Raw genomic sequence first — 481,801 nt, forward strand, 5'->3', positions numbered from 1 at the left:
CATCTCTTGCTTTTTGCCTTCTTTCACGCTGATAGAATGTGTGTGAATCTGTATTTTATGTTGAAATGCAATAATCCAAACATTTGTCACGGCAGGTCCGAGAGATGTCATCAGGTGGATGAGTTTGCAACAAAGCTACTGTTAAAGTCTACTAATACCGTACTGAACAAGCACAATACATCACTATGAAAGAGCCTCTCCAGTGATATTCACTCGACTGATATCGATATTCAACCCTGTGTCTGTCCAGCACTCGCAGACAAACAGGCAGTTCTTCATCGGCCCGGCTTTATTCAAACCAGGGTAACAGCTCAATCCCTCCAGCCTCACTCCTTTCCCAGCCCTTTTTTTTTTTGCCGAGGGAGGGGAAGAAAAGGGAGGTGTTTGGGCTGATAACCCCTCTCCATCACTGTGACAGTGGGAAAAGAGCAGTTCTGAAGCGGGGCCTTTGGATAGAGCCGCAGCCCAACGGAGTGGACACCCCCCAGCTAGGAGGAGGGGGAGGAGGGAGATGGAGAGCAAGGGCAGCGAAAGAAGGAAAACAAGCAAGAGGTGGGGTGGAGTGTGGTGTTGGGATTGATAACGAGTAAGAGTGAATGATGGAGGCCTCGCTGAGAGTTGGACTTATCGGTTTGGTCATATGTTTGACAGACTCTTTCTTTCTCTCACAATCACTCACTCTGTCATGTGATATCAGTTCGTTGGTCGTGGCGCCAACTCGTTATCGGGCCAACGGAGCCCAGTAGGTTTGTGCACATTGGAGTTATCATGAATGCGCATTACTACATACCTACTGTATGACTGCACTGAGCTCTGCAGATAAGGCTGGGCCATATGCTGACGTCCTCTAAATGTGCTACAGCTTTTCACCCACCGTTGATAGTTGTAGCAAACAGTGCAAACACAGGGATGGATGGCTGCAAATATGAAGGAATTTGGGTCACTTAGTTATGGATACACATATGCAGTTACTCTCATGCATGGGGGGGGGGGGGGGGGTGCTAAAAGGGAAAGGGGTGGACTTGTGGCGTGCAGCCCCAGCATCACACACATGCACAGCCCACCGCCGCATGCCCCGACTCTGCCGCTGCAAAACAGAGAACTGTCATAAGGGACGCTCTTTCGGAGGCTTTCACTCATTAACTTGGCGTGTTGAAGCACAATGTGCCCTACTGTATCGGCACTACCTGGCCATTCATTCATACTGTATGCTGCAGGTAGATACTTGCTCACCGCCATAGTAACACAATGTATCGCTATAACATTTATAACTGCCCCAAAGCCAGAAAAAAAAGTGGCACATCATTCACGGCTGCACGCTGTTCTCAGCACAATTCATGCTGGGACAGGTTAACTCAGCCAACGTGGTGCAACGTAATTGTGGGAATGTTGGGTTTACATAAGGGATTGAGCAAGGCTTCTGAACAAGGGAAGCTCTTGTTGAAATGGACGGTTGTGTGATTTCACATTTTGCTTCACAATACCAATAAAATCACTTCTCACAGATGTCTGTCTGGTTTGTTTTAAGCCTTTACTGGACAAGGGAAGGGGAAAAAAGTCAACTATAAACTGATATAAATGTACTTTTATTGTTTTTTTTGATTGCAATGGATGTTTCAGTTATGTTTTTGCAAACTGGTTCTTCTTAATGCTAATTCATTTCCAAGAAACAATTCAGAACAACCGGAGACCAGCAGTATTTTTGCTCCAATTACAGTAAAAGAAATCAAGTCGTTGGAAAAGAAAAAAGAAAAGAAACAAACCATGCTTCTTCATCCTGGAAACCAGCTCTCAGTTATGCATGTCTAATCTGTTTTCATGCAACTTTTGACAAATGAACAGAGACATGAGGCTTTAAAGAGTCTTCGGATCTATACGCTCCACAGCTGGTTGTTCTTGTTTGCAGATGTATCACGCGGGCTGAACTCCTCGGCCTTCTCTTTATGCTCATCTGGTCCCTGACCGCAATGTCACCAGAGGAGCAGGGGCGGATTAAGCTCCTCTGCAGAATTAAACAAGTCATCATTTGCCACATCTCAATCAACGAGAATGTGTCATTGCAAATGTGCAGGCTGTTAATCTAAGCTTACACGAATAAGATGGGCTGGGCGACACTCGCGTGACTGCGGGCAGCGACTTCTGAGAGCCGAGATGAAGTAATTATAAGAGTGGGAACCAGACAAACTTTGGCAACCTCAGGCGGGAGGACCACTTCTCCTGCAGACCAACCAACACCAACTTCTCATGTGTTTGCTGCGGTCTAATGCTTTGTGCCATTCGAAATCCCCATTGTGTCAAGCCATTGCTGACATACAAAGATTGATGTATTTTTACACCCCCCCCCCCCCACCACACACACACACACACACACACACACACCATCCTCCTTTTAAAATGTTTAGTTAGAGGTAAACTAGTCAGCATGTGTGTTTTTGAAACCCACACCAGTGAGAAAGGACTGACTGATGGGTTCCAAGTTTGGATAAATATTTAATATTCCAAAGCCAGGCCACACCAAAAGCATGGTGAGAGCTCACAATGAAACAGCAAACGCACGCAAAGCCTAAATGAAGAAGAAGAAAAAAATACATTTATTTTATTAAAGTCATGACTTCCCCCCCCCCCCCCCCCCCCCCCCCACACACACACACAATTTGTTTCTTTTGTCTGGAATCGTCAGTTGTCAGCTTCAAAGCCTTGGCATCGCAGCCCACCACTTGGAGAACAAAAGAGACTCTGCATGTTGTCATTCAGGGCCTGAGTTTGCTGCCCAGCTCTCGTGTTTGCAGAGACATTATTTTGTGGGAAGGCCCGTGCAGTGTATATTTTCTCTCTGGGTTTCGAACTTTGCTGTTCTCCCTGGATCTCGGTCCTCTCGTCAGCTGCCTGCTTCTGTTTGCTTTCTCCTGGCTCGCCCCGTTTCCTCGCGTCATGGGCCAGGGATGCTCTCACACGTGACGCGCACCCACCTCTGCTCTTTTTACCTCCCCCCTTGATTCTCAACAGCGTGTTTGTTCTCACTAACTAACCTTCCAAACAGGAGGACACGATCCTCCCCGAAAAAAAACATGTGTGTGATCCCTGCGTAAAGAAAGCTAGGGGTCTGCGTGGAGCCTTTTCACAGTCAGTCATTTAGCTGCACTGCAATTGTTTTGTAGGAACATATGCAACAGATGTAGAATTACAGACGTAGAGGTACAGTATCAACATTTTTAAAACCTCACCCACCACTTACATTGTTTCCAAATGTTCGCCTGCAAGTGTGTGCATGCGTGTGTTGCCAAACGTGTGCATCTGTAGCTTCTATATACGTCTTTGTGTCTTTGTTCATGTCTGTGTGTCTGCCGCCGGTCTGTCTGTCATAGCTTGAGAATCGGGGGGTCAGCACATGCTTTCAATCAGACAACCTCAGCTTTGCCAGACGACTGTTCACTGTTCCCCCCCTCCCCTCTCTTTCTTCCTCGGTCCTCCCCTCCCCTTACTTTCCCTCACTGCTGCTGAGGAAATGGCTCAGTGGCTCCACGCTGTGGTGGAGATGGAGCACACACAAGCCACACCATAATATACCACAAGCATGAGCATTGGTCAAACTCAAACTCTCCAATACCTCACAGAAAAGTAAAAACTATATTCCAATTTGTGTATCTATCTATCTATCTATCTATCTATCTATATATATATATCTATTTGTGTATCTATCTATCTATCTATCTATCTATCTATCTATCTATCTATCTATTTATCTATTTGTGTATCTATCTATCTATTTCTGTATCTATCTATCTATCTATCTATCTATCTATCTATTTGTGTATCTTTCTATCTATCTATCTATCTATTTGTGTATCTTTCTATCTATCTATCTATCTATTTGTGTATCTTTCTATCTATCTATCTATCTATTTGTGTATCTTTCTATCTATCTATCTATTTGTGTATCTTTCTATCTATCTATCTATCTATCTATCTATCTATCTCTATAAAGTAGTTAAAACTCAAATTTCAGATGTTAGGGTTTGAATTAAACTGTGTTGTAATGGATATCTTCCCATGATTTCTTTCTTCCTTTCTTTCTTTCTTTCTTGTTGTTGAAGCCATGTGCAGAAAGTGCCTAATGTCCTAATGTTTCTGTAAAGTTATCCATGTTTAAAAATCATTTATATTCTATTGTAGGCTACTACAAATTTGATATTTTTTCCTTATCTACTAATTATATTTTCCTAATGAAGCTGCCACTTGTAGCCTGCCTTGCCTCCGTGCACTATTGTTTACAGCCTCTTGCTGTGTCTCACAGGTGAGAATGATTGACAGTTGGATTGACAGGCTCATTAGGGATTCATTACATCGCTGCTTGGACGGGAGGAGGAAGAGAGGCCCGGGAGACGAGCTGTAAAGCAGGACTGGCTGGCTGGACGACCTCACGCAGGCCCCTGCGCCAGGTGAGTTTTGCTAAGAAAGCAGGCCAGTGGGTGCACATTCACGCAGAATGCGAGGGCAGATTCCTCACATTCAGGCCAGGAGGTAACCCCAAGGCTCTGCTTCACATACACCCACTCCGTCTGCCAAGGGTATTACAGCAAGTTCAGACTTTTCACCGTGTCTAACTCAACTCGAGGGCAACAAAGCAGAGCGAAATCACTTTTTCAAGCTTGTCTAATGAGCATTAGGACAAGACACAAGTTGTGACACGAGCTCTTCACTTGAGATGTTCCAGGCTGCTCCGCCTTGAACGGTACCACGCCTCTGAATCCCGTCAATCGTGGAGAAGCCCGGGGTGATTATTCTTCCATTGGATTTAAGTTAAACACCTGACAACAAATGTCAGTCGGTGGTTTGTTTTCTCGGGGAGCCACTGAGAAATGTGTCTCGAGCTGCAGCGATTACGGCATTCAGAAACCATTAAGTAGTTAAATTAAGTGGTTGAATGGAAACCAGGTTGCTTGTTGTTTTTTAAACATTTGCGGGCGGGATCAGGTAACAACTCCAAATCCAGAATAGACCTCAGTCAGATAATGTTTACCCATACTGCATGATTAGTGGCATTCAATTCACCAATGTTTTTAAAATAGGGTTATGTGGGCCACGTTAAGCCACTATTAAAATATTTTTTTCCACTGGTTTTCTATGGCCTCTTAGAAAATGTTGCAAGCTGAGGACGAAAAAGTCCTGCTCCATGGCGCTGCTGCTGTCCACTGCATTATTCCTTCTTCATGTGTCGAACATACTTCATCCACAGTTGAAAAATATTGATGGCGATAGCGTTCTGTGTCAAAAATCCAGGGAGCTTTCTGTGAGCACCTGTCCACAGGCTCCTTGCACTTCCTCGATGTGATAAATGAGCCAGGTTGAGTCTGTTGGGGTCTTATTGAAACAGGCTGCACCCAGAAATCTTTGCCTGTGAAATATATCTTAATGAACGAAATGCGGCTTCGCTGGGACTTAGAGCCGCCACAAGTATGCACGACTGCGTTGTTAAATGTAGTGTGAGTGAGTGGAAGAGTTTGGAATAACAGAGGGGGCATGGCATTCAATTTGTGTTAGTATTTCTGTGTGTGTGTGTGTGTGTGTGTGTGTGTGTGTGTGTGTGTGTGTGTGTGTGTGTGTGTGTGTGTGTGTGTGTGTAAATCTGGACCGTGTTATTCCTCTGCACTATTTACTAAAAGGGTTTTGGGCTGTGATGTCGCATTAAATGCAGAGGAACATATATATTATTTTATACTGACAAAAGTATTTGATCTAATTGGCTATGTATTGTGGCTGTAACTTTTCTGAGGTCTAATGTGTCACCTGCTGTGTTAGAAGACCAGTGGCTCAAACTGCAGCAGATGAAATAATCCTTTCAGGTTGGTTGGTTCAGGAACTTTGAATACAACATGTAAAAAATATTAATGCTACACAAAACTCCAAAGCAAACTAAGTATCCTAACGCAGTAGGCTTTACTGGTGTTAGTTACCAATCAACCTCCAAATTTTCCTATCGTGTTCACTGAGTATAAGTCAATAAGGATTATCCTGGTGCGTACTGACCTTTAAAAGAAAAATGGTATCAGGAGTGGTTGGTTCATAAATTTCTCATAGTGGCCACTCATCCAATGACACATGTTCCTTGGTGAAGGGTCGTATCACTACTTCCCACAACTGGATTCACAAAAAGAGAGTAAATTAAAGACATACTGCAAAATAGAAACATATCATGGCAAATCCATCTGACATTCAAAACCCATGGCAGCCGCATCGCTGGATATCATTGCTCCATTTGGTGAAATGATAATTATGATAATTGTTCTGTGAACTGTAGAATTGTGGGGGTTGTAATAGTCGCTCTCCCCACAACAGGAACTTCTAGGATCTCTGCGCTGGCTTGCCAAAACCACAGAGCTTACACAACACTGGAGATGACATGAGAAGGGGAATGAAGGGAAGGGGTGAAAGAAACAAAGAGTGAGGCGTACCATAGGGTCCCATAAAGACTTTCATATGTACCGTGCCCTGCGTGTTTCGTTTTCAGTGCCTGTGGCTTGGCTTGGCTGCCTCTCAAGGAAACTCAAGAATGATTTCCATGAGTAGAGAAGTAGATCCATGGCTCTCCAGATCATAGCTCTGTTAGTCATATGCATTTCTTTGATTCTGACTTTTCTTACCTGCCACTTGGGTGTTTCAGTGACAGAGTCAGTATCATGGCTGTGATTGGCCGAGATATACAACAGTGTTTTGGAACCTTTTTCCAATCAAGGGCCGTTTAAAAAAAAGAAATTACGATATCCTTATCCACATTAAATTGTTGAACACATATATCAAACAATCCTCTCTAATGCGATTGGCTTGCACTGCTTCTCTTTGGTGAGTGTCTGATGTCAGATGGTAGTGATGATGATGCTTTTCCTAGCTGGTTTTAGACTAAACAACTTCCTCAAACAATTCCTCACCTTTGGTACTGACCTGCGTGGCTTGCAAAGTATCAAACTGGCCTGTTCATCCCACGCACAAAAAATGGCTATTTGGGTGGTGTTTGTTATGTCTGTCGTTTCATTGCGAGCCAGTGAGAAAAACAGAACATTTCTTGTGGCGTCCTTCTGTGTTTTTTCAATGTCTTGCATTAGTAATCACCTCTGCAATGGTTCTTTGAGACAAACACACTTTGGAACAATTTGACTTTTGCCTAGTGCTAGCAGCTCCGCAGCGGCACCAAGGCACCAGCCCCTTCACATGATCTCCCTCTGAATGAGGTTTCAGCTTCATTGCTATTAGCTCGCTCACCGCAAAACTTTCCTGCACAGCATTGTCTCTGACAGAATGTGGTCTTGTGAAAGCTGCCCTGTTGGAAACCCAAACTCTGCCGAAGAATGTTAATTTTGCTATCCAAGAGCATTTGTCCTCGCAAAACATCCAGTTAAGCATGTTTCAAGCCGTAATGACGCTTGAGATGGGCCTTTTTCCCCTCACCGAGAGCACGTCCCTCCCTGCTCACTTGGCACAATGGCTTCAACAACTTCCGCAAAGAAATTTGCTTGTCCATTTATCTTGGAAAGATCAACACTCCTCATCCACTTTTGTTTCCTCAACAGTTGCCATAATGCTTGCCACCATATTTGTCTACTATTTCATGTAATTTTCTCTCAAATTTTTTGGATTAGGGCTGTATTAATGTATTAGGGTAGTATCCATCCACCCAGTACTTCTGTGCAGATAGAAGTTTGAACATGGCTGTTTTACCGTACGTCCAGTCTTAATGATGCACTACAGGCTCATTGAGCTCTGCAGTGTATGTACGAAGGAATCACGCTGAGCGACAGGTTTTTGCATTGTTTCATGTTGAAAATGATATGATACAGATTCTCTGAAAATACTCAGCGTGAGGCAGGATTTCTGTCCACCGAGCTGAACGCTTTGGTCTGCTGTGCATTCTCTCAGATGCGTTCACACTTTGCACACATACTCTTCATTAGGAGTTAGAGCTCTGTCTTTCTTCCCTCTAAATCCCCTCTGCACAGACAGTGTCCTCTCTGACTCTGGCTAGCGTCTTGTTTTATCCAGAGCTCTCCGCTCGCACTCTGAGCCGTCAAGTAATGATGCTGCACAGCTCTGGCAGGCCGAGGTGAGGCGCAGGGTGACGGGTCAAGAAGTGAGATGAATCTCCTCCTCTTCATCAACACCTGGGTGATAAATGTGAGGCTGCATCCCTATAATGTTCTCCTTCCGTCTTTGTTTTATGTATTTTTGTCATATCTATCTTACCTCGTGTGTCCTCAGTTTTATACGTTTTCCTACATTTTGTACTAATAAATGGTTGTGTTTGCTTTCGCCAGCTGATTTACTGGTCAGCACACAGTACAATGAGTGTCAAAGTTTACACGAAGCTATCTCACAAAAAAAGAATCATTAACCTAATTCCATGAACCGTGCCCACTTGGCCATTTTCACACATACACGCACACACACACGCACACACACACACACACACACACACACGAGTGTGAGAGAGAGCGAGAGTGCAGGTATGATGCTGCAGTCACACTGACACAGTCAGCTCTCAGGCATGAAAAGATCGATTCGTGTCTAATTTGGGATGTTCAGATGTGGAAAATATGCACATGTTGCCAGGTTTGTTTCAAGATTTCTGGTGTTCGAGCGGCTTTAATGGCTGGGCTGTGAATTGTCCCCATGGCAATGGTCAAATGTGGTGACGTACCCTGGTGAGTCTATCCAGGGGAATATCCAGGAAGATTGTGTGTGTTTATTCTGACGTATGGTCCTCTCTTCCCTCGCTCTTTTTCCTCTCGTTCCTGAGAAGTGGGCATCGGTGTGAATGGCGGGTCGATGCCAGATTTTGCTCACCTCATCCACACTGGAAGGCTTTGGTGGGGAAAGCTTTGGCAACTTGTAGCGCTTGTAACTTTCCCCTCAATCTAACTGGCAACTGTCCTGTTGCAGGACTGATTCTCAACAGGGCAATAGGAGAGCTTGATTTAATAATGTGTGACTGGTGCTGTGTGGGCAGAACTCAGATTTCACAGACAATGTTGTCAAGACTGGGTGGCCTGCGGGACAGTTCTGTGACTGAAAGGTTGCAAGTTCATTCCAGACATGAGCCAGAATCCCCCCTTTTTTCGCTACTGAGCCTGAAAGTTAACTGAAACCAGCCATCCATGAAAAAGTGCAAACCACTCAGCAGGAACTCTATTTTTGTGAAAACCGTTTGACTAAATTGGTGTGACATGGTTTGGACTGTCGCGTCGGCCACTGCTCCACCTTTGTTTTTATTTCTACAAACACATCCATATGTGAGAATTGATGTCATGTGATGTTTGCTAGAATCCCGAGGTCCCTCTGTTCCCTGGCTGGCTCAGCCCGGTCCAGGAACTGCAGCAGCCGTGCAGCGGGGCCACACTGCCGGAGGGCAGGAACTCACTGAACAGGAGGGAGAGCTCCTAATTGGCCTGAATGGCTGCAATCAGAGCCAATAAGAGATAAGCGCCGGATTGCTCTCTAGATCGGCGACGATAGCATTGTGCTGTGTGCCCGGGCTACGATTGCGCTGTTGACCAAACAGAGAACAGGTGTGCAAGCTCTCTCATGCTCAGGTGGCCTTCCCAGCAACCCCGAGCGGTGGCGGGCCTCACACACCCTGAGCAAACACACTGAACGCTTGGATTGCTTTGCACTATATGCTTTTATACTTTGAGGGGGGAAAATCCATCTCTGGGTGACAGGCTTGTTCCCGTGTTATAGTTGGATTATGTACAGTATGGAGGAATGTATTCATAAATGTTGGAACAAAGGCTTCCTTAACCTACTTCCTTCACGCTTAATTGAGCCGTATTGACTTAGTCATGGGGGGCTGGTGAGACTGTTGGCGGGTTGGATCCAGTGCAGTGCAATCTTTTTCTGCTTCATTTTTGTCACGGATCACATGAAAGTGGCAGAATTAATCAGAATCAAGTATTTCTATTTTACAAATAATACTGTAAACGTTCGGCGGAGGTGAAAAGCTTTGTTTTTGATATCATGCGATATCATGGGACAGTGAGACAATAACACTCTTCACAAGATTTTGTGTGTGATTTAGTTTGGATTGGGGAGTCGGGAGAGACGTGACATCACGTGAAATGACATGAAAAGCACAAAAAAATCACATGAAATGATTAGAGAAATTGGCATGTTATTCACATGCCATTTGGTGATGCCAGGCTGTTTGATTTCGGGCCCATATGTGAGAAATATGCCTACAACCATCTTGGCAAGCAAACTCCGACATTAATGGCTTCCAGATGGTGAAGTACCAATGGAGAAATGTTAACTAAATTCTCATTTAGAATTTTAAGCAAAGGATGAGGAATAGGAAAAAAGAATAAGCAGCAACATCAAAACAAACAATTCTTCACTACTTACCCATTTAAACTTTACTTTTCCTGTTTGTTAACACACATAATATATTGTCCATAAGTCAATGTGTTTGCTATTAATCATTTTAATGATACATGTAGGAATGAATGATCTCTGGAAAATAAACAGATATTGCTCATAAAATGTGTAGAAACAGCCCACAAAAGGCAAAACACCAAATTTGTTGTGTGCGTGTCAGTTCACCCGAACACTGATGGATGTGCGCGGCCCTCTGTGCCTCCGCTGTTTACATCTGATTTTTACTGACTGAGCGTAACTTTCTCAACAAAAGAGGAATGGGGGTCTTTAGGCGAGGGATCACATCCTGTGCCAGAGCCCTGCACTCTGTTTACAAAGCCAGAAGAAGTGATGGGTGTGCTGGGATAATGAGGGGGGTCAGTATCAGAGGGTGAACGCATTTGGGGATAAGCCACGGCTAATGACGAGGTGGCTTTGATCTGCACGGGTCCTTTGGCACATCGAGGTAAAGCTGTGTGCTACACCAAGGAGACCCCTAATCTAATCTTCTTAGGGACATGCTTAACATTCCTCTACTTTTTGGGGAACCAAAAGAGTGCTCCGTCTGTCCTCTTTATGGGTGCGAATCAAAACAGTCGGCAGGCCTGCGTCCGATGTTGCTGTTGGATTTCAGGGACGGCCGTCAGAGAGAACGTGAGGGGGAGAGAGAGCTGTGGGTTGGTGGCTTGGCTGCTCGGTGGGAGGAAGTCCACTCTTGGTCCCAGTGTGGGATGGTTTCTACTAAGCTGGAACAGGTTTTTCGGTGGGGTTTTGAGAAGATTTCCGCATCAGACACTGGCATGGAATAGCCGACACTAATCCTACAGAGGAAATTTTGATTTCGTTTTGGATGTGAAGTTGTTCCCTTTTCAAAGTGGCTTCAGCATCACTTCAAAACGACTGATTATTTCTTCATGGGATTACTTTCTTGAAAAACATCCTTTTTGTCTTTCAGCGGTGGTTGGAAGGTATTTATAGATGCAATATTTCCAATTAGACCGAATTGGCCTGAGTGACATTAGGCACCATTCTCTGAGGCGTTTTGAGAAAGGACAGAGCTGGAAATTACAGCGGTCATGCCAGCCTGCTGCCTGCCTGCGTGCCAGTCAAGGAGAAAAGCCCGACAAACAGCAACGGCAATGGAAAATATGGAATAGTCCTTTTCTCCCCTGGCCGGACTGGCACCATGACTCACCAAACAACTCAAATGAGTTCAGTTTAGTTTGCAGCAGGACATGTTTTCCATCAACACCCCCCGCCCCCCCTGTTATTTTCTTGCTTTTCTTATATAACGTTTTTTCTCACAACCCTGATTGGTTTTGTACGGCACATCCGTGTAGAATGAGAGCGGTGGACCACATATTCCTTCTGGTCAGTCAGGTCTTTGGGCTGGGGGAAAGTGATGGACCCGGAGACACTCTGTCCTGCTTGCTGTTAGGCCAACAGAGCGTTAGCCGGCCGAGGCCTTCGTGTCTGCAGGGGCTTAGGCTTGCCTTCATTCCTCGTTCTGCAGCCAAAGCCAATACCCCTCCGGGGCATGAGGAGAGAGGAATGCACTCCGACCCTCCACCCTCCTCTCCACTTTCCCTCCAGAGGAGCAGGGATGGAGGCCCCTTTGTGGAAAGCAACCAAGACCCTAGGCATCAGCTCTCTCTGTTTTTCATCGTTCTCTTCACCCTTTTGCTCTTTTTTCTCTCTCCTTTGTGCGAGGATTGTTTGCAGTGGTAGAATACACACTGCGGTGAAGCCACAGCCTTGCAGAGGGTCGCGGTAAACTGGGCTGGGGCCCCTGATAAGGGTTGCACTCGGCTGCTGTGAGGGCCATGAGAGCACAAACATTACGCCACTGAGTAAACGGACCCTGGGGCCCACGTCTGAGCGCCTTTGTTATTGTGGCTCACATGCAGCCGGGTCAAAAAAGACAGAGAATGCAGCTCATATGGCTGGCTTATCACAAAATCCAATCCCAGACCTTGTGGTACAGCCTATTCTTGGAACCTGGAGTATGTTAACTCTCTGGTTGTTTTTTCTACCCTTTTTTTTTTTTGGGCTCTTTCAGGGATTTGAATCAAAGTTAATTATAAGAGCAGTTATCAAAGGGCATTTTGGGATAGTCTCTGTTCTGGATGGCTATCTGAGCTGTTTGTTTGACTGTGATAAACCAGATCAATCATTTATGTTGAATATTTGCCTGCGATATTAATGTTTAGTTAAAAAGGAAGTGGCTCTCCTCAAATCTCTGTTAATCTCACTGAAAGTCATGTTATCTTGCACTGCTGTGGGAAAAAAAACACGTCTCTGCTTTTTGTCAGATCAGATAATCTGTAGATGTAGGTTACTTGATTTATTACAGGGTTTTCTCTTATAAAAGCACAGGAAGTGAGTGGGAACTTCTCTCTGTCGGCCTAAATGATATTTACAAAAACGTTTTAAAATCTGACACTCATTTACAAATGTATTGGAGATTTCAGCACCACCTAGTGATAGAATCCATTATGTGAATGCGTTTACTCTCTGCGTACTGCTTCTTCTCTGCCTTTCTCTGACACCCATCCCAGCATCCTCCTTCCGTGTTCCTGGAGGTGCGTGATAGAGGAGGAAAGAGGAGGCAAACAGAGAGTCAAGCAGTTGTCTAAACACTGTCAGCAGTGTTCCTGTGCTTTAAAGAAAAATGTCGTCATGTCTCTGTGGGTTCTGTCTGAGGCGACACACTGGAGGCTCTGGTTCCTGTCCCGGACCTCGGCTCTGGCTATGCATCATCCCAGCTGATGTCCCACAGGCAGAAAGACGAAGAATACATCTGTTTCTTCATTTTCAATTTGTTGTGCCCGTTGGTATTCACAAACTTGGTTCATATCTGCAACCACTTCTTGCTGATTGGACCAGCATACGATTGCACCAGCAGCACATGTTGTGGACTACTCTGGAATTCACGAGGCAGGGTATTTTTCTTCCAAACGATGACTTTGCTGGAATTTGCCTTTAAGGACAAAGGGCCAGCGACCCGAGTCACAGGCTCTATTTGCACATGCCAAACACGCAACTGCAGTTTCTTTCCTGCGCCGGTCTTTTACTGGAGGTTCAGGTCACTCAGCTGTTCCACGTTTGTCTCTGTTCCCGTCCACAATCCACAGCCCCGACGGTGCAGAAAGAAGAGTATCACCTTGGAAAAACCCAGGGCACTTAATGAAAACTGATGACAGATCAGTCATTAGAGCGACACATAGCAGCCATTTATACTCATAATCTGTCATACACAAGTGACCTTGCGAGCTGGGTGTATGTGTGTACAATCATGGTCGTGCCTTTCAGGTGTGTTAGTATAGTAGGCCTAGTGATGGCATAAAAATATGTGCATTTATACTCTTCTGTTACAATGTTTTATTTCATTTCAATATGTTCTCATCCATCCGTATTCTTATCCATTCTAAAACTGTTGCAGAAATCGGGTTGACTGTCGGGGCCCATTTTGAGTTAGTTTTTTAATACTAGTAGTACTTATTCTTCTGGAAAGAATTTAAAGCAGCTTCAATCAAAATATATATTTTTCAAATAATTCCTCCAATGAGTACATGTTGTGTCTATATGGTCGCTCGTGGTGACAAATCCACAGGGAAATGGTCACATGAACGTCTCTGCATCTCTCAGCCCATTGTTTTAGTTTTCCAACCCATAACTGTAGTATTTGGTCTTTGCTGTGCACCACTTCTCCAAAATCACACAATAGACCTACGATGTTGGCAACTAGCTGAGGAACACTGCAGCGATGCATTTAGCAGCTGAAGAGACTGACAGTTCCCTCAGTGGTTGCAGGAGACCCAAACGGTTTCCACCCACAGGAATCCAAACAGACCCGACTACAATGCAACCACAGGGCCCTGTTCTGTTGTAAAGTTGTTAGTCACAAATGTCACTTGTTCCCAGCTGGAAAAGCTCACCCTCTTACTGCTACCATGCTATCACTTCTTGAGCCACATTCTGGGTTCGTCAGAAAAGGATTCTTGGAAATGCTGACAATAACAACCAGAAGTACTGCAGATGAAGCGGGGTGATTGAGAGTGGGAACACTTGAGGAGACAACTGCAAGACATTCACAAAGCGCTGTGCAAAAGATTGATTGCTCAAAGCTCTCCAACAGACTCCAAGGATGGAATTTTCCTTTTAGGTGTGTCTATGTACATATTCATACATCCAGGCAAGTTGAAAACCTACATGTCCCAACAATAATGTGAGTTTTCACATACAGCCAACGATGGTAAATCAAGGCAATCTTTGAATTGAGTTAATCCTTGAGGCTGGAACGACCACGTCTTTTGATTTGGAACACTTCTATTTGTCATAAATAACCCTTTAACATAAGACATTCACATCGGGAGAAAAATCAACTTACTACACTTGTAGTCTTGCAGTTGCCACAGCATAGTTGACACAATGTCACCATGATACAGATTAATAAACTAGACACTTATTGTTTCCTGGATAGAGCCGAGCGGGAGACGAGCCAAAGCTCTTTATAACTCGCATCAACATTTGCAAACCAATGTGCCAGTGATCTCTTGTTTTCGCCACTGACTTCTTCGGGCTCATTAACATGATTAATGGATTAACCTGAAAAGCAAATGGAAATGCAGTTGGATCCAAGCATAGCACTGGATTTCCGCAGCTTTTTAACTTCTCATCAGTCATTAAGAGAAAGTCTTAACAGTTTCTTGCTGAGATATTAGCCAGAGTATAATGGCTGTGACTCTTCTTGTCCTCTCTCTGCCCCCTTCTCAAAGACCACCTTTCATCCTCAGGAGACATTTTTCTTTACTTTTTAAGGCATTAAAAAACAAAAAAACTGAAAAACACAGGACCAGATGCATCGCTTTATTTCTCAGGCCGTAGTGGCTCCGGCCATGCACTCTATTGGCTCATACCAGAGAAAGTACTGTTAAACCTTATCTCCTCCCCCTTGTTGCTCTTCCTAATGGGGAATTTCATTTACTGGGGAAGTGATCCGTTTTGTCTGAGCATAAATTGCAGATAATTGTGCCATTTGGACGCTGGACAACAGGGTCGCTAGACGAACAGTCCGCCTGGGTGAAAGTGGATGCCTGGGATTTCACGGTTGGCTGAGGCTAAATGCACAGTGTGCATGTGCGGCCGCATGCTTGCACTTGGTGTGTACTTTGTGTGCATGTGAGCGAGCGAGCGCTCCTCCCAGTGTTTGTTCTTCTATTCACAGTGGGTTTTATAACAGGCCGGCGCTGGCTGAGGAGTATACTTTTAAATATATGTAATTGTCCTCTACAATAACAGCCACCATGTTTGCTCTGGCAGCACTCAGCGTACTGACTGTGTGAGAGGGGCTCAAGTGCAGCAGTGTGAGGCCCATGTTTTATTTTCTTATGGTATCTCACTTCACCGTGGGCTGCCAAGATCTATGAGGGCAACGGGAGTGCACGGAGATATCTGCAAGGCGTTGCTATGTCCAAGCACTTTTCCACTCTCCCATCCAACTCTTTTTCTCACAAATCATCAAGAATTAAAAACTTCTCAGTCTCTCTCTCTCTCTCTCTCTCTCTCTCTATTTGACGCAGCGGCTGGCACATACGCCAGCAGGTACAGCTTGAACTGGCGCTGTGTTATTTCGCCCGAGGTGAGATGACGTCCCAACAAACGTTCGCTCAGTCAGGTGCAGTTGTTGGAGGAAGGTGGTGGTGGTGCCCCAAGCCTGCACACAGGAGCTTACGCTTTGGACTGACAGCTCCTTAAAGCTCAGGCCCTGGAGCTGGCCCAGGTGTGAGAGCGGGAGGGATGCTGCACACAGAGCACTGGTTGGGAGCTTCTGCCTTGAGCGGCCCAGCCCGCCTCATTGGAATGACTTATGACATAGGTGTCTCTAGAAAGACAGGTTGATTTATCAGCTTGCAGTTAGTTCTCTGAACTCTGGCAGTACATTTGTCAGGTTTCTAAAGATTTTACAGATGAGTAAATAAAGACATAAACATTATTTAAGCATATATATTTTTGTTCTGTGCAGCAAATCCCATGAAAACACCACTACTAACAAGAACCGTCTGAGTTTCTATGTTGCAGCCTGATATCTTGCTCTTCTTCTGAATCTGTCCCTTACCTGCTCTAAATATTTAGAAATAATCAAATACATTTATCCTTGTTAGAGTTTAACCTTAGATTAAAAAAAAAACTTGTTTAATAATGAATGCCTATAATGAAACCTATTTTTTTAGGTCCAGATTTTACCCTTGTCCTATGTTTTCTTCAAAGTTCATACATTTGAGGCACAGCCAGGCCAATCACAGGTAAGGGGTTGTAGTGCAGCATGTAGCTTGGTAAAGCTAGCAGGTAATTGGAAAAGGCGATGTTGTATCTGAAAATTTAATTAACATGCTCCTGCTGTATTTGGCCTGGGGCTAAACACCAGAACCTACTTATATAAAATATGCTTTGCTCGAGGAGCAGCTTCAGAGCCATCAATTTATTTTACCTTCAACAAGCTTCAAGTCAATACAACTTGGGTCTTATTTACATAGTTTTATCAATTTCCCATTTGTAATAAAACATTGTACCTACTAAGAAAGAAAGAAAGAAGTCTAAGGTGATGAGAAAATCATACTGCTTTTTATCAACCATAATGTCCATTGTAAATATCCATGAGCTCCTGTTTGTACTTTGATTGAAATTACAGAACTACAAAAATATCACCCAATTTGTGATTCAGAGGAAATTTCCCTGAAGCATTTTCTCGAGACAAAGTTGATCTTCTCTCAGATCAGATTCGAGTCCATCTGTCTTCCAGAAGTTGTCAGAATTAGTTAGAGGCCCCGCACTCTGTCCCCGGGCAGCATCGGCAGATCCCTCCCTGTCATCACTGGCACCGGGAAATCCTTCAAGGCGCAAAGGCATGCATGAGCCCGGGCGGCCGCCCTGCTTAGCCACCGCAGCCGAGTGTGTTCTGGCCTTGTCAGAAGCTCCGAGAAACATTCCCCGAGAGGAAAACGACATGCCCCCTGTCTCCTCCGCTCATGTCAGGCTTTTGGGGCGTCCGAGCTGCAGCCTGTGATGTAGCATGACGCGTTTGGTGCAACAAGTCAAACAGGATATCCATTGTTGGAAGGGTCACTTGTGAAATATATTTCACTGGATTACTGAACAATATCTGCCCTTTGATGTCATTTATACGCTATTCTGTCAGAGTACTCAAAGTGAGAAACATAAGTGACGAAAGACGGTGAACAAGACGGTGGCGCGCCCTCTTGCAGCGGCTTCACTATTGCACTTTAGTCATTATCATTGCACTCAGCATCAGGCCTCGTCTGTCGTTCTTGAATCTGTCTTTGGTTTTAATGAGTGTCCATATTCTGTCTATAAAAAGGGGGTTAGGGTCACTGAACTTTGGAGCACGGTATTCCGCGTATGTTGTGGAAGTGAGAAATTGCCTAAATACGATTCTAAGACTTTTAAAATTACTTTAACATTTAGTTAAAGTAATTTGAATGGTAAAGTTATCGTGGTGAAAAAAACACGATCATTAGTGTACAACGTTACCAGTAAAGGTGAGAGGAGTACCCCAGTATAGGGGACCCCAGTATATTCTGGTTACTATTAAACTTATAACTCTAACCACACACAGTATTTATTCATGTTTTGCTCCCTTTTATTTAGCTGGAGGTCTCTGTCACTACTTGTACCATGAGATCACGCTTTGAACGATTTAAGCACCACGGAAACACGTGAGGCAACATCTCGGCAGGAGGTGAAAAGGTGGAACTTGAATTAAGAGTTCAACGAAGCAATTTAGCTCTTACCCCTGGAGAGAGAAATGCCCGGCAAGTCTAAGGTGTATTCATCCAGAAAAATAACTGATTAAACCAAAAGCCACAAGCATGTCCTCCCCCGGGGGGGGGGGGGGGGGGGGGGGGGGGGGGGGGGGGGGGGGGAGCCAGGAATTTACACCTGCTTCTATTTTGACCCCTGAAGAAAATCAAATCTTCTCAACAACTAGATCTAAAAACAGAGGGGATTGGAAGAACGTAAATCAGTGCAATGGAGAGTTTTAGTTTGTGCAGAGAATTTTTTTTAAATTTTTATCCCACTAACTGACATTATGATTTAACCATAATGGTTGTTTCTGAGTTTTGCGGATGGAAGTCTTGTCCTTACATGCATGGATCTAATTACCGTAAATATTTACGTCCGCCTCTCTTGAATGGAGAAGTACTGTATCGGAAGAGAGGAAGAGGAGCCCTGTAAATGGAGAACTATTTGGATTGCTGAAGTCTTTGGATAATGCTCCATTAATCTCACCTCTCATGTGTGTTTCCCATCACAAGGCATTCATTCTGGATTCTCATGAGAGAGTAACACTGTTAATCTTTATGGGTTAGCTTTGCTCCATATGGAAAATTGTCTGGCAGAGCAAAGGGCTCGGCTCGGCCTGTCCTGACAGGCTGAGTCAGAGAACATGTGATACCTGCCTCCTGTCTCCTGTTTCTCTCATGTTTTGTTGGCCGGCTGGACACTCGTCCTCTTTGGTGTTTGACTCCAGCCATAATGTTTGGATTTTGCGCTCCACTTTGGTGTGGTTTCTAGAAGGGGCCTCCGCTCTGAACAACAACGCCACTGTAGGGATTTTGACACTGGCAGTTCCACAAGAAATGCAGAAGCAAAAAAAACAAATAAGAAACTGGCGTCTACAGGCTTGTTTCAACTGGATCCTTCTTTTTTCCTCACTCCAATTTTCTGCGGAAAATATTTGTTTAGTGCCTTAGGTTTTTATTAGCATTGAGCAGCACTGTGGGGTTGCGGATTTGGCAAGATCGAGGCAGCAAAGTAAGCACGGAGTGCCAACGAGCTTGTCAGATGGTCTGTGCTCCGCAGGGGGTAAAGAGCACAGTTTCATGTGTGACCCGTCCGTCAGTGCAGACACAGATAAACAAATGCACGGCAGAGTCGAGAAGCACACACACTCTCAGCTGCCTCTCTCTCGCTCTGTCTCTCGTTCGCAGACATACACAGTCTCAGTGTCTCAGTGTCTGTTGGGGGTGGACGTCACAAGTGCTTTTCTTGCCAAAGGAAATCGCTGTTGTATTTATGTACAGTGTGTGAGTACAACTGTTATTATAGGAGATGCTATGGAAAATGGGAGAAAATGGTTGAAATGAATGAGAATGAGACTCATACATTCCACGATTCAAGTGCCCCCCCCCCCCCTCTGAAAAACAATGACACATTGTCGCTATAAGAAGGAAACCCTATTCAACAGGCTGCTGCTGTCGCTGTCGTTGGACCCCCCCCCTCTTTCCCACTTATGCCTTTTCCTCCGCTTGCTCCATCTTTTCTTCTGGACTCACTTTTTCCTTATTTGTCGTGTTATTTGTATGAGCTCACCATGCTCGCGTCGGGCAGCTTCAGAATGAAAGGTTCCCCAGGGGGAGGCGGTGGCAGCAGGTTGAGGAAGGTGTGTGTGTGTGTGTGTGTGTGTGTGTGTGTGACCCGGCGGCCACCCCTGCACAGAGGGCCCTTTGTGCACATCCCCAGTTTGCAACACCTTCACTCTTCTCCCCTCAACTCTGCTTTGACACCATTCCCTCTCTCTGCAGCCGCTGCCAGTCCTGCCCACTGACACTTTCAAGTACACACAAACACGCATCAAACTGCTGCCCGGGTTTTATTGTAGGCAGCGATCACTCATTCTTTCCAGGGAGGGGAAAGCGTGAACTCTGTGGCTCCGAGCCCAGGGCCCTGGCAGTGGCAGCCTGTGATGTAGCCACAAATTCAAACCGGGTCCCCCCGGTCTGGAACATCCTGCTGCTGTGTCTCTTGCTTGGATGGGAATAGTTCCAGATGTTCGAATATATTATCATTCTTCGGAGAACTTGCAAGTCATGGTATCGATTTTCTCCCTTTCGTTGCTTATATATTCGTCTTCGAGGTAACCTAAATTCACCCTCAGGCCCCCACCGAGCATCACTTCCTGCATATCCTGCCACTACATTCATATTTATGCTACTCTTTTTCACCTCCCCGCAACGTAAAGATTCTTCATTGGAGTGAATTGCGTTGCCAGAGGGTTTACACCATGGAAATATTATGTTACTGTGTTGCCCAGCCAGGAAGGATTTCTGTCTGGTTTTTTGTTGTTTTTTTTGTCTTCCTCCCGTAACAGTGCTGGTCACTAGAGGGATTTTGGTCACACTCAGCATTGCAGGATCACGAAAGGTATGCTGGCCCACCTACAGTATGTAAAATGTCCCCACACATAATCTGTTGCATTTTGTGCACGGCACGTTCATCGCACCTTTCAGTCGGCAAGGTGATCTCTGACAAGTTGAGCTTCAGTTCAGTAAAAAGAAGTTTGCAATAAATCACAAATGAGCCTGTCAAAGTTATTTTAAAAATAAAGTGAAATAGACATAAGGTCACAGGGTATTTGTGAATAATATATACATTGCATATGTATATAAAATTCTATTAGTTCTATTTCTTTATTTTGCTTTGTACATTGATTTGAATTTTTATAAGTTGATTTAAAGTTGTATATCTTTTGTCTGTTATTTTGACATTTTTGCACATATTTACGTGCTGTGCTTTTCTTGTGCCTTTATCTAAAACGTGAAAAGCACTTTAGTAAAATGCAATTGTTTTAAACATGCTATCCAAATTAACTTCGATTTTCTTGAAAAATAAAAACATGTAGACCATTTTTCATTCCTGCTCCTGAACATGACATTTGCAGCATCGTTGCCCTTTCTTCCAATTCATGAAGTAAAAGATCATTTTTGTTTTTAACAACTTACCAGCAAATACATTTTTGACAATTAATAGCTTCTAACTACAACAAAAAACATCTACTTTTGCAGAGCAACAACATATGGTAGTTTTGCCGAGACTCCACTCTAACACTAAAGCTTCTTTCATCACTGCAATAAGAACAGTTCACGCATTCCTTCAAAATAAAGAAGGTAATAAGTTTTATATTTTCTCCACATGCAAGTTCTCTGCCCCATCCCCTTTTAATGAATACAGATTCAATTTCCCACAGACTCCACACAGAAAATGGATTTTCCTGCATGGCCCATGTTTTGTTTAGCACACCTGTAAAGTGGAAATATTTTGTCAATAAACATTTTGGCAAACGTTTTCATTCTTGAAACACCATTCTGCAGTATGTATAAGGAATGTTGCTGAGAGAGGAAGGAGAAAACCAAAAAGATTTATGAATCTCCCCCAAAAAGTCAATATGGGTTTCAGGTTTCATCTATGGCGCAGCAGAGATTTATGTTTAATAAGCTTCAGGTGTTGGCTGGCTTGGATTTGGGCTGGGAAGGGCAGGGGGAGTGTTGGATTGCTTGCGGGGAGTGGAGTGGGTAACTGTTTCACGCACACACACACACACACACACACACACACACACACACACACACACACACACACACACACACACACACATACACACACACACACACATCCTGCTCTCTGACCATTTTTGCTGTCACCATCTATACCGACGCTTCAATTTGGACGGCTGCCTTGCGTCTGGAAAAACAGAGCTACCTTTGTGCCCGCCGCTCAAATGGTCTCTTGTGGCTTTCCGCAAACGCCTGCATGACAACACACATCCCGTCAGGGGTGAGCAGAGACAAATGGAAAAGCTAATATACGACTAATAAGCAAGAGGGGAGGAATGTGCAGGAGAGGTCAGGCGGGGAGATTGACAGCAGCTATTAACAGCAACCCCTCCTTCTCCTTCCATCTTCTGCTCTCTGCTGTGTGTTCACGTGAGTGACAGGCATTTCTTGCGCAGGTAGGAGTGAGAAACAAAAGTGGGTCTGTTTCAGTCTGTGTTGGTGAGCCGCCCCTTCACCAGCTCGAGGCGGGCAGGAGGCTCCTCAAGCAGAGGATCTCAGGAGCGTCACGAGGTGTGTGATGATGCCGCTGATGGGGCGTTTGGCAACCACATAGAGATGCATTTTACCGAGTCTCCTTTTTCACCTTCACCCACGTCTGTCTGGACCCCCCCCCCCCAATGCCCCTCACAGATCCCATCTGTCATTTATAAGCCAATTGTAAATCATCAAAGCGAGCTTTCCCCCTGACACCTGAAAGTGTCTCAACAAGACGGGCCAAAAAAATGCAACCGCGGCACTTGTGGAGAGAGAGTGTGAAATGGAAACATGTGAAATCCAATAGCAGGGAATGTGCTCGCCTATGGCTGCGCAGCCTCCCGCCCGCTCTCACTTTTATTTCCCAAAGAGACACCATGAGAAGAACCAGCTGTAGTAATATAGAAATTCTAAACCTCAAGCAATATGGCTTTCATTCTCTTCTTTTCTCACTTAATCTCACACCTTTGCTGTTTTTTTGATTTTTTTGGAAAGGTTAATATTAGTTTAATTGAAGCCATTGTGTGGAGAGACCTGGGCCACCCACAGCAACAGGTCATTATGTTTTCACAACTGAAAATGAGACAAATTTAAAGTAGTCTCAATGGTTAAGAAGTAAATTGAAGAAAACGACTTAATTACATCTCTTCAGAGTCTTCATCCTCATTTGAGGTAACAACGTCGTCTCACTTTAACTATTCAGAGAGAGGCTTGAGAATCTATTGTGTGTGTTGTTGTTTTCAAAGCATTGGTTACTTTGCGTCACAAAACATATAGCTTTCCGGGGCCACGTGTTCTCGCTGAGAGGAACAATGGTGTGTGTGTGTGTGTGTGTGTGTGTGTGTGTGTATACTGTCTCAGTATTGTTTAACAGTGGAGTTGAGGTGGGTTGGGAAGTGATAATTGAAGGTATTTGTATACAAGGTCACAGCGGAGAAGGAAAATAAAAGCCTGCTGATTCGATTGGTCCATCCTGTGGTGGTGTTATTGTATGATGTGTAAAATGGCACAAGTGGCTCTTATTCAGCAGACACACGCTGGAGGGCCCTACCTTTCTCCTCCGCACAAAGGCCCACAATTCCCTGGGCAGTTCTCAGGTGGATCGCCTTACCCATACTGCCCCTGTGGCTCACCTGAGGACCAGGCCGGGCGCTATGAACCCGCTACAGAGGGAGTTACAGTTACACGCACAAACCTAGATGCATAGATACATTTAGCTCATAGACACAAGTAAGCATTGGATTGACGCCGGGGCATAAATTGGCGGTTAAGCCGCTGTAACAACTGGAAAGCCCCGCTCTCGACTCCGTGCGCACACATGCCCGCAATTATGAGACACTGCTGAGACACTTTCGGTGCATTGAGCTGTGTCAATGGAGAACTGTACGCTGTCACCCAAGCTGCCGCTGGAAAGTTGCTATTTCACTCTCTGAGCCAATCGTGAGCTTTCCCTCCCGGCTCGCTGTCCACGTGCTCGCCGCGCCGAACTCTCAGATTCCCAGAGAAGATTGAAAAGCGACACTGTCCCACGCTGCACACACCTCTCTCACACACACACACACACACACACACACACACTCGTTATCAAGTTACGCCGCCGGTTTCTGCAAACAGACACACCACCTATAGCACGGATGAGGGAATGCGCAAACACAGACTCTCAGACATTGTGTTTCTTGACAATTAGCTCAGCGTGTGGCCTTTTCACCCAGCGGCAGTGGAATATATTCAGTGCTGCTTTTCATCACATCAACCAAGCGAGTGTTTGCAGTAATTATTCTTGACAGTCAGCATGTCCATTCTCGCACTCAGCCCTCCCTTCACCTTTTGGTGGTTCATCATCAGAGCAGGGCAGGAAACGTGGACATGTATCCTCCACACGTATAACAACATAACTTTAAGGGAAATTTTCTTAGGTTGGTCCGTCTATTTTGTCCAGTTCTTTACAGCCCATATTCCTCGTGTACAGACACAGATCATTATCTACAGATCCACACAAGCATCACTGTCGGACTCTGCCAGTCAGGATTAACTGCTCACCCTGGCTCCAGAAACAGAGATGGATTGAAATAAAAAAGGGAATAATAGAAAAGAAAGTTTCTCAGGGGGACGGGCAGAGTAGACTTTAAATGATGTGTAATTCTGCTGTCATCAACTTTATTAGTCTGTTATTCTTTTTTATTTGGTTCTATATCATCATAATGGTAATGACTCTTATATTTGGCCTTGAGAAAATGTCACCTTTCCTTTGCTTTTTTCTCTATATTTAGTGTCTTGAGATTAAAAAGCAAATAATGTGGTAGACTGCCTCAGTAGAAACCAACACACTCATAATAATATGTGTTTTGAATATTACACTTTCTCAGTGCATCACAACAGATGACAGATTTACAGAGCTTTTCAGTTTAGGCCTCTAAGCTGTGAATCTTGCCGTACACTTGAAAGCGATTGTTACAACCTGCAAAATGGAGTTTGAGCTGCTAAAACAAGTGAAAAAGCCAAATCTTGAACATGTGTTAGCCATTATGAGCAGCATACTTTCAGAGTATGGAAGCAGTGAATTCAACTTTGTCAAGGGGAAACTGTGCACTGTCACCCTGGCTGCGGCTGCTGCTGCTGCTGCTGCTGCTGTGCAGTTGCTTTTCATTGTCAGACAGGTTGGTCTCTTGAAACAAGTTGATCTGTATCGGAATTCATTTGACACTAATTCAAGTACACAACATTTTTGTCAGTGTGCAGAGCAGACATAGTAGTGGGCAGATTATGAAGAGCAACAGTATGATGTATGTGCGCATTTATGAATGTACATGAACATTAATGTCAAATGTATAATCAGTCCTTTTGTTTTTTTAATGCATCGCTGAAGAAAATGGTTCGCTGTGGGAAAGTGGATACACCTAGTGGTGTGACGTACCAAAAGCAGTCGAGGGATCGTGAGTATTACGATCCAGATACTCCAGCATGTGGAGCAGTTTAAAGGAGACAAGGGGATTTGTTTCAAAGTCCGCAGCACGGCGTCCAACAGAGCAGATTCACCATCCGTCTGAGCTGCCATGAAAACCAAGAGACGGCGTGATGAGTCAAATTTCTGCTGATGCCGTATTTGTTGGCCAACTCAAAAAAACTGTCTGTGTTCGAGGAATGGTTTGAGCTTTTAGAGCTTCAGATGTTGATGTCATGTTGGCAGACATATTTTTTATTTAATAGACTGTAGAATTGTGTGGACACATGATTATAAAGTCCGATAAAAGCACATACACATTAAAAAGCATAGCTGAAGCTGTTTTTTTCATTTACTTTTAATTTATTTTCTTATCTGTATAGTATAACTTTACAATTGTTAAAGTGGACACTAGTTAACAGGTGAGCAGTGGGTGGGAGTTTGGGTTTTAAGACGAGGGACTAAATGTAGAGAGAAATGTGTGTGAGAAAAGCGAGAGTGTGGAACATCAGCAAGATTTACAATTTCTAAACATTTTGGACGTCTCCGGACACTCCTCAGTTGATGGATGTGAACAAGCATGGAGTTGGACTGATATTTGATTCTGTCTGGAGTCTGTCTCAGCACCTCTCAGTTCACCTCATCACTCCGCCCCACAGCATCAAGATCTCATTCACCTTTGAACTCCAAAGCCTCCAAAACTCGGCGACTCCTGTGAGCCTTGAAGTCACCTGTTGCCTACCAGGTGCGAAGCTCCGCTTACTTCCATCTGTAAATGTGGCGTTGTATCCGATGACGTCAAAGTTTACTGTCCGCTTGTATCCAGCCAGACGGCGGGTAGAGATAAGGGAGAGAGCCCCAACAGACAGAGATAGCCGACGGGAGGAGGCGAGGATCCATCCACAGGGAAGATTTAATGAGCAGGGTAATAGATTTGGAGGAGAGGTTGGAGAAGTTGTAGGAAACGCGAGGGACGGTGCATTAGTCACAGGGTAACTTTAGCTCTTTTTGTGGCTGTGCAGAGTGAGATATCTCATCGGCCGCTGACTGACTTGGCTGGAGCAGACCATGGAAACACTATACATGCCAGACTAGCCATTTGTCCATCTCCCTTCCTTCATGTCTCCGTCTGTTTTCCTACAAGCCGTCTCCACGCAAAAGATCACTGTGGGGCAACGGACACTTTCCTGCATTAAGTCGACTTAAATCAAGGGTTAGGTTGTGAATTAACTGAGACTGGTGACGCGTTTGATACATTTGATACCTCTCCATACTATTAGCATTACTGAGAAGTATTTCTCTGTATGTTTTGTCTTCTTGCTGTTGGACTGACATTGCTATATGTTAAAGGACTTTTTTTGAACGTTGATTGTATATTATTAATGGGGGTTTTACATGTTCAACTGCAGCCACGAATCACTGCAGACTATTTCAATGCATAATATCCATCCATCCATTGTCTCGTTATTTCTGTTGGTTGCAGATGGCTGAGTGTGTGTGAGTTGTACATTGCGTGTGATTTGAGGTGTTTGGAGCGACCTCATTGATAAAGGACGTTGAAAAAAAGTGTCTGCCCCTGTCGCACTCTTTGTCCCCTTTACCTCCTTCTCTCCGCCTGAAACTCCTCGTCTCAGTCCCTCACAATCTCAGGGTGCTAGATTGGTGTGAAATGTGTTTCTGAGATTGGAAACTTACTGTGATTTGTGCACACACGCTTGTGTGTGTGTGTGTGTGTGTGTGTGTGTCTGTGTGTGTGTGTGTGTGTCTGTTTGTGTGTGTGTGTGTGTGTGTGTGTGTGTGTGTGTGTGTGTGTGTGTGTGTGTGTGTGTGTGTGTCTGTTTGTGTGTGTGTGTGTGTGTGTGTGTCTGTCCTTGTGTCTTGTGTGGAGTTTCCCCCCCCTGCGACTCCTCAGTCTAGAATAACTGTCATCACCTGACCATTGCTGCAATGTGACTTAAAAACAGACCCAAAGAGAATATTCGCTCAAGTCACCATCCAAACAAATCAACACACTGTCAAACACACTTGCTCAATTTCTTCACGATTGTCTCCATCACCATTTTGGCAAACAAATAGAATCGGGTTGCTTTTGAACTGTCGATTTGGGAAAGTGCAGTTATTTGATTCCCCTCATTGTGAATAACCTCCAGCTAATAATTCTTGGTTTAATTCTTCTCATCGCTTGTTCTTCCTATAACACAAATGGAAGTGTGTGAAGAGAGGTTAAAGAAAGCTTTCTTTCAAGTGGTACAGTAATAGCTTCGCAGTGCGCAGGTTGAAGTGGTGTTTTTTGTGATGTAGCATTGCAACGCATTCTATCTGATGTGTGTCATGTGTTTGTGAAATCACAGCGGCATCTTTGTGACGTGCCATTTTCTGCTATTTAAAACAGCACCTCGGCCACATGAGAGTTATGATCCATTGGATAATTATTGTACGCACACACTGGTTTTACTACCTCAGGCAAAGGGGTTGCTGCTTATCAAAAATGACACCATTTTTTGATAAGCAATTTGTATTTGGCAATTTCCTGCTACTATTTTTTTTTAAATAAAGTGTAAAGATTGTTCACCGTGAGCTCCATAGTCTAATCTAAGTAACTCTGTTGTTTCGGTAAAGACAAACTGGTCTTGATTTTTATAAATTGTATTTTTTTCATATTAAACAAAATATTGTGCTGACAGTGGAGACATCTGAAAAGAATATGTGGCTATTTTGGGAGGACCAATCCTATAAATAAGAAGATCAAAACTATTCTCATATCTCAATGCTAAATTTGAAGCAACAGTTGTCTTATCTTAGCATACAGATACTTTGGGCTTTGTTTGATTTGGTTCAGTGTGTACAGATCGTATGGACGTTGCTGGTAGGCAGATTGTGTTACCCTCAGACAGAGCCAGTCTCGCCGTTTGGCCCTGATGTTCAATATTAATGTAATGCCAAGCTCATCTTCATATTTGTCCTACAGACATGAGAGGGGTATCATCTTTCTCAGCAAAAAGAAGGAAATTGTTGCACTACCCACAGTGTAAAACTAGACTAGTTTCAATAAAATCTGGGCACACACAGCTGGAAATGTTATAGCTAAGAAAATATGTTTTCATGATTTCGGACAAGGCATCTTTTATTACAGCAATCACAGCTATTCAGAGACAATTCAATACAATGATGAGTCGTCTGCAAGTTCTCCCAAGTCTCCCTCTTCGCCTCAAGCCCTTGTATTCAGTGGGAAGGAGAAAGTATTGCTCCTCTCCAGGTGAGTGTTGGCTGGCGTGCCTGCATGTGTCGTCTTGCAGGATGACTTCATGTTATCACTGGGTGTTGTCATTATGCCTGGGCGCTGGCGAAGCCTGGCGGGCTTTTCAGATTGTCTCTGCCCTGTAGGGCTCACTTGGCAGGTCCCAAACAGTCGAGAGAGAGAGGGAGACAGAAGGCCTCCGCTCCCAGGAAGACACACTCGCTGCGGGGCAGAATTAAAGATCATAAATAAACCACTCGGAGCAGCTTCTCTCAAGTTGTTCTTTTTTTAGCAGTGTTTCAGTCTGGCGGGGGTTATTATCCCACCCTGCAGTGTATGTGTGCACCAGCCATTCAGTGTTAATCTTTTCTGTTTGTCCACCAACAAGTTGGGACACCTCAGTCTGCTTTGTGTGTGTGTGTATTTTGGGTGCTAACTAGTGCTGATCCAAGGAGTTGAGTAACATGGCATCTCCCCAGATGCAGCAGTGAGCAGGTGTGGCATTGAATAGCAAATATGCTTCAAAACACCTTCATCTCGAGCTTTTTATTCAATTTCCACCGTTTGAAATGAAGAATATGCACCTTTCTTTTGCTGCATTTTCAGTTTTGTGGCAGTTTATTTTTCCCCTCAACTCCTGCTGCTGTTACTGGTGGCGGGGGTGAGTCATCATGTGCTTACTTGTTGAGAAACGAGATGAAAGCTATGAGGTGATGTGAAAGGAAAAAGCAATAAAACAACATTTAAAGTTCGTAACTACAGCTGTTGAAATGACGAAAGCGAGCTGCGGCCGGGCAAAAGTCTATGAAACCCTATTTCGTCAGTGACATCGCAGGGTTATGACACAAAACAATTGCACTTTCAAATGCAGCCATATCACCATGGTGGTTTTACCTGCCCCTACACCATTAACTACAATTATTCTCTTCAATACCTCTGACCATTTACAGCCATTAGTTTGACTTAAGGCCTGTTTAAAGTGGTTGTTGCATCATGTCCTTGCTCTTATTATTTTGTCAGTTACAGTGTCAGTTTTTCATTTTCACTTGGTAATGCAAAACCCCTACTTCCTGGTGGCTCCCGGGACGCCCTGAAAACACACCTGATTGCTGTCTTGCCAAACACCGTCCATTATGATGCTAAATACATTAGGGCCAAAACGGCATTACATATTATAATGCGCATAATCTTTTTTGACATACTCTGACTCTGCAATGTCCAGTCTGTGACTCCCAGTAATCACTCTGCTTGAAATTCACCTGTCACTTGTGCGTATATGGCCGGCAAGGGGCAGTAACTCTTGCTGGATTAGAACTGTTTTGGGTGAGAGGACGATCTAATCTTCCATCCCCCCCCCTCCGCTCTCACAGCACGCTGCCAAGCAGTCAATAAAGCGGCCCAGCCTCTCCTGACTACACCCCCGGGTGAGAGTGATCTACTGTGCGGGCTAGTAAAAAATGTTTTTTCTGTCCCTCTCCCTCTCTATTCCTCACCTCCCCTTTGTCTGTTATTATCATCAGCCAGGTTAGTTTGACTCGTACAGGGGGACGTGTCTTCCATCCAGAGCACTTGGCATGAGAACATGTGTGAAATGCAGTGCATTTTCATCCAGAGGCACGTCATAAGTGTGTGGATGGGGACGGCACCTTTTGGCTACTGTGCTGCAACATGCCTGACTAGTAAGTTCAAGAACAAGTCATTCCTGTCTCAATACAGCAGCTTAGTATCAACAGTGGACTTAGTCTGTTGTCCAGGACACCATTGACCATTTAGCAATACATCCCGTCACTGTAATGCAACGCCACAGACTTGAACAAATCTCCCTGGCCGTCTTATCTACGCTAGCGGGAGATAAACAGTCCTCTGCTTTGCCCGGTCGGCTTCATAAACTACTCGCTTGACTTGACTTCTAATCTCACACAGTGGAATAGTCAGCACACGCTAGTATCCTCGCATCTTCGACTGTCACAGCATTTGGTGAGTTAAGCTGTTGTCGGGCATGACCTCTGGAAAATGTCCGGGCAAAGTGGGTCGGGACAATGTCCCGTGTTTGCTGTTTGGGTGTGAAGAACGTGCCAGGGTCAGACGCGTTCACAAGAACAAGACGACTTCCTGAAGGTTCAGGCGAGGGATGGAGCCTGGGTAGGGCAGAGATTTTACTGCTGTATGGGATCACTCGGGGGCTGGCAGGAAAAGTTCCGGAAAATGTCGGGACGTGTGTGTTATCACAAACAGCCCCCACCAGAAAAGGAAAAATTGTGCTGAGATACTGTAAAATTGAACTGACTCATTGCTGGCGACAAGACAAGAGGAGAGGCCTTCAAACTGATGGAATCCAAAATAGAACAACAGAAAAAACTAACAATCAGATCAAACAGTGTGAAAACACGCAGGCCTGAATATTCAAGCGCACAATTCTGCAGAGAGTTTCTGAACCACTTGCAGAAGTATGAGTGATGATCCTCACTCATAAACTACGCTGTTATCAATTTGTGCAGCTGGTTTGGAGCATCTTGACAACACAGGCGGGCGTAAATCACAATGAGAGAGACAGAGAGGGAGCGTGTGTTTTGCGGGATCAGTAAAAGTTTCATTTGCCAGCATCGGCCTTCATGTGGATTGGTTCTCCTTGTGGTGTACCAGATCTCTTGGGGCAAAACTGCTGTTTGTCAAATGAGAGACTTCCACTGTGGGTTAACTGGAAACATCGGGCCTCTGGTCAGAGCTGCAAGAGGCAAAGAGAGGCTGTATTCTGGGAGACAAAACAAAAAAACATGTCCTCGGAGTGAAAGGGTATTCATAGAGGCAGCGCAGGAGGAATAGACAGTATGCAGGTGTTGCAGGAACGTCTGAAGGCGGCAAAGTGAATAAAGCTTTCCTCCAATCAGGCTGTTGTTGGTTTAACTTAACTCAACCCAGCCATCACCTCTTTATCACGATTCAAGATCACGTTTCAATGTTCACAGGCAGCTTGACCTCTTTGTCTTCACTTACCCAAGAACGTCTTCCTCCTCTGACCCCTCCCACATGGCCAACAGCCCAGTTTCTGTGATTTTGAAGCACCAAAATCCAAGTTCACTTAGAAAAACACAAGCTGGGGCACTCTGAAACGTGTTATTGTGCTTTTGTGTGTCACCGTGTGCAGGGATGTTTCCCTCAGGCCTGAAAGGACAATACAAAGGAATGCAAAGCGAGGCCACACCATGACACACACCACTGTCTGCTGGCCAGCCCAGGGCAGTGTGCACACAAACACCCTGCCAACACCTTTCAAAGAAACTGCTGATACAGCACTTGCCCCATCCAAACAAAACAGGAGCTACGATTTATTATTTCTTTTAAAGTCTTCATGCCATCCTGATTTTGCACAAGACGAGGGAGATGTGCGGTGCAGGTGTTAACGGTTGACGTTAAATAGTGTTTCTGTGTGTGTGTGTGTGTGTGTGTGTGTGTGTGATCTCACAGCATGAGGTAATGGGCATGCGGAGGTCAAAGTCAAAATGAAAGCACAAAGGCTGGATTAAGTGATTTAAAATATACATACGTCTCTTCACTGCAGCCCTTTACAGAATACAAATGAAAACCTTGCAAACGGGACAGATTTCCATGTATACTCTCTCTCTCTCTCTCTCTCTCTCTCTCTCTCTCTCTCGCTCTCTGTCTCCGTGTGTGTGTGTGTGTGTGTGTGTGTGTGAAACAAAAAAGGTTGTTTAAAGGAATACCGTGTGGAATATCAAATTGTTTCTCCACCACACAGGGAACCTGTTTTTAAGTAGTGCCATCCTGAAGTGCATACTTATGGATTGCTGTTTGGAACATACCACATGTCAGTGTTTATGATGTTTATCATGCTTCAGCGGTATTTGATGTTTCTGTGAATGTTTTGTTATATGTTGACTTACTAATATCTTCTTTTTTTTAGTAGTATAAAGTATTCTTAGAAATTCTTTACAGACATTTTTGTTCCCCAGAGGTGGAATGATGCTTGTCATGGAATTTTGTCTTTCCTCCCCTGAGAAACTGTTAAGACGAGTCTTCTCAGGCACCAAGCGAGGTCAACCTGTCTGTGGCAAGCCACAAGAATCATCGAGCAGCTGAAGTCTCTCTCGAGGTGTCATAGTCGCGGGGAGATGACGACATTACCCTGAACTAAATACAATACAGAGACAGGCAGATTGTCTTGGGGCGCCATACACTGACCACCTTGTTGATCTGTGTAAACGAACCAGAAATCTCCCTGATAAATATTGAGCTCTTATGATAAATTCTTCTGCTTAAGACATCCACGGTTTCCGTCTCCCTGAATCAGCATCCACTCCTTCAATTATTCCTGTTCAATGCTGAGTTTGATAAGCCGTTTTCTGACCCTTCGTCTAGCTCCATCGAGGTTGACAGTTATTTTTTTTTTAGTAGAATGTTTTAACAACTATCTACCAAGGACATTTTGTACAGATATTCACCTCATCCTCAGTATCACCTAACAGGAACAACAGACTTTGAGTGATGTTTCGTGGCAGACATTTTCCTCCTTCTCTCTGTCAGTTTAGCATGTGAACTAAACAAAAAGGTTGAATTCATTTTAATCGCACGCTCCCAATTCACCATATCAGCTCAGTCACAGTCGTGTGATTAATCAATGCCGTTTTAATGCGAATTTATGTCACAACGCTTTATCATCCAGCAGCATCGAGCTAAGCAGATGTTTAACACAACTACTCGTCTCTTTCTGCAGCTACATATCAATATGCCAGCGAGTCGACTGTGAACAGGTGTTCCTGCTCACACATGTGAGATCATGGGCTGTGAGGGAGACATTACAGCGTCGGCTTGCCTCATCCTCGTCCTTCATCCCTGGCTTTCTCCATCTGGAGTCCGAGACGTGTATTCTTCTACCCACTCCCATGTCATTTATCAATAATAACACTTAACAGAGTTTGTCTTTTCCTTGCTAATGCCAACTATAGAGATACTACTGCTCTGACGTCCTCACTGCACAAACACAGAGACACAAACGGGCGGACTTGGTCTGTCACCAGATCCGTCAACCAAGTTATTTTCATGTTAGTCACAGAGCCTTTATCAGCTCTGGTGCCCTCCTTCAACCTTGCTGCCCACTCTGAAAAGCTCCGATTGTCCTTTAATTTTTGGGTGACTCCAGGACCACATTGTTTACCCCCAGCTTCAGGGAGGGCAGTCAGGTGCTTATCTGATGCAATGGACCATTGGTCACCTTTTGCCCCCACAGTGAATCGACTCTCTGTTAGTCATGAGTAGAGAACCTAAAACTAGCATGATCTATCTCTGCCTCAGGTTCACCAGACCTCCACTTGTCTGTTGGCTCCTGTTTCAGACGGCATCTGTATATAATGCAAGATGGATCAGGTTCAACTGCTAATAAAATGGGATGCTACGTTCCATTTGAACTGCACTGATGCATGGTCGGAGTTCAGAAGTGTAGCAACATAAACTGCATGACAGCACTTTACGGGTTCATCCCACCAAATCAACAAAGACACGGTGACGTCAGCTGAAAATAAACAGAGGTCATGAAACAATAGCGATTGCTTCTAGATAAACTAGATTTCATAAACCATTCAGTTTGAGCAATCCCACCAGCTCATCCTGAGATGCTTTCATAAACCTAATGAATGACTTCTCATCTGGGCTGTAAATATTTATCCATTGCACAAATCCAAATTCCATTATGGGAGTAAACATAAACATATTTCTGTCTTAAGCAAGCATATATGAAATTAAACAAGCTGATGCTGAACAAGAGTTCAGCTAAGTGCCACCATATGGTCAGTGGTGGTCCACAGAACTGCATTGTTAGTTGTGTGCGTAGTCTGTTCCTGACAACAGCTTGGCTCTCATCAGCTCTTCGTCTCCGAACACGCTGCATATGTCGCTCCCGCTCCCACCAACGCAGTCCGACTCGGAACACAGGAACAGTTTGTAATTTGTCATGACTGTCAGAAATGAACTGACGTGTTTGTGGTTGAGGACGACGTCCATTGAAGGGAAGGAGGGGGGTTTGATGAAGGAGTTGGTGTGTTGTGGGTGTCCGTGACACAACAAATCTGTACCACATCTCTGTGACTTTATGTGTGCACTAATAGCCACATAGGCCCAGGAAGTGGTGGATCGTGGAATTTTTTTTCTCTGCATTTTCGATAGAAAATAATTTCCCTCAATGATGTGTAGCATTTTCATATAAATAAATGTCAATTACACAACTCTATGAGCAATTTATGAAACACAGCTGGGGTTCAAGCTACGTCCTCTTATTCAAAGTTTGACATTGTCCGTTTCATCTCCATCTGATAAATAGGAAGTGGATTATTTCTGCACCAACAATGACGCATTTAACGGAAAATCCAAGGAAGGGGTTGTCACAGCATCGGCCTCACTGTTTGACAATCTTCATATCATCCGGTACAAGATATTGCATACGTTTAGCAATAAATATTTTACTGGTTAAAAAACACAAAAAAGACAGTTGTGCACTTTTACAAGTTTGCATGTGAAAGTTATCCCAGTCTGATATTGAGTGGCTGTCCGAGCCCCAAGAGTACAGACGTGTACCTCAGAAAGCTCTGCAGAAGAGGCAGGGGGTTGTGGCCCACGCCACATGCTACCATTTGTGCGATAGGGAGCTCATTAGTCATCACTCGGTCCATTAATGGTTTTGGACCTCATGGCACCAAACTGTCTGCACCCATTGCTTCTAAGAGGGTGGGGGTCCCCTGTGCTCCCCTGAGCCTGAGCAGATAGCATCGCAAGTAGCAGCAGCAGCAGTTAGACCCTGAAACCTAACCACCTCCTCTAACCCCCCTGACTTAATTAGGCCATAATTTTACTGTACGCCACAGTGTGGAGACATCAGCCATGTGGGGAGAGGGGGGCGGGGGTGAACAGGGGTTTAACAGTGGTTCCAAAAAAACCATTAAAGGATTTTAGCAGCTCACACTGTCACTCATTAAGCCACAAATGTTTTATTTCAGCGCAGGTCAGCATTCCTCGATATGATTACCAGTTTTAGATCAATAACTGTCGGCGAGCAGCAGCCCAACAACTGCAGTTGCTAAAGTAAAAATATGTTTTTGCCATCAACTTGGAGAAAGTGGTTAATGGCTTCCCCCCACAGCAACCCACCGAGGTGAGCCATACTACTTCAAGAATGTGAAAATGGGTAAATAGATTACCATCTCGTCCTTCATGCTATTTTCACTGGAGCCCATCCAGTTGGCATATTACTGAAAGAAACAATGTGTCCAGTGTGTAAGCATTACCTCGTCAGCTTTCGGGCAGCAGGAAGATAAATTCTTGCACGCACTTACTGTATATTTTTCACATTTTCTCACATTGGGCAACATTAAACCAAACACACAACGGAAAGTGTGCACGCACGCACATGGGCTCCCTGCACTTGCTGACAAAACTGATTCTTGTCAGTGTTACTCAGCAACTAATTTCTCCAACTGTTCCTGAATCTGGCAACACACGGATGACAGGCCAAAGAAGCTGTGCACCTAAAAGAGGAATGTGTTTCTGACCAATGGAAAAAAAGCTTAACAATTATCTTTTACTGTATTTCTTTCAGACATACCATAGCTGAAACCACACTCAGGCACACCAGTCCCAATTATGGTCAAAACATTGTATTTTAATGCAGCCATTTATTTAACAAAGCAGTAAATTATACCACAGTAAATGAGCCTGGCTATTGTTGGAGAGCCACAACACTTAATGGCTTTTACACTCATTGCATTCTTTCGGGGAAGGAATGTAACAGCGTGCAAATACACGGCCAAGAATTACACAGCCTCAATCTCCCATCAGCTCTTTCTCTCTCTCACCTCACTCGGTACTGCAGAGTATCCTCTCTCTATCATCACACATCTGAGTCCATCGCTCTTTATCCTGAACTTTAAGACTCCCAGTTGAGAACTGCACAGGCATGAACGCTCGTGTGTGTGTGTGTGTGTGTATGTGTGTGTGTGTGTGTGTGTGTGTCACAGTATGCATACAGCTGGTGCGTATGTTACTAGGTGCACTGTTTAAACACAAACATGCTGGATTCCTTTATTGCTCACACATATTTCACAACTTTTCCTGCCCAGGAGCAATAGGAAGACCAATCATGCTCCATCGTAAATTTACTCCCAGCGAACAACCTGGAGAGTATGCCACACAGGAACACACACAAACACACACACACACACACACACACACATGTAGAAGCACAAACACACACATACAGACACAGAGGGAGCGATGGAAAGGAAGCAAAGAGAGAGCTTCATATGTCACAACCACAAATTAAGATTTTTTAATTTTAACAGAGAATGTTCACTGCTATACCACCTCCTCAATTAAATGGATTTAAATCACAGGTGACGTGTCATATAATTAAAATAAACACATGAAGCATCGAATCCGATGCACTCCTCGAATGAATAAGCATCATATCAGTCACAGAGGGTGGTGTGGTGCTAGCGACTGCCCCTCTTCACTTTCACCAGGCTAATTGGAAATCAAATCAGGGGAATGTCTATAGCTCATTGCTCATCTTCAGGACGCCTGCCCAATTAAATGGATTCAATTTATCAAACATGATTCATCCCCCAATGCAAACTCATATTTAGCTCAACTGTGATTGATGAGGATCATTATGATGATTAAATTTGGTCTAAATGTGTTTGTATGACAGCTGTCTTTGTCTTCACAAAGGGTCTCTGTCTCTTCCTCTGTTGACTCTGCACTGTATTTATACATATCTGTATGAGTGAAGACGAAAAAGGGAGTTGGTACTTTCTATAGTAGATAGGTAGAGTGTACATGTGTGTAGTATTAGTATCACGTGGGGTGTGTGTTACCTCGTAAGGAGATGGACTTCTCTGCTGCTTTTTCTGTGGTCTCGCATGATCCACGGTTTTGGACGAGAGGCAGTCACCAATGGCTGGACACTCAGGAATTTGTGGTCAGCTCTTCTGTTGCACACACACACACACACGTTTTCAGGGCCTTCTCGCACCGAGGCACTGGTGAGGAGCCAGGGCAGAGTGCGTTTGTATTGTCCAGTGTTTATTTGGTTTCAGTTATGAGTGTGAAGATATACATGATTAAAAAACTTGGGGAAAGGGGAAAAAAATTGATTTCCATCGAAAGCTGAGTAATACACTATTTGCTCTTGTGATGACATTCATGTGGGGAAAGACAGTTTCAGCAGTGGACTCGCTGCTTGCTGTTCATTAAACTCATTTCAGCCTGTTTATTTGTCCTGGGACATAAAACTGGTCAGACTGACGCCTGAAGCCTGGAGACATTCACCAAACGGAGATGGCCAACACACATACACAAATAACAAACTGTAGCTCCAGCACATATTGCTATTTTACTGCTGCTGCGTTAAACTTTGTATCTTTTCAAGAACTTGAAGCCTTGCCCTTAGCTTGCTGTCATTTTTTCGGACTATCCTGTACGTTTTTGAGCGACTCCTGAAAAGAAGCCTGATATCTTTCAGCTGAAGATCACAGCCAAAAATGGAAGCAGTTAAAATGTGCATTGCACATATGTATGCCATGTTTGCATGCAAATGTACAAAATTCCCCCAGTTATTTACAGATGTAGTGCGAAGCACATACAGAATTGAGTAATGGATGTGTATGTGATATAAAATCTGATTTTAAAGGTGTTTTTATTGTTGCATTCCTTTTATAGGGTTGTTTCCCCACGGCCATATTTAAACTTAAGAAGAGCTGTTGCCAGAAAGTATAAATCCCCCAGATGAACACTAATTGCATGATTTAAAGCATAGTTGTTGAACACCTCAGAGAGGCCCCACACGGGCTTCGCATGGACACTATACAGACAGGCCTGCACAGGGACCGGAAAATAGAGAGTGGGGGAGGTGGAAGGTGAAGGTGGGGGCATAAAGACGTTACAGTCGCTGATATGAGACTCAGTGGTAATGGGTAACACCTACCTGATTAGATAAACATATGACCGGTGCCCCCTCCTTTCCCTTTTCTCCTCTGTGTCATGTGGCTTTCCCATTTAGTCCCTTCTGCTGATTGTATCATATTTCACATTATATAATTGACTGCAGTAGCATATGCTGTCCGGTGTTGTGTGACCCCGCAGAGCAAGTAGAAAGCAATCCAGAGCCACAGGTGAGAATTCTTACTCATCGACAGTTTTGGGTGTTTTTGGGTGTTAAAATGACCAAACGGTTGCCCTCGCTCGGATCGGGTCTGGCGAGAGTATGATGTAAACAAAAACTTTTTTTGGACGTCACTGGTCAGTTTTATGGGGATGTTGACGACAGGGGGTCATTAGGGAGTTAAAGAGGTCAGCAGAGTCGTACGGTTGAGTTTGGTTCTTCTTCTCACTTGTATGGAAAGGCATGATTATTTGTAACATGCATTTCTTATCCAATTTGGTGTCTGTTAAATATGAAATGTTACGTGTATAATGTATCTTTTTGCACTTTTTTCACCTGTGACTTTACTTTGATTTTATTGCAAACTGTCACTGAAGATCTTTGACTTTGTCATCCTGTAAAACTACATTAAGCTGATAGAAAGGGTGTGGGGGGGGGGCGTAAAGAATGGTAGAGGAAGTCGGATTAAAGAGTTTCCTAAATTTGCGAACTAAAGCTCTCTGGAGACGCATTCTTGTCACTCGCACTAAGCGCTGGTCCTGGAGGACTACTTAGGCTCCCACAATCCACCTCACCAAACTCTAAGTCACGAGGCCTGGAGAGACCATAAAGACTTTTTTACAAGGTGACATGACATAAAAACACTGGGAGAACAGAGAAAGAAAGGGGTTACATGTAGGGCGGAAAAGAGTATACCTTTCTCATTTACTCTCTTTCCATCTCGGTTGTTTGCACTAGTGCTTTCTCAGTGTGTGTGTGTGTGTGTGTGCGTGTGTGTGTGTGTGTGTGTGTGTGTGAGTGTGTGTGAGTGAGTGTGTGTGTGTAGCTGCGTGGCCGGCTTGAATGGGTGGGCTGGTGAGCCGTTCTCTGTCTGCCATCACCCATGTCCACTTACACACTCTCTGGGCCTCAGTGGGAATGAAGAGGGGATTATGGCTCTGACTGATCCTGGAGGGGCACACACTTAACACCACTGTAAACAACATGGCCATTTGAGTGGTTCACACCAAGTTGAACTTTAGGGGTGAGAGCTGGGGTACACAATCTGACTGCACAAGGCTGGTGGTGGTCAGACGGTTACTGAGAAATTGAAGAGCTGTGTGCTGTGTTTCTTGCTTTGGAGATAATGCCAGGTCTTGTTTTTTGTAGTTTTGTCCCATCTTGGCCCATCATTTTGTTTTCAGCGATGACAACCTTGTACTCACCGAAGTAATTGCTGAGGTTTAGGGGAATGGCCACGTGATGAGACATGTTGTATAAACTACCCAGCAGCTCAGAGAAGTTATCTAAACCAATTCATTTAGGGGTTAAATTATGTATCTTGCAAGGTCACAAAATAGTCTCTCAAGCTGTAAGATGTAATAATTGATCTTTCCACCATTAATTCTTTATTTCTTCTTTCAAATGAACCTGGAGTGTTTGTCTAAAAGTCTACTTGTCTAACTGCAGTAGGTATGTTGCTGTTTTCCTACATAGTGTCACTATTATTTAGGAATGATGGCCAAATCTATAAAACTTGCAACATAAAAGAAATTAAAAAAAAAAAAACCAGTTTTGTCATATGATCATGATTAGTTAGAAAAAGATCTTTTGCACCTCATGATGCCGGCTCATGATGGTGCCAGTTTGCGAGCTCCACTCCAAAGCCTCCGTGAGGAGATGATGATTTTTTTGATATATTGATCAGACGTTGGGTTAACACTGTCCAGGCATATTGAATCCCATTCTCTGAAGTGGTCTTTTTTCAGGACCTGGGCTTTTGCTCTTTTGTTTGTTTTCTCCCTCTTTCGATTAGAGAAGCCTCAAGGATTCAACATAATGGCCCTGCTCGGAGGAATGGGATAAAACAGGGCCAGTTCCAGGAGAGGGGAAAGCTAGAGATGGGGCTTAGAGATGTTTTTGCGTGACAGAGGTTCACATAAAAAGATTTTGGTCCATAATTTGCTTGGCTTGGGCCAGCTCCAGAAAGGCAGAGGAATTTTATTCTATTGCAGGAGTAGGGGGGTGGGGAAGTACAGAAACCTACCCCACTAAAACACCCAACACAATGTGGTTCACATTTTTCTCCTTCATACTAAGTGTACCATGAATTATCTCGCTTTCCAGTTGAGGGGGAAAACTCTGGTTTCATCTCATGTGTAGCAGTGTGGCTGAAATGTAGCAGTGAGATCTACAACATATGCACTCCGCAGACCAGATCTGAGTCTACATCAGTCTGACTGCCAGGCCGACATGCAGACTACATCGATCTTGTACCCTGCACTCCTCACTCCTTCTTCAGACCTACTGATTCTGCACTATGTCTGCATCCACAAGGTAAACAAGCACAATGGACGTGGGTGATGGCATTCAATGAATGTTTGCAGCACTATGTGGTGTGCTGATCATTCCCTCTGGCCTCAGCTGATGACGGCCAGGACACAGGCTTCCATAAACATAATACATCACTTTTGATGAGAGTGACTCATTTCACACCATTTATATTTTTTTTCTCTGTCTTTTGATCAACTGTCAGGGCATTCTACACAGGCAGCCAAATGCAACCTGAGCTGCTTTCTGAGTGAAAATCAAACATCATTATCATCAACAAGCTGGATCAGAGTCGAGGATTTGTGTCAGAGGTCTAAGCAGTGAGGTTTCTAAAGTAGCTCTGTCCTGTTCTCTGCTGCTCAGTGTGAGGCCACTCTGCAACTCTCCCATGGGAATGATCTTCAGAGTTAAGGCTCCGGGGGCCAAGGAATTTCTGCGAAGCACCAATGGTTTATTTTTGCAGCCCTCTGTGGTGTGTCTCAGACTAGCCCAACCAGCTCAGCCCAGCCTGGCTCTGTGCAGCTCATGGAGCAGTTCAGGAAGGGCCCGTCACTCCAGATGGTAGTTCAGTCCCTGCCAGGCGAGAGGGTCTGAAGGCCTGGCTGCTGGCCTAGAACCACAACCTCTGAGAGTCTAAAACCTCGGGCCCTTCTACACCAGCACAAAGCACCTTTTTAAGGGGCCCTCTCTGCTTTGTTCCCCCCCCCCCCCCCCTTCTCGTGCTCAGGCAGGGTTCAGCCACCTAACGGAGGCAAGGAGGGACTGTATTCACGGCAGAAATGGGATGAGGTTCAATCTACAGATACATATATTCCCAAGTGGGACTCGTGGAAAAGACCAGACAGACTTCAGTCGGTTTATAAGCCATGTATAAATAGTATCAGTATGTTATTTTATATGTTATATTACATGCATCTCCGTTGTATTGATCCATGACTCAGAAACTCATTGCGGCAGTTTGAACTCACTCAACAGTTCCAAGCACTTTTACGGAAAATGTGAGAAATGGACAAATGTGTCGAGGCCAGATGAGATGGCTGCTAACCTGCGAGTGACCCCGCAACTCACTATGTGTCTTGAGTCTGAGCCTGCAGCGTACCTTGAACTGCTTTGCCTCTCTTTGTGCATGTACGAACTACCTCAGCCTCAGCACTATGCCCACACCCATCATTGTCTCTGAAAGAAAAAAATAACAATCCATAATGTCGCAACACTTCACTCTTGGCAGGTTGCGGCCCTATCTGCCTCTTGGAAAGGAGAGGCAAGAAAGTGCAGAGCTGAAGGGCTTTGAGGTACAGTAAGTGATTAAGTCAGGAGCTACAGCATAATTATTCAGTCTTGCCTGGGCAGGACAGAGCTGGCTCTTGTTGTTTCTGAGCACACAGGCAGGTATAGAGGCACATCACTCGCAGCCAGCACACTTTAGTTTAATGACCTGCTTACAGTGGAGACGGACAGAGGGAGAGAGATAGAGAAAGAGAGAGACGTGATGTGGGACTTTACCTTTTCCTGCCCCCGAACTTTCAGCAGCACACAATCACACTATAGCCATTCAAGTCTGAGAAGGGTGAGGGGGCTGTGACTGACCAGGGAAAAAAGAGGTTGGGGTTAGAAGGTGGGGAGCCAGGAGACACAAACACAGGCAGAAAAAGAACCAACAAAACGTTGAAAGCATATTTGAAGTTGACAAATTGAGCAGGGGAGGGGTCGAAGGGAAATGGGCTGCGTTGGCATTCGTGTAGGAACAGTGGACTTCTTGTTAGTTGGAAAGAGTGATGCAGGTGAGAAGGGGAGGAGGGTCTTGGGGTGATTTATTTCCCATGTGATTTATTTTCCGTCTGTCACCATGGTATTGTCGTGGCGATCATCCGTCATTTAAGATTGTGAAAACAGTTCACCTGACAAAGGTAGGTGCCAACTTTCACAGCTGAGTACATGCAAACCTTCCTCCTGAACTCGGATGGGAAATGTTTATTCAGAACGTCTAACGACTTAGTCCTACAAATGTTTGGAGACTGTTGTGTTATGTGGTATGTAACTAGGAAGATATTTATCCTGCACAGAGGGAATGAAAGTTACATTTCAAAATAAAAATCATCCTTATGGAAGCAGGGCTGTGGGTCTAAATCATGCATTTGACAATTATCTCCTCTACTTTCACTATTGGAGAACAAAACACTCTTAACCTCCCTTTTCAATCAATCCTAAACTCCCTTCTTCCACTTCCTGCTCTTCTTCCCCCCTCCTCCTTTTCCGCCCCCCTGCTCCGCCTCCCCCAGCACCAATGTGCGCGTGGACTCCTGAGAGCCATAGCTCTGACGAACTGTCCTCCTGAACAGTTTCAATTAAACATCATTTATGGGCACTCTTTTTTTTTTAACAAGCCTTTTTTATTGGCCTGGGTCTGTGTTTACTCATGACAGTAATAGTGCTGGAGTGGTTAACTGTGCTACATGTACACTGCCATATATCTCCATCTAGTCTGTGTCCTGACATGGAGGCCAGCAGAGGCAACAGACTCTTTACACCACCTCTCCGTCCTCCTGTCAGTAATATACTGGGCCGTCAGTTCGGCTAAACATTTGCGAGGGAAGAGGTGCAGTTTAGCTCTAAACTTGAACATGCATACTTCCCCCGATTTTGCTGTTTGTTCTTAACTCTTTTGAGACACAATTGCGCGGAAAACATAATACTGTAAATAAAGAGAAGGCCTAATAATATATTCTATTGATTTGCATTGTGGAAAAATGATGGTAGCTCCTGCTGGTTTTGGGGGTTTTACCCATGTTAGAGACTAAAAGTCCGATGTCTCCACCTCTATAATAATAATAATAATCATAATTTTATTTGCATAGCACCTTTTAGAAGTAGCTTCACAAAGTGCTTTCACAAAAACATACAAATCACAGACAATTAAAATCAAGATTCCAACAATAATATAGTTTTCAGGTCACATAACTGTATTCAAATTTTTTTTAAAGTTTCTTATAAAGCACTTTAGTAATTTGACCCCGTCACATGCCCGATCATAAGCCCAAATGAAGCTTAACTACATGAGGCATTTTGTTTGTGCAGAGAATAAAAAAATCAAACCTTTGGAAAAGCCATGTTTGACACCTTGGCAGGAGTATCATCAGTGTGCCTCAGGGTTTATGGCTTTTGATGTCACCGGTGACATCATCACTGCGAGACAAGACACAGGGGAATAGGGCCGACTGACGGGGTGAGTATTGTGATTGGCATAACTGGGCAGTGAACGTTATGACTTGCTCCTCTACAGAACACACCCAGAGCTGTGAAGCATGTCATGTTAGCCCAGTGTAACAAACCTCACCAGTGGAGACTGCAGCATCATTCCGGCAATGTGAAATTCTTTGTTTATAAGGTCAACATTTGATTCTGTAGAGCGTGCAATATTTCACCTATTTAAATCTGACTAAACACTTTTAAGTGGGGCACATTATTCTCATGTCTCTTGCTCCAACAAAAGAAGTCTGAACTCTTCTCGGAGATGTTGAGCTCTTGAGTTCTGGCCCCTCTGTTATTTTCCTCTAAACAATTTAGGTTCATCTATTTTTTTCTTAACAGTGATTATAATCCAAGAGCTGTTACCTCAGTTCTGTAGACAAAGCTAAGTCAGCATATAAACTAACTGGAAGTGGAATCTGTGAATAACAATGGCGCTGACACGATTGCGACATCAGTGAATAAGGATCTCAAGGGGCAGCCAACCACACACATCCTCGCTCGCACACGCCCGGCGGTCCCGCGCACGACGCGCACACTCGATTTGTTTATCCTTCCGTGCAGAAACAGACACGGTGTCTTGCATGTCCTTGATCAAACACAAGTGGCCCCCTCCCTCTCATGAAGCACTGACCTAGCGATGAACCGTTCATTATCTGCTACTCAATGCAAACGGTAGATTGAGGAGCTCAGCCATGACAGATACATACTCTGACCTCACTGGACAAAATGGCAAAGAGTTTAGTGAAATACCTGCTTCAGATGCAGGGAAATAAAACCACAAGATTAACATGGTGGGGAGCACAGATGTCTTCCAACCAGAAATCTGATTTTCCTCCCCCTTGTATCGGCCTCACTTATTAGGTAAAGCTGGAGTTTGGTGAGGGATGAGAGGGTTGTGACCAGGACTAATCTGTGGGTACTGCGGTTACTTGGCAGCTTTGTTAAACTTTAAGTCACCCTCTAACTACGCCCAACCTCCGACCCCCTCCTCCTCTCCTGGGGTTGTTGGGGTCTTATCTCCAGTGGATGTGGGCTCCTCTGGCTTCACACAAAGCCTCATGTTGACATTCCAGAGGACCAAGCCTTGTGCAAACACACCAGGTCCCACCAGATGGCTGGGCGAGGGAGGACCGGGCTAGGCCGAAGGACAAGAAGGAGGACTAGGAGGAACAGGAAGAAACAACCAAGATCAGAATGAAAATCACTTTTAACACCAACATGTCATCCGCCTGACAAAGTGCCAAATGGACAGAGGTCCAGGAAAAGTGTCCTGTCAGACTTTACTTGAGCAAAACACAGACATTTGTACTCCACACTATTCAATGTCTTCCCATATATTGTCCTTCTAGTGTCCTCCAGCTTCGTCCCACTCTCCCTGAAGTCATAAAAAGCTAATTCTTGAGGGTCCCTAGGTTAATCTGCAGAGCATTAGGAAACCATGAAGTAAGAAAAGCCCTGCAATTGAAAAACTCATTTAGTGCTTTGGCTTAGTGTGGTGGGTTGTGTTTATCATTGGAGGGCAGGAGAGTATCACTGCTCTATTAGTCCTAAGGGCCTTCGTGTAGACAAAAATAAACCACAGAATGCATTTGTGTTGCAGTTAAAATATGAAAGCAAACCTGTTCTACAATGCTGTGTGAGGACATACTTTTAATATACTGTGCAGCATGTATCTCGGTATCAAGGATGTAGTAGAGGACAAACAAAATGCTTCTTTTTCATTGTGCAAGTACAATCGGCTCTATGGGGGTGATTAAAATGTTTATGATCTAAATGCATGCAACATTTTATGATTGATGTTATAAAATAAATGAGAATCTGCTGTGTTTCGCCTTTAAATCGAAAGCCACCAAATAAAGGCTTTTATGTATTTGATTTGTTTTTTAGTTGCCTTCACATGATCACTGACTAATGACTGAGGTCGTAGGTAACCCATCCATTTATTTACCTCTATGTCATTATCAATATGTAACCAGAAGTGATAATGTATCTCTTCAAAGAGCGTGCTCTAACTGCGTCACATTACTGACGTCAGAGAAGGTGCATTTGTCTCACAGAAATGCAATGACAGCTCAGAGGGCATTTTGTCAGGATGAAACAATCTAATCCTCGCCTTCATCTCCTCCCTGCTCCCTGCCTGGCTGTGTGTGCCATCAGCCTACAGCACAATAGACAGCCGTTCTGATAAAAGTGTGCAATAGTCAGTGTGGATATCCGGCTGCCTTTCTCTCTCCCTCTAATGAGGGTGTACGGAGCTGTGGTTTATCCTGCCACTCTTTCTTTCCAATCCCCCCTCCAATCCTCCAGGGCTCTAGCTGCTTTCTTCCCCCCTATTCTATGGAAAAAGAGGAATGTTTTCGGAGTGACTTTTCCCTCCAAGCCCTTTTCAAGTTCCGGAGGCATGAGGGGACACGTCTATGGGAGGAAGACTGTAAGTTCATTCAGAACAAGTTGAAGCTTGGTACTAGAGGGGATCAAGATTTAGGTTAAAGAACAAAAATTCAACCTGATTTCTCACCTTTGCCGGAAACCGATGTGGTTGCTCTAATGTCACAGGTTTAAGTGGACAGCAGCATAGTCTAGACATAAACTTTGACTTCGAGGCTATTATTTGGTCACATCTATCAACCAATTAATTGTTTTTAGCCATGCTAGTTCAGCAGATGTAAACGTCAGTCTGTCAGAGTCCACCAATGGAGTACAGACAATTTTGTCCCCCACAAGAAGAACGGCAATAGCTTTGGTAATTAACTTTTCATCGAGAACCATCATCAAGTCAAAATATAAAGGTTTCCAATACTTCAGAGGTTCTCCCCCTTGACGCCATGACCCATGTGTCGCTCTGTCATTGTCACACTTATGTACCACCATTACTGAATACAGCCACATCCACTGCTGCCACTATAAATCACACGCCCTAATAGATCAACTTTGATTAACTTACATCAAATCACGTAAATCAACTACTCACTCTGTTGAATTAAATCTGTTCTGATAAGAGAAAAGAGGGAAATCAATCAGCTAATCGGAGCACCTATCAGTCTGCGAGGAGACCAACAAAGACTCTCTGTCTGATCGAAGTCAGGAAGATCGAGACACACAGCCACACTATCATGACAATGATGACTTCCCTGCTCATTAACAAAATTGCTTTGACCACTGGCACAGAGTTAGAATCTTAACTCGATCACCGTTACTGTGTTTGTGCCGAGCCTTGCAGTTTTGCATGAAGACTTGTCCAATCACGACAACTGAAGTAGTTTTTATGCAAAATGACACCACTCCTTTCACAACCGACGAGTCTGAATAAACAGAGAAACATGCTCTACCCTAAGAGGCCCTGCAGATTTGTTTCTCTGAATTAATTGCAGATATGGTGGAAAATCCCTCTTCTCGCATGGTAAGTAAACAGTCAAAGCATTCAAGCAAAATACTTTCTCATAAAAAGCACAGAGTACTTAATAATGCCTGCTAAACCATCTCCACCCATATCAAATACCAAGAAAAAGAAATGGAAGTGCAGTTTCACGATAACACTTTCTGCCACTCACTGCAGAAACTTCATACTTCCAACAAAGTCAGAGAGTAGGACAAGAATATATTTTTTCATCATTTATTTCGCAAATGCGCCATAAACATTTGCAAAAAAACATCTTAATGTTGGTCCGGTAGAAAAAAAAACAACAAACACTTGAATGATTTAATACTTTGTTTTTCAGCTTTCAATTCTGTCATGTAAATTTGGAGTCTATATTTAAGTCTAAATGAGGGAGCGGATTGCCAGTAGGTTTTTCCAAAATCTATTTTTTTTTCTTTTAACCATACATAAATATCCAGAAATCAACTTCTTTTCCCAAAGCAAAGCTAAGAAAGAGCCAAATGACTGGATAGAAATGGTTTCAACATCTACATAAGAAAGGGATTAGCTGACTATAAAATGTACACTTTTTAAAAAATTTAACTTAAAGTTCACATTCATATATAAAACTTACAAAACCTGGATCTTTCGAACCTACTAAAAATATCTTTTTCTGTTACTGTTGAAAGATCATTTTAAATTACCATAAATTTAATGGATTATTTATGTATTGTCAGCATCATTAATGTCATCATTTCTGCCATATTGTTTTTGTTCTTTTTTCCAAACTTTTTTTTTTGAATCATTTCAAAAACACATAAGTCAATAAATTAACATGCTACCTCAGTCCCTGAAAGCCAATACTCTGTGTTACTGAGTGAAAGTAAGACAGGTGTTTGTGTGTGTTTACGTGTGTATCCATGACTGCATGTGTGAGTGAGTGTCTCTGTGTGTGTGTGTGTGTGTGTGTGTGTGTGTGTGTGTGTGTGTGTGTGTGTGTGTGTTTGTGAAGAGAAATATAGTACAAATAACCTTGTTAGCATTCCTGCCTCAAACACAATGTAGGGTAGGAAGGGATGGGGTTATTTCAGAGTCCATACAAAAAATAATTCATTGTAAATATATAATATATATTTATACATATTTGAATATATTTACAAATATACCCAGCACTATACATTATACTGTGTATTTTTTTCTCTCCAGAATAATTGGGAAGGTTATCAAGAGAACTGAAAAAGAAATGCATCAATATTACAAAATAAAAAGGAGAGTAGTTTCTATATGTGCTCTCCTCCTATTCCTCTGTTTTGTTAGTCGGAGCTCTGTCTCTCAGTCCTTTTCCTATTTGTCATCCTCTTCTCGTCCCTTGTTTTAAGTTCACATCGATCCATACATTCCTCCAGGAGCAAACAACAGTCTTGGAATGCCAGCCACTGGAATGGGATCACCAAACAAAGGAATGCCTCTCTGGTTGCGAACATGAGAACCAAAATGAAAAGTCTGCGTATTTACATGAAGGGGGAGGAGGAGGAGGAGGCGGGGTCCCCGTGAACGTCAGTCCATTCAGTCAGTAAAAAAACAGCTTCTGCAGGGTCCCTGTCCTCTCCTGTTAGACCTCGTTGTGAGCATGTGATGTGTGTAGTGTGTGTGTGTGTGTGTGTGCGCGCGTGTGTGTGACAGCAGCGCTTCCACCAGCCCAGTCCCGTCTGGGCTCACCTTCAGTCTACTGGCAGCCAGAGGGGTGATGGGAGGGGGGGGCAGGAGGTTCGGTGGATGTCAGAGAGGTTGTCGCGGGATGTTGAGGGGTAAGACTGGGACAGAGAGGTTGGATGGATGGGGTTCATGTTTTCACGTTTCCATTGATGTGCTGGTACATGGCGAGGCAGGGCTCGTCCGGTAAGGGGTCATGGGAAAACACAGAGTCGTCACTGGAGGAGCATGAACTGCGAGTGTCGGGGAAGCTGGGGGAATACTGCTCGGTTGGGGCGCACAGGTCCAGGTACTCCTGCAGATGGAGGAAAGAGAGGGTCGGATCATTTACACCCAGACACAAGCTCATATGTTACAAGAGGGAAAAACGCTTCAAAGGAGTGAGAGTCGAAAGACCCAGAGCAAACAAGAGAACATAAATATAGTGCTGAAACTCAGTCAACAAGAACAGGGACTTTCCAGAGGCGGGTGAGAGAGGTGAAGGAGAAGAATATCACCTTTATTATGATATTTATCTGAATCATTGAAAATCACCCTGACAGGATTTATGAAACGGAGCAGAGAAAATAATCCTAAACTAGATACTATGAAAAAATATTTGCAGGAATAATAAGTATTAAATTGAATGTTGGACTTCTGGCTGATCTACTGGAGTTTGAAGATGGTGGTATTGACCTAGTTGCGGTTTTGGTCCAAGTTGAGGCGAAAAAGGAAACTTTAAGACCACAGAACTGAGGCAACTCTCCCTTTACAGCATCCCCTCACATCACTCAGTCCAAACATATCTAACATCTGACACCAAAACGACCCACATTAATGCCATGAGAGGGCTGGAAAAAATAAAGGCACTGGCAGAACACAGCGCTGCACAAGACCGAAGATGAAGGTAGATGAAACCCCCAAGAAATCATGTTATTAATTTTTGACCCGGTCCAATGTTGTTAAGTTGTTATGGACTTCATGTCGGCTGAGGCGCCCCTTCCCCCCTCCTCCTTGACTTTCACGGCTGTTATTGGGAATAGTTGTGAGGAAGAGGAGTTCTTGGGGTTTTGTAGAAAATGAGCACTGGCTTCCATTTTCCCAGCTCAACATGAGGAGGCTCACATTACTAAAAGCGTACACATCTGCCAGCGGTTTGGGGCGGAGGAAAGGAGGAGGGGGAGAGGCAAGAAAAAGGCACTTTATTCCATTTCAAATGTTCAGACTCAATGTTGGGCTTTTTTGGCATAAATTCATGAAGCCCCAGCTCCAGAGCCGACGAGTCTTGACAGCTTTCCATCGACGGCCTCTTTTCACGTCGGCACGCGGATATTGCACAAGACAAGAAAAGGGAATGGAAAGAAACTAAGGCCATTACAGGGAGTGAGGCATGGATGTGATGATTGGGCGACTTCACTGGGCCGTGGTGGCCATGTTGGGCCTGGATCAAATCATCTGGCCATTTGTCCGGCCACCATTTAGACCTTGTGTCAGCAACATGGCTGCTAATGCTACTAAAGCTTTCAGCAAAGTTCTGCGGAACCCCGCAGGCACTGGCAAGAGTGCGATTTGGTTTGGATTGAGAAACGTGTTACTGTGTGTAGGAATGTATCATATTATTCTATTTTACTGTTGTGAAATTCTGGACATGGCCAGGAAATTGTACTGTTTGTGTAGTCTTGTCACTGACCACCCTGAATCCTGGAACTTTATGGCATAAAAAACGTGCGTGGGGAAGAATGACAGAGCCGCACTCACCTCGTTTGTGTTCAGGGTGAGGATGCGGTCCAGATCCTCTACTAGCTGCTTGAAAGTGGGTCTCTGGGATGAGATGGCATGCCAGCAGTCTTTCATCATCATGTACCTGAGAGAAAGAAGATGAGGATCAGTTTACACAAAGGAGAGGAGTGGATGGAGCAGCGAGAGAACGGTGTTGTAGGCATTATTCCGTTTGTCCAAGCTCAAGCTGTGCCTGTGCATCGTCTACCATGTCTTCCAGTTTCAAAATTAGCGGAAATGTTTCATACCTCAGGGGGCCAGGTGTCTCCGTACAAAAGAATAAATCAAAACAGCAGTTCTCTGCCACCTCATCTAATTGTCTTTCATTTTGATGGGCTGCTGCTGATCACAAACATGCCCCCTAGTGCGTGTGTGTGTGTGTGTGTGTGTGTGTGTCCTGCTCTGCTCTCTGCTTTGTTTTCCAGTGTGTCACCATGGCCGAACTGTGCCATTGTCCTCTGTCTGCAGAGGACTGACTGTGATGGAGGACACTGATAGCAGCCAGTCCCAGCTGTGCAGAGGCCCGACAGAGTGGACACAGAGCCCCAGAGTCACGGATCTGATGGGGCTGAGTCTCGATGTTACGACAAGTGTGTATTTGTGCATCCGCTTGGTCAGGGGAGATGCCAGTTTGGCAGAAAAGAGAGAAACTTACAGCTCGTTGGTGCAGTTGCCAGGCTTGTCCATGCGATGGCCCTCTTTGAGCAACTTGAAGAGCTCTTCAACAGGAATGCCCGGGTAGGGTGAGCCCCCTAGGGTGAAGATCTCCCACATCAGCACCCCAAATGACCAGCTGGTGAGACAGAAACAGACATTTATGCATTAATAATCTTGTCATGATATGAAAGGGGTGACACTGAAACAACAGGATTCGTCTGTAAATAGCGTTCAAAGAGCTCCCAGTGTAATTTAAATAACATTAGACCCAATGAGTGTCACTTTGCTTAAAACCTACAGATGCCTGAGTCACTGAACCAAAGTTTGGAAACAACTTCAACAGTGTGACAGCAGTGGTGTCAATGCCCTCTTTCTGCCGTCCGGTGGCTTGTGGCGCGAACCCGCTCCCAGTGCCACTCTGGCCCTGATCTCAATGATGGCTTTTGTGCCCGGCTGGCCGGTCGCACAGGCTGCCATTGTCCTGTCACACCACACCAAAACAAACAGTAGACCACCCACAGCAGACAAAAAGAGGAGGGAGAGGCCCAGCTACGGCTAGTGAATATTAACTATTAACTACTTCCTCAACGCAGTGTCCGGTAGTTAAATATCAGCTATCTATGCTGCCAATTTGCAATCACTGCCATCCATGGTGTTTATATTAGAGACCCAGAGTGTTTTGAATGAATCATTCTTGCCCTGACAGCATGACTGACCCATGTCCACACAAAAGGCCGTATTATAACACACCGACACATTTATAAACATGAATGTGCAGATGCACATTGAGGCAGCCACAGGCCATGTAAGTGGTCCAACCAGGCGAGAAGGCCTGGACACGCAGGATGGATGTTTATCACTTCCTCCATCTGTTTACACAACCAGGCCCAGGTTTGGCCTTTCCTCTATCACCGAGTTGTATCTCTCTCCGCTTGTTGACACACTCATCTCTCCTTTCTGTGCTACTTTGTAACCGTCTCTCAGCGCTCGTCAACCTGTTGGATTGTGCAGGTTTTTGTCCACAGGGCAACCAACCGTGTCTCACCAAATAAACATGCACACCAACATGTTCCGGGTCACTCTCACAGACCTGGCATTCGACCTCACACAAGCCTATTTATGTAGGCTTGTATTATCGAGTGACTTATACCATTCATATCTCATGCAGTACCCTTACTGCACGAGATAGAGGACATTCTCTGCTGCTGAAGTTTATGGTATTGATAGAAAGCGATGTGACTATAAATGTCAGAGCATCACTATATGTACATGCATCAGTGGCTCTGATCAAAACATGATCAAATCCATTGTTGCTCTGGAGCATGGTATATGAACCAAAGGATGTTTATTTCTTTTTTATCATGACGGGGGGATCAGACTCCACACCACCAAGCCTGGCAATGACTCCATGTGTCTAGGCTTGAGCTAGAAACCCTTTACCCCTACCTACGCTAGCCAGGGCTGAGTCCCCGGGGCCCATTTGTCAAAACAACACAGGGTGAGTTTCATTGGAATTCATGTATTCATTTAATCTGATGTCATGTATGGATTGCCTGCGCTTCTGGCAATATTTGAGTGTGAGCCCACCACCCTCCACCTCTCCTCATCTTCCATCTCTCTTCATGTGCTATGTGGGAAAAGCCAATTACTAAAAGTGAGTGATGAAACATAATTAGCAGTGAGCTGGTAGAAAGGAGTAGAGTAGCCACTTCATGCCTGTACCCCCCAACACACCCTCGTTCAGCCCCATGCACTCCCCCAGTTTATTGATTGGTGCTGTGCTATGGAACATGAAGGGCATCATGTGTTTGTACACATATTATTTATGTGCACAAACATGGACAGTATGGAGATTCTCTATTTAAGACCTTAACTGGATGATTGCTATGTTTAGTGTGCTACTAGTCTATGACTCACACACAGACAAATTCTCCTTTCCCAGGGGTCAACATGCAAGGCATTTGTCTAATTGCCACATGCGCTTTCTGCCGCCAGAGTCTGGAGCAGAAACTTCAAACAACACACTGTCAGGATGCATAAGACTCAAACACCAAAAAGGAGAGGGACGCTCTCCCTTTGTTCTGTTTTTAGAATGAGTACTCTCTCAAGTTAAAAAAAAAAAAGAAAAGAAAAAAGAAGAGAGGGACAGAGACGGGTCAGCAATTCACACACCAGATGAATGAAATTAAGAACGATGGGGTGAAAGGAGGGAGGTGGGGAGGATTATTTTGATCATGGAACAGCTCCAAAACGATGAGCCACATGTTCAAAGTGTTGCTGAATGAGGAAAGGAGAGCGGCTGGCAAGGGGTTTAAGGGGGTGGGTGTGGGGAGAATGAGGCCCGGAGCGGAGGGCTTGCAGTATTGTTGCGTTCAGACATGTGTAGAGGCCCAAAAGGAGGGGAGACTTCCGAGCGGAGCCGGAGCCGGAGGAGCGAGGGGTGAGGCGGTGGGAGAGGAGGTGCTGGTGGGCTCCGGGCTCCATCCAGGGCCCTTTGAAGCTGGTCAGATTAGTAACACGGCATTGACTACAAGTCTAGCGTGAAATCCTCACTTTTGCCACAGACTGGCCAGCGCTGGCCCCCTATAACCAAGTCACCCCCCCGTCTAACACTTACCAGCACTGCACCAAAACACCTCACCCACTCCTTTCTCCTGAATAACAACCCTCTGAATGTGACTGCAGGCTGCAGGAAACCATCTGGGCTCAACATTAAAACTCAATAACAGCGATCGAATATTTGACTGTGTCTTAACAAGGTAAGAAGGTTAATTTGCATCACAGATGTGTGAAAATTGAAAAAAAAAGAATATAAAGTGTATAATACATTCATAGAAGCAGTTTGTTAAATACTTACACATCACTCTGGTGTGTGTAGACCCGGTCAAACAGCGCCTCTGGAGCCATCCATTTTACCGGGAGACGACCCTGAGGACACACACAGGTGAGGGATCAAACAACATCGACACACAAACCGCCCCCGAACACCCTCATTCCAGGCCTGATCTGCATGTTTGAATTAATTCGCTGCCACGAGATCTCGTTACTCCTGGAAGGCCTGGGGAATACAACACTAGGCCCCGGTAGTGACTGTCTGTGATAAGGTTTTCCCAGAGGAACATTTAGATTGTTAATGCAATGGAGCTGATAAACAGGGTCACAGATAAAGAGAGTTTATCTCTATGTGCCATTAAAACACTGGCTGAGAGGCTGAGCAAAGCGTACAAGGCAACCATGATCAATATCTGTGTAGAAGGCTACTGGCAAAAACAACCGTATCAAACACGCAAGAGTTATGGAGAAGCAACATCTAAATACAGCCTTGTAAAATATATCTCCAGCTACTGTAAATACTAATGGGCAACATGCTAAGCACATATTATATAACATGTGCCATTCATTACATAAAGACTCTTATTGTGCACCAACAATTCTTTATCACAGGGTAATTTGATCACTCCGTTCCTATTAGACTGAAGAAGAAAAAAATAAACAGGGAAAAAAAAACGTGGCACTACAATGACAGCTCTGTCTAGATTGGTTTAACGCAAGTGATCATCATTGTAGCCGCTGTCATTGTCCTAATCATCATCAACGTCATTGCGTGTTGTTGTTGTTGTTGTTGTCAGATAGTTCTCAGCATGACGATGAAAAGGCAACCATGCATGCTAAATGAGGATGTGCAGGCGGATGCTGCTCTACGGTGGGAAATATAGACACTATGGAGATGTCAATTATGTTTACGCCGCTCCCTTCTCTCTCTGTCTCTCTCTCTCTCTCTCTCTCTCTCTCTTTTTCTCTCTCCCTCTCTGGCTCGCTTTTTCTCTCTCTCTGGCTCTCTTACTGGCTAATTCTACAAGTGTCTGTGGAATCAAAGGAACAAGTGCAGAGTATCCAGAAGCACTACATTCACAGGCTGCCTGGGAACCTGCAGCTTCTGCCAAGACACCAGCCAAGGGAAGGAGTGAAATAGAAAGATGAAGAAAGGGATGGATGGGTCGACTAATCTCACACTGCAGCCCTCAAAGACATCCCACTCCCCCAAAGCGCCCATCCCTCAATGTGCAGCATGCGGCTTGAGGACTCACATTGGTCGTCTTTTTATAGTAGTCGATGTTATGGACGTCTCTGGCCAGGCCAAAGTCAGCAATCTTCATGACGTTGCTCTCTGTGACCAGGACGTTCCTGGCTGCCAGGTCTCTGTGTATACACTGGGATGGAGAGAGTGAGAAATGAGGGGGGAAGGGGAAAAAAAAAAGGAGACAAAAGAGGGGAGGTCACAGAGTGGAAAAAGTGAGGGGAAGAGAAGAATGAAAAACAGTTACCTCATTCCATTAATAAATCAACTTAGAAACAGGTGTATACTTATAATTGGGAGGGTCTTAAAATATTTGTGGTGCAAGTAATCATCCAGAAATCTGCTGCGCAGAGGTAACACTTGTCTGAATAACATGACACCACAGTGACTGCACCAACATGAACATGTCTGGATAAGTAATGATTCCTCACATACTTTGCCACATACTGTAAACGGCCAGAGTCTGTGCATCAAATGCGCATGTGCACGCATGTATGTCTGTGTGTGTCAATGTGTGTGCGTGCGTGTTAGACAGTATGCTCCGTCACATTCCAACTGTGAGAGGGAGCGTGAGGCTGCGTTTGGCCAACATGGCCGTATACCCATTGTGAAAACTTCCTAATTCTTCTGCACAGAGGGGCTTTTGTTGTGGAATGAGAGACAATGTGGGGATTGGGCAGAGGGTCAGAGTAGTGTTTTTAGGAGACAACGTTCCCACAGTGACGCACAAGCAAGCTTCCTATGCAAAAAAAAAACCCCCTGGGCACAGCGCATCGAAAAATTGCACTGGCATAGAGATCTGTGTGGCCCGCCTGCAGAGGGGAACTGATGCGAGGACAGGACATGTTGTGTGTTTTGCGTGCGTCCTCCTCTTACCTTCTGCGATGCTAGGTACTCCATGCCCCGCGCCACCTGGTAAGTGCAGGAGACCAGATCTTTGAAAGTGAGCTGTTCGTCTGAGACGCGGGCGATGTCGTACGAGTATTCCATGCCAGGAGGCCGACGTGCTCGGAGGTACTCCCTAAGGTTGCCTTTGGAGGCGTACTCCACTATCACATAGAGGGGACCTGCAGTTGAGAAAAGACACACATTACCCTTTGAACGTGGTCATGAATTATTCCTTTTTACGAGAAAGTTGCAGTGAACTAAATTCTGGGTGAATTTTGAATAGAATACAGAAAGGACCTAATGACCAGACTCTGAATGGTTCTGAGGGGGGAAAATTCTAAGGGTCCCGTTTTTCACATCTAATTAAAATCCAACCAAGGTACCTACAAAAAGGTGGAGCCCCTTGGCATACACTATCTGTCTGATGTGGTCTGACGACACATTGTATGAATTTGTGTGAAGCGTGCAGCAACCTTTTGTACAATATTTTACAGAGCTAACATGGCAGATCAAGCAGCACCTTGAAAACACAATACAACACCGAATACTATATCTACAAACAATAAAAAATCTTCTTGATGGTATGTCCTGTGCTACTCACCCTCTTGTGTACAGGCCCCCAGAAGATTAATGATGTTCTTGTGTTTGCCGATCATCTTCATCATTTCCATCTCTGACACCAGGTCAGACAAATCTTTCTCTGTGGCGTCATCTAAGGACAAGGGAAGATGGAATGAAAAAGTTGTCAGGCAAAAAACTCTTCAAAACAAACACACCAGTCCTGCCTTGCCTTTAACCCGTTGACTCGGGACGCAGGGGCTGCCCTCCCAGACAACACCCTGTTTTGTAGGTGCACCTGAATACGTGTGGACAATGTGGGCTAAGGTTTCGGCAGTGAGGGAAGCTCCTCACACAGACTACAGAGGCATCCTTTCAGTGCCAGGCTGTGGGAGGAGGAGGAATTAAAGACGCTCAATCTGGATTCATTATCTGCCGCACAGGCTTCATTTTCACAGGGCTGATTGAGCCAGTAGAGGTATCCAGGCAGTCAGAATGGCACTGGCCGCATTCCTCTGCACCATTACCTTTCCTGAAGTGGTTCTAAAGAGCAGATTTCCATTGTCCAATAGCCTGCTGCTGTACCTGATCTAACCGCCCAACCGATCCCACACTAACCCTGTGCCCCCTGCTGCTGCTTTCATTAATCACTCCAGTGCTGCTTGTGTGACTTGCCTCTTTGTGTGGGTGCTGACTGAGCTCCAGCCAGCTGCTGCTCTGAGGTCAGGTATGTGACCGCCCCTAACCCTTACCTACCGAACTCGCCTCCCCCAAGCCGTCACTCAGCAGCAACAAATAATAATGGCAGCCCCAGGCTCCGCCTTGCCCTGTGCTGAACCCTCACTGCAGCATAAATCACCTATAAAATGTACTCCAGTCGCCCACAAGACGTAATGAAGCAGTGTATATCTTATCCCAGTGGTCTGATTGTAAACACAAGACAGACGTTTACCATTACAACCTCGCCGTGATTGTGCACCGGCAGGAGACCCACTTACCTTTCAGCATCTTGACGGCGACAGTTACAGCTTCCTTGGGTTTGTCCTTATCGATGCCCAGGGCCTCTGCCATTACAACTTGGCCAAAGCAGCCTTCACCTAGGGGCTTGCCCAGGGTCAACCTGCAGCCGCCAGACAGCAAGACGGGGAGAGGAACGAGAAAAAAAAAACAGACAGGGGGCTGATTAGCTGCTGAAACACAAACTAAAAACACATCGACCTGATGTGACATCGACTCCCCCACTGTGCAGAAATCAACAGGTTGGATACAGAGTAAGAGTGACAGAGGGAATGAAACCAGGCACCAAGCCAGTTTCTCAAACTCGCCCTGTCTTTTTTATAAACTAGATCGCTCCCTCTGTTTCAATCAGATTGTGTCTGTGCGAGTGCTTTATTGGCGCGGTGACTGCAGCCCGTGCCAGGGCAGTAGGTAGGAAGGCAGACGTGGCAACGATAATCACCTGATAAAGCCAGCGAGAGGCACTCATTTATAAACCGTTTACCCTGCCTTGGCATGCTCCAATATACACTCTTTACAAGTCATTACACAGGGCTTAGCTTAGCCCCAACACATTAGCCTGTGATGGATGGAATGCTGGCTTTGTGTTTGCCATACAGGTGGGTCTGACTACAGTACCAGATGGAAATATAAGTACTACTTTAATGTAAGCTATGTCACAATTGCTGGTGTGTTAAACGTTATGTCCAAAACTACATTACACTGAATGATAAAGTGAAGAAATTATAGTCACACACAACTATATCACAGTTGAGGAACCTGTATCCTGGTGCTTTTTCATTTGATTGACAGGTGTTGGTCCCATCCCTAAGGCCTAGTATCCTGGCTATGTAAACAATCACCATGCGCACCGCAGAGAACTGAGGCCCGAGGCCGGCACCCTGCCATAGTAACACAATCCCCTTTCTGTCCACACACACTCGCCACGCTCAATGGCAACCATTCTGTCATTCCAGCCACACATAATCAATGTTATTTTTCCTTTGCGGAAACCGCAAACGTTAGCATTCCTCAGCGTTCTGCAATGCCAATATGATCCCTCAGGCGCTGGGATGACAGGCGGGGAATAAAGCCCCAAACAGAGAGACACACAGAGATGGATTCAGCAAAGACAAAACATTCCCTTTGGTTGGTTCATCAATTAAAAATCAAAACTTTTCAACAGAAAGCTATTCTGCGTGTACGCAGAGAGTCGTGATAGTTTTTTCCACTGATGAGCGATGGTAAAATTTATGATCCAAGCTCGTTTTACAACCATTTTAACAAAAGACAGACATTCATGTTTATGCTTTGGGATTTTCCCTTTTCTTTCAAAACCAGAGGCCTCGAGTGGGTATTAAACTACTTTAACCTTTGCTGTCCTATTAAATCCACCCCGAAGCTTATCACTGGCCGCTGCAACTGTGACTAACCGAAACCTCAGTGGTGCTAAGTCCTCTGGTATGAAACTGAGCAAACACTCCTAGGCCAAACATGCAGATGAAAGCAGCGAGTGCAAACCACTAATTAGCAAAGCTTCATTCCTCATCATCAGAAGCATGTGTGTGTGTGTGTGACTATGTCTGAGTGACAGTGTGATGTAGCAGAGGTTGTAATGATGAGGCGATGAGGCAAGGAGGCAGGCGGGTAGGGGGTGGGGGGCAGGGGGCCAAGTTCAGGTCATTCTACAACAGCAACAGTCGCCAAGGCTATTATTTACCAGTTAGTCATTATTGGCTTCTGTCTATCAGTGTTAATGGTGCTCTTTAACGACAACAATAGCTATCTGATCATTTAGCAGCTGAGATACAATCAAACAGATGCCCATTGTGTTGTAAAATTGGTTTTTAATCGACTACTGAATGCACCATTTAAGCCAAAGATAGTAGAAGTGGCATTGAGGACAAAGGCCAAGGGTGTAGCACTGAACGTTGTCATGCATACTGTCAAACAGCTGCTGTGTGCAGACACTGAAACCTGAGTTTGTTACTATAAATACCCTTCTAATAATCAGATGAAAGTGGAGTAGCAGATCATCATTTTAAAGTTGTTATTTCTGATTCTTTGCATTTCCTAAAATGGTAAGACTTGCAATCAGGACAATATCATCATTACTGTTTCAATAGTAGACATCAATCTTCATGAGTCACCGACACCCGCAGGACAAAGTATCACAATTTCTTCAACAGACAAGATTTGCCATGTAGTTTCAGTGTAAAATCAATTACAAGTACATAACACCAATGAGTAGATGGAAATGGGGAGAGGGGTGGAGGATGCCACAGGACAAAGTGATCATGTGCATAAGCAAACCGACAACCCTCACCTGTCTCGGGAAAACTCCCATCGGGGATCCTCGGGAAGGTCGTACTCCGGGATTGGATCGTCGTGTGCCGAGCTCCGACGTGTTGTGATGCGTACCAGTGGCGTACTGGAGTTCATGGAGGAGCTTGAGTCCGCCGACACCTACAGGGTAAGAAACATTGGCTGATCACCGCAATCTGGGTTCATAGGTCAGATAAAGCTCCAAGACATCACTAGAGGAGTATGTAGTGTAAATATTTAATATTATACTGTGGTACTTTTATGGACATGAACGGCCTTATTGGTAAAAATTAAAATAAAACAGTAATACGTAGAGTATACAGTACGTCCTTAATTTCAATGTCCAATACTTTAACATTACTGTAGAGTTTGTTTCAAGGCCAGGGATTATATCTCAGCAATCATTAAGAAACCTCGCCTTTGTCCCCAGGGCTCATCTCGTACTCTTTCCACCCTAACCTTACCTTGACACAGGAATCAAGTCTCTCCGCAGAATGTAATCCAACACTTTTTGCACCTTTTTGAGCGTTGAAGGAAAAGCATGACTCAAACAGGGAGGGAAAAAAATGCTCTTGCTGCATTTTGAGGCAGTAGTGCTAACTTGCTCAAAAATGCATGCCTTTTAAAGGAAGCTGGAGGTAGATTATTTAAGATATCATAACAGTATACTGCATGCTATATGGTGCGTGGATTTTTTGTTGGTATATATATCCGAGCGATTAGTCGCCTTTTAAAAAATTATTCATGGAAGTTGTTTATAGTTCGCTGCAGTGTGTTTTTCTCCTCTAGGGGTGTTAGATGCCTTTAGAACTCTTTATCTACTTTCTGTTACCTGGCGGCGCAGAGGGATCTGCTTGCTCAGTTTGTGGACAGCTGGTTGGCCCCCAAAGTCCGGTTTCTTTGCAGTGTTCCTCATGCGGCACACCACCACGATGCCCACCATGCAGGCGATGAGGAAGACACCCGCGCAGTAAATTGCAATCTCCACGTAGTCTGGGGAAAAGGGCCCTGGAGTTTTCTTAAGGGCTGAGGAAAATAAAAGGGGGGAAGTGAGATTGGAGGTCAGGCAAAGAAAGTTAATCACTCTCACACACGTATGAGTGACACACAGGCACATTCATCATTTGAGCAGACGCACATGGGTATCGGACGGGCAAACACTCAGATGCTCTGGTGATGACTCATGCATAAATATGATCAAGATTGGCGGGCAAAATAAACAAAATGATTTTGTGGCATCTTCCTCTCTCCCTTCTTCCCAATGTACCGTACGGGCCTGTACAGGGATTAACAGTCTAAATAGATTTAAAATCTTCACTCAGCCAGGACAACCCGGCCTGCATATGTCTGCATTCTGTGCATATGTTGGACACACGCGAGCATACACACAAACACACACCCACAGACAACAGAACAATGTGGGCTTCACTTCAGATCGCAAACCAGGGAGAGTGGTGTGGATATATATTGCCTGAGCTTCCTGTCAAGGAAATGAGTAGGGTTTTTTTGTGTGGATGCATGTTCACTATATAAATGGACTATTCCATAATGCATAGCCCTCCAGACCACAAACGAGGCTTTTGTGCAGCACAGCCAGCTGGAAGTGAAGCTACATATAGGAACCTTCCTCCTGTCTGCCTCATATCTGCTGGTCCACAAACCGTAGATCACACACTGAAGCCACAGCCTTGATGGCGCCACTAGTTTACATAGAGCACATCAAGGCCAATAAATATGACATATTACTCCCAAAGGAAATGGCTTGCCTGTGATCATTATGCTGTATTGTTTACAGACAAAACAAATCTATTATCTCATTACAATATTAAGAGATGGTTGCCTGTTAAGCCCTGCAGACAGTCATCTACTCTCATCGATCTCCTTTAATGCCCAACTCTATTTTTGGCTAAAACTTGAGCAAAACCATTTGTCTGTTTAGTTTTGAGTGAACTTGTGTAGACTCTTACACTGCTTTTGATGAATTTGATCCCTTGGTATGCATAATTACAGACAAGACATACGGCAGCAGACAAAGATAGGATAAAACAAGTTGATGAATGAGAACACACACATGGACAAACATTCACATGCATGAGATTCACTGCGTAGTAGCAGAGAGGTTTGGCTCTGATAATTGAGAAAGTCAAGCCAACTGGAAGCAAGTGTTGAGCTTTACCTTTCGACCTTTATTTCAAAAAGAAATAAGGATCTTAAAAGTAGGCAATTATCAGAGCCAGGAAATGGGTGGAGAAAACTTTGAGGCGTAAGTGGAACACATGTGGAAAAGAAAACATATTTTTTGACATGCAGAACCAAAGTGTGGCAAGGCTTTCCCCAAGGAGAAGGGGAAAGATGTAACAGAAGGAAAAGAGTAGGCTGGAGACAAACCCTCCCCTGCCTCTGAAGACAGACGAGCTGCTCTGGGAAGCTCCACTTCCGCCGAAGAGTTGCAATAATAAGTCTTTGGCAAAGTACCGCGTTATCTGCTCAGACAAACAGCTCGCCAATCCAGATAATATAATAGAATACATGCTCCTTACGTTACTTTATATTGGATGTTGACTGTGATGGTTCATTACAGTCGTCTGATATTTGAGCAGTGTGCCTTCCTTAGTGGGAGGATTTGCCTTCCATAGAGGTCATTGAAATTACATAATCCAACTGTTTTAGACAAGACTGAGAGGAGAAAAAGGAAAAGGGAGGACAGTATACAAGTGTATATACCTGGAAGCACCGTCAACCAAGCAGTGTGATAGGAGATCCCAATAGAATTACCCGCCAAGCACGTATACTCCCCAGCATCTTCAAATGTTACATTGGGCAAGTAGAGAACTTCTATCTCCTTATCTGTGGTGTTAACACCTGCGGTCTGGGAGAGGAGAAGAGGAGGAAGAGGAAGAGGAGGAGTTGGAAAAGAAGGGAGAGGGGGTCGTAGATAAGGGGGAAGGTGGAACAGAAAGCGGAAACAGGGAGGACAAGTCACAGCGAAAGATGAGGGAGGACAGAGAGAGAGAAAGAGAAAAAAAAAAATGAGACCCACAACACCAGGAGAGGAATAAGAGGAGCTGGATGACGTCCATCTTGGAGTTCCCATCTTGAGGAAAGGATTGTGGGAGGGGCTTCACACAAACAAAGACACGGATAGAGCCCAGTGTGCCACCAAAACATAGGAAAATGGAGCAAATACACCAAAAAATAAAAACCCAAAAGGTTCCCATCACCAACAGAACCTGCTAAGAGACACCAGTCTATTCCCTAAACTGGACAGGTCACATGCACAAACACAGAAAGCATGGAGAGCACTGCACTGCAACACCATACACCACCTTGACACAGCTTGCATTAGAATGAAGATGGGGAAAAAGTTTAAGACCGGGCAAAGTGAGACGCTAGCTGTGACAATTTCGGTGTGTGTGCAGGTCCGAGCAGTGCTTCCATGGCTGCACCAGTCTCAGCAGTGGAGGGAGCAGCTGAAACACAAAGATCTGACATTAGGGGAAGTGAAGGTCTGTGAGCCCCAGGAACACCAAGAGACCACCAGCGGGATCACCACAGCACAGCAGGTCAGGGACGAGGCCCAGGAAACCACACCGGGAGGGAGGGTAGATGAGCTCAGGTCTCAGGGGTTACCTGGGATGACAGTCAGCCAGCCCGACTGGTTGGCCTCGCCTATATAATTGGAGACTTTACAGATATACTCTCCGGCATCGTCCTCTGTCACGTTGGTGAGGGTGAGCACCTCGACATCCGAGCTGTTAATGCCCGAACGCTGCAATCCACACATACACATATTAAGACTTGAACATGGAAATATCCGACAAATGAGTCAAATTGATCAGACAGACATGCAAACATCATGACTACAGCTACGGCATATGGTTTTTCAGGAGAGCAGAGACAGCAGGAATCACCACCAAAAGCCAGCATGGAAAAGACCTATCAGTTCATAAGGAATGAAATATAATGATTAGTTCCTCATAAGGAATGAGCTTTAAAATGTATCCGAAACGCCTGAAACCAAGAGGAAAACAAGGGGGAACGATACGATTCTAATCAAGATGATGAACCGTAAAAGAGGAAGTGCAGGAACGTACCTTCAGCACTCGGACATAGGGGTGTCCGTCTGGGCCATAGCGACTGCCGTTCTGAGTGATGTGTTTCAGCCACTGGATGTGAGGTTGGGCGTCGCTGTAGACCTTGCAGACAAAGCGGGCGTCCTCTCCAACGTTAACAGTGGTGTTGGCCGGAAGACCTGCCTGGAGAATGGGCCGGTGAGGGGACCGTTCTGTCGGGAGTAAGGAAATGTTTGTGTTAACATTCAAAGAATAATACAAGTTTTTTAGAATGGGACCCACACAATTTGAGTATAAGCACTTAAGACACATGGAAAATGTTTCAAAAACTCTGTAGTTCTTTCCTTTGAAAAGTGTAATCGTCTGAATCTGAAATTTTATAGTCATGTGCAAACCGTCTTATCTTTGCAAAAGCAGAACAATGTGTACTGTGAGTGTGAATGTTTGCCAGCAACCCTGACAGGTAAAATCACGACTGCGCCTCCTCTTTCTTATCTCTGAAGCATTTTAAGGCTTCACACAAAACAAAGAGGTGGGACATTTATCTCGGAAACTAGAATAACGGTAGGATATGGAGGAGGACTTCCATAAAGTACAGTACAGTGTATATGAATAAGGGGGTTAATCTAAATCATGTGCCAGAGTTGGAAGTGAAACACCTTCACCCCCCCCCCCCCCCCCCACATATCAAATCTGCATTCTTTCACAAGCAAACATTTGGCCTGCGAATCCAAACAGAGCGAGACCTGTTGAACAATGCCCCCTTTCAAAACACTACCCAGCCTTCACAACCACACCGAGGAGCCCACCAACCCCCACACTGACGGCAATCACCCACTGCCACTGCCACACACACACACACACACACACACACACACACACACACACACACACACACACACACACACACACACACACACACACACACACACACACACACACACACACACACACACACACACACACACACACACACACACACACACACCCCAACACTCACACAAAATGACATCACTCAACCTTGGGCAATGCAGTGACTTTCCAAAACAAAGCCTTAAGGTAGGTGCCGTGAATTTGATTGTGTGTGTGTGTGTGTGTGTGTGTGTGTGTGTGTGTGTGTGTGTGTGTGTGTGTGTGTGTGTGTGTGTGTGTGTGTGTGTAAGGTCGGGGGTGGGTCATGGGGGATGGTCAGAGGGTGAGGCTGTGTGATGAAGGGTAAAGGATGGGTTTAAGAGGGATGAAAAGGGAGAAATAATTAGGCCGGGTAAGTTGAGGGAATAAAGGGGATCAACAGATGGAGAGTAGAGAAACTAAGGAGCATAGTCTCTGCCTGCCTGTCTTCCTGTCTTCTTCCTCCATCTTTTCGAAATCTGTCAAATCAGATGATTCCCACCCCTCCTTCTCTCTCTCTCTCTCTCCCCATCTCCCTCCTCCTTCCTGCACATTCCTCGGACTGGCCTTGTTTATTGTCTCTCTTTCTTTCCCCACTTTTCCTCTCCTCCTCCATCTTACACATTTGCGTCTCCCCCTCTCAATCCTTCCAGAACAGAAAGAGGTGATCGATTTAAATCCAGTGCTCCCTTTGTAAAACCTACCAACACAAAACAGTCTGGCATGAAATGATGTGTGGAAATAAACTCAAATGAGACAATGACAAAGAGAGATTTAAAAACATCTTCCTTTGGAAAAAGAAATCATTCTAACTTTCATTATTGTGAAGCTGGTCTAAATGCTAGCTGGAGCACTTCTGTGCAGCTCCACAGCAACTCAGAACCAATGCCAGAATGGGTATGTGGTGCAAGAAAATAGGCCACATCATGATTATAGAGAAACCCCAAAACAATTAAAGTTTGTGGAGCAATTCTTGCTTAAATTAATAGAAAAGAGAGAGAGAGAGTGTGTGTGTGGGTATGGGTGTGTGTGTGTTGTCCTCTCAGTCTGCAGAATTAAATGAGGGAACGGTGACCGAAAAAAGCCAACAGATCCCGGCCATGGTTTCCATGTAACAAACTGAATGAAAGAGCAGACGCCGCGGTGCTTTTTTATGTCTTGCTGTGACCAATATGTAGTGACCCGTTTCAAAACTGATTCTGTTTATCAATTAAGTCATTAGTTAAGTAATTTGATGGCAGCGGTAGTGGGACAGTGGCAGAAAGGGGCATGGGGAGACAGAGCAGGGGCATTCCATGGTGTCCCATGCGAGACCGGTGAACTCTGAGTAACCTGGCGGCTTGGCACACAGGGTCCTAAGGGTCAGGGAGGGGCAGGGACACAGGAAGGCCGCTGCATGGCACAGGATGGCATGGGGCTACCAACAAAGTGCTGCATGGTCGCCGGGTGCCACAGTTCTGGCTGAAAGAGCCAATGTCTGTTTTAACTCGTCATGTGTGTCTGCTCGTGGATGTCCAACTGTGGCCAGTTCTCCAGAGGCCAGTCTGAACCAGAAAAGTCTGGCTCCTTTTGGTTTTTGGAGCTGATCCTGCAGGTCACTTGATAAGAACAGTCTTTTCTGTCTCAGTTTCCCCTCTTTTTCCTCCCCCTACCCTTTCCTACCTCTGTCAATCCCACTATAATGGAGGAAAATGAAGCAAGAGGTTGCAGGGTGCAGTGGCTGCGGAGCCAGACGTGGTGGGGGTTTACTGCTCTGCAATAAAACAGAACAAAAACAGAAATATGCAGTCTGAAGGAGAGCTTTAGCAAACTCCCGAGGGGAGCCGAGCAGGGGGCCTGTGTTGGGGAACATGTGTGTGTATGCATGTTTGTGTGCATGTGCCTTTATGCTCATTGTGCAAAAACCCTCAGGTATTCAATGTCCATCTGATAAAATGAAAATAATACTCTTTATTACCATGGGGACACTAATCAAAACAGAAGTGTGTAATTACAGTAGGCCTGCTCAGGACAATGGAGACAGTCTGAGAATATTTCTACATACTGACACAGTCTACTGACACGAGGAGTGACCAGTGGCCCCCTAAATGCTCTTCTGTGAATCAAACCTTTGCAGCTGCATGTCTGTCTGTTATCTTTAGATTATTGACCAAACTTTTTCGAAAAATAACTGTGTCAGATAAACTTTGATGTGTGCTGATTGCTTCTATTGTGGTTTGAGTGAGGCCAAAGGAGATCGGCTCTGCACTAAATAAAGGGCAAAGCTGTTCCACACTCCCACAAATACACACATGCACACATTGATCTACTATCTTTATCCCACTCCCCTTGTTGTCCCCGCCGTCTATTGATTCTGCAAACCGAGCAGAAAAACACTATTTGCTTTCTGTGCTCCAAAGGTCAGAGTGAGGGGTTGGTTGGGTTGGATGTGAACTCGCTGTGACAGATATGAGGTCAGAGAGGGACACTAACATTCACCCGCTACTGGTTCAAGTCTCCATCGTACCTCTGCCGACCTTAAAGGGTCCGATAAACCCCACAATACACACATACACGCAGATCATTTCTGTACTTTTAGCCAAGGTCGGGGTGCTCAAGACATGGAAAACTACATTTAAGAAGCTGAACAACATCGTGTTTTTATTTCCAGTGTCCCTGCCGTTGGGTATACTCCACAAACTCAACTATCAGCAGTATTCTGGGGGGGAAAATTACCCTTTAATGGAAATGAAAAATATGCATTTTTTTTGTATAATTGCATCAAAACGGATGAGGTTAATTAGCATGCAGGACAAAAAAGGTTGTAAAAACACTCAGTCTGATATAACCATCACAACCTGGTGTGGTGAGCCCCCAACCACACAGTGATTTAAGTAGTTTGCAACACTGATTATTATTTGGCCAAATACAGCCTCGCATAAACACTATGGGTGAATAACTCAAAACACATAATACCATTGTGAGAGAAGGATCCAATAAAAATAACAGGTTATTGTAAAAATTAATGAAAATGACATCAAAACTATTGACACTAGCTTCCATACACTTGGCAGCACTCCTTGACCTGCACCTGCATCCATTGTGCACCTGGGCAATCGAACAGCCCACACACACCCACACCCACACCCACACACACACACACACACACACGCTATTCTCACTGTGAGAACTCTTTCAGCTCCACCTCCCTCTTCCTTCATCCCCCAACTTCTCCTTCATTAGCCTCACAGGTGCCGTCTGTTCTCTGACAGTGTGTTTTTGTGCGTGGTACTGACCCACTACGTCCAAGGTGTAGGTGTGGTTGATGGCTCCGAACTCGTTCTCCACCAGGCAGGTGTAGTTGCCCTTGTCCGACGGCACCACGCTCTCCATGATCAGGGTCCAGTGCTGGCTTCGCACCTGAGTACAAGAGGCAGGGGGTTTCTTGTTAAGAGAAACAAACACACACACACGATGCAGACACACGCCGATAAATACAGAGAGCTGCAGTGTAAGGGACATAACGGATGAATTGACAGACACAAAGAGCGAGTGCCAGGTGAGAAAGATGAGGAGGAGATTTGGCCGGCGGCAGCTGCAACATCAGAATATTTATTGTTATTTTGATTTCATTTCTGCGAATAGAGTTTGATAAAGTTGAACTGGTTTTTACAAAGGTAAAATTAGATACACCCAATGCAGTCCGACTTCCTTCTGACTAACTCTTCTATGAGTCACCGTTGTCTTGCGTAGTTAACTCCACCCGCCCAGTCTAAGGCTGTTTCAAAAACACAGTTATTCATAATGATTTGTCAAAATAGCGTCACCTGTGTTTGCAATCCACAGGTGTGAACTAACAATGGTGTTTCCGTCTGCAGACTGAAGGGCGACTGTTGCTACTTGTGCAGCCCTACATTTCTGACAATGGGGAGATTAGGCCACAGGGCTGGGCTCAGGTACAGCTTTTGTGCGACACTTGTTGACAGAAAGAGAGCAACGAGCTGCCCACGGTATTTCTGACAGCCTGACGGTATCATTTCCGTCACGCCGGGGCCGTTTTTTGTCTACGCCGTAACGAGCCCGCTGAAAGCCAAACAGAACGACATTAGCAGCCGCATCAACATGATCTGCTCCTAAACTCTCCTGACAGGGAGATGTGTTTCCTCATAAACCATCGGGCATTAACCAGGAGCCTCAGATTCGTTCAGCATCACTGGATCTTTTCATGAATTAATCTAATAACTGTCTGTTTAATCTGTTACTCTGCTCTGCCAGTACGACTCCGGCACGCACGGTAAATGCTGCTTGTTTTGAGAGAGAGAGAGGAATTTAGGAGAAAAATAACTCAAATGAAATCTAAATAGACTCCATCACCAGGGAAGAATTCCTAACATACAGACTAGTAGTAGTTGTTTTCAGGCCTTTTTTTGTATACAGGAAATAAAAAATTACTCTACTTTCCCATGATATACAGAATCAGGTATTTTCACCACACATAAATCAACTCAGACCGTTTAGTTCATGCACAATGGGACTTTTGTGAGAGATTTCAGAAGTTAAACAAAGCTTTTGTTGTTGGAACCAAGGCAAAATCCATAGAAAGTCATACTCATTTAAGTTGACTACTGACACGGAATTAGAGTGCTGACCGCTAATATAAACTTTATCCTGGTCTTCATTCCAGGAGTCGGGGAATGTTAGAGTTTTATTTTTGAGCCGGTGTGGTTTATTTTATGTACATTGCGTAAACAGAGAGTTACAAGCTGCACAGCACAAGAAGCTCATCCCGTTTAAACTTTAACCAGCTCAGCAATAGCGTTGGTAAATCACATTTCATAACAACAGAATCACATGCTGGAATCACATAGTCTCCAAGCAAAGCTAGTGGGACCTGTTCTCCCTGATTGAGTTACCTCAGCTATTCTCAACTCATTTCAACCCTGACGCTACCTTCTTTCTCTATACGTTACTGTCCGGGGGCATTTAACCCTTAAGTCCCGAGCTTAGGTTTCTAATTGTTGGGGCTAAGGAACCATTTCGAGTTACAGTGAGGGGCTCTGCAAAGTATCCTGTTGAGAGGAGGCGCACGGATGAGCAATTCCAATTTCACACCAGAAACCCTGCCCTCGTTTCCTCTGTCTACTCTCATCCCGTCTCGCCAGTGAAGGGTGGAAAAGGGGTGAAAGGACAGGCAGAGAATGATCGGAAGAAGGAGCCTTGACATCCCTTGTAAATACATACACAACCTAGCCACGAGTATTGTAGAGCACCGAAAGCAGAACAAAGCCAGAGATGGCAGTGAGTTGACGGTTGTAATAAAGACAGTGATGTATTGCTGTTTATCTTACCTTATACCCTCCCATGCGGTCCTCTTGGCGGAAAGGCCTGCTGTTTTTTAGCCAGCGCAGCTTGGGCCGGGGGTTGCCTCCTGCAGCACAGCGGAACTTGACTGTGTTGGCAGCTGGCACTGCATGTAGCTTCTTCTCCATCTTTGCTGATGAGGTCCAATAGGGAGCGCCTACAACAAGCGAAACAGTTTGTGTTCAGTCAGGGTCAGTTTTCCTAATCATGTCCTCAACTGTTCAGGGCTTCAGGGTCTTGAACTGGCAGATATGTGTGGAGGTGTGACTGTAAACCGGAACCATTCATAGTACGTCGAGTCCCAGACCCCCCCCCCCACACACACACACACACACACACACACACACACTAACTGACCCGCTGTCTGCATAACACAACCCAGAGCTGAAACAGTTAAATAAAAACAATTTTTTTTTCCCGTAGGCTCAGCGGGGTGTTGCAGAGGGGGGAAAAACATCAGCTCTAAGGGGAGAATGTGCCTGGGCGTTGCCAAGAGGGTAACTAGACCATCACATTCAATTTCATCTCATTCCACTTAACAGCTTTTTTCTCCCCTCACTTCCTCCAATTACCATAGCTCCCCTGTTTATCTGTCACTTGGCTAGATATGGTCGGCAGGGCCAGGGATGCTTATCACTCTCGGAAAATCATTATGTGCCGTCGGGGGAGAAAGTAAGCGCCGCATTTACCGAAGGATTCCAGAGTTGTCAAGGCAAACTTTTGTCCAGATGTATTAATGCCACACTGTTACCATTTATCTTACAGAAATCACCTTCCTTGTGTTTTGTCCATTCCCTAGTTCCCACTTTTCTCCCCATATCTGAGTCTCAGTCAGCTGGATTTTACTCGGCGCCCACCCCCCCAACCCCCCATCCGCCCCTTCTCTCTGCACCTGGGAGTGTGATTGCCTAAGCAGATGGGGCTCAGAGGGGAAGAGAAAGTCAAACAACAACCCAAACGGTCTTCCACACTATCACTTTCTCTCCATATAGCACGAGCTGAAGCAACAGAGGGAATACCCACAGATAAGACCACAACTGATTTTAGTATGGCCCTCAAAGATAAGTTTACGTCCCAGGAGAGTGCTACAAATCCCCTCCCCCAACTCTCTTTCCCGCCTGTCCAATCTGCGTACTATAAGACACCTCCCATTATTTTCTCCGGCACGCAAAACCGGACAAGTTGCACATACTTGGATAGTAAAGTCAGTAAACACTGAATGGATGCATACGGTAAGTGCTCAAACTATAATTAGTCATTCCCCCTTTCTTCTTCTTCCTCCTTCTCACTCTCACTATCTCCACATGTCTTCCTGCTTCTTCACCTCCCAGTCCCCTCCATTTCTCTCCATCCACTCTCCCTGTCATCACTCCATCCGTTCAGACAGAGACAGATTAGGTGGAGACTGGCTCGTCGCAAGGCTGTCTCTCCGAAATGACCTTTGACCCCAAACTGCCAGCCAGGTCGGAGGATGAGGTTGGGACATGAAAGGTGAGCAGTGCTGTATCCCATGCTCTCCGTCCGGCGGGGCAGCACTTCAAACGAGACGACCCTCAGACCTCTCTCCAGATGAGGCCAAACTCTCACTGGAGCAACTGCTGAGGCCTCCAGGAACCCCAGGAACCCCCGCCGCCCCCAAAGCCCCGTGCATCCGGATCCCCACTCACGGCTGTTTATCCTAAGTTGGCCTGGGGTGAGCTGAGGTTTCATAACCCCGGCACTATGAGTCAAGAAGTCTGGAGAGCTAAATCCACCAGTGACCTAAATTCGTTTTTCGTCGTTGAAATCATTTTCAGTGATATCCTCCTTTTGTTACCATTTATCTATGCAAACTTAATACGGGCGCATTATTAGAGCCACTAGTGGGGAAGCAATGTGAGATTTCAAACGTTTTGGTCCTCTTCAGATGGCCTCACTTTACCCCAGTTAATAGAAACATCAGTGTGGTGACATTGCTAATCCAGAAAGTCACGAAATTTGGAAATTCCTAGTTATCTTTCAATTGTGAAGTCGACAGGACAGAGACTTTGTGACAGCAACAGGACTCATCGCAGAAAGAAATAGCTCCACGTGGCTTTTTATCATGACATCAGCACCAGCCCCCACACCCCCCTCTGCCTGCCCACCCTTAGCCTACCCCTGAACACAGCTTCCCTCACAGATCCCCGGAGAGGCTCTTCCATGTCTCCTCCAATAACACCACCCACTGCTGACGATGGACAAACACTCGTGGACTCTGTCCCTTATTCCATTTTTTTTCATCCCCTCGTATTGCTCCCTTTTCTATACAAAGTCAAATCAAAATCCTCTGTTTCACAGTGGCCTGATGCCCAGCCCATTCCGAGAGCTCCAGGAGAGAGAGAGAGAGAAGCCACAAATATAAAGCTACACCCCACAGCCTCCACTCTCATTCCCTCCCACGCCTATATACACCCTCCTCCCTCGCTCCAGTCCTCGGCCTGAGGCCAAGGCTCCACGCCATGCTCAGAGAAGTGCTGGTACTGATCCAACAACCCCCCTCCCCCCTTCGCCTCCTTCTGCCTCTTTCCCCTCTCCTCTTCTTCCCCCTTTCTTTTTTTAATAATAATTTCGGTTTAGAAACTCCACAAACACACAACTGTACTGCCAGAACAGCTTTCCCTTTGTTTTCAAACAGCTTATTAGCACTAGAATGGCTGGATATTTTCCCTCTCCCCCATTTTTTCCTCTTGCCGTGTTCCTCTCTCTGTCTCCCCCATATTTAATGGATTTCAGGCAATTACAGTCGGCCCAAAAGTGGAGGAGGAGGAGGACTCACGGTGAGACGAAATGCGTGTGGAGAATTTTAACAAGATGTGGAAGCCCTCGTCTTTACTTCAGCCCCTTTTTTGACCGTATGTGTGTGCGTGCGTGCGTGCGTGCGTGTGTGTGTGTGTGTGTGTGTGTGTGTGTGCGTGTGTGTGCGTGTGTGCACGTGGCTACATAAACACACTACTACCCCAGATATCAACACACAGGCACACTTTCTCTTTCACACACACACATGCTCATATACACAGGCCCATCAGGTGGGTAACTGGGTCCAGATGGGTGTCTAGCAAAATGGGTGAGCCCAGCTGACTGACTGGCTCCATGAGGCCTGACTACCTGAGAGACACTGGTTGAAGGAATGTCAGGAATCTCTGTATTCCCTGGAGCCTTGGAGACACACATGCACACACACATTGTACAACACACACTCCAAAGTCTCCCAGTATAGGCCTGGACAGAAATGCTAAGGTATAGAATAGCAGAGACGTGGGTTGTTTACACCCGTCACCTCCCAATTCTGCATAAAGAATAGAGACCACCCGCTTCCTCAACTGCCTTAATCATAAACACACAGTCTGAACTGTGCTAATAAAAAATGACAAAGATAAGTAGATTATTTCTCCAAGGGATTAACTCTTGATGTAATGTATGTGTTTGGCTATCGCAATCAGCAATCCAGAAAAGTTCTGACACGCTGTTGACAGTTCTTTTTTCTTTTTTTTTTAGACCAGGGCAGTTATGGAGATACCTGCTATTGTAAAATGTAATTGAGATTTATTTTTGTGTATGTGAGCAACTCTGCTGCTTTCAATGAAATCCTACCTATTATAAACTGTTTGCACTGTGACACAGCGTAACAGAATAATCATACGTAAAACAAACATCACAACATGTGAAGTGAAGGTACACTTCTTGCTTGTTTACACAGTCAGCTGAAAGGTGCCTAGTCGATGGATAGTGCATCACAACTCATTCATCCCTCCTTTTTGTTCCGCCCATACTCACTTATCTGCTCTCCGTCTGCCCCAGCGTCCTCTGATCGCTCAGTATCGTCCTCATCATCCCCCGACGAGATGGCATCTGCACAGAGTAACCACGGTTACTGCCAACCCTCCGCAAGACGAATGCACACATATACCGTAACGCATGCAGATATTTTCATGCTGTCACATTCTCTCAAGATGACACAAGATTGGGGCCACTTTTTTGGGGGGTCATTCAGAACAAAATTCAGGATGTTCATCTCTGACCACGGCCACTACCTGGACACGATTCTACATCTCCAAACTCCCTGTCCCATCCTGACCTTCTCTGTCCTGCCTGATCCCTGACTCACCTGTGACATTCACTATGAAGCAGACCGTGTCTTTGCCAACGCTGGTGCAGGCGTACAGGCCCGAATCCTTGGGCGTGGCATCACGAATCTGCAGCACCTCTTGCTCTATCAGCGTGCGGTTGTTGGTGCCCAGAGAGCTGCCGTCTTTGGTCCAGGTGATGGTCCCCGTCACAGGCAGGGGGCAGCTCAGCTTCAGCAACTCCCCTGGGTGCACTGAGCACACCGTGGGCTTAGAAATTTGGTATTTGTTCGATGCCTCTGCAGAGCGAGTGGAGGGGTGGGGTGAATGTCAAGGGGGAGGGAAAGGTTGGATTGGAGGAGGAAGAGGGTGCACAAAAAGAGGAAAGAGAGGTGGGAGAGGAAGAAACAAGCCATAGTGTAAGAAACAAAAACACCATATAACCCCCAATGGATGCAATGAAATCATCTTGTGCAAGAGGAGCAATACAGAAAAGAGGAGGCCCATTTTTGAAACCATCACACCAACATGTCCTTACCACAAACTCCCAGTCGGTCAGTCATTTGAAATGGAACCCTCAGAAAATACCACTGTTCTGTTATCAAGTGAAGTGTGCAGTGTGATTGGTACTTATAGATTCAGAGCATGCAGTAATGGCCAGAGCAGCAGATGTAGAAGAAAAAAACAAAAAAACAATCAATGCTTTGCGAGCTGTGTTCACAGACAACCCCCCCTCCCCCCACAACCACCCCTCCCTTTCAGCGAAGATGCCAAGCAGCCGGTGTTTGTGGGTGAGTAGGAGCAGTACAGATAGATTTCTTCGGCCTAAAAAAAAGGTAATTAAACTCCAGTATGTCTGCCCATCAGAAAGGAAAGCAGCCAGAAAGATCCAGGACGGAAGCAGTTGTCAGGCAAGGGAAGGGAGAAGGAGGGGTAAGGAGGGGGGGGGGGCTCTCTTTTCTTGGCTTTTCTCTGGTTTTGACTGACCGCCTAAACCTTGACCTGCCCATAGCCTGACTCTTCTCTTTCCATCTCTCCCTTCAGCAATTTCTTTCATAACACGGCCGTGGAGGATCTACAACCCCGGCACAGGATCTGCCGGCCAAGGCAGAATGCAAGAAACTCCGCTGGACTCCAAAAGTGCATAAAACCTTCACTTCTGGGAGAAGCTCCAAGTCAGCCTGTGAGTGCATGTGTGTACACTCTGTCCTCTGACTTGTACAACAGCACAGGGAGAACGAGCTGAATGTCCAATGTATAAAAGGGAATTTGTGAGTGCCGTAGCTGAGACTGCAACTCTACATCGGGACGGATTTCTATCTGCAACCATTTAAAGTCGAGACCGTGACTAAATGTTGAGTAAAAAGGGGGGAAAACCTGGCTGAAATACAAGCTGGCTTCTGTCATATATATCAAACCTAATTCCAGTCCCCCTGAGACTGACTTTAACACACACACAGACACACATTCATGCACGAACGTGTATATAAACTCATCTCCAATGTAAAAAGATCTCAAAAGGCATTGCAACTGTTGAGAGAGAGAAAGAAATTCAAACGTTCGTATTTATTGCAGTAGACAACTGTCCAAAACTGTGTGTGTGTGTGTGTGTGTGTGTGTGTGTGTGTGTGTGTGTGTGAGAGTGTGTGTGTCTATGTTTTCTTCAGACAGAACTGAAGGAAAGGGGCAAAAAGGAGAGGCATTAAAATCATTTGAGGAGGAAAAATAGCAACAGTGGAAAAGCATAAGTGATGAAGGTATATGTGGAGTTCTGGGCTGAAGGCTGGTGGAGGTGTAATTATGGGGGCGGTGGCTCTCCCAGCCTTTCCTGTACCTCACTGCACCTTTTCAACAACATCCCACCCCCATTACATACTGTTGCCCTGTGTGTGTGCGTGTGTGCGTGTGTGTGTGTGTGTGTGTGTGTGTGTGTGTGTGTGTGTGTGTGTGTGTGTGTTGAATGTAAAGTGTACACACGCCAGCTTTAACAGGAAGGGAAAATCATTCTGCCACAACCAGCAATTCAAGGCATGTGCGCAAGCCTCTTAACATTCCCTCTGGGCAAAAAGACACACAGGTACAGTACCTGTATTGTCATTTTCTCTCTCTCTTTCCTTCAATCCAAAAATATTATTAACCCCTTCCTGACCACCCAGGACTGAGTGTGTGGTCTGATAAAAGGTGGAGCCCCTGCGCAGATTGATGGGAGCTGTCTCCGCTACCTTTTATGACATGGCTTTCCACACCGGAGGCCTTTGACATTATTACTAGCTGCACTTTATTGTTTGACGTAGAATTTTAGACACTGGGAGATGTCGTAACCACCAGGACCCAAAGCAGCGTAGGTACAGTGTCTGCTGGGAGGCTAGCAGGTATGGACAACGTCAACACAGGGGCCCCCAGAAAGAGGCCGGCGAAGCAACACAACACCTGGAATGTACATACGCACACACACGGGCTACATCATCTGTCAGCACATTGAAGAGAAAGGAAGGACACTGAGATACTTCATAAAAAGAAAGATGATAGTCACACACTACAAGGAGAGGTCTGAGGAAGACGGAGAGGTGTAGGGTGGGAAAATAAGTACAAAGTAAAGGAAGGGAAGGGAGAAAGGAAAAACAGGAAAGGACTTGCTCCAAATGGTGCATCTGATTTAAGAAAGCATGCACGTGTTAGTCCCGCCTTCATCATTTTCTTATCTCTGCTGTGTCCATCTGTCCTCCTCCATCAACTCACCCTCCCCCGCTGCTGCTCCTTCATTTTCCTCTTTCACCTCTCCTTCCGCTTTGTGCCCTTCTTCCCCCTTCCCACACATCCCCACCCCCGCCCCTCCCATGCTGACCCTGCTGACCTAACCCTGACCCTTTCCAAACCTGTTGACACCTCCAGCATGCCTGATTGTTCATGGGAACCGGTGTCATGTAATCACAAGAGAACACACACACACAAACACACATACAGAATGACCGCAGCAAGAACCTGTAAGACCGTTGCGCGCGCCGAGACGATACAGATACAGAGTTACACCTTAATAAAAGCATGTGTCATACACATACACACCAGGAGCTACAAACCCAGACACACACACACACACACACACACACACACACACACACACTCTCTCTACTTGAAGAGTTTACAAGAATCCAGGAATGCGTGCTGAGTTTTTCATCTCTGCAAAGTTTCATCCCCCACTGCACCACAGGAGGGAGCGGGTGCCTCTCTTTCCTACTTACACACACACACACACACACACACACACACCTTTGCTGGATTTCAATCAAAGAACTATCTCCTCTGCCCTCCCTTCTTCGTCACTATCATACTGCCTCTCCTCTCCTGAAGCACATCTCCATTTCAAAACCCATCTTCCTCTTTTTCTCTGACAGCTATTACAAGTGTCTATCAGGTGTCATATTCTCAGGCTGTCCACTCCTCGCTGTCTCTCCATCCTCATTCACACCGTCTTGGCTGGCAATAATTAGTCTCGCAGCCCGAGAGCCTGCAGGAAAATGGGACAAGCAATTCTCACCGATGTCTCCTTGACGTCGGTCGGTCTGTCTGTCTGTCTGTCTGTCTGTCTGTCTGTCTGATCAACAAGAGCCAAGCAGCGAGGTTGGAAAAGTGGCTAGGGGCAGTTTCAGAGTTTGTCTTACATTTACTTCTGCAGAGAGGCTCATTCGGCTGAGAGTCTATTCTGCCGTCTCCTCCTTGTGGCATTCTGCACAATGAACTAAATGTAATGACTGCAATCTCAGAGGCACGCACTCGGCATGCATGCAGACCAACACACACACACACACACACACACACACAGTCCAATCACACTATCTCTACTGCCCCTCTTAACCCTTTTCCCCCTCTCCTCTTTCCTCTGTATCCCCCTCACGTAGTCAGATCCCAGGACTTTTCTCCCCTTTTTTTGTCTCTGATGTCCTTTCACATTTAAATCCCTTCTTAGCGTTTTTTTTTTTTTTTATTCTGACAAAGGAGCAGCTCCATGAACTGGCTCCTGCTGGCGTCCATGGCAACAGCCCCTCCGGTGCACCCACCCCTTCACCCCTCATCAAGGCAGTCCCTGAACCCCAACCGACCTCTTCAAACCACTGGCTAGTGGCTACCCCTTATCTCCAAAAGTCTTAGGTTGATTTGGTCGGTGGCTCTCGGAGTAGGGCTTTTCTCTGGCTTCTTCACATTAATCTTGAGAACTGAATACAGAATCAGAAACCAATGATTGTTTTCATTATCATTAAATCTGCCAATTATATTTTTTTAGACGATGGATATTCAAAACCCATCGTCGGGCTCAGGCCTCCGGACATCGGGCACAAGGAGGCTGATGCTAGAATGAAATCTGTGACCTTTCAGACCTATATTCCTTAGCAATATAATAATATCTCAGAATATAATACATTTAGTTGCAACATTATAAAGTTAACATGCATGGCAAAAAAAAAGGAAGCTTCACGGAAATTCCCATTCAAGTTTCAAAATCTTGCTTTTACTAGGAAATCTCAGCACTGTTTTTGCATCGCAATCTTGTTGCTAAATATATATTTTGTTTTATTCTGTGTTTTTCCTCTTTTTCCCTCCATCCTCCAGCATTCTGTCCCTGCTGGCTCAGATTCCTCTCTTTGCCTGCTGCGGCACACTGAACAGTCCACCGAGACCTGAGGCACAAGCTGGCACTGGCAGCAGCTCTTCCCAGCCTCTTATCAGACAGGTGTGAGACCGAGCTGCAGAGTGACACACACACACACACACACACACACACACACACACACACACACACACACACACACACACACACACACACACACACACACACACACACACACACACACACACACACACACACCTAAACACTTGAACCTTCCAGATTAACACCAGCCAACGGCAGGCTAATAAAAGTCATTGTGTGAAGGCCATATATTCAGCTCAACTGCCCCCTGGCCCCACCACAGGCCGACACGCTGCATTTGTTTAGAGTTCAATTCCATTGCCATCGCCACAGCCACACACACACACACACACACACATTCACAAAAACACACACACTCCATGTCATTATCCGGCAAGCTGACAGTTTTACACTTTTACAGCTGTTCTCCTACTGTGTAGATATCACAGTGTTACAGAAAGGTAATGCCCCTGCAACTCCTTCTGACACCTTCACACACTTACATATACAACTACCAACAGTTTACCGTAAACTGTAGTTTTAATTCGTAGTCTATAGTCATCATAGCTGATAGTAAAATAAACAGTCTGGTGACTATGTAATCTTATTAAGTAAGATACAACGTACAGGTGGAAACTAAATGTAGAGATGTCAAGATGCCAAGACAGCAATTAAATCCCTACTGTGCCAAGAAACTCTTCAAGGAATAAAACATCTTTGGCTGGCAAGCATCACTCCACTTTCTTCAGTCTGTCTGAGCATGAAAGACTCATCCTTGACATATAATGTGGCCTTTATTTACTTAACTATTTTTGAAGTGTTTATCTCAATGCTGATCAGAGCTTCTTTCTTTCTTTTTTTTGAGGAACAGAGTTTGGCAGGGAGTCGAGGAAAAGTACAGCCAAGCCACGAGCTGACTTTTGTCAGCTGCACTCTCAGTCAGCCTGCGGTTCCAGCGTGCCTGGTGCCACATTTATTCCACATTATATGCAAAGAGGGGCCTAAACAGACCGCAGAGCAGAGAATACCAATGTTAAAGACACACACACACACACACACACACACCCCTCCTGTGTGTGCTGCGATTGTTATTCAGCTCAGTCATAGTATTTTAATCGCTGTGCAAATGGAGAGCGCCTGGACAAGGTAAACACTCCCATAGATACTGAAGTGGCTACAGCGACAACAATGGGCCTGTTGTGGAGGCCTTAACCAGCGCTCGCTCTACTTCTACTGTTACGGCAGCCACAGGTAAACACACTAGCAGGGGCCACCAGGGGTGCAGGCGTGGGCTCTATAGAGACAACAATGATATGCAATCTGAGGAATCTACTGCAATTACTGCTCCCACACACAAACACACATACACACACACACACACACACACACACACACACAGGCAGCGGTGTGACCATGGCTGCAGGGCAGAGAGGGCTGGAAATCCTAAATATCTCTGTAGGGGGTTGTTATTAGGACAGAGAGGGGCGGGTCCAGCCAGGCTGTCTCCCTGACATGTATGTCCTACAGGTGACACCGGAGCAGCCAATCGGGAGCAATGAACACAGGGTGACTGACCACAACACTGAACTGAAACGTGTGGAAGCGCTGATTCAATCAGCTGCAGTAAAAAAAAAGAAGAAAAAAATCTCTGTTTGCTGTGTGCAGCAGGGAAACTGATTTCACCGATTCAGGATCAGACAAGAAGACCAGGTTCTTTGTGCCCTGTTGATCCCTCACCATGTGACCCGCAGGTCTAGCCACTTAATCTCCAGTCACATGACTTCACCGCTGCCCAGCGCTCCGTAATCTCTCCATCTAAAGGAGAAGTCAAATATGCACAAATCCTCTTAGAACTTTCCTGGTGGATTGTATAACCCTGGAAAACCCTCCCTTGTCTCCCGGACTCTCTCTCTCTCTCTCTCTCTCTCTCTCTCTCTCTCTCTCTCTCTCTCTCTCTCTCTCTCTCTCTCTGTGTCCTCTCTGTGGCCGTCCGGGCAGCATGGGGCCCTGAACGCATCAGCTTGGAGCCAAACAGTGTGAGACAGGTCAACAAATACAACAAGCGGAGAGGAGAGCTCTGCCGGTCTCTCATTAAGGAAGGTAACAGCGATACCTGACCTGCAGGGCAAAGGGCAACACAAGGTACTGAGCTTGTGTGTGTGTGTGTGTGTGTGTGTGTGTGTGTGAAGACACAGAGGGAGATGGGGGAGGTGGCTTAAAAAGTGATGCTCTCTTGTTGCCCTAACTTACAATTAGTATGCTGATTAAAGCCCAGGGACAAAGGGGTTTGGAATGTGTCTTACCATCCATCACAACAACTCTAATTAGCTCGTCTCTGACCAGACTCCAAGACTGGAGACAGAAAAAGGAGAAGCCGCAGAAGAAAGGGAAATAAGAAAAAAATAACTAGAAGACGGCTTCTCACAAAAAGTTTCTAAAAGTAAATTCTAAAGAAAAAAATATGGCTTTAAAATATTTTAATTCACAAACAATGTTGTGACTAGAGAAACAGAGCAAAACCCCAAACTGTGTTTCCCGACATCTGCCTTTCCCTTCTCCTTCCAGGCACGCAGAGGCATTAGAGAGATGCCAGCACAAACATCGTCCCACCCTCCTTCACAGCTCTCCCTTGTCCTCCCTCACGGGGTCACAAACCTGCCCCTAACACTCACGTATACCCTCAACAACCGACATCAGAAAGAGAAGAACGACAAAAGATAAGTGTGAATCACACACCTCATAGTGAGGACAACAACAGGCCAGCCATGCCGAGGTTAGTTGTTCCCCTTGTTGTTGGTTTTTTTATTTCAAGCCCCCAAAAATCTTACAGGACCACCAATCTTTCAAAAGAAGAAACAAATCCTAGTTTATTTTGTAAGTATAAAAGTAACAGAGTAAGCAGTGAATATTCACTCCGTGTTATTTTGCTATCCCAGTCTTCAAATGGATGAAACTCTCCTCAGATTTTTATCCTCTGACGTTAGGTAAGTTGAAGACATGGGTTCTAGAGAAAAAATACAGAAGTTAACCAAATCTCTAATGTCAGGTTTAAGGGGGGGGGGCAGACTTGACAGACTTACACCTGCCCTCTAAAAACAAACCCAACAAATGGTTACCCTCCGCCCCATCTCCACCGCCCAGGGTCCCCATCACCGTCCCTTCCCGTCCCCCTGCTGCTCACCTTCAGGTTCCAGAGTGGCCTCCTCCTCCTTGGTGGCGGTGAGGGGCGGCCGGGCCACGCTGACCGTCAGCAGGGACAGCAGGACAGCGGCCAGCAGCCAGGCCCATGAGGCCATCCCGTTAGTGGGGGCTAGCGCTCCCCATACTCCCCTTCTCCACCTCCCCCTGGACACTGATCCCATCTGAGGGGGTCCGCCCAACCATCAACTGCAGCCGGGTCGGCCTGTCACTCACTGGAATTCACCCAATCACCTGGGCTGCGGAGGTAAAAGACAGAGGGAGGGGAAGGCAGGAAAGAAGGAGGTGACAGGAGAGAGGAAAAATTCAAATAAACATATTAGTGTGGAATAATTAAACAATTTAATTTGAAAGAACTTGTTTCATCACCTCTTTTCCACTTACTTTCTTTTTGACAAAGTCAGACAGAAAGACCAACCAATAGGAAGCAACAGAGGCTCAGTGTTCCAAAATGCTGTCAAACAAGCCATGCCACAGACATACCGAAGCTGTGAGGCACCGGCAGTCAACACACAACCACCTTGCATCTCCCATTATCTCTCATCTATAATTATATGCATTGAGACATTTCTAAGAAAACCAAATTAAGAAACACTGGAGCTCTGTGAGGCTTTTTAATCACGTCAGCAGTTCGTGAATCTCACAATGCAATATCATCCTGACATCAGACGTTCTCCAAAATTATTAAAATACTCTGCAGTATCATTAAACACTCTGCTTCAATTTTTTATTTTTTTCAACTGAATTAATACAGTTGCGCCAAAACCTGTTGCGCACACTGCCGCAGTCGTGTAGACTGCGGTCGCAGGCTCTTGTTGTGTTTTCCTGATTTGACTACGGGACCAGTAAACCTTCAGTTGAACGCATGTTTTGCAATATCGGGCCACGCACCGATCTGCCTCGCCAGACACCTGCGGGTCAACCGTGCCTGACGCGCCTCCGGAGGCTTGGTGACGTCACGCGTCCGTGCGCCGCAGCTGGACGCATCGATTGGGCTTTGCCCGCAAAAACACATGCAATGAGACCTTTTAGAGAGCGAACCTGAAATCGCGCACATCCTGGCTTTTCTTTGAAAAAAGAGGTAAACTCCCTCCGGGGAGCAACACGAGACACGGACGGAGGACGAGAACACGATGTTGAGCTGAATCCGGGAATCCACCGCAACTTTATTAGACAGAAACGCACGCGCTCGACTTCGCGCTTGATGGAATCGTGTCGGCTCAGACAAGCACGAGTCAGGGATGAATTGTAAACCGGTCAGTGGATAATTCAGCCTTTGCACTTACCTCCAACAGGACGAAAAAAAAGCGACCGGTATTACCCAGAAAGCTACGCACGGTTTACATCATTTATAACGTGCGTAATGACTCCAGAACGATGGAGAAACGGAATATTCTACAGGTATCAAATACAACTGGAGAGGCTGGAAAGAAAAAGGAAATGCACTGATAGATACAAAATGAATCTAAATAAGGTGAACAGAGACCGGTTCAAAGAGCTGATGTAGCCGAACTTGTCCCGTTTGCCATGTTGCTGACAGGACATTTGGCTCCATGCGGGACTTTGCTCCATACATGACCACCGCCTTCACTTAGACCCCGGGCTTTGAATGAAAATTTCTTGGCACTGGCTGAATTCCCATTGAGATTCAAATCAGTTGGCTTTTTCCACAATGGGGGCTCATTTGGAGCCGCTCAGTGATTTAGGGCTCCGGCCCCAAGCAGTGAGAAAACAACCGCGGTCACTGGATAATTGGCACCATAAATGCAATGTAGAAAATGAAGCAAAGTAATATATAACCAGGACACTTGTTAATGGGTCCTCAAGTGATGGCGCAAGGTGCTGTGCTCGCCCCCCACCTTTTAAAATCAACACGGATTCACTGAACCAACTCAATTATTCTAATAATAAAGGATGATTAAGAACAATAGACTTCAACATTTGAAAGCAATGAATTATTATGTGTTGTATGCAAATTTAATGTTAAAAAAAATCTCAAACTGCTACATTTGCATACAGACTTGGGAAAAGTCTCCAAAAGAAAACTGTACACATTAGTGAATAGTTGTCAATCCCACGGGGGGAGAATAGTACAAACCCAAAAGCGCGACGCATGTCTACTATCACATAACCAATTCGTCACGACAGCCGAAATCGTGACAGATGCGACCGTGAAGAAGCTGCAGAGTTTTCCCAGCTGAGCTTTATCGTAAACAATCCAGAAAGAAGAAAAAAACAGGCTGCTTACCAGGGAGGAGTGAAATCGTGCAGATCTGTGTTTTGGCATGCACAGATAAGGGAGGAGAGAGCATGAGCTGAATCCTGAAGGAGGAACGACTCCAACTCCACAATGCACCAAAAAAAAGAAAAAGAAAGAAAGAATCTACGAGGCGCTGCCTTTTCTTTCAGCTTTCTATTCCACAATCAACCGGCATCGACTCAGAGCAGAGGGTATATTCCGAACCGGAGGGGCAGTGTAGTCCAGCGCCATGCAAAGAAATCCCACTTTACACGCGTTATCCTTCGAAAACAGCTCGGGAGCCCATTCCGCTGTCGTCGTCCCCCCCGAGCCCGAAACTTTCCTCCCCGTCACCGAGTTTCTTCCAGTGCGCAAAACATGCCCCAGTGTTCCCGAGCCGCGCACTTGTCCGGCGACAAAAGAGAGTTTGCAGCTACTGCGGAGGCAGCGCGGGGGTTGACGTGTCCACGGGGGACAGTTGTCCGAGGCGAAGTGACATAGAATCCATCAGTGAGCGTGTCTGGCGTCTCCTTCCCCTCGCCGGCCGACCGTCCTTCGCACTGTTCCTCGGGAGCTTTGTCAGGTTTGCTGGGGTTTTTTTCTCCTCCTTACGTCGCCGCACACTTCCCTCCTCCTTCACTCCAGTGGGTGTCATCCCACCCCCCAAGCAAACCCGGTGTAATTCGAGCCGCTTCCTGCGAACTGCAGCGCTGTTGCCTGCCTGCCTGCCCTGCGCCCGGCCAGGGAGGACTCGCTCCAAAGCGCGGGGCCGCGCCGCGCCGCGCTCCGCTCGGACCGCGGTAACAGCGCCCCCCAGTGGCCTATAGGCGTAACATCAACGGGAGGAGACGCACTAAACGCACAGAGACGCACAAAGCATCCAGTATAACCCATTACGTTTAGCTGAAGTACTCAGGCCTAATTTCTTCAGTAAAATTGAAAATTAAGGTAAAATATAATTTGTTTCAAGATCGTTGGATTCTGAATTCGACGCAGCAAAAGGAACCTCACCATTTTTTGGCATAGAAAGCATATAATCAGATTCTAAATATGTCACGTACAAAAAGCATCTGCAGTGAGAAAACAATATTAAGATATACATCAAATAAGGTTTGAGATATTTCACAACAAGTCGAGTACTTTTGATTGTTATCCGTCATGTTTGTCAGATAGCTAGTTCCTCAGTAAAGAATCTGAGTAAATACTTTATCACTTTCCACCAGTGAGATGTTGCGTGAAGTGTGAGGCATCAACCAAACAGTCAGAGTCGGTCAGCATGTGTGGACACATGTCTTCCACTTTTAGAACAATGTCCGATGGTGACTGAGGTCTGTCCCGTGTGTCTTATTCTAAAACTAACATATCAGCAACATCAGGAATAAAATTTAAGATCAACTACCTGATTTATTGTCATGGTTTTGTAGCGAAGAGAAAATAAAATGCAAACACAATATTTACTGCATTATAAATATAGATTTCATGTGGAGTTATGCCTTTGCATTTCAGATATTATGCATAAAAGTGACATATGTAGTCAAGTATGGACTTCATAATTCTACTCTATGACTAATTTCAACAAGAGTATCATTATTCATCCCATAACATAATAATGCAAGCATCCAGTATTTCTCTCTACACTACTTGTGAGTACGGCATGATAACATGAAAGCAAAATGCAAGAAGATAAGAACTTAAGTTACAGAAAAGGGATACAACTTTTTGTTTCCTGGTTTGATGCATTGAGAATAAGAATAAATAAAGTTCATAATTTTCCTACAAATCTGTGCGCAGCTACCCAGAGAGAGACTGAGGGCTGGCCCCCTGCAGCTCGTCCCCCTCCGCTTCAAGCTGTCTCCTGCATTGGTTCAGGCGTCCGAGCGCTCTGAGGGGAGGGTGGGAGACTCGGATCTTCCACTGCTGAAGTCCTCTTTTTTTTTTTAAACAAGGGAGGGAAAATGCTTCCAGTCATTGTGAAAAGAGGCACTAACAAGAGTTGGGTTTTTTTTTTCTGAGGCAAAGGTTTGACCTGTGAATGGAGCGTTCTACGTCTGTTCCCCTCTCCTCTCCCATCTCTGCCTCCACCGGTGAAGCCATCAGACAACAGTGGAGCTGACAGGGTGGCTCGAAATAAAGAGCGAGCGAGAAATGAAGTCTGAATTTTTTTTTCCAACAGTGGCACAAAATACCCCCCACTGTTTCTCCCTCTCTACTCCCACTACATTAGTCTATTTACAATTGCCCAATTTATTTTCCACTGCTCGAGCATCTCACAATAGAAAGAAACCTCATCAAGCAGAGTCTCATGGGCCTTTGACTGGGAACTGGGTGGACTCAATGCCCCTCCACTGTGGTATCTGTCAACCTGTCACTGTCTCTCTTCATCTCCAATCGTCTCTCTTCCTTAACCCCGCGGCGCCAGCGGCCACAGGGTTCGGAATGAGAGGAGAGAGTGAGAGGAAGAGAAAGTGAAAAGCTAATGGCTCGCCACCAGCCTTTCAGGCCAACGTATTGATTCCTTGCCACCGTTGATAGAAATCATCAGGAGGGCGGAGGGCTGCAGAAGTTCTCGGATAACCACGTGTTAATGGTGAGAATTCCTCCCGTTACTAAGATGATGGAAGCTGTGAGTGATGTTCGAGCCATTCACCCGTCACTAAACATACCTCCTGCTGCTATGCAAATTTGAGATGCTGTTGGAGCGAGCTAATCAGCAACCAGCCGTTACTTCCCTTTGTCCATGGACCAGCTAATTGGTTCACATTAAAGTCCCTCTCCGGTCTGAAATGTGTTTTGACTGGTGTTTGCTTCACTTGTGTGAGTTTCACTGTACGGAGTGAGGTGCTGTATGCGCAGGGTTCGACACAAGAGGGTTGTTTTCACTTTCAATTAAAAGTACATGCAGTCACTTTTCATCACAACTAGTTTGGAAAAGAATCATGATCCAGTATGCAACTTACAAGTGTGAAATGAAATAAAAAACACACACTAAAAAAGACTTTACACAGTGAAGTTTGAGATAACTTGTGTCCCGCTGCTTGACTTTTAAAAAGACGATTGGATGTGTTGCCATGTATGTTTATACAGACATTCATGGTGTCCAGAGGATACATCTTAATGACTTTTGTGATACACAAGCAACAACCCACCTTAACGTCACCCGTTGGTTGGTGAACTACCATTTTGAAGCCTCTGGTTTAGCATTTTGGCCAGCGCCATCTTGTTTTTTTGAAACCAGAAGTTATCATAATTGGAGGAGGGGGGGGGGGGGTGGCCAGACTGAGAGTTCGTCTACTAGCTGTCAATCAAACATTATCCATAATGCATACAGTGTTTTATGGTCTATTTTACAAAACGAACATCGTGCTGTGTTGAAGAAGACGTGAAACTAGAGATTGAGATCATGAAGTCAGCAGGAGAATGTTTACTGATGAAGTGCCGAAGTCTACGTCCATTTTTATATACATACCCTGACTTTTCCTCAAAGTCCAAACTTACAAATTTACCACAATGGCTAACATTGATTATTATACACTCACAGAGCGATTAGAATGGCTGTAGACTCTGTGCTTTATTTCTTATCCCAGAGATACGAAGGTGTTTCCATCGCAGTTCATGCAGGGTTATGGCAGATTAGTCTATTTTAAGCAGTCGCAGTCGTCATGACATCTTAACAGTGCTACATTGTTGATGCTATAGCCAATGGTTGTGGTGTGTATGCCTGTATTGCCAATCAACCATTGTACAGCACTTTTTGTTACTGCAGGGGCACGTTAACAACCCACTCCCTTACAGTGAACTGGGCCAGAACTCCCTCGGTCTCTGCGAATGCGATAGACGTATAAATATTCACTGTTGAAAACCACTGAGTGCAAAACAGACTACAAAACTTGTTCCCCTTTGAAAGATCATTCTTGCTTCTTCCTTGAGGGTGCTGCACTTAATCATGAATGGCAGGGATATGTTATTGTAACTCCACTATGCCAAGTCTTGGAGAGACTTCTCCTTTTTCTCCCGATATATCACTGACACTATATAATTAAAAGATCAAACGTAGGTGAGTCATATCCTGTGCAAAATATGAAACAAATGCGTAGAGCTGTGTGCGGTGGGGGAGGGGGTTGGGCCAGAATGTAGAGTAAAGTAAGAAGGAGATGCACGCCTAGGGGTCTAATTTGAACCATATAGCTCCTCTGCAGCCGTGTGGCGACGCAAACGAACCCCGACAGAAAGTGCAAGGTGAAAGTTTTGGTGTTCGGTGAGACGGGGAAAGAAATTAGTAATAGGAGAACAAGAAATGGGTCTGAAAGTGGCAAACTGTTCCGAGAAAAAACTCTTATTCTCATCATGTGGGCTCTCTCTGGACATGTCCTCGATCCGGGAGGCCAGCGCTTACTGCTGAACCCTCCCACTCCACCCAACGTGAGCCCCATCACACAGCAGAGTCCCTCGTCTTTTAGCCCAGGAGGCATCACTCCATAAGTCTGCGGGTCTTCCTCCTCAGTGTCACTGATATGCCATAATAACCTCGTCCAGACAGCCAGGCCTCCGCTGTCGTCTCCTCCCCCTCAGCAGGTAACAGAGAGCAGGGATAGAGGGAGTGGATGGAGGGGGAGTGGAGGGTCAATCATCCAGATTCCTTACATGTTTCCACCTCAGTACTTCAGAGTGTTTGAAATAGCTGGGATGCCTGCAGATTGAGCTTGCAATGTAGCTCAGCTAAAAGGAGAAGAGGTGGGGGCGTTGATGTTTCCAGCTTGAAACTGGGAGTTTGGTAGTTTCAACTCCCTCAAGCTGCACTGAGACTCAGCGAACAGCGGCCGCAGGAGGCAGGACCATGGAGCACGCTGCAGTGCTGCAGAATACCTCCCGATCGAAAAGTCTGCTTTCCCTCCCACCTGACTGGCACCATTACACCTAATAAAAATAACTTTTCTTCTGAAGACTTTTTTTTCTTCTTTTTCAAGGGGGAAACTGAGAAATGCTGAGTGGAACTGACAACTTTATAACTCTATATAAAATGAAGAATGAATAGATTTTTTTTTTACTGGCATTCTAAAAATTCAACAAGGATTTTCTCCCTTCGCCCATCTTCTTTCAAACATCAGCATTACACGCACAGACACACACACACACACACACACACACACACACACACACACACACACACACACACACACACACACACACACACACACACACACACACACACACACACACACACACACACACACACACACAAACACACAAACACACACACACACACACACACACACACACACGCACACACACAAACTTTGCTAGACAGAACTTCAGTTTGTACTGACACTGTTGAAGTTTGGTCAGTTCTTCAAGATTTTCCTAAGTAAAACTATGTGACATTCTGAGTTTTCAGATATCCATTAGTTCACAGTGACAGTCAAGTCTTTCTGGAAAAAGTCTTTCTAAGCGCAATAACGTGCCATTTCTTCTTTAATATTATGTAATGTAATTATTAAGCAGTATCTTTATTTGGCAGTGTGAGATGAGAAGACTGATACCACTCTCATATCTGTATAAAGTAATATAAAGTAAATAATAGCCAGTTACCATAGTTTAGGATTGAGACTCTAGACAAACAAGAGCCTTGCACCAAAATCTCATTAAGTTGAACTATTGCATCAAAATGACAAGCAGAGTTTTACCTGGGGTTGTGTGCTGGACTGTTTCTTGGTTCTGAGCGAGCGGAGATTCCAGGAAGTCCCTGTGCCTAGAAAGAGATAATCTGGCAAATAAACCACGGTAAATTGGCAGATTATCAAATTTCACGCCTCAAATTTTCACTTTTAAGTTTAGCCGCCCTAAACTAACCTGCTGAAGACTGTAGCTTCATAGTAGGCACAGATCCGTTCGTCCAACAGAAAGTAAATAAGCATAAAATATCTTCTGTTAAAAAAAAGAAAAGTTAGAAAGTTAGAAAGACGGAACTCTCATCACTAAAATACCTTTTTAGATTAGACTTCTATACTCACTTTTAGGCCGGATTACTTGATCAAAATGTATGTAATTTACTGATCCCCATTGTCAGAGGGAGTTAGATATTAGTGCTGACTGCAGTGATCCCTATACAACTCCTCGCCTGCAGCAGCAGGAAGTCAGGTTAAACATTTCACAGTGTTCGGCGCCAAACCTTTCCACAGAACTAGCAGGATGTGTGCTTTGCAGTGCGTGTAATCTACTTTTGTCACCAGCAGCTCTACCCGGTGCGATGAAAAGTAACTGATGCTATCTCTGAGGATGTGCTCATGGACTCTCTTTTAAGGCAGTGGGTGACTTTCACTACATGTTGCAGGCAGGTGTTTTCTATTGTGAGTCTTTGCACCATTCAAAGACGAACACAGCCTGTCATCTCGCTGTCGGGGACAGTGATGAAGCGAGGAATAAAGAGGGCTGAGTCCAGAGTGCCCACCTCGGAGAGAGTCATGCATTCCAAGCATACATGTCGCTTTTATTGTGTTAATAGATTGAGGGAGGCCCAGTGAATAAATCACGAGGTCAGGGAATGGGCTGTCTGGCCTTTGACCCCTGGGCTGAGAAAAGACTCTGCTCTATGTCCTGATGTCATCAGCGAGTCATTACCGCCAAGGCTCTCAACACCTCTGCCATCCCACCCTAACTCAGTCCGCCAAGCTGCTATTGGACAAGCCCCCTGGCCGCAGCACCTAAATCACTCTATAGGGCAACAGTTATAGAATTGACCTTGGCTTGGTGCTGTTTTCCCTTCCCTGCTCCCACATTTAACTCTGTTTATTGTTTCTCTGTGTCCCCTACTCGCTGCCAGGTCCAGTGGCGGGGGCAAAAGATATTGTACGCTATGGGAGCAATAAATGAATATTGCTCAAACATGTTTTATTCGGTGCCGTTTGTTATATCTTACAACTGCAGTTCGCATAGGGGTTCTAACTATTTTAGAAAAGTATGTCCACCGACAGGACTCGTTCTCCTTTGTGCCAGTTATCCGAACTGTTTATTTAGGAGAAGTTCAGTTATGTGTCCGTGTGAGTCCTTGTGTGAGTGACAGACTTCGTGAAAACGAGACTCGGGCCTTGAGGTGGAGCATATGTTTTCTTAAAGGACGATGAGGTGAGCCGAGGTTAACTATTTTGACCGTGAACGGCAATCTGAGGCCTAATTTGAGCTGAGCGGTCTCCCGAGGGGTAACCTCCTCACCGGGGCCCTGACCTTTGACCCCCTCGAGCAGCCTCTGCACTACATCCAGAGAGATAGATACAGGAAGAAAAGGAGAGTGACAGACTCATTAAACGTGTCTTCGACCTGCATCTTGACAAATAACCCTCGTGTACACACAGAAAATACTACAGCTTTAAAAAGCACAAGGAACAATTTTAGATAATATTTTTTCCTTTTCTGAATGCATTTGTGCATGTCGTGTTCTCCACTGTTTATGCAGTTTCCTGTACTCAGTAACAGAGGAGCGACTGTGAGCATGCTGGCTTGACTCAAGGCTTCAGGTCGCAGCATGCCCACCTCCAGAGAACAGACTGGCAGATTTACATTGTTGTCTACCACATCACTCTGCACTTGCAAGTCCTAATCATGCTGTTGAGCAATGGCATCCCCTGAAAAACCCATCTCTCAGCATCTACAGGGTTTGTATGTCTCCCTCCCTCTTGCCCACAGCAATGGCAGAAACCCTGAGCTCTGCAAAGCAGGGTGGATTAAAAACTCCTTCTAGGCCTATAAAATAACCGAGTACTTATGAAGGCACCTGGATAGACTCCTCTGCAGAGATGAATGCACCTCAAGACAAAAGAGCTATTGACTCACTCATTTATATGAAAGATTATGACTACACCAACCTTGGAGACTTGCCGGAAAAAAAGTCTTTAAGAATCTGTCGTCACGTAAACAGACGTTTATGCCTGAACATGTGGTGGCTAATGTACACTTCTCTCATCCTCATTGAAAAAGTGCACCGTGCAAATAAATTAATCTCGATCTCTCGATGCTCTTAGCAGTTTGGGCGAGCCTGTTAGTGCATATTTCATCAATCATGATCAAATCACTCTGGAAAAATGGGACGACGCCAACGCGCAGAGCTTTCCCAACAGAGCAGCATTTTAGCAGAGAATGATTGAATTGTAAATGTGGTTTGTGTTGAACTTGAAGTGCAGTGTGGTTAGAGAGCAGCAGAGAAATGCAGCTCAGAGGTAATGCAATGTTTCTGAGTGAAGAGTTTATTTTATTCTGGCTTTGTTTAATGTCTGCAGTAAATAAATACATTTGTTATATATCTCTTACAGAAGGTTAAATGCACCTTTTAAAAGCTACTTCAAAAAAGTTATGCAGAAAAAAAGACACACCAAATAGATTTTTCGAAACTCAAATCGATTATTATTGATCTGAAAACAATTAACGAGGCCTTAGGTTATAACGTAAATCTTTGAGTTTTTTAGACCCATAATCATAAATGATTACAAACATAGGATCATGTTTCAGGTTTTCCCCCAAAATAATCTGATAAAACATTTACGATTACTTTAGTATTACCTATTGTATGAAGCCTACTACAGCTGAGAAGGTAAACTGTCGACATAAACAACCTGTAACAGAAAGTATTCTAAAATAATCTATAGCACTATGGAATCAGAGTGTTTGCTGTAATTAAATGTGCGACCAGCGCAGTGCAGCAGTGTGAGAAATCTCAGCCTGTAATTACTGTAACGGTGAAAGTCAACGAGACACACCTAGTAAACTGATCCCTGAGAATCGCGATGTTCACACTGAACGCCCCTCCCCTGCCTCTTCCTCGGGCTGCACATTTGAGCTTTGGTAAAGTTGCAGGAGAACTCCCCCTATCCCTCCAACCCGACCCCCTCAAAACACTCCCAAAACTCCCCCACCCCCAGCCTGGCCTCTCCTCTCCTCTCCTCTCTCTCCCTGGCCTGTGCTCCCTAGCATGATCCGTCAGTCCTTTAGTATGTCACCGTAATTCACAGTGACAACAAACAACTGCCCATGCCACACACTACCCATGATCCGGGGGGGGGGGCAGAAGGGGACATTCAGGAGGGGACAGAGTGAAGGAAAAGAGGGCAGAGGGTAGAAAGACTAGAAGGGAAGGGCCAAAGGGGAGGGGGAACTATTGTCATGTATTAAACCCATTATCTGTCATATCTGTTCAAAGGCCATTTAATATTTCCTGTTATCCTGCTACGCTGCCATGGAGAGGAAAAAAAAAACCTACAATTAATATTTCGCAATATGGCTGTTGTTGTTCTGAAAGGTCACAATGAGCCTGACAATCAATATGGTCCTGTCAGAGGGGTTGATAGGTTGAGGACTAGTAGGTTGGTGACCTTTGACCCTGAAGCAAAGGAAAGCAGTTTCAGTCTCACACCCCTTCTCTTGTACAAGTACAAGTAGAACCCTCTTCTCCTGTGGGACCTCGAGCAGACAAAGGCCTGGGGAGGGAGAAGGGAGCAAAGTGAACAATACCAATATAAGGAAAATAGGAATGTAGTGGAAATAGGAGGGAGGAGGGAAGGCTGGAGGTAAAGGAGCATTACCCAAGGTTCAGCCGAAGACAAGGCATAAATCAAAGATGGCGTGAAAACATGGCACCTCTGGGCTCTCTGTTTTCCTTTCCAGCCGAGGGGCCAAATTGCTCTCGAGCAGAGCGCAGCCGCTTCTGAGGCTTGATGTGCTAATAGTACTGATCAGTTGTTGTTTGTCTATCATTACTCAGAGGAGTCGAATCAATCAGGGTGTAAACATTAACCAGGGCAGAGAGAGCTGGGCGGCGGGAAACTTTGTCAGGGAGAAAGAAACAGAAGGAATTCACTCACACATGGTTTGATACACAGGGAAACTTCTAAACCAAACAGTGACTGGTGAAAGTCCTTAACCTTTAGTTCAATTCAATTGGTCACTCTGCCTTTTATCTGTATAGTACCTCAACCATATTTGGTGAAAATGATGACATGAATTTCAGATACAATGACGAAAAAAATAAGACTTTTGACCCCACTATTCATCTAAAAAAAATAATTTGTTTGAAAAAATAACGCATTTTAAGCCGCACCAGTCTGAGGAAATCTGTGAAAATATCTTTTAATGCCTTATCTCCCAATGTTACAAAGAGTGAAAAAAATCAATCCAATGCCATTTTGTCTGCACCAAAACCTAATAGGTTCTCACTAAGCCAATGTACAACCCTTCCACCAAGTTTTGTGGAAACAGGTTCAGTATTTTTTGTGTAATTCCGCTGACAAACAAACAAACACGGACAGGGGCGACAACATAAACTCCTTCGTGGAGGTAGAAAAAATATTTACACCAAACAGAGACTATCTCAGTCAGTGATAAACTTCCTCCTCATCATGCTCACAATGAAACGAACAGAGAGGATGTGTAGCTTTGTCGTTGGATGTGTGTTGTGTGCATTTGTTCACAACTGTCAAGTTTGTGTGCTGCTGTACACAGCAGAGTTGTTGAGAGTCGTAAGAGTAGTGAGTAAATACAGTGTAGTAGAGTGAGAATGATTAAGAATTACATATAGTACAGTGAATTATGAAAGAATATTTAGTAAACAGAGTAGAAGAGCAGTGTAAAGAAGAGTAACAGAGTAGAACGGAGTAGGGGTCCGGACTACGGCGGAGTAGAGTCAAGTGATGTAGAACAGGGTAAAGAGGAGAGTAGATTAGTTGAGAAGAGCAGATAACAGTAGAGTCAAGTCACGTCAAGTTGAGTTTGAATAAGAGACGAGTCATGTAGAGAGAACAAGAGTCGAGTTGAAGAGACTCAACTTGGCAGAAGGGTACAGAAGAGTAGGAAGTCAAATAGATGAGAGAAGCATGGAGTAAAACATGCAGAATACAGTGGAGTGGAATAGATTTCATAGAGAATAGAGAGCCGAAGCTTTATTATTCCCAGAGGTGCGTCATCAGCGAAGACAAAACACAGAACACACTGATGGCAGATGAGCTGATTTCATCTCTTCTGCCTCACGCTACAAGGCGGGCAGCGAGCGAGCAGCTGCCATCTGGGTGTCAGGCTGCTCGGCTGGTGGGTGAACTGTCTGCCTGCGGTGTGGAGGTCTGTCAGGGGGTCTCGGGGCCATGTGTCCCCTCCGAGGGGGGCACAGGGGTCCTGGTGGGTCTCGCAGCCTGTGACCATGATGCCTGCTCCCCTGACCCAGAGCGCCACCCCTCACCCCAAACAAGACGCACGCATCCAAACACACACAGGCACAATACCAGGTCAATGGCCACTTGCTCAATCCATTAACACTCTGTTAGCTTTTATATGAGCTTACAATGTTATGAAAAGCACATGTCCAAAGGCTGCAGTACAATGGAGAAGCTGGCGTCCAGATTCACACTCGGGGGTCTGGTATCAGTAATGCCAATACACTACTCAACCACTAAACAGGATGGAAATAGCAGTTCTTACTCTTCTTTTTGGGGGGTTTTGGTTTAGTTTTCCTGTAAAACCATCTTAAATCATAATCATCTATACCTCCATTATAGGTCCCATCTCGAAAGCCTCCAAGTAAAGAAAGAACCGATCACACCACAGAGCCACCATCCCAAACACCCGCACACATTGCAGTTATTAAGACACGTACAAAACAAAAGATGATGCAGACACAGTTAACAGGTCTCCAGACTCAATTTAAGTCCAATTATCCTCTAGGTTCTCTAGAATCGAAATAAGAACATGGTCTGAATCTACTAAATCGATCACAGACAACTGAGGGGACCTGGCTTTCATGACTTACCCTGTGTCCTTGATTGTTTTAGTCAATCTGCACAATGTAATACACCGTAAGGTACATTTCATCGATTAAAAAATGTAGTCTTACTCAAGAAAGTGAAGATAAAGTTTTTTGAGGTAACAAAGTAAAGCTTGAAACATTTGTACTATGTAAAAACTGAGTCACAATGCTAATAGTGTGCTGCACCACACCAAGAGATGTATGAAGCGAACGGCATGTTCGCAACAACAAGTGCACATAAGTACATGCGCACAGAGCCGTAATTGGGCTTCTGAGAGTGAAAGGAGCCGGTGTGGGCCCATCTGCCCCCTGGTATCTGGGCTCTGTGTTTGGGGGGCCACGGGCAGACCGCTGCTGGTGTGGAGTCTGAATAGGCCGGCAGCTGAGCTAAAAGAGCTGTGTGCACACGGCCTCCGTGGCTAATCTGCTAATGTATTCCAGAGGTCAGGAGGGTTTCGCACCAAATCAATGGAGGGATTTACACAGCTTTCCTCTGGAATGTGCTCCATCCGCACTCTGCTTCGGGGAAAACATCCACCTCTGCTTTGCCAGGCCGTCCCAATTTTCCGCGGCATTTAACCACAAAAAAGGAAGAGCAAATTTGAAAATAACTGAGTGAGAGAGAGAGAGAGAGAGGGGTGCAGTTTTACGTGCCCACCCTAGAAAGTCAGCAGCAGTAGCCACAGCTTTGCTGCCGAGGTGTTTTGAGGCCCCCTCAAAAGCAATGACGCGCTCTTTCATTTCTATGTCCACCAAACAACCCCTTTGGTATTTCAGAGTTCACTGACACAGAGATGACTGAGCGGTGATGTATGACGGAGCCGGGCCGTTACATATGCGGGGGAAAGGTGAAAAGACAGGGGAGAGACAAAGGCTACATAAGAACAGCAGTTTTTTTGAACTGTATCCTCTCTAATCCAAACGGACCACAGAGAGGCCTCAGCGCTTAGAAGAGAGGCGAAGAAGCAGGGCTTTGACATAAGAGCTTGAAACCCAAGATCAACTGAGAAAATCTGTGTGCCATCAGCATCTACAGTTCGTCTGCTCTTAGAGAAACGCAAATACGACTGAAATGCTGCGTCCGAACACCTCAGAGTTGTAATGAAAGAAAACGTGCGCACCGCGAGGTATCATGCTGTAACTAACCAGACTTCCTATACCATGTAAAAACACAGCCTCCGCTCATAAAATATATACATACAATTAAGCGGGAATTATAGCACACTGTAAAAAAATATTGTGGAGATATTTTGGGGAGGGGGAGGGAAAGTGGCTCACTCTACAGCCTAGTACTCACAGTCTCTGATATGAGATCATGGGAGATATTTCTCCTTATCTGCAGTGTTTCTGCGCGTGCGTGTATGTGTTGTACGCGAATGTGTGCCAGTCAGGTCTTGCGTGCGTCGGAATGCGCCGGGGTAATGCGGCACTCGATCCCTCCTCTCCTCTCTGTCTCTGGCTGCTGGACCCGGGCTCGGCTCAGGTCATAAATAAGCCGCCCTGGATAGAGGAGGACGCCCAAACCCAGACGCCCAGACGCAGAGCACAGGGGCCCTGGCCTCAAATCCAGACAGCCCAGCTTGGACCAAACCAACCCAGACACAGACACACACACACACACACACACACACACACACACACACACACACACACACACACACACACACACACACACACACACACACACACACACACACACACACACGTAGAGACAGAGAGCCGTGGCGGCTCACTTTCACTGCCTTTAAACTCAGTGGTAGAGGTCAGAGGTCACCTTCATATAAATATGTTCAGCTCCGTGCGCTTTGAAAGGGAGATTGACGATGAGCTCCAACAGGACTTCTTACGTTATTCTCGCACATACAGTAACTGTCTCAGGGTGAGGTATGTTTTGCTCCACTCCCACATGGAAGGTTGATTAAAAAAAAAAGGAGAGGAGAATTCTGTGTAAATAATGGATTTAAAGTATATAGATCTTCGGAGGGATGAACCATAAAGGCAGATAATGATTGTGATCTTTGCCTGAAAAATTTGCACGTGTTAATCTGACAAGCACGGGCCCCCCACACCTGATATGTTGCATTACATGTTAACGCCATCGTGTCTCACAAATCACAACAACACAAGTATCACATACTTTTCTGAGCCTTTTCAAAAATGCTCCCCACTCTCTCTCCCGTTTTCTTGCTTTGCCATTTCTTCCTATCACCGAGCTGATGTCTCTGCGAAGGCTTGTTTCACTGCTGCAATGCTACATGATCTGTTTACCAATACTGTACTTACAGCTGCTGGGTAGAGGGAGGGGAACGACAAATGGCTGCTTTCAGGGGATCACAACTGACTCGCACAGTTAACCTCAGCTCAGTTTCCAGCTGCAGCGCTAATGTGACTCGATGATCTCAGGAGAGGGAACATTTAAACACAGGGTACAATGTGTGTTTGTGCCAACTAGCCTGGCACTTTACTAACGGTTAGAGAAACAAATGGAGAAAGTTTAGTGAATGCATTGAGTCATTTTAATGCAAAAACTGAATTTACCACATCAAATCACCATAGAGCAATAGCTTGTAGCTGTGGAGATCCTCTCAACTGAAAGCACCATTGGTATCAAATGACAGGAAAAGCCCACAGATCACAACTATTTGGATGCTGAGCTATTAAACTTATACATAGTATAGTATAATACTAGTATAGTATCATACTAATAATAATATAGGCCTGCTTTTTTATTGAACTGAACAATAAGTTCGGAGCAGAATGTCGTGGTTTAATGATCATTGATGCGTTCACTCACTGATTTACATAATGTTTCTATGCTAGCTATTCCCCCTGTTCCTCAGCATATGTTGAACTATTGCTTTCTGCGATTAAGTTGAATTATTCATTTTGATATTGCAGAGATTGAAATCGGAGCGGCGGTGAGCTTTATCCTCATCTCAGGATCGCCATCTCAACCCATCAAGTTCACCCCCAGTTCCCCCTCTTTGCTCATCCTCCCCTCTCCACATGACTCGCCCCCAACCCTGACTCTTGTCCCAGGCTCCATCCTCCTCATTGACACGATCTCTCCATTCATGTGCCAGAGCGTTTCCTGTGCACGGGGTGACGGGGGCACAGCAGTTTGATAAACCCATAAAAGACCCCCCATGTTAGCCCCTGAAGGCCCCGGATGGCCTCCGTCACCCGTTCCCACAGGCCGCCTGTCTGTCAGCCCCTCTGACTGACAACGCACGTCAAGTTCACGCCATGACGCTCACGCCCACTCCGACTACACCCTCCCCCCCCCCGAAAACACCACACACATTAAAAATCCTTCAGCCTGGCGTGCCACTCACTAATAGGACGGACAAAAGCGTCAGCCTCACACTCTTGCCCCTTGTCAGTGCAGCAGTGGGGGAGGAGGCGGAGGAGAGTGTGCGGGCACGGTGCCCAGTGACTCCACCTTGTCCAGTCATGAATAGTGTCTCTTTCCATCTTTTCCTCTGGCCCTCCAGACTCTTTGAAAGGGAAGAATGCCCCATGCTAAATCTGCACACAAGGGATGGTGGGCAGTGTGAAAAGGTTGACACCGATGCCACCCTCCTCCTGGCACGACGACACAGGGGCTCTCGGCAGGAGCCGAGGGAGCACAGACGGGATATTAAATACATCTGGGACCAATTCGGCTACTGAGTATCAGGCTCCGATTTGTTTTTGAACTTTTCACTTCTTACTAAGGAGTTGGATGAAAAAGGGGATCTCATTTTCATTTAATGGCTCGGGGGAGAGATGGAGGCTCACACCAAGGATTTGCCCGTTGCCAGCAAAGACTGTCTTCCCTCGGAGGAGCTTACAAGTCTACAGTCAGTTTGCACAAGTCATAAGATAATCTTTAGTGATTAGTACACAATAAAATGTGTTGTCATTGCCGTGTGTCGTTGCAGCTCAAAGTTCACTGTGCATTTCCCAGCATTCAAAGTTAACCGCTTTCATGTTTACGTTTTGATCAAGTTACATAATTATTATAAAAAATCATGTTCAGTGTTTTATTTAGAAACCGCGTAATATTTCATACTTACCAAAAGGATAACTCTCCAAGAAATCTTCTCATTCTCATTCTCTCCATCTGTCCTGGTTTGCATCCTACACGACCCAGGTACCCGACCACAGCGGACAACCTGGCCAGAGGAGGACACTCCTGTCTCCAGACACATCAGGATGATGGAAAGTCGCCTCAGAAGGCCTGGAACTCAGCTCACCCTTGTCTGAAGCCAGCTGCTTTAAAGACGCAAAGGAGAATTAAGAGGAAACTTATGGGAGGGAGAGAGGAGTCTTTCTGTCAGGAGATGAGATAATCTGAAGGGGCAGCGTCACTCACACACACACACACACACACACACACACACACACACACACACACACACACACACACACACACACACACACACACACACACACACACACACACACACACACACACACACACACACACACACACACACACACACACACACACACACACACACACACACACACACACACACACACACACACACACACACACACACACACACACACACACAGGTTAATGCAGTGGAAAAAAAAAACAACTCCAAGAAAAATGTATTCTGGAAGAGTCACATGGGGCGATATCTTGGAGGGATAATAAATATGTCTTCCCTAACGAATGCGAGTTAGTTTCAGTGTCCATGTGTGATGGTAATTTCCACAGCAACGACAACCTGGTTCCAGTGTTGTGACCAGGAACAATGGAGGTCACACATGACTATCTCTGTGTCCTTTCCCCTTTGTCTCTGTGTATCTCACTCCATCTGTCTGTCTCTCCAGTGACAGCAAATACTATTATCATTATTTTGTATTGGAAGAAAAGAAGTGCACAAAAGACATTTATTCTGCTCCTTCTGCTACTGTTTTCATTTTTTGGTTCTAAGTCCAGGGCGCACAAAGGATCAGTTTTCCAGCCTCAATCCACTCCTCGTCTCCGCACGCCGTCCGTTCAGCCAACACGGTCGTCTCTTTTTTTTCGCTGCTTCATGCTGTCTGGTGAAGCTGGCACCGATGGCTTGGAGAGCTTTCCTGTGCTGAAGTTTCTTGGGTTCTCTACATGTGTGGTATAGACCATCTTCTTCCCTGCTCTGTTTACTGAACAGTAAAACCCGGAGGCCACAGACCGACGTGGGCTCACTCTGAGGCTCCCCGTTCCCACCAGAAAGGAACCCATTTCATGAAGAATAACACTAATATCGTGACCAGAGCCCAAGACACTTCCTTTCCCGCAGCTCTGCAGATCATGTTTTCGTTATATTATTCTTCATATCACGGTATTGGCCGCCAGAGTGCCTCTTAAACACGAACCCCAAATTATCGGGTTGCTTTTTTAAAAGCGGTGCGCTTGAGAATCTAAAGCTCCTCAAGCGGTGCGCTTGAGAATCTAAAGCTCGTACCAACAGTAAAATTCATTCTAACCCCAAAACAGTCTGGAAAAACAAGCCCCTCTGCGGCATGTTGGGGTCCTTTAAGGGCTTGTAAGTGTCTTAGAACTGCCTTGAAGTGATTATCGGGGGAACGGACGACAGAGGGAACAAACCAGAGAGAATCACATTAGACGACAAGGAAAGGAGACCATGAGAAAAAGAGCACGTAGAAGGTGAGAGAAACGCAGTGAAGAGAGATGAAAAGTGGAGGAAAAAAGAGGAAGGAGAGGCCTGGTTTTCTTTCCCCCAACTCGGATTCCTGGGTAATGACTGTAATGGTGCTGAGGCTCAATTCGCCAAATGAAACAAGAGGCCCAGCCAGCCTACATGTTTATTTCTCTCCATTTTTCATCTTTTCCTTTTTTTCCCCCCTCCCCATTTCATTTGTGACATAAAAACCATATATACACAATCTGCATTTAATTTGTATGGCAGCTCACTTTTTTCTTCCATTTTTTCCCCCCCTCATCTGCTACCCCCCTACTTTTTCTTGCACATTCAGCAAAGTCCTCCGGCCAAAGCAGGGATGTGTGGCTTGCAAACCAGCGAAGGGGATATTTTCGGAGAAATCCCCTCTGCCAGCAGCGCGGCCTCATACGCTGACCTGAACAAGCGTCTGTTGAATCACTGCTGAGAGACACGTTGGTCCATACCGTCTTTGTTTTAGTAGTGACCTGGAGTCACGAACGCCTGGTGAGAATAGTGAAATCTTTCTCGTATTTGGACACGGCTGAGTGCCGGTACGGAGGAATAGTCGGTGAGTTCCCGATCATGCGTCTGCAAAGTCAGCAGTAAACCTGCAGAGAATACTTTAAGCCTGCACACTCACGCACGTCCAACACCCCGACGTGTGTGGAACAGTTTGTGTTCTGTGAGACTGATCATCTCTGCGAGCCACTGATGGGCCCTGATCCAGCGTCCACAGTGGCTGGATGAGAGCTGGCCAGGCTGCATGCCACAAGGGATTTCTGGGATCACTGAATCTCTCCCTCTATCTCCGCATGGCTCAAGGGCTCCAGCTTTTGGAGTGAGCATGATTTCTGGCCGCGGTCCTTATTTGGTTCGATTTACGGGCGCCATGTAGCGACCGCAAAAGTCAAAACCCAGACATGAGTTTTCTCTCTCTGCGTTCACTGTCCAAGCAAACCACATCAACCCGAGTATTAAATACAATTGTGGTTTATATTGATGTATTGGCTGTTACCTGAGCTCCCATCGCTTCACATCGTTCTCAAACTTGTTTTTAAGGGCACTCTTACATTTACAGCATCATTTACTGCACTTATTGGGTAGAAACTTAAAATGATAATAAAACCTTCTCACCATGGGGTTAGATTCATTTTGCAGAGTATTTACATCTTTACTGGGGCTGCTATGAGCACAACACCACTTACTAAATAACAGCATAAAGATGGTCATAAAATTATATTTCCAGACTCCATTCATTGTGCTCCACTACCCCAATCTGTGCCCCTTCTCCTCATCCATTTACACATGGCAGCTCCACCAGCCTCTCCCGCTAATGTCCTGAGTCACGCAATTTGACAGCCTCTGCCCACTTTTTCTTGCCAGAAATAAAAATATTTGTTCAGTTAAGTGTTTCTGCAAATGGCTCCCTCAACGGCCTCACGGGGTGACTGGAGTTCACATGGACCCGTTCCTTAATGACGGACTAATTTCAGTTCTGCGATCTGATTTCTCGGAGAAAGGAAAGAGACATCAGTTGCACGTCCTGCACATGCATCTGAAGGGTTGCAGAAGCTGGCTGAGGTTTCATCCTCCAAACCAAACAGTGGCCCCACGGCATGCGGCGCCTCCCCTCTGAACCCCTTTAGCTCGGTGCCTTTATCGGCCCTGTACTGACAACTGACGGCACCGGTCGAGCTGAGACAAGGCGCATGAAACATTTCTGACATTTCTCGAATGTGTGGCTAATCAGGAATGGCTCCTCATGTGTGCAGGATTCTCTAACTGGGGTTAGACGGGGGAGAAAAAGGCGGAGGTGATGCTGTACAGCTGTAGAACATGTTGGCTGCAGATTAAAATGTCCTGCAAACAATCTACAGATGATATATATATTTTGATAGGTTTGTAGCCTGTTTACGTAAATATAATTTTATGAAAATATTAGTGTGTCAAGCATGCTGTGAGTACATAAATCCACATATTCTTTGTATCATTTTTGTGATATGGTGTGAAAAAAGCCTTTTTAAACCCTCTGACGGTTAAGAACCTAGATTTGAAGTACTTGAAACATAATCATAAAATGTCTTATTTGAGATATTAAAACCTATTAGGAGAAAAAAGTGCACTCTTTAATGGTTAAATTTGAGGGCCAACTGCACAGGAAACTGACACGCTGGGGATGAGGTGCATCTTGTGCAGAGGAAACCTAACGGGAGATGCATGTTCCTTGCTTTAATAATAATAGGCGATTATAGACGTTTCATATGAATCTGCATGGAATTTCCACCGGAAATGCATGAAAACACTCAAATGTGGAATGCATGACAATCTGGTGTTCTAGAGTTTTGTACACCCCCATCATGAAAAATGCCATTAATGGTACAGTGAGGCAAAACTATGTCAAAAGGATTCCTTGTTGCTGCCACGACTTCTCTCGCCCCGCTGGAGTTCTGCAGCCTGCACAGGCCGTAAATATCCACGTTTTTACAAGCTTAAATATAGAGACATTTTTCTGTTCTCCTCCACGGGTCAGCTCCCCCTCAAAACCAGCAGGTTGCCGTGACAATGCCAAGCACTCCCCTGCACAACAACAGCAGCATTCAACAGGCAAAGATTTAGAGCTCTGCAAATATTGGATGCATTTGCTTTTGCGGGCCAGGACTGGGAGGAACAGAAGTTTAGGAGGGGGCTGGTTTGGTCGTGACTCTCACCTCTACCTGTTCTTAACATACTGAAAATATATTTCCCACAGCCGGTAGAAACTACAGGAGACAGGGGACAGGAGACAGGGAGTGGGAGGTTTCCATTCAATGAGATTGAGGCTGAGAGATCAGCAGGGAGAGAGAGCGAGCAAAAAAAAACAAGATTTAGACTCTCCAGAGGAGACAGCGCACATATTGAGAGGTGGGTCGACTCCCACCGCCGCCCAACAGCTCTCTTCTATTCACACTGACACATTAGTATTCTAATGCCAGTGGGAATGTGTGATCGCCTCTGAAAGAAAGAGATGCACAGGCCTGTGCCAGAGGAGCAGCAGAAAAGATAATGAAGGAGCGCGAGGCAGGGTAAACAAGAGGAGAGACATTAACGTGGTAAAGATCTGGAGGGGAGAGAGGGGGGAGGGAGGGAGAGAGAGCACCGACACATGGATGGGGGTTTTATATGATGACAACATTTATCTCCCTGCAGTCATTGTGTGTGTCTCCATGCCGACACAGCAGCACTTCTCTCATTGGCTCCTTCTCATGCGGGTGCAGCCTGGTTCAACTTTACAGTGAGACAGTGAATTGATAATGATGAATTGCCACAAAACCTTTGTTCTGAAAAAACATATTTTATAGTTTACCCTCGTAACATCACATCTTGCACATTAGTGCAAAGTTTGAATACCGAAATGTAAAAAAAATAGTCCTGCTTGAAATCTTACCTGAGTTAAAGTACAGAATTTATTATAATACTGATTATAACAAAATAAATAATGTTATCCTCAAAATACTAAAAGGTCATTGCAAAGCAACCAGCCATCAAAATAAATGAGACCAATCAAGAAGACTTCATTTATGCTTCTGTTCTCTTTAAACTCCTTCATCTATCCTTATAAAGTATGCACCACTTGCACAGCAGTGTTTGCTTCAGTTTATTGCTCTTCTCTTGTTTGTTAATTTAATTTGCTTTAACGGCCCTTATTTTTCATTTTTCTATTGACTATGTTTGTTATGCACCAGTCACCAAAGCGAATTCCTTGTATGTGAGGGCCTACTTGGCAAAAAAACACGATTCTGATTCTGATACACATGCAGTGAATTTAAAGTATTCTGCAAACAAATCCTCAGAGCTGAAATAGTTTACTTTTCAACCACAGGTCTGCTTCAATCCGGTTCAAAATGTCTCAACATATGCACACAACAAACTAATGCTTGTGGATATTTTCACCGTGTCCAACAGCGAGTTGGATCAACTTGAAGCCCCGTGTCAAAATGCATTTTCTACGGTCCCTTAATAACTTGGGCTAATCACTTTAGCTTTGTCTCTGGGGGCACAATGCCTCCCCTCATGTCCTGTATCCTAGCAAGGGGGCTAGGGAGCGGTCTGGTAGTGGTGTGTTGAATTTGGGTGACAGGGCCCCAGTGGGAGTGGGTGCCCCCCTGTCCCTTAGATAATCCCCAGGAGAAAGGACCTGCATTTAGGGTGCGATACGTCTAATCCGGGGGGACCGTGTTAACAAAGGAGGCCGGCACTTCCTCTGGCCTGGGAGCTTCCGCTGGTCCGGGGGGCCTGGCGTGGGTGCCAGTACAAACATGCAGCAAAAATACACATGGAACATTACAATGGAACATCACCAGACATATAGACAGACAGACACACACAGACAGACACACACACACACACACACAAAGGTGGGCAGAGTAGTGAGATAACATTTTTTTTTTTAAACCACACTGTCTTTATGGAGAGCCAATCCAAACAAGCAGCCCACGCACACAACGGCCAGCAAGAGTAAACACACTCTACTCCATACTGTGGGCAGAGGCAGTGTTTACATTCTGCCCCCGGTGCAATGAAACAAGCCTTGCATGTACTGTAGAAAGATTAGCTCAGTGAAAGACAGAAAAGGAGAGGGATCAAACAGCTCGCTGCCTACCGATAGTTTCATATTTACAAACAGGAAGGCCGCGTCATGCAAAACCCCCGTCAGACGCTACACCGAGTCCTGGTTCACTCGTAAATACAGTAGATGTGATCCGCGGATGCTGGTGGCGGATGACGCATACACTTCAACTCCATTCCCTGGCATGCGTTTGTGTTCGTACCGTAAGGGAAAATGAATACTGTATATGAAGAAGATAAAAATCTGCAAAACTCTTGGTTTTCCTAAGCACATTTTTGTTACCACAAAAGCAAATAGTATCATTAAGGAGGCATATAACAAACAGCTGAGGGATATTATTCCACATTTCTCGGACATGATTCCATACGCAAGTTTGGACTAGACATTTGGAAAAAGAAGGAGGACCTCAGTGATGGTGTCTCTTTTTCCTGATTTTCAGACTCGCTTTTCCTTCCCATAGTATTACACGCTAACACATCCTCTTTCCTCTGTGGGTCCCCTGGCATTGTCATCTGGCCACAATACGTCAGTGGAGAAGCTGCAGCGGAGAGCAGTCAGAGGAAATAATTATTTAATATTACCCGGGCTTACACTGACATTAAAACTGCTTTAACTGCTCACGTAACAACTGGCGCTTCAACTTCAACCACAAAGCTCACATTTGAAGACTTTTTGTTTGTTTATGGTGTGCATCCTGTCGTAGTTCTGTCATCTCACTTACATCTACAGGTTGATGAGAACATGGGCACAGACAGGTAAAATATCTATATACAACCCTGCAGTCCTTTTGTGTAAATTCATCTTTTTTTGTGTCTGTTTATTATCATTGTGTAACTCATTATTGTTTTTGTTTTCTGTATTTGTGGCAGTTTTGTGTCTCCTTGTTTTTTTTTTATCTCTTTCTGTTTTCTCTCATTTTTCATTTCTCGTCCTTTGCATGTCTCATCACCATTTTGTGATTATTTTTTGTTTTTTATTATTGTTTTGTTTCCATTTGCAGTCATCCTTTGTCTATTTGTGGTGATCCTGTCTCTTTATCATTGGTTTGTGTCTTTTTTTTTGAAAGAGCCCAGGGGCCCCTGGGCCCGAGCCAGGTAGGCCTATTCAGTGATCTGTCCAGTCACTACAGGGTCATACTCTTCTTTTCTCAGCTTTTTGGAAGTCTCGTTGTTTTCCAGTGTGACCAACCACACCCATTTGGCACCAACACAGTCTCAAATGAACTTAGAGAGACTATCTAAACCATCTCTGCGGCTCAGGTCTGACATGAAGACTTCTCACCAGGCTCCTCTCTTCTCCGAATGCTGACCTTTGGCTAAACGGTATTTCGGCAGTAGTGTGCGTAAAGTACAGACCCTCATATTTAACTAGATTTATGAGCAGGGACACAGTTATATGTCAGAGTATGCCTCCAAACCCTGTCATGCTAAGTATTGCAGTATTATGGACTCATTATAAAATAGCCGACCGGTCCAGGGCATTTTCTATTTTGACAGAAAGAGGTCCACCACAGCACTGGCACATGTCCCCATGTGTTGGTCCACCAAGACTAACTAGTCATGACAGTGCCAAGTGTGTGTGTGTGTGTGTCTCAGAGGGGAAGCATGCCTAATGTGGGAGAGAAAGAGTGAATCCAACATGGCTACTAGCCAGCGTCAGTGTTCCCTTCTTGGAGAACTTGCCCGTCAATCCATTATAATTCTGAGGACACCGGCTGCTCTTAAATAAAGACAGAGTTTAAACTGGAGAGGCCGACTCTCTCAGACTGCACTCCTCGGGAGACTAGACATGCAGGCTTGTTTGATGTGTGGCAGGCGTGGCTGCGCTGGAGGGCAGAGTCTAGTCCAGGGTCAAGCGGACACCTGCCGGCCTGTGGTTAGTCTGTAACTCTGACCATGACTGCATTTGTACCAGCAGCCGGGGGGAAAGCATCTTGAGGAGCAGGATGTTTACCCAGCCGTATACAACGTGGCTAAACATCTAATAAGCTTATGTGAGCAGGCTTGAGTCTTTGTGTACCTGGAGGAATTGCTCTTCCAAACTTCACACCAACGCTGTCATTTGTCGAGAGTCTGCTGCTGATCTGCAGCCACATCCTGACACTGCCGCCGCCACTCGTGTGCTCAATTGCAGTATATGGTCACCTAGCGGGAATTCCTGAGAAAGCAAACAACCAGCACTCAGGACTGTAGGACAAGGCATCTCTTAGATTCTTGATGTGGAAAAAGTTGCCAATGACGCCATTAACAAACATCTTCATGATTGATTTTCCAGATTTACTATATCACATCATACGATCAGCCACAACATTAAAATCGGTAACTGGTATTCATTTTGTGGCTGGTCCATGTATATACTGTGTGTCTCACTCCCAGTAGCTCTTACCTGTATTCCCACTCCAACCATTGACGTCATCTTGATGAATTTGAAAACTTAACTATTGTGTTAAAACATATTCTTGCTTATAAACTATTTGCAAATCCAATTTTTTCTTAAATGCTTAACACCTGCATTGTTTTCATATATTCACTCCTCCTAGCTTGCTATTGTCTTCATCACTGCCTTTGTTGGCACATTTTTTGCTTCTTGACTCCTTATGATCACCTGTAGGTTAAGTACAAGAGTGTGAAATCATTAGCACATGAACGAATAGAACAGAGGCCCAACTAAACAGGCTGATCGTCAAAAACTCCACATGGATCCCATAATTTGATAATTATCAAAGCAAGATTTTAAATCATAAGGACCACTTTTTTTTCCATATGCCTTCTATCTGAGAGAATCTGGAAATAGTGAGTGAGTATATGATGTCATTGACACGATAGCTGGTTACAAGCTAAGCTGCAGACGGTCGGATCTCTGATGGAAAGGAGACCTCCACTGCCTGTTACCCATTAAAATTCGCAGAAATCATCTGAAGCACGTTAAGACCAGTAAAATGAACCGTAACTACTTAACAGAGAAGTAGCATTAAGAAACTGAGCCACTGCCTGTATCACTTGTGCAAGTCATAATAAGCAGTTAAAAGTTGCAACGATTAATCGATTAGTAATCTACTACTAAATCAATCTCCACCTATTTTGATAATTGTAATAATCAGTTTAAGTAGCTTTGAAATGTGAATATTTTCTAAAACAATAAACTGCTCGTTTGGTTTGTGGACAAAACAAATCATTTTGGGGTTTGGGAAACACAATCAACATTTTCCACCATTTTATGACATTTCATGGACCAAAAAACAATTGATTATTTGAGAAAATGGTCGACAGATTAAACTATAATAAAAAATAATTATTAGTTGTCTTGAAGACCTACGGCCCGTCTCCCGACACCGGGACTCTCTTGGCTCAGCTGAGCCATTCCCAGGCGGTTGACACTCAGTTTGTGGGCCAGAGACCATTCGCATTTGTGTTCTGCCAGATTATTTATCTCACCTGTTGCTTGGTCCAGTTCAACAAGTGCAACTCAAGCACTTACCTCCGGGTGTGCATGTGCATCGAAAGACCTAGACTTTCAACCGTATGTATAAAACAGTTTGTCCCAGCCAGAAGAGTCTTGATTCCCCATCCCCATGTTCCGGGCATCCCGCAGCCTGTGGAATCAGGGTTATTTTGCATTGCAGAACACACATGCAAAGCAAAGTCACAAGTCCAAGGAGGGAATATGCAACCCCTTTATTTGATTTAAACAAAAGTAACAGCGTCGATATTAAAAGAAAAGCAAATAAAGCTATAAATATAACAGACAAAAACATTAAACATGGTGATTTCTTTGCGTTACATGAAGCCTGTGATAAATGTCTTGGTGTAGTTCCGCGTCAGCTTGAAGTTTTGATACGCATCGTGAGCAACTGAAAGCCACCTTCGAAATTCTCATCATTCAACATTCTCTTCAAGTGGCAATGCTGACATGGATCTGAACCCACGACTGTTCAGGAAAGGAGCGCTCTCACCTTAGTGCGGCTGCAGGAAAGGAGCGCACCGAAATAAAAAAATCGAAGTGATAAGAACAGTAGATTAAGAGAGCACACAAGGGTCTGGTCCCTGTATGGAGTTAAAATGAAAAAAAAAACAAGGATGCACAAGAGGGAAACTGAGAATTTATGCTTCAGAAATTATTTAACCCATAAAATAAATGTACATGAGACATCACAAATGTATGAGGCCAATGAGTGAATTGATAGATACATACAGTAGATGGCTGATGCATCGTTCCAGCCTGTCTGGAGCGAAGCACGGTGAAGACTACATGGGCAGCAGAAAGCACTTTCACAGGCGGTGTGAGGAGACATACAGACATACAGACACACAGACAGACAGCCATTGCTGGGAGGTGTGTATTAACCTATTTTAAAAAGGTGCAAGTGGTGTGTTTAAGCGCGGTAGAGCAAAATCCTTTCGGCACAGTCCTGGCCAACCAAGCCGGCGTACTGCTGCACCTCCGTCTCATCGCTGGAGCCCTTGCGTTTGCGGGAGTAGGCGGCATAAGGCATGGCGGCACGTCTGTACAGCACAAGCGCTCTGCCCACATCCTTCAGGACTCGGGCATCTCCTGGACACAAACGGGCACACACGAGAACATAATAAGGACCAGAGTAGACGCATCAAGCACAATGAACATTGTCCCGATTTCCCCTCACTCGTTTGGGCAGGGATACACCATTATTCCGAGAAGCTGTTGGAGGAGCAGTGAGTAGTAAGCAGCCCCCCCCCCACAAGACGCCCTTAAACCTGAGATCACAGTGGTGCCTGAGCAGGCTAGTACGCTGGCCTTGTTAATGGGGCCTTCCTCCCTGTTGGCTTTCCACACTCAGCATCCATCTCATTAGGTCTTGTGTCATGCACTGCCAGCTCCCATCAGACCAGTGAAAACACTGTTAATCTGAAAAGTGTGCGTGTTGAGGAGCTAAGAATGGTCCTCTGGAGAGTCGGATGGGGAAAAAAAAGAGGGTGAAAAACAATGACCCTCATAATAAAACCGCTACCTCCAGGAGCGAGAGGCAAAGCCAAGCTGCCCACAGCTGGTGCCAACAGGACATGCACGGGATAGCACAGCAGGGAGTGCCACTGTAGCCCAACCTAACCCAGATATCCTGCAAATGGGTGCTTAAAACTCCACTGTTGGCACTAATCATCTTCCCACTCCGGTGAGAACTGTGTGTCTTCCATCCGCTGTCATTCACTGGAACTTGAGTAGGTATCTCACGTCTCTCTAGCGAATAACATCACTGCTCTAGTCTCGCTAATTGCCCTCTGAAAGTGCTTTCATCTCTCTCCTTAGCTCTTATCCTTTCCAAGCATTCTGCTCTTTTTTTACCCGTTGCAAAATGTCTAACATATGAAATGCACGTACCCCCTACACACTCTATATATTATATTCCATCCATTCAGACTGCGCTGTCAGGAGCAATCCTGGTCTGGCCTCGCAGAGAGGAGGCAGGTGAAAATAAACTTCAGGCCAGGCAGTGGAGCGCAGTGGACTTGCTCGCCCAGGCCCATGGCGGCACACAGGTTGATTTGGTTAGGTTTGATATTAATAGAGCTCAGGTTCTATTATTCAGCGATACCTTTCCAACATAAAAATCTGAGAGCCCAGGTAGTATAAGTGATGCCACCTGATAAACAAATCAACAGAGAAAACAAGACTAAGGAGAGAAAAGCTGCAAAATAAAAGATAGTTTCTCTTGTACCACTAACTGTACAGCAAACCAGAGGACAGAAGAGAGTGGTGGTAAAAGCATATAGCCCAGAGGACATGTAGATTCAACACCCCCCCCCCCCCCCCCACACACACACACAATCAGGAGATTTTCATATTTCAACCAAGATTTTCAAACTACCCTGTGAGTTCATGTTTTATTCATCTACCTCCCTGCTCAGTAATGCCCTAACCACTGTTTCTCCTCCTCTTCTCTAAAAAATGCTGAGTCGCTGTTAAACATAATTGATGAATGCTTGATACAAACTTTTAAATGAAGAAAATCAGCAGTACCCTAAGTCTCACATGTGGGGAAATGTATTTGAAAAGAAGACGTAAACATGTTATGTAACTTCTGTGCGACCATAATTTTGGTCCATGAAGATTTAATGTGCACTGAAGGGATGAAAGTGAAAATATATAAACGTCGGATGCTTCCTTAATAATTTAAGCTTCCGTCAGTATTGTCTTTCTAAGCACTGTGCGCTTCCTCGTGTTACTTATGAGTGTGACGGCCCACTTAAACGGGAGTTATGCAAAGTCACTCTTGTCCACTCCGATGTGTGACACTGCTCTGAAGATATTAAGTAGTGAACATTATACAGACCTAAGTGAATAGTAGCACGCAGCTTTAAGACAGTCTATTAATCTTAACAGCAAAACCGAGCAGAGGCCCAATCTCTCTCTTTCCCTCTCCTTCCCTTACTCAAGGGCAATCCAAACATCCGTTCCTCACATAAACAACTTTCCTTTTCTCCTCCATCCATGCCCCCTCCCCATTTTGAGCAGCTCCAGACTCTGTTCCCGCCAGGCCCACCGGACGTTCAGTGACACGCCACTCTGGGGTCACAGCTCCTCCGGGTCGAGGGGTTGAAGGGTCGGGGGAAAGAGGAGTGCTGATGGTCGGACATGAAGTGTGAGGGTCAGGGCCGGGGCTAGGGGCCTTGACACCTCGCCACGCTCCTCTCTCTGTCTCTCTCCATATCCATCTCAAACTTTCTAAACACAGGACTTCACACTGGACGCCGGTCAAAAGCAGGCCATCAGGTTATGACCCAGTGTTGCAAATGGTAATGTCATAAATAAGAATACTTCTTTTTGACTGGAAGACCTGGGTTCAAACCCTGGTGTTAGCACACATCCGTTCAGCTGACCCTGGATGAATTTTGACCTCCACAGGAAAGAAAGCAACAATAGATATTATCATTTTTATTTTTATTAAAATGAGGGTAAGTGTTCAGCAGTAAAATTGCAGCAAATCTGTGTGTGTGTGTGGTTGGGGGGGGGGGGGGGGGGGGGGGGGGGGGGTTCCATCTTTCTTCCACTCTGAATAGGAACATTAGTGCAGGTCAGGCTAAGAGGCAGAAAGCCTGGTGAAGAGCAGAGCAAAGTGGTTCTGACAGAGGGACAAGATATGAAAGTGTAAGTGTGTACTGTAAAAGATATAAATATAGAGGGGGAGCAAGTGGCTTGGGGGTAATGGTGCTGTCAGACTATCACAGTCTCCCCCACCTATACTGTGTAGGCTTCACTGTGCCTTGCTGAAAGTGAATCTCAGAGTCAATGAGATTGATGAGAAATGAATGTATGTATTTGTATGAAACAGGAAAGAGAGACCAACATAAAGAGAGCATTGTATTTAAACTTTTAGATATTTTCTTTCAATGTATTGCTGTTTAGTGTAGAGTGTGCAACATGTCATTTTGTGAATCTTAGTTGGTGCCTGCTGGATGCACTCAAGGTCCAGGGGGTGACTACTTGTGTCACACAAGTGTATATCCTGCTGAACAGGCAATGACCCTACTTCTGTCTCTGTCGAGCACACACTGATTATGAGCGTGTGTGTGAGAGACGTTACATACGTGTTGTGTCGAATGTGTGAGTGTACATTTGTGGGAGGCCACAACAAGGCCTCTGGGCCCTCGATGTGTCAGCAGCAGGCATGTAATCAATGTAAGGCTGCGTTGGACAGAGTTGTGTAAACTTTAGATTAGCTGTCTTTACACACCTCATTAGGACAGCTCTGTAACCCGGTCACCATTTTAACACAAATCCAGCAACACAGTTCTCATCCACCCCATGGGTGAAGCATGGAGTTCAAGGCCGGGACTTACAAAAAGGCACAAGTTACAATTAATTGGGGATTTTGCAGACAGTTTTGGTGAAAACTGAATTATATTCTTAAATATAATTGTCTGTCCAGTTGGTTTTTGCATTTTCAATTTTCAGATCAAGACCCTGCTTTATCATTGTCGTGATCACATTGTTGTGATCAAAGGTTCAACGTACATCTCACTCTAACCCATCTACTTCATGGACCATAACTTTTTTCATGTTTATTGATAAAATGTTCAGGAGTTTTAAATGTTAACCAACCTAAAGATCAATGATGATATATATTCTGTGGAATATTTATTGATAATATATCCTAATCACATACATTTTACTTTTGTGATGACTGTGAATAAATAAGTAAAGCTCCCATAAAGCTGCTTTCAGACATGCACTGAAGTAATTGACATTTCCATGGGAACTTTTCCTGCCAGGCCCCCTCATAAAATTTGCAGAAAATGTCTGATTGAGCCCATGTGAGAATACAGCAGGAAAATCTCTGGAATATTAATGGCGAGGGTTAGGGCTAGGGAGTTAAAAACAGATTGCAACATGTCTTTATTTAGGCCATGATAAAGGCAACACACTTCAACAGTGTGCCATGCTGCTAACCTAATGATGACACAGGGCAGGCTGACCGGGTGACTGTCTGACCACTTGGCATTTTTCAAGAGAAAACCTGCACACCATCTTTAGCCGCAGTTCAACCTCACACAGTTGGCAACAGACCTGAGAGCCAACCATCAAGACATCTAACACTGATATATAATGGCACTGCGTTCGTTTTGGACAGCCAGGCCTGAAATAATGCCCGGCTCCGTCCAAGATCAACATTACACTCAGGAATGGAGGCACCACACGAACCACAGATTCGCCAACATACACTGGCCACAGAGAAAATTGTTGCTTTGTCCTCAGTAATTTGTGCACACTAAGGGATTAAAGGCAAGATTGACAAGAGAAGGTCAGACCTACCACTAGCTTAGCTGTTAATGGCAATGCTTTAAATGACCAGCCTACTAATGGTGCTTTATTTCTCTTGAGTGTGGTGCTTTCACCACCGCTTGAGTCAACAACAAAGGCTAGACAGGTAATGAAACAAGGTGCAGAGTCCGTACTTCCTTTAAGAGGTGTTGAGATGATTTAGATTCTTTTTAAGTCTGACCCCTGCAATAGGGGACAGAGGAAAGTTAATCAGGTGTGCTGCTAACTCTGTCAAGTCAGAGTATGACCTCACTATAGCAAAGCCTTAAACGTCAACCTCATACCTCCACCTCCTCTCTGTGAAACTGTCTGTCGTTTCAGTGACAGGATACAGCCACCAGCCTCCCTCCCTCCCTCCCTTTCACTACTCATTTCAATAAAATCACTTTATCTCTCTCTTTTATTACTCTCTTACCTTCCATCTATCAGTCCCTGTTTACTTGACAATCAAATTCTTGTCCTTTCACATCTCCTATTACTGTCCATCAGTGGTTCTTATCTGTTTGGTGCCTGTTTGGTGATGCAGATTAATGGGGCAGAGAAAACAGAGATGGCTCGCCCCTTGTAAACTCTATCAATCAGTTTACAAGCACTTACAATATCCCCAGCACAGTGTACCAAATATCTCCAATCTCATACAATTATTCATATAACACTGTACAGTTAAACTTCATTTTAGAAGCTGAGCAGTGTCATACCCATCGGACTGTGTTAGTCTACAATGAACTCGGCGAGTCTTTCTGCTCAGCTATGCACAGCTATATAAGGCAAACAAGTTCAGTTTGGCTTATGTGGGAGCTGCATGAATCTCATAGCATATTCACCTAAAACCACCCAGGGCACAAAAATGCAGAATCAACACAGCAGGGTGAGCAGAGAGAGATTCAAGAAGTAAATGTATTGGCCATGCACCAATGCAGAAACTCGTTCAAAACTCACTTACATTCTCCCTGGCCCAAGGCTCTAACCCTGACAGCCCAGGCAATGGGCGTCTGCCAGTCTACCTTCTCCGTGTGGTTTATTACCGCTGATATCGCTATTCATCTAATGACAGCATGATCCCTCCATATCGACGGCACCGGCCCTGCTCTGACCACGCTGAAGGATCGTGGGGAGAGAAGACTGTGTGATCAGAGCTGCTGGCCCTGCTCACCCCTGCTCAGTGACTGAGCGCTGCCTTGGAGCAAACCCACAGTTTTCAATACACCATCACAGTGAAGCCAGATCAGATGTTACCACAAAGTTCACGGGTTCATCCAGGATTGCATGTATGAAGAACTGGAGGCTCGAAGACTTAACTCGCAGCAGCAGCAGCAGCAGCAGCACAGTGTGTTACCAATGTAAGTAATGTCTGCAGCTGCATGGGATAAATGTGGGAAAATGCTGTTCCCTATATAGTTTCTTAAATGAATAATGATAAGAGCAGAGTGGAGCGTTGTGTTGTACCTGCATCTGGATCCTGGTTGAAACGAGCATAGCGGGAGTTCTCCAGCTGCGGTAGGCATCGCTCTATTGATACCCAGGCATAGGTCTCCGGGCACAGGAGGTCTGACGGCCGGTACTGCCCCTGGGGAATGAAAATGGCACAGAGGAAGAAGGGGGGGTTGGGGGGGTTACACCACCGTTAAGAAACTATTGCTTATCACAGATTATTGATCAACAGAAAATAACAATAACAATTTTAAAAGTCAAATATTTGCTTACTACAGGCTCAGAAATGTTAGGACACAGCTTTTTCTTTCTTTCTATAAATTCAATATCTTGAGGTTTTCAATTCTTGTTGGACACAACAAGCAACTTGAAGACAACACTGTTGGTTTTTGAGCACTATCTATGTTTTCGGACATTTAATTAATTAATGAAATTCATTAATGAATAATGAAAACAAAAATCCTTTCGGGTTAAAGGTTTGACAAGCTGCAAACTGCCCTCTGGGTCAGGATGAGGGCTGAGACCTGGATCCAACGTTGCTCTGTTTAAGTCTTCTGCAGAGTTGAGCAGGAAATGTAAACACATGAGCGTATTGCAATGTGTGTGCTTGTGAAATGGGTACAAGTCTGTATTTTACCTAACATTTTGAATAGAAAAAAAAAAACAAGCTGAACAAAAAACAGCTGCAGGGCAGAGAAAAAAAAAAGTGAGAGAGTGGTAGAATGAACAGAAAGGAGGAGGAGAAAGAAACTCCATTATCAGTGACCTGCGTTCTATCACATGACTCCAAACAAATGCAAACTGCCGAGATAGCTCTGTAAACAAGCAGGCGCCTGCAACAGGCCTGCTGCACTGTCTCAACACACGCTAATATTTATCGCTTTTGTACCATTAAACTTGAGGGCACAGACTCCAAAGGGTCAAAAGGCTCTGGGTGAACTACACTGTCAACAAAAAGAAAATAAAGAACAATTGTCATACGGAAATCAGTGTAAGCAAGACAAAGGAAACAGCATCATTAAATGTTGTTGCTAGACAGGCACTCTGACCGCAACCGATCTGTCAGTGTGCCTATATAGAAAATATGCAGCTTGTTTATACATACAGGATAGACTGCCATGAAAAAATGCAAACCAGAAGAATGCACTGATAGTCAGGATGTCCCCTCAAGGTGGGGGTCCTCATCTCCAACCAGCTCTTCCCTACAATTAATTGAAGGGGTAGAGGTCATCACGTACTACAGAATTCATACAGTCATGCCAATACCAACATACGGGCTTTAAGGAGAGAGAAAAAAAGCAATTCAGAGTGAAGCAAACGACACAAACACACTTTAAGTGCTTCTGCTAACAGATGGATGGTGGTGGAATGTATCTGCAATGGACACACACGTTGATCGGATGCTCTCCATGTCCCAACAACCTACAACCTTCAGCAACTGTCAGCGCAGTCAGCTTGACACTCTCACACTCTGCCTCACCTCTATACACTCCTTCAACACTGCAGTGGGACACACTTCTATATGCAGAACACACACACCTGCACAGGGGTAGAAACACGGTGAGACACAAGTACTTCCTGCACCGTGACATTGTACCTCAACTCAACCTGGATGTGCAGAGGGAGGGTGGAATCGGGGAAACGGAGTGTGAATGGAGTAGCTCTCCTTTAAAGAGATAGAAGAATGAAAACAAGCACGGACAGACCTTTGGATAAGTTATACCAAGAGGAAAAGCTGTTTTCTGTATCTTGAATCAGAAAAGATTTGTATAAGAAAGAAAGCGGATTCCTGATCACTGCAGGCCTGTGGTTGTGTCTACAGTGCAAAATGATATATCCAGTCCTTTTCTGTAAAGTAAGAAAGAGAAAGAGATGTCTATCTAACCAAAATGAGAGCCAGAGTCTGCTCATGGCACAGGCACAAATCCTCATCCTGAAAAGAAAAAAAGATACAGAGAGGGGTTGAATTGTATGAAAGGACACTGCTATTAGCGGTCTGGACAGAGCAGAGAGAGAAGAAAAAAAGGAGGGACAAAATGAAAAACTTGATTTTCCACTACCAATCTGTCAGCTTCTGTTTTTTTATTGGAGTCACCGCTAACCACTGACTTTCTTTATCTTCCCTCTCATTTCTTCCCCAGGTTGGCTTGAAGGCTCTGTAATTCACAGCTGCCCCTGCAGCTTCCTTGGCTCGCCTTCAGCACTGAGCGTTCTGCTTTTGCCGCAGCTTGCTCACAACATCCATCTCTTTATCTAACAGATACTTACAGCGTACCAACAGAGAATGCAGTTTTTATTTTCCTGAAACTTAGATCCTTTAAGGATAAGACTGATGTGCAAATTGCAATGAATCTAATAGCTGAGAGTGAAATGGCCTGTTCCAACAAATCTATGCCGCTGAGGGGCGTAAACAGGCCACGGGAAATGATAGTGGGACTGCATGTATAATATTAGGTGTTTTGTGTGAGTATACGTGCAGTTTTTTTTACGTTTTCACTCAACTCCATTGAGGGCTACCCAGCCACTCAATAGATAACCACGATGAGGCTTTCCAGACGAAGATTTGGTCCTCTTCTCTTCGGTAGCTCTATTCCTCCCTTTCTAAATGCCCAAAGCCTCCCACACAAACCAATCCGTCAGCATCCTTCCCTCCTTTCCTCGCTCGCAAGTCCAGACGGATACGGAGGTGAGGCTGATGACTGACAACCTTTGAAAGGCTTGTTTAGAGAGACAGCAGGCGAGATGGAGGACGAACAACCGAGCGGAGAAAGAAAGGAAACGTGTACAAACTTCAGCGGGTTGCTTTGGCAGCCATCAGAGGTGTGAGAAATGAGATGGCGATAGGAGGGAGACGGGGAGGGAGGAGAGAAAATTAGGTGCAGATGAGTAGAGGGATGGTATTTAAAGTAAATGGGACAGAGACTGAGGAGAGCTGATGGAAGTGATAGGAGCAAACGGAGTGCCAGGACTGCACTGAGAGAGATGTTGGAAGCCGGAGAAGAAGAGGGAGGGCTTGGGAAGAGACAGATTGGGGGGGGGGGGGTTAAGACAAAAGAAAAAAACAGATGAGGAGAAAGAGCTGCATTCAATAGTGGCCTCATAAAGAGGGAGAAACTTAACAAAATGGAAACCGTACATTGACAAGTGAGAGAACGCTCTGAGTCATAGAAACCAAGTGTTTTGCTACGCGTTCGCTAATAACAACGTGCAGAGGTCACTGTTTATAGGAAAGCAATCTTCTTCAGTGCAGATTTCCCAACGAACTGAAGTTTTACAACAAAGGGGGGAAAATTACTCAACCTCATTTCAATAACAAGCTGCCCGAGTGTAAACAATTACACAACCTCCATCATCAGAAATAAATAAACACATATCTCCACACGGCTCGACACATGGTTACACAACAATTTGGAGATCTAGTATCACTCAAGAGCCCCTTTGTCACACAGCATCATTCGCTCTTTTCAGGCCACACGCACGTAATTCAGATAGCAGTGGTCCTGCTGTATTTCCAACGCATCAGCACATAACTGTCACCTTCCTCCTCTCCTTCAGTGTGCCCCCCCCTCAAGTTCTGTCTTGTTTTCTCACACCTCCTCAAGGTAGAAAGGGATGTCCCCGGGCCCATACCTATGATTTATATGAAAAGCAATTAATCAGACACATAAATGGAGTGTTTCGCTGCAGCCAAGGAATCCTCGTGAAAACCTACACCACACTTTTCCCCTTCCTCCTTGCCTGACTAGAAAGCAGGTATGTGAGTTTGTTCTCTGTCGAGTGAAGACAATTGTGATGTCAACGTGTCCCTACATTCAGACATATAGTAGTAGAAATTAATCAACATACTGAGAAAATAGAACATTTAAGAGAATCATTTTCAATTCATCAAGCTAACTGGAGGCCATATTTTATACCCTTTGTTCTCCTCTGTGCTTTCTGTTCTTTATTACTTTTAAGACATTGTAATCCATCATTTTTCCCAATATTATAAAACGCATCATGCTCTTCTGGAGACCTAAGGTAATATCACTTATTCCATTAGAGGGAGACTTTTGGATGAGCTCACTTGTTGTTTTGCCGTCACAGCAGTGTCACGGTCCAAAGTGTTCCTCTTTCAGGATTGGTGCAAGACATACCAGGAGAAAGGAGGTGGACTCGTCGCAGTATGAAGGTTTCCCTGCCTCCATCTGCATTACTTTACACCGACATCTGCTGCTGATTTCCTGCTCATATCTCCAGTTGAGTTTTCACCCACAGTACCCCTAGCTGATGTGTCCCTGCACAAAGTCTAAATGCAGTCTACACAAATCTATCCTTGTTAACCCTATCAGTGCAGCTCAAATCTCTTCAGGAAAGAGCATTAAGTTATACAGTAATCTGCTGGTCAACATTGCACCTACTTCAGTGTGAGACAGAGTGGCTCCAAGCCCGTGATGTAAGGCTGCTCGAAGGATAGATGAGGTCGCTCGTGTTAGACCCCGTTTGGCTCTGGCAAATATACAGTATATTATCAAAAAATAACGTGCGATACAAAAAGGAACCAGTTTTATCATATGGCAGGCCAAGCATGAACACAATAATGAATAGGATATTTTGTCAGGATTAGCCAGTGTATTGGTCAAGCGCTCTCAGATAGAATTGGACATTTGACCTAAACAGACAAATCGCAGTATGTTATTCAGCTGGTTGTCACCCAGGACGTGTCTGGACTCGGCACAAAGAGGCCTAGTGTGACCCAGAGGCAGGCAGACCTTACCTAGACTGGTCTGGGCCAGCAGCACTCTGACCCAGGGTCACATTCAGCCAATCTTCAGCCAAAAACTAACAAACACAAACCTTGATCCCTACATCCGTACTCACTCTTAAACATATAGCTCTCACAATACACCCCCTCTATCGTCGTAAGACTGTTGAAACACACACATTCTCCCCAGACAAGGGGGCATGGCTGGGGGGCCGGTGGCTGCTGACGGACACATGTAAACAGCGCATTCACACAAACAAATGCAGCAAGACAAATAACTCTGAGAAGGGAGCAGGCTGGACAGAGGTACAGCACCAATGAAAGACATGTCCAAACAAGCTGTATCTCAAAATAGTGGCCCACACAGATGCACTTTCACCACCGTCTGTGACAATATGTAAATATATATGTGTATGTATGTGTGTGTGTGTGTGTGTGTGTGTGTGTGTGTGTGTGTGTGTGTGTGTGTGTGTGTGTGTGTGTGTGTGTGTGTGTCCTGAACATGTCTGGTGTCTGCGTTTGGGGAGATTTACGCTAACTGCTGCTGTTTAAACACTCGGGGCCCGCCAAGGCCTTTTCAACCTACTCAACACATTACCACAGTGCGCCCTTCAAATAAAGCTTCCAGGCTGGTACGTCTCCCCCTTGGGCCCCTGTACAACCCCTACAATCCCCCCCTCCAACCATCCCACTCTATCCTAGCACTCCCCTCGCCTGGCTATACGTCACGGCTCCACGGATGACAGGTTAATGAGGAGAAAATATTTTTACAGGATCACATTTCGAAGGAGCCCTGAGAACCAATGGCAGATCTTTTATGGGCATCAGCTCACAGACTGGGTACTTTTATCTCTTTATCTCCTCTGGCTTTATGGGCTGGCGAGCTGTTACGCCAGTCTGACACAGACCACAGCTTACGGACATGTAGTGAGAGCAGCAGCCCCTAATCTAGGTCTTAAAACCCCACCTCAAACTTCTAACTGTAAGACCAAAGCAGAGGCCCACACTCTGAATAAATGTCTGACTGCATTTATGAGACCAGCTCAATCTGTCCAGCAGTGCTTATCGAAGATCTGAATGCATTCCCTTGTCAAAAAGAAGCCAGGCATTTCAGACAAAGTGGTGCAGCTGCAGCAGATTTGAAAATAAATAGTGGCGAAGGTAATGGCAAGGCAAACACCTCAAGCTGGCAGCTAGAGGGCTCTGGATCAGCTCAGCGTGACACCATCTCTAAACTTGCATTTTCACCCCAGTGACCTTCACACCTCCCCCTTGCTCCTCCCTGCCACCCGCCATAGCCTAGCTCCATCCTTCCACCAGCAGTGAGACTGAATCATCTGACCTGACCTCTTGAACTCTGCTCCCTCCGATCCTCACCCTGTCGGCACTCCTGCTAGGGGGTGCCATGCAGTGGCGGCCCCAGGGCCGTGCTGTGGCCTGCAAATGATTTGTTAAAAACACAACCGTTGCAGGACGTAAGGAAAACAAAAAGAGATGATGAAGCATAAAAGAGAGGAAAAATTATCAAAAACTTTAAACAAATGTTTCTGCTGAGAGGGGCACTGTTGGTGGTCTCCCATCGAGCTAAATCAAACAACGCTGTCTCTGTGAGAAAGACTCCAATTTAAGACGGGGGTAGGGGAGAGAACTGGAAGGAAGCTAAATGGTGAATGCTTTAGCTTATAAATTTCACAGAGAGGGTGAAAATGGGCCTGCTTAGGTTTGATCTTAGTTTGATGGGCACATTGTTGGAAGGTAGTAATGTTACTAGCATAGCAGAAAAATACCACCGAAAAACCAACTGAATATTGCTTCATCTATGGAAAAGTACAGGAGAAAAAGAACAAGAAGGCTAAAGAAACAATGTATGACGGTAAACGCATGGGAAAGGCCATTAGCTTCAACATGGAACAGTGCAATCACCTCAGTAACTTTACACCACCTCTGTTTGAGCAATAGTGACTCAGTGCATCTAAGCGTGCAGATATGAAAATTGGAACAACAGGTTCAGGGTCACTTCTACCTGCCAGCACTTTAGAATAAATGAACATGCCATGTTTTATCTCTGAATGAAATCAGTTGGACATATTCACACTGATTCCTTCTCTCCCGCTATCCATCTTTCATTCCAACCAGCATGGTGGCTGGTTTCTTGAACAGTTGCTGAGAGAAGAGTGGAACCTAAAAGAGAACGAGCGATGGCTGCCCTGTGCCTGAACATGTAGGACCTGTGAAGCGTTAACCCACTCTGTAAACCTGTCCAACACAACCCATCGGAATCTGTCAGAGGGTTATTATGTCAAGAAATTACCAATATTTGTAAGAACGTGATACCCTCGTGAACAACTCCTACATTTCCAAAAAACAAAGCTGTGTACTAGCATGGTACGCAGGAAAAACACTTTCCAACCTCTTCGGAACACACCTTCATCTAAATGCCTCAAACTCACTCACTGTCACTCTTAATCTGCCCAGATGTACAACGAGTGAGACACAGAATGTGAGGTCACACACGTACACGTAAACATACTGTCTGCATGGGCTGACGAGCCATGTCCTGATGGCTGTGGCTAAGGGCCTCCTTAGCATGTCATAGCCTGCCACTGCGTACCTGGAGACGAGACAGAAAGTTTGAGGGAGAGGTTCATTTCATTAACATAAGCTGTTGGTTATTGATGGCACTGCAATGATATAGAAAGAAGAGCGCTGCTGTGTCAGCTGTTGAGAATGAATTGGACTGAGCTGAAATTAAAAAGGAAGAAAGAAAACAAAGGCTATGAGAAACCTTTACAATCTAACCTGTACAATATTACTTTGGGAATCTGTCAGTCTGCAGGTGTGTATCTGTGAAACCTGAGAAAATGAGGTCCAATGTGCATGCCTGAGCTGGGAGGCACTTTGTCCTGTCTAATAGATGTCATAATGACTTAGCTCACGCAGCAGGCGACAGAAAAGCCTAGAGGCACACACTGATTGAGGCAAACGGTAGCATGGCAGCAACTGGCTGAAACAAACGTCAAGTTCTTCAGTACCCTCACAAACAATTCCCACAAAGTGAGCTTCCGACACCTGGATACATTCATTCAGGTCCGCTGAATTCAAAAGCTTTGGCCATGTGGAAAAATGCTGGCTGCAGCTAGAGAACTGACCGGCTCTGTGTCACTGTTTGTTGTTTGTTGGCCAGGAGGAGTGGGGTTGACAGGGAACGGAGGTGCAGCTGCTGCGAAAAGGGCTTTTAAAAGTCGGTGAAGTACCACCGGGAAACAAATAATCCTTTTCATCTTGCCTCCTTTTCTCCTTTTGCACACGCTTTGTCACTTCTTTTTTTTTTTTCTTCTCTCCATCTGCCCTCTTCCTCCTCTGTTCACTCATTTTGCTCACTCCTTCATTCTTCCTCTGGGTGGAAAATTTAATGGTTTCCTGGGCTCAGAGCGAGACATTCTTTCACTCCGAACAATAATAACAAGAGTAAGAGCCTCTTCATGTGACTCTCTCACTCCCTCACCAAGTGCGTAAAACTCGGTATCTGTCTGTCTGTGTATTCTCTAAGTGTGTGTGTGTGTGTGTGCGTGCAAGTGTTTCATGGACCAGGTACTGCAGACTGGCAAAGCCAAGTGGGCGTCCGGCTCATCTGTTATCATCAAAGTCTGCTCATTCAGTACTTAAGTAAAAGTAACTGACACAGACAAGTGCTCATGTACGTACTCATCTCTACAAAGAAATGGAAAAACCACTATAACTGGGCATGGATCTATTACTCTTTGTTCTGTCCAGAATAAAGAATTGGAAATGTATTAAATGAAAGCTAATGTTTCTCTTGTCTCGTCAAGTCTTACAAACTGCTGAAGCTGGATGGAGGAGTTATTGGAGGACAAGAGAATAAAATACAGTGAGAGAAATGTGTGAGTTCACCTGCAGGTTAAGGGATTTACTTGTTTATGGTTCGGGATAAACATCATGATGCAAGAGCTGAAGTCAATCTCAGCTGCTATATGAAATTATTAAAGAATAAAAACTATGGCTGCATTCAGATATAGGGCTATAGCAAGATGTTTGGATGGCACTTTCCCTCCTGTCACCGGGCAGATGTACAGTGCCTGGGGTTTGACCACAATCTAACCAAACAAGCTACAAATATGGTGAGTGGCATTTCCTGCAAACATGAAGCTGGAGAACTTGGTTCTCTAGTCCAAAAAATCTCAGTTACTCTATGTCAGATCATGAGCGGTTAATTCAGATGACTTTTAGCTGCACGAGAGGCAATGTGAAAAAAAAAGAGAATGGCAGGAGGGCCAAGACCTTTGGTCTCATTTAGCCTCCAACAGCTTCACCTTCTGCTCTCTGCAGCTCGACATCAGAGGGCCAGAGGAGCAGGGACAGTAGCCAGGGGCAGGATGTCACGTCTGACCCTGAGCCCACTGGCCAAACCAACAAGGCTCTGTGGGACGCTCCGTCCCAGCTTTGAGAACAAAGGAGAGGGTCTGACACTGGCCAGGCAGTCCCCTGTTCCTGGCTGGACTCCAAGTCTTCTAGGAGCCTTTAAGGCTGCTCTACAGGACCAAGTCCAGGCTTTGGCACCGCAAAGAAGTTTTCAACCCATTGCACATGGAGCAGTTCCCCTGGGCATGCAGAGATGTGACCTGGCAGAAAGGACTTTCTTCCCAAACACAGAATAGAAGAAAACACAATCAGTCCACTCTCAGACTGGTGCGTTAAACAGTCCAATCCTTCACACAAAAGAACAGCTCAGGTGGATGAGACTTAAAGTGTTACATTACAACTAGTTTTTAAAACCCTCCAGTATGAATCACCATAAAACGCCTTTCACAAAGCTAGTGGTATCAGTTACATAAACAATGCAGTTCTATTTCTCCTCTGGGAAATGAGAGAACTGTATGAACAATTGTGTGGAATTCTACAGAGAGGAACCTGGGTTTAGATGTTTTTTAGTATTAGTATAGTGTTTTAGTTGTGTTAAGTAAGGCTTTGAAGTTTCAACTAAACTTTAGGCCGTGTCGACAGTCTTGAGTTGACAGTCTTACATCAAACGCGTCTGTTTTTAGACTTTTCTCTAAAACGCTACATTTCGAATTAAATGATGAAACACAAAAAAAATTTTCCTTCAAGTCAAATTTTGGGTGAAGCCCACATTAGTGTGGCCATGGTCTTGGCAAGTGATGGGTACAGAGAATTCCCAAAGAAGTGGCAAATGGACAGGAGGGGGTAGGTGGAAAAAATGGTGAGAGGGAGTAGTGTTGAAGGAGTTTGAGTGGTGTCCAGCAGGGTTCAAGTGCTAGTGTTTTGGTCTTAAAAGATGCAAGCAGCAGGACTGAGATCCAGATCCAGGAAACCCCCAACACAATAAAAGCAGAGTTTAGAGGCTCCCCAATCTTAGAGACTTGAACAATCCCACAGTATGCCTGTGCATTAATGAACTACTCAGGCTCATATGCAAATTGGACAATGGAGTGAGACACTGTGCATGCGCTGAGAGTGTGTTTGAGCGTGGGTGTGTTTCTGTGGGAGTTTGAGAGCCCAAAGGTGGGAACTGGGCAACCTTCTCACCCTTGTTCTGTGTTCCTCCCAAAGGGTAAAATAGGAAGAAGTTGGGAGGTGGTGAACAAGACGCTGCAATGGCAAACGCACAAAAACAGATATGGGGGGTTGCGGAATAAATGCCAGTCCAGAGGGAGGGGTTAGGTGCTGTGGTAACAGCGTTCTCAGACAAACACGGTAATCAAGATTCAACACACAGAGCAAACAAACTCACATGCATTCCATACACTGGCTCCCAAACGGGAAAAAATGGGCAAAGCACTATGCAGACCCCAAAACAAGATGTAAATGGATAGAAAGTGGCACTTTGCCATAATCCCCAACAAGACATCACTCTCCCATGAGCACAAAACAAGCTCTGGGAAACATCTGAATGAAATGACAGAGAAATAGAGGAATTAGTAAATGAATGAGAGAAAGAAGGGATGAATGGTAAGTCTTGGCCAAACAAATGGACTTGCTTTCTTTCTCCGTCCTCCTGAAGCTATGGATCTTTACGTGTTGTTGGGTGTGAATGTGAGCATGTTTGTGAGTGGTGGCTTCCACATTTATATCAACTGCATTTGTGTATAAAATAAATAAATATTTGTGTATATGAGCCACACACTTCTTGCTACTGAGCTGCCGTTGCGAGCATGACCTCTCTGTCAACCTCTAATGTCTTCAGCAGCCCTGTCCTCTCTTCCTTGCCTGTACCTCCCCTCCATCCTTTTTTTCCCCTCTCCCACTCAATGTCAATTCCGAGATACCCTCCATCAAATTTACTTACATTTCTCCTTGTTTACTGCGTATGAATCAGCTGCTGGGTCTAATAACTTTTCCTTGTGCATTTGAGGATATAACGTTTCTTAAATATGTGTATATATTGGATTTTTATAAAGAAAATAACGTATATATCGCCTTTCAACGCACCCAAGGCCGCTTTACAGAGTTGGGAAAACAACAACAAGAATATATAAATGAATAAAATAAACCAAGGACAGAAATTAACAGTAGAAATGCTAGCTGCGGAAAGCAAAACAGCACATTGCGTGTTTTTACTGTATATTCTTAAACTAAATAAGCTATCCTTTACAACATCAAGTTATCACAAGTTACACTGGTACAAATTATTTTAATATATTTATATTTGTTTATATTAGTTAATTTCTTGTTCTCTTTTTAACTGTTGTCTGAAGAATGCTTATATTATCTCCAATAGAGACGAACACACATTTCTTGAAATTGACACAGCCACATCATCCTGATGAGGCCAGAGAGACGACAGACAACATTAACAGAACAGAACAGATCAGATCATCTCTCACCTACAGAAAGATCTCGTGGAAGAGACGCTCAGTGTGAAACATTAAAACTAGAAACAGACAAGAGCATAAAAAAATTGTCTCGTGCAAAATGAGCTTGCTTGCACATTGAAATGTTGGTCATATGTCATTGTGACATTTTTGGGGGGAGCTGGAGACGTTTCAGTGAAATATTATAAACAAACCATTGAAAAATAACTCTGTTAGTGATGCACATCAATATAAAGACAACAGATGTAAAAGTTTAACTCACACTCGGACCAGCTAGTGTTGTAACAGTCCTCTCACTTGTACCAAAAGCTTAGGTATCAAAATATACTGATACCATTTTTCTCCTTCTCTTTGAAACGAATAAAAATCAACAACAACAACTACAATTTGATCAAAGAATTAAACATGTAGGTAGAGTCAATTTAATCTTTTTAGAATGTGAATGTTGAGGCAACATCGAGATAATCTGAGCTGTGGATATGCTGTTTGAAAACCATGAAAAATGTGTTGTAGACTAAGCATACCTTATACCGCATCTTGGGACAGGAGTGAATGTAAAAGCCCAGGTAGTAGTAGCACAGCTTGGGGGACTGTTTCTGCAGCTGCCGGGTGAAAGCGATCTCCCTGTGGTGGGAAACACATGAACACCTTTTCAGAGAGGTACTGCAGAGTAAGGCACCTGCTTCATTCTTTCAGTAACAGCACACATACTTGTCAATTCATGTTTATTTCTTATAATGACGGCTCACTCCAACAACTCTTTGTTTTTCCAGGCAATGCTGGATGTAGATGCACTGCTGTGAGCCGTGGTTTCAACTTCAGAAGGTGAATAATCATGTTTGCATTTAGGATCATTTTTACGTCAATTAAATGAACAGTATAACTTTAACTCTTTTTAAAATGATAATAAAGTTCATGACTGGTAGAGGTGGGTTTCATCAATGAACACAACAAGCCTGACAAAACAAATGGGAATTTAGAATATATTAACTAATATTACAATATTATAAGTGTAAGTGTAAACGAGGGCATTAGGAAACAAAATGGGCACTTGCGGCTCTGACTACAGCAGTGCCCAAGCTGAGGAAGTAAACACCCACACTCAAAAAACAGCTTTTCTTGGTCTCATTTCATTACACAAAAACAACTGCCTTCTCTATGGGCATTGAGCCCTTGGACAGAAAAGAGGGAGGTGAAAAAGAGAGGGAGAGAGCGTGTAAAATAAAGATTTAGAACTTGGAAGATTTATAGGGCTTCTTCAAATACAGTATATGTCGTGCTTGCTTTATGTTTCCCCAATAGTTTCTTCCTTAATTGCATCCCTAACCCTTCCCCCCCCCCCTTTCCCTCCAACATGTCCTTTGCTATTCCATAACTAAATTCCAGCTCCTCTTTCTTCTGCCTCTTTGTCTCACTCTTCCTTCCACCCCTCTGTGTTGCACCCGCTTAAATGAAGGGGGAGAATTCCCTTTCTTACAATACTTGAGAGAGAGAGAGAGAGAGAGAGAGAGAGAGAGAGAGAGAGAGAGAGAGAGAGAGAGAGAGAGAGAGAGAGAGAGAGAGAGAGAGCGAGAGAGAGAGGCCTTAAAATAAAATGGATCCACTGAAAAATAAGATGTGGGACAAAGCAGGCCAAGCCAGGGAGGGGGGGGGAGAGAGCAGGAGGAGAATATAAAAGAGGAGGGTCAAGAAAGAGAAAGGGATAGAGAAGAGAGGCAGCTAGAGCGAGGTGCTAGAAGGTCACCCTCTTGCTGCCAGGTTCCTGGGTTCCCATCCACTCTCCACAAAAGGGCCCGGCAGGCCTGAATTGGGGGAGGGGGGTCAAGAGAGGTGAGGGGCCCATTCACAAAAAGCCCTGCCACCCCCCCTCACTTGAGGCCTTCACACCCCCACCTTCACCCCCATGGCAGCAGCTTGAGTCCACCATTATCCCCTCTTCAGCCATCTGACAGTCCAGCACAAGCCAATTATCAAGCCCTCTGCTCCTGCACAGCTTCGTTCATACTGATGTGCATACACATACACACCCAGCCACAAAGAGCCCACAATAGTGCACAACACAAGGTGCTTACTGCGGCCCTCGCATGCATGTGGAAACAACTCATTACCAAACAGTCCAGGTATAGTGTTGATTAGCCTCATATAAAATACTACTAGCGATGGGAAGCACGCAGAAGCTTATTTAACTGAGGAAATTTGGTGGAAATCACACAGCATATGTATTTACTCGATTCAAAACAAAACTATCCATGTCCCATGTCAGTTTGCAGGATTAAGTTGGGGTCAATCCAGACTTTTTTGATGGAAAAGTTAGAGCAATGCAGACACTGATCCGATCAGAGCCCATTTCTATTCCCTTGTTTGTTTGCTCCAGCAAAGCAGCTGTCAAAAATGCTCCATCAGGATCCCTTCAAAAGTTGTACTGTACAAAGTTATGAGCAAGTTAAAAGCAAATGCACTGAATGAAAACAGCAGCCTGCATTTATAATCAGCGATGTGAGAGCATGCAGCAGCAAACAGTACAGAACCTCTTTGTGTTTAAAAGAAATGTTGCTTTACATCTGCTCTTGTTTGCAGGTGCAAGACACCTGCAGACAATAATGTCCCATTATGCGACACAATATAAAATATGATAAGAAATCACTAACGGAAAGATGTAACTTGTAAGCAGGTTACACTTATTGTAAAAGCAGATACTTCCCACTTCCCAAGATGTATTTAGTTTTACTCATTTTATTTTGTATTAATTAATGCTTACTGTGCATGTACATGAAAAAAATACATTGGACTGGATGCCACATCAACAAATACTAAATGTTTAAGGACTTGGATCATGATCACAAAATAATCAGGAGATTCCCCTAAGAAAGTGATCCAGGTTGGACAACAGCTGTGTTTCCTACACTGCGCCTCAGGCACCTCATTATGTGCCTCCTTTCTTCTCCTCCTCCTCCTCCTCCTCTCCTCGGGGCCCGTGGCAGGAGCAGCTACACTCATGCAAGACATTTCTCAACATCCCCCTCTCCTGTTTCTACCGTTGAATCACACACACACACACACACACACACACACACACACACACACACACACACACACACACACACACACACACACACACACACACACACACACACACACACACACACACACACACACACACACACACACACACACACACACACAGAGAAGACCAAAGTGCACACTGCTCTGTACTTCTCTGAACATACATATTTAACCCCGACTGTAACATAATCCAAACTCTTGTCTTTTTTTTCTCCCGATGACAACTGGGAAAAAATGTTAAAAACAAATCAAGGTTCCCAGTGAAGTATTTGTGTAAATTCCTTACACTGGATACACGCGTGCATTCTGTACACTAAGTTGGACATGATACGAGTCGGCCAAGTCAAGCAGACACGGGAGTGTCCAGACCTGATCAAAGGCCCGGGGTAGGGTGTCTGTAAACATGCTCCCTCCTTTCTCCAAGGCCTCCTCTACACACCGAGCACTCTGTGTTACTCTTGGAGTCAGACTCTTAAAATAATAAGTGATGGGGAACTGTGTGCTTATGATGGCCAGGGTGTTCCCGCACAGCCTGTCTGTATTAACTGCCGGGCTAACTTAGTGCATGACGCACATGTATGAATGCTAATACCTGTGCTCGCGAGTTTGAAGCAGAGATCACTCAGTCTCGCACATCTGTGCAGAAACTGTTTTAAAAGCCTCTCACATTATTGGGTTACTTTTTTTTTATTTCACAGGAAACACCAGATATGTGTGTCTGAAATGTATGTCTGTGTTCTCTTATTTCATCTTGGCAGAGAGAACTGTCGTCAGCTGAACCACAAACAGACCACTGCCTCAAACAATCATGTGCGAAGAAGGAGGTATGTTTTCCAACCTACAGTATTATGGCACTTATAGTATACAGTTCCAAGGAAAGATAAAAATTTGGGAGGGGCTGAAAAGATCAAGAGGCGAGGAGAGAGCAGGTTATGGGGAGGGCAAGTGTGAGGGAATGAGAAGGGAGGAGGAGGAAAAGAAAGAACAAAGATATAAGAAAATTAAGGGAGCGATCAACAATGAGAAGTACAGCAGTTCCCCTCCTGAAAGGAGCTACAAGTTGCATCTGACAAACGATGACCCCATTCCTTTTAAGAGCGTGTATAATTTCTGTGAATAATTCAGATATTGCAAAGGATTTACTGCCCCATACATCACAATCTGGGTCACATTTGACATGAAACCTGCTACAAAAACTGGAAGGGGATGAATCAGAGCAAACCGCAGCAACCGCAGCTCTATTTGATAGAAAGCAACAAAAAATATGTTCCTAGGTTCATGAAATATGAGCACTGTCCTTAATATGTCAGAGGGGGCAATTTCCCTTTTCATTCATCATATAATTCATAATATGAACAGTGTTTTGAAACAGAAAAAGGACGATGTGGCTTGTCTAAGTCCTATGAACCAACCTGAGAGCAGAGTAGGAGCCCAGAGACAGTGAGGCAAAGTCTGGGTGGTAGTACAGATAGACAGAGGACACACAGGTGGGCAGGATATCGATCACCCCCACAGCCACGATGCGTCCATCCAGCAAGTATTGCTGATGGAAGGAGCCGTAGCCCACCTCAGGCCCATCGGGAGAGTATTCTGCCTGGGGAGGGTTAAAGAGAGAGAAACAGCAAGAGAGGGTGGTCACTGGTCAAAACAATAGTTCTCTTGTGTGCAATATATCAAAATCATAGTGGAATGAGAATGTGTTTTCACTTTCTTGCACAGATCTACTTTCTTTGCCTTATATACACACACCTGTACAATAGTGTACTATAACCCAGGTTTTACCGGCCCGGCCTCACGCTTAATGTGTGGGGGTGTACAGTAGCCTCACGTTCAGCCTGCTAATGGCTCCCAAATGTGGAGAGAGAGCAGGAGCAGGGTGGAGTTGGGGGTCGGGGGAATTGGCCACAGAAACACTCCAGGGGAAAACTTTTTAATAAAAGACCCCGCATGAGCAAAATCCATTTCACTAGGCGGTGGTATAGTATGGCCTAAGCTTTCGCTTACATGTGTCTGTCTGCTCTCCCCATGTGGCATGAAAGAATGTGGGTGTAGGTGCGCTCCCGCATGCTTAAGTCTACCCCCCATTAATAAAACAGTTAAGTGTTTGACACACATTGAGTTTCTCATATGGATCCGCATGCTGAGTTTTTCAATCAAGTGGCTTGGCTGCTTTTATCACAGAAGGTTAAGACGGGAGGCTTGGGGTTAGGGTTAAAAGTCATATTAAGCTAGGGTATTGGTGTGTGTGTGGGTATTGGTGTTTGTGTGTGTGTGTATTGGTGTTTGTGTGTGTGTGTGTGTGTGTGTGTGTGTGTGTGTGTGTGTGTGTGTGTGTGTGTGTGTGTGTGTGTGTGTGTGTGTGTGTGTGTGTGTGTGTGTGTGTCAGGATCGTTCTCCAACATTCATCTGGAGCCGGTTAAAAAATACAGATCCTGCTAGTTACATAGAACTAGTTGCTTACCCAGTACGTAGACTGGGCCCACACCCTGGCCAAACTAGTGCTGACCAAATAGAAGCAAGGTCCATACACATACGCAAAAACACTCTCCAGCTCTCCCTGCAACTCTGTGAACATCACCAGTAGGGTGAACAGTTGCCTCATTCCTCCTTAGCACCATGTAAGTTTTTCTTAAGTAGAGCTTTTAATAAAAATAAAACTATATCCTTCGAGCTCAGGCCCTTGGAAAACCAGGTGTTATTACCTGTCACATAATGTAAACTGGTGTCCTTTTTTCTTTTCTTTTTTAAATGAGTGTGGGTAATTGGGTTGGAAGGAATGATTACTCTGTCGAAACCAGGGGAGGGGGACGTCCGGCCTCTAGGCCATATGCAGCCCGCGAGACAGTTTGATCCGTCCCACGAGGCAATTCATAAATACAAAAAAAACAACTAAGAAATACAAAATATCATGATAGCAATTACTTTTTTTCTGCAATAAAAGTGTAGACCTTCAGGGTGGTCCCATCCGGCTGTTTGCCTGTCAGTTCACAGTCTGGGTGAACGCAATATATACGGAGCCGTTACGAGTCATCTCTGACAAGCATAATGGCGACCATCAGGAAGAGAAAGGTAAGTTGCGCTTTCGGAGTGAATTTGACAGAAACATTTTTTTGTTTATGTAGAAGACAAGCCAGTGTGCCTAGTTTGCAGAGATGCACTCACAGCGTAAAAATATTCCAATATATAGCTAAAAAAATATATGCTCAACTGGATGAGCCGCAAGGACAAATGTGCTCTGATAAAATTCTTCGGTGGAGTTCGAGCAGCTTTCACAGGACTACATTCGGACAGGGACAATGTTATCCAGGGAGATTTCTCTCTGGTATGTGATGAAAAAACAGACATTACAAATACCGTTTATTTTTTTAATATTTTTTAATTTTTTTTGGGGGGGGGGGGGGGGGTGTGTCACTGCCAGGTTTGATATGAGGGAGGAATTTCTGTCTTTGCAAGCTCTGCATGCTGAGTCGAGTACAACTGGAAAGGGGTAACACTGTGTATGTTCCTACTGTGCAAGTACAGAAGCCTGCTATGACATCTGAATATACTGGTGAGTTTGCAAACCTCCTTCTGGCAGTTAGCGAGAGGTTTCAGGGCATGAAAAGTAAACAAGGAACTGAACATATTTTGAAAGTCGTTTAATGTGGAACTAGATGATGACGGCTTGAGTTCTTTCAACTGTATTTGCGTCATGAGGATTTTCCAACTCTGATGTGACGTGCACTGAGGTTCGCATCTCTGTTTGGGACAGCCTACTGCTGTCGGCATTTACTTTCAAAACTGACTATTTTGTTGACAACTGACTGACCAAACCCTGGAAAACAAGCTGCCAGTGGCATCACCATCAATACCATCTGACATAAGACACCTTGCCAAAGAGAGGCAGTTCCAGCTATCGCATTAGAGAAGTTAGTGTGATGTACATGTTGCATAATTTAGTATGACCCTCAAAGGATTTTATAAAAATAGAAATGGCCCTTGATGTTGAAAATGTTTGCCACCCCTGGTCTAAACCTTTTCCACATACAGTGATCAGCCACTATATTAAAACTGGTATTTTTGACTTGCTCCATCCATGAAGCAATTGAAAATAACTGAAACTACAAAAGAAGTTTTGAATCTGTTTTACAAAATTAGTGATAGTTCACAATTAACTCTTTCAATACAGGCCAGAAATACCAATCTATTTTAATGTATGTATGAGATAGAGATGATGTGGGTTTACTACACATTACCTGTGAATGACTTTGCTGGCAGGCTAATGGTAGAAGGGAAGAATTAAAAAGAAAAGACATTCAAAACGAACAGTTATTTTGGGTTTGAAGGACGACAGGCACCACATCTGGAGCAAGCACACACTGTGTGTGTGTGTGTGTGTGTGTGTGTGTGTGTGTGTGTGTGTGTGTGTGTGTGTGTCTGTGTGTCTGTGTGTGTGTGTGTATAGTAGGGGAAACTGTCAGTCTGTGTAAGCAGGCAGCCTGTTATTTCTTGGCACCAGTTCCCCCCAGAAACACTGGAGGCTTTGTCAGAGGCCCCTTGGCGTCATTTAGAAGTTGTAAGTAAAAGGAAAGTGTGTGAGGTGACCAGCTTGTGTAAGAGAGGGAGATTCTTACCCCCACCTCAAGTGCACATGCTTGAGTACAATTATATGAACGTGAATGCCAGACCAATAGAAGTATCCGCTGATTGAATGAGTTTGTATGATTGTTGTCTGGGGTTTTTTTTTTGTAAGTTCATACAATGTTCAAGGTTGATCTTGTCTGACTGACCCGTGCGTCACCTCAGACGACAGCCTAATGGTTGTGTCCTTGCCACTGTGACAACAATCTAAACATTCTCTGGAGCACATCAAACTACCCCTGATCTTCCCCTGCAGCCCCAAATCGCTCGCATATGGCCTAAATGCAGGGCCATGTGAGCAGAGTGCTTAACGTGACAAAGTGGGGAGCTGATGTACGGCATATTTGTTTCAGCCTGCTAAGAAAGACATTTGGGTAAACTTTTACTTTAATCAGAGACACTAATTTTGTTAAATTGTAGTAATGTATATATATTTATTTTCAGAATCTCTTTAGCTTCATAGCAACAATACAAAAACAAAAAGCTCAGAGCTACGGTATTAAATAAAATTGAGATAATGTTGCATTAGATCATTATAAATAATCTATACAAACAAAAACTGATACATCTAGTTTTAATATTAAATGCAGTTACACGTTGCTGTTGTAATTAGGGAAATCACACACACAACTAATTATTTCCATTTTTTTTTTATTGATTGTAGTTTGCTGTATTTGTCTGCTGCTGTAGCAATGGGGCTGTTAAGATTCTGGCACTGACCAACAAATAACACATTGTAAACATTTGCCTTATTTCACTCACAAATGTGAATTCACACACAACCACAGATTATAAAGAGTAAGACTTGGAAGCAGGCTGCAGGTGTAGCACAGCTCGCATCATCAGCACCTGCTATTGTCACTATCTTCCCATGATTTAATGGAGAAAGTGAAATCAATTTTAGTATTAAACTCTTTTACATAGGTCTCCTGTTGTTTCATTCCAGAAGCATGTCAGCTGGTGTATTCGCTGCTGAGGTGAATCTCTGCTACTAAACAAAATGAAAACCCTCTTCCTCTCAGGGGTTGTGGAGGAGAAAGAGAGGCACAGAGAGGACATAAACGCAGAAGGACAGACAAAGAGTGGTCCAAGACCTGGGTCCATAAAAACATTTGGTGAACACCCCCTGTTAATGAGCCTTTGCCCCTAGGTTTGACACATTAGAAGGTTGTTAAGAGAAATAAATAGAAACGGAATGAGTGCATAAACCCAGCACATAAAAGCCGGAGTTTCTTGACCCCACCAAGGTCAAGTGCAGAGAGAGGCACCTGCATGACTGCTGCTCATCGTGTTTGCAGGCACTGTTGGGCCACTGTTTATCAAACAGTACAAATGTGATTTGACTAGTCTGTGTCTTTGTGTGCATGCATCAAAATAAATAAATAAATAAGAAAAACAGCTGATTTTAATTATCTCAGAGTTTCAGCGTGAATCCTCTGCAATTTTGGTAAAATGAAGCACGGCAACAAACAAACAACTCAGACGACCTGGGTTCTAATTAGCTGCAGTTGAATGTGCGAGTATGCTGTTTGCGTACATTTGTATAAATGCAGGCTTAGGCTACATGTGATCCGATAAACCACACAGTGTGCAGCTCAATGTGCTGAGTGTCTGTGTGCATTTTAATAGCACTCTGATTGGAGACAGATGGAGGCCAACACGCAGAGGTAGCTCAGAGAGCCTCTGAAATGGAGAGCGTTTGGAGAGGACTGGGGGGGGGGGGGGGGGGGGAGAGAGAGAGAGAGAGAGAGAGAGAGAGCAAGAGAGAGAGCGAGAGAGAGAGAGAGAGAGAGAGAGAGAGAGAGAGAGAGAGAGAGAGAGCGAGAGATCAGAGAAAAAATTTAAACAAAGTTGGGAGAGACAAGGCCAAACAAATGAGGACGTCCCCCTAAACCAGTCTGAAAGGTGGGGACACTGAAGGCAGGAAGATATGTGAGGCAGCGTGCCACTGTACGTGTGCACCCGTGTGTGCGCGCGCATGTGTAATTCGCTGTGCCTGGACGCCAGTCTTGACGAGGTGATAAAAGCTTGTTTCCTATAAACACTAATGATGTTCATTAGTGAAGGCCTGAGGAGGCCCACGGGGCAGCACAGAGTGACTGTGTTTGTGTGTCTCTGTGTCAGTCAGTTTGTGTCTGTGCTATCGGACCTGAATCCTATTAAAGTGGCTGTTATTAGTGCCCATCCTGAGTCTAATTGCTGGTGTAATTGTCCTGACCCAACACGTCCACCGGAGCTCCCGAAGGCAGCAGCTCACCGAGCCCGTTAAGTGCTCAGTGAGGCATCTACATCTCACTCAGTGAGCAAAGAGAATATCCACATATCTTAACCATAATCTAAACCTCTCGCAAATGCGACAATCAACATCCATCATACGATAACCATCTTAACTATTTAATCTGTAAATAGATTACAAATTAATGCACCAGAACTTGACATTAAACTTCCAATGGAGCCTAAACAATTACTTATTTTTGCCAACTAGGCCAATAGCCAGCGGTTAGATCCCAAGCTGATGTCCACAAAGCTGCCTCATCTGCTGGTAATCGGTGCCCCAGCACACAGTGAAGAGCAGTGGTGTGTCCCACGGAAAGGGCTGCTCTGAAGACCACAGACACAACGCAATCTGGACACCACATTTCATCGGTTTTCCTCCATAAACAACCTGTTTCACTTCACCGGGGCTAAATTAAAACCCCTCCAATATGAAATAAAAGCAACTTCCTGAATCCCTTAACACCCTCCTCTATCCAACTGGAGGGCCCCTGAAGACACACAGCAAAGGATGGTGGGTAGGTATGTGCTGGACGAGGGAAACTAGTGTACACTTATCCACTTTCAAGTGTGTTTGATGAACAACTAAAAACTAAAACACTGGAAATTTTTCCAAACCATTATCCTCATGCATGACAGTAATTTCCCCAGGACAACCTTCCCTTTGTTGGGGCAAATCATTACAGGTAACACATATGGATGAAAAGAGACATTTAAAAAGGGTTTTTTATTACCCTGTCAACAGGCCAAAGGAAATACATACCTCTAGTGGTGAATCACAGAGAAATCTCCGGAACTGTGGAAGGAGATGGGGGGGAGGGGGATAGAGAGAAAAACAGTTAGTTCTCTGGGTCACCAACTTTTTCAGAAAGGCATAAATGAAAACCATACACGTCTCCATTGCTGTCCTACATAGTTTATCACTCCCTGTTCTCTCCTCACTCAGGTGTCACATATCAAATGCAGCCTCCCATTCACCAAGGGGCATAAAAAGGAGGACGGTATTTACACAAATGAAAACATTTATCCTATCAACTCGAGCTCACAGCTCAGGGAGGACATAGTGACGGCTTAAATAAGCAGCATCACTGATGTCAAAATAGCCTATCTCTTAACACTCTTTAAAATGCACATCAGATATCAATTACTGGGGGACTTTGTCTGTGGAAACATTAAATCTTTCTTCCATTCTCTCTTCTATTTCCTGTGCTCCCTTTTTTTTTTGCGCCAGGGTTGAGAGCATTGAGTTTACAGAAGAGCTTACCCACAGGGACTGGAGTCAAGCATAGCACGTTCCACGTTTGGAATTGGCCGAAGTGGAGCAGTGATTGACAGCTTCAAGACTGTCTCAAGGCACATCTTAGCCCAATATATGAGACATAAAGGTGGTCATGCATAATATACATCATACAGTATTTAAGATATATTTGTTGTAAAAGAAATTCTCCAACAGACAGAAATTGCCAATAGCTAATATTTTAATATTAATTTAATTTTTTTTTCTTTTTCTGGAATCTTGTTATTGTCAGGGTGGAATATAGCACAAAAACTAAAACCTCAACTTGACATTCTTTAAGGTGGCTTAACAGGAGGTAAACCACATACAACATTCACAGAATAATGCATAATAATACAAAAAGTAAAGTCAAATTGTCACTGACAGCAAATAAAAAACAGGCTAGTACCTGGTTTGCATTAAAGGCGAGAACCAATATATCAACCCAATACCTCTCCCTCCACTTCTTAAAGATTGCAAGGCCAAAGCCAATGAAAATCGATAGCTCTACTGGCTTCTCTGTTACTCATGATATAATCTCTGTCATGATTGCTTGTATTTGGAATACGACCAGTCATTCAAAGACTCTCTAAACAAATGGACACATCCACGTTTATTTGCTGTTCACGAAGCAGCTCTACAAGTTACTGGAAATTCCCACAAGCACACCAACATCCTCCGTTTGTGTGCGAGTGTGTCTGTGCACCGCCAGAAGTGCTGCTAGTTACAGTGATGACTGCTGACGGCATGGTTCACTGGGTGGGACAGTCCTGGCTTAGGTGCAACTCAAAACTCCTGCCAGTAGCCTGAACTCATCCAGAAGAGAGTGTGTTTCTCTGTTGGTCTGCCACAGCTGACGTGCGTGTTGGTGACACTAATACAGTGTTCTCCAACACGGGGGTTGTTTTGGCAGAGATGAGCTAAAGAATTATGCACCGTCATCTGTCATTTCCATTTTACCTTTGCCTGAGGCAAACACCCAAACAGTTTTCACTGCCTTTTAGACGCGCTTTTAGATTCTTGTCAGAAAAAATTACTGAATACATCAAATATTAGTTTAAAACACAAAAAAAACATGCTTTTGTAGTAATGAACATCACAACACAATGCTAGACCCTGATTACCCCTGATTCGACCTCACACCAGGATGGAGAGGAGAAGACGGAATGGACAGAATTGGTCAGACACACAACTCAAGGCCATCAGGTCATGAACATAACCCCTGAGCCTTCGTTTATCCCATGAATATGTCAAACTTTCAACTAGCATGCAAATTCACTCATACATATTATTTAATGTACATATATCAAAACTGAATTCACCTGCGAAAGAGAAAAGGATTTTAGGAATGCAATTTCACGCTTTCGTTGACTAATATGGAAATTATGTCTGTTTAGTCAACAGTGCTCTTTGCTCAGGCGAGAAAATTGTGATCAAGATCCCCACCTGTGTAACCCTGCCAGTAAAGTGTAATTTTCCCCTCCTGATTCTGCAGTGACTACTGCTTTGCCAGTCAACAAATTACCAACAGCAAAGCCTCCCGATGTGTAATATCGCTGAAGGGCACAAATTAAACTTTAGTTTAAAACTCACAAAAAATAAAACAAAATGGTTTACCTACAGAACAACAGCTGCAGTGATTAGCTGATATCATTTACAGGTCGACCGTGCTACGACACTGGCTGCCCTCTCAGGTTGACTTGGTAGTAAAATGCTCTTTTAATTGATTATACAAGAAATCTACAAGTGTGTGAACCCGGATGTGTGTGTGTCAAGTACTGAGGACCTCGGCTTCACCTCCATCAGGCACTAAACAGGGGGTTTCTGGGTAATCATAGCAAGAGGAGTGAGTGGAGCACAGCAGCCTTGTTAACCCTGCTTGGCTGGGCTCTGCTCTGCTCTCCTGGAGCCTGGCAAAGTTGACCACAACCTGGTCACTGACAAACAACAGACCGCACGTTACTACCAGGCTGACACATAAACTCATTAACAGACACACACTCTGCAAGAGACGGATGGTCTAATGTGAGGGCATGGTCACTCGGGCACAAAGACAGTGGGGGTGCAATTAAGAGAATACAATCTCAGCTTCCTTTATCTAATACAACAACACATATGCCTGTAAACACAGCCATGTCCAGAGCACCTTCTGGAACGTTCTCATCACCAACACATGGAGTCCATCACTTCCTCTCCAACTCTCCCTTTCTTATAGTAAACACATCTGTGTACAATTAGGAGGGCAAGCAGCCGTCTCTATCTCTCACTCACTCTCTCACTCACTCTCACACACACACACACACACGTACACACACACACACACACACAGGTCACATGTCTTCACTCACACACATACAGTACAGAAAAACACGCACATCTCTGCTTAAGCCTAATTGCCACTCAGTCCCCTTGTCACCGAGCTCTTTACGTGCACAGATTGCTGAGCTTATCTGAGCGACAAGGTGCCTGTATTCACTCTCACATATACAAAACATTAAAAACAATCCCAGTGTAGTTGTTTCTCTTTTTGCCAAACTTCTCCTGACTAGATCCTGGTATATATATATCAGTGCGATGCTGAGCCGCTTTAGGAACATAGCTGCAAGTGGACCTATAATGATAATGCTAATGCTAATGATTTTTTAATTATTGTAAATAAGCATGTTGCAAATAGATTTAAGCTAAAGTTATTTTCCATTTTTACTGATAACTTTTTTATTTTTCCATTTCTTTTCCATTCCCCCAGCACGCCCACCCTTTTTATTTTATTTTTCGTGTCTTGGTTAAGGCTCTGGCCATCAAGAAGAGTACATACAGATTTAACAGGATTTGTTTTCCTGAAAATGAATGCCACATGTGCAGGAACTCAGAGTCACGGCTCAGCAAAACAGTTAAGAACAGTAAGTGCGAGTTAGAGTGAGTGCGTGTGTGCGTGCACACGTACACACAACTGCAAATATGAGCTTCAGCTTTATCAGTAAACCAGGTTTGGACGTGGATGGGATAATGTCTGGCTTCCTTCCAGGCATTGTATGAAAGGAAATGCATACATCCTTAAACAAATAAGGCCGTTCGCTCCAGGACATCATATTGTCTAATGACAGGTTAATTCAACTTGGACAAACACACAATCTCTCCTATTGCCTGGCTTAGAGCCAGGCTGATGGTATTCAACACTGTCCCGAGGTAACACTTTAATAGATTAATAAATACCTCTGCAAATACTCAATGACCCAACTTCCTAGGTAGCAACAGGCCTATATGGCACCAGATTGAGGCATCAACACATCAACAATGTGTTTCTCATTTCTCTATGAATGCCACAGGACAATGGGAAGTTCAGAGCTTCTGGGAAGAGAACAGGGGAGTTAACCAGAGGTTTGACGAGCATGCAAATAAAATCACCAGTGTTTAGTACTGCAGGCTCAGGAGTGGGTGTCACTGTGGTGAGTCCAACTAAAGTGAAAATAATTCAGTTTAATTTGTTTGAGTGGGACAGTGGCAGTGGCACAAAATAAACCTTGAAGAGGACAACATTGCATCTCAAGGGTCGGCATGATTTTTTTGTTACACAAAAGGCTGCAAAGTGGCTGATGCAAGGAAAACTTTTTGTATGGACTTGTTTAGTGCCCACCTCGAGGAAATCCCCATGAAGCATAGAACACAGTAGAGTGTGTGAATTGTACATTTTTATCATGTTATTTAAACCCAGTCAAAATTAACACAATGATTCGATTCAGAGTCCATTCATTTCTCTACACCTCTCGCTAAAGTAGAGATGTCAGGGTGAATTGCAAAGAATGTGTGTAATGAAAACAACCTTAATTCACACTTTTACACTACACTGCATTAAGTCAGTATCCAACCCGGAAAGTCAATCAAAAAGTTTTTTCCACAGCTCCACACCTTTACTTTTTTTTTTTCATATGTTATTCCTCTCATTCTCAAACCCATCCGATCCCTGCACAGCTATAAACCTGAAGCTGTGCATACAAACACACATAAACACACATTCCCTATTAATAGAGCCAGTGTTATGGAACTAGGAAAGAATCTGCCACAGTCTGCCCAATCTGACAGCTTTTATTATTTATTAATTACCTTACTTTTACAACCTGGAGAATTCAGTAATTTACTGAGGCCTGCTGGCAGGAGGGTGGAGGAGGAGGTTGTTTTTCCAGCCCTAAGGGACAAAAGGCCCTCTCAGGTTAGTGAGGATGTCCAGCAATCCTGCACCCCGAAGTCTAGTGCTGTGACTAGACTTCTCATGTTTATATATAAAGTGGAGAAAAATGGAGGTGTGAACTCTCTCGCTCTGTAGTCAAAGGTTTACAGATTACACATATACAAGAATTATTAAAACTCGTACAGTGAAACATATAAATGATTGTAATAATATAGCAGGGCTATTGAATGCTACAACTGTCATTGGAGATTAAAAAATAAATCTGCAGGAAAACCCCCAAAATAAAACAATATAAAATAAGAGAAAAGCCGCAAATTCTCATGTGTATAAACAAGCATGTGCAGTTGTGGCCTAAAGTAGGTGCGGAAAAAATAATCATGCAGTACCTCGCTCTCACTACATTCGCTGGGGTCATCACCATGAATGGCCATCTGATAGCGGGCGTACAGTGCCACCGACTGCTGATAGGATGCTGCGAATTGTGGGTCTTCAAAGCTGACCGGCACTAGCCTCACCTTCAAGCACAGGGTGTGGAGGGAAAGGAGCAATAAGGAAAACTGGAGGGAGTTTTTTTTTTTTAAAGGTTGACAATGATTGCGAATATGGTGAGTAATTAGGAAATGCACTCTTGTTAAATGATACGGAAGAAGGATAGATGCTCTGAAGGAGTGGACAGTGTCAACAAAAGAGGTTTTATACAAGAGTGTTATACAAGTGCGTTGGCATTTCAAGGTTCACATCAGTCTCCTAGTCCCCGAGGCAAGTTGGTAACATGGTACGTCTGTTTTGAGTTTTGAGACTTGACTTTGTGATTTGATCAGATTGTTGTAGAAAAATAGGACACATGAACGCGAGAAAACAATGGGATTCTAGGAGACTGAGTGAGATTTTAAAATAATAAGATGTGGGGACACTTGAGGGTGAGGCTAGTGCACTGCCCAGATTTAACCACAGATCGCACGGAGAGGATTGGGAACTCACGATTCAAAACGGAGCGTGTAAGGTCCAGAATGTCTGAATAGATCCTCTCAGCTAGACACATACAGACACTACAGACTCCTCTCAGGAAGGTAAACAAAGTTACACAGACTGCACGCACAAGGGAAATTGTCTTTACCTAATCCTTAATTGAAATGAGATCCCAGTTCAACCACAGGAAACTATGTTGAGACTAGGTAAATGTGTGGAGGTCAGGTGGGTTCAGCTGACGAACTGGCCCCACAACAGCTCAAGACTAACGACGCAACCGGCCGACTGAGGGCCAACTCCAACACCTGGAGAAACACTGCTCTCAACCATGGCGTAGGGAAACATTTCCCCCTCCAGTTCCTCCCGCTTTAACTCACGCAGGTATACACATACACTCGCTTTACTACTGACATGTTAATTAACTTTTTGTAATTCATAAAGACATTTTGGTTTATTCCCCTGAGACTTGATGACAGAAAGTTTAAGTCTAAATTTTAAGTTTACTAATTCCAATCTCTGATCCTATTTTTATTTGAACCTTCAAATCTTAAAAAGTCAAAAATGTAGATACCATTACATACTTAGCGTACAAACATAACATGTTATTTGTTTTAAAAAGCAACAACAATCTAGAAGTTATTGAACCAATGACAATGTTTAGTCCATTATATTATTTAAAACGTGAAAAAAAGGAATCGATTGATTAGAAATCCTTTTGACGGCCCTGTAGGTACCTTCCCTCCCTCCCTCCCTGGGTCCCCCTAGAGCAGGTTGACCTATGCGCCCCCCACCCTCTGACCTGGCTCTCAGAGGGTTTGTCGGGAGGGTCCTTGTGAATGGCCATCTGGTAGAGTTTGTACACCTGGTAGGAGGCGTCGAAAGAGGCTGTGAACTGCGGGCTAGGGGGAGTGGAGCGCACTAGCCTCACCTTCAAAAAGAATATGGGTAGACAAGGGTTAACATCGAAATGAAAGCACTGAGAACAACATAAGTGGTGATAAAAAAGACCCATTACAAATAAAAGAGAGAAACATTGTGAAAGAACTGAGAAGAGAGAAAGAGGGGGAGAGACTGACATGAGCACACCCCCCGAATCTGAGTGACAAGAGTTTGAACCATTTAACAAACAAAATGCAAAATGGTCCAGTTTGGATGTTTTAGTCTGTAGAATTTATTTCTATTATTTCAGCTTAAGTGAAGTGCTTAGTTTAATGAGTGGCAGCTGTAGCCTGACGAGAGAGCAAAAACAATACAGAGTGGGGTGTGTTCTGTCCATCTCTATTGTGACAGAAAAATGGAAGTTGTTACTCAAGAAAACAGAGAATAATAAAAAAAAACATTTGCTGTACTATTGATAGTTCTCAAAATGCAGAAATAACCATGAGCCTATTTACTGTAGTTTGTATACGAGTCCATTTCCAGTGCTTCACCATGTCATCTGAGAACGAGAATTTAATCTTGAGTCTGAGACACAGACTGCTCGTCTGTGTATGTATGTAATTATTATATCAAATATTTAACCCAGAGTCCATGTTCAGCTAACATACCCCGAATTAACAAGACAATATTCAAGCTACCACGTAAATTATCCCATACATACAGATGCTTGCTGCATAATAAACTTGGCATAAACATATTCATAATTCCTATGTGCAACCTCACACAGAATTTCTTATTGCCATTGGTGCAGTGCAATGAATCAGGCTTAATGGGGAGAATAACAAGAAGCCTGTGATAGAGAGAAAAACTGGCTGCGTGTTGTTATTGTCTCACAATTTTAAGGAGAATTCAACTTTCTCATCCTCCAACCCCATTTAATTAACCATCTCTTGGTTTGGAAGCTTTTGTTGGCCACAGAGGCTTTGCCATATGATTCCCCGGCACAGAAGAACTGAACCTGGGGTTTGTTTGAGTTGGATCTAAGTGGGTCTCTCTCATATGACCACTTGGCATCCACATCCTTTAGTCCAACAGAAATGTTGGGCCTCTAACATAAAAGGACTACACTCAAGTTCGGTCTTTTTGATTTTGTTCTAAAGCCAGTGATATATTGACAGGCTGAAATCTTTTTGGTGGACAGACACGGCAAAAGCTAGTGGACGGAGTGAATATGAAATCTTAATAACTCTCACAACAGTTTGGAAATTTAACACCTGATTCTGATACTTTTGGAAAAAAAAAGCAGTGGCTTTTGTTTGGTTTTAATCAAAATGAAATTAAATCATGTTTTCTTAAAGTGAATCTGTAAGACCTTTCATTACACCATTATAAAGTAAAATAACAGAGAAAACAACTATTCCATGTAAGCAATGGGAGATTAAGAGGAAAATGCTATGATAATATTAGAAATGTGTGGAGAAAAGCCTCCCGAGGGAGATTGTGGGTGAACAGTTCCACACTTTCCAGAAGAACCTGAGGGGCTCTGAGTGATGTTCTCACACTGACCCCTGGTGGTGGATAGTCAAACCATATGGATTTAGGACCAGGACAGAGATTTACTGTATGGTATAGTACATAAATCTAAACGTGTCTTCCCTGTCACTGTGACTTATCTCTTTGCTATGCAATCAAATCAAATCTTCTCTGCCATCACAGATACTACACTCTACAGCAATCCGCTCAACCGAGCAGTTCCTTAGAAAGTAGGTGAGCCCGTGGCACCACCAAAGCAAAGAGCAGCTTGTTCACTAACTTTCCTCAATATTTACATATTTCTATATTTCTCTTTAAATATGTCATATGTATCCTGCAGTGTATTCTCATCAGTCAAGTAGCATGACATGTTTAACAGATGTGTTTATGATGAAACTGAGCTGGACTGCGTTTAATTACTCTGGTATAAACATCCATCTTCTGGTGCTGGTTTGAAAAGCTCTTTTAACTCAGTCAACAATTACTAAAACCCAAAATGCAGCATCACATAGATTCATTAATCTGCTTATTACCCAAACTGTCCTTCAGCCACAAATTCTTCAATAAACACCTAAATGTGTCACATTGAGGCTTCTCTCAATTATTTCACTGGTAGAATATAAGTAACCTTCATTTGAAAAGGATAACCTTGTGTTCATGCCCATTAGTGAAATTGTACAATAATTGCAGGTAAACAAAATTAATCCCATTAAAAAGAGCTGACCGGGAGGAGGTCTTGTCGGGGTGTAGAGACGAGAGACAGACACTGCCTAGTTCATCACTGCATCTGGCTCAAATCTTGGTCAAGACCAGGAATGACGTTACTCTACCAACCTCAGCTTGAGGCCTGCGCCAGGGATCTTTCTACATTGTTCTGCTCCCTGCCAAAAGTTCATTTCCATGTCCTCTCATGCCGGCTGCATTGGGAGCTGTGGTTTTAATGTCATAAGAAGGGTAACGCGACCCAGTGTGTGTGGTGTGCCTGTCATTTGGTTGAATTCAAAGTGGGACGAGTTGGTTTTTCCACTCTGCTGTGGCCAGCTATCCTCTCTGCACACATAAACACATGGTGAAGTCACTGGGGTTAAGGAAGAGGGCTCTATGAAACCAAATTTTTGAGCTAACTGTGTCCAAATATTCTGGACACTTGACAGTTAAAAGCAACCAGAGTACTGTATATTTTTTTTAAATGGCGACAATAATCACAATAGGCTGATGTTTATTCCAAGTCACACAAAAAAGGGAAAAGCTAGCACGTACTTCATATTTCTGCTCACCTCAAGGCAATGAGAAGAGTTGTCAGGAAAAGACTCATAGATGAAATCTTCTAGGGTTTTGGGTTGGCTGGTCTGAGTGGGAGTGGATGGGGTAGGAGAGTCGATGGAAGAGACTCCATCAGTGTGTTGTTGTCTCATCTGATCCTTCTGGAGACGTCGCTCCTTCCTCAAGTCTTTGGCCTTCCGACATGGCGGCCGACTCGGATCAGCTCCAATCCCTGCACCCCAGAGAAAAGAGAGGGTGCCAGTTAGAGGGGGGGGTTTCACAAAAACAGCCTTCTTTATGTATTTCCATGCACAAGACAAAGTACCACATTGTCAAAGCCTTTCCAGATGAGAATGTGGAAGGAAAAGAGGAAGTTATAAGAAATAACTCAATTTGGATGAAGATACGAACAGAAATACTTAACACGGGAGTGAGAAAGGTGGTAACTTCAAGCTGCTGGTATTGATAAGTCTCAAATTTGGGGCTGGTTTTTGTGAGTGTTAGACCGTGTAGCCGATGTTTTCTTTCCCTGCCGCTCTGGGCAAATGGGCTGCCATGTTTGATTTAGCGTACCCCTTGCCTGAGAAGCCCGTCTCAACAGAGAGCCCTAATGAAGTCATTTTCTTGTTTCCCTGCCTTAATAATCTTTAAATTACATCACTGCTAAGGAGGCTATAAAGCAACATGGTCTGCGTTAGTTAGGTCCAAGTGGTCAGCAGCTAGCTAGTGTGTATTTATAAAAGAACACAAGAAGCAGAAGACATAATGATTTCAAGGGTGTGGTTTTTTTTTAATAAAGACAATGAAGAAAAGATGACAGGCCTTGGTTAGCTGGTGTGGAAACATGAATTGGTAGCTCTGTGGTTGCTACTAACAGAACACACACTCCATACACCTCAGTTTTTCTCTCTCAACAAGACGTGAACATTCTCGGTCTGGAGCAACTCAATCTCTCCCCGTTTCCCTCTCTCGGTCCCCCTCCTCATCCTTCTGCCGTTTCTCCTCCTCCACCACCACCTCCTGGGCTCTTGCCAAGGCCTCCAGCTCTCCGGGCATCCCATGTCAACAGTTTACACGCCCACATCCTGTTTGGAGCAATAAGGAAACAAGAGCCATTTCCTGCTTGTCCTATTGCCAGCCGTCACCATCAGCTCACTTACTAACTTACCCCTTTGTCAATGTCAAGAGAAAGAGAGGGACGCCCTGTCCTGACAAAAATGCCCAGGGTTCACCGGCAGGGCCCAGCTTCTGCTGACTCAAACTCAAGGTCACTCATTTTCTACTGTAATGTAAATTATATCCTGCAAATAGCAAATATTGAAAACAGCAGGAGCTGTGTCGTAATACTGGCTTATATCAATAGTTCTGTGATCTGGGTTTTGTATCACTAACAGTTGTGTTCTTCTTGTGAACTGTTGGTATCTGAGCAATTGGCATTCAGAGGATCCCACTAATGTGTGTCTGCTTCTTGTATGATATCAATGTCCCTGCTTGCTGCATTTGTCTTTAAAGCAAATGACTGGAGGCACGACAGGAGGGAAGCCTTTCTCGGGTATAAACATACAACCCTGGGAGTTATAGTGTGGTCAAATGGTTTTCCTGTCAGAGTAAACACAGCAAGGTCAAGAGCAACTGGAGTCTGGACTGTGTTCATCACACTGACTCAACCACAAACACATCAACCCTTATTCACACTCACTCTGTCCACGTGCCTCTCTCCCTGCTTCACTCACACACACACACACACACACACACACACACACACACACACACACACACACACACACACACACACACACACACACACACACACACACACACACACACACACACACACACACACACACACACACACACACACACACACACACACACACACACACACACACACACACACACACACTTTCTCTTTCCTCAGACACAGGTACTCCTGAGGACAGCGTATGCAGCCGTGGTGAAGATAAAGTCTAACAGATCAGTTCCTGTGGAAGACAGATGCTCCCGTTCCGGCAGTTAGCACTTCATAAAAGCTATGACACCCTCCCTCCCCGTTTCCCCAAGCACACATATGACTCTGTGAATCAGCGTAAACTGGCTAGAATTGAGAAATACTGCTTCATTACCTGTAAACATGTAGAGGCACAAAACAGTTGCACTGTGGGAGGGGGACACTGTAAACTGTCACAAAAATAATACATTTTAAAAAACACGAGGGTTGGGGGTACAGTGTCATTTTGAGCGAATCTCCTGTACAAAACAACACATTTTGGCCATTAATGGAAATGCTACAAGTTAAACTAATACCACAATCTTCACACGGACACAGTGATGAACACTGTTCTTTGATGGACTTGCCTAACCCCTAACCTTAGTAATTGTTTCGGAACAAAACTAAATCAAGATTTTGCTAATATTTCATAGAAAGATCCTACAGGGCAATTCAAATGGTTTCAACCTGCGTTTTGGTATTGAATAGTTCCCTAGACAGCACCGTCTTCTGGATTGATAAAGGGCTTCATTTCAACGTGAAATACAAATACATGCATGCAAGTTTCACTGCTTGTGATTCCTTGAAATGCAGACACAGCTTTGCAAGCACACAATGTTCCATATGCCCTTCTGTATCTGTTTATCTCTGGCTTTATGTCCGCTATATGGCAGATGGGAAGCAATGTTTTCTCAAGCTATAACTGGAACCTGCCCAAAGCTATAAAGAGCTTCAGTCATAAAGCTACAAGAGAGATTAGTCCAGGTGTTTTCGGTTGGAGGTGAATAAGCGGGGAGTGGAGAACCACTGGCTCAACATAGTAAATCCTCTTTGCGAGCCTCCAACACAGGCTTTTTATTTTTGACCGTGTGAGGAAGAGGATTCTGGTGCTGACACAGATGTAAGGGTAGAAACACACTGGCAGTGCTGAAGTTTTTTTTTGGTATGTTTATGTCTGCATCTGGATCAACCTGTACCCATACCAAGCTTCCTGCTTGAATACACATAATTGTCTTTTGATTAATGAGCATGGGGCCTGTTCTCGTTAGAAAAAAGTGTCTGAGGCTGGAAACATGAACATTTGTGAGAAGTGTTGCTTCCTGTATAATGGGAGTTTATTATCTTACTATGTTAGTGTTATTAATTCCTTACAGTGAGCTGGCCGTGAGGACATCCTGTACCAGAGACTAAAGAGGAGAACATGACAGATAAGCCCAAACCAGACACGCTCCTGAAAACACTGAAGACACAGCAGCCTTATTCACCAAGCTGCTACACAGTGGAGTCTATCACAAAGTTAACAGTGACACCTTCTGGCAGGCAATGGTGTAGTAGAAAAGTGGAAGCTTTACAGTTGACTGTAACAAACTTTCATTAAAGCTTCAATCAGTCATCAAACCACATGATTAAGGTCAATTCCCCCAAAAAATACTAGACAACCAAAATGTACAAATAAAAAATAGAAAACGGCAACAAAACAAGTTTTTGTTTGGTGTAGCAACCAACGTTGGTCATAGGATAGACAGCATGAGTTACAGGAGTCACACAGACACAGTGTGGAGCCAGGAAGGGACATGACCACAATTATCAGACTAAATGTAGGAGATTTTATTGTGGATAATCAACTGCCTGCCTCTTAAAGCTGATAACCAGCCATCAGTCACAGGTCCTAACATCCAAGCTACTTGAATAGTGAAGACTCAATTCTAGATTTAACTTAGACAATAGACTTAAATCATACTCCCCACAAAAATACCTTTATTATACATTCATATATATATAAATTATTATAAGAAACCTATTTCATTTCACAATAATTCATTTCGTTAATTTCAGTGTAACCCAAAACAATTTTACAAAAAAACAATACATTTATACTTATACACATCCCATGAACGAAAAAGTATGAAGTATATACAACATTGCTACAAGTATTATTCACACTGTAAATAATTGAGTTCTTTTAGCCTCTTCTCTAACAACTCATTAACTGACCAATACATGTAGCACGTTCATAATAAGGATGCATGAACCAACAAAGTATGCGCTGCTATATACAAGCTAATGGCTACATGGAGGGCTGCAACTGTTACTATTATCAATAAAACTGCCATTTTTTTTCTTATAATTTCCGCCGCAGAAATACTTTTTTTTTTTTAATTGCTCATTTTGTTTCACCAAAAGTTCAAAACCTAAGAATAGCAGTTAAAAAATGATAGTGCAAGTGATTATGGATTATGTCATTTTGGCCACATCGCACAGCCCTAGATTAACCGATTGGCTAATCTTTGCAGCTCTAGATTTGTGGTTATTGTTCTTAATGAAAACCAAAAAATGTTATTGGTTTGGAGAGGGAAAAAAACATGTAAAGCTGTCCCGATAAAGGAAAATAACAGAAGGCGATGATATATTACATTACAATGAGTAGCTGTAATGACAAACAAAAATTGTGATACTCCATTTTCCACAGCAGCCAGAACAAGCAGTTAATAGAAGGCATTTGAAAGGGAACTAGATTTCTTACCTTGTTTTGTAGGTGTGGCTGTTGTTGGTCCATCTAGGACAGACACTTGATCCTTCCTTGATGTTTCTGAGCCTGTAGGTGCAGCATCCGCTGCCTCCTTCTCAACTTCTGTGATAGCAGGACATTCTGCTACTTCCTTCTGGATGTCTGTGACAGCAGCACACTTCACTTCTGCGTGACAGACTTTGCTCAGTTCCCGTGGACCTGCTTCTCCGCACACGGAGTCCATTGGCTCGGCTACAACGCAAAAATTCGATACCACTTACACATGTGTTCTACGGAGCCTCAGTACCAACACTGTTTTGAGTTAGTGCCCAACTCTCACTGTAGTTACAACCATGCACTCTGCGGCATCAACACTCCGAGTGTCAACTGTTTGCAGTTTTATTCAATTTCCATCAATGTACTCACACAAACACAGAAAATTATAGGTTATTATAACTATTTTACAAAAAAAACCTCTCACCATCATCCTGTCCTGTTGGTAATTCCCCTTTGGAGATGAATTTGCTCAACTTCTTCATTATTTTCTTGTTGGATTTGGAAGGTTGAAATTTCAGTGCATGACACCTTGAGAGAGGGCACAAAGGTAAATATTTGGTTAGGACAATATTTTTGCATATATTTTTGCTATTATAGAAAATGTAATAATATTACTACTATTCAATACATTCATCTCCAACAACAATCGGCCATCATAATATGTTTCCATGTTTCCGATCTCGTCAGATTCCACAGCAGCATGAATTACAGGAGGAAATCTTAAATATTATTACCTGATGGTATACTGTGGACAGCATGTCTTGTTCATTATGGGCTTATACACATATTTCCCACTTCTGAAAATGAGAAAATGAACAGCTTTTATCATAAAATACAGCATCAATGATTCGAAATATCCCAAAATGATATTTCTTGAACTATATGAATGATATAACTATGTAAGTATGCGGGCACTGGGTCAAACCAGGCGACAGCTACTCACCTCCTCCACCCACGATCTATGAGGTCTTGGTAGTCTTGTACTGTCATGGTGTGAGACCACATCCCTGTTGAAAACAAAAAGAAGCATTGCTGCTTTAAATCATTTAATTGATTCCTTATGACTTACATTTTGCTATGTCCACTGAAAACCAGAGAACAAAACACTTCATGTGATGTGCTGTTGCTAGTAATAGGCTCTCACTCACAGTAACAGTCAGACACTCACGATGAACCAGTAATGCCCAATTTGAAACTGTCAACGCTGGGTTCTGATTTCGCCTCCTTTTCAAAGCTAGTGAAAATAAGGCTGACATAAAGCATTTACAATTTCAAATAAAGAATAATTAAGGGGTAATTTGTCAATGAGATGATCAAGTCCGGTGGAGAGTCCATGTTGTTCTAAAAGTTCATTCCCACGATGCTTTAAGTCCCCCCTGGAAACAAATGTATTATTTGTAGAAACAGCAGCTTGGATCCTTCTTCCCAGAACTGACATCTGAGCTCTCTTCTTTCAGCTTTTGACCTTTTCTTCTGCAACTATATACACAGTTTGCATGTGCACTCACAAACACACACACATGCACGCACGCACCAAATATGAAGTCTCTATGGCAAGACCGCTTTCAGTTTACGATCTAAATCAACCGAGGGATCTGATTGTATACTAGCTCACACAACACACACTAAGTTTGCAACTGAGTATAATGTTCCATGTCCCAGGAGACGGGTGCTTAGTAAGAGTCCACAGAGACGAGGCAACCAACACAGTGCGATCCAACAGAGCGGCGCACACTACACTGAAGCAGTAAATGACTGGATCAAGACAAGTACCAAGGCTTACAGATACAACAGAGACTGTGTGTTTTCTTTAGTGACAGCAGAAAACAATTTAAGAGATGGTTACTATCATTACTAGAACACCATTTAAGGTATTCAAAACAATGCGTACTAATGAGAACAGGTTACTAAATGGTAACAATGAAAAATTATTTCCAAATCCATGTCAGTGGTGCAGCTACACAGAATGCTGCACAAATAATATTAACAGTATTTGCATTTTGGTCTTCAATGTCATTTTTTTAAAGAATAAATTGTATAATGTATAATATGATTGGCATTTCTAGGGTTTAAAGCAAATCAAAATGTATAACTGTTAAACTTCGAGAACAGAAGTTTCAAAAGTTTCAACAATTAGTACATTTAGAAAATAACTGGCCAAGTCTCATACCTGTAAACCAAGAAAACTGTCAACTAGTTAGGCAGGAAGTCCACGGTTTAAAACGGTAATAGTTCTAGAGTACGAATGAATCAAGTCACGCGAGGCTCGATGTCATGAGCAAAAGCTGCCGACATCGTGGCACAACAGGAGCGCCTTGCCATCGTTCACACCTGATCCAAATCTCCAGCCTCCGCCGGGGCATGACGGACACAATAACACACACGAGGGCAGATGTTGTGCTCTGAGAGTCGCATTTGTTTTGCATGTATCAACAAGACTTGATAACATCACTGCACCAAAAAGGAGGAAAGCATCGTCTCACTGATCACCTGCTTGGAAAAGTCTACAATACAACAAAGCACACGTATCTGACAACCTCTCCATTGATCTATTGAAAATACAAGCATGTCAGCTAGACTGAAACTTTAGAAATTATAGTGGAGGAAAACTGCTTGTTAGCCGGTGCCTTGATTCTTTTCAAGCTGCGGCGTTGCTTCAGACTCTATTGGCCTGAACCTTTGAAGACTGTTACTGACCATCTACAGGAGTTACAATCTTCCTTCTTCCCCAGCACCGTCCATGCCCACATGATGTAAGAGATGTCCACTCTTATCTAAGATTAGACAACAGCTCTCGTCTGCGGGCTTTGAGCCCAATCGCTCATTGACTTCATCAGGAACCGCCTGAACTGAAGCCTAATTATAGTCAATACTGCGTGACACCGTTCTGTCCTGCACAGAAAAATCCCTTCCCAACTTCGTACACAACCTTTTTTTATAGTCAAACTTCTCAAAATGCAGTCACATTAACCGAGGTTGTCTTTAAATTGCAGCCTGTAGACGGAACAGAACGGGACAAATACAGCAGATAACGTTTTCACTTGAGTACCATTGAGGCTACTTCCACTTTCTCTTCTATGAACGCATTCAAGGAAGTGATATTCTGGCGCTTTGGCAGGATTGAAACACACACAATCACCATAATACACGAATAAAAAGTAAGGGAAGCTCACTGGTATATTATCAAGTTTCCCTTAACTTGTATTCATTGAAGTAAACAGTCATACAGCAGACTGGGTGGACAGGCTCCTCTGTGGATTGCAGCTGCACAAGACACATAACTCCTAAATGCAGTCTAGTTTCCCACTGACTGCCAAATATTAAACAGACCTTTTGTAGAATCAGACTTACACGCTTGCGCAGGTCCGGCATTTCTTTGAGAAACTTTCTGGCGAACAGATGTGTAAACACACGATTTTGCCGTTTCCCCTTCATTTCTGATTCAGCATTTCAAGACTACGGCATACGGGTGAAATGGGGGCAGCTTCCAAGTATGAAAATTAGACAGCATTAGAAGGACACATCGGAAAGCTCCTGTCTTCAGTTTCAGCGGGCTGTGGGAACTCGGTCTCACGTTCCGTGGCGCGATTCTGCGCTTACACCTTGAGCGTGAGGCACGAGTGAGCTCAAACGACCCTGCAGCTCCGAACTACCCACGACAGACGCGCCGCACAGCAGCGACGTACCGCAGCCTGCACGTATGCGTCGTTGCTGCCCGATGGGCCTCTGATCCGGGGTCACATCGCGGGCTGCTCACGTGAGAAGGGCTCTGTCAGGCATCGAGTGCCGCACCATCCGTTACCTAGCTCGATGCTAACAGAGATGTTAACATGTCTAATGCTAGCACGTAGCTAGGTCGACGAGCTGAAAGCCACCAGAGTATTAGGTTAAGACTGGTGGTGTGTGTGTGTGTGTGTGTGTGTGTGTGAACCCTCTTCTAGAGTCGGCACATCGGGGACATCTTTGTCAACCACTTCCGACCTCGGGTATTCAATGCCAACATTAAATTAGCAAGCAGCCTTTCGAGCCCGGTCACTCGGGTCCAGCAAGCACACGGAGCTAGGTAGTTAGCATTAGCTAGTTCTGTTGCACCGCCTAGCTGCGTTTTCTTCGCCGTTCCTTTAGACACTTACCGTGAGAAAAGTTTCCCTTTTCATTTTTACAGTAACCGCAGCGGTAGCCGTCGTCCCCGCCGAAATATTCTACGATAGTACAGGACTTGTTTCCTGCCATCTTTCGTGTGGGGAAAGGTGACAGCCGAGTTCCCCCGGTGTCTTGGAAGTAGCTGCTAGCTGTCAGACCCCGCCCACAGCCGGTACGTCACCATTGCTGCGTTGAGGACTAGTGGGAGATTCGAAAGTTGTGAACATCCAGCCCTCTTCTTCCGGACCTCTGTTTTGTGGATCTGTTAGTCTGATGAGAATTTTAGTGAAATAAGCCAGTGTATTGTTTGCATATGTGTAAAATGCAAATGCAAATATATGCAAGCGTAGCAAATAGAACAGAGTCTGGAAAGATTATATTTGAAAACGGTATGATAACTAAAATCAGACTGAATGCATTTGTAAACCAGGAACATTATGATGCAGATTTACAAATAGCCCATTTGTGACAGGTAAAACACAAAAAACATGAGTAAAGAACTGTACAGCATATTTATTACATCTGTGCAAAAAAGACAAGAAAATAAAACTGAACCAAGATCCTGCACAAACAGTCAATTACAAAAACAGCGAGGGAGAGTTTGTTCATAGAAAAATAAGTTAGAAAATCACAGCTGGGGCAATGATTTATTTTTCTGCCACTATAAAACGGACTATACAGATTTAACAGCTTTGTCTGTATACCATTTGTTTCACCTATTACGTGTCACACGTACATAACGGAATTGGTTTACTTTATCAGTTGAGGTACAACCAGTCATTTTTTTCAGGAGATGAGTATTTATCTTAAAAAAGACTTGTGGTTTATGCACAGGTTCACAGGTCCAGTAAGATTAGCCTCAGTTCTGCATGAAAGCTTCCTTGACCAACATAGTGAATTTACACAGGTGATGAAGCTGCAGCTAAGTGCTATCAGGAGACACACCTTGAAATAACTGGGTAAACGTAAGTCATTTTCACTCCTGGTGATGGCTCTCTGTTTGGGCAACTAATTAAAACTCCTGTGGGGGACTGGGATGTTCTCATGTAGATATTTCAAACTGCCTTGCTCAGAGAAGTCCACCACTGTGTGCCCTTCCCCTCGAAGGATCCATTTGGTGGTCAGAAGCCCCTCCAAGCCCACTGGACCTCTGGCATGTATCCGTGCTGTACTGATACCAACTTCAGCTCCTGCAAAATGAGCACTGAAAAATTAACTCTTCTGTCCCATTTTTCAAGACGGTGATAATCTAGATCCATTAACAAGACAATATAATTGCTTTGAGGAATAAAAGCATGCCTGATAGTGTACATACCTAGACCAAACCGGTAGCCATCAGCAAAGCGAGAGCTGGCGTTCCAGAATACACAGGCACTGTCCACCTGCTGCAGAAACTGTTGAGCTGTTTCTTCATTATCTGTGACAATAACATCAGTGTGGGAGCTGCCATATTTATGGATGTGGTCCACAGCATCTTGCATGCTGTCTACCACCTCAATGCAGCACTCCAGGTCCCCATACTCTGTCCTCAGAGACTTCACCTCGGACGGGCTGAAAGTTAAATAGGATGCAAACTGGGGGCCGGCATGGATCTTGACCTGAGAGAAAACAATTACACAATAATTTATTAACAAAATTAAATAACTAAACTTTCTCTCCTGAAAGTGTCTTTGACTTTGTATGTAGTCTCATTGCGCAATAAATTTGCGATTGGTCTGAACCAACCCTTTATTCTATCATTCCATTTATCTATGTGTGCCCAAATTAGGCAGGGTTTCTGAAGGTTTCTTACGTGTTCTGTTCTCAGCATATCAATGATCTGGTCAAATATAGGAGTTCGCAACAAATCTCTGTGAATAAGGAGAGTCTCCATTGCATTGCAGGCTGCAGGGTAGTCACATTTGGAGTCCCTGACTAGAATGAAACACAAGTTAGTCCATAATTCAGTGGTTCTAGGTTACCCAATCAAGTACATTTATAATTATATTGATTAAAAGTGTATTAGTCAATTACTTGTACAACTACTAGGTGTGCAACCTGTAAAACACTGACTCAACCACAGCAAACAAAACTTCACAACTACACACGGGAAACATACCAATATCAATGGTCTTGTCTATGCTGGCATCACTGTCTATGTAGACGTGACAGACGCCCTCGCTGTGGCCCAGTACAGGAATACCCTTAGCTGCCCTTTGGATTTCCCGGACCAGCTGGGACGAGCCCCGGGGAATGATCAGGTCTATCATCTTTTCTAGTCTGCAGAGATCCTCAACTTCTTCACGCGTGCTCACCTACATGTCAATGTTTAGAATAGTACAGAATATCTGAGAACATATTGTGATCATATAAAAAAAAAATGAACACTGTGTTTAGATATTGCAATGCCTTCAGTTTTACCAGTTGAATGGCGTCTGACACTCCATGGATGGAAAGAGCTTCCTGGGTTAGTTGATGTAGAATTTTATTAGTGTTGGCAGCTTCTTTACCCCCCTTCAGTAGCAGAGCATTTCCACTGGCAATAGCCAGAGCTGACACCTGAAACGCAATATCAAATACATGAAAACTTTAACGAAGACAGTTGTAAAGAAAAAGAAAAAAAAACTCATCACCAGAGGCTAATGGTGATTAGTGTTGGACTTGACTGACCTGAGGGAGACAATCAGGACGAGACTCAAAGATGACCAGCAGGACACCAATGGGGACAGTGATCTGTTCCAGCTCCAGGTTGTTGGCCACCCTGGTCCTCCTTATCACCCGACCCACGCTGTCCATCGAGGAAACAGCAAGCTGACGAAGACCAATGGCTAGGCTGTTGAGTTTAGCAGTTGACAGACTCAGGCGGTTGATCAGAGCTTGGGAGAGACGACCTATATGGGGGGGAAAATAAAAAAAATACTATTAATGCAATACGATTCATCTCCAAATTTTAGGCAGCGAGATTTGACACAATTTGACTCAACATTATGCAATTCAAGCACTGATTGTATTTCAATGATTCTAGTACTGTGACTCAGTAAGCATCCAATTCATGCAGTTGTGTTTTGACTTCTAAAAAACACTTGTCCCTTTCACAAAGTGCATAACAATTGAAGGTCTTGTCAAATTGTCTGCCTCTCTTGAGAAATCCTTGTTGCAAAACATCTAGTATATGGCAATTTGGTTTAGCTCTTCCTCTTTCATCATAATCTGTGGCTGTGGATTATGTTTATCAGTGTCTTTTCTCCGTGACTCTGTACCTGATGCTGTTGCTAACTCCAGGTCTTTCCTGTTGGCACTGAGAATCTCATCTTTCTTTTCTGTGAGCAACTCAGCAAGAGAGTAGATGATCTCTCCTCTCTGGAAAAGCAAACACATATATTAATATGAAACTACAATCATCTTCATATACTAGTGTTTTAAACTTCACTTCACGCAGTTAGCCACACAACAATTAAGACACAAGAAACTTGCCTGTTCAGGGTTCAAGGAGGCCAAAGACCTGCCTGCGTGCCGGGCCATCTCTGTCTGCTGCTCCACAGTTGGACCTAGTGGTTTCAAAATGCACGCATCAAATATAAAAAGACAAAAACAAGTGACTCAAATATTCTACAAATGGTTCTACCAACTACCTGCAGGTTTCACTTCTGAGAAAAAAGTGCCAACTTTCTTCCCTTCCACAATGTCTGTTATGACGTGGCCTGTGACTTTAGGATGTGTGCCGCTGGCAATGACAACAGACGTCCCACCCTCTAGTGCCCACAGCGCTGATTTCACCTGATTCAGACAAAATTCCAGAGTATAACTTTACATCATTCTGCAAACTCAGTCCAGTTGAAACAAGTACACATCAAATTTTTTCTGTCATGCTGACCTTGGCTTCCATGCCACCCATGCCGACTCTTGACTTGGTGCCGTACGTGATCAACTGCTGGTCTCCAGGATAGAATATGTCGATAAGCTTGGCATCATCTGTTCCTGGGGGACTGTCATATAAGCCTGTTGGGTAGATTTTTTTTTAATTTTTCATAGAACCAAAGAAGACACTAATATGTTTTCATCAAGAAAAAAAATTGCGGTGTATATTTATTGTCAAACCTTTTACTTTTACATATGACTTACTGAAATAAGATAATAAGTACAAGCAAAGCAAAAATGGCCTATTAAAAAGGTGAAAAGAGAATTGTTATTGCTCATGCTTAAATCAGTTTAACTTGTGTCAATTATATACTGTAACCATAAACTCTTAATTTATTGTGTAAAGTTACCAAACTTTTTGGGGGGTTACCCCTTCAAAAACATAGATTGCAGGTCACAAAACTTTGAAAACACTGATTTGAACTTTGGGCAACTGTTTTGTTACTCAAAAAATAATTATATTTAGTAATAACATTGTATTTATGAATAATGACAAATTAATTAAATTATGTATTTAATTCTTAGTTGTAGATCATTTGAAAACATTTAACAGCAAATAAAGTTAACCGATATGAATGTCTTCATGTAAATCACATCACACAAAATTACTGGTTTTATCAGTACCTTCAACATCAGACAGGGCAATGAGGAGGTCTGCTTTCATTTCAACAGCCAGCCGGGCAGCCAAGCTATCATTATCTTTGATGCTCATCACCTGAAATACAAAAATTGTATTTCATTAGGCCAAAATTCAAATCACCGAATGTCACAGTCTACGGTAGAACAACAGTTTATGAGCCCCCCAGCCCCATTCAGCTGCAAAAATAAATGACGTACATTCATATGCTCTCTCCATAAAACTAAACCATATGTCCAAGAAGCAAAATGTTAGTGTGGGTGGGAATATAAGTGAAAAAAAACATACGTCTTAAGTTATGCAGGCTTTAAGCCTTCTACCATCACAATTCAGGGCCACATTTAGCATTCCCAGCATGCCCTTCACACAGTACCCACATTTCCGCCCTGTAGGTCACTGTTGGGAACAGGGGGTGCGCCAACAGCATCATTGGTGTTGATGATGGGGACTATGTTCATCCGCAGCAGTTCATAGAGTGTGCTGTTCAGGTTGCGACGCTTCTGCTCATCATGGAAATCCAGGTTGGTGACCAGAATCTACAGAAATGTAGACAGAAATGTAATAAATGGAGTCATATTCACATCATTCGCTGTCAGCATTGTATTCTGTGATGAAAATCACACAAAGTACATACTTGTGCAGTGCAGGTGCTGTACTGGGTGAACATAGCTTCATACAACGCCATCAGACCACTCTGTCCGGCAGCCGCACATGCCCTTGCTTCTAATACTGGAATTGACTGTAAAAAACAATTTATTTCACAAAAGTTAAACTTCAACAACATTCAACAAATGTATACCTAATATTTTGTGTAATTATTATGTCACTATTTATTATTCACCATTTCTTTGAGTTGGTTCTGTCCAGAATGCAAGGCTTGTCTGACACTTTGAGAGAGCAGGATCTCATGTCTCAGTCTTTGCTTCCCAAACGCCACAGCACCGCTGGTGACGATCATCATCTCCCTCCCTTGATTCTGCAGCACCGCCACCTGATAAGACACGCACAGATAATAACATTCAAGATCATCATTCAGGCCCAGATTACACCTCAGAATAAGGGATTTATGCTTTATTATGTGTGACGAGCCCACATGTGTTCACACTCAGACTAACCATCACCCACAAAATGTCTACTCTTGCCTGCATCAACTCAATTAATGTAGCTTTACCTGCTCCACTATTGAGGCCAGTCGCCCCAGAGCCAGGCCGCACTCATCACCGCGTGTCACCACAGCACTCCCCAGCTTCACCACAATGCGTTTGGCCTGCTTCAGCTCGCTGCGGTGGGCAAAGGACTTCCCGTGGGGACGTGGCAGGTAGACTGCAGAGAATAACAACAGTCACATTTCCATGCATGTCAGCATGAACCATTGTAGCATACGTGTCAAAGAGATGGTGAGAACAGTGGTCACTTCGGGTCAGAGATCTGCTGGACACTTACTTTTAGATTGTGAAAAGGCTCTGATGGAGACTGGAGAGCCATTCGACTGCCAGTTTCTGGATGGCTGGCGGGAGCAGAGGGCCAGCCTGGCAAACATGGCACTGGCGGTTGAGGGGCAACTGTGATGATAAACACACAAACCTTGTCTGATATGGGCAACTTTAAGTTATGATAGACATAAAGTGTATGGACGGCTCTCTAAAAAGAGAGCTAAACGTCTAAACGTTCACATTAATATTAGCATCATTTCAGTCATGTGTCACTGAGTTTAGCATTGTTCAGTGTTGTCACAACTTGTCACACTGACCCAGTTTAGATGCTGTCTGCACACGTTCGCTTAGGAACATTAGCTAGCCAGTCACTAGTCACCACAACAACACCCCGCATCAAGTCAACGAAGTTAGCATGTTACTTTACAGGAGGCACCTGGGGCTAGCTCGTGTTAGCTAGCGTTAGCTTTCACAGTACCTCACGGCCTAGCTTAGCGGTTATTTCTGACCAAATTAACTTTGTACAAACGCACCACTTACTTGACAACGTCAGAATCTTCACGAACCACAACAACACTTGTGAGGGCACCGCAGTCGGACACGTCGTAAGCCGGGCTGACGCTTCTGCCACATCCACAAGTACACGTTGGTCGGAAGCGCCACAAATTAGCTATTCACGAACGACATATACGCAAGATGTCTGGATGCGTTCGAATGGAAAGCTGAGAGAAACACTACGTACGTAGAAAGAGTACTTTAGATGGGCGGACACTACGTACGTAGAAAGAGTACTTTAGATGGGAGGACACTACGTACGTAAAAAGAGTACTTTAGATGGGCGGTCACTACGTACGTAGAAAGAGTACTTTAGATGGGAGGACACTACGTACGTAAAAATAGTACTTTAGATGGGCGGACACTACGTACGTAGAAAGAGTACTTTAGATGGGAGGACACTACGTACGTAAAAATAGTACTTTAGATGGGCGGACACTACGTACGTAGAAAGAGTACTTTAGATGGGAGGACACTACGTACGTAAAAATAGTACTTTAGATGGGCGGACACTACGTACGTAGAAAGAGTACTTTAGATGGGAGGACACTACGTACGTAAAAATAGTACTTTAGATGGGCGGACACTACGTACGTAGCTATGGGAAGTAAAGTCACAGGGTCCATGGATGTGTTGCGGGAAGATTTTATGAATTGATAATAGATTTTTTTTTTGACAAAATAAGAATATTTTTCTCTAAAAACAATCTTTACTCAAAGTCCACTTTCTAACACATCATGCACATGCAGCCCAGCAATTCCATTTACTGATGAAGACCTAGAGATAAGCCCCTGAAAAGGGGAACATTTTGCCCTTTTGTTAAGGTTATTTTGTCAAACCACTTTTCAAGAATTAATTTTCACACTAACTTCTATATTTATTTATTCATTTATTTCAGTTTTTAAATGTAACTGCATTTAGGACAAATAATGTTCAAATGTTCATTTATTTTTGCTCAAACAGGGTTTGTAGGAAACTTGCCATTCGATTGTGTGGTCCCCTGAAGTCCATGGTTTGAAATGTCCCCTGGAATATATCATCTCATCCTTTTGTAATCTGACACTTAGGCACATGAGTGGCATGCGCATGCCAAGAGAGGCCTGTGAAACATTCATGAGCAGGAAGGTTAGGAGCACGGAGCACACTGAGCTGCCGTAGCAGGTGCCAGCAGAGCTATGGGGACTGTTGAGGAAACTTTGAAGTGTCCCGTCTGCCAGGATTTCTTCACAGATCCAGTGACACTCCAGTGTGGAGATGACTTCTGTCTCACCTGCATCCAGGCTGTCTGGGAAACAGATGGGCTAAATGAAGGCCCCACCTTCTGTCCAGAGTGTCAGATATTCCTCCCTTCTGACCTGACGCTGGAGATAAACAGCAGTCTTCAAACCAAAGTGAAGGACTTTACCACTAACAGGCTGTCGACAGCACCGCTACAGGCAACAAGTCCAAGCAGGGAACCTAAGTCACCTTCTACTATCCACTGTGACCACTGCATAGAGACGCCATCCGTGGCCGTGAGCACCTGTCTGACCTGTGACGCCTCACTGTGCCAGGCTCACACCCTGCTGCACAAGCAGAGGTCTGTTCTCAGGGAGCACACGGTTGTGGAGGTTACGGGAGATCCTCTGTCTCTGAAGTGCAGGGAGCACCGTGATGAGCTCAAGCTCTTCTGCATGGAGGAGAGGGTCCCTGTGTGCTGTTTGTGTGTCCTGGTTGGCGTGCACAAGAACCACAAGGCGTCTCAACTCCATGAAGCCTGTGCACACTTCAAGGTGAATATGAGAATTGTTTTGTCATTGACTTGCGTGCTTCATTTTCTGGTTAATGACATGGTAATTGTTTGATTTCCTCGTCAGGGTATTCATTTTCCATAGGCCTGTTATATTTCTTATATGTCTTTAGGGCATGTTAGAGACCACAATGAATCAACTGCTGAAGAGGAGAAGTGAAGCAGAACTTGCAATCAAGGACGTAGAGTCGCTGTACACACAAACGGTGGTAAGATCAATATGAGATCTATTTGTATCTGTGTTTTTATTCATTGGTTTCCCTCTTGAATTTATTTTCCTATTAAAATGTAAATTTTTATTTCTTAGAAGTCTGCTGCCGATTTCAGAGAGAGAATCTCAGACAAGTACAACAGGATTCGTGTCGTGCTGGATGGTGATGAACGTCTAATGATGCAGATTATACATGCAGAGGAGACACACATGACAGAGTGGCTAGACGCCCAGAGGGGCATCTTGGAGGCCCAGATGAAAGAGATAGATAGTCTCCGCGCCTCCAGCAAATTGCTCCTCCACGACACAAATGATCTGCGATTCCTGCAGGTAGCTACCTATGTGATGACAGTGTGTTACTGTGACAGCATGAAAGGGTTGTATCAATTCAGCAAAATTGTTTTCTTGGATTGCAATACTTACAATTGTACATTATTGTTTATATTCAACAGCAAATCACAGCACAGAATCTTTGGTCAGTATCTCGTTCCTCTTTTCTTTTTTCTTTTTTTCAACCTTATTGGCTTCTTTTACTATGATTTGTGCCTGTTAATGGTTTTCGTTTTTTATCATAGTGACCCGTTGGATTTAGTACCTATCCAGATGGTAGACAGAGATCTGTGTGACCCAGAGAAACTGAGAACAGTAGAGAAGCTGGTGGATGACCTTTCTGTGGCTCTGTCCCAACACTTTCCACGAATGTGGTCATGTTAGTAAGGAATCAAATGGTCTCCAATCTAGAGTAAACAGCCACTATCTCTTTAGTTGTGTGCTGAATGTTGAATGTTTTTATTTGCAGATCTAAGTTCTCCTGCTCTGGACTCCAAGACAGCCCACCCCAAACTGGAAATAGCCCCGGACGGAAAGCAAGTGCACTGGAGAAGACTGCCTGCACTTGAGGCTCTGAGCCTTCAACCATATGACTCCCAGTACAGTGTCCTGGCTCAGGAGAGTTTCGCTTCTGGCCAGCACTACTGGGAGATCATTGTCCAGGAGAAACCGTACTGGCTGATAGGTGTGACTACTGGGCCAGTTAAAAAAGATGGACCAAGTCAGAGTTCCTCCAGCCTGCGTGTCAACAACACATCCTGGTGCATCTACCATGAAGATGGGCAGTACCTAGTGTTACATGATACCCTAGAGAAGCAACTGGCAGTGCGGAAGAGAGTCAGAAAGCTGGGCATACTGACCAATTTCCAGAAGGGGGAGCTGTCATTCTACGATGCTGATGCAATGACGCTGCTTCACACTTTCTGTGTGCAGTGCACAGAGCCACTATACCCCATGTTAAATCCATGCATTGACGTGAATGGACTGAACAGACAGCCTCTTACATTGTTTCGGATTGAGGACCCCTGGGAGTGGCATGTAAACACTGATGGATATAAAGAGTGAACTTGGGGGTCAATCATAAACTCTGTCTTGTCACTAAAATTATTTTTTACATTCTGTAAAATATGTATTCCTGTACATATTAAGGTGTTAAGTAGGATAATTATAGTTTAGGGAAACCTTTTTTTTTTATTTAGTCTTGTCTTTAGTCATGTAGTCATTCCTATATTACCTTTCCAGTGTCTGCAGTTGTCCTCTCAAAGTAAATATTTAATCAAGTGATATCGGGTGCATAGTCAAGCAGCACTTTTCTGTGCTAAAGTCTAGCAACTCGTTCAGCAGCTTAGCAGCTCTCATGCTTGACCGCATGTACTTCAGGAAGTAAATGACCCGTGTGTAAACTCCTGGCTTTTTCTTTGTATAATAGGACCCTCAGTTACTAGACCATGAAGGGCATGCGTTCATTCATTCTCACATGTCAGTGGCCCAACAGAGCTGCTGCCTCATAGCAAAAAAAATATACATGGGGGCCAAATAACACTGTTCACACAATATCCATTCTCTTTGGTTTATTTTGCGGCTGAACCTTGCATGAAATAATCAGCTTTAAAAACAGTGGTGAGGTAAATAAGAAACTTGTTGAATTTGGAGTAGAAACCGCAAGCATTCACTTACTCAAAGACAAATCCATAAAAAGTAGGATGCCACAGGCAGCTTATATTTGTGTAAATAAAATGTACATTTCATGGCCATCTGTGGTTTTTAAGATGTTTTTTACATTCAAGCACTGTGACTCTTGTCTTGATCAGGGGTGTAACTACGAGTTCTGCCACCCATGGGCCCGGTGAAGACATGAAGTGAAGACGCGAAGGCGCAGAACAGAATAAAGAGACACTCATGGCCGAAGTAACGAACAAGCGGTAGCATTTTTCACCATTTTGTGAAAGTCATGTCACTGCTTAAGAACACTGATGCATTTGTCTCTGTTTCTAGAAGGAATGGTGAACTGAGACACCTGATTAATGTGAATCTGATGGACCACCTGATTACCACAATGGGCTCACAGGAGTCACATTTCAAATCGATTGTGTGTTTTTCCTTCTGACTAATATAAAAGAAAGTTTCAAAAGAAAAATAAAGGAAATATGAAAATTAGATGACCAGTAGATTTCAGATTTAGCTTGTGTCCATATGTAATAGATAAAAACCTGTTAAACTGAAATGACAATGCTTAGTCAATGACTACATTTTTGTAAGTATGAAGGAGCCTTAAAAGCAGAATAGCAGATTTATCTGCACAAAATTCAAAAGTTCCATTATTAACCAGGGCCTTTGCTACACTGTTTTGGATGTTGCCGATGGAAATGTTGCTTGAGTCTTTGATTTGATCCAGTCCAAGAAGTGAGTGACCCGAGTGTAGACCCCAGGCTTGTTCTTCCTCCCACATTGGTCTCCCCAACTCACCAGGCCATAAATAACACTGGCATTGTTCGGCTTACAAGTTAGTGGTCCTCCAGAGTCACCCTGAAACAAGAGGAAACAGCTGACCAGATAGGACATGTACTACTGCACATGGCTGTCAGAACATATATAACATGCAAAAGTTACTCACCTATTGTGAATGAAAGTGTGCACTTAACTAGCCAGTTTCATCTACTAACCTGGCAGGAATCCACCCCTCCCATTAGGTGGCCAGCACAGAACATGGTATTATCTAGGATTCTGCCATAAATCTTGCGTTCAGAGCATTTGTGCTGGTTGATCAGCAATACATTGGCCTCGAGCAGGCGGTTGGAACCATATTTAGCTGCAGACACATGAGAAATAACCAATATAATAATAAATGCATCAAGAGGCAGTGGTCACCTGCAAATAAAAATCCAAGGTTTAAAAGGTTCTTAAGAAAAAGTGCCTCTAAAAGAAACCAGTCATCAGAAGTCTTTTATTATGCGTTTGAATATGCTTACAGTTCTCAGTGGCACCCCATCCAGAAATGGTGCACTCCATCCCATCAGGCAATTGGGCATCGGGCAGACAGGCTGTCTTTACAAACTGGGTCTCTTCGGCACAAACTCCATCAGTACCATTCAGCCTCAGCAAGGCTTTGGAGAAGCAGTGCAGATAAAAGTAACAACAAAACCACAGTAGTCAATTTTTTGTACTTTTACAATCTCACTACTTGGATTGTTTACTTCATGGACTACCAATACAGTAGTTTTCATCAAACATATCATTACACATGACACTATTGTTGATTCTTTCAGTGCCTACTTTATATTATATAAGAGAAAAATGGATCACCTATGTCACTGTATACAGCTGTAGGAGTCTCCGTGTAGTTCTCATGTACAATAGCCTCTTCAACTCGTAGGGTTTGCTCTGTGTATTCTGTCATATCCAATGACAGACCTCCCATTACCACCTGCATGTCCTTATTTTGTTCTCTGCTCAAAAACAAACAACATACAATTCAATAAAGACTATGTCAGACTACTATAGAACCCTTTTTTTTTCTTTTCTTTTCTTTATCAGATTTGTTGTCATTATGATTGTGCTTACATGCAGTGTCCGGCTGTCAATACCCAGCAGCTGGCAATGAGAACTCCTCCACAGATGTGTCTGAATTGCTGGTTGGTGTTCTTTGGTCTAACTAGCAAAGACACCTGCCAGGGCAGGGCCCCAGGAGGGACCTTCAGACCCCCAAAAATTCGAGTAAGGGGCTTTTTTGGCTGAGGCTGTCCGCAGGTAGAGAATTGTTCTGGTGGGACAGTAGAGCCGGGGATGGTAGGACCATCAGTGGGTACAGGGGAAGGTTGAGGAGCCTGGCTGGGTTTTTCAGTTGTTGGGGCTATAGTAATCACTGGGAGTTGGGTAGATGTTGGTTTTTCAGTTGTTGGGGGTTTAGTAGTCATTGGGAGTTGGGTAGTTGTTGGCTTGATGTCTGCTGTAGGTTCAGGTTTTGTGGGTTGTGGCTTTGCAGTAGTGGGATCAGGGACTGGGGGGATAATTTCAGTTGGCGACACATCTGAAAACACATACAGAAGAAGATAACACAACTGTTTTTGTCATAATAAAAAAGCAATCTGAAGCTTTAAAGCTGACCTGTTGGTGTAGAACACTCCCTCACATCACAATAGTCCCACAGTAACCTGCGGCCTCTTCTGAAGAAACACCAGGGCATCGCATCGCCATCTGGGTTTCTGTTTCATAGAAAATGAGTGAGTGAACATCCCCTTGTAGCAGTTGTCTGCAGTTTGAATACACTTATCTATTTTCTCCTGACCTGCAGAAGTTGTGAGGGCCAAGTCCATCGTTGTCCTCAAATGAGGTGAAGGGATTAGTTCCACTGTCCAGGATGAAGTGTGAGTTCCAGTACAGGCATTCGTCCTCATCATCGGTCTCACTCACATTGCCACGATATGACTCTCCATCATCCACATAGCAGTCATCTGGGCCTATGATATGTACCACACTCATCAGCATTTGGGTTGTAATGATGCTTAAACTGAAAAAAGTAAAACAATAATGTAGGGCGTAGCATTTACCAACATGGCAGAAACGTCCTCTGTACCCTGAAGGGCAGGCGCAGTCAAAGTCATTGCCATTGATGATGCATTCTCCACCATTTTTACATGGATTAGGCTCACAAAATTCATCTTTGGAGAAAAACAGTACACAGTGTGAGCTTGCTTCCAGGGACTATGGGAAATAGTGTAAAAGAGGTATCCTGTCTAGTATTGATGAAGAACTACTCCTTACAACTTCTGCAGTTTGGTGGCTGGAAGGGCTCCTTGCACTTGCACTCATAAAATGGATGATTTGAAGTCAGCACACATTCACCACGCCCGCATAAACCTTTCCGACAAATTCTTTTAGCTGAAACGATAACATGATGAACAGAAATGTTGTAGTATTGATTCAGTGTTGCTCATTTTATATTGTGCGTATATGACAAGTCTGCAGCCCAACATTTAATTATATTTTTTTCAAACCTTTTTGGCATCTCCTTCCTTTGAAAGGTTTGGGACAGTCACATTTGAATTTTGTCTTGCCTTTTTCCTCACACACTCCATTGTGTAAGCAAGGGTTTGGGTTGCATAGGCCTGAGAAATGAGAAAGATCAAGGAAGGAACAAACTTGTAACAAGAGCTTTACAAAGCAATGTAGCCTGCACATTCAACATTACACAGATCTGTATTTGAATTTTATGTAAGGAATATGGCCTAAATCCCTTTCCCTCATTCCTGCTGTGCTCTGTTCAATTGTGTGGTCTTTGTTTCTGTCTGTCTGTCACATGGCTGGGAGTGGCTTCCGGATTCTTGTTCTCCTGCCAAATTCGCCTGCACACTGGAGCCATATCACCTGATAAACTCCTAAAAACTGATGCAGTTTAAAAGAACCTGTTCATCCAAAAGACCAGATCACTAAGAACTCACAGTAGTGTGAGGGTTTCGGCCAAATTCCTAGGCTTTTGTACATTGAAGCTCCGTTACCTTGCCTGCTCTGCCTCATTACACGTCCAAATCTGTTAGTCAGACTCTTTTTGACTTCTGCCTGCTCCACAACCTGCCATTTCTGTAAAATAAGACTGGTTGGAAATTCTCACCTGCTTTCAATTAATATGGTGACTGTTAAAATCTTTAAAACTTCATCGTCTCTGACATCATGTTCTGCATATGGAGTCCAGCCATTCCACTTGGACAGAATACCTGAGAGTTAATTCTATTACCTTCTGGCTCTTGAAGTTCAGAAAGCCAGTCTTCATCATCATCATCATCATCGTCATCACCATTGCTGTAAGCTCTCTCTACGATCTCAAAGAAGGAGTCTAGAACAATATTTTTTTTTCCATTAGGGTACAAAGCATTGTTGTCTTCCCCTCTCTCCTTGCACATATATTAGGTACTGTTGACAGATATTCACTGCTGTTTACAGCGAAGCATTGTGAAAACAATGAGAAACACTAAATGTCAAATAGATACATAAATGTACTACATATAATGAATTATGAATTGAAAAGAAGCACTTACCTTTAATTATGTCCCCAAATGATGGTCTCTTTTTGTTATGTTTTCCCCTCCTACCATGGCCAGATACCCCATGCTCATGATCATGATCATGATGCCGATGATGTTTTTTGTCCTTTTTCTGTTTCAGCTGAATAAAAAAAAGAAAAATTCCAATAACAGCACCACACATGAATCAAGATAATAAGAAAAATGATGTGCAGTTGCTTTGTAAAATCTGAATGAATTCAGATTTTGAATTGATCTTTTGAAACAGAAACATGGACAGAAAGCTCTGCTGCAGTTTTATGAGCAGATACATCCATAATCAAACATGGCCTCATTGTAATTGTGAGCCAATACATTTGCTTATTGACAGACAATTGCTGTATAATACAGTACATACAGTAAATACATACTTCAGCAGGAATTAGCAGCACCGCTAAGAAGAGGCAAAAGAAGAGGAGCTTCAGGTTCATGATGGCAGAGGATCAGAGGACATCCAGAAGGGTAGAATGAGAGTGCACTGCCTGGCAGATCATTCACACTTTTCCAGACATTTGTGTAAGTACATGACCTTTGATTCAGTGGGGGCTGTCTGGCATCAATCCTGGTTGCTGAGTCAGTTTTATTGATTTTAGCTACGCTCTTTGAAAATAATTTTTTGTAATAGTAACAGGACGAACACTATTCATAACCACGTTTAATGAACAAACAAATTGTTCAAAATCAAAATGACACTCACTGCCGCCTTTGAAATATTATATTAATATTTATTCAAATGATTTGAACATTCAACACAAAAGCTCAGAGAGCATATTTGCCAAGAGCCTATTGTTTGTTTGAATGTAGACTTTGGATCCACCCACGTACATTAGGTGCATCTCAGGAAAACATTTAGCTATAACAGCTAAATGTTTTCCTGAGATGCACCTAATGTTCATACAATATATGTGCATATATATGTGCATATATGTTAATGTATATCTGGAAGTTAAATAAACATACTGTATTGAATGTGTAGTAATTTAACTCGATTATAAGGAATCATAATCCTAGCCGCTAATCAGAGATCACTGGTAGGAGATGGAGCATTACAGATTACGATAGGATTTGCATTGGTGCCGTTGTGGTCATGACCAGGGCACAGGGCCAGGTGGAGGCAGTCTGAGAAGGTTCCTGCGCAGAACGAGAACAGCGGCGCCATTTTGTCTGCCTCAAGAAATGTCACTAGTCCTGCAGGGAAGTTGCACATCACACCAATCCGACAGAAGCGTTTTGTGAAAGGCAGCTGATGGGGAACCCCTCCATGCCAGGCTGTATACTCGCCATCAAAGAACTCAACGCACCTAGACTCGTCTGAACTTACATATTAATTTTGTGTAATCAAAGGGCAAACAGCCATGACTATATTATACAGCCCACATACCATATTCTTACTGTGTTATGGTTTTTCTCCTCATATGACTTTATTAAACTTCCATAAGAAATGATTAGATAAGATTTACCTTTATTTGTCCCAAAATGGGGAAATTTGGTCGTTACAGCAGCACCATAGCTCTACATTTGAGAAGGAACCTTTGTTTTCTACTTCACGGCGGCAGTTATGAAGGTACAATGGAGTGTGATTTATTTCTCCTCTCTTCTAAAGTTCCCAGTTGTTATCCCTCTTCTGCCCCTGAGTTGTGTTTCCTTCCACTGTGCCTACATTTAAGTACCAGTAAGAACCAGTCAGTATTTAATTGTTGCCTGATACATGCCAAAAAATTACACACAAAATCTCTGTACTCTCTGTGATCACCATCTATCTTAACACTGCTTCCATGGATTTACAAACATTTTATTGGAAATGCAAAACAAAGGGATAAACAAGAGGAAATCATGGATTTAAAAAGCAGGGTAAAACTAATTAGGTAGTTTCTTGCATTAGAAAGAAACAAATGCAAGTCTTGGACATGTGAGCAAAGTTTTCGCCTTTATTCCCCATTTGCACTTGAATCCATCAAACAATCATTGCTTGCAACTGTGTTAACACAAAAAGATAACTGGGAGAACAGAGAGCTATTTAATGTTCACAGACAGTGATGCTTTATCCAGTTAAACTGAAGTGACAATGCTTAGTCAATGACTACATTTTTGTAAGTATCAAATAGCCTTGAAAGCAGGATAGCAGTTTTATCTGCACAAAATTCAAAAGCTCCCTTATTAACCATGGCATGTTGCTGATGGAAATGTTGCTTGAGTCTTTGATTTGATCCAGTCCAGGAAGTGAGTGACCCGAGTGTAGACCCCAGGCTTGTTCTTCTTCCCACATTGGTCTCCCCAACTCACCAGGCCATAAATAACACTGGTATTGTTCAGTTTACAAGTAAGTGGTCCTCCAGAGTCACCCTGAAACAAGAGGAAACAGCTGACCAGATAGAACATGTACTACTGCACATGGCTGTCAGAACATATATAACATGCTCAGAAAAGTTGCTCACATATTGGGAATTAACTAGCCAGATTCTTCCACTAACCTGGCAGGAATCCACCCCTCCCCGCAGGTGGCCAGCACAGAACATGGTATCATCCAGGGCGCTGCCATAAATATCGCGTTCAGAGCATTTGTCCTGGTTGATCAGCAAAACATTGGCCTCCAGCAGGTGGTGGGAACCATACGCAGCTGCAGACACATGAGAAATAGCCAAATATAACAATAAATGCATCCAGTTTTTTATTAGTCACCTGAAAATAAAAATCCAAGCTTTAAAGTGTTCTTTAATAAATAAAAAAAGAAACCAGAAATCATGAAATCAAAAGTCTTTTATTTTGCGGCTGGATATGCTTACCCTTATCAGTGGCACCCCATCCAGAAATGGTGCACTCTGTCCCATCAGGCAGTTGGGCATCGGGCAGACAGGCTGTCTTTACAAACTGGGTCTCGTTGGCACAAACTCCATCAGTACCCTTCAGCCTCAGCAAGGCTTTGGAGAAGCAGTGCAGATAAAAGTAACAACAAAATCACACATCCAATGATTAAGTACTTACTTTCTTGTACTTTTTACTTCATGGACTACAAATACAGTATCATCAATCATTTCATTACACATTAGACTATTTGACACTCGCCCAGGTGATTCTCTCACATCCCATTCTTATTTAACTAAACAAGGATCAAGATGCTCTCAGCATGCTCTTTTTAAATTTTGATATTGTTGATACTGTCAGTGCATACTTCATATTATATAAGAGAGATATGGATCACCATTGTCACTGTATACAGCTGTAGGAGTCTCCGTGTAGTTCTCATGTACAATAGCCTCTTCAACTCGTAGGGTTTGCTCTGTGTATTCTGGCATATCCAGTGACAGACCTCCAATTACCACCTGCATGTCCTTATTTTGTTCTCTGTTCAAACACAAACGTACAATTCGATAAAGACTGTGTCCATATGGATAAACTATTCCAGACTACTATAGAAACCTTTTTTTTCTTTTCTTTTCTTTATCAGATTTGTAGTCATTATGATTGTGCTTACATGCAGTGTCCGGCTGTCAATACCCAGCAGCTGGCAATGAGAACTCCTCCACAGATGTGTCTGAAGTCCCGGTCAGTGTCCTTTGGTCTCACTTGCAAAGACACCTGCCAGGGCAGGGCCCCAGGAGAGACCTTCAGACCCCCAAAAATTCGAGTAAGGGGCTTTTCAGGCTGAGGCTGTCCACAGGTAGAGAATTGTTCTGGTGGGACAGTAGAGCCGGGGATGGTAGGACCATCAGTGGGTACAGGGGAAGGTTGAGGAGCCTGGCTGGGTTTTTCAGTTGTTGGGGGTTTAGTAGTCATTGGGAGTTGGGTAGTTGTTGGCTTGATGTCTGCTGTGGGTTCAGGTTTTGTGGGTTGTGGCTTTGCAGTAGTGGGATCAGGGACTGGGGGGATAATTTCAGTTGGCGACACATCTGAAAACACATACAGAAGAAGATAACACAACTGTTTTTTGTCATAATAAAAAAGCGATCTGAAGTTTTAAAGCTGACCTGTTGGTGTAGAACACTCCCTCACATCACAATAGTCCCACAGTAAACTGCGGCCTCTTCTGAAGAAACACCAGGGCGTCGCATCGCCATCTGGGTTTCTGTGTCATAGAAAATGAGTGAGTGAACATCTCCTTGTAGCTGTTGTCTGCAGTTTGAATACACTTATCTATTTTCTCCTGACCTGCAGAAGTTGTGAGGGCCAAGTCCATCGTTGTCCTCAAATGAGGTGAAGGGATTAGTTCCACTGTCCAGGATGAAGTGTGAGTTCCAGTACAGGCATTCGTCCCCAGGTTCAGCCTCACTTACATTGCCACGATACGACTCTCCATCATCCACATAGCAGTCATCTGGGCCTATGATATGTAACACACTCATCAGCATTTGGGTTGTAATTATGCTTAATATCTTACACTGAAAAAATAATGTAGGACGTAGCATTTACCAACTTCGCATACATTTCCTTTGTACCCTGAAGGGCAGAGGCAATGAAAGTCCATACCAACGAGGAAGCATCGTCCACCATTTTTACATGGATTAGGGTCACAATATTCATCTTTGGAGAAAAACAGTACACAGTGTGAGCTTGCTTCCAGGGACTATGGGAATTAGTGTAAAAGAGGTATCCTGTCTAGTATTGATGAAGAACTACTCCTTACAACTTCTGCAGTCTGGTGGCTGGAAGGGCTCCTTGCACTTGCACTCATAAAATGGATGATTTGAAGTCAGCACACATTCACCACGCCCGCATAAACCTTTCCGACAATTGTTTTTAGCTGAAACGATACAAGATGAAGAGAATTGTTGTAGTATTGATTCAGTGTTGCTCATTTTATATTGTGCAGAAATGACAAGTCTGCAGCCCAACATTAAATTATAATTTTTTTCCAAACCTGTTTGGCATCTCATTCCTTTGAAAGGTTTGGGACAGTCACATTTGAATTTTGTCTTGTCTTTTTGCTCACACACTCCATTGTGTAAGCAAGGGTTTGGGTTGCATAGGCCTGAGAAATGAGAAAGTTCAAGGAAGAAACAAACTTTACACAAGAGCTTTACAAAGCAATGTAGCCTGCACATTCAACATTACGCAGATCTGTATTAGTATTTTGTGTTAGGAATATGGCCTGAATCTTGTTCTCCTGCCAAATTCGCCTGCACGCTGGAGCGATTTCGCCAGATAAACTCCTAAAAACTGATACAGTTTAAAAGAACCTGTTCATCCAAAAGACCAGATCATTATAAACACACAGTCGTGGAACAGCTTCACAACATTTCGTGAAAACCTAAACTTAAGTCGGTCAGAATACCTGAGAGATAACTTTCTTACCTTCTGGCTTCTGAAGTTTATAAAGCCAGTCTTCATCATCATCATCATCACCATCACCATCACCATTACCATCACCATCGCTAGCAGCTCCGTCATCGATCGAAAAGTAGGAGTCTGAAACAATATTTTTTTTTCATTAGGTATAAAGCATTGCTATCTACCCCTCTCTCCTTGCACATATATTAGGTTTAGTTGACCGATATTCACTGCTGTTTACAGTGAAGCATTGTGAAGTCAAAAAGAAACACTGAATGTCAAATGCATACTGTATGTATGTATTTTATATTTAGCTTTTCTCTAAATAAAAAATACTACTTATATTGAATTATAAATTGAAGAGAAGCACTTACCTTTAATTATGTCCTTGAACATTGGTCTCTTTTTCTGAAGTCTATCATTCCAAATTAGCAAAGTTCCCTCATCATAATGCCGACGAGGATGTTTTTTGTCCTTTTTATCTTTCAGCTAAATTTAAAAAAGCACCACACAAACAGCACCACACATGAATCATGATGATAAGAAAAATGATGTGCAATTGCTTTGTAAAATCTGAATGAATTAATCATCTTTTGAAACAAAAACATGGACAGCAAGCTCTGCTGTCGGTTTATTAGCAGCGAAATCCATAATTAAACATTGCAACAATGTAAATGTGAGCCAATACATTTGCTTATTGATGCACAATTGCTGTATAATACATTACATACAGTAAATACATACATCAGCAGGTATGAACAGCACCGCTAAGAAGAGGCAAAAGAAGAAGAGCTTCAGGTTCATGATGCCAGAGGATCAGAGGACATCCAGAAGAGCAGAATGATCAATCTCTTCCAAACATTTATATTAGCACACTAACCTTTGATTCAGTGGGGGCTGTCTGGCATCCATCCTGGTTGCTGAGTCAGTCTTAATGATTTTTGCTGTGCTCTTGAATATTTTATAATAGGAACAGGACGAACACTCTTCATAACCACGTTTAATGAACAAACAAATTGTGCAAAATCAAAATCACTTACTTCCCCCTTTGAAATACTATATTAATATTCATTCAAATGATTTTTGATCAAAGGCTAAGCATGCACTCACATTCAACACAAAAGCTCAGAGGGCACATTTGCAAAGAGCCCATTGTTTGATTGAATATAGACTTTGGATCCACCTACGTACATTGGGTGCATCTCAGGAAAACATTTAGCTATTTATATATACATACATATATATATATATATATATATATGTATATATATATATATATATATAAAAATAACATACTTATAATAGTTAGTCTAAATAAATAGGTAAGTAAACTAAGTTTGGAAATTGTGCATTTAATCAGATGGGATATTTATTCCCCAAGCACATAAAAAAAACCCACGTCTATTCGCCTGTATAACTCTTCTTATCGTGGGTGACCCATTAGCTAAATGTTTTCCTGAGATGGACCTAATGTACATACTATATATGTGCATATGTATATGTGCATATGTCTTCATGTTTATCTGAAAGTTAAATAAACATACTGTATTGAATGTGTAGTAATTTAACTTGATTATAAGGAATCATAATCCTAGCCGCTAATCAGAGATCACTGGTAGGAGATGGAGCATTACAGATTACGATAGGATTTGCATTGGTGCCGTTGTGGTCATGACCAGGGCACAGGGCCAGGTGGAGGCAGTCTGAGAAGGTTCCTGCGCAGAACGAGAACAGCGGCGCCATTTTGTCTGCCTCAAGAAATGTCACTAGTCCTGCAGGGAAGCTGCAGATCACACCAATCCGACAGAAGCGTTTTGTGAAAGGCAGCTGATGGGGAACCCCTCCATGCCAGGCTGTATACTCGCCATCAAAGAACTCAACGCACCAAGACTCGTCCCCCCGGCCCAGCCAGCAGTCCTCAGTGGTGCCCTTGCGAGAAATGGTGGGGTAGGTGACACCCAGCTCCCAGTAGGTTTTCCCAGTCACATCAATCTCCCAGTAATGGCGTCCAAAGCTGAAACTTTGCAAGCTGATGACATTGAGGGTGGTGTCAAAGCGTCCAGGCTGGTCCTCAAGTTGCTGCCACGTGTTTGTGTAGGTTGCGCGGTCCCCTTGGTGGGAGATGATCAGCTTTGGATGGGCCGTCTCTGCATCGAGACACACCTCAGTGGAATCTGGAGACACATGTTTCACATTTTTATATAGAAAAGGCAACATGCTAAGGATGTCCAATAAGTTCTGTATAAATTTCATGTGAACTGACAACTCTTGACGAGTTTCTGGATTATAGGTGTCTGTGAGCAGAATAGCAGAAGCATCTTGTTGGTGAGGCTGAGTATCTGTTCAGCTTTAGCCTCGTCCAGGCTCACACTGCTTGGGTCCGTCCTGCTCAGCAGATCCATCACTCTGGAGGAGGCAGACCATATGGAGAAAGATCAACTTTTGCTCCACTGTTCCAAATTAAAGCTTTTTAAAAGAAATAAGTTATGATTTGAGTCCTTACCTGTCCACTGTCTCTGTGTCTTGCTGCTCAGGGTATGAAAAGAAAGACTGTGGAAAAGCAGAAAAATCAATATCACACAACACTTAGTTCACAAATGAGAATGTAAATCCTATTTGATCCACTGGATTTTGCAGCAGTCAGTTTTAAACACCATTGTATCGGTCTGGTCTAGTGTCACAGTGAGCCTGGCCAGGTCCTGCTCTATCTCCTGGATAAGAGAACAGTTCCTCTCCATCAGACCATCCAGAGCAGAGACTGCAGCCCGTTCCTCCATCTCCAGGTGGGACAGGGTCATCCTCAGGTCCTCATCCAGGACGGCTTGGATCTCCTGATATTTCCTGATGATGCTGTCCCTTATCACAGAGGACTTTTTCTGAGTCAGGCATAAGCATTTATGATTTTATTATACTGCCTGATCATAGGTGGAATTATAGTGTCAGTGTTTTTGTTGCAGGATAACTTATTTACAAAGATGATTTCTTAACAAAGACAAAAAGATTTTATGTTGTGGCAAAATTTCAACACTGGCTAGTCTGAACTTACACTGATTTCTGATTGCCGTGCTGCTAGTTTCTTCAGTCTGTGTTTCACTGCTTCTCTTTGCCTCTTTAGACACTCCTGATGCTTTTCTAATGTCTCCTGTAGAAAGGGTTGCACACACATTCAGCAAAACTCTGTTTAACACCAGTGAGGTTAGAACCTTTTTTGGGGGTGAGGTGCAGCTGCAGAAGCAGTTTATTATGGGATCGACTGACTGTCTTCAGTCTCTTATTGACTTTTCTTGTAAGAGCGCTGCAGGCTTTTACTCAATCAAGCTGAAAACCATCCCATCACAGTGTAGTGTGTCTGTGTTTGTTGAACTGCCTCCCACAGAGGGAAAATTAGATAAACAGCCCATGATTTACAGTGTAATTTGTGTCTTTATACAATTAAGTTGCTTAAAGATACTACTAGCAAGATCATGGGGAGCAGGGCGGTAATAACTTGGTAGAAAGGACAAATAAATTATAAATATTAAGTACAGCCCTGGCAAAACTGAATTTTGGCCAAAGAAATTGGTGCTACCAAACTGTTTATTGTGTTATGAAAAACTAAAGAGGAGAACAGTCAGTACTTAATATTACAGCCTGCATAACGTATTCATTTTGTGTGATTAAAGGGCAAACAGCCACGACTATATTATACAGCCCAGATTCCATATTCTTACTGTGTAATTGAAAGAATCAGGAAAATAATCACTTAGTTACTCATTTTAGATTCAAGATTAATCGTGTTTGATCCACCTACAGTAAATATATATGATATAGTATTACATTACTTGGTTCTAGTTGTTCTCCTCATATGACATTATTCAAATTCCGTAGCTCTACATTTGAGAAGGAACCTTTGTTTTCTACTTCACGGTGCCGGTTATGAAGGTACAATGGAGTATGATTTATTTCTCCTCTCTTCTAAAGTTCCCAGTTGTTATCCCCTTCCTTTTATTTTTGTATTTCTTGAAGGACCATACTCATATGATTTTCCCTTTATTTGTCAGTAGAAATGGATTCATACTTTACACCACTGTTGACCATTTTCCAAAGCACTCTCTGTCATCACCATCCATCTTAGTTTGACAAGTGCACCGGGTGATCTGGTAACATGACGACTCGCTTTGGAAGTGCCGAGTTACACAAGGTCAGTGTGTTGAAACCTCCAGTGCCAAGCGATTTTAAGTTGAAGTGGGAGATCTATTGCATCTAGTGGTAAACTCCTATATTTGCATATTTATGAGAATAAGGGGTAGGGGCAATTTTAAGAATTCTTTACTGGTTTATTGAATTTGTTTGTGGAAGAAGAGTATTTTTTATAAATTGTCTGGATAAGATCTTTAAATATATTTTCCCTGCTCTTCAGGGAGTCATTACGCAGTTCAGTAAACATGGAAATTAAAATTGGAAAGACTTTAAACATTGTTTATGTAAGTAGACCAAATCTAAACCATCAATGTGACATGAAGTCTATTGTTGCTCAGAGGGAGCTGCACACCATGTCTGATAAATGTCCTCAAACTATCTCACCTTTTTAACCAGCGTTGTTTAGGGTTTGAGGATTACAAGTTTGAAAATGAAATAAATAAATAAATAAAACCTCTGAGTGTGTGGCGTTAGAAACAAGTGAGTTATCCAGACCTCTATAGTCCGCTCCTCATCACTGACTGAGGCGGACAACAACTCAAGGTATTAACATTTACCACTTCTAGCATAACACTTGGGAACCTCCAACCAGAAGGTCAACAGTCATATTGCCTCGTTGGTAACGTAGACACCAGATTTAGGCAAAAACTAGGGAGACGTGGAACAAAATAAGACGACCTATGGTCCCCCCCCCCCCCCCCCCCCAAAGTTAACCGTGAGCCTGACTTGTAATGGTGCAATGCTAAATCTCTGGAATAATCAATAAAAAAATAATTTTATTGAGAGTTAGCTGCTTTGTAGCACTGCTTCAATGAATATACAAACATTTTACTGGAAATGCAAACCAAAAGGTTTAAAACAACATAAATGGACATAAAAAGCAGCGGGAAACTAATTAGGTAGCTTCTTGCATTAGATAGAAACAAATGCAAGACTTGGACATGTGAGCAAAGTCTCTCACCTCGCCTCCCCACTTGCACTTGAATGCATCAAATAATCACTGCTTGCAACTGTGTTAACACAAAAAGATAACTGGGAGATCAGAGAATTATTTAATGTTCACAGTGGTGCCTTATTGTTCTATGGCAAGATTGAAATTGCTACATTTGTTTTAAATCCCTGTAGCTTGAATTAAGACTTTTTACAATGTTAGGAGCTGGTCAACTGGCCTGCTTTGGAAAATGGTCAGTTATATTGTATATGCAGCGCATGGTTAGCTGTAAATGGGATATGGTCTTCCGAGGCACAATCTGCGATTAGGTATGTATTTATACTTGCATATGAAAAGTATTCATAAATATAAGTATTTTCACCAGAGTTAAAAACATGTTTCCTCACAGGGACTCCAAATAATCAGTATTTTTGGTATCGAAGGTCAAAAGACTCCACCATCTGATTCGCCCCCGTAAAAGTCAACAAGTCCTCAGACTACCTCTCACCCTGTGTCACATCTCATCACTGAACCAGTGTGTTTATTGGTGACATGCAAAGAAGAAAACAGAGAACAGAAAAGAGGCGGCGGGTACCTTTGGTATAGCCGAGGATCATATGATTTGTGGTGATTTAAAGCTTTATTGGCTTAGATTTCAATACAACAAATGGCAGTGTGGGTTTTCATTTATAAAACAGTACTTTCAAATACAGTTGCTTCTTACATTATGTGTTCTTTTAATTGATGGTTTATATTATGTTGGATATGGCAATAAAATATATTAAGATTTGTACTTCCAATACATGTAAAGGGAACGTGTCTGCCATGTTTATGAGAGCCTGAGAAGAGAGACATTTTCTTTTTGTCAGGGTCAGATGGATATTTGGCATGAACAGTAGCCAGGGGAAGGAGACTGATGATGTGTAGGTGCTTGGATCATTCGTTTCCATGTCGATCTGGAAAAACAGGGTCAGCTGACTGCTTTCCCAGGGTTTGTTTTGTTTTTTATTCCAAGACTCACTGAGCCGATTCTTGCAAACTTTGGACTAAAACTGTTTCAGCCCAAGCAAAGGAAAGCTGACACATGTTCAAGCTACAAGCATGGACATTTTGTAATGGCGCCATGAGGTTCTACTGTACTTACAAAGTTCCACAGGACTCAACAGCAACGAATAGTAAGAATAAACAAGCAAGAAAGAAAGGAGAGCAGTTCCACTCAAAGCAAAGCAAGAAGTAAAACGAGCGCAGTCAAACCAAATAACATGACCCTATTTATCGTTCATTCTCATTCTTTGTCATTTTTGAACATGGAAGAGATTCCCATTCCTTTGCAAGTCTAACTGGACAAATCATTCAGCTCGCAGTCTCAGGAGGCGTCAAAGCAACAAAGAGTCCAGTTTGTGGCTTCCTTAATAATGTCAGGATGAAACAAAATAAAACCAGAGAGAAAACAAAATAAACCAAAACCTACATCTAGATTACAGTTGTTGTGTGCTATCTGGATGAATGTACAGTATATGCATGCCGCTCTGAGTGCTAGAAGAGCTTGGCCTTCTTTTTCATGTCGTTGCGTTTCCACAGGGGAAGCCTGTCAAACTCCTGGATCTCCATTCCAAAGATGTCAAAGAACGTTTCGGGTGCTAAGTGGCGCTAGAATTGAGAACAAAGGTGGAGGAAACAAAGAAGGGGAGGGTGGGAGGGTGAGGGGGGGTATTTGTGGTTAGCACCAAAGCCATAAAAAGGGTCACTGCAAAAATTACAAGAAGCAATGGATACTGCACATTCCTTGCTACAATTGTATTTGTGTAACATGCTATTTACACAAAGTAGAGAAATCCAGTATCAATTGCAGACAGTTGGGTGGAAAACTGATACCTCCAGTCTGGTTCTGTCCACATCCCTGGGCAGTTTAGCTCTCCCTCTACTGGTTATCATGAGCATTTCATAGGGATACACCTTCAGAAGGAGACACTGATCAGTGAACAGGTCAAACCTACGAGCTATAGAGTCAAGCTTAAAAACCTCACTAATCATTTTTATTCAGCCCAACTATAAAATTTGGAGACTCTGACTGAGACAAAGGGAACACTGGGTGGGAGAACAGGTGTGTGACAGGAGGCTGACCGGGAGTGAGAGCTGGGGTTTCTTTTTTTAAACGTTGTTAGAGGAATGCAGGGGTGCTTTGGTGTGCACACTTTTTTTGGGGGTGTCGAAAACGTGCAATAGATTAGGTAAGGGCAAAAACATGAGTTCTGTAAAAGCCTCTATTTTAGATTAATCTAATGCAAACTAAAAAAAGAACCAACATCAGTAATGTCATTTTTCTTCTATATTTCCAAATAACTAATCCCATCTGTACAAGATTTAAATGGCAAATGATACTTTGCATTTTAAGCAGAAATGCTCAATAATAAGCAACTAGAAGTTGTTTGAGTCAACTCATATCCACAAGGTTTTGCGTGTGCACTCCCTTATATACTACGCACAGTATATAGTGATATGAGTTGTTTGGATGACAATCTGGGCATTGGATTCTCCACTGTATGCTGCATACAGTATCCAGCCACTGTAGGTCACAGCTGTGTGCAGATGAGCATGGAGAAGCCAGCATGCTAAGCGCTCAAGTGACTCGGCAGCTCCTGAAGCAGCATGCTTACTCAGGAACCTGGCTAATGTGAGTCTTTAACTTCCAGTTCAAATATTTTTTTCTTAATCTCCTATACCTTCCACCAATGTCCCCACACTTTTTTTTTAATTCTCAACGGTTGACTCTCTAAATAAGCCGCTAAATCGATCTTTATGTACAATGAAAAACGGCACTTTAATAACTGAGCGTCATTTTTATATAAAGAATATTCCATCATGTTTGAGTGTGGATTACAATGTTGTCATCAGTACAAAAAGAAGAAGATACTTGCTTTTGGTTCCAACATATTAGGCATAGATACTCCCCTGTCCATCCTTGCAAGTGCTGCACGGCCATCCTTAATGTGCTAAAGAATAGAACATACACAAATGTAATAGAGTGGAAGGGGGCTGCAGGGTTAATGGCATGGATATGTCCACTAATGACAGTGGGCACAGTTTTCATTGGATGGAGCGAGTAGCTTTGACACTATTCAAATGCTCAATTAGTTTTAAAAATGGGCAGACGTTTACATGTTTTCTGAATGTCTCTGTAGTGTTTGTTTTATTTCTTTCCATATGAATTTAAATGTGACATTAAGCCATAACACTGGTAAACAACACACAGAACAAGAGATGAGGCAATGGTTGTACATTGCATTTAGAGTTCACTGGTTCAGCTACTGGGCAGTGCATGTTTGGGCACTTGAGATTAATCAAACAGTGATGCAAGCACGTGGGCAGTGTGCATTCGACCCATGAGCAAGCAAATAAATTATGCAAGGGGAGGAAGCATGCCATACGAAAAAGCAGATGAGAGACATACCTGAAACTCTGCAGGACAAAATGGGACAGAAAATGAGACTCACAGTTAATGGTTTTGCTGTCGAATTCCCCCTGACAGACTACTATTGACAAAACACTGCTGTCCCTGGCGACACATTGTGTGAACAATTCTGCCAAAGTATTCCAAAATGCATGTCCATTTATGTACATGTAGCAAGCCATTTCTGAGTACTGATGCTGAATAGCCATGTTTTGGTAGGAGCTCTCACCTCTGCCTCCCCCACACATGTCGCCATAGCTGTTGTACTGGGTAAAATCCGTGGACTGGGGCTGCCGGAGCACAGACAACAACACATCACCACTGATATATGGGGCATTTAGTTGCCTGGTTTGGACAAGCATGTTATTTCAGACTTAATTACTGTGTATACAACATAGACAGAATAAGTGTTTCTGGCACTGGTGCCAAGATATACTGTATTTAAGAAGAAATTTCTGTTTATTCTAGTTTTTTAATGGTTGTACGTGTGAGTTAGATAAACAGAAGCAATCATGTTGATAATGAGTAGAGGGTACGAGCGAGGTCTCACCCGATGTAGCCCGTTCCTTCCATAGCCCGGCAGAGAGTTTGTTTTTGTTGGAGAAGTTGGATCTGAAGTTGGTCAATTATATGTGGTTTTAGATCTTGAAATTAAATTGTGCTTCTTAGTTCCGAAAAAAAAAAAAAAAAAAAGATTATTAGCTGATGAAGCTGCTCTGTACCTGCGTCACAGTTGGTCTTGGTGTCGTAGCGCTGAGCGGAGAGGCTACGTCCGTGACGCTCCCTGATCTGTTCTTTTTCCTTCTCCTCCTTCAAAATGAGCTTTCCCAGGCCAGACTGAATCTACACACACACACACGCACACACATGCACGCGCGCACGCGCACACACTCACACACACACACACACACACACACACACACACACACACACACACACACACACACACACACACACACACACACACACACACACACACACACACACACACACACACACACACACGTTAAAATCATTTACAGTTTATATAAGCATCAGTCTATGAAATAAACATTAAGAATACAAAGCATGCATGCCTCTCATCTCAGGCACCTGGTATCTAAATACAGATTACCACTTTACGTGTTAAGGAAACTTTCTGATTAATGTAGAATATACTGCTGCTATAATAACAACATGTGTGTATATACATTGGTCACAATGGCTGTTATTTCGCCGACCTTGCTGAGATGTTCCTCCTGGAGCTGCTTTCTTTTCAAGGCCTCTTCTTCCTCTTCTTCTCTAGATCGTCTCCTCCCTTCTGTGCCTATGGGTGCTGTACAAAAGCCCCAAGAAGTTACAGAACATATACCTATGAAAACACACACATACACACACGCACACGCCTCTCTAGCAGAAACCATGCTTCACCTGTACTTGTTTAATACAGCAAGATGAAATGCTTCATTGACGGATTCAAATTTAGAGAATGACAGGAAGCTTTAGCTGCTTCACAAGACTGTGGAGCACGGAGGCACGCACACAGTAAATGAAATAGGTGGACGATAGAACACAAATGTGAGACAGAGTTGACGAGACAGACAAACAGGGGGACTCTTTGGAATATTTGGCTACACTGACATGAGGGACGTCATGTCAAGATTTTACCGGATGTCAAATACACAGAACGGCACAATGTAAGACAGACAGACAAAAGTCAGTTTGAAGTCAGTCTCAGTTATCTCTGTCCAAGTCATTTGTGGCACTATTGTGTTTAGCTGGCGCACCAAGTGAACCAAAGTGGCAAAACTGATACTACCTCAAGCAGAAAATAATGTGGCTGCAACAGAAACCAAACCAACGCGTCGGCTTTGTGCAAGCAAAACTCAAAGGCAAAGACTGTAACGCCCGAACAACGGCGGGTGCTCTGAAAGAAGCAGGGATGCATTTGAGCTTTTCGGCGCAGCCGGAGCTGAGGACAAGAAGAGTTGGGTAGTGGTAAGTGTCTGTTCTACCGCTTGAAGGCAGCAGTGCAAGCATACCCATCAGGAGCCTACTGTACCTAAGACAGTGAGAGAGTAGGGCCTTCGACCGCCCTCGCTCCGTGAGCTGTCATCCAGAGAGGGAGCATGGGCTGCGGGGAAGGTGGCGGATCTGATGATGTCATCAGCCGACTTGCTTTGACTCGCTATGGCAGCTGTATCTAGGTAGGTAATCATGGGAACTGATCTATCAGTGTGAGGGTCACAGTCTCAACCAACAGTTTAACATCACAGAACCATCCGATCGATTTCGTCGCGGTTCATCTTGGTTATCAAAATAGAAGCCATCTACAACGCAAAACACGTCTTTCCTAACAAGTCACTGAATATTGGATAGAGCCCAAACTCTAATCTTCCCCAAACAAGTGGTTAAAAACTGCCAGCGTGTGGTAGTCCGTGTGGTTTTAAGGACGCTGAACGAGAATGATTTTAAGTGACTTCTTCCAGAGGCAAGATTACACCTGTTCTGAGAAACATCACGTCAGAGTCCAGCCTCCGGGCCTTGCACACAAGGAAACAAATGTTCTCATGCCGTTGGAAACTTTTTTCAGATCCATTTTAAACTGAGACTATGTAACTTCTGAAAAAGAAATGAAATAACACATTCTGACTCTTGCAAATGAAAAGTTTAGTTCAAAAGTGATCGCCGTTCTTACAGTGGCGTGCCTTCAGGACGAGCACGGCACACGGCTCTTGAATAGTTCAGGCTAAAAATTGACTTTGATTAGAATGACACGTGACGTGATATCTCTCCTTACATCTCAGATCAGCCTTCTGTCCCATAAAGGATCTGATATTGTCTGTTTGCATTCATCTTGTAATTAAATACCCGCTTGGCTGCAACAGGGTGTTGGTTTTTTTTCCGGAAGCTAGTTGCAATTGCATCTATTATTTTTTTGTGTTTTGTGGGCATGGATGTGTCCCGCTGACAAATGCTGGGTCTATTCAAACAGAGGGGGGAGTAGCAGGCCCATCGGGCATCATCCTGGGATCTCTTTTGGGTGACAAGAGACATAATGACTGGAGATAGTGTGCTTGTCACACTGCCCTTGACTCAGCTTCCATCGTTTCATTTTGCACGCGTTATAATATGCAAAATGCATGTGGAAATTGTATGACTTTACTACCTTGATGTATCATCTTGTTTACATATCTAAAGTTAACCATGTAACATAATATCCAAGTCTTTACCTTCCTTTCTGCTTTATAGTTATCATACTAATACCTGGTGTAGGGTTCTCTATGCAAGATCTGTAGTAAGTTTGGGACAGGCAGGACAATACAGGATTCTGCGTTGTCCCTTGGTTGTGTCACTGCTTGTTAATGTTAATCATTTTGACGATAGCAATATAAGTTATTTCATGTTACATTTGATATGTATACTTCCAATTCAAAGGAGTAATCCTACTTCTTAAGTCAGGTGGGAGCGCAGAAAGGTAAAGATGTCCAGGCAGAGTGCAGCAAGATGCAGGAGGGAGAAAGACAGGCAGTACACTCTTGGAAAATCAAGTGTCATTATTGTGAAATTCTCAACGCTTTGCAAAAGTTACACAGCCTCATTTTAAGAAAGGCCTCACTCGAACATTATTCCTGTGACTTGTTAAGATGGACAAAGTGCAGTGTAAAACAAGCTCCAGGTCAGACAGAAGAGGAGACAGACTTCAAACAGTGCACATACACTGACATTGGGGGGGTGACTACATGGTTAGATGAATACACAGTTTCAGATGACTGACAAAAACGCTTTCAGGAAAGAGTCCAGCTCAATAACATAAGTGCAAAGTGGTTCCCAACGTGTTTTTGTTCTGAGGTACAGTCCTGTCAGATATCCATCATCCATTCCCACCTTCCACCTTCCAAATGCTCTACAACTGATATGTTTTCACATAACTGACCTGGCATACTTTTAGTCAAATATTTCAACCTGTTATTCATTATATTTAGCTAGTTATATGTACCCTATATCTCCTTTTTGCTAACCATTTTTTCATAACTTTTAGCTCTTTCAACCATGTATCCGTTACTTTTAGCTTCCTTTTAGACTTGTGTGTTCGCATGCTAACTTTGCATGCACTTTTACATACACCTGACTTCATTTGTGGATCATTTTTTGATCAAATCATCATTTCTATTCAAATGACGAAGGGTTTTAAATCTGGAGAAGGAAGCACAGAAGAAAGATATTTTCCCCTTATCCTTTTACAGCATAATACACTATACCAATAAATATAAATTGATAGGAAAGGTACCGTGTTGTTTATAGATGGGTGGTTTTCTGTAGATGTTGCTCCCCTGATCTGAAAACATGAAAATATAGACAGAAAAGACATTTACTAAGTATAGAGAGTATACCTTGATTGTAAAAACAAAAACAAAAAATTGTTGTTAGAATCTCAACACCAAGCCATGTTGCATTGGAATTACATTAACATTGACAACATACATTAAATGGCACCATCTTCCTGTGATTGATCTGTATAGTTTTGAAAGAAGAGGGGAAAAAGCAAAAGCTGATCCCAAATAAAGTATAATGAGATAAATAGATAGATAGATGGATGGATGGACAGATAGATCGCTAGATAGATAGATAGATAGAAAGATAGATACATAGATAGATAGAAGGGAAGAGCAGTGACAGGGTGCGCTCCAGCTCCTACCTGGGAGGTGGAAATGTTTAGGGGTCAGAGAGAGAGGCGGGGTGACCGGCCGGTTGTCGGGCCTGAGCGGAAGTGGAGAGCTCCGGCCACTTGGCGGGTCAGTGCCTCCAGTGAGAACAATCAAGAACAGAACATAAGCAGGGAGACTAAAGGGGAACCACAGTATGAAACGTTGTAACACACAGGGACCGACGGGACCAGTCGACGTAATTTTGAGCAGATGGGAAACATTCTGGCCGGTCCTGATAAATGCAGTTGATGGAGCTGTGCACTTTGTGCAAGATGAAGTTACAAAAGCGGAGGAAGCCAGCGCAGAATAAAAAGGGTTGGTAGATGCGTTATTAGTCATGAAGTATAAAGTCTGTTCGACTGTTGTATATGAGTTCATGGTTGAATTAAAGTTAAGAAGTGAATACTTCCAAGCATGCAAAGGCAAACTTATATATATATTAAAAAACTGGAGACTCATTCTGAAGATGCTAAAAAGAGAGTCAATCATGATCAGATATTCAGGGAATTGTCAGTTTGGATATTGGATTACTACTATCTCTCAAGTACATGCAAATCTGCAAACACAAACACAAACACTAACACAACCCCTGTCAGTAGCGTTGGCAGAGGCAGTGTTAGTCAAAGGTGAGTTAGTGAAGAATAATCCGTGCTTTGGCCATGGGGGTTTAACCAAGGCATGGATTCCAGGATGGCAGTTCTAATGTGATGAAAGATGGTGATGGGTCCAGAACAGCAGGTAGGACACTGAGGGGAATGGGCATCCTAGGTGACGATGGAGATGATGTGTTGCCTTTGGGGGTGGGTAGCAAGGAATTGAGTCCTGAGGCCCTTACCTTGGCTATGGGGGAGGAAGTGGTGTCTGAAAGGGGAGGTAGGGCGGGAGTCACTATTTCTGGAGCCCACACTGTTACTGCACAGGGAGGAGCAGAGCTTCTGCATGCCTGTCAGAGCCTCTGCAGTGAGGGAGGGTGTGGGACAGGGGACAAAACCCCAGGACCAGGCAGCAGAGGTGGATGACGTGGGAAAGGAAGTAGAGGGTAAGAAGGTGAGGGACATAAGAAAAGGAAGATATACGGGAATCAAATGTAGAAAAAAGGAAATAATAGACAACCCAAAGTAAGAGGTAAAGAAACTGGAGTAAAGAGTATTACACTTTCAAATCAAACTTTTGAATGGAAAAGAATAGGAGAAATTGTGTTGACTTTGAGGTTGTTATTCGGCAGAAATGAGTATTCTTTTCATGACGTCAAGAAGAAAAAAGATTCAATAGCATAACAACCCAGAGTCAATTTGGTGAAGTTTACTTTTAAAGTGGTAGAGATATCAGGGAGAGGGAAGGGAGAACCTTAAGGTGAAGGGCCAGTGAACTCATCCACAGTGTTTTAACAACTGTCATCTAACTGACAAGTAAATAACTCACCGATACACCTAATAAAAACCCTACAATCACTTTTTATCGCCACCACAGACACAAACACACATGCACACACACATCCATGCACACACACACGCAAACACATCCACGCACACACACACACTTGGTACTCACCTGGCCTGTGAAAATGCTGCGGGGACCGTGACAAAGTCGGGGTGTAACCATGGCGATTATAAACTGGTGATCCTATGGAACCCTGACTAGTGGACCTTTGGAGGATGCGCTCCCTCCTGTCATAAGTAACCTGACCAAACACAAACACACACACATGATATGTTATTACATCACATACTGTACGCCATTTACAGTGAATTCAGGGGACAGTAAATTTGACAAAATGATGCTCACCTCAGTGGTTGGGGTTGGTGACATGTTCCTTGAGGACTACAAAGAATCAAACAAGTCCGAATTAAAACTTTGTCACTTTATCGAGAAAGTGTTAGACTGCTCCACACAGACAGACACAAATATCACAGTATCATAGTGTTGACAGCCTATGACAGCACCACTATGTCTGACTGAGCAGGGCTTTTATCTGCTGATCTTCCACCTTTTGTTCCTACAAGGCTCATGGCCTCCTTTTTATGTGACGCACACCTCGCACACCATTATTTCCTTTTTGCAATTTTGGGTCATATGTCATCATCAGCACACTCTGACGTATCTTACCTTGTCGTCGGGCAAGGGGGAACGCTCCCTCCTGGCAATGTGGAGCTGCGAGGGACACAGAAGTTCAGTACTGCACAAAGGCTTGTATAAAAAACATCACACAATCTTTAGAGACTCATATTTGTTCATTAATCTCTCTTTTTTTGTTTGTTTGTTTTTTACAGAAAGGAAAAACATATGTCAAAGCAAAACAGAGGATCATTTGCACAAAAGATAGTGTGCATGCAGGAAAGAGGCATGCGGCCTGTGTGTTTACCTCTCCCACACTCTCTTGTCTCTCCTCTCTCTCATCCAGGGAGGTGGTGTACATAGGTTCATAGGTAATAAGATCAGGGCGCTCAATGTCATAAATGGCTTTGACTTTTGGAATAGCAGCTAGGTCTCTGTAATCAAGGATCTCATTGTCTACTTTTGCCTAGGGAGACAAATAAAAACAAACATGTACACATGGACAAGACCAAAGGGAAATTTTACTTCTGTAATACTATTAATGAACAAGGTGCAACTGTTAAACTGTGGTTAGGACAAAAAGGGTAACGTCATTTCTGACTAGAGAGACAGAACAGCTCACAGTCTCAGCACAAGGTAATTATACATGTAAGTCTGTGTCATATCTTACATAGATCGTGTGACCCGGTGAGCCAGGTATGCTTGAACCAGGTCGGGAACAAATGCTCTCAGATGACGACCTCGTAGGCTGCGAGAAGGAAAACACACAAGTGGCTATTAGTCAAAACGGCGTGTGTCAGGCAGTCGGTCTCCCACGATCCACAGCCCCCTGTCATATGCACATCAACAGTAAAAATTACCCAAACACACATTACACCATTTGGCCTTAACACTATATGAGCGATGAGAGGGAACTGTAACCGCTATATATTTATGTTTCACGAATTACATGAAGTGCCTTTGAAATACGAACATGTCATCTCATGATTGGGCCATTCATTTGCATTTTTGCAAAGTGAATGAGTGCTGTAGCGCTGTGATTTGATGTCCTTTAGGAACCCCATGCCTGTTTATGGGAAATGAACAGTTTGGATGGCAGCAGCAGGTCTGAATGAGGTGTAATTAAATGACCATTTTTTTTACCAAATGGCTAAATGGGGATTTTGGAAAAAGATAAATTATTCATCTGTGATATCTTGACAGCTCCTTCAAATGTGTGTATTTGTTTCATGCACCTTTGATATGAGCACAGTATAAGACTGAATGGCTCCGCATGACACACACAGAGGGCACTGCAGGCTGTCTCCAGCAGATGGCAGCAAACAGTGCATTGTGTCCTATGTACAGTATATGGTGGAACACAGGATGATGCCATCTCATAGCCAATAGCGAATACAGTACCTGCCTTTCTGTTTTTTGGAGGAATAAGAGGGACGGAGGCAATAACTGTGGAGGAAGGGAGAGGGGGGGTACACAGGACATCACACAGGGGTTGTGCCTCTCCAGCCTGACTCACAGTTCACATACACACATCAAAGCAGACATGTCCACATGTAATATGCATATGAACGAGTATTTATACACACACACACACCCACACACACACACACATGGAAAACCATGCATTCACACAACATCACCTAAATAGGCAAATTATTTAAACGGTTTGACAGATCAGCAGAGTGGTAACACGAAGAATCCCCTGCTACATACTCTGCATTTTTCTGTCTTTGCTAGTCAAACATTGTCATGAGACGTGAACAGAGAGGTGCTTTCAGTCAAGACAAGGTCAAGGACAATGGAGTCAGTGACGCCCAAATTCCTACCCGCTCCCTGTGTCTCTCCTCTGTTCTGGTCGTGTTCTTGCAGCCGGGATGCCAAACTGTTGATCCTGAGAGGGAAAAGAGAATACGGAAATATAAGTATATGCACATCATTGAAATGTTTTAGTGCAGAATGAAAAAATGCAGTGTCACCATCATAATATATGAGCAAATATAAATCACAACCACACAATAAAAGATCATGGTTTTAAGCTACATAAATTCACATGATTGTTGTACAAATAACAGTAAGATATCACATTTCATGAAGTGCTCCTGAGGCTTACCCAGTCACTCATTTCAGTTCCAATGTGCAGTGACAGGTTTTCATGTGACAGTGACAACAAAGGTTGCTTTGCTCACCTTGCAGATACATCTCTTCTCCCTCTGTGAACATCTGATTGCACCGGCTGCATCTCGCACAGCTGGGGTGGTAGTGCTTATCTCCTGCCTGCAAAACACAAAAGCGCACACAGCGACTTGTCATCACAGGGAAACTGTAGATTGGTTGAAACCTGAAGTAGAGAGCAGAGAGAGAAGAGCTGACCCAGTGCTCTATACGTATTCTCGGCTCTCTCGTTTCTTTGCGCTTAAACCAAAACTCTGTCAGTGCAAGTCATAGTTTCAGATTGCTTTTAGCAATTAAAGGGCTCTATAAATGAAATTTATTATTATTATTATTATTATTATTATTATTAGTATTATTATTATTATTATTATTATTATTATCAGATTCTGTGAACTGGTAAAGAAACAGTGGCACTAGGCAGTTGTAAGTGAACATGTTCCGATGAAATTGCCCTAAACAACAGGATCATGGAAATAGTTTGTGTGTTCATTAGTAAATGAGCTTAAGTCCATGATAACATATTAACAATGTAAAGTCATTTAATTTATTCCAGTCATATATCTTTTATAAAAACGGTAAGAATGTTCATATTAAATAAGACAACCATGACAACAACCAGTTTGACACAGTCAACCTGCTTTCACACATAACTGACTGTTCCTCTTTAAGATAACCTGCAAAATGCAATCCAGTGAAATGATCTGACGTCTACGGTGGCTCAATTCCCATCTACACTAATTTGGCAATTTGCATGCAGAGTGCTCCATTACATAGCCTGTGTGACTTTGACCGGGGATGATGAATACCCACATAAAACTTTGCCTGCTGTATAACAACCCTCAGTAACAGGCAAGTGGCCACTCAGAGATGCGGAGCCACTGACTAATATTTGCATTTTACATTTCACTTTATCGGGAACGTCTACAGAACGGCTACAGAACGGCCACAGCGAGCACTTAACAGCACCTCCTAACCAATTCTCCCCTCACGTCCACTGTGAAACTGAAATTTCCCTCTCAGGGATGATAAAGGTTCTGCTGCTATATGTGTAGTATGCCATTAAATACGCTCCCTATCCCTCTCCGTCTTTAATAGCTACTTTAATTACCCCTGCATTAATGAGCCATTCACATTGCACCCCCATGGAAGCAGACAATATGCAAGTCTACCAATGGCAACATAGTATTACTCATGGCTCTTGGGTCAATGATTAGACTATCAGACAGGCTGGTGTGGCTTTGGCTGCACTAATCCACTGGCAGCAACTCAGGGGTGAGATGCCAAGGCCTTTTCCCACTGTCAAAAAGACCTGCCGTAGAGTTGGATTACTGTAAGCCTGGCTGGCTGGCCAGCGGTGACATTTTCATACCACTATGTAAAATGACACATAACTCAGTGTCTGATTGGATCACTGTCGGCAGAACATTCAAGCCAGCGCTTGATGAAGAGACAAGTGAAACGAGACGGAGTGAAGGGCAGAGTTGTTGACAATGTTTTACATAAACTCAGCTCAGACAACGTTAATATCCTTCAACAAGAGTTTCAGAACAGCTGCATGGTCATACAGTGTTAATGAACAATGACCACTTCATGGTAGGTGTTTTATGTAATATTCACGTAAATTGTGGCAACGCCTGCTTGTTTGAGTGTGCGCATGCATGTGTATTTAGGCGACGTTGGAGAAACCTTGAAAAAATCTGCACTGAATTAATCTTTAAGTTGAATACAGTCATGTCAAGAGTTTATTTGGCTCAGTGCTGAAGATATTACGCATTTCACAATTTCACTCCAGTGCAACATCCTCTGTCTGTGTGGTAAGCAGAATTCAGATGCTACAACTGGACGTCAAAATGTTTTAGCCGCGAAATTTTATGCACAATATTTAAATCAACATAATGCAAAACATTTTTAGAAACTTCAAGTATAGCTTCCAAATTGTATTTCTCAAATAAACAAGTGATAGTCGTTGTGCCCTTCTAATTCTTTCAAACTCACCTCAGGCAGGATGCATGTTAAATCCTGGCGCAATATTAATAGTCTGTTCACAGAAGCATATTATAAATTCCTCATCAGATGGGCAGCTGCACAGAGACACATCAGCCTGTACTGTAAGGAGCCAATCAGGCGGTAACAGTAAATACATGTGATTCTCTGTGTGTTTCTTACCTCAAGCACCTTCCCTGTGATGAACTGATGGCACGCCTCGCACTGAACTCCAAAATGGATCTGGTAGTCCTTCTCACAGTAGGGGGCGCCATCCCTGGGAGGAAAGAGAGGCTTTTAAACCCCCGGGAATTTGACATTGAAATATCATAGTGTGTGAGCCTTATGCAAGCCTGAGTCTGACCAAAGAAGCCTGTAATTACAAGAGATGAAGGCTGCTTACTTGCTGATGTACTCCCCGGTTAGCACTTTACTGCAGGCCTTACACTTAAAGCAGCCCAGATGCCACTGTCTGTCCAACGCGAGGAGGGCCTGTCCGTTCTTAATGTCTCGACCGCATCCTGCACAATCTGTCAAGAGCAAAAGCGTTATGGCTTAAAAACACTCAGAGGTGAGTATTCTTGCAACAAAAACTATACAGAAATATCATATGAGAACAAGGAAATACCTTTAGACTAATCTAAACCTCACACAAAAGTTTCTTTTCATGTAAAAACCACAGCATTTTTAGGGACTCACAATAACAACCAGGGTGTAAATAACTGCATGCAAGGAGTGAGACATTTTTGCTAGTTCTGAGCCGAGACACTAGATGGTGACAGAGGGCCAGCAGCGATGTAATGACAGCTGCCTCTTTCTATCTTCCACATCTCTCTTAGCATGGCTCTAAAAGCTCCATCCATATCCAAGTAGGTTCCAGAGGCTCTAAAAGTGCAGGATGCTGATTTTTAAATGAACAATCTTCTCGTCATTTCTTCTTTAATGAAGAGGATGAAAGCAACACAGAGCCCACTGCAACCACGGGGGACAATAACTGTTTGAGGCATAACGAGGCTGCGATGACGACGTGAGGAGAATCAGCATGCCTTATTTATAAGTGACCTTGTCTAAAAGCTCTTCAAAAGCCAACAGAGAGACCGGTGGGGCTGAGAGGGACAGGGGGAGAGACACAGAGAGTGAAATAAAGAACAGGAAGAGGGGGAAAGAGAGAAGGAGGGAGGATGAGAGGAGCTGGAAGAGGAGGGGTGTGAGGGCTGCACGTTCCCTGTTCCAGAGGAGAGGAAATGCATGGCCATGCATTATTTAGCAAGGCCTGTCTTGGCGTGATTCATAAAGGAACGTGGCTGGCCGAACACGAGGCTGCGTTTGTAGAGAAGAAGAGAATAAGGGTGGAGGAACTTCCTGATGGATGCCATCTCCAGCATTCAGTCTTCAACCATAACTGAGTTGCAGGGTAGCTCCGCCAAGACAATTTTGTGCTGTACTTAACCCTTATGTGGAACTGCTGAGTGGTACCAGCTCCAAAGAGTTTTACACACTCACTGAACAAGACGATTAACTATTTATTACCTCTTTTTGTCTTCTATTTTGCCATTTTGAGAAATAGGGATATTTACTATCTTGCTGAGAAAAAATTAATTGATTCCCCTTTCACATTTGTACATTCAAAATGATGCTATTCCACAGCTACTGAGCTCACTGGCTGCTGGAAACAGGAGGAAATAGCAAAGATTGTTCCCTTCAAAATCTGCCAACCAGCACTTCCAAAGCCAAACTTTCTTTTTTTGATTATTTTTTGGGGCTTTTTCCACCTTTAATTTGACAGGACAGCTAGATGAGAAAGGGGAGAGGGGGGGGGGGAGACATGCAGGAAATCGTCACGGGTCGGATTCAAACCCTGGACCTCTGCCTCGAGGCATGAACCTCACAGTATACTGTATGTGCGCCTGCTCTATCCACTGAGGCACCCCGGCTACAGCCAAACTTTCTTTAACATGGCAACGTTATTTTTTTCACAGATTTCCCAAGGAAAAAACATGGATCTTGATGAACTATATTAAGAAGACTGATATCTTTGAGTGTGTGCAATTTGGTGCAGATGAAAATAAAAATGTGGATCTAGCAGATTTAAATGTGACGTGCCATTCTTGTTCATTTCGTAAAACTTTTCTGATCTTCTTCAATTTAAACACTTTTAGTTTAAATTGTACGGCGAACACCTGTGCGAATGCCAAAATAGCATAATGTGAAATTAAATGCTGTGTTTAAAATAGTCTAATTAATGGTCCACTTACTGCTGGAGCCCAGGATGTCCTTTGGTCCTGGAGACATGGGCTCGACACAGTACTGACACAGACAGTCCTTCCCGTTAAAGGTCACCCTGTCCCCAGCAGGGAATGGTCGTCTGCAAGCAGGGTGACATGAACAACTGGTCAACAAGACATCAGACTTGATAGCTATAACAGAAAATAATGTGAAAACTCTGGTAAAATTGGGCCACAGATACAAAACGAGGAACACTGAGCTACCTTCTTTCCGTTCATTTAAATGCACCTATTAAGTCATTATTTTGGCCGCAATTTTCTCAAGGGAAATTCACAGCTTGTTGAGGACTTTTGTGTAATTACTCACAATCAAGTCTCTCTTGGTTGATCTGGGGTTTGTCAGCTGATAATTGTGACGTGAAAAGATTGGAGGTCTTACTTGCAGATGGTGCAGACGAAGCAGGCAGGGTGATAGGTTTTCCCCAGGGCGGTGACCACTTCCCCCTCAACAAAGTCCCCACAGCCATTGCAGCGGGTGCCGTGCATGCGTTGGTAGTCCAGTGTGCACAAATAATCTCCATTCTTCATGAAGAAGCCCCCCTGGGCAAGGTCACAGCCGCACACTATACAGGAGACACACACACACACACGCACACGCAAACACACACACACACACACACACACACACACACACACACACACACACACACACACACACACACACACACACATACACACACACACACACATTTGCACTCTGCAAGTTAGGTTTTTTACTGCTCCACCCATAAAGTATAACACATAAAGCATCCAACCATCGAGCCAACTCCTCCACGCATCAATGGCTTTGTTCAGAGTTACTAGTCTGTGTAATTGTGAGAAGCTCACTGATGGTATGAAGTGGATGCTGACTAAAAAAAACTATAGAGAAAAAAAACATTTTAACAGCTCTGTGTGTTACAATGTGAAGCATAAAGTAAGACCCTTTCATCTGTCTCATGATGGAAAATCCCACTGACAGACCTTTGCATTGAGGACTTGTGTCAGGATTTCTAAAGAAAAGTATTTTCATTGTCGCTGTGGAGGTAGACTCTTCAATGCAATAACAATTCTACAATTGTCCAAGCCAGGAAATAGCCTTGATCTGTTTCTGGCGATAACCGGCTCTAAATACTTCATACTACATTTTCAGGCTCTAACAAACTTCCGTCCATTCAAACATAACCTTGTAATCGGGACAAAAAAATGAAGGACAATCAAAGGAAGAAATGCAAATTAGGGAACAATTGAGAGTGTGACATATTTGAATGTGTCACTGGGTTTTGATGGCGATCACATTAAAGACAGTCTATACTTGAGGAAAAGGTTTGAATATACAGGAACAATCCTACAGTGTCTCCGTGATATCAGTCATTGAGGCTGGCAAATGATTTGTCAGTTTTCAGCATTGCATAGCATGACCATGTGACAGTTCGGGTTAAACACAAAGTACACGAAAGGTTGATGTCAATGTTATTTTCGCAAACTTGGTCATGGAAGAAAGTGTTGGACAAATTTGAAGCCTATGGTGCTATGTGAAAACTTACATGCTTACTAAAGTTATTGCAATTAATCCTGAGGGGAACATAAATATCCATGGAGTTGTAGACACATTACTCAAAACCACAAATGTCAACCTCATGGTGGCACTAGGGGATCACCACTGACATTTATAAGGCTTCATCTTCTGGGGACCATTAAAGTCTGAACAAAATGTCATGGTGATCTGTTCAGTAAATGTTGAGATAATTCAGTCTGGACCTAAGTGGCGGACTCATCCAACACATAGACAGACATTCGTGCTTCCTCATGTCTTGTGTAATTGTATCATATTTGGGAAACTTTTATTTCATCAAATTTCAATATCAGTCATTGCTTAAAAAAAAAAAAATAAACAAGCAAAAAAAATGTGGTAGTCTTGTATCCAACATTCCAGCACCCACGAGTGAGCCTGGGAATTTAATTGCATTTGGGAAACCCCACAGCTAGGAGGGGGAAATATTTTGATGTTTGAGATAACTGCACCTAATCATTCTTATGCAATGAGCCCCGCTAAATCCTGGGGATGAATGGGAGTGAGTGAGAGAGAGAATCACATTTAATTGCATTAGGGCTCAAGGATGATGGGCTTAGCTTGTAAGCTAACTGAGTTGAGAGAAAACCAGCAGTGGATTTGATGGCCTCTGACTGCGATGTCAAGCCACCTTTGCTTTTTCAACAGATGCCATGCCGTTACACAACATGCATTTTGGGAGTCTTAATAGGGTCGACTGATGGAAATGAAATAAAAGTGAATTCAGGGAAACTGAAAGGTTTTGCTTTTGTCCATTTCATGGAGATAAACACATGTCAACCTGGCACCACGACAACTGACATCAGGTTAATTGTTAGTCCTCTAACAGGTAGGAGACAGACAACCGCACAAATACATTTAAATCAAGGATATTACGGCTATTAAAGCTGTCCTCTTTGGCAACTGCTTACTTCTTTCCACACACACACACGCGCACACACACACACGCAAACACACACTCTTTTATCACCACTGACTCTCCAAAGGCATGTATATATCCACTTGTAGAGGACAGAATTGGATACTAATCTCAGCGTTTGCTTGTGATATTCTGGGCCTTCACTGCACTGAGCTAACTATAACAGTGCTCCGGTCAAAGATTATCTACAGGCATATCATCTGGGCAGGTTCAGTCTGCAAGAGGGAGACTGCGTGGCCGTGGACGTTGGCGGCTACACTGTAATCATGCCAGAATGCCAGAAGTGCATCAGTGCCAAGGCTAAATGCAGAGCGATTTGCACTGTCACTTGTCATAGCAGTCTGGATGGTGCTTTAACTGAAGTACTGTACGGAGGTCTGAGAAGTGACGATGAGTCATGCCACCATGTGTCCCCCTCCTTAGGGGAGGATAGAAAGGACACTGTGGCCTCTAGGGACTCGTACTGTTCCTATCCAGCTGGGTGATTATGATGCTTTTGGGACAGTCATGGAAAAATAACAATTTATACACTTGAGCTTCTGACTTTATACCTTAAGACACATCAGGCTCCTCCATATACCTGTGAACTGTCCTACCTCAGCAGAACATATATATCACAGGGGAGAGTCATATTTTGTAAAACACACCTATTGTTTATTAGACAGCACACTGAACGAAAGGAAGCAAATGTCCTACTATAAATGTCCTCTGATATTGTCACCATACATCGTGACAATATCAGATTAGCAATGAATTTTAAGACTTCACAACTTTGCTGCCAATTTTCACACTCCCACATTCTCCTTCTTCTGTTAACTGTTTACTAATTTGCAAAAGACTGGTGCTCTTGATCGTAATATTCAAGCAAGCAGTAGTAAATGATGGAAACCCCTTCCAACACCACATATTTCATTACATATAATCACCAATTACCAATTGCATGTCAACATCATTACTGGAATTCTATAAAAGGGGGAAATGTCATTATTGTTTCATTATTGTTTTCATTAATCAACATACCTTTACAGGTGAAGCACTTGAGGTGGAAGTGCTTGTTCTGCACCCGCAGCACCTCACCCTTGCATGGCTCTCCACACTTGTAGCACTGAATCAGGGGCTTCTCTGTGGAGTGGTGGTGTGTATCCTGCGCATGAGCCACTACAAGAGAGGAAAAACATGTTGATGAGTCATTGTCGTAGCTTGATGTATTAGTATCACTGCTTTTTATTTTATTTTTGTTCATCCGAGGACATGTTCTGCACCAGGAACTGACTCTGCAGCATCACACAAACACCAAAGATAAAATATCAGCTGCTGCGAGCCTGTCAGGGAGAAAAAAAGAACAAAACTGAACAGGACAGCACAACTTGGGGTTCACGGCCCAGATAGGCTCTCTGGAGAGAAACAACCTAAATATAGTCTGTCTTGATCAATGGAGGATGGAGAGTCAAAATGCTGAGGGGAGCAGGTCTTGGTAAATGGCACACTAAAAGGGTATTGATGAAATCTATTTTCACTTGTGGTAACTGTACTTTCATCCTCAAAGGAAAAGATAATTTAAAGTTATGGGCCATGTGCTGTCTTCGCCTAGCGTATATTCCCAAAAGTCATTTAATAATTTAATGTCTTCTTTTTTACCATTACCATCTTTTTACAAAGTAAGTTTTAGTGTCAAATACATAATTTCTGTTCTGAGAACTTAGATTTTTCTGGTGGTCCTAAAGGAAAAGTGAGAGAATCAACAAAGTCAATAGAGGTCGTCCTCTAAGGAACATGAATGTCTATACCAGGATGTAAGTCTAGTAGTTTAGATATTCCAGTCCGAACCAACTGACCAGCTATATACTGTGTTGAAATAGTCTTCTTTTGATGGCAACATTTGTTAACTACTCTGCTTTCACTAGCATGCATACATCTTAATCTGACTAAAGCTTAAATGTGAGGTATTTTGACAGCCAGTCATATTTATATAAGACAGAGAAGATATCAATTTTCTTTATCTCTACAAGCAGTATTCAGTAAATATCAAATATCCATGTCAAGTCTGTGGCACTACTCAGGGATGCGTTTGGACCTCTCTGACATAGACAGACAGCACCACTGTACGGGACGTAAGTGCTGCTGCAGTGCCGCACTGCACACATCTTATCAGCTATTCTGAAACCAGCAGATTATTTCACATTCAGGAGCTTTAACTAACGAGGCAGCCTCTTTCTCTCATCTCTTCGTTTCCCTTTGCTGTCTCCTTTTCAAACAAAGACAGACACACAAGCATGCAGACACACACACACACACACACACACACACACACACACACACACACACACACACACACACACACACACACACACACACACACACACACACACACACAATGAATACACATGAAAGGATCTTTACACTCTCTGCTCAGCAATGAATCATTAGTCTTCAAGGCTAAAATAAGGCATCAGCGAAGGCACAGAAATAGCATTATGACCAATCGATGGTCTACTGAAGAGAGAAATTACACTAGATTATTGATGACTCTGCCAAGCTTGCATCCCACCTCAACATTTACAGTTTGATATCGAGAAATTGTAAAATTGCAAATCAGAAAGAAAGCCCGGTCTTCAGAACATTTTTTTTTTTCAACCACTCATGGAGTCACCCTCTATAGGGATGGTCTGAAATCTCCTGTCAGTTTTTCGGATACCATTCACAGAGTTGTCATAATTTGACTTGAAAAGAAAATAAGAGAGGACGAGACTGAGATGTTGAAAAAAGACGGCAGGATAGCAGGAGGGAGAATGGAAAGAATTTGGTTACAATGGGAGTGGGGGGTGGGAGGGTGGGAGGATCTGTCTCTCTGGTGTCTCTGATGTGATTACACTCAGCAGGACAATGAGTCATCTATGGGTGAATCAGACTACAGTGACACTGACGTTTCTGTCTGTGACATTAGAGAAACACAGGCCGTCTGGGTAAAAAGCACACTGCGTAAAGATGCAGCCTATTGAGTTACTTTACGTCTCATGTGCATGCTAGAAACATCTAAAAGAAAATTCCAATTTATCAGAATTACTTTAATAATAATTGTGCCCATAATTTTGACTGGTTAGAATAGTACAGACATCACTACATGTACAACAAAGTGTGACATGACAAGAAATGCGCAGTCAGATGATCAGACATGTTGCAAACAAATCAACAATTGAGCCTGATTACGTTAAAATGCCTGATTTGGAGGTGAAGTTGAAACCTGACATGTCAGAGAAGATACTGTACGTGTGTGCACAAGTATGAATAAGAAAGATCAGAGGTGAAACATCAGTTTGCTTTGTAAACGGCCACAGACGATGGACATTTTGAATCCTAATTTTGTTAATTTCTCGTCATCTTTTTCTCCTCTCATTAGTTTGGTTATCCTCTGGTGGTGACTACACTGATAGTAATGATCACCAAAATTCACGACAGAATAATACCCATATAATATGAAGACAGTTTAACTTTAAGTTAGTTTAGTTTCACTCTTTTCAGAAAAACAAAACCTCACCATCTTTTTATAGTTTTCTTTAATATATCCAATCCTATCTCGAAAATGACTTTTAAACATGAAACAACCTGTGAACACAACACTGACAGATCATCACTTTATAGATTCGATCTAGTGAAGCCAGCATTGTGCCTATTCCAGCAGACACGGAGTGACATTAGCAGGAGTCTTGTTTCTGATGACTTTGCAACATTCACACTTTTAGCTGCTCTGGTCTCCATGAACTCCTGAGGGAAGTTGATGGAGGGAAATGTGATTCTCTGTGGATTTGTCATTATGAGAGAATTTTTTCCAAAGTTGCGATGTAAGGAATTTCTCTTTGCCCTCTCTTTTCCCAACCTACTATTTTTAATCTTTCTTATATGGAGTGTTGTCGGGGGCAGGGGGTTGGACAACCAAGGACGGAAAGGCCAACGTTGCTAACGTCAAAACAGGTTGACAAAAATCCAAGACAGATGTTTGAATCCCAAACTGAGGTTTGGATGAGAATATATGAGCACGGTGTTTTTCCAGCTTAACCCTGCCTCTATCTCCGTAACACACCATGTTTGCCTCAGCAGTGGCTACACGGGCCGGGGGGAATGAGACCGGGGCAAAAACAAGCCAAAAGGGCATTGTTGTTGGGACATCAACTCCTCCAGTGAGATCTTTTTAAATGTCTAGCAGGCCTCGTCTCTTTTACGACTCAATGTACACAAAATCATGTCAAGAGCTGTTTTAGTACAATAACATGGATATGAAATGAATCCATTAGTGAGTCTTTGGGGGTTCTTGTCATAGCAGCGAATATGGCACTTGATTTGCCAGGACATATATATTATATAACGCTATAAATAAGTAAGCACACAGAGCAACCACAGCACAGAGCAACTAACTAATATACAGTGGTACATTTTTTTCCCGACTGCTGCTCACATTCTTCATTCTGGGTTGGATGTGTTGGCTGTGCTGACAGAGTGATCTGTCCTGCCTCATCACCAGGGGATAAAGTGACTGATATGAGCCTAAACACACACACACACACACACACACACACACACACACACACACACACACACACACACACACACACACACACACACACACACACACACACACACACACACACACACACACACACACACACACACACACACACACACACACACACACACACACACACAGTCACACACATAAAACCATGGCGCTGAGGGAACAATAACCAGCAGAGCATCCCAAAGCCAGGCGCAAAGGAAAGGGGGCTGCTCTCTCCACCCCTACATACCCCCTCTCCATCCCCACCCCCACCAACCACCACCCATTTAAGCAGGGCCTATAGCTGCATTGGAAATAATAAAGGCTGCAGATGATACTCTGGAGGGAAGTGAAGAAGGCCCCTGAGGACAGATTTTACGTTACACGTGCCCTGGCCTTGCTGGTAAATAACAAAAGGATGGGGTGATTGACAGAAATTGCGGGATTTGCTGAGGAAGCTTCAGACTTTGTTGCGTTCATTTCCTACCGTGAACTCGCAGGAATGTAAAACCATATAGGAGCAGTTTGCAAATGCACTGGGAGAAAAGGGGATTCAATTAAACAATGAAGATTGGAAATGTCCAATGAAATATTCAGTCATATTTCCAGTACAGACAGACAGCCGCCCCAAAGGAGTGAGTGTGTACAGTTTGCGTGCGTGCACTTTAGTGTGTGACAACGAGAGACAGAGGGACAGATGAAGAGAGGTAAAAGCAGTAATCTCCCCTCCTGGCATTCATGACAATATATTTAGTTCCAGATGTGTCTGCATCATAGACAACAAAACACACACACACACACACACACACACACACACACACACACACACACACACACACACACACACACACACACACACACACACACACACACACACACACACACACACACACACACACACACACACACACACACACACACACACACACACACACACACGCACACGTTTTGCTTCCATATCCATCCATCCCATTCAGTTTGGAATATCAAAGGGCACAAATTATCCCCACCATGAAATCCAAAAGTCTGATCTGACATGTGTTTGTGTGTGTGTGTGTGTGTGTGTGTGTGTGTGTGTGTGTGTGTGTGTGTGTGTGTGTATTTGGGGGAGGGCATTTGGGGCTCTTCATCATCCAGACAACAAGAAACTCTTAACCCTCCCCTCCCCATGAATATGTATGGAGGTATCCCCCCCCCCCCCAATGCCCAACCACCAGTGTCCCAGACAAAGCACTTCAAACACAAATTGTGGGGGGGGGGGGGGGGGGGGGGCAACTCTTTTGGCCTCCACCATGCCCCCCAAACCTTGAATAACTAATCCTCAGGGACCTGGGTTTAGAATAATGATCTGCTCTGAATGGTTGGACGCCCCGGTGCGGAGTGTTTGTTGGTGGGCAGGTACATCAGAACTAATAATAATTATAACAATACGCTGATGAACAGAGAAAGAGAGACAACGATGGCTTCATGAACTGCGGAAGCATTTGTGTTAGTAGAAGAGGAGCGGATGAAGGCCTTGGCTCTTTGCCTCTGAATGACAGCCCACCACGGCCCCCTACTCCTGTGTCGTGTTTCCTGTGATAATCAAACTGATTGATGCCAGACAGGGAGGATGTTTGTCGACTGGTACATTGTATGGCTAGAGTCTGTGTTTCTTGCATGTGATTCTCATGTCTCACGTGTTGTTTTAGCCTGTATATTTTAGGTCAGTGACTCTCCCCCCGGCCAACCACTTATCTCATCTGTATATTCTGGTCCTGTGTGCCAGCTGTACAAACAGTGTGTGTCTATGAGGGTGTGCGTTGCTTTGCATTGTCTGTGAAAGGGTTTATCTCCTCTTTCAGGGGGTAGACACACTGGCAAGCTTCAAAGATGAGGCACCACTGCAGTTTGTCTGCAGCACTCTGCGAGATCACGGGAGGCGGCAGCACAGGCACATGACATCGGGACTTTCAAGACAAAAGAAAATGATCAGATTTGTGAATGCAGAGAGTTCTGGGAGACGGTGTTTCTCTGCAAGAGGTAGGAGACATACATGTGATGCCGGTGATTCGACAGTCAACCAGAGAAAAAGAAAGTGCACAAAGAGTTGTGCAAATGTGCACAAATCTAAGGAGCTTGTGTAAATGAAGATTTAAAAAAGATCAGACTGCCTTGGAAACACACGCGCGGCCTCAATAAATTAGAAACTATTTCAAGGGTATTCTTGGCTGCACGCAGACAAAACGCTAACACTGCAAAACCATTGTATAATATAATTCATCATTCTGAGCATACAGTGTAATTCAGTGTTTGGTCAGCTGTGCATCCGGATGGTACTGAACCCAGCCCACCTGGCCTCTGACAGGTTGCATGATAAGATCCCTGGTGGATACACGATCAACTCTTAGTTAGCAAAAGCATTCACACAGCTTTCTGTTTAGAGGCAGGAAAAAAAGCAAGAGGCCTCCAAATTGGGACGATAAACCTCAGGCAAGCCTCCTGCCACCGACAATCCCAAGAGTCAGCAGGCAAGGTCGCCGGTTAAGTGTGACGGAAAACTTTCATAGAGGGATTGTGGAAAAGGAACATGTGGCAGCCAGAGGTTACGGTTGTTCTGCCAGCATGGGAACTTAATGGCAAGGGCATTTTCCTTGTGGCCTTTCGAATTCCACATCAAGAGGACAGCTCCAGAGCCGGACCCCTCCTCCAGCCCACAGTGTGCTGTCAGATACATAAAAAAATCCTACATGTTCATATTACTTCTTCTAAAAAATATATGAATATGAAATGTTTGAATATGTTTTTTTGTGACCGAAATATTTTCAGACAAAACGCAAAAATATCACATGCCCACACATAGAAGACAAACTCTGTATACACAAGCTGAAAGATTAACCCTTAAAACATCCACTGAACCACAGCAGTACTATATCAAGTTGGTGAATCTGTGACTCTATGAAGAGACTGCAATAGAATATACAGTATACTGGGGATGACTTGCAGTATACTGACTTATTACTGTGATTATTGACTTTTATGTTCACTTCCAGTCCAGTGAACTTAGTGGAAAAGCCTTTTCCATGACAGCAGATAAAGTTTCAGGATAACATAGTCAGTGTCCCACCCCCCAACAAAAGCAGCAGACACTTATTCCCATTTCTTCCATTTAAATCCATTTAAAAAGTCATACAAAACCGTTTCTATGTTGTTGTTTGCTGTGAGTCATGACAAACAATGGCATACCCCAGCAAATTGACGGGAATGTTAACAACTCAGTCTGGACCATGCCCCCTGATATCACCTCATTCATCCCACACAGCTGGGCGACCTCAGTTATAGGTGGAGACAATCATCCTTTTTTTTCTTTCAACGGGTCACTGTGAACGAGGCCAAAGCTGACAACAATGGAGTGTACCTTTTAGATGGTCGCCACGGCAACGGCTGCAGACAGAGCGAGAGGGAGAGAGAGAGAGAAAGGGAGACAGCGAGTGCAGGTCCACAGCTCTGCGCAGTGTGGACCTTGCACTGGTGCTCCACTTTCCCCCTCTGTGCGTTACCTTTCTATTCAGCCTCCATACTGTGTGAAGAACTCTGACATGAGAGACATGAACATTTTACATTTGGTGTCAAGCTCCTCTGCAATGAGCCAGATGCTTTGTTCCAACATACATTTACATAAAGCCTGACGCTGCCAAATTAAGCAGACTCCGACAACCCAAGCATCAGCTGCTATAGGGAGTATTAAGAAGGGCGTAGCATGTTCAAGTCTTTGGCACAGAGGGAATGTGTTGTGTTGAAGATGCACATTCTGACTGTGCCGTTAGTCATGCTTCTTCCAAACAACACACACCCACATCAATGAAAACCACGTCCAAATTTCTATCGGTATAATCCACACATCTCCAAAGAATCCAATCAGAGACTGAGGATTCAGTCAAACTAAATGTAAGTCAAACAGCCAGACACTGCAGTGCAACTGGACATGCTGCACGTCCACACATCCAGTACAGACAGCAAACAACACGACAGGAAAAATAAATAGCATTAAAACATACTGATTACACACAGACACACACACACACATGCTCTCTGACCACCACCTCTGAAATACCTTTTTCTTTGACCATGACCATTGGAATCCAGGTAAATCTGCACCAGAACAGGCTCAGAGAATCAATCACTGGTAATGCAGGAGCTGCTAGTTCCTTTTTGTGTGTGTGTGTGTGTGTGTGTGTGTGTGTGTCAGGACACCAGTCGAGACACCACAGAGAGAGAGAGAGAGAGTGAGAGAGAAGTGTAGGCGCTGCTAAGCTCCCCTCCCGAAAACACTGCTACAGCGTGGGGTCTACCTCCCGACTGCCTGTTTTCCTCCCATCCCTCTCCTCCTCCTCCTACTCAGCCCACTCCTCCTCCTCCCTTTCCTCCTCCTCCCTCCTCTTCCCCTCCTAGTCCCTTTCTCAGCCCCTCTGTTGTGTCAGCCGCCTCCTCATTGCAGCAACCAGGTGGCGGCTGCTGCTGCTGCTGCTGCTGCTGCTGCTGGTTGACCAAAAAAATAAACAGTAACCCCAAATCCACAAAAAGAAATAATGCAGGTATCACATATCTCATTAAGGCGTGAATACCACCATATACTGAATAATGTAGATGCTGTATATGTGTGTTTAATCAGTTACATCAGACTTTTTCTTCTCCGTCTTTTACTTGTCATCATAACCCATCAGTTTGACTCTATAGCTCCATCGGAATCTTTTTGTGGTATGATGTGGGTTTATGACTCAATATAAAATCAATATAAACTGCTATATGAAGTATGAAGAAATCAGTGAGCTAATTTTAACTGTACAAATTACTGTAATACTGTATATAACACACACTCAACAAAGACTTCACTACTACAGGCAGAACTCAATTACTTTCTCCAGGGCAGCAATTCGACTGTTGTGCTGAAAAAAATAGGAGGTGGTTATAGCACCAAAGATAATAATCAAAATTAATCAATAAAATATGCATTCATTTCACAGTTGAAAATGCTGCTTTACAACGTTAAGCGCATTTTGAGTGTATTATCTATGTAATTATGAACGATGGAAAAGAAGGCTCATCTAATCAGCTCCAATCGACACAGTTGACCTGATCATCATGCAGTAAAACCAGGCTCACCTTGAATGACAGCCGAAGTTACTAATAATCGCACTGCCTCCTGCATGAGCTCTGTATTAATATCTTTAGTGGATCCCATGGAATCCAATTACGGAGAGCACGGGAGAGCACGTTCCTGGCTAAGCCCGGAGAACACACCAGCTCTTGTATCATACACCAGTGAAATTACCATATGAATGGTTGATGTCTTTGGTCATCAGAATGAGCCCTTATAGTTTTATCATAAAAATGTTGCAAAACAGAGTAAGATTCTCAATGTGAAGGGGAGAGGGAAATAATTTGGAACCTGAAAAATTTATGCAGATCCCGAGGGAAACCGAGGAAAACACTTTTTGCACATAATTTGTTGCTTTGTTTATTTTGTCGCCGGGAACATTGGACTGTTTTCAGATGCCTTGAAGTGTTATATGCATCACTGTAACTGGACAGCTTGTAGGCTAAAACTCATCCATCAACTCCCCATGTATTTTACATTTATAAAATTATTTGCTAATATTTCATAAAAATCTGACAAACTACTGTGCTCCACCATTTCATTTGTTAATAAAGCAAGGAAAGCAAAAATCCGATTGAGCATGAGCTCTGATGAAGGTCTGATGGACCGAAATCTCCGGAAATATATTTCACTATTTTAGACACTTCACGTGTGAGCTAAAGCAAATATGATTGCAGAAGTAACTCAGCCACATCACAATGGCATATAATATTAGTGACCCCACTGTCACTGATCCATGTGTCCTATTCTGGGTTGGGGGGGAGAGAGAGTTTTGCATCAGCACCACCTCTGTTGGCGAATTGCTGATGCAGGGCAGCCCATTATGCATTCAGAAGGCATTCAGACACTGCAGTTGTCAACTGTGCCACCTGCTGGATACCCATCCACGTGCACCAGCTTCCACAGGGGCGTTTTCTTTTAATGGAGACATGCCAGTGAGGCGAACAGTAAAAATAGTTTCGCCAGCACTCCACCCTTTTTATCATGAAGGGAGAGAAATATGTAACAAGTTTTGTGTTTGATGACTGGATATTTGAGCGCCTTTTAAAAAAGACCAGTTTTTTCCAAATGTTGGCTGGTCAAACCCTCCACTTAAGAAAGTCAGAGTTTCCACAGTGTGTGCTACTAACTGCTAAATGCAAAACAAATATGTCCTGTTATTGTGTGTAATGGCCTCATTATCATCTTGCCTCTTTTAATAATCTCCGTAGGAGCTGTGTATTCATGCCACATAATGCCTGCCAAGAGCAATGCCTGAGCAGCAAAGCCTGTTATCCCTGGATGAAAGGTTTCTACTGTATCTGGCTCACCTATGGATGGTCTATGTCTCACTGTCCATTAATAACCTGGTCAGGGATATGTACACTGCCAAGCCACATCAGCGCAGACTAAGCACAGTTTACAGACAACATGTGCATTTCATGGGCAGTAGTAAAGGTTATATTGATCTATGGTTATAGACTATTTCCTTGGGCAGTAAAGCAAGACTGACATTATAATGCAAAAAACCCAAAACGGGGTTTGTGTGGATAAACTGCACATTTATCCCATGGATTAAATCAGGACTGTAGGGTGACAGACACACCCACCCACACACATACAGAACATACATGGGTCAAGACTCCTAGCTACACATCCTATGCGCTGGGTGATGTTCTGCAGATTTTTCCAAATCCATCAGACACATACTTCACCTGACAGAAAAAACTGATAACCAGGACACAGGCAGAGCGGCCTTTTTGTCTCTGGATAACGACGAGCACTTCGCCAGCTTCTTTCTAATTTAAAATGGGTTACAGAACAGTGAGAACCCTTCACACAGCAGTCCTGTGGAACCTGGTTCACTTCTTCAAAGTCTATTTCACCCGTGCTAAATTAACATCCCCGTTTTTTCAACAATTTCAAGAACCCCACAAACGTAAACATTTTCCCTCTCCACAAGCCACAGGAAAGTTTGGGCTGCTGACTTTTTGCAATGTGAAAAGTTTCTTTGAGATATCATCAAATAGTCCGTCACCTCTGGACAACATCACTTGGGGAGCAGAATCAGAACCTCACTGTAACTTTGTTTACAGTGGAGAAACAGTGAACACAGCGTTTCAGCTTTGTTGGAGTCTGGCAGACTCCCTTGAGAACAGATAAATCATGTCACTGTCACTGTCAAATTGAACTTGCTATGAATCTTGACGTCTGTGATCTTTGCCCTGGGGTCAGTTTGCCGAGGAAAACCTGCCTTGAACCAGTCAAAATCAAACTTTAGCTCTAAATTAGAAGGGAGTTGTTGGTGTCGGCTGTATTTGCAAACAACTGAGTGCCAAGCAATGATGATTTTACTACTGTGCATGGCATGCAGTCAGGGAATACATAACGTTTGAAAATCTCGATTTGTCCTCATGCCCATGTTGTAATCCTGATGTAAGCCACCAAGTCACTTCCTCATGTACCGTTGCTTGGCAAAACGCAGCAGTCTGTCCTTGCATATGGGTTTGAATTATATAACTATGGAGAGGATGGTGATTAATTTCTTGACTTTTTCGACATTTGTAGCAGGACGTTTTTGGCGTTAGAGGAGTTATGGTTGTGTAATTTGTGCACTGGGTTTTCACACACACACACACACACACACACACACACACACACACACACACACACACACACACACACACACACACACACACACACACACACACACACACACACACACACACACACACACACACACACACACACACACACACACACACACACACACAAACACAGGTCCGATGTGTAAAGCCTTAAGTGTAATCACTCACTGTCATCCAATTAAAAACAAGTAATGTCCGAGCAGCAACTAATCAATTCACTTTCAGACACCTAGAATGCAAAGCACGGAGCCAAACTACAACGCTGGACTCACATGACAACCTGTCATGGTATCAACAGACGACTGTTGTGTTTATTAAATGTAATATCCTTACAGGCGTCATTATGTGTCCATTTCAGGTCTAAAAGCAGATGCAAAAGCATGCCCAAATTAATTAAAGCTATCTCAATGTAGCTGACTGATGTTACAGTTACAAATCATCCACAGCTAGGATGGACTTCTGTATACAGAAGATGGGTGAATAAATGTTTCATAGACAGATTAAGATACATCTTTTCTCTTGTCCTACCTGTAGCGACATCGTTCACCCTCTCACTTAGATAATAGTCGTTTGGGTTGAGGTAGGGAAGCTGATCCATGTACTGTTTGGGAATGAGGTACAGGACCTCAGCCACATGCCCATCTTCGATGATGGACATGCGCTTGACCGAGCTCTTGCGCTTCACCCGGACACGGTCGACACTCTGACTGCGGCTGGAGCTGCACAGCTTGCCCAGGCTGTTGAGATTAGGCAGCGTCGGCATGGTGCCCTGCTCCCCGTCAACTGTCCCACAGAGAAGGGTGAAGCACAGCAAGTAGACGTCGGCCAGGATCGGGCTCGGACCTGCTCTAGAATCCAGCTGTCTGCGGACATGAAGAATGTGGGGTGTTTGCAGAGGCACAAAACGGAAACAAAGGAGCCAGGGTTTGGTGTGCAACTTCACAGCAGCTCATCATTAAATAATATCCAGTGAGGCCTCCTGTGGGAACTCCGACGGATAGGATCGCCCCGCCTGTCTCGGGTGTGCAGGAGGCAGTGGTGCTGCTTGAGATGGAGACGCCAAACAACAGGCAGCAGGGATGACAGAGCGCCCTGCTGCAGGTGGAGCAGAGTGAGACACATGGAAAGAAGCTTACACTTTTAGAGTCTTCAGCCCAACCAGCCTGGTGCCTTAAGCAGCTTAGGGCTGACGTCGAGCCTATGATTATCTTCTGGGTGGGGTTGGGTAGCCTCTACATCAGGTTGGCCCAGCGTACGGTGGGAGTCTCCGAACCTGATGTAACTCGTGTGCATCCCCTTCATGTGCTCTGTGTATCCATTAACTGTCCAAAGAATTTAAGGCTCTGTTGGATCTTGTTTTCTTACTTCAAGTTTCATGACAATAAGTGACCAGATATTTTCTAAGTATGAAAATAGACAAATCTAGATTTTATCATGGTCAAAAAATGTGGTTTTGTGTGAAATTCAATTCTAACTGAGGGAGATTCCGGTACAGGAAGACTGAATGGATGCATATCAGTGTACAGCATCACTCCAAGACGTCCTTTCAGGGTAAATTGCTTTGGAAGTCTGCCAGTCCTTTGCAAGGTCAGTACCAGCAAGGTCATTCCAGCAGCCAACAATGCCCAAACCCACTGTTTATCCTCAGCTGGATGCTTCAAAATAAAAGATAGTGTAACTACATCAGCACTGGGGTGGAAATGCTATAAAATCGCTGGATGAAGCAATGGGATTTTGGAACATGTAAGAAGGCATGTTCTGAGTTTTTAATCTTCAAAGCATCTTATATTGGGATGGATTTGTTTCTGCAGACACTTCCAAAGCGTCTACTCAACAGCCCAAATCCATTTAATCATTGAATTATTTTTATGGGCACTCATCCTTGGGTCAAAGATGTTTTCACCTTCCTTGATAATTTGAGCTCAGCTTACAGTAAATGCAGAGTCATCAACTTGTCTGTTTGGGAAGTGAAGGGTTAGGAGGGAGATTTTTGAGCACACTCCACAAAAAACAACATAACCTCACAGTGCACTGATTCATTTTATACCTTCTAAAAACAATATGTTTTTTTGGAAAACATAAAAAAACAGCACCGCACAGTCAGTACAAGCTCTAACAGATTAATGAAAAAACCCTCCATGACAAGTAAAATTCATCAAACTGATAAGTCTAATCACAGCCTCCCAACAAAAGAAAGGAATCACTGAGGTCAAGAGACTCGGTGAACAGCACAGCAGACAATGACAAAGCACAAAGTATAATTTTTGTCTGGAAATGTCGCGCTTTGGCCTGCACTCCACATTCCCCTTTGTCTTGACAGGCTGCACAGAGACGGGATGGCTGGAGCTCAGCCGCCCGAGTTGACTCATTATATCAACACAGGACTTATCTAGTTTGACTAAATTTAGGTTGCACTTACAAACACACGTTTATTATCAGAGAAAAAGATAAAGCGTGATAGTGAGGTATAAGATAGTGAGAAAGACATCCACTATAACACCCACACACGCAGTCACATGGACCCTGAGAGTACCTAAGGACGTGCTGCTCTGCTGCATCGGGGCACTGCCCTTCAACTGTCATCCGCTCTGTGGTAGCTTTGACACAAACCCGCAAATCAGCCCACACATGCTCGCAGAACAAGACTGCTGCTCCTGCACACGGACAAATTAGCATCGCGCACACAATACATCCCTAATGTTTTCTCAGCCTCTGCTGTTTCTGCATCCTGCTCCACGCGAGAGGAAGAAACACACGCCCCTGCACTCTATGTTTCCCCCCCTCTGTCTTACCATCCAGTCCGAAGCAGGAGGTGATTTTTTGGGCGTAGTTGCAGAGCCCATCGTAGCCAGGCTGCAGCCTCGCTGTATTCCTCTCCCCCATCTCTACACACTCCCACACACACCGTCCCGTCCGGCAGCACTTTCACTCCTTCCCCAGCTCATCAATTATTCAGCCTTTTGCCAGGACACATGCATGCGTGTGCACAGCAACCCTCCTACAGGACGTACAGTATACACACACACACACGCACAGATAAAAGTGCTGATGCAGAGGTTTCGTGCTGTTGGAGCATGAGCAGCCCTCTCCAGTGGTCGGACACGGAGGAGGCATCAGATTGGGTTACTGCAGAATGGAGCCTTGCCTCCTTTTTCCATCAACCATCGATCATCCAGATTACACTGCAGTGTAACAGGTACGGTGTTCAGGATGTGCTTACCCTGTTCAGGGAAAGGGTGGGACGAAGGCAGAAGTCAAAACTGGAGGAAGGGGGATTTCTTTGCTTGCCAATTAAAGCTATTTAGACAAATGCAATGATTACTTTAAGATCGGATTACTGGAAAAGATGGAAATCAAACAAGGAAGTATAACCATACTTGAAATTACATGAAAATAAGTTATTTTAGTAGTTTCGTTGTATTTCAAAAAAAAAAAGAGGCTTTTGTTCATATAGCTTGTGATCACGTGTCTCAAAAATATATACATTTTTCAACACTGAAACCGGATGGTAAACTGCAGTTCACGTTGCTGAGATTAACCTAGATGTTTTATTAGGAAAAGAGGAAGAAGCTATAGTACAGCACACTTTACTACTTTACCACAATGCCTCCAAAGAGGTCCATGAAATCTGATACAAAATATGACGTGAGCTCAGAAGTAAAGTTCGACCCACATACATGTGAACTCTGCTGCCCAACGTGTTGCTTTAAGATTCTGCTGTGGGGCAGAGAATAAAATAAATTCACTGACACAGCGAAACAAAACAGCGGGAAAAACCCCAGCTATGAAACCAAATGGGGAGATTATGCTAAATGGCAAAGCTTGAGGTGACCTTGAACAATGCATTTTACCCCCTCGCACTGAGCCGCTCATAGGTAGAAATAAAAATTGGCTTGAAATAATGTCTTCAATATGTCCTCTGTCAACATCCCCGGGATAATATAGGTTGTATTCAATCATGAAGGGAGATTCTAGACAAAAGGAAACAGCACAGGGAATATGATGACACTAAAAGGCTTGGATGAAGTTGTATGCCCTCGAGAGTGTATTATCAGGTGGGGTGACTAATGGAAGGGCATTGCTACCAAGGTAAAAGCTGATGGCCCTGTGCTGATAACAGGGGTGGGGGATTGATGGCTGCAAAGACTGAGAGCACGGTAATGGCTGATGCTCACTGGACAACTGAGAGAGGAGACTGGTAATCATATGAACAAGTTTTAGTTATTGTCTAACGGATGCAACTGTATTATTCATAATACAATTATTGATAAAAACTTGAACCAGATGACTAGTTTAAGCTCCATGCAACTTTATGTTGAACATTAAAGATGAGGGACGATGTCCTCTAAGTTCAAAGATCCACATGGGGGCTGCAACTTATGATCATCTCCTCAATCGACCATTTCCTCGATAAAATGTCAGAAGACACGGATCCAGAACCCAGTGATGTTAAGTCAATAATTACATATGACCAAAAAAAAAAGCCTCAAAGCCTCACAACTGAGAGACTGAAACGGGAGAAAATGTGTGCCGGTTAATTCCCTGTCAATCAAAATGACATTCTGACAGACCAAAACATATTGGGTGGTGCATGCAGATTCTCTACGCTGTATAAAAGGACAAATATATTTACAGTTCAAAAATTATTCTGAATTGTGATTTACAAAAAAAAACACTAAATCAACATCTAAAGTGCAAATGAAATAGGAGCACTATGACCACTGCGACTGATCAAGCGTTGGGTCGGGTTAACCCACGACAAACACGTGTTGGATGTGACGTATTGTTACAAACATTAATGTTTGTGTCGAAAATGGTATGGCCTAGTTACTTGTTTGTAGGAGCTTAAGCGTGCTAATCAGATCTATGTACCACAGGGGGGCGGCTGTCAAGTGGTGCATGGACTCTGAGACCCATCGATCTCCACCAGCAGCCATGATGGACAGATCTGGGATGGAGGGAGTTCAAAGCCGTCTTGCTACACAGGCTCAGGCCTGGAGGGGAGTGGCATACTGTACAGCAGGAGCTTCTTAGAAATGGGTTGATGATGGTAATAGTGAATCCATTGGCAGATTTAATGTAATACCTTTGAGGTCATGTTCACATTGTAACTTCTCCGCTTTTATCCAGATCTCGGTCAGGCGGTCAGATAATCTGATCACAACCTGTAGCAGGAACAGCTGGAGGCTCTTTGTTTTTTCATCTCTTCTGCCTGAGAACAGTCACCTGACACAAATCCAGGACAGCACAGAGGTCCCCCGACCCCCATGGAAGCAAACATGTCCCGCCTGAAACTGTTTGCAGGTATCGGTTGTTTTGGGTGAGACTGTTTACGCCGAATGGAAGTTTTTCTAAAAATCGGTTTGACTTTTTGACACCTCACCAGCTGACGGCTCGAATTGATCATCAACTCCACTGTATCACAACCAGGCAGAGAAAAAAGAGAAAGAAAGCGCACATTCCTCAGCCAACAGATTCCATTTAGGCGAGAAATAGTGTGTAGAGCTTTTAACTAAAGATGCACCACCCATGATTAAAGAAGAGATGCCAAGTCAGAGGAGGTTCATTATTGCTGCTTGGGTTTTTATTTTATGTGTTAATTTATTTTTTTAAAGAGCGTGATCTATTTATAGGTGCACCAGAAAGCATAGTGACCGCATCAACTGAAATAACTTGCAGGGCTGCAGCAGTGGAAGCTGTAGTTTCAGCTCTGCACCGGTGTAACCTACTTACAATGACGGTCCTCATCACTGCCTCCCGACAGACGACGCAAATGGACTCTCTTCTCCATTGCATCCGACCTTGAACACCCCCCCCCCCCCAAAGACAAGACATTACGAGACTTTTCTTGTCTCCTCTGTGTTGTTATGAAGGCTTCTGCGGCAAAAGACACTCACCTCTAGCAGACATGCCCGGTAGGTAGAGCCCCCCTCTCTCTCCCTCTCTCTTTCTTTGCCGATGTGACCGAGAGAGGAGGAAAGGAGCCTGATGTTGTTTATGCTGTCAAGTTTTTCTGAGGGCCGTCTGTCATTTAACCGGGATTTAAAGGCGGGGACGCGTTCAGCCGGCGATTTGGGAAACGAGACGGGGCTGCGCGATGGAGAGAGCTCTTTCCATCGACAGGGCGTGTCCTGGGACAGACAGCGTCCCTCTCATTTTCCATCAACTTTGTGTCCATATTTGAACATACCATCACAGAATGCGGGATTGGTGAATTGAATCACTTTGTGAAGTCCCCTTGCCTGCAGCTGCAGCCGGGTCGTCCGTCCCTCACACCGGCTGTGGCCCGTCTCTCGTCTCGGTCTTTTGTCTGGGATGACTGTGCCTTTCTGGACACTGGTTGTTGATCTAGATCGGAAAGTTGCCAGCTGGCGCTCTGGATCGACCTGTGTTGCTTTTCTTTCTTACTTTCTTTCTTTCTTTCTTTTTGTCTTACTGAAAGCTCAAGGACAAATATTTGGCCATCTATTGGATCCCCCCCCCCCCCCCCCCCCCACTCTTTCTTCCGAACAGCAGTGACACCCATGGCGTGACAGGATGACCAGTTCATGTTCTGGCTCGCTGACATTCCCCACATGCTTGCTTATATGTTTGCATCGGGCGCATTGATGGTCGTTCCCTTGCTCAACACATCGCCCTCCGTCCCTCATCGAGTGTGCGCTGGCTCCCTGTCTCCATTTGCATGCGTCGGTCGTGTCTTGTGTCCTCGCGCCCCCTGGCGGCCGCGCGCGCGCGTTGTTTGGCGTGGGAAGTGCCACCGTGTCCAAAGTGAGCGCGGACGCGCCTGGAGTCTGGAGACGTCTTGTTTACAGTGGTGGTGCCAGGCCCCGCGGACTCCTGCGGCCAAGCAGCGTGCGCGACGCGTTCCTTTCCCTTTTTTCTGCTTTATTGCTCACCTCCATTCTCTCGTTACAAGGGTCACTGTATGCAACCAATCTGGATCGAGGCGGCGGCAACAGGAAGAAGAAGATAGAGGAATTCTCTAGGTCTTCTCGGGAGAAAATCGTCCAGTCGAAGAACAAAATGTTCTCCAAATTCACGTCGATTCTCCAGCACGCCGTGGAAGCGGTGAGTCTTCACATTTCCCCCGCTGGCCGGCTCGCGTGTGCCGGGTGTTTTTGTTTGGAACGGGCCTTTTGTTTCCACACGTCAGTGTCGGGGATGTGTTGCTAACCAGCGAGCTAACACATTAGCCCGATGTTAGCGTTTTGTGTTTGTGTTGACAATTTCTCTTCACTTCCTGTCGACCAGAGTGTATCTGCGCGTGTCTGTTTCACCGTCCAACTGTGATGAACACCAACACGTCTCCCGGAGGCCATTTTATTAACGGCAGCATGTCAACGGTGTCAAAGGTGCCTCGACGAACCGAGCTAGTTTAGCCCGCGACGTCAGCTGAGAACCGCCGTGAGATGCTAAGCTAACGCCGTCGCTAGCCTGTTAGCTAGCACCGTCTCGAGCAGCGGGCTCTTAATCACGAGGCTCATTGGACGTTGCGCCAACGGTTCGACGTCAGTCGCCAAAGCGACCGTCAGTGGCTAGTGTCGCAGCTCGGTCGTGAGAAACGTTGAATGATTCGTGTTAGCCTGCCTGCCAACTGGCTAGGAGCCAGTAGTTACCTGCCTGACGCCTGTGCTCCAGCTGCTTCGCGTCAGGGGCTCCACGCAAACAGACGTTTTGAAAAGAACCCTCGTTACTTCAGGTGTGATCGCGAGTCACCAGAGAAACGTCTGGTACTTCTTCAGTCAAACGAATCCGCACAGAGCACACGGCCCATGCTCAGTGTTCCCGTTATGTCACCTGAAAGTGAAAGTTTTAATTGTACACGATGTGAAAAGTGCTGGCTTTCGACGGCACTGACGTCATCTCGTGCATTAGAAACACTGACGTCATCTCGTGCATTAGACACATTTAAGCAATGGGAGGATTTTATTGGAAACTAATACATTAAGCCACTAAAATCCCAAACACGTTTTCTGTCTCCGTTTCCAATCCATAAGTGACCGGGCCTGTTGGTATTATGATTGGCAGACTCTCCCAGGGTCAGCAGCATAAACATGCACCATGCTTATGTTGACCTGATGCACCATATGTCTGTCTCTCTCAGCTCGCCCCGTCGCTGCCCTTGCAGGAGGACTTTGTCTATCACTGGAAGGCCATCACGCATTACTACATCGAGACTTCAGGTAAGAAAAGAAAACAATGAACTAACACCTTGCTATGGTCCCGATATCCACAGAGGTGGATTCATTGTTGTGAGGGCTGCCTGCAAATGTTGATGTCTTCATTTTTACCAGGGGCACAAGTCTAACGTTTGGTGAGTTCAAATGGGGAAATAGGCTTTTTAATATATATATATATATATATATGTAACAGCATTGTTGTTACAGATGATGATGCATTCAATAAATGTATTATTTTTATTATAATCTGTAGAATACTAGTATAATTGGAATACCAATAATTCATGGCAAGTTGTAAACTTAGTTAATTGAAAAGCAAGCAAATGGCAGCATTTTAAAGCTTGAACTGCACGTCTAACATTTCCTAACTGTGAAGTATGCTGGGAATGTTGTCCTGGTTGAGTCAGCTGTAGAATTCAACAACTCTGCAGCGCCGGTTTAGGACAGGGCTTCTTTATTATTCCCCCGGTGAAATCTAGTACAACTCTCTGTGTCTATGTCATGTTGCAGTTGAGATGCACTTTTTCCCAATTTCACTTGAACTTGCTGACATCTAGTCTTTCTATATTTTGGATCAGGAAATTTCTTATTCATTACCCAAACAACGTAGGATTAACTGTACTCTGTGTATTACGTAGCCAAGCAATCTTTGCAGATATGTGATTTGAGTGAACAGAATCTTTGAATCTGTGATCATTTTTGAGCAACCAGATGAAGAAAAGCTAGAGCTTTTCACGGGTAAAGTAGTTTGATAAAAGTGCCCATGTGGTTTTTTTACACCCAAGATGAGAGGCCTTTTTCCTTGTGCTAGTATCTTGTGGACAAACAGGTGCTCACATGTTTCTGTGTTTCCTCTGTTAGATGACAAAGCACCAGTCACAGACACCAACATCCCATCCCACCTGGAACAGATGCTGGACATCCTGACCCAGGAGGAAGGGGAGAGGGACTCTGGAGAGACGGGTCCCTGCATGGAGTATCTCCTACACCACAAGATCCTGGAGACTCTCTACACCTTGGGCAAGGCCGATGTAAGACAGTCATGTTTTGGTAACTACATGAACTATGGAAAATATACATGTCGTGATAGGGCACCTAAATATGCATATGTCGTATTGGATGAAATCTAGAAAAAAATCAGGGTTGAGAATAAACTAATTACGTGCGCTGAGCCTACGGAGGTGGGGGTGGCTGGGCACAGCTCTCGGTGTGCAATCAGGTCAACAGTGAATTTGAAAAGCTAACAAATGAGTCGTGTCTGCTGCATGTGGAATGCACCTAATAAATTATATTCTGTGTGTTTCTCCATCAGTGTCCCCCGGGCATGAAGCAGCAGGTGCTCACTTTCTACACAAAGTTGCTAGCACACATTCGACAGCCTCTCCTGCCACACATTAATGTCCACAGACCTGTACAGGTGAGAAATGCTGCAGTCTAGATTTCAGTGTACTTTCCCCAGAGAAGTCTTATTAACTGACAGCTTATGTAATAATTTTATAACTTGTTAAATTGCGCTTTCAGAAACTGGTCCGTCTTTGTGGGGATGTGCTCGCTGCTCCTACGGAAAATGAGGAGATCCAGTTCCTTTGTATAGTCTGTGCCAAACTGAAGCAGGACCCATACCTTGTCAACTTCTTCCTCGAGGTGGGTTTGCGGTGACACCAGAGAGGGAAAAGAAGCTGCACATTCATAAATATGAATATGTATATATTACTAGCAAGAGCATTACAAGATGATTTTTAAGCACTTCATTCAGAAAAGGTTTTATTAATTTGTGACATTACTTGCAGAACAAGTCAAAGAGACCTGAGACAAAGAGTCCTGAAAGAACAGAGAGGGTGAAGGCTCCGGACACTGGTCAGTCTCCAGCAGAGGAACAGGCTGGCTGCCCAAAGGAGCCACAGGCTACTGCTGCCGCCTCCACCTCTAGTCCGACCAGCAACAATAATAACAGCAACAATTACAATCTCGTCACCTCTCTACTCAACCTCACAAAGAGCCCTGTGAGTAACCTATGATTTAAGTTGAGTATTTAATGTATTTTATTAAGTTAGTGTCCATGACCCATGTTCTCCTTCTTTATCCATCTCTTATCTTTTCAGGATGGCAGGATAGTGGTGAAGGCGTGTGAGGGCCTAATGCTGCTCGTCAGTTTACCAGAGCCTTCGGCTGCCAAGTGTTTGACTGAAAACACTGAGCTCTGTGAGCTTCTGACTGACAGACTGGTCTCCTTCTATAAAGCCCTGCCACAGTCCATGGACCCCTTGGACATTGAGACAGTGGAGTCAGTCAACTGGGGGTACATTTATTTTTAATGAAATCAGAATTGCAATTCCTTTTGAACACCACTTGTAAATGATTCAATTGCTTGATTATCTGAAGTTTACACTCATAGCATCCTCAGTAAATTGATATTCCTTGTGGATAAAATAGAGTTGTATCTTATCGTTTTCTCTCTCTCTTTCTTTTAGTCTGGATGTTTATAACCTGAAGGAGGACGCTGCCATCTTCACAGGGAAGAGGCCTCTCATCTCCTTCCTGTCTTGGCTTGATTACTGTGACCAGCTCATCAAGGAGGCTCACAAGGTCCTAAACCACTGCTGACTCACTGTCTCACGATGCGTCACATTGTAGTCATAACTGACAGATTCAAAGAACTTCTATCCAGGAAGTTGTTTTTGTATCTGAACGCCACAGAAGGCTGAACGGCATGTTTTTGTTTTTCTTCACTGTCTTGCAGTCTGCAGCCACAGTGATGGCAAAGGCAGTGAGGGAAAGATTCTTTGTGTCTGTGATGGAACCGCAGCTCATGCAGACGTAAGTCATCAATCACCCCCGTGTTGAGATTCTGAGTGTTGTCAGTGTGTTGTGTTTCGTGACTGCTCAGTCAACGCACGAGCTGTGCCTCTGCATGCTCACAGGTCCGAAGTGGGTATCCTGACCTCCACAGCCCTGCTGAACAGGATCATCAGGCAGGTGACGTCCGAGGCTCTGATGCAGGAGATGGTTTACTTCCTGCTTGGGGAGGAGAGAGAGCCAGAGACTCCAGCGACAGTCGCTCAGAATCCGCTCAGACACCGACTCATTGAGCACTGTGACCACCTATCAGACGAGGTACTTATCACGCGGTTGTTTTTTAAAAATTCAGGGTACATTCAACATTCAACTTTCACCTCTGGCTGATGAGAATTTGTTATTACACCTTTTGATTGCATTATTGTGAATATCCTTAATTCCATACAAATGTCCATCTGCCTTCCAAAGATTCTGAGTTCCAGGGAATCATGTGATAAACCAAAAGCACATGACTTTTAATTAGCATCTGACAAGAGCCACTGCACAAATTTATATCACACAAGAGAAGGATGAGTCACATCCACTGCCTACTTCTGTCAGTGAGCGAATACTTGGCACATTGCTGTGGATTCAAAGTGGGAGCTAAGCGTCGTTCCTTCCCCCCGTCCCCAGATCAGCATCATGACGCTGCGGCTGTTTGAGCAGCTGATCCAGAAGCCCAACCAGCACATCCTCCACAGCTTGGTGCTGCGGAGCCTGGAGGAAAGGAACTACCTGGAGAACAAGCCGCAGGAAGAGCGGGAGCCCCTGGAGAACGGCCAGCCCCACGATGCCGTGTAAGGACCTTTGACCTCGCCGAGCTGCCTGCTTTCACATGCACTTTGAAGAAAATAAAATGCTCTGCACAAACGCAGTCCAACAGAAATAAAGTCAATGCATCAACTAGCGGTGTTCTTCAGATGTTCTGCCACGTATTCATCTCTGTGTGTTCGGTGGGATTCTTCTGAGCCGGGACTAAGTGGTTTCACGATAATAAAAGTCATCCACTTACCACCATGATACAGTGTCAGTCTTGGGAGACTGAAAAATGATTAGCAATAATTTGCTTGTTTTTTTATTGGATTTAGTTTAAAAAGATGAATGAAAATCAATTAAGACAAACCCTCGTGACTCTATAGGTTTACAGAAGAGTTGAACTATATTCAGAAGAATATCCCATTTTGTCCATCTGCCAAATTATACAACCACATCCAAAGCTGACACATAACTTTAAAGTGTCATAAACTGCTATTAGCCCATTTTCTAAATATCAATTTGAAATGTTTTTATGGATGAAATGACTCCAAAATATTACAACCGCAAGGTTTTGCCGTATTGCGTGATGAAGAAATACTTGAAATCTGATCAATATAATTTTAACTCTAATGAGCGTGTGTCGTCTCTCCAGAGACCTTGAAGAGGATCCGCTGTTTGTCGACGACCTCTCTCCAGACAGCAGGCTGTCTGGTTCCGACTGGCTCGGCTCCTCTCCACGACAGAGTCCCGATCACACCAAGTCTGACGGGAAGACCGAGGTCCACAAGATAGTTAACAGGTGGAGCAGCTCTCGCCCAAGACATAACCGCTGTAGCATTGCTCCTCCTGCTTTATAAGTTCCAACTGTTACATTTATTTCTGCAGCTTCTTGTGTTTGGTGCCTGATGAGGCCAAGTCATCGTATCAGGTTGAAGGCACCGGCTACGACACCTACCTCAGAGACGCACACCGACAGGTGAGCTCTCTTCTAAGGCTTCTAATATTTCTGATACATTGAGGTGAAAAATTCCATCAGTTTTTTTTTTCATGCTGCATTTCTTACCTTCTTGTCAGTGCTGAGGCAGCTTCAGAGGTTCTGTCACTCATTACTTATCTTGATTGTTCCCCTCAGTTCAGGGACTTCTGTGGGGTCTGCCAGCGTTGGGACTGGAGGGGACACCCAAAGCCTTTTGAGAAGTGCAACCTGGACGCCCCCTTCTTCGAGGGACACTTCCTCAAGGTTCTCTTCGACCGAATGGGTCGCATCCTAGACCAGGTCAGTTTAATGCCCCACATTGTGTCTGTATGAAATATCTTTTGCCTTGTTGAAGCTCCGCTAATCCGCATGTGTTGCACAGTGAAAGTGATCAAATGCAAAAGAACAGCTGTTTGAATTAGAATGAAACTGCCTTAAAGTTGATGGAAACGCCAAGACCCGTTAAACCTCGATGCATCTCAGATGGTCAGATTACCAGGCCAAGGTGTTGCGAGATAAACTGGTTAGTCGCGTTTGACGTGTACATCCAGATTCCAGTGAATAGATTCAGCTTTCTGCATGTACAGAATCGTCAAGAGGCCGTCTTGTGACGAGCACTGCTCTTCCACTACTGCAAAATGCAAACAAGCGGCTGATGGAGGCCGCTCCATCTAATTTGAAGGAAAAAAGTGCTCACCATAAACAAATGAGTCAAATGGTGTTGGATGGTGAAGACTAATAGAGATTCTGAAGCAAAATGCACTTGTTGGCAGCCAGTGGGTTTCTTGTGCCTTTTGGGAAATCAGATATTTCTTTTGATTTGCTAAACGCTACAAGGGAGCGTTATATCAATTGTCGCATTTCTCATTAACACCTTCTGACTAATGTGAGACTCTCTCTTATTTATCAATGTCACTGTGTCTAGCAACAGTTCTGACGTCTCTTCTGTCTTGCAGCCCTACGACGTGAACCTGCAGGTGACCGCGGTGCTGTCCAAGCTGTGTTTGTTACCACACCCCCACCTGCACGAGTACCAGCTGGACCCTTACATCAGCCTGGCCCCGGGCTGCAGGTCTCTGTTCTCCGTCATCGTCAGGGTGAGACCCCCATCTAGATCCCACAGTGCTCGTCTCATCCATCACCGATAACAGACACCTCCTTTCCCAAAGAAGACCGTCGCTGTTACTTGAGAATTTCTCGCTTGATTTTTTTTGTCAGGTTCAGTTTTGTATTTCAGAAGGTTTGTGCGACAAAACATAGTCGTGATTGAGACAGCGTTTGGCATTTAACTGCCAGTGCAAGTGTTTCTCTGAATTCCACTTCCCAATAATCGTGTGTGCGTGCTGCAACCTGCAGCAGCACCTCTCTGACTGTCTCGTCCTGTGCGTCAGTCCAACTGCTTTTCTTTGAAATCCGTCCCAGTGGCACAAAGTGTAAGCTGCAGTTTAGAAGCTGCAGGAAGCAGCTACTGTCCATGGTGATGTCCTTTTGTTGTTTTTACGGTAATCACAGTCATGTCTTTACTCGAGGATGGAAGCCAATGATGATGTTGTGGTAACTGCGTTGCGTTTCCTGCGTGTGCTAGGTGGTGGGAGATCTCATGTTGAGGATTCATCACATCCCCGACTTCACACCCAAACTGCTGCTTGTGAGGAAGAGATTATTAGGGCTGGAGCCAGAGGGCATCACGTACGTACTTCCACACACTTCGGTGCACTTTTCTCCTGTGTTTACTTTGGTGGATGCAGCTTTTAATCTGCCTTTTCCTCCGATAGTATCGACCACATGACTCTGCTGGAGGGGGTGATTGTGCTGGAGGAGTTCTGCAAAGAGCTGGCAGCCATCGCCTTCGTCAAATACCATGCGGCAGCCGCCTCCTCCTCACCGTAATCATTCCTGCTGCTCATCCATCTGCCTCGGCCGGGCCGACGGGTCAGGATAAAAACCTGGCTGTCGGGGGTTTGCTGGTACCGGTGGCACAGGGTCGGCAAAACAATACCACTAACTGCTCCACCCTGCAAGACTGCTAAAGAAACCACACGGACAGGTTTCATCACTCCCCCTCTTCTGTCTTCTGGCCTCTCGGGCTCTACCATGAGAAGCCTTTGTTCTTGTTTTTGAGCAGGTCAGAGCACGGACACTGCCCCGCTAGCAGAGGAAGAACAAGAGGAGGAGGAGGATAGAGGCTGAGGTGCAGAGAGAAGATGTTCACTGGACTCTTTTCAGCCTCTGTGTCTTCTATCCTGACTCCCCGCCCCACCCCCACCATCTTTCTCTCTCACCAGCCAAAAGATGATAGCCCTGTAATTAGGGGGGAAGATGTTGTGTATTTATTTTCTGTCCCGTTGTCGACCATTTGTAAACGTCAAATGCCTTAGTGTGTTGTCACACCTTTCAGTTACAGAAAACCGTTTCCTTCTGAAACTTCTTTTTTTATCTCAGCACTCTCACATGTCTGTTTGAAGACAAGAGGCTGTAGAAAAAATGTCCCAGCTACTCTTCAACCCTTGTGTGTGTGTGTGTGCGCGCGTGTAGTTACAAAAATACTGAACTGCAGTATTTATGATACTGCAGTTCAGTACTTTAGTTCATGTTTTAATGCCAAGTCAACTTATTTATTTGTTTGCTTTCAGGTTGCCTTTTTAATTAATCGCTTGTGCTGTCGAAGCTCATCTGTAACCACCATCGCCCAAAGACGTCACCCTCCATCTCATGTCGTTCAGTGAAATGGTGAACTTTCGCAAAGTTATGTGAATTTGCACACGAATCTCATTGCATTGCGTTGCACGTGTTACGTTGTTCCAGTTCGCTCATGCTTTGTTTCGGTCGTTTGCTTTTGTGGAAAGAAACAACGCGTTTTTGATCGTTCAGTAGTTTTTCTTCTGAAATCTCATTCACCAGACCGATTGTTGCATTTCTCTCTCACACACACACCAGTGTTTGATTTACTGAAGAGATAATCTATCAATATTTAGTTTACTCTAGTTAATGGGAGGGCGCAGAGGAACAAACCTCTGGGACATGACGCAGCTTACAGCAGTGGTTCCTGAATCAGATTAAATTATTTAGTAATTTACAGAAAAAAATAAGATAAGAAGAAAGTCAGACGAAGAGAAAAGCCACTGGCTGCAGTATCCTCAGAGTTCTGTGTTCCTCCTATGCAGTGTTGCGTTTACTTCAGTGTTACTTTTTTCATGCTGAATTTGAATGACGGCGGAACGTACTCAGTTCTGCGTGTTGATCTAACGGGTCGTCTGGTCGTACGTTTGTCTGGGTCTCTGGATGGCGTCGGTAACTTTAAATCAAAGTCAGAGATTTTAATCCTTCTAAATTAAGATGCTACTTAAATCAACTTTGATAATTGTCTTATGTTCGCAGTGTGAATGTATCTGTGATTGGTGGGTGGGTTTGGCTTGTTTAGGTGTGCGTGAGTTGTTGTTGCCGTGGAGACTGGGCAGAGTTGTTCATTGAGTCTTTGGTCTTGAGCCTTGGTTCTTTTCTTTTTTTTTTTCACCCTCTCAGTTCTTGTCCCACACTTGTCCTCACATCACTCAAGCACCTAAGCTACATTATGCAACAGCTTGCATGGAATCAGATTTGCACATTGTCTTTCTTCATCCTTTGTTGATTATGTAAATTTACACAACAAAAGCTTTTTCCTTTTTTTTTTTCAAGTTTTCTTTCATAAACCAAAAAAACTAACAAAAAACTAGGTTGTACCAGGAGTAACATTTCTATTTTAATGGAAAACCTTTTTTGGAAAATATCAATCATGCACATTTTTTTTAAATCAACTATCTTTCAGACCTTTTCTGTACAGTTGTATATTGTATGTGTACAATAGCAATGGAGATATATTACCTGGTGTAAAATGCATGCGTATACATAATTTTTTTCTTTGTTGAAAGAAAGAAAAGAGGAAGAGCAGTCGTCTGAGGCTTTGAGCCGTCGGCACTTTGTTCTGACGGGTTGATCTGATGCCTTACTTCACTCTGTGGATCTCTGAGGGGTTTTCTGCTGCGCTGCAGTTTGTTATGATCTTATTGTGCTTCTATCGCTTTGTTGATTTGGTTTGTGAAGATGTACAGGATTGTCAGTATAGTCAAAAATCTGATTTGCCAACTGATTTTCTTCTCTCACTGTCCACTCAGACCAGCCACTGTATCGTGTTGCTGCATTTCATCACGTTCATCGCTGCTTTCCCCTAGGCGTTAAACTGGACGAGTCTCGTCAGGCTTTTTCTCGACCTCACGGCCAGTTTGATAATGTGCAATGCATAAGTGAAATGCTAAGATAAGGTGCATGCTCTCCCCCTCTCTCCTTCCAGTCCTTCACACAGAAACCAGAAACCATCACTGCACTGTTCATTTATTCCTCATCAGCTGTCTTCAGTTCATCACTGCTGTTATACATTGACTTAGGTTTCATTCAGGACAATGTGGTTTGTTTAACATACTCCGTCCTAATAAAAAAAAAAAGATAAAGGTCTTCAGCAGGATATGTGGTCGTTCTCTCAACACTCCATTGTTTCATCTTGTTACTATTACAAAATGTCTGTACAACAAAACAAAAAAGACACAAAATATCCATTTCTGTCAACGACGAGGCTCAATAATCTCCTTTTGAAAGTGTTTCTAATAACCACCAGATGAAAGTGGGAGATTTTGAGCGGTTCCCTGTTCAAACAGCACCGCGGGATGACACGACAACAGAGCGGAGAACATCGAGCGTGAAAGTGACCTCGCTCTGCTAGTGAATAAGTGAACAGCAGTCAGCACGGGGCACTTCATCCTCCGTCAGACTCTCTTTGGCTCCGAGCCCGCCATGCCAGGTCATCCGGCTAACTGTAGAAATGAGTCAAAAAAAGAAAATCTCACCCCACGGGCACAGCTGAGGGTTTTATGACAGGTCCAAAGTCATGTGAGGTGGTCTGGGGGGGGAAAAAAGGAGTAAATCCTACATTTTCCTTGCCCTGCTGAGATTTAGGAGTCAGCCATGGAAAAGAGGCACAGCGGTGCAGAAAGGCGGCTCTCAGTCGAATAACTCATTCTTTATAATTGCTCTAGTTCACACTGAGGTTGCAGTCAGTGAGGGTCTTACAGTTCTAGTTAAAGGAGTATACAAGTATTTTGAAACACCTAAAGTCACTTGACCAGATGACGAGATCTTTGTCCTCATAAAAAGTAGTCAATACTGTTGTAATATTACAGCACCGAGACTGAGCTGAACAACAGCCGAGTGTTTCCATACAAGGAAACATTAAGTGGGATTTCAAAGTCTGTATTCGGCGTCTTGTTTAACATGAGACTATCACATAACAAAAGTTCTGCAGATTGGTGAAGGCAAATCAGTGTAACAGTTTAACTATTTTTTACCTATTTTTTTTTTTTAAGAAAAGTTCAATTATTTTTCAGATATCATAAAAACCTGTTCTGCTCTCTGGTTTTTATCCAGAGAATCAAATCACACAATGAGTGAACAAATTCAGTCTGAGGTCACCTGAGCTATGTGATGGTTATGAATTGTGTTCACATTTGTGTGTGGACGCTGATGAAAAATATAGATGTAGCTTTATGGTTAAAATTTGATATGAATGGAATTTATATTCCATCAGATTGTCAGAATCTGAATAATCTCTACACTCAAAAGTGAAAGATCACGGAGCGGTTAGGAAGCATTGCATGCAAAACTGATTCCATCAGTGCTTGCAAAGAATATGTTTACACTAAATCATTCATATCTTATGATTTACATTTTGCGATGCAGGTAGTTGATGCTGGTAAAGAGAATTGTGTCACAACAGAAGGAAAAAAAAAAGTAGAAAGACATCCAGCGTTCTTTCTCCATCTTGCAGTGAAAATTTCCAACAGCATAACATAAATGGTATATTAAATTAATTTACATATTCATGTAAATAATTCATTTTCTTTATGCAAATCGTTTTCATGTACATACAAAAAAACACTACGTAAAAAACAACTACATGCTGTTGCACAAACTAAACCAGGCTAAAAATACAGGTTATCATTTAAAAAAAATAATAATTATGTACATTTCCAAATGCCTCCCTCTTTTTTTTATTTTATTTTTTTTCAAAGTCAACAAGAGTCTCCCCGCCCATTTACAAACCCCAGATATGCACACGCGCACACAGACACACACACACACACACACTTGTGCACAAATTGCTCACACTGGAACATTCAGACAAACAAAATGTCTCTTTGGCTGGTGTGAAGCTGTGGCACCTCGCAGTGTGTACACGTAATTACACTTTTTTCAAAGAAAAAACAACACACGCACACACAAAATGACACCATCAAACGGGATTAAAAAACAAGTTCCGCTCGATGATGGGCGTAGTGACACATTTTCTATGCATCTGCGAATATATATATATTTATATACCAAAACATACCGTATAAGGGTCAGCCACACATATGCCCTTGATTGTTTGTGTGTGTGTGTGTGTGTGTGTATATATATATATATATATATATATACTGAAAAGTCACATTCAGAAGTGTGATGTGAAACCGTAGGAAGGCATCAATAAATAGAGATGTCTGTCTGTGTGTGTTCCTGGGTCTCCAGCCGTCCGTCAGTCGCTCTTCGAGCTCTGTGCTGCGTCCAGGTTCACCACCTGGAGCTCCGTCAAGTTACTGCTGCTGCTGCTCGACTGCTGACCAATCACCATCTGGAAACAACACAACGCGGCCATGTCAGCACAAAGTAACAGGGTCAATTAAAATGCCAATCACACGGCCAATCACAAACCGTCTCAACACACCCCGGCACAGATGGACATCCTGCGACACAGCATGCTGTTCATCACGGAGGAGCGACGGCGCGCTTTAAGAGAGGTTTTCTGTAATAATTAAGATGCTAACTCTATGAAATAATTCTGTCGTGTGCATTTTAGAATAAATCATTTTCTAACCTAAAGTTCTATAGGGCCTTTCCAGCTGTATATAATCAATAAAGCTTGATTCTACATAAAGAAATCCCCCTCAATTTCCTTCATGAGATCAGATTTTTATAAAACGTCAAACTTCTCAGCTCCATGCACTGCGTCACTGGTGTTTTGTTTAGTCTACATGTGTGTGTGTTTTCCTGCAAATCAAGTTGACAGCTGATCACCCACATTCGTACAGAGAGGCAGCGGGTGGCGACCCCGCGGCCTCTTGTGTGCCAGTGCTCGGTTAGGATGCATTAGTGCGGTCACGTGGCATGCTGGTTGCAGAGGGAATATGAGAGTTTCACTTGTAAAATGCAGATCTTGCCGTACTGGGTGTAGCTGCACCGCTGAGACGGGGATCTGCACCGTGCCGGGAGGTGCTGTGAGGAACACCTGAGGGACACCACCTGGGAGGAGACAAAAAAATTGGGTTTTCCATCAGCAAACTCTCTCTACAATTACCCAGTGAAGAGAGTGCGTCTCCTTGACCGGAGTCTCACCTGCGTCCTGAGCCTGTGCGTGGGACACCTGCATGGCCGAGGTGCCCTGGGAGAAGGCGTTGAGCACAGCTAGCCCCCCGTCGGTCAGCCCTGGCGTGGAGGCGTACATTACCGTGTGGGAGCTCGGGTACATCATGTGACCCGCCACGGACGTGGGGATTGACGAGGTGACGATGGTTGCTGGGAGACTCACCGTTGCTGCGAAGACGAGCGGTGGGGGGGGCGGACAGAAAGCACGTCACACTGAGGTTCCAGAGGTACGTACACGTGTTGGCCAGCAGATGGCGCTTAATGTCTATTTAAATTCAACTACTCACTCCTCATATCAAAGAACAGTATGAAAAAAACAAACAGTTCCACAATTAAAAATGTGGAAAATTTGTCTGCACAAAGTAAGACACCATTTCCACTCATGGAGATGCCGCATATTTGCAATTTATAGGCTAAACTTACATTTCTGTTAGCGAATTAACACAAGTCAAATGTCATAAATGTTATTGTATGTTTTCATTACATTAAATGAATCTTGGATACTGCTGATACTAAATAACAATAATTTCAGCGGATCTCACTCACTTGATTTGGAGCACAAATGTGCATGGTATCTTAAATGGAGCTGGTTCTCCAAGAAATACCTGATTACACAGAGGTGTTTAGGAGATGGAGAGGGGACGTGACCTACCGGTGGAGTTTGTGGAGGTGTGGGAGATCTCGGAGCTGTTGTCGCTGGACTGGGTGTTGTGGACCTGGATCGCCTGAAGCTGCTGGGGAATGCCTGCTCCTGGAGACACACGCACAGGGCAAACGGTGTCCACAGTAAGTCATCGAACCCTCCCACACACAGGGGGAAGAGCAGTAGGGGAGTGTGAGGTACAGTAGTGGAACTGGCATACAGTAGCACTGTCAGTACATCAATTGGCATTAGCAGGAGTAGAAGAAGTTATGGTGCAAGAAGAGGCATTAGTTATCAAAGAATTAGGTGCATGATTATAATCCGTAGCAGTAAAGAGGTAGCATTAGCAGCAGAGGCTTGAGATGGAGATGCGGTTATGATTAGTAAAAAGCGGGCAGAGCGGTGGTGGCAGCAGGCAGAGCAGGTCACCTGCGAGGGAGACAGCAGCAGGGAAGCGGAAGACAGCCTGCTGTCCCTGCTGGGGCTGCTGGGCGGCGGCCAGGGCCTGACCATGCTGCCCCTGGAGGGCCAGGGAGTGCTGCTGCAGCTGGCTCAGAGGAATGGTGGGGGTGCCGGGGGGGAGAGGTGTGCCTGCTGGAGGTGGGGCACGCACGCACACACACACACACACACACACACGCACGCACGCACACGCGCACACACACACACACACACACACGCGCACACACACACACACACACACGCACACACACAAACACACAAAGAGGATAAGACTAAACGTGAAAGGATAGGACTGTGTGAAAAAGTTCTTTCAGCACAACTACACAGACGTTCTAACCCAAGATTGTATCTATCAGTCTGTAGACCTTCGGCTAGACAACGCTGCGTAACGAAGCAAGAAGCAATATGAGTAATTTCAATTTTCAACAAATAGATCTTTAAAAGTTTCTCACTGACACACGTTGTGAAACCTCAAGGTTACACCAACACGTTGAGAGCATCCTCTTCCTCACAGCCAATTTTTTTTTGTACATTTGTATTTGTGCATCGTTTGTGTGTTTTTCCTTTCCATTGTTGAATGTTGAACATGAAACCGACAGAAGGATGAGCAGTAGGTTTGGGTCGCGTGGCAATCCACCGTGACGTCATCCATTGGTGTTTGAACTGACATTTTGGAGCCTTGAGTTGAGTCATTTGGCCAGCGCCATCTTGTTTTTTTTTTAAACATAAATAACCATAAATTGGAGGAGCTGTCATGCTGTATCCATGCCCCAGTGAATACCCTGCTTTATTGTCTATTTTACTCTAAATGAGGCTATAAATCACAAAATGAACATCAAGCTGTATTGAAGAAGACTTGAAACCAGAGATTGAGACCATAAACTCCTCAGGAAAACGTTTACTGACGTTATAAATCAGGTCAGAAGTAGAGTCATCTTCTCCGATTGAAACCGACTTCTTTTTGCGACCAGTGGAGTCGCCCTCTGGGCATGTGAGAGAATACAGGTTTTTGGCTCTTCTGACATTGGCTTCCCTTTCCAGAACCGGTGACTAAGTCCATTCTTATATACGGTCTATGGTCCTTGTGCATGTGCTAGATTTGAACTAAAAGAAAGGCAAGAACATTCCTTGATAGCACTACTAGTTGTCAAAAGCTCCAGCAGTTACCCTTGAGACGGTGTTACATTTTCATCCTAAGTGGTTTTACACTTTCATTAAAAATCAAAATCAAGTGGTCAACACTGTATGACTGTACTATCTGGTGATCAAGTGACTGTGCTAGCCAAACGTATGTTGCAGTAATTTTTTTAAGGATATAGAAATGAATCAGCAAATCTGTTGTGTTATATTAAGAAATGTTTTAACTGTAAATATTTATGTCATTTTGTGAAGACCCACTTCATGTCTCCTGTTGCATGAATCATCAATTTTTCCCCCTTTCATTTCAGCTCACGACATTTCGGTCGTACGCTCCACACAGACAGTTGCTGCAGTAGGGCCAACAGGCCCTTTCAAGCCGCCAGCTGAGGAGGTTATAGTGTGGGAGGGCGTGTTGTTCCACCTGGCACTGCTGCTCTGTGCCAGACAGGTGGTGAGGAGGAGAGAGGCAGTGAGAGCGATAGAGGGAGGGAGGGAGTGGGTGGAAAGCGAGGGAGGGAGGGTGAGAGAGGAGGTTGTAAAAGGAAGAAGAAAAAAAAAGACGGAGGAAGCAGAGCAGAGACAGTGCCAGGCGGCCCTTCAGGTGTCAGATAAAATATTGTACATGTAGCGATTAGTAGGCATCATCGGTCCGTCCATCCGCGCGCTTGTGGCAGAGAGCTGACGAGCAACACCGAAAGGATTCACACGTGACAAAACACTGACGAGCACCGGGGCCTGTTCGGCGTCACAGACGCAACACAGACTCTCGTCCACATGGTAACAACAACAGAAACTGTAGAGGACCAAAATAAATGGTGCTTATAGAGACGGGGCAGTATTAAATTATTGTGAATTTCAAATATCCCACGTGCCTTTGGGCAGAATGTCGACCTCTTGGAGACCCCTCAGATAGAGACTCAGTATTTCCCAGCACGTCCACCATGAAGAGGAAGTGGCATGAATAATTACCGGGGAGAGCCGGTTTAGAAACACATCAGGGACCCCCACATCAGAGCCCGCTGCCCCACGTCCTCATTGAGCCGGGGCGTGTGTCGAAGAGGTTCCCTTTAATGAAGGGTCATGTCTAGTTCAGGACCAAACTGACACAAAGCTCCGGCTCCACAAAGTGCACCTCAATTATAGTTTTCAGCACAAGGCCCCGACCCTTCATTGAATATTCATGACTAATTATGGGCCGTGTTCGTCAGCCCTCGTCGCCACGTCTATTGTGTCCCTCTCACCTAATTATTCCCGTCCCCAAGTGACAATCAAAGGCAGGAACAGTCGCCAATAGACGTGGCTTCTCCTGGATACTGGGGGCTTTGTAAAAAACCGAGGGTGCTGAGTGTCGGTGACGATGAGCTGTGAAGAGCTGTCGTGTGATGTTTGAAGAGAGACACAAACCCCACCCCTGTGCCCTGAGACGACGCCTTTGCTCATGGAGATGCCATTCAGATTCTTATCAGTTAATAAGCTAGACAACGCCGTGACGTCGACGAAACACAAAGGTTCTGCAGAGGTGTCCTTTTTAAGTCTACAGGATCCGGTTATGATAAACCATCAAGAAAATGAACTAAGAACTGAAACCAAGTGTCGCTCATCTACATACCGGGCATGAAGGTGAAGCCACTGGGCAGCTGCATGACCCCCGTGGAGGCGCCGGCGGCCTTGAGGACGGTACTGTTGCCGCCGATATTGCTGCCGGCCGAGACGGGTGCCAGGTAGTTGGTGACGGGAAACGAAGGTCCGCTGCTCACCTGCATGGTGGTGGAGGTGGTGGGTACAGTGGACTGGCTGGTAGAGCCTGGGAGGCTGGCTACCGTGAATGCCGGCTTCAGTGTGTCCTGTGGGCAGAAAGCAAACACCATGAGTGGGAAGACAAGAGCCAGACCATTGGATGACATTGGAGGTGTTTCGAGACATGAACTGAAAAATTTGGTGTGGACATTTTCCAGAGCTTTCCGTTCCCAATATGGCAAATGCAGCAGGACATTGTCCAAGTCAGACATGTTCACAGAAAGAACATTTCCGTAACAGTGAGGGGAGGCACCAGGGGAGAGTTCCGCCTTGCCAGCCATGAAAATTCCAGAGATTTTCCATGGGGTCACTGACATTTTCCAAAAATTGAAATGGTAGGCGGGCAGGAAAAATTCCAGAAAATGTCCGGAGCTCTTCCAGACTTCAGTGCAAGTCTGAAAGCAGCGTAATATAGAACTGGATTCTGTTCTAGGAAGAAGAACACGGGCCTTCGGTTAAAAGCTCTGAAGTCTCAAGTTAAATCCGAGAGACCCTTGAGGATGTAATCGAGGTTCATGACTACACTGGACTTTCAGACATCATCTTTGACATGTGGAAGTTGCTAGTATTTCCCAAATGTTGAATTTTGCACTTGATGTTTTAAAGAGGACAGCTGAAGCAACAGCATAATGGGCCTTTTTCTCTCTAGCAGCTGCGAGCAAGGTGGGGGAGACCTTAATACTTGCAGTATTTTCATGGATCAGCGGATGGCCGACAGAGACCCAAGCGGGTTTTAATGGACTCGGAGCAAATGACACGAACCAGGCAGAGAAACAGAACGAGACCCCTCTAATTGCATCCATGTGTAAAACACTGAGGCAGTGCAGAGAGCTTTTCACTGAGCAAAACCGTTCTGTTGTCTAAAATGTTGCTTTTAAGTTAGAGGAAAAAAATATGCATCAACTCCGAAGGTAGGAATTTCAGGGTAAGATGGTGACATAACACTAAGAATCCACTGCGTATCCACCTTAACATCCGGCAATCAAAATCTAAACAGCAGAGGAGCGACAGAAACTGACTTACTATGACACACACACAGACACACAACGTGTTACGGTATGATGCGGTAGAACAAATGAGGCAGACAAGATGCTCACGTCACCTTAAGGAGGTGAGCTGGAGCATCACAGCACACACGAATGTGAGCATCCATTGAGCAGCAGAGCAGGATGTGTTGGTGAGTGGGCTGAAGGATAAGAGCAGAGTGGGCGTTAGGCCGGGACTGTAAAGAACATCCAAACCCACCACCGTGCCCGCTTCTCCGCACTTACGAAAAAACACTCATCACATGATGCTAATGATCTGTAATAGCAGAATGAGAATATTCCTACATATTAGAAGGCATGAAAGAGTTTGCATTTCTGTGGGTTCAATAAAAAAATTTTTTAGGGTTTGATTCCAGATGATTGGATATGGATACAGAGACGTGACAAATCAATAGAGGCAGAATAATCCCACTTATCTAACATTAATCATGGGCGAGCATTTGAAAAAGTGCTAAGTATAGAGGCCATGCACATCCAACAACGATACATATGCTGCTTCCCATTTCAGATGCTGGATCCTTTGATTCTCCACATTTGTAAAAATACAGGGGGCATCATAAAACATGTCCCATGTCAAAGCACCACCACATGCAACCTTCTTTTGCCTGACACAATTTCCCATGCAGTCAGTATCCCATAATGCATTGGGCCCTTCTTCAGCCTTGCCGTTTGACATTCTCCCCTCCCGCCTATCCTATACATAAACAATACCCTGTCACTGATCACTTAAACTCAACAAATAAACTGTGAGAACAGTTGTATGATATCCTCCAAGAAGATAACCTGGATGATGTCGTCTCGGGGGTTGATTTAGGAAGGGAAGTCAGGATGTCTTAGCCAGATCCCCCTTCTGCTTTGATTTTTACCATTTCTTTTTAATGTCTGTCACTTCTTTTAATCACTGAGAAATACAAAGTTACACCACATTAACCGGCAGGGGCGCACTATACTGTTTGTTGGTTGTCCATCATTCATTGAAGAGAAATGTCACAAGTTGCACCTGAAACTCTAGAATTTGCCCCAGTTTCCCAGTGGTGGTTCTACTTTGTCGTCTATTTGAGGGGCAGCTTCTCATAATAAACTTTTTGTGATTGATATTTGACGTGACAAGGGGTCGGTCTGGACACCGGATCCTTCAGAGGATCCAGCCTCGGAGCTGGGACAAAGCTTGTGACGTAGGTGCCAATCAGTCTTCACAGTGGCGCAGTGTATTTAAACTTATGAGCGTGAATTATTCTGTGACATTCATAGTGAGTAAGCAGACTGGGCCAACCTCTCCCCGCAGAGCACTATTGGTTTTTATATGTCACTGATTACATGGGTGAGAGGTGGAGGATCCAGCATGGACTCCACTGATAAGGCCTTCCGACACACACTGCCATGAAAACATGCAGCTAATTTATAAGGATTAGCTGCCAGTCTTCAGCCACATTACACTGTACTCACATCTTAATATCCAAGCAAGTCTTTCAGTACGCTTCACTGCTATGATTTAACTTTTTGATGAGTTTGAAAACAGATGTAAGAAGGTGTAAAAATAAACGATCAAGTCTCTTAAGACCCAACTACTCTAAGCAGGACTTGAGGACGGACAGATGGCTGAGCAGGTGTCGTTTTAAACCAGAATCACGCCGAGTGCGGAGCGGGTTAGTTAGCTCGTCTGCAGCTCAGATCTGCGCGGCGCTCTGACAGTCCAAGGTCCTTCACCTCTTTAGTTAAACAGCATCTGGAAAGTTAAAGGGGGGGTCATTCTGACTTTTAACCAGCAAGGACAACAGAAATAAATCCAAACAACAATCTACAAGCCAATTACTGTACGACTGTCGTCCCTGTTATTTATCCCAGGGAGACCGCGCCACAACTGTCACCATGTTGTCATTGTCCCGAGAGACTTTGCCATTTTGTGATAGTCGCCACGTCGATGTTCGGAAGGCAAATGGGAGCTGCTCTACTCTCTCGCACTGGGGGCGGATAATAATGTACGTCATGACAGCAGGTCACAGAAATGTTTATAAGATGGTACCAGGAGAAGCAGAACATTACTCAAGCCAACAGCTGAGTACGTCAAGAGAGCCGACGGCAGTGTGGCGTGGTGGCACAAGTAGCACTTTTAGCCACAGTAGCAGCACGGAGAGTGTGTGCGCGTGCGTGTGCGCGTGTGCGTGTGAGTGTGTGCGTGCTGGTAAGGCTAAGCAGAGTCAGACCTGTGTGAGGCTCGGGGTCAGAGTACAAACAGCTGAGAGTACAGACAGCTGGAGGGAAACCTGAGCACCTCCGAGGGGGAATTAACCCTTCGCAGGCCGGCTGCGGCAGCATGAGGCCACGTGTGAAGACAGCCACCACCTGACGCTTGGCAGCTCTCGCCACTGAACAACTGAATTCTGGGAAAAGGAACTAGTTTCTTTATATTGTACTATTATCCCCCCCCCATTTTTTTTTAAAGGACAACATGGCTCATTAAAGACGAGTTCGGATTGTATCCGCTTCTCCATGTTGCACCCCTTTGGGAGATTTATACTCTGATCTGATGTTTGATCATCCGGGTTTCAACCTGTGTGGTGAAACTGCCACTATCTCTGTGACCTACATAATGTGCTTCCGCTGACCAACTGCTTTGTTTGACCACCTCCATGTGTCTCCTGATCAACTGGCCCGTCTATAAACAGTACCGGCTTTCAGGCCACAGTGGGGTGATGCATTCCTCCAGACGTGAAGAGAGAGCAGAGAATCATCTGTGTGACGGAGCCTAAACATCAGCACCTGAACTCCCGTCCACTTCCTGCTCTTATCGCCATAATTAATAATGGAAACCAACTCCAGTCACTGTGGAACAGTCTGATTAGTATGTGGCAACATATTAGACCGTTGTTTTTTTTTATCTGCAGGTTGTTTGATAATAAATAAAGAATTTTTCTCTTATGTGAATTTTGATTTGAACTGTCGGTTGAACAGACAGAAAGAAGTCACCTTGGGCTTAAAGACGTTGTGATTAGTATTTCTGACATCTTTTCAAACTACATATCTTTTATTTAGTGCGTTGCAGCCGTAAAATATATAATATTATGTAATACATTCTATCCCAGTTGGGTTGTCAGTAAAGACTTGAATCAGCTTGAGAGATTTACTTTGAAAAAATACAAATTACCATTTGTTTTCAAATCAACCTCAATACTGTTCTTCTCGCTTTGGAAAAAAAATCTAACCAGAGCACGACCTGGGGAAACACTCCACTTGGTATGAGGTAGCAGAACATCAACAGCAAATGAATTCACAATTTATAGTTGTGCAAATGGGGGAGAGAGTTGTCTGAAAGGGGCAATGAATCCTCCAGTCTAGACTGCACAGCACTGTAAACCATTTTACAAAAAGGAGGGACATTATTTTACTCCCAAAACAGAGATCTAGAGTATTTCTACAGTCTGTCCCTCCTAAATCCACAGTGAATATATGAAAACTCCTAATATAAAAAGGATCAGGAGGAAGAATTCAATAAACCAGAACAACGAGAGACACCAGCAATCTTGTTTACAAACTCAAGGTTCAAAAGTGTCAAAACTAGTTCTTGTAGCTCTTTTACTATTCTTTTAAAAATATTTTTAGAGTACTATATATGGTTAAAGAATAAATGCCTCATTTGCCCTCCTTACATTCGCAGACATCATACGACAGAGCACGTTTTTAAGGCGGAGGAAGCGAGAGAGTAATTATAAAGAGAAGGACACAAATGATTCCCTATTCATGGGGGGATTAATCATTCCAAATTGAAGGTGACAACTGTCAGGCCAGTCCGGTGCTGGTTGGAGAGCCCATTGTGCAGTTTACTGGTGGCTGGCCCTCTTCTAATCTCCCATTTGCTGGCTCCCATCTCCCAGTCTGTCACGCTGCCAGCAACATGGAATTTGCAGCTCCATTTGGGACTGCTAAAAAAGGCAAGGCAGCCCAAGTGGAGGAGGTGCAGCCAATGGCGGCTGACCTGTCCAGTTGCTTGCTGTAAAATAAGGAGGTGAGGAGGGGAGGGTGACATAACGTCGCTCGCCTCCCCCTCTGACACAGCCGACATGCTGCTTTCCCTGCCGACACCAGCACCCTCGCTCTTCAGGGGCGGCGCTCTCATAAGAGCAAATATCGGAGTGAATTAACTTTCCGCAATCTCAGCAATTCTCACCTCAGCAACTGTAGAAAATGTTTAAAAATGAATAAATGCACAAAAAAAGATTAGTGCTCCTAAGTAATGATTCAAACAGATTTATGGACGTGCAATATGAAGAAGAATGAGGCTGTGAAATCGATCAGCTGCTGATCAGGGTCGCAAATGTTTTCTGGTCTGTGTGTATTGCGACATTACAGTGGAATGGAAGTGTCATCTGTGCTAATGAGCAGAGCAACAAGTACGCTTCAGCAACAACAACAACAACAACAGCACATTGAAAGCAGCAGGGAGACCGGAGATAGAGAGAGGGATGGAGCGAAGGGGGGAGAGGATGGAGAGAGTGAGGGGGAGGGAGGAGGGGAAAACCAGAGGAGACTGGGAGTTCAGTTTTAAGATAGATCCTCTAAGCAAACAAGTTGTGGGATTCACCATCCCCTTCCAAAAACAACCCAAAACACTTGAAAACATCTGTACTGTAGGCTCGTCTCGTATTAACAAGAAGCAATAAGCAAAACAAGGATCTGTCAGCAACAATGAGGACAAATCTACCCTCTTTGCAAAGTGGTGGCAACTTTTCCCTAATTCCTTCCTACTTCACATCAGACATTATATTTCCCAAATTTGCATTCATGCATCCATCAGAGAACAGTCTTGAATGTGTTGCCTTGTATTTAATGTGTGCTGAGAGAGCAATAGGAATAGAACAGTGGGTCTTTTCCAGACATGAAGTGAGTCACACACACCTTGAACCCAACGTCTTATCTTCTTAACACTGTTGTCTGCTCAACTAAAGGCACCCTCTCCCGACGGAATGATCACTGCGGTGGGATCGCTGAACGAAGATGTCAAATGATGGCTCTAGAAAGACGTCAGTGCTTTTGTCAGTTTGGTCAGTTTTCAGTACCAGATTTAAGCCTGGTGATGAATCGAGAATCACTTCATGTAGCCATGCATCTGACCAGCCAGCAGCTGATGAGATGTTAATGTGATTCACAGTCGAGTTGTGGTGTGATGCAAAGCAAGACTCTCTGAACTGCACGTCCCATTTCTTTTTATTCTCTCGACAATTCATAGAGGATGTTACATTGTTCAACAAGGCTGGACAACTTTGTCAGGCTGTTATCCTGGAGGATGAACATCAAAAACGGACTTATATCTTACAAACCTTAAAATAAATAATAAAGCCACACTGTACCAGCAGGTGGACAATTATTCACAATATCACATATTATACAATTAATTGCTTTCTTGCTGACACTCAGCTAAGCTTACCAGCAAGTGCTTAGCTTAGCTTAGCATAATGTCTGGGAAGGGTGTGGAACAGCTAGCCTGGCTCTGTCCAAAAGTAACAAACCACCTAGTAGCACGTCTAAATATCACAAGTTTTGTAATCCATACAAAAAAATGACACCGTATTATGGTTTGAGTTTTCTTGGCCGGGCAAAGTATTGTCACCATGATGTAGTCAGGCTCAATCACAAATATAAAACATTTTTCTATTTATGCCAATGTTTTATAAATGTGTTTTTGAAAATTGTATTAAACTGTAGACTGAAGTGGAAAATGCACTGTTTAGATATAGAAGAGCCAACAGTGCTAGTAAAATGTTTTGCCATTGTTGCCAAACAACTGTATAGTAAACCTCTCCCATCAGTTATTTATATGCTGGAGCACATTAAATCCCTATAATACTACTCAGACAGTTTTGGGAGAAGGAGCTGAACTTGGGGCAAATGACCATATAAAGAAAGCTGTGGCGAGCCGACATCAGCCTGTTGACGAAGTAGAAAAAACTGTTGGAATCCTGTAGGTCTCCTTTTAACTCCTATTAGAGAAAAGTACACCACTAAAAACAAAATGGAAGCCTAGTTACTTTACGAATAGGTGTCTATGTATGTTAATAATTTTCCAATTCTCATGAATACTTTCACTGCATTTTAAACCTGCAAAAGCACAAGAATGTCTACTGTCACATGATTTCATGAGCAATGTCCACTTCACTTCATGCTCTTTCGCTCCTCCATAACGTTCTCCACTTCCCCCACCAGACATTGCAAACTGTTTAGACTATCCGGGACTGCATGTATGACATACTCCCTTGATAAATAGTGTCCAGACTACTGCAGAGGTGCACACGGCGATCACGCAACAGATCTACTGCACGGGAACAATCACTCAAAAAACCGAGTTCTCCGTATTCACCTGCCAAGTCCGAATCATAACAGCAGCGCTGATCCTGAAATGGACCACGCAGTGGCAATTTCTAGTGGTTCCTTGTGCGACGAGTGCCCCAGGGGAACCGTGATGGTCTCCCACACACGCAAACTAAAGTTGGGGGCAGAGGTCAAGGCATCACAGCCAGCCACATAAATAAACTTCACATGAAACTGGATGTAAAGAATTGCACAAATTTCCATTCGACCCACTCATATCTACATCCATACCTCCCCTCCATATCACTAAATGAGTGGGGGGTGGGGGTGGGGATAAATCACAGGACTCCAAAGACAGCTGCAGCTTATACGGAATGTGCGGGGCCTCAGCCAAGAGAGCAGGCAGGGAAACCATACCATATATGGCAACAGAGGCAGAATCTAATTTTTATCAATGAGCAGAGCGGACATGAGAAAGGTTTAACGTGCAAAGGTTGATCTCCTATCCTTGAAGGTGTATGTGTTAGATAGTGCCCTGTAAAGACAGCACGCAGGCAAACAGGCGTGGAAGTGTCCGTCCTCAGAGGGGCAACTAAAGCCGTGTAAACAATGGAGGGAATCTCGGCTTCCAGCACGTGATCGCACGAAGGTGTGGGCAGTGAAGTGTGTCTGCTGATGAATTTATCGCTTCACTTCAGACTCTCAAACGCCCGAGGATTAAGAACACTGGCATCAAGGGGAATACGGGGACATGATCTGAAGCATCAAGGATGAAACAGGCTACAGAACCAACAAAGAATGTTTAAACTTATCTTTTGAAAATAACACTTTCCAAGGGTTAACAAATTAGAAAAAAATGGCACAAAATGTAAAATTCCAATATTTTCAGAAATATAATCTCTGTTTAACGTTTCCTCCATGTACATAGGACAGCAACGTCCCAAAAATCAAAGATAAACACCAAAGTCATCCATATAGGAGGCTGCGTGTTTCTCATCCTAACACAACCCAGACCTGCTGTGATTTATCTTTCAGAGTTACGAGGCTTTCCTGGCTGAGCGGTCAGAGAGGTCAAGTGTAGAGAGCTCCCTTTAGTAGAAGATGTGGAATAATATTCCACATCTTATCTGCTCCTCCCTTCAGTCTATAGCCCTTTGAGGGACAATTGAGAATTATTTTGGTTTAATCAAAAGATGAGTTGATGGTCAGAATGAGCCCAAAACAGAGGCCGCACATACAACAGGCAAAAGTTCAAAACTGTTTACGACGGGACGAATATTATTTTCGGCAGCTTCCTGTGGGTTTGATAAATTTGCTCTCCTCATGTGCCCGTCTAGCCTTTTCTGGAGAGATTTCCCACTATACCCATTGGCGACTCTAGGGTGCTTTGATTGGTTCTTTGTTTTGTTTTTTTGCACTGCAATTCATGTTTCCATGAGTGAGCAGACAGTGAGTCATAAAGACTTTAGCTAAAGCACCGTTGCTGTTGAACGTAGGGGAAATGGTCTGTAGGGAGAGATACAGAAATGAGTAATTCATTACTGCATCCTCACTATGATCTACCCCAAAGAGATTGAGGGACCTTTCCCCCTCTCGATTCTAACCTTTGTGTCGCCCATGCTCTCCGACTCAGACACCTGGTAGGTGAGGTCCGTCTCCTCGAAGCCGGTGGCACTCATGCGCTGGTCCGTGGAGGGGTCGGATCGCGGTGGCGAGTCCGGCGAGTTGAGGCATGTTTGGATCAGGGCTTTGCCCGTTTCACTGGTGATCATTGGCTGGAGTTTGCGTGTGGCAAAAGTGTAAACGTGACCCGTTTCACTGGCCACAAGCAACAGAACCTGGGTTCCCGTCAGGGTGGAGAGCTCATAGGCCTAGGAAAGAAGACAGAAGAACATGTAAGTATCTGACAGGTGAATGGTCCATTCAAACATCTTAAAACATGTATGGTTCACTATATGAAGGCTTTGGCTGCTATTCAAGAAAAAAGATTCCCGAACTATTAGTTCCAACATGTTCCTGGATCATTGTTCTCCTGTGTTTCCACTGCTGTCTTAAAACCAGGGGAGTTTGATCAAATTAGGGTTCCTAGATCCTAGGGAAAGTACCTGCGGTGGTAGAAAACGGAGCTTTGGATTACTTTCATACCCAACACAAAGTGATTCCAACAGATGAGGGAGAGTAAGAAAATTTGAAAGACGAACCTCTGGGAAAAACATGCCTGATGCCTAGAAAACACAAGCATCTAAAAATACCCCTGTGGTGAACCCTGACGTATAGCACAGATGAAGCTAAAATAACATGAGATAAGGCTCCGAGAATAGAGAGTGTGATATAGCTGAGAGACTGATTGCAGCAGGGGACTGGCTTGCATGGGCGGGGGGGGGGGGGGGGGGGGGGGGAGTGGTAGTAACCCGCTCTTGACAGAGGACAGTGGAGAATCATTTTCAACACACACAGGGTAGCTGGCTGTGAAACATGAGGCCACCATCACACCCTGCATGCTGTATAATGAAGGACAAGTGCGGCCAGACAATCACATTCAAACTCCTGTAAAGGGGAAGTACAATGAGATTCAACTCCATCCAACACACACAGGCATCGAGGCTGCTGCTGCACTCAGACTGAACTCCTGAGAAAGCTTCTTTATCTAAATGAGTCATCAGTTATGTGGAGGCTGCGTGTGGTGCTGTGAAGGCACAGTGCCATTACCATCACCTTTGTGAACATGGTGCAGCGGGAGCTAGCTGATAGATGTGCCGAGCTGGAGATGCAACGCTTTTAACAGACGAGAGGAGGAGGAGACGGATTACATTCAAATTAAAGGATTTTATTGAGCCGTCTACACCGTCGGCCTCCTCTCTCCTTGATAATGTGATGATGGAACAGAAGCGCCAACGACTGCTCCTGTAGAGCTCAATGCCACGCTGCGCACGTTTTCACACTTCAAACTTCAATCGCGTAGAGCTTTTTTGTGTCATCAAGGACAGCGTTGGAGGAATGTCTTGACTCATTGTCTATGTCCCCTCACCAACCAACACTGCTAGTGCAGCTGTACAGAGGCAGGTACTTAACCATCCAGCTCCAGCCCTCGTCTTCAACCCTCTCCATTGGTAGGCAGAGGGGTGTCTCACAGCGGGGTCTGATGTCCGGCCAGTGTGCAAGACGTATAAGGACTCATTTGTCAATTTAAGAGTGCTAGGTGGCAGACCAAACTAGACCTACACAATGCTTTAATAAGTGTTCTTGCTCTGCTGATTTTCTCATAAATATTCATGACTGTGTGTGTGTAGCAGCAAAAGACACAATCGGACATGATTGTGTCTTTTGCTGCTTCATTATTTGATATATAGTCTCGACTAGGAATTTGTATGAGGCAGCGCGACCAATCTCTCTCTCACACACACACACACACACACACACACACACACACACACACACACACACACACACACACACACACACACACACACACACACACACACACACACACACACACACACACACACACACACACACACACACACACACACACACACACACACACACACACACACACACACACACACGAGAAAATCAGCAAGTTTTATATATTTTTTTTTAAATGCAGTTATCCATGTGTAATCTACTTTTCTGAATTTGTTTCACTAGTAGCAAGAACATTAGTCCAATAGCCATGGGTGTAGACAGTTGCAAGATCACATCCCTTACCAACATCTGTTGGGGTGCAATTACAACAGACATTTGCTTGTTCCAACTTTTCTAATGTGGTGGTTTTTCCCATCCCTGATATTTAAAAGTAGAATTGTCACATATTTGACGGTAAAAGATAAGTGCTAACTGCATTTATAACTGTGGGCCCTTTTCACTTCAACTGTTCCTACTAGGGCTGCTGATCATAATTCTAATGGATTTTTTTCAGTCAATCTGTAGTTTTAAGAAATGTCCATTGAAAGTCTGAGGTAGAGTCTTCTAATTTTTTTGTCTGATCAGCTGTCATTGATTTAAAATGATGTAAACAGAAAAATCTTCACATTAAAAAAGCGGAGGGGATGACTATTAAATATCAAAAATGACTGCTGATTCACTCACTAAGTTGTTTCAGCATTAGACATGTCACAGCAGGAAAAGCCCATGTACCAATAGTGGCTCCATTCCAATTCACGCGAGCCAGTGTGCGGGCACTGGTGCTGGTTCACTTTCACGGGTTGTTCAGATACATGGAATTGAGCCACTGTATATGTTGTGCTTTTTCTACCATGGCGAGTTCAATTGTCTGCAATAAAAACTCTACTGAGCATGGTTACGGAAAGAGCAAAATAGAATAAAATAGAGCCAAAACAGGAACCACTAATACTAATTGAATATTATCCCGCCACACTAACTTCCCTCCACATCCTTCGCAGTGAAACCAGGCTCGTCCTAGAAACCAGTTTGAGACCACTCTTACTATGAATCTTCCCACTCTACCACACCCGTCAATCTCAGTGATGGCTGACATGGTGTGGGCAACATTTTCAAAAAATCTCCATCCCCACGGTGTGTCAAATAGTGTTCATGCTGCCATGAGCCCACAGAAAGACACCCCAGTTTCCACGACAACAGTCTGGGATACATAAAAGAGAGAGAGAGAGAAATGAAGCAGAGTACACAGTGCAGGCACTTCAAAGTAACACAAGGACAAATGAAAACTCTATTGCTCTACAATAAAGCATTAGCTTACAAGTATTAATGTAACGACATAATGAAAAAATGGCCGCGCCAACGCCGAAATAACTGACAACGAATTTGCCCCCAGACAAGCAGCTGCAGATGTCTCCATGCTGAAAGCCACGCAGCTCATCACGGCAGCGATTGTGTGGCTGGGGTTGTGCATTTCCTGTGAAACACTGTAAAGTAAACACACAAGTTGTGGACTTAGCAGACGGCAGCGGGGAGCACCACAAGTTCTGTCATCTTTAAACTGCTCGTGTGTCAGACCTGACTAGCAGAAACTAAACCCCCAAGACAAGTCGTCGCTGCAGGAGACATTGCAGCACAATGTACAGCAGCACGGTGCCTGGACTCTCTCTTCCGTTTGAGTGCTCTGTGACCGTCCTCTGATTTGGTTCCCCGGGGTTTAGTCAGCTGTTGGCACCAACAGGCCCTGCTGCTGCTGCTGCTGCTGCTGCTGCTCATCACCACATGGCCGCCGCCTGCAAGCAAAAGCCCTGCTTCACTTCACAGAGGCGGAGGGGAACAGGGAACAGCCTGTGCACTGATGTGAGTCACGTCCAACATTTGCAGGCCTGTCACTCAGTGTAGGACAAGGTACAAGAGTAGGTGTGCACGGATGAGTGTGTCAGTTTATCTGGGAAATCTGTCTGTCTCTCTCTGTCTGTCTCTCTGTCTCTCTGTGTGTGTGTGTGTGTGTGTGTGTGTGTGTGTGTGTGTGTGTGTGTGTGTGTGTGTGTGTGTGTGTGTGTGTACCATAGCTGGGGGGGGGACGGGGGGTTGGACTTGGTCATAAATAGAACTGTCATTTGCTCAGGTCTATTTACAGCCCGTGGGGCCTGTTATGAATTTTGTGACTTCCTCAGCATCCAGACAGCTTTTTTCCACAATTGTTTGGTCTCTTCTACGATAGAACTTGAAATCGGATTGGCTGCAGGTCAGTGGTCTCTAAATACGACGTAGACTCACTGCTACTCAAAACACGTTGTCATTGAGTGGCTCTTCTTGTCATGATCGCCACTGTGGCCTGCTCCTACAGGTGATACAGGTGTTGTGATCCACCTCGCCGTTAACTCCATCACCACCACAGAGCACCACACGTCACCCTGTGACACCCAGCTGTCTGAAGGAGACCCCCCGACTCACCTTCTTCATGATCCCCGTCTTCCTCTTGCTGAACGTCGTGTAGCGTCTCAACTTGTTGTCAATAAATTCCATCTTGATCTTTACGCGTCCACGTGTCTTCTTGCCGGGCTTGGCCCCCGCGACCCCGCCGGGCACCATGCCGTAGCCTCCGGTCGGTACTCCCACCTCCTGTCCCGTCACGGCGCCCTCCATCTCCCCTCGCTCCCGCTTCACCCCTCTGCGGCTGTCCCCGAGTGAACCCACGGGGTCGTCGTCGTCCGCGGAGTCCGAGTCGTTGTCCGAGCCGCTGCACAGCGGCGCGCTTTCCCTGTCCGGGTCGAAGCGAGCTCCGAGCAACCCCAGCATGTTCCCCTGGACGGCGGTCTGTAGAGAGGTCACCCCGGCCCCGTTCCCCGGCCGTGCGCCCCTGGGACCCCCTGGACCATTAGCCCCCAGCATCCCGATGGCGCCTCTTTCCCCCTGTCGCCCGACGGCGCTCCCGCCGACCCCCGGTAGAGCTTGCCCTGCTCGGACCAACACGGGACGGACCCCGCTCCCGACGACCCCCGAACCGTGTCCCGTGGTTGCCCTGCCCGAAGCCGACCCGTTTCCAGATGGTGCCGATCCGACCTGGCTCGGTAACATTCTATTTACCGGAACGAGTCTCTAGACACCAGCCGGGGAGCTGGAGCGCGCGGTGTCGTGAAGAACTGACGAAACGCAAACGCGCCCGGGCGACAGAATGTAAACAAACGACGCCAGTCGCCGGTTCGGTGACTCCGCGGAATGACCGAGACAAACTTTCGAAAGTGATGCTGACCCCCAAACCCTGGCGCCCGGCTCAGCTGCTTCTCCCTCCTCCTCTATTTCCAAAACTCCGAGGCGCTTTCTCAAAAAGGAAAAGGCGAAGAGCGCCGACGATGTCGCTCCGCGGTGTCACGTAGGCCGCACCGTGAAGCGACAATAACGCTCGTTTCCATCTGCTCGTGTTCAAATATCCATTGTCCACACGAATATCTCAATATGTGTCTTCGTGTGGATCTAAAATGTCAATAAACGTCTAATTTCAAAACGCAGTTTGCCACAGCGGAGTGATATCTCGACATGGGAACTACTTCCTGCCTTATAAAGAGATACGATGTTTCCTTATTTGGTCGTGTCTCTCCTTATTTGGTGAGTCACAGCGTCGCCTATCGATTGGCTGAGGGTTATCTGAGTAGCGCTGTGATTGGCCCATGGGGCACGCTCATTTGAATAAATACCAAAATGGTTGCGCTAGAGTCAACGTCACCGTGGACAAGCGGAGGCACCGAAATAACAAAACATGCAACTTTTCTAATTCCCACCGGTCGCATTAGATCACTAAACCATGTTTTCCCAAAGTTTTAAGGCCAGAATAATTTTTCACAGCTTGCGGAAGGACCGGAAGTGAGTCCGTACAGCATTACAGTTGGTATATAACTGTGCACATATAGATGGATCCAGGCACTGAGATTTGTCTACTTACAATTCCGGTTTATTCTAACAAACAAAAGTAAAGATTTGCTTTGATTAGTTTTTTGTTTTGTTTTTTAGTCACCTTTTCCAGCTGAAACTGTAGAATAAACTGACCTATCACACTAATCATGCTGAAGACGAAACCTGCATCACTCCAACTTTCTCAAGAATTGCAATACCCCTGTTCAGAGTATATGGCCTATAATTATTTGTAATTACTTTTTTTTTCACTTTTGGAATTTGTATGCAAGTTGCTGTGCCACATTCCAATTTGAATTCTGTTTTCATAGCAGACATTACCAGGACATGGTGTTACTTCTGCCGTTAAATGTGTCCCCGTACTTTAAGTCATGTCAGGGATGACAGTGAGTACAACATGCAGAGTACAAGCAGCCACTATTTATCATATCATTCCCACCTATTATTTTCCTACTGTCACATTGTGTTCATCTGCTGTTATAAACATTGTTTTATCTGTTGTTTGTCTGGCACCTTTATCAACAGTTATTTTTTATGATGCAGCAAACCCCACCCAGTTAGTACTCCAGGCAGGTTAAAACAAATGCCCTGTATCATGGTATTTGAAAGTGGTTTCCCTTTTAACGCTCTCAAGATGTTAGTGAGGTGTTTGTTGTTGCTCACTTTTACAACAATTCAGACAGACATTTCTTTTGAGGCTTATCCCAGTTTGTCATGAAGGAGTGTATATGACACACTAAATGACTTTTGTCATTGCTTCATTCACTGCAGAGCTTTTGAGCGTATGGTTCTGGGTCAAAGTCTGAAAGTTGAGCTTCTATCCATCACTATACAACTGCAACAGACCAATCAGCTCCAACAACACAGGCTATCACGGATATTCTCAGCAAGATTTAAATGGCACATGATATGATGCTTCAGAACCAACCATGACCAGCTGAAGATTTTTGTGGAAGCTGACTTCTGTCATCTGTCTGTTGAAATGACTCACAAGTCAGTAAGACAAGACAAAATAAAAAACACTCCTAATGCAAACTTCTTCTGTAGCTGTAAAAAGCGTTGTTATAACGTTCCACTGTAAACATAATTATGTGAAAAATCTGGTAATCTTTTGGAGACAGTTTTTTCAAGACCTGCAGAATATACACACATTACCCTCTAGTGGTAAATCAGAGAAGTGACGGCATGTTTGATTACTCACCCTATTCCAAGACTGTTGTTTACACACAGTATGAAGATCGACTTGCAGAGACTTGCTCGAGGGAGGTGAACATCGTGTGGCTTAAGAAGTAGCAACATTATTGAAAGGAATGAAGGGGAAAAATTATATTATCCTCTTCAGTATTTTGGTAAATACACGCCATGAATGCAACCGGTTTCAGCAGCCAAGTATCTCTTTTTCCAGTTTATTTGCATGCATTAAAAAAAAGGAGTTATTTAAAAAAAAAAATAAAAAAAAAAGGGCTGAAAAGCATGATCAATGTGATTTATATCAAGCAAGCTTACGTTATTTGAAGATTGCTTTTCAATCCAAAACAAAAAAGGAAGAAAAAAAAACTGGAAATTGTCAAGGATGTGGATGTTGAAGCTGCGTCTCCATCCACAGTATTAATCCCAACACAACAGGTAAAAACACTGTGAACCTTTATTGACAGCAGCATGTATACTTTTGTTTAAATCTGTGATTACTGTGAACATTTGCTGAAGCAGATTAAAAAAAGAAAGGTCTAGGTGTGAGTGCCTAGCATTCATAAAAACACAACATTATACTAAAAACAACGTATAAAAAAACAAGTTCATAAACAAAGGCCATTGCATTTGATTAGATAATGTAAAAAAAAAAAGTGAGAGGGAAACAGTTAAGATAATCCTTCATTTACCAGGCACTTAAATGAGTACTGGTGACCGGCAGTCACTCTTTTTTACCTCCTATGTAGTTCGTGTGAGCATATTCACACTGAGATGGACCATGAACATGAACACATACAGAGAAAGTACCTTTCTATTATAAACACAGTTAAAAAAACAAAAAACACAGGACCTTCATTATAAATAAACAGGCACCTGCATGTCCTTCTACACAACATGAGAGATAAAGAGGGATGTTCCTTTAAGTGAAGTTAGTGCATGGCTTCTACATTATGTACACATTGCCTGGTGTGATGGTCCACTTTGCAGCATTGCACAAAAAACAACAACAACTGGACCCGGAGGGAAACTGTGATTGGACCTTTGAAGAAATTGCGTCGCAGGTTACACACAATGAGAGGCTGCATCCCTGCAACTGAGACAACGCGATGATATCAATGTAGTATAACGGGTATTTTTACCCACAGGTAGTGAGAAATAAGCACCTCAAAGTTAATACAAGAAGAGAACACACTCGTACAAAGACCACACTCGCAGTTTCCTCCATCTGATGTATTCCTTGGCTATAAACTTGATCAGATTTTTGTTGTTGTTCCTGAAGTGATGTCATAACATGGATGACTTTTTCCACAAGAGTCCTCACAACAACGAACCTTCATACAAACCCCCTTCCACTTCGAACGCACACTCTAGCATGGGAATAGTTCGGCGGCTCGCACAGACACTACCCTGGGAGATGGTGTTGGGTCTCAGGTGGAGAGTGTCCTCCGGGATAAGGGCAGTAGACTCAGGATGCAGCCGACTGGAGTTAACGTTCAAGCAGACCGGCTGAAACCGTCTCCCTCAACACACTCCTACGTGGTTGACAGAATATTCAGGAAGCGTAGGCCACTGAAGTTACATTATATCCCACTTTTCTCCACAATATTCTTTCTAGATTCATGAGAAAAGACTGAGGACTTAACAGAGCAGTGAACGTAAATTTCAGTTTTTTTTAAACTTCCAACCAATAATTTCCATTTGATCAGACCCGGTGAAAGAACTGCAACTAAAATCCCTACAATGTATTTGGAAGTTTGGGTGAGAGTGTGTGAGTGTCAGTGTGTGTGGAGGGGTAGAGGCACTGAGGTTGTGAGGCTCCGTGAAACAAAGTGTCTCTGGGACAGAGCGGCCGCAGGCGGGAAGGCGGGCAGGCGGGGTCACAGTGGAGCCTCAGACAGGGGTCGGAGGGAAGGGTCATCGATGCTGCGGTTAAGGCAAACGTAAACTCCTGGCACTGCTCACAAGAAGCCATTCACACGAGTGCGCGTGCGTTTTCCGCTGATATATCAAAGAAGTCTTGTGCACACACCCATGTTTTGAAATGTATATAAAAATTGTTTTCACCACAACCCTCTTCCCTGAAATGTGTGACACCAATATCCAGCATTCCTGTCTTTCTTTTGGGGGAAAGAGCGTTGGTAAAAGCTCCCCCCTCATCCAATGCGGGGTCACGCTCTTCTCAGACTTTGCTGTCAGAGGGCAGCTCTCCCAGGGCATGGACGATATCGGTGAAGGACGGGCGCTCTTTGAGGCTCAGCGCCCAGCAGCGCGCCATCAGCTTGTATATTTTGGAGGGACATCCGTCTGGAACAGGAAGCTTCAGCTTCCCTGTCTGCAGAGCTGGAGGCACAGAGAGGGAGATTAAACCAAATCTGAAACAAGGACACACGTGGATGTTGTCTCAAAAATACATATCACCTACTGTATCTATTTTACATTTATCTGACAATTTAAATCAACAATAGCAACATATTTTCTCTTGAAAGATCTTCTCATCTTGTTTTTTTTTGTGCTGAATCAGGAATAAAAATGAGTTGCTCCGGCGTCATACTGACCTTCCAGCACTTCGTCATCGCTGAGTTTGGTATATGGCATTTCCCCGTGACTGAACACTTCCCACATTAACACTCCGAAGGCCCACACGTCTGACTTGGTGGAGACGTCGTCCTCAAACACAGACTCTGACGGGAGCCAGCGCAGCGGGATCCAGGCCTGTCTGTAGTGATAGTACTCACTACATACAAGTACACAAGAGAAGTGATAAGGAGATGGAAACGATTCACATCAGCCAGATGAAAAGCACTAAGCTATGCCATAATTTATACATTTATTTGATTTCAATTGATGATTATTATCAAAGGCAGTGTCTTTTCTGACAAACCTGTTGTAGACATCCTTGCTGAGGCTGAGCGATGACACCTTCACTCGCCGCTGACTGTTGATCAAACAGTTTCGGGCGGCCAGGTCTTTGTGAACGAAACGGTGATTGGACAGATGCTCCATCCCGTGAGCCAACTGGGCACAGATGGAAACCTGAGGCGGGAAACGGAAAAATACAGAACAAAAGGAGATGTCAATGTCAAGTGACTTTGATTACATCATTACAGTAGCAGTGGGAAGTTTTCTGTGGTTGCATCACTTTTGAAAACATTCTCATTGCCTGGAAACCACACAGTCATGACAAGAGTCCAACACATTGTCACAACCCCCTGACTGTAAACACTACTTCTCATTTTTTCTTTCTACATAAAAGATATTGTGTAATAGTTAGTGGACGGACTGGTTGTTTCCCATGTTTAGTCTTTAGTCTGACTGGGCTAACTGCCTCCTGGTTCTAGAGTGGTACAGATCTTCCCATCAAGTTTATTTCCTATAAAATTCATTCATGATTTCACAGGGAATGGAACAGCACAACTCCAACAATCTTTATATGCTTAAGCTGAAATAGATGTCTATCATTTATTATTTGGTATATGGAAGATTGTGAGCAGGATGCTGTAAGCTGCCAATCAAGGTCCAGCATTATTTACACTTACTTTGGTCTTGGTGCTGATTGGCTGAGATTTGATCTTGTCATCTTTGCTTTTGGAAATCCTCAGGAACTGCTTCAGGTCTCCCTGATATGACAAAAGCAAAAAGAGAATGTTATATCAGTATGTAAAGAACATATATATATATATATATATATATATATATATATATATATATATATATACACACACAAATTAAGATACGTGTGTGTGTGTGTGTGTGTGTGTGTGTGTGTTCTTCTGTGCTTTTATCATTACCAGATCATAGTACTCTAAGATCATGTAGCTGGGTTCTGCCTCCCTGCACAGGCCCAACAGCCGGACGACGTTGGGGTGGCTGAGTTTGGCGAACATTTCAGCTTCACGGCGGAAGTCCAGCTGGAGCTGTTCGTCTCTGGTCTGCAGACTCTTCACAAGCACCACCGTCTCCTCTTCGCTCTCCTCAATACCCTTGGCCTTGGACAGCAGCACCTCACCAAACTCCCCTTTACCTGAGCAAAAAATCACGCACACCACAAGGCAAATGTCAGAGCAGATGTCACACGTTGTTTTATAAGGAGCAGTGATTGATGTGGCAGCTATGAGATCAGGTCACATTCTATTGAATCACAACCACAGGACATTCACTCTCCATACATATATACAAACAAGAGTTGTTTAAACAAGTCTACCTAGAGTAGTGATGGTCTGTAGGTTTGCTCGAGGAAAGTGGAGCTTGTCGTTATTGACGTGACTGTGCCGTTTCTCGGTTGTTGCCATGGTGCCCATGTTGGTGAGCGCCACCTCCTCCTGGATCTCAGTGGTGGTGTGGTTGCCATTTTGTTGGACAGTCCCTCCTGATGAAAACACACACACACACACACACACACACACACCACACACACACACACACACACACACACACACACACACACACACACACACACACACACACACCAATGCCAATGTGTACACCAATATATTCATAAATGTGTATGTATATACATTCACCCTCTTTCTGCTCAGAAACGGTGCGGAACTCATGAAATTAATCTGAACACATTTCATATGATAAGTGCAATGTCCAGGAAAAACACAAGATGGCAGCAAATATCCTAAACTTTCCAACAGTCCTTTTAAGAGCTAAAACATGTAAGGAGTATCAGAATAATTTAACGTCCTGTCTGATTTCACAGCCGTCTAAGCACAAATTCATTGACGTTTGTCTCCATCAAACAGTCATACCATTGAGACATTCCATCTCTGGCTCCTCTCCGTCCTGGCCCTTGTGCAGTCGTTTGGCGTTGCGTCTCTTTTTGCAGTAGAACATGAGACCCAGCACCACGATGATGTAGGCCACAGCCGCTCCCACTGACAGGCCGATGGTTTGGATCATTTTGTAAGGAGCCTTGTCCAAATCTTCACCGTCGGAATGCACTGGTTTGTCTGATGGACACAGGCGGCAATTATGGTTGACTGGAAAATTACAGGACGTGTTTGCTTTCACACGTCACGGTTTTTAATCAACAAAACACGTTTTGTTATTTCTTTTGACATGGCCTTTTTTATTTTAAGCATAGTGGGTATGCAAATTAAAGTTTCCCGATGATAGGCTTATGAAAATAACTTTTAAGAGTGAAAATGTGGATGCAAATGTACAAATAACTTTAACCTGACAAGCTACAACAAACATCTAAACTCCATTGTCTCCTAGTTTGAACTGATCCAGGATACTTGTCCTGCCACTTTGGGGGAAATTGAGTTGGGACACTGCGCCTGTGTGACTGTAATTTTCAGCTTCAGTCAGCACACACAAGCAGAGTCACAGAAAATGAAGCGATATTAGATCTAAAGTCCAATCCCCATCACCTTAGTGACAGCTGCCGAGTCAGAGATGTGAACGAGGTTATTAACCTGTCGAGACCGATGACAGGCAGAGGGTGGAGGTTTAATCAATGCCTTCATCCAACACTTGTGATCGTGGCTTATACCCCATGTGTGCGCCTTTGTTCCTGATAAAGGAAGCCAGTGTGAATGTCTGTGCGTATGTGTGTGTGTGAGAGAGAGGGAGATCCACTTACCCACTACATACAGCTGAGCCACACGGTCTTTAATGCTGCAGCTGTTTCCGGCCACACAGGTATATCTGCCCGTGTCATCTGTGGTGACATCTCTGATCACCAAGGAGCCATTGGGCATCTTCTGGATCCTGAAAAAAAGCAGGGTCGGGTACAGATGAAGGTGAAGGTGGAGGTGTGGTTGTCCACAATTCATAGCAAACAAGATGGAAACAGTAGGAGGCAGCTACACAGGACATCCGTTTAAAAAAAAATGTGGAGACTTGAGAATGTGCTCTTATCTCGAAGTTGAGAAGGGCAGAGAAAGCACAACAGATTTAATAAATATTCTATAAAATCACTCTTTCATGCCACTTCAAAACAAATGTGTTTGGGTGAGATGTTCTTGCATGATGCCCATTGTAGTCACGTGTGTACATTTTTTATTGGTACAAGTAATTAATGCACAGCAATGCAGTGATCACAAACTGTAATCCTAATTCACGATGACACAGAAGCATCTCATTTACCTCCTGTTCTTACTGATGTCCAGCGTCTTGTCTTTAACCATCCAGTGGATGTGAGGCTCGGGGTCGCCGGTGGCCTGACAGTGCAGAATGGCCGTGTGACCCTGGTACACTGTTGTATTCTCTGGGTCCACCTTAAAGCGAATGTACACTATTCGTGCACAAGAACACACACACACACACACACACACACACACACACACACACACACACACACACACACACACACACACACACACACACACACACACACACACACACACACACACACACACACACACACACACACACACACACACACACACACACACAAAAAAGCTCATTAATACAAAATTCAAGCCACAACTGGGCCATTAAATCTCCTTTACAGCCTGCGGTGACTGTGGTTAAAATCCTCTCCGTAACTCGACAACCAAATTCATTACTGGGCTATAAAAAAAAATAACAAAACCCACAATAAATGCTACTGTGTTTGCCACTTGATAATGATCAATGATTGTCTCCTCATAAAAACCACCCACAGAAGTAGGGACCACAAATTCTGACCACATGACTTTCAAAGTCGTTTGATCACTGTGCAATTCACACTACACAACCTGTCGTCTTGTGATCGTTCAACAGGAGAAACCCCCGGACAGAATTATCTGGTCTACAAAAAGAAAAGAAAACAAAAAAAACATCTGAAGCTCCATGTTGAGGTCTGACCTCCACCTACACTTGACTCCCCCTTGCAACTGATTTGCAGTTTCCTGCATGCATTGGTAAATCTCAGTACGTTTTTGCATATTCTTTTACACATTTACAATTCACAAACAAACCCATGCACACACACACACACAAACAATTTAGAACAATATTGGGCCGTTTAGGCCCAATAACCTAAATAACCATTTAGGTTCAAATGAGTCAGAATGATCCTCCTGCCTTTTTGTGTCATCCTGCTCAAATATGATACCTTTTTGAGAAAAAAAATCTAACCCCCTCCTGCGCTCTGATTGTCTGTAGTTGTCGCCAATTCATCCAGATACTTGGCTTGCAAGAAATCTAGTTGGATGTGGCGACATGTCGGAGAGCCTCTTGAATTGTGTCTTTCAAGAGTTCACCCACAACCCCTCATTTGGCTCTGCTCTGAGGCATTTGTTGAGGAGTTCAAAAAATTTAAGCCTGACAAAAAATTGTGTGGTGTGAACTTGGCATAATATGATTCTGATGACCAACATGGTAACGCAACCAGGATGATGAGCAAGCTGTTTACCGGCCACAGTGAGGGTCACCAAGGCTCTGATCTCCCCTTGGAGGCTGTTGGAAGCGATGCAGGTGTAGTTGCCGGCGTCACTCCGGGTGACTTTGGTGAAGTGCAGTTGGCCGTTCCTCTGCTCCACGCGAGGCGGTAGCTCTCCTCCGTCTGAAGAGGGAGACAGAGAGACACACAAGGGGGAGAAGGGGGGGTTAAGGAGGGCTGTGTCTGGTGCTGAATGGCGAAGTCGAGTGGTTAAACCGACTCCATCATGGCCAATGCAGATGAAGGAGTGAAATAATCCATAATGATGGATCTTCATCACACCCGGTTCAGTGCAGATTCTGTACAGGTTTCTACATATTCTTGTGGAAACAGCATTAGTCATCATAAGCATAAAGAGAATGAGGGATACTGTTGCTTTGTGGATGAGAGATTCTGTTTAGAAGCAGTCAATCCTTATCTTCTTTTAAGATAGCGTGAGCTAACGTCAAGCCAGCAGCATGCACACCTGCTTTGGTCCAGCGGATGGTGGGACTCTCTCTGCCTTTAGCCGAGCACTGGATGGTGATCTGGTTATCCAGCTCCAGGCACTGAGAGGGCTGGGGGGTCGGGGTGAACTTAAGCTTCTCTGAAACACAAGTCAAAACACAACACACACACATTACACACGTGGTAAACACTTGGAGGAGAGGGGGGGTTCATGTCAAAGCCTCTTTTGTGCAACTCGCACTGCAGATGAAATGACACTAATCTGATGCAAATCGTGTTCAGACACATTCAGGCAAATGGGGCTACAGGCACACATGTGCATCTGATGAGTACAACAAGTGAAGTCTCTGAGGCTGAGATCATATAAACAGGGATTGGCCAGACAAAACACTGACATGAGAGGCCATCGATCACTGTAGTTCTGTAGCAGGAGATCGGAATTAATCAGGGAGATAAAATGGATGGAATGAAGCTGGCCCACACGAGTCATATTTTACACCTCTGTGGGTGTCCTGCAGGCCCCCCGAGACATAACACGGACATACTTGTCTTATTTAAGGAAACACACACGCCCACAAGCATGACTGCATTTGTTTTAAGATCTTCTCCCAGTGCTGTATTACTCACTATACCATGATAGATGGGTTCAGATATTATCATTCCATCAGTGTGAGGATCAACTCGCAATGTATAAGCTGCTGTACATATTGATCAACTGATTCCCCCCTGCAGCTTACCAAGCACATTGACTCTAGCTTGTCCAGACAGTCTGCCGCCTACAGTCTTGGCTTCGCAGCCGTACATCTGTCCATCATACACCTCCACGTTGTTGATCCTGAGGGTTCCGTTAGAGAACAGCTTAAAACGAGAGTCCTGAGGGGAGGAAAAACACAAGTGTTGTTTTTTTTTAGTGAAACAGTCTAAAAGCTATTATTAGAGTAATAATGTCAGAAACAGGACTCTGTGTGTGTGTGTGTGTGTGTGTGTGTGTGTGTGTGTGTGTGTACCTCAGGTGTGATAATGATGTTGTTGCGGAGCCACGTGACCTCAGGTTCAGGGTTGGCCTGAGCGTGACAGTGAAGGTACCCCGGTTTACCTTCCTCCAAGTGGCTGTCTTGAGGCCTGGTCACCCACACAGGGATAGCTGTGGACACACACACGACCTATAAGTTAGCCCTTCTTCTTTTACGTGGTCGACCTTAGTTGTTCTCTGGAAATTAGAAAAATAGTGATTCCACTATTTCCATATTGCCAGGGGGGAAATACACAAAGACAACAGTTATGATATTATTATGTAATATTATATTATTATATCATTTATTCTATTTCGTACAAGTACTGTGCACAGGACGTATGGTAGCTCCTATGTTTTGACGGAGAAAACTGACTCTAATTAACTAATTTAATCAGATTTGTATGTAGTGACTTAGTATTGCACTGAAATAAAGTTTGGATACTTGTAAAGTTCAAGATATCATAGCTTTATCATCTCTAATATGGGTAAAGCTCCAAAAACAATTAATCCTACATTTCCCATAATGCAACATGATAAAATAATCCATTAGTTTAGTTGTGAATACATACCTCATGAAAACAAGCAAAATAATTCTGTATTTAACTTTATAAAGCATTACAGGACAGTATTTTTAAGGAGTAGCTATATATTAGCAATATTAGAATTGACTGCGTATGACTCACTGGCCACGGTGAAGGTGACCTCCTGTGTCCTGCGTCCCGCCTTGTTCTGGGCCACACAGGTGTAGGTGCCCGAATCCCCCTCCTCTGTGGGACTGAAGACCAGGTCCAGGCCGTCCTGGTGCACTCGGCCCTCTGTGGGGACCCGCTGACCTCCTCTCTCCCACCACACCTCGGGCTCCGGTCTGCCACGTGGGGGCCGACAGGCGACCCTCTGCAGGGTGTCCGCCTCAAAAACCTTGGACATCTTTGACAACATGTCGTCTATCTCTGTAGATTGGAGAAGAGGGAGCAAGAGATTTTTCAGCGTGAAGTAGCAATTTGAATGATGAAAACGATTTCCATTTACAGAAGAATCCTGATAATCAAACTGTCGTCAAAGCCAGTGAAACATTTCTGATTTTTAATTTCATGAGACCACCTAATTCCATCCCACAGATCTGTTAACACATTTCCTGTCTTGTTAGGAAAAGTCCTCTGACTTGTAGCACAGACCGGAGTAATAAGAGAACAAAGCGCACAGTAGACAAACTGGGTATATAGGGTTGTTCTTAGTATGGGAATTAACTGGAGCCTGTGTGAGGCGGGTCATATAAAAATCGGCAGCCCTTATACAGTAAGTGGAATGTGATCTCTAGTCCAGAGAATTAGACGACCTCCCATTACAGTGTGGTTTAATACTGTGTGGGTCTCAAATGGAAGTCATTAATACTGTATTGGCCAACATCGCTCTGAAAGCTGGTCAGTGGCTCTGACCTTCTTTGGGTCGAAGATCTAAATCAATTAAAGAGAACAGAAGAAAACACACATTTCTTGGTGGATGAAAGAGAAATCAAGCTGGTTTCGAGGGGGGAGGGTGGGGGTTGGTTGGGCAGAGAAATGAATGAAGTGGAGCAATGATGGAGTGACTGTTTAAACTTGTCCCTTAATGCTGCATTCTGCTGTGACACAATCCGCCTATAATGCCTGCAGGGATTACCATCAGATTAAGTGAATTAAGGTATTTAAATGGCGCTGTGGTTCACTGGGTTAAAACTGCAGATACAGTTGTACCTCATTAATCCAAAAACCCTTGGGGAAAAGGGGGCTGTTCGAAGGGAGTTAAGTGTTTGGGACAACGAAACGCATAGAAATTCCAGCCCTAAGCTTATCCAAAATATTTGACTTGCTTGCACTTGCATTTCAAAATGCTGGCTGATTGGTAAGATGAGAAGATACTACAGCTTGTTCTTGCTTTAAGCTCAAACAGCCATTTAAAAGCTGTAAATCAGTTTTTTTGGGGGAGTCAGGGTTGGAGAGGAGAACAGATGCTGTTAAGTCCAATATTAAAACATACTGGATGTGTCTTGACTCTTGACTTGTGCATTACATTATTCCCCCTGTCAGAATGATGTCGGGGAGAAATCACAGCAATATTTCTAATGACATTTAACAACCGCGTAATTACACTGCTCGTTCGCTCATTTGAGTCATTGTGGGATGTTTTCTGATATAACTTTTGCTGCTTGTTCCACCAGATGCTGTTCCACTTTGGAGGAAGCTTGTTGAGCTAAACAAGCTTGGGTAACTGCTGGACTGATGGGGGGAAATAGTATGGAGGTCGATGCAGGAAAATGCTCCAGCAGTCAGTGTTGTGTAGTGGATACAGCTGGGCCGGATGTCAATAAGGGGATGTGATTATCATCGGAGAGATCTGGCTCTAAGTGAAAGAGCCAGAAGACGACAGGAGTAGAGAGCAGAATGAGATGGAGTGAAATGGGATAAATATGTGATGCCCTTCTCACTCTCAGATTACAGAATCACAGGTGTTTATCTCTCACCAGTTAAACAACTGCATTAATACAGTATTTGTGTGTGTGTGTGTGTGTGTGTGTGTGTGTGTGTGTGTGTGTGTGTGTGTACCAGCTATGAGGAGGGAAGCCTCCAAAGTAACATGGGAGCCTCTGAGGCCACGGCCGACACATTTGTAGGTCCCCGTGTTCCTGTTCTTGACCTGGGTGATCAGCAGTGTGCCGTTGGACAGAAGAAACACGCTGCGGGAGAGAGGAAACAGGTCAGGTTAGAAATCTGCATGTTCAGACTTTCTCAGATCCACTGACCTATAAACAGTTATTTCACATTTACTCATTTGGCAGACGCTTTAATCCAAAGTGAACTTCACTATAGAAGGAGACCTTGAAGTTATTGTCAAATCTTTTCAATAAGAAAAAGTGTAGGAGATCAGATAAAGATGTTGCTGAACAGAAAATATTTGTACATAACCAACCAGCAAATCTCACAGAAATGTGCAGCCGCCACCATCAGATCTCACTCAGACAACTCTCCTTGGCACGTGTTTTGGCCTGATGGAGCAACAGATGAAGATGCTCTGCCACACAGGACAATACATGAGTGCCAAATTTTTGCACTTGGCTTGCTTCTCCAAATAGAAGTAAATAATAAGAATTTGTCCACAGAAAGCAAAGTTATCTGTTCTACATAGTCGATGTACAAAGTCTGGTGTTTTAGGAAGCCCCTCTTGACGACCGGCCTCTGGCAGGCTGAAGGGAGAATCCGTGCCAGAGGTGGACAGGATGAGAAGTAATTAAGGGCTGACCTTAGAGCCAGCTCCAGTGATGACAGATAAGGAGCTGCAAATCGCACACAGCACAGAAAAATCGGTCACACAGAACAGACGAATCAACAGCTCATCACTGCTACATGGCAAAGTTATAAAAAAAAGCTCATGGGAAAAGTGAATATGTAAAGCAGAGAGGAATAATTAAAGGCACTGCTGGAGGAATTTAGGCAGCCGTGTAATTCCTGAGGAGAGTTTCAGACGCAGGACTGAATGGTTTGCAGTGGATTCCCTGAGGAGAGGTGATATGTCTGTGTCATCTCTTTTCTACTTCTGTGTTCAATAGCAGGAGAGAAATCAGCTCTGGGAGCTTGTGTTTATTTCTACACGAAGATTGGAACATTACTCTGAGGAAATTATTAAAAAAAACAACACAATACATAATCAACAAGGGAATTTTTTTCCATCTTCATAGCAACATTGATCCCACACAGATTATTTTTGCCTGTAGAGTTGTTTTGAGCCATGGGGCAGAGTTTTTATGTCTATAAAAATATTCATACATAATCTGGGGAGGAGGAGGGAGGGAGGGGGCTAAACAGTGCAGGTGCATAACAGATGATATCTTGCATTCCTCTGCCGTTATAATCAGCCCCCATCACACAAACACCATCGCAGAAACTGCCTGGGTGGTGTGTGTGTGTGTGTGTGTGTGTGTGTGTGTGTGTGTGTGTTTGTGATCATTCATGCTTATTAATTATCCCACTGAAGTCCTGGTGCTGAGTCATCACTGCCTAGGTGAAACAAACCCGCCTATGACAGGCTCATTACACAAATGACTAACTATTGATATTGGAATCCCTCACCTCACTCGCTCAGCGAGCATAATAATCACTTCACAATCAAAAAACCAGGCCCCTATTCTCCATGTGGAGTGTGACTTCGTAAAAGCATGAGGTGCTACGAACCCTGAGGGTATACTTACCTCAATGTATAGATGTATAGAAATTGGTTATTATCTAGTTCTAATGTGTTTACTGGGGACACGCTGGTAATCCGACTGTAGCTAGAGGGGTTTTTCCGCTCGGTGCGTGAACACGGGAGAGCTGCAAAGTCTTCTTTGATAGGCTGGATAGGAAGGCCGCGCTCCAGTGATGTATAGCAGGACCACAGAGAAACTTTACAGTGCTCTGTTCCAGTAATAACATGCCTTAATGTGCAATTCGTCTTGAGCCCGAGTTGAAACACCAAACAGAGAGCGGAGAGCCCGACGCAAGGGTTCCACCTCATTGGGTTCAAAGTAATACCCGAAGGAGAAGCTTATATAATGGTGAGCGAGGGCAAGACGGAGAGGGAGTCGATGGGAGACGCGAGTCTGAGAATGTAGAGAAAGATGAAGAACTGGGGGCGTTAGAGGAAGAGGAGGAGGATTCAGCTCTGAACATACCGAGACTTGTTCGCCAGCAGCTCATTTTCGTGGTACCACTCCAACGTGGGGGCCGGCACGGCAGTGAACTGGCAGTGGAACATGGCCTCCTCGTTCCTAAGCACCACTTGGTCCTCGGGAGTGACCACGGGGCGCGGAAAACTCTTATCTGTAAAGAGAGGTAGACAAACATCTGCGTGATTACATCTGCAGGCATTAGACCATCAAGTTACATCTGCATGGATACTCTGGGCCTTTATTAAAACCTGCCAACAGCAGGCGGCCTTCAGGTGGCGGTGCGTGTCAACACCTCAGGGGGCCCGCGAGACTTAATGAGGTCAGTGACCAGACCCTAGAGCTTATCTGGACCCGTTATCTGACACATGGGAGATCATCTCTCTCCTCTGAGATGCTGTTAAGTCACGTTACTCAAAGAAAATGGGGTTCAGACTCATTTTTTGTTACAATGAAAGATGCAGGATTTTTTTTGCAGTTATTGGATTTTTTTGTGATTTCTAAAACTGAGAAGTATTTTCCCTCTTCACATTCTTTAGACCCATACTACTCTGCCAGCTGCCCTAAAATGCCCAATGCTTTGGGCAACTTTGCAATGGACTAGGCAATGACCTGCCAAAATCAGAGATTTCAGTGCAGCACAACCCGGAGGAAAAGTAATTACCACTCAGATTTCAAGACATTGTTATACTCCAAATACAAAGCTGAAGGGTGTTGAGCTCAATAGAGAAACGAGAACACGGAAATACCCATAATCCAGGTTTATGCGTGTGAGTATTTCAAATCTGCACAGCTAATGGAGGTTTGCTGCCAGTAGAAGCATTAGGACATGGCTACTGGTTGGTGTGAGGGGGGGAAAAAAAGAAAAGAAAGAACAGCGTGCACACCTGGCCCACCCAGGAAGTCGGTGGGAAGGCCTCAACTTAAAGAGCTGTGACCGTGCATTGAAAACCTGTCTAAATCTGTCAGCCTTTCCTCGAGGTGAAGACCTATAGAAGAGTGGAGGGTGGCAACAGGGTAACTGGAAACTCAACAATTACCCATTCTTCCTCCACCCAGGTGCTAACCTAGCGTGCCTGTGTGTGTGTGTGTGTGTGTGTGTGTGTAGCAGGTGGCTAATTGGAGTGGAACAGGGCATCAGGTTTCGTGTGCAGATGTGCTGCTGTACATACTGTACGAGCTCTGTGATGCGCTGAGGGCATAATACACAGGGGCACACACACATGCAGAGTAAACAACAGAAGTCATGTTGGGAGCCTGCAAAAAAAACAAAATAGTCACTGCGCAGTGTCTACAGCATGCTGCTACAGAGGGAGCTGATGTTACGGTTTGCTCTGTAGATGTTTATGATCTTGTCTATGTCTGTGTGGGCGGCGGAGGAGGAGGAAGGTGCTAACACATTCTCTGGTAATCACATTAGGCACTTTGTCTCACTGCTCACTCTCTCTCTCTCTCTCTCTCTCTCTCACCACTAATGGTCTTTACATCCCCTCCCGTCACCACACTTCCTGGCAGGTGAGGAAATACGGAAAATTCACTGAAAGCTAAACAAAATCTAATCATCACTTATATGAAAAGGATTAATTCATTATTCAACAGTTTAAATTATTCTGTCAAATTATTTAATTTGATAGAAACATAATATAAACATTATTTTTTCATTTTCAAGTATGTGAAATCTATCTTGAAATTTTTGCAGTGGCTCAACACACTACCATACGAAGGACAGACAGACAGACAGACAGACACACACAGACACACACAGACACAGACACACACAGACACACACACACACACACACACACACACACACACACACACACACACACACACACACACACACACACACACACACACACACACACACACACACACACACACACACACACACACACACACACACACACACACACACACACACACACCTATGATGTTAAGAGTGAAGTTGCTGTTGCTGCAGACGTGCCCGGCTGCATTCTTGGCGCAGCAGTAGTACAGGCCGTTGTCGTCCGGACTGGCGCTCTTGAAGGTGAGCGTTCTCTCCTTGTTGTTGATTTGATGGCTCTTCTCCGTCAGCTTCACCCCGTCCTTAAACCACTGGCATGTCGGCCTGCGAGGGAGACGAGAATTGAAGATGACGGCATGAGAGGTGAAGAAGACAAATCAATAAAAAAACATCAGATACAAAGTTGGAGATGGGAATAAGTAAAGAGGAACATGACGGCGTGAGAGAGGACAACAAGGACGAGGGAATAGTTTTTCAGTACGAGGCTTAACCCTGTAAACTCTGAACCTGAGGCGAGACAGGGAGGAGACTCACCGTGGGTGTCCGTCAATATGACAGCGCAACGTGACCGGCGCTGAGCTCTCGATCTCTCCTTCTGAGGTGGGCTCCTTCAGAGTCACACCGCCACTTTCCAACCCTGCGGAGAAGGAAAAACAAGAGGCCACGGTCAGCGGGAGGAGGGACGGAGCGAAGGAGGACAAGAGGAACGGCCGAGGAGAGGGACAGGAGAAAAAATTGAGATAAGTGGTCGTCCTGTCCTGTTCTGTCCGCGCAGGACACACGGCCATTCTAATGGCTTTGACAGCACAGTGACACACACACACACACACACACACACACACACACACACACACACACACACACACACACACACACACACACACACACACACACACACACACACACACACACACACACACACACACACACACACACACACACACACACACACACACACACACACACACACACAGAGAGAGAGAGACAGAGAGAGACAGAGAGAGACAGAGCAGGGAGCTACTGCATCACTGGGTCAGCTTACATCAGCGTTTCAGTAGCCTTCACTCACAGGAGCGAGTGCTTTTTATGGACATTTAATGGACAGCCCATTGACTCACTCTGTTAAAACAACTACTCTGCTGTCAGAGCAGCCCATGAACACAGGATGAAGGGGAACATGTTCCACTTTTAGCAACAGCCACCCCCCCTTCATCGTCTACAAAATGTTCAAATGTTGGTAAGATACTTTGAACCTGATCGGAGGTGTCTGCACTGCTGCACCACTGCAAGTGCAAATGCCACAACAAAGTGATGAGACGTCACTCACATACGAAACCTGATCAACAGTGTCTGAGTGACGGATGATCAAGGGAACAAACGGAGAAAACAGATGGTGACAGGCGTCCCCTGAAAGCAGCACGGTGCAGTGAGAAACGACCCAGGATGTGCCCCAGTACACAGGGACATATATCAACTACATACAGCATGTCAAAAAGTGTTTTTCAGGGTTTTCTGTAAGATAAGACTTTTTGTTGTAGCCAGAAATGTATTATCAGCCATAAAAGTGCTATTTTTGATCTGATGTAGGCATCACTCAACTCCTGATTGAGTCGCTGCCTGCTGCTGAGCGAGATGCACAAGTAGAGTTTAGCAGACAAAAATAAATTAAATAAAAATTCCAACAGTTATTTAGAAAGACCCAAGTTGTCTTCAGCCTTCGCACAGGCTTAGTGTACCACGCTGGAATTCCCCTTTCCCCTGATGTGTGTGTGTTGACTACACAAATACTTTGCTATAGTTTACACTGAATGAGAACAAGGGCTAATTGTTATTTATGTGATGATATATAAACTGTGGATGTCGTAACTGTACACTCTGTGTGGTTACTGGGGGGCGTACATGCCGTCACTGAGACAGCATGTTTGTTTGGTTTACCCCGGTTTATACATGAGTCTATGGGGGTTTTGAATATAGTGTGCGTGTGTGTGTGTGCGCGAGAAATTCCCTCATGTTGAGCTCCATTCCTATGGCTTTTGGCTCAAATAGTGCAGCTGCATCTCTGCTCCTGTGTGGATCATGTATGAAATATGCATGGCATGAGCCTCCACCTAAGACATTGGTGGAGATGCGGGGGGGCAGCACCCCTGTGAGGTCAGAGGGGGCGCTAGAGGAAGGCCTGTCACAGTGAATTAAACAGGAACATGGCAGGTCTCTGCACAAAGAGGATCATGGGAAACCATCTCTAAGGAAACGGAGCCTAAATCCCTCTGGCTTATATCCCCCATCTGAGCCAGGCACCGCTCATTAGCTCCATCCAAACACAGATGCCCCAACAACTGTGATGGTGTGTTACATTGAACAAGTGTGTATGTGGTGGTGATGAGTGAAACACGCTTAATGATGTTGTGTGTGAATACACACTCAAATGTCTGACACTTTAGTACAGAATACTAATTGTTTGTGTGCCTCACTCAAGGCCGTTCCAGTAAGGAGGAGGAGGAGGTGATGATGAAGGCCTTCCAAGCTGCAGCGACCTGGGGACCAGACACTGAGGCAGACCTGCTATTAGAGCCCTGGAAGCTTTAGGAATAGAAAAACCAGAGGGGGAAACCATGAGTCACCATGGAGGAGGAGGAGGAGGAGAAGAGGGTGAGTAAAAGTTTGATGGAAACAACAAGTATGATCCACAGAACAACCGTCAGTCATTTGCAAATGAAATCGTAAGAATTTGTCTCAACCTGTCTGGAGTAACAGGTGGGTGTGTCCAGTTCTCAGGTGGTGTCAAACTGTCAACCTCAGCAGCTACGGCAAGGTTTTACGAGCCTGTGTTTTTTTCTGCTTTTTATCTTCAACAAATAAAACAAAACAAAAAAATAATGTCTTTCTTTAAGGAAGTGGGTAGGATGTATGGCATGCATGCAGACCCCTACAACAATAATCACTTCGCAACACAAGCTGCCTTGTGAGTTGTGGAAATTTCTACCCCTCCAGACTCATTTCGCCCTCCAACGGGTTAAATGATATTCTTGGTTTTTACTTAATTTCAAATTTGACCTGGATTCTCTGACAGTCTGACACACTCGAACCGTTGACTTCGCTCACTGCCCTGGTTCACAGTTCAGGTTTCTCCAGCTGTCCGCTCCGCAAACAGAAGGCGCTCTTTCATAACATATTAGTGGCAAATTCTTCCCCGTAATCCCTCTCAGAATGCATGACTAAGTGTTGGAGCGGGCCTGGCAGCTAACGCCATAATTAGGAGAGTATAATTATTATGTTGGAGACAGAACAGGAAGCTCCATCAACACAGGGATGATAACGGATGAATTGTTGAGTGAGGATATTGTAGAGGCAGATGCTGGGACCATTCATCCCTCACTATGCCAAAAGGCAGCTGTGTGTGCGTGTGTCTGTGTGTGTGTGTGTGTGTGTGTGTTTCTGTGTGTGTGTCTGTGTGTGTGTGTGTGTGTGTGTGTTTCACTCAATGAGCTGATTTGTTGCCATGGGGAAGAGGTGGATCGAGTTATCCAGGGAGGTGCTGGGGGTAACATTATGACTGACAGCACCATATGGGTATGGAAATAACTAAATCCCCTAAAACATGCGGAAGAGCGGTTTCATATAGTGAACTTTGTAAAAGAAATTTAAAAAACGTGCCTGAGCACAATACTGGTAAAAAAGTGACGATGTGTCAGATTTGACAGAGGTCAACGGGCAAGGCTGCAAACTACAGCAATTCGGAGAGATGCTGTTGCTGCTGCCGTGACAAAGCATAGAGAGGAGGAATAAAAGAGGAGGGGGGAAAAAACTGACTCTGACATTGGAGCAAAGTCCCTCTGCAGGGAGTTGTAGGGATTCTGAGAGAATGAGGAAAAAGCAGAGCTGTAATAGCCGTCAGCAAGGACGCTCTGAAACGCATCTGTTGAACAAATGTAGGTTAAGGACAAGAGCTGTGTGATTAAACCAGGATGGCGTGTGTGTGTGTGTGTGTGTGTGTGTGTGTAGGCGCACGCAAGAAACTGTGATTTGAAAGATTAAATTGGGAGAAAAAAAAATTCTCCCTGTTTCCTACAAGTTTTGTCATTGAACTTCAAAACACTGTCGGTGTTCATCATGTTACCGAGTGTCAAGCGAAGCGTCGCCTCCAGGACCAACAAACACGCTGTGACAATAGCGAGGACCGAGCCAGACGCCTCTGCAGGACGCAGACTGACTATGGAAGCCCAGTGGTGGGGCGGGACAGAAGGATGAGGAGGGGGGTTGGGGGGCTAAAACCACTATTAGACAAAACAGAAGGGGGGGAGGGGGGTAATTACTAGGAATAACTCTCAACTGGCAGGATTTGACCACCCACTACTGAGAGTAAGACAAATTAACTCTCTCTCTCTCTCTGCAGAGGGCAGGAGGGGGGAGGGGGGGACACTAACTACTACCGCCCATGTACAGTACATATGGAATACCCCCCCCCACAGCCCACATTACTACTATGCACGCAATCTAGCATACACATGAGCGAACGCACATACAGGATTAATGCCAGAGGGGATCTTCGCCTTAAAGCTGCTTGTGACTTTATCGCCCGTTAAATGTATGTTGGGGAAATATGAGAACATCTGTCATAACACAGTCTGATCCACCCAAAGTGATCCAGACACGAACATTAGGACCGACTGACAAATGTGTTGACAAATGTAGTGTACGGAAGTGATTAGGGATGATTTACTACTGTGTGCTGCCTTACCGCGTGTGTTTGATCCTGAGATGTATGTGCCGTGCTGTCAATTATCTTATTAATCCTCCAACAGAGGATGGAAATTTTACTACAGGCAGTTTCTTATCTAAAGTCACGCCTGATGAATCCGCTCAAGTTGCTGTATTCTTATCTAACTGCCACAAAGCTATTGTATTGAACTGACTGATGATCTTCAGACCGATGTTTGGTGCAATCCATGAATATCTACGCATCTGATGCTCATGTCTGCTTCATGTGCTGCACAACTGTCATATCTGAAAAGAGAAAGATGTGTAGTCGCAGTGTACCAGCATTGTGTTCATTGTGGATTTGGTAAGAGACACTTCAGCAGCAAATTTAAAACATTCTATAACTTTATTCAAAGACATTTACTTCAATCACATTAACTATATTTTGGCCTGAGATCATTTCTCTTTTTGTTGTTGTTTATGTTTTGACGGCATGGGCTCGGGTATGGGAGACAGACATGCTAACCACAAGGCCGGAGCCCCTGAATCTCTCAAAAAAGTCCCTTACGGTGTTTTCAGTTTACAGAACCAGGGCTCTGTGGTACACTGGAATTTATTAATACAGAAATACTGATTATTGCAGCAGGGCCAAAGAGAAGGCAGATGATTTTATGGCGTGTGCCTTGAACTTGGCCCAGATCTTGCAGCAGGGTTTGTGATGAATTCACACCTTGTTACCAGAATAGACTTGAATTTAATTTGACACTTTTCTTTATGTATGGAAGTAATGCATAATTCCACCTTCTAGCATAAACAAGTGCCTGTACATTTCCATGATTAAATGAGTGCAGCGAGAAAAAGAAAATGATTTTTTTTTACGGCAACTTCCCCTTCCAATAAAAATATGCCTCCCTGTTCCAATGCGTGGGAATGTTAATGACCTGGCAGATAAAACAGTTTATTCTGGGTCAGCTCTCAACAACTGGTGTTTCATGTCTGACTTTTTTTTTTTTTTTTTTCTTTCATAATCTGTGGGAGGATGTCAGTTGGACTTCACTGACACAATAGATCATGTTTAATTGCAGAACATAAAATCTGTTCCCTAAAGATCAGATGAGGTTTGGAAAAGTGATGTTCTCCTTCTAAAGTATTCAAAGTGCACATACTTTAGTACACAAATATCCACCGGCAGAGGCTCATCACAGAGCAAGAGGTTAAACCTCTGCTCCCTCGCTCTGTCTGTCCCTACCAGTTTATCTCTGCTTGCTACGAGGAGGTCCGGACACTTATCCGTTTTTGTAATCAGCCTTTGAACTGGCAACAGCACCGCAAAGACAAAACATCCCGGCTGAATGTAGCTAAAGTGCACAACATATTCCAGATGGAGCCATTTTTCACCCTGCTTCACTTTTTGTTTCCTACTGCCATCGGTTCAAACTCAGTGTTTGCAAGACACAAAGGCTTTGCAGTACCAACTGGTACCTGAGGGCCTTCCACAATACACCAACAAGGTTGTTACTTATCCCAAAATGTGGCTGTGCAGAATTCCCATGGCTTCCTCTGAGACTCAAGAGGGTAACACAGCTTTGGATTTGGGGCAAAAAAACTACAACAACAAAATGAAGGTACTAATGGTACCTCCCCTAAATGGAAAAAAAAGCCTTAAGAAAGTGGAGCAGATTGAAAAACATGACACAAAAAAGCTACAGCAAGGGGTGCAGTGTTAAACTAAACCCTAAATAATAATATGGCTAGAAGGTCAAAGACTGTTCAGTAATTTCCAGCCAAAAGCCCTTTGAGAGTATAGGGGGAAAGAGAGCGTTACACAACGCAGGAAAAAGGTACAAGCAACAAAAAACACATGCTGGGTGGCACACATATCCAGTTTCCTTTGGAGAGAGGGAGATGAAGCCACAAAGAACAAGGCAACAAGGTGGAAACATTCCTTCAGCTCATACTACCTGTCATCTTATACGGTGACTTTTGTTTGGCTTTTTTGATCCAGAAACTGGATGCACACCCTTGTTGCCATTATGAAACCCTGTCAGCTGGCAATTTTCACTCAGGAAATGAAAGTTTTTTTGTTTTTTTCTTTCCTAGAATGAGGCTTGAAATGAATCACTCACACTTGATATTGAAGGAGGCATTGGTGGAGTGGAGCATCTCTCCCGTGACCGCGTTTTCTGCGACACACTCAAAGTTCCCTGCGTCCAGCTGCTGGTCCACCGCAGTGAACTTGAGGTTGCTGCCCTCCTGGAAGCGCCTCTCGCTGCTCTCCAGAGGCTGGCCATTGTGAAGCCAGCCGTAGCTGATGTCGGCCGGATCGCTGACCTCGCAGCGCAGCATGGCACTGCGGCCGTGCAAAGCATCCTGGGACTTGGGCTCCTTGGTGAACTGGATGGCGGCAGCCTGGATGGACAGAACTGGAAAAGAGAAGGAGGGGGAAAGTAAATGATAGAGGGTTAGAATTGGGCCGCTGTTAACATTTTACTGCTTTTTCCGTTCATTAAGTGTACGCCATGGCAACCATTCCTCGTGGAGGAATTTGGTGTTTAGACACTAATGGCTAACAGAACTATTTTGTCGTAAAATTATCAGACCTAACACAGAGAAAATCCCTTGTCTCGTGAGTGATGTGACAGTCGAACACACACACAGTCATGTGCCATCAGCTCAGAGAGAGACGCATCTCCTTGACAGGACATGATGCGCCGCACACACATGCTCACGCACACTTAAATTTTTTATTGCCCCTCATGACACTGTGGACAAGCTTTTTGTGTGAGAGACATTTTCCGCTCCAGTTACCCACATGTCACTGGAGGAAATGGGTAGAGTGACTTGCACTAAAACAGAGACAGAACACAACTAGATTCCATTTTACCGTGACACTGTCACAGTTTTCGTGAAAGGCGATATGGATTCAACGTGAGAAGCAAAGGCAGGAGGACAGATGAAAGAAAGTTACAACAGAAGAATTGTCACAGAGGTGCACGTACATCTATTAGCTAAACAATTAATCTTCATAATCTATGATTTCACACAGACTTACAGATCAACCAAGAAAAATATTTTCTTGCACAGTTGACGATTTTCACACTTGTTTATTCTAACTCACTACTAATAAGACAAGTCATCCATCTCTATAATTTTAGTTTCTACCATAAAAATAACAGAGTAAAGTCATTTTTATTCCAGTTCAGTAAAGCAACTCTTAATAATAATAATAATAATAAGATTACAGCTAATTAAAAAAAGAATCTCAGTGAGGCAGAGGGAGGAGTCTGATTGGCTATTCCATCCACACTTCTCATCAGGAACCATCTCCATAGTTTATCAAGGCAGGCCCTCATCTGCACAGTCTTATCATACCTGACGTCAGGGTCCATCACTGCAGTCCATTGAGTATACCCACACCTGCTTGACAGTGTGCGTGTGTGCGTGTGTGCGTGTGTGTGTGTGCGCTTGTGTGTATCTTCACGGCCTCTTGCACGTCTAGAGCCAAGTTAAATAGGGGGGATCTTTCAATAATGTTTAATCAAGAAGCCTGTTGAGGATGAGCCAAGGGTAATCCCTTCATCTCTGACCCTCCTCATCCTGCTGCTGCCTGTCGGTCTCTTCATCACCTTTGTCTCAGCTGCAGGTGGCTAAAGCTGACAGATGGGGATTTCGAAAAAAGAAAGAAAAAAAAGACGCACCGAGGCAGGTCAAACAAGATGTATTGAGGATAAACATATTTGCCTGAAATGCCCCCTCACCTTACATAAATGACATGCACCTTTTCAAAGAAAAGTGTCAGATAGACATGTGCACCGCCTTAAGTTGTCCCAGCATCCAAGGTGGGCAAGTGCCAAAATAAAAGAGGAACGTCAGGTGTGTTCTTGAACACAAACATCCCACACAGATAAAAAAAAAAATGTCGCTACACTGTCGGCTCATTATTAACCACTTTTGTAGGGATGCACTTATTTTCTTTTAGATCTACATATTTTTGTGAACATAATTCATATATAAGCACAATCCTCAGGTTGGTTACACTTGAGATGCGTAGAGAAAATTGTTAGGGACAGGGAAACGATGACACTATGCTACAGTGTTGTATTTTTAGTCCATCACGCTTTTGTTTTTTATTACACACCAGGACTGGCAGCTGGAGCGATCGATGGCGTCTTCGGGGAATCTTTTCAGGAAGCTTTATTTTATTATTGTGTATTACAGGTCAGAGCCACGCGGCCTTTCTTTCAGCAGTAAATACAGTGTGGGAGAGAAGTTTACAGGCTCCAGGGGTAACACGCTTGATGCCAGATCATTGGCTTCTACTCCGCTGTATCAGGCTAAGAATTTCTCACCCGAGAGAAAACCTTCATGTGTGCCACCTCAGCTGAAGTAGCAACCAGCTTGCTTTGTTTCCACACACAGATTTTATATCTAATCGCAACGATTTTGATTCTTGTTTTCTTTTCTGGGTAATGATCTGATAAACTAAAGTTTCAGCCTAAGGTTACATTCATACTACTGCTTTTCTCTTAATCAAATACATTTGAACTGTCACGCAAAGGCATGTTTCACATTTCAAGACCAAATCCTGAATTTATTAACTGAAACAAATATTCATTGGACTCATCGATTATGACATTATACTGAGCCCTAGTTCATAAATCATTCTTTCATCATATGAACTTAACTCTGAACATGATTTATTACACACAGGATTGTTACAACTCCTTTTCTGTACGACCAAATGGTCTTGGAACAATTCCCCGAGAGGCTCTGGATTAGTTCCATCTGTGGAAAACTAGAAATAAAAGGGAGCAGATGGGTTGGAATCACCGGTGGAGACACCCCTCAACATCCACCTCAATCAATCCATCAAGTAATCATCACAGACAGCTCTCTGCCTCCTTGCCAAACTTACAGCTGGGCTGCGAGGTAGAGCGCCAACTCCCATCACACCGAGCCTCCTCTGTACCGCTGACGGTACGAGAGCTGTGGTGGAAGCAAGGCGGGGGTGTGGTATGCAGTTGATGGTTTCATTCGTGGTGCACGTCGAGTGTGTGTTTAGATCTGTGCAGCTAGACGGAACGACTTCCGGGAAAAGTCCCATCAGAGACAGTGCGGGTAGATATGGTGTTTTTTTTACATACTACAGGATGACAGAAAAGAGAGAGAGAGACACACTCCATCACACCTTAGGAAATCTGCCAAGTCTACAGTAGTGTTCAAACAGAGAAGGCATCGTGACCTACATCTCTCCAACACACTGCAGCCCTGCCTTTTTAACACTTATATTAACTGACACACAAATACAGACTTCAAGGTGACACACACACACACACACACACACACACACACACACACACACACACACAGATGACCTCTACTGGCATTACATCGTCACTCCGCAACACAAAATAGATTTATCTGTCTGACCAAATCAATACAGTTAATTTATGTCATGCTCCGTCAATGAGTCACTCAAGGGCTGAAGGGAAAAGAAATGCTTGGATCTGCCCAGAGTGACATTTCAAAGAGATAAGCGGGAGCGAATGCTATCCCACCTCCTACTGAGGGCCCTTCAAAGTGAGAGCGGTTAAAAGGGAGAGTTTTAGATAGAGGAAGAAACAAACCAGAATGGCGAAATGGGGATGTTCTTACGGCAAACACTCTCCCAAGCATAGACTGAGGTATGGAAAAGAGGGGGATGTTTAACTAACTACGCAGTGGCACAAATAAATATAGTATAGTAGAATAAATCAGTACAGACACCCAAGTTTAACATTGGAGCTATATTTTTTATATTTTGTTCAATGGCAACACCGGTTTCATGCTATTCTGCTGGCCGACAGTCGGTGGCAAGAACTTGCGAAGACCTGCAGTAATGCACCCAGCAGTGAAGAAGAAAGCCAGCAAACATGAATGTAAACAATATGTGTGTGTGTGTGTGTGTGTGTGTGTGTGTGTGTGTGTGTGTGTGTGTGTGTGTGTGTGAAAGAGACCGTGATGTTTCATGACGAAGTGAATGCAATTAATGATTGTTAGACCTGGTCTTTTGGTGAGAAACACCTTATTCTTGGCAAAAGCTTTGAATTTCTAAAATAACATTTTCCTTATTGATTGAATGGTAGATTTGGAGAAAAAAAATCAACTGGTTAAAAAAAGTATTCAATGAATTAATAAACAAATTCAATAAATGGAAATTAGGTTATAAAATGTCATAAAATATATAATTTTCCCGTTTAAAATTTTATTTAAAAAAATTCCAGAGATCTTTTTTTTTTCCTTCTTCTTTTTTAAAGGTCTTAAACAAAGAAAAGTAACAAAAATCCTCACATATGCAGTATAGAGGCTGGATACGTTGCTCTTAATCACAATATTGATTAATCTAGTAATTTCTTCAGCACTATTTTTAAAAAAATATTTTTGTAAATGTGAAAGAAAGTGATTTCTTGATAAATAAAAGCTGAAAAAAACTGTTAGTCATTCTTCAGTGAGTCTCTTTCTCTTTCTTCACAGGTCAAGAAAAACAAAAAAAATTAAGAGTTCTGGTTCTGATTCCAATCAATATGCACTCAACTGGAAAAGCTTACAATGAACACACTAATGCACCCGACTGAGCAGCAATACTCATGAAATATTAAATAGTTAGAGTTTCGCAGGATTTCGCTTTAGGTATCTTGGAATTGAGTTGGAGGAGACAGAAAGTGTGTTGAAGACAGAGGAGGAAACTGCTGAGAGGGGTGAAATATCTGCGCAGGGGATTCTCCTCCCCAGCTCGCTGCTCTGCCGACCCCATTAAGCCCGGCTCGGCTGTCAGGGCTGTCAGGTGGAAGTCGCCTGTATGTCGGCCTGACAGCCAGAACCCACCATTATGGGCTCATCAGCAGCCCACGCCTCCCTTGTCTCTTTCACAACTCTGACTGTTGGCACCGGCAGGATGAGGTGGTGGAGATGAATCAGATTTCACATAACAAAACCAAGCTGTATCAGAAAATGGCAGAACGCAAGACACAGAGTCAGGGTCAAAGGAGGAGCGTATTTGGGTTAGCTCGGACACAGAGTCAAATCTAAAATTGAATCTCTTCTCATTAAGTTTATCCATCATTTGTTTGTAATGAAGAAAGACAGAATCTCCATGTCACACGTTCAGTTCAGATCTGCGATCAGCTGCAGGGCGCTAAGCCAAAAATATGACATTTTTATTGACAGCTATACTAAATGAATCAACGGGGAACATTAACAAGACTAATTCATGCACACCAAATTTTTCAGTCACCTGTCAAGTAAAGCATTCATTTGGGTTTTTTTTGTTTCATCACCGACACAAAGTATTATCTCTCAAGGTAAAATGTTCCCTGTGACTGAGCTATAATTTCAGACATTATATAGTTAAACTGATATAGGGAAAGGGAGGAAACACATTTTTCTGATACACAAAATGTTTTTTTTGTTGATATTTTCATGAACCTTTTGCAAGAATCAAATAAAACAAATATTAAAGCGATAACCGGTGATTATCAGTGTCATATGACGTTGCAATTTATTATGTATAGTATTTATAGAATACATTATATATAAGATGACTGCAAGAACTACACAGTAGGGCTCGCTCTACCAACAATTGTAATGGATGTTATTTTAATTTTATTTTTAAATGATTTTAAAGGGAGGCTTTGAGCCAGGGCAGCTACTGCGTGATGCATTTTTATTAGTTGTTTTATACAGAGCCTGCAAATGTTACAGGGGGAAAAAATAATGTGTATGATTTTGATAATTTGTGTTTTTATTGTTTTACATTTTATATTTTTACCTCCTCACTAGAGAACAGCAAACTACTTTGGCACGGTGCTTTCAGTCGACAGGAAGCGAGAAGTCATTTATGACGCGCAACAGAATCATGAGTGTTTATAGACTGATTGACATCCATCCATATGCTGTGAAATATATTTCACATGATAAAATTAATTTAACAGGACAATAAATATACATACCAATGTATGTAGAATGGATCACAGGGGGGTCAAATGGATGATACATTAGATGTCATCTTGCCCATAAAAAAATATTCTGCAGCACTTCTGGGCTCAGAATAAAAGAAAGTATATAGAGCATATCAAAGTATAGTATATCAAATATATAATATGATATCAAATGAAGTGCATTGATTTGTAATTTTTGTGCAAGATGGGTTATCAATTTAATAGAACAAACAATAATGCAGACAAATTATTAAATTGTGCTGACAAATAAATTTAAGAGCAAGATTTATAAAAAATGTTGCTTGTATTAGGCAAACTTAGTATGTTATGCCTTTAAACCGTGGAATCGCTTCTGTTCGTTTGGAACATCAATATGAATATTATGGCTCAAACTGAGGACAAATCGAATGGCTGAAAAATGTTCTGCAGAGCGAACGGTCCTTGTGACCCAAACACAAAACGAGGCAGAGGGAGGATGAGGAGAACCTCAGGGAGGAACTGGAGAGAAAAAAATCCAGCAAAGAAAGACCTGCAAATGTCTGCGTGCAGGCCTTGCAGTCGGACAAACACATGAAGCAGAAAGAAATGCTGCTGAAGGAAATCTAAAGACTGAAAAATGTTCTGCGAAGCGAACGAGTCCCTCAAGCCGAAAAACAAAATGAGGGCAAGGGAGAAAGAGGAGAAGGAAAGACAGGAGAGGATGAAAGACATGCTCATCACTCAGACAATCTCTTCAACATATCTCTTCACTCAAGTGAAGAGATATGTTGAAACAAAGAGGTGAACTTCACTCTGTCTCTCTAAAATAATTTTACTTACAATAACGATCAGCTGGTGGTATTTTAAAAACCTTCACATTTATCTGACGGTATTTCAAGTAACCGCAAAGACTCATCGTCAAGATGAAAAACAAAACAAAACATCTTTAATCAGTTTCCCTCTTTTTCACAAAGAAAAAACAAAGATAGCAGCTTGAGGGCTATGAGGAAGGGACCGAGTAGTAACTTGGGAGAAGCATTGAAAAAATCTTTTTTATTGTGCAGCAGAAGAAATGTTAGTTTTGTTCATCCAGATGGTTAGAAGTGTCATCTGAACATACCTTCAGTCCAGAGGTGAGAATGGGTAACACCTCGTAGATGCATTTCAGATCAGGGCCAAAATTATCAATAAATAAAAACTTTATTAGGAGAATTTCCCATTAAACTGTGACAGTCTGGTTCGGTCACCGCTGTGCAGTCACACGCACAAACACCATGAAGAAAAACATCAGCTTTAAAACAAAGACAGCTCAGACACACAGTTTCACCCCGAGTTGTCCATTATCTCTGGACTTTAACAAGGAAATCAATATCCAGATAAGACAAGCTGATTGGTGTTAAGAGACCACTCACTGTGCTGGTAAAGGTTATATTTAAAAACTAAAAAGATGCCTCTGTATTTTGTGAAAATAAGATTCGTATTTCCTACAGATAAAACAACAAACCTAAAGGAATTTGCGTTATCAGTGATGATGCTGCAATCAGGTGTGTGTCACCACCAGGTCATCACACACCACAATGTTATCTCTGAAACCTTCTCTAAACCAACTGCTGCAGGGTGACGACAACCAGGGATGAGACACGCACACACACACACACACACACTGCTGAGGCTGCAAGAGGTTAAAGGGGGGGACGCCTGCACTTGCGCAGACACAAACAGAGCAGCACCCACTAACACTTGGCACCAGGCTCGCCCGCCGCGGGAGCTCAAATAGCCCCTATGTGTGTGGTTCAATGGCCTCTCAGCGGACCGTGTCGAAGCGGGACAGCTGCTCTGGAATGTTTTGGGGTGACAGGACGGCAGATCTAGGAACCTTGGAGTCGCAGAGGTGAGATGAGAGTTGCAGCCGGAGCGAGAGACAGTGATTGGAACGTTCAACACGGCTGCTACTGGATGTTTATCTCAACGCAGATATCTGTCAAACACAAAACAGCACTATCCTACGAACGCACGACTCAACCAGCACCCGTGATCACTTTATTTTTATCCCTCCCTCCTCTCCCCAACAGCAAAACATCTACATGACCCAATTGAGTGGTAAGAGCAGCAGGACGCACACACTGACAACAAACAGTGCAACTTCAAAACAGTTAATATTAATATAAAAAAAGGGAGTTCCTCTGATTGGATCTATTATTAAAGAGTTCACATAAGATTAGAGAGAGCCTAGCAGACTGAATGAAACATCTTATTTCGTTGGTGCCAATCAGAAGGTCAGACAAGGGCCTGCAGAAAGACTACAGACTGGAAAATCATGTCATCAATTTTTCAATACACTTGGATGTGTAGCGAGGGAACACTGAGGAAAACCACTCTCTCTCTAAAAGCATCTACTTTAGCAGCTGCTGTAGTCTCAGCTCAGTCGTGCCCACAGAGGGGAGCGTGGACACAGAAGTCTGCTGCCCTCGATTAAACTTCCTGTGGAAAAAAAAAAGTTAAAATCAAGAGTGGAACCTCAAGTAATGAGGTTGGGAGAGGGGGGAAAAAAAAAACACGTACATATCATTATTTCCAGCAATTTAGCAATCAACGCAGATTCTGTCTGCTGCACTGGAATGCCAGGCTAACAAGATCAGCTTCCCCACCAGGGAAGGATCAGAGGGGAGGGAACGAGGGGAGAAAAGATGCACAGTGTGGTGAAATAGACGTGCGTCAATGTGTAAAATGAGTTTAAACCTACTTAGAAGTAGGTCAAAAAACATTTTGAGTACTGAGTGAAATGTGTTCTGAGTATTGAGCAGCAAACCTGGTGAAAACCTGGTCAGGTTGTTTGTCACTTACTTAATTCTTTGATCAGATTATTCCTGAATCTAAACCATATTAGTTCAACAAATTTCATGTCTACTGTATAGCATCTATTTGTTATCCATGTTACTTTATATGATAAGTAGTAACCGGTAATAATCTTATGAGCCAAACGAGTTAAATGATGATTTTAACGTCAACGTATTTCCAATAAAATCAAGACGGAGGTGATTTGCTTGGATGGTTGTCACGCTGGTATTTGCAGAGAGAACCTGATAACTATCTGTCAACGTGGCAGCTTGTTTTTTCTAAAGCTGGAGTGAAATGTCAGTTGACAAAATGTGACAGATTCATCCTTAGCTCTGTTTGTTGACTGAGATGTTGGAGAGATAAAAATGGAGTGGTAATGAAGGGCAAAGTCATGGGAAGCACCGGAGCCTTCATGGCCTGTCAACAAATTACTGCTGGATGCGTGTGTGTGTGTGTGTGTGTGTGTGTGTGTGTGTGTGTGTGTGTGTGTGTGTGTGTGTGTGTGCGCGCGCGCGCGCGCGCGTGCGTGTGTGTGTGTTCCATTGACTGAGCGGCTGAGACGGCCAGGGTTGGCAGAAGATGTTTCTTTAAACTGACAGGGGTTGTGGTCTCATAAACACGATGGAAAAAAGCATAAAACAGGTAAGGCTGCATGATAAACTGCATTCTGTATTCATTCACACTGCTATATGTTGGAATATCACAACCTAAAATTCCATCTACAGATAAAAAACAAAACAAACAGATACATGTGTTACGGGAACCAAGTTCCAGTTCCGGGCTGGTGTGTGCCTGCATCAATAACTCAGAGAACACAATGCAGTTTGGAGAATCACCACAAAAAAAAAGAAAAATAAAGAGATATATTATGTGCAACAAAGGACAAAAATGTCGGCCTCTAAACAAAGACCAGTGAACAAGAAAGTAGCTAAACTCTGATACCGATGTCAAATTGAGTTTATTTAGCTAAAAAGTACATTTTCACGCTTCGCCAATCTCCTGGTCAGTGTTTTCAACAATGCGTGCGTGTCAGCAGTAGTTTGCCATTTCCGATGTGAATTACACAGAGAACTCACGGGTGCGTGAAGCAGAAATGCCGGCCAAACAAAGAGGTCAGGTTGCCTCATTTAGCTTGACAGCAGAGACGTTTAACCAGACGGAGTCAGACCAGGTACAATGTCTCTGTCAAACCATAGTAACGGGAGTGACAGTCTGGTTTCGCCCCAGACCGATCTCATTATTCGTTGTAGACTCAACTAGGCGACTTTGTTACTTCATGCAGGGAAATCATGTTGCAATAATAATAATATTTTTTTAATCTATAAAGCACCACAAGGTGCTTTCCAAGGGACTAAAAAAACTCTCCCTGCCTTTGACGGAGGACTGAGGAATCACAGAATGTTCCTGCTGTTATGAACGTGTCTGACCCGGACAATCTCCCGCTGCGTTAGTCACATGTGGACGGCAAACTCAGGAGTTCATGTCTGAAAACAGCTTTTTTTTGTCCAAACGACAGTCCACAATCCCATAGTTTTCTATCCACAGTGATATAAAAGCCTTCAATTTGAGAAGTTGGAACATGTGGATGTTTGGCATTTACAGTTTATAAATGAGTTAAAGGAAAAGGCTGACATTTTAGGGAAGCACTTTCTTGTTGAGAGTTACGTGAGAAGATGGAGAACTACACTGGACGCTGAAAATAAGTTGCAGCCAGCAGCCGGGCAGCTTAACTTAGTTTAGTATAAACACTGGGGGAAACAGGAAAACTGCAAGTCTGCCTCTGTCCAAATACATTATGTTCAAACTCTGAAATGAATCAAAGCAACATGAAAGAACGAGTCCCTGCCGTCTCGTTCCATTATGTCCAGAAAACTGACCTCAGGTAGTATTTTATTCTCCGTGGGGCAGACATCAGCCGAACACATCTCTGTTCACTCTCCTGCTTCTATTTGAAAACCGTGTTCAAAGCAGCAAGAGCCGGGCTGCTTTTTTTAAACCAATGACACTGGTATGCACACCCGCCGCCTTTAATTCAATCGCGGCTTCTATTGTACCAAGTAATTGCACTGAGCAAGGGTCTTACGCTGCAGTGCGACTTGCTCCAGTGTGAAGAGAGGACCGAGCTTATTATAACAAACCGCGCTGAGATCACTATCTGTTTGCGCCGGTTCCTCTCCATCTTACAGCTGGCAGCGGGGAGCAAGCTCTGCGCCAGCTACACAAAGATCTCTCCCCGCCATCGGCATGGCAACCGGCATGCAACGTCTCCAGGTGGACCAGACTACTCCGTCTTTTTTTTTTTGCTTCGCTCCTTCTTCAAACAGTAGCAACAGTCATCCCTGACTCCTCAGTGGAATGTGTGATCCCATTTTGACAACTAACTCTTAAAATCAGCTTTTCCATCAGAAACATGACATGGACTGCATTGTTGCCGTTTTTCTTGCCTCACAGAAATTCAATGTCATCAAAACAAACTGCAAGACACAATGTTTTGACAGAGGTATGTCACCTCTCTTCATCCAGTCCCTGCTTGTCACCACCACACCTCTGCCTTTGAAATGAAGAATTGCTGGTCTCCATGGCAAGGGAGATAATAAAAACACTCATGTAAAAGTGTGAATGGGGGAGAGAAAGAGGGGAGACAAGCCCTGGGTGCATTCATCTCTTAATAAGCGCACCAGGGGATGAGCCTAGACTCACCCAAACGCTGCTCCAGGTTTGATTTAATAGGCCTCCCGACCTACAGGCCATTATCGCCTCATTACCAGCCACACTACTTGGCCTGCAGCAGGCTTCGGGCTGACACTGGGACTAGGTTAACCACCGAGGTGGTAGGGATCTTCATTACATAGCTAGTAGAGAAAGAATACATAACAGCAGCTCAGAATTTAAGCAGGATAAAAATCCTCAACTGAATAGTTTTACACCAGGAAAATGATTTTGGGGAAAGAAAGCATTTCTGTTACTTTTCTAAATAACTCACTTTTACAAATAGTTCTGTTCACAAACTGTTTCAAGATAGATTTTGTGCACCAAGATTTCAGTTTTGTTCCAATGTAATCAGTTCATAGAGGCAGATATTTTTGCATCTCTCTCTGTCCGTTTTTAGTTAACTGCATTGCAGAGCATTACCAGGGCATCACAATGTCACGATAGTCCTCGTTATCGTACGAGGTATAAATGACAGTCAAGGGGGACTGATGAAGCCCCCAGCTCAGGAAGAACCCTTTCAGAGAAGATATAAGCCACATCGCTCATCAACAGCCCCCTCCTCTCCACACACACACACACACACACACACACACACACACACACACACACACACACACACACACACACACACACACACACACACACACACACACACACACACACACACACACACACACACACACACACACACACACACACACACACACACACACACACACACACACACACACACAGCTTCTGTCCCTCCACACCAGGCTTCATAACTGTCATGCTGTATCTAAAACAGAGACATGTGAGCGTGGCCAGCTCTCACCTATTTTCAACACCCACTCATAAAAGGCAGACTGTTGAAACACAGGCAGCCTAATGCATCCCTGTGTAACCCACGCACCGCGAGCACAGAACATGAGCTGACGAGGAGCGAGGGGAGTGAAGGAGAGGAACAGAAGGAAAGAAAGTAGCACTGATAAGAGGTTATACAATTTGTCTAGAACGCCCAAACAATGACGATGAAAAACTTCTGCGGCGTCCACAGATCTGATTCTGACCATGAAAGGGGGCCGTGGGTATTATTACCCATGGTGCACAGCAATCTGGAGCCACAGCCAACCCCTGCAGCTGTGCCTTTGCGAGACAGGATGAATATGGGAGCAATTATTAGATTAAGACGGATTAGGCTTTGCTCAGGTAAGGCGGGCTGGCCCGTTTCTTTGGTCCGGAAAAACTGGGCACTAATCCAGTAATGAGAACGCTTTTAGAGGGAAAAGTGCAGCAGTGGGGAATAAAGACCGCCATTTTCTACATGTGTTTAGTTTTTATATATATTTATATATATATACAACAAAGGCACCACACGCAGCCGACATGAAAGCCTAAAGCAAACTGTTTACACAAGTGAGTGCTATATCTACCCTGCAGAGGGCATGTACAAAACTTAACAGAGGATTTAGTATCAAAATAAATATAAAGGAACAGTAACATCAAACATCTGGGGTCACACTCTACAATATTTTTCCAGCGTTATGAGCCAAAGATGGAAGATTAAGTCAAAGTGGAACAGAGGAGCTCAGCAGTTTGCAGCCACGTTAAACACGCAAGTCTGACAAATGTTACAGACTAAAGTCTGTTGTGTAAGTGAGAGTTGAATCGTTCCTCTGCAGGCCTGTAGACGCGGCCTCAACAGAGTAATACGACAGATATGAGATAAAGCAGAGTTGGAAGATTTGGGATGTTGTTTCCAACTCGCCTACCCTCTGAAATATGATCTGTGGGGATGAACATCTTTGATGGATTAAACAGAAAGAGAGAGAGGGGGGGAAAAATACCTCCACTGCACAACCCAGAGCCAAACATGCAGCCTTGGGACGGAAACCATATAGAGTGCAGCGTTCGCAGGACAATACGTCTGCAGAGTGACAGGGCTGCTTTTCGCATCAACGGAGGTAATAAATGAGATGGTTCCTTCGCTGGCTCTGGCAGCAGGTGGGCGCCGAGTCCTTGGCTGCCAGTGTCGGGCTCTGCTCTGCAGGCGGCTCTGGCAAACGCCTGCATCTCAGTTATGTCCAGACATGAGTGCCAACCAGGAATGTGGTGGAAGTCTACAATCCCTTAGCAAACTGCGCAGCGTGATGGAGGGAAGTAAGGCGAGATAAGGAAGAAGGAAGACGGGATTTTCCGAATAGAAAAGAAACTCAGGAGAAGAGGCCTGAACGCTTGTTAAATTATGGCCAGGGTCATTGGAACTTCTGGTTTGAATATCACTTCTTTACTTGGCACACTGAGAAAGACAGGAGATTGGTGTAGGAGATACGAGTATTAGAATTTTTTGCGAGGTGAATCCAATGTCAGGTTTCTGCTGCAACATCGAGCTGTTATTACAGCGGAGTGTATATTGAAGCAGGATCATTAAAAAGGGGTTTGAAATTAGACTCGTCTGTCAGGGCAGTATCAATTTTATGATTTAATGAGACAATTTGTCAGAAGATGAGAAGATGGAATACTTAATGATGGACGGACGGATGGATGAACATGCCAATTCTTAAGAGTCAGATTCTTTCAGTCACTCAATGGGGCTCCGGAGCACAATAAAGACTCCATTAAACCTCCTTCTCTCATTCTGGCTTGTTGTCTCTCTCACACTATAACAGTCCGTCTGCTGTTGGCTTTCGGAAGTGTGTTTTTAAAAGCTTCCTGAGTCTCTCTGGCAGACGCAATCTGCAATATCCTCACTGAAGAAGCTGTGAGAGTTATTTTTGTTGTTCTCTTGTTGGAGGCTGACAAGAAAAACAACTCAAAAAAAGGCCTTTGACATGAGACTGCATGAAAGCACGCAATATGTGGATCTACCAATTCATTCAGAAAAATGAAATAAAGACATGGGTGGCCTCCTGGCCTCTCTGCATCTTCCTCTCCATCCCTTCTTCCCACACACAAACACACACACACACACACACACACACACACACACACACACACACACAGACACAGATGTTGACGCTGGCAAGGAGGGGGGGTCAAACAAACCTGGCAACCAGGTTGTTTTCAGGACCAGTCGGCTCTGTGGTGCAAGTTTCCAAGCAGAGCTTGGCTGGTTGTGCAGAGCGAGCTCAGTGTAGTCACCACAGTTTAATTAGCCACAACCTCTCTGGACAGACGTCCACTGTGACTGCAGTCACTGGGAGTCTCTACAGCTGTGAGAGAGGTCCCTGTGACCGTGGACCACATAGGTGCAACAGTGTATTTTTATGAATCTGTTGACTCTGTAAACACCAAAGCAGAAGGTTCTAGTGGCAGATCTCCAATACAGCGCACATGTAGTCTTAAGGTGAGAGAGTCTGCCGTCGCTTAATTTTTCTACGGCGATGGTTATAGGTGTGTTCAGTCAACAAGCTTCGGCTTTATGCACTTCTCTATTAGCAAACTGCAATTCATTTAAATGAACACTAATCAACACAATAGGTGGATTAAAGATATTTGAAGTTAACATCCAGGAGCAGGACAGCAGAATCAGTAACAACCAAATAGTCAATCAACTCTCTGGATTACAGCTCCCACAATTTCAAACAAATAACCTAAAAAGAAACTACCCTGACCGCTGTAATTTAAAACAACAACCAGGTCCAAACACCAGTGACAACAAAAGAACATCTTGCTAAGAGCAGGCATGAGGCGCCAGGAACAAATTGTTAATGAGGATGTGTGTCATCTAAATAAAATCTGACAACAAAGAAGAAAAATTCCATTATGAGAGTTCAAGAGGAAGTGAGTGGGTCATTCAAACACGTTATCCATGCATCTGTGGCCCAAATGAATAGAATTAGGTTGTATTATCTTTTAATTAAGCAAGTCATACTGTGACATCATGTTTGTGCTTTGCAAACCAGCAGGTGGTCTGTTTGCACAGAGTCCTGTTTTGGACCCTGTGATCAGACACTGAGTCCAATTTTCAGTCGAGATCCACATGAAACCTTTCAGAGTCTTCAGTCTTTAGTATTTGGGAGCTCTGTCAGGCTACTCACATTAAAACATGTCTCAGGTGATCTGATCCCAATGTGTCCTTAACGTGTCTCAGGGTGTAGTCGTTTTCGCTGTAGTCGTTGTATTTCGAGATGTCAACTGTGACTGGATTTCAAGACGTATTCTAGTGCCGAGTGTTAACAGGACCATAGGGGAGTCTCAGTGTCAGCTGTAAAGTTCTTTGGGACAGAACGCTGTGGTACAGTATGCATACCTGTAAACTTATTCATTTGAATAACTTTTTTTTTCTTGTTTTAACATCTTTTTTATTTTTTTAACTAATGTGAAAAAACATCATCCATCCAAGACTGGATTCAAATGTACTGGAAACGATTCGACTTGACTCAATTTTCCGAAAAGAAAAAAGATGCAACTTTCAACATGCATCTTTTATTCACTGAGAGAAAAAGCCCATTAGGAGACATTTCTCTTTGGAATTCAAATTCTCAGTTTCATTTACATTAGTGCCATTTAGTGTATAATAAGAGGACATTTCAGAGTAAGAGGCACATTTTTCAAATCTCATGGGATGGCTTTGTGTGTGCCGTAGGGAGTTCATGACATTTGCAGCGCCTGCGATTATTTCAATAACAGAGGAATGGGCAGGATGTGACAGACCCAGTATTTAGCTTTGAAGGCAACGTTTGTATTAACATAGAGAGAGCTACGTCTCGTCGGTGAGGGGAAGGGATGGTTGTATGATTTATGTTCTATTTAGTCATAAATCATTTACAGACTATCAGATGGGTGCTCGCTGTAACGCAGGGATACACACTGATGAAGAAAAATGAGCTGATGAAAGAACTGAGCAGAGCACAGATGAATCAAATTAGAGGCTACAGCAAAGAATGATCTTTCCAACAAACAGATCTCACCCTATTTTCATAAAAAACATGCCTACCATCTCTACCAGCCTTGGGAAATGACTCCAACTTTCATATCTGCTTAATGTCTTTTTTTGTGGTAAATTTTACTGCTACACAACATGACAACTTCAAATTCAAGAACTGCAACATAAAACCACCATTACTATGGACTATCACACAACTACTCACAGTTGCGGTTACTTGGCAACACGGGGCACTTGTCGTGTTTCCACCCACTCAGGTTGATCTGAACACCGTCAAGGTGATTATGTTGTTTCTATGAACAATTCAAGAGCTCAGCACTCGCCCTTCATACCTCCGTGCTGAGAAAAGCGCTTTGTGTTCACACTGCACGCACACAAGAAATAAGGCAGCGCGAGCTGTATCAACCAAAGCCAGATTACCGGAGGCTCGCCACCTCGTATGCACCGTAGATTAGGGGTCTATGGACAGGAAATTAAATGTTTGGTCTCTCCGCGTTGTGGCTGTTAAGAAGTGTTTGCACCTGTTGATAGGCATCTAGACACTAACAAAGCGAAGGGCGAGGATCTGAGATAGGACAGGAAGACAGACTTCCTTGGGGATAAGTGTGACCGATAAATGCCAACACAAAGGGAGGGGGGGTTTAGGACTGTGGGTACAACTGGACCTTCCCATTCAAACAACTCTAAGGCTCCACGCTATCGTCAGGCTTTCACCTTTATACATAGCAAACACTATATACAACAATGTACCACAAACGTCTTTCTTAAACAACGCGCAGGTTTCTGTTTGTCTTCTTTGCTGGTAAGGGAGCCCCTTACGAATAATCATCTATGGAAAACAGACTTGATTACTCTTTATCCTTATTCCATAACACTCTTTCCATTAAGCCTTTCCAGGAACCTAACCTTGGTGGGGTGGGAAGAGGAGGTGAAGCATTTGTCTTCCTACTCATCAGCCTCTAAGAAGAGGAAACACTTCAGAGCAACAACATCAGCTGGTATCCATGTCTACATCTGTTCTACAAATGTCCATGTTGAATGTGTTTACTGACATTGGAGGGAGTAGAGGAACAAAGGCCAGCAAAGAAGGAGAAAATTCTGAAAGAGAAATAGAAAAAGAGAAAGAGAGACAAAGTGGAGATTGAGTTTGATGCATGTCAAAATGTCCATTTATTTGCCTTTAAGCTTTCCATCCTTGGGGTTTGTTCACGGCCGTGATGCTGGCTGTGGTCAGCGGTGATTTGGGTGTATCCTGGGGATCAAATGGATAGCGTGCTCTCATCTGGATTGTCTGTTTCTGCTCAGGGCTCTGGTCTAATGAGGATGCCAGTGTATGGAGTTACAGACCGCAGCTAGGCTAGCGGTGCTCCTGCCCAGCCAACCTCCCCCCCCACACACACTTCGCCCCAGGCTCAGAGCAGATTCAACGTTCCACTTCAGAAAAGTCAGAAGATAAATGAGTTGGTTCACTTGTTTAAGATATTTTCCCTTTTCATCACATACATTTTTAAGTAGTCTAGGAGTAAATACAATGACTGCAACCAAGAGTGATCTGTCCAAATGCGAGAACAGACAGATTCACACAAATGAAGTGGGAAAACATTGGTTGTGTCTCTTCTACTTTTGCCCTGAACTGAAGCCAGAAGTATGGACGGACATGACCCTTAATTTTCTTACACCACAAACATACAAATTCTTTTATTTAAAATTAAATATAAAATTTCCACGAGGATTTTGATTCATGTGACATGAACATGAACTTGAAAACAGGAATGTAGAGAGAGTTGCTCCCATCTGTCATTATTTGGCTGATATGAAAGTATGTACCAACATGCAGGCTCATTTAGTCACTGAAGGAATTGTATTACCTTCAGTTTATCTATTTTCAGAATGTGCAATTTCTATGCTATAGCAACAATATCCCAAGATATGAGGGATGTCCTGTAGTCAGATGTCTCTGACAAGACACTTAATGCACAGCTCTCTCTTTCCTCCCATAATGGAGGGATGTTATCTGCACTTGAGCACAGGAAGTAGTCCTCTCTATAGCGCTTCCTGAATTCATCAGGAAAGTGAGTTTGCTCTTGCACATCACACAGTAAATAAAAAGGGAAATTGACCCAAAATATATCACGTTAGGGGAAAGGAAGACTGCAGATTTACATGAATGTATTTCTCCAAAACCAAGATCAAAGGCAAGGCTTCAAAATCCACCACACCCAACGGGGATGAACATTTTGTATTTTTAGAATACACAACTATCGGCAGAGTAACAAAAAAGCCAAACTTAAGAGTAAAATCCTTTAAATAATAAGTTGGCAAGTCCATAAAAGAATCTCTCTAAAATAACAAATAAAAAAAAACATTTTATCACTACACACACACACACTGGTTTCCTCTCCCCTTAAATGTAAACAGCTTTGGGAATCATTGAGGCCTGACTCACACAATGGCTTCCCTCCGAGCGTACTGTCACTCACGATCTTGGGAGAGACACCTCACGGCAGGAGGTGGCGCGACCCCCTGAGACTTGACGAAATGACACCTTCGCTCACGCGCACACGCACACACACACAGATGCACAATTATACGCTCTAAGGCCACTAATTGGCTTGCTTGGCTGTGTGTGAATACTGGAGCAGCAGCTGTTGTTATAGGCAGTTCTCTCAAAGGTGAAGAGGGGAGGAAGAGAAGAGGAAGCGGAAGAGAGAGAGAGAGAGAGAGAGAGAAAGTCGGGGTGTGTGTGTGTGTGTGTGTGTGTGTGTGTGTGTGTGTGTTTGGAATAAAGAATCTGATCTCACGCTGTGTCGCCCCCTGATGCCAACAGCCAATTACCTGTGTGTAAAGCTGGAGCCCTCCGTGTCTCTCTGTCAAGGCCTGTCTCGTCGTTAAGCACGATTGGACAATGCTGTTTACTGGCAGAGTTCAGCCGCCTGCCTGGGAGACCACGGTATGGCTGCTATCCCATAATCGCTGCCATCCTTACCCACCCCGCACAGGCCACATCAGTGCTCTGCTGGTGCCCTTTCAAATATTTTTGTTCCCCCTGCCCTTTGGGCACTTTACATTTCCTTCTACAGAGAGGAGACAGCTTGCACTATATAGGGCTTTAGTTCATCCCCACAAACTGGGCAACCTGCCCAGATATATTAATGGCAGCCCAAGTATATATTTGACCCATTTCAACAGTTGCAGTTCTTCAACACAGTCTGACGTCATGAAAGTGAAATTGTGGTCTGCTTGAGGTCTGCACTTTATCTAGAACACAAGGTAGAAAGCTTAGGTTCACATACCAGCTAACGCTTGACTTATCTTTACCACATAAAAGCTTACACTGACTTACCTATTTATTAGCTACAGTCTAATGGAGTTAGATCCAGTGACCTTACAATAAGCTTTACCTTAGTAAATGTTTTTGATATTAAATGTTATAATAAAAAAGAATTGTCTATATTTCTATATAGAAATATATTTGTGATGGAAAAAACAATAATCCACACATTCAGAACAATATTATCTTATTGTGAAGCCATCCGATGTCCATTTCCCATGACCTCAAAGTGAATATACTTGGTTTGCAGAAACAAAGAAATGTATCAAAGCTTACCTTTGATGTAAATGGCCACGCAAGTCACATCCAAGCAGACATGAGGAAAGAAGGATAGAAAACAAGAACGTTAACCACGGGCTCAACATCAACACAGACTTAACGACACAAACAGAAAATGTTATTCTGCCAGCAATACCCCCCCCCCCCCAGTTTAGGGAGTATGACTCTAAGGCAACATGAACATTTCTATTTGAAAGATGCTTTTCTTTTAATGTGCTTCTCTGAAAATGCAGCACTGCTGCAGAGGCGCGATGCCTCCTGGCTCCGTTCTCATGGAGTGCTGGAAGAGGTAAATCAATCCAGATGTAAACATGAATAAATCTATTCATCCTTCATATATTTCCACAAAACAATGTGGCCATAAAGGATTTACGGTTCATCATCGCCTGGCAGTATCAACCTCAGCGGCAACAGCAGGAGTAGTCTTGTGGGCCAAACCAAAGGGCCTCTGGGTAATACTTTCATCCAGGAAAGAGTGGTTCAGGTCAACACATCTTCCTCTCTTGCTCTCTCTCTGCGTCAAAGGGACGATCTATGAAAAGGTGCACCAGCTACATTTTCTAAAAGCCCCTATGAGCAGAGCAACATAGATTTTTTCCTCTCCCCATTTATCTGTTTTGGGGCTCATCTCTCAGAGTGAACTCTGCAGAAGGGGAGACAGGAGTGAACAAAACAATTAAATAACAGATCGTAAATTGAAAAGTGAGAGAGGTTGATATCTATTTTGCAGTGTCGTAAAAACCAGATCATTGTCACCACGGGATACCCCCCTTGCCCTCCTGCTCAGCCCCTGAACCTCACCGACGTGCTCGCAACACATTGCTCTATTGCCTGTAAAATAGACACAGTGGCCTATTTATAAGAGGATTAAGTAAAGAAAGACGGGCAGCAGGAGGGTGTTTTGTCTCTGACAGTACTCCCGGCCTGAGGGGAGTTCCCATTATAGGGACAATATAGCTCATATATGTATCGTGGCATGTTCTGCAGCTAAATGCAGACATACAGTCCAAGGTGAATGTTTCCAGGGCACCGTGGGGTTTGGAGGTATATGCACAAAGTAACACAACACCGATTGTGGCTCCGAGGTGCTGTGACATCATCGGGACACTGCGGCAAGTTGCTTTCAAACGGCAGGAATATAACGGATTCATACATAAAAGACACAATACACACCAAGAGAAGAGGAGAAGGTCATTGGGGGTAAAGGCTCCATCGTACTAGCGTAAAAAACACAGAAAATGAACGGCAAAATGAATCATTATTAATTCAAAGATCAGTCGATTTGCTTGTTGGACGAAAGTGAACCCACACAAACCTTTTCGGTCAAGCAGTATTTTGAAACTGACAATGACTGAGAGCTTAAGGAACAGACGATAAGTTACATCTCCATTTCTCCGGTTTGACACCCCCCACCTTCCACAGCTGTATTGGATATCTAACATCCACTGTTACAGTGTTAGCTGGGAGATTGGAGTCAATAGCACAAATATGTATTTTTGATTTTTGGGGGGGTAATTTGAGTAAATGCTGGTAGCTCATACTATCGTATGGGAAATGTTCTACTCCAATATATCAATTTATCCATATCGGTGAGACTTTAGCTAAACTGCTTTGATCCCAATTTAAACACTTGTTCTTTATTGAATGAAATTGACTGGCTAGCATCGGCCTGTTCCCCAGCTGGTCAACTAAAGTATAATAAGAGCTGCTGCAGCATTTACAGTAGTAGTATGAACATAACCCACCTGTGTCCCACCGCCTCAAGTGAACCATTGAATATCTTCAAAAGACGGGTGCCCAATAAATCTCAGGCAGCTTTTTAAAAGGTGTAAAGAAAACCCTTGTTGTTAAGCGTCATCAGTAACTGTCTTGCCCCCCACTTGTGTATCAGTAGCACAAAGAGCAGCTCTGCCTCTCCACAGATCAATGGCGACTGCAGCCTCCAGACGCAGTGATTTAATGACTTTACTCAGGCTTCACAGACTTGGTGAGCCTTGGTGAAGGATCCCTCCCTTGACTTGTAAATTGCCTGTTGCTGCCAAAAAAAGATTTCTTTTCCGACATAACGGTGGTGCTTAACCAACAAATGTCAAAACAATAACGGATCGTGTTACACAGTCAAAACAGGAGTATCTGCATGTCTAATTTTCAGCCCCAGCATGGTTTCAGCCATCTCGGGCGTCCAGTAACAGTCTGTCTTTCCATCTGGCCTGAACCCAGAAGCAAGGCTGCAGGGCCAATACAGGTCTGGTGCAGTTCTCAGGTATCAGCCCTATTGAATTGAAGCTGGGAGGGACAGGGCACTGTTGTGAGTAATTTTCCCCTTTCAAACTCTTGAAACTCATCCAGGACCAGTGGGACAGCAGGGAGGAGAGCACAAACACTGGGCTAGGGATCATTGGTGCTTTGTAGACCTCTACAAACTGACTGTTTGTTTCCATTCTCCAATTCACCAAGATGTATTGATCCGCAGCCCTGTGCAGCTCAAGGTCTTGTCTCAGGAAGACCCAGACATGCCCTTCTAATGGACTGATAGGCTTACACAAGGGGAGAATGTGAGCTGCATTATAAAGATATGGGAAGAATTCTCCATTGGTTATGGGTGTAGCTTACTGGTCATTGATCATGAAACTAATGCATCATACGATCAGATACAAGTAGAGAACCAAAGATGGGAGGGTGGAGCATTTATAGAATTTTAATGATGAATGTATTTTTAAGAGTGTGGTGGTTCGTGTGTAATAATTCGAGCGAGTTGTGGCACCCAGATCATTCGTCATGCATCTCCGTCTGTCCAGACAGCATCTTTCAACAGACGTTTCCACGGCAACCGTGGCAGGAAAGTGATACTCTTGGGAGGGGGAGCCTCACCAGTGGTCAAAGGTCAATTAAGGGTAATTTATTATTTTCCGAGAGGAGCAATGATCCTCCTATCTTCAAGCAGCCATCCTCCCAGCATGCTTTTCTTAAGAAGGCAGGAGAGTTATTGCTCATTCACCAGTGACAGATTCCTTCGGATGCTGTATTTTTTCATGTGCTTTTTTTGCTTTATACTGACTTGTTAAAATGTTTGCTTCGGTGGCCATTTGTTACATTTCCATCAAATATGTGCATTTGTGATTCTGGTCTATTTTTCTATTTTATAAAATTACTGTATAACACAAACTCCTTGTTAAACCAGAACAGAAAGGGTAGTTTTGCCCTCAATCTCCTCAGAGGCATCAATGCTTCTTTTCCCTTTTTCGTGACAACAGCATTGTCAAGTACATTCTAACCTCAATACAACGTTTGGTGACCTGAATAATCCTGCAGTCGAGACAATGCCCAGAGGCCATTTCACAAAAGAGAAATCTAAAGCAATATCCACTGTATGGATGTTAAGTGTTCACCCGCTGAGCACTGCCCCATCCAGACGCTCCTCTCCAAGGGTTATAGGGCTATAGTGTCAGTGAGGGCCAACAGCAAGTCGGTTCGATGCCACATGAATGTTAAGGATGCATTTGACAAAGCGGCAGCACTAAATTGACCCAAAGCCCTGGGCCAAGCAGCCGCTGGCAGCCCAGCTCAGTGGGTGACCTGTCCTCATGGATTATTAAACGCCAGCACTCAACAGCACATCAAGAGAAATCACAACAAGCACAAATATTTCTGTTCACCCACCGATGCAGTCCAGCCAGATCCACGAGATACTATACAGCTAATACAGGCAAATGACATTTACTGAAGAGTTATTTAGATGCTATCGGTGGCTCAGGTCTTTGTGCTAAGGGGATTAGCCCCACCATGCCCGGGGCTGAAAGGCGTCTTTGTGGCTGTAGTCTTTAGCGGGATGGAAGAGCGACTCAGATGCCTGCGTGGAGGGTGTCAGTTATCAGGGATCCTGCCATGCCTTGCTAATCTCTGGCCCTGCAGAGTTCTTGAACCCCAGCCAGCGTGTCCTACGCCAGCCTCTAGAGTTCCCTCAAACCGGGGGGACAATGATAGGTATTCACAGGGAGAGCCACTGGACCGTCAAGCTCCTATCCTTGAGTGAGCAGCATAAGGGCAAGGGGAAGGCTGAGGGCTGCAGGATGAGAGGTCTTAAGCACCATTACTGCTTTAGCAACCACGAGCAATCAACAGAGACAAGCTACATATGCAGTGGAACAGTGCATCCACACAGGCGCAAACTGCTGGGAGAAGAAATTGTCTTTCAGTTAATTGCCTGCAGTGATGTGCTCATTAGAACGAGTTCTCAATTTCTTCAGTTTATCTGCCACAGAAACCAGCTGGTCAACTGTGTTTACTTTTCAGGAAGAAATAGGGTTAGGAGTTGAGATTACAGTGGACATGCAACACTGCATTAGTGTACAAAGCATGTTTTCTCAGTTTTCTTTTTAAAAGAAAAAAGGACTTAATCTCATTTTAATGAATTTTAATTATTAACCCCAGCTCTTTGTGTTCATCTTACATTGTAGCGTCTTGCATGGTGCCTAATCGTCAATAAAATGTTTTATTCATAACAAACTATATAAAATTCTGATTCAGGAGTTTCTGCACCTTTTCCAAACTGTTCACACAAGCATCTAAGAATCAATTACTGTCCCCACCCAACCTTTATATACAATCTATTAAAGATTCCAGGGAACTGTGTTTAAACTACAGAGTAGAAAAAAGAAGATTCCACATTAACTCCAAACACGGTAACAACTTAATCAGTTGCAAAATTCCTGCAGGGCACACTGGTTAACCCAAAAGTGGGTCAGAAATACAGCGCCATATGTTCTCCAAAGATCAGCAATGTCTCACACTCCCAAACACTCATGTTTTAAATAAATGTAGATGAGTAGGCGGATGGGGAAGATATACAACCCAGCTGAAATTTTCTTTCCAGATATCCTTGAGTTTTTAGAAGTTTTGATGGTTGGAAGAGGGTAAAAAGGATTGGCAGGAACATGGGGGGCGGATACACAAGGGAGTGAAGGAAAGAGAGAGGGAGGGAGGCAGTGGATTACTACAACCAAATGAAGAGATGATTCATTGAAATGTTGAATTAATTTGTGGCTGTCAGTTTCTCTTTCACCGTGTGGTGTTCAGGGTGTGGGGAGTCTGCCCCCACCATTCCTTGGATCCCACCTCTTCCTCCACATGCCTTGGCCCAGCACAGCTTGGCTCCCCTCAGCCTCGCATGGCCTCCTTTCCACTCCACTGAGAAGCAGACATGCAGAGGTCTATCGTAAATGCTTGGCTGCAGAACTTCACAGAACAGCGTCTCATCTCCTCTTCCTCCCATTGTTCCCTTAACCTGGTTATAATGTCTGGCATGATGTGTTGGCCCCCCCCCAGTATCGGCTAAACTCTGGTTCGGCACACATCGTCTACCTCTTTCACAGATGTAAAGAGTTGGGCAGAATTGGGTCCAGGGTTTGTTACAGTAAGCCAGATCCCTGCGGGCAAATATCCAATTGCCCAAACAGTTCTCTTGCTTCAAAAAGAGCAATAACAAGTCCGGCAGGAGATCAAGAGCTCCCTGCAACAACTGGGCAATAAAGTCAGTTCAGGATGTGTGTTAACTGTGCTGAGGTAAAATACTGCAGAGCAAACACATATAGTTGAAGGCCTAGGCAGACTCAGCTTTTATTTAACTGCAGAAGCACAAAGCTTATTGTCTTGACGGTGTTGAAGACATGGAAGTCTCTTTCACTGGACAAGCACTGGGGACGCGATGTGGTCAGTCGATCAAGGACACTGCGTCTGTGGCGTCCCACCAAAAATCCCCAACAACACACATGAGCACGACTACCTCCTTTTGGCACAGCAGTGGAATTCAGCCACAAACAGCGCTGTCCCATCCCGGTGGTGCTCACTGAGCAGCTAAGCACAATGTCTCTTTTGAAAGGAGATGCTCAGATGAAAGAAGCCAAGTTAATTGCCTTGGCTACAATAGAAACCTCCCTGTAAGGCCCTCCCACTTCCCCTGGCAATTAGGGCTCACTTCCCCCACCAGGTACTCGTGAATGAGCTGTGAGGTCGACACCGAGCCGTGGCATGAGGACCAGATTCCACCCGTCATCTGCGAGCCGTCTATAGAGTGAGTGGGACACAATAGATTGGTTCCTGTCTGTGGGCAGCCACTGAATATATGGCAACAGATAAAATTATCAGACTGATGTGTGAATGCAGTGAACACTGAGTCCCACTGACAAAGCTCTGTTTGACACACATGTAAAATAAAAAAAACTTTACTAAAGTGTACTCAGAACACCTATTTATCAACTAAAACTACTTTTTCCATACAGCTGCAAGCAAAACTTTGTCATCTTCCCATATCTCTGTTGAGTTTACAGCCCAAAACGTATGACCACATGGACTACAACAGCACATTTTTGGATAATATCAGGCTGTGCATTTAGCTGAGAATTGTCAATCAAGAGCCCAGACTGCAGTGTTGGGCAGCGAGAACAGAAGAGAAATCAAATGAAAACTGCAGGGACGTCGTTCTACTCATGCAAAACAAAGTTTCCAGTGAGAATGTAATATTTATCCTACTCTAAATTAATGGAAAACAAAAACATTGATAAAGCTTTTTCAGGAATGAGGAGATTAACATGTGGAATGTGGACGTGTTTGCCGTCTGATACCTGCATATTTATCTGAGGTTTCTGACGCACTCTCAGATGACTCAGGGGGGGGCTGGAAACCAAGGGCATCATACCTTTGCTTCTCTGTGAACAACGAACCACTATGAACAATAATTATATGGTTTGAACGCTGGTTAACCGACTACACTGGTGAGGCAGCAGCCATGGAAGGTTTTTTTTTTACGATTAAAGCAGACTTATTAGGTCTAATTACTTCCTGCTTCACACACCATCTCCTGCAGGTCACACACCGAGAATGAACAATGTTTTGCTTTTCCCAGGATTTAGGTTGGGGGGGATACAGATGGGAGTGAGGGGGTTGAGTAAGAAGATGGGGTGAATGAGTTGAGTTTATGCTTACCACACTCTTCAAAACATGAGCACTACTGAGCGAGATGTGCACATAAACACTTGAAAGCAGGAATGATACACATACATTGGGCACCAAGAGGGTATTTTTTCTTTCCGCCAGATAAAACTATGAAGGAATTGAGTGACAAAACCACCTATTATGGGCTCATTTGTATGTACATCACAGCCACTCTTTGTATTGGAGTAAGATGTGTTGAGGCGCGCTACTTTGCTCCTCAATGAGAGAGTGACAACCCTGCAACCCCCCCCCCCCCCCCCCCCCCCCTAAAACCCCTTGAATGAGCTCTCTACTGGTTTTCACCAAAATCCTGCTCTGCATTAGCATGGGTAACGGCTCGCTCAGAGTGGGATGGGCGACAAAACGCCACAGGGAGAAGAGTTTGGCAAGTGCTATTGAAATGGTTCAATCCAACAGCAGCACTCCAGCAAAAGGAATCATGTTTTCAACTACAGACACAAAACCATTTGAATAAATTAAGCTCGTAGTTGTGATTACATAATCAGGTCAAATGTGTTTATTATCAGTCCATAACAATTTTCAGTGACCAAACAGTCTTCACATTTGATAAAAGTCAATTTTGTATTTTTGCTGGCTCAATACCTAAATAATTAATCAACCATCTAAATTGTTATCCATGGTTCTTTTTCAAGGATAAGACTGATGGTTTCCCCCACTAATTAGTAATAATCCCACTCTGTTAAGTGGAAGATAATCCATTTGCATGCATTGCTAAACCCAATCATAACAATCACACTCATATTTTCATGTATGAAATAATGCAGTCACTCCTGCACTGACAATGCCCCACCACATTTGTGTTTAGCTAAACAGAATCCCATTCTATTGCTGCCCAGGAGATTTATCCGCTAAGGTGAGTCACGGTCCACTGTGGCACTCGAGGACTCTTGCTGACTCGCTGTTGGTCTCATTGGCTGATCAAAGCCTTCTGAGACCGAGAGCTCAGACTGTGTATTCTCCTGCCGTCATTGGGAATATTCACAAGTCCAGAAAACCACAGTCCCACCGGCAGGAATGTCTGACACACATTGTCTGCATCTCCCACAACTCTCCCAGATCTCCCAGCTGTGTCAGCCGCAGGTTAAGTGTTTCATTCTGTCTGTGCTTAGATGACGTGTAGGGGGTAAAAATGTTAAGTGCTTTTGACTACAACAACAACCACAAAACAGTCAAGGTTTTCAGGAAACACATTAAAATGAAACACATTGGATTCTTGAGTCACACACCCTTGCTGAACAGATAAGCATTTCCAAAGAGGAAGCTGACAACACCTATCTGTATTCATCTGCATTTAGCACGTCCAGGGTCAGAGTGCTATTCTCTGTATGCATGGAGTCACTAAAGGCAGAGGAGTCCAGCCACTTTGACACTGAGACAAACGGTAATGAGCCTAAATAATCTCCTCACCAGTCATTCACATCCATCGGTGACACATTCAGAGCAGATTATATGGACGGCACCTGATGTTAAACATTACACGTCCCGCAGGCTTTTTACAGAGGAAACCAGATCTGGAACTACAAGTGTTTTTGTCAATTTGGAAGGAGGTGTTTCAGTCCAGAGTCCAGCTGTGGACTCAGCAGGGACTACCAGTGTGCCAGAGGGATGCACTAAAGTGTGATCTTTGACAAGGGATGCTCTGTCACTGCTGTGGACAATTCACCACTTCAATTTACCACCTGGCATATCAAGCCTCACCTACAAACAAAGACAAAAGTAAATTCATCTCACACCTGAGGACACCAGGAGCCAGGTTGGACTAAACCCAGATCGCAGGAAACGCCAGATCACCAGGGAAACACAATTCCTTATAACAGGAATACAGAGAGGTCCACGGCAAAGAGATCTGGTAATAAATGTTAACTACACAATATCTTGTCTGACCCACTTGGGCTCCAAACATTAGATCTTAAAAAGGGGTTGAAGGTACAAACCTGGATTGAAATATATGGCTATTATAACGCTGGAATTTCCAGTTTTTCATAACATACAGCAACTGTTTGAAAGAAAGTCAGGAAGTCTCTACAGCCCTCTAATCTGTCCCGTCTTTCGATTTGTCAAGCTTGTTTAAAAGGGGACTTTTACAAACAACAGAGAAAAAAAGCCATAAATTCAAGTGAAAACTGCTCATTTCCAGCTCAGCAGCCGTTTCATCTGTGGCAGTGATCGATTAAACAGTTTAAATATGAGTTTGAAACAAGTAAATCAACTCCACATTCAAAAATGTCAACATTAAAAGCTCAGACGACAGTTGGCTGCATAAAAATCACTGAACCATAACCTACAAAGAGACACGCCACAGTAGATGGCGCCTTAAAAATTATATAAAATTTAATCAAGAGATAAATCCTGTGGCTCTATTAAAGTTTTATGTAGATAAACAAAATACATTTTGTGGTTCATTCCCTCTTGATATTAGCAAAATTGTGAAGAAAACTGGTAGGAGGTTTCAGAGGCGCTGCGATGGCACCACTGTGTTCTGAAACACACTGGCTGTGCCCTTATTCAAGGGTCGCATCCTTCGGAGAAAGTGGTCTACTCTGCAGACGATGGCGACTGGCCTCACCGCTGTCGCCTAACCACGGAGCTGTGGCTCCCCATGGTACGAGAACATTTGTCAAGCTGCCCACAGTCCAGTACGATAAAGTTTGTCACTGTAGCCCAATGAATCCTGGGACAGGTTGGGCCGGGAAGGATCCACCCGTTGGATCCACCCGTTGGATCCACCCGTTGGATCCACCCGTTGGATCCACCCGTTGGATCCTTTAATGCCCGGAACGGAAGGACAGACTTTGGGAAGGATTGTGTTTGAAGGATCCTTCGAAATGGGACGGCACAGTTGAGTTGCTGTGGCACAATCGGCCTTCAAATATAGCCTCCAAAGGATGCGGCCCCTGAATTGGGACACTGCTATTATTTCCAAGTGACTTGTGACGCACCGTGACAGTTTGTTCCTGCGTCGAGCAAACGTACATACGCAGCATTCAACGTTCAACCTAATTGAGCTCGAACTGTGACTATTACTCACTGTGTGCTGTGCCCGGCCGCAGGCACAGTGAAAATCGAGTTATGTCTCAATGGGCAAGGAGGCGGCTCTTCATGCCGAAATATATAGTCATTGGAATATCCTTGACCAACGCTCTAATTGAATGGTAATTCCCTTTAACTGACAGCAACAGCAACTCAAATCTTTTTATCCCTCCATGTTACCTCGAGGCATCCCCCCATGTAACATAAATCTTTCTTTCTTCCCTCCACCCCTCTCTTTCTGCCCTGTTAAAAGTCAGAGCCCCTGAGAAGCTGGCAGTGGCTGCGCAGAGGCATCTCACATTTCAAGACAAAGGCCGATCCTCTTTCAGAAAGCAGACACTCTACAAACTGGGCCTGCCATTTATCACCAGGAACCTGTTTTTCTGCCTACTCCCCGTCTCACACCTCTGCGCTAAAAAAGCTGCCCGTGGAGGTTGCCTGTTGACAGGGAGAGACTAACGGATTGTCAGGGATCGAGCTCGTCGGGGCTTTATTGTTTCTGTGTGAGATCGCACAATGAGTAGATGCCATCTAAATAACCTCGCTCTGTCCGTTTCTTCCCCAGAGAATGATGCATTTTGTTGACAGTGCCGACAAAAAAAAATCTATTTCACTGTGTGAAGGTATGCAAGGTGACGTGGGCTTTATTTGAGTTTCACACAAACAGAAAGAGAGGGTCGAGCTGCCGCTGACAGCTATTGCGTCAGTTAGTGTTGGTTTACTGAAGTCCGGATAAACTGTATTTTCTGCTGAGACTTGTGCTGCGTAGCACAACGAACAAAGGAATTTACATCCCGAGAGTTATCAACACTGCAACAGAGGCGCTTTTTGTCTGGACAAACTGACAATGCACAGCAGCACAGACTGTTTAGAGTAAAGTGACAATTTGTCGAGATTTAAAACCTCGTTAAATACACAACATGGCTGCTTCTGGCTAAGTCAGTGTTTCCTGTGTGAAATTGCGTGGTGGGGATAATCAGATAATGACCCTGTAAGGAGCAGATTTTCCCTGTTTAGAGGTGAGAGGTCATGTTATACCGAAGCGGCAGTGTTTCAAGACCTGAGGTTAAAACACACGTCCTGACCTCTGATCATAAAGGTCCAACTTTGTCTGACGCCGTTTGACACCCAGGGTCAGGCTTATGACTACAGAGACTGTGGGGACCGAGGGTCAGAAAACTCACTTTCTAACATGCAGTAACAAAGAGCCACTGATCCCAGCGACTGGGTTTCACACTTAAAGGTCTGAGGGCACACCCAGCGTCCCCGCACAGCCATGAATCCATGAAAAATACCTTTCTGACAAGTCTGCCACTTAAAGCTAAAATGAAGAACAATCTCAGAGCCCTGTAACCTAATATTCTGCCGTAGCAAAAGTGTTCTTTTACCACATTTCTTTCACCCACCTCTTCTCTGTGGCATATAAAGCACAAACCCCCTGAAAAATCAAAGTGCTTCACTCAACCGACAACTTACAAGCTAAAGCAAACATTTAATATAAAGGGGAGAGAAAAAATCTGCAGGCTGCCTGAAAATAAATACAAGTAATTGTTTTGCTTATTTTGCAGAGCGAGCCATTATTTCGTTTGGATTAGCATAGTTCTGGTGGCAAGTGGCCAAAAGAAACAGAACACTTGAGCTCTACCTCCTCAAATACCTCCAGTCAACCTATATCTCAGATTCATGCAGCCACCTGCTTGACACTATGTGCATGAAGCAAGTTACAAGGAAATCGTATTATTAGCAATGTGCCGTCATTTGGGAGGGCTGAGAAGTGGCGAGGACTCAAAGATGCTTTTGTCTCTTAAATGAGGATAACATCGTTAACATACAGAAGAGGGACGTCTGATGAGACCATCTGCTGCAGGACTAACAGTCACATGAAGTGTGTTAGCGTTGAATTTTACCCAGGATTCACTCATTCATCATTTCTGCCGCACATCTACGGAGTTAAACTCTGAACGGCATCAGAAAAAATAACAGAGCGTTAAAGAAACCCCCCCCCCCCCCCCCCCCCCAAAAGGATTCATTTATATACTGAAAAAAAAAAGAATCTATGAAAACCTCATATTAAATTACTTGAAGCGTCTTTGGGCACTGGTCTTCGTCACACAGTTTTAGTCCGTCGTAAAACGCTGAAAACAGGCCATTGTTTATGGCATGCACTGAGTAGTCTGGCAACACTACGTTTAACAAGATCTAAAACAAAATTGCAATTTTCACCAAATAAGAAGCATATGGTTCCACATTCAATTACAGCTATTTTCTCTCCGGCCCACATTTTTACAAAAGCCACTTGTTCGCTGCACAACTTCTACAGGAATCATCTCCCCACACGGCTCATGGTGACCTCAGGAACTAGCCACCTAAAAGCAGCCCTCATTCATAAAAAACAGACTTTAAAAGGAGAACATCAGACGCACCACAGGATTTGAAACTTTTTTCCCCCTCGCGGGCATTACAGTCGGGTTCAAAAATATGAGACCGCACTCTACTAATACAAGACTTTTGCATGCGCAAAGTTTTTTTTTCTATAAATAGAAATCTTCTCCACACTTGTACAAGCATGGATTTAATGCATTTTTATTTCAGTTGATTTACACCTACAACTGGGATTATTTGTGTTTACCCTAATTTTAACCCATATATTAAAGCAGGATTAGTAAAAACTCTACAGTTACAGAAAAATTGAAGCTTATAACTGAAATGTATGATTTTGTAACCGCAAAGCTCTCAAGTAAATTTCACAATGTTACCATGGTGACCGTCTAAGGCGTCTAAGGGAGTGAATATAAAGCACAGTTAAAGAGAGTTTGAATGTGCTAAGTCTAAATACTCATCGGCCACATCCACCCAGCAGGTCGAGTGTGTGCTGGGATGACATGCAGCATCAAAGGCTGATGCATCGCAGTTTATGAGAAATTGAGTCAATTCGTGTGGGAGCACAGCGGGACATCACCTGATCCACAGAGAAAATCAGATCAGGATCACAGGATCAAGTTAGCGGGTGCCAGGGATCAGAGAGAGAAGGAGAACGAGGGAAAATGTCCGGGGGAAGTGGGGCCAGATGAGGACTGAGAGGTCGGTCACCTTAAGCCAAGTTTACACTACACAAAGTTTAACCTCATTTTCCGCTGACAAATTTTGCAATTCCCCATAAAAGCCCCAGATCAGACCCAAATCCACGCTCGAGATGGAGATGTTTCAATTTCTCCCCAAAAACACGTGGTCACCCTTTTGTCCTGTGCCTAGTGAAAAGAGTTGTCCTCGAACACAGCAGGTACCATAGCTCCTGATCATCTGTGCACAGCGGCAATGAGTTGTTCCTTTGTATTTCCTAAATCTGCTGAAAGCCTTTTGAAGTATCTATTGTCAAAAACGTAACCTCTTAGGGAGCCATTTGTGGGAGAAAAAAAAATGTATCCTTGCTGTGACCCTGACCTTTAGCCATCCATTACTCTTTTGAAGTTGATGTGGATCTGCTTGGGAGCTCACACTTCCATCTGTGGTGGTTTAAAACCTGTGTCTCTCCCACAGTTTAAATCAGTTCAGTGCTTGTTAAGAGTCCATCTACATGGAAACCTGAGCAGATCTTTGGGGGGGCGGCGACCTCGACGTCTCTCTGACCCTCTAACCTCCCTCCGTCTCTCCTCCACGGTCTGATGTCCTCCAGCTGCCAAAATGACCCACACTCATGCCTCAAATTAAAGTCTTCATTAGGACATTTTATGAACTAACCAACAAACAGCACAAAAGTGAAAAGCTGTCCAGACATTTTCCTGAGGGGCTCTATGTGAGAAATTCAGTCCGAGGACATATCTTTCACTTCTGTTTTCCAGCTTTTACGTGAAAAGGAGGAGTCAGCCCATGTTTGACTCTTCTAATTCATTGGAGATGTACAAAAAAGTTGGAACCCCCTATGCGTGAACACTATTTTCAAGTTAATGTTTGTTTGTCTTCACCTGCCTCTTATCTCCTCTGCAACACTTACCTCTAAAAGAAAGTTTAAAAAACCTAAATTAAAGCTGAATTATGCTGTCATCCTGGAGGTATTCAGAAAATAAGGTACAACGTAATGACTTCGGGAAAGTTGGGAGAATCCCAAATGGCAACTTCAAAGTAACACACTTCCTTAAAAAAACTAGAGTGAGCATGAGGTTGTGAATGTGAGTGTTTACAGAGGGAAACACGGAGCAAAGGCCAACAGCTCCGGGAGGATCCGGCCTGTTGTATGGCTTTAATACACTCAGCATATTCTGTGAAAGTCTCTCACCATTTTACTTGCACTGGGGAACTCGCTCATGTTTAATGCCTTTTGAACAGCCGGAGTTTAAGAAAGAGTTACACTGCCAGAAAAAAAGAAAGAAAAAAAGATCAAACAAAGGAGGAGGGGTGGAGGAAAAGCTGCAGGACATCCAACTCTTTGCTGTTGTAAGAGATGAGAAACATTTGTGCGGGTTGTCTCTGAATAGAAGAGCTTGTTTAATTCATGACTAGCCTCTTTCCCGCGAGGTGTTGTCAAGTTTCTGAAGAATCTGGGGACTCGCTTTTCTAATAAGTAGCCCTGTTGTAAGGATAACTGCCGTTTTCATTGGGGAGGCCGTGATGTCCCGCTCTCCGAGATTTAAGGGAATGGAATTAAAGCGAAGCGTTTTCGAAGTACGTGACGAGGGGCAGCAAGTTCCTTTTGAGGTGTAATATTTATTGATGATGTTGAGCCATTATGGTGACCCATATCTGACATCTGAAAAGGCCAGGGACACACTACAGCTGCAATGACACACATTTTCCTCCAGTTGACGCCTGCATGTAAAGAATGCGGTAAAGTAACACATGCAGTTCGAACACGACATTGTTTTTTTTGAAAGCAGACAGCAGAGGATGAGGCGCTTGCTGTTCCAGAGTCAGGAGGTTGGGTTTCCTACCTCGTAGCACACCACCAACGTGAATGTTAAAAGAGCACGAGGGAGGAATATAAAAGCAGAGGGAGGAAGCGAGAGATGCACCAGGCTCGTGTGTCATCTGACCTCATTTAAAAGATGGACCTGGGAGGTTGCAGGGGTGTACGTTTCACTTCAACCTTTTCTTTGCTTCCTCCAAAATGACAGGAACGGAAAGGGGGGGGGGGGTTAGGGGGCACACTAAGACGTCTGCCTGGAAACCATCCACGGGGAGATGAAAGAGCCCCCGGTGAAGTCATGGTGCAAGATCGCAAGAAACACAACGCTCCATCTTTGAATAATGGGCAAGCGTAATTTTCCAAAAGACAGAGGGAAGCATCAGGTCTGTTTTGTTGTTTGGTTTCCTGTGTCATAAATGACACACCAGGATAGATGAATCAATCGCTAAAAAATACAGACAGATAAGTGCCCACAGGTGCATGAGCCACATGTGCATAACACACCAACACATGCGCACACATTTAGAATGTCCTTTCCTGTGAGGCGTCAGTCTGCGTTTACATATTTTTTAGATTCCAGAGCCAGTGAAAGCCCCGTGTGTTCAGCAGCAACACCGTACCCCCTCCCCCCTCCCCGTCTGCACCATAGGAGGAAGTCAACAGCCAAACAGTCGCTTGCCTTCTCCGGCCACGGCTGTTGTTCAGACCCTCAGGGAGACCACAGCCTTTGCCCTCCATTCTGACCACGCACACACACACACACAGCTAGGGCCCTCGGCCACGCGGTTCACAGCGAGGAAAGACGGGACCATGGCCATCCATCTGGGTCCTAACCTGGATGAGGACACAAAGCAGCGGTGAAAGCTCCAACAAGGGACAATAGAGGACGCTGCGGTGATCCCCATCCTCTCTGACGTAATGCCATGAGGAAACAAACACAACAAAACATGTACTTCCTCTGCCACTCTACTTCGTGCAAGCCAGGGACCGTTGTCATTGGTCAGACACAACATTGGCATTTCTATCTGTCGTCACCTCGGCTGATGAGTACAGGAAACGCTGCCCGGTGCTCCCCAATCAACAAGGCTGCACCTGCACACAGCAGCCCATTGTAGTGGTGTGTATCAGTGAGTTATGTTTGTCCTCTGTGGGGATCGGATGAGGGTCTTGAGGGCAAATTCTTATATTGTTGACTGAGGCTGGTAATAGCTGATACTGATAACGATGTCAACCAGAATGAATTTATACTGGTCATAATAACTGGGACACGTTTTTGCATGAATGTGCTGAATATGTTTAGAACCATTTTAATTTTCAATAGGGAACTGCCCCAATAGGCCACAAAGTTATAGCCTGCTGGAAACCCTATTGCAAAACAGGGCACAGTGTCATCTCAGATCTTGTTAAACTAGTTTGTAATTCAACCGGTTCAACTGTAGATATAAACAATATACAAGTGATGCATTCAAGTGCTGTCATCTCAAAAAATTCCTACCAATGATTTATTTAAAGAAAACTATCACGCACATTACGCGTCTGTAAAATACTAAAGAGTCAAGTTTGCCCCTAAAGACTTCTATTCTTGTCTGAGTGTAAAATCCTTTTAAGAAGTTTGTGGACCGTTAAGCCCCAGAATAGACATTTTTTTTTAACCAGTAAATGCCTTAAAGAGCCATAGTAGTTTTCATCAAATATACTGTCCAGGACACACAACAACATTTTAATAATAGACCAAGAGCAGCCGCACACTTCGCTTCACTCTCCCACATAACAGCCACAGTCGAGTGGAAGGATGGAGGGAATAATGCAAGACAAACAGGAAGCACCTTCATGTAGCAGATGTTATAGGACAAACCTGTGACCTCTTGTTGCACTGGTGAAAAAACAATTCATCAAACAAGCCAACAGACAAGATTTTGACATGTCACCCAGCATGCAGATATATATATATATATATATAAAAAAGAAGATCGGGAGGCGTTCTGGTCACAAATGACCATGAGCCAAAGCCCAGATACTGATTGAAGACGCAGACTCTGTCATGTCTGGACCAACTTGAGACAGAAAGACAATTTCATTTGCATATAAAACCATATTTTTCACAGAGGCGCTCAGATGTGAGCACATTTCAGCTCCCTCTCCATCCAGAGTATCGTTTCCCAAGCACTGAGCAAAGAGGTGCAGTTTTACCAAAAACCTACTCGGATATTCTGCCTGCTGTACCATCCCTCTGTCAGACCTGATAGGGGGAAAAAACCCACTGAAATCTGGCTTACAGCAGACTCCCGGGGAGGTTCAGATAGAGGACAGCAGAAAGGAGGACGGGGTTTAAAGGGATTCGGTAGTTGGCATAGTTTGTCAAAGTGGAACTAACAAAGTGAAAAGGAGCGGAGGAGGGTGAAACAGAGTGCGAGTACAGCAGCAACAGAGAGGGAACCAGATGAAGCCGGTGAGAATGTTTAACATAATTAAAGCCACAGCAAATAACGACGCTGGCTGCCTAATGAGCTTCCCCCTCTGCTGTGGTACGTCTAATTCAGAACAATGCTGCCCTTAATGTACTAACGCTGCTGCGAGTGAGGAGATGTATAATCATCAAACATGGCTGGGTGACAGACCTCGGGTCAGCAGAGGTTCCCCAGGATGCCTCTGTAGCCATTAAATAAATCTACTCAACGACCGACTTCACTGTTGGAGGCTGGCTACAGGACAAACAGCGAGAAGACGTACAGAAGTATGCCCCAAATATCACAGCAGTACTCCTTCGTAGTCTGGCCTCATTTTATAAACAGCAGGTAAGAGCCAAGATCTGTGACATTCAGAGGGGCAGAACCAAAGTTCTCCACGCTCAGGTCATCAACCCACCGACACAGGGCATTGCTTATTTCAGCAATTTAATTTTGTATTGATTATGACTTTTAGTATTTTTAAAGCAATCACTTCTTGCTCAACGCAGCAGAAGGGATCTTATATTGTGTTAATATTGTTGTGGATGTTTGGCAGTGCATCATGTCTGTATTCTGTTTTTTTTTTATTTTGCATCCAACTTTAGGACTAATTAAGTTGTTTTGTATTAACAAGTACATTGTGTCATACAGAGTGAACAACCAACAACACTACAATTGTGGTTTAATGTGTCCAGAGAGCAGTGAGTTAGAAAATGAATGAATTACTCTCTGGGCATGTGAGGTGCTCCACTTATAAAAAAATAATTAGCGGCTGGAGGTGGACTTCAAGATGTTGGCCCATTTCGTTTTTAGCTATTTTCATACTCACCCAATTAAAAAGTTTGGCACATTAAGATATTCTTTTGCTAAAAGAGATTTTGAACATAGTAAAGTGAGGTATAAAAATGAGGTCTTAACTATGTTGTACTTCATGTTTGCATGGCATAAAATTAAAGAGGCCACTGAAAGGATCAATGACCAAAGCTCAGACCAATGATATTTCAATGTCCTAAGTAATGATATTTAGTTTCAAGAAACACTGGTTGGAGATGTAAACAAAGGCAAAGACCTGTTTTAGACGAGAAGAAGCTTTTCCATTTAAGAGTGTGAGAAGAGGTAGACATCACTGTCATAAACTTAAACCAACAGATTATTATGGCTGCTTGCTATAAAAGCAAATTAATCTGCGAATGACATATCTCCTAAATCCATTCCGTTTCCTCCACTGACATTTCTTTAAGGGACAATTTCACAGGAAACCCTTTAGAGAAATATTGCAGTGAGGGGAAATTCTTTCTTTGTGAGAGGAGAACAGCTGAAAAGACACAACTGTGCTCCTCGGATGCCTGGGAGAACACGGGTCGCAATGTGGCCACTTGGTTCAAATTCAAAATGAATGAGCGTGCATTCAGAAGGAGCCGGGAAGCTCCGCGAGCATCGACTGGCTCTTCACACCAAGATGGAGTCAGTGAGTCACCAGCGCCAGTCGTACACGCTGCTGCTTCCATCGCACACACGGTAAATCCCAGCTGTGCAGGTTCGGTCAGGTACCGGGACCAGGAGGCTAACGCCACACAGGCTGCCATGGAGACAGACCTGGCCCTCCTGTGGCCTTTGAGCTGCGCTACAAAACACAGCATTAATGGGGAGCGCCGCCAAGCAAAACAAAGGACACGTAAACTGGATGATTCAGTAAACCAGCACAGATAAGAGAACATTCGAACTGCTCAGAGAAAATATTTTCCTACCAAACAACAATCGGGAGCCAGATCGGGGTCAGTTGTAGACAGCTGACCCCATTCATTTGGAAATCAAACAGAGTTGAAGGCCCTTCCCATTAAACACCAGTGGCCTTTTCACTCAGTCCAAATCTGCTGGTGTGGCTGGGAGGAGCCAGGCACTGATTGAGAGCTGCCTGATGTCCCTCTGCCTGTGGCCCGTTGCTATGATGAGTTCATTCAGCCCCGGGACACAAAGAGTTAATGGCTGTTGGGATTATGCAACGGCATGCCAGAGGCCTTTCTCCTCTCCTGCCCTCCCTTTTCTACCCTCTTCCTTTTCACACACACAAAAAAAAAAAAGAGCTGAAGCCAAATTGGGCATTCCTGCACGCTTGGATCAGATGTATTTGAATGCGGCGGCGGCGGCGGCAGCGTCGCACATGCTCGGGCACCGCCTCGGGATCAAAAAGGGGGATTTTGTTTCCAGCTTGCCCTCACCAGGGCCTCACACCTGCCCTGCAGGGAGAAGTTTGTCATCAGGATTTACAACTGTCGGAGTGGGTGATATCTACACTGTGTCGAACTAGGAAAGACATCTGTATTCATCATTTTAAAAGTGAACATGAAACCATGGGTTATCACTAATAGCTGATAAGTTATCCATCTGCAGTAGATTAGGCAGGTTCACGGTTAAAGACAATGTGAGCATCTGAAAAGAGAACAATAACGTCACATCTGAAGGATCATGGCAACTTAGCAAGGAAAGTATTTTAGATTTATTAGAGCATAACTTCCATTTTATCTGCAAATTAACGAACTGTAAAATTGTTCCTCTGTGTTTACACAAAAACATATTTTGTGAAAAACAGACGGACTGCTTGATGGCAACACTGAAGTTGGATTTTTGTATCTATGTGATGAAGAATGTTGATTTGTTGGTTATCTAATTCTATGATACATTTATCTTTACAGATTTTGCACATTAGAGAAAATGTACTAAATCCCAAAATATACAGTGGGCCACACGTATTTTTTCAAGACTCCAATACACATCATCTGGTCTCGTATTGTCGATGTGTGTGGATTATTTCTGACTATGTGGCACATCAAAATTAAAGGATGGTAAAAAAAATGTTTTATGACACAAGATGAACAAAGCGAACTGTAAACTGAAGATGATCATGACTATGGGACAAAACGTTTTCCTTAAACATTTATTTAAATGTTTTGCAGCAAATGGAGACATTTTAAAAGATATAGCTAAAATCTATACAAAAAAAAAACTACCAATAATTACTTTGCAAAACTTGCAAAACTTTGCAGATTTGTCTAAACCTCAGGGGAAAATGTCTTGCTTTGTCTGACCATGATTCTAAACCCAAAGATATTCAGTTTGTGGTGATGCATGTAAAAAGGAAAGTATCGAATTCTCTCATTAAAGTAGAAACCATAAAACTGGTTATTGAACTATCAAAATAGCCGCCAATTAACTTTTTTGTCTATTGATTACCTAACCAATAGGTACAGCTCTGCTCCCCGCTGCATGCTTTTTGATTTGTTAGCCCCTAAAGATATTCATTTGTTTTTAATGGTTGTTTTGCATCACAAAGACGATCATTTGAGGAATTAATCCTGGTAAATTACAAAAAGATCCTCTAGCACAGTGTCTCGCTGAAGCATGACATCGAGTAACTGGAAACCCCACAGAACAAAAAAATAAAAAATTTGATGAGGGAAACAGAGCAAAGTCAGCAGCAATGGCAGGTTGGGGTAGAGGTTGACCCCCCCCCCCCCCCCCAAGTGCAGACAGGAGACAGATCTGTGCGGGCAGGCACCAAGTCAATAAACAACTCAGATCCTTCCAGACACGACTGGCAACCCCACGAGGGGCAGCAGACCAACTACGACAGGAAAGAAGGAAAGAGAGACGGAGATCTACAAGGACTGACTTCAATCACGACCACAGGGTCCGAGAGCAGAGCCAGCAGAACCACAAACACGTGAGCCACATGCTCTCACACACACACACACACACACACACACACACACACACACACACACACACACACACACACACACACACACACACACACACACACACACACACACACACACACACACACACACACACACACACACACACACACACACACACACACACACACACACACACACACACACACAGGTCATTAGGTGCAGTAATCATCATTTAGACCGGGCAGCTCGATTCTCAGAGTCCTTTGTTTATTTGGCTTCACATGAAGCCAACAAGGGGCCACAGAGAGCAGCGGTTATTATGAGCAGTGGTTATTTTTCAGCTTGAGCAAAAGAACATCGGGATAAAATCAGCCTACATGCACAAATCGGCAGGTACATGAGCGTACGCTCACAGACCAGAGCATTTAATGTCAGATCTTGGAAAATTTAAGCCGACATAAAATCTTAAAAGCTTTCTTATCCACCTTAATTTCAGTAATCTCTCCCCCCGGAGGACGAGGACAGAGTTGTTTTTGGCAACCATCGATCCGTCATAACTTCAAAAAGATTCAAATCAACACATTTTAGAAACACTGGCAAGAAGCTAAAAATAGAGTGACGCTAAATCAAAGAAGCAGTTTTCCGCTACTCCACCAATTCAATTTAGTCAGAGGGGAAAAGTACAGCGTGGACAATTAGAGAAAAAAGAAAAAGGAGAACGGTTGTAATCTTTTATCAGGACAAAGTTGTGGACAGAAGCATAATGGTAACTTCTTTTTGAAATAATCTTCGAGACATGGACACACAGGCTGTGAAAACGTTATTCATTTTCCAATTTAGCCACATTTCTATCTTCGGGCTCCTCCTTTCCTCCTCAATAATCTTTCAAAAGTGGCAGCGCTGGATCGATTGTAGGGTCGTGATCCGGAGGGACAGTGAATGAGCAGGGCTCCAAAATCGGAGATGCCGGGCAGCCATGTTTGCAATTTCTGAGAGAGAGAGAGAGCGAGAGGATCCTCCCATGGGAGAAAAGAGCCCTCTACAGTGGAGCGGAGTGCAAATATGGCACATACCGACTGGCTGAGAAAGATGACTCTCGAGTTGAAAAGGCTTCACCCAAAACCCCAGTAAACACACCGTGTGATAAATGATAAGAAACAAGAGGACCTTGAGAAATCCTCCCCCAGTCTCACAACCTGTGCTACCAGTCAAACTTTCCTCCGCGAACAAACCCAACGGGAACCAGACCTTATTGTTTCACTCCACCGTCGGCTCGGTGCTTTGTTTTGTTGTCACGCTCTGCTCTTTGAGCACAGACAGACTTAACTGTATCCGTGAAACAGCCCCGACACATTATGATAATGACCAAACACGGCGGCCTCATATAGCGGCCTCACGAGCAGCGGAGCTTAAGCGTAACACTGTCGCCCTCGACTAGTTTTCCACAGAGCTACAGGCAGAGAAAGGCGAGAGTGGTTCTACACACACGGAAAGACTAAATGAAACCAGGGCTGCGTGAGGTGGTTGAAATCAAACTCACATTATTTAGAAGGATAGTTTTCAGAATCTGAATCTGTAAAACTGACCCTGAAAATCCAAAGCGCTGCCACAAATCACTGCCTCAACAAAAACCTAACATTAGAAGCCGGACAAGCCGAGATAAAAGATGAGGCACGTTGCAGGGCTGTTGTAGTATACTGCACACATGTTCCTATAATATCCAAACCTCCTTCACACCGTACATTTTTATTCCTTTATGGTTCGATCCTTTCATCTTTCCTCTGAATCTGATAATTCAGGGAGTCTGAACCACTGTGCAGCCAAACAGCCTGCGGGCACGGCGCTGGGTTAATAAGAACCAAGCATATGAATTTTAAAATGAAGCGGCGGCAGGTGGGCAGGTGGACAAAACATCTCGGACAAAGCTCCGATGGTTCTTTGTTTAGAGCCGCACTCGCTCATTTCCCCGAGCTCACGCTACGAAATGCTACAGAATAGCTTCTCGTAGAAGCAGCGGATTCCGCCGCGTAGGGAAACACAAGTCGATCCCACATTTGAACAACATCATCCAATTTTTTGGGCAGAAAAACAAAACCATTACACAGATCCGATGATATCCACTGCGGTTTCGTTCTCCTGCAATTTAGTAAGACAGAGGCAGATTCCTAAAGTCAGTTGAGTCTGGATTTATTGCGGAGGAAATCTGACTGCACACCTCTAAATCACCACGAAGAGTGGTTTTGTTTTGCGAAGGAATCCAAATTATTAATGCACAAGGAGTCGTGAATTGCAGATCTTCTCCAGCTGCGCCATGAGGGGAGAGATATAAAAGAGGTGGGGGGGTCAGAGAAGAGGCGACTGTGCGAGGACGTTGAACATTTCACATCCGTCTCGGCACCACCTCATTGTTTCACATTAACGCTCAGACCGCCTCCATGAAGCGGAGGGGAAAATGAACGTATGAGGGGCGGAAGGTTAAAGGCGGGCGGATGAGAGGGAGAGGAGATGCTGTATTAAAATTATGAACATTAACTCCATAAGAGGCTTTCATCTTCTCAGAGAGCTGCGGGTGGGCTGCAAATAGAGACCAGACCGTGATACGGAAAAGAGCGAAGAGTGGAAGAGTGATTGCTGCAAGCTATAAGTGGAAAACGAGGGGGGAAAAATCTGGGTAAATATTTGACCAGTGTGCAGAGATCCTGCAGACGAGACAACCCTTCAGGAACATGGCGTGTTTGGTGCGGACATGCTTCATGTGGGCATAGAGCCACACAGAAAAGAAGAAAAAAAAAACAATTCGCCGCCGTTTCCATCGCTTTCACATATCCAGCGAGCCCCTTGGGGACATTTCGAAGGCCGGCTAAAACGCGGTGCCGGCCAGGTCAGTACCTGGCCTCGATTCATGCATCTTACAAACACAAGCCCACAGCAGCCCTCGTCCTCTCCCCTGCAGCCTGCACACAGAGGACACATTCATCCCAGAGTGGGCACCGTGGGGAGGCTGTGGGGGGAGCAGCAGGCACACTTCAACTTAAAGGAATTTTTCAGCCACTTTGACTGTCACGGCTGCGTTGAAGGGCGCAGGCAAAACACAACCTGTGCTCCCCTGCACTTCAGTGTGGAGATCAGATATGGGCGAGTCCGTTTTGACATGATGAGCGGTGAGTTAATGAGCCCCGATCGTCGGCGAGGATAAGAGCATTCCTTACACAAACTATGGAAGGACACTTTCCCCCGGCCTTCTCTCCCCACTCTGCAGCCGAGGTGGTGAACTTTACGAGGCTCTGACAGTGTGGGAGGGCGTCGGGTCATGTTCATTTGTCCTCCTGTAGCTCTTCTCCCTTTTTTTGGGGGGGGGGGGGGGCAACAGTCAAGGCAAGAAGCACGGCACCGCCCGTGTGAATGGCACTCACAGAGGCGGGCGCACAAAGCAGAGGCAGTTCAGACACGCAAACAGAGTTATGAATATGATAATCACAAACGGCGTATCCAGTGTGCTGCGTGAGGATGGAAGTATTTCCCTGGGGAATACATAATGACACGGCATGGCTGCCCTCGGTGATGGATGGGGAACGCTGCAATCATCCTGTCACCTCCCTGCCGCTCCACACCAGACGTCTAATAACCGCAGTAATGTGCCAACACACATGTCGTTACATAGTGTACAGTAACAGTGGCATATGGGGGGGGGGGGGGGGGGGGGGGGGGTTTGCTTTTGAGAGCTTTTGTGTTTTATTCTCATTTCCCTGTTGAATTCAATTTTACCCTCTATGATGGAAGTAATCTGCCATTTTGAGGACAGAAGCCTGGATTTACGCACAAAAAACGCAGTTGCCCCCCACCCTACCCCAAAGAACTGGGGCTAAAGGGGGAGGGGGGGAGGGCCCCCCCACCTTTACCCCCCGAAACAACATGTACTTTAGATTCCCCGTGTGTGAAATGAATGTTAGATGATCCTGTGAAACACAACTTTCCCTCTTTGTCCCCCTCGGATCAGGCGCTGACTAACTTGGACCGACAGGATCCTCCGGGAGACGCGTGGAGCTCCGTGTCGGGTCCGTCCCTCGGTTTCACCAGGTTTCACAGCATCGAGCATCGTGAACAGACACGCGTGTGCATGTGGCGTGTGAGTGAGAGGTGTACAGCAGCCCTGTGACCAACCTTGGAGCAAGATCATGCCGACGGCGCACGTCGCATCCACGGGTGTTGTTCTCCAGCGACGCGCCGCGGGGTTCCTCCTGCCTTCCCCGCGCCGGGTCGCGCCCTCCGCGGGTAGTTCCATGCCCGTCCTGCTGCTCCGCGGCCGCCCGGTGGCTGCTCTCCGGCGGTTACGGGAGGAGCCGTGGTAGGAACGACCGGAGACGGAGGAGTGGGTCCGCGCGTCGCCGTGCGCGAACAGGCAAGCTAACGCCGTTACCTGCGCAGGTTCCCGGGGGGAGGGGAGGGGGTGGGGGGGGTCCGAGGCCGGACGGTCCGCTCACCTGGTTGTTTCGCGGACACGAGCTAAGGACGCGGCGGCAACATGTGGGACGGACGCGGCGGTGTTCGCAGGCCAGCCGCACAGGCACGACTTGACGAGCTCCGCGCCGAGGACGAGCACCGCCGAAAGTTTGGAGCCAAAGTTTAAACTTCCACGCGCCTCGCGGGGCGGACTGTAGGTGTGGGCTTTAGGCCGCAGTGGCTCATTACAACCGCCGGTCCGCGTTCGTCGCCGTGTGCCCGCGTCCAGAGCCGCCGACCACCGGGACACTCGAGTTTCCGACGAGAGGGACGTTCGCTCCGCGGTGTTTCCAACTTGGCTTCCTCCCACTCGACTGGCTGATTCTTTTTTCTTTTTTTACACCAGCGTCAAGGGGATCGAGGCAATACACGTGAGTTCCTGTGTGACCTTTCAAAATAAATGTAATAAACCGATTGATATTTCCGTTTAGCCACTTCACTTTGTATTGATTTAGTTCATTTATTTTGATTGTTGATTTTATTTTGGACGCACTTTTTTGAAAATTCTTCTGGTATACATTCCATTTATATTTTCCATATATATTTTATATTTATTCTAATTCTAGGTCTGCATATAATCCTTTATTTTTGTTTGGAGCAACTGTAACGAAACGTAATTCCCCCTGGGATCAATAATTCAGTATTTCTGATTCTGTTTCTGATTTTGGGCTATGAGGAGACATTATTAGAAAAACATTTTTAGGAAATGTCCACATTTCTTAACATTTCACCTTACATTATGTATAAGTTTGATATCATTCACATTTGTTTATTGTAATCAGGAAAAATGTATGTAAGTATTTTTCTTTGGTTATTTTTGTTTGTACTGTAGCTAATTAAAAGTTACATACTTAACATCCATCAACCCTTCAACAGTTCCATCCAGTTTTTCGGTATGAAACAAATAGTGGTTTTATTTTGAAATCAGAACATGAAACATCCGGTGTAAATCAGTGTGCCTCTGGTCGCTTGATTCGGGCTCCCTCTTTGCCCTCAGTGCAGCTTCCGGTGCCCGTACCTGACCGGGGATGAGGAAGACAACACTGCGACCCCCTGGTTCAACTCCATCACTGTTTCCCCCAACTGCGAATTTAAAAAATAATTTCATGCAATTCAAATAACAAAATGAAGAAAACTTTGAATTTAGTCAGTATTCAAAAAAATGAAAATAAAATATATTCACAGTGACTTTATCTGTCTTATAGTATCAGAATATCACAATTGGTTTATTATAATCTTTATTAGTATTTCTACAATTCTGTGTTAGAAAAAGTACAGTCAACATCAATAGCCCTCTACAATCTTACCATACATGACTTGACAGGACAGCAACGATGAAGGATCTTATGAGAAATCTTTGTTAACTATCAGATATCGGTTATGGAAAAGTCTGTGTTCTGTTACATCATATGTCCTGAACAAGTTTATTCCAGGTCACAATTACTTGTGGGACGTGAGACACAATTAGTTTGGAATAAGCGCTGGATATTTCTATTGTTTTTTACAGGAAACAGGCGTAAAAAACACCATTTCCCATAGGTGTGTCAACTGGATCAAACAAAGTTGTCACGTCAGGAGGAAAAAGAAAAAGCCCTCATGAAGTATAATAACACCCGATGGCATTGGGGGCCTTCGGAGATTTTAAAATGACAAGGAGATTCTAGAAGTGACTAAAAACCCCAGTGACATTTAAGAGTTTGACAGGTAACGTAATGACGTCACCGGCCCAGTGTTTCATCCTGCCCATGTGAACACACCACCCTGAGCACTCGGGGACAGCCCCTGCTGGCACCACTGATCAGTGCCATGCTGCTGGTCCAGCTGGCACCTGGAGGACTGTGGCTCAGGGTCACACACTGTCAACCAGACTCAACAGATTAAAGCGTCAGGACCAGGATGTTTTGAAGTGGCTGCAGCTGAAAATCAAGAAATTAGAATCCGACTGCCACTTTGCCGTCGTCTCTGTGGCTTCCCTGATTCATGAAGGAGCGGGAGCTACACACCGGTGCGCTTGAACTTTTCTGAGGACGATGCACGAATGAACTCTGCTGCTGTCAGTTGCTGAGAGAAAGGAGCTCACGGCAGCTCCCGGTGGAATCCAAAAAACACCGTGGGCTCGCTTAAATCAAAGTGCTCAGCAGAGAGATTATCAGGGAGCAGAGACCCCGGGCTGACTTCTTTTCTTCTACCAGCAGCAGGAGAAACTCTGGGAGAATACGTCATGTTTTCACAGGGTTCACACACAGTTTCTTTAAACACTGACGTGTAAGATCTCACTTGGTGGAATTCACAGAGTTATAATCTGTAGGTGTGGGCACAGGGCATGAACTGGACACTTACAATCAGAGAATGAATAACTAAAATACAACCAGAAATAGAAAATTGTTGGTTTTATTTATGAATCAAGGTCAGACAGTGGTTCAAATTTACAATCAGGCATTATCTCTTGTGTGGCTGAATAAGAAGAAGGTCCGATCAGCTTTCACACGTTCAAACCGTACCAACAATCTATCCCCGCTAATTTACTGATGATTAGTGAACGTATGATCAGATTCTATTTAACTTTTTTTTTACAAAGGATAAAAGGGAAAAACAAGGGAGAAGAAAAAAATAATAATCACAAGAGACATTCCAGTTCTTTTGTGTAGTTTCACTAAATAAGTTACAATTAACGAGAGGAGACATCCATCTGAGCGTTGTGCAAAATCTATCATCATCATCACATGACAGAAATCTAGACGTATACCACTCATCCTCATCACTGTAAACAACATTACGACACGCACAGTATTGCAAGAGTCTCGCATGGCACCAGAGATCATCCAGGAAGACCAGGTTGAATCAAGAAACCCAGTTCAGCCTCATAATTCTTTTTTCGTTTGTTTATATATATATACAATTTAAGAAGTTGAACATTTTCATGAATGTGTTTTTCTTCACTACTCGAGACCATTAATGAACTCAACGCTGGGAGAAAAACGTTGCAGAAAAATACACTTGGATCTAGACGTTAAAGCAGCGACCTTTTTCAAATTCAAAGTTTTCCAAAACTTGGTATAAAGTTAAGCATAAAAAGTCACATGACCCATATCATGCCAGTAGGATAAACATTTCACCCTGGTTCCCCTAAGTGTCAACCAAACCACCGCACACTGCGAGTAAATCTCAAGAGGCAAATGTATAATCATTAAAATCAGAAAATAAAAAAAATAACTGTAATCATGGCAACTTTACATTTACATCAGTTCGAACCCAACAGAACTATTCAATTTCTATTTTCGGAGAAGTAACACAAAATTATTAATATTTTTCTTTTATCTAATCTGCACTGATAAAACTAAGAACAGAAAGACACAACATTTTGAGTTATACAAAAATTTCAAATCACAACAACGTGAAGAGGAACTTCGACATTATGGAAACAGGTGAAGTCAAAGTGCAGAGTCACAGTGATTCTGAATATGAGAGAGATGAGGTCCGTCTTCTGGGCCACGTTTAGGAGGCACAGAGGTGAGGCAGACATGAGGAACATGAAGAGGGGGATGTGTGAGTGGAGGACCACAAGCAGCGAATATAAATGCAAAACTGTTAAAAAGAAAACATGCGAGCTGTGTGTTTGTCTCGATTAGATGAAGCGTGTTTGGGTGGCGGATCTCGGAGGAAACGTGTGTCTTTGGGTTAAGCCGCCGACAGGCAAAGAAAAGGGTGCGTGGGAGGCTGATGCCATCTGGTCGTGTTGTCGGTGACGAGCCAGAGGAAGGAGCATCTTTGGAACGGTGAACACATCGGCCTGAAGGAAACGTGGGCCTGCCCGCCAGAAGGCTCAGTTTCCAGTGTAGAGATCCATGGTGCTGGAGCTCAGGCCCCGGCTCTCCCTGAATTTACTGCCTCCCTGAGTCTGACAAAGAAACAGAAGGTGTGAGGGCGGAAGACGACGTGAAGTTTGAAAGCGGGACTTTTCAGGATATAAGCTTTTTTTTTTTTGTACAAAATGTTCCTCACCTGAAACGGGTCGTCGCTGGTTTTGTTCAGGTAGTTCAAGGAAGCAGCTCGTTTCATGCTGTTGAAAGAACAGTATGAAAATGGAGAGTCTGAGATCAGGCTTCAGCTGGGGGGGGGGGGTTATTTCCCGAGTATTATTAATCAACATTGAGGATAAAATCATCGCCCGCGACCCCGTCAGACAGCCTGCTTCCCACAGACGTCACTAGAAATACCTGGCACCACCGTGACAGAGGACTGGTTCAGTACTCACTTGGTGCTGCGAGGTTCAGGAGGTCCGTTGCCCTGCAGCTTCTTCACCAGCATCTCGCTGCTGCGACGCAGAACATCCCTGAGCTTCCCCAGAGAGCCGCTGCGCTGCAGGGCTCCGCTGCCGTCCTGCACACAAACACAGACACACACTCATCAACGCATTCACGAGGCACTAACCATGTGGAGGAAAATATGTGTCAAGTGTCTGCAATGCCATGTTTTTTTTTAAAAATCTTTGAATTGGAAATTATACACATTTGACGTTAGCTTTGAGATGTTATTTTCGAAAAATGTTGCTTTTGCACGTGTTTGCCTTTGTGAAAACGCTTTTCAACATAATTCTCATTATCGTCCTCAAGCAAATGTGCCTCGTTGCACCATTACATTGTAGTTGATTTGAGTCTACACACGTGAACACACATCCATCTTTCATGGTCCTCAGTGTGAAGGTCTCCATGTGTTTTCATCTTCAGTCACCAGAACGTAAATATTAGTCCATTAATTGATCGGCAGCTATTCTTACAGTAGAGTCATTAAGGACTTTCAGCTTCTAATATGTGATTCTTTTTTGTCTTTTTATCACAGTGACTTGAATGTTTTAGCCTCTGGAGACATTCAAAAGGACTTTTAGATGTCGACCTGGGCTTTTTCATATCCAGACGCCTCACAGACAAAGAAGTTTATTAAATTTAACACGATATTAACTGTCAGATTTATCAAAAATAACTGCACATGGCCAAATAAAACCTCAGCGTAAGACTCTTAGCTTTTTCAGTGTTTAATTGATCCATCCACCCGTTCATCCTTGTTTGCCACATGCCTGCTATAACAGACAGCGAGTGGTTTAATTTCCGACCAACTATGAAACACACGGTACGTCTTCTGGCTTTGTCGGTACACCAAACACAATACTGCATTGCTGGAGATGTGATCATCACAATGCAAAACAGTCCCATCTCCAGCAGGGGGCGCTGTGGATGAATCTGAGGATTCAGTCTGTGGATCTGTGAATCTGTGGATGATGTAATATTTCCATTCCATCGAGTGGCTACGCTGTTGGCTGTTCCCACTGATGATGCATCGGGGAATAAAAAAGGCAACACTTCACAAATGAAAAACTTTATTTGAGAATACCAACAAGTGTTGATGCAATAACCTTCACAATGCAGAATGGTAAATATATAATGCAGTCCTACTTACTAAGATAGTGCTGTATAGACCTTACCATTTATGTTCTTCCACTTGAGGATACTGAAGTCACACCATATATGTCAAGAATAGACAGTTCAATAAATAAGCATTCCACTAACACAACAATATTGTCATAATTATGTGATGAACACAGTCAATTCTTTTGTTCAGAGTTGCATTAGAAGTATAGGCGTACTCGTCGGGAAGGAATGAAGAATCGAGGCGAGTAGCATACCGAAGAGCCATATAGTGAATGCACTTGTCAAATCTATAAACACAGTCTACGATGATACTTCCAAGATTAAAGTTTTTTGTACATTCAGTTAGTTAAACAGCTGAAATAACGCGTTGATCTGGAGGAAAAAGACTCGCACTTTACTTTTGGTGTCCGAAAACACGATTCACCAAAGTGACGATGTTGCAAACAACAACAACGACGGTGTAAGAAAAAGGCAAAACACCCCGATAAGCTTAGTGTTGACAAGACAGGGTCCGCTGTCTGTGACTGTACCACCAAAACATACACGAATACACACTAACACTAGAGAGGAATCCAGGCTTCCATTGAATTATAATATTACTCAGACACCAACAAATAAAGGCAATTCTGGGCACTTGTGTTCCTTGTTTTTCTGTTATTATTGTAATCTTTCTGGTGGCCGGTGTCTGTGCTTTGTGCTCTGGCTTTACAGCGTCGGCCAACGTTGCTCGTCTTCCTTTGTAAATGTGAGCTGCTGTGTGCATATTGTGCCGAGTCACAGTCTGCGTAAATAAATACTCCGTCAAACCAAGGACACTGAAGCTAGTGAGAGCAACTTGAAAATAAATCACTATGGCAACAACAGCTTCCCTGCGGTCGGACCAATTTGCCGTCAGCTTTGGCCTCGGCGTGGCGCTGAGAGTTTCTGGGCGCTCATAGCAGGTAAACACTACGTTGAGAAACTATACTGCCTTTTATATTCAGCTACAAAAACAATCAAGAGGCATTCATTTTTTTTTTAAAAGTAAACAAAAATCATAGAAAATCAAAATGAATAGGAAAAATGTCTATAAAAAAACAAAACAAATGGTAATGCTCCCTTCTCATTTCCTGCAACCTAAGCTTAAGATGTTAGAAATAAATTATTGTAAATATCTTGATGTGTAACTTCTTTACAGTACCATTTCAAAACTGTTTAGGCATTTGACCTCTGGCATAAGTTTAAACAGAAAAAACATTATTTCTTTTAAAAAACACAAACAGATACTACTATGGCTAAATACAGGCAGTAGGGAGGTCACCTTTAGAAACAGGCCAAGTTTGCTCAAGGCAACACATAAATTCAGGGTGAGACCAATGCAGAGCAAATTATTGAGTAGTATTTTTGTATAATATTCAGTCTATAGTATCAGTAACTTTTTTTTTATCTGACTGTGAGTTGGAGTGATGGAGCCTAAGCTGCAAAGGTGACACTGACCATCAACATCCTTCAGCATGTCCCCCAGATGATTATATACATATATATATATCCAACTTTCTTGCTCTACTTTTCAGCCAAATAAATCTAATATCAACAAGTGGGTGTTAGTGAGAAGGAAAATGTGCGAGTGACTTCCTCAGAAGGGAGAGATTACATACACTGACTTATTTTCTTAATGTAATGAGAGAGACAGAGTTGAAGTGACTGACGTGGAGCGTGACAGGAAAGGTTAGAGAGAGTGAAAGAAAGAGAGGAGAGATGAAAAGACCAAACGTCCCAGGACAGAGGTGACAACCAGGAGAGGGGCTTTGTGAGTCTCTGCCGGAGGTGGTGGTGGTGGGGGGGGGGGACCACCGGGATGTGCAGAGGAGCTGTTGGTGTATTTGGAACAGAGAAGGCCAGAGGTAACGACAACACACATCCTTTTGCTATTGTGTTGGGGAAGGAGAGAAGGATGGAGGAATAATCTTGATGGCTTAGGCCTGATAAAAGAGAAAGAGAGAGAAAGACAAAAAGACAAAAAAACAGCACACATTGTAAGATTTAAGAGCTCTGGTGGCGGGGCTTCCTATGCTTCCTAGTGACACCTACAATTTGCAAATCTACAACAACCTAAATTTACACCTACATTTCTTTCTATATTCTGCTGTCCCCTTGGCTGCTGTAATGCCCAAATGTCCCTATCGTGGGACGAATAAAGGTATATCTTATCTTATCTCTTACCAAGTTTACTGTATCATCAGCTGCAGCCTGGGGTCTGGTTACACTTTTATTGTGAACCCCAGGTCAGAAATCCTACACAAACAGACTGATCCAGCAGCACAGGAGCTGTGGGTCTGAAGAGCTGCACTACAACAAGCTACAGGTGAGCGACGCAGAAGGTTGGTGGGTGCAGTCACAATGACTCAGCTGGAACCAGAAAGTGTCTGAACTTGGCTCACTGCACCAGGCCAGTGACTATGCACTGCAGACGTCAGACATCTGTAAGCATCAGCACTGAAACGGGCCTTGTCATAATAAAGCTATTAGGCTGATGATAAGCAGGTATAAACTTCGGATGAAACCATAATCCTACTCCATTATAATACTAGCCTCAGCTTGCCCTGTGTTCCAGCACCTCAACCTATGACTAATGAAATAATTACATACTATATACCAACCCACCCACGCCTTTTATGTGGAATCAGAGACCAAGAGGAAGAGTACAATCCACTGAGCAAGAAAAGGGAATTTGATTTGACAGGCTGATTGGTTGTCATGGCAACAGTAATCAACAGGGAAGCGGGTGAGTGACGCACGGAAACGGAAAAAGACAAAAGGATGAAATCTAAAAAGCATGCAGACTGACGGCAGAAGCGTTGAGGGGTGCAGCTGAGAGCACATGGCAGTCACACAAACACACACACACACACACACACACACACAAGCATTTTAAAACAGAGACATGCACAGATACTATTACTAATTAACCAGAACACAAGCACAAACCATTTCACAGCTGTCGTCTACTTTCACTGGTTGAACACACACTAAGTTACTGAGCTCCTTTGACGTGGCGCTTAGATAAGTCCCATCTGCATTATCTGATTCAGAAGCGACAGGCATTCAGTCAAATACCTAACGTTGAGTAGATCTGACTTTGTGAGAGCAGCATGGAGACATGTCTAGGCAAAGCTTTACAGTCTGTAAGTGACAGGTCTGATGTGCCTAATGCATCATCTCTCAGCGAATACCTACAAAGAAGCAGACGGACGTTTACAAGCCTAAAACACAGAATAGCCAAGTTACATGTTTGCAGCCTTGTGGATGAATGGATGGATGGATTTTTTCTAAGTCAAAAGCTCAAATGTTTTCCAACTAATTAGCTTTCCTGAAACAATCCTCAGACGCAAGAGAATATCATGAGTTTATTTGTTGTTATGACAAGTGTGAATTTCATTTCTACTGCTTGTGGCCGTGATAATGAAACGCTTGCACACGACCCCACAATCCTCTGCATGCCATCACTCATTTCAAAGACAGACAGGTGCACGCTCGGATGAGTGCACATGCCATTGCATTCGCCGCAGTGAATGTTGAGGCGGTTTGAGTTGCGATGTTATGCACATGAACACGCGTGTGGAGAAGCGTTCACACTCACACAACACACGCCGAACGAAAACCCGCACCGTTCCACTTGATGTAGCTCACACACAGAGAGCAGCAGGTGAAACAGACATTTGTCAGTGAACGTGCATGGTCCATTAGTGTGCATGTTAAGGGTGAGTCCAGCGGGCCGGCATCGCTACGTGCATGTTTGGACTTGGGTTGGTGCAGTGAAGGGGCGTGAATGCACTTTAAGTGAGGGGAGAGGCACAGGCTCATATGAGGCATCTCTGCTGGCACAGTCCTGTCACTGGCTTATGTAACCCCTCACCAGAGGGCGTCCTCAAGCTGGGACACGGTGACTATTAAACTGTAAACACTGGTACTCTGATTATCAGCACCTTTCAGCAGTGACCACTTTGATAAGCGAGGAAGAGTCCAAAGAGAAGCACTGTGCAGAAATAAAACGCTGCACGGTGAGTGGACGTTACAATGAGTCAATAAAGCATAAGAATGAACAGTTGCATTAAAAACTGCTTCTGTGTAGCTTGCAGAGGGACCCCGTCAATTGTGTTTAATGGTGGGAACATGACGCATGCAAATAGGGATTTAAACAGAGGCTGTATCTCTTGGGAGTGGAGTCCCACTAAAGTGAATACATATTAATTTGTTACTAGGATGCCACAAAATGAGCTTGTGCCTTTTTGTTACCGCTCCACTCGTGGAGAAGCATTTCCTCGTTAAAACAAGGCAGCGGGAATTCATTGTCAAACAATGAACAACAAAGACAATTAACATGTAGCTCAAAGCAAAAAAAATAACAGGTCAGCATGCCACGACACTCAATCAGCTTTACATTTTGCAAAAAGGGATTTCCTGGTTAACGTCATGAGAAGAACATGGTGATGTGTGTCTACAGGGAGTTGATGGACAGGTACAGATACAGTTCATGGAGCGCAGCAGAACCAAGAACTGGGAATGAGAGGCTATTCCACCATTATTTAAAAAAAAAAGGATAATATTCAATGTATGATAATGTGCCACACTAACATCACAAAAGAGGTCCTGTGAGCTTCCTGAGCCCACTACAGAGCCTTCCTGATGGCTCTGATAATTTAGGTAGAGGAGCCACAGGACTCCTTATAATCAGTGCATATCAATGCATTTCTCTAGAAGACAAGAAACCTCCTCATCTTTCAAGTTTTATTTGAAATTCCATAAAATTTGTGGGACTGCAGGTACCAGTCCACAATCTGCGATATTACAAACACCACCTTGTTCTTCCCATGAGGTCACTGGCCCATGACTCAACTAAAGTGGATTTGTACTCACCCCGTTCCACTCCACGCCCATACTCACTTCCTCGCCGGTCTCAGAGCCGCTCTCATACTTAACGCTGGTCAGGCTGTCCCTGCTCCTCCGCCTGTCGCCCTCCGTATCCTTCAGGATCTCCACCACACGTGTCTGGTGGATGGGGTCGATGCCCTGCACAAACAAACATGCTATAATCCCAACCGGCCAAGACGCAGACGTTAGCTAGTCGATATGGGCGAGAGTGCAAAGTTATATGGTGGAATTTTAGTGATTTTATGTATCCTTTCTCCCTTAATGCACTGACAGAATTGTCACAGCATCACAGAGGCAAAGGAACATTTGAATGACAGTGAGATGGGGGTGATGTTAGGGGAGTGAGGTGGAGTCTCTGTGGGGGCTATCAGTTAGAGACAAACCACTTACTGTGTTGCTCTGGATCCATAGCAATGTAGAGAAAGGGAAAGAAATAATATAAGATTTGCTGTCTTAAACCGGGGGAACAAATTTCTGAATTCACACAAACAGGAGCTGATAACCTAACTGCATGCAGAAATGCGAATTCTCAGTTTGGAAATGCTGCTGACCTGCTTGCGAGACCTCACGGCGCACTCCTCCAGAGTCTCAGCAGCCTCGAGCTTGCCCTGTCGGCGGTACAGGGCCCCCAGGTTCCTCAGGGTGGTGTTCACTGTGGGGCTGGATACGGAAGAGATATGCACAATGAAATGACCTCAGAGCTCGTAAGAGCAGGGAATTCTTAACACTCTGGAGGGAGCTATTGTTTTTATAAACTTAATCCTGATTAAGTATTAAGGACTCTATAAAACAATAAGTGAAAAGTCATTCATTTCCAGCCATTAACTGGTGCCAAGCTGTAAAAATATGCTTATCAGTCTCCGCCTCACCTGTTGACTTTGCAGGCCTTGTACCAGCCTCCGTACTCCCCGTATGGAGTGTTGTCTCTGTGCTTGCCCTGGAAGTAAATAAGAGAGAAGAGGAAGAAGAGCGAGTGAAGGGGAGTGGTGGTTTTAAACTGGTTCATCAGCCTATTTCCTCTGTTTACAAACAGGGCTTATGATGCGTGTGAAGGACAAGATCGCATTTCACTTTCTAGCTTTTCTTCTTTCTAGGAAGTGGAACAAACGTGTTTTTTTTCCAAAATTTTAAAACCTTGAATATGACGTGTTATTCATTCAATTTAAAATGTTTTTGTTTGCCTGGCTTTTATTCAGAATGACATGAGGATGATTAGACAAATCCCCTCACCTTACTCATCTCCTCTCTCTCCTCTGCGTGCATCCAGATGGGCTTGTTCTCAGCTGAAGACACAGACAGGAGAGGTTGTCTACACAGTGCAACACAACTGGAAAAACAGCTTAACTGGTGGATGTTGGGATGTTTCATTTAATCCAAAAATGAACTACTCATGTTAATCTTTGTTTGTTTGTGTTTGGCAAGAAAAATACAAAAAGAGGCAGATGAATTTTGCACAGACATTGTGAAGAATGATTCAGCAACACTCCTGAGCTTACATTTAATTACTTCATAAACATTTGACACATTCTTTCCAAGACAAAATAAGGATAGACTATACGTGTATAAATGCAACTTACAGAATAATGACAAATGACAACTTCATTATCTCATAAATTAAGGCAAAGTTGTATATCACTTTCATCACACCATCTTCAGATACAAAACTTAAACATTGCCAAGTAATAATTCATGTGCATTAATGTTTACAGATTCATCATACACACCATTGAAATGTACAACCATATCACCTTAAACATAAAAAAAGATGTTCAACAGTAACTGTTGCTGCTTACTGATGTGTAGCTACCCCTTAACCTTTAACTCAGCAGATTTAAAAAAACAAACATCTAAACACTATTCACATTAATTCCATGTAAAAAAAACATCTCAAAAGATTGTGATGCTTTTGCTAAAAAAAAAAAAGGTGTCTGAGCCAAATCCTTAACTTAACTTGTACTAAAATAGCAAGAGCTGATCTTTCAGACAAGTAAACGCTTTATTTCTTCAAATCGTTTCTGTAAAGATTCTCTGAGTCCTCTGAATGGTGAAGGTTGGAAACCTGCTTAGAACATCGTCCACTTTTTGACCATCTGTCGATCACTGACTCTGCTCACTGGTGTGAGAGCAGATGGAATATAGGACAATGGTGAACAGAAAAAAAACAAATCTAGTCTCTATATACTGAAGGGCAGTATGATGGGAACCCATCACCATGTTCCTACAGATAAGGTGATGTTTATTCATTGTTTATAGGTTGATCGAAACAAGAAGCTTCACCACAACAATATAGAAATAACCTTTGAAATATGTGCTGCCGTATACAGTAAATTAGAGAATCTACTATGTGGCCTTACCATCAACAGATCCAAACTCTTTCTCGTGAGCACGAGTCAGGATCTCTTTGTACAGAATCTCAGCCTCCTTGTATTTCCCCTGTTTGAGAAAGCAGGACGCCTGAGGAAAAAAAAGAAGCAAAATGCAAATTTTTGTGATGGATCAAATGAGCCTATTGACTCACAAAGTGCGCCCCTGAGACAGCAAGAGCTACTTGTCTGCATATTTCTTCTGCACACTGTTGTTCATGAAAAAATTATTTTGTGCGACATGGCCCTTCCATCATCCTTTTAAAAGTCTGCCAACGTTGGCTGAATCTTACTTTAAGCGAGGAATTCCTCTTATAAATCAATAATCATGATAATAATCCATAATAATGGATCAAATATAATATACTCATTGTGGGAATAAATAGTATATTAAGGTGAAAGGGGGAAAAAAAGCACAATAAAGGCTGATGTGCTTGTGGTGACTTCTCTCACCAGGTTGTTCTTGGTTTTGGCCACATTGGCGTCATCTGGGCCCAGCCTGCACTCGTAGATCTCCAGGGCGCGGCAGTAGTAGTACTCCACCTCCTCATACTTGCCCTGGTTCTGACACAGCAGAGCCAGGTTATTGAGCTGTTTGGCCACATCTGGATGGTCCTTCCCAAGGACCTAAAGGAAATCAAGAGGCAAATGTTTTGAATTTACGTTTTGAGTTATTTCTCTGCCTCACTTGCCTTTGGCTCCTTCCTGTTCCTCCATATGTTCTCCCTGCTTTCGCCAGGAAGCACGTCTGCCTAATGCAGGCCCTCGGCAGATCTAATGGACGGCTGGCCGATCAATAGCGAGGGCTCAGAATATAACGTGCAGGCAAAGAGAAATCATTGTGCCCTGCTGAGCTCTGTAGCTTTGTTGCATCTCCTATCTGGCTCCTCAATGTCCGCTATCCATTTTTAGCTCTGCTCTCAATTAAACCCTCCAGTTCCCCTTCGGCACAGTAATGGCCCTAAGCGGAGACTTCACAGATAATTTAAGAAAATCATTTGCTCCTTTCTCTATTTTTAGCTGCTAAGCTGGTGTTGCAGTAGATCTCAGTGAGATGTTGGATATATAATCACTATCATCATTTTATCATAATGGGCTAATTGTTCACTGGTTCAGCCTTCAGATGAAGGCTAAACTCTACTGATGGAATCAAGCGATATGTCCTACCTTTTCTCTGATCTCCAGAGCCCTCTTACACAGAGGCTCGGCCTCCTTGTACTTCCCCCTCTTTCCATAGAGCACAGCCAGGTTGTTCAGCGTAGCAGCAACCTGCTCACACAGAAACAGGCAACACAAATAAGACCACTTCCTCTCTTGCTTTGCTTCTGAGCTCACAGTTTAGCGTCACAGTATCAGAACTTAGTTGACTGTTTTCTCACGACTTGACACAATCATAAAAATGTATGTTGAACAAGTAGCATTTTTAAAACAGACTGTGTGGCTATTGCTTCACTATTGACTGAGCTTTTATTAACCAAGACCGGAGGACATCAATTTAAACATGGATGTTGTCCACACGAAGAATATGTGTGCCATGATGATGGCGGAGTCTTACAGCAGGATGGTCTTTTCCCAGGGTTTTCTCCCGGATAGCCAGAGCATCGTTGAGCAGATGGGCTGCCTCTTTGTATTTGTTCTGATCCCTGCAGGAGTGAGAGGGAGAGACAGGATGACGGGTTGAGACTGAACATTTCTCATTTCAACATTAAGTGAAATAACAGTAGAAAATAAATAAAACTCAAATGTGGGGTCTATTCTGACCTGTAGACCAAAGCCAGGATGTTGAGCATAGTGGCCACATCAGGGTGGTCGTGTCCAGACGTCTTCTCCAGATCCTCCAAAGCCTGCTTGCAAAGGGGGACGGCCACCTCGTACCTTCCCTGGGAGGCGTACTGGATCACCAGGTTGTGCAGGGTTCTCAGACGGGCTGGGATCTCGTAGCCCCCCTGCTGAGCCGCCGCCACGGCCGCACTGTTGTGCTGGTGCTGCACTGTGGGGCACGAAGGTCGCACGCACAGGGCAAAGGTCAGCTTGATTGTCGAAGGCAGAAAACTCTAACCTGATTATATCACTAACCACATCGTCATGCACACAATACTGTGAGTTCTGTAAATTAGATCATCAGGATCAATGTTTTAATCACATACTATAAATATGAATAGCTTTTCTTTAAATGTAGCCACCATCATTTAGGAAGCAAACTATCCTCTATGATAGTAAGGCTATGCTATTAGGTTTTACAGTCAGTTATGGGTGAGTGGAATTATAATGTTGTGTTCAATTGTTGAAGATCGCTGTTCTTACTTCCTTGGCCATGCTCCTCTTCATCATTGGGGAAGAGGTCATCCAGGGAGTCCTTCGGTGTTTCTCTGTCCTTCTCCTCCTGCTGAGAGGATGAAACAAAGTGGCCATATCAGATATGCAAAATAAACAATGACAGGTAACTCAACACAACACAGACTCTGAGAATGACAAGCACATTGATCTAATTACCTCAAATTGAGCAGACATGAGATAAAACCTGTCTGGCTGCTTGCCATTTATGTGATGATATCAGAATGCAGAGATACAGATCATCAGTGTTTCAAAAGATCAATTAGAAATGAAGCACTGTGGCGCGACAGAGATGCCTCAGCATACAAATCATATTCCTTCTTTGGTAACAACAGAACCAAATAATCACAACATGGTTGACAGTGTCAGAGGGATTTCATCTCTTTAAACATTGAAGTGTTCTTTTAAGATCTTAAAAGAACAGTTAAGATAAGAGGTACCTTAAACATGTGTTAATTATAATAAGCGCTATAACCTTATCATGTGATTTTTATATATGAATATTGTCATATTTAGACCAATCCATTCAACACACTGCATTAAATGTATACTTATTTATAGACAAACTAGTCTCGTTCATCAAAAGATTTGATTAATACAGTTGCCAGTTAAAAGCTGGAGAATGGATGTGTTCCTGCTTGGTCAAGCAGAATATGGATACAGGACATTACAGCATCTCTTTTTGTGACCAAGTTTAAGGTCAGAATTTGTAGCGATTCATCTCCAGCAACAGAAAAATGGTAAATGGACTGTGTTTATATCGCGCTTTTCTAGTCTTATTAACCATTCCAAATTGTTCCAAATATGGTATATAGCACAGGATCTGTATTTGTGTTTTCTGACTATCTCTGTACAAGTTTGCTTATAACCAACCAGACATCTCCATTTCACTGCAGAGGCCAAAAAATAAATGAAACTTTAATCTAGTGAACTCAATACTTTCCAATTACAAGGAGCAATAGATTCTAACAGAATCCCGTGATGATGAGGACAATCTAACCAGAACACATCTTGCAAAATTATATCAGCGACCACGTAATAAACTGAAGGTGCATTTGTACCAGAATGTGAGGGGCTTCCGTCTTGATATCAAGCTTACGGTCAGTGTACAGTACTTACAGTGGGTGATACATCTTCATCATATTTTTTGAGCTGGTTCATGAACTCCAGGTGTTTCTTCTCCTCCTCCAGCTGGGCCACGCTCTGCTCGCTCTTCTGCAGCTTCTGCTGGGTGTTGGCCAGCTCGTCGCGCAGCCACTGGTTCTCCTGGCAGAGCCTCCTCACCTGCGCACGCAGTTTCTGCTTCTCTGACTCCACCGCGTTCAGGTGGTTGGACAGGGCCATCATCACCTGGGTTGGAGACAGCATTCAACAGCAATGACATTTGGCTGTTTCAGCAGCAAGGTATATTCAGCTCCAGCTCCAGGCTTATGCTGAATGAATCACTATCACCACACAAGCTCAGTATAGAATGAGGAAGCTGTGGGGTGAGCAGAACAACCCAAAGTAGAACACAGTGGCACATAACAAGTGTGCAAAATTTATTTTAGAGAAATCTTCTTTATTTTAAAGAATCTTTTGCTCATATCGTCAGTGACCGAATTATACAAACTAATAAGTAATCAATCTTACCTGTGCTTCTCCCAGGCCCAGTTCAATCATCTCCACCGACTTGCGGAGCAGGTTGGACTTCTCGTGCACCAGGTTGGCCTCTTCATCCTTCTTTAGGCACTTGATGGTCTCCAGGAGGCTATGGAGGATGGAGTTGTGCTCGTTCTTCAGGGCCTCCAGACCCTGGATCACCAGCTTCGTGTTGGAGATGATCTCCTCCTGAGAAAGCTTCTCCAGCTTCTCTTCCCGTGGATACACCATGGTGGACATCTTCTATATAGCTCAGGGAAACCTGTTAAAGAGTCATTGGGAAGTGGCTGTTAGACTAGGATAGACTGTGGGAGAATGTAACCAGCAGCTGTAATTTTTGTGCTCAGCTATCAAAGATTTTAATTACACACTAAAGCAAAATTTCACCCATAAAAGGGGGACATTGAGTGTTAGGTTTTCACTACAGCTGGGACAAGGGATTCAGGTTTCGTGAGTGAGATAGGTCAGCATTTTTGAGATGTTAAATTATAAAAACCATGACACCAGGAATTTAAAATGACGATGCTGCAACTGAGCATGGGTCAATTTCCTGCAAGTGATGAATGAATAGCTGCGTCCAACTTAAAAATGTGTAGAACTGAGACATTTGGAAACATATTGGCTTCATGATTGGGTCTCATTGGTCGGTCACAACTTGGTATATGAATCATCCTATGATATCCTATGATGTGTTCGTATGGGATATTACTTCTGTTACAGAGCTAAAATGCTCGCCTGGGAAAAGATCAGTTTCATTTTAAAGCGAAAACCAGTAGAAAGGACCATGGGGGCATTTTATTCTGGGAGGACAGACTGTCGGCATTGCAGCATGCAGTGCACCAGAGGGAAGACAGATGCTGCATTGTGGGTACCTTCTGGTGCCAACACTTTATCCAAAAAAAGAGGCCTAGCTGGCTGCATGGCTGGCAGAGGAGTCAAGGGGAGGATGACTTAACAAAAAGCCACAGTAATACAGCCCAGCAGCTGGTTAAGTCAAGGAAAAAAGACGTCAGTTTCAATAACAATGTGTTCTGAAGAAATGTCAGCCCTTTGGTTAGAGCACGGAGTGTGTGCCATTTTCCCAAAACAGTCTCAAGATAACTTATGTCTCACGGAGCCACATCACCATTGGCTCCGTCATGCAAATGTCAGTGCGGCCCTTCCTGACCAGATAGGTTTCAGACAGTGTTGAGCTGGCGCACCGTGAATTTTAGCAGCAGCAGTGAGAATAAGGGGTGATGCATGAAGGGGGCCTGCAGTAATGAAACCCCAGCTGAGAGCCACCTGTCTAGAGAAAAATATACTACACCATTAGTGAGCCACTCCCTGCTTTTCTGCACGCATTTCAGAAATTGTCTATTAAAACAGAAACTAGAAGACAAACGAAAGCCCCAAACAACTGCAAGAGGAATGTAGCAACAGAAAAGATAATAGCAGCTATGCTAATTGCTAAGTTTATCAATGAATGTAGCTGCAAATCCAGTTAATCAAAATCAAGATTTTGTCCTGTAAGGGAGATTGTGAAGGGAGCAGCTCATCAATTAGTATAAACTTAATCAATTAGTAATTTGTCCATAAAATGTCAGACAATATGCTCCACCACAGATTCCAAGCAAATCTAACCAACGACCCATCCTGTGTGATTTATGCATGTCACATCATGCGATGACAGCTGGGCTCTGTCACTTGAATATTATTTATGATTGCTGATATATTTCATGATGGACACTAGACAAGTGCACGGAAAAAAGCTACCGAGGCCAACTGGAGGCAAACGGGATGTTAGTCAGCCTGTGGAACTGAGCTTTAACGAGGAGGACAGTGGAGCCCGTGTATCACCAGCTGGAGGCTCTCGATTAGGGAAGAGGAGCAGCGGTTATAAATAATCAAACGTGTCAGGTGAGAAGGACACGTGCTTCTCATCTTGAAGTTTTTCCATTTTTTCCAATTAAAAGCTTTGGGGTCATGAAACCATACACCAAAATCCAATGAAGAACAAGAAAAATGCATAATTTATGAAGGAAATGGTATCATTTACTTTTTTCTCTTTTCTTACTTAACTAAGGCCCAATTTTAAGATCAAATGAAAATATATTCAAATATAAAATCTCATCTGGTAAAAATGCATTAGTTCAAAACAGTTGTCGGGAGGGAGTGTGCTGTAGTTATGGTATGCATATGTTTAGTATGCCAGGAACAATATGACCAGAGGGCTTTACAGTCATCACTTACATTACAGTAAAAAAAATTGTGAGCACTGAAGTTATGCTGCAGGCAAGAAGTAACACGTTTCAGGAGAACTTACATGACTACAGCGTGGATAAGTGAGAGTCATTGTGATAACGTGAAAGTCATTGTGATATGTTAAGGTCATTCTGTCTGACCAAATAAATGACTATACATGAAAGTCTATTCGCAGACAAATAAAATGAGCTGGTAACAAAGATTCCAGTTTTTAATGGATTTCTTGGGAGTTCAGTGGCATTTAGAGCCGTATGCTGTATGACCTTCATGCTATAAGTAGGAGAATCCCTAAAGCTACATCTTAACTACTACGGTTTTGTTTTTAAAACTGAGATCATCTATTTCCACACGTGACCATTCACATACACTGGGCATGTGTGCCAAAGTAAACAGGAAGCAGTCTAATCTGAGCAGGGATTTATTTTCTTGGACTCTACCAATGACTTGGTAGAGCTAGTACTTAAACTAACCTTTTACAGGTACCAATAGTCACTTTAAATGCTTGGAATATACAAATAAAAACAATCCAAGGACAGCAATTTTCTTCCATTTCACTGATAAGTTCTGACACCAAAGCTCTTTCCTGCTCTGAACAAGATATGAAATGAAATCTGTGAAAAATCAACCATATTCGCAGATCAAGCAGCTTATTACCCTGTGAGAGTCTCGGCTGTTTAACACCTTTGTGCATGAAAGGCCCAACTGACTTTGTGTTCACAGTCGCTAACAAAGAGAAGAAGTGCTTTCATGTCAGCCAGGGGAGAAACAAGCTGCGTTCCCTCGATAAAACACACACCAACACTTGTATGAAGTACCTGCACTTGTGCTTTCTCATCACAGCTCAAGTTAATATTTCCCAAGTCTTTAAAGAGGGGAGATAAAGTCCAACAGGCCTGTTGTTTTCTATAAAACTGCACTTGAATTAATCTTTAACATTTCAGTTTCACCCCTCTTTCATCTTTGTTTCATAAAAACCCAGTGGGAATGAAACAGGTGACAGGTGAAATGAGATATATAAAATGCAACAGAGTGAGGAAATACAATGGCTCACTAGCTAATTCATGTAGGCCACATGACCAACATTAGTCACAGTGTTTTTGGGACAATATTAAAAAATATGCTCACCGATACACGTTACACACTACACCAAACAGCAGCACGGACGCTCGGCTTGGGCTTTTATCCAAATCGCCTCATGATCAAGTGCAGGACTGATCAGGATCAAGCAAGGTCCAGGGGCAGCAAGTCAGCCGGTAGCCACTAATCTCAAGAAATGCTACTGGTTCACTTCTCATAACAGGATAAAGTCAACACAGACACACAAGGAAACCCCTCCACCGACAGCTACTTGACGTGCCGTTTTAATACAAATGCAACGCAGATAAGTCATGGTGCATTAACAGATGATCCTGCTTCTTACTGGGACTTTAGAGCGGATGGGAGCATTTTATGAAATGTAGCTTTACAGTCAGGCTGCGATCAGAAAACATTACAGTGGCAAATTTATACAGGATATAGGATCATTATGGAGAAAAAGAATGGTAAACAAAGTGGCCATGTTTTTTTTTACTTAATAAAAAACTAAGAAACAATTGAAAAGATAAGAATAATTACACTCTCAAAGAATCCTTATATCCATTACTAATCCCACTAAACTGCTACCAAAGGCTTAAGCCATCTATCATTCACACTCGCAATGTTTTGAGCTGCTTCAGGTTGCCGGACCAGAAAACTAACCTCGGTTTCAGTGGAAGATCAGAGCCTCATAGTTTGTCATGGAGAAAAGCTGATGAAATAATAACTCCTCCTCCAGCAATAGCGCTACACGCCAGCTAAGTGCATCATAAAATTGCTGCGCTAATCCAAAGAGATCCTTCTGAAAATGAAATGTGAACCCTTCCGTGTGAAACAGACGCAGATGGAAATGAATCAGGACTGTAGTGAGAGGGATGAGTGTTGATGTTGGGGAGATGAGAACGGGAGCTGCCTGCGGGACGATGGTGACCTTCCCGCTGCTCGTTCGGAACAACCAACATCAGCTCACAGAGGGCGCACACAGAGAGACTACCCCGCCCACAGCGGGAGGAAAACAGAGGAGTGCCGCTGAACAGGTCCGATGGGGGAGGGTGCCTCCCCGATCTAGACTCTGCTTCTCGGCACTCATCAGACACAAAGGAACATACCTAATGAGACACAATGGCACTATTTACACACTCAGAAGGAGCAGCCACCAAGGCTGAGGCCACACAAACACACTGCAAGACAATTTACCTTGTAGAGTCAAGCAAATGGTAATAAAGATATAGGAGCCTTTTGAGTCCACAAAACGTTTGAGACATGACACTGGGGCTGTGAGGATCATCCATACCTCAGGAAATGTCCATTTATGCAGATAAACCATCTCTTCAGGGACCTTCATGGGCTGACTAATGCAACAACACTGACCAATTTAGCTAAGTTATATTACTTTCTGATACACGATTAAACTGGGCTTTTCTCACAATATCACAATTTAAATACCCCTCTATAAACTCCTGAGTAGCAAAAGATAGAATCCGCTATGCTGCACTGACCTTGATTGAACAACCCAGACAACTACAAGAGTACCTACACTACATATATCATTTATTTATTTCCTATAGAATGAAATAAATCTCTGCATAGACAAGTCTAAACCTGCTGATGTTTTCTTCATGTCTGCCAGGGACTGAATTTATTGACAAGCTGGATGACTCAACCTTGCAGGGGGATCAAAGGTCATACAATATATCGCAGTTTGGAGCAAATACAAATGCCCGTGAGGAATGCAGTCTAATGAAAGACAGATCTGTGGGTAAAGAAACAACTGGGCACTGACTTGTCCATTTCCCTCTCAGCAGTGGGGAGTGGAAACCTGCGATGCGGTTTAATAATGTTGTTGTTTTTTTTGCTTAGGAAGGTTCCTTACTAAGGAAATGTGGTTAGAAAAGAAAATCTTTCCAACTCATCGGCCACAGCCCTCAACCGTCTGTCAAGTTCGCCCACCCAGAGCTCCCCTCTTCATTAGTCTTGATCTCCAGAGAGGCCTCAGGCTTCACATTATCACATCTCCATTTGGAAAACGCTATCATCACTCAGTCCCTCGTTGTTCCTCTCCTCTCGTCTCTTCCTACCATCATTGCTCTGCAGTTTTTCAGGTTGATGCCCCCCCCCCCCCCGACTGATCTCAAAACTGAGGATCATCCCTTAATAGCTATAATAGTGCACTAACAGGAACCAGGTGCCCATTGAATCTTTTTGAAATTGTAGGAGGATGAAATTATTGAGTTTAGAAGTGTCACCTTTCATCTTTAAACTGCTTGAGTTTGGATAACAGCTGACCTAAAGATTTATGTTTTTAAGTATTTTCTTAAATTATTTTCATTGAAGTCGAGCTTTAATATAAATCAAAAAATTGCAGTAGCTATGGAAAAAAAACCTTTATGAAAGGGCAGGGGAAATATATTTTATATATATATATATATGTAGAGTACAAGCCTGGACCTGAAAGGCCAGACTGCAGTGGGAGCATCAACTAGCCAGAGACCAATCTCTGCTGTCTCCCCAGAGGAGAGGCCTTCCCTGTCCACCTCGATTTTGGCCCCAGACCACTTCATTATTCCCCTGTTTCCTTCTCAAACGTCTCTCCAACAACACTGTCTGCCGGCATCACTGGCAGACACAAAGGAGAGGCTGCCATCAAGAAGGGTGTGGCGGGGCCTGGGGCGACGAGGAGGGAAATGCCACTGACACTGTCCTCAGTCATCCACCACTGCACCGAAACCAGCTGCTTAGTGGCTGTTCCCCCCGCCTCGTGTTATTTTCTGAGAATGTCTGCCTGAATATCACCACCGATGTAAATACAGAAATCCGGCGGTGCATCTTTCTACCGCGAGGAGTACACGTGACACCTGTATCCGCGCCACGGTTCCCCGCGCTGCTCCACGATGATGAGGCAATGTGGAAAAACAGTCGCAGACGTTTGATTGAAAATCGCGGCTGCTGCATGTAAATGACGGTGCAAAACCCCCCAGCGCGCTTGATGCACCAAGACACGATCTTCTGAATACATGCAGTTTAAAAACCACGACACAAGACACCGCGTTGACATCATTCGGTATGAGCACCGCTCATTATCGGACTCACGCAATCTCATTTTGTTATGACTTTCGCAGTTCACTGCGGGGCTGTGACTTTCTACCTTCACCGAGCAGCTTCTAAATTGAAGTTAACGTGTGGAGTTCACACGTTCATTCGTTCACAACGTGTATCGAGACATGCTCTGGGTGTGTACTCGTCACTGCAGCCAGTCTGACGATAAATCGTGCTTTTCGATCAGTTCGGCGCTTCCGTCAGCGACAAGCTAACTTCAGCTAAGCAGCTAGCATCACCACTCCCTTGTTGCTACGAGTTCATCCGGTTCAGACCGACGAGCTCGTCGTTTTCTACACACGGCGTCTCACTTCAATACTACTCAAATACACGGTCGTGTGCAGGGTTCTCCTATTTGTAATATTAATTTGTTAAATTGTGGATGTCACTTACCGAGAGCTAGGTCTGACGGCCAGCTCAGCCCCTTTAAATCCAAAATGTCTCCGACACTGCGAGGAGTTCCCAGCAGCCTCTGCGGCTGAGGAGCAGTGTCGTGACGTCATGTTTTGTTTTTTTGCCACTTGTGAGAAATTACCTATCTGTCTGTCTATCTATCTATCTATCTGTCTGTCTGTCTGTCTGTCTGTCTGTCTATCTATCTGTCTGTCTGTCTGTCTGTCTATCTGTCTGTCTGTTTGTCTGTCTATCTGTCTGTCTGTCTGTCTGTTTGTCTGTCTATCTATCTATCTCGCTGTGTGTGTGTGTGTGTGTGTGTGTGTGTGTGTGTGTGTGTGTTAAACTGTTTTCATAAACAGACAGGTTCAAGTCACTAGTGTGTGATAGCCCATTAATATCTTTTTTCCCCCTTTTCTTGCTTTCTTTCTTTTAATTTGAGTTTCTGCGATTGGTGAGTGGTACATGGATCTTAATTAGGTGAAATGTCTCAATTGCGCCCCCTAGCAGATTTAAAAGCCCCTTGCTCTAACATCGCCCTAAATGTCGGAAAAGTCGGATAAATGAGACCAAAAAAACCAAACACAAAAAGAGAGGTGAAAATAAATATATTTAATGTAGAAATTGTGAGTTTGTAACAAGATTCATACTGGAGCTAGATTGTGACACATCAACACTCCTCTATTTCATTTTCTTTTTTTTTTCAGACGTTAAATGGATGATATGACTGACTGAAATATGAACCCCGTTCACTGCTAACAACCAAATAGTAAATCGTAATAAATGGTCAACTTCCACTTGTAAAATACAGTCGAGCCATTCTCCTACGTCATAGTTGCGCGACGCGGCGTGCAGGGCTGTCTGTGAAGGACGCCGACGGGAAGCTCGGGATGAAATAAGTCAAACGTAAAGGTTGGTCAGATATCTCTGTTACACGGGGGGTTATAAAGCGCAATTTGTACAGGGGATAGATTATCGAGGTGTCCACTAAAAGAGAAAACTAAAGGCAGACATAGTTACTTAACCCAATTAACCTCTCTTACACACAGGCTAAGCTAGCTGCGGTTAGCGTCGCCCTCCTATCCGAGTACTGTGTGGACAGTCGTGTTATGGCTCTTTCAGCCACTCAGCGGGGGCTGATGACGACAGATTAATACAGATGCAGTGAGCGACGTCATTGAGTTGAGGAGACGAATGTGTTGATTCGTATGGAATACAGTAAAGCTGAGGCCCAGTGACGCTGCGACCCCCCCCCCCCTCTCTGTCGCCGCTCCTCTCCGTCAGGAGGACCTTGTGATGGCGTTGACGTGTCTGACCCGAGCTCTTCGCGCCCTGACGCTCTCCCAGCCCGCGCTGCTCTCCTCTCAGGTAAAGACCGTCCGCTCCCCGCGAGCCACCACCGGAGGAGTGGGACATGCGAGGGCACCAACCCAAGCTGTGTGTGTCTCCTGTGTGTGTGTGGACAGGTGGCGGCACAGTGCGAGCTGCGAGCCCGGCGGGTGCCCTCCTCAGTGGGCCCGTGCCGAGGCTTCCTCACCACGGCGCCTCTGGAGCAGAACAAGACATTCTGGAAGCAGAGGGAGAAGTACACCGTCAAACCCATAGGCATGAAAAAGACAGGAGGCCGAGATCACACAGGTAAAGTGTGGGGTCGCGTGTCTACATGCAACCTTCGCTTTTCACATATCGGTGAAGACCTTCCGAATCTGAAACAGCCTGTTGGTCCTCAGGACCAGTCCAGTTCAGGTCTGACAGATATTGAGTGCAGAATACCTGGATGTATGGGGTTTGAACATACAGAAGTTGCCATTTACTCTGTTTGTACACGTGTTTACAATATGTGACGCAGAGTTTGGAACAGTCAAGATAAGCAAAATCATCTTTTGATGTAAACTTGTATCAGGAACACACATACGAGTTTAAAATCAGCCAGTAGAATAAATATTTCTCAAAAAAACTTATTTTATTGGTTAATGGACAATAACTAAATTGGCCACTATTTTGCATAACCGATTTAGTTGTAGCAAAAATGCTAAACGTAATTCAAGCTTCTCCTTTGTGAGGATTCGCTGCTTTCCTTGGTCTTTGTTTCAGTCAGTTAATCAAGTGAATAACTGGTAAAATAATCATTAGGCGCAGCCCTAGTTCGTAATATGAAACCAAGCAGCTGTTTTATGAGAATCATTTCCCCTCAGGTTTCATCTTACTCATCAATCAGAAGTCAACTGTGATACTTCAGACTAGAGCTGAGGGATACAAGTTTCTCAACTCTTTTTTTCTTCTTCTCTACCATTCAGGAAGGGTACGGACGCACGGCATCGGCGGTGGCCATAAACAAAGGTACCGGTGGATCGACTTCCAGAGACTGCGCCATGAACCAGGCAAAGAGACCCAGTCCTTTTTCGAGGAGAAGATTGTGGAAGTGCGATACGACCCGTGCAGGTCAGAGCAGCTTTTGTGCTTCTATAATAATAAATTCATATCAACATGTGTAGTAAAGATGGAGAACATGCGGTCGGTCTCTTATAATCTGTGTCGTCTGTACAGGTCTGCTGACATCGCCCTGATTGCTGGAGGCAACCGTAAGAGATGGATCATCGCTACGGAGAACATGCAGGCTGGAAATGTCATTAAAACATCTGGAGCTATTGGACGCATGGCAGGTATGAGCAGCAGCTCTACAGCTGCTTTGAAATGACACCGACTTGGTGGATCTCTGATGATGCTGGACTTTGTAAACCAGTGTTCAACACAAAATAAAGTCATTTTCGTTTCACTCTGCCAGTCTTAGCCAATGAAGGTGATGCCTACCCACTTGGAGCTCTTCCCGTGGGTTCACTGGTGAACAACCTGGAGATACAACCAGGGAAGGGAGCAGAGTACATTCGTGCAGCAGGTAATGTCATTTTTTGTGGATTCATTATTTAGAAATTATACTCTAATCTTTACAAGTGTAGTGTGAACAGTTGTAGAGCTGAAACTAATGATCATTGTCAAAATAAATAAACTGTCAACAATCCAAAACCCAAAGATAATCAATTAATAATGATTTTAAGTAGAAGGAGCAGCAAATCTCACACTTGAGAAGCTGGAACCTGCAAATGTATCACATTTAGCTGGTTAATTAATCTTCTTCAGGTCAGTGTGTCCACTTGTATTCAGTGTAACCAAATGATACCAAATAATACTGAAGAGCATACATAATGCAAGGGGTCTATTTGATTTCAGGCACAAGTGGTGTTTTGCTGCGTAAAGTGAACGGAACAGCCATCGTTCAGCTCCCTTCAAAGCAGCAGGTTCAGGTGAGGTCACCTGGATTAAGTTTACAGTGGGTGTCGTAAAAACAAAACTCATATTCTGCTCTGAATTTAACGTTGTCATCTTTTCACGCGTCCAGGTACTGGAGACTTGCATGGTAACGGTGGGACGTGTATCCAACATTGACCACAACAAACAGATCATTGGCAAAGCTGGTCGCAATCGCTGGTTTGGCGTCCGCCCCTCGAGCGGCTTGTGGCAGAGGAAGGGCGGCTGGGCAGGACGCAAGATCAGAGCGCTGCCTTCGATGAAGAGCTACGTAAACCTGCCCCCAATCACAGCTGGATAACATGACTGGAGTCTGTTGTATCATCACCTTGTAATATTATTCTGGTCTGTATGAAATAATATGAATAAAGACACATTTTTTGTACAGAAGATTAAAAATTTTATTAAACACAACTGCTTGTGAGAGCATGGAAAGAAACAAAACGATATAAAAATCCAAAACATATTTACATCTATAGTAAAACATGCAGAGTAACCCATATTTTTAGTGGTAAATTTAAAAATACTGTCATGTCATTTAAAATAGGGTTTGTGCAAAGACACTGGGTGGCACTTCAAGTCACCGGAGCAATGAGATGGCATGTCGTTTGACCATCGTTGAACAACATTAACGCGGATGTTAAATTTTCTTTTTGCAGTGCTTAATTACGGTGAAAAAGTGAACATGCCTGCTCATTGATCCAGCCTTGTAAAACACCCCCATGCTATCTCTAGATTTAGGGCAAAAAAACCAACAACCTTGAGGTCAGATACATTGAAATCCTTTTGTCATTCAGCCAATTCAGTATTTAAACGGCTAAGTCACATGACAAATTCCCTCAAACAACTCTGCCCTGGCAAACACTTCACTGCCCGAGATTAAGAATATGTTGGGGTTACCTGGTCCCCTGACTGAGAGGAGACGGTGAACCCTTAAAAAAAAAAAAAAAAAGGCAGGATACAAGAAAATTTGACTGTATCGTCGCGGGCAGACAGGTATGATGGCAGCTGCAAAATAAGCTCTTCAACATCAAGTGGCAAAATTCATTATGTAACAGACGGCCGAGATGCTTTTCCAGACCCCGGAGGGTTTTGAGAACCATCAACATAAACAACATCCTCATGAAAATTTTTTAAAAAAGGATAATTTTTTAAAATCAAAGGCCTTCTCTTGACTACAGGTAGTGGTTTACATTTCATAACACCTCTAACACCACCTCAGAACCAAAGTGTGTCCCAATTTGAGCTAAAATGTGTCTCAAACCACATGAAAGTGCATTACAACGTGAGGGAACTGTATGAGCAATGACATACCTACTAGTGTTCGCATTGTACAAGTCAACTACTTCATAGTCATGAGTTCTGTATATATATTTGGTATTTATGTCAAGAAATAAAGGTCAGCTAGTTGTGCTTTCAATTTAGTGGAGGGGGGAGGGGGGTTGCAATTCACAATAGTACATCTTGTATATACTTATATACAATGCTTAAAAAAAAAAAGCCAGCCTATCAAAGCTTGTAAGTCTTCACTATAAAAAAAACACACTCATACAGAAGGCCCTTCGTCCTAAGTTTCCTCTTGCAATGGAATTCCACACAACACTATTCAGGGAGTACCATCGAACAAATAGTACACCTACACAGACACAGACGCATACACACACACCCCCCCGCCCCCACAGGCAGTGACTTGGACATCTGGCCAGACTCCGTACACTTTTCATTATATTTCAAAATATACTTGCAGCGTGTTTCAAATCAGACCAACTCATTCTTATTAGAGATTCACCAATAACACAATTATACTGAATGACCCGACCGAGCCATCCGCATCAGTTACAGGGTCGGTTTCCGGTGCGTGTCCGGCCTTGATGAACCAGTGTTACAGGGCACAATGGTTGGTTAGGAAGTGTCATGAGTTTACATTTGGCCAAATGTAGAGCAATAATCTGATAATTTGATTTATCTCTATTTTTTTAAATCAACTCAGTAATCTTAATACTGATCTCCATGGGGACCACAAGTACATTATATATTAGTTTTAAGTTGAACAAACAATAAGGATTGGCCGAGCCAAGAGCTCTGGTGGTTACACTGTAAAACAAATTTGACTTTGGCACATCACTGCACATCTGGAGGAATCCAATATTTACTAAGTTCCTGCAGGTCTGCGAGTCGTCTTCTCAGGGGAGCTGAAACACGGGGGCGGCCATGAAAGAAACGCTGCCACACATCTTGAATATACTCCAAGAAAAGCCACATTACGACACGGGGAGTGTGCGAAAAAATATTCAGGACCTTGAAACAATAAGACAATTCAGACAGTCGCAACTAAATTTGGCATTCAGCTGTTGGGAGTTGAAATATGTTGTTTGTGTGTCACGTTACCTTGCTTCTTAAGTTACTGCACAGTCCAAATGTATACTAACATCGATACAAAACCTCCAGTACTGACATTAATGAAATCATTTGATGAGCTGCTTAGGTGTTACAAATGTGTCATAGCTACATTCATTATAGCTACCTTCAAAAATACATTGCTCAAGTTGTTTTTTTGTTTGTTTTTTTGATTTGCTTTAGGTACAGTGTGCTTAAAAGCAACGAGACAAAAAAAAGAATATTATGTTCCTTTCTATAAAAATTGACCTTTTTGAGAAAGTAAAGGGACGAGTAAGAAAACGGAGCACTGAGTTAGAAGAGAAGGATTCCATCTAGGTTCACAGCAATTTTCCAACTTTCAACAACAAACACAAACAATCTCACGCACGCCACTGCACATCACCACCACACTCCTCCATTGTCTATAGAGTAACAATAAATGTAGGATTTCACAGAAATAATAAAATGTTAACAAAAACAAAGTGCAAACACAGCTGCCATTATCGAAATGTGGCAAATTGTCAGAAACCTCAAAATACCTCCGAGGCGGTAGCACAAATCTTACAAAATAGTAATTGTTCTTTCTGTAGTGTGTAAAAAACAACAACAACACCCAACGACATCGAAAACATCCAATCGACAACATGAAATTGTGTATTGAACACGGTTATGAGTCAGTAAGATTTCCACAGGAAAACTATTACTGCCAGGGGCCAGTTGGCTTTTCCTCTGATGCTCTGCAGCCTCTCGGTGAGACAAGTGCGAAGAGTCTGGCGGTGGTCGATGAGGCGGCGGCGGCCGGGGTCACACGGGCTTTGTGTAACCAAAGATTCCCACCGGGAAGTGCTTGACGTGCGTCGGCCACTGGGCAGCAAGCTGGAAAAACTTCACATCATTCCACTCCACTCCATCAATGGTGACTGAGGACGGAGGACAGAGAAGGGATCACGGTTAGAATGCACGAAAACAGAAGACAAACACAGTAAACATGCCGGGCCCTGTCAGAGAAGAGGAGCTCAGTCATTATTCTACGCGGGGCGAGTCGTGGTTTCAGCACCAGGGGGCAGTGCAGCACTGTCTCACCTCTCAGCATCGTGTGCTGGTGCTTGGCTGTGCAGATCAACCTGCTGATCCCATCGATCACTTGGCTCTTAGAGTCCAGCTCTTTCTCCTTGGGCTTTTTGCTGAGGAAAATCACTGCAAGAGGAAGGCGGAGAGTGAGCCAGGTTGTTTTATTCACATTTATATATATACATATACACACATATATATATATATTTTTTTTGTTGTACTTAAGGGGGAACTCCGATGATTTTACACATCAGAGGCCGTTTACAGGTCTTGGGAAGTACGACTGCATTGTGTGAGGGAGCTGTTACAAGCACAACACACCCGAATGTCCAACCGAGCTGTCAAGTTGCATTGTGGGTAATGTAGGCACCAGTTTTTGACAAGGAAAAAGAATGTGTGGATAAAAAAAAGACAATATCTTTAAATCTATTTTTAAAAAGTGTCCATCATGAGTCCGCCACACTTTATAGGAATGCACTGCTAAATAGGTATTTTTCAACCTTTAAAGCTTAAAGCAGAGTTGAATAAAACATACAGATGCAATCTAGCTAAATATGAAACAAATGATGTTATTCTTGCACGGCTTATTTTTGTTTCTATGTGCACGGTTGAGTCAGAAATGTACCTTTCTTGTTCTTCTCCTTGGTAACAACAGTCATGGCCATGCTGGGTGGCGGGGTGAGCTCCCCTCCACAGGGGAGGCGGCTGACTTGCAGTGAACGGAAATTACTCTTCAGGGTGTTCTTCAGTCCCACGTCTCTCTTCTCACCTTCCTTCTTCTTCTCCGGGCCTTGCCACGTCCAGTAGTCCACCTGGAGCCCCATGACCTCATTGCCCGAACACGGAGAACTAACCAAAGGAAAACAGGCAAAATGAGAAACGTTGCACAGAGTGGACGATAGCGGCTAAAGTGAGACAGAAAAATACGACGCGTTTGTATTTGTGGCTGAGGTGTCTTTTCCTACCCAGCTCCAGACAGGGCGGTGGACACGGAGGGAGACTGTGGGGGAGTGCCCCCGATCTCTTTCCCATACAGACCAGCCGATGGGGGCGTTGGGGAGGACAGGATGCTTGTGTTGCCTCCCATCGCATCATCTGAGTCCACTGCAAATTGGGGGGGAAATTATCTCATGCAAAAGCTCCAAAGTGGAACGAAACACTGTAAATGTATAAATGACCTGCCTGTGTGAAAATACAACACTTGAGGTCATAATCGTGTAAAGGAAGTAACTAAATATAATGAAACTGGATTGTCTGGGGTTATTTTTCTTCTTTACTGGTCTGATTTTGTATATAACATTAAAATGTTGAACATACTAACCTGTTGTAACTACAACCTTCCAAAATGTCCTTTCTTACCTGAGGTCGAGAGACTCTGCTCCACAATCCCAACTTTCACAACCTGTAATTATAAAGTTCCAGTGTTAAATAACATTGAATACAGAATGAGGGATACTTTGTGGCACCTTCGCATTGGAAAAAAAAAAAAATCTTACCCCAATAAATGGCACAAATTTCTGACAGGAGTCCTCATCGGGGCTGCGAAGAGAAAAGAGAGTGAGCACAGACGTGGATCTGAACACTTCCAGCAAGAAGGTGCACACGAACACTCAATGGTCCTGGAGGGAGGATGACTGTGCCATGACCCGTCACAGGTAATGGCACATGACTGGCTTGGGTGGAATGGGGTCATCTTGGGGTCACGTTACGATGAGATGAATGATTGAGGGGACTGCTCCTTACAACCAAAAGAAGAGGGGGTCTCTCTTTGTCAGCCAGTGCTTCGGGACAATGAGCTAATTCAATACGTTGCTCTCAAAGTGATAGTTTGGGCCCCGACATATTGACTGTGTGGCTTTTTTACCCTACGCCTCTAAATTGCTGAGCACTGTCACTGTTCTTCAACAATATGCACTATACAAAGATAGGAAAACAACAGGACACCAGGAGTGTAGCATCCTTCCGGCCAAGACGATAGACCCTAAAAAGCAAAATGCACCAAACGACCCAGCATGGAAGAGCTGAGAACGTGTTATCTGTCTGCTGATGTCCTCTATCATGCGGCAACCAACAGTGCAGCTCAAAAACTAGTGGGCGATTCTCTCGCAGTCTCGCACGAGCCTGCAAAGTGAGACTGCACCCACAGCAAACAACGGGAGGACGAGGAGGAGAGGTGCTGGCTCTTGTTCCAGTGCAGTGTTACATTGGGTTCTGCATTGCAATATTACCACTAAACAAAAACCCACCAGGACTGAAGCAGCTAGTCGTGAATTAATTACTTCCTTAAGCTGCTTTCATGAACTCCAAAACAAGGTCCCTAAAATTGGCTTCAGACATTTTCCAGAGTTTTGCCTTTCACGTGTGACGGAGGCAGCGGGAGATTGTGAGAGTCGGACGGGTTCACAATAACCGGAACATTCTGTGGCGTCGGGGTGGAGCACGCAGGAGGCAGGGACATGACCACGGGTTTGCTGGGAAAAGCAGTGTTTTTTGTTTACGGCCGTCAACACGCCCGCTTTTTTACTTTACTTTACTTTTCTCACATGGGCTCACGTCACGCGGACATTTTTGAAAATTTCACTCGATGGCTGGCGGGAAAAGTTCCCCAAAATGTCCGCAGCTGACGGTTGTGTTCTCGCATAAAGCCCCTCTGGACATATTTAAGGAAAATGTCCGGACTTCAGTGCATGTCTGAAATCAGCTTATGCGTATCCTTCTAAAACTCTCAGTAAGAGCAGCTAGTGGGTCTTTTTAAATTTCTTCTATTGATGTAACATTTCCCATGACACTGATATTGCTGGTTGCATGAGCCATAAAACCATTCCACTTTGTAATCAAGTGGGGTTTTTTCTTTTTTTAAAGGTTGTTAGGCAAATCTTCACAGCAACAACACAGAGGACAAGAGTAAGAATCAAAGTCACACCAAACCAAAGACAAGTCAGGACAGAGTGCAAAGTGAAGTTACAGTGAGTATCGAGTGTGAAGAGGGAAATGTTAAGACACAGCGAGGAGCTCAAGCCAAAATGGAGGAGAGAAACTAGGGAGGGCAAAACAAACCAAGAGTCGAATTAGATACCTGATGTAAAAATCAAAATACAAACTCCTTTTCCTTGAAAGCAAATCAAAAGGGGGGAGAGGGGGGGAGAAGGAATGCAACAGTGTTAAGACTGCGTGTTGTATTTCGTACCCTCTGACCAGCACAAAGCCACTGTTAAAAAGAGGGGAGGGGTTTGGTCAAAACTCCGAAAGAAAAACAAGCAAATGCACAGAGAAATGCAAAGGACTGTCTGCTGAGTGTGACTGTGTGTGTGGTGACCGGCTCGATGCAGGGTTTTGTCAAAACGGGCCTGCGCTGATCTGAAAACTATCAAGTTAAATGTTCCACCATAAATGAAAATCCATCATCTTCTGGACATGTTTGTGTCAGAATAAACCGCTGAAACTCTACAGTGTGAAAAACGTGTGTGTGTTTAAATACGCATTCATGTATATGTGCCTGTAAACACATGCTTCGCATGCATATGCATTTCAATATCGTTCTCATGCGGTTTTGCTGACGTTCACTTCAGGTGCAGAAGTCTAAATGAAGGACCGACTAACAAATTAGTAAAAAGAGAAAATAGAGGAACATTAACATCTGTAGTCGACGTGAGAGAATCATTCCAACAGAGACGTGCTCAGAGCATTAAAAAGGCACAAAAACAAACATGCCAGCACATATACGCACATATGCAGCACATGAGCATACACGGATGTGAATAATCAAGGTGACTGTACCTCTTCTGTTTGTAGGTGAGCATGGCTTCTGAGATGGGGAACTGGTGGGACACGTTGGCACCGGCCAGATACTGAACGACTCGTCCTGCTACATCTATGTTATCTGCGAGGGAGCAGAGAGACAGAGCGTCGGCAACGTGAACCTCCTGTATCGCGTTTGACTAACAAGCTGCAAGACAACCGAGGTGAAATTGCTAATTTCTCACACGCAGCTAGAAGACTGTGCATTAATCATTTACATTTCACGTGCTGCGTGTAAAATGTCATTAAAACGTGGGTGAAGTGAGCCGTATGACACACAAGATAAATAGTGTGTCAGACAGAAGGCCCGTGGGGCGAACACAGCCTGACACACATTTTTTGGCACCTCGCAATGTGGAAACTGGGGAATTTTGAATGTCAATTTGTTTTGCCCTATTGCTTTTCTGTAGTTCCCCTTGTGAACGGATAAACCAGTCATTTCTATCCACACACTGCCTCCTTTATAGAGGTGAGGATGATAAAACAATTAATGGGGGAAAATGGAGGACATCTCACTTTTTCCTTTTTTTTTTACATCTTTGATTTTCTTTTCTTGCAACTGCTTTGAAGATAATTTAACGTGATGTGTTAGACAAGGACTCTTGTGTCAATGGGGACTAAATGAAGTTAATTACTAGGCTGGAGATGGGTAAAAATGACCTGGACTTGTCTGGGCAGAAATACTGAAAAATTGAGGACACGGATGAGAATAGAAACTTTAACAAGTGTGAATCAAGAATTGTAAGACTAAAAAAAACTGGGTGTTAAGTCAAATCTCATTAATATTTTACGTTAAAAGTCAAAATTCTACAAAAAGTTATAAAATAACCGGAATAATAATCCAAATGTCTTTATTTTAGCTACTTGGATTCATCCCTAAATGTATTATTTTACTAATAGTAAGTTCACGAATTTTACAATGGCAAAAAAAACTTTAACACTAAAACCATAATGGAAAAGGGAAAGGGGAAAAAAAAACCATTTAATTTCTGACAATCTGCTGTTGTTCTTTGCCAACAACAGACGGTTTCCAGGGCGGAGGAGTAGCGCCATGACCTAGAGCTGACCCCTACAATAAAGCAGACTGTAGCCATCTCTTTTCCCCATCCATCAGCCCCTGACAACTTTCTTTTCCCTTTCCAGTTGGTGAACATGTAGACTTTGCTCTGCAGTCACACATCCTACCTGAGGCTGGCCGTTCTGTCCTGCAGAACAGCTCCCTCCACGCAGTGTCCATAAAGATGCTGTTGAACCTGCTGTCAAACGAGGCCACGTACTTTGCCAGAGGATGAGAACCTGTGCAGAATCAAATGTTCACGTGTACAACAAACACGAACATGTTAGGCTGATATTTCCTATAGAATTTGTACTAATCATGGCTGACGTACCTATGGGGATCACCAGGAAGCGTATGTAACTGAGCCAGTCAGGTGTCTTGTTGGCCAGCTGCTCCACAAAGAACCTCAGGATGGTGCTCAGGTAACTCTGGTCGCCAGCCACCGCCACCTTCATCGTCGGCGGCGTCTGTGCGTTGCAGTTACAGCTGCGAGGGTTAAGGCAAGGAGAGAAGGGCATGAGGGAATAAGAGGAAGAGAGAGATCCAACTCGTGAACGATGTGGGTCAGAGAGGGAGTGTGGGAGAAATTATGCATGTCTGAAAAATTGACATGTCAACAGTGGTTTTCCTGCTTTCAAACCGATCTTGCCTTGTACGAGAGCCAGGATATGTTGTACGTTATCATTTGAAATGCCAGGTGCTTGCGAGTATATGCAAGTCTCCTCACGTTAAACCAAATATTACAACAGCTGTAAGGACTTTGAAGCTGAATGCGTCAGGATTTGAGATAGTAAAAGTTTTTCCAATTGCAGAAAAAGACCTGTTCTGCTTAGGCTCAGTGACAAGATTTGAGGAAGAAAAAAACAGCAGCCAGCTAAAGCAGTGACAGCACCGAGTGCGTGCGTTAACATCAGAGATGTACATGACTCTAGATGACGTGGGCCCAGCTGGAGTGAACACACTGACTGAGGAGCAAGTGTGGAGAGAGTGGAAAAGTTGCAGTTCAGCTGTATTAAAGAGAAAACAGGTTTAACAGAAGCGACACAGCAAGTGTGTGACAATCTCGTCTGCCACTGACAGGACTTCCTGAGGAGGCAGCCGGGCGGCTGGATCCAAAAAATAAAATAAAAAATAAACAAGAGAGAAGAAGATTGAACTTCGGCTTTTCAAGAGAAAATAGACCCGTTTTGATAGAATGGGTTCACAGGCTGAGAGCACTTCAGCAGAGTGATGGCGTCCTGGAATCCTCTGGCAGCGAACCATCGCAGACACACACACACGATTCTTTGCGAGGACGACTCCGAGATAACAAGCGGCAAGATCAAACTTCCTGAATGGCTTGCGTCATTCAACCAGCGTGTGTGTTATGTATGCATGCGACTCACAATCTCTGGATGCGAGTTACGATGGTGTTGAAGGCAGCCTGAACATCGGCAGCAGAGCAGGTGGACACAATGGGCTGGGCCTGTTCATGGAGCAACTCAGCTACATACTGCACAGAGACAAATGAGAGGGACACGATGACTCAATGGATCTACAAGAGGCAGGGTTGATCGGGTTGAAGAGAAAGCAGGAAAAACACGCTACTGGGGTACAAAAAGAGTATTCGAATTTGGAATAATGTCAGGAAATGCTTGTAACACGTCTAGCCAGTAAGCTCTATCCTGCAAGTCTTCCTACAGTATGTACAATAGATGAAATTCAGGAGTTTATGACTGACATGTGGCGTAAACAAAAGCACACACCTGTCCTTGCCATTCCATGGTGTTGATGAGAATGATGCTCTCTGGAAGGCGTTCATCAGAGATGAGGATCTGGTTCAGTTGGTCGTACACAGACTTCCTGGGAACCTTTGAGACGAATGAGAAGCAGAGAGTCTGAAGCTGCTGTCATCAGGCATTCACCTAAGTCCAGACATTTTCCCGAAAATTTCCCGGGTCTTTTCCGCAGTATGTGAGAATGCAACATACATATGGAAAATTCACAGTGACGGAGTGGGCGCATTGACGACTGTCCACAAAAACACTGCTTTCATCCACAGATCGGCATGCCCTGACTCCTGCATGCTCTACCCAGACACCACATCATTTTCCGGAAGTTTACCTCTTGGTGACTTGGACAATCTCCTCCTGCGTTTTGCATATGTGAAAGGTCAAATTCGAAAAATGTCGGGACCCCATTTCTCAGACATTTTCCAAAGTCCATGCCTGAAAACTGCTAAACGCTAGACACAGGCAGGCACATTTCCACTTGACTGGAACACCTGTAAAAGAACAGATCCCCAGTTACATCCACGTGTGGCTTTTACCTGTGCCATGAGTCGTGAGTCTGGGGAGCACTCGCTCTCCATGCTGCTGGTCCTGTCGCTCTGCGCCTTGGAGTTCTGTCTGTCTTTCATGGAGGTGCTGCGAGGACGCCTCTGCAGCTTGTTCTCCACTTTACTGAGAAGGAGAGGAAACACGAGGAGCTCAAAATACATGACAGAGAGCAAACAAACGTAACTTTTTTTTTTTTTTTTTTTAATTAAAAAACAACGTAACCGGCCTACATACATGATGACATAACGCTATTTGGTGTGTGTGCGTCCAGTTGTATCAACAATTTACCTTGGAGACATGTGGTTTTGGGACTCCGTCTTGCAGAGCTTGCCAACAGTGCTGGTAACCCGTTCAGTGTTGACATCCCAGCTGCTCACCTCCCCCGGCCCCGGCACCGGCCCGTTGTCGTCAGTCTCGGGCTCCTGAACAGAAAGGGGGGGGGGCAAAATACAGTCATCACAGTGATTTTTATCATACAACACTGGCACTGTCATGTCCCATCAAACTACACCAGTTTCCCTTTCAGGTACATTCTCTCTGTGTGGTGCATCTGCAGCCAGCATTTGGAGGTTAAAAGTGTTGAGGTGGGGAGGGAGGTCTGAAAGTGCTGGCATGCTGAATAATGGAGCTTAGCTGTTGTGGTCGGAGATAACGATGCAAGCCCACCATGACAGATGAGATAAAAAGTCATGGTCTCTTGGCAGGTGGCAGCTCAGATGTTCAGGTTGAACTGGGTTAGTGGCACAGCGGCCAGGCGCTCAGAGGGGGAGCCGGGCTCAGAGCAGCAGGTTAGACGGACCCGACGGCAGAAAGACAACAACAAACACAAACAACTCTCCGTCGATCCGCGTCAGTCAAGAGTTCTCCGGCATGGGGCGGCCTGGTCTGCTCTACTGATCCATCATGGATGGCTGAGCTGTTTGGTTTGCTGGCTATTGCACACTCCCTCCCCTTTGAAATTTTTCTTGGAAAACAACTAAGGCCCGTGGGAGGAAGAGCACTCGAGTGGACAGGGTGGGGGGTCGGGAAGTAAAAAATTCAGAAAGAGATGCTCAAGGGGGATTTAGTGGAAACAACAAAAAAACAAAAACATACCCCAACAGTTGCTTCTGCGACACTGTCATCTTGATACCGAGCCCCTTGCACTTTACACCTTTCCACAGTCAGAAAGTCTCCACTCTGCAGGGCAAACACACACACGCGGCACACACATTAAAACATTTTTAACTCACTTTTCACACAGCTCCAAAGAAAAAGCATTATGCTCCATCTGCTCACAGTGGTATCTCCACACAGTCGAGTATAAATATCTCCAGGCTTCTAAACATGTCACTACTTCTGTATACAAATATAAATATATATATATAAAGTCCAAAAGTATAAATTACACTTTTGTGTGCTCAAGTTTACGCGACAAAGTGTTTAAGTGCATCTCGTAACAGCTACTTAAATCAATTTCCACATTAGAACAAATACTTTACGTTTTGTCTCGCAGATGTGTTTATGGAGTTCAACTTAAGACATTTATTGAGTAAAATGGGCAGCTACAGCCGTCTGAAATGCTCCAGCCTGTTTTATTACAGGCTAAAATGGATTCCCAGATATTTATAAACAGCACTCCCTCTATCGCCATCAGACTCAACATGTCTCTCTCGTTCTCTGCCCCTGTTGTTTCCAATGTGCCATAAATCTGAATAGGAATTCAGAGACTGCTACAGCCAATCTTTTTTTCTTCCCTGTGCATGGAAGCATATTTGTGTGTGTGTGTGTGTGTGTGTGTGTGTGTGTGTGTGTGTGTGTGTGTGTGTGTGTGTGTTGGTGGTGGTGCTGGTGGTGGAGAGGTCATTGGGTGTCAGTCCCTATAAATACTGGAGGACTTCAGGGGTGAATAGGCTAAGGACCACTGGCCCCATCCTATTTTGCAGGGGTGGGAGCTGGTGGGCTGCATTGCGCTCATGCTCAAAATATCTTGCCTGTGGTACCATGGTCTTTGGGAATCCTTGGGAATCCCTGAACCACAATAAGCACTGAGGACTGCCAGACATTTAAACACTGAGCAGGGGCAGTTCCTTTACATAACGGCGTGTTTACAAAAAGAACCTCGACAGAAATCGAGAGGCAGAACTTCATGGGTGAACAGTGGCGCTGAGAGGCATCAAAGGGGGCCTGTTAACAGAGTGTCCGGTGATCAACTTACAGCATATGACAGCTCTCTCTGCTGGCTCTTTTGGCTGTGTATGCTTCCAATTTCTGTCTGAGAGCTGGAGTGAGACATGCCCTCAAAAAACGGCCTGAAAACAGAAACAAAGATTTGAATTCAAGAAAACTAAAAGCTTGGAAATAAACACTTTTTCCATCTCTTTCACATTGAGTGGTATATTTTGAATTTCACACTAAATGTGAAACGATTTAGTAACTAGAATTATAATACTAAAGAGGTGGAGTACAGACGTACTTGAGTTTAGGCTTTGGTGTGCTCAGGACACTCTCGTTGTCCTCCATCTCTGGCCCGCTGTCGCTCTGGTTGTACACCTCAAGACTGTCGTAGAGTAAGTCCAGGTCCTCCTCCACCTCCTGGGTCTGGTCCACTGGGTCAGAGTCCAGGACCTGCCACGCAGGATAGACACATCATTAACACATCAGCACACTGTAATCAGGGATTTGTAATTATGGCCATGGATTGAATAAGTGTAGGGAGCGACTGGTGCTGTGCATTAGCGAATCACTTGCACAGCTGGGCTAATGGAGCGATTGAATGAGAACATTGACGGCTGTAAAATGAAAAACAATCTGTGCTATAAATAAATCCCTGCCTCGGCCATAAGCAGGCCAATTAAAAGGTAAGTGTGTGCTAGAGGGGAGAGCTAAGGTTCTGTGCCTCCGTCCGCCAGCTGCACAGCGGGGATGTATATCATAGAAACTGCACACAGCCAGGCCTTGTGGACTAATCAGGTGATTAATGCCACTCCATAAGTGCAGGAGCTGGCAGGGAGCAGATAAACACAGTCTGTCCACTCTCCTCCTCCCGGCTATGTATTTATAGAGCCGTAACCCCGCACACCGCCCGGCCACAAGGAGGAGATTAGAGACAGGGAATGTGATAAAAGATCATCAGGCCACCGGGAGCTTCCAGAACCATCCAGCGAGGCCCAACTCTGACGGCCTGTTGGCCCGTGTAAGTGTCACTGGGTTAAATCATGTACACACGTCTCTCGGTGTTGATGGTTTAAAGTAAATGGAAAAGTAATAGGATGAGTAGAACAGGTAGAGCAAATGCTCATTCAGTCTGACATCAGAAAGAAGACCGGGAACTATGACTGCTATAGGTTTCAAAGTTCACTCGTAATTATCATTATAATGGTCGAACACGGATTATGTGCTAAAGGACATGTAGGCGTTGTTGCACACGAATGGTCGACTTCCTGCCGATGACCTGATTATAAGCTTTTATCCAGAATCCACAAACATTTCACGTGGACTCAAGGAGAAAGACACTAAACTAAATATGAAAAAAAGCCTCAGAGTCTACATTTGTCATTAGATTAACTGGTGGAGACTAAGGCCGTTAATGGATTCTGCATATGGATCGCAGCTAATGGCAGTGTATGAATCATGCATCCATGAGCACGAAGGTAATGCAGCCTGGCATTGTAATGATGCTTGTAGCTTTATTGTGGCAGTGATTTCTTCACAGACAGGAGCACAACTAGAGCTACAGATCGTTTTTGTCCTGCATTCGAGTGCAATTTAATAAGTGATATGTACTGAAGTCGACTTACTAAAGTCTTCATAACAGATGGGACCGAGAAATTCCAGGCGGATGCACAGGGAGGGGAATACCGTCTCCTCTAAATTCCGCAACATTGTTTGCTTTGCCATTGAACGCGGCCTCCTGGGTGTCAATCAAAATAGAGGCAATTATCCTTTTGGCAACTCACCTCATCGGTCACCTTGAACCTCTTCAGCAAAGCCACAAACTTCTGCTTGAAGTTAGGTTGCTGCAACAGGAAAGAAAAGACATACAGTTATAATGGAAACCCCCACCCCCAAAAGGGAATTGCTGTCATGATTAAATAAGCATGACAGCTGGGCTCGGGCTTTTCAGTTCTACAGTAACCGTCCACTGGATTACTCATTCACAGCCGCTCTATGTAAAGACCATTATAATCAGTCCAGTGAACCCAGTGTTCATTTACATGCTCATCCACATCGTCCTAATGGCTTGAACAAGTGGAACACAGAGTGTACTTTCTCTTAAAAGCTTGTCTGACAGCGAAGACCGTTCTCGTGTTATTTTGAGAGTCAATGATTGGCGAGCATTAGAGTCCGTGCGGCCGACTAACCCTGGTCATTGAGGTGGTTCGGATCATTTTCCTCCGGGCCTTCTTGGGCTTCCTGACCTCATCGTCTTCATCATAAAGATCCTAAAACACGAGGTGGATCCAATATCAGAAATCTATTATATTATAATAAAAACAATCAAAACTCTTCACCTTCTATCAAAACTATGCAACAGCACACACAAGTGTGACAAGCCGATCTGTTTTTTTAAGCTAAATGACATCTCATTTATTGAATTTCTTGTATTTTATCAAATTGCAAATGTGTATACACTTAAGTAAATTCTGGCACTGACCTGGCCATGAACTGCGTCATCACTGGCTTCTTGCTCTGAAGAGTAGCTGTCATCGTCCTCCTCAGAATAATTATCCATGTCTGGGGAGCGGTCTGAGGCGGGCAAGCACAGAGACACACAAACAAATCAACATCAGAACATCCAGCATTAAATTAGACAACATTACATCTGCACAGATTCAAACCTGCACATTTCCACCAACAGACTCCCATTCTTAAAATTTTGAACTAAAAGAAGAGAAGAAATCCAAGGTCACAGCCTCATAGAGCTGAAACTCAAACTCAATTTTCTTTTAGAATAAAATAAACCCCCTAAAGGAATCAATTTGTTCTGAGTAAGATCAAGCCTCCTTAATGCCATATGCAATCTTCTCCTTTTCAGTTAATGTTGCTCTTACACTCACTGAAAATAAAACAACGTTAATTATATGAAACAGTATTATTATATTTTAATGTCAATTATACGTTCAGTGTGTTTTTGTGTGTATATCAGGGTAAGTTTGAAGATCAATTAAACAGTAATGACCTGTTTTGACTAATGAACAAAATATAACGTTTAGTAATGTAAAAACATTTTCAAAGCATATAATGAGAGGATAAATTTGATTGCCATAAAGTAATGGAAATGTAATTTGAAAATTAGTCTGCAGAGCTCATTTTGTGATCCATGTCGAACATAATGATTCATTTTTAATGACTTTTTAGTGATGGAAACATTTCACTACCCTTCTTGTGTTTCACAGCAGATTGTATTGGTTTGAAGAGCCACAATCATATAGAGGTCGATTTTGATGGTATGATTGACAGCCGAGGACAGGCCAGGTGATGGGAGCCCTTTGTTTTTTTTCTTTCTTCACGGCTAAATCAGACTTCCTTTTTTCCTGTGAAACATCCTGTTCTACGTTCCTAGGAGGGAATGGCTAGCATTAGGGATCACTGCACAGAGGAGAAAAGATAAACATCTTCTCCTTCCTTCAGAGTGACACCAGTTTAATACTCGGCGCATGAGCTCATCTGTTATGTTTGAGCGGCCTCCTTAATAACATCCAGAACAGCGAGGGATCAGAATCGCGGGATGAAGGCTCGAGTGAGAGCGGGGGCCAATATTCCCCCCAGCCCAGAAATAAAGCAGTGAAAGGTAATAGGCCCTACATCTGTTGAACTCTCGAATCGACATAACAACCATAGCTGAAGAGAATTACATATCCTTGGCAATAGGTTGGCCTGGGATTAATAGAGTTCATTCTGTCCACGGTCGGGAAATAGAAGCCATGTGGAAGGAGGGAAGAGAGAGGCCTGGGCAGGGATGGCTGAAATTACAGACAGGATTTGGCCCGGCAGGGCGAGTACAGGCCTGTCTAACAAGCCCGTGTAGGGGGGACAGGAGACGGCTGTGCCCACCTGAGGTTTTGGTCTTGCGGCCAGCCTGGCCGCTACCGTCCTCGTGGTCGATGGGCTGGCTGGACAGAGAGTACACGCTGATCTCCGCCACGCGCACTGGCGCCTCCTTCACGTTGCTATGGAGACCCAGAATCTGTCCTCCGTCTGTTGGGTGTTGCATCACCTGGATATAGGAAGATTAAAATTGAGGTCTGGCACTGATTTGAAGAATCCATGAAAAAAAAGACAACATCACTGACAATAAATACAACATAGGATTTGATATTCAGACTTCATCTGTCTCAACAGAAAGTCCTCCTTCATGTCTTGAATAATTCCTGCATCTTTCGATCACTCAGTAGAAACACGTCGAAGTCACAGAGGGAACAGATATTTCTTCAGAAGCGAGGCAGGATGGGAGAATTGTATCGCTCCCTTTAATGAGCCAATACTGATCCAACAGAGACTGTGACAGCCTCGGTTAGACTGCTTTATGCTCTCTGTGATTTACCAACGGATTACAAGCTGACAGCTACGCTATCTGCAAATAAATCTTCATCGGCACAATACTTCTTTCCCATTCTGAATGTCTACATTAGCCGAGCCAATTTGCTCCATATCATCCAGTCAAACAGTGCAACACATTTGGCGTGAACTGTTTTGAATCAGACGAGAAGGAATGAGCTTTCCCTTTAAGCACTATCTGGGGGATAACTTTTAATATTTCGCCTGATGAATCCCCGTACAGGGAGTTGGCTCAAAAACACTGTCTGGGGTGTACTTGAATACACTGTGCAAAGTCCGTTAAGTGACTTCCTCCCATATAATGCCCCAACAGATTCAAGAATGATGGCACGGGAGAGTTTACTGCGCAGCATATGACGACATAATTACCTACTGAGATCCAATAATGGTAAATCTAGTTTTTATTCATTGACTATGGCTTGTTTCACTGCAGCAGGCACCACAAAATCCCAGCAAAACAGCCCAGCAGTTGAGTGGCTGCAGTAATGCATTAGTCTGGTTTTCAGATGTCAGTCGGTTCCGTCCAGCTGCTGCAGGAAAGTGGTCCGACTCACCGTATCTACACCCTGGGTATAAGGTATTCCAGGTCTATTCCTGCTTCTGGTTTGGTACCGTTTTCAAAATCCCCTTTGCTTAACAACAACCACAATCTCCAAGCTCCGAGTTAACCAGACGGAAAATGTCAAGTTTTGACAAATATTTTCATTGTGCAATCACAATCAATCAACAGCTCCACATTGTAGGTCTGGCTATGTGAAAATAGCAGGAAAGTAACTTTGGGTGAGCATGGATGACACGTCAGCTGCTGTAATTAGTTTTGAAAAATGTAACCTTTGTATTTCTAATTTCAAATGACCCCTCGCTCATCGTTGATTTATATCCTGAGCAAGAGATCTACTCTTATAACGCCCAATTCCCAAATCCTTTTTTCACTGTAGTCATTAGAAGTATACCTGCGGTCAGTGTAAAACACTGGTTGTTGCTTGTGAATGTACTAAGGTTACATCCACATTATTACCCTTTCGATTTAAAAGGCATGACTGCAGCTAAGCTTACGTCTGCCATCCACACAACTCTGGACTTTTGGATTACCTAAAACAGAGAAGTTTGGAAACGCTGATCGTCCCAGCTTAGTATGAAAACTCCTTTACTTCAGCCACTTAAAAAAAAAAAAGGGATCTTCGTGGCCCAGCAGTGTGACATAAATATTAAATCCACTCTGGATCAGGATGAAGACCTAATGAAAAAGAACTTCATAGTATATCTATATGATTATAAAATCATCACGAGGCATTATATAAACTCCTAGTCCATTATTGATGCATCACAAGACCACATACACTGTTTGGAGAAAAGTGCATATGAAGCCTGCACCAGATGGCCCATAATCTCACAGCAGTACGTGTGATGAGCATGAATCATCTGAAAAGACACAATAACACAAGAAGCCTTCTCGTTGGCAACCAAGACATGGGTAAAAAAGACGCTAATAGCCTTGTCAGTCACTGTCAGAGAAACGCAAGGACGCAATCACAAACTCCTGAGCAAAGTGATATGTTTTTGAAGAGAGAAGGGAAATGGCAGAAAATGGAACATGATATGAAATGATCAAAGTGATGCCCGAGTCTGGGAACTATAACAGTACCTCAGCCATATTGATAACTCCCACAGCCAAAGTTTTGTAGCCCAGGATGGTTCGATTCTTGTAGCGTTTCCTCCTCTGCAGCATGATCTGCAGTCTGTTGGCGTCCCTCTTCAGAAAATGAGGGTACTGAGGAGAACAAAAACAAAGTCAGATAAACAATGCAGCCTGCACAAATATATTCATCATCAGCCTTTACTTGGAAAACCACATGCAGTTATTTCACCGCATTCAATTTGTTTTTTTGTAGCTCCATAATTTGCAATTATTCAATGAAAAAAAACAACATTTCATTCTGCTTCTATTTTCTATGAAGACTTTTGTTTTTAGTTAACCATAAAATTGAAATAATAAAACAAGAGTGTATTTATTCACTGTGTTAAGTGGAGTCACTCTTCCTTAAACCCTTGAAGGTTTAACTGAAGAACTTATGCCACTCAACAGATATACACTGACTGTATTCACCGACTGTATTCAGATGCCAGCAATAAACCAACATTCTCGGCATCTGCAAGCTTACTTTCTGAAATATATATATTTATTTTTTTGACAAATTTATGTCAGTTCAACTGTGGCCGGGCCCTCACCAAGATTCTGCATTTCATTTTCATTTCACAACTACATTTCCTTATATTAGCTCTATTCATCCTTCATGTCCGTTTCCTCTGGAGTCATAGTCTCCGACCGGTCTCTAATATTCATCATGATAGCTTGTAAGGTCAAGTTTCACACATTGAACATCACTGCTTTATTTCATGTCCTGTTCTGCGCGTGCTCTTACAAAGCTTCACTCAACTCATGTTTTAGGTGTCATGTCTACTTTCCACACATTATGCACCTTATTCTTGGCTTAGTTCACCCCTAAAGCCATCGAGCTGTAACAGTATGCAAACTGTCACCACGCATGTAATTTTCTCTGATTTATAATCTGAAATATCCCAACATAAAAACGTTTACTTCAGTGACTTCGGGGATGATTCATTTCTGCAATGAGTAAGGTTGCACTTAGAAAAACCATCCTATTCAACAACAGAAACAACAAAGGCATTTCCTGCCGCCTCATACTGTACAGTAACAACAGTTAACACCTCCTCTGACCACAAAATCACATGGCAATTTGTGATACAGGCAGAGTCAAAACAACTGTGCCTGATATTAACTATACAAAATCTTGTAAATGTAGAAAAATGCATGAATAGTTTGAGCTTAAAAATGTTGCTGTCAGAAAAGAATCCAACACCAAAGGAGTTAAGAGGGGGCACCAGAGTGGATACAGACTTTAACACAGTCCTGTCTGTCAAGTAACTGACGTATCAGTGTGAGAATTCACAGTATAATGTCAGAGGCCTTGCCTGTAGTGAGAATGTGAGCTCCAGATCTGTCTCCATCAGTCCGCTGGGTGGGAGGATGTACTCATTTGATCTGAGAAGACGCTTAGAGCCCTGAAAGACAAAGTTAAGTTTCATTGTCAGCTGTCTTATAAATGCCACACATGACAAATTACACAAAAGGGACGACCAGGGCAGCTGAGTATGACATACATCTCCTCTGGAATGAAAACAACTACATTGTTTGTTTGGAGAGTTCAACATTGGTTCTATTAGTGTTATTTTTCGGTTCATTTCTTACAGGAAGGTAAGAGCAAGCAAAGAGAGAAGTAGTAAAGAAAAGGCAAAGCAATGTCAGACATCCAGCACCTCGAATTAAATAAAATGGTGAATTGAAAGGATATTAAGGGAATTTCAAAGTATTGTTAAACAGAAGTGTTTTTTTCATGGAACTAGTAAAATACTTTGATGTTTACTCTTATACTCTAACATATAGTGGTCACAAACCTGTGAAAGAAGTAAGGTTAGTGAAACATACACCACAGTTATTTAGCTTTGACATTTAATTTAAATTAATTAAATGATGCTCACATTGGAATAAAAACAAATCCCAGTGTATAAGCACATGCCTAAGTTTGTTTCTTATGCCTATACATCAACCCGACAACACTGGCCTAGCGTACAAGCCTTATTTTAGTACTGGCCTGCTCCACATTCACACATTTATGCAGATTCACACCTTGATGCTTCTCAGAACAAACAGTCCTCTACTCCGTCGCTGCTTATGAAGAACAGTCCTACTAGAATAACTGGAAGAGAGGTCAGATGGACTCGCAGGATCATATCCAGAGTGTGTTGAGTTTCCTCTGCTTACCCTTTAAGCCACATGCGACTGTTAGATCCAGCATTTTAGACAAAACTGGATAACGTTCTTAATAATGCACTCAAAAGACATATTTGGTCAAAGCAAGTTTAGTTTCATGATCTAAGATCAACTGCCATTGTGGATGAGGGCGACTCATCAGCTAAGCCAATTCTGGGAGCTGGCACAAAGCTGTTGCGGCCAAACAGCACAGGGATTTAAATGTCATGAGTTGTGGCAGTCTCTTCCAAATGTAAGGGCACCAACAGCCCGCGTGTCCTCAGACGACCTGCCCCAGCCGCACAGCACGATTACCTTTCACGCCTTGGACTGAAGTCTATCATGTTCCCTGTCAAGTTATACTTTATTTCTTCACTTTTCTATACACTTGAAACAGGGAATCAGGCCACAGGTGAAATTGAAAGTATGAATGTGTGAACAGGAACAGCTTGTCAAGTCTTGGGATCGCAGTTTTATGTCAAGCTGCGAGTGCTGAAGACAGGCATCTGTTGCGCAATATATTTGGCAACTCATTGACGGCAGTAAAAATGTCATGAGTCCTCAAGGCTTAGTTTAGGTATCTGCTAAACTTACCGATAGAATTAAGTAAGACTCTGTGAGCAGCACAGAGCAGTAATGACATCCTGTATCTGCCCTAGTACCCTGGGGAGAAACTCTTTAATGGGCCGACGCAGTGGGTACGACATTGGATCCTCATGTCGTCAGAGCTGCTAAATCATGTAACAAGATATCAGATGAAATGCTTTGGGTGTGTGCCGAGGAATCATCACAAGATACTAGAGGGGGCTAGCTTTCTTCCAGAAAGCAGTGATGCTTCACATACATGTGTGATTCAAAATAACTAAATATACTACTATCTAAATGTCAGTGCATGTTTCATACCATCATTTGAAATTCAGGGGGGAAAAAAATCTATATTTTTACAAATATGTCATGACTGACAACTCAAGACTAGATTGGATAGATGATAAAGAGAGCCACAGCTAGAAAAGCAAAGCCAACATATGTCCAAAGGCTCTCAACTTTGAGAGTCACAGAAGGCGAGATGATTACAGGAATCGGTCAACAGAAATGACTTACAGGACAAATCCCAATTCAAATAGTCTACTCCCTCCTGTCAACCAAGCAGTGCTAACAGCTGCACTGAGGAAAATTCAATTGAAGACTGCATTTAGCTTCATGTGTCGGGCAAGACGGAGCTACTGCCACTGCTTAATGGACTTTGTCCAATTATACGGATCTTCACTTTCTCATACTGCTCCACATTTGTCATAAACTGAAAACTTGTCTGTTTGTCGACATACTTAAAAATACAAGCATGCAATACTCAGAGAACACTCAGTGCGTTCTACCTCACAAAGGAAGGTAATGCTTTAAAAGGTCAGTTACTTCAGTGTCAATCACTTCAAATGCATGAAATTAAACTTTGCATGAACAATGCATGAAACAAAGCTTGGAAGAACCAGAGGGTAAAATGAGGGGGGGAAAAGAATATTTAGCTTTGCTGACACTTTCAAAGCATTCAGTTGTAATAAGCAGTTTTCTATCCAGCAGCCTATTGGCTCAATATGCTCCAGAAAAAGGACATGCTGACAGTTCCCTGGAGGGAGTTGCATAACTAGTTTTATATATAAGAAAAGCATTGGGTAAAACTCAGAGTCTGACCTCGCCACTAACTTGAGGTCCACAAAGGGGCCTTGTATGTACTCTTTTCTCATGCTCAGTGGCTGGTACAATGAATCAAGGCACAAAAGCCAAGCACTTTCAAACTGCCTGACATGCATTAACAATACAGAGCCTTGGCAAGGAAAGCTTGTACTGAATGTCCTTTAGCCCCCCCCCCCCCCGTGCCCTCACTCCCCTGCTACAAGCTTCTTGACTGTCTTTCTGAGGCCAGATGGGGAATGTTACAGCCCCTCTATTCTACCAAGCTCCCAAAGCCTGTGGGAAAACAACTTTAACACTTTTATACTCCTTAAAAGTTACTTTTTTTTAAACTTGAAATTCTCTAAATTGTGTTTACAGCAAAGACAGGAAGTGATTCAGGGTCATCACAAGAGTGCAGTGTGCAATTGTGTTGATGCGATTTCAAATGCGTTATGAAGCTTCTGCCTTCAACCAACACACACACACAGATACATACACACACATGCACACAACTGGATCACCTCTGAGTGTAATGCAAATGGAAATGCTTTGGACAGCGCCGTGCGCTAAAATGCGGGATGATTGCCTTCCCTAAAATAATCCAGCTGATATCAATGTCAGGCTACAACCTCAGGCAACAGCACACAGAGAAGAAAGGACACAAAATGTATACTCATGTAGCACACGTGCAGTAGCAAACCACATTTCAACCCAATGTGCAGAGAGCGGAGCAGAGGTTTGTGTGAGGGGGCCCAATGCGGTCTCCAGGGTGAGCGACAGAGGACCATCTCCCAGGGAACAGACCAAGACTAAAATGCAATCTCATCATCCCTACTGCTGTGGCTTTGGGAGATCATCCAAATGGTTCGCCATTACGGGGATTGTGTGCATGTAGGCAACTTAACCTGATGAGACCCAGAGAGAGAGAAGAGACGGCCACTGTATGCAGAACAGCGAAACCGATGACATGCGGAATGGAAGCCCTGCAATTCACTATCCAAAGAGAAAACCATCTTATTCCCCTGTCATCTTCTCCAACTGTCTCTTTATCCCCTCAGCGTCGCTGTTCTCCCAAACCGAACCTGTTGGAAATTGCATTTAATGCTCCAGTTCCGGAGCTGCGGTGAACAGAGCTATGCTCGGCTGTCCTCCAGGCAGAGATTTCACGCTGTGCAGACAACGTAGCTCATGGATAAATCCACAATCGGTTGCTTGCTTTCTCCTTCAGGATGATAGTTTAAAAAAAAGGAAAAAGGGAGGGGGGTGAGGGGGGTGTGGGGGGGTGTGTGTGGGGGGGGGGGGGGGGCAATGGGGTATTCCTTTCCCTTTAAATAGATTCACCCACTATTGCAGAGCTGGCCTTTATAACTCCATTTCTACAAATAATGACAGGGACTTTTTTTCACCTCAATTACAGAGGGTAACAGACCTTTATTTGAGGCAGACTTTTTCAGAAAACACTTTTATTTCTAATTCATACATATAATTGGTCATATTTGATTACAAAGCCCTGTTGTCCCTGACTGCTTGGGTCAAGGCTGCAGTGCCAAAAAACACAACAACTTCATTTGTGCCTTATTTCACCAAACTCTGTACGGAATTTCCGTTTATCCAGCCAAAGTGCTGATTTCACTATTAATAGAAGAGATTTTTTTTAAAGACTAGTGTTACCTGTAGTGACGAAAAATGCGCTGGCAGTCAATGCAAGATGCACAATCCATCTTAAGGTGGTAATGCTGTGCTTAGAGTAGTAATGCTTGTCTTCCATTTGAAGCACCTGAGTGGATGTGACTCACCGCAGCTTCCTGTGCAGCTAAGGAGGTTTATTAATCAATTGGCGGGATTAGCTGCATGTGTTATCATCATGTAGGCTTTGTGATTATGTTCAACACCGTACTGCCCCCTGACAAAGGATTGTGAAACTGTGAGCTACAGAATGCAGACCGTGACGTGCAGCTAGCGAATGTTTTGCAATTGAGCTTGTTGTTGCTTCCATTGCACATGGGAGATTTAACCCACCCACCTGTATTTTGACCGCTATAGACAGGGAGTTCAGCTCTTTATCCAGTTCTTTGAGGACGACCAGCTTTTTCAGCGTGAGGCTGCAGAGCCTGTGGAAAGACAGACAGGAACAGACAAAGAGCAAGGGAAGAAAAAAAAGATTAGTGGCATGACTAACGCACCCCAAGCACACCTTCATGACAAGCTGTGGCATCTGGGAATTAAAAGCATGGCCAACAAAGCTTTTCTACTTGAGGCTTCATTCTTCTTGTGGATTGCAGGTATGATAATAACAGGCAGCGTTCAGTAATCATCAGTAATTGCAGAGAAAGCAAGTGAATAATCAAGAGAGCAATTGAGTAATCGTATCCGCTTCTAAGCTCTGACTTTTTGAGAATGCATACAACATAGTGCTACTAGATCTTACTGTGAGCTTTATGGGAAAATACTTTATGGGAAGTGACATTGACGAGGTACGTGACAAGCCACAATTCAACAAAAGTGTCTGAACATGCTACATAATGTATTAAAAATGCAGAGAGGCGTATGTAACCTAATGCAATCTGTTCATTATTAAATAACAAGTGAGAAACATATTTACACGTATACCTCCAACTTAGTTGAAAACATATTTGACTGGGCTTTTTAGTACAATGAGCGATCATTTGGATACCGAGTGGGCGAGGTGAGGTACAAAGAAGGTACATAAAAAGACAGCAAGTACAGTAAAATATACTGTACTTAATGAGAAAAACACATGTAGGTAGGTACCCAGTGGACATATGTTAGGTCAGCCCTATTTTATACAATACTGAGGCTGAAAAACAGGCAAAAACATAAGACACAAGCTCAATTCCATGCCTTTTTAATGGGTCTACAACAATCTGTGACCTTTAACAATCCCCCTTTCGTTCATCTGACCCTTCCATCTTTCCAGCTCTACAGAAAGACAGTCAAAAAACTCCCAGGTCATGTTAGCAAAACTTGCTCCTGACCCAGTCCTGTTGCATTAAATTATGATCAGTCTGAGCCAGATACCGAGGGGTGGAAGATAGACAAACCAAACAAACAACTTCGCAGTCACCCACTTTACTTGGAAGACAACTCACTCACTTCATCCAGGCACTGCCGGCTAGACAAGTATGATTCACAAAGGTCCATCGTGTTCAAGCACAAAGGAAACTTTGAAACGTTAGTGTAACGGAAAGCAACAGCGAGTGGTCTGTTTACAAAAGAATATTCTGGGGCATGAAGAGGGCAAAAGGGTTTGTGAACATGTAGTATGGACCATACTGTCTCCCGTAATTCCCAGTGTCTCCAACTAACCTCACCCCAATGTGCATGTGTTTGGACTGTGGGAGGACGCCAGAGTACCCAGAGATAAACCCACGCAGACACAGGGAGAACATGCAAACTCCACACAGAAAGGCCCTGGACGGTGAACCAGGAACCTTCTTGTTGTGAGGCGACAGTGCTAACCACCACACCACCGTGCCGCCCAAAGGTTGAAAAGTTAACTTTTAAAACATTTTGAAATAAAGAAAATCTCGAAGAAATCAGCATATCATGAAAAAGTAAAACAGGTCGAATGGAAGCTAATTAAACGGTCAGCTGGCATGTGATCCAAACAATTACAACACAAATGTGTTTTAATTGTCAGTTCAAGGGGGGAAAGAGGAAGAAAAGGTATGATTGTAAAACATTCATTATTGTAAATGTCCTAAATCACGCATGCATTAAATGCAAAGATTCACATCTTTTTTTTTTAAATTGGTCAATTTAAAGTCGACGTCCCTATGTCCTCTTTCTTCCCGATTTTGTTATAAATGTTCATATGTTTGCTCATACAGTGGGTTTACAAAGGACTGAGACCACTTAGGAAAGTGGCCCGCGCTGTAGTTTTCAAGGATGAAATTAACAGCAGAAAGAAAAAGAGGGGACGCAGGCCAAAGGTCATTCGATCACAAGGGAGGTTTATCCGAGCAGCCAACAGAATTCATCTTTAATGATGACACTGTAACCACGGGAGCGGATGGTTTAACAACATCTCTATTCCATCACATCTCCCCCCCCCCCCCCCCTCTCTCTCTCTGTAGACTGGGATTCTCATGTAATTAAAAAGGCTGCAGGCGCTGAAGGGGTCACCTAGGGAACCAGGGATTTTTTTAAATGTATTATTAGACAGAGGTGTTATCTCCACTCCTGCCTGCCACTGTGTTGTGCTGTAAGTGAAACCCGTGGCCATCTGTTCTGGCCTGGTACCAGTCTGTCCCCGTGCTCCTCAGCAGTGCCAGTTCACTTTGTCACCCAAACACTGGGTGGCTGCAGTGACAGGCCAGGTGCCGCACAAAAAGCACTAAATCACCGTGCTAAAATAACTGGCAGACACACACTCTGGCTCGAGGACAATTCAGCTAGTTTTAGAAAGGATTGTCAGTGTGGATATACAGTGTTTGTGATTACTGGAATATGGGGGGCGGGGGTGGGGGGGCTGTTATTTGTGGAATTGACTCCCCTCCGCTCAACAGACACTGGCACACACTCAAGAATCAAAATGGGGGCTTTGAGAGGCCCCTCGAAAGATGCATTAATCCTCCATTTTGGCATGTCGTTGCCACATTCCCGGAGACAGCCTGGGGTGGGATCACAGCTCAGCTCACGGTGCCAAAGAGGACGAGAAAAAAAATACACAACAGTGTTATCAATCCACAGAGAAGACAGAGTGGGCGGAGAAGCTGCAGAGCAGTCTCCAGTTCAATATTTCTGAGAACAGGCGGTGGAGAGCAAAGATAAGTGATATATGTTCTGTCTGTTTCCCAGATGATAAGAGCCCATGGGGGAAATCCCTCGTACAGTTTCAGTGCTGGTGCTGGTTGAGCCAACTCATTGCCTGCCAAGCTCCTCTGATTGTCTCATCATTGTTATAGACATTATTGATCCTCACATGCACGCCAGTATCCTGGTCATGGAGTTTAGTGCTGGTTTGGATGGACATGTGGGGGTGAAGTTGATTTCAACACCTCTATGAAACAGTTTTCAATAGAAACTGAACATTCAAACTTGCAAAGCCGCTATATCGAATGGCATTCAATTTAGATACTGTAGCTTATATGAAAATCTCATATCCTTCTTTCTAATGGCCTGCGTCCATCCAGCCTGCAGGATGGACTATCATAATTATCAGATAACATTGAGACGAACCAAAGTTAAATTAATAGAGCCATTAATCTTACCATTAACAAATCAAACTACTAATCATTATCAGTTTGTTGCAGATTCATTTTTTAAATTTAATTCATCAACTATTTCAGCTCTAGTGTTAAGAATAGTGTCAATAGCTGCAGCTTTTAAACTGTCCAGCCTTCACTTAGATCACGTTTAACCTTCAGCACAAGGAGGGCGGGAACAACATTAAGCAGAAAAATTGTGTCACATACACAGTATCGGCCGACTCCAAATCAATGGATTACCACCGACTAATTATTGTCAGCATGCAAATTGCTTTAAATGACATCTTCTTTGAACGATATTGACATATGAAGCAACTGACAGTAGTGTAATATCATGTCACAGTGAATAGTTATTTACCGCTCTGCAGGGCGCTGCCCAGCAGGCGCCTGGACACTCTGCAGCTAATAGCTTTAGCCTATACGGCCTCAATCGCAACAGCACAAGTAGTGCTGCCCCATCTAAGCCCATTAGTGTGTCCAAGTCACTCACTGTACCGTCACTAACTGTTGACCTTTTCGATGTATAAAGTAGAGCGAGGCCATTAGATTACGAGGCCATTTCCCTCTTTTGGATGACACACAGACGGCTTCCTGTGACATACCCATATTACTAAGGATATCAAAAAACATGTGTGAGAAAAAAGGCGTATGTTTAGTAGAACTGACACACATCAGCAGTATATGTCCACCATGGATGTTGTGTACAATATGGCAAAAAGCCATGTTGTACACAATGTTTTGCTTTTCAGCAGGCCAACACACTGGTTTAAACCTGTGAACCGATCATCATTACTAAACGTTATGAGATAGAAGAGGAGGCGAGAGCTACTGTTGAAGTCACTGTGTTATGAAAGCTGGTCCATCTGTGGCTGCGCTCAAATCCTTTCACGTTTATCTGTGCAGGACAAACAAAACAACTTATCAGGCAGTACACTCAAACAGCCACAGCTAAATATTTGGTTTCAGATAAGAGGCCTGTGATTGTGGGTTGTATGGCATGGTGTATTATCTTATCTCGCCCGCTTCATCCATTTTCTCTACTGTAATAACAAGGAGGAAAAGTAAACATTTGAAGCGTTCACATTTCCTGTGGTGTCAGTTAAGCATAAAGCTTTTTTTTTTTAGATCGACTGAATTACTAAAAAGACTGCAACCGCTCCAGATCACCTACATATCGTACACGCCAGAGTTTTATAACCGCCTCAGGAGACATGCCGCCGTGTCTCACCCATGCACGTCTCTCCGTTCCAGTGCAGACTGAATAACTCAACCCACCTGTATTGAAGCGATGCATGAACATCAGAGGAAAGCTAATCAGTGGTGGGAAGTGGATTAAAAGGTGGTGGGGTCGAAATCGCCCACACACACACACAGCGAATTATCCTTTGTGTTAGCCCCTCTCTGACCTCCCCTCCCCCAGAGTCAGCCCGACTTTCTTTAACACGAACGCTCACCTCACAGTCTCGCCTGGAGTCAGGTCTCAAAGAGAACTTCTGGCCCGACACTTCAGTGCTCAGACAGCTTCAGTCGCTCGCTGCATTGAGTTTGGCTCTTTGGTAAAATGATACGTCTGTCTGAGGACTGCTTATGCGACAGCAGACAATTTATATCACACCGACATCGCGAGGCATTTCAAAAATGTTAGCCCCAACTCTGAAATCAACTCCCTGGGCCCTTGAGGCTCTGCGTCGGATTTGAGAAGATGTGACTGGATGCATCTGAGGAAAGAATAATTTACTGTAGGGTGAAGGCGGGAATGCAGACACCAGAGGGATTTCTCTCCGTCGATTCCACCTTGTCTTTTGGAAAGTCACGACAAAGCCCGAGCAGAAAGAGGTGGATCTTTCTTCACACCATAAGAAGGAAATCATCAAGAGCTATAAATATTTAATGTTTCCACAATGATAAATCTGTGTGGAACTCGTGTAGCTATGGTTCAGTTGACAGCAACACTTTGGTAAAGAGTTTACTCTGTTAAAAAAAAAAAACATCATTCATTGCATGCTTATTGACAACATTCCTGAAGTATGTTTTCTTGTCTGAACTGGTGCCGACAAACGATACACATCCTGTCTACATCAACATCTTCCAAAGGCCAATAGCTGAAGATGTCCTGGTACGTACGAGTTCATCTCTTCTATCTCCGTGTTATTTCTGGACCACTTCAGTGACAGCAGCATCTCAAATAACTCTACGATGGAAACAGTGTTAAGTTGAAGAGCCAACAAAGAGGCAGGAGTTACAGCAGTCGGTAGTTACAGAAGCCCCATGTCGAAACACGGCTGCTTACACAACGCAAGTGTCAAACGTTCACATTTGTCTCAGTTGCAAAGATTGAAGCATCGGTAGAAGTTACCTGTTCCTACTTTGCACAATGTGTTCTACTTTGAATTCAAACAAAACAATCTTTACATTCATGGGGCAATAAAACGGTTTATCATGCAAACATGGACGTGGCTCTGGACAGAATACCAATGAGCATGGAATTGACCAAGAGGACAACAAACCCTCTGAAATGAACGATATGCTGCCTAAACAAAACCACACTTTTGTAATTCTTTTCCCCCTGGTCAGCACTCCAGTTGATGTTTTGCCAGGTCCGTGACCTCGGATCACTGCACAGCGATTGTCAGAGGCACAAAGCAGGGGGGATGTGGACGGTGGAGGATGAGCAATGTAACAGAGGGCTGAATGAAAAAGACACTTGTCTATGTTTGGTATGTGCTGGGGGGCTTCCAAGCGAGGGGTGGAAAAAAAGACTTCCTCGTCCTGCTTTTACTGCTTTTAATGTACCGTTCCTCATATTCTCTGCTTGAGATGTGAATGGGGTCAAAGTCTTTTATTAAAACATGTTTGAACATAATCCTCTGCATGACATTTTTGTATGGTGCTTGCTCGTATGTGGGAGACTGACAAAAGCCCTCTTCTCTGCAGTCAAGGCTCTTGCTAAGGAAAGCCCTCGCACTTTGTTTTTTCATAATGCTATTATTTTATTCATGTCTAGTTGCATAATTTAGCCGAAATAAAGGGTACGTCATTCTAAAAGCCACTTCCTCTGAATATTTCATACACCTACCGGAAAAACAGGAGCAAGTCTATTCATGGTGAGTGCCTAGCCTATCGTGCAACTGAGATTTTCTCTGACAGCGAACTAAAAGTTTCCTTTTATCTTTTTTTTAATCTTTTTCCTTCACAGCCTTTCAGTTATAGCTGGGTGCGAAATAATGCCCCACATCATTAAATCTATGCCAACACCACCTTCATGAATGTTCTCACTAATTGCTACCCTTTTAAATGTTTGATTTCAAATTCACAGCTTTTAGACAATGATGGGAAAGCAATGGAAGTTCCAAATCAGTGTGGCAACAGAGGGAACAGAGAAGTAATAACATGGAAGCAAATATATATTTTTTAGGCTTGGGACCAATCCAATATTAATATCTCGTATACCGACATAAGTCTCACATCCAGTATGATGCTTTTATGAATTATAAATGTCATAGTTTCAGCCCATAGTCAAAATGTTGTAGAGCAAATGATTTATTAAGTGATCAAACAGTTAAGATATCCAGTAGTCCTGTTTTCTTTCTACTTTTAAAATCCTAATGTAACATTACACATAATACTGACACCAATGATGAGATTTAAGAAAAGTGAGCTCTGTATCTGCAAATGTCCGATTTCCGAATCAGTTCAGAGCAGCTATGTTCATTTTTGAATCCAATCTATATTTTGAGGGAAGCAGACTAATCTAAGACTGAATTGGTCGGTTTTAACAAGTTCAGACACTCGGAGGTTCCACAAGAGCTTAGCCTGCACTTAGGCTTGCATGCAAAAGCTATTTTAGCCCCCAAATATCTGGCTGTGTGTGCCAGATGGCCATATGCTGTTTGGGCTTTAATTCCCTCCATGAAATCTTCTCAAGGCCAGAGTGCAAAATGATGAAGAGGCTGTGACTCAGGTACACAAACGGAGCAAGGGCAAGCTATTCATTTGGCAAAGCCTAGGTTTAGAGGCTGTTTAGTTTATGTGGAAAACACAAGCTCATGTTCTCAATAGAAACATTACTCAAACACTAATACAAAAACAGACCTTTGGATAAGAGAGTAACCTTCATAGGAAGGCTTATGACGTGCCAAAGAGGCTGTAAAAGCCACAGTCTGAGGCGACCAAGTTGTGTCCATTTCAAATTATTGCTGTCAGCATCACTGAATGTTAGAGAAATTACAAATGCATTCTTTAATCTTCAGTAACAATGGACATTTCACATCAGACAATAATTCTCATAACGCAAAACAGCAGATGGTGCGCACTCATTAATCAAAACAATACAAAATATTTTGTAATGAGATGGCAGCTTAATCTTGGCCAAAAGTCATGTGATTACGCTAAACAGAGCCTTAACAGTGTTTTGTAGACATGGATTAAATCGTTTGAACAACAAACAATAAACCCCCTGTGGGCTTAAAAGATGGCTTTAATTACGGATTCCCACATTGCCCGATACTTTATGGTAGTAATAACTGTGAAAAATCTAATGAAATATCCCAAACTTGACTTGTAGCGTAATCCACAGGGTGGGAGGTATTTCTTGTTGAAAGTACGTGCATGTAGTAAAAACCCTGTTTCCCATCTGTTTGATCTGTATGTTCAGTGTGTTCCAGCAGCCATGTTTTGGCCAAGCCCCAGCTAAATGCACGACTTCCTTGTCAATCATCTTGCACCAATCCTCTTGGGGACCGCTGGCAGAAACTTGAGCACCGGAGGAAACCCACACAAATCCATGATATTTTACTTTCACTATTATAAAACCAGTTAAGGTGAAAAAGGGAATCCAATGTCTGATTAGTAATTAAAAAGGAATTATACTTGTTTCAGCCCTATCATACCCCTGTGGAGGTAACGGCACTAACTACACAACAGGCTGTAATTATTTTTTAAAAGACTTTTAAAAAATTGTAGATTTTATTGATAACTGTTTAGAATTGTGGAAGACTGGCAGAAATCCCTGCACCTAACCATGGTATTTTAGATGAAGCCACACAACATCCCTGCAGCTATTTTCTAAAATCACACATTCAACACATAGTATCGTGTTATGTCATTCCTACGGGAAGATTCTAGCTTTGTCGAGCCAGCTGAATTAGAGACGAGGGCCAATGGAGTCATTTGGTGCGAGAGGGGGGCAGGACAGGTGTCATCACTCAGGTATGAAACCACCCAGAGGGACGTGTTATGAACAGAGAAATAGATTTTGGGAGGAGATAAACTGGTTGTTTCCGAGAACGCGAGAGTAGAGGACATAATAGCTCCACTCATGTCTGTCATAATACTCTGAAATATGGTTTTTGTGAACTCTGTGGTCCTGAAGCTGCCCAGAGCTGTGGTAGAATTGGCCTGTTGTAGGGATTAGCGACACATTTTATGTAATACTACACAGGGCTGGTGCATTAGAGCTCAGTGCCAGATTGTATCTCCCTTTGGCGATTTAGACCAGTGCTTTCCCCTCAAACACCAATTTGAAAAACATTTATATCTGTGAAGTGTGAATCAGAGGTCTAACCAGTATGCTTTTGTTGCGTGGGTGGTTTGGCAAAATTCTTCAAAGCCTTCTCTCTGATAATGAAGGGTGTGCTACAAAGTTGTGTATGTCCCTATTGAGAAATACACAGCAGAGTTTGGTTTAAGGGGGGAAAAAATGTAAATCAAAAAATTTAAGAGAAAATGCAAACTGGGTTGAACGTTTGGGGGGTGCTCTTATTTCAAGTCCAGCACACACACTGTGAAAAAGAGATTCTCCAAGTCCTACTTGATCAAGCTAAATTAACGGTCGACTGAAAATTAGGACACACGATGACGCAACCTGGTGACAAGATTTGTGAGTCAGCAATCACAGAGCACTATATTCATAGTTCATATACATAGTTCTTCCAGATGCATGAGCTCCCCACTGAGGTTCATCAGACTCACTACTTCGGCTACGTTCTCAACTCTTCAGCCTCTTTAACAAATTAAATATTCGGGAACTCGGTACATGGCTGTCGCCCTTTGTTGCTGTTTTTGCACTGCTCTTTTGTTCAGCCCTAACCACAAACTGATGAGGTCAGCAGGCCTGTGTTTGTAGTGGCCTCGGAAAACAAGATCTTTCCAGGCATGGCATGTTTATAGAGAAAGTCTGAGCAAAAGACGCCTTGACCACAACAACTATAGTACATCACAACAGCGGTTTCATGACAGATTATATCTGTCTAGCATGCAAAAAATGATGAGATTACCAGTTTTAAAATGTCAGCCTATGGCAAATCCACAGGTGTATGCCTACTACATCCAGTGACTTGAGAGAGTATACTAACCAGTCCAGCAGATACAGGTAAATCCTATGAGTGTCACAGCGTCTGACGAGGTTACGACGGAGCTTTGAAATCCTATTAAGGTGGACGGTCTGCTTGCAAGTAACGTTCCTTTGCCTGGATTCTACTGGTAGGATCAAAGGCTCAAGAGCAAAGCCTTGTTTAAAACAATCTCTCCGTCAAGCCTTCTGACCAGGAAAATTCAAAAACCATGAAAGAAGGAATGACCGTGAGAGTTTGAACATGACAAACAACAATTCTTTTTTTCAGGGTCATTGAGTCCAGACAAAGTCAATGAAACATCCTGTCAATTTGAAAATTGCAGGGCTATAACTTTGCTGCCTGAGGTGGTTGAATATTAATGAACCTAATGATTACTTTGCTCAATGATGAGCTGAATAACTAATTATCATTTTAGCTATTGTTATGCAACCCTACTAACAGATAACTAAGCAAATATTTGGAATTGCAAAATCGCTCAAATAAATCAAATCACATCCATGTTTATGGCCCTAAATAGCTCTTTTCAAAAATGACTGAAAAGTGAGTGATCATAAGAAGCCCTGATGAATGTGGTTGGAAAGTGCAGGGATAAAAATCAATGCAATGAAAAGGAATGGCGAAGGCCTGAGTTTTTACACATCTGAGCTTTTAAGCCAGTGTTATCATTTCCGAATTTGTGAGTATGCAAGGGTCCACTTTTTATAATCACAAGGCTCCGTGCAGACGTCCATGTTCCCTCCTATTTGTTGTGTCCACATGGATTCGCTGTGTAGAGCCAATTCGTTAATAGTGGACCAGCTGCACACTCCTCCAGTTGGACTACAAGTAGAAAAGAACTGAAGTCAAATAAGTACAATTACGAGGCCTAACACATCTGTTCAGTTTATGATCCAGGGCATAGGACAAAGCTTGGACAGCTCTGATATGAACATAAATAAGAAAAATCAATTTACAAGTTTTTGGCTAAAATCGATTTGAAAATATAAAAAAATTAGGCTAAAATTAGAAATCTATGAGCCATCAATCCTATTCACCTGCAAAACTGACCAAAAGAACTGTAGGTGTTGACAGTTCACCAAACGGATCTATTCAGTCCAAGCCCAGATGTTTAGCCTTAACTTAAACTATTATGGATCCTTTAACAACTTTATTTAGTTATATGGTAAAGAACCAAGATAAGAAAATTAGGGAGGCAAATGGAAGACGGTTTTCTTTTATCTGTCGTAATGATACTAGACATTAATTAAGACAAAACAATTGTTATTTTCCTGAAGAGGATTTTCCTATTTCTGAAATATCCACCAACACTGATAACAACTGGTGCATCTAATTATACTGTTTTTGCACTTGCAAAATGGAAGCCCAAAAGTGCCCGGGAGGTATTCCACCAAATCCTGGCTTAATATGTCCAAATAAACAAATGTACTGAACATAAACAAGCTCCAGCTTTTCCAGATAATCTGCATGCACAACTTGTTTTTCTCCATCTCCTTGCGGCTCTAATAAACTGTATGTGATGCCAATATGAATGAAAACTGAAAGGTGAGGCTCATTAGGACGCGCTAACAGTATCCTGCATTATAATCATAATCATTAAAATACATGGTGTGAATAGAGCGGCTGCAGAGGTGAACAGAGTTTTTGCAAAAAGAGTTGCACATTGTGAATGTGGGCTAATTGTACAAGGGCACATGCTGAGCAAGGGGCCTCCAGACAGTTCAGACTCTTTAATCTGTGATTAGACGAGTGGGCGGGGCGTCCAGCTCAATGCTATTCGAGAGCTGCCGCTCTAGGGGCTGTTATGTCCTCAACTAGTCAGCATAGGCAAAAGTATTGATTATTTTCTCTGTGTTTGATTCAGCTAAGACAAGGGCAACATCTTCTCTGGGTTTATGAGCACGACAATGAGATGATAAAATGATGATCCCTATGTCATAAAAATAATAATTAAACCCATAGATTTTTACATTTTTTATTTGAATAAATTAGTGGATTTCAAATCAGATATTGTCATCACCAATAAAACCTGCAATAATGATTTTCTCCACATCACCCACCAATACCTGTTTGTTTACAAGACTACCCTCTGCTAGATTGTTGCTCAGGATCACTGACTGCCATTATGACAATGCTTTTGTCATGTTTTTTCAAATACTCTGTCATATGCTCTCATTCATCCGCACCACAGTGTTTTGTGTCTGAAATAATGGTCTGTGTGTTGTTGCTTCTGGCACGTTCAGCTCAGGAAATGCCTGGATGGGAGAGGTGGGAAATAAGTAGAGCAAGAAGAGAGAAAATGAGTTGAGAAACATTGTCCCAAATGTGCTTATTTTGACAGGATCCTCCCTGTGTCAGTGGACAGTTTCCTCGCCTCACTTGTTGGCTCAGGAAGTTGGATCTCGTCACTAGCTGAGAGACCCCAGTATCCACCCACACAAGAGTCTGGCCCATATCCCATTCTGAGGTCCAGGCAGGGGGAAACAAACCTTTCTTTGCCTTTGTGGGGAATTCAACATGAGCATTCAGCACATGGCCATTCACTGTGAAGCTCTGGGGCCTGTATAGCAAATCCTTTCAGCAGGGTGAGCAATCAATATTTTCAATCCTGCTCATCCAACCCACCACAGCCACCCTTACCCTTACCCAGGTTGTTGGTCAACGACAGAATACAGAAGGGACACCGCAGAGGGGCCTCGCTTCAGCACAAGCAGCAGCTCTCGAGATGCCAGGAATGTGAAATGTTTCCCAAGGAAATTCCTCCTCCTGCAGGAAGGCATGGAAGGAAACCGAGAGAAGTTTGACACATTTCAGGCAGTGGGAGTGAGCACGAAGAAGAGGGGAGCGAAGGTGCTGATTGGTCTCCTGTTAGCAAAGTGAGTGAAAAGCTTGGTGGAGCAACAACAGTTGTTCACGTGAAGGGCACAAAGTAGAGCGAAGGCCCAGCAATCGTACACGTCTGTCTAGTGCTAATGATACAAAATAAGAGGAAGTAGGGAGTAGACTAATAATCTGCACCAAATTGTACAAACTCATAGATCTCAACAGCATAAATGTGTCTTATCAAAAAAAAATCCAGAGAAATTTAGGAAAATGGCGAAAAATATTTAGGAAACTGGAAAATTACTGGATCCCCAACCAAATGATATGGGTTCCTCCCTGGCCCATGCCTCATCCCTCCATCAGGTTTGGTTCATTACTTTTTGTGTAATCCTGCTGACAAATAAACAAAGAGATATGGGAGGAAACGCAACCTCCTTGGTTGAGGTAATAAATATTTCTGGAGTCTGTAATATCTTCTTAGAAGGCAATATAAACAAGAGGGCCTTCGCACGTCGGTGCTCTGGCCCCTTAAAATGTCTCACTAGCCCCAAAACGTGATTTATTTCACTAAATTGGCTCCAGTGAGGAAAAATGGCCAATAAAAAAGATATTACACTAAACTCTCAATTCTTTTACTAATATCAGTGCTTTCAGCATCTGGCGACATTAAATCTACAGCTGCCAATAAATGAGATGCTATTCCTTTAAGTGAAATGATCTGCACTGGAGCACTTTCGTTTACCCATGGTTGGAGTATCTTCTCCAGTTCCAGTGGCTGAAGTCAAATGCTTTGCCTATACTGTGACAATTGCACATTACTACTATGCCAGTTCACTACAGGAATACTTTTTCAACATATGAACTAAGTTCAGCAACAACATTTAAAGCAGACTGTTCTTTTCCGTCACGTAACGTGATGTTGATGTTGAGTTGCAAAGCGTAGAATCAAAATGTGACACGTCCTACCCACTGAGCAGCTGTTAGAATTGTGACGTCACAGCAACACTGTCATTTCTACACCTCTACACATTACATCAGTTGTCGATCATGTTGGTGTAGTTGAGCAAAGCCTGCAAATATGATACATACTGACATGCAGTGTTGTGTCACAAACCTGAAGGGGACTGTGGTGACTGACGGGGCCTTGTTTATGATTCCAAAAGGAAGCCGAGGATTAAGCAGACTGTGTATGTGTGCAGCATCAGATTACTAGCTCTTCTTTTCCTGTTATGAAATCAGATTACTACAGCTCCCCTGCTAGGAGAAGCAATATCCAAGCCTTGAGATGGAAGGGTTACTGAGGGGGTGAAAGGGTAAAGTAAGCTCATATTATGTGACAGACAGGCCTCTATTGTTTGTACGCTGATTGAGTGGTTTTATCTTTGGGTTTGAAAAAGAACATACAGAGAATCAGACATTAAATCGGAGAGATTAAGGGCAGGGACGACTTCAGAGCTAGCACGAACAATTCAAACTTCAGTGTGTTGTGAACCTAAAATGCCTGAACTCATGGCAACTTTGTTTCAAAGACAATGAAATTGTAGGAGCAAGTAAAGGTTGCTCGCACGCAGTTTGTCATGGAAATAGGCAAGCAGTGATTTACACTACACTAACCATGCACATTTAATCTAACTCAACTTTATTGTTTCAGCACTTGCAATAAATGTGGATCCTACAATCTCTGTCATGGGGATTAGTCGTGTCTGTTGTTTCTGCAATTCTCCAGATTTGTGGTTTAAAATAAAAAGTATTTGTCAATCGATGATATCAGTTAGTTCGATAATGGTCACATTTGCAGAAAAGTTGTGGTGATTGGGCAAAATTGCAAGTTCACACAGAATTTTGTGGAATTGGTTGAAATGCAGAGACTGCGTGTCTGTTTGCATCCAAGAAAAAGATAAAGACTTGTAGCTGGTGGCTTCATCGCGAATGACCTACCTACAAAAACTACAAAGTTATATTTACTTCAGTCCAGGCCAGAGTTTTTGTTTTTTTGAACTCCTTTACCTGCTGACATACACAGCAAGTTAGATACACTATACAGTTTTAGGGCAGAGGAAGTAAACATCTGACCACAGCCTGCCAAGTGCACTCAAGATAAGGCTCTACGACTCACAGGAGAGTGAGGTCACCTTGGGACACCAATGAATCAAACAGCCAGAAAAAAGGATGCTCTGCTCGACGGAGATAAACGTCAGAGGAAAATATGTTGTTCTGTAGCTTGTGGGCAACACCTTTAACCTTCAAACTTAAAAGAGAGGCATAGTATAGTAAAAATCGTATGAAAAGGGAATGCAAAAGTTATCTCAAGATCTTGAAAAACATTTTTCAGTGAGTGACCCACATACGCCTGTCATGTTTATATGTAAAGTCTGTCAATTGGTAACAGATGTGTATCATAACAACTTGGCTAACTTGTATGGAGGTGGTTGGCAATAGGCAGCCCACGGGTCAAAGCTGGCCTGCCAGCAGCAATATCTCATACAGTCATTCATTTATACAATCACTGTCTCTTTAGAATTTTGTTTACAAAGTTAAAGTGCCAGAAAATTCAATTTTTTTTTCACTGCAAAACCTTGCTTAACAAGCCTCAGTCATTCGCAAAGCATTCTGTAACGGTCTGTGGCAAATTCCAGGTGCATTTTTCTGAATCGATTACTTGAATCGGCCTTTGAATATGTTCTGGCCTGCAGCCAATGGCTTAAAAAAAATTGGCCCGCAGCCAAACTTGCTTGCCACCCCCTGTTGTGTGGCAAACATGACCAAATTGCTTGGTTGCTCCCATCATGTTCATGATGAGGTTAGAGGTCACAACGTTCGACCCCAGGTTGTAAAAGATCTTTGAACTTGGTAAGAACCCAACCATGTCGTGCTGCGACACATTCTTTATTGTGAGTAGATAAACATAGCACCGTCATGACCTCTGCATTAGTATCATTCCTGCAAATACCACATCGTTCCCTTAACAAATGCCTGCCTTGCCATAGTTATCGGCAGGCCAGTTGGATTCGAAAGCCTGCCACGTAACACTCGCCATTTTTGGTCTGTTGACACAAGAGACACTTTTAGGTAACTCTGCCCATGGTTATGCCCTTTAAGCATGTTAATCAAACATCTGTCAACAGAGGTAAATAATATCAGTGGGGGGAAAAAAACACCATACCTAAATGTGTGTTTTGAAGCTAAAAGATTTCAGAAAGCAAGCTTGACTCAAAGTCAGAATGAGTCTACAGAAGTCAAAATATGGCACCAGAGGACTTACAACATCATGGATAAAACCTATTGGCATATTTCATTAAAACAAACAAAATAAACTTCTGAACTTATTGTACCCACATCCAAGGAGTGTCTCTCTTCTGCTTTCTCACATTCAATGGAACACCACCAAGGAGTAGCCTGTTCGATGTCTAGTTTACATGTATCCAACACAGTGCCTACGGCTCTCATCTTTTAGAAGAAATCCTTGAATTGTTCCTCCTGTGCATTTTACACTTAAGCTTTCATTGGATCACTCTGCAACAATTACAAAGCATTGGTAAGCTATTTGAAGAGGCCAAAAGGGAGAAAATATCCAACACCCCCTGCAGAGGTTTTGTGTTTCTTTAGAATTCAAGGGGGTGAAACAGCTCAGCTTTTATGAAACTAGCTGCAACACCAATAACACATGGTATCAGATACACTTGAGGGTGGCAGACTGGCAGGCACGGCAGTGCTGGAATAAAAACAATGCTTATTCAACTGTTCCAACCGGCCTGTTGAGGACCAAGCTGCCACAAAACTCGCCTAGCTGGTAGAAACCAGTCAAATAACATACACAGCAATAAAATACTATGCCCTGGCTAATGGTTGCATTTATATATAAATATATACTCTAATGCATGAGTAAATGGCTGCGTCCACATATCAGATAAAAAATATTTGTATGAATCCTGTGTAATCTGTGTAGTAGTCATGAAGTAAAAAAAAGAATTTTAAAAGCAAAACTGTCATGTACCACAATCCCATGCTGTGAGGTCGTACGAGAGCTGACAACATATTTTCTATTGTGAATAAAATATTTTCCTCTCGGCGTGGCTTTCAAGAAGGCTGCAATGCTTTGAAGGATCATTTTTTTAAAAAAACAGAGTCTTGTAATTATTAACGAACAACTGCTGTGTGTGATGTTTTCGATTACCACAATAAAAAAAACTGTCGACAACTAAAGGCCCCATGGCCTTATTTGAAACCTTGCCACTTAGCTGGACACCCACATCCGCAAAAGGCTAGTGAAGGAGCAAACAGCTGCACACAAAATGGCCCACCCCCTGAAAGAATGCCAGAGCAGAATCCCCAAAACAGGCATTGGGTTGGGCTCCACGCACGACCTTTCACACCAGTCTGGGTTAAGTGCTCTAAAATGACATAAAGCAGAAACAGGCTTGGCGAGTTACATTGAAAACTGCTGTGAGCAATATTAACTCTGTCTGACAATAATTTCAACAAGACTTTTTTTTGGCCTGAATAAACAATTGTGTCATACATCATTATCCAAGAAAACCATTGGCAAAGACTTGTGTCGAGCAGCTACTGCAGCCGTACGCTGAACAATGACTGGCAAGCCTTTACTCTGTACCTCATTAATAATCCATTTCATCCTCGCCCTTATTCAGCTTTGATACAGCAACCCGGTATGTCATCCTCTACAGAGCGAAAGCAGATAGTGTAGAGTCGGTGATGTAGGAAATCAATGTGCCATGTGTGGCGCGGTCCGTAAATGCACTGACATGTCCGGGGCTTTTTTTCTGCGAGGGCCAGCAACCTTCAAACTTAATGGACACAGCTATCGGAAGCACTCAACGCGTCCTGTTCGAACAACACACTTGTAGTTGCTTGTGGAGAACGTTAATTCTATCAATCTGTGAGTGTAGGCATTGTATCACGGTCGAACATCAACGGTCATAGTTTAATCGTGGCAGATGTGATATAAAAGGTCACAAAACCCATTTAGCCCTTTCGTGAGCTAAAATACAGACAACACATTTTCTGTCATATGCCCACAATAACGTAGGGCATTGAAACAGTCACACCAGACGAGGGGGACAATATTCAAACTGTAGTTTATCCATGTCTTTCCTCATGCCATGATTACACACACACACACACACACACACACACACACACAGAGGCACACGCACACCGACTGGGCAGGAAGCCCCTCCCCCTTTGCGAGCCCACCGCTCCACCAATGAGTGCAACAGATCTAGGTCACCGCTGATTAATGAGCCCGCGGATCCCAGGAGGTCTCTGGTCAGGTGCTCGCCGACGACGAACACTAATGCGGAGAGTATTAACATCGCCGCTGCGCTCGATCTTAAACGGCGTCGTCGGGTGTGGAGGACAATGTGCAGACGCAGAAGTGAGGGTCGCAGCGGTGCCCCCCCCCCCCTCCCCCCTCCTCCTCCTCGTGCACGACGGCTGCTGTGTCAACACCACGAGAGCCTTGTTTGTTGTGGTGTCGCGGCCGTGTGACCGGCGAGCCAACGCCGCGGCACCTGAGCATAAACGGCGCATGAACGGTTTAAATAAAAACAACAACAGAAACACAAACAAAAAAAATGACGAGGATCTCAAATGGGCCAGCCAGAGGCGGACGTGCCCGTTTGCCCGGACGGCTGAAGGGGGGCGCGGGGGGCATGTTGCCCGTGAAGACGAACGGCGTGCCCCGTATTCATAGACAGTCGAGTCGCTGGTAGGTGACGTGCGCTCCGCAGATCGGTCCGCGTGGACACAAAGGAGAGGCAATGAAATGAGAAAAGTTGAAAACACTGGCTGGTGAACTAGTTAGCTCAACTTTCCAAGCTAGTTATCATCACTGTCGAAACACAACTACGACCGACTGATAACAGCCACACACTGCCGGAGACCGCGTCGGAGTTGTCGGTGCAAATGGGACAGTTTCGCGCACGACTGCGTCTCAGTCAGCCAGGACGAGACGCGTGTGTGCGCGAAAACGCCTCTCGCACGAAACACGAGTGGAAAACAGCGGCGCTCGTTTGCTAGGTAGCGTTAGCATTAGCCGCCGTGCTAGTTAGCTTGGTAGCTAGCCAGCCCGACAATGTTTTGGAAACGCGCTGCGGCTCGCCTCCTCCCTCGCGCCGCAGCCGCCGAGGGCGTCGTTCGCCCCGCTGGCCTGGTGTTGATTCAACGGCGTTGATTTGTAGACACTGCGACGATCACGTTACCTCGGCACGCAGCTCGGGGACGATCGGTCCACCTCCCAGGTCGCGAAGAGGTTCATGGGTACGGGCATGCCGCCGGAGCCCGAGCCCGAGCCCGAGCCCAGGACCACAGCCGCGGCTAACGCTCCGGTCGGGAGGCTCGTCGGCGCCGGTCCACCGCCGCCGCCGCTGCTCGGGTTCAGGAAGGCGGCCCGGACGCCTCCTCGCTCTACAGCCGCCGCCATCGTCAGCTCCAGTGCCTGCGGGAGCGGCTCTGGCTGAGTGTCGGACGAACGCGGGCGCCGCTGGACTGCGTGCTGCCTGCTCCTGCGGACTCCCGGCTCCTCTGTGCCGCCCGGAGATGCTGACAGGCGGGGCGGGGCGTCGAGTGGCTGCTGGTAGAGGGCAGCGCGTCCCCGCCACTGGGGAGGGACATCTTGGCTGTGATCGTGGTTTTACATCGCTTCACATGTTCACCCATAACGACCCAGGTTCCGGTGACGGCCATTCGGGATCATTCGGACGCGAGGTGATGTTAAAGGCGCCGATCGTCTATGGTCATGTTCACTGTCCATCATCTGTGCCTGTGGAATGTTGATCGAAGCAGAAATGACATGAAGAACAACTGTTTCAGCGGTTTTCATATTAACGTGCTCTGACCATGTGTAGAAAAAAGGCAAACACCTGATGCAGATCATTGGTATAGAGCTCAGCATATAGATACACAATATTTTCAGTCAATTAAAGCACAAGTGTGACTTGTGGCGTCAACAATTGCGAGCATATTCACTATGAAGTTGCTTTTCCTTTTGGTTTCTCTTACACTGATCATTTTTCAGAAATGATCCTGTTTGTTAAAGCTCAACAATTGGCAGTGAAATTCAGTGTGTCTGCACAGAAGTAAATGAAAGTTGTGTATTTTCTGTGTGTTTGTACAGAATTACGGATGCTAACTTACTTACACGAACTGCAATACTTCAAAAATCCGTTACTCTCAATCTGATCAACAGTACACATTGAAGTGGACAGGCACCAATTTGCTTAGAACTCCGTGTTTATTCACAGTTTGTCATCAGTCTACGACCATGTCACGACACCTGGTACTCGATTCAGTCATTGTTCTCATAATGCACGTGTTGTGAAACCCATTGACTGTAACTCTGACTAAGAACTCAAATACAGCTGACATGACTTGACACGTTCAGGAGGGTTGGGCAATTTTCCCCGTGACAGAATGTTTAAAGTGACCGAGGTTGGACCACTTCCTGAATCAATGAAATGTTAGTGGGCTTTGCCCAATCAGCATGTTCACGTAACGGCAATGCATCATTTGCGGGAAACATTCTCTTCCGTCAAGTCATCACCCCTGGCAGGTTTGTCTTTGCTTTATTGACCTCTGTAATACTGGTTAGACTTTCGTTAGGGAAATCAACCGCAGCTCACATGGACCCACTCACAATCGTGAAATAATTGCTCAAGAGCTAATTTGTGAAAATGAGCTCAGCACTTTGTCTCTTATAATCTCATGGGATGTAATGCTGCCACTGCGAAGCATGCTGTGACAGTCGCGATCACCTGACAACGTCCAGGCCGCGACAGTGGCAACATTCATTGAGCTTGTTAACGATGATGGCAAACATATCACACATTTTGAAATTTGTCATTCAATAACTCACTGTTAATTAATCTCACAATACATTTAAACTAGATTAGATTCATATAGAATTTAGAAATACATTCATGGCAAGCCAATCTTTATAGAGAAATCTCTCTACATGTTATATCATGTAGGTAGATAGAGAGGGGGGGGGGTGTCACTGCATGGATATGGAAACTTTGTGATGCAAGTCAGCTATTTACAAATCCTTATACAATTATACAATCATACCCTTCCTTAGCTTTGAGATGCTACTACAAGTGTGAGCATGATGACAGCGATGGTGATACACGGTGTTGTGAAGTGCATTGCCACCTGGTGTTTGAAAAGAGTGCTGCAACAAAATGTGGGATATTTGCACATTGTGAGTCATCCAATAGATGGCAGGCTGTCTGCATTTTTGGGGGGGATGTGAAAATAAAGATAGATGAGAAAGAGAGATATTCTCTTTACTCGTTTCCGCTCTTCTGCTCGCTCTACCCTCCTGACTGGACGCCCTCCTCCTCCTGTAAGTGGGTGGGTGGATACATATATTTTAGTGCTGTGACACTATTGATGTTTCCACAGCACAACAGTATGACACTTCATAAGCCAGCCATTCATCTTCGTTCAATTCCGGAGAAGATAAATACAATACATGTGCATCAGTTTGTCATCTATCACCTGCTCAGTGGCAGGCGTCTTCCCTAATATCAGGCGAAGGAAGTTCTGGGAGGCTGCTGATGTTTTGGAGCGGTTGCAGGGCATTTCAAGTCATTAGAGTCAGCTGGCTGGGTGAATGCTGCAATGCTTCTCTCTGATCTAAGCATATAGGCAAAGAACAATTCTAATTACCTCACATCATCTGTTAGGTAACAGCATCTTGCTCTCTCAAAAGCAGGATACCACAGATCTTTCATAATGCCAGGAAAGCAACTGTTGTTTCCAAGTAGATTTTTATTTTTAGGTGCGAGTTATTGTTTCAGGCTTGTGACAGTGTTTGTATGCCACCTCCTCACCCATCAAACTCAGACACTGAGCAAGCCTTTGATTACTTGCTAAAAACAACACTTTTCTGAACCACTGCACAGAGATTACAGATTGCAGTCACGCATGTTCTTCTGAAAATGTAGAACTTAAAGGACGCGAGGGCTTTGTGATGTTTAAGAAAACTCAAGAAAGTGAGTGCAATGAACAGTGAGCAGGGGCCTGCCAGTCCCTCTCTCCCAGAATTTTCAGAATCATCAGATATTTATTTTTCTCTGCCAGATTTTTCCAGCAATACAGAAAAATGTCATCATTGTAGCCAAAGGGACATTTATGAACTGACAATATGTTTACTCTAGGTGCCATATATGCAGCAAAATTGTGACCATTTCGACACATTAATGAGAAGGGTGGCACACAAGAAACGATGTGAAACCATATGATGAACCCTGGGGAGCTGAGCGGCGTTGTCCTGGCGATGAATATGAATTCTGTGCATGAAATTACGCAGCACAGAGTGTTTGTCTGCCTTAGTGCCTCTAGAGGCAGAGTCAACATCTGCATTCTTTGTGATGATTAAGACCTTAACTGCTCAAGATTAAAAGAGACAGATGAAGATGTTGTCGTTCTCCGACTTGAGCTGTACCCGCACATATTTCAACAGTGTTTTGTTCATTACCGACTTAACTCAAATCGTACCAACATGCACATCTTCCAGTTAATTCCGTTGAGGTTGCTGGTCTGTGTCAGCTTTCGCTGGGGTGGCTCTCGAACAGATGATGGAGAGGTCTCTCAAGCTGCAGCGAAAGAAAAGGGTCAACTCGCCGGTCTATCACAGCCAACCCATTTCACATGAATTCAAGGGGGGTCTCATTCATCAGGGAAACTGGGCATAGTGTTACCGTTATGTTTCTCATTTCACGCACATATTATAGTTGGCTCCCGTCGCAGCCCAGAGTGATTGGTCTCTGGAGAGCAATCGGACACAAATTTAAAGGTCCTGTCTATTTGTAATCAGCTGGAAAGATTGCCACATGCCCCGGTACAGTAGAGCGGATCAATTCAAGGCACACATCTTTCTCCCTCATAATCTCTCTGTACACCTCTCACTGTACGAATCACACTTCTGCAGATAACCTGCTGATATAATTAAGACTTTGCAAGCCTAACAAATTAAAGTTATTATGTCTCATGGATTATATCCTAAATTGTGACACAATCGATGTGCAATTTCCTGCATTTTGATTCATCCCAGGTATACATACAGTAAGGGAGGTGACCTTAAAGCCTATAGAACATTTCTGTCATCACTGAAGATGGAAGATTTACCATAAAAAGCCTGTATTCCTGTATGGATTTATTGTTAAAGTTTCCTGTAGTGAAAGAAACAATAAACATCTTTTGTCAATCTCAACTTTATCCTCAGCACATGCAATTAATAGGTTGTAAATTCAGATTAAGCAGATGCAGTATATCTGCTTTTATCCACTTGAAGTGGTGAAATATTTCATCTGCCTGACGTGATGTGGTTTGAATTCCTCTCTATGAAATCTCTGGGGTTCATATATTCAGATGTAAAACACCATTTTTTCCCAGGCAAATACAGAAAATGTAAGATGTTTACTACACATTTTCCTCGCTGAGTAGACACATGCGCCATCTTATTTACAAAACAGATCTTTATGATACCAAGTATTTCAGTTGTGGCTACGCGGAGACCCATAGGGAAAAGGGATGGATTCAAAAGCGAGTTTGATTTCAGCAAAATTATGTGTAAATCCCATTTGGAGGTTATGACTGACAGAAGAGATTCTTCAACAGAAGCCCCTTATCGTGTTACAAATACAGCATGGAGAGAAAGCCTCTGTGAATAGCAGTTTCAAAGAACCTTGTACATTTAATGTATATTTGCAAATGAATGACAATGGCATTCCCATTCAGTCTAGCCAACACGACATTTTGCCGCATGTTTATGGAAACTCTTCATACGCAAAGTGCATCAACGTTTTAAACCAAATAACCTTTTCTGGCACATCAAGAGATTTGCTCTAGTGGCCGTATGCTGAGGAAACACAGATAGTGGAGAATGGCACGAGAGGATAAAGGAAGAGACAAGTCGAGGGAGATGAAAAAGTGATGGAATGAGTTGATGCAATCCTATTAGAACATAAAGTATGCAAACCAGCAGAGACATCATGTGCCAGCTTTGAATCTCATCTCCATCTCGCAGTACATGGACTCTTCATAAACGCATTCATATTTCTCATCCATTCAGCTGTACCAGTGCAGCTCCATTGATCTCTGAAGAATGTATGCCCAGATTCCCCTGACACTCATTGTGTTTCCACTCTGGACAAAGCAGCCAAGAAAGACAAGAGAGACAGAGCTATGAAATCCATCTGCATGAATGTCAGCCACAGAGAACAGAGACTAGCAGGCAAGACAAAAGCTCTGCAGTGGAGTCCTGAAGACCTATGTCTCTTCTCGTGAGGGCTCACCAGGTCCCGCTGCACCGCCAGGCATCATTACAAAAGACACCTTTGGACAAGAGCCAATATTCGGGGGAAATGTCCTGCTGCCATTAAAATTCCCATTTAAGTAGAACCAGGAAATGCACCTGCTGGCTTGCGCTCCCTGCTTTCAGATGGGAGCCTTTGTCTAAAGGAATCATTTTGCATTTAGATTTCCCAGAGTAAAAAGAGACGCAAAGGGAAACTCCCTGCTCGGTTTCTCACAGTGAAAGCTCCTCCTTATGAGTCCTTTTAAGCTTAGCTGATTATTTCCTGCTTTGGAGTTGTAGCTGAATTGCCAGTACATGTTTTCTCCACTATTAACCCAGATATCCAAAATGGCAGCCCCAGGGTGTGTTTAATTGCTCTTCCCCAATCCTTTGAACTTCCCTGCAATCAGGGTTCCCAAACTCTGGCTACTTTTCACGGGGCAATTTAGAAAGGTATCTGTCTATCACAGCATTCCCCCAAAGTCACCAAAGGAGAAACAAGTCTGTCTCCCGAAATCTTTGAACTGCAATGCCATTGGAGGCTGCGATGCCAATATCTGCAGCTCCCTCTGTGGAACTTGCAAATTATCCAGCCAAGTCGATACAGGGAGTGCAGCCGGTGTGTTTTCTCTCTCACAGCAAAGTGTTTATTGTGCCCATCCGAGGAAAGGCTACAGCACAAAGAATGAGCCGACAGATTCTCTTCATCATTGGGATTACCATTCTCTCAGGAAGTGAATATTTGTTCTTATTGGATATTGTTGAAAGGAGCAATCATGTGTAAATCTGGCAGAGCCCTGTTTTCAAAAAAATTGTATAGAGAGGTAAATACACAAAGAAAGAAGTTGAACTGATTAACTTAATTCAAACAGAACTGCAGTGGTAGTCTACAGTTAGCCGCAGTTCCCAGAAGAGGAACTTTACATTTCTGTCTTACCTTTTTCTAGCTTTGGAGAAATGTGCAGGTGGATGTTGGATGGTTAATTTAGCTTTTCATTTTTCATTAGGACCTCTTGTCAAGAAGATACAGACGTGAGTCATTTGTTGACATGAGTGGCTTCACAATTCTCATCAGACAATGCAAAGACTTCCTTTCAAGCCCTGGTAGCAGCAATTCTGCCTTTTGTCAAGTGTTCTCAGGTGGGAAGCCAGTGAGGGATTGTATCTTTGTGCCATTTTGATGCTACTTTAACCACTGCAACTTTTATACTGACAACAATACTAGTCTCAATTCAAAACTAAGCGTAGTATGTAAAAAACCCTGAACAACTGCACCATGGACTTCTAAACAAAGGAACGTTGATGAGCACATGACCGCAGCTCACTTGTCCATACGTATCGAACTCTGATGAAAGGACGGGTGGGCACTTCAAGAAAACAGAATAACGGTGATAAAGTCTGACGGGATGTTCCTGTTTTTCTACTACCACCCACGCTGGAGATACAACACATTTCTCCAAGCTGCCAAGTGCCACTGTTTCATGACAGCCAAGGTGCTGGAACTTGTCGCCAGATAAAGTGGTGCATTATACTGCTCAAGCCGTGCTTTAAGTTTACCCCTCAGACGGCACGGAGCTGTGACAGGGAGCAACGCAGTACATTTTGAACGTCAACGTGCCATGCTCTGACCCCACCTTTGTCCATGACTTGTCATTAATTGTCCCTCACTGCTCAGCCTATGGACACTTCATGGCAACACGGAAAACTGACATGTCTGATTTTACCAGGAGAGCAGAACGGGAGCAGGGAAGGGATCACCTTGCGAACACTGCCCCGAGGGTCACAACAGAAAAAAAGAAGCCAGCACTGACTTTATCGTGTTGGTGAGCTTTAAATGTCAGGGGCTTTTTTTCCTGACCCCTGTCAAAACCAAAACGCCGTCAGAGTGACGCAGTCATTGGTGTGTGATCGGTATACTTTCAACATTTGATTCTGAAAAATATAAAAGCCTAGTGTTCTGGGGTCACAGAGAGCTTGAAATACACTGTGAATATTCATTGTAGCTGTCAAAGTATGACTATAAACCCCATCATTGCATTTACACAACAAAGTGCAGTATGTACCTTTAAATGCCTCCAGATGTGTTGCTGTGTCCTGACTGACAGCCATCGAAGGACACATTCCTGAGAAAATATGGAGATTTTGCCAAACAGATGCCTACAATTAATAATCACATTCATCTGGATTCATTTCATTCGCATATTTTTCTCAACTGAATGAAATCCCCATAAGGTTAAAGAAATAAAAGCCCTTGATCTTTGCGTGTGTGTAATTTCAGGAGGTGTGAATGGCAGATAACGAGGAGCTGAAGGCATGTTCTTACATGAGTCAGCCTGTCCTCATCATTTACGGCAATTATTGTTATTGTTATTGCCATTTTATATTGCTTCGGTGATGTACTGTGAAGCAATTCAAGGGAAACGTTCGCTTTTCAGGAAGGTTGGATCACCAACAATTTACACATTGTGACACACAGTTGACGATCACAGGAAACTGAAAGGTGAGGAAGCGAGTGGAAGAATCCAAAGCCCTCTTTCTTTTAGAAAACATAACTTGGCTTCTCAGTGGGATGGTTGACCCAGATATGTGAACAGAATATCTGAAGCTGCAGGCTATGTCAAGCATAAATCCAAATAAGTCATATTCTGTTAATTCATAGATGAACTAATATAACTCTTTGTCAGTACAATGTTGAAAGGTTGTGCATGTATATGTGGAGACACCCACACAGTTCGTTCACATGGTACAATGTGCTGCACGGTTGTCGCCTCTCCGGGAGGCTGGATTCTGTTCCCAGGGTAAGATTCAGTCTCTTGATTTATGATTTATTTTGTGCAGACTTGGTTAGCTCTGACATGCAAAACTTTTTGTCAAAGTTCACCTTCAATGATATTTTCCTTCTTTTGTTTATACTTTTTCCTTGCCAGTGTTTACCTGCAATTATATTTTCAAAAAAATGTCTCTTCGGCTGCAGCTTCGCTGAAGGCAAAGTACAAATAAAGCAGACAGGCACATGAGGAGCTGTGATCTATGAAAGAAAGAGTATTTGGGGGGTATTTTTGTAGTCTGACAAAAGCTGAATGGCCTTTTCAAATTATATTCTTATTTCTTTGAGAGCTGTCACTGTTTGATTCTTGAAGCGAGAGAAAGGACAGAGAATGGATTTATTTCAAAGGAAACAGATGTCTTTCATGGTATCAAACAACTACCAGGGAACACTCACACTCTGTTGCAAGATGGTTGCAGTAATTGCTTATGACATCAGGTCATTATATTCAATGGAAAAATACAGATGTGAAGACTGAAATCCAATTTGCAACACAATGTTGGCTCACCGGTAAATTCAGGTCATTTCAAGCCTGTATGGCAAACAGCTGTGCACACTTGCACAAAATGAGGCCTGTTAATTTTCTGAGGTTTTGGGTCGGATAAGATTAAGAGATTGTTTATGTGTCGCTGTGCGGGTGATTACTGGGATGGCTCTCACTGCCCGGGCCGAGGGATTAGAAAAGGATAAGAAACTGAAATGTAAAATGGTCTGTTATCTCATGCCAGGGAGGAGTGTGGGGACCAGATGTTATCTTTATGCGGGTAATGGGTTATCAAATCTTGGGGCAAAGATTGCAAATTTATTGTCCTTCTCCTCCTCTCTTAGATATTACCGAAGTTTTCATTATCTTGTCCACACACTGTCACCTCAATGACTCAGCTCCTTCTCCTCGGCCCGATGCAGAGTCACAAAGCAGCTTAGTTCCCGTCACCTCATTTACCCTCTCACACCAATCCAAATAGCTCCTTATCACCATAAACATATCATCGAATTCCAGCAATGACTTTCCAGTTATTAACTTTCACACGGCCGTGCTAAAGCTGATAGGAAGTTGGGGAATTTGCTTGGCCGTAGATGAAGGATTAGAAATGGTTAATGGTTGTTTGGCCTTGGCTACTCATACGGAGATTCTGAATGGCTTGACAGATGCACTCATCAAACAGAACAACGGACACTGAGTCAGGCGTCAAAACACAACAAAGGATTGGCAAATCAAACTAGAGGCTCGAGTTGGTCTGGTCCCTCCAGCCAGTATCCTCTGAATTCACTGTTAAACCACACAGTCACATGAAACAAGCAAATACAAAAGAAGCAGCCCATCACATCGATGGACGAGTACATTTTCATGCCTTTTCACAACCATTATCACCTTCAATTACCCTCTCGATCAACGTGGACTTCACTTGCCGCTGCCGGCTTAATTACTTAACCAACTTTAAATTGGTGTCAACTTTCCATGCCTGTCCTCGCTCCCGCCACCAGGGAAGCACCGGGGGAATAAACCAGGATTAAAGTATATTCTGCGGGGGCCCATGTGAGCTGTCACATTATCATGCACAAATGTAAGAGGGATCATGTCAAAGGAGCGGAGAGTCTGGTATTTCCAGCCACACTCTCACCACCAAAAGGCAAAGTCCAAAAGCGTGCAAGCTTTTCTGAAGCAGTCAGTTCTATATATAGGGGACGTTAAGTCTTGGACGTCACTGAGATTGGAGGTAGCTTGTGTTGTGGCTTCAACAAGACCGAAAGTCTCACTGGCAGCAGTTTGAGGCTCACAGCAGTGCATCTCCACCGACTCTGGTAGCATTTGTCTTTTCATCACTAAACACAAGTACAGATGGGGCTGACGGGAATGTTATTAGTTTTTGTATTGAAAGTTTAACAACGAAACAATTCTGACCTCAGGATTGGTGGATACAATTCCTCCTGAGGAAATTTTAAGAAATGTCATGGCAGTCCATTCAACCTGTTAGGATTCCTCCTCTGGGGAACATGCATGTCCACTGAATACTGTCTAGTAGCAGGCCACTCAATGGTTGTTGAGATATTTCTGTCCGGACTTAAGTGGCATTGCTGCCGTCCCTTTGCGCTCTTCTTTAAAAAACTGCAGACCAATGAGTGGATGGAAGAAAAAAGAAAAAAGAAAAAAGAAAAAAGAAAATCCATAAAAGCCAAAGCTCTGGCACTGCACACTTGGCTTGCATCTGAAGCTGTTCGCTATGTCTCCTGTGTCAATACAGTGGATGGACCTGGAGATGTCAGAGATGCTGTCGATAGAAGCTGTTCTGTTAATTTGTTCCAAACAAATATGGCCCAACAGAAGAGCTGTGCTGATGACAAACAAAAGTTAATAGGATTTGTAAGTAACTGCAGCTTACATATGGCACAGTGGTATATGCTTTTAGTGACATGGAGTATACGAGTGAAAAATGATGTGTAGAAATGTACTAGGGAACCTTCAGTTTATTTAAACTTCTCTGTGGAAGAACGTGGCTCAGATCTAATACACAGCACGCCCTTCCACAGCCTCTAACGGATGCACCATCGCCTATTGATCCTGGTGCAGCAGCACACACCCAGCTGCCCATCCCACTGCCCTGCACTCCGTCCAGCACTCCGTCCAGCGGAGCCTTCCTGTCTTTTATTATAGAAGAGAATGCCTCAGCCTCAGCACCTGGAGAGCCGCCGCTGACTGATACGACTCCTTTCTGCGTGAACTCGAGGCCAAACGTCTGACACCGAGCTGACGTCTGCTTTGATACCGTCTGAAACTTTCTTCATTATTTTCTTGGAGGTTGAAAAAGTTTTTGGCGGAGGCCAACTCAAACAAGCTTCCAGTTTGTTTGCACGGTCGGAAATACTCTGCAGCAGGGATTTTTTTTCAAAAGGGCAGTTTTGAATGTGGGTTCGCTTTGCCAGGGTCTCACCAGATGTCAGTGTTTTATGTAACTGACATAGGTGTGCATAGAAGAATCAGAGGGAGGAATTAAAAAATAAGACATGCTGGTTTACGAAACAGACTTGCAACTCTATATTAAATGCTGGATTACTAACCGGGGGGGGGGGGGGCCTCGTGTGGAGTTCAACTTCGGTGAACATTGGCGAGCGACATGCGTATGACAACAGGTCAGACAAACATGCCCTTATATTTTATTTTTTATCACAAAGAGTATTTCCAATAACACAACTTCGGATATTCCTCAGAATCCATTTGCATATGTTACAAAAAACAACAACTGGGTGGCAGTGGGGTTGCTAGAAAATTCTAAATGTTTCAGCACAGCAGAACATCTTGTTGATGGAGTGCATGTCCCTAACACACACACACACACACACACACACACGGTAACAGGCTTACCAAAGCAATCTCAGCCTTGTCCCTCTCTGCTCAGCTCACATCTCAGCTTCGTGCTCATCTTTCCCTCTTACAGAGCGGAGCATATATAATAGTGTATGTAATTTGCCGTCTGCTATCTCGCCCCTATTTCTCTTGGGGATGTTTTTTTGTCAACATGCAGTCGGATACAGAGAACACAGTATGAGTGATCTGAAATGACCACACGGCAGATGCGGTGTATCATCCAGTATTTTGTCATTCAGCTCCATGGTGCCATGCCGGACTGCTGCGACCAACCCCCTGTGGAGGGAGTGCGAGCTGCTACCTTCAGGCTGTAGATATAAACTTCCCGCTCTGGGACGCACCAAATCTGCTTTGTGCGCACAGCTTTGGCAGGATGAATCTGCACATGTTGTCCGTAGGGTAATGCGGATTTCCTGTGTTCGGTCTTTAGATGTGAATCTTTGCCTCTCCCAGCGAGGTTGGTGCTTTGGCTTTCCATTTGTTTTCTCACTCCCAGTAATTCATCGCTGCGCAGCTGCATATTAAGGAGAGCAATCGTCCACCCTGCACACACTCGACTGTCACGAGGACAGATGCTGGCTCAGACTGTAAAGGCTCACTGTATAATAGGTGCTATGAGTATTACATGTCAAACCACCCGTTCTGCTTTGGAAGGCAAAGGGAAGGAGGTCATGGAGAGGGGAATGCGCTCATCTGTCACTAGACCTATGGGGTATCTTTAGTTAAAAAAAAGAATCTGATTAATAACTTTGCCAACTAAGACATTCTTTTCAAGCCGAGGTTTATAACAGACGGCCAGGATTAACACGATCACTTCTCTTTTTCTAGATAGAAATCACAGCGTGACATCACGGTGATGAGTCAAGAGAGGACGGCGAGTCTGGCTGAGTGAAATCCATTTCTTATTTCTGATATATCACAGAACCTTGGACAATGGAATTTCTTCAGTCTTCTGTAATGAAAAGCAATTTGTCATTGAGCAAGAGGAGGATTTGATGATCACATGTGGTGTATGTTGAAATTAACCATAAATTATGTTTTTAATTAAACTCCTTCTTTGGTCTTGGTCGCCTTCAAGCATGGAGAAGGAGTCTGTCGGGGTCAGAAAGAGTCTCACCGTTCAGAGGCGGCTCTGCCCAGTGTGTTAGCGCTGATGTCACACCGTTTTATAATAGCAGGGCTCCTACTGTACCTTTTAAATGTTGATAATAGCTGGATGCAACTGGATGCAAATTACAGTGTTTACTGGGCTAAGCTATGAAACCCCACAGGGCAGATATCAAATGCTCTCACACTATAATCCTTTCTAACACATAAGATTACAATGCTGAACAACAACAAGCTTAAACCCAAAGCACAACAGTATTACTGAGCTGCTTCTTCATCTAAAGGCATCACGAAGAGCTAAAGGTAAAAGTAGGGATAGTAATCATATAAGATTTTCATAAAATCATTATGGTTCTATTATGTTTGGAATTTCTTGTGCAATTCAATATGTTTACATTCAGCGAATGCCTATAGATAGCAGATGTAATTTTGGATTGAAATGACCTGCGCAAGAGATTCAAATAAAAGAAATCCAGATCTCATCGATGTTATAGTTTCTTTTTCACTCTCTTTAATAATAACAATAAGAAGAAGAACAACAACTCACCTTATTTCCGTAGCACCTTTCAAAACGCATTTACAAGGTGCTTTACAAGTAACAAATAAAAAACTGATGGCAAACAACAGGAAGCAATTAAAAACAATGGCTGTCGCTTTTTATTGTCTGGTTGTTTCAAAAAACTTCTGTCCAGGATGAATATGATGAGACGGTGAGAGTGAGGTGTCACTTGTAATCAGAGCAGGCTGCGCCATCATCCACCGCTCAGGCCACCGCTGTTTTTGTTAACCTTGATGCACGAGCCAACGGGCAACATTTCCAAACTTCAAAGGAGTGTTGTCACGCCCACATTCCACCAGGAATCCGATAAGGGACGGACTATAATCGCCACATATGAATAATTCAGTTGTGGGATTTGTGATAAGACGAAATTCTTATCGGGGCTTTCCCTCAAGGTCCCGCACCGAGCGTTCCCCCCACGTATCTGTACGTCTGCCCGCTCATACGAGGTTCCTGAGGTGTCTGCCTCCTCCCTCTCCTGCCCACCAGGTGAAGACGCTCAGCAGAATTCACCCTGACTGACTGCCCCTCTGGCTCTGTAGACACTCCCCCCCCCCCCCCCCCCTCCAATTCACATAACACATGCAGGAGACGTTTGGCGCCAATCATTAAAATATAACACCATTCTCTTCCTTAATAATCCATGTTTGCAGGGATGAGGGGTGCGGGGGAGAACAAACGGAGAATGCAAAGTGGAGCCCAATTTTACAGGGCAGGGCTGACGCTGTTCCGAATCATTTTCATAACTGTAATGTGAGTAGGAGCGGGCAGAACAATAAACAATAGACACCATTTGTGGGAGACAGGATAACAGCCACGGTTTTTTCTCTTTCTTTTCTTTCACATCAGTTCAGAAAATGGGAATCTGCAAAATCTTAAGCACTTTAAAGCGCAACACGAGATCTCCCTTGTGTGCACAGCTTTTGAAAGTGTTGGGCCCGTGAAGGGATTTTTTTTTTTCTCGCCCATCCACTAAATCTGTTGTTGTGAAGCCTATACTACAGGGTTTAACAATGACCTCAGCAAACTCATCTCTTTCCCTGGCACTCTGCGTCTGCTTGCGAGAGTTACCATACTTTGCAGCTTACTCGACTTCAGAGCCGTCTATCCTGGGCTTATATCAAAGGGAGAGGGTTTCTTAACTGCTGCCCAATTTTCTCCGCCTCCAAAAAACATTCTCCTCAACACTCTCCCCACTACGAATTCACCTCCGGGTGCCTCGGAAGAAATGAAGGTGTGTTTCATAAAGGAGCAAACATATGATGATCGTTAAAGCGCCTACGCCAAATTTCCAACTGATAGATGAGGCTGGTCTCCAATTTTAATGTTCAGAACATTCCCATATATATCAAAATCCCCTCTTGTCATCCGAAAGTTTGCGATCGCCGTGCGATGGTGGCCTGCGGCTTCAAGGTACTCCCGGGAGATCATAAACAAAGCTGAGTCAAAGTTGGGTATTAAACGGAATCAGGAATCCATTTTAGTTTTGGCACCGTCTCCCAGACATCTCTGTTCTGATATGAAGGCGTGACCTCGGCGGTTAAGTGACTGCGCTGACTGTGGGAGTCAGCGCTTTTGGAAGTCTTCCTCACATGATGGAGCGAGCTTTGAGGACAACTGTTTTATGTGTAAGGTTGAGCCTTCTTTTAGCCACCGCCCTACATATACACGGCGGCACAGTCACTCACACAGGACATACAGGGGATCGTTTGTTGACCCTACCAGGAGTCTGTGGGGGTCTCGCATGGAGACCCTCATAGCACTATCAATTTCCTCAAGGCTGAGAATGCGGTATATGCTCTTTGTTTTCCATAATGATTCCAGTTACAAAATATTATATTACAGATGTTTTTGTCCCTGTACTAGAGTATCAGTGATTTTTTTCATCGACCATTTTTCAGGTGAAAACTGTCACTGGCTTTCACACTGAAAGAAAGAAGGCCGCGGTTCATCCTTAAAACCCGTTTCGCCTTTTATGTCAACCATGTCAAGGAAGGATGCAGACGAATGTGAATAATTCTGCCATTCTTGAGAGTGAGATGTCACTTTGAAAACATTACAAGATGTGCTTTAATGACTTACAAGGTGACTGCTGAGAAAGGAGACGTGAACGGTGACCTTCCATCACAAAGCCCAGGGTTTTTTACTGAAACGTCCATTTATCCTGACCTCCTTCCCTTATGCACAAAATTCATAACTCCTACAGCTGCTTTGTTACATTAATCTGTTTTTGGTGGACATTTGCTCAAACCCCCTGATGATGTCATTTTTCTTGGGTGGGTGGTTTCACAAATACCGTCTTGCAGGGCTTAACCCATGAAGGACCTGTACACCTGGTGCGACACCATCACGGCTGCAGAAAGGACCATGCTGAAGATCTGGCCCCTGTCCTCACCCATATTGTGTACATTTCACATTTACAGGGAACTTTAAACTCCAGTACTCCTAGTGAGTGGAGGCCCATCACTCTAACGTCTGGTTTAGGGGAAAGTAAGAGACAAGGGTAAATTCCTCATAAGTGAATTGATGCAAGCAGGGATGTCTGAATGTAAGAACCAGCAACTCCCCGGGTCAAGCACTGTAACACACATTCCTGGTTAGTGGCTACAGACGTTCAACAGCCAAAAGTAGTGAGGGTGCCACTGGCTGACATGTCCAAGGCCTTTCAATGGGACCTTGGGGTGGGTCGTGGCCAGCTGCTGCAACAACTGGCCAACATGGAGCTGTGCCCTGGACTTTTAGCCTGGAAACACAGAAACATCAAGGCAGGAGGTGATGGCAAATGGTCAGAGGTGACATCTGGGGTTCCACCAAGATGCTCCTTTCTCCTAAAGTGTCTCAGGCCATTCCCTTAACCAATATTCATGGTGACACGTAACTGGCACGGGAAGCCCATCAGCTGGGTAACTGGGCTGCATCAGTGGAACTCCGACCCTGCCTCTCCGGAAACCCACAACAACCCGCTCCAGTTTCTTGGGGACACAAAGTGCAGATCATGGCCACTACCAAGTACCCGGGTTTTCACCTGTACCCTGACCTCAGTGAGGAAATCCAATAAACAGCCCCCCTTTCTGACTGTTCTAACCAGACATGGCCCACCCTGAAGGGACCTCTCTATCCTGCCATGGTGAGACAATGTTTGGATTATGATAGTGTCCTTTCGCTGGGGTGCAATAAAAGCCAGGCCGCATTGCTGGAGACAGGGCAAAAAAAACGGGCCCCCAGGATAAATCTCCAGATGCTGCAACCCACCACCGCAACGCTCCTCTTTCCTCAGAGCAGGAGGGAACACGCATGGTGAAGGAGATGACACAAGCAGACGATACAATCAGACAGAGCAACACATTTAACACACATCCGGTGCAGAATAAACAGGCTGGAAGCAGCAACCCCGCCTACAGTAGTCAGACCGTAAAATACACAGCTGGAAGGAACCAAATGTTGTTTTTTTATAAACAATTGTTCGTCTTTATTTTGTTTTATTATTATATTTATGGGTTTTTAAAACATGTACAGTTATAGTATATAGGCATATGGTTGTATTCGTAATGAGGACGAATGTGCAAGTGTGTGTTTACAGTTATATGAGTAGTTCTTATATTTTATGATGTGCCATCACATATTGACCTATATTACTCTATTTGTTTCAATGTAAATTGTTTACATTAGATACCAGTGCACCAGAATGTTAATAAAGTCACACTCTCACTGAGAGTCGGCTCTGCTCACATTCACCGCAACGGGCGGCTCTGAGAGGTTTTCCACACACTGCAGTGGACATCAATACTGCAGCAGGGGCAGCAACATGTCCAACTCTTTGCCTCAGCCCCAGGTGGGCTCTTGTGCTCTACAGGATGTCCCACACCGACAGAGAGTTTAAGACTACCGTCAGACTCTATATGTCATTCTGATGCCTCTTCCGCCCGAGGCTATGCAAGCGAATGCCGGTGTTCGCTTTTAGCACTTCAAGGTCCTCTGCATCCTGCCTGAAAGTGGAGAGCTGGAAGCTCAAAGTGTTGACCTGCGTTGATCCCCAGGTATGCATTCAAAATCACCTCCTGCCCATGCAGTGTAATCCCGTGACAGGTCCACGCCGTGGTTCTCCGGGCCAGAGGCCTTGACAGGAAAGGTGCTTGATGTCCCATGACAAGTAGCTTTCATTCTGGCTCAGGTACTGTACTGTTCACCATGGCCCCTTGTCACAGATGCTGGGAACCCCAACTTTTCCATTACCTACTTCACAAAGACACAAGAGACATTCACATCTTGTCATCTGACCCTTCTGTCCTTTATGCCTAAACATCGGGGATGCTGAGCTGAGCTCCCTGCACCGGCCCGGAGAAAACCCACAAGGAACTCTTGTTAACTGCAGAGATTACAGCTCTAATGACTTTTTTTTTAACAGAATAATAAGAGAAATATACTGTAATTCATCTGGTTGGCTTCGAACTAGGTGGGTGTATTTCTGTACGTCTCTTATGTATTTCTGCCCTTCAGTCAATACAGTTTCTTCATGGCCTTTTTTAAAATGACATTGAACCTGATCTCTCCACAGAGGGAGCTGTTTACCTTACCTTTCATTTGATTCTTTGACTGTTTTAGGTTAAAAGAACCAGAGACGACTTAAAGGTATCTTTGCACGATGAAGGGAAAAAAACATCAGCAACATCAGACTATGTAACTCGTGGCAATCCGGAGAAATGCGGAACCACAATCTTGTTCAGATTTGAACAGTTGAAGCTGAAAATGATTAAGCACAAACGATTAAACAAAACCTCCCCCTTTTTTCTTAACATTGTCATCATCAGCTCTTTATTGATTTTACAACAATGAGAATATAAATACTTCCCTCCGCCTCCCCCCAACCTTTCTCAATATCCCACATCCTGCAGCAAGATCTCTGATTAATAACATTAGATTTCTACCCACAAAGTAAACATAGATCAGACTTAATTAGATCATACAGCACTTTAAAAAAAATTCAAATGGTAAACAAAAAAGGAAAATGCATGAGTCTACACACATTAATATTTCAGAGTCTCAGAGATTTGAGACAAACTTTTAACACACATGGGCCATTTCTTGTGAACTGCAGCATCTTTGCTTGAAGCCATTTATGGAAGAATTATAATAAAAATACAAAACGCCCTAATGGCTACTGATGGTGCAATAAAAGACTCAGATCAATAAAGGGACACTTTTTGGCAGGAATCCAACAGTCAACCGCATCACTTGGCTCAAGTCGCTCTGACACAAAACATTATGAGCAGAAAGCCGTCTGAAGAGAACGCTAAGGTCATGTCCTATAAAGAGTGTATTGGCTTTTTGAGCTGAACGTATAAACCCATGTGCCTGGACAGATCACAACTACAACTGGGTGGCCAGTTTAAGAGTCTGCAGAGGCTTTTATGTACCCAATTAATATACAAAGGTTTATGGTTATAACACAAAGGCTTCGTTCATTTAAAATGCCCCTTACCTTTAAAATTCCCACACTTAAACCCCTTTAAAAAAACCATACTGGCACATATTCACTCACTTCCCAGCCATTTGAAAGGAAAGGGGAGAATTCCGAAAGATTTAGCATGTGGCATCAATTGTAAGTCATGTATCTGGTCTGCGGGGAAAGTTATGTCATACAGCGTAACAACTACTGGCATTTAAGGTTGCAAACACGCAGCTCGCCATTGTCGAACAGGGTGGGAGCGGATGAAATCCCTGCATATTAATGGAGGCTCAGCGGAGGGTTAAATAATTAAAGACAGCATTACATAATAAATGAGCTTCCTTCAAATGAGCATTGTTGATCAGCTGTGGTTTGAAGGAGGATAAGAGGCGAGGATAAGAGGCCCTGCGAGAGTTTGACAGTACAAAGGCCCCGCGGGGCTGATGGGGCTAAATGTGCCCAGGGCCTCGTATCGCAGACGGGAGATCAGAAGAACAAGACTCTCACATGAAGGGACTGGCATGAAGAAAAAAAAGAAAGGGGACAAGAGGGAGAGGAAAGCCAATGTGGGGAGGGAATCGTGAAAGAACAATAAAATATTGCGTATAAAAAGCTTGCTCCATAGCAACATATCATGCACATGTGCATTGACCCGAGCTTGAAAGTAAACCAAGGCTATTTATTTAACTGTGATTAAGTATCATTTGGAGGTACAGTACAGTACAATGCAGTGTTTTCCATTCTAAATTACCTCATAATTCTACTTCACTCCATGTAAATAAACATTTTACTCCAATACAGATGTTCACAGCTGTATCAACTCTGCATGTTATGATTTAGCAAACATTACATTTGATAAGCTTGTAAAATGTAATGCATTGTACTAATAATTATCCAAATAGGTATATGAAGGATGTCGGCACTCAAAAGGAGCACCACCCCCACCAGCTACAATATGAAATGCTGTTTACACATTGATGCTTCAGTAAAATTGCCAGAAACTCTGAAATAGGCTGCATTACCTAACAAGTGAGACTTTTTTCATTTTGCTGACTGAACTTATGCGCTCTCTGCATATTAGATTTTTCATTGTAGCCAAGGACTTTACATTTTTGCTTTTTTTGGGGACAAAATGGGGCAACAGGAGGAGCTGTAAAAACCCAACTTTGACTCACCATCACCTCATTTGCTCATGTGTTAGCAAACATTAGCTCACAGTCGGGCTGATATCTCTCTGCGGGTTTGTTTCTGTAACACCTGCATTACACATGACCGTTTGATCCATTATTTATACAAACATTTCAGTATATAGAAATATTAGTCAGTGCAGCTTTAAGTCATGACACTTCCTCCACCACTAGTGGTTTTCTACAGGCACAGAAAGCGTGTCTCACATTTGCATTTTAGGTAATCACGATAGAAATAGGATATGAAAAGCTTTTCCTAAAGCAACCATTTCATAATTCCCACAACTTTAGGAAAATGCCTCATATGGTAAATACACAAAAACAGCACTCGTAGGAGACGTCATTTTCTATGCTGACTGACAATACGCTGCTGACGGTGGACTGTTTTGTCGGAGCAACCGTTTGTCACTGACAATCTTTGTCGAGATGTGCTTTCTATGCAGCGCGTAATGTACAGTAGGTGGAATACAAAACACAGTGGACGTGACGCACGAGACACAGAGATCTCTTTTCTCGCAGTCGCCACGCAACACAAGAGCAACAATGAAGGAAATCAGGTCATAATCGTCGGAGGAGTTTACAGAAAGGCATGACGCCAGTTTGACTGCTCATCGTTTTTCCTTCATCGTCTAACGTGTTTGATACTTAAAAAACAAACTGTCCCTGTAGATTTCGAACTGTGATTTCCAATATTCAAATCTGGCATCAAGTTGATTTTGTTCCCTAGGCAGGCTCCTGGTTGACTAACTTGGATTGTCCCTTTTCTTTTTAGTGTGCACTTGCTTGCTGATGCTGCAGCTTCCAGAGAAAGGGCTTCCATAGAGGAGAAATAAAAGACTGGTTTATGTTTCAACTGCTATCCAAGAATCTCCCATATGCTCAGTGTTACTCTTTAAAATGTGATGTTGTTTTTTTTTGTCTGTCACAAAAAGTAAAGAATTCTCTTTCCCTTCCTTTGAGCGATGTCTCTGTAGCCTGCAGTTGCTTCTTTGTCGGACCAGCGAGCTTTGCAGAAGGATGAGACCAGTTTCACAGCCTGAAAATCACCATTTGCCTTTTTGTAATCAGGCAAAACATCCTGTTTTAATGCAATCAAATGGATGAATGAATCCCCAACGGCCTCTGGAGGAGTGGCAGTCCTTCTAGGGCATCCCAGACTGTGGTTAAATGCAATTAGAATTGAACAGTTAAAGTGCCCACCTCACCGGGGTCCAGTGATATGTATTGAATATGTATCGATGCTCGTTTTCACTGAGAATGCAGGATGTCTCGGTGTTGCTCTAATGGTCATCAGCACATGAATGCCTAATGAGAGGGAAAGCAAACTCTAATGTTTTAGTGGAGAAAATCAATTGCTGCAGATCTGACAAAGTTTGAGAACAAAAGAACACATAGAAGACGTGAGGGGAGTCGTCATATGAATGGTAAGAGACAAAACTATATTTAAAGACTATAGGTCACACTGCAGCATATCAGTGTTCTGCTCCTAAAGCACTTTCACTAATGAATTATAATTATGTCCTCCACTTTCGTCCCCTCAGTTCAGGTGTGGCGTTCAGGTTCCATCACGGACCCTTCACACTTTCATTCAGCATCCAACGTGTAATTTACTCTGACCCCTGCTCTGCAGAATAACCTTCATCTTCACACATGCACCCATTAATCCTCTTATTTCTCGATGGCAGATACCACTGTGTGTAGCCGCTGATGAAGCCAAGAAAAGTCAATGGAGTGGTCCTTGAATTAATATCAAATAAGCGGTTTTCTTTCAAGACGTGTGAAACCTTGGGCCTTTCTTAATACTTGAGTGTCTGAGAACATTGTGAACAATTTTCAGATTTTCTTTCATGCACAGGGAATTATTGCAAAAAAGAATTCCTTGCAGCATCTGTGACCTTCTTTTCTGGGCATTACCTCTGGGCATAGCTTGTAATGCTAGAGCGGTGTCTATGATTGTTGCAGAGACTCCCTGCACCTTCAAGGTGTTAATTAGTTTCAAGTGCCTTTTTTAAAAGAAGAATTTATTAAATATCAGTATGGATGTAACCTATCTGTTTCCCATTACTTTAGTTTTTATGCTAGGCCAAGCTAAGCTTACCACCAGCTTATTCAAGTTTCATATTTCGTTTACAGACATGGTGGCTCTTGACCAGAATTGGAATTGGCTTTTTCAATGAAAATGTCAAACTATTTAAATAAGTTTCCGCCTAAATATTATACTGCAAATTATACTGAAAAATTGTCACTTTTCCCCTAAACTTTCAAAGTTTTAAAAATTGGCGCATAATGACGTCAGAGGGAGTCTGGTGGTCGGAGGATCCGCGGGCACTGTGGAGAATCGGTGTGGCATGCCTCCGAGCTGCATTGTGGGGGAATCAGATGACCCTGTTCTGCACCGGGTGGAGACTGTCCACATTGGTTTAGCAGGGCCCTGCCCTCGCTGTGGCACATTGGCTGTTTCCTGTGACAACACGTTGCATAGTCACAATGACAAGAAGGGATATGATTGGCAGTCAGCCGTGTGCAGTCACAGACTGCAGAAATACATGTACGTGAGGTCTCACAAATTGACAATCAAATGGAAACTCATCCTGCCTGAATGTTGTTTTTTACCACGCGTCATCTCTCTACGACGTCATGAAAATTCTGATTCCCACTGATTCTTTGATACGATTTTTGGACCAAAACACACTCCCTATAGTTCGACTAGCATTCCTGCACAGCAGGGATGTAAACAACTTATTGACTGAAATCACTGAGAGAGAGAAAGAAGATGATTTACCACCATTATTTGTTGTGGCACAAAATGTTTCATCCTCCTGGCACAAGATTATGAACATGTGAAAGCTTTTTTCTTTTTGATTAATTATTGATCAGAGGAGAAAGGGAAAGATAAAACTTGAGATATGTGGCTCCACCTGCAGAAAAACATACTTGTGCAGCCAAAAAGGCTCAGATGTGTAAATCAACTGCCAGAATATCTGTGATTAAAGCATAAAGGCCGAGGAGCGGAAACTTTGCGAGCCATTACAGAGATTAATATCATTTTTAAACATGGACTGTCAGATCGGCACTCGCAAATTACACGACAGCGCGAGCAGCATTGCTCAGAGAATTTAATGTGTGCCTTATCTGACGACTGAAAAAAAAAGGTCCACGCTGAAAATGCAGCTGCAGCCTTGACAGGAACCCCAGGAAATCCAGACAGATTACACCTGTCCCTGGACCGCTGCGCCGCCTCCAAAATACAAATCAGATATGCTTGTCAGCCGGATCAGATATGAACCAGTGAGATCTCTGAGATCACCCAGCAGCACAGAAAGCACTTTGTATTCCTCCGTCAAACGGCTAAAGATTCATATTTAAGAAAAAGGAAATTACAAATCAGATTTTTTTTGCAAAAAGCATCAATCTACAGTTTTCTTTGCTGCTTGGGCCGTTTTAGGGACACAATCGGAGGGATTAATGGCTCCATACCGGCAGGAATATCCGACTCGCTTCACGTACTGCAGATCATCGGTGTTCACCGCCGGTGCCCGTGGTGTCTTTATTGATGGCACTTATCTCAGCCTCAGGCAAGACGCATTCATAGGAGACAGCTTGTCAAGATGATTGACACGTGCAAAAGAGGCACTTTGACCAGCTGAGAGGGAGCAAAATGAAAACACACCGCAAGGTGAGAAGATTCCTATAGTCGCTTTAGATAACAATAACACGGCCCGGATTTTGATGTGTCTTTAAATGCATGTTTGTTTGTTTTTTGGGTCTGGGATGCACAAGCCAATGCGAGATGTGTGGTGCGATTGCCGAGTGCACTCCTTTAATCAAGCACAAGTAATCCCAGTGTCCTTGGGAGACAATGTAGGACAGTATATCAGTATCCAATAATTCTCTCATTAATGTTCAGTTACTTCTTTGGTCTTTGCTGATTTGCAGCGGGAGCTCATTTCAAGCAGCCGCCTCTGTTTATTAAGGGTGAACGCGGTGATCCGATGTGGCTTGAGATCCTATTAAGTCCCAAAGATATGACATTTATTGAGAGGGCCCGGTGGGTAAAGGAGCAAATAAGTTAGGGAGGGCGATAGAGCCACTGCTGCCTGCACTTTTTATGGCCTAGTTAATGAGCAGGTGGCTCTGGGTGGTCGGAGGAGGACCAAGGTGTGAGCCGCTCCATGCCGCGGTATCCAGCAGATGCCTCAGCAATGACAGCTGGCGAGGCAAATGGTCCAGGGTGCAAACATTCAAGTTAATTATGGAATAATTATGTGGCATTGCTGCCATATGGAATCCAAGTGAGTGCCATACATCTTGTTTTCTCCCCGAGATGGATCAGTTTGTCATGTTTCGCTGGGGGGCGGCATCTGAACAGACAACGTGATGTTGTCGTCAACTCTTCAAAAGCATCACTTCCTCTGTAAAGCTGCATATGTGGTGGGACGTCATCCGGAAAATTTGACGAAATCGGAATTGTGCGTCGGTGGCTACCTTAGCCCAGCCCTGTGCTTCGTGCCCAGACTGGATAGATGAGTCACTTATGCTAAATAGACGGCTCCCAGATGGACAAATTATTCATGCGAGCTTTAAGTTTTGTGGCAGTGGGAGGACGCAGGATGTGCGGTAATGCTGAGAGGGTTGGTTGCTTCATCACCAGGACGTGGTAAGGTGCTGCTGCAGCGGGGACTAGAGAGAACAATTTTTTGTCTCATACCAACAAATATCGTCTCTGGTTAAGTTTGACATGAATTTTTCTCAGTCTGAACCCGCCTGCAACATCGCACCAACTTCTGTTTAAGTCCTTTCCTCAGTGACCTCTTCAAATCTCCTGCGGGCAATTGTGTCATGTTTACCAATGTGGTTGTGTTTTTTTCCGCATGACGAGTGGACGTAAAGAACCCTCCACGCCGGTGCAGTGATTCATTTTTCACACCTCTAGCAACAAAAGCTCCCGTGACAAAAGCTGTAGATGTAAGCCCCTATCATTGATCTTTCAAGGCATAGCCGGAGCTCCCAGCTTGCCGAGTTCTTTTTTTTTTTTTTGGATGATTCTGTCTACTCTCCACGCTGCTGAAATGCCTCAGCCGCTGCCTGCAGGGCTGAGGAATCACCTGCTCCACTGGAACCAACACATAATCGCTTATCTACACTTGTCATGATAGACCCGCCACCTTTTCAGCCGTTTGTCTTCAGATCTTCTTGGATATGATTTTCTGTCTTTCTTTTTTTTTAACGTCACTTTGTGACAACGTCATGCAAACCCACGCACGCACACGCACACACACACACACACACACACACACGCACGCACACACACACACACACACACACAGGCCAGAGAGCTGATGTTCCACGTCAAAAAAAAGAAAGGTACTGGATCCCCCCATGAAGGAGAATAAATGTTACGGAAGCGCCTGAGCTTTTGGAAACGTCAGTCAGCTGCTGCAGGCTTTCTGCAATCATTGGTGTACGTGAAGATGAGAGACGTAGGCCCACATTTTAGCTCATGCAATGTTTTGGTCGCACACAAGAGAGGGTGCACCTCTCACTTTCCAAGAATAGATCTAAATTCAGTATTCAAGAGTGTTAGTCACACATGCACAGCTCAGCAAAATAAAATAACACCTTGTACCCACCAACCAAGATCTAGATTCTTGACCCTCTGGCGAAGCTTAAATAAACAACTCACCATTAATTTTTCAATCTTTGTGAAAACACAGAGCTCGCAGTTGCTTACTTCGGAAAGGTGTCTACAGCGCAACAAACTTCTGTTACTCTTAGGTCAGGAAAAATACATGTTTTCTCTTATGGTCAAAAAGAAGGCACATCGACACCTTTGGGCTGAACCACATGGAAAATGTTCAGAGATGACGAATAATTTCACCAACCATTCATGACCGTCTCTCTTCTCCAGCAAAGTCTTGCTTCATTATATTGAGCATTGGACTCATGAGGGGGAAACAAACAACTAGCTGCCCTCTGAAATGCTCTTCATGCACAGTCATCACAAGTATGCAGAAAGAAAAACGCTGGTTCATGTGAAGGAGGCAGCCCAATACAGGGCACGTAACTTGCTCACGGAGGGAGCCCTGGGACGCCCCAATGTGATGGGTGAAAGAAAGGGAACAAGCGGAGCAACAGTGTGAGCTCAGATGGTGCCGGAGATGCTGCAGAGTTATTGATGTGCAGCACTAAAGCAGCGAGAGGCCTGTTAGTGCAATCTTAAGAGCTCCCAAAGACCATCAATCATAACTGCATTTATAGCCAATTAACAGTGACTCATTACATCAAAGCCAGTGGATACTGTGACAGATCCCCCCCAAATGCAAAACTTGAATATACTTCAATAACTGTCATTAACGTTTAGAATTTATTTGTACATGGTTAGAGAGACGTGTGACTTGGTTGATGCGGCTCTTCAGTTCTGCCCCCCCCCCCGTGTGGGAGAGGCGTCACACTCAATGTGGGATAGCTACAGTGAGGCCCTTGATCTTAAATTGTTAATAATTGAGTAAATATCTCTTGTGCCGCTCAACGTTTGCAGTGGAAAATGGACTTTGCATGAAAACATTGGGAGGGAAATCACTGGAAGTATTGGTCGGCTGTCAGCAGGGTGTGAGACGAATCACTGTCTTGTAGGGTCTTTGAATTGTAGGCGCTTGTTATCGATGTTGACATGCTGCATCAGATAGGACTCAAAGAACGCAGGGGGAAGAAAAGATAGACATTAACAACATACCAAATAACGCCGACTTTCCCTCTACAGGGAAAAATATCAAAGTCTGGATATCCTGTGGTTTCTTATGAGCATCAACTTTAGATAACCACTGCGGATATCTATTTCATTGAAGAAACAAAAGGTTCCCTGCCGTATTAACTGATTTTTGTTAATCCAAGGGTTTCCTAGGCGAGATGGGATATGTAATCCCTCCAGCAAGATCTGAGTCTACCCTAACCCCAAGCCCAATAACCTATAACCCCTCATGCTCTCCCCAACGCTGAGCCAAACCACCCTACAGAGAAGGCTCATTTAGGCATCTCGTATCCAGGATCTCATTCTTTTGCTCACTTCCCAGGGCTCATGACCATATAGGTTAGGGTCGGAACGTTAATGAACTGGTGAATCCGACGCTCCCGTTTCACCACAAAGGTCCAATACAACTTTTAAATTATTACTGACACAGCCCCAATATGCCTCCATCTCCAGCACTGACATACCTAAGTTTCCTTTACAGTGTATTTTTCCTACTTTATTTAGCAAATGTCGATGGATAATATCTAATTAAAAAGACCAACCTGTTTACATTATGTGTTGTCATGGTGCCGACTGGTTGAAAATGCTGAGGTTAGGCTTTGGGAGACTGTGACAAATTTTTGTGAACTAATTAACACTTTGATTAAAGTGTTGATAAAACACTGATTGTTTCTTTATCAGTTGACAAGTGTCTTTGTTTGGAATTAATGTGGATCAGGAGTCAAATTACCTTGATGAGAACTTATCAAAAACTTTATGGGGAAGACAAGAATCAATGGATCAGTCACTCACGATCCGTCCAGGCACGAGGATAAACGAGGACACCTCCACTTCTTCCACTTCTTCCACTGCTGGGTTGATCAGATTTCTGAATGTAGTGAGTCTCTGCTATTGCTGCGAATGGAAATGTAACAAATAGTCTGTTTTTTTGGTGCTTTTTTTTAACTTCACCACTCCGTTCCATTTATTCCACAACATTAACCATGAAACGTCTCGTTTCTCCTCCCCCTCCGTCTTCATGGCACCGTGGTTTTTAGATTAGTGCCCTGTATTATCTCTGATTTTTTTAAAAAGCAACTTCTCTGTCGTTGCTTTTACTGAAAAGAGTTGTTGTCATTATTAAAATGGTTTGTAAGACCGGCAATAGGTTGATAATGGGTGGTCGATAGTATGAGCAAATTATAATATTACACTTTTCAATCTTTCCAACTATGTATTTTCATAACATTTGGCTGTGAACCATTAAGGAGCAGTTTGTTTCAGGTTGTGGACACTTTTGCCTTTGTAGTCCTGGTCACAATTATTAGCATGTCTGAATTTCAAACACATAAATCAAAATATTGTCAGAAATATATGCAGATGAACCAGAATATTTACATAAAACGTCCAAGTTCATAGGAGAAATGCAGAAGAATTTTTTTTTTGTATAATAGTGAAATAATACAAGCACAATTGCACCACAGGTAACTCTTGATATATTTAACTAAACCACCTCTGTGGTGGTTCCCATGCCAACTGGTGGCCGGTAACTGCCAAAGATTTTGATATCTGTGTGCATAATTTCAAGACGTTTCACAATCATAAAACTAGTAAGATGCTTCCAGGGTGTGGATCTAAGAAGAAACTGGTCCAGACAGCTAAAGAGCGTCAGGCTGACGTGGTGCAATCTGAAGGGGTGTTTTCACACCGCACATTAAACCAAGTAGGACTAATGTTCTGCGTATATATAAAACCAAAGCAGAGCACTTTGGGGATGTGCTGCATCAGTTTTTTTAATGGTGACAAAATGAGTCCCATAAGGAAAAGAACAACCCACCTCCAGTAAAACATGGTGGTGGTTATGTCCGGTAATGGAGGCTAGTGAGAGTATCAAATGAAGATTCAGATGAAATCTGAAGATTACCGCGGTATTTCAGAGGGAAATGTGCTGCACCCAGTGCTGAAGGTCTTGGCCCCTTTCAGCAGGACCGCGATCTAAAACACACATTCAGCGGCACAAAACAATGGTTGGAAAGGAAAATTTGGACTGATGAGCCCTTACCGTAATCCCATTTGCAGCCTTTTGTAGAGCTGAAATGTGCCCTTGCAAAAAGGATTGCTACTAAATTGCAAGAAGAGGACCATGAGAAGCATTTAGCGGCCGTCAAATTTTAGTGAAGTGGCCAATAATCTGTGTTTTCTCTTTTGGTTTTTTGGTTCAGCTCGGACATTTATTACAACATTCTGGATGTTATGAAAAATGGTTGGTTTACAGTTTTTCTGATGACATCCTGAATTATGTGCTTGAAATTCAGGGTGAAAAGCAATTTTGACAATCTTTCTCTATGCTGGTATAAAACTAGTGTGTTTACAAACTTCAATCTTTGTTGCTTCTCTGTATTCTACAACCCAAACTACTGTACTGTCAATAATTACACATTCAATTCTCATAGAATTTACACTTAAATACGCCTAAATTGATTTAACTATTACATTGTAAAAAGTGACAGTTTTAGTGGAGACAGGGCTGCACACCATTAGTTTTCATGCTTTCTTTGCTTTGGTCACTCCTGCCTTCACCTGTCCTCCCACGGGCTCCTGTTTTCTGGCTCCTTCTTCGAGATCCAACAGAAATATCGAATGATTTTGTTTTTTTTAAACGTCGCTTTAACGTTTTGTCTTTTTCCAAAGTTTTTCAGTCTTTTGGAACTGAGAAATCTTGTCTTGCCAGTTCCCTCCTCGCAGCGTCGTCCTCCACCTCGTGGAGCAGCCAGAGAAATGTGATTAGACTGCAAACCGGAGGGTAACATTTGGAAAAGTGAGAAATGTCAGCACGTGGCGAAGTGATCCTCGCGTCATGGCTATTGATCAACAACACTGTCAGCTCTCCTGCAGATGGATGGTGGTCATTTAGCAACCGGGGGCCAGTCAAAAAAAACATAGTTATTGCTCTTTAAAATGTGTCCGTCAAGGAGCAGTCCCAGAGAAGCTGAGGGAGAGAAAAAAATATATATATTTCACAGAGAATCATTGTGACAGAGAGTGAGTGAGATGTGGGTGAATTATGAATGGGAAGGCTGGAGGGTTAGAGGATGGGTTCTTCGACTCACTCGACGATCGACTGTGACCTGGCATGTCAGGGGGCTGGAGTAGGAGGGGTAATCACTCGTTATTTTCTTCCTGTTTATTCTCCCCTTGTTAAACCTCTACAGTGATAAATTACAACATGGATCCGAGGGTCGTTTCCTGAGTAATATATTCAGCTATTTTACGTGTTAATCTATACCTCTTATTTACATTGAGCATGTTCCTACCTATCAGGGACAACTGTAGCCTACAGTGCCACGTGTCACTGTAAGAAGTACTGTGTGTGTGTGTGTGTGTGTGTGTGTGTGTGTGTGTGTGTGTGTGTGTGTGTGTGTGTGTGTGTGTGTGTGTGTGTGTGTGTGTGCGCGCGTGTGTGTGTGTGTGTCTGTGTGTGTGTGTGTGTGTGTGAGAGACATCTATAGACGATCACACACCCCTGACACGACCAGCAGCAGGAGTTCTTTGAAGCGGGCGGCCGCCTGTACTTTATTCCGACGCCACCCTCCCCTCGATCCCTCCACGCAGCTCTGAAGGTCATCCACCCACCCTGATAAGAAAGCTGAAAGAAAAAAGAATTTTCACAAGTGATAATCAACTGCTTGTTCCTTCAAATGCCATATCCGAGGGAGTGTCTGGCGCAATTTCGCGGACTACACACGCGCCGTCAGGTGGGTTTGAGTCGCTGGAGGGGGGATTCGCTGCTGGGAGGCTTCAATGAAAAATGTGTCACGCTGACAAACAGCATTAGTTGAGGTTGTTTCAGGAGCATGGGAAACATCCAGAGAGCAACAAAAATGAGCCATGAACATAGATAAACAATGGCCGGGGGGGGAAAGGAGTTGGCGTTTTTACAAAACAGACGAATTTGCTGTAATACATCTGTGAAGATTTATCAGAAGTGTTTGTGTGGGTGTTGTTCGGGGGCCGAGCTCTCTCGGTTAGTTCAGAGCAGGTGTCACATTTCTCTTCATCCTCACCTTAGGCCTTTTGACAAGTTATGAGTTTCAGAAATTAGGCTTTAGCCTTTCCAGATATGTATTAATGTGCTGGCTCTACAGTGTAGAGTGTATTGGAAATCTCTGCCAGTCTTCTCTCTTCCTCTGCACTGAGTTTGTAGTGCTGTGAAAAGACGACGGTCAGCGAACACATCTGTGTGGATTCGCTACAGGATCGACTGCGTGGAAACTACACAGCAGCAGCAAAGGGACTTCAAACAGCCTTGTACGGAGAGGAAGAATAACAAATGAGGAGAAGAAGAAGAAGAAGAGGTGCGAGGGGAAATGATTAAAACGCTGGGTATACAGATTTCCTTCAATTGCTCTGACCTGTGAAATAGTTTTCAGAAACAATTTTGGTTTCTCCCTGCTGTTGAGTCAATAACTCAACCACCTCGGACGTTTTTCTAAAAAAAAGAAGTTATCTTCCTTTAAACATGATGCACCTGATTGCAGCCAGCTCCATACCCGTCTGGATTTTGGTTTATTCAGCTGCACTTACACCTGGTTCTGCTTCCAGATGCTTTTTTTAAAGTTTCAAAAAAGGTCACACGGACTCGGCGCTCAGGTCACGGCCGCCTCGCACGCGTTGCTATGGCGACAGCCACTGGCGAAAGATTTCTGCGAGATTTCAGCAAGTCCTCCGTCCAACAAATGGGACGTATACCAATGTTAAAAATACCTTTCAAGAAAATGCAATGATTGGGGACCTCCACTGGCTCTGTGGACAGGGAGAGACAGTGGAGTGGAAGAACAGGAAATTAACTGCATGCAGGAAAATGCTTCCTTTGTTTCAGCACTTGCATGATTGCACATAATCGTTTAATGTAATCCCTGCAGACATCATTGGAAGTGTAAAAACGAAAAAAAAATTAAGAAAAAATAGTGACATGTATAAATGTACAGCTGTAAATTGACTTTAAGGCACTGTAGCAGGAAACAGAATATCCTGTTTTGGCTGGAGAGCTGTGTTGGCTCGCCATCAAGTGCCTAGTCAAGTGAGGGCTTAGCAGAGAAACACAACACACCCCACAGGCCTCTGTTCCAGAGGAATATACTGCTCCTCACACCTCGGCCTCCGATCTCTTCTCTGGAATCGTCTCGAGGGCTTTCAGCCTCAGACGTGTGACTGGCAGCGCTCTATGTTGGAGGCCATGTTTTCACCTCCTCAAGAAGTTATTGCGTTAGTTTCTGACGGGTTCTCGGAGACTTCCAAGAAAATTCAAGGCCTTAGAACAACGTCAAGCTCAATTTTTAAAAGAAAAAAGCAGCAGCAAGCAATGCCTTTTAAGACACAGTTTACATCAGCTCATGCCTTTCCGAGTTTTGTTGACGGAGGGAAAAGTTTCAAAAGTCTCAAATTTCCCCCGATGTCTTGTGAAGCAGAGGAGACTTTACAAAGGCTTTCCAGACTTCTTTATTTCCCCCAGAACTCTGACAAGAGGGAGCCCGGGCCGCATTGTCTATGTGAATTGCATCTGAGAGCAGTTTAGTGGAGACCACTTCCTTGCGCACACTAAATCGAATCAAGCCTGTCAAATTGAAGCTGCTGGATTCCTTGGCCAGTCCCAAGTCTTGGTTTGTCGGCTCCAGCTGCCTCCCTTTCCCACAGCACAGCCGGTCTCCAGGCACTTTCACAGTCAGTGCACTGAAGAAAACCTGCACTCTACCACTTGTGGAGCAACTGTCTTTGTGTCTATGATGAAGAGCATGGTTATAAATGAATGTGGCCGTCATATATTGCGAAGGACTGGGTGTTTTAATGGTTTTGAATATAATGGCTTTGCTGCTGTTAGGAAACGCAAAGGCCCTCGTGAACGCTCATGCCTTGACACACGTCTGCACAGCCTGCCAATAATAATGACTTCCCCCATGGACGGCATCAGTGTGAAATTGTAATTATCCGTCAAACTTATTTCAAGGTCACGTAGAACTAGATAATGGTTAACAAGTCCCAAGAATCCCCGTGTCAGGGGGAAAAGAGATGACACTTTGAAACTATTGATTCACGACAGATGAAAAAAGAAAAAGGCAGAACAAACGAGTGCGGCGCTCTGTGAAGATCAATCTGTCCCATGCACCGGTTCCACAGGAATACACACCAGACCAGTAGATCCAGACCTGTTGTCACACAGCGACATACAAATACACAATGTAAAGGAATATGTGGAAGTGGTCATTTGTCATATTTGTGTCTTTCTTAATGAGACCAATGGAATGTTAACGGTTTATGATTCAGGTTTGTATTCATTTTTTTGTAACAGATGTTATCAAGTGTCATGGAGAAAAGCCTGTTAACAAGGTAATAAACCAATTAAATTGGAGGTTATATTTTTGCCCCTGTCCCTTTGTTTTTTCTCTCTCAGCAGGAGAGAGAAAAAACATGCAAAAACTGGTAAACACAAAACCACAAAACCACAAAACTAGGTGGAAGGACGGGACCTGGGCCAAGAAAGAACCCATTCATTTTTGGCATGGATCGAGACAAAGGGACGGATTGATTTTATTATAAAAACATTTTCACCCATTTTACATGCAATACTGCAAAACCTTGATGAAGAAAATTGGGGACTGCATTTTGGTGCAGCCAGATTGAATTTAAGGGGACGGTTGGGCCTCGGTGGAGGTATACGCTCTGCTGTGCACCAATCTACTTTACCTTGTGTTCAGTTTACAGTAAATACTCTGCAATACTTTAGAAACAGCAAAATGTCTCCTTCTAAAAATGTGTTTCTCAACAAGAAATATAAAAAGAATATTCACTTTAAAACATTGAGGGTAGAAATTGAGGGTAAAAATGTCGAGTTCATTTAAACTGAAATGAAATAATTCGTCTCGTGAGTTGTGGAGGTGTAAAACCAATTAAGTTGAAATAACATAAAATTCCTATAGCTTGTGGGCAGCCATGTTCATTGCACCTGAAGTTTAAAGTTGAAATTCTGTCTTCAACACAAGCAAGTGTTTTGTAATATAGCGCCCTAATCCAGTGCAAAGACAAATTTACATAAAGTGTAAATAATCATTTAAAAAAAAAAATTAAATAGGTCAAATTAACATTCAGCCTTCGGGGACACAATCAGGTTTGTTGTATGTGTAGAATAAACATTCATATTATAAATTAAACAAAATATAGATTAATATTCACTCCATCGATTTTTGCAGTAGGTACGTTTCTGCACAAAACATGATGGTACGAGAAGTGCTTCATCCAAACTGAAGGTGCCTCCTTAATTTGGAAGGAAATCCATGTCTTCATTGTGATAATGAAGATGATGACCAACCGGTAATGAACCGCATAACTGACACGTCAGTAGGAAAAGAGGTCGTCCGCATCTCCATACCAATTTATGCATCTGAATACAAGAACAAGCATATGCTGCTCAAAGCCTAAAACTGCTCAATATTCATCATACACCCTTTGCCTATTTCCATTTTTGCCTGCATTAATAAACAAACAAAAACAAGCTGAGTGCTACTCGCAGGTTCCTCGGGCGGTTTTGCCTGTGAAGCTGATAAATACAGCAGAAGAACAATCAAACCCAGAGTAGATTTTGGAAGTGCACAGAGGGAGGAGGAGGCAGTCAGAGAGAAACCGAGGATCATCCGTCATTCAGACCCCTTTTCTATGTGATCTTAAAACTTCCTTATGGGATCACACTGTCAGCTTTGCTCCAGTTTCTTTTTAGGAAAAGCAAGGGGGAAAAAAGTTTTTTCTTCCCACCATCGCAACAATGAAGATGTAACCTCTGTGAGTATAATGTCGCCACCTATAGATAAAGCAATTCTCGTATAAAGCAAAACTAAAGTGCATCAAGTGGTGAGAATGTCAACCCCAACTTTTTGTGATAGTGATATTGAATGATATGTTGTTTAGAGCCGCCTATAAATCCCCAAATAACAAGATTGTGCTTTTAAATCGTTAGTTCGACATCAATTAGATATCTCACAGAGGCCCAGACGAGAGGATACCACCCACATGTACGACCCTTAAATATGCCAGTAGCCACATGGTTTAGCTCAACATAAAAAAAGCAGGGCCTGTCCAAAACAAAAATCTGCTGACCAGCTTCTCTAAATATGAATCTTATCATTTTAATCAACATGGTTTGAATCAACACCTATGTGTTCTGGTTTCATGGGGCTTGTGTCCTGGAGTGTTTCTCGGCTGCGAGCTGTGTCTCCGCTGTTTGTCTGGCAACCTCAATGTGATGACAAAACTCTTGGCTCTACACTTTCGTTCATGCGGATTAAACAAACAAGTGATAATGTGTTAATTAGTAAGCTGTAGGGGTTGTTTTTTTTGACTAACAGTACAAGTTCCAACACCAAAGACACCAGAAAGTGTCCAATTAAAACTGTATAACGGGTAAAATGTTTCTTCCTCAGCAAAAAAAAAGAAGAGAAAAGTAGTGCATGAACTTTACAGAGAGAGAGAGAGCACAGATTTGAGCTTTGAGATTGGGTGTGATAAGAGCTTTACAGTGCATAAAGCGGCTTGTCTTACAAAGCAAGCTTAAGATTGTCCGATTCCTTGGCTGATGTTGTGATAAAGCACGAGAAACCCACAGGAACGATGGGCTTTAGTCTTCCCCGTCTCTCCAGTGGAGCACACAACAGGAAGTGATGTTAACTGAATCTAACAAGAAGCTGGAAGTGAGCGGAGGTCCGTAAGTGCAGCCTGCACAACTGATAATAGATAGAGGGAAGTTGTGGGGCAAGAACAACTGGGTCATGCATTCTTGCCAGAAGCAAACCTTAAAAGAATAAAACAACGGCCGCAGAAAAAGGGGAAATTGATTGTCGATTGACTGTGCATCAAAACAACAGAAAGTGTAAATGGTGACAAAGTAGACCAGGAGCAGAGAGGGGAGAAAGTATTGCAGTACTTGGAAAGTTTGGAGCACGGAGGAAACTGTGAGGACGAGGTTGCCGTCCGTGGTGGGCAACGTCTACTGTCAGGGTGCAAAGTTAGTCTTTCTGCTCGGAAATGCATCCCCTCATTTAGGTCCTCTGCTGCAGCAGTTCAAAGTAAACAAACCTAAATGAACAGTTAACCTGTGACAAATTGGCTTTGTATGTGAGGGTTAATACAGCAGGAAATGACTTATCATTGAGTATGAAAACGTTAGCGCAGCCAGGCCTGCTCAGTTTTAATGGGAGGGCAAAAGCATGCAATCGGACCCTCAAGTTGAAATTTTGAATCATAAACGAGTCATTATTTAATTGTGAGTGGTGAGACGGAGCTCTTGATGCCTTCAGCTCCCTGTCACGCACTCTGTGAAATGACAATCGGAATTGCACAGGTCTGCTGCGTCCTGTCGGTACGTCTGGCTGTGATGGGGAACCTCTAACCGCAGCTGAACAACTTCACTCTAGCAGTGTTTGTCCAAATATCATTACATTGGTATTCAGAAACACAACTTCCACAACTGGCAGATCGTGGAGACAAACATTAACATTAGATTACCTGCAGCAAGGACCTACGACCAGCATCGCCTGACTCGCCCCCCGGCCGTTAGTCTGCAACTTCAGCAAGTGCCAGACGTCCTCATTAAATAGAGCCTGTGCGGGTATTTCTAATTTCATACGCAACTCATATGCTCAGGGGGCTATTCACTTACTTCCCAGCTGAGGTCCCCCATAATCTGGTCTTCGCAGACCACTCACGAGACCCACAACACACTATTTTTCTTTGCAGTTGCTGTGTGTGTTATTTTATACATAACCCATCCATAAATCATGTTAATTACAGTCTAGTTCCCTAATATAAGTGGCCCAAACAGGGACATTTTTCATAACAAACATATTAACACAGGAAAATTGCCTATAATAATAATAATAAGATAAAGATAATAATAATGATCTAATAATATCATATCTGATTACAATTCACGTTGAAGTTTGACAAAGACAGACCACAGACAGACATAAAGGTAAGAGTTTTTTTGCAAGTTATGATGATTTGATGCAGATATAAGCAGCTGTAGACGTATTATATAGACGTATATACAGTTTTTATGACTTTTATTTTATTTTTTACAATTAGTATTTTAGGTAAAGTTTAAAATGAAATATAAATCTGGAGTAAGGGATACAATTAGAACCTCCCAGTGACAGGGCTGAACACTACTGCTGTAAGTGGTTGGCTTGTTCGTACCATGGATGGAACATTTCTTGTTGGAAAGATGCTGAACAATCTCAACAAGACACAGAACAACATTAGAGAGAAACAAAGTGAGTACAAATGGGACGCAGAATGACAACAGATGAGAAATGAATCACATTATGACCGGAGAGAGGAGCAAACTGACAAAAAACACAAAACAGCTGCAGAGACATCAAATGACTTTGATTTTCTGCAGTTTCTGCATCTCTATTTTATACGTCTGTTTCCAGGAGTCCATTGTCTCATGGCTCTTTGGAGTTATCAATAGAAGCTATTCATTGATGCAGTTTTAAATTAGAATATTTAAAGTGAGTTATTTGGAATTCATTAATTACAGTGAATACAATAAAGCAACAAGAGTATATTTATTGTCCCTGTGGGGACACAAACCACAGCCACACAAACCTTTAGCTGAACATGAAGAGGTGGATAATAAATACAATGTAAAAGACATAAAATAACATCAAAATGTAAAAGCATAAAAACTAAAAACTTCAGGGTCTCAATAGCAGTTCACAAATTTCCAAGAACCTGGTCCTAACAAATGTTTACATCCGCCCCATCCCCATTCAAAAGTTTCTATATTTGCCCATGCACCCCTGCTGTCCCCTCCCAGACAGCCGAGAGAAAAGAACTAGGCTCTGCCACAGGATGCGGCTACTCATGAAAGTGCGGCGGCATGCACACATGCTCAGTTTACTCAAGGAGTTGGGGATTCATGCTCAGGGATTATAGGCTAAGTCAGTGAGTCTCTCTCCAAAGAAAGCAAGAGCTGATTCCAAATATACAAATCACAGAAACTGGGTATCAAACAGGGCTGTACGCCATGGCAACTGTTGTATGTTACTGATTTAGTTCACCCCCCCTCCCGTTTATTTGAATCAAGCAGAGTTAGTAGAGTTTGGCTCATGAAGTGACAGTTGGCAGGGTCCAAATCTAAAAAAAACATTTCAACTTCTTTCATAAATTACTGTTAGTTAAAGGTCTATTGATTTGACAGTCAGACATATATTTCACTTGAAGCTTTGTCTTTGGACGTTGCCAGATAAAGTAACATCCAGATACTAAACTAACACCGTCACTCAGTGTATGTATTATTGGCTTCAATTATAAAAGTCTACAAAAGTAGAATCTGGGATCTTTCTCGGGGACACTTGGGCAGAAACATATGTAGGGGTGACGCTTCAACTCAGCATCCAGCCCCTACACTGTAGGCAGCAGCCAGCGGGTATCCCGGCCTCACGCAGCGCGGCTGCAGCTGTGATGAGAGTCCGTACGTGTTTCTGTGAGGTAATGTAGCATTAATGAGTCGGTCGAAATGTAAGTTGTGTTCATTATAGAGCCCGAGTGCAAGTTGAGAGAGATGTTCTAAAGCAAAGTCTTTTGATATGGAGGACTTTGGTGCGTGGGTTTAAAAAAAAAACTTGACGAATGCACATAACAAAATGTAAAATCCAAAGGGGCCAAGAGGGATATATCTGTCTTAGTTTGGTTTTTTTAATGCAAGAAGGAAAATCAGTGCAGAATAAGAGAATTGTTTGACTGCCATCTGACAGTTTTATATCTTATTCATCTGTCTTTGACATTTTATGAGCTTCTTTTCATTTTTCTCCCCTTTTTGAACAGTTATCACACTCAAAAGACCCGATCAAAAATGTACTCCTGTGGTCGAGGTGTTTTGCACAGAAGACAACAGAGTAGGCTGGTAATTTCAGGTTCAGGGTGCTTGCTACCCATCTGCCATGGCCTGGAATGGCTCCAGCCCCAACTGACCATTATCACAATGAGGTGACACATTACCTGCTCACGCTGACGGACCGTGACAGTGGCCATTATCAGCTCCCCTGGCACTGTCTGAATAGCCGGTCTGGGTTATTATCTGGGGGAGTAGTTGGCTTTTGGCTGGAAGGAAAAAAGGAATTTCAGACAAACAAAAACGGCACGGTAAAGACATGTGGCTTTACTCTTTCAATAGATCTGTAGCCGAGGGCGAAATTGTTGCAGTCAAAGTTACATGAGGCATGCGGTTCGCCTCATTTTCTCCAGAGTACTTACAGATTTACCTGTCTTTATCAGGAAATAGCTTAAATATGGGCCATTTAAAAAGACTCTCGCAAGCCCATTTGAAGTTTTGCGGTGAAGGACGTTGAGTACTGTGCACTTTCACAAGTGGAAAGGAGAAAAATAAGGATATAAATGTTTATGTGCCATTCAAATGATACTCATTTTAACGTGGCAGAAAAAAAGGGAGGACGTGAGACTGCATGGCTTTCGCTAAATAATTGGGCTATGTATACTAGACAGCTTTAAATGAGACAGTGTTGTTACACAGAATTATCCATCCATCACTGTAGCGTCAGCTCATATCAGCTGTGGGACATATCAGACCAAATAAGGCTGTAATGGTGAACCCTGTTATCAGTGTTTTGTTTCTACGAGGGAGAATGTGGGTGGGTTTTTTTAATCTTTAAAGAAAAGTTACCAAGTCTCACCTAAAGGCTTCACTTTTGGATTGTCAGTGTCCCTTTGATATGTTCTTAAAAAAGAAATACCATGCTCCTTCATCGTCCACATCATCATCTTCACTCATCCTGAAAACACAGACATCCTTGAGCTAAAACCGTAAAGGAGAAGACGGTAAACAAGCCAGTTATTGAGGCGCACATTTTTATTTCTTTTTATCTTACCAAAGGTGAGTTTTAGCAGCTTTCTATTATGCAGTCTCACAAGGCGTAAACCTGGATCAAAGATAAGAACACTTTATCGGCCGCTTTTATCTCACTAAAGGACGCTTGACAGGACCTCCACAGGAATTCGAGTGTAATGCTCAGACTGTCTTCCCTTTCCATCCGCAGAGAAAACAAGCGGCACGTTTCCCCATTTGTTTTGCAAATGTTGACAACGTCTCTGCTCTATTAAGATGCTACAGTCAGTTTTTCATTCGTGACCTGCATCACAAGGATCCTTCATTTCGGTCCATTGACAACCATGCTGGTGTTTGAGTTTGTCAGTCTTTTTCGTAATGACTGAATCGCACTGAAAATGACATATAATCTGATTTTGGGATTATTTTACTCACAGATTTAATTGCAGTACAAAGAAGTGCATTTTCAAGTTTTAATTTATGATTTTCATTTAGAGATTAAGAGATTACTATTCATGATTTGCCACTGCCCATGTTTGCTTGTGACCACAACCATCTTAAATGTCTCATTTCCCCAGATTTCTGATGTCTTCCATTTAAAACCAAAACACTGTGACATGAAATAATTCTGAGGGATTATATTGCAGGTGCCTCGATTGCTTCTGCCTCTGGCTATTTCCTGGTAATGAGTGTAAACGAATTGAAAAATGTATCCAAACCTGAAGCGCCAGTGGAGAAATTGATTCCACAGTGGCTGACATATCCATGCAGAGGAGCAGAGATGGAGTAAAAGAGGCCGAGGCTGCAGGGACTCTGGGGGAAGGACGCCCGCTCCACCCCCCACGACCTCATTGTGGAGTTTTGTTGATGCTTTTTTGGATTTTGAAATGACTGAGCACTTGTTCGATGATTTCAACATCCTGCTATGCGTCGGTGCTTTCAGGTAGAATTTCTATTCATTGTTTTGCCTCGCCTCGGTGCAGAAATATGGCATTTTTGAATTATAATTATCAATATGCATTCAGGTCATACTGATCTGAATGACTGCTTGAGTAATTACCCTTTACGTTGACATATTGCTGCCAGTGTTTTATGTTTGCATCGCACATGTGCAGTAAATTGTTTCCATATTTCTTCTGTGCAGATTCTACTCAGTGGAACATATTGAGCAATAATCTATGTAAGTAATGTTGTCAATTATTTGTTGCCAGTGTGTTGCCCCTTCAGATGTGCATGCTACAATATCACACAGGTTTGGTAAAACTGGAGGCACTGCCATGAACTGTGTACCGCCTTCTGTCAGGGTTAAAGTGTTTTCCTTTCATTCCCTTGTTTGTTTTCCCCCCATCTGTCCTTGTTGCAGTCCATCTGTGTTGAGCTGTGTGTGAACTGCTGGGCAAAGCTACCCGGTGCCCTTTCCCACCAGTACACCTGTACAGCTGCAAGACGCCAGCTGATCGACTCCACCGCCTCCTCCATTAACCCCCGGCTCATCCCTTCAGTCTTCGCCTGTGTTTGATCTGTCTACCAGAGTGGTACTGACGCTACAGCCACAAGTTTGCTTGTTATTTTGCTGGACGTACTGCCTGCCACTTCCACCCTTTGTCCCTATCCTGTTTGAAAGCCAAACCAGTCCTCCGCATCAACCCTGTCATCACACTCCAACAACTGCCCGGCCCGACCAAACCAGCAACTCCAGACCTACATGAAGCCTCTTGGCTCCATCTGATATAACTTCTTCCTGACTCCCTCGCGTCTGTGTTCCTCATTATGAGTCCTAAATCCAGTTGATTTTAAAGCCTTGCTTTTATTGGCAGTTAACAGAGTCAATTTCCATCCCCCCATCTGTAGAGATTTGTCTGACCTTAATCTGACACTGAATTTATAGATGAATTTATGGACTTGTAAGAGTGAGGATTCATTTTGGCAGGCCAGTCACATAAAACGCTGCATAATTATTGTCATTCAAATACTTCACATCTCACTTCTGAAAGAGAACAACTGGTTTATGCAGACTGTTTTATATCCCAGATGAGTATTTATATGTGATGGGTATGGTTCATTTTTTCATAGTTGGACTGCATGTTTGTTCGTATTACAAATACCTGATGCTGCCTCTCCACAGCGGTGGCACAGGTCCTTGTCTGAAATGAAGAGCTCCTCTGCTAAATTTGGAAGAAATTTCATCAAAGATTTAAACATGATATTGGGCTTCATGGGAGCGGGTCAATCAAACCAGCAGGTTGCAACAGAAACCAGAGAGAGCAGTTGTTTTTTTAATAGATGTTACTCAGATTTAAGCAGCATCCTTGTGTGTTTGACGTGAACTCAATGTAAATTTAATTTCTTGAGCAAGAAAATGTGTCCTAAAAGTCATATTTTCGCTAGCATCTACAGACAATAAATGGCTGCAATTCAAATGAATAACAGAAGTTATTTCACAAAAGGGCTTATGTTAATCTATGGCAGCACCCATCCAAAACAGTGGCTCCAGCCCTGGAGCTCATTATGTAAAAACTGTGATCCCCTGATTGTTGGCTATGGTTGGTACCCTGGCAGAGGTGGCATGTCATTTCTTCTGATCGTGCTCAAAGAGCTGTGGAAATGACTTTGGCAAACAGTGAATGTTAATTTGAAGAAGTGATTGAATCTGAGCTTGTGGAGCTGAACCGGAGCTGGTTATGATGAACTGACAAGGTTATGGGGGGAAGGTAGGGCAGCAGGAACTTTTCACCGTCAACTCATTTCACTTTTTGAAAATTGAAACTTAAAAAAATAGTCTTAAAAGATGGGAATGGATATTAACTGTCTATCTGTTGGTGTTTAATTAAGTGAAATAAGAGGTTTTAACATTACATACACCAGTTTTAATGGAATTGGTTCCATCATCCAACACTTAGAAAATTAGTAGATGGTAACTATAAGTGCTGAAAGCCTCCCTGAATTATGTGATTTAGATACGCTCGGTGCACATTTAGACTCGTCAAGAGGAGTTCTTCAGAGCAGAGGTGGGCCCATCACAATTCATGCATAACTAGAAGACACCTCTCGAGTTTTTTGAGCTGAACATTTCAATCACTTTATCTCTCTCCCCTCACTCGGGGGAGCACGATGGCGTTAGTCTTCATAGGAGTGTGCCAGACTAATTGAGGTGGCTAATAACACAAAGAGACGTCTCTGTATTTCATGAAATAAGTGCTGAAGCCGATGTGAAACTGCAAATATTTCATGAAATACAAAATCTCTTCCTGTGGGGAAATGTATGAGTGAGACACTCACTTGAATCTAAAGCATACTGTGGCTCAAAGCTATTTCAGACTCCACGCGCTGTACAGAGAAACAAAACCCCTGAATAAACCTATTCAGCACTCTCCCTGTCTGCCTATGCAGTAAACACACACCTCGCTTTCTGTGTATGAGCCATGATGATGGCAGAGAACAAGGCTTTTCACTCTGACCTTTCCCCAACAAGTCTCTGAAAACAATGTGTGAAAACTCAGTCCAGTCAGACAAAGAGCCTGCATCTAAAGTGTGGTCCAGGAGGCGGCTTCCCTTAGGGCTGTTCGATGCAACAAAAATGCCCCGACAAAGGGTCAGAGAGGGGAACAGTCGTCTGGAGAGAATCGCATTGAGGACGAGCTCGGGCGCCTCTATTTCTGGCTGGAATTGTGTACATGATGTAAACTAATGATATCTCATGAAGCTTTTATTTTCAATCAAATGAGACCAAAATGAGGTTCATTTTGTAGCTGGAGAGATCATGAAAAAAGGAAACAGTGTCTGTAACTGCAAGGCAGACTAGCCCTTCTGCATCATTTTCAGCATTAGGAACTCAAAAATGTAGGGCAGACCTCCTTTACAATTCCCACCCTCCCCCCTTTCTGCGTCTTTTGGGCTAAGATGAGGTGTTTAACCACTGCTCTGATGATTGTCTTTTCCTGTGTTAGTCCTCTGCCTCCCCCCTCTGCCTTGTTAAGCACGACTAAATTTGAGCAAAACTACAACAACAACAAAAAAATGCTGTAACAATGGCTTCACTTTCTTGCCAAAAAAGCCACCGACATACTAAGCTATAGACTATCTTTCACTCACCGTGCCTCTATTTTGTTCTATGCAATATCTGATCTTTCCTTATCTAGCCAGCTCCAGATGCATTTGGCATTGGACAATGAAGATTGTGATGGGTGGTCGAAATAGCTGTGCACAGGAGATGCAAAAATCCTGCAGTGGACGGGCACCTCAGTGTGCTGGTGCGTTTCGGGTGCCGTCCCTTTGCCTCTCACAGGACTCCCCGAGTACGGACTGACCCAAATACACTGTTTTGAGCAGCGTGGCACATCACGAGAAAGTGATTCATGCGTCACAAGCAGCTCATTGCCAAATTTACTGGTGAATCTCAATTTGGGCAGTGCTCATGTTTGTTCATCAATTCTGATTCTATTCCGCCGCCTGCAACAGACTCAAAGTAAGAACATTTTTGAATGTTGCATCCAGGTACATCAAGATACATCTTTCCATTGCTATTCGAGTAGCTCGTGGTTGGCCATGATATACTGTACTGCATCTGCATGGGTCTCCAAAAGCTGCTAATCAACACCTGCAGGGGCAACCTGACGCGCAGCGGAGTGTGGTTGCTGAGGCGTTCAAATCTCACTCCCCAGCCTCGACTACGTTTCCACTATTCCCTCCATCCCTCCATCCCTCACTGGAATTACATTCCACTATTACCCATTGGAATTTCAAAGCACTCCCAATCCCTGTGCTGCCCTGCCTCGCGCCCCCCCACCACCTTGCATCTTCCCCTGCTTAACGATGGAGGATTGTGCTACCGTAGGAGCCGGCGAGCACATTTCATTCACGGGCCAAAAAAAGCACATGAAAGAGAAATACTTCTTCAGTTTTTTTCTGCATGGGGATATTATCGCTGTATTTCCGTTATATTTCTACCCTAGTTAGCTACCTTATTGGCTACGTTCTATTATGAAAATTACCGCATTGTCATCAACAATCACAGGCTAGTCCAGTTGATATACTGATCACAGGTGAATTCACTTTCAGGTGCATGGTGTTAAAAAAAAGCAAAAAGAGCGTCTGCTCAAAAGCCTCATCAAGCTGTCCCCAATTAAGACTCTCATTTCGTAAAGGATGATAACCTTGATGGTCTCCAGATTCCTATCAGGGAGTTTATGTATGACCTCTCTAATACTTCTCCTCTAACTCAGCTAATTACCACTACCCATAGATTTTGTAATAAATGCACAATGGTAAAAGCTGTAATGATTATGAAACAAACCCATCCTCCACACACTGAGTGATTAATGGGTACTGTCAGTCATGGTGCAACATTAGTGCAGCCATTTACCAAGGGCTGTGTCTTGTAAGAGCTCTAGAGACAGGATGGCACATTCTGCTAACGGGTTCAGCTCCCAAATGAGGTGAGTTATTGTCAAGTGAATATCAGAGGTATCCCATAGTTGTTTGATCAGCTATTGTACACGCACTAAACATCATCGGAGACTAGAGAACATAAATCCTGCACACACACACAAATCATGCCTCATCCCAGTAACTAAGCAGTAGTCCTCAGGAAGAAAGGTGAGCCAGGGCTGTACAGTTTCTGACATTTATACACTACTTCCCTATATCCGCCACGTCCCCTGTGAGGAGAGTTTGTAAACATGCCATAGGAAATGTACAGTTATCGAGTAGCAACCCAGCTCCCCACTCTGCCTTGACAAAGAAGAAACGTATAACTTGAATGTTCCGCGATGCTGCTTTCCACGAAGATAACATTATAATAGCGTCTTGTCCACACTCCTTCCCCTCGGAGCAAACATAATGATGCAAGCTGGTGCTCATCGGGTTTGCCAGGTCCGCGGTTTTTCCGTGGAATTGGGCTACTTTTGAAGTGTTGCCGCAGGTTGAATTTCTTTCTTTCTTTCTTCTTCCTGCTGGTTGGCTAGACTTATTTTGCATGCAAATTACATCTTACATCTCTAAATAAAAATCCATATTTTGAATTATTCTTTTTTTGATATATATAACCAAATCCTACAAAACTGACACCGGATCACGCACCAGAGTCTTCAGCGCTGGTTTTGTCTCACAGGCCCGGCCTCCCCGGTGCTCTTTGCATGAAGCTGATGTTTTGGGTTTCTCTTCTTGATCCTTTTTATCCACAAGGCTTCTACTGAATAAAATGGTAATCACCTCAGAGCTCATTCATAAAAGAAAAAAAATCATTCACGCAGCACGACTGCAACAACGTGAAAAGAAAACAACTGATAAGTAATAGTGGTGTGCGGAAAATTACTTTACAAAATGACCTAGTCAAGTAAACAATGTCTGTGAAAGTGTTTATCTTCTCCTGTAGTAATACTTGTGGACAGTTTAATGAATGCAATGTATTTTTGTGTACACAAAAAAACCTCTCGGGAGCATTCAAATATTATTTATGGGCAAATGGCCGCATCGCCGTAGCTCTGTATTCAGTTAATCAGTGAGGAAAAAAGAGTGTCCTGCACTAACAGAAAATTCATCAGTGATTTCAAGTCTAACAAGGCTCTAGACAAATCACTATCCCACAGTGAGAGCATTACAGCACACCCTTGCAGGCAAAAGTATGTTGTTTATCTTTATATTAATGATAATAAGTGAATTTTCCTTTTAAGTTGTATTCATTGGCAAAGACAAGATTCATGGGTATGCAAATATCCAGAGAGGAAACCTGTAACCTCGTTCGTTTTATCAAAAGACTCACAGTCATTAATATTGACTGTGAACCTCCACGGTTTTATTTCCTGTTTCTAACAGTCTATTTAGTTTGAGTCAATCAACAACCCTGTGTGCGTGTGTGCGTGTGTGACTATCAAAGTGTATTCATCATATGAGTGGAATGACGACAGGTTAACAAAAAGCCCTTTAGGAAAACGCGCTGCTTAATTAGCTCATGAAAAAGTAGCATCCCCGAGTGGCACTAACTCCACTCACTGCCTCCATCATCACAGAATTCACTGCGAATAAAGGAAACTGCCATTGGGAGAAGTCTTCAGTTTAAAAGAAACGCCAACAATAATCTGTAGTATTAACATAAAAAGATGCAATAACAATCATGTGTCGATACCAAAAAACATGTAGTGTTGTTCACAACCAATGACTCAACAGTTACTTCATCAGTTGCATAGATTTCTGGTTTTTAAAAACCAAATTTTTGTCTGTTTTCAAACTAATCTCACTGCCATCAGGATTTCCAAACCCTCTCATCTCCCTTCTCGCCTTTTCTTGCATTCACAGCTGCTCAGCAATGGATCATGTTGCTATGAGTCAGTGAAATGCAGCACTCAACGGCTTGTTCTCAAGATGAGAATAAAACTACCACGGTACCACGGAGGTATTGGTACATGTATTTATTCTAATAAAAAGTGATCTCTGGTTGCTGATACAACTTGTGAAGGGAATCAACTCTCTACTGAACCTTACCTAAACCCTATAATGTCTTATTCATTATTGATCTCGAAAGAATCTATCTCTGAGGGTCTTTTAACGTTGGACAGGCCTCCCCCCCACCCCACCTGCTCTCACACTGAGGGGGGCTTACATAAAAAACATAAATTCACACTCATGAGCACTGATCATAAGCTCCGGTCTCTTGCTGTGTTTTCCGTTTTAAGGAAACAGAGCCGCCTCATTATATTATAAAATGACATCACTTGAAGTTTAATGCATTGGCAAATATTTCTTATTGTTTGCTTTGCTCTGCATGGAGTGATAAAGTGTATGTGTATGTCAATGCACGCAGTTTTTAATGTATAAATGTATATCAAACTGTCTCTCACTTTTTGCTAATAATGTGGCAATCATTCCCTTCCTCCGCACAGCCCACCCACATGGGACGCTCAACAAGATCAATCAAATGCAAATTCGGTTAGATCCAGGTCTGCTTTGTAGTCATCAGTGCTCTATTATAAGCACTGAACAATGCTGTCTCAAATTTGACCTCATGTCGTTTCACATACCGCAGCATACACTTCTTTACCTTTCCTTTCGTGAACCAACAGTTAAATATCATATAGCTACAGGGGCCGAAATGACTCGCACCTCCTCCAGCATGGATGTGTGGTGGGCGTTAAGGGGGTGGAGGGGCAGTCTGCTCTGCCCTCTCTGATCTATTAGCCCCATGGGAGAGCAGCTTAGCCTATTTCCTATTTGGTGGTTAGGATGGGGCTGTTTAAGGATGGCAAGCCTCAAAGCCCCCATTTGTTTTCCTGTAGGTAATCGATGGCAGACTCAGGGTTACAGCTAATGTGATTTATGTTTCCTATTTCCACTGTTATGTGTTAAAACATGTACAAATTGTCTTTGGTGATGTAAATTCCCCAATTTTTTTTCACTACTTGCTGACACCGAATCCCTGCTGCCAAACCCAGGCAATTAATCCACGTTTGTGTCCAGGGCCTGCAAATCATAGACATGTTGAATGTTTTGACACTGAAACTTGAGTCTTTTCTTCCACACTCTAATCTCTCAGTGATGATAAATACGGGGACAAAAGATGAAAACATTTCTCGTCAAATCATGGTGATGAGTTTTTTTTTCTTCTATTTTGGATTTCATGAGGCATAGCACAGTGAAATTAATCATCCTTTGCTCTTGACTCTTAAGTAAATCGTCCGCAGTCGAAACACAAAGAAGAAAATCAGCCTATTCATCCAGCGATGCGTACCTTTGTAATTGTGCCACTACTTGCAGCACTTAGGTGCACATTAATATATCCACTCAGTCTCGATCTGAGGGAACAGTGATGCGATAAACATGGATGTTTAAAAGTGTGTACTGTGTCTGAAAGCTGCACAAGAAAAAAGGATGTCATGCCATCACACAGACAGACAGTACTGTATTTGTAACCTACAGTCCGTTCTCTGATGAAATCCTTGTAGACATTTGATCTCTTGCAAAAAAACATACAGATTGTTTGTTGGCAGTAAAGAAGAAAATAGAGGAAAGAACAGACAGGGAGGTGCTATAAACAGTGTGCACAGAGCGGAAAGGAAGAATAGAGTACTGATTGAGCCAGCAATTGCAATCAGCCACAAGGATACACTGCTCTTGAAAGCCCAAGTTTCTTACCCACGATGCAATGTTTTGAAAACATATTTTATGCTTTGTAGGTTCAAGGTGCTTCTTGCGGTGGTGAATCGCTCCTATGATATCTTTTATGACAGGATGAGAAAACTTGTTTCTCAAGCTGCTGCGCTTGGTTGTCAAGGGAACATTTGTGAAAGTGGAGAGTGTAATGCCGTGAGAAAAGGCGTGCTCAGATATATGCGTAGAGGCAAATAACACATTTAAAGACGAGGGGATCGAATTGTGCCCTTTACTTTTTCGAGACAGAGCCACTGTCACCACAGCTCTAAAAGCCTGGATGGGAAGGCGGGACAGCATTGGCAGCCGCACGGCTACCTTGCCTCGACTCTGGTTGTTTTCTGTAGATGCTTGATGCTATAGAAAATGTGGCAAGTGTTTTATCGTCTGCTGTCTGTTATGTGTTATCCTCCCTGGAGCTGAACAGTGATGATGCAGTGTCCCTGTCCAGGAGCCAAGGACAGTCCTCTGTAGGAGGCTAAGCAGAGCCTGATGGAAGAAGGAGAGAGGGCAGAAGAGGACAGACGAGACTCCTGGAGGTAGTTTTGGTGGCTGGTATCACATAAATCATAACGTGCACCCTTGTGTTGGTATAACCGTATAATTACATTGACCAGGACAGACAACTTTGACACCAGCTGACTGTAAAACCCCCCCCCCCCCCCCATAAACCAGCCTCATCTAAAAGAGACAATACCCTTAAGAGGGAATAGTGTGATTTCCTCTGTGCTCATGAATTATAAACACAGAGTGGAGGAAAACAAAGGGCGGAATGCTGAGCATGTATAAATGAACATATTCAGCAGTTGTGACTCAAAGTCCAAATCCAGGCGCTGTTTTTAACGAAGAGGTTACCATATTCCACTGTATATCACAAACAGCATGTAAATGAAGATATAAATTATCGATGACTCAATGAGATGTGAGGAATTACAAAGAGGATGATGGAGGTACTGTATCAATCTCATGCTTATCTTTGGGGGGGACTAAAGATCACAGAGATGTCCCATTCAAGCCATCCACTCATTTACATTAACAATCCAGGTGTTTAGCCGACACATTATCCAGATTGACTTTGAGCAGGTCGCTTTTCGTGTCGAGCTCAAGGAGACGTGGCTGTTCATAGGCATGCTGCCGTTAATGGGGATCAAACAAGTCTTCTAACCATGAGCCACTGTCTCTAACAATCTGCTAAATGCGTTGCAGTTACATTTCCGCACTAGTTGGTATTAAATTGAAACCTTCCATTTGTTTAATATTACCTGTCAAAAAAAAGTAAAAACAAAAAAACAAATTAATAATTGGAGGGACATCATCTTTACAATTTGCAGAGAAGAATATAATCCATCACTGCACATGTCATGACTCAATTATCTTGAGGAAATAGTCAATGAGAAAGCAGCTGTGTGAAAAGCAAACAGACTCTTTTTTTCCCTCTCAGACGTGAAGCCTCCATATGTTTCCAAGGTAAAGCCAAGACAGAAGCCATAAACAGCCAAGATGGCAGCTGACAGCTGATCCACAGCTGGCAAATCTGTAACCACGTCCATTTCTGACAGAGAGAAAAACATAATCTGCAGGATTGATTGCAATTCCGCCTAGTTGTCGTCACACAGTTGGATTAGAAGTGCAGCAACAATGCATAGAAAACCAATACTTTTGACTTCAATAAGTGCGATTCATGAAGGGAACAGTAAATGGCTTCATACTGTAGTAATAAAAAGCAGTTTGGCTCCTCTGAGGAAGGATTATCGCTAATTGGCCCAGCTGGATAAACAGAGCAGGCGGTGTAGTGCACATTGCATGGAACAGCAAACGCACCAACCTTTTTCTACCTTTAGACATTTTTGCATAAGTATGATGGCCAAGCCCCGGAGTTATTGCATCGCAGAGAATAAAAAGGTTCCCTTGACATTTAGTCCCATCCCGCACTTCCATCTCTCCTCATGTCAATCCTCATCTTGTTTCTTTCTTATTCACTCTGCCCACATCTGCACCTCCACATCCCCATCTCCCCTTACCCCTTCATCTCTTTTGGTTTCTGGCCCCATCTCAGTCTCCTGATTCACGGCTCTGTCAGTAGATCAATAGAAATTCAGGAGCAGCCACAACACCCCCCCCCCCCCCCCACCCCCTTGTCTCCCCAGACTGCAGACACACAGCCTGCTGGGAAGCCGGCATTCCCATACCGGAGAGCATTTCCTCACCTCTCTACCCCCCACCCGCTTTCCAGACTCCCACTCCCCCTTCTCCTCTCCGGATCACTTTTCATCCCTGCACCTTGAGCCCGATGGAGGGAAGGAAATGCACTAAATGATAATGGGCTCCTAAAAGACGAAGGAAACTGTACAGGGCTTGAGCCAGAAAAAAATGAAAAAGCCTTAGAAAATAGGATATCAGCACAAGACACAACGTGAAAGGAAGAGAGGAATGTGAGAAGAAAAAAAAAAGGGTGAGAGAGGGAAGTTGTGCATTCAGCTAAGCTGCAAAAGGCTGGCTCGTCTTCCCTCCCCTCCCCGCCTTTCTCCACCCCCTGGAAAAGTGTTCTGTCTCTCTCTCTCTCTCTCTCTCTACCTCTTTTCCCTCTCTGCAGCTGTGGTCTGCTGAGCGTCACCTCCACACAGCAAGTGCCTTTACTTGAGCAGAAGAGAGTGAAGGAAGAGGAGGGTAGCTGCGAGAGAGAGTGAGAGAGAGAGAAACCCAGGAGTGGGTCTGAACGCACCAGAGGAGCATCTCCCTGACTTTCGCAGAGAGGGCTGAGAAGTGCAGAAGAGACTGACGGGCAGAGAGGCACGCGGCGTTGGAGCATCACAGCGCTGGTGGTGCTGGCAGAGGATGCTGAGTGGAGACCGGGGAATCCACTGGAGCAGTTGATGCTGGTGTCCCTGGCAAAGAGCTGCTCGAGCAAAAGAGACAGAGAGCAGCGCAGCAGCCAGGATCTTGCCAGAGGGGCAGCATTTTACACCGACAACGAAGCGTGGAGACGGCTGAAACCTGCACACACACACACACACACACGCATACAAACACACACATTCACACAGACAAAAGGACAGTCAGACACACTGCATTTACAGGATTCAGCACTAGGAAACTTAAAGACTGAGAAACCGGAGGACAGCTTCAAAATGTTTCCTTGTCTTGGTCAAGGATGGTGAATGCTGGAGAGGAAAACTTTTGGAGAGTAAATTCTCTTGCCATTTTGCCATTTTTCTTTTCTTATTTTTTGGAGTTGGGCGGTTAAACCCTCTATCTGAGCACAGCACAAAACAACCTCTATTCTTAGTTGCAGAATTTTGAGAGCAGTCTTTGTGACCATTAAGATGCCTCCTCCTGATTCAGTCTGAGCAGTAAGTGGATTATGATGGCAATATTTTGGGGTTTCTCTTTTGTCTGAAAAAAAGAAGAAGAAAGAAATCTGAAATATATCCATGACTGGTGGATTTACGCCTATCAGAGAAGGAGAGGATCCTGTGCGTTTTCCCCTCTCTCCCCTGGTGGATTACAGATGGGCTTTGTGATCTCCCGGCACAGTCTCATGGATGATCGCTCGCTGCTAGTGATAAGGATCAAGTACAAAGAGGGACACAAGTGAGTATTCAGCTGGATGTTTATCTCGAGTCGGTATGAAAACAAGGTTGCTGAGAGCGAATCTGTTATGAGAGCACATTCCAGCAACTTTTCTCTTTTGATAACACAAATTGGAAATCATTGAATAAATTCTTGTATTCAATGAATGGTTATCAGGGTAGACACATCCTGAAGTGAACCTGTATGTTTTCAGTCCATTTGTCAATGAACATAATTTACTAAATGAGGGGTGCTGTCTACCCGGCAGGTGGCTTGGGCACAAGCAGAGATTGATTGAAGTGATCTGTGAGAATCCTATTAATGCATCCTGGATTCTGGCCAAGGCAGAAGCAATGGAGGGGAACACCGCTGTCTAGCAGCACTATCTGATCTGCCTCCTCACTAGACAAACTGAGGACCCTTTGCACCCCCCTCCTCAACAACACTCTTCCTCTTCCTCCGCCTACCAGTCCTACCTATCAGCCAGGCAAGGATGGTACCCCCACCTCCCACCAACAAGCCCCACGTGTGCCTGTCCACCATCCTGATCATGAGCAGCATGGCGCTGATCGATGCCTACCTGGTGGAGCAGAACCATGGACCACGCAAGATTGGCATCTGCATCATGGTGATGGTGGGAGACATCTGCTTCCTAATTGTCTTGCGCTACGTAGCGGTGTGGGTGGGTGCCGAGGTGCGCACGGCCAAGCGAGGCTATGCCATGATCCTCTGGTTCCTTTACATCTTTGTGCTGGAAATCAAGGTCTACTTTGTGTATCAAAACTACAAGGCGGACAGGAAGAGCTTGGATGCTCTCGCAAGGAAGGCACTCACATTGCTGCTGTCCGTCTGCATTCCGTTGCTGTTTGTGGTGCTGGTTGCTATCGACCATATGGAGTATGTGCGCGCTTTCAAGAAACGTGAGGAGATCCGGAACCGTCTCTTCTGGGTGGTGGTGGACTTGCTGGATATTCTGGACATCCAGGCCAACCTGTGGGAGCCGCAGAAAAAGGGACTCCCTCTGTGGGCGGAAGGGTTGATGTTCTTCTACTGCTACATCCTCCTGCTCGTTCTGCCCTGCGTGTCCTTGAGCGAGATCAGCATGCAGGGCATCAACATTGTGCCCCACAAGATGCTCCTGTACCCCATCCTCAGCCTGGTGACCATCAACATCATCACGCTCTTCATCCGCGGTGGGAACATGATTCTGTACAGGGACGCCAGGGTTTCTGGGATCCTGATAGGAAAGAACATCCTGGCCATCATCCTAAAGACCTGCAGCTTTGTGCAGTACAGGAGACAGTTGCAGAACGCTCCTCCTGCCTTTGGGGTTGAGCTGCAGAAAAACTCTGGGGCCCACGCTCGCCCTGCCCCCACCCCACCTCAAGTGGTCATCCAGGACCAGACGGCCCTTCCCGAGGTGACGACGTGTGAACACACATGACAGAACAGGGAGCCGAATCGTGGAAATGTCTATGTGAAAATGTATGACCCTCAGGACACTGGCAGGGCACAATGTTCCACACCTTTAGGGTACGAGAACTCTCATGTGGACACACAGGTGATCATCACCTCTACTGCTTAATGGCACACAGGACACTGCAGACACTAGTGCTGTATCCAAAGCTGTCATGGTGCGAAATACAGTATCCCCCTTGTGAGTTTGTTTAAGCATTTCCCCCTGTGAATTCAGTCGACTGTGTTCCCCCCCCAATTGTTTAAAAGAAAAATGGCAACTACTGCAAGATTAGAGGATATATTTTTAAACTGTGTGTTGTTCTAATCTTCACCTTTAGGGTCTGTGTGCTGTGGTGTGTTTTTCTGTTGCTCGAATGTACTTAGTAGTTGAGGGCTTTAACAAGTCAGAGAGTGCAACCAATGAGAGAATCAAAGTAACGAGAATGGAAACAACAGTTCAAGCTTTCTCTTGAAAGACGTGTGTTTTTATATGTGATTCTTTGATAAAGTATTGTGTACAAGATAAAGGCTTTATTGCTCTTTCACTGGTTGTAAAGGGTTTTTCCATGAAATCACTTGAGAGTTATTGGACCGATCAAGTATAATTCACTTATTAATTACAACTCAGCAAATGTCCTTTAATTAACCTGGGTTAAAGAAGAAAATAGATAATTCGCTCTTCAATTAGAGAGTTCTTAATTGCTGTATTGGTGCCTTTGCAAAGTCATTCACCATGAGTGAGATCCTTACATACCAGGTTTCTTAATTTTAAGGGAGGGGAGCAGCATAAATTCAGTTGTAACAGTTTGATCACTGATGGGTGACAGGGTGACTGTGCTGCTGTAGCACTATGCAGGACAGAATACTCAACCAAGGGGCAACACTGCAGATGGATAACGATTCCCAAATAAGGAAACCTGTTTAATATCCTCCTCAGGCACTCAGTGACTATCTGTGCTTCTGCTTAGCAGCAGCAGCAGCAGCAGGATCAGGCAATATAATATGATAGAGCACAAAACAAAATAATAACACTGACACAAGGGGCCACTGTAAGAAATAATAGAAACAAAAAATTAAAATTTGACAGTAGGTTCCATCTCTTGTACTCTTACTCTTGTACTCTCTCTCCCTCTTCCTCTCTCTCTGTCTCTCTCACCAGCAACTGCTGGCATAATTTAAAGAGTGGTTGTCCATGTTTGTTAAAACCCTGAGAGTGCAGAAGCCGGTCCAATATTTTCATCTGTGCAAAGCAGAGCTATCGGAAGGTGAAAAATGTCCGTGGCACGAATCAGGCTATCACAATGAGACTGCTGTAGCCAGCATTATTTGTCTTTGTTGTTGGCTTGCAAAGTTTCAGCAATTTCAACCCTTTGATATACTATTGGATTGGGTTGTTTTTACAGCAATTAAAGAAAAAAAAAGAAAAAACATATTTCTTTTGATCCATCCTTTAGAGTTTCACTGAATGAGCTGAATGATGAATCCAGTTATTTTTGATGTGTCAGTGACAATACTAAAACTGTAAAATAAACACTGTCTGATTTGAGTGTACCCAACCAGCATTATAATAAGTTGTAAACAACACTGTTGCTGGTCTTACAGCAGTTGGCTTTGAAATCAGTAAGACTTTCACAAAAGGTTGTTCTCTCTGAATAAACAACTGGATTCCTTCGACAAAAGATAGATCATAGATCAGATTCATTGGAGTTTGGTCAATGCGGAAAATGTGAGGAGAAAATATCTCCTACATTTTCAATTCGACCAACAGCACTGGAGGAATGCGACTATTGCTGCGAAGTTGCATAAAACATCCACATACACAGTTTGTAATACAAATGATAAGAATGGCTTATATCTATCCCACCATGCAAGAAAGAAAAGGAATCATCTATGACAAACAGCTGGATACAAAGAGAACATTATGCAAAGCAATGCTAAGATTCAAACCGAGTCCTCTTTGCTGCGATGTGACTATGACTTCCTATGTAATTTAAAAGTTGCCTGTTACGTGTCGGTGAAGATGATGGGTGGGTTGCCATGAGTGCGACCAGATGATGCACTACAGTCACACACCAAAACCAGATGGGTGAAGACCTGATAATGGGGCTCATTCTCTCTCTGTACAGTATGTTGATTCTTTAGGCTGTCAAATTAAACACGAGCACAAGTTTATGATCATGACCTGGACTGTGTAGATTACTACTTCTATATCTGATGTTTACATATATATATATATATATACATATATACAAGAATCAATGTTCATCAACCTTTGTTTAATCTAAATGAACTTGTAGTATCAACAAACAACTTATTCGCATATGACTGGAGACTGTATCTGTCTGTTTCTAACATGTTCAAATGACTTCAAGAACAAAAAGATGATCCACTCCCACGGGGGCCACGAGTGTGCCTTCGGGCGTTCTCCAAAACCCAATCGAAGGGCCCACTTCACCTCATCCCACACTGCCTGATCATGAATGAATGTTGCATTCATCCAGATGACCATGTTTTTTCTTTTCAAAGCAGTCTCGAATGTTAATAAACGGAGGGAGGCTGCTGGATGCACCTCCCTCACTTAGCACATTAACACTGACAAAGTGGCCTGCACCAAACGAGCAAGACAAACGTCTGCAGTGAATTCACACCTGACCTTCAGCAGTCTTGGATGGCAACAGAGCCGGGAAACAAATGTATTTTTCATGGAAGGCATGTTAGAGCGGCGAGGAAAACAAACCGGTACAGAAAATTAATGCTCATCAAGTATTGATTCTGTTGTCACGGAGGGTGACTGATATTAGATCCGAAACAACCCCTTTCTTACCACAAAAAAAACACAGTTGTTTTTCTTTTTTTGCAAGATGAAGCAGGGAAAAGCGTGTGATGCAGCTGAGTATTTCATGGTTCTCTGTAAGGCAGTAACTTAAAGCACTAGGCATCTTTACAACAGTGGACGCGTCAGCACCCGTGACAATAAGTGCCTCAGTCTAAAATGTTAGATGCTTTAAACAAAGAATGAAAGGTCAGAGAGATCCTGCAGAGATGAGACTCATTGGGTTCCTCCTAAACATACTGTATTTACACAGATTTTCCAAGGACATACAAAGACAGTTACTATTATCAAACCCAATTCAATTTTATTGTCTTTTTCCCAGCACACTCAATCACCAAATTACCACCGGGGTAATCACACAACCGTATCCTCACATATACCCCTTAGACACGCATGTATGCATTTTATGAGCGGAGATCTGAGGGGCAGAGTTGCTGCCCGCGGTGCGTCTTTAACAGGGAACGTTTCACTATCTTGCTCATGCACAGTTCAGCGAGGATCAAGAGCAGCTGTGAAGTGTGAACCTGACGGAGGACGGAGCCTGTGACTCGCAGCTACAGTAGGATCTCTCTAATAATCAGGTCAATCTGCTGGACCGCCAGCAACTTTCAGTCGACCAGACAGGGAACCCAGGTGTTTGAGATGTCAGCCGGCGGCTCCGAGCGCTGTGAAAAGCCGAACGCAAGTGTGAAATATACGGAGATGTCTTTCTAATGCTCAAACTCGTTGGAGGTTTCTTGAGATTTAGCCTCGAAAATCTGCCAATTCTGTAAGATTTCTATCAGGTGTTGTTAAAAGATTAGAATGTTTTTTGATTCTCTTTGCTGCTAAGAGGGATTATTCTCAGGCACGCACTTATACGTAAAGGTGTTAGTCAACGTCCCTCATAACCTAAATGAACATAACTGAGCACCGTATAATTCATATCGGTAAAAGCAAACATTGATCATGAAGCATCTGTGACCCTGGTTATTGTTACACACTTGCAAAAGGAATTTATAGTCGACTTGTGAAGCGTCAGGAGTAGTCATTTCTGCGCCTTGTTTATTGTTAAAAGCAACAGAAAGAAAAACGCACTTCACCTTATGGCAGGAAGCATATTGTCAGTCCCACCCCCTGCAGTCCGTCAGGGCCTTGCTCTACAACACCTGTCACTCACTTTGATGGGCTGCCTCCTTTTGGAACGACATCTACCTCAAGGCTGAGGGGAATATTGTAAAAAAAAATCACCCCGGGCGTTAATAAAACAGATGGCAAGGTGGTGAAGAGAAATGGCAGATTTCTTGTGTCTGTCCAACCAAAGTTGCCGTGAGATGGCACATTGAGGTTAGCTGAGCAGTGATATATGCTGCCCTGGTCGAGATGTAATGGAGGATATTTTGTTATGTTGGTTGTTCTAACTTGACGGAATTTGTAATTCTGTGGCTGCATTGTCGATCGGTCCGGTGGCTGAAAATCTGGGGGTCTATATTTTCCACAGCATGCCGCCGGCATGACAGTGACTCCACAGCCGGGCAATAATGACCGAGCATCCTTCGCTGGTTTGAGGGCAGTTTTCAACTCGGTCCTGAAAGATTAACTTGAGCTTCGCAGAGGAGGTGGGATATCCCTGGCAAAGCACCGAGGCAATACTGGGCAAACACTGATGCTGTGTTATTCAGTAGTTATTATTTCATAAAAAATGACTGTTGATGTTCTCAGTTACAGTTTCATCCTTACGATGAAGATATGTGCTGGTTTTAGGAACGTTAGTCATTGAACATCAGGCCAAGGAGTTACAGTTGTCAGTCTCAAATGTTTAAGTCAGCATGTTTGTTCGAGAGACGATAGAGCTGTTTAACATGAAGAAATATTAACATATATTAATACACTCTTCTCTTGAGGAGGACATTTTCGAGAGCTGCTCTCGGTTTAAAAAATGTTGTTGACTTTTATTTGACAGGCTGTCAAATCAAGTGCAGACTGAGCTGATGCCCATGCATGAATTTTACCAGTGAGATAGCGCCTAATGTCAAACATCCTGACTATTCCTTCAGGGCGGGAGGGAAACCTAATTTTATGCGTTAACTCATTCAGTGACTCTCCATCTAATAAACCTGCTGTCACGGAAAAATGTCAGCAAATATTGTGCTGACAGATACTGTTTGTTTGCCATTCCAGATGTGTGGTCCATCAGAGTAAATAAGAAGAGGTTTTTCATGTACTTTTTTTATCAATGTAATAACACTGGAACCGTAAATGTCGAATAGATAAATATAGAAAGAACAATGCATTTCCTATAACAGAGCCAACAGTGATGTTATTAGTAACATTGGGTCATGAAATTGGGTCATTTCCGACCAACTCCGGGTGCTAATGTTAGTTTAATTACATGGCTGGCTTCGCGTGACAAAATCAGTAATTTCCGATAGAAAAAAAAATCCATGTTTGCCAGCTAGAAACGAGAAAACTGCTGTTGTCAATCTCTATCTGCAACCAAGGACCTCTTGTTCCCAAAATTACAAAATAATAGTAGCTATTTTGTGTCGTTGGTGCGTCGCATTGCTACAAAAAACAAAAGGAACAAAACATTGCCTGATGGGGTAATTTCCTCTAAAACAACACTGTGATATTACTGTGGTATCACACGAGTCACGGTTGATGTCACAGCGACCCATCATGAAACAGCATCAAACAGGCAGGACGTGGTGAACGGTCAGTTACACCTTTGCTTTTACTGCTTTGACAGGTCAAAAATATCTGTCTGTTAAACAATAATTCTGCAGACAATATCAGCTCGTTCTTATCATTTCTGGCCTGCACATAGACTTCATGGATGAGTCCCGCGGCTCTCTTCAAAGTCCATAGGCTGTTACCACAAAACACGGACCGTAGTCGAGTGTACGTTACATGTCCAGAACAAAACAGCTGAAACAAACTGGTGGCTGGTGAAGAAAGTCTTCCATCTAAACACCCAAATACTTTTCTCATGAGCCAGTAAAGAACATAAACCGACCTAAAAGGTCAGTGATTATTGGAATGCACATCAACCTCCATGCACTTCATTTCCTCTGCACTAGTGTATCTGAGCAATGAAAAGGCCATTTCTCACTTTTAATGTCCTGGCGGACTTTGTCTTTTCTTTCCCCCCAAAAAGGGTTTTGGAAGTCACATAAAATGTGAATGAAAATGTGTCATGAATCAATACAGTTACTCTGATTGTTTGTGCCTAGTGCTTCTGTTCAACAAATCATTATCCAAATCTGATTCCCAATGCGCGCCAGACCACTCCTCCCCTCCAATTAATCCTTGGTGATTTTTTAATTGAATTAAAAGATATTTAACGAAATAATGTGTAATTTGTTGAATCCCCGTGTTCATAGCATCAAGCCATAAACTATCAAGTGTCGGTAATCCATCCCAACAATCTTGAGCAGATATTTTAAACAATATGCATCAACAGCAAGAGAAAGGTAAGTTATCATTATTGGATCACCATTGACATTTTTTTTATAAATATCCATCAACCCGAGCATCACTTAGTGTTTGCCTGAAATTTTAAAGAACATGTTGAAGAAAATAGAACTAATGATGGAACATTTTCTCCGTATTCTGTTCCTTTTTCGAAAAGTGTTCATCTGTGTGAATAAAAGATTACAGTAATGGATGTAAATTCTTAAAAACATGCTACTGACAGTTTAATATAAAATATGACATTCTTGATAAAAATATTTTCCTGTTCTTTCAGTAAGAGCATGTAGCCTATATTTGACAGCAACGTCGTTTACAGTCGTGCAAACATCTGTAAACAATGAACAGACATGGAGACGAGGCGCATTATTTGACCCTCATTAAATAGAAGTGTCCAGAGGCTCGCTGATCATTGGAGTGACCTGTGAAGTGCAACGGCCAAAGGTGTATCAGCCGGTTGTAAATGGCTGTAATATATACTGCCAGACGGCCAGTGGTACAGATAAAGTGTCCTCTGGAGAGAGCCTGGGGACAAACCGCGGAAGATGGAGCAGCTTGCAGCTCGGCGAGGGATGTGAGGAGGAGAGGGAACAGGGGCTGCTGATGTTTACAGAGGGCAGACCAAAGGATGTTTACAGATGGAAGCAGTGAGCTGATCTTTGCTGTGGCCACGGCGACGGCGGGAACAGAGAGAGAGAGAGAAGATGAGTCAGAATGAAACCTCTCGCAGAAATGTCTCGCCGTTTGCTCGCCGTCACTGAACCTGCCACAGTATTGATGGCCATGAAGTGACATTAGCTAAACTTCTTTGTATCTGTAGACACAAGGGGGATTATTTATAAGCTTATTAAACTGTAAATTCTGAAAGTGTTGGACAATTAATACGAGGCATATATTAAGTTGCCAAGCTGATAAAATAGTGTAGATAAAAGGAAGAAATCACGCAGCTCATACTTTGATGAGCAGCATATATATAAATCCAGATGTGTAGGTGAGGTCTTAACGCAAAGTATAATATTGAGTTTTTACACCAACTATTCACTTCTTGCTTTGACACCTACACGACCTTGAAAGTTCAATTATTCTGCCTGACAGCTCTTACATGACCCCGTGCTCATGTAACTTGATTAGTGACAGGAAAGTCGGAAATCAAGATGAAGCAGGGTGGATAAAGAGTGGATTGGATGGGGGATGGACAACGGAATGCGATAAGGTCAGACTCAAGAAACCCTGGCGCTGATACACAAGGAGGAAGTGACAGATGAGCTTGCAACATAAACGATTGTATGCAGATGATTTCAGAATTTCCGTTAATGACCTTCCTCTCTTTAATTGTGTCATTCTGGCAGAGGGATGTTTATTGGTTAATCATGGATTTATGAGGTGAGTGGTACACACTCATCTTCAGCTTCAAGATTGTCATACAAACAAGCTCATGCTTTTAAAGGAATAGTTCAACATCTTTTTCAAAATTCTCTTATTCACTTGTGTTATTTTTCCCTAAGTCTAAGTTCTGAGATTAAAATTCCATGTACGTTTTAGTTAGAGGGCCTTTTGACTGAAGCATTGTATTGAAATATTCTTTATTGAGCAAGTGTGTGGGTGTTTTTTCTTCTGCTCTGGCTAGCTGTCATAAGGATCATTCAGGTGTGCAAGGGATTTTTGAAAAATAATTAAGTCTGTAAAGATGCGACAACATTGGCAAATCCAATGCAATCCAACCCTCGCAATATCACACAGTGAGTCACACAGAAAAGAACCAGAAAAAAATGTAATCAAAAAGAACCTTGCCCTGAAAATAAAGTAAAGAAATAACCCTGAAATAAAGTTATGTCAGGATTGTGGCAGAAAGGTGTTGATTTTATTCTGGAATGGGCAACTCTACATATCTCTGCTTCCAGTTTGCTTTGATGTTGTTGATTTAATATTAGATTAGCAGTAAAAAGACATAAATGTAGATCAAATCCAGTGTTTTAATCACTGCTCTGAACCCCTGATCTCGTTCATCTTGTCTGTCTGTAACGGGACCTTGTCCTCGCATAGGTGGATTGTTGCTGCATTCTTAACGTCGCTCCACCACTTGCTTTTCATTCATATGTAGCATACATTGAGAAAATGCCTCTTCAAGCAGCATCTGACCATTCGGCTTCGCTGTTTCAATGGTGCTACTGGCTGATGGCCTCAAATCCAACAAGACTCCAGGTGACGAACTATGTTTGCTGCCTGTTGAAATGGTACAATGGTTACTTTAGCTTCTGTCTGCTGCGGCACTGCGGTACCGGTCAGGTAAGCTAAAATATGGCTTGTATAGCTTCAAGTTTAACTATCAATATTCTCATCCAACTCCTCAAGAGCACGACTACTGAGCTGTTTGAAATCAAACCTCATATTATTCATGTCAGGCCTTTGAAACTGTAAGAACCCTTTACCCTGCTACAACTGTATGGAAGATTTGCACATAAATACCCAGTGAATATAATTTTTTGCAGTCATGCAGCTACCTGACGCTGTAAATAAAGCTGAATTAAGAATCACACTGTCACTCAGAGGTGACATTGAATTATTTAGGAAACATATAGTAGCTTGAAAAAAAAGGCCTTTTGCACTAATAAGATTAAGCACAGAAAAGTCCCCAGCAGCAGCCTCAGTTCAGCTGCCAGCAGGTGTTTCATGCCAACCATGCACATAATGTAATACGCCACCATGAAACTAAGCCTGTTCTAAAAAGGGTTGGTTGCAATGTTTCAAAAATGAGAAATGAGCCTTGCTGTGACAGATCATTGTCAAATATAATTTCTCAGTCAATGACAAAGGCCAGGACACTTCCGACAAAACTACCGGATGATTCCTCTGTCAGAAGAGCTTTAATGCTTCGTGTGAACGTAAAGGCATGGATCGAGCACAGGAAAGTTTTGTTTTTTTCCTTCATGCTCGGCTGGTGATGTGTGTGTAAAGTGAGCGCTGAGTGAACTCAATATGGTATGGAGTAAATAGGGGCTTTTCACAGCTGTGTAATGTGGAAGGGAGGCTTTGTGGTTACAGCGATGACACAGTTTGCAATGATGACCTGAAAACAAGTGTGTGTTACTTGTGGGAATCTCACTGGGAGATTGAGTTCTTGTTTCAGTCTGTATTTCTACCCTATAGATGAACTATTTCTCCACGAGTTGCAAAAGTTGATCTCGCAGCATGTTAATCAGGATCCAATATTCAAGAACAGCAGCAGAGCCAGACTGGGGCAACTGCCGTTATCAATAACAGTTTCTTATATAACATGAAATTAAAAAACACAAGAAAATCTAATATCGTAAAGAATAAGACAAACTGTTGGAAGACAATTGCAGTCAAGTAATTAGATGAGCTAAATATATATTTAATATAATTCAACACCTATAATTCATTGGTTGTTGATGCACTTCCATTTTAGTTGAAAACACATTTTGTCTCATTAAAACGCTTTTCTGTGTGAGCCCTGAGATCGGAGTATGACGATTCTAATGTTATAAATAAAGCTGCTTTTTTAAAGGAATCATAGATCAAATACTGTGCAAATGTTGCGAATGCAACTTCACATTTCTGTGGAGACTTACGAGGATTTTGACTGTAATGGTGTATTTTATGTGCAAGAGCGAAGAAGGTTCCTCACTCAGTGCAACACTGCTAAATCTAAGCTTCTGAGAAATTTAAAAGGGCAAGATTAATCACGATGAATTCAGTCTGTACATCTCTGGCCAGAGGACAGAATATTTCTTTCTTTATGCTATTTCTGGGTTTAAGAAGTAGTTGTAAAATGAGCACCAGAATGAAACAGGTCTCCCCAATTTGAATAAAATAAGAATGACTGGAAAGCCAATCTTGTCATCTTTGGCACTGCACAAACTGGAAGTAATGGGTCGTGTGTTCTACTTTATGCCAAACTGCAATTTAATGAGTTGAGTCACCCTGACTGTTTTGTTTGTAAAAGTCATCACCGCTGACATTGATATGCTGGTTAACGCCTCAAGTATTGTCTCATGCAGTGTCCTGATTCTTTTAAGTCTTTTGTTGGTGTCTCTTCAACACTTATCAAACAGTCTGAATAGATAAGTGTCTTTCCGTGTTAAAATTATCTCTGCAGTTTCAATGCCCACACAATGTGGGACCCCTGCCAGATAAGTAAACATCATCTGAGTTTCCAGTAGAGGCCAAATAGAATTTTCATGATTTTTATGTTGAAATCTTCAGTTTTCCAGTATGCCACAGGGACCAGGTTATATTTTGCATCCAAATGCACATATTCACACGCAGAGACAAAGAAAAGTTTCATTCAAACAAATAATTGTTTTCCTACACTGAAAAAAAGCATCCATATTCCCCTTGCGCACGGGACTGCAGAGAGTCTTTGTGCTTTCAGTCATGGAGATTTATCCATCCCACCACAAACAATGGCCACCTGACCAACAGCTCCTTCTGAACCTCTCTCTTCTCTCTGTCACCACTTCTCCCTCCCTCTCTGGGGTTTAGCCCAATAGCCTCCCTATCCTCTTGAGCAACCCTGGGCTGGAAATCATTTAGTGGCAGTAGTTGCACAGCATCCACCATTGTCAACAGCAGGCTGGGGCTGGGACTCTGCACTGGGCTGTGTGTTATAGCTGCCACAAGGTTCAGAAACCGGACGAGCTCCTGCATGGAGATAGATTCTGTGTCTGAGGCGGGGTGGTGGGCGGCGCCGGCAGCCAGCTGTCTGTGTGATTTAACAGTGTGTGTAAATCAAGAGCGAGTCTCTGCTCGACCAGCCAGCCTCTTTTCAATCTCTCCACAAATCACACCATGTAGGCAGCGTGAAGGGGGAGCGCTATAAAGCCCCCCCAAAATAATCATCCTCTGCAACTCTCTTTCTTATGCTTTCATTTATTAAGTAGATGAGCAGAAATCTGACATGCATCAAAAGAGACAGTGGAGATATGGTTTGTTCGGACCAGATACCGTTATGCTTTGGCTTGGTTAGTCATCTGTGGGTTTGTGTGTGCAGCCTGTCACGCTCTGTCCTTCACATCCAATGCAGAAATACTGAAGTAACATTTGAGGTGGACGCTCTCACAGAACGGCTGTAACGTTTCCACAAACCCAAGCTTGGAAGAGACGTTTATTTATGATGTTTAAAAAGGGTTATTGAATAAGTATACCTCATGCTGTCAGACAACCTATGTAGAACTAGATATTAGAGTGAACAAATGCCAGGGAGCGGACAACATGATGATTCACTACCAGCAGATTAATCCTCTGCTCCGTCGAGGGAGTCACACGAGCGACCAGGGAGGAAACAGACTATGAAGGCCACACGCACTACTGACAGCTCTCGCAGAAGTATAAAAGATGTTGGGAAGCAATTAACTCCTCTAGAGCTGCCACACAAGAGCTGCTGGTCAATACCGACACTGTCTGGTTTAAAAAAATATACTAGTAGTGAATTAAAAGCTCATCATGCCTCTCCTGTTTGTGTCCAGACTGGTGATAAAGTCCCACCCAGCGCTGAAAGCTGTTTCACTGCAGTTTATCAATGAGCAAAACAAGCACATTATCAAATAGGGCCGAAGGGTACATATATTAGGGAACAGACGCCGTTTCAGTGGGCTGTTGGTAATAAATTCCAATGTAAAATTTAACCAGGGCTTTATGCGGGACTCAAGCATAGTCCGAACATGAAGTCCGAGTTCATCAGTATTCTTAAGGAACAGTTTCTAGCATTAATGCATTAAGGCAAGCATCCACTTTGTCAGATGGCTTAAATAGAGGGCTTCCCATTTTCATGAATGGTCTGTTATAGATTTATTTAGATGGGATTGAGAGAGAGTTACTACAGTACTGCAAATTGTCTGCACAGAGATGCTAAGATTGCTCCAGACTTGTTTTCAAAATTGTTCTTGAGGGCACTTTATAAGCTGCGCCGCTTCTGATGGTATCTGCCGAATCGCGTTCGTCCGTGGCATCACAGGCATTTCAAAGGAACATGTGCGCAAACTAATTAAATTTACCTTTGTTATGTGTGTCTTTCATTTGAATTTTTGACATCCATCAACATAAATTTGTGGTTTTAAGCACCAAAAACCTGGAGGACAGGTTGAACCTGCTGAGTGGATTACCAGGAGAGTGAGCAAGCAAAGTTTTGTCACTGCCAGACTATGTGGAGTTTTGAATAGGATTGATTAAGACTGCAGATAATACTCCGGCGGATACGTTAAGGTGAGTGCCTGGAAGGAACGTCTACTGGCTTGACAGCAACGTACATCTGGAAATGATGGTGGACATATGCTTTAACTAGGCAGCAGCTACTGTACATAGGCAAAGCTGTCAAGCAGCGTGTAGTTTTCTGAGCTCTAATGTCAGGCAGTGGATTTCATCCCTTAGCTGTGAGATGTAGTGTCTCAACAGTATTAGTGTAAAACAACATGGCTGATAAAACAGGAAACTTCAGGTAAACACCTGGAGAAACCAAATCTTCTAAAGTTGGACAATGAGTCCAGATGAGTCATGCCGGGGGCGTGACTGAACTGGGGGCAGTGACACTGTGACATCCCAAAAGTACAAAAGTCCCGCCGGCTTGTTTCAAAGCAAAGTTCCTGAATATGGGCTGTGTACATTTTCCGTGGATTGAACCCTTGCAGGTTTTTTTTATAGCACCTAAACCTGCTTTATGATGAAATAAAACATGGATATCTCACTTTCTACAATATAGGAACAAGGTAATCTTGGCTAATAGCAATCTGACTTTAAGAAGTATTAACAGGATTTAGGCAATGTGACAGCTTTGAACAGCAAGCACAGCAGTCGTTATCCACACAGGCGTGTCAAAGAATCAATTATAAATTGAACTAATGCTGCATCAGAAGAAGCAGGTTTAACAAGAAGCTGAATCCTTTTAGGCTCAGAGGAGTAATTCAAAGCCACAGCCACCTGGAAGAAATCCAAGAGCATTTTTCATTCTGTGGGGATCATACATGCCCACACATGGTCAAGCCTAAGTGCAATATACATTATTAAAGTCTGTTCCAATGATGAGGATGATAAATTGACCTTGGTGGAAACCACTGAGTTGCTTCTCCTGTATTAAAACCTGATGATATTTCAACCAATCTGATGTCAACTACTGTAAAAAAGAATTACAATTAGAATTAAATAGTTCATCATTAGTCCGTAAATGGAAAATGAGGTTGCCAGCCTTTGATAACAAGTATGTCAAAATTGTAAAAATTATTTTATTTTCAGTTGTAATTGTAACACACACAAATACAACTTTTGCTAAAAACATCAAGACTGAACCGAACGTTAAGGTTACATGGCAAACACACAAACAAAGAGCTGAAAGCGTCTGTCATAATACATTCATTCACTAACACCAAAACAACAACAATGGTCTAAGCAACATGTTTTGCATTTCCTCAATGTTCTATTAAATTGCTACTTAATGAATAGACAGCAAAGAGGTGGCAGGGTTAAAAGTGCCAGCTCTGAGGAGAATATGATTACGGCCACTTCAGAACAAACTCACCATTATTGCGCAGGAGAGGTAATAACCGGCCACTCAACCACTTTCTAAAGCAGAAACTCTTCCACTGCACGGACACAATTAGTCTGCAACCTGAGATTTACATAGTGATCTCAATGGCCACTTTCGCAAAGCGAATGGTGGACATGCTGCTGTGGTGGAGTTTGTACGCAAAAAGTACAGTGTGACTTCCGGCCCTACGGGATTTCTGCTAGGAGTCATTCCCTTTTCGCGGGAAGACTTTCTGGCTTCAGCTGTTAGTCGCAGTTTGGTTAAGTTTAGGAAAAGATCATGGTTCTGGTTGAAATAGATGTTTTCACAAAGGGTGCTGATACAAAGATTTCTGGTAGAAAGCCTTAAGGAAAACTTCCCATGGGGCGGATAACTCTGTATTCCCCATTTTACAGAAAATGTCTTACAAATTGATATCTTATGATGCGTTATAATTGAGATGCTATTGCTGGAGTTTGGTTTGGCAAAATTATCGTCTAAATTACCTTCAGCGAGTAGTTAAACTCACATAATCACTCAATTCTTCATAGCATAGAGGGGACATGCGGCTTTCTGCAGAGATAAACATATTACAGTTCATTTCATGACTAATTATGTAATTATGAAACAAATTCCCCCCACACTTAAAAACAATAACCCTGTTAGGTTTTTCAGTCTTAATGCCGCCCGCTCATGCTTTGAACAAGACGATTTAATCATGACCTGACTCTTACATCATTGAATCCAGGTTAAATAAATAAAGAAGCAAGGTTGACTATGATGAATGGCACAGCATCACCTGAGGTATGAAGCCAGACACCGGAGTACATCGTCTCACGGCCTTAAATTGATGTGAACCAAAAGATTAGCGTGACACCGCAGACTGCCCATGTATTTTGGGGGGTTGAGAACAGCGGAAGCCCTTCAAGCAACACATCGGCACTTTTGCACACAAGTCGGTCTGCAGGAGGTGGACTCTGTAGTTGACAAGTGACAGACCAAATGAATAAAACATCATTTGTGAACAGGAAACTATTCTGAGAGGAAGACGCATTTTCGCCGTTGTGTGCGTGTGTGCTTGGTGGTGTCCTAATCCCCCAGCAATACTGTGAAAGACAAACAACTTTTGCCAGTTCCCCCACGTTTCGTGCCTCTCTACAAGAATTTATCACAAACAGTTAATCCACCATGCCTGCGGTCACAACCAGTTAATTGGTCAGACGTATAAGAGTCAACAGAGTCTAAGCCCTCAAGAGTTTTAAGTGAAGCCCTGATGTAAGGCAGCAGCCGACTGGAGGTAAATGAGCCTGTTCCCACCCTGCTGACATGGCTGGATCCTCTCCCGATAGCACAGCCTTGCACCCAACCTCCCTCTATCCAGGCTCTGACAGAGACTAATGCCAACATTAAGAGCCCTGCACCACTTTACATTTGACCATAACCTTGCTCAGTTTCCTCCCTTTAGTGATACGGGTTTACATAACTGCCAGTCTTCGCAAAACATGGGGCAAGAGGGATAGACCCGTCTCCTGCATTCATATTCATTGGTTGTAAATATTTAAGGAGCCAGACCAAAGTACACACTGGTCAATTCAACAGGGCATAGTCACACATTTGTCAATACTTCCTGTGTAATTATAGTTGAGGCTCTGCAGCCAAATTGAGCATTAAGAAAATGCATGAGGCGGCGCTTGGGTTTGGTTTTGGTGAGCAGAAGCAAAGAGCTGATTTATTTTGGTATGTGACAAACATGAAGAGTGGGGATACAAGGGTTTATATAGCTTCCCCTGCTTTGTCCCATAATGATGTTTGCCCATACACACAAGGCAATCCATCAGCAGCGACGCAGTTGAGGGGGGACCTTAGAAAATATTTCCGCATAGGACAATATTCAGAATGAGATCAGATTTTATTTGATATGATACAAAAGTAATGAAATGTGATGAAATGCAGAGTAACAGAGGGGCAATAATCATTCTAAAGAGCAAAGGGCTGATGTTCAACAGCTTCATATTCACACTGCCTCTTCAAACAGTAGCTTGAACGCATCGGCTTGAAATGAAACTGCACTTACAGCAAAACACCGAAAAAGTTGAATGAAAAAAACAAAACTGCCATGGCTTTAAGCACCAAAGAGTTTTAAAAAAAGTCTTATCTGTCACGCCCCAAAGGAAATTAATTAATCAACAGTTTAACAAGAAATATCTCTATCTCTCTCTCTGTTTTTATGTATTATTTCCGTGACAAATTGAGGATGTGGTGGAACATATCATCCTGATGATAAATCTGCATTACAGACTCCATCATGTCCTGCAAGGCGAGACAATTACACCGCAGGAATCTTGTACAATGTAAAAATAATCACATTATTGTTCGGATGATTTTTATGTCAGTCAAGAAACTTGCATTACCGAATTTCCCTAAGCGCACAATTTTGCTGCACTGAGTCTAGCTGGATTTTCTTTTTTGTCCCAAGGATACTTTCAAAGTCAAATGAATAGTCTGGACCACAATCAGCTGGTGAGACAGGAAAGCCAATTAGGCAACTAGTTGAGGACAGTTCATATTTACTGGAGAGGCGAAAGCATCTGATCCACTGGTCTTTAAAGGCCAGCGCATGACTGTTCACTTCCCTCTGCTGCTGCGGATTAGTTCGATTTTCTATGTTTTTGCATAGTAAACGAATTGAGTTGCCAATTTGAAGGGCTTCAAGGGGATGGTAAAATAAACATGGTTACAGATGATTAAAACATAAATGCTTTGGTGAAGTCTTCGGATACTTGTTGCCATCATTTCTACAGTAGGTCATTGATGTCTGTGGCTTGGCTTCAGAGGTTTAGCTGACATTAAAGCACAGGAGCAGTAGTTTCAACGTAAAATGAAATGCTGGATTATAAGAGTCTGGTAAGTGAGGAATTTTTGATAGATCTCATGATGTTTCATTGATTTACTGCTGTAAAATAGGAATTAGAGCAGGGTTAGGGAACATTTTTCCTTTTCAAGTGCTGTTTCAATTTTCTTTTACATCCTTCATGGACCATTATAAATCAATGAAAAGTCGCAGTTCTGCTCTGAATAATGGATTCTTATTGCGGGCCAAGAACTTCCGGGAACTATCTGAAGTCTACATGATTCACGTCACGTGCAAGCATTTTGGACTTCCGTTCGCTACTCTCTCTCTCAACGGCTCTGGCTACTACTAATCTCCTGGCAATCCATCCAATCATTGTTGAGATATCAATCTGAACCGAGCGGTGGACTGACAGTGATGCAGTCATGCTTATAGTGTGGCGAACAATACAAACTTGATGTGCACCCATAATTAAGTAGCAAATAAATGATCTGATTTATCTAGAGACCACAACATTTATCTGTCGTGTAGCTTCGGTTCTCTGTTGGTAGATGCTACAACGGCACCCATAAGAGAGAAAAGGGAAGTCTGACTTTATGGGCCGAATGCTTCTCTGAGCCACATGTGGCCTATTTAATGTCACAATGTGTTCTGCAGCAGAAAATGAGTGGTTATCACCAGAAAGTGCTCTGGGTACTGCCCTCAGTCTCCCATTATCTGTTGAGGTGCTGCAGAAAATTCCTCTTGATGCTGTCGCGTCTGGACTCTATTGTCCATTGGGATTGGTCTGTCATGTGGGTTCTGAAGGACACAATTACACTTTGAAAAACAAATCCAAACATTTTAGGAGGAAAAAAAGTGTGGTATTCCCATGAAAGGCTTGTATAAATATGAACGATCATATACATAAAGTTCAATCAGGAGACAAGTGAATGATTTAACAGAATGGTATGTGATGACAAAATATAGATATGGAGTCTTTGGCACTTAGATATTGATATTGTAGTCAAGGGCAACGGTCCTGAGCAGTGGCAAAGTAAACCCCCCCCCCAAAAGAGTCAAGACACTGGTGGTGATGACTTGCTGAGTTGATTGAGAGATGAATCTGATGAGTCTACAGCAAGATGATAGGCTAACAAGGCAGGTGTGTGTAGCATTGCTGTTGGATAGATAAGACCAGCTATTGATCCGCTGTTAGATGAAATGACAGCCTGGGGGAAATTACAGCAAAGAAACAGAGAGTGCACAAGCATGAGTGAATCAGAATTAAACTACAACCGAAAGCAAGCCAGAGAGTCGTCGTACTGACTGAACTCACGCTAGAGCTGCATTTGCACCGGTCTCTTTCCTCCCATATTTCACCCACACATTTAATCCAGAAAGTGGGGTTACAGGGTTAAAGCTCTGCTCTGTTTTGTCACCTGTTTCATTATAGGATGGTATTGACCGATAAATAAATGAAAATGGTCTCCAGGTGTACCATAACCCTCCACTCCCATTATTTATTGCCGCATAGCCCGCACCTCTCTCTCTCAGTTACCTTTGAAATGAGCCTATCAAAGGAAGCCTAGTCTTGCATTCAAAGGTGCTGTACTCACAGACGATGTGCCGGTCTGACCTGTGAGGTTCCCCGGACAATCATGCATTTGTAGACATCCTAATAAATATTCATATTTAGTGGCTGGACCTCAGCATTGACATTGCAATCATGCAAAAATAGACTCTTGTATTATGATTATCTTTTAAATACACGGATAATTCACTGCCATTAATTACTCATTTTTTGTGGAAAATAAACAGATTTAAGATCTTGATTAACATTTTAAATAACAAGCAGCAAGAGTCCCAAAGCCCCTTATCACAGTTAGGTCTCTGTGATTCTGATTCTTTTTTTTTTTTGCAAAATGATCTTTTATTTTGCAATCAGTTGCTCTTTGGTAATCTAATTTGTGAGTTAAATACACACTTTTATTCCACACACCTATTATATGATAGTGACATTGTTCAATTAGAAAGTTATCACCTTTATTTTTCTATTTTTCTCTCCTCCCCTTCAAATCCCGTATGTAAATGAACCATACAAATGACAGGTGCATCCCGGGATATCAAACATGTCTGGCTAATTCTGAATAATTTCCTGAGCTGGGTGACAAATTCTGCCTTCCTCCTGCACTATGCATAGCCAGCGAGTGTAGGCATGCATACAAAGTAGGTTGTAGATTTAGCCTGGCCTGCCATAGCAGGGCTCCCCACCTCCCTGCAAACCACCCCTCTCTTCCCTCCAATCCTTCCTCTCGCTCCTCCAGCTCCAGCTCTCTCTGACATAAAAGGGCATGTCCTCTGAGGTTCCTGTCTGCCCCTCTGTGTCTGTTCAGGCTACATGTCCCTGAGAGACATAATGCTGGGGAAAAAAATATGCACAAATAAGAGCGCTGTTGGTTTGGAAGAGACAGCATGGGATGATTAATCCTCCCTCATTTTTAAGGAACATCCAAGCGGGCAACATTTTTAAATTCCACATAAACACAGTCCAACCGGGAAAAATAAAAATATTAAATTGAACTACACTGCACAGCTAATAACTTGTGAGTAGCTACAACAGAGTGCCCAACTCTCTTCTACTCTTTACTCCACTTGGCCTTTGCTTGAATTCCGCTGCCAGAGATTCAGGGGAATCACAAGTCCTACCTTAATAATTGATAAAAAGCAGGGTACGAAAGTTCTGAGTCTGCAAATCTGCAGCCTCTCATTGATAAGTTTTTGCCCAGGTCCCAGGCCAAGTTTTGAATCAGTGTTGCTGGCCAAGCTGAGGCCATGACTCACACCGTAGCTGAGCAATCGTTCTCTCTGCTCGTTGTGCTGAGAGTTTTCTCCGAGGCCTCCGAGGTGCTGTAAGAATAACTTTGTAATGATAATGATAAGGTAATGTACTGTAAAAGCCTCCATTAATAAAAGTAGTGCAGGGACTGACCCTGGGCTTAATGTGCGGCCTGACATTAACTGTCTGAATGTTTCTAGACATTTCTTTACAAAAAAGCAGGCGGTGAATGGGAAGTTTAACCTCAGAGCTGTTCATGTCCAGCAAATAATACTAAAGGTTCATACATACTTATGGAATTTGTTTCCCATGCTGTTCTATTAGCATTACATTGAAGAAGTAAAACTGCTCCAACTTGTTTAAAAATAATTTCCACATAAAACTAATCACACACTTTTAAATAATGAGAACACATTACATGAACATAAACAATGCAGACTTTTCCAAGCTTAACTGAAGGATAAGTAGCTGCTCGCACAGAATTATTGTGATAAATATTGACAATTTTAATGACGATGTGCGAGAGAGATTCGGTTTTATTTCTGTGACCTTGTTTCTTCTGGGGTGCATTTGTGTTTACGACGCCTGTTGTGACTTTGTGCAGTATTTAGGATGATTTAGATTGTTTAAAGTAACTGACTTTATATGGATATAAATAAACATCACAATGGGTTTATCCATAATGCAGAAATACTGTCAAGAGTTGCTGGGAACATTTAAAAACTTTGGATTGCTAATAATACATGAATAAAAAAAGCACAAAGAGCAAATTGAAATGACAGAGGTTAAAAAAATGGATTGTGGATGTGGATTATGGTTTTGTTTTGTGTTTCACTGTTTATGTCCTCTGATGGTCAGATCGATGGGGCTATTGTTTTTAAATGTCAGTGTCATATTTGTGGGCTGAATCTATTCCTGCTGAATGTAACTCAAACTTCATTTACTCCAGGGTGCTGTGAACTGTGAAAAAAACAACAAAAGAGTCCCACTTTGGAAAACAAAGACAATCTCTGGCTGCCTGTAGACAGACTAATCGAACCTCTGATCCTTTGAACAGAGTGACAGATTGTAGGGTCTGAGTTGAATAAAGACCGAAAAAAAGAGGGAAACGTATTGTGAAAGGATTTGTTCAAATCAAAAATCTTATTCAGTCTGTGTGTTTTTCAGAGGTTCAGATGCCTCGGGTTAAAATTCTGCCTTGGGCCCCAAACTGCCTTGTTTGAAAGCCTGCAGCGTAACTAAACTAGTGAAGGGCAACCACAATCTGAGCCCATGATCATATAGATTTCTTTCATGGTGCACACATCAGGGAGCACACACATCCATCATGCTTAGCTGGAATCAAATTGTGTTTTAAATTCTACACACGGTCAAGACCTCTAACCTAGCAGGAGAACAGACTATCAAAATGATGTCCGTCAAGACAGATGTGAATTTTTCTTTGTTATTTGTAATTACTTGAACCCAAGGAGATCCCCCCAAAAAATTTCATTGATGCAACATTCATTTTTTGAACCTTGTTTTGAGAACCAACATCTTGACAGAAGATTACAGACGATAATTAAAACGAGAGATTGTATGAACATTGAAGAGTTGTGCAGTTTTGCTGGGCTACAGACGGCCTTCTCTAACACAATAGATACAATGACTAATTTACAAGTAGACGAGTTGAGAGACAGATGGGGACATGCATGCAGACAGCAGCATGTTGCCTATTTACACATCAAAATATCTTCAATATCGTTGTTTGCACAAAATGTATTATTCCGATCACATTCCATTTTTAAAAAAACTTTCAAGGGGTTCAAGGGGCTAAGGTGGCTTCCACCACAAAGGATTTATCAATTGTTGCAGCCACATTCTGTATAGAAACTGATTCACTCAATCTTTACAGAATCTCATCAACTGTAAGGTTCAGCTGTTTCATTTATATAATAATACAAAGAAATAAATGTGTTTTTCACTCATTCACCTGTTAAAATCCATATTTTATATATTCATTCATATTATTTGATATTGTTTTCATCTAGTGAGAAACCAAATTGCAAATATTGAACCTATTACGATCTTACCACCTACACCTTGTTATTCATGATATTTTTCTATTGTTCATTATAATTCTATTTACTGTCTCATTGCGATTCAGCTGGTGATGGTACGTGTTAATTACTGTCATGCATCGTCAAAGAAGAAGTAATATGTACTTGATGTTACACAGAAATAAAATGGTCTTGGTGAAATAGATCCATTAGTGCTACCCAGACAGTGTGCCTCAGTTCCTTCCACACAGAGGCTCAAGACTGGGCTTGATCGCCAGCATGGGAGGATGAGAAAGCGTAATGGCTTCACTCTTGAGAAATACAGGAAAACAGGCACCATGGGAAATGGAACAAATATGAGATTCAGAGAAAAACACGAGGACATTGATTGCCCAGAGAAACTGTGAGATGTATTTGACCCGAGTCGTTAAAGATTGAGGAAGATCACAAGCTGGCAACTCAACTTTGGGCCACAACGATTCATCAAACGCTCCGCCGTGCTCAGGCTGCAGCAGGAATTGATGCTGTCTCAACATATTTCATCCCAAACTCCTCATACATCTTTTTTTTTTATTATTTTTAAATAGCATAATTTATGGTGATAGCTCAGCAGGTCTCACTTAAAACTGGACAGAAGAAAATAAGTACAGTATATGATATTTGCATCTGTTTTTAATCAGCAATTTTATTGATGCAATATCTGAGAGGGATGGCACTAAAAATAGTTCATGATATCAGTTCAGTTTTCTGTCTTATGGGGAAGCCTGAAAGACAGCACCTTGGAAGAAGTGGGGCAGTGCGGATACTGACAGCACCACTAAAAAAATAAAACTGGCACTGTCAGTCAGCCACTGCCATGGGACATCCAGTCTCCACAAATATGTCAAAAAATGGAAGAAAAATAAATACACAGCAGCTCGAGTGATTAGAATAATTATTCATTGTCAGTCACATGTACTTTCTTATACATAAAGCAAAGAGAATTCAAATTTCTCCCAAACTTTAATGGCAGTGTTTGATTAAAGTATAATGCTCCCTTCAAAAACTATTTGTCTGCATTTCTCTTTATTTCCCATTAAAATCTCTGCAGATGATTCATCATTTGGAGCATGGACATAAATCAAAGGAATTATAACACAGAGGATTATAAAATATGAAAGGAGCTTGGCTTTTGTGTAATTTCAAAGCAGAAGTCATTAGAGGGTCAGAGTTCAAAATCTTAGATATTAATCGATGTTATAAGAAAGGCTTCCTCTTCTGCAGCCGTGGACCGGAGACGCATAAGGCACCATCAAACCACCGTAACCATGGTAATGCACATTACATGACGAGGTTAGTTGTGTCTGACAATGTGGTGGGTGTTGCATTATGCAGACGAGATGTTTCAGCGTTGTGCTGACAGTCGTGCTGAGGGCAGTGACAGTGAGAGCCCCGACGTCTTTCCATGGCAGCGTTGTCCATTGGACACTGCAGCTCAGGTGCATTTATTTTGCAGCATGGGCAAATTTGTAAATGGCGATACATGCTGTGAAATGCAAATGGTACATAAAGTGAAAGCTAAATGTGTGATTGGAATTATTTTGATGCTCTGGTGCTCCGTGTGTGTGTGTGTGTGTGATTACTGAGGATCCGCAGTGTCGAGAGTCTGCGACAGCGAGCCCCGGGGGGACAATAAAGTATCATCGATGAGCTATAATTGAGTCAATAATTTCAAACTGGAGCACAGAAAGAGCACAATGAAAAGAAGAAAACTTTGTGTTGAAATTTGGGATATTTCGCATGTTGAAGTTATAAACCTCCATTGATCATGACCCAGACTAATTTTAAATCAGCATTTCTCTTATTTTTAGTGTTTCTCGCAAGTCTGCCGGCTAATCTGAGTGCTCCTGTGACTCATATTTATGGTTTAATGGGGCTCTAAAGGAGGTTAGAGATGAACATGATTAATTGATGTTTTGTGTAATATGGGTTTGTCAAAGGCAGTGTGGGGGGGAAAAAGGAAAACAACCAGCCTGGAGTGTAATTTGGGTTGCAGGGCGATAATGATTTTAGTGCTTCCAATAAACTAAAGACAATGTTTGTGCTTTTTCTTTTTTTACCTTTAATATTACTGTACTGACTTTTCACAAAGATTCACCTCCTTTATTCATCCTTGAACAGAATGTTAAAGAATTGTCACTGCAGCCTTTACAGCAAATTAAGGAAGGGTTTTCACAATCTATTATTCTTAGATCAGCATTAATTATTGAAAAGGGTTTTTTTCCCACCTTGTAGATTTTCAAACTTTCATAACCGTGTTAACATACAAAACATATGGCATTTCACACTGTCGTGTGTTCCTCGTGTGTAAAGACGAAATAATGTGTCAGTGTTATTCCCTCTTCTATTTGGTGATCCAGACATCGAGATTACATGTCAAAACGGGATCAGGTATGTCTGATGCTACAGATATTCTCGATCCCGCTGACACATTCAATGTTGTAAACACACAAGGCCACAGTGAGCAATATTGTAGGCTGTGACTTATGTCTGCACGATAAACCATTCTTTAAAAAGAGGAATTTCAAGCAGACAGGCAGGGGATGTATGATAGATTAGTTGTGTCAGGTTTTTATACCGGCCATTTAAGTTGTCACCCTCCACAGCAAACAGCCTCGCAGGCAGACCAACACCAGCAGGTCTCTGAACAGTGAGCACTCCTCTTATTCATCTTAGGAAATAAAGCTGTTGAATATGAATATGATTGAGAGATTATAGATGAATGACAAAATCCAAATCTGGAGAACGGACTGCACGTTGCAGACAACACATCATCAGCCTCTGCAGACATCATGTCCATTCCAGTGTACTCTTAAGTATTTGTCCTTTCCCCCACTAGATATTCATCAATATCAGCCATTCTTAATAAACCCATTCTGGATTTCTCATCGTCTCTCATTTAAGCCTTCCCTCCGGCGGCATACCCAGCTGCATCCCCTGCCACTCTAATGGTATTTTCTCATATCAACCAGCTTATCAAATCAAAATTCCAATGATGGATAAATCTGCCTGAGCTGATGCGCTGGAGTGTCGCCTGCTGCTATCAATCAACGTGTTGCCAGGTGATTGTTTCCTGTCGGGATGTATGACATAATAAGGTCCATTTGGAGGCTCAGCTGAGTTACAATGGTTCCAATTGCTCAAAGTCATTTTTCGGCATTTTTCGCCTTTTCGTAATATGCGTTTTCCCGGTGAAGTACAGTTTATCCCTCCTTGTTTCTCTTATGCATGTTGTTATCTCCATGACAAGCAGAGACAATTTCGCCCCTTATCCCTCGTGACAAGTTGGCTGTGGCTCAGATGGTCATCGACCAAGGTGGTAGTTCGATCACTGACTCCTCCAGTCCACGTGTCTAAGATGAACCCCAAATTGTCCCTGATGGTGAGTGCCATGTGTGAGTGGATGAATGTGGCATGAAGTGTAAAACGCTTCGAGTGATCGACAAGCCTTGCCTTGTACTGTCCACCGTCTCCAGGCGCGAGTGTGGATTTCGGTCTCCTCATGCCATTCGTAGCTGCAGAGATAGAATAAGAGTAAGAAGAGCAACACTGTCAATCTTTGTTAAAATAAAATGAAGCTATAATAGATATTATGTGTTTATTTAGTATGCTTCACTCTGCTTGGTTTTAAAACCAGAGTGGACACATCGGAAGAATGGAACAGCAAAACAGTTTTCCAGTGATCCCATTGAATCTTGGATCTGATCCTCTGAAGGTAAACTGGTCCAGAGCAGCTTAAAGGTGCAGTGTTGGGCACCATGGTGATTCAACCCAGTAAGAAAAGAACCAGCTGCATCAGTGTGGTACACCTGTTCACGCCTGCAGCAAATTTAAGGAATCTAATCTTTCCTTGATGAGACGTGTCCGACTAAAACAGGAGCGTTTTAAAACGCCAATCTTGAACCATTACTAATAACATTGCTTTTCTCAAACCCATCATTCAGAGTCCAAGAATCGCCAGTAGCTATTTGTATATTATAAAGTAAGGATACAGAAAATTGATATTTAATAATTGAACCTTTAAGCTTAGCTGAGAGGCAACATTCAGTTGCACACTGCACCATTTTCAACACTCAACATGCAGCCTGTTGACTACATATACATTAATTATTGCTCTCTTTTTGCCCTTTACTAGAATCAAAATGTGGAGGAATTTGTAAGACGTAATCCAATTTTAGATTAATTACTCAGTTTTTGCTGATCATATCATTTAATTTACCTTTTTTTTTTTTACAATGTTGGCAAAGTAGCACCTTGGGGATGTTGAAGTTAATAACTTGATTTGTTTATGTTCCTCTGATTTCTAAAACATTCCTGAACCCAATCAGCACGTGTAGCATTGCAAGTAAGATGATAACCAAAGTTTAATGATTAATTCTTTCTTTTTATACACCCTGCGCTAAATCAGCATGCACTGGAAGGTCCATTAACCGATGAAACACAGGGGATGCTGGCAAGCTGGAGAGACTCTAGGTGATAGCTCAGACCCTGATTATGTGACCATGACTGAGAAACTCCAATTAAATTATTTGGGTGTAAATGATACAACTCCGAGACTAATGTGAATAATAATTGGACCACAGAGCACACATTTCCCATTTAACTGTATTTAGCCATTGACGTTACAGGCATTAAATAGCATCTTCATGTGACATTTAAGAATCATTTATGCACAAATGTTCAGTCACCTCGACTCACTTTTACAATGTATTACTGCCTTCACAGTTGACGAAACCCATCAGAAACTGACATGGTAAGGTTTAAAGGTCCTAGGTGAAAATTGCCTGTGAGCCTGCTCTAAATAGTAACATTCAAGAATATAGACAAAAAGAAAATGGGTTATATATGACCCTTGCACCCAGCAAAATGAGCACAGCACACACTGTAAGCCCATGAATATCCCATGGCAGATAAGCCACGGCATTTCACGCATAACGAAATCACGTCGTCCCTTCTGATTAAATTGAGGCTCTTAAATCGCGCGAGTTGCGCCTGAAAGAGATTCTGAGTCACACAATCGATTCCCTTTAGCTCCAGAGACGCCAAGAAAATGAATTTTGTCACTTTGTGGTGCATGGAGGGAACAACATCGAAGGGGCTTCGGAGAGAGATGTAAATAAATTGTGTGACAGAGAGGGAAGATGAAAAAGACCAATAGAGAGAGACAGGAAAAGGGACAGATGTTTCTCCAACCAGTAAGATGACACTTAAGAGGCACTGAGAAGTTTTAACGAGTCTGTGTTGTAAAAATGAGTTCGACTCAGTGTATACACTGTTAATCCCACTGGTGATTTAAATATTTATTCATGTTTGTAAACAATAGCGTACATTTGTCAAATCATTTCAAACAATTAAAAAAATAGATTGACCTCTTCATTTGTTTCAGTACGGAGCTGGAGCTGAGAAACATTAGAGATGAGCCTTGCTAGCATTTAGGCAAGGGAAGCTAAGCTAAGCTAACTGTCTCCCAGCATCAGCTCCATATTTAGCTGAGTGTGTTAGCTCAGGTCAAATAAAATACTACGTGGTTATTCTCGTCTTGTTTGACAAGTTAGATGTAGTCATTGTCTTTCTGAGAATTCATATTTTTCTCACCAAACTCTTTTCAGCTCAGTTACTGTATGATGCAATGTGATTTTGTTTGGTGATTCCATCTGGGGCGACATTTAATTCAGTCATAAGTAGGCTTGCGGTGATATTCCAAGTTGTTGATCACAGTGGATTAAAGGTGCACAGCTTCTCATATAAAACTCAGTTGGAACCAATAGCACTAAAAGAGGGTGAGTCTGAAGGGAGTTTATCACCTTCTGTTCAGTCTTCATTAGTCTACCATTCATTCTTGCTTTGACGGGATCCCCTGTCATGGTCTCTGCTTTGAGTCTGGAGCCCTGCTGTATCAGAGGAAGACCTGCTGGAGCGCAAATAACAGCTTCAACCACCGCACTCTCTTTGTTATCTGAATCTCTTTGTTTGCCCCATGAAAGCTTTCACAGTCTCACTCAAAAACAATCATTCATACAAATTTCATCGTTCAACCGTGTGAACAATGTTGTGAGCGCAGAAAACCTCAGGTGATAGTCCAATATCCAAAGTCCATATGTTCCCTCCAAGATATCAGCCAATGAATAATAATAATGAATTATTCATCCTCTTTTCTGCTTCAAGTGCTTAATTTCAGGTGGCATTGAAGTGCGTTGTGGGTAAACTGATTGCAATCAGATTGAGCTTGACCACATGAAAGTACCGGTGTAAATGCAACCGACAGTATCGGCCAAACCACCCTGTTCTGGGACACATTGTGACCACATTTGTTAAAAGTGTAAAACGCAATTGCAATGTCAATCCACATACAATCTTCTATTCTTCATTTATTTGTTGTTGTTTTTTTAGTTAAAAAAAAGGAGTATGTGATATAATCTGAAGCAATCTAGCTATGATTTATGAAGTTTATGTTATACCAAGTAAAATATTTTCTAATAACTTTTTTTTTTATAATGACTTTGGTCATTTTCACATCATTGACCACTATTTTGGTTGTGGTACTGGCATTTCTTAGAAACAAGAAATTCAGTTAATATGTTGCAGTTGACCATCCCAAAACTACAAGGGGGGCTTGCTGTGCTTTGGGGCTTAGGAGTCACACTGGTCTGGGATGTGTAAGCTTGGCACAAGGACTGGAGGTGGGGGCAGGCTGCGGAAGGTACACCCTTTTTTACATTTTGTGTCCTCTCGGCATCAGTACAACACATGACATAGAGGGAGCAGTCAAATGATCAGAAAGGTTGATTATCTAAATCTCTATGTGGAGGTATGACCAAAGATGATTACACCTGAAATGACAATAATAACTGTGGCATCCATTCTCTCCTGTACGGCAGGAGAAAGAAACAACTACAGCACAGCTTCATGCTTTTAAGATGAAGAGCACCTCATTAATCCAGCACTCATTCACACTTCCTCTTTCATTGGAGCATTAATTCATTCATTAAGTAAAACACTGAGAAATTGTCTTAATTTTCCTTTTATATATGTGAAGGCTTGATATATTCCTGTTAACAGTAAGTTAAATCTTTAGGCTTTCGATCTTTTTGACAAGGGCCTTTGTGTAAGAGGGAAGTGCTCAGTAATTTGTTATCAGAAAAGACATGTGATGTGAATAGTCCCTTTTTATTCTCTGCTGTAACATGCCTACCTGCCTGCTCTGTCCACATGCTGAGCCTAATCAGCAAATGTTACAAGGACTTCAAGTCTGTTTTTGTAATCATTATTTATTGAGTTCTCTCAACCTGGCTTAAAACATCAGTTTCCTCATAATGTCCATTCCTGCAGCTCCTCTTTCCAGCCAATGTCTGAAACACTTGGTTTTAGCTCCTGTCTCTTTAAGGCCCTCTTCCTGATAAAGCCTAGTTTCAGCCTCCTCTCTCGCTAGGCGTGCCTTATGCACTTCCTTACCATCGTGATGTCACGTGACATCACAATGGAACGGAAGCATCGGGTTCAGGGTTTTCTGTCGGGGAAGGAGCTCACTTTCTCCACAGACTTTGGCCTTTTTAACTTTGCAGACATTTTACAGGAATTCACACGCAGATGCATACAAAATGGCTGTTATTCATATACCATGTTCTGATACCAGGCTGGAGAGACAACCATCATAGCGCTGTCTCCAAACATTTTCATACTGTAGTGTTGTGTTTGGCTGAAGTCATTCTGTATCAGTGGCTGCTGAGTCTATTCAGCATGTTGAGCTGGTGCCAAAAGAACTGTCAGACTGGCTGTGTAACCTCTCTTGAACAACTGATTTCAAACAAAGAGAAGTGTTGCCATTCCTTATATTTGTTTTCATTTCTTTTCCCACAAAAAGTAGTCTGCTACACCAGAGCACAGCAAAGTAAAACTTTACAGACTTTGTATTCCAAGCATAGAAGATAGTTTGAACTTACTCCCAAGGCTCCCTTTTTCAGTTTTTGTTTTCTAATAACAAATTCACTGACTAGTTTTGTCTTCCAGGCACAGAACATACTGTACTCGCATATTACAGTGTTCAATTGAGAGATAGAAATGAAAAAACATAGTTTAGCCCCATGGAAGCACGACTTAGTGGTTCAGTGGTCTTAAATATATTTTTTACATGCGTCCCTTTCTTGTTTCAGTTCACATTCTGATTTCCCCCATCTTTTTTGTTTTTCAGGTTTCATTAAACACAATAACTTTGATATCAGGTAACAGAGACATTATCAGGTGTTGGAGCATTATAATACCTTCTGCGTGCAGCATGCCATTTCAAATATCTATCCACAAACCAGGCTGGAGGAATCCATTTGAAAGTACATATTTCGTACTGTAGATAAAAACCTAATCAAAACAACTGCCCAAGGAACTTAAGCACGTGGCCAGACTGGATTGAAAATATACTACATTCAGCACACTGTGAGAATTCATGTTTTGAATTATGGGACACAATACGTTTCTGTTAAGAATGAATCCACTAAACTGTTGAATTTACTTTTCAGGAACCTCATATGACAGAGTGATTGTAAGAGTTAGAAAGAGCCTGTAATGTGAGGGAGGCAGCTGGATCTGTTTGGATCATCTGTTTCAAAATATATGACCACACATCCGATTAAAGCTGGCAATACATAATTGATAACCAAGTTCATTTTAGGAATGTTTTGATTTATCTTAAAGAGATTGTGGTCACATTAATTCATCACCCTCAATCTAATTCTGGGACAAGCTTTTTTTATGGATAAATTCCTTTAACGGCAAGCATGATGTGCAGAGGTGCAAAGTACAGTGCAAAGCAAGATATCATGTTAACATCTAACTTGTATGACTGCACTTGTTTGGTGTGGTTTATACCGTAGGAAAAAATGTTAAATTTTGAAATAGAGCTAAGATGAACTTTATTAAGAAAAATAATAATCATATCGTGATTTCATATCTAACTGCTTACTAAACTAGACTTCACTAGTTTTCATAAAACAAATAACAAATTTTAAAAAGGCATCTCAACTTGTTCAATAATTTTGTACCTATATAACACTATTCATAAAAGTGAATCAGTTATGTTGGTGGATGTGACCTTTGCTTAATTCTTTTCCATATTTCCATTGAAAACACATTGTCATTGAGAGTTTACTGTGACCTTTTGGAATGCCAGAGGAAAATGTGCACTAGTTTACACAGTCAGGCTCTGCAGAACCAGAAACACAGTATAATACAGCGAAATGGATGACTGAGTCGTTAGGAGTTTCATCAGTGAAAATAAATAGGAAAAAAAAGATTTTCAGTATAACAATAATGATGAATGACACTTTAATATATGCTTGCTATAAATTATGAGAGACAAGACAGATTTATTTCCTAAAGATTTAGGATTGGGTAGAAGATAATAACCCCTCCTTCAGAGATAATGAATACTACATTAAAGGAAAGCAAATTTAAAAAAAACAAAAAACTTTTGTATTTTTATTAAAAAGCCTTATTATATAAAGAAATTTGACATCTCCCTTGACATGTGGCAATTGTGTGTTTGTACAACCAATGCATGTCCATGTCATACAGTATGTATTAAATGGCTGTCACTCAAAGCATATCTTTGTCTTAGTATGACCTTGTTTGTGTTTGTTTAGCAGAATGTAATATAATATAGAAGCTGCCTCACTTTTCTTTAAAGATTCAAGATTCCTTTATCTTTACATCTCATCATACTTGTTTAAGAGAGAAACAGTTTGGGTATCAGCCCCTAAAAAGTGCAGTAATTAAAAAATAGTACAAATAGTATGTGTAACTGCTATTCTTGTGTTGCCTGTTAAAAAAACAAAACTGTTACAGAGTCTGCAGGGCCTTGAGTCCTAGTTATCGCTTGCCAGATGGTAGCAGCAGCTGAAGCAGACTATTGTGTTGGTAATCTGACCAATCACTGTTGTGTTACTGACTTACTTAATGACCATGGTGGAGCTGTGCATGTCTTGTGGGTGTAAAGGGAGTAGGGAAGGGGACTCAGGACACAGCCCTGAGCGGCTCCTGTACTGAGGGTCTGAGGGACAGAAGTGTTGGATCCAGCTTCATAGGCTCAGGTTAAGACTGAGACTCCTGAGCTTGGTGTTGAATCTTGAGGGGACTATGTTGTTAAATGCTGAAATATAGTCTACAAAAGGTGTCCCCATGTGTGAAGTGTTGTGGTAATGGCATCTTTTCTGTAAGCAAATTGGTGAGGGTAGACAGTAGGCTATAACATACTGCATAGGAAGACTTTAAAAATGCCTCTCAAAGCATGTACTCACGATGGGAGTGACTGTAATGGGAATAAACAACAATAAAATTGACTAAACATTGGCATCTTGGCAGATGCTAACTGTCTGATCATGTTGCAATTGGTGCAGCAGTGTGTTTGCAGACACCATCAGCTCCCCTGGGCTCTGGTGATTACAATGACAGAATAATCTCAACTCAAAGGTCCAATTACTAATTTGCAGTGAGATGCATTTAAAAGAGACACCTATCATCCAAAGGGTAATGTATTCTGTAAGGACGTTGAATGTGACTGCGCTGCCTCCGTTCTTTTCATTCATCCACTCATTGATTTTTATTAAAATATGGTGATGTGCACATAAATGTAGTAGTGGGGCATTTAAGTCCACAGAGACAGTGCTTTTTTTTTACTGTCCAATAAAAACTTCTGTTTGAAGATTTTGTCTCTGAGACTTCAAACAGAAGACCAATTTAATCCTGCAAAAGCAACTGTATTATATACAATAAATCACTACAGACAGCGCCAGAGGTTAATTATCAAATGGCTTGCTGAGATAAGACTGTTCTCTCCGAGCAGATGTCAGACATTGATTGGCTGGTCATCTGCCGGCTGCGAGTTGATGCTGATATGACCGACTCTGATCACCCAGCCGCAGGTCCTCAAATCTCCAAACATGTCCAACAAGGCATCATTTGGACAAGCTAACTACATATTTGAAATCTAAATGGTTACCCTTTCTCCTCTGTAGGACTTTATATTATTAATATATACTGCCAATAAAACCATTTCATTTTTTTCTGTATAAATGATGAGTGACAAGGCCGAACTACGGCCAAGAAAAAGTAGTATACAGTAGGTAACTGCGGAGCAACCAAAAAGTTTCAAGGCTTTACTGTGTTTTCTTTTCCTGTATTTTCCTTACAGTGGTGATAGCCTATAGGCAGGTGCATGAAAAGAGAAGGAGTAGAAATAAAATCTCCTTAGAGGAGGAATGTTTAAATGAATGCTGCTAAATGGTTTTTATATGGGAATTCCATAAACATAGCATAAACATGAGAGATCTCTTTCAGGACAAATCCAATTTCAAAAAGATGGATTTATACGTTTACAGATTATCAGTTTTTCAGTACCTGTACATTTGCCACCCTTTTATATGCAAATTAAAAAAAACCACCTGAAGACAATGCAAGGATTCAAAGAAATTCCCCTCAGGGCTTTCAAACACATTGAAGCAGTGTGAAGATTCTGCAGAGAGAAAAGTGTGTTTTCATGTCTGAGGCAAGGACTGCATTTGATTAGGTTATCTTCTTCCCACAGGTCATGACAACCGGGATATCAATGGCAGTACATTGTAGACAGTTTTAGTGAGTGACAGGGGCCAACAAGTTGATGAGAATAAAATCATTTAATCAGGCTGGTGTTTTACATTACAAGATAATACTCATCCTGTGTAATATTGTACTGCTGTCCAAAAACATCTGCCACTACGAGGCCTCTTGCCTAGAGGAACACTATGAATACTGTATGTGAATGAGTAGCTGAACACACAAAGTACATGACAGATGGCAACTTGATCAAGTGTATTTAAAGTTACACTTGAGAAAGTGATAGAAAACAAATACAAACTACACTATTTATCTTCCCTACCACTCCTCTGTCCATGCACCTGAGGCTAAAAGGTATTGACCAATGTCTACTTTCATTTTGGGAATGTTGATATGCTTAGTTGGCGCAATGGCTCAACGTGTGCATTTAGTCCACAGGAATCTAGCATTGTTGCTTCAAACCTGACAGTTTCTGGGCTCTGTCTTAACGCTAGATAGTCTGACAGTCTAATCTGGAAAGAGAGGAAAGGCTGCTGCATCTGTACTGGACAGTTTACTTCCTTTTACACCTTTACAACTTCTAGATGCAGCCTCTAGTGCAAAAAGATCCAAATGCCACATTCATGTCATATGAGTTAAGGATGACCAGAACAGGATGGGTGAAATTTGGGACTGGGGAGTTGGGGGTGGGTGTGGTCACAGTGACATTAAAAAGTAAAATACAAGAGAATACAAACGTAACGTTAACATTTTTTCAGCAGTCTGTCATTAACAAAACAAATGACTGTGTTGTATTTAGGCCAGTGTATACATTATTATCCCAACCTTAACATAAAATACTCAAAATACAATTTCTTTATTTTCATTAACTCAAGTGTCTGTCATGAAATCAAACAAACACAATTCATTATTTTTTATGGAAGTGATAAAAAGAAACGTTGACTGCGTTGTAACTATAACTGTGTAGATTATTATCAACAACATCCGTAACAAAAGACTATTAAATTAGGCTCTTTCATTTGTGACGGGCATGTTGGTTTTCTCTGGATTTTGTTTGCTTGCTTGTTGGTTAGAAGGATTTTTACTTCCAGTGATGGCGAATTAAATACTGCATTTGTTTGCCTGTGATCCTTACTGTATTTTTCATTATTATAAGCTTGATCATGTCCATCGTATATATTTTGTTGTTTGGGCAATAGCTTGAAATTGTGGGTAGAGGATTGACGTTAGGTTTAGACACTCAGTTTCTTTGTTTCCCTCAAATGTGGTTAGTCTAGACAGCTAACAGCTCCTGAATCCTTCATGTGGTATTTTGCAAACTATACATTTGCATTTCAAGACACTGGGCTCGTCTGACTAAACCAGACCATACATAAAAGCTTTAATGCTGCTTGCTCTCAATGTTCAACGAAACCAGTAACTAAAGCACCCTTCACCTGGGTCCAATAAATCCCAAGCCATTTGGTTTGAAAGCTAAAACAATCCATTACTATCTGTGCTTTTACACCTTGTTTCCTTGTAGACTTTCTGCTTCCTATATACATGTGTAATTTATTTATCGCTGTTCAGGGTTAGGCATGGAGCTCTGCATAATGTTTTCTAAATCAGGCATGAAGGAGAGCAACAGCAGGCCTCAGGAAAAATAAATAATAAATAAATTAAAAACAGACAAGACCAATATGACACCGTTTGTATCCATAGTGACATGTTTCACGTAACATGTTAAAACAACTATGAAAGCAAATGTCAACCATATTTGTTTCCAGTAATAAGACTTGAGCAACAGTGACAGAAATCCACTTTTAAACAGGATTTACTTGTAAAGACACACAATACCTGTCTCACTAAAACAGAAAACCAGAGGAAGAAAAGTTTCATAGAAGGTTCGTTAATAAGACGAAAGATCAGAGGCCTTGGTCTTTTGTTTCAACCCCACTGCTATGAAACACAAATCAACACTGAGCTGACAGAGATCAAAGGAATAAATAATATTGTGTATTCTGATGTACTCTAGTTATTTTAAACTTTGCAAGGTCTGGCTGTGGAAGGAGCTGCGAACACATGAAGCACCTCAGTTGTCTCAGCCTAAGACACGGTGGTGTAGTCATCATACAGTGATGATCCAGTAATGATCCAAACCATTAGGACAGTAACAGCGTGGGCGTCACTTTAAAATCCTATCTTTTTTTACCCTAATTTGAGCCCATAGAAATATACAGGTGTAGATGACAACATTGATGATTTTCAATTGAATTTTAATTTGTTTTTCAGTTTCAGGGTCTGGGTAGTGTACTCTCTGTCACACTGTCATGTACCAGAGCACTTGAATACAACTCACTTGTTCTTTTCCAAATAGAAAAAGAAAGCTCATTATCTGCATCTTTCCAATCCATATTTCGCCAAATGAATATCACTTGCGTGTAATCACAATCATTTAAACATAACTGAAGGAACTAATGTCTACTTCTGATGAGACTGTTGCAAATGAGTTCAAAATTAATTCAAAAAACCTTCTTTCTACAAAAACTGCCGCCTAGTTGGGTTAAAATAAATTGTACATGTAAATGTAACTGAATCATTGGCAGAATGTGCATTAAATACATTCCCCACTGTGCTGCTGCTGTTCACACAATCCAACAATATAAAGCAAATGAGTAAGCAAACAACCAACTTCACCTTCAGGAGTATTTATCATCTCATTCAAAGCGACTTACCCTTTTCTACAGAATCGACAATGAAATGTTAAACATGGTAAAAAAAGAAATTTCACTCCTAGTTGCCAAACTCCTGCATGTAAAAATGAAGTTGTTTCTTTTCTGTGGCGGCTCTAAATCTTGAAATGCTCCCTGACAGTCCTGGATCAATTCATCTCGTCTGCACCAGCTTTGGGATTCTGCTGGGGACACATGGAATCTGAAAACTGCAGAAGTACGGCTTGTGATACATCATAGGGCAAACGGCAGGGCCAAGCTATAGCAGCACAATCTACTCCAGGTTTTAGGTTTGTTATTCACAGCGTACAGCAAAAAACAGTTAGTTAGGATTGGGGGGTACTTCAGTAAGTAGACAATTGAGGTGGATTCACACTCACCCATTAAGAAACTGCGTTTCAACAGCAGATTCATCACTGCACACTGAGCTGGCACCTGTAGAAACTACTGCACATCTAG

General features: G+C 43.6%; 14 protein-coding genes and 1 long non-coding RNA gene across 53 annotated transcripts; 4 read left to right on the forward strand and 11 right to left on the reverse strand.

Moving 5' to 3' along the window:
* Positions 1 to 47,791: 47,791 nt before the first annotated feature.
* fgfr2 (fibroblast growth factor receptor 2) lies at positions 47,792 to 90,938 on the reverse strand. Of its 6 annotated transcripts, XM_035606625.2 has the most exons (19): positions 90,881 to 90,938; positions 90,715 to 90,779; positions 82,778 to 83,033; positions 74,954 to 75,211; positions 74,623 to 74,697; positions 70,815 to 70,984; positions 68,763 to 68,886; positions 64,618 to 64,808; positions 63,248 to 63,392; positions 61,350 to 61,549; positions 60,525 to 60,664; positions 58,201 to 58,322; positions 57,246 to 57,356; positions 56,633 to 56,823; positions 55,767 to 55,889; positions 54,536 to 54,606; positions 51,677 to 51,814; positions 51,001 to 51,106; positions 47,792 to 49,558 (listed from the first exon to the last, which is right to left on the reverse strand). In XM_035606625.2, exons 3-19 carry the CDS (start codon positions 82,956 to 82,958, stop codon positions 49,394 to 49,396), a joined length of 2,511 nt encoding a protein of 836 aa, XP_035462518.1. In that variant the 5' UTR covers positions 82,959 to 83,033; positions 90,715 to 90,779; positions 90,881 to 90,938; the 3' UTR covers positions 47,792 to 49,393. The 6 variants fall into 6 exon arrangements, with proteins under 6 accessions (XP_035462518.1, XP_035462521.1, XP_035462519.1 ...); XM_035606628.2 differs by lacking the exons at positions 63,248 to 63,392; positions 90,715 to 90,779; positions 90,881 to 90,938 and adding exons at positions 64,154 to 64,292; positions 85,043 to 85,739 and having other exon boundaries at positions 61,356 to 61,549; XM_035606626.2 differs by lacking the exons at positions 63,248 to 63,392; positions 90,715 to 90,779; positions 90,881 to 90,938 and adding exons at positions 64,154 to 64,292; positions 85,043 to 85,735.
* A 19,799-nt stretch (positions 90,939 to 110,737) lies between these two features.
* On the reverse strand, positions 110,738 to 157,830 carry LOC118284047 (arginyl-tRNA--protein transferase 1). 6 transcript variants are annotated; one of them, XM_035606636.2, is made up of 13 exons: positions 157,647 to 157,830; positions 154,457 to 154,520; positions 154,248 to 154,310; positions 153,938 to 154,041; positions 153,472 to 153,708; positions 148,975 to 149,192; positions 146,085 to 146,213; positions 144,703 to 144,831; positions 139,618 to 139,650; positions 133,373 to 133,554; positions 129,422 to 129,521; positions 117,318 to 117,438; positions 110,738 to 111,629 (listed from the first exon to the last, which is right to left on the reverse strand). In XM_035606636.2, exons 1-13 carry the CDS (start codon positions 157,744 to 157,746, stop codon positions 111,451 to 111,453), a joined length of 1,659 nt encoding a protein of 552 aa, XP_035462529.1. In that variant the 5' UTR covers positions 157,747 to 157,830; the 3' UTR covers positions 110,738 to 111,450. The 6 variants fall into 6 exon arrangements, with proteins under 6 accessions (XP_035462529.1, XP_035462530.1, XP_035462531.1 ...); XM_035606637.2 differs by having other exon boundaries at positions 154,457 to 154,545; positions 157,647 to 157,785; XM_035606638.2 differs by lacking the exon at positions 157,647 to 157,830 and adding an exon at positions 156,865 to 157,184.
* Positions 157,831 to 158,154: 324 nt separating this feature from the next.
* LOC118284043 (delta-1-pyrroline-5-carboxylate synthase) lies at positions 158,155 to 164,321 on the reverse strand. 2 transcript variants are annotated; one of them, XM_035606630.2, is made up of 17 exons: positions 164,164 to 164,321; positions 163,634 to 163,752; positions 163,362 to 163,513; positions 163,032 to 163,181; positions 162,825 to 162,929; positions 162,568 to 162,726; positions 162,178 to 162,268; positions 161,510 to 161,634; positions 161,268 to 161,412; positions 161,110 to 161,183; positions 160,896 to 160,995; positions 160,306 to 160,526; positions 160,057 to 160,194; positions 159,755 to 159,950; positions 159,449 to 159,570; positions 158,972 to 159,254; positions 158,155 to 158,846 (listed from the first exon to the last, which is right to left on the reverse strand). In XM_035606630.2, the coding sequence occupies exons 2-17, from the start codon at positions 163,728 to 163,730 to the stop codon at positions 158,665 to 158,667; spliced, it is 2,340 nt and encodes a 779-aa protein (XP_035462523.2). In that variant the 5' UTR covers positions 163,731 to 163,752; positions 164,164 to 164,321; the 3' UTR covers positions 158,155 to 158,664. The 2 variants fall into 2 exon arrangements, with proteins under 2 accessions (XP_035462523.2, XP_035462524.2); XM_035606631.2 differs by having other exon boundaries at positions 164,157 to 164,298.
* A 444-nt stretch (positions 164,322 to 164,765) lies between these two features.
* Positions 164,766 to 167,958, forward strand: LOC118284046 (tripartite motif-containing protein 14-like). The gene is made up of 6 exons (XM_035606635.2): positions 164,766 to 165,950; positions 166,081 to 166,176; positions 166,275 to 166,508; positions 166,631 to 166,653; positions 166,754 to 166,887; positions 166,978 to 167,958. The coding sequence occupies exons 1-6, from the start codon at positions 165,354 to 165,356 to the stop codon at positions 167,571 to 167,573; spliced, it is 1,680 nt and encodes a 559-aa protein (XP_035462528.1). The 5' UTR covers positions 164,766 to 165,353; the 3' UTR covers positions 167,574 to 167,958.
* A 106-nt stretch (positions 167,959 to 168,064) lies between these two features.
* On the reverse strand, positions 168,065 to 178,728 carry habp2 (hyaluronan binding protein 2). 2 transcript variants are annotated; one of them, XM_047335106.1, is made up of 14 exons: positions 178,574 to 178,728; positions 178,204 to 178,318; positions 177,854 to 177,967; positions 177,420 to 177,530; positions 177,186 to 177,302; positions 176,972 to 177,082; positions 176,711 to 176,882; positions 176,530 to 176,627; positions 176,037 to 176,451; positions 175,764 to 175,906; positions 175,348 to 175,482; positions 175,036 to 175,181; positions 174,750 to 174,907; positions 168,065 to 168,876 (listed from the first exon to the last, which is right to left on the reverse strand). In XM_047335106.1, the coding sequence occupies exons 1-14, from the start codon at positions 178,631 to 178,633 to the stop codon at positions 168,846 to 168,848; spliced, it is 1,926 nt and encodes a 641-aa protein (XP_047191062.1). In that variant the 5' UTR covers positions 178,634 to 178,728; the 3' UTR covers positions 168,065 to 168,845. The 2 variants fall into 2 exon arrangements, with proteins under 2 accessions (XP_047191062.1, XP_035462525.2); XM_035606632.2 differs by lacking the exons at positions 174,750 to 174,907; positions 175,036 to 175,181; positions 175,348 to 175,482; ... (8 more) ...; positions 178,204 to 178,318; positions 178,574 to 178,728 and adding exons at positions 169,172 to 169,317; positions 169,478 to 169,612; positions 169,812 to 169,954; ... (7 more) ...; positions 172,541 to 172,667; positions 172,936 to 173,089 and having other exon boundaries at positions 168,065 to 169,034.
* Positions 178,729 to 179,130: 402 nt separating this feature from the next.
* LOC118284049 (probable E3 ubiquitin-protein ligase TRIML1) lies at positions 179,131 to 182,606 on the reverse strand. Its single transcript, XM_035606642.2, has 5 exons — positions 180,876 to 182,606; positions 180,484 to 180,705; positions 180,333 to 180,379; positions 180,093 to 180,235; positions 179,131 to 180,003 (listed from the first exon to the last, which is right to left on the reverse strand). Exons 1-5 carry the CDS (start codon positions 180,993 to 180,995, stop codon positions 179,432 to 179,434), a joined length of 1,104 nt encoding a protein of 367 aa, XP_035462535.1. The 5' UTR covers positions 180,996 to 182,606; the 3' UTR covers positions 179,131 to 179,431.
* Positions 182,607 to 183,557: 951 nt separating this feature from the next.
* LOC118284313 (actin-binding LIM protein 1) lies at positions 183,558 to 220,814 on the reverse strand. 12 transcript variants are annotated; one of them, XM_035607141.2, is made up of 27 exons: positions 220,255 to 220,814; positions 214,886 to 215,220; positions 203,065 to 203,202; positions 199,953 to 200,136; positions 199,544 to 199,653; positions 197,692 to 197,818; positions 197,472 to 197,565; positions 195,320 to 195,407; positions 194,960 to 195,024; positions 194,535 to 194,579; positions 193,804 to 193,881; positions 193,441 to 193,599; positions 193,185 to 193,229; positions 192,864 to 192,899; positions 192,630 to 192,759; positions 191,914 to 192,033; positions 191,069 to 191,173; positions 190,661 to 190,708; positions 188,432 to 188,572; positions 187,611 to 187,705; positions 187,113 to 187,233; positions 186,941 to 187,002; positions 186,620 to 186,680; positions 186,391 to 186,398; positions 185,858 to 185,932; positions 184,815 to 184,895; positions 183,558 to 184,589 (listed from the first exon to the last, which is right to left on the reverse strand). In XM_035607141.2, exons 2-27 carry the CDS (start codon positions 215,118 to 215,120, stop codon positions 184,476 to 184,478), a joined length of 2,565 nt encoding a protein of 854 aa, XP_035463034.1. In that variant the 5' UTR covers positions 215,121 to 215,220; positions 220,255 to 220,814; the 3' UTR covers positions 183,558 to 184,475. The 12 variants fall into 12 exon arrangements, with proteins under 12 accessions (XP_035463034.1, XP_035463037.1, XP_035463040.1 ...); XM_035607144.2 differs by lacking the exon at positions 214,886 to 215,220 and adding an exon at positions 220,091 to 220,158; XM_035607147.2 differs by lacking the exon at positions 214,886 to 215,220.
* A 227-nt stretch (positions 220,815 to 221,041) lies between these two features.
* fhip2a (FHF complex subunit HOOK interacting protein 2) lies at positions 221,042 to 231,592 on the forward strand. 2 transcript variants are annotated; one of them, XM_035607155.2, is made up of 17 exons: positions 221,042 to 221,425; positions 222,462 to 222,540; positions 223,399 to 223,568; positions 223,850 to 223,954; positions 224,059 to 224,181; positions 224,328 to 224,540; positions 224,640 to 224,836; positions 225,009 to 225,123; positions 225,278 to 225,354; positions 225,459 to 225,651; positions 226,006 to 226,169; positions 226,781 to 226,927; positions 227,014 to 227,104; positions 227,261 to 227,404; positions 228,061 to 228,201; positions 228,690 to 228,793; positions 228,880 to 231,592. In XM_035607155.2, the coding sequence occupies exons 1-17, from the start codon at positions 221,381 to 221,383 to the stop codon at positions 228,992 to 228,994; spliced, it is 2,223 nt and encodes a 740-aa protein (XP_035463048.1). In that variant the 5' UTR covers positions 221,042 to 221,380; the 3' UTR covers positions 228,995 to 231,592. The 2 variants fall into 2 exon arrangements, with proteins under 2 accessions (XP_035463048.1, XP_047191269.1); XM_047335313.1 differs by lacking the exons at positions 221,042 to 221,425; positions 222,462 to 222,540 and having other exon boundaries at positions 223,453 to 223,587.
* srfb (serum response factor b) lies at positions 231,457 to 252,902 on the reverse strand. Of its 7 annotated transcripts, none has more exons than XM_047335316.1 (9): positions 251,840 to 252,902; positions 247,588 to 247,854; positions 239,737 to 239,820; positions 238,447 to 238,681; positions 235,665 to 235,829; positions 235,245 to 235,343; positions 234,563 to 234,760; positions 234,368 to 234,469; positions 231,457 to 233,801 (listed from the first exon to the last, which is right to left on the reverse strand). In XM_047335316.1, the coding sequence occupies exons 1-9, from the start codon at positions 252,461 to 252,463 to the stop codon at positions 233,764 to 233,766; spliced, it is 1,812 nt and encodes a 603-aa protein (XP_047191272.1). In that variant the 5' UTR covers positions 252,464 to 252,902; the 3' UTR covers positions 231,457 to 233,763. The 7 variants fall into 7 exon arrangements, with proteins under 7 accessions (XP_047191272.1, XP_047191270.1, XP_047191271.1 ...); XM_047335314.1 differs by having other exon boundaries at positions 234,393 to 234,469; positions 251,840 to 252,898; XM_047335315.1 differs by having other exon boundaries at positions 234,393 to 234,469; positions 235,245 to 235,337; positions 251,840 to 252,897.
* A 2,019-nt stretch (positions 252,903 to 254,921) lies between these two features.
* On the reverse strand, positions 254,922 to 322,369 carry ptk7b (protein tyrosine kinase 7b). Its single transcript, XM_035607120.2, has 20 exons — positions 321,714 to 322,369; positions 276,611 to 276,907; positions 270,321 to 270,423; positions 269,926 to 270,110; positions 268,007 to 268,154; positions 265,905 to 266,035; positions 264,006 to 264,272; positions 263,315 to 263,451; positions 263,045 to 263,180; positions 262,327 to 262,446; positions 261,834 to 261,983; positions 260,582 to 260,729; positions 260,076 to 260,203; positions 259,240 to 259,440; positions 258,687 to 258,851; positions 258,274 to 258,506; positions 258,022 to 258,102; positions 257,367 to 257,518; positions 257,041 to 257,219; positions 254,922 to 256,825 (listed from the first exon to the last, which is right to left on the reverse strand). Exons 1-20 carry the CDS (start codon positions 321,832 to 321,834, stop codon positions 256,665 to 256,667), a joined length of 3,243 nt encoding a protein of 1,080 aa, XP_035463013.1. The 5' UTR covers positions 321,835 to 322,369; the 3' UTR covers positions 254,922 to 256,664.
* Positions 322,370 to 324,427: 2,058 nt separating this feature from the next.
* Positions 324,428 to 345,675, reverse strand: klc1b (kinesin light chain 1b). 8 transcript variants are annotated; one of them, XM_035607124.2, is made up of 17 exons: positions 345,535 to 345,675; positions 338,719 to 338,989; positions 338,206 to 338,436; positions 337,057 to 337,135; positions 336,514 to 336,742; positions 336,308 to 336,395; positions 335,920 to 336,021; positions 335,206 to 335,379; positions 334,744 to 334,843; positions 333,620 to 333,672; positions 333,259 to 333,326; positions 332,941 to 333,049; positions 332,780 to 332,788; positions 332,375 to 332,527; positions 326,308 to 326,432; positions 326,055 to 326,112; positions 324,428 to 325,950 (listed from the first exon to the last, which is right to left on the reverse strand). In XM_035607124.2, the coding sequence occupies exons 2-17, from the start codon at positions 338,965 to 338,967 to the stop codon at positions 325,876 to 325,878; spliced, it is 1,902 nt and encodes a 633-aa protein (XP_035463017.1). In that variant the 5' UTR covers positions 338,968 to 338,989; positions 345,535 to 345,675; the 3' UTR covers positions 324,428 to 325,875. The 8 variants fall into 8 exon arrangements, with proteins under 8 accessions (XP_035463017.1, XP_035463014.1, XP_035463016.1 ...); XM_035607121.2 differs by having other exon boundaries at positions 337,057 to 337,138; XM_035607123.2 differs by lacking the exon at positions 345,535 to 345,675 and adding an exon at positions 342,709 to 342,966 and having other exon boundaries at positions 337,057 to 337,138.
* Positions 345,676 to 346,305: 630 nt separating this feature from the next.
* On the forward strand, positions 346,306 to 349,225 carry mrpl2 (mitochondrial ribosomal protein L2). 2 transcript variants are annotated; one of them, XM_035605271.2, is made up of 8 exons: positions 346,306 to 346,446; positions 346,819 to 346,902; positions 347,001 to 347,172; positions 347,832 to 347,976; positions 348,082 to 348,197; positions 348,320 to 348,430; positions 348,763 to 348,836; positions 348,932 to 349,225. In XM_035605271.2, exons 2-8 carry the CDS (start codon positions 346,831 to 346,833, stop codon positions 349,139 to 349,141), a joined length of 900 nt encoding a protein of 299 aa, XP_035461164.2. In that variant the 5' UTR covers positions 346,306 to 346,446; positions 346,819 to 346,830; the 3' UTR covers positions 349,142 to 349,225. The 2 variants fall into 2 exon arrangements, with proteins under 2 accessions (XP_035461164.2, XP_035461165.2); XM_035605272.2 differs by having other exon boundaries at positions 346,379 to 346,446; positions 346,754 to 346,902.
* Positions 349,217 to 392,671, reverse strand: zmp:0000000755 (phosphofurin acidic cluster sorting protein 2). The gene is made up of 24 exons (XM_035605268.2): positions 392,129 to 392,671; positions 373,527 to 373,614; positions 368,998 to 369,087; positions 367,649 to 367,774; positions 365,500 to 365,662; positions 364,100 to 364,191; positions 363,807 to 363,887; positions 363,402 to 363,461; positions 361,919 to 362,070; positions 361,661 to 361,754; positions 360,559 to 360,642; positions 359,752 to 359,885; positions 359,454 to 359,586; positions 358,891 to 358,995; positions 358,531 to 358,637; positions 357,477 to 357,631; positions 357,274 to 357,384; positions 356,068 to 356,170; positions 353,787 to 353,829; positions 353,650 to 353,692; positions 353,256 to 353,394; positions 352,916 to 353,139; positions 352,303 to 352,416; positions 349,217 to 352,139 (listed from the first exon to the last, which is right to left on the reverse strand). Exons 1-24 carry the CDS (start codon positions 392,347 to 392,349, stop codon positions 352,024 to 352,026), a joined length of 2,778 nt encoding a protein of 925 aa, XP_035461161.1. The 5' UTR covers positions 392,350 to 392,671; the 3' UTR covers positions 349,217 to 352,023.
* Positions 392,672 to 428,563: 35,892 nt separating this feature from the next.
* LOC118283384 lies at positions 428,564 to 433,258 on the reverse strand. The gene is made up of 4 exons (XR_004784531.2): positions 431,380 to 433,258; positions 431,185 to 431,283; positions 430,493 to 430,594; positions 428,564 to 429,975 (listed from the first exon to the last, which is right to left on the reverse strand). It is a non-coding gene; the product is annotated as an uncharacterized LOC118283384 (long non-coding RNA).
* Positions 433,259 to 443,076: 9,818 nt separating this feature from the next.
* On the forward strand, positions 443,077 to 446,050 carry LOC118283381 (transmembrane protein 121). The gene is made up of 2 exons (XM_035605269.2): positions 443,077 to 444,068; positions 444,316 to 446,050. Exon 2 carries the CDS (start codon positions 444,541 to 444,543, stop codon positions 445,489 to 445,491), a length of 951 nt encoding a protein of 316 aa, XP_035461162.1. The 5' UTR covers positions 443,077 to 444,068; positions 444,316 to 444,540; the 3' UTR covers positions 445,492 to 446,050.
* The last annotated feature ends 35,751 nt before the right edge of the window (positions 446,051 to 481,801 follow it).

The sequence above is a fragment of the Scophthalmus maximus genome, chromosome 10 (genome assembly GCF_022379125.1).
Source record: "Scophthalmus maximus strain ysfricsl-2021 chromosome 10, ASM2237912v1, whole genome shotgun sequence".
Classification (NCBI taxonomy): domain Eukaryota; kingdom Metazoa; phylum Chordata; class Actinopteri; order Pleuronectiformes; family Scophthalmidae; genus Scophthalmus; species Scophthalmus maximus.

Coding starts and splice junctions, on each gene's coding strand:
- fgfr2 (XM_035606625.2), bottom strand. CDS start 82,958: ATGGGATCAGTGTCCAGGGGGAGGTGGAGAAGGGGAGTATGGGGAGCG. Junction 58,323..60,524: donor TGGGAGTTTTCCCGAGACAG/GTGAGGGTTGTC, acceptor TGGCGGCTGCAG/GTTGACCCTGGGCAAGCCCC. Junction 55,890..56,632: donor AGTACCTAGCATCGCAGAAG/GTAAGAGGAGGA, acceptor TCTCCATCCCAG/TGTATACACAGAGACCTGGC.
- LOC118284047 (XM_035606636.2), bottom strand. CDS start 157,746: ATGGCAGGAAACAAGTCCTGTACTATCGTAGAATATTTCGGCGGGGAC. Junction 154,521..157,646: donor AAAGGGAAACTTTTCTCACG/GTAAGTGTCTAA, acceptor TGTTTTCAACAG/GGATGTGGTCTCACACCATG. Junction 154,311..154,456: donor ATAGATCGTGGGTGGAGGAG/GTGAGTAGCTGT, acceptor TCTCATTTTCAG/AAGTGGGAAATATGTGTATA.
- LOC118284043 (XM_035606630.2), bottom strand. CDS start 163,730: ATGTTTGCCAGGCTGGCCCTCTGCTCCCGCCAGCCATCCAGAAACTGG. Junction 162,930..163,031: donor AGAACCAACTCAAAGAAATG/GTGAATAATAAA, acceptor TGTTTTTTACAG/TCAATTCCAGTATTAGAAGC. Junction 162,269..162,567: donor GTGACCTACAGGGCGGAAAT/GTGGGTACTGTG, acceptor TTTGTATTTCAG/GTGATGAGCATCAAAGATAA.
- LOC118284046 (XM_035606635.2), top strand. CDS start 165,354: ATGGGGACTGTTGAGGAAACTTTGAAGTGTCCCGTCTGCCAGGATTTC. Junction 165,951..166,080: donor AAGCCTGTGCACACTTCAAG/GTGAATATGAGA, acceptor ATATGTCTTTAG/GGCATGTTAGAGACCACAAT. Junction 166,177..166,274: donor CGCTGTACACACAAACGGTG/GTAAGATCAATA, acceptor TTTATTTCTTAG/AAGTCTGCTGCCGATTTCAG.
- habp2 (XM_035606632.2), bottom strand. CDS start 172,995: ATGAACCTGAAGCTCCTCTTCTTTTGCCTCTTCTTAGCGGTGCTGCTA. Junction 172,668..172,935: donor TGCTGCTAATTCCTGCTGAA/GTATGTATTTAC, acceptor TTTTTTATTCAG/CTGAAACAGAAAAAGGACAA. Junction 170,536..170,612: donor GGAGTGTTCTACACCAACAG/GTCAGCTTTAAA, acceptor ATGTGTTTTCAG/ATGTGTCGCCAACTGAAATT.
- LOC118284049 (XM_035606642.2), bottom strand. CDS start 180,995: ATGTGTGTGCAACCCTTTCTACAGGAGACATTAGAAAAGCATCAGGAG. Junction 180,706..180,875: donor CACGGCAATCAGAAATCAGT/GTAAGTTCAGAC, acceptor TGCCTGACTCAG/AAAAAGTCCTCTGTGATAAG. Junction 180,236..180,332: donor GACACAGAGACAGTGGACAG/GTAAGGACTCAA, acceptor TGCCTCCTCCAG/AGTGATGGATCTGCTGAGCA.
- LOC118284313 (XM_035607141.2), bottom strand. CDS start 215,120: ATGCCGACGCTGCCTAATCTCAACAGCCTGGGCAAGCTGTGCAGCTCC. Junction 200,137..203,064: donor CAAGTGCTTCACCTGTAAAG/GTATGTTGATTA, acceptor TCTCCTGTATAG/TGTGCGGCTGTGACCTTGCC. Junction 193,600..193,803: donor CACCGGGTCACACGATCTAT/GTAAGATATGAC, acceptor TTGTCTCCCTAG/GCAAAAGTAGACAATGAGAT.
- fhip2a (XM_035607155.2), top strand. CDS start 221,381: ATGTTCTCCAAATTCACGTCGATTCTCCAGCACGCCGTGGAAGCG. Junction 227,105..227,260: donor TCAGAGACGCACACCGACAG/GTGAGCTCTCTT, acceptor TGTTCCCCTCAG/TTCAGGGACTTCTGTGGGGT. Junction 227,405..228,060: donor TGGGTCGCATCCTAGACCAG/GTCAGTTTAATG, acceptor TCTGTCTTGCAG/CCCTACGACGTGAACCTGCA.
- srfb (XM_047335314.1), bottom strand. CDS start 252,463: ATGTTACCGAGCCAGGTCGGATCGGCACCATCTGGAAACGGGTCGGCT. Junction 247,855..251,839: donor AGACGGGGATCATGAAGAAG/GTGAGTCGGGGG, acceptor CTTCTTTCCTAG/GCCTATGAGCTCTCCACCCT. Junction 234,470..234,562: donor CGCACAGGCTCAGGACGCAG/GTGAGACTCCGG, acceptor GTCTCCTCCCAG/GTGGTGTCCCTCAGGTGTTC.
- ptk7b (XM_035607120.2), bottom strand. CDS start 321,834: ATGGAACTACCCGCGGAGGGCGCGACCCGGCGCGGGGAAGGCAGGAGG. Junction 263,181..263,314: donor ACATCATTATCACACCTGAG/GTACACACACAC, acceptor TCCTCCCCTCAG/GACTCTCGTTTTAAGCTGTT. Junction 260,204..260,581: donor GACATCAGTAAGAACAGGAG/GTAAATGAGATG, acceptor GCTTTTTTTCAG/GATCCAGAAGATGCCCAATG.
- klc1b (XM_035607121.2), bottom strand. CDS start 338,967: ATGTCCACCATGGTGTATCCACGGGAAGAGAAGCTGGAGAAGCTTTCT. Junction 336,022..336,307: donor TGGGAAAAGACCATCCTGCT/GTAAGACTCCGC, acceptor CTGTGTGAGCAG/GTTGCTGCTACGCTGAACAA. Junction 333,673..334,743: donor AGAGTTTGGATCTGTTGATG/GTAAGGCCACAT, acceptor CTGTGTCTTCAG/CTGAGAACAAGCCCATCTGG.
- mrpl2 (XM_035605271.2), top strand. CDS start 346,831: ATGGCGTTGACGTGTCTGACCCGAGCTCTTCGCGCCCTGACGCTCTCC. Junction 347,977..348,081: donor GTGCGATACGACCCGTGCAG/GTCAGAGCAGCT, acceptor TCGTCTGTACAG/GTCTGCTGACATCGCCCTGA. Junction 348,837..348,931: donor CTTCAAAGCAGCAGGTTCAG/GTGAGGTCACCT, acceptor TCACGCGTCCAG/GTACTGGAGACTTGCATGGT.
- zmp:0000000755 (XM_035605268.2), bottom strand. CDS start 392,349: ATGGCGGCGGCTGTAGAGCGAGGAGGCGTCCGGGCCGCCTTCCTGAAC. Junction 357,632..358,530: donor GTAACTCGCATCCAGAGATT/GTGAGTCGCATG, acceptor TAACCCTCGCAG/CTGTAACTGCAACGCACAGA. Junction 356,171..357,273: donor GACAGAACGGCCAGCCTCAG/GTAGGATGTGTG, acceptor GCTCCCTCGCAG/ATAACATAGATGTAGCAGGA.
- LOC118283381 (XM_035605269.2), top strand. CDS start 444,541: ATGGTACCCCCACCTCCCACCAACAAGCCCCACGTGTGCCTGTCCACC.